The sequence below is a fragment of the Nycticebus coucang genome, chromosome 24, assembly GCF_027406575.1.
Source record: "Nycticebus coucang isolate mNycCou1 chromosome 24, mNycCou1.pri, whole genome shotgun sequence".
NCBI lineage: Eukaryota > Metazoa > Chordata > Mammalia > Primates > Lorisidae > Nycticebus > Nycticebus coucang.
Genome location: NC_069803.1, coordinates 2,432,765 through 3,009,480, shown reverse-complemented (window position 1 = coordinate 3,009,480; position 576,716 = coordinate 2,432,765). Strand labels below are relative to the sequence as shown.

Genomic DNA, 576,716 nt, shown 5'->3' with positions numbered 1-576,716 from the left:
AGGGCAGACCAGACTGACGACCGTCCTTCTCAGTCCTGCTCTGCACCCAGGAGGCCGGCCACCGAAGGCGGTGTCGCCTAGGCTCTCCTGCTCTCTGGCTTCCAGCTGGGTCTGGACCATGGAGGCATCAGCAGGAAGCAGAGAACACAGGGAAGGGGAGTCCTGGCACATCAGAGAACACAGGAAAGGGGAGTCTTGGCGCTGCTCCTCTGCCCTCTCCCTGCCTGGGCTCTGAGGCTCTGGCAGTGACTATAATTCTACAACAGCTCCTGTTGGGCGGCCCCCTTTCCATCGCTCTAGCATTTTTGGTTTGGGTTTTAAATCCCTGTGTCCATCCAGGCCTAGGAGTCACCTCGAGCTTCTCACATTTGATAGTTCTGGAGTGTCTTAACCGATGTTTGTATTCCCTTTAACCTTTATAAATGTCTCTTCCACAAACGATGTTCAAAATCCCACTGGCGACTGCTGTGATGGGTAATTTTTGTGCATCAACTTGACTGGGCCAAGAGATGCCAGAGACCTGGTGAAACAGATCACGTTTGAATTGGTGGACTGTGAAGGGATCATGTACCCGCTGTGTGTGGGCATTGTCCAGTCCACTCACGGTCTAAACAGAAGAAAGGACAGAGGAAGGGTGAGTTCACTCTCTGCCTGATGGACTGAGCTGAGACAGTGACCTTCTCCTGCCCTTGGTGCTGAGGCCTTGGACTTGGGCTGGAATCTGCACCATTGGCTCTCTGGCTCACTGGCCCACAGGCCTTTGAACTACAGCACTGGCTTTTCTGGGTTACCAGCTTGCAGATGGCACATTGTAGGAGTTCTCAGATTCTGTAATCATGTGAGCTAATGTTTTATAAGACATATATAAAAATACAATATCTACCTTATTGGTTCTCCCTCTCCGGAGAACCCTTACTAACACAGGTGCATTCTTGCTTATGTTCAGGAGTCTGAGTGAAGGTCATAGTAAAGACTTTGGACTTTATTCTAAGGGCAATGATAAGATGCTTATAAGATTTAAGCAGGGGAGGGACATGACATTTTCTTTTTAAAAAGATTATCCTGTGCTTTCTGCCTCCAGTAATGACAGAGTACACAAGATCTTACCAGACTATTTTATAAAAATGAACTAAAAATCTGAAAACATAACCCAAAACAGCTATGTCAAGCACTGAAGAGTGAACAGAAGCAAACAGACTTCTGGTGGTTGGGGTACATCCTCAGAGGAAAGTAGTTTTACAAAGTGAGTCCTCATTTTTGTGGCTTCTTTCCTGGCATCAGGTTGGTGGACATGCTGGAGTCTTTCTGGATTGAGAAACCAGAAAACTAAGCCAGGGAACTGGTGGCTGCTGAAGAGAATGGAGGGATCATGGGAGGGCAATAGCCAAAGAAAACCTCAAATACTGAGCACCCCTCTCTTCCCATGATCCTCTGACTCCAAATGCTGAGCACCCCTCTCTTCCCATGATCCTCTGAACCAAAATGCTGAGCACCCCTCTCTTCCTATGATCCTCTACCCAAGTGCTGAGCACCCCTCTCTCCATGATCCTCTGACTCCAAATGCTGAGCACCTCTCTCTTCCCATGATCGTCTGAACCCAAGTGCTGAGCACCCTTCTCTCTCCATGATCCTCTGACTCCAAATGCTGAGTACCCCTCTCTTCCCATAATTCTCTGAACCCCAAACTGAGCACCCCTCTCTTCCCATATCCTCTGAACCCAAATGCTTAGCATCCCTCTCTTCCATGACCCTCTGACTCCAAATGCTGAGCACCACTTTCTTCCCGTAATGCTCTGAACCCCAAACTGAGCACCCCTCTCTTCCCATGATCCGCTGATTTCAAGTGTTGAGCACCCTTCTCTTCCCATGATCCTCTGAACCCGAATGCTGAGCACCCCTCTCTTCCCATAATCCTCTGACTCCAAATACTGAGCACCCCTCTCTTCCCATGATCCTCTGACTCCAAATACTGAATACCCCTCTCTTCCCATGATCCTCTGACTCCAAGTGCTGAGCACTCCTCTCTTCCCATAATCCTCTGACTCCAAATGCTGAGCACCCCTCTCTCCATGATCCTCTGACTCCAAATACTGAGCACCCCCTCTTCCCTTGATCCTCCGAACCCAAGACTGAGCACCCTTCTCTTCCCATGATCCTGTGAACCCAAATGCTGAGCACCCCTCTCTCCATGATCCTCTGACTCCAAATACTGAGCACCCCTCTCTTTCCATGATCCTCTGAATGTGCAGAACTGACTGAAAGGGATTCAGTTACAGAGAAAATATTTGAACAGACACAGGTACTGCTGTCCGAGAAACAGGGTTTATCGTTCTAATCAGAGAAAAAGAATAGAATTAAATGTTTTCTGAAAGTTTGTAAAGACCAGGTTACAACAGAAATTTCCCTAACATCCAAAGTGTTAGGTAATTGCCCCAGAGAAAGACCCTTCCCCAGAAAGCCCCTTCCTGCTTTCAATAGACCAAGACTAGCTGTCTCACTCTTAAAGTTACAGCTCCTTTCTAAGCACAGGGAGTTGCCCTCTGAATAACAGGGACTTGCCTACTAAACATCTCCCACCTGCAAAACTTACCTCATCTCTCTGTCCCAATTACCCACTGAAAATTTCAAACTTACGGCCTGCCCCTAACGGCTCTTCCCGCCAGATCAGTAACTCCTTATTGGCTATCCTACCGTCCTGTCATCATTCTGAGACTTCCCCTAACTGAACCTATATAAAGGTGCGCTTTTCTTTTGATATCTTTCTCTCTCTCTCTCTCCTCTCCTCCTTGGTGCTGCTCTGCAGCATCCCTCACCAATAAAGACCTTTCGTACAAGCCTTGGTGGTCTGTGAGATCTCTGCCGGTTGAGTGCTGCCGTTTCACAAAGAACCATGAAAATGGAATGCTTTCTAAAAAGAAAAGAAAATCAATTGGAAATGACCCTGATGTGGTCTATATATTAGAACTAGCAGCCAAAGGTTTTTAAATTGTTATTAGAACTACCCTCAATGAGGTAAAATAGAATATGCTTATCATAATAAATCAAAAGATAGGAAATCTCAGCAGAGAAAGAAAAATGATTTCAAAAATGGCAATCAAATGGACAGAACTGAAAAAAATACAATGTCAGTAGTAAATATTTACTAACTGGACTTAACATCCAATGGAGATGACAAAAGAAATAGAAAGTGAACTTGGAAATAGACCAATTATCCAAATTGAGCAAAAAGAGAGAAAAAGATGCATCAGAACAAAGAATGAGATTCAAAGACAGAGCACAAATCCTGAAGGTAGCAAAAGAAAAAAGGCCCATGACGTACATGGGAACAACAGTTCAATTTAGGGCTGTTTTCTGATCAGAGAGTGAAGAGGCTGGAAGAGAGAAATATCCTTAAAGTACAGAAATAAAAGCCTGTCAACCCAGAATTACATGTCCAGGGAAAATATTCTTCAAGAATCAAGGTTAAATACTGACATTTTCAGATGAAAGAGAATTCAGTGCTGGCAAACCTGCACTATGAGAAATACCAAAGGAAATATATGTATTTCATAAACATGAAACACACATAATGCATTTCAATTATAACAAGATTACCACCTCATGCCTATTAGAATGACTATTACACTATAAGTTGGATCACTTACATTACCTGATTTTAAAAGTTACCATAAAGTTGTAGTGATTAAAATAATATGGTATGGAAATAAATATAGATATTAGATCAACGAAACAGAGTAGAATCCAGAAATAAATCCTCATTTATATAGGTACTTTTTGTTTGTTTGTTTGTTTGGAGACAGAGTCTCTGTTAGTCACCCAGGCTAGTGTCAGCCTAGCTCACAGTAATCTCAAACTCCTGGGCTCAAGGGGATCCTCCTGCCTCAGCTTCCCAAGTAGCTGGGACTATAGGCCCCCTTCACCACACTTGGCTAATTTTTCTAATTTTGTAGACACGAGGTCTTGCTCTTGCTCTCAGACTGGTCTAGAACTCCTGAGTCGAAGTGATCTTCCCACCTCACTCTCCCAGAGTGCTAGAATTACAGGTGTGAGCCACGGCACCAGGCCAGCAATTGCTGTTTCTTTTTTTTAAACAGAAGTTTTTTCTTCTATCTTAAAGTAAACTTTATTTTTAGGGGAATTTTAGGTTCATAGTAAACTGAGTGGATGGTGTGGAGTTCTCATTTACCACTTGCCCCTACACATTAACAACCTCTCCTGCCGTCAACATCCAGTATTAGTACATTTGTTATAACTGATGAACCTGTGTTGACCTGTCGTTACCACTCAGGTCCATAGTTTACATTAAGGTGTAATTTACATTTCCTTGGTGTTGCGCATTCTATAGGTTTGGAAACATGGAAGTAGGATAATGATACGTATTTACCATTACAGTATCACACAGAATAGTTTCACTGTCTTAAAAATCATCGGTTGATTTTATTTTCAATTTTTTTTTTTTTTTTTTTTTTGCAGTTTTTGGCTGAGGCTGGGTTTGAACTGGCCACCTCTAGCATATGGGGCCAGCGCCCTACTCCTTTGAGCCACAGGCGCCACCCTGCTGTGTTTTTTTTTTTTGACAAAGATACTAAGGGAATTCAATTGGAAAAAGGAGTCTTTTCAATATATGGTTAATATCTACATATATATAAAAAACAGAATATCTGTGTGTAAAAAACGAAACCTTGTTTCTTACCTTAATCATGTGAAAAATTAGCCCAAAATGAATCATAGACACAAGTGTGAGAACTAAAACTAGAAGGAAATATAAATGAGGAATCTTTATTGCATTAGGTCAAATAATGTTTCATAAAAATATAAAAGGTATAAATCTTTTGATAAAATTAGCTTCATCAGAATTGAGTATTTTTGTTGTCCAAAAGACAGTTCAGAATGGTGGGCACAGTGGCTCACACCTATAATTCTAGCACTTTGGGAGGCCAAAACAGGAGGATAGCTAGAGCTCAGAAGTTTGAGACCAGCCTTTGGTTTATCCATTTGAGCAAGAGTGAGACACCATCCCTAAAATAGAGAAAAATTGGCCAAGCATGGTGGCACGCACCTGTAGTCCCAGCTACTCCAGAAGCTGAGGCAGGAGGATCGTTTGAGCCCAGGAATTGGAGATTGTATGAGCTGTGACGATGCCACTTGCCCTCTAGCCAGGGTGGCAGAGCAAGATTCTGTCTTTAAAAGAAGAAAAGAAAGTTAAGAAGACACAAAGCAAGCCATTGACTGAGAAAAAATATTTGCAAAGCATACACAGAACAGAGAGCTTGTATTTGGAATATGCAGAGGAATCTTACAATTCAATAATAAGCAAGCAGTGAAAGAAAGGAAAGAAAGCAGTGAAAGAAAGATTTGAATAGACACTTTTCAAAGGAAGATACATGAATGGCCAGTCAACAAATGAAAAGATGGCAACATAATTAGTAATGAGAAACTCTCCACAAGATACTACTACATACCCACCAGAATGGGCAAAGTGGAAAAAGACTGATTAATCCAAGTGTTGGTGAGGATGTGGAGCTACCAAATTCTTCTGCAGGAAGTGCAAAATTGTCTGGCTGCTTTGGAAAATAGCATCTTATCAAACTAAGCACATACTTACCCTCTGGCCAGCAATCCAACTCCTAAGTATTTACATGAGAGAAATTTACAAGTCTTTATATCCACATAAAGACTTGTACATGAATGTTCATAGAAGTTTTACTCAAAATAGCTCAAAACTGAAAGAACAGATTGTATATTTTACTGCTAAATGGATAAACAGATTGTGGTATATCCATATACTGCTCTGTAATCAAAAGGGACAAAATATTAATACATGCAACATGAATGAATCTCAAAAACATTATGCTAAGGGAAGGAAGTCAAACAAAAGCCTACACATGGTCCAATTCCATTTATACAAAATTTTGGAAAAGGCAAAACAGACCAAAGGTTGCCTGAGGCAAGGGTGGGGAGGGTGTGAGGGGAAGTTATAGACCACAATGATTGCATGAGCAAAGTTTTTATGTTTACAGAAACTTCTGCATCTTTTTTTTTTATTGTGTGGGATTCATTGAGGGTACAAAGAATTAGGTTACGCCGATTGCATTTGTTACATAAAGTCCCTCTTATAATTGTGCCCTGCCTCCAAGAGGTGTGCCATACACTGTGACCCCCACGTCCCCCACCCGCCTCCCCTCTCCCCCACCTCCCTTGTTTTAGCTCATCTACTGCCTTCATATTAGAACAGAGTGCATTGGATTCTTGCTTCTCCATTCTTTTTTCTTCCGCAGTTTTTGGTTGGGGCTGGGTTTGAACCTGCCACCTCCAGCATACGGGGCCAGCGCCCTACTCCTTTGAGCCACAAGCACCGCCCATTGCTTCTCCATTCTTATGTTGCTTTACAGAGAAGAATGTGCTCATGCTTACAGGATTATATAGAGTTACTAAAATTTCATCAAACTAGACAGAAAGTGGGCGAATTTTGTTGTACAAAATTATGGCTGCATAGTGCACTGAATGGATGTGAGAATGTATGCTGCCAGCCAGTTGGGAGGCTGAGGGCTCACCTTCCCCCTCTCCCTTCCACCACATTCCCCCGCTGATTGCTTCACAGCTGGAGACTCTGCCAGAACAGAATGGGGGAACCTGACATGCAAAGGACCAGACTGCCACTGCTGCTCTTGTCACCATCTCAGTCTCCCTGGCTGGTTCCCAAGGATGTTATTAGGATAACTGAGATCTTGTCTACAAAGCAATCCCAGTTCCATGGAGACGAATATTCACTAGGCCTAAGGAGGTTAAGCGGCTTATCCATTGCAACTCTATTTCCTTTAGGCCTGTGTTTTCTTGTCTGCAAAGGGAAGAGCTGAACTTCTTGGCCTCCAGAGATCCTTAGAGCTCTAACGGCTTGTGATTTTAAGTACTATACAGATTTGATTTATTATTTATAGTCCTCATATGTACGCTCCTCCAATGGCATGCCCTCTCTCTCCCTCAGCACCCGACTGCATCTTCTCAGCTTTCAAGGGTCAGCTAAGGTTCCCTTCCCACTGCACGAAGCCACATCTTACTATTCCATGGTCCACTGATCTGGACTCATGTGGTTATTGTTGAACAACTCAGCACTTACGTACAGTATTATGCTAACAGTTTAGGGCTGTTATATAAAACATTGGTCTTTTCTCCTTAACCAGTCTGCAAGAGCCTTGACGTTCTCCCATTTTTCAGGTGGGAAATATGCAATACTCACACACACACAGCTGTGAGCTTTGGGGTGTTAAGTACAAACTTGATGCAGTCTCATTAGATGACTGTTGCTCTTTTGCTTCTATGACTTGCTTCTCTTTAATTTTGCTTGACCCTCGCCTTCTCATCTTAATACTCGGCTGCTCTTGTACAGGAGCTGAGCAGGAGACCTGTAAGTTAGTTTTCAGAAATCATACCTGACAGCCCAGAAACCACCCACGGTCCTTTCTGTTCCTGATTTAACTAGGAGCTGACAGTGTGCACGCTCAGAAATCTTCCCACCAAACAGACGTGTGTCTGGGGAGCGTAGAAGGACAGACCCACACAAGAGGACTTGCACCCCATATTCTCTCAGAGATGTTCATTGGACCCACAGCATCATTTCTTTTAGATGTAGACTGATTTCTATTTGGCCCTAAGCACATGCGTATCAATTATTTCTAGGATTTTATAGAAATAAAATGAACTGGCGGTGCCTGTGGTTCAAGGAGTGGGGCGCCGGTCCCATATGCCAGAGGTGGTGGGTTCAAACCCAGCCCCGGCCAAAAAACCAAAAAAAAAAAAAAAAAAAAAAAAAAAAAGAAATAAAATGAACTTGCCGTATGTGGACATGTGTGGTCCTGGAAGTCACCTAAATCTAGGGTGGGGTCCTGGACATGCTGCCTACTAGCTGTGTGACCTTGGTCTAATTACAGAACCTCTCTGTGTCCCTGTTTCTACATCTTTCAAATAAGGTTCTTGAGAGAAACCAAGGAAATGACCCGGGCGTGGTGCTTAGCTCAGGGGTTGACTTATAATTAATTGCTTAACAAATGGAACTTACTATTAGGCTCCTCCCATCATGCACAAATTGTAGGGTGCAAAACAAAACAGTTTCCCCCTTTCCAGCAGGGAGGCTCAGGCTGAGTGTGCACTGGAAGGCGGCTGTTCCCTCTGGCTCACTCTCCATGTGGGATTCTCCAGGGCCTTGCTGGGAAGCGGGAAGTGCTGTGGCTGGGGAACTGTGGTATTCTGGGTGGGTCTGTGCAGGCTTCAAAGGCTCAGCCTTTCCTTTTGAAGAGGGGTATTTGCTGCTCATTAGCTCTGTGGCAGAGACCACCAACTGAATCAAGCTGGGATTTGGCTTAGCCTCTGCAAGGTCCCCCCAGATCTGTACTGTGGGGTTTTTGGAGAAGATAACATGTGTTTGCCCTCCATTTTTAGACTGACGCCATGAGGAGAGGCTGATGTGCCCGCGATGGCTCTCCGTGCTGGAGAAAAAACTCCAAACACAGCAGAATGACCCACACCAACTGGCCGCTCCCGGTGTCATGCACATCTGGACACTTTGAAAAAAAATACCATTTGATGATGATGTTGGTGATAACACCCCCAAAGAACTCTCCAGCAAGATGTGCATCGAAGTCCAAGACCAATGTTCACTGCTGTAGTAACTACACACCAGGAGGCGGTGCGGTTTGATCCCTGCCTGGCGTGAAGCGATGGGGCTTCTTGTTCTTTCCAGCATGGCTAGAAACCACTGGGTGGGCTCTGCAGAGAATCCCACAGTCACAGAGCGCCTGGAACGCCCAGCCCAGGCTTCTGTGTCCAGGCAGCAATGTGCCGAGGTTAATCTAATTATGATGAGTACACTGGGTTCGGAGTCTCCAGACCCAGGCAGTGGAGGGCAGGGGGAGAGGATTTCACAAGTCCCCTTGTTCACCACTGGTGGCATTTCAAGGCCTGTTCTCTACTACAGATGAGGACAAGGAGCTTCTTAACATGGTTTCATGGGACTGGGATGTAGGAGGGCATGGCTGCCTATAGTCTTGCTGGGAATTATGCAAAGAAAACTTTGCCCCTATACATGTCTCTTCCCTGGTGGGTGCCGCCTGAAGTACATCTATAATCTCACAATTAGGGAAGATCAGAGGGCACACATCTCCAGGCCGACCTAACATACGGGTTTTTTTTTTTTTTTTTTTTTGAGACAGAGCCTCAAGCTGTCACCCTAGGTAGAATGCCGTGGCATCACAGCTCACACAACCTCCAACTCCTGGGCTTACTGCCTCCGCCTCCCAAGTAGCTGGGACTACAGGCACCCGCCACAATGCCTGGCTATTTTTTGGTTGCAGCCATCATTGTTGTTTGGCAGGCCCTGGGCTGGATTCGAACCCGCCAGCTCAGGTGTATGTGGCTGGCACCTTAGCAGCTTGAGCCACAGGCACTGAGCCACATAGGGTTTTTTAATTTGGACATATGTAAAAATGATTGTGCTCGAGAGACTTTTCCTATAGTACACGAGGGGGTGAGGTTTTATAACCTGGTGCCAGTGAGCTCATGAGGTACCCACTGAATGGTTCTGCCTGAAGCCTTTACTTAGGCACATGGATTAAAGTCCCCTGGGGACCAGCAAGGCCGTTCTTTATTGGAAATAGACAATGGGTAGGTGTAGTGTGGTGGGTGCTTAATACAGATTTCAGATACAGTTTTGCCTTCAACAAGCTGACATTCTGATGAACTTTGAAGGACAGACCTCTTGTTTTCTCTGCCTGTTTAAGACAAGTAGCAGTCTCCACGGACCTGAGGATGCTAACATCTGCTTCGTTTAACCAGAAGTGATTTAGAGGGCAGGAGGAGGCCACGCAGAGAGAGGGACATCCTCACAGAGGATGGGGAAGGCAAATTGATTCAGGCACCGATGAGTGTCAGAGAAATGGGCCTGAGGTGGGACATAAGGTGGGCAGGGCACTGTGGGCGAAGAAGGAAGGAAAGAGGGAAATGGAAGCAACAACATGTTCGTATTCATTTATTTACATTTTATTTTATTTTTTTTTGTGTGTGTGTGATTTTTTTTTTTTTTTTTTTGGCCAGGGCTGGGTTTGAACCCGCCACCTCCAGCATATGGGACCGGCGCCCTACTCCTTGAGCCACAGGCGCCGCCCTACATTTTATTTTATTTTTGAGACAGAATCTTGATCTGCCTCCCATGCCAGAGTACAATGACCTCATCACAGCTCACAGAAACTGCAAAGTCCTGGGCTCAAGTAATCCTCCTGCCTCAGCCTCCTGAGTAGCCGGGACTACAGGTACACCACTGTGCCTGGCTAATTTTTCTATTTTTTGTAGAGACAGGGTCTTGCTCTTGCTCAGGCTGGTCTCAAACTCCTGACATCCAGCAGCCCTCCTGCCTCCACCTCCCAGAGTGCTGGGATTACAGGAATGAGCCTCAACCTGGCCCTCTTATTTACATTTTAAATTGAAACAAGTGCAGGGAGAAAAGGAGATGTGAAAGAAGGAGAGCAGAAGGGCAATGCCACAGAGGGCATTTTCGTTAAGTATAATTGTTAAGCACTCTGGAAATTGGAAAACGAGCATGCATTCCCTTTATTTCTCCGTAGCCAGGTATCAGGATATTTTTTGAGAACATGCATTATCATACAGCTGCGCAGGGCAGATCCCACAGGTTACTCCCACATCCTGGTCCTTCTCTGAGTCCGAGCACACATTTTGAGGCTTTTTCTCACCTGAGGCTGCCAAACCAATCAGTAAACAGGAAGGCTGTTTCTGGTCTACCCCGCCCCCACCCCCTCCCTGGCCTGTCCTCCTGCACCCTGTGACCTCCCCTTCCTCCTCCTCTGGGCCAGCCCAGCGTTCTCCTGAACAGGGCAGCTTGGACTGTGCCAAGCAGCCCACAGCTCTGGCAGAAGTGCCAAAGATGGTTTGGCCAAGTGGCCCAAACTTTAATGAATTCAAGATGCGCTGGGCTGGCCCAGAGAAAGAGCTGGGCTTTAGCTTTGCAGAAAAAAGGAGAAAACTGCCTCCTTGTTGGGAAGATTTACAGAGGCCCAGCAGGCCCTATTGCGTCAGGCAAGCAATTACTTGGAAAACGACATTTTGTTGAAACAAAGAACACATGGGGGAAAAAAAAACTTGTAATTCCTCACCGCTGCCTCCCTCGCTTCAGCTAGACTTCCCCAGATTCAAAAAGAGCCAGGTTTTGGCTGTTTCAGTATCAAACACGGGAGCTGAAATGCTATGCTGAAGAGAAGCCTCCAGTCCAGGAGAGGGGGAGTGTGAGTTAACCTGCCAGGCAGGGTAGCCTCCTGTGTAAACCCATCGCCTCTCCAGCAGGAGCGTGTTGGAATTCCCTCATGCTGGGTGGGTGGTATGGGCTCCACAGCCCTGCTACGTGCTCAGGGACCACTGGGCTCGCCCTGGCTCCAGAATCCCAACTGGTCAGGGGGCAGCCCCCCGAGAAGCCACAGTCTATGGACATCTCTCTGTGGAACTTGATTGCTATTTTCAAATACTTAAAAGGGTGTCATTTGGAAGAGGGATAGATTTATTTGGTGTGGAGCCAGAGGAGAGAAAATTGAGACCACATTGGAAGCTGTAAGAAAACAGAATCAGGGCTTGACAAAAAAGAACAGTTTTGCTGCTGGCGTCATGGGTAGTGTAACGTGTGGCCGTGGTAGGTAGTGAGCTCCCCAACGCTGGAGGTGTTCAAACAGAGGGAATTTGAAGGGGGTTCTCTCAACATTTGCCGTCTCCTTCATGTGCTTTTGAAGGACACTCAGCTTTTCATGTCTGTGTGCAGTGCCTGGCACATTCAGAGCAGGCACTTCATGTTTGATTCAATTAATGATTGAAAAGCGTAGGACAGTGAGTTATAGTAAGTGACAGCTAAGGTCTTCTGCAACAACGACTCTCTGAACATTTTCTCATTTTTCAGAGGCCAGGAATGGAACAAAGTTTCACATCGATAGAACTAGGTCCACACAAAAGGCTTATTGGGGAGACTCCTCAAAAAGGGAGTGCCAGGGTGCAGGTGGAGGCAGATGGAGGAGGACTTGGATCCCTACCCGCTAATGCTGACAGGGCTGCTTTGCTTTTATCTGTCTTATATATTGGGGCTCCTTACCAAAAAAAAAATTATTTTTGAGACAGCGTCTCATTTTGTCACCTGGGGTAGAATGCAGTGGCATTATAGCTCACAGCAACTTCAGTGTCTTTGACTTAAGCAATCCTCTTGCCTCAGCCTCCCAAGAAGCTGAGACTACAAGTGCCTGCCACACCTGGCTAGCTTTTCTATTTTTAGTAGAGCTGGGGTCTTACTCTTGCTCAGGCTGGTCTTAAACACCTAAGCTCAAGCAATCCATCTACTGCAGCCTCCCAGAATGCTAGGATTATAGGTATGAGCCACTGCGCCCAGCCCCTCACAAAATTTTTTGAAAAAAAGTGTTACACACTTAAAACTTGAAAATCAATGGCCTACAAAAATTAATTCATTTATTGAGCACCTATTATGTTCTAGATATTGTTCTAGGCACTGGGGATACAGAAATGAAAGACTCAGACGAAAACTCCAGCCTTTGGGACCTTGTATTCTAAAGTGGAGGGGGAAGCACACAAACCAGAAAAGGAATCATAGTATGTGAGAAAGTGATCGGTGTTATATGGCAAAAGAAAGCAGGAGAGAAGGTGGGGAGAGGGGCTGCTGCAGTTCGAAAGGGCAGTCAGAGATAAAGTGTCACTGAAAGGATGGCACTTGGAGGAGTGTTCCAGGCACGGGGCAGAGGGCACAGGCCCCAGGTAGGAGCATGCCTAATTTGAAGCATTTCTGGTCCCACACATTTTAGATAAGGGATATTCAGCCTGTATAGTCTTTAAGGAATGGTGGGGATGTAAGGCTGCAGGAATGGGCTGAGGGAGGCTGAGGGGAGGACGCGGATAGAGAGTGTTGCTCTAAGGGGGAACAGAGAAGTGGGGACAGGAGGTTTTCCTTTCGTTTTGAGATGGTAAAATAACAACACATTCATGTGTTGATAGGAACGATACAGGGGTGGAGAAACTTGAAGGATGTAGGAGAGGAAGTGCAGGGTTGTTGGAGGGATGTCAGGACAGGGTCGTGAGGGAGGCGAGGCGCAGTGCAGGAACACAGTTGACCTGCGAACTCCCGCCAGCATCTTGCTCACTGCCCCTCTGCTGCTCACTTACATTCAGAGATACTGAGTGAGCCACCCACTTTCCTGTTTCTGCACTTTTACTCTAGGTGTGTCCTCCCCAGAAGAGTCCTACCTTTCAGGACACTTCTAACTCCTGCCCTCTATTAAGGGCTACTCCAAAAGTCTTCCCTCACCACCCCAAGGAGACAGAGTGTCTTCTTTACTCTGAGTTCTTCATTCATGTCTCCAGAGGTGACATGTAGAATATTCTGGGATTTGCTGGAATGGAGCAAGACTTCCAAGCCCCTCCTCAGAACCCTGGGGCTGTGTATGTTGAGGTGGTCAAGGCTTCTCTGAGTTGGGATCCACTCCAGCCTTGTGCCCATAACTCGAGGCAGTGTAAGAGGTGGGGCGTGTCCTCGGGCATAGCCAACTACCTTCTGTGCAGAGGATCTGATTTTAGGCCTGAGTCATTAAGGGAACACTGTGGCTGTAGGAGCAAGTTTGGCAGGTCTATAAAGAGCTAAAATAATTGCCTATCCATGCCAGCAGCTCATTAGCCCAAGCCACATGCTTCAATGCAGACAGACATCTTCACACGCTGGGCAGGGAGTGCCCACGTTCTTTTGCCAGTCAGGAAGGGGTGCCTGCTGGCTGGCTGACCTGGACAGCTGGCTCCTCCGCCAGCCTGCTAGATAAAATAGACAGTCATTCATCAGACAACAGGCACCTCAGCCCTGAAATGCCTCCAAATTCACACCCTCAGCTTCCAACTACCCAGTGGAAAAGCAGAAGAAAGAAGAGGGGAAGAGCCCTGGCTGGAAGTTGTGGTTCTGTCCCTTAGATGAGAACAAGAGCCCTAGAAAATGGCTTTTTTCATGGCTGAAGGAAAGTCTCCAGGAGGCTGTGCATCTGTTGATGTGTCTGCTAGGTCCATCCCACCCCCCCACCTTCCCATTGTAAAGGATTCAGCATTTAGAACAGGAAGACACCTTGGGATGGCCAGTTGACCTTTCAAAGTGATGGAGTTCAAAATGAGTAAATGTCATGGTGGAGGCCTCATAAAACCTGGTCAATCAGGTATGGCTGCCAGTACTATTTTATGACTATCTAGGTCCATGACAGGTACAGAGACTATATCTCTGGGGTCTATGGTTATGTTCGTCTGGGAGATGAGGCTTATCCTTTCCCAGAACCTGGGTCTGGGGAGGCGAGGATGTGAGGCAGAGAGAAGAGTCAGAAGAAGCCCCACTACAGGGAAGGAGATTGTCCAGGGCTTATCTAGTAAACTCCCTCCACTCCATGGAAATAGCTAAACACCCAGACCTTTCCTGGGTGAGAGCACTGGGCATTGGCCAGAGCATCCCGGGTCTGCTCTGGATGGGCTGCCTCCGAGCTCTGTCCTCCACACCTATGGCTGGGGCCTCAGGTTCCTCAGCAGTGGGTAAGTGGTGGGACTGGGCTAACTTCTTGGCCCCACTCTTGCCTGTTCTACAACCAGAGGAGCCTTTGGAGGCAAAAAGGAAGAGAGCTCACATCCAGGGCTGGGGGGTAGCCCTCACTGAAATTCTAGCAAGTTCTAAAAAGGCAGAGTTTCAAAAAAGCAGCATATAAGGCTAATACTCTCTCAAGGCCAGATGCTCCTGAAAACTATGGGGCTAATGCTGCATTGACTCTCCGGAGAGTTCAACCCTGCTGAAGTGTGCATGAAGTGCCCAAGATCAGGGCTTCCCTTCCTTCAAAGGCAAATCAGAAAATAAAACTATCTTGGTTTTTTTTTTTTTTTTTGTAGAGACAGAGTTTCACTTTATGGCCCTAGGTAGAGTGCTGTGGCATCACACAGCTCACAGCAACCTCCAACTCCTGGGCTTAAGCGATTCTCTTGCCTCAGCCTCCCGAGTAGCTGGGACTACAGGCGCCCACCACAACACCCGGCTATTTTTTTGTTGCAGTTCGGCTGGGGCCAGGTCTGAACCCACCACCCTCGGTATATGGGGCCGGCGCCTTACCGACTGAGCCACAGGTGCTGCCCCACTATCTTGGTTTTTAATTTGTACTTAATTATGTATAAATTCTGTGAGAGATAGACTCTGTCCAAGCCTGGAGGCTAGTACTGAGTAGGCACTAAGTCCAGGTTTGTTTGGTGAATGAATGAATGGTCTGCCCTCTCTTGTTTTGCTTCTGTCCCCATGTTTGGTTCTTCTTTTTGCTTTATTCTAGCCTATCCCTACATAAGTATAGGAATATGTAAGGGTGAATGAATTACATACTCATCAATAATCTTTTGCTTAGGGATAGGCCATACATATATTCATTCATTTACTGATTCAACAAAGCTGGAACTATATATCAACATTAGGTGTTTTATAGATGCTTCTTTTAATTGTCGCTTTTTTTTTTTTTGGAGATAGAGTGTCACTCTATCACCCTGAGTAGAGTGCCAAGGCATCATCACAACTCACAGAAACCTCAAACTCTTGGGGTCAAGTGATCCTTCTGCCTCAGCTTTCTGAGTAGTTCAGACTACACCATCACGCCTGGCTAATTTTTCTATTTTCAGTGAAGACAGGTTCTCACGCTTGCTCAGGCTCATCTTGAACTCCTGAGCTCAAGTGATCCATCTACATTGACCTCCCAGAGTTCTAGGATGATAGGCATGAGCCACTGTGTTCAGCCAAAAAAAAAGTTTGTTTAAATTAAGAATTTCTAAAGCTGAAGGTGCTGGTGTGAATATGGAGAGAGGGGAACACTCTTACATTGTTGGTGGGACTACAAACTAATATAGCCTCTTTGGAAAGAAGTATGGAGAATCCTCAAAGATCTTAAATTCAATCCCCCATTTGACTCTGCAATCCCACTACTAGGCATCTACCCAGAAGAAAAAAAAAATCACTTTATCATAAGGACATTTGCACTAGATTGTTTATTGCAACTCAATTTACAATCGTCAAGATGTGGAAACAACCTAAATACCCATCAACGCAGGAATGGATTAACAAATTGTGGTACATGCACACCATGGAATACTATTCATCTAAAAAAAAAATAGTGACTTCACATCTTTTGTAATATCCTAGATGGAGTTGAAACACATTCTTCTTAGTAAAGTATCACAAGAATGGAAAAGCAATTATCCAAAGTACTCAACACTACTATGAAGCCAGTAGACAATCTGATGCATGCATGAAATGAGGTGAAAAACTCATTTCAATTCAAGTTAGGGGGAGGGGTATTGAGGAGGGAGGAGGTTGGGAGTGGGGTGCGCTCACTGAATGGGCATGGGGTGGGGGTGTTTGGCACACCTTTTGTTAGGGACTCTACCTAACAAAATCAAATATTTTGACTTGAGTGTTTATACACTCACATTAACCTGAAATAAATTTACTTAAAAAAAATTAAGAATTTCTGTTCATTAAAATATACCATGAAAAGAGTGAAAGGGCAATATGCATTTTTGTATTACATACATCTGACAAAGAACTCATCTTCAAAATATGCTGAATACTTCTACAAATTAATAAGAAAAAGATAATCCAAATAAAGGGGCAAATGACCAGCATAGACATTTTGCAAAAGAGGATCTCAAAGCAGCCAAGAAGCATGTGAAAGCTGCATGTAGCTGATGAGGCATGTAGCTCACATTCCCTTTCAGGACTGAAGCCCTCATTCCTCTATAATTCCGGGATTGTTGATTGAGTTTCATCCTTCTCTGGGAATCATCCTCACCACAAGAGAACTTCATTACCCAAAGTCATACTCCTTCCCAGAGTCAGCCCACATCTGAGATCAGTCAAAGATGGCCTGGCCCTCTTGCCTCAATGCAAGAACACTGTGAGGGATCAGGGCAGCTCCCTTGGGATCAGGTGAAGCCTACTGCAATGAGAGGTCCATCCTGTTGCCCTCTCTCTCCCACAGGGGCTCATCTGAAGACATCCCCAGTAAACTTCCCCATGCAAATCTCTGTCTCAGTCTGTTTCTCCAGGGACCTGACCTGAGACAGTACTCAACTTCATTAGCCATCAGAGAAATGCAAATTCAAACCACCATGTGGCTAAAATGGCTAAAAATTTGAAATATCAACATTACTAAGTATTGGTGAGGATGAGAGCTGTAGGAGTGTAAACTGTTACAAGCACTTGGGTCAGCTGGTGTTATCTAATAAAGGAAGAGAGACCCTACAACCCAGAAATTGCACTCTTAAATTTGTTCATCAAAAGATGCATGTCAGAATGTTCACAGCAGCATTATTTGTAATAGCCCCAAACTGGAAAAGCACAAATGTCTATCAACAGTAGAACTGATAATGAGTTGTGGTATATTTATAGGATGGAATAAAAAAGAAAAAATTGCTATAATATCAGATGAACCTAAATACTGAAGAAAAGAAACCAGACATAAGAAACTTATGTACTGTATGATTCCATTTACATGACCTGCAAAGACAGGCAAAATTATCATGATAGAAGTTAGAAGAAGGGTAACTTTTAGGGGAGTGGTAAAAACTGGGCAGAATGCTGGTATGCTGGTGATTTTCTACATCTTTATCTGGGTGCTCATGTTACAAAAATTTGGGGAGCTTTAATGTATATATGTTACTTTTCAATTAAAAGCTCAGTGCCTGTAGCTCAGTGATTAGGGCACCAACCACATACACTGGGGCTGGCAGGTTCAAATCTGGCCCAGGCCTGCTAAACAACAATGACATCTACGACAATAAAAAAATAGCTGGGCATTGTGGCTGATGCCTTTAGTCCCACCTACTTGGGAGGCTGAGGCAAGAGAATCACTTGGGCCCAAGAGTTTGAGGTTTCTGTGAGCTGTGATGCCATGGCACTCTACTGAGGGCAACATAGTAAGAGTCTGTCTCAAAAAAACCCCCCAAAAATTGGAGCGGAGAGCTCAGCAATGAACAGAAATGAACTGTTAAGCCATGAAAAACAAAAAGAAACTTATATTCACATTGCCAAAGAAGCCAATATGAAAAACTATACACTTGAGCAAGATGGTGGCCGAGTAACAGCTTCCCTGCATCTGGGCACCATGAGTCTGGGGAGATAAGACTCCAGGCATCTCTGGCTGCTGGGATCTGCCTATAATCATCCCTTTGAGGATACAAGGAGTCAGCGAGAGACTTCTGGACCCCAAGAGGAGGACAAAAACAGTGGAAAACTGGCAAGTAATCGCGTGTGTTTGATCAGTCTAATCCCGCCGACAGCTGTAAGCGCAGTTGCAGCAAGGCTGCAAACTGGAAAAGCCTTACCTGTGAACTGTTTTGGTGTTTTTGGACTTGGCACTCAGTTGAACTGCCTTGGGGAGAGCTTCAGCGTGAGTGCGGAGAACTTTGGATGTTGTCTGGGACCCCAGACTGAGCTGCTGAGCTGGACAGACAGAGCTAATAGTGTTTGGCTGTGGGCCACAGGGAGCCATTGTGAGAGAACTGCCCCAATAAGGTCCACTCTAGGGGTTGCAGAGCAAGGGTTGGGCGGGACCTAGTAACCTATCAACTAAGCAGCCTAAAGGCAGGGTTTGAGCCGCCTTACAGCCCTAACCCTCAGGGGCAGAGTGAGACCAGTTTTGGCACACTGGGTAAGTGGATAGCCACTTCAGCAGTGATCCCAGCGACAAGCACTTTCCTGGGAAAGCTTCTGCTTAGCAAGTTTAGAAGCTTAAAGTGCCTTTTAAGAGGGCTGAAGAGAGACTTAGGGTGTCTACCCTGTGGGGTTTGAGAAATCAGCAGAGGCCTCCAGTCGTATCAGCATTGTAATTAACATCTCATACCCCAGAAGACCACCTATTGCCCAGACAATATTCAACAAGATATACTGCTTTGTTTTTGGTTGGTTTTGTTTTGTTGTTTTGTTTTGTTTGTTTGTTTTTTGCTTATTTTGACATTGATGTTGTTGTTTTGTTTTTTAATTTCAACCTTTTCCGTACAGATTTTTTTTCTTTTCTTTCTCCAGTTTTCTAGTATAAATACAATTTCCCATTGCAGCCTTTTTCAATAATTAGAACTTCATTTTTGTTGGTGTTTCTACCCCCATTATTTGTTTTTTCACCCAATTTTATCCTGTAAAGTTTTCTGTTTGCTTGTTTTGGTTTGATTTATAGCATTTTTGTCTTTCCTGTCTACTTGGTGGAGGTGGGGTACTGTGTCTGATCAGGTTAGCAAAGAGCTGCTGACGTCAAGGGAACCACCCAACCGGGCACCCCCAGAGGTTGGGGTTTTTTAAGGTTGTGTCAAAGTACCCTACTGTACACCTGTATTGCTCTGTCTCCCTCTTTCTGTGCCTCTCTTCTTTTTGTCAATATCCCTTTCACCCAGCCCCTCTCCTCTCTCTATTTTCTTTTCATTCTTTCCTTTTTTCTTTCATCCCTTCTTGCTTTGCAACCTTCTCATCCTTCTAGTCCTATACCAAAAGGACTCATCCAACCCTTAGTCCACAGGCACGTGAACTTAAAGAGCAAGAGGAAGTGAAAGGAAAATTAGGGCAAGGAAACAGATAAAAGAAATCACTCATGAGGAAGAATCAGCAGAAAACTCCAGGCAACATGAAGAACCAGTCCAGAACAACCCCTCCAAGGGAACATGAGGTCGCTACTGCAGAGGATTCCACAAATAAAGAAATGTTAGGAAAGACAGAAAGGGAATTTAGAACACACATGATGGAAACAATGAAGGAAACTGCTAATAAAGTGGAAAATAACCAAAAGGAAATCCAAAAAACAGAATCAAATAAGAGATGAAAGATATGAAGACTATAGAAAGGATATAGCAGAGCTGAAGGAACCGAAACAGTCAATCAGGGAACTTAAAGATGCAATGGAAAGTATCAGCAACAGGTTAGACCATGCAGAAGAAAGAATTTTGGAGGTAGAAGACAAAGTTCTAGAGATAACTCAGATAGTAAAAGAGGCAGAAAAGAAGAGAGAGAAAGCAGAATGTTCACTGTCAGAATTATGGGACCTTATGAAGTGTTCCAACATACGAGTTATAGGAATCCCAGAAGGGGAAGAAGAATGCCCCAGAGGAATGGAAGCCATACTAGAGAATATTATAAATAAAAATTTCCCAAATATCACCAAAGATTCTGACACACTGCTTTCAGAGGGATATCGAACCCCAGGTCGCCTCAACGCTAACGGAGCTTCTCCAAGACACATTGTGATGAATCTGTCCAAAGTCAAGACAAAAGAAAAGATTCTGCAAGCTGCCAGAAGTAAGCGCCAGTTGACCTACAGGGGCAAATCCATCAGAGTGACCGCAGACTTCTCTAATGAAACTTTCCAAGCAAGAAGACAATGGTCATCTACCTTTAATCTACTTAAATAGAACAATTTCCAGCCCAGAATTTTGTACCCTGCTAAGCTAAGCTTTAAAATTGATGGAGAAATCAAATCATTTACGGATATACAAACATTGAGAAAATTCGCCACAACAAGGCCAGCTCTATAGGAAATACTTCAACCTGTTCTACACACTGACCATCACGATGGATCAGCAGCAAAGTAAAAACTGAGAAATTAAAGGACAGAACCTAACCTCCACACTGATGCAAAAGATAAAACTAAGCAATGGACTCTCACAAAATAAGATGAATAGAACACTACCACACTTATCAACTATCTCAAAAAATGTTAATGGCTTGAATTTCCCACTAAAGAGACACAGATTGGCCAACTGGATTAAAAAACACAAGCCATCCATTTGCTGTCTGCAAGAAACACACCTGGCTTCAAAAGACAAATTAAAACTTCGAGTCAAGGGTTGGAAGACAATTTTTCAGGCAAATGGAATTCAGAAGAAAAGAGGAGTTGCAATCTTATTTTCAGATTCATGTGGATTTAAAGCAACTAAAGTCAAAAAAGACAAAGATGGTCACTTTGTATTGGTCAAGGGAAAAATACAACAAGAAGATGTTTCAATTCTAAATATTTATGCACCCAATTTAAATGCTCCCAGATTCTTGAAACAGACCTTACTCAGTCTGAGCAATATGATATCTGATAATAACATAATAACAGGGGACTTTAATACCCCTCTTACAGAGCTGGACACATCCTCTAAACAGAAATTAAACAAAGATATAAGAGATTTAAATGAGACCCTAGAACAACTGTGCTTGATAGACGCATATAGAATACTCCATCCCAAAGATAAAGAATACACATTCTTCTCATCACCCCATGGAACATTCTCCAAAATTGATCATATCCTGGGACACAAAACAAATATCAACAGAATCAAAAGAATTGAAATTTTACCTTGTATCTTCTCAGACCATAAGGCACTAAGGGTGGAACTCAACTCTAACAAAAACGTTCAACCCCACACAAAGACATGGAACTTAAACAATCTTCTGTTGAATAACAGATGGGTGCAGGAAGAAATAAAACAGGAAATTATTAACTTCCTTGAGCATAACTACAATGAAGACACAAACTACCAAAACCTGTGGGATACTGCAAAAGCAGATTTGAGAGGAAAATTTATCACTTTAGATGCCTACATTCGAAAAACAGAAAGAGAGCGCATCAACAAACTCACAAGCCATCTTATGGAGTTGGAAAAAGAAGAACAATCTAAGCCTAATGTCATTAGAAGAAAAGAAATCTCCAAAATCAAATCAGAGATCAACGAAATTGAAAACAAAAGAATCATTCAGAAAATTAATGAAACAAGGAGTTGGTTTTTTTAAAAAATAAATAAAATAGATAAACCATTGGCCAGACTAACAAGAAATAGAAAAGTAAAATTTCTAGTAACCTCAATCAGAAATGATAAAGGGGAAATAACAACTGATCCCACAGAGATACAAGAGATCATCTCTGAATACTACCAGAAACTCTATGCCCAGAAATTTGACAATGTGAAGGAAATGGATCAATATTTGGAAACATACCCTCTCCCTAAACTTAGCCAGGAAGAAATAGACCTCCTGAACAGACCAATTTCAAGCACTGAGATCAAAGAAACAATAAAAAATCTTCCAACCAAAAAATGCCCTGGTCCAGATGGCTTCACAACAGAAGTCTATCAAACCTTCAAGGAAGAGTTTATTCCTGTACTGCAGAAATTATTCCAAAAAATTGAGGAAGAAGAAATCTTCCCCAACACATTCTATGAAGCAAACATCACCCTGATACCAAAACCAGGAAAAGACCCAACCAAAAAGGAGAATTTCAGACCAATCTCACTCATGAATATAGATGCAAAAATTCTCAACAAAATCCTAGCAATAGATTACAGCTTATCATCAAAAAAGTCATACATCATGATAAAGTAGGCTTCATCCCAGGGATGTAAGGCTGATTTAACACACACAAGTCCATAAACATTATCCACCATATTAACAGAGGCAAAAATAAAGATCATATGATCCTCTCAATAGATGCAGAAAAAGCATTTGATAAAATCCAGCATCCTTTTCTAATTAGAACACTGAAGAGTATAGGCATAGATGGCACATTTCTAAAACTGATTGAAGCTATCTATGACAAACCCACAGCCAATATTTTACTGAATGGAGTAAAACTGAAAGCTTTTCCTCTTAGAACTGGAACTAGACAAGGTTGACCTCTGTCACCTTTACTATTCAACATAGTGCTGGAAGTTCCAGCCAATACAATTAGGCAAGACAAGGAAATAAAGGGAATCCAAATGGGAGCAGAGGAGGTCAAACTCTCCCTCTTTGCTGATGACATGATCTTATACTTAGAGAATCCCAAAGACTCAACCACAAGACTCCTAGAAGTCATCAAAAAATAAAGTAATGTCTCAGGATATAAAATCAATGTCCACAAGTCGGTAGCCTTCATATACGCCAATAACAGTGAAGATGAAAAGCTAATTAAGGACACAACTCCCTTCACCATAGTTTCAAAGAAAATGAAATACCTAGGAATATACCTAACGAAGGAGGTGAAGGACCTCTATAAAGAAAACTATGAAATCCTTAGAAAGGAAATAGCAGAGGATTTTAACAAATGGAAGAACACACCATGCTCATGGATGGGCAGAATCAACATTGTTAAAATGTCTATACTTCCCAAAGCAATCTACCTATTCAATGCCATTCCTATCAAAATACCAACATCGTACTTTCAAGATTTGGAAAAAATGATTCTGCGTTTTGTATGGAACCAGAAAAAAAACCCGTATAGCTAAGGCAGTTCTTAGTAATAAAAATAAAGCTGGGGGCATCAGCATACCAGATTTTAGTCTGTACCACAAAGCCATAGTGCTCAAGACAGCATGGTACTGGCACAAAAACAGAGACATAGACACTTGGAATCGAATTGAAAACCAAGAAATGAAACTAACATCTTACAACCACCTAATCTTCGATAAACCAAATAAGAACATACCTTGGGGGAAAGACTCCCTATTCAATAAATGGTGTTGGGAGAACTGGATATCCACATGTAAAAGACTGAACCTGGACCCACACCTTTCCCCACTCACAAAAATTGATTCAAGATGGATAAAGGACTTAAATTTAAGGCATGAAACAATAAAAATCCTCAAAGAAAGCATAGGAAAAACACTGGAAGATATTGGCCTGGGGAAAGACTTCATGAAGAAGACTGCCATGGCAATTGCAACAACAATAAAAATAAACAAATGGGACTTCACTAAACTGAAAAGCTTCTGTACAGCCAAGGAAACAACAACCAAAGCAAAGAGACAACCTACACAATGGGAAAGGATATTTGCATATTTTCAATCAGACAAAAGCTTGATAACTAGGATCTACAGAGAACTCAAATTAATCCACATGAAAAAGCCAACAATCCCATATATCAATGGGAAAGAGACATGAATAGAACCTTCTCTAAAGAAGACAGACGAATGGCTAACAAACATATGAAAAAATGTTCATCATCCCTATATATTAGAGAAATGCAAATCAAAACCACCCTGAGATACCATCTAACCCCAGTGAGAATGGCCCACATCACAAAATCTCAAAACTGTAGATGCTGGCGTGGATGTGGAGAGAAGGGAACACTTTTACACTGCTGGTGCGACTGCCAACTAGTACAGCCTTTCTGGAAGGAAGTATGGAGAAACCTCAAAGCACTCAAGCTAGACCTCCCATTTGATCCTGCAATCCCATTACTGGGCATCTACCCAGAAGGAAAAAATCCTTCTATCATAAGGACACTTGTACTAGACTGTTTATTGCAGCTCAATTTACAATCGCCAAAATGTGGAAACAGCCTAAATGCCCACCAACCCAGGAATGGATTAACAAGCTGTGGTATATGTATACCATGGAATACTATTCAGCCATTAAAAAAAATGGAGACTTTACATCTTTTGTATTAACCTGGATGGACGTGGAAGACATTATTCTTAGTAAAGCATCACAAGAATGGAGAAGCATGAATCCTATGTACTCAATTTTGATATGAGGACAATTAATGACAATTAAGGTCATGGGGGGGGCAAGGAAAAGCAGAGAGAGGGAGGGAGGGAGAGGGGTGGGGCCTTGGTGTGTGCCACACCTTCTGAGGGCAAGACATGATTGCAAGAGGGACTTTACCTAACAAATACAATCAGTGTAACCTGGCTTATTGTATCCTCAATGAATCCCCAACCATAAAAAAAAAAACAACAACTACACACTTACACGGTGTGACGATTAAGTTTGTGAACTCATCATAGAAAAGTGGTACATTATCTTCTTGTTGAATATCAGCACAGCCTTCTTCAAAGCACTCCCCTTGGGCAGCTGGGCACTGACACTAGAACCTAGTCCACCCTTCAAGGCAATTTTAGAACTCGTTTTCTGGAATGGCCATCAGAGCCATCATCCTATTACCCTTGATGTCCTGAATGTCATCAAAATGTCTTCTATATTTCCTTTATCTTTGCATAAAGAAAATATCCCGTTGGGGACCAGATTGAGTGAGTACAGGGGGTGCCCCAGTTCTCTTATTAGTTTATTGGCTAAAAACTCCCTCACAGACAGTATCATGTCAGCTGGTGTGTTGTTGTGATCCAAGAGCCATGAATTATTGGCAAAAAGTTTGGGTTGTTTTTGTCTAACTTTTTCACGCAGCTTTTTCAGCAATTCCAAAGAGTAAGCTTGGTTAACTGTTTGTCCAGTTGGTATAAATTCATAATGATCAATCCCTCTGATATCAAAAAAGTTTAGCAACATTGTTCTGACTCTTGATTTGGAATGACAGAGCATTTTGGTCGTGGGGAATTGGCTGACTTCTATTGTGCACTTTGACACTTTGTTTCAGGGTTGTGTTGGTCCACCCATGATTCATCATCAGTGATAAAATGGCCTAAAACATCATCCTGCCTCTCTAAAAGGTCTTGGCAAACTTCAATGGCCTTTTGCTTTTAAACATCGATGAGTTCCTTGTAGGACCATAGCTCTGATGGCCATTCAAGAAAAAGAGTTCCAAAATTGCTTTGAAGAGTGAACTAGGTGCTAGTGTCCGTGCATAGCTTCCTAAGAGGGGTACTTCAAAGGCGACCATAGTGATATTTAGCAGTAAGGTATGTAGCACTTTTCCTAGGATTCGTTCTCGAACTTAATTTCAGACTCATATACACTTCCACCTATGTGACATTCTGGAAAAGGCAAAACTATAGAGACAGTAAAAAGATTAGTGATTTCAAAGGGTTAAGGTGGCTGGAGGGAGGGAGGGACAAACAGGTGGAACACAGAGGGTGTTTAGGGCTGTGAGACTATCGTGTAGGATATGGTAGTGGTAGATACAAGTCTTTACACGTCTGTCAAAACCTATGAAGATGCTAATATAGGGGCAACTAGCAGGGAGGGGTGCGAAGGGATTCAAGGGAACACTGCATTTTCTGCTAATTTTGTCTGTAAACCCCAAACTGTTCAGAAAACAGTCTTTTAGTTAAAAAAAGAAAACTGAGAGAGAGAAAGATTGTGAGAGAGAGAGAGACCAGAGAAGTGGAGTAAGGTGCTTCGGTTTTCGTAGGTGGGAAAGGTGGAGCTGGGAACGTAGATCTGGTCTGTCTCATTCCAGCGCTCCCTATTCTCGCAGCCAGTGGCTGTCCTGGGGATGACACCCAGGTCTTGCTGCCCAGGGGAAGATGCCTGTATCTGGAACCTTCCATTTTTTTTTTTTAATTTAATTTATTTTTTATTTTATTTTATTTTTTTATTTTTTGCAGTTTTTGACCAGGGCCAGGTTTGAACTGACACCTCTGGTATATGGGGCTGGCACCCTACTCCTTGAGCCACAGGCGCCGTCCCATGGAACCTTCCTTTTTGATATCTGTCCACAAATTGTTTAAAAAATTAGAAAGTAATGCTAATAGAGTATGATGAGAAGTAATAGCAGCACCTGAGGACCGTTTCTTTTAAGGTATTTTCATTTGAGCTCAAAGGAAGGAAGCCAGAGCAATGGATCTGCTTGTGAGAATGGGAGGAAGCCCTTTCCATCTCCGCCACACTCCCGCTGTCCCGGGTCATTCCTGGGACTTCCTCATCTGGACATTTTTAGATATTTAAAGGATCTCTAAATACCAGCCTCCCTCCTTCCTCCTCCATCATAGCAAAGAAAGCTGTGCCCATTGGAGAGAAAAAGGGAAAGCGAAGAGGCAGGGTTAAGATGTGAGAAGTGATTTTGCTCCCTCAGAATCACAAGCTCTTTGGTAGTGGCTGTCCTGGGTCATAGGAAGACAATTGCACTCATTGCTGAAGTCTGAAATACCCTCAACTGATATTCAGCCAGGACATAAAGTTCCAGCATTGTACCCAGCACATAACAGACCCTTGACAAATGTCAATTTTCTTTGTCTCATTAGGGTGTGGCACAGTTTGAGGCTCTCAGGGGGACACAAAGAAATATGAATACCATCCTGGCCTTTAAAGAGCTTAGTGACTTAACAATATTCAGCAATGAATCCAACCCACCAGAACGGAGAAAAAAGCACAGAAATCCCTCCCCACTGAGCCACAGCCCCTTTGGAAATGAAAGTTAGAGGCATCCGTCTCAGCCTGCTAAGCCCCCTGCCCCTCTCTCTCTACCTCCCGAGTTCACTCTGTTAATTATTTCTTCATGTGTGCTCTAGAGAGCCTGTTGTTTTTATGAGCCTGTGTCTATTAATTTTTCTTCCCCAACCTTCCCTCTTTCAGCACAACCAGAGCAGTGCAGACAGAGGGCTGGAGTCAGGCTCCAGTGAACAGAGATTACACAGATATATAGAGAGAGGAGAGGAAGAAAGCAGGAAAATGCGGTTACCTCTGAGGCTGTGGAGAAGCTGTTAAGTGCTGGAGATTTAAAGCTTCATTCGCCCCTGTGCTAACTTCAAGCTGTTCTAAGCCCAGTCTCCCAGACGACAAAACTCAGACCAGCTGCAAGAGAAAGGATATTACTCCCTCCGGAGCCTCAGGTCTGATTTAGAGGGTGCTTAGAGGGGGCAAGTGGGAAGGAAGGAGAACAATCAGAGTTTTATTTCTGGGGAAACTTTCTCTACACAAGAGAAGGCTGAGGACAGAAAGCAAACACTCATCGGTTCTTTGTCACAGATACAAAGGATGGGATGAGAGATACTGGGACTTAAATTAGAGCAGGAAAAAGTCAGGTTTAATCTAAGGAAGAACATTGAATTTTAGCAGGGTTATCAGAAGACGGGATAGAAAAATCGTTTTAGTGAGATTTGGATGGTCACCTGTGGAGGCTAGACCAAACGACCTCCCAAGGTCACTTCCCACACTTTTGTTGGTCTCAAGAGCTGGTGGCCAGGACACCGTGGAGCAGGCAAATCAGGTTTCCAAATGGGATGGAATTGTGGAGGTGGCAGTATGGTAGTTAGGACTTAAACCTATCTAGCTCCCCTGCTGAACAGAGAGAAGGTAGAGGATGCTGCAGTGCAATAGCCTCAGGGAAAGGAGAAACAGAGAAAACAGTTCATAAAGCAGAGGTGGGAGGGAATGCGGAAGCTTGAGGAGGAGCAAAGAGAAAGAGACTTCTCCATCTGTTGGGAAGCTGGGAGAATTTCAGAGGACAAAGAGAGCTGGCTTTTGCACAAAGGCAGTTGGGCTTGATCATGGCCGACTGAATGAATCCTAATGGCTGGGTTTCAGAATTTGAGGGGTGACATCTGACTGCTGGGTGGGATGTGCTGTGTTCATCATCAAGTCAGTGGCAGGGCTTTACCCAATGGGGGTTCTCAGGCACAGCTTTGGAGCTGGATCATGTGTAGGCTTCCAGACCGATGGGCAGAGGCTTGCTTCTTGTTCCTTCCACAGGGCTCCCCTTGAGAAAGAGAGAAAATACTACACTTCCCTTTTTAAAATGTCTGGCCGACCTATTCCGATAGAGCTTTCCTCCTGGGATGGAACTGCCACAGAGAGCAACTGGGCATGTACCCAGGGTCCTGTGCCATCATGGGCAAGCCTCCCGTGCTGGGGCCACACTAGGGACTGCCGTTCACCACGGAGAATGCTCAGAGGGGTACAGACTCAGCAAAAGAATTGAAACAGGGAAGTATGAAACTTGTTTTAGGTTTTTTTCTTCTCCCCAAGCCTTTGTAGCAACACCCCCCGTTCTCCATTCTTCTGGGACGTCCCTGTCAGGGTGTTGCCCTTCCAGTGAAGGAGTGGCTGAGAGTCAAAGAAAATATTTATGGAACCCAGTGTATGCACCTAGAAAGCACATGGTCCTCCATGTGACCCCGTATGCCTCAGCTGCCACAAAAATAAAAACCAAATTCGTTGCTATCAGAACATTTTCAGTGCTTAACACCATCCATGACTTCTGATTCCTTCACGTGGATTCCGTTTGAACTGATCCTGAACTGTACCCTGCTCTAGCAGCACCTTGAGTCATATTGAAAGTAAGTTGAGCTTGAGAGTAAATCAATTCCACGTAAACTTCCTGCCCTGGCAAGGCTGAGCAAGTGGGTGTGTCTCTGCATCATCCTTTCAAAACACACAAGCAGGAAGATGAAGCACACAGAGGTGAGGGCTGCATCTCAAGAGGGGTTGCCCATGTGTGGTCAGAGCGGGAATGGAACATGAAGCTTGGTTCAGACTTTCCTGTTCTGCAAAGTCCTTTCAGTCAGAACTTGTCCTTGGGCCTAGGACAAGGACAGATATTTCTGCTGAAAGTTAGAGTGTGTCTTCTCTGAGTCATCCTAAGAAAGGGGAAGTTGTGATCCGGAGAGGAAAGGTGATTTGCCAAAGCTCATAGAGCATTTCCCTGGATGAAAAAATGCCACATAAACCAGGCAGAACGCTAGGACTTCATTCAGAGAAGGAAGAAAAGGGGATATGGCACCCACAGTCCCTTTCCGGGGTCTTTACAAGAGAGCTGTCGAATAATGGAAAACTTCGAGGTTACCAAGGAATTGAACAGCAGAGTTAAGGAGAGGGCAGGAAGTTTTTGAGAAAGGAAGTCCTCCCTGGAAGCCCCCAAATTGCTTGACATTGTAAGGGCAGCCTAAGTTCCTAGCCTGTTGTTCCAAGCACTTTGTTTCTCCTAAAAATAGAGGCTTCTAGCTTGCCCTTAGGAGAATGCAGCAGAGAAATGTGGGAGGATATGTCCACAGACAGGGAGTGAGTCTAAAGAGAGATATTTTATAGGGAAAGCAAGAGGTACACTTTAGGGAGAAGAGTTCTGGGAGGGAAAGGGGGAGGAAGATGCTTAAATGCCCAAGCTCCCTAACTGGGAGCAGAGAAACATGAACTTCCCTCTTGATGACTTTCTGGGTGTACAGTGAACTCTTCCTGGAGAACTGAGGTCCTCCCAGCGAAGACAATGATTGCATAACCTCTCATTTTCAGCTGGCTAATGGGATGCATTAACAGCCTTTTTTATTAGCTTTTTATGAGAGGATGATATAGTCCTGGCTTTTTAGTAGTTAGTCAAATTGTCAAGTTGCTCATAAACCAAGACAAATTAGAAATGACCATCTTTTCTTCTGAAAGAGTCTGACATGCCTAGTGACGTGTGCTTCCGAGAGTGCTTAGACAGGAAGGAAGGTGGATATAGTGGAAGTGAGCTTATGCACTTTTAATTCAATAGCCCCAGGGATGGAGGAAGTATTTATTTCTGGATTTAGTAGCAAGAGGCCAAAAACAGAAGCCAGGAGTTATGATTTAATGGAGTTTAATTAAGTATCATTCCTGTTTGAGGAAGATTTGCTAGGTCATTAATGTGCAATCTTCCTATTGCAGCCAGGCCTTCTCTGAGAGAAGGTAAGAAAGTTTCTTCCTCACTTGAAGGACTGAAACAAAGAGATTTCAGTGCTGTAATGCCCCCAAGTTCCTTTCTGTGAGGGGGTCTCACAGCCTCATGAGTTTAGGAAAGACCAGGGCTGGGATTTGTGTTCAAAGATGGTTTGTAAATGAATTATATAATATAGGAGCTAAAAGACTTTAGAGATTATTTCATCCAAGTGGATACTGAGCTGTGAAACACTGAATGAAGGAAACTGCTGCCCTCTGACTCCTGAACAGATCTAGAATTGGTGGAGAGGAGCTGCTCTGGCAGGAATCTGCCTCTTCTCAGGAAAGTGCCCCCAGCTCTGTCCAATACCAGGAAGAGGCCATTGGCTACAACTTTTTTTCTTTTTACGGGAGATGAGAGGCATAAAGAAGGTGAGTTACTGTGGCTCAAAGGAATAGGGCACCAGCCCCATGTACTGGAGGTGGTGGGTTCACACCTGGCCACTGCTGTTTTAGCTGGCCAGGCTGGGTTCAAACTGGAGGTGATGGGTTCAAACCTGACCTTGGCCAAAACGGCCAAAAAAAGAAGAAGAAGGTGAGTTACTGTCCAAGATCTCTACAACAAGTTAGGAGCACACTTTTTTTTTTTGAGACAGAGCCTTAAGTTGTCGCCCTCGGTAGAGTGCTGTGGCATCACAGCTCACAGCAACCTCCAACTGCTGGGCTTAAGCGATTCTCTTGCCTCAGCCTCCCAAGTAGCTGGGACTAAGGCACCCACCATAGTGCCCAGCTATTTTTTGGTTGTAGTTGTCATTGTTGTTTGACAGGCCCGGGCTGGATTCGAACCCACCAGCTCTGGCATATATGGCTGGTGCCTTGCCGCTTGAGCTACAGGCACCCACCTGGGGGGCAGTCTTGAGAACAGGACTGAGAACCTCTGACTTGTGACTTTGTTGTCTTTCCACTATACTTCATTTTCTAAAATCAATTTATCAATGCCCTATGGCAGGCAGAATTTCAAGTCAATGGAATTACTGATTGATAGAATTCTTCAGGTATTATTAATTACTAGATTTTTAGAGTTGCTTTTCCAAAAAGTTCAAGACACATTATACATAAACATTAAGTCTTCTCATGAGAGGTAGATATTAGAAATTACGTGGAAAGACCAGAAAACACTGATTCATTTTTTTCTTAATCAAGTAAATGTAAATTAATGGTTTTATTCAACAAGGGTTTATGGAGGGCTTACTATGCTGCCGGCTGATGCAGGAGATAGAAAAATGTAAGCTGGTATTTCCTCGTCCTGGGCTTATACTTAATTAGGGAAACACACAGAAGGAAAGATCAGTGGAGGCTTGAGAGGTCAGGAAGCGTTTCAGAGAAGAAAATAAACTTGAGGTAGACCTGGAAAGGTTGAAAAGCTTTGGATTGACTTGAAGAGAACAGGGGATTTCTAGGCAGGAGGAAAGGGGGGAAATCAGAATAAGCATGGCTCAGGATTGTTTGCTTTGGGAAAGGAAGAAGAGGTCAAATCCAACAGCTCGGGGAAGGCTAGAGCGCCGAGTGCCAGGAGCAGGAGAAAGTATGAACGGAAGTGGGGGCGGGGAATAAGCAAAGTCTAATTTAAAACTTGCAGCAAACTGAGATCAAATGGGAAAAGAAAGGGCCCTGTTAGCCCTGTGGTGACCCAGGATCAACAAAGACTCGGGCGTTCAGTGAGGACCAGGCCCAGCGGCCTGGGCCTCTGCGCTGGGGCTGCGGGGAAGGGCTGCGCTCGGTGCGCGGGCGCCGCCCCAGGCCGGGAGGCCAACTGCGCTGACAGCACGGGCTGGACAATTCTGCCCAGTTATGTACTGAATTCTCTTCTCGGTGGTACAGGATCCCCTTGAAGCGTGACAGCTGTAATGACTTCCAGATGTTCGCCTCCTGTCTTCTAGCAGACGAGGTGGATGTGGTAAACTCTGCGAGGGAAACCAAAACCCCGCCAGATGCGCCATGTCAGTGTCGGCGTCGCGCACATCTGGCTTCAATACGGCCGCAATAACCAGAACAAATGGCCGTTATTCCCGCGGCATTCAACTTGTCAACATGGGCCGTTTAAGCGGCGCGGGGTGCGGGGACGAGCGGAGGCTGCGGGCCGACGGGGCGGCGGCCGGGACAGCGCGTCACCGGCCCGGGGTGGAGCGCGGCCACGCGGGCTGGCGGCCCCGGCGCGCTCCCGGCGTCCGAGGAGGAGGAGGGGCAGGGGGCTCCGCTCGCCCCGCGGGACCCCGCTGCTCCAGGCCCCGGCCGCGGTGCTGTGGGGCAGGGTGGGGGGCGGACGAGGACCCGAGGGAGGACTGCAGGGAGAATCCTACGGGTTCCCAGACAGTCCGCCTGAGCCGGCGACGCGGGCCACGAGACTGCCGGGCTGGGGGGCTGGGCAGCCAGGAGGACAGCTTCCCTGAGTGGGGAGGAGAGAGCCCCTGAGAGGGGAGGACAGATTCCCTGGGGGGCGGACAGCTCCCTGAGCCCCCGGGGAAGGACAGATCCCCGGAGGGGGGGTGGAAGATCCCCTGAGGGGGGACGACAGATTCCCTGGGGGGAGTACAGCTCCCCTGAGGCCCCAGGGTTGAGCCCACGGAGCCGGGGGCTCACCAGTGCCTCCGCCTGGTCTCTTCCCAGCCTTCTCCTGGAGCGAGACTCACCCTGCTGATGGCGTAGGAGTAAATTCTAGCTGTCCTTGTTCCCACAGTCTTATTTTTTAAATTAAAAAGAAAAAAATCAGACAAATGGTTATTCTTTGAACAAGGCAGAGTATGTGGGACCACTTCCAGGCCCGCTGCCGTCGTTGTCTCCTTTGCTCACAACACAGGTAGTGTGTTTGGAAAAGCCCCGAATTTACCACAAAAGGTATGGGTTTGGGTCCTGGTTCTGATGCAGTGAGCCAGGCGATATAGCTGTATCTTGGTTTCCTCCTTTGTAAATTGGAATAATATATACACTTTTTTACTGCATAGGGTTCTCTGACTCTTAATTGAGACAATGCTTGCAAAGAGAAGTGAATTAAGTATAGAATGAGAATTTAGGTTTCACCATTAACTAGCTGTGTAATTTGTCCGAGATGCGCCAAAGTCGGAGAACTACCGACTTCTCCCCACCCTCAGCCTCAATTGTATCACCTGAAAAAGTGGCCTGGGGAATTGGAGAAAGAAAAATGGCCTTTAAAGGTATGATGTGCTTATACATATGCATTCTTTGTTATACTTATTTTTCGCAAAAGAGACAACTGAGAAATTAAGGGATTGGTCCAACTTTACGTGGTTTTATTACACATTACGCTTTGGCTTTGGTTGACACATCATTCAGGTTTTAATCAGGCACCTCACGTGCTTTGCAGTTCACCCTTCCTTCTCCCTTCAGTTTAAAGGCCAGAGCAGTTTCTGCCCGCTGACTTCATCACTGAGGGAGGAAGAGTCTCCTGTTAGAAACCCAGATCAAAATTGTTCTTCATGAAGCCTCCGGACTCCTTACATTCTGCCCACCCAAGTTCAGTGAAGCAGCTGCTCCCTGTCTGGCCCTGCAGCAAAGGACAAGTGTTTAGAGTGAGTGTCTTGGCCCATTCAATCTCTTCCCTTCTCATTCTCTCCGACTCTCTTACTTTCTGACATTTCTCTAAGAATCTCATCCTTTTGTTTTCACTTCTCTGTGGAAACCTCTCTCTCTCTTTTCTCTGTCTCTCTCTTTCTTCTTGCATAATTTACCCATTAAGGCCTTTTTAAGTTTCTTTTCTGGGTCACTCCCTGTCCATTCCCTGAGTTAACTTACCCAGGCACATATTTCTGTCATCTGACTTTTTAGAAAATTAATCTTAATGGCTCGGTGCCTGTAGTTCAGAGGTTAGGGAGCCAGCCACATACACTGGTGCTGGCGGGTTCGAATCCTGCAGGGGCCTGCTAAACAACAATGACAACTAGAACAACAACAAAAAATAGCTGGGTGTTGTGGCAGGCACCTGTCATCCCAGCTACTTGGGAGGCTGAGGCAAGAGAACCACTTGAGCCCAAGAGTTTGAGGTTTCTGTGAGCTATGACGCCACGGCACTCTATTGAAGATGACATAATTAGACTGTCTCAAAAAAAAAATTAATCTTAATTAAAATGATGTTTAAAAGATTTAAAAGGTCAAACATTACTGCTATACTGTAACAACAAGAAAAAACACAATCCCTTGACCACTCCCAGTTACCCCCTGAGCAGAATCAATCACTTTCAACTCTTCTGTTTTTTCCCCCATTGGTATTTATGCCCTTCTTTATAAATTATGTGCTTATCCTGTTTCTTGTGGGTTTACTGATGTTAGATATTGTCTTTTGACTTCCTACCATGGAAAGAAAGTAAGACTATAAGGCATAGTAGCTGTGAGTTTGGACTCTGGAGAGAAATCACCCAGCTATAAATCCTACATCCAATACTTAACTAATTGTACGACCTTATGCAAGTTGCTTTACTGTCATGGACCTCAGTTTCCTCATGTGTATGATGGACAATAACAGTATCTACCTCAATCAAGCCATACAGTGACTATTACATAATGAACTTAGAATAATGCCTGGCATACAGTGAATACCGTCTAAAATTGTCTATTGTCTTCATTAAACTGGCTGCACACACTTTCCCTGTGCTCATCCTCCCAATATAGTTATACCACCAATTTTGGTTAAATGAACGTTAAATATTTACATTATGACTGTGTAAATATTTTTCCCAGGTAAGCCACATCGAATCCTATAATTATATTTCCTTTCTCATTCAGCCTTTTATTTTCTCTGGAATTAATACTTTTCTGTTTTTATATTTTGTTTAGTGTTCTATGCACTTATTATTACTTCATCCACAAAAATCTCCTGTCAATAAATTGAAATACAGTCATTCTCTTGGTTTCGTTATTTTCCTTGGTCACCCTTCCTGGAACTTTTCAGCTTTCGTGTTCCCCTCTGGACTGGTTGCTCTGTGGCCCAATTCATAACTGTAGCTCTGTGAATAGTACGTTCTGGGAGTCCCTCCAGTACCATCCTGGGATTATCTTTACTATTCTCTTATGTTTGAATCCCTGTTGTCTGGGTTATGCATGTGGTGGAAACTGCAGGATATCCTTCTAAATCCATTCTTTCCTTCTTCCATGGTAATAGAATTATATCTAATACACAATGTATGTGGTTGCCCAACTAAAGTCTACATTTCCCAATTTACCCTGAAAGCTGTGGTTTGCCACACGAGTAGGTTTTGCCAGATGAATTTAAGTGGAAACAATGTATATCATTTCCTGGCTTGGTCCATAAAAACCTCCACACTTTTTCCCTCTGGTAAACTGGAACATGAAAGTGCCTGCAATCAAACTGATCACACAAAAACGAATAATGTCCTAAGATAGGCATTCTCAAACTTTAGCACTTATCAGTATCTCCTGGAAGTATTGTTAAAACACAAATTTCTGGGCCCTACCTCCAGAATGCATGATCCATTAAGTTTGGCTTTGGGACCTGAGACTTTGTATTTCTGACAATTATTATCAGGTAATACTCATGCTACTGGTCGGGGGATCACATTTTGAGAATCATTGCCCTAAGGGATGGCAGCAAAGCAAGACTTATGCAAAAGGAATTGAGCTCCTGAATTACTAAATGGAGCAGAGTTGCCCTGCTGACCTGGAATATTTACCTGAGGCTATTACATGAGAAAAAATAAGTTTACATCTTCATTAGCTTCTAAATTACTTTTAAGTGTTAGCATCGTAGCTCAGTAGGTAGGGCACCAGCCACATACACGGAGGCTGGCGGGTCGAACCTGGCCCAGGCCAGCTAAAACACCAATGAACTGCAACAAAAAAATAGCCAGATGTTGTGGTGGATGCCTGTAGTCCCAGGTACTCAAGAGGCTCAGGCAAGAAAACTGCTTAAGCCCAAGAGTTTGAGGTTGCTGTGATCTATGATGCCACAGCACTCTACTGAGGGTGACATAGTGAGACTCTGTCTAAAAAAAAAAAAAATTACATTTGAGTCTACAAATTACAACAGTCAGTTTTCCCATTACCATTTATTCTTCTCCATTTCTAACTCCTGTTTTTTAGCAAAGCAGATCCAGCAATAGCTTCCTGAGAAAAGAACATAGATTTTTTTAGACACTGAATGTCTGAAACTGTGTTTATCATATTGGTACACTTGATTGATAGTTTGGCTAGGTATAGAATTCTGGATTAAAATTATTTCCCTTATAATTTCTCCCTTATCTTCAATTTTCATTCTGATTCTCTTGGTCTTTTACAAGTGACTTGTACTTTTAAATTTCTGTTTAGAAACTTGTATGAACTTTTTACTCCTGGTGCTATGAAATTGCAGAATGATGTGTCTTGGGTATGCCTTTTCTCATTCACAGTATTGTGCATAACTCTCCATCAGTTCAGACTCAATATTAATTTTTTAATTACTTCCTTCTATTTGTTTTCTTGGTTCTCTCTTTCTGGATCATCTGTCTCAAATTATCTTATCCTTTATGTCTATCATATATATATCCTTTACATGTATAACGTTATCTTTTTTTGTTCTATTCTTCTGGGATATTTCCTCAAATATCTTTCAAAAGAAGAAGAAAAGTTTTTCTTTTTCTATATTTGACTACCCAGAGCATTGTCTTGTTTTCTAATTTTTTTTTTTTCTTTTTGAGACAGTCTCACTATGTCGCCCTTGGCAGAGTGTCGTGGCATCACAGCTCACAGCAACCTCAAACTCCTGGGCTCAAGTGATCTCTTGCCTCAGCCTCCCAAGTAGTTGGGACTACAGGTGTCTGCCACAACGCCCGGCTATGGTTTTCTCATTTTTTATGTCTTCCTGTTCTAATTTCATAGATGCAGGCTTTTTCCTTTTTAGAGATTTTCTGCAGCTTCCTGCCTCGTTTTTTCTGAGTTCCTCTTTTCAGTTAATTTGGTTTGTTTTGATATGTTTCACGTTGGGGGCTTTTCTCAAATGTCTGATGATCATTTTCGGCATGGAGTTGGGGGACTTGTCAGAGCTTTTGTGGGGACATTTCTTTGGTAGAAACGCCTTCATCTTTTCTCCTGGACCCATCAGTTTGTCATGGAAGAATTCTCCAATCTCCTGTCTGGGAGCAGGGATGAGTTAGGGAAGAGGATGTGTAAGCCTGGCTGCCAGCATACTGGGAAGTGAGCTTAGGTAGAGGGCTGGGAGTCATTTTGCCTTTCAGTAGCTATGTCAACTGTCACCTAAACGCCCCTCTTTGGCTAGGTGCCTCATCATACTTTCAGCAGTGCCTCATGTTTCTGACCCAGAGTCTGCCTCTTTCAGCCTCTTCCGAAGGTAAATTATGTTTACTTTTTGGGCCATGGAGGGGGGCTGAAGGGTATAGCTGCTTCTTTTAAAGTCAGTCATGGGCTGTGCATGGGATGGCTCATGCCTGTATTCTTAGTACTCTGGGAGGCCGAGGCAGGAACGTTGCTTCAGCTCAGGAGTTGGAGACCAGTCTGAGTAAGAGCAAGACCTGTCTCTACTAAAAATAGAAAAATTAGCCAGGCATGATGTTGGGTGTGCCTACAGTCCCAGCTACTTGGGAGGTTGAGGCAGGAGGCAATCTTGAAACCAGGAGTTTGAGGTTGCTATGAGCTATGATGATGCCATGGCAAACTAGCCTGGACAACAGAGGGAGACTCTTTCTCAAAGAAGCTAAAATAATAAAGTCAATTCATAGATTTTAAGTTACGATGTGGATTCTGGTTTCCTCTGATCCACTAAGTCAGTTATCATTCAGCTGTTCAGCCCTCAAAACTCTGTTCACATTTTTTGGGTGATTGCCATCTCCTATTCCAGTCTTTTTAACATTGTGACTTTATGGGTTTTTTAAAAGTTCTTTATTGTCATTTTAGTGTGTTTCAGAAGGGATAAGAAATAATAAACATCTCCCTATCTTTTACTTGAAACTTCTGTGTCTTCTAGGTAAAAATGAAAATATTGGAAAATCTAAATTGCCCAAACTACATTAGTAGTTGTATCAGTCTGGTGGATTGTGTTTTTTTCTTTTCCTTATTTTCTCTAATGTGTTTATTCTTTTCAGAATATTATAATTGAATTTCTTTTGATTCTGTGATTCCAGTTCTGGGGATTCATCCTAAGGCAGTAACCAATGATGTGAGCAAGAAACTGCTCTAAAGCGTTTCCCCACAGGGTCTTTATGCTATCAAGGATTGGAAACAACCTAATTGTCCAACAGTAGAAGACTGGTTAAATACATCAGGGGACAGTCATATCATGGCATACTCTGCAGTATTAAAAATTATGTTGTGGGAGACTAATGATGTGTAAAAATGTTCACGATAAAGCTTAAAAAAGATTGCCAGAAATATGTGTAAAGTATAATCCCCATTTTTGTTATGAGAAAAGAGTATGTATGAATGTATAGGGACATGAATCATATGGCAAAGACATCCGTATATTATAATGCTTACAGTAGTAACATTACCAAGTGCTCACTACGTACCAGCTAATATTCTGAGCCTCTTATGTGGATTATCTTCATACATTCTCACAACAGTCATGTTATTATTGTTTCTGTTTTACAGAGGAAGAAACCAAAGCCTAAAGAATAATCATTTTCCCGGGGTACAAAGAACTGTGATTCACACCCAGGCCTGCTGACCCCAGAGCCCATCTACTTAATCATAGTCTTATATTCAAAAATATTAAAAGACTGGTGGTGTTTCAAGTGACCTTTATTTTCTTTGTGTGTTTGAGAGGAGTGAAGAAATAGAAGGGAGACTGAAGAGGTTGACCCTGGCTGCAGTGTTTTCTTTGCAATTAATCTGTGGAAAGCGACCTTTCTCCTCACTTGTAAAATTGCATTTTGGAGGTCTAAGATTGAAACAATTTGTCTCTAATATATGCTTAGGGATGGTACTTTTTGTGCTTGTCACATAACATTAGATAAGTCATTTGAGGGCCCAACATGTCCACTTTAAGTCAGATTTCATTAGAAACCAAACCCCTGTAACAAGAAGTCTGAGCACAAAAAGACCCAAGCAAGCCCAACTTCTTTTGAGCGACATTCTGTTAACTAAAGTTCCAGAATCTTTCTTTTTTTGCTTGTGTTTTTCCATTGTACCTTGTGCAGAGTAGTTTATAGGCTCTCAGTAAAGCCTGGCTTGTTGTCCTAAGCAATCATCTGAGAAACCGGTGCTGTTGTTCCTGTCTCCCTCTCTGAGGTCTGTTCTTAAAGCCTGTGTGCATAGTCAAGGACAGGCACTTTGCAGGATGTTTGTAAGACACCCGTACCCAGCACCCTCTCAGGGCTCCCTGTGGGTCCCAGCTGAATCTGATTCAAAGGTCCTTCCTGATTATAGAGTCCAACTACCCCAGCACTATCCTCACTCCCGCCCTTGCTGCTGGAACTAGATCATTAAGATTCAGCAAGTGTTCGGTATTGTTTTGCTATAAAACTAAATGGACTTAAAGTGTTCAGAGATAATGCATTCCAACATCAGAGGACTTATGAAAGAGTAAAGATATTCTGGTTTGGCCCCAGTCCTAATGTATTTTCTTCTCCAAACTCTTAACACATTGAAAACTGTTGTGGTGTGATTTTTAAATTTCTTCCCTTTGTATTTTTTTTTTTAATGTCCATTCTGCAGTGGTTGCCTCTGATTAATATCCTTGAGCTCTCTGAGACCCAGAAAGTGGTTTAGTTTTCCTAGGACACTTTAACAATAGCATGATTTACAGAGCAATTCACTGGAGCCAGGGGGCAATGTAATATAACAAAGTATTTTTCACAGGCTTTCTCCCTGTAGTTGCCTCCAATGCAAAACCACTGACAGGAAAAGCTGAGGTACTGACAACACAGGAAGCAAGGAAAAAACAAAAGGCACAGGTTCCCAAAAGTCATTTTGAACATGTACCAGGGACACGTTAGCCCTGGGTAAACCCACCCCACATGAAGAACAGGCAGACTTGGAGAGGAGTGGGGTTCTCCCCACTGGGGCCCAATCTCATATTTGTGTTGCCACAACTTGGCTAATGTTAACTGCAGAATACAGTCATTTGGCACCCTGTCCATGTCACCAGCACCGAGCTGAGTATGCTTCCCAAGTCACTGGCTGTGTCATGATCCAATGCTAGGGAGCAGCCAGAATCGGATTCCTGATTTACTGGTGTGTGCTGTGGACGTTGTGCAAGGCAAGTGGCCCTTCTCCTGCTTTGCAAAGCAGACATGCTTCCCCTATCAGATCCACCTTCCAGATCACAGAGAGATTTAAAAGGAAGTTCTGTTTGTTAGGAACCATTTCTTCTTGAAGAGTAGTTCCTGGCTGGGCCAACAGGAACGTTGGTGCGTTCGTTGGTGGGCAGCACAGTCTGGGAGAAAGAGGCTTGATCATTAAACCCAGCTGAAGGCAGCAGGCAGCCTCTGAACCTCAGAGTAGGAGCCCGTCTTCTTCTCCCAGACAGAATAAGCAGCTGCCTATGGAGTTTTGGTCTGGACTTGACTGATGATTCATCTGACCAAGTTTTTTCCTTGCTGATTCCTCCAATTCCCAGACTATAAAGAGGAGTATTTGAAGAGGGCCTTTAAGTCAATCACTCAGTGAATAACTCTTGATTAAACAACTGCCATGTGTCTGCTGCAGTCCCTAACAAATAAAAAGAGGACATATGTTCCCTTTTCATAAGGAACCTACAGTCTACTTGGGGAGCCACATAAGTATGTGTACAACAATTTTTAAAAAAAGATAAAATGCTGATCTGTATAGTGTTGACCCTAAATGCAACCGTGTTTGCATTTATAGGGCTAGAGTTGTGCATGAAATGTTCATGGGTGGGAGTAGGATGGAGATGTTGGGTCCACTGGAAGTCAAAATGCAGGCAAAATAGAATTCACAAAGTGTCCTACACTCTGATAAGACTGCAAAGAAAACAAATGAAGAGTAAGCATCATTTACACACTTCCTTCTGGCCATTTACAAGGTGCATTATAGGATGGAGTACTCTCCAGAACTTTCCTAGTGTGTAGTCATCCTCCAAGATGGCCCCAACGATCTCTGCCTCCTGGCATTCACACTCTTGTGTATTTCTCTGTCACATTGTGCCAGGGTTGGTCTGTATGACCCACAGAATATGGCAGAAAGGATGGTATGCCACTTCTGAAAAGCAGGAGGGGAAGAGGGGCATGAGACAGGATCTCACAATATGTGCACGTTCTGAGGGTGTATAACATGCCGCTTGGGTGAGGAGCTCTTTTACAAATGGAACTTTACCACGGAAGTGAGAATAATGTAACTTAAATATTTCTACCCTCATACTAATTTGAAATGAAAAATAAATTTAAAAAAATAAAAAATTCCGAAAAATAAATAAATAAATATATATATAAAAGATACCACAGCTTCCAAGTGCATCTCTCTCTCCTGCACTGAAGAAACACAGCTGCCATGTGCATCCTATGGAGAACAGCTGGACTGAGGCACCCATACAGCAGGAAACTAGGACCTCCTACCAAGAGCCAGATGAGGGAGCTTGGACGTGGATCCTCCAGCCCCAGTCAAGCCTTCAGATGACCGTAGCCCTGGCCAACAGTTTGACTGAACCTCATGAGAGAGGTAAGTCTTGGGCTAGAAGTGCTGTTCCTGGATCCCTAACCCACAGGAACTATGAGAAGGAACAGACACTAGTGTTCTAAGCCCCTGTCACTGAATACTATTATATTCCCTTCTGGGCAACTACAGCTCCGTGCTCTAGTCTTCAGCACAGACTGTGATTTTGACCTTTTGGGGCTCAGTAGAACATGGATGCCTGATTGCAATGCTTTTCCACTTGGGACCAAATTCAGAGTTGTCAAAACTCTCTCTTAGTAATAGAATTAGCCTCTGCTAACACTCTGAGTTTTCAGGAATCAGAAGATTTCCCTGGCTGTGGGTACACCAAATAGTGTCACTATGTACCTTAGCCTGCCAGTTGGACATGACGTGATTTGTGAAAACCAACAGTTTGGAAAAAAAAAATCTGCTGAGGAATGGCATCCCCAACCTTCCCTGCAGTGGTGGGCAAGAGCACGTGAGATGCTCATTCAGAGACCTTTCAGTGGCTTTTGCAGTTAAGAGAATGATCTGAATCGGGAATCATTGAAGCCGCCCACAAACATTATGGTAAAATCCTGCCATTGGAAAAGCACTTGCTGAACTTTCTTTTGGCCAAAGCTGAGAACTGATGATGTTCTTAAGGTGATTGGATTGTGTCACGCTTTGGGAGGATAGTGAAGAACCAGGTTGGGAAACTCTGGTGGACCATGGAGGAGAAAGAAGAGTGACGGTTCAAGATTGGAATCACCCTTCCTTCACAGCAGCCCAGCTGGCTTCTCCTTCCAGTGTTCTTTGTTTGGTGAAAAATAGTTTTCTAAAGCCATGGGAGAGAGTCATTTTGGAGACACACACACACATATCTCCATCCCGATATCCATTCATCATGTCTTGTAGAGAACCTTCTATTTTTCCAATCCTTCTCCTATCCTCCATCCCCATTACAACTGCCTTAGTTTAGGCCTTTGTCATTTCTTGCATGGATTAGCACAGTTGCCTTATACCTGGGGATGGGAGTTATCTCTCCAAGACAAAAATCTGATAATGTAATACATTTGCTCAAAAACAATTTAGCTTCTGTTGCCTATAGGATGTATATCTTGAAGATAGTGGGCAGAATTCTCCTAGTTCTATAAAAAATCAAAATAGGCTTTACCTTGGCTTGACTTCTGTCTCCACCACTTGCTAAGTTCTCTAAGCCTCAGTTATCTCTTTTCTAAAATGAGATCATAGTGCTTGTCTTCCACCGAGCCCAGCATGTGGTAGATATGCCTCAAATAATTGTTATGTGAGTGTGTATTTTATATAAACATAGGAATAGTTCTTATATGTGGTGGTAGTGTTAGAGTGAATTATGCATTAAATGACCCTCTTTCTTAATTATAACCATATTTCTGGTAGTGTGTGTTTTAAGCTACAGTTATTTTTTATTATTTTTTAATTTCAATTAAGCAGCAGTTAATTGGATGTTTTCTTCTATCCACTAACTTCTCTCTCTTCACAGTTATTTCAATCCAACCCTTGGGTGATTTGTTTTTTCTTCATAAAATAGCATTTTCTTTCTGCTGCTAGTGCATATTTTTTGTTTGTTTGTTTTTTGTCCTTTAGATTTACTAAGATCTTTTTGTAAAGTAAGCCTATGTTCCTGGTGTTGTCAGACCCCTCAACTCCTCCTCTCACTACATTCTTCATATCCTCATGATTTGATAGAAATATGCTGAGTCCATATCTACAGCTCGTTCTTTAGATATTCCGCCACGGTATTAAAGCTCACAACAAGGAAGTTTTTCACGTCCTTTCTCAGTCAAGCAAAAGCAATTGTCAAAGCCTCAGGCGGATAGTGTCTGTCCTCTCATTCTACAAACCCCAAGGCCACGAACAGTAAAAATGATTTATTGAGAAGACACAGACCCACCTCACCAAGACAATTAAATTTTATGTCTGAAAAATAGTAGAAAGCATGAAGAACAGAAATTAAATAGTGGCACATGGTAAGTATGAAGAATTCCATCTCTCTCTGACTCCCTTTGTATTCATGTCAGTTGATGTTTTCTGGTTGCAAACAATAAAAACCATCTGTAGCTAATGTAAGGGAAAGGGAATGAATTAGAGAGATTTGGACCAGGCACTGTGCTGGAACGAGTGCTCCCTAAATGGTGTGTGTGTGTTGCTTCATTTCACTCTATCTTCATTTCTAGCATGGGCTGGTTTGTGACAAACACCCAACCTGTAGGGTACTATTAGGAGTGATGAACAGATGCTGTGTGGTCAAAGAACCAACCTGGTTCCACCCTGAGGATGCATGAAAACCTTCCCAGCGTGATTTCAATGTGCCCCACTCCCTGGATGGCCTCGTCTCACGACACACGCCTTTCTCCCTGGAGCTGTTGCTGCTTTATCATTCTTCTGGATATTGTGCTTCCCATTCCATTCCCTCAGAAGTCCTGTTCATCCTTCAAAACTCAGGAATCATCCCAAGGAAAATAAACAAATGGCCGATAAATACATGATAAGTGCAAATCAAAGCTACTCAATGAACTACCACGTCATGGCCGTTAGGATGGCTACTAGCAAAAAAAACAGAAAATAAAAAGTGTTGGCGAGGCTGTGAGGAGCCTTTTTGCTCCTCTGTTGATGGGGATGTATTAATAAAATGGTGTAGCTGCTGCAGAAACTAGTATGGCAGTTCCTTAAAAAATTAGAAATAGAGGGTGGTGCCTGTGGCTCAAAAGAGTAGGGCATTGGCCCCATATGCTGGAGGTAGTGGGTTCAAACCCAGCCCCGGCCAAAAACTGCAAAAAAAAAAAAAAAAATTAGAAATAGAATTATCAACAATTCTACTTCTTGGTATACATCCAGAATAATTGAAAACATGTTTCTGAAGACATTTGTATTCACATTACTCAAATGGTAGAAATAATTCTTGTCCATTGAAAGTTGAATGAATAAGCAAAATGCAGTATGGACAAACAAAGAAATATTTATTATTCAGCCTTAAAAAGGAAGGAAACTCTGACATATGCTACACCATGGATGAACCTTGAGGACATTATGCTAAGTGAAATAAGCCAATCAGAAAAAGACATAGACTGTATAAATCCATTTATAGGAGGTCCGCAGAGCAGTCCAATTCACAGAGACAAAAAGTAGAATGGTGGCTGCCTGGGGCTGGCTGTGGGGAGAGACAGGAGTTATCATTTAATGGGTCCCGAGTTTCAGTTTTGTAAGATAAAAGAATTCTGTGGATGAATGCTGGTGATGCTTGTACAACACTGTGAAGATACTTAATGCCACAGAATGGAACACTTAAAAGATGGTTAAATGGGGGCGGCGCCTGTGGCTCAGTGAGTAGGGCACTGGCCCCATATACCAAGGGTGGCAGGTTCGAACCCAGCCTCAGCCAAACTGCAACAAAAAAGAAAAATAGCCAGGCATTGTGGTGGGCACCTGTAGTCCCAGCTACTTGGGAGGCTGAGGCAAGAAAATCACCTAAGCTCAAGAGCTGGAGGTCGCTGTAAGCTGTGACATCACAGCACTCTACCGAGGGTAACAAAATGAGGCTCTGCCTTTAAAAAAAAGAAAAAAAAATGGTTATGTTATTTGTATTTTAGCACAATTAAAAATAATAAGTAAGCATCAAAAAAAACAGCCACCCAAATTTTATAAGCTACCACCCTATGAAACTTGGATCTACTCCTGTATATATCGCACATAATAAAATAAAATATGCTCTGATAACTTTTTTAAAAAATCAAAAATTAAATAAAGACTATTTCTTTCTTTTTTTTTTTTTTGTGGTTTTTGGCCGAGGCTGGGTTTGAACCCACCACCTCCAGCATATGGGACTGGTGCCCTATCCCTTTGAGCCACAGGCGCTGCCCAAGACAATTTCTTAAAAAACAAAAACTATCAAATGCCATCACTTCTGTGTACTCTTCCCAAGATAGTGGCTCTCAAGTTGGACAGTGGTTCTCAAAATTCGGTGTACAAAAGAATTATGTGATAAACTTGTTAAAATATATCTTCCCAGGCGTCCCTCCCTGAGATACTGATTTAGAAGATCTAGGATGAGGCCGTGGAATTGATAGACAATGTAAATTATAGACAAGTTAGAAAAACAAGTCTGAATCTGCTTCTGATGATCTGTGCACAGCCAGATTGGTCCTTCCGCTCTGCACCCACAGTGCACTGGACACATCTCTGTCATACCCTGTTCCCTCTGTCCCTGCCTCTGTCTTCTTACCTGGGAGAAGAAACCCCCCCACCCCCAGCTGCCCGTTGTCCTCAGCGTCTGCACCAAGCCTGGCACATAATAGACATACTTACGTATGTTTATTGAGTGAATTACTATCTCCCAAGCAGTGCTTGCAACTCTCAATAATCCAATTCACAGAGCTTCACATCGTAGAATGGACCACCACTGTCTGGAGAGGCAGAACCAGGACATGCCCACTCCCAGACTGGACAGGCTTCTAGGGTGCTGGTGATGACCTCAGACCCTGAAGGGTCAGGGCAGGTGGTAACTATGGGAGTTCTGCAGGAAGAGATGAAGTTTATCAATAGAAATAACCGAAGTCCTGAGACAACAAGAGAGAGAGAAAAGGGGAAGTTGAAGAATCCTAGGAAAGGAGCCCTGGCTTTTCTCACTGCTTCAAAGCAGCTACTCTAGAGAAGCATCCCCTACCACAGGCAGAAGGCCGCTGGCCCAGGCAGAGCTGCCAGCAGGGGGTCTGCTGGAAACAGAGCTGGGCCTCTCAACGCAGCACAGGGACTTTTTTGGTGAGGAAATATGAACAACGAATGATCGCGGCTGGCAGGGCCCCCCCTGAGCCAGTGAAGAGACTTGGCTTCTGGTCACCATCACTTCCCATATGCCAGGGCATGTGTGGGCACTGGTACTCTGGCCCCGAACATCATTCTTTCCAGGGGTCTTCACCACAGTGCCACCACCAGTAGAATTAATTAGGTTCCTTCCCCAAAGCCAGGCTGATTTCCAAGCCTGGAGGTGAAACAAATTCCCTTTCTGCTTCAAGGTTTGGAGCCTCATGTTTTACCTGGTTATCTGGGCTAGGAGCTCCAGGGGCCAGCTGTGGGGGACAATGTGCCAAAAGAAATAGAAAACAACTTATGATGGCAACCCCCTAGGCTGAGAGACTCAGGAGCTGCTGGGAATCTGCCTTGATGGCCTGGAGTCATTCATAACCCACCACAATCCTACCGTTGTAATTTTATTTTGGCCTGGCCTTATAAAGGATTTTTTTACAAAGCCAGAGGAAAGGTGCCCCATGCAGAGGTGAGCGGGCTGCCCTATGAGTCAGTGAAAGTTACACCTGCAATAGAACAATCTTCCTTAACAGGCCACCAGGGAGCTTCTACCTGTCCAGCCGCTCACCCAAAGGTCAAGAAAGATGACCAACCCGCTCAGGGCAGTGGAAGGAATCTGGGACTGGACTGCTTCGGACAGCTCTGTAGGGCCTGGACGTGGGACACCCAGTCCCTTCTCAGCTCCCCATCACCTGTGTGGCTCTATCTGTGGGCTCAGAGGAGGCCAGCGCTCTGGGAGTCACAAAGGCTCAGGACTGCACATCTGTGGGGTCATTATAGAACTCACTCCCAGACTCACTCTCTCTTTTTCTCTCTCTCCCCCCACATTAAAAATATTTTTTCCTTTCTTCTTCTTCTTTTTTTTTTTTATTTGAGATAGAGTCTTACTCTGTCACCTTGAGTAGAGTACCATGCCCTCATAACTCACAGCAACCTCAAACTCTGGGGCTTGAGCAAGTAGCTGGGACTATAGGTACCCACCACAACACCCCGCTAGTGTTTCTATTTTTAGTAGAGCTGGGGTCTCATTCTTGCTCAGAGTGGTCTAAAACTCCTGAGCTCAAGCAATCCACCCTCCTCAGCCTCCCAGAGTGCTAGGATTAGAGGCATGAGCCACCAGGCCTGGCCCATATTAAAAATCTTAATCACAGCCTGATAAGAAGACAGGGGTAGTTGTTACCAATTTAAAGATGAGGAAAATAAGACAGAGAAAGGTGGTAGGGCCAGAATTCAATCCCTATTCTTTGGACTCTGAGCCTAAAATTCTTTCTGTTAAACCATCTTCTCAATGGGCTTCCTGCTCTAATTAACTCTTTGAATCAAGCTGTTTTGGACTTGGTGTGCTTTAATTTCCAAGAGTATTCCAAATTTCCCCCCTTTCCTCTCCCAGCAATCTTAATACAGACAGGATTGCCAATAACAGTGTTATAACAGCATCTCTCCAATCATGGGGGAGATCATCAAGGTCACCCTTGACATTATGCCACATAAATAAGTTAACCTGAGTCACTGCAAGGGAGAAAACAAAATAGAAAACCCATCAGCCCTGAGGGGGTTTTAGCACCATGTGCTTTTTACGTGACAAGATTTGACTCTTCCTTTAATTTGGCCCTTGCAGCCCCTGCACAATATCAGCTAAATGTGTGAGGATGACAAAGTATGACAGAAGATGCACTTTAAAGGGACACCTATATCCTTCCCAGCTGTAAAGGAAATGTAGACACTGTGGGCTCCAAAGTAACAACATGAGGATTCTTTCCAGTGGTTCTGCATCTTGCAACCAGTGTGTGGGTAAATACGTGACAAGGCTCTCGGCCCCAGGGCTAGGGAGGATTCCTGGAAATGAGGCACACCGCAGGGCTGCTGAAGCCATGGGGTTGGCTGGGACCGCGATTGTCTTGCCAGCAGAATTTAAGAACAATTTGAAGGAAAATAGTGTGCAGCCCATTCTGGCTGAGTACCTTCCTCTGCTGGAGAGTTCTGGGGCCGGACTCTGGTTAGCAGGAGAGGATGAGCCACAGACACATTGCCATGAGGTTTGCCACTGTGTAATGAGCTTGGGTGGGGCACAGACTGGCATGAAGGAAACAGGGCTTGGAAACCAGAGCCCGGTTTGCCAACCCTGCCTCAAATGCAGCCATTGTGCTGGAGACCAAACGAAAGCCCTGGTGGTGCTGGCCTGAAGGGTATATTGTTTCTGCAGCAGAGCCAAGCACTGCACCCCCACAGCCTGGATGGATTCCCTGTGACCACCAAGAAACAGGAGGAAGAGGGGTGCAGAGACCCCCCCCAGCAGGTTCCTAGCTTCTGAAGAAAAGCTTAGACCTGGGGTAGGGAAATACGGAGAAACTGGAAACAGGAAACTGGAAACAGTTTTTTTTTTTTGTTTGTTTGTTTGACTTGTTTTTTTTTTTAAAAGAGCATCTTGTAACAAGTTGTTCCAAGTTCAGGAAAAGCTCCCAACACTGAGTGACTCTTAAAAGAGTTTGTTGTACACGATTTGGAGCCACATGGATTAAGTTTCCCTTAAACTATACATCAGTTGGAAAATTAAAGGGGAAAGAGCCTGAGACAAGACATGTTTCTATTTCTGTCAAACGCAGTCTTTGGAAAGCAGCTTAGAAGCCAGGATGTGGCTCCTTAGGACCTTCTTTGTCCTTTTCCTCTTTTTTTTTTTTTTTTTTTGAGACAGAGTCCCACTTAGTCGCCTTCTGTAGAGTGCTGTCGCATCATAGCTCACAGCAACATCTCAAACTCTTGGGCTCAAGCAATTCTCTTGCCTCAGCCTCCCAAGTCACTGGGACTACAGGCACCCGCCACAACGCCCGGCTGTTTTTACAGACGAGGTCTCACTCTTGCTCAGGCTGGTCTCAAACTCCTGAGCTCAGGCAATCCGCCCGCCTCGGCTGCCTCCTCTTCCTCTTTGCTTTGTCTAGGTTCTCTGCTCATGTCCCCAGATCAGATTACATCAGCCTTTGGCAAGTCCTGGACCCAAGGACCAATTTCATGTTACTTTCTTGGCTTGGGGGTCCCTTCTGATGCAGGGAGTCGACATGGACTCAAAAATCATGCCAGGCAAAGGACCGGGGTTTTGGTTTTTCATAGGGGTCTGTTTTTCCCCCTCGAATGAGAGCCAGGGCAGACATGAGCCCCTGTGACATCTCAGATTGAAGTTTGGCTTAGACTTAGTGCATATCTGAACTTTATGTAGGGGACTGAATTTTAACCCATTGTTTCACCGGGATTCAAGGTCTCATGTCCTGTCCCAGTGTGAGTGTTAAAATCTGAGCCTCTGGCCATTGCTGGATCTGATCCCAGAGCCCGCTGTTTCAGCTCTTCTTCTTCATTAGCACTGGGGGATTTCTTTTTCTACCTTGCCAGCTCATCTATGCATTATTTATTTATTTACTTATGTAATTTTATTTTCTAAAAATCATGCCAAAATATATATAATGTAAAATTTACCATTTCAACCACTTTTTAAGTGTTCAGTTCATGGCATTAAACCTTCCGTGTTGTGCAACCATCACAGCTGTTCATCCACAGAACTCTTTTATCTCACAAAACTGAGACTCTGTACCCATTAAACAGTAACTCCCCATCCCCACTCCCCCAAACCCCGACAACCACCATTCTCCTATCTCTATAGATGTGACTACTGCCGGTACCTCATCTAAGTAAAATCATATGGTATTTGTCCTTTCTTCATTGGCTTACTTCACTTGGCAAAATATCTTCAAGTTTTATCCATGAGATAGCATGTGTTGGAATTTTCTTCTTCTTTAAAGCCTGGCTAATATTCCATTGTGTGTGTATGTGTTTACACACTCACATACCACATTTAGTTCATCCATTCATCTGTTGATGGGCATGTGGATTGCCTCCAGTTTTTGGCTATTGCAAATAATGCCGGGTGTATAACATGATATACAAATTTCTCTTTGGACTTCTGTGTTTGATTCTTATAGAGTTGTTATATTAATTCTAGTTTTAATTTTCTGAAGAACCATGCTGTTTTCCATAGCAGCTGCACTATTTTACATCCCCACCAATGGGCATAGGGTTCCAGTTTCTTCACATCCTCCCCAACACTAGCTATTTTCTGCAGTTTTTTTTTTTTTATAGTAGTCATTTTATGGGATAAGAAGTAGGATTTCATTGTGCTTTTGGCCTACGTTTCTCTAATGACTGGGTTAGTATCTTTTCCTGTGCTTATTGGTCATTTGTATATCTTCTTTGGAGAAATGCCTGTTCAAGTCTTTCGCCCATTCTTTAATCATGTTTTTGTTTTGTCCATGCATTTTTTATTAATAATACTTTATTTGATTTTCAAAATTAAAAAAAATTACCACAAATGGGTGTACTCATATCTCTAATATTTGCAGTAAACTTTGCCACAAAACCAGACGTGATTGTCCATTCATTTCTATGGCCATTCTGCTGGATCAAGGAGTCTCTAAGATTCCTTCCCTCTATGCAGTCTCTCGCTGTGCCCTCTGCTATTTCCAGTTTCACGGCTAAGAAACGTCCCTTCATGCTCAGCCTTTCCTGGAATGTATCCTATCAGCTTGCTTGTTTTAACAGAGGAGGCTCTGCCCTTATGAGGCCACTGCCCTGGAGCCCTCTCAGATGAAGGACCCAACATTCCCCATGACCCTGTCAAAGCACACACACCCCTCAGACTCAGGGGCAGAGCTCGGCATTTACTAAAGACATTTAGTCTCTGCTGCTTCCACCATCCCTTCAGTACCTACACCCGGAACCCAGCAGCCTTCTGAGCCTCAGCTTTGCTGGGTGGTGCTTATAGAACCATGACTTGGCAGATGGACAAATGGGACTTCAAAACTCTATTTCCAGGCCAGGCGTGGTGGCTCATGCCTGTAATCCCAGCACTCTGGGTGGCCAAGGCCGATGGATTGCCTGAGCTCACAAGTTCGAGACAAGCCTGAGCAAGAGCGAGACCCCATCTCTAAAAATAGCCAGGCATTGTGCTGGGTACCCATAGTCCCAGCTCCTAGGGAGGCTGAGGCGAGAGAATCACTTGAGCCCAAGAGTTTAGGATTGCTGTGAGCTATGATGGCACAGCACTCTACCGAGGGTGACAAAGTGAAACTCAGTCTCAAAAGTAAATAAATAAATAAATACATAAACAAATACAAATATATGAAAAAAAATTAAAAAAATGAGATGAGATAAGCAAACCTACCCTGAGAGTGGTTATATGAATTGAGGGAGCTATGCATTTTAAATGTCTAGCTAGTCCCTAGCACAGGGTAAGTGCTTTTGAAGTTTAATTTTCCACTTCACTTCTGCTCCACTTTCAGCACTCATAAGGCTGCAAGCTGGATTTTATTCTTAACCAGAACAACTCTCCTCTTCTGACGTGGCACTATGAAGTTCTTCCCAACCCGAGGCGCTCATTTCCAACAAATTGCCACGTATGTGGTGGGTTAAAACAATAGAAATGTGATGTGTGCTTTCATAGTTCTAAAGACCAGAATCCAAAATTGGTGTAACTGAGCTGAAATCGGGGTGTGGGTAGGGCCCTCTGGAGACTCTGGGGGGATTGTCCTCATCTCCTCCCAGTGCCTGCTGCTTCAGCTCGGGGCCACACCACCCCAATCTCCGTCTCTGTGGCTTCTGTGGTTACACTGCCTTTTCCTTCTTGGAAAAGCATCAAATCTTCCTCTATAGGAGCTTGTGATTGCACTTAGGGCTCACTTGGCGAATCAAGGATAATCTCCCCTTCTCACAAGCCTCAGTTAAATCACATCTGGAAAGTCCTTGTTTACTCAGATGAAGTGACATTTACAAGGCCCCAAGGATGAGAACTTGGATGCTGCTTGGGGGCCACTGTTCAGCCTGCCACTTCCCCACTGCTGCCGGATCTGCTCCTCACTTGCCTCACATTATCTGACCCTCCCTTACATCCTGTACCAAAAGTGGATCACTGGTCCTCTACATCTGTGGTCCCCAACCTCCAGCCCATAGACTAATACCAGTCCACGGTGGGTTAGGAACCAGATCTCACAGCAGGAGGCGAGTGGTGGGTGAGTGAGTAAAGCTTCGTCTGTATTTACAGCTGCTCCCATCACCAGCATCACCACTCAAGCTCCACCTCCTGTCAGATAAGTGGTAGCATCAGATTCTCACAGGAGCTCGGACCCTACTGTGAAGTGTGTATGTGAGGGGTCTAGATCATGCTCCTTGGAGAATCTAATGCCCCCCACCCCCATCTGTCAAAAAATTGTCTTTTGTGAAACCAGTCCCTGGTATCAAAAAGGTTGGGGACCACTGTCCTAGATCCACTGCCTTTTCCTCGCCCCTCCCTCACACCCACACCCATTGCCGGCCTCACCAACGCGTGCCAGTCCACACCCCCACACCTTTGGTTTCCCATCACGTCGGTCCTTCTAACCATCTGGGTGGGAACTCTCTCAACTCCCTTCCCGTTCCTCTAAAACGATAAACATACTGAGGCTGCCCACCTGGTTTGGGAGTGGGAAATGATTGTTCCAAAGACAGCCTGTGAGGCTGGCGACACCTTTCCAACACAGCCTGGAGCCCTGTGATGACGAGATGCAACCTGACACAAAGACAGACACAAGGTCTTTGCATTGACCCAGAAATCAGATCCCTGCACCTGAGTTCCCAGCTTCTGTTTTGCAGCTCCAGCACTTGGTCCCAGGGAAGGGAAAGGACCAGACGATGACCTAAAGGACCACTCCCCCTCTCAGAACGGCTTGGGGTTTCATGAGGCAAACCTGAGCACGCCATGGCCCTGTCAGACCGGACCTAGGGAGGGAAGGTGAAGCCAACAGGTGGGCCTCCACCTCCTCAGTCAGAACCAACCATTTATAAAGGACCTGTTCTGCGCGTCTTTCTCGCCCCCGGCTCCTGCCCCCTTTGCTTTTGCACACTCACACCTGGCCTCCCCTGCTGCTTCTCATTCCCCAAATTCCTGACCTCTGGACTTACTTCCATTTAGATTTCAGATTCACTGCTTGGATCACATGCTTAATGCTATTCCTCTAGTACTGTGGTCCCTGACACCTAGGCTGTGGACCAGGACTGGGTGGACTTATACCTGGCCACAGCCTGTTAGGAACTGGGCCACACAGCATCACCTCCTGAGCTCCACCTCCCATCCCTCCGCCCTCTACGTGCATGGAAAAATTGTCTTTCATGAAACTGGTCCCAGGTGCCAAAATGATTCTGGTTTCTGACCTGTGAGGAACTGGGCCCCACAGCAGGAGCTCAGGGGACAGAGAGGAGCTTCATCAGAACTCACAGTGGCTTCCAGCCCCACCTGAGCTCAGGGGACAGAGTGGAGCTTTATCTGTCTTCACAGTGGCCTCCATCCCCACCTGAGCTCAGGGGATGGAGAGGAGCTTCAAAAGTCTTCACAGTGGCTTCCATCCCCACCTGAGCTCAGGGGATGGAGAGGAGCTTCATCTGACTTCACAGTGACTTCCATTCCCACCTGAGCTCAGGGGACAGAGAGGAGCTTCATCTGACTTCACAGTGACTTCCATTCCCACCTGAGCTCAGGGGACAGAGAGGAGCTTCATCTGACTTCACAGTGGCCTCCATCCCCACTTGAGCTCAGGGGACAGAGAGGAGCTTCATCTGACTTCACAGTGGCTTCCATCCCTACCTGAGCTCAGGGGACGGAGAGGAGCTTCATCTGACTTCACAGTGGCCTCCACCCCCACCTGAGCTCAGGGGACGGAGAGGAGCTTCATCTGACTTCACAGTGGCCTCCATCCCCACCTGAGCTCTGCCTTCTTTCCCATCCCCCCAATCCTTATCCCCCAGCCCCTGTGGAAAAATTGTCTTACATGAAACCAGTCCCTGGTGCCCAAAGGATTGGGGATGGCTGCTCTGGTACTAGCACTGCTCACTCACCTGTGCTGTTTTCATCAGAACCAGATAGGCATTTTGCCTGGTCCCGCTGGGCCCGCTGTCGGCCAGTGCCCCTCTTTGGAGCCACAAACCTACTGTAGGGATCCCCACATTGCCAACCTTCCAGACATTTCCTCCCCCCACCAAAACTGCTCCTTATCCTATAATCTTCCCCTTTGTCAAGAAACTATTTTCCTTCATCCCTACTTCCAATTAATTTGTTCCTGTTAACACTAAATCCCTAAACTCTATGAATCTACCCCTCCCTTTCTGTCTTCCCTCTTAGTTCAGGCTATTTCACCCAGATGGCTGCTTCCTCCCTGGTCTGACTTTACTCTGCCTTCTTCCTACTGTCAATGCACCTGTCATGATGCCCCCTGCATGGCGTATACCACACAGACTTGACTCCACCTACTTCCCAACTTAAAATACTTCCATGAGTTCCCAATTGCGGAATACAACCCCAAGTTCTCAGCACAGTAGAGATCATTTCCATTCTTATTTCTCTCCATTCCCTCTTCAATTTACTGCAGCCTGTGCCCCAAACCCTCCATGGCCCTTTACCTTCCCACCTTTACATGATGTTTCCTTTGCCTCGAATCCTCTTCTCAACCTCTGCCACCTTTCAGGTCAGGCAAAACACCACATGTCCTTTAAAACACAGGTCAAATGTTATTTAAGAAACATCAAATAGTATCACTCATGTCTTGGTGGGAAAGGAGTTGTAACGATTTTTCATTTTCTACATATCATATTTCACCAAATTTCCTTGAAACAAGGTATTGCTATTATAATTTTTAAACACAATCAAGATAATCTTGTTTCCCTCTCACTGCTTTTTCTCTCCAGAAATTAATTATACCCTTGGACAGTCTTTTTTTATTTTTATATTTTTTTAGAGAGAGTCTCAGTTTGTCACCCCCCAGTAGAGTGATGTGGCATCATAGCTCACAGAAATCTCAGACTCCTGGGTTCAAGTGATTCTCTTGCCTGAGCCTCCCAAATTTCTGGGACTATAGGCACCCACCACAACACCCGGCTATTTTTAGAGGTAGGGGCTCATACTAGCTCAGGCTGGTCTTGAACTGGTGAGCTCAGGTGATCTACCCACCTCGGCCTCCCAGAGTGCTAGGATTACAGGCATGAGCCACTGCACCTGGCCTGCCTTAGACAGTCTTTCAAGGCATTTGTTCATATATTAAAATATTACATTCATAAATGATTATAAAAAACTAGCTTTTTTTTTTCCCCTTTGTATCTGTCTTCTCAGCTAAATTATAAGCAATTGAAGGATAAGGACTGTATCTTACCTAGCTTAGTGGCACCTAGCATATTTGGTACTTAGATTGTAACCAGTAAGTGTTAATGAAATGGAATTGCCCCAATTCACCGAACTAATTAATGGTAGAATCTACATTAAAACGCACGTTTCTTTCTTTCTTCTTTTTTTTTCTTTTTTTTTTTGAGACAGTCTCACTTTGTCACCCTCGGTAGAGTGCCATGGCATCACAGCTGACAACAAACTTCAGCTCTTGGGCTTAGGCAATTCTCTTGCCTCAGCCTCCCAAGTAGCAGGGACTACAGGCACCCACTACAATGCACGGCTATTTTTGGTGGCAGTTTGGCTGGGGCTGGGTTCGAACTCACCACCCTTGGTATATGGGACTGGTGCCCTACTCACTGAGCCACAGGCACCGCCCTAACACCCAGGTTTCTTGTTTCCCTCTCCAGTGTTTTTCCTGTCTCACTGTACTGTTGTACATGGCAAATTGTTATTACACAGCTACAGGGTGTTTTAGCAAGAGCACTTTCCTTATTTGTTAAATGGGAGAATTCTCCTGTTTGTCTACTCAGTCTTTATGAGGACCAAATGGGACGAAGTTTGTGAACCCCTTGGTAAAATGAGAAGTTGCATATAGAGGAAAGAGATTATTGTTGACATGCAAGTCACTACATAGTTTTCATCTTTAACAAATGAATTAAAAATTGGAACAGATGTTTTTGCTATTATTACAAAGCCATCAAAAAAAGACTTATACTTTGCTCTTTGGCCTTCAAGGACAATTAGTAAAGGGTGGGAAGTTTCATGTATATTTAGAAGAGGCAGGGTCATTCCGGGTTGGGTACTACCTTTGTCCATATATTATGCTGGTAAAATCTCTTCCCTGTCCCTTGGACTTAACCATATGTGTGTGAATCTCAGAAATCTCACTTGAGCAGCAGAGCCACACATAACCCCCCTCACTAGCTGTTTTCCAAAGTCTCTGATGAGATAAGATATTGTGTTCTTTAAAAACCAACAGGGGCCAGGTGTGATGGCTCATACCTGTAATCCTAGCAGTCTGGGAGGCCAAGGGAGAAGGATTGCTTAGGTCAGGGATTTGAGATCAGCCTGAGTAAGAGCAAGACCCTGCCTCTACACAAAATAGAAAAATTAGCCTGGGATAGTGGTGTGCATCTGTAGTCCCAGCTACTCAGGAGACGGAGACAGCAGGATAGCTCGAGCCCAGGAGTTTGAGGTTGCAATGAGCTATGATGTTGCCACTGCACTGTAGCCTGTGCAACAGAGTAGGACACTGTCTCAAAAAACAAAAACAAATACCATAGGGCATGCTACACAAGGGTCATTCTGAGAGCAGAAAGAAATAGTAGAAATTGAAAAATATATATCAGAGATGAAAATTTTAATAGAAAAGTCAGAAGACAGAGATAAAGAAATCACCCAGAAAGTGGAACAAAAAGAGAAAGAATTGAAAAATAGAAGAGAAAAATAAGAAAATTAGAGGACAGATCCTAAGGATTTAATATCCAAACAATTGGAGGTCCAAAAAGAGAGAACAAAAATAAATGGAGGGGGGAAATAATTAAGGAAACAATTCAATTTCTCAGACTTCAGGCTTGTGTTTCCTGATTGAAAGTGTTTGCTGAGTAGTTGGCACAGTGGACGTAACAGAGCTACACCAGGTACATCATCATGAAATATCAGAGCGCTGGGATGGAGGGAGAGATCCGAGAAGCTTCCAAAGAGTAGAAGAGAGACAGAGAGCACAGTTTCAAACAAATTATAGAGTATTAAACGGCCTTGGGTTTCTCAATAGCAACCCAGAAAGTTAGAATACAATGAAGCAATGTCTTTTAAATTCTGAGGGAAAATTATTTCCAGCCTAAAATTTGTACACATCCAGCCAAACTCCAGGAGAGAATAATAAATTTTCAGGCAGTCAAGGCCTTGAAAATTTTACTCTCATATACGTATATTCTTCCCTCCAAAGCTCTGAGACGATGGACTCCACAAAAATAGGGAAGAAAAACAAAAAAGACAAGGAAGAGAGGCAATCCCACACAAGCCAGGGTGGGGTCTCCAGACTGACAAGTGGGGGATGCCACCTTGCCCAGACGGAGCAGGGACCAGTTTAGACCAGAATCATTTCCTGAAGAGATTCCAAGCTGTTGTGAGAACACTCAGGGACTATCTGGGGTTAATCTTAATATGAATATCGATGAACCAAATTATAGCTGGTGGTATTGGAGAACTGAATCTGATTTTCCGTGGTGGGAAGTTCATAGGCAATTAAAGCCTTTCCCACCATCAAATAGCAATATAAGCACATGATTTAGAAATAGTAATACCGTATAAATCAGCTCAGAGCTTGATTCTTTGTTTCTGGGAGTGGGAAATAAGGAGTAAGTCTCCACTGTTTGGCTTTAAATATGCCTTATGGAATATCTCCCTCAAATCTAAGCAAATAGCTCACATCCCAGCCCCACTGGAGAATCACCTGGAGCTTTTCAGAATCACCTGGGCCACACCTCCAACAGGTTCTTTCTTAGGCTGTGGTGATGTCTAAGTTTTAGGATTTTAAAATGTTCCCCCTGGTAAGTCTACATTTTAACCATGTTTGAGAACCACTAAAAACCGTGCATGTCTAACTTTGATAGAACTGAAAACTAACTTTAAAGAGATCAGTATATAAATAAAGCACATGGGATATTTCTGGGTACTCTATCCTTAGAAACTATTCACTCTCCCAATGGGGTCCGAAAAGTTCCAGAAAAGAGTGGCCTGAGATAGTTAAGGTGGACCTCACTTAACACCTCTAGAATTTCATTCTTCTACACTGCACACCCCCCAAATCCCCACATTTTATCTTCCACCTGGATTTCTTCAATGGATGATAGCCTTTCATTTGTGGCTGACACAGAATAGCCGGGGGATACCGGAGGATTAACCTTACACAGAGGTGTGAATGGCCTGCATCTGATCCTTGCTTAGAACGTAAAGGGCAGAGGTCATGGGAGCAAAGAGAGCCTGAGATGGGGATGGGGGAGAGGAGAAGTCTAGAAGTGGGGGAGGGTAAGAAAGAGGAAGGCTGACACCAGGAAGCCAGACCTCAGATACTTTTTCTCTAATTCCAGACAAATCACCTCCCCCTCTGCACTCTTTAGAAACCCCAAAGAAGCCAATTTTGAGTCTAAACATTAATTAATGGCCCTGGTTAGTTGCTAGTGGCTTTCAGCAGGGAGAGTCTCTATACCCTAGCTTTTTTTCCTGGTCCTGGGTCAAGGAGAGCTGCGTTACATCCCCTGAGAGCTGTATTACAGCTGCCTGCCTCTCTGGGTCACCTGCAGAGAATGGCATTATTATCCCTGCAGGATAGAGATCCCTCACTGTCTATGCAGGGTGCGGCCTTTCTGACCGTGTTTCACACAGATTTCTTTTCCCTTGGCCACCATCTCCTCTGGACATGGGAGCCTGCCTGTTACCCACCGTCTGGGGTACTGGTACCCACCTGGCTTTGCTGCTGTTTGAACCTGATGCTGTCTTGTAGTCTTTAATCCTGTGAAAGGTCAAAGCACACAATTTCTGCAAAGGATGGCTCTTTATAAGAAGGCAAAATCATACTGCAACTCATGCCTATGTTGAGCAGATTACCCTGTCTCCACTCTCATCCCAATTGGAGATTAATGAATAGAAAAGTAAGTTCTGAGGGCTTTAAGCCGTCTCCTGAGAATGCCAGCACATTCCAGCAATCACTCGGAGTCTGGGGGTTCAATCACTGGTATCATTTCTGCACCGCAAAAACTCAATTCTATCCTGCCTCATAAATCTAAGGGAATGTGAATCCTCTTTCTATAAAAATGATGCTCTTTCTTATGGCATTTTAAATGTCTAAAAGGGGATAGACACAGTCCTGAGAGATTGCTTTTAAAATAAATTTCTCTATATTGAGTCATTTCTATTATCTTGAATAATATTTTCCACCCTTCAAGTAATTCAATTAGCACTTTAAAAGCTTATAACAAATAAAAAGAAACTATGAAAAAAAAAAACAAACCACTGGGATGAATGAATCAGAGATGTCCAAAGTATAGCTTGCCTGCCATAGATCAGGAACCCCCAAATCAATGGGTGGTGGTGGCTCTTATTGAATCTTACAGATGCTACAATTAAAGCTACATGGTATCCCCTGAACCCAAAGTGATCACACTGTACAGACATGAGCCTCCACCTCCATGCTCTTTCCTCTGCGTGAGGAAATATAGAGAAATAATATGTTTCTACACAAATAAGCCTAACAAAAAAGGAAGCACTCAAAACAGTGCCTGTTACAGAGAAAATACTCAGGAAACATTTTTACTGACATATTATGTTAGGTCTGCCCTCAGTGCCCAGACCCCATGCAGGTTCTGCAGACACACGGCTCCTGGTTTGGTTAGTGACGGAAGACTCAGCCAAGAAAAAAGGAACAATCCACTGGAGTGGGGGTGGGGTCTCAGGAGAGGCTGAGATGTTCCCTGAAGGAAGGAACCTTCGATCTGAGTCCTAAAAAATTGGATGGGCTGGCGGGCAGGACTTTTCCGGGCAGAGGGAGCAGAACTCACATATGCATGAAAATGTGAAAATAGTTGGGAAATAGCAGCGGCAGCAGAGAGGGCGTGGTTCAGGCAAGTTGGACAACTCACGAAACTGGAAAGTCAGCAGAAGTCGTTGCTTGGGACTTCAATCCGTGCAGCTGCAGAAGAGTTTTCAGCAGAGGACGTGTTTGCAGGGGGTTAAATGGCCATAAACATTAAGACTTTCTAGGGATTAAGGGACAATTCAGGAAAGGAGGACAGATTAGGTGAACAAATTGACTAATGGAGTCGTGATCTGAAGAAACCCAGTAGTCTAGGGGCTGGGCAGATAGTGAGGGCAATGAAGGAAGAAGTTAAGGAAGGGGAGGAAGTGAGAGATCTGGCGTCGATAGGGGTGGAACAGTGGAAATGTATGAATGTTACCTATTTCCTGGGTGGAGGAGATAGAGACTTCCCCTCACAAGCCCTTGTCCAAGGGCATTTGGTCTGAGAATTGGCAGGTACTGGCAGTGCTGCTGCTGATTCTCGGGCATAGTACAGTCTGCAGGCTGGCGCACTGCTCTTTTCTGTTTGAAGCACAACATAGAGGGCGCACATCAGGAGAGAACAGATGCCACTAACTTGCTAGGCAAGGGTGACCCCAGTGAGAAGCAGCCTAGATTGTAGAACCCGGACAAAGGTGATACCCAAGCATCTGCTCTTCTGACCTGTGTGTGGTCCACAGCCTGGTTAGTTCTCACTCCAGTAAGGCAGTGGCTCTGTGCTCTCCTGAACATGGCCGTGTTTGTGCAGCTAACAAAGCCTGGGCAGAGGAAAGAGCATGCAGGAAAACCCCTGCTGGGTTCCAGTCTTCCCCTCAATCCTTACTGGCTGTGTGGCCAGGAGCAAATTGCTGGACCCTTTTGAGCTACAAGTTGATAGATAACTTTTTTAAAGAAGGCAACAGCATCTGCCCCAACTCTCTCGCCCAGCTGTGGTGAGGGTGGCTGAAGGGAGGGAAGGACTGTAGCCAGAGATGACAGTGGCTCAGAGTAACATCCAGGACAAGAAGCTGTGAGAGCAGGGAGAGTTCAACAGCATGGTGACACAGGCAGGTGGTTGCACACCCACAGAAAGGGCAGGCCCAAGGGATGTCCTGGGCTCTTGGATACGGTGCATAGTCCTAATGTGGGTTGTGGTTAAACGAGTGTATATATTTGTCAAAATTCATTAAGCTGGGTGCTTAAGATCCACACATTTGGGCTGGGTGCGGTGGCTCTTACCTGTAATACTAGCACTTTGGGGGGTCTCGGTGGGAGGATCACTGGAGCTCAGGAGATCAAGACCAGCCTGGGCAACATAGCAAAACCTTGCACCTATGAAAAATAAAAAAATTAGCTGAGTGTTGTGGCACGTGCCTGTAATCCTAGCTACTCAGGAGGCCAAGGTAGTAGGAGGAGCCTGAGGTTGCTGAGAGCTATGATAACACCACTGCTCTCTGGCCAGGGTGACAAAGTAAGGGTCTTTCTCAAAAAAAAAAAAAAAAAGATTTGTGCATTTTACCACATGTCAGATATACTTCAATTTAAGAAAAAATATCCTAAGAGATGAAAGCCACTGAGATGAGAGGTGGAGAGTGGTTGGCTGTTTTCGTCTGCTGGCACACAGCACCACCTGCAGCAGCTCCAAGCCAGGGAAGCCACTCTGCAGAGCCGAGGGAGCCCCCCCACTGGAGGCGCTGGGTCCTAGGCCACAGCTCCCACTCCCCCCAGGAGGTACTACATCCTGGGCCACAGATCCGGCTCCCATGCCTCAGCAAAAGTCAGCTTGGCTCTTTTTAGTCAGTTTGGAGCCTGATGGTTGCAGTGCACTTGGGGAAAGTTTTTGGCTTTTAACAACAACCAGGATGACCCAAGCTGAAGGGAGAGGGAGACTCAGAACTATAGCTGAAGTAATAATGAAAAATGCAGCTATAAGGAACCAGTGGAAGAACAAATTCCTTTGAACACTCTGGCAGAGGGGCCTGAGAATTCTGGACACACTTCCTCACGAAACGTGCATCTGTCAACTGATCTGTGCCTACAGCAAAGTCTCTGTATGTGATCTGTCAACGTCACCAGCCAGGTGCCCAGGGGTCTTTGACCCACATCCACTTGCACTTGACCAGGAATGCCATGTCTAGTGGGCTCCCTGACTGGCGCTCTCTCTTCAGAGAGGGGCTTCTGTCAACGTGGCTGCCTGGCTGTGTCTCAGTGACCTTAGCTACCCACAGAAAAACACATCTTTTCCCTCTAAGCCACATGACCTCCCCTGGTGGAACAGAACACAGTTACCTAAGAGTTTTCAGGACAAACATTACAAACCACCTCCCTGAGGGGGTGTTAGAGTTGTCGCTGGCCCAGGCAGGAAGCTTGGAAACTCAGCAGCCACTGTTCTTGCAAAGAGCCGTGGGGGCAGAGACTCCAGGCCCACGCTCCTCTCCAGTCATCTCCTGACACCAGGACCCTGTGGAGGAAAGAAGGGGGTGGGAGGGGGACCCAGACCTCTCCAGAACACACAGGAGCACTGGGAATTGATCCCACTGCTGTTTCTCGGGGGAGCCATTGTAGGGGTAATTTCAAATTATCCTTCATGGCTGCTGTAATTAAGACAATAAATCAAAAGTTTAAGAAAGGCAGCCAGGCACAGCCCGGACCTCCATAAGAGCTGCGCCACTAACGCCATCGGCTCCCACCCAGACTTCCGTAAGAAGCCCCCACCTGTGACCCATGCCCACCAGGCCTCCACACGCCCTGACCAGGAACTGCGGGAGCCGTGCAACCCCACGTCCTCCCTCCTGTACCCTCCCTGCCTCCACACCGGCCTGCTTGTCTGGCCAGGGACTCTGGTAGCCATGTGCCCTCCAGAGCCCTCCCTGCCTCTGAGGAGAGCCCTACTCCTGGCCAGAGATTGTTGGAGCCTTGGGTCCTCCGTGCCAAAGTCACTAGGCACCAGGCACTCCCAGAACCATGTGCACCACCCCCCACCTTGTTGCTGGATCCGGGTGTGTCACACTCTGGAGCTGCTTCCACAACCAGAACTCCCTGGCTGGGGCAGCCCCAGAGGAACTACACAGGGTCACTCCCTACAAAGATCCAGCAACAATAGAGTGATCCTGCTGGAGTCTAATCTTGGAGAGACACCTCCCTAACTCTGAGGACAGACAGAGGCAACAATAGTTTTGTGAAAAACAATCATGAGGCGAAATCAACAGAAAAACTCTAGCAATATGAATAATCAGAGTAGATCAACTCCCCCAAGGATCAATGGGGCAGACACAGCACAAGATCCCATGCACAAACAATAGCTGAGATGTCAGAAATCGAATTCAGAATCTGGACAGCAAATAAGATCTAATTAGAATTCTAAGCAGTAACCCAAAAGATATCTCAAAAATTCAACAAATTCAAAGACCAAATGACCAAAGATTTCACACATTGAGACAAAAAGTTGCATCCCTCAAAGATCTGAAAAACACAGTATAATCCCTCAGTAACAGAATGGAGCAAGCAGAAAAAAGGATTTCCAACATTGAAGACAAAGCTTTCCTACACTCCCAAACTCTCAAAGAGGAAGAGAAATGGAGGGCAAAAACAGATCACTCTCTCAGAGAGCTCTGGGATAATTGAAAGAGAATCAATATTTGTCTTATAGGGATCCCTGAAAGTGATGAAGTGGCTTCACAAGACACAGAGTCTCTTCTCCAGGAGATTATGAAGGAGAACTTTCCAGATATGCTAAGAGATTCTGAAATTCAGATAGCAGACAGTTTCAGAACTCCAGCACAACTCAACCCAAATAAGACATTCCCCAGACACATCATAATCAATTTCACTAAAGTTAATATGAAGGAGAAAATTCTGAAAGCAGCCAGATGAAAGAAAACCGTCACCTACAAGGGGAGGAATATTAGAATAACTGCAGATCTCTCTGCTGAAACCTTTCAAGCTAGAAGAGGATGGTCATTAACTTTTAGTCTCCTAAAACAAAATAACTTTCAACCCAGGATCCTGTACCCAGCTAAACTGAGTTTCATTTATAACAGAGAAATTAAATACTTTAACAACATTCACATGTTGAAGAAATTTGCCATAATTAAACCAGCTCTCCAGGATATTCTCAAACCTATCCTTCATAAAGACCAGCATAACCCTCCACCACAAAGGTAAACCCACCCAGAAAATTTTGATCAAATTCCAACTTCCACAGTCACAAAAGGATTAAAAATGTCCACCAGAAAAGGAAAAAAATGTCCACTGGACTCTCGAAAGGCTTATCAATATTCTCAATTAATGTGAATGGTTTAAATTGTCCTCTAAAGAGGCACAGGTTTGCTGACCGGATACAAAAACTCAAGCCAGATATCTGCTATATACAAGAATCTCATCTTACATTAAAAGACAAATTTAGACTCAAGGTGAAGGGATGGTCATCTATACTCCAGAAAAATGGAAATCAGAAAAAAGCAGGCATTGCAATCCTATTCGCAGACGCAATAGACTTTAAACCAACCAAAATAAGGAAGGATAAGGATGGACACTTCATATTTGTTAAAGGTAATACTCAATATGATGAGATTTCAATTATTAATATTTATGCACCCAACCAGAATGCACCTCAATTTATAAGAGAAATACCAACAGACACGAACAACTTGATTTCCTCCAGTTCCATAGTAGTTGATTTTTACACCCCTTTAGCAGTGCTGGATAGATCCTCCAAAAAGAAGCTAAGCAAAGGGCGGCACCTGTGGCTCAAGGAATAGGGCTCCAGTCCCATATGCTGGAGGTGGCAGGTTCAAACCCAGCCCCGGCCAAAAACCACAAAAAAAAAAGAGGAAGCTAAGCAAAGACATTTTAGATTTAAACTTAACCATTCAACATCTGGACTTAACAGACATCTACAGAACATTTCATCCCAACAAGACTGAATACACATTCTTCTCATCAGCCCACGGAACATACTCCAAAATCAACCCCATCCTAGGCCACAAATCTAACCACAGCAAATTTTAAAAAATAGAAATTATTCCTTGCATCTTCTCAGACCATCATGGAATAAAAGTTGAACTCAATAACAACAGGAACCTGCATACCCATACAAAAACATGGACGCTAAACAACCTTATGCTGAAGGATAGATGGGTTATAGATGAGATTAAGAAGGAAATCACCAAATTTTTGGAACAAAACAACAATCAAGACATGAATTACCAGAACCTCTGGGAGACTGCAAAGGCAGTCCTAAGAGGGAAATTTATAGCACTGCAAGCCTTCCTCAAGAAAACGGAAAGAGAGGAAGTTAATAACTTAATGGGACATCTCAAGCAACTGGAGAAGGAAGAACACTCCAACCCCAAACCCAGCAGAAGAAAAGAAATAACCAAAATCAGAGCAGAATTAAATGCAATCAAAAATAAAAGAATTAAACAACAGATCGATAAATCCAAAAGCTGTTTTTTTGAAAAGATTAATAAAATAGATAAATCTTTGGCCAACCTGACCAGGAAAAAAAGAGTAAAATCTCTAATTTCATCAATCAGAAATGGTAACGATGAAATAACAACAGACCCCTCAGAAATTCAAAAAATTCTTAACGAATACTACAAGAAACTCTATTCTCAGAAATATGAAAATCTGAAAGAAATTGACCAATACTCAGAAGTACGCCACCTACCAAGACTTAGCCAGAATGAAGTGGAAATGTTGAACAGGCCTATATCAAGTTCTGAAATAGCATCAACTATACAAAATCTCCCTAAAAAGAAAAGCCCAGGACCAGATAGCTTTACGTCAGAATTCTACCAAACCTTTAAAGAAGAACTAGTACCTATACTACTAAGCCTCTTCCAAAATATAGAAAAAGAAGGAATATTACCCAACACATTCTATGAAGCAAACATCACCTTGATCCCCAAACCAGGGAAAGACCCAACAAGAAAAGAAAATTATAGACCAATATCACCAATGAATATGGAGGCAAAAATACTCAATAAGATCCTAACGAACAGAATCCAACAACACATCAAAAAAATTATACACCACAACCAATTGGGATTTATCCCAGGGTCTCAAGGCTGGTTCAATATACATAAATCTATAAATGTAATTCAGCACATAAACAAACTAAAAAATAAAGACCATATGATTCTCTCAGTTGACCCAGAAAAAGCTTTTGATAATATCCAGCATCCCTTCATGATCAGAACACTTAAGAAAATTGGTATAGAAGGGACATTTCTTAAACTAATGGAGGCCATCTACAGCAAACCCACAGCCAATTTTGTACTGAATGGAGTTAAATTGAAATCATTTCCACTTAGATCAGGAACCAGGCAAGGTTGCCCATTGTCTCCATTGCTCTTTAACATTGTAATGGAAGTTTTAGCCATTGCAATTAGGGAAGAAAAGGCGATCAAGGGTATCCACATAGGGTCAGAAGAGACCAAACTTTTACTCTTCGCAGATGATATGATCGTATATCTGGAAAACACTAGGGATTCTACTACAAAACTTTTAGAAGTGATCAAGGAATACAGCAATGTCTCAGGCTACAAAATCAACACCCCATAAATCTGTAGCCTTTATGTATACCAACAATAACCAAGCTGAAAAAACAGTCAAGGACTCTATTCCTTTCACAGTAGTGCCAAAGAAGATGAAATATTTGGGAGTATACCTAACAAAGGATGTGAAAGATCTCTACAAAGAGAACTATGAAACTTTAAGAAAAGAAATAGCTGAAGATGTCAACAAATGGAAAAACATACCATGCTCATGGCTGGGAAGAATCAACATTGTTAAAATGTCTATACTACCCAAAGCAATATATAATTTTAATGCAATTCCTATTAAAGCTCCATTGTCATATTTTAAAGATCTTGAAAAAATAATACTTCGTTTTATATGGAATCAGAAAAAACCTCAAATAGCCAAAACATTACTCAGCAATAAAAACACAGCAGGAGGAATCACTCTACCAGACCTGAGACTGTACTATAAATCGATAGTGATCAAAACAGCATGGTATTGGCACAAAAGCAGAGAAGTAGATGTCTGTAACAGAACAGAGAACCAAGAGATGAGTCCAGCTACTTACCATTATTTGATCTTTGCCAAGCCAATTAAAAACATTCAGTGGGGAAAATATTCCCTATTTAACAAATGGTGCTAGGTGAACCAGCTGGCGATCTGTAAAAGACTGAAACTGGACCCACACCTTTCACCATTAACTAAGATAGATTCTCACTGGAGGAAAGATTTAAACTTAAGACATGAAAGTATAAAAATACTTGAAGAAAGTGCAGGGAAAACTCTTGAAGTTTTCCTGGGTGAATATTTTATGAGGAGGACTCCCCAGGCAATTGAAGCAGTATCAAAAATACATTACTGGGACATGATCAAACTAAAAAGCTTCTGCACAGCCAAGAACATAGTAAGTAAAGCAAGCAGACAGCCCTCAGAATGGGAGAAAATATTTGCAGGTTATACCTTTGATAAAGGTTTAATAATCAGAATCCACAGAGAACTCAAACGTGTTAGCAAGAAAAGAACAAGTGATCCCATCTCAGGGTAGGCAAGGGACTTGAAGAGAAACTTCTGTAAAGACGCACAATCTACAAACATATGAAAAAAGCTCATCATCCTTAATCATCAGAGAAATGCAAATCAAAACTACTTTGAGATATTACCTAACCCCAGTAAGAGTAGCCCACATAACAAAGTCCCAAAACCAGAGATGTTGGCGTGGATGTGGAGGAAAGGGCACACTTCTACACTGCTGGTGGGAATGCACACTAATACGTTCCTTTTGGAAGGATGTTTGGAGAATACTCAGGGACCTAAAAATAGACCTGCCATTTGATCCTATAATTCCTTTACTAGGTTTATACCCAGAAGACCAAAAATCACAATATAACAAAGACATCTGTACCAGAATGTTTATTGCCACCCAATTCACAATTGCTAAGTCATGGAAGAAGCCCAAGTGCCCATAGACCTATGAATGGACTAGCAAATTGTGGTACACGTATACCATGGAATATTATGCAGCCTTAAAGAAAGATGGAGACTTTACCTCTTTCATGTTTACATGGATGGAGCTGGAACATATTCTTCTTGGCAAAGTATCTCAGGATGGAAGAAAAAGTATCCAATGTACTCAGTCCTACTATGAAGCTAATTTATAGCTTTCACGTGAAGGCTATAACCCAACCATAGCACAAGAATATGGGGAAAGGGCCAAGGGAGGGGAAGGGAGGGGGGAAGTCAGGGTGGAGGGAGGGTAATGGGTGGGGCCACACCTATGGTGCATCTTAGAATGGGTACAGGCAAAACTTACTAAATGCAGAATACAAATGTCTACATACAGTAACTAAGAAAATGCCATGAAGGCTATGTTGAACAGTTTGATAAGAATATTTCAGATTGTATATGAAACCATCACATTGTACCCCTTGATTGCACTAATGTACACAATTTTTTTTTAATTTAACAATTAAAAAAAAAAAAAGAAAAGAAAGGCAGCCAGTGTGAAAAGTCAAGGACCTTAGCCATCCAAATGGTCACAGATAAAGCAACAGGAGAAATACTGTGTGGGAATGGCGAGCAGGGCAAGGGGCAGTGCCCGACCCAGGCAGCGCATTGGACAGCCACCATTTCCCTCTGAGCCTTCTGTCACACACAGCAGCAGCTCCCCTTTAAGTGAGCCCAGAAACGGGGTCCTCCTCTGTCCTTCCAGGACTGCTCAGAGCCTCAGGGCTTCTTCTACGTCACAAGGGCTCCTGCCCTTCTCTTTTTTCATCAGAATGTGAATCCCATAAGCACTTTGTCCCCACTGCTGCGTTGGCTGACTGTCAGGAAATGGAAGTTTCTATCGGTGAGCTGCAGTGGTATCCAGAACGCTATGATGCCAGACTCGGGGGTAAACGGTCAGAAACAGTTCACTGACAGCAAACCACCCGGGCCTTGAGGGAACAAAGGATAAAAAAGTTCCTGGTTTCCCACTCAGAGAGAGAACGGCCAGTGAGACAGCGTGCCGTGTTGTCTCAGTGGAGTTTGCATGGCCCTGCCCGGCTTCCTTCCCTCATAGTGTGAATTGGTGCCAGTTCTGGACCTCAACTAATCCTTCAGCTGTTCACACGCGTGTGTGCACATAGGCCACCACACACACACAAACTCGCCACCTTTCCACTCCTGGCAGCCACCTGGGGTGGCACTAAATATCAGAAGTGTAAGTAAGAGGATTTTCCAAAGATTAATCTCAAATTGACAGTGTCAATGCCTGGAATTTTTACCAGCTATGATGAATTCCTGGGAAAAAATACCAGTTTACCTGGTTGTGGTAATTACAGATGAACGCCTTTATTGCACTTTCCTGCTTTCTTTTCACACTCTGAGGTTGGTTTTAAAGTCTTTGGGGGTGGGACTGATGCCAGAGTCCCCATAATTCCATTCATCCATAGAATAAGGTGCCTGAAAAATATATCCCAAGTTATCCCTAATTCCAATTCCTCTGTACACAATCAACCTCTCCAAAATAATAATTCTAAAACTTTTCTTTATTTCTGCTTTTAATAAAGTACATTTACAGAGGATATAAATTCCAGATTTGATTTCAAACTCTGGGGATGTATACTCCTCTTCTGGAACTTGTATATCCGTAACGGAAAATAAAAAAGTGGAGAAAGAGAAAAAACAGGAGCTAGAGTCCACAGCATCACAAACATTCCTCGTGTGTCTTCTGTCTTTTACATGCTGAGCATGTGGGCGGAGACGAGACCTGCACAGCATCTGGTTAAAGTCAGGTAAGTGACACTCTGGGGGAAAACCTGGAGTCCACTGCCAACCTCTTTCTCTTTCTAATGTGTTTTTGCAGATGAATAAAAACTACAGCCAATAAAGGTTTCAGTTTTAGATGACACTTGGTAGAAAAAAAAAAAAAAGAACAAGAAACATTTTGTTCAATCCCTGTGCTGTCAGCTCTGTGCCATTTGGAACATTTGGCACGATGAAAGGAACTTAGAATCACACCACCCCCAGGTGTGACCACCAAAGGGAAATCTCCAGCCGGAGGATTCTCCAGAAGGAAGCTGAAGACTCGCCAGGGCCGCACACAGGAAAGGAACGGTGTGCTCTGAACACAGACACCTTCCACTGGTGCTCCAGGGCGGCGTCTTCTACAGAGCCTGGGAAGCTGGAGCTCTCACCGTGGCTTTGCTCTTCAGACGCATTCTGTCCACAGCTAAGCCATCTCACAGGAGGGCTTTGCCTCTGCATATGTCAGATGGGCAGAGTCCTATCTGCCTCACCCGCCTCCCGCAATAGTTCATGATCCTGATGAGTCTTTTCTTGTACTTTGAGAGAATAATCAGGCTATGGCACCGGATCACCAAAGCATGGAGGACTTGAAGAAATGCTCTGAGTTTTCCTACAAACCCCCATCCCCCTGGGACACGGGAAACTACATTTCCTCCAACCCTCTAATCTCAGTCCCATTCAATGCTCTGGAACTGGTTTTCTTTGGGTTTCTCCTTTGGAGAAGTGCCCGGCACTTCAGCTGTCCCTCTCCCTCCCTCCTCTCACCGAGATGGTGCCTGGGTGTAGGAGGTGGGCACACCATCTTCTTGTGCAGGGATGGGGCAGGCTTGATCCCACGTGGGGTCTTCTGGATGCTCACCATGGCTGATCTGGTGACCCCTGATGTGGCTTGTCCCATTCCTTGGCACTCTGCCAGGGTTTGCTGCTGAAGACTAGGGTTTGGGTGTGAGTGGTTCATTTTTCTTTTGCCTGAGTCAGAGCCCAGCCTTCCTTTGTCCTAATTTGGCCCCCTTACCTCTCCCTTGCTGTGAGCCCATGGTCAGGGCAGGCAGCTCATTTTGTAGCCCTCAGCCACAGGACCGTCTTGCCCTGCCACAGTCACCCTCTCTGGTCAGTTCTCTAGCCAGACTCAACCAGTGCCTGTGCCCCGGCCCTCCAGGTGCTCGCAGGAGACCCTGAGTTCTTTCCACACTACACAGGAACTGGGGGCATTTTGAGAAAGCCGCCTTTCCACTGCCTAACCAGGCTGTACTGCTGAGCTCACGCCACTGTGGCCATGCTCCACGTGGCCGAGGAGCTTGGGTCTCCCCACAGAGTTTTAAGTATGGAATGCGGGGAAAGGGCTCTGCGTAGATTTTCACTTATCTAACACACCTTCCCCCCAGGCAGTCCAAAGACAGAAAATCAACATCAATGTGTCTCTCCAGCATCTGCCCCTCTTCTTTCCATGGTCCTTTGAATATCTTCGTGAATCTGATTCTGCTTGCTGTGGTCTTTCGCTTGGAAAATGCCCTTTATCTTCATTTCTGCCCCTTTTTATCACACCTCCTGAGGGAACCACCCTCTATGAGCTGCAACAAGAATCCGAGGAGGTGGGTTCCTCAGCTGCTCAAGAAAGTGGGCAAACACACAAATCTCCCACAGAAAGCCGTGGTAGAGACAAGTAGAAAACAAAGTTAAACAAGAAGCTTGGCGGTGCCTTCTGTAGGAACCAAAATCCAAGAAGGAAGGTGAGTCTGAGATTTCACAGAAGGCTGGACGGAGGTCTCCATGGGGATAAGCTCAGGGGACGTGACTTCACAAGGGAGGTAACAGCGGAGGCACAGCGACAAGAAGACGGGGGCGGGGGGGGGGGACTGTGAGGGGACCAGCTCTGCAAGAGGCAGAGAGGAGGACCAAAAAGCAGGTCTTAGCATCGCAGTGCAGGGAGAGGCGCAGGCTCCATCCCACGTGGGGTTTTCTGGATCCTCGGCGTGGCCACAGAGAGTCTCAGCGTGCAACATGAAGAGCACTGCCCAGCTTTTAGGGGGACTGAGACCAGACAGCTATAATGTGTAATACTTCTGAAGCTGAAGAGACCATTGTCTGGTTATTTGACTGTGGTAGTGGCAATAGCAGAGAAGAAGAAAAAACACACACCAAAGAAGAAGATTTCTTTTTTTTTTAGAGACAGAGTCTTATTATGTCACCCTCGGTAGAGTGCCATGGTGTCACAGCTCATAGCAACCTCAAACTCCTGGGCTCAAGCAATTTTCTTGTCTCAGCCTCCCAAGTAGCTGGGACTACAGGCACCTGCCGTAACTCCCGACTATTTTTTTGTTGTTGCAGTTGTCATTGTTGTTTAGCAGGCCCAGGCCAGTTTCAAACCCACCAGCCTCAGTGCATGTGGCTAGTGCCCTAACCACTGTGCTATGGGCACCAAGCTAGAAAAAGGAATTCTTTCTTTTTTTTTTTTTTGGCCGGGGCTGGGTTTGAACCCGCCACCTCCAGCATATGGGACCGGCGCCCTACTCCTTGAGCCACAGGTGCCGCCCGAAAAAGAAATTCTTGATCATTAACTGGATGTGGGAAGTGAGGGAGAAAGAACTTAATCACTTTTGGAGTCAGGGATGGGGAGAATGGTGGTGCCCCTGTGAAGAAGAAATTTAGCTAATTGGAAAGGAGGGCTGTGGTGGGGTGGAGGTACAGCAGAGGAAGAACCCCATCTCAAAGAGGAGTGGCTGGCTTCTTTAGTTATTAGGAACATGACCCCCCAGCTGGCACAATCAGTGTGGACCCAAACAATGCCGAATACCAGGGCAATGTGGGTAGTTCTGTCTACTAGCAACTGGACCTGTGGTTCTCCCATCGTCTATTAAAGAGTCACAAATCTGCCTACTTCCCAGAAGGCGGCACCAACAGGGGCTCTGCTCAACACTGTGGGTTAGGCTCTGGAGGCATGCTGACTCTTTTCAAATCTCTTCTCCACCACTTACTATCTTAGTGGTTTAGACAAATTACAAAACCTCTCTGTGCCTTACTTTGCTCATCCCTAAAAATGGGGGTAACTAACCAGGGGCAGAGGCTCACACCTGTACTCCCAGCACTCTGGGAGGCCGAAGTGGGTGCACTGCTTGAGTTCAGGTGACCAACCAGAGCCAGAGTGAGACCCCATCTCTAAAAAAAAATGGTCGGGTGTTGTGGTAGGTGACTGGAGTCCCAGCTACTCAGGAGGCTGAGGCAAGAGAACCACTTGAGCCCAAGAGTTTGAGGTGGCTTGAGCTGTGACATCACGGCACTCTACCGAGGGTGACATAGTGAGAAACCGTATCAAGAAAAAAAATGGGACTAACTATATCTATTTCATAAATGAGATCATCTGTGTGCAGTGCTTGATACCCAACACAATGATTCAACTTGGTGATGACTCGACAAATGTTTGCTATTTATTATTTCTATCAAGTAAAATAATAAGCACTAAAACAAAATATACATTTCAAAGTTTCAACAAAGGGAAAGACTTTTCTGGCAGGGACAGTGGAGTAGGTTGGAAAAGGTGCTGTACTTGGAATCTTGGTGCTAATCCTACATGTAGTAGCAATTCGGTTATTCAAGGCTTTGAATTTATTTTTAATTTTTAATTTTTTTTGAGACAGAGTTTCACTACATCACCCTTAGTAGAGTGCTGTGATATCACAGCTCACAGCAACCTCTAACTCTTGGGCTTATGGAATTCTCTTGTCTCCGCCTCACAAGTAGCTGAGACTATAGGCACCCGCCACAACGGCCAGCTATTTTTTGGTTGTAGTTGTCATTGTTGTTTGGCAGGCCTGGGCTAGATTCAAACCTGCCAGCTCCAGTGTATGTGGTTGGCGTCCTAGCCACTGAGCTACAAGCGCCAAGCCAAGGCAAAATTTTTAACCTCCAGAAGTCTCAGTTTCCTCGTGCAGTTAATATAACTAATAATGCATGTCCTACCTTCTGTAGGGCCTGAAAATAAAAGGAGATGATTCCGGCGGTCTGTGGCTCAGTCGGTAGTGCACCGGCCCCATATACCGAGGGTGGCGGGTTCAAACCCGGCCCTGGCCAAACTGCAACCAAAAAAAATAGCCGGGCATTGTGGCGGGCACCTGTAGTCCCAGCTGCTCGGGAGGCTGAGGCAAGAGAATCGTTTAAGTCCAGGAGTTGGAGGTTGCTGTGAGCTGTGTGAGGCTATAGCACTCTACTGAGGGCCATAAACTGAGACTCTGTCTCTACAAAAAAAAAAAAAAAAAACAAGGAGATGATTCATGTGAAAGTATTTTATAAACTACAAATGTTTTACAAAGGAAAGGTATTAATTAGCCATCATTATCATTAATATATTAAGAACCCATACTTCATTTATGTGTGATACCTGATTCACTGGGAATGCTTTCACCATGCCTCAAAATAGCATTCTAACACAATCTTACTTGCACAGGTTCCAAGGTCCAATTGCCAAAGGCAATGTCCCACAGCCCCCTAAAGAGAAATAAATCTCGAGTTACTTTACATTGGCCTGGGCTTTGGAAACGGGTGGCAATCAGTCTGAATAGAATCACTGTTGAGCTCTGTACATTTAGTTTTTTATTTTGGTTAGGCCACCAACCGTTTAGGGTAAAGGGAGGTAGAGGAGCCTGATCAACTGTAAAACTGTGAACTTCTAGCTCTAATCAATCCTTTTAGGAAAAGCCCCAGCCTCCCTCATTTCTGAGGAATGTCCATCCATTGTGAACTGCGTCTCCTTAGAGGCAAAGGCTCTTCCCTGGCCCTCCCTGCCCAGCAGTGCCGAGTCATTAGTATGGACGGTTCATAAGAAAACAAAGCTTTGAAAGGCAGGACTAAAACAAATTTTGACTTGACCTCCCGTTGCTCCTGAAACCCAGAGTTTATTTTCCCACTCTGCATGTCAATCTCAGCTAGGGGGATGAGCAAGTGGGAGCAGAGTTCAGGCCCCCTTCGATCAGGTGTGTTTTGGCAGCCAGGATGTGAATGCCGTGATTCAGCCTCTGTCTTCCGTGCCTCTTCACATCTCTTTAGAAGATAGTTCTATAATGACCCTGGACCCGAATGGAGCAAAGATTTCCAGTCGATGTCACCCTCATCTGGCATATGAGAGGACATTGCTTGTACCGCAATCTTCTCTGCCCCTTGCATTATTGTGCAGTTTTTATTCTTTTGGTGATTACATGTATTTACTCATGAGCTAAGTTTAGGTATTGAAAATTCTAATCATTGCCTGCAAAACGGGCACAAGCCTCATAACTTCCACTGTGAAAATCCATGTAGATCAATCTTTGGGGGTCACTGTGCCACACCCCAGCATGGGACCAGTCTAAAGCAGGGTACATCTTCCAGCCACAAGGTGCAACTTACAGCCCCATAAACCAAGAGCAGCCCTCAGACTCATTCCGCCTGACCTGTGGCAATAGATGTCATTGGCACCACTTCTGCATCCAGCCTTGGGGCTCTGAGCGAGAAGGTTTGCCTGCCATCTCTGGCTCTCAGTAATCTTTATATGAGCAACATTTGGGAATAAAGCACTGAACAGCAGTATTGCCTGAAAGATAAAATGCAACTATGGTACATTTCAGAATATGTGGCTTTATCTTTTGCTTCACTGAGTATTGAGGTGACATTTGAAAATCACAATTAAAGTACACTTTTAGTGATATTGATATGGATTTGAAAGGTAAGGAATCTACAGGTTGGTCATTGCCATGGATCAACCAACACTATTCAAACCTCTCCAAATCCTTTATTTAATCAGAGCCGGGTGGGGGTGGGGGTAGGGTCAGAAGTCTGCCTTCAACTCTAACAGCACATACATTTTCAAGTGCATTGCAATCCAAGTAAAAATCTGTAAGCATTTTGAGTTTATCTCTGTTTAAAAGGATTCACCACATTAACATCTGCTCTAATTATTTTGCAGTAGTGTACCTGATTTTCCATCTTTGAGCTACTGTGCATAGAGGAAGTCGGGGAACTTAAGTCATTGCTAACAAGATCCCATTTCTCTTGCAGCATGAGGTTTTCAGTAAGGGAAACCATACCTTCTTGATTTTGAAAATCATTACCTTACAAAAATTAAAAACCCTGAGAGACTTTAGCATAAAAGTTCTGCAATGTAGCAAAATACAATTTGGTGTGTGTGAACTCTTCCATCTCAACATTACCAGGCTCTGGGCTCCATGTTCTCAACTAATTCAGAGGAGTATTCCTGCAAAGACAATTTTATTTTATTTTATTTATTTTTTGAGACAGAGTCCCACTATGTGCCCTCCGTAGAGGTCCATGGCATCACAACTCACAGCAACCTCCAACTCTTGGGCTGAAATGACTCTCTTGCCTTAGCCTTTCAAGTAGCAGGGACTACAGGCACCTGCCCCAACGCCCGGCTATTTTTTGGTTGCCGTTGTCATTGTTGTTTGGCTGGCCCTGGCTGGCTCAAATCCGCCAGCTTCGGTGTATGTGGCTGGCACCCTACCCACTGAGATATGGGCCCCGAGCCTGCAAAGACAATTTTAGATACAAGTATAAATTCTTCAGCAATTCCAGCCCAGGGAGTCATGAGAAGGTTACTCATCATCTTTCTTTCTTTCCGTTCTAATGAGAAGACAGCCTGGCACTATGAAGAATTGGGTAGCTCCGTCCTCTGCTGTCTGCTGAATGCCACTTCATTTCAGGCCAGCCAAGCAGAAGAGAGATGGTCCAAATGTCTTTCACTTGCCACAAACCACTTTCATCAGTGATGACAAGAGGCAAAAGATTCTCCTCATTCCTTCCTCTTCCAGGTTTCTCACTCTCCCATTTTCTAAAACTTCCATGGCTTCAGCTCGGGCAGCTGGTGGTTTCAGGCTTAGAAACAGATAGCGCAGCACTGAGTCCTCTCCACCTTGCTCATCGGTTTCCCATTCCAAGTGCATTGCAGGGAGCCTTAGGTGCAGGCCCGGCCGTGTCTGAACTCCCATTCTGATAACTGGCACTCAGGGTCTATGCAAAGAAAAGACAGAGCAGTCAAAAAACTGCCATCACTGGCCAACACCCTGTACATTTGCAGTGACTTATAAAGTGTCTTTTGCTTTCTTGGGCCCTAAAAATATGCCACCAAGTGACTTGGGATTGGAACCAATGCTGCAGGATAGAGTCTGCTGGCAATGTTGTTCCTCTTTGGGTATTGGGTTGCCCTGTTGGGCTGACCTGAGTCTAGAGTGTGGTGTAACTGGGATAAGCACCCCCAGGGGCTGAGTGTCACCAGCCATCCCGGGAGGACTTGGCTGTTCCAGGGGCTCCTCCATGAAAGGAGCATCCTTTCTGTCCTGTTTCTCACTGTAGATAGTCTCAACATACTCCCTGTAGCAGGTCCTACAGGTGACCTGCTGACCAGTCTCTGCATGACTAAGGCTTATAAGATACATGTATGAGTTGGAATAGCTAGGTTGTGCTTTGATAACAAATTAACACCCAAATCCCAAAGTTGGACACAAGAACTTTATTTTTTGCATATGCTACATTACAAGTCAAGGGTGTGTGTGTGTGTGTGTGTGTGTGTGTTGAAGGAATTCTGCTCCATCAGTCACCAAGGATCCGGGCTGATGGAGGCTCTCCTATCCAAGCTGCACCACCTAGAAACACGACTCTCTATCTCCTCAGCAGACTAGACCTCACTTGCTCCTCAGTGTTTCAGTGCAGCAGTGTATAAGTGACAGGTGCCACTTCTGCTCATATCCCATTGGTATGGAGTCACCCAGCCCTACCTAACCCAAGAGGGCTGGGAGGGAGAGCTTTTTCTGTGTCTGGAAAGAGAGGAGACCCAGATTTTGCTGAGCACTAGTAACATCTATCACAGATATTTATTTCAAGTGTAAATCATTTATTTATTTAATATAATGAATAAATATCAGGCACCATAGGCAGATTTCACCCAGAGTGGTGCAGATGTTTCATGAATCCTCACAAGTTTGCCTGTGTAGGCTCAAGCAGGGTTCAGAGTTGTTGTGGTTTTCTTGTTTGTTTGTTTGTTTATTTTTTCCTCTCACTAAAGAAGTCAAAGACCAAAATGTTTTGATGAGCCCCGTTTTAGATAGCCAAGCTCCAGGGCAGCAACTGGGAAACCATGAACAGTGGAGCGATGCCAGCCTGTTAATCTCGTGGTAGTCTGTGGTCCCATCTGCCTGCAGGCTCAGCCTGAGCCTGTGCTCAGAATCCATCTTTAACATGGCGGGCTGGGCCCATTCTGAGATGCCAGAGTTTAACTTACTGGAACAAAAACCACATCAAAAAGCTTGTCACATGACAATGCTAAGGAACCCAAATCCCACATCAGAACACTTCGGCTAGTGTGGAGTCCTGAAATGCAGTGTGTGTTCCTCCCGGGGAATTAAGAACATGTGGGCCCAGTTCTAATTATAGCCCACCCTTAACATGTTTTTAATTAGGGACTGAAACACATGGGCTTTAGGGGCCAGAATTGACCTAGCAATGAGAGGGAGGCCACGTTTACTGTGTCTGATGTCCAGAGAATTTAAATGACTGGCACACAGTAGGTGCTCAGAAATGCCGAGATTTTTCTTTATGATGATGTGTTGTGTGACCTGTGGTGATAGGGCTAAAACTTGGCTACTTTTTTAGAGGACATAGGCACATAGACAAACTCTGCCTTCACTTTTTGACAGTGAGTGGAAAAAGCCATTTTCAGCAGCTAAGAACCACCAGCAAACCAATTATTAACAACAACAATAATAATTTTTCCCATTTATTGTATGTCCACTCAGTTCTAAGGAACTGTTCAAAGAACTCAGCATGAATTATTTCATTTAATCATCATAACCAAGAAAGGGAAAGAACTATTATCCTTTTCATGCAAATTAAGAAATTGAGGTTCAAAAAGTTTAAAGAACTGTCCAAAAGTATGAATTTAAGAAATAGTGGAGCTATGGTCTAGCACAGATCTGTCTGATTATCAAGTCCATGTGCTTTCTGAAATAATTTCCTCTATACAACCCAACTAGTTGAAAATTTTAAAAATACAAGAATGGAATTCTGGGAACATGGCCGACTGGTAGCAACCCTCAGGAGAGGCTCCTAACCAGAGAGAGAAAAACTGGACAGAATCGGACTCTATGAAGCCAAAGGTGGGGAGCTGAGCCAAGAAAGAAGTTCAGCAAGCTGTAACTCCAAGGAAGAGCATCAATAAAACAAATTACAGGTACAAAGCCTATTGACTAGAGGATGGGAGAACCCCCACCCCCCACCCCCCAAGCAGGAGGCCCACTACAGGCTCTCTGCCAGTGAGCAAGGAACAAAATACCTCTCATTTTACCTCACTGGAGAGAGCCGCTAAACACCAAGTCTCTTTCTCCAGGGAGATCCCACTTATGAACCTAGACACCACCCTGCCAGACATAAAATTGAACAGATATTTTCCTCCACAAGTCCAAACTCCAATTCCATCCTTCCCCCTTCGCATGGCGATCTAAAGTTCTGCCCCCTGCAGAGTGCAGAGTCTTTTCCTGAGAGATCTGGGTATAGTGTGGACCGCCAACCATCAGGATGGAATCTGTAACTAACAAGGAAGAAAGAGGGTGTGGTAAGAAAGGGACACTTGGTGGGAGGAGGAGCAGCCCCCTGGTTATGACTATGCATAGTCAGTGGTGGTGTTGACTTTCCGTTCCCGCTGCGTCTGGTGGACGGGGTGCAGAACCCCCGGCTCTGATGGCACCCACAGCGGGAGAGTGGTTGCCCCATGTGGACTGAGTTCAGCAGGCAGAGCTGGTCAGGGCAAGGGCATGGTCCTCTGACTCCAACAGAACCCTTGAGCATGGTCCCCTGTCTCCGGCAGGGCCAGTGAGCAGAGGCTTACTGGGTAAGGACTGAGACCTGCGGGCAGGGTGTGGTACCCTGACTCCAACAGAGCCTGTGAACAGAGGCTTGCCAGGCAATGGACTGAGACTGACAGGTGGGGGCATGGTCCCTGATTCCAACTGGTCTGGCAAACAGAGGCTAGCTGGGTGTGGACTGAGACTGGTGGGTGAGGTTGTGGCCTCTGGCTCCAACTGTGCCTGTGAGCAGAGGAGCAGACAACAGTGTGGACTGAGTCTGGAGGGTGGGGGTGTGAATCCCTGGCTCCAATTGTGCTGTTGGAGACCCTTGAATCCCTCTCTGTTGAGCAGAGTTTGCAGTGCCTGAGACAATTTAATTGGAACTTGTGTCTGGGGCTGTCCACTTGGGGACATTCTGAGGTTGACCTTCGAAGTTCTGTAGCAGAAAAGAAGTGAAGGGCAGGGGTTGGGCACCACAGCTGTTTGTATCTCTTCACAGTCTAGATTTAAACCCAATACCGTGGCTTCTAAGGATAATTTGGGTGATATAAAAACAGAGCTAGCTTGTGCTATCTCACCAAGTAGGTCCTCAGAGTCTCTGGCCAAAACTCTGAAAGGGCCTTTGTAAGGTTGTAGGGGATAAGCCACAATTACAAAGCCTAGCACTTTGGTAAGGGGCTATCTCTACTACCTGGGAACCCCAATTCAATCTCATCCTACCAGTTCTAATAACTAAACAGTGGAAAATAAACATGATAGGAACCCAACAGAAGAACTCTGGCAATATGAATATGAGTAGATTGACCCCCCCGCCAAAAAATGATAAAGGAGGTAAAACTGAAGATGCCATGTGTAGACAAATGGCAGCAAAGTTAGAAATTGAATTCAGAATACAGATGGCAAATAAGATTAATAGTGTGGAAGAAAAGATAGAAATTGAATTCCAAAGATTGTCTCAAGAAATTAATGAATTCAAAGATGAAGTCACCAAAGATATGGACATAATGAGAAAGGAGATAGCAGAGCTCAAGGAAATGAAATCTCTCAGTAATAGAGTTGACCAAGCAAAAGAAAGGATCTCTGAAAGCGAAGACAAAGCTTTTGAACATTCCCAAACACTCAAAGAGGCAGACAAATGGAGAGCAAAATCTGATCATTCCCTGAGAGAGTTGTGGGATCAATCCAAAAGATGAAATATTAATCTTACAGGAATTTCTGAAGGAGAAGAAGATGACCTAAAGGTACAGATGCTCTATTCCAAGAGATCTTGGAGAAGAATTTCCCAAGCATTCCAAGAGATACAGAACTCCAGATAGTAGACAGTCTCTGAACCCCAACAAGACTCAATCAAAATAAAGCATTTCCTAGACACACTGTGATTAACTTTGCCAAAGTTAAGATGAAGGAGAAAATTCTGCAAGCAGCCAGACATAAGAAAAGCATCACCTACAAAGGGAGTAATATCAGAATGATTGCAGATCTCTCAGCCAAAACGTTTCAAGCAAGAAGAGGATGGTCATCAACCTTCAATCTCCTAAAACAAAACAACTTTCAGTCCAAGATCCTGTATCCAGCTAAACTGAGTTTCATTTGTGATGGAGAAATCAAATACTTTAATGACATACAAACATTGAAGAAATTTGCCATAACTAAACCAGCTCTCCAGGATATTCTCAAACCCATCCTCAACAATGACTAGTGCAATGCTCTATCTCCAAAGTAAACTCACTCAGAAATTTTTGTACAAAACTCAACTTCCACAGTGGTGAAAGGATTAAAAAATGTCCACTGGACATCTGAAAATCATGACACCAAAAACACAATCAGGCTTATCAATTCTCTCAATTAATGTGAATGGTTTAAATTGTCCTCTAAAGAGGCACAGGCTAGCTGACGGGATACATAAACTCAGACTGGATATCTGCTATATACAAGAATCTCATCTTACCTTAAAGGGTAAAAATAGACTGAGGGTGAAGGGATGTACTTGTATAATACAGGCAAATGGAAACCAGAAAAAGACAGGGTTGCAATTTTAGTTGCAGATACAATTGGCTATAAACCAACAAGAATAAAGAAAGATAAGGATGATCACTACATATTTGTCAAGGGAAACACCCAACATTTATGCACCCTACCAGAATGCTCCTCAATTTATAAAGCAAACTCTAATGGATATAAGCAACTTGATATCTTCCTGAATTATAATAGTTGGAGATTTTAACACCACTTTGACAGTTTTGGATAGATCCTCCAAGTAGAAACTAAACAAAGAAATATTAGATTTAAACCTGACCCTAGAACAAATGAACTATAACTGACTTCTATAGAACATTTCATACGAATAAAACTGAATATACAGTCTTCTCATCAGCCCATGGATCATCCTCCAAAATAGATCATATCCTAGGACACAAGTCTAACCTTAGCAAATTTAAGAGAATAGAAATTATTCCTTGTATCATCTCAGACCACCATGGAATAGAAGTCGAACTCAACAGCAAGAGGAATTTCATACTCAAACAAAGTCATGGAAGAATGATAGCTGGCTCAAAGACAAGATTAAGAAGGAAATCATGCAACACCAAAAATACATTACTGGGACATAATCAAACTAAAAATCTTCTGCAAAGCCAAGAACACAGTAAGTAAAGCAAGCAGACAGCCCTCAGATTGGGAGAAGGTATTTGTAGGTTATGTCTCTACAAAGGTTTAATAACCAGAATCTACAGAGAACTCAAATGTATTAGCAAGAAAAGAACAAGTGATCCCATCTCAGGGTGAGCAAGGGACTTGAAGAGAAACTTCTCTGAAGAAGACAGGTGCACGGCCTACAGACATATGGAAAAATGCTCATCGCCCTTAATCATCAGAGAAATGCAAATCAAAACTACTTTGAGATATCATCTAACTCAAGTAAGGTTAGCCCACATCACAAAATTCCAAAACTAGAGATGTTGGCATAGATGTGGAGAAAAGGGAACACTTCTACACTGCTGGTGGGAATGCAAACTAATACGTTCCTTTTGGAAAGATGTTTGGAGAACACTTAAGGATCTAAAAATAAACCTGCCATTTGATCCTACAATTCCTCTACTAGGTATATATCCAGAAGACCAAAAACCACATTATAACAAAGGTATTTGTACCAGAATGTTTACTGCAGCCCAATTCATAATTGCTAAGTCATGGAAGAAGCCCAGGTGTCCATGGATCCATGAATGGATTAATGAATTATGGTATATGTACACCATGGAATATTATTCAGACTTAAAGAAAGATGGAGACTTTACCTCTTTCATGTTTACATGGATGGAGCTGGAACATATTCTTCTTAGCAAAGTATCTCAAGAATGGAAGGAAAAGTATCCAATGTACTCAGCCCTACTATGAAACCAATTATAGCTTTCAGATGAAAGCTATAACCCAATTATAGCCCAAGAATATGGGGAAAGGGGAGAGGGTTGGGAGGGGAGGAGGGAGGATGGATGGAGGAAGAAACTCATTGGTGGCACCACACCTACAGTGCATCTTACAAGGGTACATGTGAAATTTACTAAATGTGGAATATAAATGTCTTAACATAATAACTAAGAAAATGCCATGAAGGCTATGTTAACCAGTTTGATAAAAGTATTTCAAATTATATATAAAAACAGCACATTTTACCCTATGATTGCATTAATGTACACAGCTATGATTTAATAAAAAAAAAAAAAAAGAAGGAAATCACCAAATTTTTGGAACAAAATAATAATGAAGACACAAATTAGCAAAACCTGTGGGATACTGCAAAGGCAGTCCTAAGAGGGAAATTTGTAACATTGGAAGGTTTCATCAAGAAAATAGAAAGAGAGGAAGCCAATAACTTAATGGATCACCTCAAGCAACTGGAAAAGGAAGAACATTCCAACCCCAAACCCAACAGAAGAAAAGAAATAACAAAAATTAGGGCAGAATTAAATGAAATTGAAAACAAAAGAATCATTCAGAAGATTAAAGAAACAAAAAGTTGTTTTTTTGAAAAGATTAACAAAATTAATAAACCTTTGGCCAACCTAACCAGAAACAGAAAAGTAAAATCTCTAGTATTGTCTATCAGAAATGATAAAGGAGAAATAACAACAGACATCTGAGAAATTCATAAACTCCTCAATGATTACTACAAAAATCTTTATTCCCCAAAATATGAAAATCTGAAGGAAATGGACCAATACCTGGAAGCATGCCACCTTCCTAGACTCACCCAGAAAGAATTGGAAATCTTGAATAGACCTATATCAACCACTGAAATAGCATCAACAATGCAAAGTCTCCCCAAAAAGAAAAGTCCAGGACCAGATGGCTTCATATCCAAATTCTATCAAACCTTTCACAAGGAACTAATACCTATATTATACAACCTTTTCCAAAGCATAGAAAAAGAAGGAATACTTTCCAACACATTCTATGAAGCACATATCACCCTGATCTCCAAACCAGGAAAGGATCCAACAAAGAAAGAAAATTATAGACCAAGATCATTAATGAATATCAATGTAAAAAATTCAATAAGATCTTAGCAAACAGAATTCAACAACACATCAAAAAAATTATACACCATGATCAAGTTGTTTTTATTTCAGGGTTACAGGGTTGGTTCAACATATGCAAATCTATAAATATAACACATCATATCAATAAAATAAAAAACAAAGACCATACAATTCCCTCAATTGATGTAGAAAAAGTTTTTGATAATATCCAGCATCCTTTCATGATCAGAACACTTAAGAAAATAGGCATAGAAGGAATATTTCTTAAACTGATAGAGGCCATCTACAGCAAACCCACAGCCAATATCATATTGAATGGTGTAAAATTGAAAACATTTCCACTCAGATCAGGAATGAGGCAAGGATGCCCATTGTCTCCATTGCTTTTTAACATAGTAATAGAAGTCTTAGCCATCGCTATCAGGCAAGAGAAGGTGATCAAGGGTATCCAAATAGGGTCAGAGGAGATCAAACTCTCACTCTTTGCTGATGATATGATTCTATACCTGGAAAATCCCAGGAACTCAACTTCAGAACTGTTAAAAGTGATCAAGGAATACAGCAGTGTGTCAGGATACAAAATCAACTTACAAATCAGTAGCTTTTATATATACCTACAATAGTCAAGCTGAAAATGTAGTCAAGGATTCTATTCCAAAGAAGATGAAATATGTGGGAATTTACCTAACAAAGGACATGAAAAATCTCCATAAAGAGAACTATGAAACTGAGAAAAGAAACAGCTGAAAATGTTAACAAATGGAAAAATATACCATGCTCCTGGCTGGGAAGAATCAACATTGTTGAAATGTCCATATTACCCAAAACAATATACAATTTTAATGCAATCCCTATTAAAGCTCCACTGTCATACTTTAAAGAACTTGAACAATAGTACTTTGTTTTATATGGAATCAGAAAAAACCTCAAATAGCAAAAACATCACTCAGAAATAAGAACCAATCAGGAGGTATCACGTTACCAGACTTCAGGCTATACTATAAATCTATAGTGATCAAAACAGCATGGTACTGGCACAAAAACAGAGAGGTAGATTTATGGAACAGAATAGAGAACCAAGAGATGAACCCAGCTACTTATCATCATTTGATCTTTGATAAGCCTATCAAAAATATTCAGTGGGGTAAAGACTCCCTATTTAACAAATGTTGCTGAGTGAACTGGCTGGCAACCTGAAGACCAAAACTGGACCCGCACCTTTCACCATTAACAAAAATTGATTCTCACTGGATAAAAGATTTAAACTTAAGACATGAAACTATAAAAATATTAGAAGAGAGTGCAGGGAAAATACTTGAAGAAATCAGCCTGGGAGAATACTTTATGAGGAGGACACCCCAGGGAATTGAAGCAACACCAAAAATACATTACTGGGATCTATCTGATCAAACTAAAAGGCTTTTGCACAGCCAAGAGCACAATAAGTAAAGCAAACAGACAACCTTCAGAAGGGGAGATTTTTGGCAAGTTATGCTTCCAACAAAGGTCTGATAACTAGAATCTACAGAGAACTCAAACTAATCAATAAGGAAAGAACAAACAACCCCATTTCTTATGTGGGCAAGAAACTTGAATAGAACCTTCTCTGATGAAGACAGGCGCATGGCTTACAAACACATGAAAAAATGCTCATCATCCTTAATCATCAGAGAAATGCAAATCAAAACCACTTTGAGATATCATCTAACTCCAGTAAGATTAGCCCACATCACAAAATTCCAAAACTACAGATGTTGGCATGGATGTGGAGAGAAGGGAACGCTTCTGCACTGCTGGTGGGAATGCAAGCTAATACGACCTTTTTGGAAAGAAGTTTGGAGAATACTCAAGGAACTAAAAGTTGACCTACCATTTGATCTTGCAATTCCTCTACTGGGTATATACCCAGATGATCAAAAATTATTTTACAACAAAGACATTTGCACCAGAATGTTTATTGCAGCCCAATTCATAATTGCCAAGACATGGAAACAGCCCAAGTGCCCATTGATCCATGAATGGACTAACAAATTGTGGTATATATACACCATGGAATACTATGCAGCCATAAAAAGGACAGAGACTTCGCGTCTTTTATGTTTACCTGAATGGAGCTGGAACATATTCTTCTTAGTAAAGTATCTCAAGAATAGGGAAAAAAGTATCCAATATACTCAATACTACTATGAAATCAATATATAACCACCTACCCATTCATATGAATGGTAAAACTTAACTATTGTCCAGAAAGTAGAAGGGAAGAGGAGAGAGAGGGGAAGGGAGGGGGGATATGGGAGGAGGGAGGGTATTTGGGGGTATCTCACCTAATGTGCATGATGCAATGGTACATTTCAAATCTATTAAGAAATGAGTATAATTGTTATGGATGTGTTACTTAGTTCAATGTAAGCATTTCACATTGTATATCAAAGCAGTACCCTGAACCCATAAATGCATCAATGTACAAAGTTATGATTTAATAAATAATAATAAATAAATAAAAATACAAAAATGAAGAGGGAATAAAATAATTGTCATTTTTAATCCACTATCCAGAGATATTCACACTCACAACTTGGGGTAAGTCTGTCTTGGACTTCTCTATTCTGACGTTGCTCACAGGTAACAGACTCCTTGTCCTTGGTCCGTGGCTACCATCAGTGCATATCGACAAATTCAAAGATCATTCCCCCAAACAACACAATCCAGCGCCAGAAGAATCGCCAAGGACAGCAGCACAGGTTTCACCAAAGTGTGTAGCAACCTGGGGAAGACGCTCTGCAGCCCACACAGCAAAACTCTCCTTCACCCCTTCCCTTTATGCAACTTGTCCTCTGTTCTTTCGCCTCCTTCCGTCATCTCTTCCTTTTCTAATGAAAAATAATCTTTCACTCTCTCCCTTTCTCTGATTTGCGCCCTCACCCATCTTCCTGCTCTGGAAAACATCAGGTCCTTCTCTGGATCTGCTCCTCTCAATGGCAGGGCCGGGATGGTGGACAATAAATACATTTACTCTTGTCTCTTTCACACATACACTTCCTTACAAAAATGAATTTATACTACCCAACTTAATTTTCCTCAAGAGTATGTTCTGTGATATATAGGAGAAATCTTAAAGTTCTGTTTGTAATTATTTTTACCATGACTGATATGAAAGGAAAAGCGGGCGTCAGTTCATGCCCCAGGAGATTTCTGGTATACCACTGTTTCAATTATATCCTTTCAAGTTATGAAAAACGTTCTGACTGTATTTGGGTTAATATTCAAGATGTTTTGGTTTAAAGTATACTGTTTAACAGAGAAAACTTTGTATAGGTCACCGAGATCTAACCAGATAAATATTTTATTTCTACCATAGTCAAACTGTTTTATGAAGTAAAATAACGCAATGGCACCAGCACTAGACCAGTTTCCCCACATTGTCTTGCATTCTTCTGACTAGAGAGGAAACAGGCCATTCAGAGAAAAGTCTGCGCCTCACTTCTCATGAAACAGCTTTGGGAGCTGCATTAGTGTGAAGCAGACCAGATTCTGACGGCCAGGAATTTCTCACTTAAGAGGGCTGAGCTCCAGCTGGTGGCAGCTGGTACACATTTTGTTTCTCCAAATTAGTGGCCTTCAGCCATTTTGATCACATGCTATGTGGTAGATTAAAGATGGCCACAAACTTTTTGACAGACTACTCATGGAGAGATGGGTCTGTGCCTCCACCCCTTGAATCTTGGATGGGATTTTGAACTAACCCCTTTGACCAATAGAATTAAAAAGACACTCTGGCACCTTCTTGCCCCAAGCCTTAGGAGACTGGCAGCTCATGCTTCCTGTCTCTTAGAAGCCAGCCACCATTCTGCGAGGAAGCCCAAGCAGCCCATTAAAAGAGCTGAGACTTCCCCCAACCAGCAGTCCTGGCTGAGCTCCCAAGTGATAAACAGCACCACCCTGCTAACCACATCAGTAAACCATCTCAGAAGAGGATCTCCCAGACCCAGTTGAGCTGACTCTACTTGGGGCAAAAATAAAGTGCTCTGGTGAGTCCTTCACAAATTTTTGATCTTCAAGATTGGGAATGACATAAAATAATGTTTTAAGTCACACAGTTTTCGGTTGTTTTTATATAGCAACAGACAACCAGAATACATCTTTATCCTCAAAAACATTTTAGCAATCTTTGTTATACACTATCCTGTTACATTATACATATACATGCTAGAAAGAGGAAAAAAGTTAAGCGTTAACCATAAATAAAACTTGGAAAAGTTTCTTCTCACAGACCAGTGGTTTGTTTTGAGAATATATAAATTTTGGTCACCACTGGGCAAGAATAAATGATGCTTTGAAACCCAAGTCAATGCCTATGAATGATCTCCCAACACTAGCCAAATGTTTGAAAAGTGGAGAGGTTACAGAGGTTAGCACACAGTCCAACAGGAGACCAGGAACCTTGTAACTATGGACAGCCAAATTTAACCCAAGCAAGAATACTCAAAATTTAAGAACAGAGCGGAAATTTTTGCTACATCTATACTTCCCCCTTTTTAATTGCCACACCAATAAATAGGCCTTTTTTGGTAAGATAGTGGGATTAAGAGTGATCTGTTCATTGGAATCTTGCTACAGCCTAGGGAGAATTTAAATAGTCCAGACCCATTCCAAAATACATGAATATTATTCCTGCTCAATGTATGAAAGTACACAGCATTATTTTAATAAATACGTGATATTCTCATTTAACAATGAACAAGCATTGTTAAACTTCCAGAAAGTTTGTACCAATTTGTAATTTCTCCAACAGTGTCCATTTCCCAGAACCCTCAATAATACTCAGTACTATAACTTAAAATATAATTTTGTCAATTTAATGTAAACGTTGTGCTATAAATATACATATAATATGTATTTTATATATTAAACTTACTCTTTCGCCTTTTTTTCTATTTATTTTTATAAACTACCTCTTTTGTGGGAAGGAATAAAGCATATTGCAAATAAACAGTTTTAGAGAGGTATTTCCTAGTTCTGGGGGAGACAGAAATGGCAGTTTTATTAGCCAATAACTCCTTTCATTTGCAAGCTTCATAAACACAACTCCAATTGGCTTAAGCAAAAAAGGAATTTATTGGCTCAGTGAAGAGTTTCAAGCACCAGCTGGACTCAATGGTTCCAGTAAAAACATCAAGACTCTCTCTCCATCATGCACCTCTGGTTGCCTCTGCTGGCCTTCACTCCCAGACGCATCCCTGCTTTACGTCAGCAAGGACCCAGAAGAAGAGAGTACCTTCCAAGAGCTTTAACTGAAGGCCCAAACAAGACCATGATTGGCCAGCTTAGGTCATGTGCCCACACCCGAGCCAATCACTGAGGACAGAATAGCATACTCTGATTGGCCAAGCCTTCCTTCCATATATTCGGTTAGGGAACCGTGGGTTTCACTAAATGAGTATTACAGAATTGGGGGCAGGACAATTCCCAAAGGAATGGATGCTGGATTGACAAAAAGCCTATGTCTGTTTGAGCAGATCTGATAGGTTTTGACCAGCCCACAGGTTTTTCTGAGTCTTTAATAAAAGGCAGTTTGATAAAAATAGAATTAGGGTCTAGGAGCCAGGAAACCTGGAATTAGTCCTGCTTTAGTTAGTACTACCTGTGCTAGCTCTCTAATCCCCAGACATTCATCAAAGGGAAAGAGTAATCCCCAATTTACCTATCTCAAACAATGCTGGTAAGACTCAAATGAAATTATGAATGCAAAAGTGCCAAAAATAAAGTTATCATGAAAGCGTACGTTGCATACAAAAATAAATAAATAAAGTTATCATGAAAGTGTACGTTGCATACAAAAATAAATAAATAGGGCTGCGCCTGTGGCTCAAAGGGGTAGGGCGCCAGCCCCATATGCCAGAGGTGGTGGGTTCAAACCCAGCCCTGGCCAAAAACTGCAAAAAAATAAAAATAAAATAATAAATAAATAAAACTAGGAAATTCTGTGTGTTCCCAATTTTAGTTTCATGTGCCTCCTCCTTGAGGGGTCAAATAAAAAATCAGGGCACTGCGGCTCTGAAGTCCACACCCTGCTTAACTTCGATTCTGTCTAGAACACTTCATCTTAACTGTGTTCAAAGTCATGTTGATCTGTTGTCCTCAGAAATCAGGAGAGGTAGCACCCACAGTCACTGCTAGAAGTCGGAAACAGTACTTAGGTCACGCTATGCTAATTTCTTTCTAGGAACAATTGCATCCTGTCTGTCTTTGCTTTCCTGCTAATTAACAAGCCTGTGACCTTCCTTAATAAAGGAATGACCCACATCCAGCGTGGAGAGGCAGGAAGCACCAGAATGCATCTGGTCAGCTATGGAACTGCAATCTTGCTGAGTCCCAGTTCAGTGCAGGGCCAGAGAAAGAAGCCAGGCATGGGTGTCTCTGGGAAGCTGAGGTCTCCTGGTTGGAAATAGCCACATTTAGGCAGGGAACGAGCACAGGGAATTCTGCATGGGGCCTGTTTTACACCCAGCTCCCTAGGGAAACCTGCACTAATTGTTCTCAGCCAACAACACGGAACAGTTCATGCTCTGTGGCAAGCACGAAAGCAAGGCTTTTCCCCATGTTCCTACTCATGCCAGCCAGGACATAGCAGGGGACAGAAGGCCCAGCCTAAGGAAGCGCCAGACAGCCTCAAAGAAGGGAACGCTCATGCGCAGGTGACTATTTGCAGCATGGCCACCTGACAGTCCCCTGTCCCAAAATGCGCCCCCACACACAGCCTACCAGATTGCTGCCTCAAATCCCCACAATTCAGATAATTCTTCTAGAGCAGTGGTCCTCAACCTTTTTGGTACCAGGGACTGATTTCATGGAAGACAATTTTTCCACAGATGGTAGGGTGGGGTGGATGGTTCTGGGATGACTCAAGTGCATTACATTTATTGCACACCTTATTACTATTATTACTACATTGTAATATACAATAAAATAATTATACAACTAACCCTAATATAGAATCAGTGGGAGCCCTGAGCTTGTTTTCATGCAACTAGACAGTCCCATGAGAGACAGTGCCTCCCAAAGTGTGTTGTTTACGTCCTTACCTCCAGCTTTAGACTCTCATAAGGAGCACAACCTCGGTCCCTCGTGTGTGCAGTTCACAGCAGGCGTGAGCTCCCTTGGGAATCCAATGCCTCCACGGGGCTGGCAGGGGGGCGGAGCTCAGGTGGAGATGCAAGTGATGAGGAATGGCGGTAAATACAGATGAAGCTTCACTCACTCACTGGCTACTCACCCTCTGTTGTGTGGACTAGTACTGGTCCATGGCCTGGGGTGTTGGGGTCCACAGCTCTAGAGGTATAGTATGATCACTAGAAAGCCCTGTTAAAATGCTAATTTATAGCCAGGTATGGTGGCTCATGACTGTTATCCTAGCACCAGGAGGCCAAGGTAAGTGGACTGTTTGACCTCCAGAGTTCCAGATCAGGCTGAGCAAGACCCAGACCTTGTCTCTATTCAAAATAGAAAACCAGCCGGGTGCTGTGGTGAGCACCTATAGTCCCAACTACTTGGGAGGCTGAGACAAGAGGATTGCTTGACCCAAGAGTTTGAGGTTGCTGTGAGCTATGACACCATTGCACTCTACCCAGAGTACAGAGTGAGACTCTGTCTCAAAAAAGAAAGAGACAGAGAGAAAGAGGGAGGGAAGGAGGAATAAATACAGGGATAGGGTAGGGCAATTGGAGAAAAATGCTAACAAACCCATTAAATCATTCTCCCTCATTGAATCATTGCCCCTCAAGACAGATAGTACAGAGGGCAAACAGTGTGATTAAATAGGGGCCAGAATGCAGAGTCTGGAAGATACATTCTGCCTGTCTCTGAGGTTGGTCTCTGTTAAGTTAGAAAGTGTTTAATGGGTGGTGCCTGTGGCTCAGTGAGTAGGGCCCACATGCCGAGGGTGGCGGGTTGAAACCCAGCCCCAGCCAAACTGCAACAAAAAAATAGCCAGGCATTGTGGCGGGCGCCTGTAGTCCCAGCTGCTTGGAAGGCTGAGGCAAGAGAATCGCCTAAGCCCAAGAGCTGGAGGTTGCTGTGAGCCGTGTGACATCATGGCACTCTACCCGAGGATGGTACAGTGAGACTCTGTCTATACAAAAAAAAAAAAGAAAGTGTTTAAAATGTATCATCACAAACCATCACACCTCCGTGCACTTAGTCAAATCTGACCTCGTCTCTTGATTTAAATGAGGAGATAAGACAATAGCCTTCCTCTGTCACTTCGACTGCAGATTTTGCTAAGTGACTGTTTACAACTCAGTGTCCTATGGGAGACTTCTGAGATGTAAGGTTTCCTAGCTGGAACTGGTTTTCAGTACTAATCTGTAAAATCAAAATCTGAATTTTCTTGTTTTCCAGATGGTCTCTGTTAATGTTAACACTGCTGCTTCAGGAACACTTTCAAGCTTATTTTTTCTCCTCCTAAACAAAACAAAGCTGCAGGCCGAAGGACGGCTTCCCTCCATTTCGTGCCATTTAGGTTCCCATAGTCTGGTCTTTTGCTCTTTCTTAGCAATTATTCTTTGGGCTAGGATTAGTGACTAGAACCGAATTTGCTTTCGTTGGCTGTGGCACCCCCCTTCAGAGAATCTGTATTACCTCACGACATCTGGCACAGAAAGCTGACAACTGGGAAGTTTCTCTTTTGGCAACATATCCCCCGTCATCCTGGCAATTTCCACAGGCAACACTTTCCATACTCGTTGAACACAAAGTTTAGAGAGTTTGACATAAAAGTCCTCTTCAAGTTTTTGGGCCTGGCTAAAAAAGCCATTTCATGGGATGGCAAAACAAGGGGTAAACAATTTGGGTCTGACACATCAGCCAATGCAGAGGAAATTGGGAGGCTCACATCTCCTCCTTAAGGTAGCCTTGGTGGTAGATTCCACCCACGCACACACATAGGGCAACATTTAGCCCAGTTCTGCAATCAAGCAGTGAGGTGGTCAGCTTGTGTAAAGGCAGGGCTTCTGCTCCTGAAAAAGCTGGGAGGAAACCAGGGGGTAGTCAGGGCTTCATAGAGGAATCTCCGTTGGGGACCTAATATCAGTCACAGACAACCCTCAGAGGCGTGTGCGGCAGCAGGAGAGCCATTGGGAAGCCCGGTCAACTTGTCTGGGAGTGCTTTGAGCTCTGATTAAGCAGAGAAAGGCCAGACCACATATTAAACAGCCTCTATGTCGTCTGAGCGTGCCATTGGGCAAGTAGGAACCAGGGAGACACAGGTAATCTCCAGAACTATCAGAGAACTCTGAGGCTGTCCCTTGTGTGAGCCACACACATCTTCCTCTGTGCCCCCAGACAGAGGGTGACTAGGAGCCCCAGTGCCTGGAGCATTTCCGCCCATCAGGGACTGAGTGAACTATATTCAAAGGGACTGTTTAAGTTATCAAAGCTTGGCTGGGTGCAGTGGCTCATGCCTATAATCCTAGCATTCTGGGAGGCCAAGGTGAGAGGATTGCTTGAGCTTGAGGAGTCTGAGACAAGCCTGAGCAAGAGGGAGATCCTGTCTCTACTAAAAATAGAAAAATTAGCCAGGTGTTGCAGGCACCTATATCCCAACTACTCAGGAGGCTGAGGCAACAGGATCCCTTGAGCCCAGGAGTTTGAAGTTGCTGTGAGCTATGATGCCAGGGCACTCTACCCAGGGTGACAGAATGAGACTCTGTCTTAAAAAAATAAAATGAATAGTACATAAATAAATCAACGAAGCTTTAAACCAGGTTGGACAGTTAGTTACTTTTTCACCTTCTAACCAGCAGATGAGGAGGGCCGAAAAAGGTGGGGAGGCCAGCAAAGTCAGAGAAAAATAAACGATTGTCTTTTTTCTGCCCCGCTCGCTGTGGTGTGGGGCAATCCTGTCACCAGGCTGCAGGGGGGCAGCACCTGCCTCCTCTGCTTCCCAGCCCACACTGTCCCTGTGTCTCGCCGTGCAAACAGAGCCCTTCAGTCCTCTGCTTCTGCCAAATCTTCCCTGCGGACAGATGAGTGGCTGTGATCTCACACACACCTGCTCCTGAAGACTTGGGTTATTAGGATGCTCTAATGTGAGGATGTGAGGATGTCCCTCACGCACATCTGCTGGCAGCCGGTGCACCTTTGCCATTTGCTTCATTCCCTCCTTCACATCCTCTTCCCAGATCATCAACTCGAGTGACTTCCCTTTGGTTCTTTCCTACAGTCTCAGGGGCAGGGCCAGACCCCAACTCAGGCTGACTACAAAGCAATGAATGAGAATGCAGAAAGAACCCCCCCCCCCCAAGAAGAGTCTGGAAGCTGAATGCAAACTGAGCACGCAGGGGCCGTGGGTGCGTCCTGTCTAGGAGAGGCAGCGGCCGTAGGTCTAGAGTGAAGGCCAAGGAAAGATAAAACAGTCCACTGCGCTTCCGATTATTCCCGCTAAAGACAGCGCCTCCCTGTATCTTATTCGCACGTTTACTCTATCTGCTCTGTTGTATCCTTCCTGTTTGTGTATTTTGTTCCTAAGGAGTCTTAATTACAGAAATAATAACACGAGTGAACGCTTGCTGAGAACTCCCACGCGCCGGCTCTGTTTTCAGTGCTTGTCCTGTGAAGCCACATAATCTCCTCTGAGGTTGAAAAATACTTGGGATCGAAAAATAAGCTGAGGAAACTGTGGTAGGGGATGTGGAAAGGCGGAATATGAACAAAACACGCATTCACACACACACAAAAAATGCTCCACTCTCCTCCTTTTTAGCTAATTTCCAGACTTTCCTCCTCATTTTGCTGCCAAAATCTTCCACATTGCGGCCGACACTCAATGCCTCCAGCTCCTATTCTCCTAACCGCTGACTTCCACCCCCACAATTCTATTGAAACCGTTGGTCTTGAGGTCACCCTGACTTTTCTTCAGGCCAAACACAGTGGTTGCCCCCTTGAGTTCTCCTTTCTGACCTCACGGCAGTTTCGACATTGTTAATTGCTCAGCCTTCTGAGGCTGGCTTCCCTCCCTTTCTCTGTTTGCTGGGTCCTCCCCACATGCTCCTGAGCACGAGTGTCCTGCCAGGGCTCTGTGGCCACCCTTGGCCCCCCTGGGTACCCCTCACGGTCTTAACTATCAGATCTCCCCTCCGCTATAACCCCAGCCCAGCCTCTCTCCTCTTATCCCCGACTCTACAGGTCCAGAGGTCTATCCTACCAGCCATACATGAGAACAAAGACTCTTGTAGGAGACTCTTGAGCTGGAACAATCCCAATGCACAAGGATGGAGTTAGTTAACGCATCCACCACAGGGGAACTTGGGGCAGCCATTTAAGAATCAAGCTGCAGATAGATGTTTGATGATATGGAGAAATGTTCATTCTACAGCATTAAATGAAAAAAGCAAGAGGGGAGAGAGGGAGAGATGAATAGCCAAAGCATAGAGGACATTTGCATTTGTCCAAACCCATGGAATGAACCTCAATGTGAACTGTGGACTCTGGTGATTATGATGTGTCAATGCTGACAAGTACCACCTGGCCGGGGGCACACAGCACAGCTCTGCACCTTCCTCTGAGCTTCACTGTGAACCGGAAACTGCTCTAAGAAAACTATCCTTTTTTTTTTTTAATAAAGCTTCACCTTCATACACATACACACAGGTACAGAGGGAGCTACAAACAGGGGATGCACTGTGACCCTGCCTCACCCGTGACCCTGCCTCACCCGTGACCCCGCCTCACCCGTGATGACCCTGCCTCACCTGCTCTCTTCCTGGCTCATCACACCTGCCTGCAACCCTCCTCCTCTTCCCTTTCATCCCCAGGACATTTGCACATATCAGGACAAACTGGAAAGGCTTTGAAACAGGGGTGGGAGAGAATTTGTGGGTATCTTGACTTCCTCACCCTGGTCATCCCCTAACTTTCATTTTCTGAGCTAGTTTACAATTCTGTACATTGTAGCTGAGCGTGATGCGAATGATTATTCTCCTTTATGCCAATAAATTCTTTCCAGTGGAGCAGCAAGTGATCTTCATCTACCTCCTTATCATCTGTTTTTATCTCGGCATTCCTATGACCTATGTTAAGTGTAGCACTTTGAATTTCCTTTGAACTGATCGTAAGATCTTATTAGTTCCCTTGTTAATTAATGACAAATAAAATCTTCAACTATTTGTGTGAGAATTGTGATTTCCCTTAAAAGAAAAATCCTTTAACACACACCTGCCTGTTCCGTGCTTTCTCCCTCTCGTCACCCCTCTGAAGCCTGCTCGTCCTCAGGTCTCAGTTTAAATGTCACGTCCTGGGAGAGACTGCCCCTCTTCCAGCCTGGCTCTCCCTGATTATTCTGACTGTTCTGTTTTCTATGGCACTTGTTACAATTTATAATTCTGTATTTTGTGTGCTCACTAGTGTCTGTGAGTCAGATTATCTATGATTTAAATTTCCTTCCTTATTACTTTATTTTACAAATTTTCCTTTCTTCTTCTTCTTTTTTTGAGAGGATCTTGCTCTGTCACCCAGGCTGGAGTGCAGGGGCTCATTCACAGCTCACTGCAGCCTGGAACTCCTAAGCTCAAGTAATCTTCTGCCTCAGTCTCCCAAGTAGCTGGGACTACAGGCACCTGCCACCACACCTGGCCAATTATTAAGAATTTTTGTGGAGATGGGGTCTCACTATGTTGCCCAGGCTTCTCTCAAACTCCTGTCCTTGGGTGGTCCTCCCACCTCAGCTTCCCAAGGATTATAGGCATGAGCCACGATACCCAGCCTATTTCACACATGTTCTATAAATCACTACTTTCAAAAGGAAAAGAATAAAAGAACTGCAGTATTTTTGCTGTTCATTGCCCCTCGCAGCTCCACGATACCTGCCTCCTCCAACCAGTCCTGCCCACCCAGATTGTGCCCCTGCACAACTCCACTGCGGTCATATTCTTCCGTACAGAATCGTACCCGAGCTTCCAGTGACAGCATTTGGAGCACCTGTGTGTCTAGCCCTGTGCTGGAAGCTGTGCACATGGGACCCTAAGAAGTGTTAGTTTTGTTTCCTTCTGTAGAAGAGTTTATAACCTAACAGGTGATACAAGACATAAAAGAAAAGTTAGGTAATAATGTGAGTCATCATTTAACGAAGCACCATCCCTTTACATAAGTGTTCGGTCTTAAGCTTTTTAAGGCCAGAATGGTGATGTGGCTTCATATTATGCATGTTCGTGGTCTTATGAGTTAAACGAGGACACCACTTCATGGAAGGCAGGATGTGTCTTTAATATGACCCACAGTACCGCATACAGCCCAGATGCCTGGTGGAGTTCCTACTGATTGACTTGCTTTTGCCCAGGATAACTGGCCAGCCTGATTCTTAGCCCTTGGCTTAACTGGGAGACATGAACTTTTACTGAGAGGCCCTCCCCTCTGCAGGAGAACATGCATCCATTCTTACCACCCAGGCACCCATGTTGTTGCAAAGTTACTTGATGTACTTGTGCTATTGGGTTCTTGCTTGGGCTGCTTACAGAGCTCTGAGATGGAGAATCATACACAGGCTGGAAAAATTCAGCAGTCTGAGCGCCTGGGAGGAGGTTTTCCACAGTGGGGAGAGTGACAGTTGCCACTTCCTGCAAGTGGTTCAGCTACCAGAGCCCAGGCCTAAGCGAACAAAGGCATTTCCAGAAGATGGGCCTTTGCTTAAACAGAAGCTGGAGACACCCACATTTGCTCACCTGATCCAGATCTCTAACTCTTTGGGGTGTGGTCACAGGGTGTCAGCTGTTGGGAAACAACTTGTTTAAGAAGCCTCTCTAGTTCAGGAGAGGTTGAAGTCAGAGCTCTGCCCCCATCCTGTTGCTTTTTACATCATGTGTAGTTCGTTCTGTCTACAGGCCCCCTTGAAAATGCATCTGCTATCCGCCGTTGAACCGCTGGCTGGAAAAAAGCCCTGGCCACGTGTGGATTTGCAGCGCGGCCCACGACAAAATAAGGTGGACTAAAGGAACCAGGACTGGAGAAGGTACTTTTCGATCTCTGTATTCGTTAGTTTTTTTTTGTTTGTTTGTTTTGTGTTTGTTTTGTTTTTGTTTTTTGAGATAGAGCCTTACTCTGTCACCTGGGTAAAGTGCTCACCATCATAGCTCACAACAACCTCAAACTCTTGGGGCTTAAGCCATCCTCCTGCCTCAGCCTCCCAAGTAGCTGGAACTACAGGTGCCCACTACAAAGCCTTAGCTAGCTTTTCTATTTTTAGTAGAGATGGGATCTCAGTTCTGCTCCTGAGTTCAAGCAATCTACCCGCCTCAGCTTCCCAGAGTGCTAGGATTACAGGCGTGCGCCCACCATGAAGCTCAGTCTCCATATTTTACCTGCTGCACTCCCTGTCTCCCCCAGTTGGCCTTAGAAACCTTCCAAAAAATATATTTCTTGTCTTCTAACTTCAAACTAGTTTGCTATCTCCTAGATGTCTTAAAAAAAAACATTCCCTGGTCTGCACAGTCTGACTGTCCTCGTGAAATGAGACGCCGAGAGCCTATCTCTCTTTTTCTTTCTCAGTTTTGGGCAGGCATCCTTTTAAGACTGCCATCAAAGAAGTCACAACATCGTTCCCCAAATTCTCTGTGATGCTGTTCTCAGCAAAGACTCCTGGGCAGGACAGACGAGGGTACAAGCCAGTGTGACATGCTTCTGCTTCAGAGGGCTTTGCTGGGTCAGGACACCCAGGCAAGCAAGCCAGAGGCTCTGGTGTCAGTTGGGAAGAGCAGCAGGTTCCCCAGAAGTGGAAATCTCAGGGTGCAGGATGCCCCTAGAACACCGTGGGGGTCTCTTTCTGACTGTGAGAGTCCAGAGGACAGCAGCAGCAGCCAGGCGGGGCTGGAATTCCAGGGCAACCCTGCTCTTTAGTCACAGTATGTGGCCTCTCATCCGACTCCAGGACAGGATAAAAGATTGTCATGTAAGTTCTGCAGCTTGGCTATGACAATGTGCACGCTATATGTGGGCCACATTGCTCTGCTTCTTCTGGCAGGTCCTTGGCTCTTGGAGTGGCTTGGCACTCACCCCCTCACTGGCCTCTGGAAGCTCCCACTCCCCACAGCTCTGTCCTGGGGCCTGCTCAGGCCAGATTCAGGCAGGCCATTTCCCCCGAAGATGCCTTGGTGGGGGGCAGGACTTACGTCGCTCTAGCAGCCTATTGACTGATCACTTTTATTTCTCCTTTGCTGTGGACTTCCTGTTGACCACTCCTTCCAGCTTGTGGGAAGCCGTTTGCAGCCACATGATGTTTCAAGATTCTCTTTATTTAAGGATAGCCAAGAGACAAAACTGGAGTTTGTCAGAGAAAATAAAAGAAGCAATGGTTCCAGAGTTTTCAGGCTCTGATTCCCTGTTGTGGGGGTGGCTGCCAACTGCTTTGCCCTGAGATGTGATGATTGCCAGTTATTAAGCCTGTCTGGTGGAGGGGGGCCAAGTGAGGAACAATAGGAATAAAAGGAGGGTAAATGGCTCTCGGGGACTGAGAACTGTGCAGAAAAAAACAACTAAAGAAAAGCCTTGCACTCATTTAGAGTTCATAGCCAGGAGGATAAACACCACTTAATTTGCAAACGATTACCATTTGGAGATGATGAAAAATTAAATGTCACTGAGAGGAAAAGACGTTTACACGGAAATCACAAGATCCTGTACTGGGAACATTTGCAAATTCCTCCTCGGAGGTCTTTGGAGTATAATTCACGACTACATTCCACACCATCTATTCCTTGGGGTTTTTTTTGTTGTTGTTGCAGTTTTTGGCCAGGGCTGGGTTTGAACCCACCACTTATGGCATATGGGGCTGGCGCCCTACTCTTTGAGTCACAGGTGCTGCCGTTTTTTTGTTTGTTTGTTTGTTTGTTTTTATAACAGATGAGGCAGTGGTTCTCAAAGCAGGGCAAGTTTGCATTTTGTTACCTTCCCCACACCTACCCTACCCCCAAACATGTGGCAATGTCTGTAGACATTTTTGATTGTGAGCTCTATTAGGAATGAGACGTAGAGGCCACAGAGGCTGCTACGATGCACGACACATCCCCACACCACCAACAGAAAGAAATCTCTCATTCAAAGTGTCAGTAGTGCCAAGTTTGAGAAACACTGATAATAAGATACCTGAGGACAGAAAGGAAAAGAGTTGTATTCAATTTCTTTTTTTCTTTGTTACACTCGGTAGAGTGCTGTGGCATCACAGCTCACAGCAACCTCAAACCTCAAGCAATTCTCTCGCCTCAGCCTCCTGAGTAGCTGGGACCACAGGTATCTGCCACAATGTATTAGCTTTAAATTCTAACTTTTTACTTGGAAGAAGTCAGGCAGGAGGTCCACGCAGAAAGTTCCAGACTTTCTGGAAACACACAGAGCTAATAAGATCTATGGAACTGGTATGATTGTCTTGGTGTGGTCAGGATGTCGTGAGGGTCTTCTAAAATCTAGGTAAAGACATGGACTTGGACACTCATCTCTACTGTCTAGTGGTCAAAAAAAAAAAAAAAGTCTCCTGCCCATGTGTGTGCAGTCACTGCCCTCTAGTGGAGGACATGTGTGGGGCGGCTCACCAGGGATAAACCCTCTCTCCAGTGGTATAGAGGACCCCACCCTGCTCTCTACCTCTCTTAGCCCTGATCACCATGCCCTTTGTACGTTGCTGCAGTGCAAGTATTAAACTGTCACACGTATAAATGTACATTGCTGTGGTGCCTCTGGAATTTCATAGAGATGTTCAGTCTTTTTTTTTTTTTTTTGCAGATTTTGGCCAGGGCTGAGTTTGAACCCGCCACCTCTGGCATATGGGGCTGACACCCTACCCCTTTGAGCCACAGGTGCCACCCAGAGATGTTCAGTCATTAACATTACAGTAGAACCTCTATAGTGGACCACCCCTACATTGACCACCTCCTTCAGTTGACCTAATTTTCATGGACTAGACGTGCACCAAATGTGCATATCAGTACCGCAGGCCTGGTTACTTACGTTGACCACCTCCACATGTTGACCAGTTTGTTACTGGATAAGATGACCAGTGGATGTGAACTGTTAGTTATTGAGGGACAGGGGACATGACAACATCTGTGGTAGGTAGAGATGGATAATAAATCATCAACAAATAATCGATAACACAATTTCAGAAAGTGGTCATTGCTGTCAAGAAACCATCTAGGATCTCCAATGGCTGGGGACAGCCTTTCTGTCTATGAAGAGGTGTCTCTGAGACATGGAAGAAGCAGTGACCTTACAGATAGCACCACCCTTGGACCACAGCATTGGGGCCCCTGCCCTGGGCCCTGGCGCTCAAAGGACCCCAGGCACTCTAATTATTTAACATTGTTCAGACTTCAGGGAAAGGCTTCTCCATGACTTTGTCCAAGGGCTGTCAGGGTGGTGGGTACTGGTGCTACCAGAGTCAGACGAGATGAGCCCAGGAGCTGGAGGTTGCTGTGAGCAGTGTGATGCCACGGCACTCTACTGAGGGCGATAAAGTGAAACTCTGTCTCTGCAAAAAAAAAAAAGAAAATTGCATGGCAGAAGTGTATAGGTAAGAAAAAGAACAAATTAATTAATGTGCTCAACCCTTCTTCTCAGACAGCATCAGTACGATAGATTATTGCATAAAGAATAGTTGTTTCCCAGAGTTCTGGGCATCCGTTTGTGTTACTCTTCTCTGTGTGCTGAAGATGTGCATAGATTAGTGGCATTTGCAACATTTGCATGTGGTCTTTGAGAAACATTTTGCACTGATACCCAGTTTATATTTCTCTTAAATGTGCATGTATGTTGGTTTAGATGTAAGAGGCTAGAAGCATACCAAATATTTACCTTGAATATGAATATGAAATGAATGGACATTGAACAATAAAATTGAGACTCTTTTTAAAAATAAGATATTTAATACAATTTAGCTAAATATTCCAAAAATTTTTGAAGTTTTACATAATAAATTATATAAATGACATAATTCTATCTTAAATTTTTCATATTCATTAATTAGAATATGCATTTTTAAATTGTAAGTAATTCTGACTGCTTGAGAAAAATAACCTTTGAAGGTATATGTAAAAACCATTTTAAATTTTTAAATAATTATTTTCAGTTATATTTTTAATGATAATACATTCAAAATTTGTACACTTTGAGGTCAATAACATTTTTTAAATCTTTTGTATCATTTATCTCAATAGAATACAAATTACCTGAAAATGACCATGTTAGTAGTTTCTCCTAAATGAAAGCAAAAAATAAACTTTGTGTATTAAGCGTATTATAATAAGTTATAAACATATTAATATATGAATATTATATAATAAGTTATAAATAATGTGTCTCTGTTTTATTACTCCTTCAAATATCAACAGCTAATCAACAGAACACTCAAATATGCATAGTAATAAATTCAATCAATTGTCTTTTATATTTTGCTCACTTGTGGTCTTAGAAGCTATACATTTACACATGTTTTTCAATTTTGTCATTATGAAGGCATTTGTCACAGTAGAAGGATAGAATATATTTTATGTAATAGTTTTTAGCATGATCAATAACTTGTAAATATTTAGAGACCCAGCGTGAGCAGCATAATGAGGCCACATGTCCACAAGAAGTACAAAAAGTAGCTAGCATTGTGGCTAATTGAGAAGGCTGAGGCAGAGAATGGCTTGACCCCTGGATTTTGAGATTGCAGTGAGCTGTGATTGTACCACTGCACTCTAGCCTGGGTAACAGAGTTAGGCCCTGTCTTGGAAAAAAAAAAAAAAACCTTAGAGATAAGTGTATTGGTTTCTGTTTGTACCCTTGTCCTCGGCCTCCAGTAATGTTACCGGTAGGCTTGTGTATGAAACTTTGGCGGAAGAAGTAATGATGCATTCAAAGGCCCTGAAACAGGAAAATGCTTGGGATGTTAGAGGGAGAAAGGCCGGGGTATCTGGATTGTGGTAGGTGAGGTTGGAGAGGTGGGCAGGAGCCTGGCCCACACGGTGAGGAGTTTGGATCTTCCTCTGCTAGCCATGGGAGGCCACTGCAGACTTTTCATCTGGAGAAGATGGTCTGGCTGCTGTATAGAGAGTGGTCTCTAGGGCCACGAGAGCAGGGGCACGCCCTCCTCAGGAGGTGGTTGCTCTAGTTCTGAACACAGTGACTGCCTGAGTTTCAGCAGTGGTGGTAGTGAGCCCTGGACAAGCTGGGAATACACAGTATTTGAAGGAAGAGATGACTGGATTTACTGCTGGACTGAGTGTCAGAGGTGGGGAAAGGAGAGCATGATGTCTAGGTCTTTGGTTGGTGCGGATGAGTGGATGGTGGAGCTGAGAGCAGAGTGAGCGATGGAGATTTGTGCCTGTGTTTGGAAGGAACCTTCAGCTTTTGTAGTAGTATGTGAATCGTCTGCAATTACCAGAGGAGAAACTAACAAGGTAGGAGAGCTTTTACTACGATACCTTCCTACACCCCTATCCATAGCCTGCAGGTCTCAGGGGGGCCCGTGACCCACGTGCTGGTCACAGCCAGTCCCATCCAGCAGCCTGTCAACAATCCCTGCAAGGTTTTGATGGGATAACTGAAGAATTACCTGTTGAACTCCCATCAAGCCTTGAAATCTATGATTTTAAGGCAATGAAATGGGACCCAGAAGAATCTTAATTTTAAAAGAGGACTTTGGCTAGGTGTAATGTCTCACACCTATAATACTAGCACTTCGGGAGGCCAAGGTAGGAGGATCACTTGAGTCCAGGAGTTTGAAATCAGCCCGAGCAAGAGTGAGACCCTGTCTCTACAAAAAATAGAAAAATTACCCTCATATTAATTTGAAATTTAAGAAAAGGAAAAACTAAAAAAGTAAACAATAAATAGAAAAATTAGGCAGAATGGCTCATGCTCAAGAGACTGAGGCAAGAGGATTGCTTGAGCCCAGGAGTTGGATGTTGCTCTGAGCTACGATGACAACACTGAACTCTAATCTAGGCAACGAGTGAGACGCTGTCTGAAAAAGCAAAACAAAAAGAGGACTTCCTGAAGACAGAAAGAAATTGATCTGCAAAGGTAGAAGTGTTTGTATGGCAATCTTCCAGTGAGCTGCCACCCTCCCTGCGGCATCACTGTCCGTGACCCTGGTCTTGGGGCACACTTGGTGCACATTCATGTGCTAATTTTAGAACTCGCAAGTTTGGTTAGATGTCATCACATGTTCTCAAAGCTCTGTGCATTCACAATAATGTCACAGAATAGTAAAACAGGAAGGCACTTCAGAGATTGGCTGCTCTGACTCTTTGTTGCCTGGGTTAAGATGACATGTGACACATACTCTGGTTTCTCTTCAGATCGTATAAATCTTTTGCCTTTTACTAAAGATGACATGTGACACATGGTGGCTGGTGATAAATGTGGGCTAGAGCCCAGGCTGTGAGACTTCCAGTCCAGTGTACTTCCCAGCAGTGCAGCCTCTGCCCTCGGGATGAAGTAATAGGTTGTGCCTGGTGAGGACCTGACATTAAAATAAACTTTCTCAGATTTCTTTTTGCAGTGACTAGATTTATGTCATTTTCTACTATGTAGAATCTTATAGCCACCATGAGCTCAAAGCTCTTTTATCAATATAATAATACTGATCACCTCCATCATTCATTTAATTGGACAACATTCATTGAGAGTCTACTTTTCGGAGAGCTGGGTGGTAGGAATGATTTAAATGGGGTGTGCCCTCAGGGCCCGTGTGCAGTGGGATGATGGCTGGCATGGTGACACCAACAATGGCCATCCCCTGCCGTGTGTTTGGTGCTGTGGTGGATGGCCAGCACTGACAGCCACGGAAGGGAGGTGAGGCTTCTGGATGTACACATGATGTGAAGCAGCAGGAGGTGGCAGAGCTCAACCTTGATGCTCCTGAACTAGAGAGGCCTCTTAAACAAGTTGTTTCCCAACAGCTGACACCCTGTGACCACACCCCCAAGAGTTAGAGATCTGGATCAGGTGAGCAAATGTGATTGTCACGCCTGTAATCCCAGTACTCGGGAGGCTGAGGTGGGTGGATTGCCTGAGCTCACAGGTTCAAGACCAGCCTGAGCGAGAGCAAGACCCTGTCTCTAAAAAATAGCCAGGTCTGTGGCAGGCACCTGTAGTCCCAGCTACTCGGGAGGCTGAGGCAAGAGGATCACTTGAGCCCAAGAGTTTGAGGTTGCTGTGAGCTAAGATCCCAAGTCTACTGAGGGTGACCAGGTGTGACTCTGTCAAAAAAAAAAAAAAAAAAACACCAAGAACCCAATAGCATAAATACATAAAATAACTTTTCAACAATGTGGGTGCCTAGGTGGTAAGAATGGATGGATGCATGTTCTCCTGGAAAGGAGAGGGCATCTTAGTAAAAGTTCGTATCTCCCAGTTAAGTCAAGGGCTAAGAATTGGGCTGGCCAGTTATCCTGGGCGAGAAGTGAATCAATCAGCAGGAACCTCCACCATGTGTCTGGGCTGTATTTGGTACTGTGGGTCATATTAAAGACACGTCCTGCCTTCCATGAAGTGGCGTCTTTGTTTAACCAGAATCCTAGAATTTAAGAGGAGACAAAAAGCAGATCCAGGATAAAGAAACAACAAGTGCAAAGGCCGAGAAGGCTGGCTGGCAGAATCTGACACATATGAAACATTGCAAGAACTTGGATCCGATTAGAACATAGAGGGGAGGGAAGGAGAACAGAGAACCAGGTGGCAAAGTGGGCCGGGCCAGGTATTGGGATGAGCAGAGTGAGTGATAGCAGCAGAGTGAATTTCCTGGGCTATATGCTGTTTACTCCAGAGAGGCAAGAAATGCCCAGGTATGAGTGGCATGCAAGTCCCACCTTCTGCTCTCCGCCTCCATCAACCATCGCTCCCCCAGGCAGATGTTTTAAACAGATGAAATCTTCAGAGTGAGACTCAAGGACAGCATTAAAAGTTTAGGGACAGGTTGAAAAGACAGCCACAGTGTGGCTGTGTCTATGCATAAGATCTTCCTTTTAGCGGCAGCTGCAGCCACCTCCTTCTGTCCTTTACTTTTGCTTTACCTGGTAACACTGGCCTCCCAACAGCCTGAGTAATACGTGGAACCCAAGACAATCCCTGAGTTTACCCCTAAGGACAGTCTGCACAGGCTCAACAAAAGACTATAAGCTTGTTAATTACAAAGTATCTGGCACATATTAAGTAGGTACTTAATATATATTTGCTGAATGAATGAGTGATATGAACTATCAATAGGGATTCTTTGCTTGTTCCCCTCATACAAACATCCTGGGCTTTCTCTGATTTGCCTGATCCCAAGTCTGGTTGGCTTGGCTTGGGGGAGAGTCCAGAAGGGCCAAAGATTGTGCAAGGTGCTCCTGGGAAATCACCTCATCTCATCCTTACAACACCCTTTCCAGTCGGTATTTCAGATCCACAATCTCTGCCCCTGAAGCCAAGTATGCGTCGGGATTCTCCTCAGATGTTAGAAAGAATCTAACATCTGAATCTCCTCAGATGTTAGAAAGACAGCACAACACAATATCGATTTTATTATATCAAACCTCCAGTGGAATGGGGGATTGTCTTGTAAACAAACACATGAACGCTTTTTGGAGTGAAGTGTAAGACTATTCACACTCAGTAGGGTAACGGGTAACTTCAGGTCAGTGAGGTCAGGTTCTGCCTTTCAGAGTGTGGGAGTCTGGAAATATGGATAAAGGGTGGTGACCTGTGAAATCCTCACTTTTTGGATGAGGTAACTGAGGTTCACAGAGGTGAAGTAATGTGCCCAAGGTCATCTACTGAGGGAGAAATCTAGATTAGGACATAGATGTGCTGGACTCCAAAGCTCACAGTTCTGGCTACTTGCCTGCGTCACGGTACTAAAAGGAGCAAACAGCTTTTTTCCAAGCTTGGAAAACGTTTTTTTATTTTCGAGCCAGATTCTTTTTTTTTTTTTTGTAGAGACAGTCTCACTCTATAGCCCTCGGTAGAGTGCCGTGGCCTCACACAGCTCACAGCAACCTCCAACTCCTGGGTTTAAGCGATTCTCCTGCCTCAGCCTCCCGAGTAGCTGGGACTACAGGCGCCGCCACAACGCCCGGCTATTTTTTGGTTGCAGTTCGGCCGGGGCCGGTTTGAACCCGCCACCCTCGGTATATGGGGCCGGCACCTTACCGACTGAGCCACAGGCGCCGCCCCAGCCAGATTCTTTTATTCGTTCATTATTCGTTCATTCAACAATTTTTTTTTTTTTTTGTAGAAACAGAGTCTCACTTTATCGCCCTTGGTAGAGTGCCGTGAACTCACACAGCTCACAGCAACCTCCAACTCCTGGGCTTAGGTCAGGGGTCCTCAAACTACGGCCTGTGGGCCACATGAGGCGGTGTGATTGTATTTGTTCCCGTTTTTTTTTTTTCATTAAATCATAGCTGTGTACATTAATGCGATCATGGGGCACCATACACTGGTTTTATAGACCATTTGACTGAGTTTCCCTTCTGAAACAGCAATGCTGCCATCTACTGGACAGATACAAAAATTACATCACACACGCTCCCTGGTTGCTATACTGATAGAGTCTCTCTCTAAAGAACAGGAAATCTCTAAGTAATCCCTCTACTGGGCATATACCCAGAAGACCAAAAATCACATCATAACAAAGATATTTGTACCAGAATGTTTACTGCAGCCCAATTCATAATTGCTAAGTCATGGAAAAAGCCCAAGTGCCCATCGACCCACGAATGGATTAATAAATTGTGGTATATGTACACCATGGAATATTATGCAGCCTTAAAGAAAGATGGAGACTTTCATGTTTACATGGATGGAGGTGGAACATATTCTTCTTAGTAAAGTATCTCAAGAATGGAAGAAAAAGTACCCAATGTACTCAGCCCTACTATGAAACTAATTTAAGGTTTTTACATTGAAAGCTATAACCCAGTTACAACCTAAGAATATGGGGAAGGGGGAAAGGGAGGGGAGGGAGGCGGGAGGTGGGTAAAGGGAAGGAGATTGGTGGGATTACACCAGCGGTGCATCTTACAAGGGTATATGTGAAACTTGGTAAATGGTCTGTGAAGCTAGTGAATGATGCCCCATGATCATATCAATGTACACAGCTATGATTTAATAAAAAAAAAAATAAAGAACAGGAAAATTGTCTTTCCTTTTGTGACCATGCAAATGATATTTCAAGAGCAAGGAAGCAGCTACTAAAATTGTTCTTACATAATCCATCCTTCAAAATAATAATAGCAATAACAGCAATGATATTAATAACAGAACTTTTCATCTAATTGCCAGAAATTCTGCAGCGAAAGTGCCAGTTTCATCACTCTCAGTACCTCCAGAACATGTCTTCTCAAACATCACAATCTCTGGCTTCAAACCTTTCCGTAGTCCCCCACTGACCACAGATGCCTGCCGCCTCCATGGGCCCTTATACTGCCTGTACGCACCATTAAAGCACCTAGAACGACCTCCTGGATTTGTTTGTTTGCTTCTCCTTCTGGACCCTCAGCTCCTGCACCTTGAAATGTGCCTAGAATAAAGTAAGAATGTGGTCATTTTTGAGAAATAAAAACTTAGAGTGGGGCAGCGCCTGTGGCTCAAGGAGGAGGGTGCTGGCCCCATATACCGGGGGTAGTGGGTTCAAGCCCAGCCCCAGACAAAAATGCAAAAAACAAAACAACAACAACAAAAAAAACTTAGAGTGAATTTATTTCATAAACTTAAAACAATCAAAAATTTGTTCATTAACTGTAGTATATAGTTATCATTGCTGGACTTCTAATTCTCAGTGTGGCTATACCTCTAAAATTCTTTCTTGAGTGTGTATTTTGGTAAAAGGCAGGATGGGGAGAGCTTGGGATAGTCATTTCCCCAAAGAAGAGAGCTCTTCAAGGATTGTGATAATCACAACATACAGAATAATTTGTTCTTATAAGAGATGGTTCTTTCCTTGAATCTCCCATATCATCCTTTATTTTCTCAATGTCTTGAATTTCTCAAAATGAACACTCAAAAATGAATTTAGTCAAGAAAACAAGAAACTGTACATGAACTGTGGCATTTTGGAAGTTGGAGTGGATCACAAAACAAACAAATAGAGTTATTTTCTAGGTGTGTGGTGTTTTGTTGTATTTTTCTTTTTAGAGACAGAGTCTCACTCTGCCACCCTGGGTAAAGTGCTATGGTGTCATCATAGCTCACAGTAACCTCAAACTTCTACCTCAGCCTCCCAAGTAGCTGGGATTGAAGGCACCCACCACAACCCCCTGGCTAATTTTTCTATTTTTAATAGAGACGGGTCTCACTCTTGCTCAGACTGGTCTCAGACTCCTGAGCTCAGGTGATTCACCCAGCTTGGCCTCCCAGTGTGCTGTGATTACAGTGTGAGCCACTGTGCCCTACTCAGATATGTATGTTGTTTTTGTTTTATGGATATAATTAACATAACCATAAATTCACCCTCTTAGAATGTACATCTCAATGGTTTTCAGTCGATTCACAAAGGTACACAACCTTTACTGCAATCAATTTTAGAATATTTTTATCATCCCCAAAAGTCGCACCCCTAGCTGCCCAACCCTGCTACACCCCCAGCCCCTGGAACCACTAATCTACTTTCTGTCTGCCCATTCTGAACACTTCATAAAAACAGATCGTATATATGTGGTCTTTTGTGACTGTTTTCTTTCACTAATGATTTCAAGGTTCACCTGAGTTGTAGCATATATCAGTACTTCATTCCTTTTAATAGCTGAATAATATTCCATTGTAAGCATATACCACATTTTGTTTATTCATTCATCAGCTGATGAACATTTAGGTTGTTTCCACAAGCAGCTATTATGAATAATGCTGCTACGAACTTTTATGTGCACGGATTTTGTGTGGGCATGTTTTTCTTTCTCTTGGGTATGTACCTAGGAATTGAACTGTTGGGTTAAATGATGGAGATGTGCTTATTCCTCTCCCAGCAGAATACAAACATTCCTAGGGAAGGGTCTGAGCATTCACTTCCTGGCCCAGTGCTGTGCACACCAACACCTACTAAATATTTATTGACTCTAATGAATACATGAATATTTGTAATTTTAACATGGAACATTGGTAAAGAATTGCAGGGTAGATAGGTGCCATGAATAAAATGAATCTTAAAAAAAACCCAAATCTGGTATCAAAAACTTAGCTCCTCTTCTGTTAAATGGTAACAATACTTTATAGAATTGCCGGGTGAGAAATTGTTTTCAGGCTTCAGACAAACCTGCCCCTATAGTGGGCATTCAGTCAACGCTCATCTTAAATCAATCCAATGTCTGGCCTTCTATGAAATACTGTTCAGTTTTAACTTGAAAATCATGGATTTTCATCTTACCTTCAGCTCTGCCTTTTGCTGTCCAATGTGAGATTGTTACACCTGTGTATATATTCATAACATCAGAACAACTAGTTTAGCTATTGAGAAGAGATGACTAATCTAGTCAGGATATGCTCTCAAGATAAGCATTAGGTGTGCCACCACCCTGATTCTGCTTGGCAACATCCTAATGTGTCTGGCAAGTTATGCCCAGGGAGCTACCTCTCCTTCAAGTCTGTGCAATTAGACTTTTGCCCTTTGGGAGTGTAATTAATATTTTTAAAAACATAGTTTTTCTTTCTTTTTTTTTTTTTTGGGAGATAGAGCCTCAAGCTGTGACCCTGGGTAGAGTGCTGTGGCACCACGGCTCACAGCAATCTCCAACTCCTGTGCTCAAGTGATTCTCCTGCCTCCGCTTCCCAAGTAGCTGAGACTACAGGCGCCTGGCACAACACTCGGCTATTTTTTTTTTTTTTTTTGGTTACAGCTGTCATTGTTGTTTGGCGGGCCAGGTTGGATTTGAACCCGCCAGCTCAGGTGTATGTGGCTGGCGCCTTAGCCACTTGAGCCACAGCGCTGTTTCTCTATAGTCAAGTAGACTCACTCTGTCTGCTTCTTTTTAGAGTATCAGTCTTGAGATCACTTAAGGACAAAAACCAAATGACAGAGTTCTATGTTTGTTACACTTAAATGTTAGAGTATAAAATAGACATCAAATTAAATACTTATAATGATGAATTAAATGTTATTGTCTAGGATTTTCTCCACACTAAAATGAGTTTCAAATGACAGACTCTCTAAATTTCAGAATATAAATGCATTTCAGTTATTTTCAAGTTCAAGTACAAAGCTCAAGCTAGAATAGAAAAATATCACCTAGAGGCTGGGCACAGTGTCTCAGGCCTGTAATCATAGCACTCTAGGAGGCCAAGGTGGGTGGATTGCCTGAGCTCACAGGTTGAAGACCAGTCTGAGCAAGAGTAAGACCCCTGTCTCTAAAAATAGCTGGGTGTTGCAGTGGGCACCTGAAGTCCCAGCTACTCGGGAGGCTGAGGCAAGAGAATCATTTAGGCCCAAGAGTTTGAGGTTGCTGTGAGCTATGATGCCACAGCACTCTACCAAGGGCAACAAAGTGAGACTCTGTCTCGAAAAAAAAAAAATCACTTATCAATCTTGCTTTACCAACCAGGTAAAAATAGTATGTAATTAGTATGCCGACTCAACACTCTAGAAATTGCTAGCCTTATTCTATTATGCACACAGTATAATTTCTGTAAATGAAGGATACTTCTAAAACAGTCGAAACTTTCTAACCTGATGAATAGGCATTTTTTTACAATCTTGCTTGCACTATTAATTTATTTATTATCCACCTTCTTTTAATCCGTAGAACAGCGGAGACTTCTCATTTCCTGTTGGTGAACAAATCCCCAATTAGCACAATGAGAACTACCATATTTTATTGCAGAGGTCAACAAATACTCTAAAAGTTCCCAATTTGTGGTGGCATTTGACAATTCACAGACATGCCACCGTCTGGGTGATAACCAACAACTGAATCCTACAATCAGCCTTTCAGTTCTCTGCACTCCCACCCCACCACCTCCAAGAATCACAACCAGGGGACTCCAACTCCCTCCTTGGAGGGTAGGGGATGTAGAGTTTACAACTTGGAACGGACCCGGTTGGGAAAGGAAGCCAGTTCCTGTGTGAAGAAGACCTGGGACTGAGGCAGGGCCGGAAGACCTAGCACAGCACCGACCAGGCTTAGCTGGGCAGCACCCCAGGAGCCTACAGGCTTTTTTAAAAAATTATTTTTAAAAAATATTTATTTATTGGGCGGCACCTGTGGCTCAGAGGAATAGGGTGCCAGCCCCATATGCCGGAGGTGGTGGGTTCAAACCCGGCCTCGGCTAAAAACTGCAAAATATATATATATATATTTATTTATTTATCTCACAGTTTAAGGATATCTTCACTGCAATCTTTTACCAGCTATTATTATTTTTCAATGAGAAGGGGAGGCGAAAAAAACCCCAAGCAGTCAGAGGGATGTGGGTGTGTTCCTTGGAATCTAGAAGATCTGGAGGGGGAAAAACATCCATAAAAAATGTTCTCAGTACAAAAGTTGGCAAAACAGCTCTCTCTCGCTTTCTCTCTCTCTCTCTTTTTTTAACTGAACTTTGTAATAGGAGAAATTCTCTCACAAGGAGATTATGTTCCTGAGCCAAGTTTAGGCAGAGGAAAATTTTTCCAGCATGTCAAGAACGAAGCTGACATTCCATTAAGAAAAAAAATGAAATAATGATCATAATTACGCTGGAAGAATAAAGTAAAGGAGGAGAAGGAGCCAGAATGCAGAGGGAGCTTTAAATCCCAGACGGGGCGGGAGCGGAGAGCTCCCAACCCCCGTGGACGTTTCCTGTTTTGCCCTGGAAATCCGAGCCCACAGTTACGAACATCCTCTTCCCTCCGAGCGAGTGCCGGGTCGGGGGACCCTCCTCTCCGCGCCTTCCCTCCGCGGAGCTCCGCCCGCCGCGCGTGGCCCGGGCCGGAGCAAGGACGCTGCGGCAGCAGGTGGCGCCGACGGGCGAGGCGCGGCCCTGGGGACCCGGCCCGGGAGGTAGGAAGCTGGGGCGACGCTCCTGCGGTCACTTCACGCGATCATCGGGCAGACGGGGCGCTCCCGGTCAGCCTCGCCCTCGGGGTCCCCTCGCCCTCCGGGTCCCCTCGCGCGTGGACGTGTGCCTTCGCGGGGAGGACGGAGCGGAGGCTGGACAGAGGTCAGACGGCGCTTTCCGCGGCCTCTTTCCAGGTCTAACTTTAATGCGAGGGTCTCTGGAAGAGTTTTGGTATGGGACGTGTTCAGGTCAGAATTCTGGGGAGTAGATAGGGTGAATCCTCTGATTTCTCTGTTTCTTTCTTTTTTTTTCCCCTGAGCCTCTGAAATGTCAAAGAACAATCAGAAATGGAAGGATTGGTGAAAGAGAAAGGTCCGGGAAGGGCATTTTCACCACAGGAACCGGGGCCTTGCTGTTTCCCGGGACCTGGATGGACCATGAGTCCTTCTGGCCCAGGCTGCTCTGCCCTTCTGTCTCACCCACCCACCCACTGCCCTGGGGACATAAGCCTTGTGTCCTCCAAGTGTGGGGGCGGGTCGCAGGCTCCGAGGGTCAGCACTGTGCTTTAGGAGCCGCGTCTGTCTGGGGGGAGCTGCCTGGTCTACCTAGGGCCCGTGTGTCGCCCTGGGCTTCGTTAGGGACACACCGCTCCCAGCAGCTGGTGCCTGGAAGACTGGCCTCGGCTCTGCGTTTGCTGACACTCCACTGACTCATAAAACTCAGCATGGCTTCCGTGCAAGGAGTACTCGAAAGTTCAGGAAGCAGTGGCAGCATTTCAAGTGTCCTTTCTCTCAACGCCTATGGCTCCTGCTGTCTTTGTACCAACATTTTGTTTCTCAGCTACCCATTGGCTTCACTGTTCTCTGACAGGTTACGTAAATAAGGAAACAAATGGAACAAAACAGCGATTACCCTACTTGTTGGTGATCTGGAGGCAGGACACTTGATGGGCACTCCCCGTGTGGCAGGTGCCATTCTAAGGGGGGTTGATACAATCCTTATCACCATTCCCATTTTACAGATGTGGAAACTGATGCTGGAGATACAGCTAGCCCTGTCTGAGGAGGGGTCTGAACTGAGGCAGCCTTGGTCTCCGTGCTGCTCTACTCTGAAACCTGAAAGACTGGGGTTTGAATCTTGGTTCCAACATTGTCTAACTGGGTGACTTGGGACAAGTTAAATGCCCCCAGCCTCAGTTTCCCCATTTGTAAAGTAATAATAATGCCAGTTCACACAGGTGGTGTGAGAAGTAAATTCATTTCACATTATTTTACTGAAGGAAGTGAAGAATGCAAACAGCTCTTCCTGGTCACTGCACCGTGCAATGTAACTGATGAGGGTCCCTTTCAACTAAAAAGCCAGGGAGTTGTGTAGAAGGTGGACATAGAGCCTCATTAGAATTTATATCTTCCATTAGGGACACTAGAGTTCACTGGTCAGCCAGTCTAAGACTGTAGCTGCCAGGCTGTTGGACTAAATTTCACACAGGCAGGGTTTACATCTTACACACATTTGTTTCTCTTAGAAAACAACTCTCGGGCAGCGCCTGTGGCTCAGTGAGTAGGGTGCCGGCCCCATATACCTAGGGTGATAGGTTCAAACCCAGCCCCGGCCAAACTGCAGAAAAAAAATAGCTGGGCGTTGTGGCGGGCGCCTGTAGTCCCAGCTACTTGGGAGGCTGAGGTAAGAGAATCATGTAAGCCCAAGAGCTGGAGGTTGCTGTGATCCGTGTGACGCCATGGCACTCTACCCAGGGCGGTAAAGTGAGACTCTGTCTCTACAAAAAAAAAAAAAAAAAACTCTCAGGGCCCAGTGCAGTGACTCACGCCTGTAATCCTAATACTCTGGGAAGCCGAGGTAGGTGGATCTGTTGAGCTCAAGAGTTCAAGACCAGCCTGAGCAGGCCCAGTGCGGTGGTTCATGCCTGTAATCCCAGTACCTGGGAGGCTGAGGCGGTAGATTGCCCTGAGCTCACAGGTTTGATATCAGACTGAGCAAGAGCAAGACCCTGTCTCTAAAAAACAGCTGAGTGTTGTGACGGGCGCCTATAGTCCCAGCTACTTGGGAGGCTGAGGCTTAAGCCCAAGAATTTGATGTTGCTGTGGTGAGCTGTGATGCCATAGCACTCTACCGAGGGTGACAAAGTTAGATTCTGTCTCAAAAAAAAAAAAAAAAAAAAAAACAGAAAGCATCTCTCAAACTGTGATCCAAGGACATCATTGCTCTTCAGAAGGCTCGCGGGATCCCCTTTGGGAAGGAGTTCAACATGGAACCAGTGGATGCCCTAGGAGGCTCCTCTTCCCACTTCCAACAAAGTAGCACAATCCTTGCCTGGCTTTTATGTTGAGATTTCCTGTTGAAAGAGATTTTATTTATTTATTTATTTTTGGCAGTTTATGGCTGGGGCTGGGTTTGAACCCGCCACCTCTGGCATATGGGGCTGGCGCCCTACTTCTTTGAGCCACAGGCGCCACCCTGAAAGAGATTATTTTAAACATTTACAGAACTGCTGACCAGGAAGGAGTGCTTTGCCTAGACTGAAAATGACCACTTACAGAACAGAGGTGATACTGAGAGGAGTTTCTCACTTCCCCTGTTTAGGCTCTTCCCTCCTATCTGCCTCCTTTAAGGACTGTCTCCTGTCTGGGAACCTTCTGGAAGTAGCATGCCACAGGCTGCAGGGACTTCACAAAGAGCAGAGCCCCAGAGAGCTTATACTATAACCTGGCCCCTTCTGAGCCTTTTCTGAACTTGCCCTTCTCATGTGTGCTCACTGTTGTGGACTCTGTCATCATTGTAACAGCTAATTATTGATCTTCCCTGATGATAACAGCTTACTATTGAGCCAGGTGCTATGCTGAGCACAGTACACAGATGAGCTCCTGTCATGCTCACAGACACCCTGTAAGGTGGCCCTCGGTATGGTCCCCACTCCACTGAGGTGGAACCCAAAGGAAGGAAGGAAGTGACAGGCCAAGGGCACCCAGCCCATAAGTGGTGAAGGGAGGATTGCCTCCCCATCCTCCTACATCTGAGCCACACTGCCTCGAGGGTTTTTGCAGCCATCTTTGAGAGGTAGAGGGGTATTGTTGTGAATGTGGCTCTTTCATACTTTTGTGTTTTATGGAAGAATGCCCCTGAGAATAGTCTGGGAGGAGCAGAGTCCCAGGGCTGGGACAGAATGTTCTATGGAAGGAAGAGCCCCTGTGATGAAGCGGAGCTAGGATTCTTTTCGAAAGAGCATTCCAATAAACTCCACTTCCTCTCTGAGAGTTGGTATGGCGGAATGGGAAATAGCCAGGCTCTGTAGCCAAACTGGTTAGGTTCAAATCCCAGCTCAGCTGTCTAGGTCATTTCAGGCATATTTTGTAACTCCTGTGCCTTAGCTTCTCCAAAATAATGACATCGTCTGTGGAGGGATGAAAATAATGCACAAAGATACCATGATGATAACATGACTTAATCCACTTTTAGAACTGTGTTTGGCATATTAAATTTGCCCAAGGAAAAGAGTAGTAGTTTGGTGGCTGTCTGGAACTAAGAAGTAACTGGTGTTTGAGACTATAAAATGGATACCAACAAACAGTATATAATTTCACTTTGAGCTAAGGAGGAGGATTAAACCTGGACCCTGAAAGGCAGCCTCCCACCTACAGGAAAGAGTTTAAATGTCCTCCCAAGGATTAAAAAGGTAAAACTAAAAATATTTTTTAAAGTAGTCATTAGTTGCCAAATTAGATCCTTGGATTAAATAGAGTAAGTGCAATTTATATAGCTTTGTAGTTATGGAAATTAGTGCCACCTCTGACCTATTGTTATGAAAAACAAAAGAATCTTGCCCCCTTTTTTTTCTTTTTTTTTTTTTTTGAGTAAATGCCATTGGCTGAACCACTTGTACTTTTGGAAGGATGACTTTAGTATTTTAAACTAAGATATAAAATTTAAGACCTAAATATAGCTGATAGAAAAAAAAAACACAAGGAGATCTTACAAAAGAATATTCTGGCTTTTTCAAAGAACAAATCTGGGGCTGAGCTCAGCAGCTCACACCTGTAATCCCAGCACTCTGGAAGGCCGGGGCGGGTAGATCCCTTGAGCTCAGGAGTTCATTGACCAGCCTGAGCAAGAGCAAGATCCTGTCTCTACTAAAAATAGAAAAACTGGCCAGGCATCATGGTGCACACCTGTAGTCCCAGCTATTTGGAGCTGAGGCAGGAGGATCACTTGAGCCCAAGAGTTTGAGGTTGCTGTGAGCTGTGACAATGTCATGCATTCTACCCAGGGTGAAAGAAGGAGACTCTGCCTCAAAAGAAAAAAAAAAAAGAACAAATCTGGAAGCACAGCCTAAGTCTGGATTAAATGTATAATGATCTTGAAGCTAGTATGCATCAGTTTGGCAACTTCTACTGGGAGTAAAAGTAGATGAGAAATAAACCAGAGACTGGTGTTGACTGAACACTTACTAGTAGCCAAGTATTGTGAGCACCTCCGTGCCCCTTTGTGTTTGTTTTACCGACAGGACTGCCTGTCAGGTGAGTCCTATTATCTGTGAGTACTACATCATTGCAGCCCAGGATGGCAAGGTTTAGAGAAGGAAGTGCTATGCACAGCAACAGACAGGTGGTAAGTGCAGGGGGTGGGATTCTAATTTAGGATTTCCTAATTTAGTCATGGGTGATTTTTTTTTTTTTGTAGAGACAGAGTCTCACTTTACCGCCCTCGGTAGAGCGCCATGATGTCACAGCAACCTCCAGCTCTTGGGTTTCCGCGATTCTCCTGCCTCAGCCTCCCGAGCAGCTGGGACTACAGGTGCCCACCACAACGCCCGGCTATTTTTTTGTTGAAGTTTGGCTGGGGCTGGGTTTGAATCCGCCACCTTCGGTATATGGGGCTGGAGCCCTACCCACTGACCCATAGGCCCCGCCCTTCTTTTTTTTTTTTTATCATGACACAGAGAAGAAGAAACTTTTATTTTGCTATTTTAGGGCACGATTTAACAATTTTAAAAAATTTTCAGGTTAATATAAGGTCATAAACAATTAGGTTAAATAATTTGTGTTTGTTAGGTAAAGTCCCTATTGTACTACTCACCCAGGAATAGTGCCTTGAACCTGCACACTGAGCACACCATCTTTTTTTTTTTATATTAAAGTGAAATTTTATTTTATTTTATTTTTTTGTTCAATCATAGCTGTGTACATTAGTGCAATCAAGGGGTACAATGTTCTGGTTTCATATACAATCTGAAATATTCTCATCAAACTGTTCAATGTAACCTTCATGGCATTTTCTTAGTTATTGTATGTAGACATTTATTCTCTGCCTTTAGTAAGTTTCACCTGTACCAATTCTAAGATGCACCATAGGTGTAGCCCCACGCATTACCCTCCCTCCACCCTGACCTCCCCCCTCCTTTCCCCTTCCTTGGCCCTTTCCTCATAGTCTTGTGCTATAGTTGGGTTATAGCCTTCATGTGAAAGCTATAATTTAGCTTCATAGTAGGGCTGAGTACATTAGATACTTTTTCTTCCATTCCTGAGATACTTTGCTAAGAAGAATATTCCAGTTCCATCCATGTAAACATGAAAGAGGTAAAGTCTCCATCTTTCTTTAAGGCTGCATAATATTCCATGGTATACATGTACCACAATTTACTAGTCCATTCGTGGGTCGATGGGCACTTGGGCTTCTTCCATGACTTAGCAATTATGAATTGGGTTGCAATAAACATTCTGGTACAGATGTCTTCGTTATATTGTGACTTTTGGTCTTCTGGGTATAAACGTAGTAAAGGAATTATAGGATCAAATGGCAGGTCTATTTTTAGGTCTCTAAGTATTCTCCAAACATCCTTCCAGAAGGAATGTATTAGTGTGCATTCCCACCAGCAGTGTAGAAGTGTGCCCTTTTCTCCACGTCCACGCCAACATCTCTGGTTTGAGGATTTTGTTATGTGGGCCACTCTTACTGGAGTTAGGTGATATCACAAAGTAGTTTTGATTTGCATTTCTCTGATGATTAAGGATGATGAGCTTTTTTTCATGTGTTAGTGGATCGTGCGTCTGTCTTCTTTAGAGAAGTTTTTCTTCAAGTCCCTTGCCCACCTTCAGATGGGATCAAGTGTTCTTTTCTTGCTAGTACGTTTGAGTTCTCTGTGGATTCTGGTTATTAGACCTTTATCGGAGGTATAACCTGCAAATATCTTCTCCCATTCTGAGGGCTGTCTGCTTGCTTTCCTTATTGTGTTCTTGGCTGTGCAGAAGCTTTTTAGTTTGATCAGGTCCCCGTAGTGTATTTTTGATACTGCTTCAATTGCCTGGGGAGTCCTCCTCATAAAATATTCACCCAGGAAAACTTCAAGAGTTTTCCCTGCACTTTCTTCAAGTATTTTTATAGTTTCATGTCTTAAGTTTAAATATTTTATCTAGTGAGAGTCTATCTTAGTTAATGGTGACAGGTTGGGTCCAGTTTCAATCTTCTACAGGTTGCCAGCCAGTTCACCCAGCACCATTTGTTAAATAGGGAATCTTTTCCCCACTGAATGTTTTTAATTGGCTTGTCAAAGATCAAGTAACGGTAAGTAGCTGGATTCATCTCTTGGTTCTCTGTTCTGTTCCAGACATCTACCTCTCTGTTTTTGTGCCAATACCATGCTGTTTTGATCACTATCGATTTATAGTACAGTCTCAGGTCTGGTAGAGTGATTCCTCCTGCTGTGTTTTTATTGCTGAGTAATGTTTTGGCTATTTGAGGGTTTTTCTGATTCCATATAAAACGAAGTATTATTTTTTCAAGATCTTTAAAATATGACAATGGAGCTTTAATAGGAATTGCATTAAAATTATATATTGCTTTGGGTAGTATAGACATTTTAACAATGTTGATTCTTCCCAGCCATGAGCATGGTATGTTTTTCCATTTGTTGACATCTTCAGCTATTTCTTTTCTTAAAGTTTCATAGTTCTCTTTGTAGAGATCTTTCACATCCTTTGTTAGGTATACTCCCAAATATTTCATCTTCTTTGGCACTACTGTGAAAGGAATAGAGTCCTTGACTGTTTTTTCAGCTTGGTTATTGTTGGTATACATAAAGGCTACAGATTTATGGGGTGTTGATTTTGTAGCCTGAGACATTGCTGTATTCCTTGATCACTTCTAAAAGTTTTGTAGTAGAATCCCTAGTGTTTTCCAGGGATATACGATCATATCATCTGCGAAGAGTGAAAGTTTGGTCTCTTCTGACCCTATGTGGATACCTTTGATTGCCTTTTCTTCCCTAATTGCAATGGCTAAAACTTCCATTACAATGTTAAAGAGCAATGGAGACAATGGGCAGCCTTGTCTGTTTCCTGATCTAAGTGGAAGTGATTTCAATTTAACTTCATTCAATTCGATATTGGCTGTGGGTTTGCAGTAGATGGCCTCTATTAGTTTAAGAAATGTCCCTTCTATACCAATTTTCTTAAGTGTTCTGATCATGAAGGGATGCTGGATATTATCAAAAGCTTTTTCTGCATCACTTGAAAGAAATATATGTTCCTTATTTTTTAGTTTGTTTATGTGCTGAATTACATTCATAGATTTATGTATATTGAACCAGCCTTGAGACCCTGGGATAAATTCCACTTGTTGTGGTGTATAATTTTTTTGATGTGTTGTTAGATTCTGTTCGTTAGGATCTTATTGAGTATTTTTGCCTTCATATTCATTAGTGATATTGGTCTATAATATCTTTATAATATCTTTCTTTTCTTGTTGGGTCTTTCCCTGGTTTGGGTGATGTTTGCTTCATAGAATGTGTTGGGTAATATTCCTTCTTTTTCTATATTTTGGAAGAGGTTTAGTAATATAGGTACTAGTTCTTCTTTAAAGGTTTGATAGAATTCTGACATAAAGCCATCTGGTCCTGGGCTTTTCTTTTTTTTTTTTTTTTTTTTTGTTGCTATTTGGCGGGTGCAGGCTGGGCTTTTCTTTTTAGGGAGATTTTGTATAGTTGATACTATTTCAGAAATTGATATAGGCCTTTTCAACATTTCCACTTCATTCTGGCTAAGTCTTGGTAGGTGGCATACTTCCAGGTATTGGTCAATTTCTTTCAGATTTTCATATTTCTGAGAGTAGAGTTTCTTGTAGTATTCGTTAAGAATTTTTTGAATTTCTGAGGGGTCTGTTGTTATTTCATCGTTACCATTTCTGATTGATGAAATTAGAGATTTTACTCTTTTTTGTCCTGGTTAGGTTGGCCAAAGAGTTATCTATTTTATTGATCTTTTCAAAAAAACAACTTTTGGATTTATTGATCTGTTGTACAATTCATTTGTTTTCAATTTCATTTAATTCTGCTCTGATTTTGGTTATTTCTTTTCTTCTGCTGGGTTTGGGGTTGGAGTGTTCTTCCTTCTTCAGTTGCTTGAGATGTCCCATTAAGTTATTAACTTCCTCTCTTTCCGTTTTCTTGAGGAAGGCTTGCAGTACTATAAATTTCCCTCTTAGGACTGCCTTTGCAGTATCCCAGAAGTTCTGGTAATTCGTGTCTTGATTGTTGTTTTGTTCCAAAAATTGGGTGATTTCCTTCTTAATCTCGTCTATAACCCATCTATCCTTCAGCATAAGGTTGTTTAGCTTCCATGTTTTTGTATGGGTATGCAGGCTCCTGTTGTTATTGAGTTCAACTTTTATTCCATGATGGTCTGAGAAGATGCAAGGAATAATTTCTATTTTTTAAAATTTGCTGAGGTTAGATTTGCGCCCTAGGATGTGGTCGATTTTGGAGTATGTTCCGTGGGCTGATGAGAAGAATGTGTATTCAGTTTTGTTGAGATGAAATGTTCTGTAAATGTCTGTTAAGTCCAGATGTTGAATGGTTAAGTTTAAATCTGAAATTTCTTTGCTTAGCTTCTTTTTGGAGGATCTATCCAGCACTGCTAAAGGGGTGTTAAAATCTCCAACTACTATGGAACTGGAGGAAATCAAGTTGCTCATGTCTGTTAGAGTTTCTCTTATAAATTGAGGTGCATTCTGGTTGGGTGCATAAATATTAATAATTGAAATCTCATCATATTGAGTATTACCTTTAATAAATATGAAGTGTCCATCCTTATCCTTCCTTATTTCTGTTGGTTTAAAGCCTATTGTGTCTGCGAATAGGATTGCAATGCCTGCTTTTTTCTGATTTCCATTTGCCTGGAGTATAGATGACCATCCCTTCACCTTGAGTCTAAATTTGTCTTTTAATGTAAGATGCGATTCTTATATGCAGCAGAAACCTGGCTTGAGTTTTTGTATCCAGTCAGCCAACCTGTGCCTCTTTAGAGGACAATTTAAACCATTCACATTAATTGAGAATATTGATAAGCCTTTTGAGAGTCTGGTGGACATTTTTAATCCTTTTGCAATGGTGGAAGTTGGAATTTGATCAAAATTTTCTGTGTGGGTTTACCTTTGTGGTGGAAGATTATGCTGTTATTTGTGGAGGATGGGTCTGAGAATATCCTGGAGAGCTGGTTTAGTTGTGGCAAATTTCTTCAACATGTGAATGTCATTGAAGTATTTAATTTCTCTGTCATATATGAAACTCAGTTTAGCTGGGTACAGGATCCTGGGTTGAAAGTTATTTTGTTTTAGGGTATTAAAAGTCAATGACCTTTCTCTTCCAGCTTGAAAGGTTTCAGCAGCGAGATCTGCAGTTATTCTAATATTTTTGCCCTTGTAGGTGATGGTTTTCTTTCGTCTGGCTGCTTTCAGAATTTTCTCCTTCATATTAACTATAGTGAAGTTGATTATGATGTGTCTGGGGGATGTCTTATTTGGGTTGAGTTTGCTGGAGTTCTGAAACTGTCTGCTATCTGAATTTCAGAATCTCTTGGCATGTCTGGAAAGTTCTCCTTCATAATCTCATGGAGAAGAGACTCTGTGCCTTGTGAAGCCACTTCATCACTTTCAGGGATCCCTATAAGATGAATATTGGTTTTCTTCGAATTATCCCAGAGCTCTCTGAGAGAGTGATCTGTTTTTGCCCTCCATTTCTCTTCCTCTTTGAGAGTTTGGGAGCGTTCGAAAGCTTTGTCTTCAATATCAGAAATCCTTTCTTCTGCTCGGTCCATTCTGTTACTGAGGGAATCTACTGTGTTTCTCAGATCTTTGAGGGCTGCAACATCTTGTCTCAATGTGTCAAAATCTTTGGTCATTTGGTCTTTGAATTCATTGACTTCTTAAGATATCTTTTGGGTTACTACTTGGAATTCTAATTCGATCTTATTTGCTATCCAGATTCTGAATTCGATTTCTGACATCTCAGCTATTTGTTTGTGCATGGGATCTTGTGCTGTGTCTGCCCCATTGAGCCTTGGGGGAGTTGATCTACTCTGACTATTCATATTGCCAGAGTTTTTCTGTTGATTTCGCCTCATGATTTTTTTTCACTGTTGCCTCTGGCTATCCTCAGAGTTGGGGAGGTGTTTCTCCAAGACCCCAGCGGGATCACTCTATTGTTGCTGGATCTTTGTAGGGAGTGGCCCTGTGTAGTTCCTCTGGGGCTGCCCCATCCAGGGAGTTCTGGTTGTGGAAGCAGCTCCAGAGTGTGACACACCCGAATCCAGCAACAGGGCAGGAGGTGGTTCTGGGAGGGCCTGGTGCCCAGTGACTTTGGCACAAAGAGCCCAAGGCTCCAGCAGTCTCTCTCCAGGAGAAGGGCTCTGCGCAGAGGCTGGGAGGGCTCTGGAGGGCACACGGCTACCAGAGTCCCTGGCCAGATGAGCGGGCCAGTGTGGAGGCAGGGAGGGTACAGGAGGGAGGATGCAGCATTGCACAGCTCCTGCAGTTGCTGGTCAGGGCATGCAGAGGCCCAGCAGGCATGGGTCGCAAGTCGGGGGTCATGGCGCAGCTCTTATGGAGGTCCGGGCGGCACCAAGTCCAGGAGTTTGAGGTTGCTATGAGCTGTGATGCCACGGCACTCTGCCCAGCCCGATGCTCCAGTGTTCCAAAACTTGTTTCACTCTGCCCCTGAGGGTTAAGGCTGTAAGGCAGCTCAGTCCCCTCCTTTAGGCTGCTCAGTCACTAGGTTACTAGTTCCCGCCCAATCCTTGCTCTGCGACCCTGAGGGTGGAGCTTGCTGGGGCTGTTCTCTCACATTGGCTTCCTGCAGCCCACAGCCCGAACACTATTAGCTCCATCCGGCTCAGCGGCTCAGTCTGGGGCCTTAGACAATGCCCAAAGTTCTCCGCACTCCTGCTCAAGCTCTCCCCAAAGGCAGTTCAACTGAGTGCCAAGTCCAACAACACCGAAACAGTTCACAGGTAAGGCCTTTTCGGTTTGCAGTCTCACTGCTGCCGGCGGGCTTAGGTCGATCGGACACACGCAACCGCTTGCCAGTTTTCTACTGGTTTTGTCCTCCTCCTGGGGTCCAGAAGTCCCTTGCTGACTCCCTGTATCCTCAAAGGGGTGAGTATAGGCAGATCCCACCAGCCAGAGATGCCTGGAATCTTATCTCCCCAGATTCACAGTGCCCTGTTGCAGGGAGGCTGTTACTCGGCCGCCATCTTGCTTAGGATCAGTGTATTACCCTTTTTTTTTTTTTTTATTTGAGACAGAGCCTCAAGCTGTGGCCCTGGGTAGAATGCTGTGGCCTCACAGCTCACAGCAACCTCCAACTCCTGGGCTTTAGTGATTCTCTTGTCTCAGCCTCCCAAGTAACTGGGACTACAGGCACCTGCCACAACACCAGGCTATTTTTTGGTTGTAGTTGTCATTGTTGTTTAGCAGGCCTGGACTGGATTCGAACCCGCCAGCTCTGGTGTATGTGGCTGGTGCCTTAAGCACTTGAGCTACAGGTGCCAAGCCTAGTCATAGGTGCTTAAATCCGACAGTCTAGTTCTGGTAATTGTAGCCCTCCCTGGTTTAAGCCATTTCTGTCTGTTTGAAGCGTACTGCACAGGGAAGGTGATGGACAGAGCCATGACTCCTCAGCACTAGTGCAGCTCTAGTGCGAGCTAGACGCTCTTGGGCACTTTGGAGAGCAGGGGCCGGAAGATGCACAGAGCACCTGACAGGGGAGGTGAGATCTTGTGTCTTCTAAGTAAGAAAACAGCACCAGGCCTGTCTTCTCTTCAGAAGCCTCTTGGGGGAATTCCTCCCTGTGTTTCTGCAACTCAGCCACTCCCTGCCTAGACAGAGAAGGTCTCAGCTGTGGACTTCTACTGAGTCCTGCTCTGCCTCTAATACCCTCAGTATCTCATATCCAAAAATTGAGCTTCATATATTTCTTTTGTCCATCAGAACTGCCTTTAACCAGTGCTTGATTTTTAGCAAACTATCTGAAAATGATTAATCAACAAATCCATGCACTGGTGCAGCCCTGTGGGAGACTTTGAGGTTTCCCTGTGACAGTGAATAGTTGGCTGAAAAGGGATGCTCTTTTCTGAGGGTCTGGGGTCCAGGTTGCAAGCTTTTGGTGTGTTTTCACCTGAATTTTGATAACATTTATAGCATCAACCAACAGAGACAGCTCCAGGTGACAGTGTGAAGTGTGTGTTGCCTCATTCTTCACTGCCCAGAGGCCCCCACTCTGTCCTTGTGGCCTCTCTCCACTCGATTCTCTGCCTCTCACATTCAAGTTCACCTTCTTTTCTCATCCCTGTTAAGGCCTGTAGACCCTTAACTCACTGGATAACATTAAACTGCACATAGCCCACGTTTGGGGGTGTCTATAACAAGAATCAAATGGTTTTGCTGGAAACAGGATGACAATGGACTTTAGGAATTAGTTTGCAATTTGTGGAGTGTTTTAAGGATTTTGGAATATAGGTCCTCCTTAGCAAACCCCCAGTCACACACCACAAATCAGTGCTCATTTGGGGCCCAGCTGTCATTAAGCAGGGTCCTAGTTTAGTAAGGGGAGGTGTTTGGAAGAAGGGAGGAAAGTCTGTTGCTTGCCCCCTTATCCCAGGCCACCCACAAGATATGAGGGTAGAAAGAAGAAAGGGCTTCTCCACCTTTTGCACTTTCAGCCCTGGAGAAGCAATGAAGATACTTTCTTCCTTAGCCTCACTCTCCACTTTTAAAAGGAGGTTCCAATGAGATACAAGCAGATTGGAGCCTTCCAAAAGCAAACACACTGCAGGCCTGAATGCCCCAAGGCGGCAGGGAGGGCTCATTTATTGTTCAACTGGGGACTCTCCTGGACCCTTGGAACTGTCCATAGTTTGGCCTTCTGGCTAATTATTACCACCTGCATGGTTGCTGGGCCTGCCAGGCCTGCCAGTGGACCTGTCAAGTTGCCGGCCAGCTGAGGGCTGGCCTGAGGGCTGCCCCCGGCACAGGTTGAAAGCACTATGTAGATCAGTGCTTTCAACCTGTGGCCAGCTACTGGGGTGTGGGGGAAACAAGCAGGCGTGCCTGCTGACTGCCTCCTCGTCTCTCACAGTTGGCTCTCTAGAGCCTGGTCTGGTTTTCACAGTGTCACTGTCCCTTTTCCAGGATGCTGGTGGTATCTCTGCACACCACATGTGAACAGAGCCTGCTCCTGCCCTTGGAGGAGCTCCCCAACCAGCAGGCACTGCACGTGCTCATACAGACACGGGTGCGTCATGGAAAAGAGAAGCTTGGATACATGTGCTTTAGTTAATAAACAGCTGTCAGGACTTGGGCAGGCATCAGCCAAGCCTGGGAAGGCATTTAGTCTGCTTCTAGAATCAGCAGCATCAGAGCTAGAAGGCATCTTTCTCTCTCTACTCTAAACAGTTCATTTTACAGCTTTGGAGAAGGAGACCCAGAGAGGTGATGAGTTGCCCAAGGCCACAGAGAGGGTCGGGGCCTTTCTGTTTCATAAAACAAACTGGTCTGTGCAGATAGTCTTGAGAAGGAATTTAAGTTACGTGGGTGCTGGATGTTTCCTTTTGTCCTAATAATCCACTCTCCAGTATTCTCCACTTGCTGGGTGCCTGGAGGCTGGGGGGACCCACGTTGTCGAAGATGCATTTCACTGTGTAGATCAGTGCTTTCAACCTTTTTTATCTCACTGCACATTTGAGCCTGTAGTTAAACTTCCATGGCACACTTAAATTATGTTGATCCAAAAAAAGTGAGAAAAAGAATATATTTACTGTGCTTTGGATGTCTGTCTTTTTTTTTGAAGTTTGGCCAGGGCCAGGTTCGAATCTGCCACCCCCGTATATGGGGCTAATGCCCTACTCCTTGAGCCATAGGTGCCACCCAGTCTTTTTTTTTTTTTTTTTTTTTTTTGAGACACAGTCTCATTTTATTGCCCCGGGTAGAATGCTGTAGAGTCATAGCTCAAAGCAACCTCAAACTCCCAGGCTTAAGCTATCCTCTTGCCTCAGCCTCCCAAGGAGCTGGAAGCCCGCTACAATGCCTGGGTATGATATATATACACTTTTTTTTAAGACAGAGTCTCATTTTGTCACCCTCAGTAGAGTGTGGTGGTGTCACAGCTCATAGCAACCTCAAACTTGGTCTCAAGCGATTCTCTTGCCTCAGCCTCCTGAGTAGCTGGGACTACAGGTGCCTGCAACGCCCAGCTATTTTTTTGTTGCAGTTGTCATTGTTGTTTAGCTGGCCTGGTCTGGGTTCGAACCAGCCAGCCTGGGTGGCCATTGAGCTATAGGAGCCGCCAACCTGGCTATTTTTAGAGACAGGGTCTCACTCTTGCTCAAGCTGGTCTTGAACCCATGAGCTCAGGCAATTCAATCCAATTCCAGAGTGCTAGGATTACAGATGTGAGCCACCGAGCCCAGCCTGAATGTCTTTCAAAAATAATTTAATTAATGGTCTTTAAATTTTTTCAAGGTACACCAGTGGAAAATCATTGCAATAGACTCTAATTCTCTTATCCCTGGGGCTCCCTTACACCTTGCTTCCAGTTCGATTCAGCCAGTCAGCCAGTGGAGACTGTGTGCAGAGGGAAGTCAGAGGGTGGAGGTGCGCTGTGAAGGATGTGTGCCACTTGCTCCTCTCCTGCTGCTGCCTTTAGCCCCTGAGGCAGCACGTTCAGGCCTGGAGCAGTGACAGCATCTCCTTCCTCTCCCTCCACCCTACAGCCCTGGGCTACTACACTCTCCCTTGCTGTCTTTGAAACCCTACCCAGCCCTTTGTATACGATCCCTTTATTAAACTCTCATATTAAGAAATGTTACCTGCCAGCATCCAGATGGAGCTCTAAAGCAAAGACTGCCCCTGCCAGTAGTCCCCTATTGGGAAAAAGTGGCCAGGCCTTCCTACTATTGCCTTGCTCAGCCACTGCCTGAGGTCCGCCAGAGAAGACATCTCAACTCAAGAGCTGAGACAGACCATGAAGGCACTTACAGCTGGAGGTTACCAGCCTGCCACATACCTTGGAGCTGGGTTGCTAAAATAAATCCTTCCTTGGAGAGAGATCTGAGTGTTCCAACTCTGGGTCTGCCAGAAATATCTTTGGAAATTCCAAGCAGAGGTTGGCTGACCACTGGTCAGGAATCTTGAAAAGATGATTCCTCCATTGATGGGACTTAGGACCAGACAGTCCCATTGGTTTCTTTCAGCCTTGGGGTCCGGTGACCATCGTCATCCTTCTTTGATAAAGGTAATCCAGGCATTCCACTTCTCACATTCAGCCCACTTCACTCACACCTCTACTTTCTCTCCTTATCTTGATGACCTCATGCCCTGCAGTGTCAGAACATTTCCTTTTCCCCAGGGACCACTTACAGAACGGCAGAGGAGCCAGAAGACAGGGTCTGTGGCTTTCACTTCTGCTTACTATACCTTTTCTTTCTTTCTTTTTTATTTTTAAGAGAGAATCTCACTCAGTCACCCTTAGTGGAGTGCTGTGGAGTCATAGCTCACAGCAACCTCAAACTCTTGGGCTCAAGTGATTCTTCTGCCTCAACCTCCCGAGCAGCTGGAATTACAGAACAACACCTGGCCATTTTAGAGATGGGGTCTCACTCTTGCTCGGGCTGCTCTCGAACTCCTCCGTGTCCACACTTTTTCAGATCCCAGATGTTCAAAAGATGGTTACGATATCCATAGCAATATGGATCAAGGCGTTGAACATAGATAAAAATTTGACTGCAGGTGGCACCTGTGGCTCTTGAGTAGGGCACCAGCCCCATATACCGAGGGTGGCGGGTTCAAACCCGGCCCGGGCCAAACTGCAACAAAAAAAATAGCCGGACATTGTGTTGGGCGCCTGTAGTCCCAGCTACTCTGGAAGGTGAGGCAAGAAAATCACCTAAGCCCCAGAACTGGAGGTTGCCATGAGCTGTGATGCCACAGCACTCTACCGAGGGTGACAAAGTAAGACTCTGTCTCTAAAAAAAAAAAAAAAAGTTTGTGACTGCAGGCAAGAAAATGGAAACACTCAAAGTTAAGACTACACAAACTAAATCCTGGTCTGAGGTGTCCCCTCCACAGAGCATGGAAAAAGTAAAACAACAGCACTCCCTACTGGTCTATGCATATACTATACCTGGCAAGGTATGGTACTTTCTTTTTTAATTTTTTTTATTTTTAATTTCAGCTTGCTTGTTCATTCTTCTTCGTTTGAAGTACTCTTTTTGTTTGTTCATTTTCTTCTTCCCCTGGCGATGCTCTGTCCCGCTGTTTTTGATGTTAGTAGAGACGGGGGTCTTATTCTGGCTCACTGCTGGTCATACTGGTCTCGAACCTCTGAGCTCAGGCAATCCACCGGCCTCGGCCTCCCACAGCGCTGGGACTACAGGTGTGGGTCACCACGCCCGGCCGGTATGATACTTTCTTTTTCTTCCCTTCTAATCCTCTTGCTAGTGGATGCCCCTGGATCCCATCAGCAGGTGCAGAGTTACTCCTCTGCAATGCAGTCCTTTCTCTGTAGGAAAAAAGAACATTTCCAGGCTTCTTGAAGAAAGAATGGGTCTGAGATTTTGTTCTACCTGTGCTCATTCCTCCTTTTATTTACTCCACTTAAGGTTAAAAGCCCGTTTTTATTGTCTGTTTTTGGAGGGTTTTTTTTTTTTTCCTTTTTTTGCAACTTGGCGGCCCTCTCTGGCTCCCGAGTGTCCTGAGGTAAATAATTAAGGTCTGTACACGGCCTCTAAAGGAGTCTTAACTTCTAAGCCAAAAAAACTTGTTATTTTACTTTGTATTTCTTAAGAGACGTCCTTTGAAAGTCTGCTTCTGCTTTGCAGCATTTTCAGGTTCCATAGACCCTGTTTTGTTTTGCCCAGCTGGAGAACAGTAGCATTTTTTTATATTCATGCTGTTATTTTTATACAATGAACCATGCATGCTGATTTTAATTCCAAAGACTCACAAATTAAAGAGCTTCCTTGAACCCAGGCCCTCAGGGTTCCTGCCAGCTTTCTGGTTTTTCTGTCCTCTTTGTCATTTCTTGGTGGGAATGACTAATGCCAGAACCTGTTGCGTAGTGAGTAAAAATAAAGAATTGGTAGATGAGTTCTCCCCACCCCGCCACACCCAGGACCAACTGGCGGGGTAAGAATCGTGTTTAAACACCCAAAGGTTGTTCCAGGCCACTACTCCAAATTTACATGAGACCCCCAAAGGTACTAAGAGTTAATACTCCAAGAAAACACTGAGTCTAGGATGTTTGAATTGTGGACAGGTTCTATCTCTGAAAACAGTGACAAGGAGCCAAAAACAGGCTGCTTAAAAAAAAAAATCAATAAAATGCACATAAAGGGCAAACTGTCCCTGAACCATTATGTAGGAATAGAAATGACAAGTGAATGAAATACAAAACAAAAGAAGCTTTAAAAAGCAGGTGCTTTCATTTCTCCCTCTGGAACCACAGACTGAGATTGTGCATCTGGCAGCTGTCCCCACAGCAGGAGAACAAGGTCACAGGTCTGAAGGACCAGCTCTCTTCTGGAAACTGCCTTTTTATTGTAGGTGACCTCTTGCATCACCTTGAAACAGAGGAACAAAGACAGGTTTTTGTTTGTTTGGTTGGTTGGCTTTTTCCCCCCAGAGTCTGGCTTTGCTAGCACAAAGTGTTAGACAATAGTCACACATAGAGTGGCTGGTGGAATCATAGAGAAATTTCTGAGAATAATCCTTGGCAGAAGGCATTGGGCTGGAAACTTGCACTGAAAACTTACCTTGCAAATAAGCATGTGACTTTCACCTTACTTCATTCTCTCCCAGTCCCAAGGGCTCCAAGGCCAGAGGAAAGGCCCTGGACTTGGTTGCTGGCGTGTTTGGAGTACAAACGCAAAGGCAGATCACCAAAGGTAATTTCTCTCCTTGACACTGAATATAATTGGGATGGATTTTAAAGTAAAAAGTTTAATATTCTAATGAAAATAACAGATGTGTAATCTTTGTATTTGCATTAAGTGTGAAAGAAGGAAATAATGATTCAGGAATGAACTAGGGCCTGGGTGGTGGTGGAGATCTGAGTCCTGGTTCTAGCCTTGCCACTGTCTCTGTAGCTTTGGGCAGGTCTCCCCCTTCTGCTGCGTTGGGGCCTCTGCTTCCTTATAAAGGCGGAACTAGATGGGCTCTCAGGTCTTTGAATCAGTTTCTTATTTTTTATTTTTTGTTACATTGAAGTGGTGCCAAAACAATAGAGTGAGGTGCTTAGGGCATGAAATTATGACAGTGTCATATTGTGGCTGGTAACAGGCCTCAGAAAACTCTCACCTCATCAAGCCTTTTTCCAAAGCTGAATTCAAAGTAAGATAGACACCCGGCTGGGCATCGGTATGTATTTGTCAAATGAATGAATGAAGGCGTGCATGAGTAACTCAGGACACTCTTAAGGGGAAAGCAAATGGAAATTCTGCCAGAGGAAGTTTATTCGGAATAGAGGATAGATTTGCTTGGCAATGATGGGTAGGGACGGGGGGTGAAGTGGGGGAGATTATGGACAGTTCTGGCCAGGACTGAACTTTAGGCCTGGAAAGTGTTAGGGTAAGAACTGTTTATACAGCACTCCCTGTTTATAGAGTACTGATTAGGATTTGTAAGTCTTATAACTTAAAATAATAGGAGCTAAATGATATATATATAAAATTGTGTTGTGTTGTGTTGTTTTTTTTTTTATTAAATCATAGCTGTGTACATTAATGCAATCATGGGGTAGTGTTGTGTTTTAAGATAGGGTCTCACTCTGTTGCCCAGTCTAGAGTGCTGTGGAATCATCATAACTCACAGCAACCTCAAACTCCTGGGCTCCAATGATCCCCCTTGCCTCAGCCTCCTGAATAACTGAGACTACAGGTGCCCGCCACCATATCCTGCTAAGTTTTCTATTTTTTAGCAGAGATAGGATCTTGCTATGTTGTTCGGGCTGGTCACAAATTCCTGGTCCCAAGCAATACTCCCTCCTTGGCCCCCTAGAGTGCTAGGATTATAGGCGTGAGCCACTGCACCTGGCCTACATGATCCGTAAGTCACCTTTTCTCACACATGAGGGAAATCTTTAGGGGAGCAATCCAGGATAGGTTCAGAGGTCAGGGATTCAGTCTTCTTCAACCACAGCAGATGGTTTTTACCTCAAGATTAATTAGAGCTGCTTGATTTCAGCTATCCTATCAGCATTTTAGCCAGCAGGGAACAGAATGGACCAAAACAGGGCTCACTCCCCATTCCCCACTAATGACATTTCCTGGAAGTTGAAGTCCATGCTTCTGTTTTGATCCCATTGAATAGAACTTAGTTACAGGGCGACACCCAGGTATAACGGAGACTGGGAAGTGTTGCTTCATACACGATGGCTGTGCACCTGGCTAAAACTCCACATTATTTCTTTTTTTTTGTAGAGACAGAGTTTCACTTTATCACCCTAGGTAGAGTGTGGTGGCATCACACAGCTCACAGCAACCTCCAACTCCTGGGCTTAGGCGATTCTCCTGCCTCAGCCTCCGGAGTAGCTGGGACTACAGGCGCCCGCCACAACGCCCGGCTATTTTTTTGTTGCAGTTTGGCTGGGGCTGGGTTTGACCCCGCCACCCTCGGTGTATGGGGCCGGCGCCCTGCTCACTGAGCCACAGGCGCCGCCCCACATTGTTTCTTATTCGTCTGTTTCGCTAAAAGGGAGAACAGATATTAGGGAGTATTGGTATCTGTTACTTTGAGAGATTACAGGTTTGTTCCAGCTGTGCAGTGATGCTCCAGCTGCTCAACTCCTTTAGTCTTTATCCCTTAAAATTGCCCTCAGAGCCCATAGCAAATTATTTTCAGTATTCTTTGGTTTTTATAAGTGGTCCAAAGTCACATAAGACAACTGTGATGAGTAAGGTGGGTGATAAAGCCAGGTATTACCATTTCATGAGAACAATATATGGGCTTCTGCTTCTGGGATCATTCTGGTGATTATGTGATCCCTGCAGAAAATAATTCTAATATCTGGACTAACACACAAAGTACCTGAAGACGCTGAAGAGAGAACAGAAGTAGACAGCCCATGTGACACACATCAGGTGGGAGCACAGGAGACGAGAGCCCAGCAAGCACATCCTCCACTTCCTAGGTTCTTAGTCTGGGGCTGAGTGTAGTCCAGCACCGGCTACATCTCCTGAGGAGGAAGGAAAGCAAAGATGGGAGATTATGAGTGCTGAAAAGTGAGGGGTTCCCAACCCAAATCTCAGATCAGCTCCAGAACTACATTGCACAAAACACGCTCAAAGCAGCTCAGGCTGAAGACAAGAGATCTGCACTCATATTGGGCTGAACCCAAGAAACAGAGTTTGCAGTACAGGCTCAGCCAGAAAATTGTCTGCTAAAACACAGGAAAAACAATAGTCATCAAAGAAAAATAACAGTCTGAAATCTCCGCAGCTTAGAATTTATGATAGCCAAGAATCACATCAAAATTACCTCATATATAAAGAAACAAGAAAACAGAGCATGCTCTTAAAAGTCAATCAAACCAACCTGGAGATGAACAAGATGTTGGAATTTAAAAGGCAAGGGTTTTAAAGTGTTTTCATGGAGTTTAAAGGACTTTATAGCTGTTTTCAATGTAATTTTTAAAACTAAGGGAAGAAGATTGTTTTTGATTAAAATCTCAACAGAGAAATGGGAAGTCTTAGCAGAGAATAGATACAGTAAAGAACTAAATGGAAATCTCTTTTTTTATTGCTGTCTTTCTGCTTTCAAGATTTATATCAGTTTAACTTCCATGTGCCTTGGAGTTCATTTTTATTCTATTTAGTGTTCACCTAGCATCTGGTGTCTGCAAATTGCTGATTTTTATTACACTGGGAAGTGTTTGTTATTATTTTTTGAATATTTTTCTACTCCATTTTCTTCTCTTCTTTGAGATTCCAATTACATGTATATTTACTTATATCATCTTAGAAGTCCCTAAGACATTGTTCATTTTATTTTAAATCTTTTTCCTTTCTGTTATTAAATTTGAGTAATTTTGATTTATCTTTCTTAAAGCTTACTTACACTTTCCTTTAATATATTCATTTGGCTGTTAATTCCCTCCAGTGAATCTTCTATTTAGGAAACTGTACTTTTCAGCTGTAGAATTTACACAAAGAAGTATCAACTGCAAATGTACAATGACGTATTTTGTAATTATAGGTCAATATAATCAGGAAAATTTAAATAGAATAATATTTAAAATATTAAGTAATTTTTAAAAGGCAGGAAATGAGATATAGAAAAATAAATGTCAGAGGAGACAACCGAAAACAAAATAAATTAAAAAATGACGGACCCACACCCAAACGTATTAATTAAACTACATGCTAATGAACTAAACAATTCAAAGATTAAGATAAACGATTGTTTTTAAATAGATACAAAAACAAATATAACACCTCACTAAAGAAGATATACAGATGTCAAAATAAACTTAACGAAAAAATGTTTAACATTTTTTGTTATTAGGGAATAGCAAATTAAAACAACAGTGAGATAACACTACACACCTAATTGGATGGCCCAAATCAAAACACTGACAACGTCAAATGCTGCTAAGGATGTAGAACAACAGGAACTCTCGTTCTTTGCTGGTGGGAATGCAAAACAACACTTAGGAAGACAGTTATGACAGTTTTTTGCACAACTAAACATAGTGTTAGCATATAATCCAGCAATCTCACTCCTTGGTATTTACCCAAATGAGCTGAAAATTTATGTCTACACAGTAACCTGCACACACAGATGTTTATAGCAGCTTTATTCTAATTGCTGAAACTTGGGAGTAACCAAGATGTCCCGCAGTCCACAAATGAATAAACTGATAACACCCACACAGCAGAATATTATTCAGCACTAACAAGCTATCAAGCCATGAAAAGATATGGAGAAATCTTAAATGCGTATTATTATACTAAGTGAAAAAAGCCAATCTAAAAGGGCTACATATTCTATGACTCCAATTATGTAATGTTCTGGAAAAGACAAAACTAAGGAGACAATAAAAAAATCAGGGGCGGCTCAAGGAGTAGGGCGCCGGTCCCATATGCCAGAGGTGGCGGATTCAAACCTAGCCCCGGCCAAAATCCAAAAAAAAAACCCCAAAAAACAAACAAAAAAAAAATCAGTGATTTCCAGGGGTTGGGGGAGGGGAGGGATGAACAGGAAGAAGACACAGGATTTGTAGAAGAATGAACCTATTCTGTAAGATGCAATGACGGTGGAGAGATGGCATCATACGTTTGTCATACTCATAGGGCGTACAATACCAAGAGCAAACCCTCATGTAAATTACAGATTTGGGGTGATAATGGTCCCTCAGTGCAGGTTTGTTGATGATAACAAATGCACCCCTCTGCATTCGTAGTGGGGAGGCTGTGTGAGTGTAGGAGGTAGGGGTATATGAGAGCTCTCTGTATTTTCATCTCAATTTACCTATGAAACCGAAGGCTGTTCTGAAAAATAAAATCTATGAAAAAAATAAACTTCTTCTAAGACATACTTTGAATAGAAAGACAGAAGGACATCAAAATATAGATGATAGAAAAAGATAAATCATGTAAATAAGTAAGCACAAGAAGGCTGAGGTGGTTATATTGGTATCAAATTAAAATGGATTTTTAAACAAAATGTATTACTAAAAATAGAAGGGCACTTCAGGGCCTGGCACGGTGGCTCACTCCTGTAATCCTAGCATTCTGGGAGGCCGAGGACGGCGGATCACCTGAGCATAGGAGTTCAAGACCAGTCTGAGCAAAGGCAAGAACCCATCTCTGCTAAAAGTAGAAAACTAGCCAGGCATCATGGTAAGTGCCTGTAGTCCCAGCTTCTCCAGAGGCTGAGGCAAGAGGATCCCTTGAGCCCAGGTGTTTGAAGTTACTGTGAGCCATGATGCCACAGCACTCTACCCAGGACACAGAGTGAGAATCTGTCTCAAAAACAAACAAACAAACAAAAAATGTCATGTATACATGATCTATGTGTTTATGACTTGATAGAAAAATGAAAATACATAATATGTGGCTCTGAAGGAAGGAATCAGTTTTACCTTAGACCTATTATAATCTTAGTCAATTTGGTGTTGCCTTAAAGGAATACCTGAGGCTGGATACTTATAAATCAGTCTTGGGAGTTTAAAGATTGCACTTCTGGTGTGGCCATCAGGCTGTTTCCCCTTGTAGTAGAAGGCAAAAAAAGGGGAGTTTGCCTGTACGGAGATTATATGGCAAGAACGGGAACTAGAGAGAGCAGGAAGGTGCCAGGCTCTTGTTAACAGCCAGCTGTAGAAGGAACTCAGAACTCATTCATCCCAAAGCTGTTCAGAAGGGATCCACCCCCACGACCCGAACACCTACTAGGCTTCCACAAACTGCCACACTGGGGGCCAGATTTCAACATGAGATCCAGTGGAAACAAACCACCCAAACCCACAGCACTGATACATTAGCATTTAAATAATTTACAAATGAGGAGAGATGGTATAGCTCTCAGATAAGCATGTAACTTCCCGAGATGATAGTTTGAAGGGTATATCCATTTGGCATGATTGCTGAGGGGAAAAATCCATGTGGAACATGGATTTGGTTTAAATACTGGATGTAACGCTCACTTCCCTAAACCAGAGCTTTTAAATCATAATATGGAGTGTGCAGTGTCAGAATTGAGGCACTATACCTTCGAGACTAAGCCCCGGGCGATGCTCGTGTAACTCTGGAGCTGCCCCACCTGGGTTTGAATCTAGCTTTGCTGTGTTCTAGCTAAGTGACCTTGAGCATGTTTAACCTTTCTGTGCTTCATTTTACTCATTTACAAAGGCATACCTTGTTTTATTGTACTTAGCTTTATTAGATTTTTTGAATACCAATTTTTTTTGAGACAAGAGTCTCACTCTGTCATAGAGTGCTGTGGTGTCAACCATAGCTCACAGCAACCTCAAACTCTTGAGTTCAAGTGATCCTCTTGTCTCAGTCTCCCAAGTAGCTGAGATTATAGGCACCCACCACAATGCCCAGCTAGTTTTTCTATTTTTAGTAGAGACAGGGTCTCACTCTTGCTTAAGCTAGTCTCAAATTCCTGAGCTCAAGCAATCCACTCACCTCAGCCTCCCAAAGTGCTAAGATTACAGGTGTGAGCTCACCAGCCAGATAACCTCATCTTTTTCCACCACAAATTGAAGTTGCTCACATCTATATCCTAGCACTTTGAGAGGCAGAGGCAGGAGGATCACTTGAAGCCAGGAATTCAAAGCCAGCCTGGGCAACATAGCAAGACCCCATCTTAAAAGTATAATAATAATAATATTGTGATTGCATAGTAACAATACTCTGTTATCATTAGGATGACAAAGTTTTTTTTTTTTTTTTTTGTAGAGACAGAGTCTCACTTTATGGCCCTCAGTAGAGTGCCGTGGCCTCACACAGCTCACAGCAACCTCCAACTCCTGGGCTTAAGCGATTCTCTTGCCTCAGCCTCCCAAGCAGCTGGGACTACAGGCACCTGCCACAACGCCCGGCTATTTTTTGGTTGCAGTTTGGCCGGGGCCGGGTTTGAATCCGCCACCCTCGGTATATGGGGCCAGTGCCCTACCGACTGAGCCACAGGCGCCGCCCAAAGTTTTTTGATTTTTAATTGAAATATACAAAGCAAGAAGGATTTTAAGCCAAGAGACATTAAATGGAGCAACTTTAAATATCCCATAATCTATACTTGTGTTGGCAATCTGTAGCCAGTCGCCGGAATAGAGAAATAGATCTTGGTTTTGCCTCCATGAGAAGGACAAATCATTATGTGTAGGGTGGAGGGGTAGATGTTAGCCCAGGCTACACACTTATACCAAAATTAGCTACCAAGAGTCTGGGATCTCAGGTTTGCCTTGGGCATTTTTCCTGAAAACCCCTCATACATGTACTTCCCAAAGTCAAAATTTCCCTTCACTGTCTTCACTCCCCCAGGTCTGAAGCCCTAGCTGCCCATGTCTCTGTACTAGCCAGGGCAGCAAACCACATAAAAAGCATATGCCAAAACCAGCCAACACATGAGCATCTTTGCAGAGATGCCCCTTGGGTCCCATGCAGACCTTTCACATCATCATACAGAGTCCTTTTTAAAGTCTTGTCTCAGTTTCTTCTGAGAAACAGTGTGTGCTTCCCTCTTTTCTTTCAAAACCATGCTAGTGGAACTAGTCTGCCTTTGTGGGTACTACGAATAGTAAAACTCTTCCCAGCAGCCCATCTTGTCTACACAGAGAAAGAAAACTTTCCCATTCCCACCCTCCTCTCCTGCCACCCATCCCTCCCGTTTTCCCTTAGCATGAGCTACTGAGAATAAAGACCCATCTCACAAGGAGACACTGAGTGTCACTCTGGAGGGAACCACAGCTTGGACAGGGTTACATTTGTATCATCAATGGCACTTGAAACTTGAATCATATCATCAAGTATTCTACACAGATTGTGAGAAAAACTTGAACTAAAAAAAAAAAGTTAGCTGCTGTACTTGGGGCACGGTGGTTCACACCTGTAATCCTAGCATTCTGGGCTGCCGAGGCAGGAGGATTGAGTGAACTCAGGAATTCCAGAACAGCCTGAACAAGAATGAGACCCCGTCTCTACTAAAAATAGAAAAAACTAGCTGGGTGTGGTGGGCACAGGCCTGTAGTCCCAGCTACTTGGGTGGCTGAGGCAAGAAGATCACTTGAGCCCAAGAATTTGAGGCTGCTGTGACTTGTGATGACACCATGGCACTCTACCCAGGGCGAAAGAGTGAGAGTCTGTCAAAACAAATAAACAAAAAAATTAGCTACCAAGAGTCAACTTGTCTTTAGCTGTTTGAAATTTTTCCTACAAAAATCTCCATTCCTGTCTCACTACACTTTTACTAATTAATGTTTGTTTCCCACCCCCCAGATACTCTGCCTTTATATTTCTTTCTTTTTTTTTTTTTTTGCTTGTATATTTCTACCAGATGGCAGCACCCTGGACATTATGAACCCTCTAGCTAAGAACAGTGAAGATAATGTGTAAACAGGTAGTCAAAATTTGACATGCTAAAGATCTGTTGCAACTATGTCTCTCTTATAAGTTTTCTGATCCTTTAGAAAAAATTAAAATGTAGCCACATACATCTGTATTCTCCTATAGCTTCCCTTTAAGAATGACATTCTGTGAAAGACAATTCTGTGTGCCCAGCCATTGACTTATTCATTCATTCAGCAAATATTTGTTGTACATAAACTATGAGCCTGGCTCATGCCAGGGGCTAAGCTAAGAGAGAGAGAAGAAGCATTCCTGCCATTAAAGAACTCATATTCTAGTGGAAAGACAGACAAGTAAAGACATTATTACAAAATCAGATTGGTAAATGCTTTTTTTAGAAGAATTGACAACCACCATGGGAGCACTAAGAAGAAAAATGACAACTTGTGTATAGGGTAAATGGATCTATCAACAATTATGAGTGTCCCCTGTGTGCCAAGCATGTTGGAGAATTGGTGAAAAGAAAATGAATTCTCTGCCTTAATGGAGCTAACACCCTAGTGAGGGACACAGGCAGTAATAAGGGAGATACATGTACGACCAGGAGGCAGGAAGGAAGGTTTGAGTTGGGTCTGGAGGGATGAATAGGTGTTAGCAGAAAGGTTGTTCCAATCTGGTGGGAACGCCATGTTGGAATGAGGACAGGTGTCTGGAGAGGAGGGAGATGGGAGGTGGGAATGGGTGAGGAAGAGCATGAGATATTCTGGAAAGGGAGTTGTTATGGGTAGCTAGATCTCAAGTGATATAGAGGGATAGGAGCTAGATCACACATAGAGGGACAGGAGCATTGTCCCCCTCAGACACAGAGTGGAAGAGAATTCATTCCCTAGTTGTTAAAAACAAAGGGACATTAAGAGGCCATTCCAGTGGTTCATGTCTGTAATCCTAGCATTTTGGAGGCCAAGGCAGGTAGATTGCTTAAGCCCAGGAGTTTGAGGTTGCAGTGAGCTATGATTATTCCATGACAGGGCTACAGACTGAGACTCTGTCTCAAAAAAAAGGGCGAGATGGCTTGGCGCCTCTGGCTCAAGCAGCTAAGGTGCCAGCCACAAACATATGAGCTGGCGGGTTCGAATCCAACCCAGGCCAGCCAAACAATGATGGCTGCAACCAAAAAATAGCCGGGCGTTGTGGCCGGCGCCTGTAGTCCAAGCTACTTGGGAGACTGAGGCAGGAGAATCGCTTGAGCCCAGGAGTTGGAGGTTGCTGGGAGCTGTGATGGCATAGCACTCTACGCAGGGCGACAGCTTGAGGCTCCGTCTCAAAAACAGCGGGGGGGGGAGGGGAGGACATTGAGAAGTAAAGAACATACTCCCTTATTTTACAAAAACAACAACAAGCAGACTCAGAGACTGTGTGGGACAACTTGTCCCAAGACACCTAGCCAGGCCTCACTCCCGCCCCCGGAGGCAGGAGCGGTTTGGGGGGAAGGGCCGCGCCCCGGGAGACCCGCCTGGGTCTCCAGACACCGCGCGGGCCGCCCCCTGCGGGAGCTTCTCTGCGTAGCTGCCCCGGGGCCGCCTCCCTCCGCGTCCCCGCGGGCCCCACACCCAGCGCGCTAAGAGTCCGGCGGACCTCGCGCCGCTCCACCTGTCGCCCTTCGCCGCGGGAAGGGTCCCTGGCAGAGGCTGGCCTGGGGCTCTCCCGCAGGCCCGCGCACCCGGGACGCGGCCGGGGCGCTTGGGTCGCCGAGCAGGCCAAGCCCTGTAACTTGCGGGAAAGTTGGCAGCTTCTTTAGCGAGCCCCTTTTCCCGGCGGCCGGGACCCCAGGGCTGGGCTTTCCCGTCTCCCCCCACTCCCGTCCCCCGCCCGCCCCACCCTTCCTTCCCCGCCCGCGCTCGGGCAGAGCCGCCCCGCAGCGGACTCCGGCTGGCGCAGAGGGGGCGCCAGGCTCGGAGCGATGGGGGGCTCCCACTCGCAGACCCCACGGGCTCGGGAAGACGCCGGAGAGACCGCGTGAGTCCAGGACACCCGCCCCCGAGGGGCCGCCCTTTGGGGGCTGCATGCGGGCGCTGACAGAGGCGCCGGGCTGGGGAGGTGGGGTTCCGGCTCGCGGCGGCGGGGCGTGGGCGCGCGGGGTCTGGCCTGCTGAGACGTCCCGCCCGGAGCTTCTCCCTGCGAGCCGGGGACGCCCACCAGGACCCCATAGCGGCCCATTCCTGTCCAGGAGGGTCTGCCGTCCTGGTCCTCTTCATTCAGCGTCGGCAAAAGAAGGGGACCCCAAGTTTTTCCGGACTCGTCCATGCAGAAAAACGCACGCGTCCTACGGGGCTCTTGAAGCTTTGCGGAGAGTTACTTGCATGGAGGCGTTAATGTTAGAAAGGGACTCAAGTCACAGAGTAAAAGCTCGGCTTGTGTTGTCTTCAGGTTCCAGGAATTTTGACTCAGTGCTTGCTGCTTACAAGAGCTCTCCCTTGTTTGCTCCAATGGTTTCATGATGATCTCAGAAAAAGAGCTGTATTGTAGCAGCAGCAATTAGGCTTTTGTTCTAGGACAGCAACAATTGGGGACACTGAGTACTGTAATGCAAGCTGGGAAGAGAATGTTTAGAGAATTCGATTGACAGCAAGTGTCAGGGTTTGAAAGTGGCAATGCTTCCTTTCAGAGAGGATGCGCTCATAGCGATTTTAGAATCCAAATGGTCTAAATGGTTAATGTAAAACTTGTTAGAGGATGTGTATGTCTTGGTGGTGACGCAGTGCTAAGGAATCCATCCTCTTTATTTTTAATTCAAACTTATCCATCTTACATGCAGCCTGAACCGTGGGAGAGCTTTTTGATCATCTTTTCAAGGCATAGCAGCTTCGAGCACGTCCAAATGCTAGAGGTGTTAGTCCTCCTAATGTTTAGATCACAAATTTAATCTTAGTTCAGGCAGCTTATTAATGATAAGAACGGCCAAGTTTTGTTGAGGACATAAGATGTGTAGAATGATTCTCAATGTCCTGTGTTGTTTAGTATCTAAGAACACTAAGTTAGTTTCTATTCTTGTCTTTATTTCACTAGTCGGAACACTGAAGCACAGAGAGGTGAAGTCACTTGTCCAGCTCATACAGCTGGACAGAGGCCGACCTCTGGTGGGGTGACTCCAGAGCTCATGTCGCAGGCCCCTCCCTCTTAAGACCTGGCACTATGCTAGGAAACTAAAATTTTTCTCCACTGGCAAACACACCCCTTCTTTTTTCTTTAATTTTCTCTGCATAAGTGTAGCAATGCTTTATACCTAATAAGACGAAATTGCCAAAGTTGATGTAATTGTTAAAAACAAACATAAGAGGCAGTATAACATTCAGGTGAAATTAAGAGTTGGTTTTAGGGCTGCGCCTGTGGCTCAGTGAGTAGGGCGCTGGCCCCATATACCCAGGGTGGTAGGTTCAAACCCGGCCCCTGCCAAACTGCAACAAAAAAATGGCCAGGTGTTGTGGTGGGCGCCTGTGGTCTGAGCTTTCTCTGGAGGCTGAGGCAAGAGAATGGCCTAAGCCCAGGAGCTGGAGGTTGCTGTAAGCTGTTGACGCCAGGGCAACAACAAAGGGAGACTCTGTCTCTGAAAAAAAAAAAAAAGAGAGAGAAAGAGTTGGTTCCAGCTCTAGGCTCCTTCCTTAATAGCTGGAGATCTTGTATCTGTCCCCAAACCCCTTGGTGTCTCAGTGGGAAGGATAACAATCCTTACTTCATAGGCCGTTCCGAGGTTGACATAAAATCTGCATACACGTGTATGAATCCAAGTTATAGTTCTATCTCTGAACAATGTATAGGTTTAGCCAAGGATGAAAGTTGACTATTTACTTTTTGTGAATGTGTGGGTAGCTTTACTCTGTAACTTAAAAGTAAATGATGGACTCATTCACTGATAGCATGCTGAAGAAATAACCTCAGCATGCAACACGGGGTTCAGTGGGTAGGGTGTTAAATGACCAACTGTTAAATTATCCAATGACTTTGCAATAGACAGAGCGTCTGTCTCCAATAAAGTTCTGTGTTTACCTTGTATATTTTGTAAAACTTGCTTAAAAATGATCAACATAATATCACAAGGTCTTAGGAATACAGCCCTTCCCTACTGAGTGAACACTTTAAGAAGCACATAACACATGTAGCCAGTGTTGAGATTATTGGTCTTGTCAGTGTCGGGTTCTGTTTAATAAATCAGCCTTACAAACCACCTGGCATGCTCAGATAACCCTTTAGAAATATGAGATTCCTGGCTCAGTGCCTGTAGCTCAGAGGATAGGGGGCCGGCCACATACACTAGGGCTGTTGGGTTTGAACCCGGCCCAGGCCTGCTAAACAACAATAACAACAACAACAACAACAACAAAATAGCCGAGTGTTCTGGCAGTGCCTGTGGTCCCAGCTACTTGGGAGGCTGAGGCAAGAGAATCACTTAAGCCCAAGAGTTTGAGGTTGCTGTGAGCAGTGATGCCATGACATAGTGAGACTCTGTCTCAAAAAAAAAAAAAAAGAAATATGAGATTCCACACCCATAATGTACATGGAGAGCAACAAGTAGGCTTTTAATCCAAGTCCTGCCTTTTGCAGACGTACAAGACAAAGTCTCTCCAGGGTACAGGAAGGTAGGGGCTTCATTGTTAATGTCATCAGCTATAGATTTTCTGCCAGACATATGGCCATGGGAGATAACACTGGCCTCAAGGAAGTCCTGTGCTCAGGCTGAGGCATTTTTGAGATCTATTGTTCCTTTAAAAAGAAAACATGAAAATTACACAAATAATGCATTAATACTGGCATTTATCTTTTGAAAGAGAAATTATATTTCAGAGTGTTCACAATTTGTATGTCAGAATAATTTAATCAGGTACTGAAAGTAAGCAGAAAAACCTCTCTTACAAGAGCTCTGTCGTGAAATATAAAGTACATGAAAAGAAGTGTCTGATTTTAAGATAAAACTCACTATTATTGAAAATTATGACAGCCAAACTTCTCCAAACCCAGGGAAACACGAATGAGATGGCTTTGGTTAAAAGTGGGAGAAACTTCACCTCACTTATTCTGGGATACTGCCCAGCATGGTCATTAAGACGAGGGTTGGAATTTTAGCTACAGCACTTCTGAGCTTAGTTTAGGAAGCATTGGAAATATAGATAGTTAACTCTTCAGTGGGGCAAATTTCTATGTGTTTAAAATGGCAATAGTAATTATAATTTTTGAAGTGGTGTACGGTATTAGCACAGTGCCTGGCACTTGGTACTTATATATGAATTGTTATCAGTATAGTTCTATGCACATGCACCTGTGAACCAGATGTTGTGCTGGGCTCTTTGGGAGATATGTTCATGAGTGAGGCAGGATCTCTTGTGAAAGGAAGGTTAATGTGTATTCTGATTCCCGAGACCTTTTAGAAAACAAGGCACTAACTTTCTGAGTTAAGTTTTTCCTCAGTTAATTTCTGTTTTGTAGAAAGCTGTACTACCGAGAGAATGGAAATGTGTTTGGGGATATAGTTGTTCGATGAAATGTTTGAAATCACTGTTCCTTAGTAGTTTATTTTGGGTAGTGTAGCCAAGGTAGGTTTCTAAGAGTGGTGAATAATTTGTGGGGAGGTTTGAAGAACAGCATAAAGCCAGGCCTGTGGTGTCTTAGGTGACATGGGTGCAGTTGAGTCATCTAGTGCCATTTGGCTTGTCTGCCTAGAAAGCAAGACACGCACCTGTTGTCAGTTCTTACTAATTGAATTTCTAGACCAGTCTTTGTTTGCATTTGGAATAGCATCGTGCAATCCGTTAGCGGCAAAGTTAGGAGGAGGTTGTGAAGTCGTTCTGATGACTTAAGTTAGGTGCAGGCTGTACAGTGTTCTAGTGAACTGCAGTCAGCAACAGTGAGATGGGGTGCCTCATGATGAACATGTCACCGTGGGGCGTGTGTCCCTGACATGAAGAGGGAGCTGCTGGCTCTGAGGTTTTATTTGTTTTGTTTTCTGAGACAGTCTCACTCTGTCACCCTGGGTAGAGTGTCGTGGCATCATAGCTCACAGCAACCTCCAAGTCTCAGGCAATCCTCCTGCCTCAGCCTCCCAAGTAGCTGAGACTACAGGCTCCCGCCACAAAGCCCAGCTTTTTTCTATTTTTCGTAGAGATAGGGTGTTGCTCTTTTTGCCGAGGCTGGTCTCAAATTCTTGAGCTCTATCAGTCCACCCACCTTGGCCTCCCAGAGTGCTAAGATTCCAGGCATGAGTCACTATGCCCAGTCTGGCTTTGAGGTTTTAGATACAAGAAAACATGGCTCAAAATAAGGAAATGTAATGAGCAACATTTCTGAAATCCATTGCTTTTAAATTTACAGTATGGTTCAGTGCCTTCTTACTAAGCCATTGTCATTAAGAAATGTTCCCATTTGCTCTAGCAGTTTTTAAAATGTCCATATAAAATGTTTTCATGTACAGTTAAGAGAAAGAGATTTAAAGAAAGTTTGTGGGAAAGACCCAGAAAAACCATCTGTATGATGAAAAGTTTAAAGAATTATAGTATTTAACTTGGAGAAAGGGCCCAAGAGATGTGGCAATATATAACTTTTAAGAAAGGTTGGCTGGCTCCATCTCCAGTGAAGCCAACCCAAAAGGAAATGCTTTGCATTGCGTGACAGTGGAATTATTTGTATGTATATGTTGAGTTTAGATACCATGACTTCTAGGCTTGAAGGTAGTTGAAATAAACAGAGTAGTTTGTCAGGGCCCGGGACTGGCCAGGTCTTGGCTGGCTTAACTAGGTTCCAGATGCGGACCACTAAGCTACCCTGCTCAGGAACAATTTCTCTGAGGTGCTGAGGGCTATCTACTTTAGCAGGAGAGAGGCAGAGTCTTGGAGAGACTAACGCCATCTTAGAATAGATAGATCTTAGTCTTCAGTAGAGTTTGGTAATCTTCAGCAGAGAGATGCCGTGCTGGTGTTCTGCAGGCAGGAGAGGAGACAGTCAGAGTAAGCGGGTCCAGGATGGAATGCCCATGCTCCCGACTGCCTTCTCATCCAGCCTAATATAAGGCTGATCTCGTGCCTCTCAACACCACAGGTGTAGAGACTGCTAATTCCCCAATGCTCTCATCTCGTGAGCTCGCATGCTTGTTAGGACAGCTAAATCCCTCTCCATGTCCTTTTCACCCAGGTGTTCCATTGTTGAGCTATACAGGTATTTCTTATAACTCTCACTCCTTCTAGCCATAGGCTGCTACAGTAGTTTATTAAGGTAGTTGAGTAAACAGAGTTTATAAGGGAGAAAAATTCCCTCCCTGCAAACCATTAAAAAGTGAGGTAGACGCTCTATCAGGAATGCTACTCTGAGGGAGTTCAGGTATAGTTTTGCTTCTCATTTTCTTTTCCCTCTTTTAGCTATAGTGGCCGACTGTACCCCAGCCACAGCTTCTCTGAGCTGGTTCAAGTATTAAAAATGAAAAAGAAAAAAGGGCTCAGCTGCTGGTGTTCAGCCACAGTGGGCCATAGAATACATAAATTTGTTAATAAGGGGAGGCTGGTGCCATCCGCAGGCCATGAAACAAGGAGGTCCACCTTGTGAGGATACTCACGCTGGCTATTGTGGGGTACTTTGGGTTTTTTTGTAATTTTTTTCATTGAAGTAAAATACACATAACATAAAATTCACCATTTTAGCCATTTTGAAGTGTACAGTTCAGTGGCATTAGGTGCGTTGTATGACCCACCATCACTATTTCTGAAGAACTTGTTCATTATCTCAACCAGAAATTCTATACTTGTGAAACAACTCCCTATACCCCTCTTCCCTAACCCCTGGGTAACCTTTATTTTGTGATTGCAAATATTTTTCTCCCATTCTATGGTTACCTATTTACTCTTGGATAGTGTCCTACACAAAATTTTTGAGTTTTTATTAAATCCATTTTATCTAATTTACTTTTGTTGCCTGTGCTTTTAGTATGATATTTAAGAAATCATTTCCAAATCCAATGTCATAAAGATTTTCCTCTGGGAGGCTGAGTGAGTGGATTGCCCGAGCTCACAGTTTCGAGACCAGCCTGAGGAAGTGTGAGACCCTGTGGCGGGTCTTGTGGTGGGCACCTGTAGTCCCAGCTACTTGGGAGGCTGAGACAAGAGACCTGCTTGAGCCCAAGAGTTTAAGGTTGCTTAAGCCCAACCTTAAACTCTTGGGCTCAAGCACTCTACCCCAGGGCAACAAAGTGAGACTCTGTCTCAAAAAAAAATTTTTTTTTCCCTATATCTTATCCTAAAAGTTGTATAGTTTTAGCTCTTAAGTATAGGCCTTTGATCCATTTTTAGTTTTGTATATGGCATAAGGTAAGGGTCCAATGTCATTCTTTGGCATGTGGATCTGGTTTTCCCACCACCATTTGTTGAAAAATTTATCCTTTCTCCATTCAATGGTCCTGGCATGTTTGTTGAAAATTAACTGACCACATATGGGAGGGTTTACCTGAAAATTTAGGAAATCCAGAATACTTTTCTGTGTAAAAAACACAAACTATTTTTTTCTATTCTCTGACTCAACAATGTGAGATATTATTATTAACTAAATTCTGTACTTCATTGAGGTTTTCTTAGTTTTTACCTGATGTCCTTTTTCTGTTCCAGGATTCCCATCCAGAATACCTTATTAAAAATTTAGTAGTCATAGGCCGGGCACATGGCTCATGTTTATAATCATAGCACATTGGAAGGCTGAAAGCGGAGGGTTGCTTGAGGTCAGGAATTTGAGACCAGTCTGAGCAAAAATGAGACCCTGTCTCTACTAAAAATAGAAAAACTACCTGGGCATGGTGGTGCTTACCTGTAGTCCCAGCTACTCAGGAGGCTAAGGCAGGAGGATTGCTTTTGCTAGGGAGTTTGAGGCTGCTGTGAGCTGTGGTGATGGAACTTCACTCCAGCCTGGAGGACAGAGTGAAACACTTGTCTCAAAAAAAAAAAAAAAAAAAAAAGGTAGTCATGTTCATTTTTAATGTAAGTAAAACTATCATGTTTTACTTCAAGATTTATTTTTTGACTTTTATGTTCTTTCCTATCCCAAGATGAGAGAATGTTTTTCTTCTAGTTGTTTTTGGACTTCTTTTTTTTTTTTTTGCAGTTTTTGCCCATGGCCAGGTTTGAACCAGCCACCTCCAGTATATGGGGCCGGTGCTGTACTCCTTTGAGCCACAGGTGCCACCCAGGACTTCTTTTTCTTGATAATAATCCATTCACTCTATCTGAAATTTCTAGAATCACTAGTAAGGCTGTAATATTTTTTTCAAAATGGCTAATCAGTTACTTCAGTATTGTTAAATATTAAATAACCCTTTCTCTTCTCACAATTTTATAATACCATTAAAAAAATTCAGTATTATTGGCCAGACATGGTGGTTCATGCCTATAATCCTAGCACTCTGGGAAGCTGAGCCTAGTGGATTGCTGGAGCTCAGGAGTTCTAGACCAGACTGAGCAAGACTGAGACCCTGTCTCTACTAGAATAGAAAAACTAGCTGGTCATTGTGGTGGGTGCCTGTAGTTCCAGCCATTTGGAAGGCTGAGGCAAAAGGATCACTCGAGCCCAGGAGTTTGAGTTTGCTGTGAGCTATAATGATGCTATGGCACTCTACCCAGGGTGACAGAGTGAGAATCTATCTCAAAAAAAAAAAAAAAATTATTCAACACATATTGACTGACTGCCTTCTTCTGATGGGAATTTACATGAGCAAAAGAAAGCATTTATAAATGTATAAATATCTGAATATTGGTTTATAATATTGGGGCAGGACATGTGATAGATTCAGACAAGAGGAGGTTTCCTTGTGAATGGAGGGAATATGTAGAGCTTGGAAAAAAGGGAGATTCGTAACTGAGCTTTTCTCATAGACTTTACACTATCCAAATGTTTATTCTATCTTAGGTTATAATATAGCACTTTTGCTTTTTCTGCCAAAGTGCTGGCACCTTCAAATGCTCTTGGGTCATCTGCATGCTCTTTCAGTCTTCTATTTCTTAGGGACAGACTTTATTTTTTGTAATAATATGATATAAAGTACCAGCAGATTTAATATAAGGAATGGCAAATGATAAATCACTGTTCTCTTTTCTTGCTTTATCTTCAGCCTTTACCTGGGGAGGCTTGGTATCCTTGGAGAGTTATTAACCATAGGAATAGCTCACTTTGATGATTCTTCATTCTCAGAAATTTTACTGTTAAGGATACTTTGGTGTAATTTTTTTTTGCTTTTACATAGTACAATTTTACCTTCATCCGTTTTATGGTATATCTGCTGCCAATGTTATTAGTAACAATTCTAGGCAAAAGGAATTATATTTAGCTTGCTTAAATTTGGGAGTGTTACATAGAAACTTTAGAACCTGTGAAAGCCTAATAGTTGTGTTTCTGAGAAAACACATTTATCTGTCTCATATTGCACATCCTCATAAGAGCCTGACAACAGGTAAGGATGGTATGTCACATTTACACTGCTCTGTGTAAATGGGATACAGTATGTAGGTATTTGTCACATACGGACAAAGGATGAGCGCTCCCAGGAATCTTGCAAAGATGCTATGCCAGAGCAATAGATCTGAAAATTTCTCTGGTCATGGACCCCTTGATGATACGATGAAATGTTTTTGGACCTTTCCACATGAAAATACACATATAGATGGGCCTGGTGGTTCATGCTGGTAATCTCAGCACTCTGGGAGGCCAAGGCAGGAGAATTGCTTGAGGCCAGGAGTTCAATACCAGCCTGGACAACATAGTGAGACCTTTGTCTCTAGAAAAACATGAAAAAAGTAGGCAGGCGTGGTGGCTTGTGCCTGCAGTCCTACCTACTCAGGAGTTTGAGGCAGGAGGATCACTTGAGCCCAAGAATTCAGTGTCACAGGAAGCTGTGAACAGGCCACTGCACTCTAGCCTGGACCATAGATACCCTGTTTCTTAAGATAAAAAATTAAAAAGAAAAAGAAAATTCATGTATGCAGAATATATAAAAGTTAGGAATGTCAGAGACCCTGAAATCTATCCATTATCTCATTTAATCGTTTCATGGACCCTGTGAGGTAGATATTATTATTTCCATTTTACAGAGGAAGGAACCGAGGGCTGGAAAAGTTGAGAAGCTAAGGTGACAGAGCTGGGATTCAGTTCTGAAGAACCTAGCTGAGGCGAGGAGATTAGATTTCTAGTCATTTCCAGAGCAGGTATGCCACCTGGGCAACTCATTAACCAATGGAGACTTCTGTTTATCTTCTAGAAAGTGAGTTTTTATGGCTTGTTCCCTCCTGATAACATAGTTCAGGGAAGTAAATGTTTGGGAAAACATGGTCCAACCCATTCTATGGACAAATACTGTATCACATTTACACAGAGCAAATCCTGGTTTCTTTGCTGAAGTATTTTTGTCTATGAATCTTGCTTTCCTAACAACTGCAAAATATTATGTTTCTATGGCTACATCAGAAGTGCTCTTAAGTAGGGGTTTGAGGAAACAAAAGCAGGAAGGCCGGGGCAGGATATGAAGGTAAAATGACTGACATTTCCTTTGCCTTTTTAAACCTATATATCCATTCGACTCTGAAGGGCCCTTTGTTGACTAAGCAGCACCCGGACTGTGGTACCTTTGGACAGACGTGTGTGAAGCCCTGGTTCCTACACACGTCCAGAGGGGCCATAGTGATGACACTCAGGAACACAAATTGAGTTCTGAATAACATGGACCACCTTTACAGTTGATACCCAAAGTGGAGGTTGGCAGGTTCTCTTGAGGACAAGATTAAAACTAAGAAATGTGCGCACATTTCAGGAATAGCTGGCAATGATGAGGAAGAAGAGAGACAGGGATGGTGTAGGCTGGAGTGGGACTCTGGTGGGCTTTCCATCACTTGCTTCTTGCCGGGGAGAAGGCCCCGTCCTCCAGTCCTACCACCAGGGGGCGCCGCCCGCCGCCCGCTCCGTTTCGGGCCCAGGTTGGGGGCAAGGCTATTTCTTTCTTCATCCGGCCCCTTTGCTGGTGGGATGAAATGAGAACCATTCGAATACTAACTGGTAGTACATGTAGGAGAAAAGAAAAGAGATTAGGGAACAAAATTGAATTTTTGGACACTTCCATCTCCTTCTGCTGGCTCATGCGTGTGTTTTTATTTCACACCAACTTGCATGACTCAGAGAATACTTTGGGGGCTTCTGAGAAGATGGAAGCCTTCCTTCTGCTTCCTGTTGTTCTGGCTCGTCCTTTGGTGTTCACTGGTTGCATTTCACTATAAATACCGGTGTTGGATGCAGACTCCCATTGTGACTTCTTGTATTTATGGAAGATACACATTTTGAAGAATTTTTCTCCCCAAAATGTGTTATTGAATGTGTGAGGGAACTTTCTGCTACCCTCTGGGGCTGCTCCAGCTCCTGGCTGGCAAATCTGTATAGCAGGTGATTTATTCGCAGAGATGGAGTGGGTAGGGGGTGTGCTATCCCAGCCCAGCAGGAGGCCAGTTCTTACTAAGAAAATGGTGGCTCGTGCTTGTGATCCCAGGACTGTGGGAGGCTGAGGCAGGAGGATTGCTTGAGCTCAGGAGTTCCAGACTTGTCTCAGTGAGAGTGAGACCCTGACTCATGAAAAAAATGAAAAACCCAGCTGGGCACCTTGGCCAGGGTCTATAATCCCAGCAGCTGGGCGCAGTGGCTCATGCCTGTAATCCCAGCACTCTGGGAGGCCCAGGTAGGTGGATCGCCTGAGCTCACAAGTTCGAGACCAGCCTGAGCCAGAGTGAGACCCCCATCTCTAAAAATAGCCAGGTGTCATGGCGGGCACCTGTCGTCCCAGCTACTCTCTTAGCTAAGGCAAGAGAATTGTTTGAGCCCAAGATTTGAGGTTGCTATGAGCTATGACGCCATGGCACTCTACCAAGGGTAGACAAAGTGAGACTCTATCTCAAAAAAAAAAAAAAAGAAGAAGAAGAAGATGGGTTCTCCAAGCTCCTGAGGAACATGATTCAGAGACCAAACTCCAAAGAACTCCCATACTCAGTTGACTGGCTCTTCCTACATCTCTTTTTTTCTGTCTTTGCTGCCCTAGGCCTACATTTTTAAAATTTCTCTTCATGTTTTTTATTTGGCAGTCTTTTCCCAGTTTATGGTCTTTTTCTTTTAAGTAAGAGTTGTTTTTATACCCTTAATCATAATTTCCTGTCTTGCTTGATTGATTCCATACCCCTTATGAATGGTCAGCAGAGCTGAGGAAGAAGGTTTATGGTCGGACTGAAGTACCTGAGGAGTGTGTGTGTGGTGTGTATGTGGGGACAGAGGTATGCGTGCATTTGTGTGTGGTGTGTATGTGAGAGAGACTCTGGAAGGTACATGTGATATGTGTGTGTCACTGAATATGAGACTGCGGGGAGTGTGTGTGTGACTGTGGTGTGTGACTGTGTAGGTGAGACTTGGGAGGTGGACAGTTTGTGCATGGTGTGTATGTGAGACTGTGTGTGAGTGGCATGTGCGGTATGTGTGTTTATGTGTATGACTATGTGTGAGACTTTGCAGGGAGGAGCTGTGGTGTGTATGTATGGGTGAGACTTAGTGTGTATGAGTGAGGTGTGTGGGGGTGTGTGTGTGTGAGACTGTGGGGGGAGGTGTAGTGTGTGACTGCGGACATGAGACTGAGTGCAGGAGTGTGCGTGGATGTGGACATGCATGTACCCTGTGTTGCCAGCCCTGACCTTCCACGAATTTTCCTCACAGAGCAGGGCCCTGTAGTGCGCAGAGATGTTGGACCACTCTGTCCCCCCATGAAGAGCTGAAGAGGCCTACCTAGGGCTGTGTCATGCTGTGTGACCCTCTAGCTGCCAGTGTCAAATCCAAGATCTCGAACATTCTTTACAAAGCAGAGAGGTTTTTTTGATGCTGCATTGTTTTATCAGCATTGCCTTCCGAATTCTCTGGAGGTGAGTGTGAGTTTGGTCCCTTTCTCTTTTGCAGCCTGTAACATCTGCACCCCAGAATTTTCCCTCTCTTCTCTCTCCCTCTGCCCCAAGCTTTCCCCCTTTACACATTTGAAACCCTATATGGAAGTTGAATCATCTTGTTTCCTTTTTTGGTCACAGTTGAGCTTTCTTCCACTTTCAGAGGCTTGAGATATGTAAAACAAATCAGTTCCTTGCCTGGTGCTGTCTGTAATGTGTCTCTTTGGTATGTCAGTCCCTTGTCATGCCTGGCCCATGCCGAGAACCACTCTTTAGATGTTTTAAATGACTGACTTGAAGTGCGTGTGGCTGAAGATGAAATGATTCTGAATATCTTATTTGGGAGGGGAAAAAAATCTAAAGGGAGAAACAAAACCCCCAGCCCCAGGAGTCACTTTCGGTATCTCTGAGAGTCAGGGAAATGCCCTAGGCTTGGCCCCTTGATAGGGTAGGGGAGGGAGAGTGGATCCTGGGACTCTCTGAGGCAGCATTTTGCCAAATAGATGCACCCGGAGCTGTGTATGTGAAGCATGTCACCACGTGATCTCTGTGTGTAGCCCTTCCTGGCTCTCACCAGATGGGGAAATGTCTCTACCAGTTGTCAGCTTGGAGCTAAGTTACTTGTATCTTAATAAGGGGATTATTGAACCCAGAGGCCAGTGACTAATGAAAGTGCCCATCATGTTGACCAGTCCCAGTGCAGTGACATTTGGGCAGGTACTGGCCACTGATATCGTTAAAATGGACCTCAGCCTCATTCCCTGGAATTCCTGCTGGACCCGCTCAGTTACCATAATAGAGGCCATTTCTCCTACCAGTGGCTCAGATGGGCAGCTTTCAGCAGGGCTGTCACGCTGAGGATACTAAATTTTCTTTGGAATCCTGCCGTAGGGCCCCAGATTTGATGTAAGAAATGGGAGACATAGTGGTAGAAAATTTTTGATGATATTGTCAGGAGACATAAATTGGATGGTCTTGGGTCTTGTGACCTTTGCTGAACCAAATGTTATATTGGGAAGGGAAGCGGGGGAAATGCTAGTTAGTCAGACCTGAGTCACTTTCCCACCCCTGCACTGGGAGTGGGGAACGGCACCAGGATATCCAAACCACAAACCCCGAGAGTTCCAAAGAAAATATGGGTTATGGATCCAAGGCGGGGGAATGGTGTTAGGCAGACACCAATAGGAAATCCCATTTACAGCTGGGATGGGGCTGTTGGGTGTTTGGTGCTGACGACAGTATGGACGCCTGAGTTTCATTGATTCATGTTTCAGAATATTGTGGATGAAAGGAAGTAGTGAATGGCACTCAGCCCATGAATGCCATTTTGAGGGGGAAATAGTGAACTTGCTGCTCATCAAAAAGCTTTTTGTCTCCTATTTGGGTGTTGGAGACATGTTTCCTATATAGAAAGTGAGGGTCTCCAATGTGACTAAAAATTTCAGTGATTTAAGGCTTTTCTGTGTGTGGACACCACTTGGAGGACTTGTTGTATCAAGATGGACATACTCACCCCAAGTTTCTGATTCAATAGAGGTGAAGTTCAAGAATTTACATTTTTGCCAAGTGTTGTGACTCACACCTAGCATTTTGGGAGTCTGAGACAGGAGGATTACTTTGAGACCAATCTGGGCAACCTAGGGAGACCCTATCTCTAGAAGAAAAAAAAGAGAAAGAATTTGCATTTCTAATATGCTCCTAAATGACCCTGGTGCTACTATTCTAGGGCCCGTACATTTGGTCCTAGTGATTTAAGGTTAATGACTTAAATACTCCATTTACAAAAAAAGAAGAAGGAAAGGAAGGAAGGAGGGAAGTCATGCAAGGATTCAACAAATACATTCAAAGATGTTCAGACTTCATAAACAACCAATGTGTTCAAATAATCATGGTGGTGGTTTGTCATTTCCACCCATTAGCAAAGTTTTAAAAGATAGATTGAACTTAGTATTGATTAAGGTTTTGGGAAAAGGCTGTATCGTGCAATGTTGTTTACAAATGTGAATTAGTTCAGCCTTTCTGGAAGACAGTTTGGCTGTATGTTTCAAAATATAAAGTGTATTTTTTGACACTAAAGTCCCACTTCCTGGGATTTTACTCTAAGAAATCCTATGTGTGAAAAGATGTACACACACAGGGTCATCACGATTGCATTTATAATGAGAAACAGGGTGAACCCATTAAATAGTCCTCATGGGGAGCAAGTTAGGAAAATTATGTACAGACACACAAAGGCATGTTATGCAGCTAAAAGGAGATGGGAACACGTGGTCTCTACAGGGAAGCAGGTCCCCGTGAGGGGTGGGGGGTCTTGGCTGTGCGTCCTGGTTCCCTCTTCCTCTTTAGGGAGAATAAGAATGTTATAATGAAAACAGGGGGAGTAGCAAATATGTACTCACCTCTAGCTGAGGATGATTTGTTTATTTATTTATTTAGAGACCGAGTCTCACTTTGTCACCCTTGGTAGAGTACTGTGGCATCATAGCTCACAGCAACCTCCAGCTGTTGGGCTTAAGCGATTTTCTTGCCTCAGCCTCCCAAGTAGCTGGGCCTACAGGCGCCTGCCACAATGCCCGGTTATTTTTTTGTTGCAGTTTGGCCAGGGCTGGGTTTGAACCTGCCACCTTCGGTATATGGGGTTGGCACCCTACTCACTGAGCCACAGGCCCCGCCCATGATTTGTATATTTAAATCTTATTTGTGTAAAAGTATTTTTCTACCCATCTGCCTAGTCTTCCATCCATGCACACGTTTATGTCCATGTAACAAACGGATGTGCACTATTTTGTTTCTTGTCATCAAATATCATTGAGGAGATGGACAAAGTAGATAAAGTGCTTTCTGTTCATGTAACTTACATCCACTAGGGAAAGGCAGGTTATAAGTAGGAAAATATAGGAAATTTGATTCTCAATGTAAAAAGTGCTTTGCAAAAGGTAAAAATAGGGCATATTGCTTACCAGTATTTTAACAGTGGCTATTTATCAAAAGTAAGACTATGGCTAAGTTTTTCTTTCTTCTTTGAACTTTTCTATGTTGTCAAAGTTTTACTTTTTCTTTTTTTCTATTTATTTATTTATTTTTTTTTGTAGAGACAGAGTCTCACTTTACTGCCTTCAGTAGAGTGCCATGATGTCACAGGACTCACAGCAACCTCTAGCTCTTGGGCTTCAGCGATTCTCATGCCTCAGCCTCCCTAGCAGCTGGGACTACAGGCATCCGCCACAACGCCCGGCTATTTTTTGGTTGCAGTTCAGCCGGGGCTAGGGTTTGAACCCGCCACCCTCGGTATATGGGGCCGGCGCCCTACTCATTGAGCCACAGGCACCACCCAAAGTTTTACTTTTTCTAAGACAGTCGTCCTTAACCTGGTCCACTGAGCCCTGGTGACTCTTCCTTCATCAACCAGAGCACCTCACTCCTCCCTCTCTCCAACATTGCCTTAGCTGCACCTGCGTCGAATCGGAGGCTCCTTCCCTCCACAAGGACAGGAACTGGGGTCCGTTTTGTTCAACACAGTGTTTAGCAGAAGTTGGCCAAGGCTGATTATTTGTGAAATTTGTAGAATGAATGAATGAGTGTACAGATGTATTATTTTGCCTTAAACAATAAAGGTATTTAAAAACATATTTAACAGCTCTGCACCTGTAGCTCAGCAGTTAGGGCGCCAGCCACATACACAGGGCTGGCAAGTTTGAACCTGCCCCGGGCCTGCTAAATAACAATGACAACTACAACAACAACAACAACAAATAGCTGGGCATTGTGGCGGGTGCCTGTAGTCCTAGCTACTTGGGAGGCTGAGGCAAGAGAATCCCTTAAGTCCCAGAGCTTGAGGTTGCTGTGAGCTGTAATGCCATGGCACTCTACTGAGGGCAACAAAGTGAGACACTGTCTCAAATAAACAAATACACATTTAAAACAAGGAATATTATTTGTATACAAAATAATTATTTGCTTTATAAAATAATTCACCTTTTAAAATGAGATGAATTGGGGGACCGGGTGACTCATCTCCATCACACACAGGGAGTGTATATACCCTTTGGAGTAGGGTAGAAAGTCCAGCATTCATACCTTCCCCTGCAAGAGGTTTGGTGACTGAGTAATGCTTGGGCAGTCCTTACTGTTTCTGGGACTCATCTGAAAATGAGGATATTGGACCCAGTGATATTTGGCTAAGGTCCTTTCCAGCTAAAAATTCCTGTGGTTCTATGAGATCTGAGATGGATACTTAGATCAGGAGTCAGTAATTGTTTTAGTCTGTTTGGGAGACTATAACAGAATACCATAGATGGGTGGTTTATGAACAACAGAAATTCATTTCTTGTAGTTGTAGAGGATGTGGGGAGCAAGATTAAGGCATCAGAAGATGTGGTATCTGGTAAAGGATGATTTCCCCAGGTCGTAGACGGAAGTCCTCTTGTGTCCTCATGTGGTGGGAGGAGGGGAGAGCTCTTTAGTGTCCCTTTGGTAAGGGCACTAGTCCCATACAGGGCCCTCATGACCTAATTACCTCCCAAAGACCCCACCTCCTAATTCACCCACATTGGAGAATAGATTTCAACATATACATTTGGGGGGGATATAAACATTCAGTCTGTAGCAGTGATTTATCATATGTTCAGAAAGTAATTTAAAACAAATACAGCAGAACCTCCATAGATGACCATCTCCCTACACTGACCACCTCCTTAGTTGACCTAATTTACATAGACCGGACATCCACCACATGTACGTATCAATACAGTAGGCCTAGTTCTTTATGTTGACCACCTCTGTATGTTGACCAGTTTGTTACAGTCCCTCAGGTGGTCAGCTTACAGAGGTTCTGTTGTTTATTCTACTCTGTAGCTATCTGTGTCCTGGCCAAAGGAAGTGGGAAAAATATGATATAACTATATCATATATGGTGAGGTGCATGAAAGACCAGTAAGGCTAACCTTGTTTTTGCTTACCATTGTAAGATCTGTAATATGATATAGCAAAATAATTTGACTAATTATGAGTCCACAAGAAAACAGTTTCTGAAAAAAATATTTTGTGGGTAAATGCTAGAAATCATCCCTAATACCAGTTAGTGTTAAAACCAAAGAACGAAAATGTTAATTCATTTATAGAATTTGGGTCAGTTATTATTTTATCCTTAGAATTGAGCAAATACTCATATGTATTATATAGTATTTCTGGATTTGTAAAATCTTATTACTTCAAGGAAATCTCCCTGAAGAAGATAATATTCTTCGTAGCATATCTAAATTCTACCTGGAAAACTAGGCCTTTGTAGGAACTTAAAAATATTGGCTCTCCGTCCCCTGCAGCTTTTTTGTCTACATCAGTCATCTTTAAAGATGCGATTGTGGCTGGGTGCAGTGGCTCACATCTGTAACCCCAGCACTTTGTGAGGCTGAAGTGGTGGATTGCTTGAGCCCAGAGTTTGAGGCTGCAGTGTGTTATGATCACACCATTGTACTCCAGCAAGAATGATGGAGCAAGATCCTGTCTCTAAAATAACAAAACAAAAAACAAAAACAAAGTAAAGAAGTAATTGGTTTTTTTGTTTGTTTGTAGAGACAGAATCTCACTTTATTGCCCTTGGTAGAGTGCCGGGGCGTCTCACAGCAACCTCCAGCTCTTGGGCTTAGGCAATTCTCTTCCCTCAGCCTCCCAAGTAGCTGGGACTACAGGCGCCTGTCACAACGCCCGGCTATTTTTTGGTTGCAGTTTGGGCGGGGCTGGGTTTGAACCCGCCACCCTCGGTAAACGGGGCCAGCGCCCCACCCACTGAGCCACAGGTGCCACCCAGAAGTAATTGTTTTGTTTAGAGAGAAGCAGTATTATAACTGAAGTCATTACAGCAAAGGGAAGGATGGTCCTGTTTTTAGGATAATTAGGGCATCGTCTATATGGCAGGCATGAGTCTCTTTATTAGGGAATTATCTGTCCTGAGGAAAAAGACACCATTGAGATACAGGTTGAGTATCTTAAACCCAAATGCATGGGACCAGAAGCATTTCAGATTTCAGGCTTTTTTGAGATTGGGGCATACTTGCATATATATAATAAGGTATCTTGGGGGATGGGACCCAAGTCTAAACATGAAATTCATTATGTTTCATATGCATCTTATATACATGGCCTGAAGATAATTTTATACAGTATTTTTAATATTTTTTGTGATGAAACAATGTTTCGACTATGTTTTGACTATGACTGGTCACATGAGGTCAGGTGTAGGATTTTCCACTGTGGTGACTGTTAGCACTCCAAAAGTTTCAAATTTCAGAGTATTTCAGATTTCAGATTTTCAGGTTAGGAATGTTCAATCTGTATAAAATGAAGTTTTGAAAGAAGCTTAATTTAATCCTGTTTACAAGGATGTGGACTGAAATTTAAGGGAGGTTTTTCTTGTAACTCCACGGAAGGGAACTGAGAAGCTGGCAATGCCCCAAAGGAGGCTGCTATGACAAAGAGATCACTGACCCAGCAGTGCAAAGAAGATAGCCTTTTATTTCCCTTCACAGAACAGTCCCCAGGCAGCTATTAGCAACTAGTCCTGGGAAGCAGGCTGCTCTGCCCTGAAGGTCAGCCTGGCGTGGCTTCTGTCCATGCTACTGTTGCACCCTGTCCCCAGTGTATCCTCCACACAACAGAAGCTGGTTCAGCTTCAGCCAGGAGATGGAGGATGTTGCCCCAAATTTGCACTTGCCCCTTGCACTCACACTTTCCACGGGTCAGAACTGAGTCATGAGACCACAGAATTACCAAGAAGGCCAGAAAATGTATCTTCTAGCTGGGTGGCCATGTGCTCAGTGAAAATTCAGAGGGTTCTTTTTCAGGAAGAAATAAATAATGGATGCCGTGGTGGGGAGGAGTAGGGGAATTAGACTCTACTATAGTGGTCTTGTGGAAATTCAAGGGTAAGGGTGCTGGTTGGGCACTGTGGCTCACACCTATAATACTAGCACTTTGGGAGGCTGAGGTGGGAGTATCACTTGACTCTGGTCGTTTGAGACCAGCCTGAGCAAGTGTGAGACCCCATCTCTACTAAAAATAGAAAAATTAGCCAGGTGTGGTGGTGTGTACCTGTAGCCCCAGCTATGCAGGAGGCTGAGGCGGTAGGATCACTGGAGTCCAGGAATTTGAGGTCTCCGTAAGCTATGATGATGGCACTGTACTCTAGCCCCTGTGACAAAGTGGGACTCTGTCTCAAGAAAAGAAAAAAAAAACGAAAGAAAAAGAAAAACATAGGGGAAAGGTGCTGAAGGTATGTAACACAGAAGAAACATTATAATTTTTGTTTTCTTTTTTATTTTAATTTAAACTGCATGTGTGGAAAGAAAATCGTGTTTGTGTGTGTTTACAACCGGTACAGAAGGAATAGAGCCACGAGTTCTGTTTCACAATCTGTGTGGAAGATTTTACCTTTGATAGTTTTACCTTTGACAGTTTTATCAAGTTTCCAGCAGTCAAATTTTTTTGTTTGCTCTCAGACAGAGGTCAATATGATCACCTACTCCTTCCATAAATCAATACTTTCACTTACCAAGTTGAAGCCAGCTGCCCACTCCTGAGCCACAAGGATTTCTTTTGCCCTCTGGGCAGAGTCAAATTTACCCTGAAACAAAAGCAGAGACTTCAGGCCTCTCACTTCAGGCCCCTTCCTACATCTCTGCTATGCTCTAGCACTATGTTCATGGGGTCCTTTTGCATTTTTTTCTTTTTTTTAGAGCTCTACAAATTCTTAAGCTTCCTGGTTCACAAAATCAGGCCTTGGGAACCTATTCCTTTCCCCATCAAACCCCACCAAAATTCCTACTTTTTCCCAGAGGGCCAAAGGCTCCCTAGTGACCCATTTTGCCTTGACAACATAGTTTCTTGGAAGAAAACACCCTAATGGGAAATATACCAAAAGAGAGAGCACCCCAAAGAGAGAGATGTTGGGATTAATTCTTTTGCCAGGCATGGTGGCTCATGCTGTAATCCTAGCACTCTGGGAGGCCAAGACAGGTAGATTGCTTTGACCTCAGGATTTCGAGACCAGCCTGAGCAAGAGTGAGACACCCCTACCCCTGAGTATGGTAATGCATGCCTGTAGTTTTAGCTACTCAGGAGGCTGAGGTAGGAGGATCACTCGAACCCAGGAGTCTGAGATTATAGTCATGGATGACGATGCCACTGCACTCCAGCCTGGGCATTGGAGCCAGACCCCGTCTTTTTAAAAAAAATATATAAAGGAAATTAATCCTTTTATGTCTCCCACATAAAGTACGCCTTTTATGCTCAGATCCAATTTTGTGTGCCTTTGAGGACTCTCATTCATCTCAGTAGGAGTCTGCAGGAAAATCTGTTTTTTATGGTACCTTGACTCAACAGGCAAATGCCTCCCTGCAATGAGGGTTTCATGCTATGGTCACTAGGCGGTGGCTCAGGAGAAACCCACAGGCTGCCCCACACCTGTGTCTCTCCTTGGGCTTCAGGGAAGAGCACCCTGCCTGCAGGGGTGAGCACTGTCATGCTTCCTCTCCTCTGGGTGTCATCAAAGCTTGCCATTGTTTATGTTAATTTCTGACAGGTCAGAGTCTTCTGTGTAAGGACCTCTGTGGCCATAACTTCCTTGTCACTGAAGAATCTGCCATTCGTTCTGCTTTCAGATTTGAAAAATTAATGTTTAATCAGCCTAAAACCTTGTTCCTGGAGTGGAGTTCGATTATATATGGGGAAGAGGAGGAGGAGAGAGAGGCTGATGCAAACATGTACAAAACACATACTGTGCATGTAATTTCAGGGAGGGCAGGACATTCTGATACCCAGCCTCTGCTCTAGAGATTGAAAATGTAGCCCCTTTAACCTGTTAGTTTAAAAAAAAAAAAAGGGTCCATAACAGTACTTTCTTCATGAGAATATGGGGGTAAGGGAGTGGAGATTAAATGAGATAATTCATACAAAGTGGTTAGCGCCGTGACTGACGCAGAGTAACCAAATATAATTGTTCACTTTTCTGTTAGGGTTTGCGTAATCTTGCTGGTTTCCATGAATTCTTTATGTAGTAATAACACTAAAAACCTTTGCTTTTTCCCAGCCTGTCATTTGCCTTTTAATTGGAAGGATCATAGTTAGAAGCTTTTTTAATGTAGCCAAATTTACATTCTGTATTTTGTGTGTGATTTATTAATTACTTCCAGATTGGGCCATCGTCCTTCCTCCAGAGCTGACAGATTCTGTTGCTTCTAGATGGTTCTCTCACAGCGGTGTGATTTTTATTCTTCAGCCATCTGATCCATCTGGAATTTGTCTTGGTATACGCCCTGAGGTGAGAGTTGGACTTGATATCTTTTTTTCCTGTTGCCAGCCAATTATTCTCCATCCATTTATTAAATGATCTTCCTTTTCTCCCTGTATTGTAGCATTTTCTTTATCATATAATAAATTTCCATATCTTGTAGGGTCTTTTTCTAGGTTCCTTGTTCTGTTTTACAGAATAACTATCTGACTATTTTTGCATACATCTGTCTTTAATATCTTATAGGACTAATCCCCTTCCAAACTCTTAGTAGTTGTTGTTTTTCTATAAAATATGCTCACCAGTTTATTTTTCCAGATAAAGTTTTGAAAAATATCGACAAATTCTAAGAAAAATTCCCTGGGAACGGTGCCTGTGGCTCAGTGGGTAGAGCACCGGCCCTATGTACCGAGGGTAGCAGGTTCAAACCCAGCCCCTGCCAAACTGCAACAAAAAACTAGCCGGGCGTTGTGGTGGGCACCTGTAGTCCCAGCCTCTCAGGAGGCTAAGGCAGGAGAATCACTTTAGCCTAGGAGTTGGAGGTTGCTGTGAGCTGTGTGACTCCACGGCACTCTACCAAGGGCAATAAGGTGAGACTCTGTCTATACAAAAAAAAAAAAAACTCCTGGGCTCAAGCAATCCCCCTGTCTCAGCCTCCTGAGTGGCTGGGACTACGGGTGCGCACCACAATGACCAGCTAATTTTTCTGTTTTTTAGTGATACAGTCTCGCTTTTGTTCAGACAGGTCTCAACTATTGAACTAAAGGAATCCTCGGCCTCTTAGATTACAGGTGTGAACCACTGAACCCGGCCTTCCCCTGGGAATTTTTATTGAAATCAAATTAACTCCTGTAAGTTAATTGGGTGATGTTGCCATCTTTACAATATTGTTTTACCAACCTGGAACATGATTGTGTCTTTTTCCAGGTATTCAGGTAGTCTTTTGGCTTATATTTATCAGTAAGGAAAATGAGTGATTTGCTAATATTTGGATTAAAAAAACTTTTTAGCAAAAAAAAAAAAAAACACAAAAACTTTTTAGCATAGAAAAAGGATATATTTTCCCTCCTGAAGGACATATCCATGTAATTTTAGACTCAAAATATGGTAGTTAAACTTTACTCCAAAGAGATAAAAGCTGGAATTTACAGGAGACTATAATGTCATGTCATGAAATGTGCTTCTTAGTTTCCCATCTTTTTATCTGTTAGAAATGCAGGAAGATTATTCATCACAAACATATGAGTTATTGTAACAAAGTCCCTCCAAGTCAGAGTAAGGATCACGGTGGAATGGGCTTCACAGTTATTTTTGGAGGCTTTTGGAGGCTTTATTGTTTCTTCTGGGTAGACCTTTCTTCCCACACCGTCCTACCAGTGAGTCTCCATCTGTGATCCCAATATGTTCCCTCCTAACTTCTAACAGTGTGTCATAAACCAAAAATGGGACATGTGGTCTCATGAAGGCTCTCGAATGTATTTATGAGGATAGCGAGTAAACTTTTTGGTATCAGGATAATCTCAGAAAATCTGGACCATATAATCAGTGTTCTTTTAATCTTTGAGCACGCATTTTTGGGGAAATTTATTTCATTTTGGAGGTGAGGTGGAGGAGAGGGAGTAGGTTGCAGAAGAAGGAATGTTACTCTTTTTTTTGAGACAGAGCCTCAAGTTGTCACCCTGGGTAGAATGCCGTGGCATCACAGCTCACAGCAACCTCCAGCTCCTGGGTTTAAGCGATTCTCTTGCCTCGGCCTCCTAAGTAGCTGGGACTACAGGCGCCAGCCACAACGCCTGGCTATTTTTTGGTTGTAGTTGTCATTGTTGTTTGGCAGGCCCAGGCTGGATTTGAACCCACCAGCTCTGGTGTATGTGGCTGGCGCCTTAGCCGCTTGAACTACAGGCGCCAAGCCAGGAATGTTAATTCTTTTTCAATTTCTTAAATTCCTTCAGCCTCTTTAATTCAAGCCTTAGATTCTGCGCTTCCTCCAACCCAGGTGAGTGAAGCAAAGCTGGTATCTCAAGTTTGGAGTTATGTTCCTGATTAGAAACTTCAACTTTCACACAAGGTGCAGGAGGTTTGAGATGGCTTTTTTTTGTCTGAGGCTCTAAGGTATAAAGCTCTTGGATTTGGTCTCTCTCTTTTTTTTTTGAGACTCTGTCTCACTTTGTTGCCCTCGGCAGAGTGCTATGGCGTAACAGCTCACAGCAACCTCAAACTCGGGCTCTAGCGATTCTCTTGCCTCAGCCTCCCAAGTAGCTGGGACTACTACAGCTGCCCACCACAATGCCCAGCTATTCTTTTGAGACAAGGTCTCTCTCTGCCTTAGGCTGGTCTCGAACTTGTGAGCTCAGGCAATCCACCTGCCTCAGACTCCAAAGTGCTAGGATTATAGGCGTGAGCCACTGTGCCCAGCCTGGCCTCTTTTTTTTTTTTTTTTTGTAGAGACAGAGTTTCACTTTACTGCCCTTGGTAGAGTGCCGTGGAGTCACACGGCTCACAGCAACCTCCAGCTCTTGGGCTTATGTGATTCTCCTGCCTCAGCCTCCCAAGCAGCTGGGACTATAGGCGCCCGCCACAACGCCCAGATATTTTTTTGTTGTTGCAGTTTTGGCCGGGGCTGGGTTTGAACCCACCACCCTCGGCATATGGGGCTGGCGCCCTACTCACTGAGCCACAGGCGCCGCCCCGCCTGGGCTCTTTTTTAATCCCTCATCTGCTCAAAAGGAATCTGAGTTCAACTGAAGCACACAAAATGTTCAAAATCAATAAGAGGAATCTTCCAAGGTGACATTCCTGTTAACAGGCTCTATACGTACAATAGTGTTGTTTAGCAAGAAAGACCAAACATACCTACTGGAATAGAGGATGTTTCTAAATTTAAAGTTCATGCTTTAAGTAGATCTTTGTGCTTAGTTTTGGTTTGCTTGTTTTCAACTTTGGGTTTGTGGTAGTTAGTGGGAAGAATTAGGGATCATGTGGAGGTTATTTTCCTCGCTTAGGATAAACAGAATGAGCTAGCTCTGTTTATCTTTTGCACTCGAGCACTGCTTCTTTAATACTTTTACACTTGGAGAATAAAAATGAAATTTCTTATAAAGTTGATAAACATACAGTCATGATATTTCACGGGGATGAGAGAGAACCTCATAGAGCAGGCTCTTTAATGACACTAGTGTAACTGTCATACTATCTATTTTTCTCCAGCTTCTCTGAAAGCCGGCGTGTGATAATCCACCTCATGGCAGTTCTGCCGTAGGTCCGATCTGTTGCCTAGGTTAAATGGCGTACTTTCTGGGGAAATCAAACTTTTCTTTTGTGATACAGAATGAAACAGATCGGAGGATGGGTGTGACAAGAGTTGTTCCCCACAGCTAAGCCTGGACAAGGGTCTTTGAGCAGGCACCAACAGGGGGCTTTGCTAAGCCTTCAGTGAATGTAGTCTGGTTCCCAGAGCTCTGGAAGAATATTAACTGTAGACATAAATCTAACTTTTCTCTTTTAAAAAATCAGAAAGGAACGTCTCTTTACAATATAATTTTCTGTATAAGTGCACAGTGCAGAATCCCTGACTTTAGTGTCTTTACATCACCAAAGTAGAAGAAAGGTCATAATCCTCTAGGTGATTATAGTCTACAGGTAAAGGATAACTAGCAGAGCACCTGATCTTGCCAGGTTAGGACGGTCATGTTAACCTGTTTGGATGCAGTCAGATGCTGTTATTGGCACTGTGGTCTTGTACAGACTTCAGCACCCTCTTTCCTGGTGAGACCGCAGTAGGGCAGAAGAGCAGGTGGGGTGGCCACAGCTTCTTCATGGTGGTGGCGGTTCTTTACAGATGAGCTAGGTATTCCTAGCTGTGACTTTGCAGGCTGTGCCAGGTAAGGAGGAAACCAGGACTGAGACAGCACAGAGGGGAGTGATCTAGCTGATGCAGTCTTCAGCTCCAGAGAGCTGAGAGTGCATTCTGCTTCCTGCCAGTCTGAGACCATGCAGACAGGACTGAAAGGGGAGAAGGGCTCTAGATTCTATTCTGGCACTGATTAGCTGTGTGACTTCAGGCAGGTAGCTGCTTCTGCTACCAAATGAGTGATTAACCTGCCCTGCCTACCTGAGAGAATAAAAGTAGGGATTAGATGAAACCACTTGAGACTGTTAGAAGGGTTTACTGACCTATGATACTATTACTGCATCTTAGAGATCCTCTGCATTTAAATATGTAAGGGGGAAAAAAGCTAATGGTTGAAGATGTTTAATCACACTCAGAATTCCCCATGTCTTAGGAAGTTCATACAGTGCTCTCGATGGCTCTCGAAAATCAAGGTGAGGAAGCAGGAAATGTTCTGTTGAAGTTCTGCTGAGGCTCCGAAGCCTCGTTCCATGTACGGTTTCAGTTTCATAAGGCTCTGTGCTTTTCCTAAGTGCCTCAGAGATGCCCAGCAATTTTGGTTACATCATCAGTCTGGCATTTAATCTTACTTAAGTTAGATGTATATTTTGCTCATCAGATTCTTAGGTTAGCAAATATAGGTATGTTTGTATGGGTTTTTCTACTGGCCTGTCCTTTCTGTTTTCTCAGTGTTATTTTTTTTTTCTTAATCAATGGAGGTTTTATTACCCTTTCTGATCCTGTCAGACCTTGTCAGACATAATGATTTTCCTGTTCTGCTCTGATTTCAGAAGTCATCCAACACTTTTTTTTTTTAATGTGTTTGTTTGTCAGCTCCCCTGTTGGAGCCTGAGTGTTTCCTCATGTAGTATAGACTCTAGCTGACAGATAATGCAGGCTGTCCTCTTTCTGTTTCCTGGCAGGCCATGCATTTTGATGTGAACAAGTGATCTTGCCTTGTATCTGCACAGTTGTGTTTGTAGGAAAATGGCAGGAAGAAGGTGCGTTAAGTGACAATGATATCACAACATGGATTTTCGAGAACAGTGAGGTTGAAGGAGAGTTTAGTATTGAAAGTGAGCATGAAGAAACTCTTCCTATATGCAATGATGTTAGTTTCAGGGAATCTGAAGCTAGTGATGAAGAGAAAGTGATCATAATACAGAACCTGTAACGACTAGCTGGAAGGTTTATCCTGGTGGTTGTGGTGATCTTGTAAAGTTCCCATACTCTATCACACAATAAGTACTCACCCTTCTTCAGAGCGCTCTTTCAAAAACTGACCTTGAATATTTCTAGCTCTTTTTCTCAGCTGATCTTATTGGTGAAATTGGGACTGTGACAAATATGTATGCAGCAGAAAAAATAAAGAAGATGACTCCAGTAACAAAATACTCAATGTGGCGCTCATGGAAGGATATTTCATCAGAAGAAATGAAGGCTGCCTTTGGTTGAACATGGCTCTGAATTTTTTTTTATTGTTAAATCATAGCTGTGTACATTAGTGCAATCAAGGGGTACAATGTGCTGGTTTCATATACAATCTGAAATATTCTCATCAAACTGTTCAATCTCAGTGTTATTTTATCTCTGTGATTCCCTAGGGTCAGGCTGGCCTGACCCTCCTTCCTTCCTCCCCCACTCCCCTGAGCACTGTCTCAGACACAAAAGCCGTCTCTTTTCACTGGCTGCCAGAAACTTGGTTTCCTTAAGCAGAAGCAGAAGTTTTCTTCTCCTTCCATTGTGCTGGTGTTCACATCGTGCTTACGTTGCTTTACCAGTGGAGTGAGGACACCAATGAAGACTCCCCTTTGCACATCCTGGGCAAAGGAGGTGGCCTAAGAAGGAACACAGATGGCTTTTGTTTGCCTGGCAGTAACACAGGGTCTAGAAAACTTAAATTAGTAAGGACACTTGTAATATTGGAAGATTTCTTATAAGATCCAGGATTTCAATTTTGCATGGAAGATTGTTAGATGGCAACGCTGGGCAGCAGAAACCGGGGAGAACTGTCCCTTAGCCACGGCAGGGTCTTCCAGGGAGCATAGCTGCCACCCAGAGCTTTTCACTCCCTTCCTTTACCTAGGCAGGCATTTGTGTTTGTGTGACTCCTTCACACGTGTACAGCATCCTTCACAACTTGGCCCCAGCCTGCCTCTGCCCTTCTCTTCTGCCACACCCCACAGACATCCTTACAGTAGCTGTGCTACAAAATAGAGTTGTCTGCCTTGTTAAGCAAAAGTTATTCATGACACTTGTTAAATAAGGAAGACTTTATTTAAGAAGTCTCCTGAAGGGCAGCACCTGTGGCTCAACAGAGTAGGGCTCCAGTCCCATATGCCGGAGGTGGCGGGTTCAAACCCAGCCCCAGCCAAAAACTGCAAAAAAAAAAAAAAAAAAAGAAGTCTCCTGAAATGGTTTTGTAGTACCAGAGATCTGGCTCAACTCTTTTACAAAGACAGATGGGAATCTTGGGGTGGGGGAGTCCCTGAATGGAAACTTACTGAGCAGAAGTATCAGGGCAGGGGGACCTGACAGGATTCCTGCTGAGTGCAGGCAGGGTGGTGAGATACCAGGGTGGAGGGGATTCTCACTAAAACTGACACAGCAGGAGCGGTGATAAAACTGAACTCTACAAGGCCAGACACTGAAGCCCAACATCAAGGCTTTGAGGGCTTCGAGGAGCCTAACAGGAGTCAGGCCAAGGAAGGAGTCCTTGTCAGACTGAGTTTGCTTGCTTGTGTAGTTTACTTAACTTTTACCAGAAAGATTCATTTTGCAGACCCCTCTGGAGCACTGATGAGCCATAAGGTATGTGCTTGATCTGGCTGGCACTTGTTCAGTGTCTCCAGGTACAGTTCGCTCTTGAACAACTCTTTGAACTATGTGAGTCCACTTACATGTGGGGTTTTTTCGCAAGAAGTTACAGTGAGTGTGCCTGCCTCTCCTGCCTCCCCTTCCACTACCCCCATCTCTCCTGCCCCTGCCACCCCTGAGACAGCAAGGCCGCCTCCTCCTGAGCCTGCTCCTTGTGAAGACCCTGAGGGCGAGAGCCTTTGTGATGATCCACTTCCACATTTTAATGAATAGATTTCTCTTTCTTACGTTTTCTTAATAACGTTTTCTCTTCTCTAGCTTACTTTATCGTAAGAATACAGTATATAATATACATAACAAAATATGTGTTAATTGACTGGTTATGCTATCCATAGGCTTCTGGTCAATAGTAAGATATTAGTTAAGTTTGGGGGGAGTCAAAAGTTATACTCAGTTTTTACTGTGCTAGAGTCAGTGCTTCTAACCCCTGTGTTGTTCAAGAGTCAACTTTAGTACCGTTTTCAATTTTTATGGTATGTTAATCCAAAGCTTCTGAGAAGGGCAAGAAGCAGATGAACAAAGAGAACAGATGGGTCTGTTTCTGTGCTTAAGGTCATTTTCAAAACAAATATGTTTCTTTCATTTGGTTACTTGATTATATATTTGCAGACATTCTGCATAGTGAGGCAGAAGTTACAGCAGCATAATTACCAATTACCTTGGTTAGGATATCTGTTGTCAAACATTGCCTATTCTTTCCTAGAATTACAGGAAAATTGATAGATATATTAGCCTCATCACTGCATTTCTGAAATAAAATCAATTCAAGCTAGGGAGTAGTTACTTACTTTGTTGCTGCTCACTCTGGGTTCAAGAACTTGAAGAGGAGTGATTTATTTCCTTCCTTCCTTCCGTCCTCCCTCCCTTCGTTCCTCTCTCCCTCTTTCCCTTCCTCCTTCCCTCCCTCCCTCCATTCCTCCCTTTCTTTCTTCCATCTCACTTTGTCACTCTGGGTAGAGTACTGTGGCATCATAGCTCTCAGCAACCTCAAACTCTTGGGTTCAAACCATCCTCTTGCCTCAGCCTCCTGTGTACCTGTGTAGCTGGGACTACAGGCGCCTGCTGCAACACACAGCTAGTCTTTTGGTAGAGACAGGGTCTCATTCTTGTTCAGGCTGGTCTCAAACTCCTGAGCTCATGCAATCCACTTGCCTCAGCCTCCCAGAAGGCTAGGATTACAGGTGTGAATGAGCCATCACACCTAGCCAGAGGAGTGATTTTCTGAAACTTGGGCATTTGCTTTTCGAGTTTCCAGAATATGCCACATAGGTCAGGTTTTTAACTCACTGGGCCTGAGTTTTGCTCTTTGCTGGTTTAGAAACTTGTATTTTTCCAGGAGAAGTCAAGGGGAAATTTATGTCACCCTAACTCACAAGGGCTATTTATAAACTAGAATATTCATTTTTCGCACACTTATTATTGAGTGTGTGACCTTGTCCTAATCTCTGGGGGAAAGTCCCTGCCCTTTAGGAGCTTGTGGGACAGATATGTAAATAAATGTTATATATCATGTGCTAAATATAGAGTGACTTTACATCCTGGTCTTCCTGAGACTTCTCTGGTTTATGCCTGTTTGCCCCATATAATTAGTAAGAATGCTGTTCCCATTCACTTTCAAAACTATTTAAGCCCACAGTAGCAGTCTCTTATGAATGTTTGGGGTACAAAGATGACAGAAAGGAGGGCCCATCAGCCTGCTTCCCCTGAGTATATTCTTGAGCTGGGCAATGAATGACAAGTGGGCAGCCAAGGACTGGGAAGGTGGGGTGGGTGTAGGGCAGAGTTTCCTTTGGGATTGTGCTAAACTCTGCAGGGAAAAGGAGATTGTTCCTGAAGTGGCAATTGGTTGGTTCAAACTAGACATTGTTTGACAGATTTATCCTGTGATAACAATTTCCCAGGACAATAGGTAAACATACAGATTTCCACATCCTGCTAGCAGTTTGGATTATTTTTTGTTTGTTTATTTTTTTAAAGAAGCTCTCCTAGATGATTCTGGGGCATATTACAGGTTCATAACCAATTCTTTAATTGTGGCTAGCAATTCAAAGAGAAGGGAATAGAGGGGAGCAGGAACTGAACAGAGTACCAGTCACAGATCAACCAGACTGGGGTGACCTCAGGTGAGAAAGCGCTGGGAGGCAGAACCAAGTGGGAGTCATTCACAGCATATCTGTGAAAAGGGGGAGTATGGGAACTAAACCAATCACAGTGGGGAGGCAGAGGTATGAAAAGATTAGAGTACTGTTCAGGAGGAAGAAAGAAGACCTAGTGTATGCCAGCTATTGACTTACTGCAGTAATAATTCTCATTGACTTACTGCAGTAATATTTCTCAGCAACAGAACACTGTGTCAAATCCAGGAGCCTGGGGGACCCTATAACCTAAAAGTTTACTTGGTGAGCTTAAAGCTAAAAATATAAATAGTTTGATAGTATTGTGGCATATCTCATATGCCTTCCGGCCTAGTTTGGTTCTTTGTAGTCCCTAGAACTCCCATGACAGTTGTGTTTATCTCTGGGAAGAAACATGAATGAATTCTAAAGTATGCCAACCTCACAACCCTTTCTTTTTTTAGAGGAATTCTTGCCCTTTCCCATGGTAAGATGTCCAGCCAAGCCTTATCTTGTGTTCTTTTTACTTCTGTTTTTGTTATCTAGTGTGAAAGACAGTTATGATTCATCAGCAGTATATGTTCCAAACCCTTTCAAGGGAGATGGTCAGTCTCTTGCAAGTTTCAACATGCAGATTTTGTAGCTGTTCTCTCTGTGGGAACTTGCAGCACTTCACAGATTCACTGCAGTTCTGGGAAATTATCTCTAATAGTACAAGAAACACCTCATCTAAGCAAGGAGATCATTAAGCAGCCGATTCTTTTGGGAGAGGGTGCACCAGTGGTTTTCAGAGGAGTAATACCTAAATGAAATCCTTCTATGAGAAATGAGGAAAATCTGCTATTTCTATTCGCCTTCAAACATAAAGATGTCACCAGGCCTCTCTGGCTTACTACTCAAGTAGCAAATGAAGCCAGAAATCAAAGACTTAGAAAGTTATCAAAAGGAAGTCTCAAAAAAAGAGAATGGGAAACTCTTCAGGCTGTAATTTCACAGGGCAATTTTAGTACCCTTCCCAAGACTTGGCCACTTCAGAGGCGGTTTGGGAGGCAAGGCATCTTAAATTCTAGTCCTTGACCACCTTGCGCTGTTGCTGAGGGATTTCCAAATCCTGGGAGTGAGAGAGATGAAGACCAACAGGCTGAAATCTTCCACGCTGCCAGTATCTGGGAGAGGGAAAAAACACCAGGCCACAGCGACCTCGAAGTTAGGACAGTGGGGCTGGTGGTGGTTGTTTAATAAGGGGCTTAACTTTGTGGTCCAATATCTTCAACGCCATTAAGTCCCAGTGGCAAGATGAAGACGTTAAAAAAAAAAAAGACAGAAGGAAAAGCGCAGCGTGCACGGCCTCGTAAAATGGATCTCCTCAGCCCTGACGCCCGCAGCGTTGCTGGGGGCGCCCGGGTCCGCGCCCTGCAGCCGCTTCCCGAAGTCAGGGCGCTACCAGCGTGGCGCCGCGGCGGGGGTGATCCGGTAGGCGCGCCGCAGACTTCAAAGGCCCGGCGCCACCGCCGCCCCCTCCCGCGCGCGCGGATAGTACGGTCCGAGGGGGCAGCTCCTGGGGCGCGGCCCCCGCAGCAGCTGATGCGCGCCTCGCTGTGGGGAGGCTGAAGCCTGAGGCCGAGGTCGAACCGCCAAGTGCCGCGGGCCGGGGCTCTGACGAGGCCGTGACGAGGCTGTGACGAGGTCCCAGGAGAGGCATTTTCACGGCGAGGGGGGCGCCGCGGCCGCACGGGTTGGGAAAGAGGACCGAGAGGAAGCGTCGCTGCCTGCCGGCGAGAGGAAGCGCTCCACCCGCGCCCCCGACGGCGCTCGGTTAACCACATCCGCACCTCGGCTGGAAACGCTTACTGGCGCCTATCACCGGTTCCCTCCATTTTGAAAGGGAAAAAAGGCTCTTCCCCCCTTACCCTACTCCTAGGAGCTGGAGCCGGAGGAGCCGCGCTCATGGCGTTCAGCCCTTGGCAGATCCTGTCCCCCGTGCAGTGGGCGAAGTGGACGTGGTCCGCGGTGCGCGGCGGGGACGCCGGGGAGGACGAGGCCGGTGGGCCCGAGGGCGACCCCGAGGAGGAGGACTCGCAAGCCGAGACCAAATCCTTGAGTTTCAGGCAAGTACACAGCATCCCTGCTGAGATGTAGACGCGCTGCCATCCATCTGTCCATCCGCGGCTCATTCTGTGTGCGTGTGTGTGGTCGCCCGCCCGCGTAACCATGTTCGTGGCGATGCTACGTCCCTGCCCGTGACCACATCCCCTCTGTACATTGGAAAGTTCAGGATGTTCTGTCCTCCGTTTATTTTCTGTCCCCGGTTTTGCTTGAGTGCTTACTGAACTCGACCCGGAATCTGCAGTCTCCGCAACCCCATTCGCCTAGGCCACTCTGTCAGAGCTTCCATCCGCCAGTCCCTGCCCCAACACACACACACACACAAGGGTAGTGTCATTGATCACATCTGGTGAGTCTTGGAGCCCTCCTGGCTCTCTCTCACACACACACACACAACTCCGTGCCCCCCAAATGTAGCCCCGGTAAAGTAAGTCGTGTGATGACAGGCCCCTGGCAGCTGGTGAGAAATGGTGGTCCCTGCCGAGCTGTCACCCTCGTGATTGCGAAAGGCAGGTGACAGCATTCCTAGTCTCTGGCAGAGTTGAGTTCCAAACAGGTAAAGGCCTGCCAAGGGAGGGGAAAAGGAAGGGCTACAATTGCTTTAATTTGGGGGTGGAACCAATGTTGATATTTAAGCTTCTGGGAAGAGGCTCTTGTGAGAAAAGCAGTCTGTTGGACTCTATCAGAAGGAAGAATGACCTCAAAAATAGATGGTGCTGGAGAACATCTGTAAAGAATGGAGGAGATTTCAGAGATAGGATGTTAGGCAGAGAAACCTGAGAGAGGGCACTGCTAAAAACCGCTGCAGTCTTCTGCAGACCAGTCTGTGAGGAGGATCAGTTGATTGTGAAGTTAGACAAACATGCTCGACTTTGTGGATATACAGATTTTACAGGGTGTCAGAAATACCGTTGAAAGTGGTAATTCCTCATTTTTCCCCTTTGGCAGCTCGGATTCTGAAGGTAATTTTGAGACCCCTGAAGCTGAAACCCCGATCAGATCACCTCTCAAGGAATCCTGTGATTCATCACTAGGATTAACAGGATCTGGGGCCAAAACCCAAGGTAAAGAAAAACCTTTATTTTTTGCTTCTTTTATTTTAAGGTTTTGAAAAGTGTAAATAAAGGAAAGGGAGGGAAAAAAATGTTAGTTTAGGACCATTTAAAAGGGTTGTCTGTTTTTAAAGCTCTTAGCTTATTTGCAGGGTGTTTTTGGTTTGTTTTTTTTTATGGAGCGTGGTAATCAGAGACTTTCTTCCCTGAGTAGCGTTTGTACATTTGCAGTGTGACATTATTATTATCAGACATTCGTCAGTCCCTAAAAATAAAGATGTATATAATAATGCACTGTGGTGGGGTTCTGTTTATATTTGGCATCAGAAATTCCTCAGGCTAAGTTGCTTTCTACTGGGATGCAGTTAGAGACAAAAATTAACAGGTTAAGTGTTGACTTTTTTTCAATAGGGAGGAATCTTAAGAGACTGTTTCAAATTGCTTACCTCTCCCATTTCAACGCAGGAGTGGTGGGGGAGCCCTCTAGTCTGCCTAAGGAAAGCTGGCACACAGAGTCTCGCCCAGACCCTCAGAGCCCAACCTTGCCCTTTATCTACAGGAGCTTCTCTTGTCCCACTTAATTAGCAGAAACCTTTTTTGTCTTATAGTCAGTTCTGAGTAAAATTTCACCTATCCCCATAGAATTCATTTGTTTGTTTAGTAAACAGAATGCACTGTGATTCAGCAGTGAAGTCCTACTCTCACTGAGCTAACATATAAGATGAACCTTTTTAAGGGTTAAGCAAAATATTTATGTTAGCTATGTTAAATATTGTGGAGAAAAATAAAGCAGAAAAGGGGGAATAGAGGACATTGAATGAGTAAAGGGAATATTGAAGGGAGTTAGGGGAAGCATTTGTGATAAGGTGACTCCAGCAGAGCCCTAAAGGGAAATTGAGGGAGCAAGCCTTGTTTGTATATTCCTGGAGAAAGAACCCTTCCAGCAGGGGGAATGCGTCTGCAGAGGTCTGAGATAGGACCAGCCTACCATTGTTGAGGCCCTCCGGTGGGAAGGCTCATGGCATATTTGAGGACCAGGTAGGAGGCCAGTGTGACCAGCGTGGAGTAACTAGGCATGGAGCAGGAAGATACTACTATATTAGTAGATCATACTATAAAATGATTTATGATTTTTTTTCTAAGTGACGTGGAAAGCGGCTGGAGGGTGTAAATAGAGCAGTCGTAATTAAGGACCACAAACTGAATAGCTAAAGGAACAGAAGTTGATTCTCTCACAGCTCTGGAGAACTGAATCCAGACCTAGAAGTCAGAAATCAAGGTCTTGACAAGGCCATGCTCCCTCTGAAGGCTCTAGGAAGGATCCTTCTGTGCTGCTTCCAGCTCCTGGGGGTTGTCCGCAAGCCTTGGTGCTCTTTGGCTTGTGGCAGCATAAGTCCAATGTTTGCACTATCAAGAGGTCTTTTTGCTGTATGTCTGTTGTCTTTACATGGCCTTCTTAGAAGGATACCAATCATTAAATTTAGGGCCACCCTAATGCAGTATGACCTCATCTTAACCTTTAGTAGGTCTCCAAAGATAGTATTTCCAAATAAGGTCATATTCACAGGTACCAAGAGTTAGGGCTTTAACATACCTTTTTAAGAGATACAGTTAACCCCACACCAGAGGGCCTTGAGCATAGGATTGTGCTTTGAATTCCTTTTTAAAACGTTCACAGTCTGCTGTCTGGGGCAGGGACTTTCAATGGATGTACTTTTCATGTGGTTTCCCTATTCCTGTGTCTGACACTGTTGCCCTGCAGTGGCAGGTAGAGTCAGCTGTCGGTTATTTAGTTATCTAATTTTTTAACTATGAATCTCCTCTCCCCAGTTATTGTATTTTATTGCTTAGTAATTTCTTTTCAGGTTGCCTAGGGAGGTCAAGTCACTGTGGTTATAAACTTTGTAATGGAGTTGGAATTATTGATAAAATGGCATCAGCTTTTTTTATTTGTTTTTGCTTTAAATTTAGAGCTCCATGCTGTGCTTATCCTGCTGAGAATTCAGCAGTAGTCTTAACCTGTCCCGGGATGTATTTTCTCATTGTTCTAGGCAAGGAGGACATGGGAACAGGCAAGTTTATTTTTATTTATTATTTTTTTGAGACAGAGTCTCACTATGTTGCCCTTGGTAGAGTGCTGTGGCGTCACAGCTCACAGCAACCTCCAACTCTTGTGCTTAAGCTATTCTCTTGCCTCAGCCTCCCAAGTAGCTGGAACTACAGGCACCCACCACAATGGCTGGTTATTTTTCTGTTGCAGTTGTCATTGTTGTTTTTAGCTGGCCTGGGCCAGGTTCGAACTCGCCAGCCTCGGTGTATGTGGCCGGCGCCCTACCCACTGAGCTATAGGTGCTGCCCAGAACAGGCAAATTTATACACTGGGGAACTGGTGTATGGCACATAGGTGTGCAGATTCCCTGTGAGGCATGAGGATGCTACTTGTTCTTGTAGTGTTCCTTTTCCTCGCAAAAGATTGGCAGATAAGAAAGGAAATTTTAAAGCTCAAAAGAACTACTTGCGCCTGTAGTCCCAGCTATTTGGGAGGCTGAGACAAGAGAATCACCTAAGCCCAAGAGCTGGAGTTTGCTGTGAGCTGTGATGTCACAGCACTCTACCGAGGGTGACAAAGCGAGACTGTCTCTAAAAAAAATTTTAAAAAAAGAACTACTTGGTGCCTTTCCCATAAAATTTAAATAAAGCTCCTAAGACACATGTTAAATAGCTGTTTGAAAGCCTCTTTGAATTGACCTCAGCCTGGGCAGCCCTTCATCATTTTGTCAGCTGCCAGACAGATTCATACTGACGGTTTCATACAGCCAGATTCTTTGCCAATTAAATAGGCCCCCCAAAGCCACAGAGACCCAATTGTTTGGTCCTTCCTGTGCCAGTGACTCTCACACTCGATTTCATTCTCTCTAAAAGGAAAACTTTTAAATGTTTTTCTTTTAGAGAGTTTATAGATGAGGAAAGCTTTGTGATGTAGTTCATGATTACAGCCTGCAATTGCAGAAGTGGCAGGGGGCTGTGTACAGTCTAGGAAACAATTCTGCATATTTCAAAATCTTTCAATTTAGGGTCTTTAAATGATAGGGTGATTGCTCATCAGCCTGTAGTGTCCTGCCTTCTAGGGCTCCTTCCACATCTGGAGCCAGTCCAAAGTCTTACTGATGGCTTTGTCATATATTCAACTGAAGCCTGGGTCTGACCAAGGAAGATTACAGTGGGCAGAAATTCCTTAAGAGTCATTTCATGTTGAAGTTTAATTTCTAGGACTTGATGATTCCCTTTCTCCCCAGATTGTTGATTGGGTTTTTTTGTTTGTTTTATGATAAAGTTAGTCTATCATAGTTCTGTGATTCCAGGACATGGTTAGATAGCAGTTATAGATTATACATGTAAGACTAATGACTTATGAGTGCTAGCCAGTCAAGAGTTGGAATTAACATATGTAGAGATTCTGGGTTCCGGGTGTATTTACAGCCCTGGAACATGTGCTACATCCCATGTACTAGACCCATGGCTCCTGTGCTGACTTCCATATAATTCTCTGAACTCAGGGAAGCATCTATTTTGAAATGACTTTTCTTTTTCTTTCTCTTTTTTTTTTTTTTGTTTGTTTTTGGCCACCTCAAGCATGTGGGGCTAACGCCCTACTCCTTTGAGCCATGGACGCCGCCTGAAATAACTTTTCTATTTATTGGAAGGATTTTAGGAACTTAAAGTATCTAAACTCTATAATGAAATAGAAAACACAACTATAGCCCAGGATGAAGGAAGAGGAAAAGGGGAAGGGGAGGTTGGATGGAGGGAGGGTAAACAGTGCACATTGCAAGGGTACATGTTAAATCTATTAAGGGTAGAGTGTAAATGTCTTTAGTATTATTATTTTTTATTAAATCATAACTTTGTACATTGATGCATTTATGGGGTTTAGTGTACTGCTTTGATATACAATGTGAAATGCTTACATTGAACTAAGTAACACATCCGTCATAATTATACTCATTTCTTAATAGATCTGAAATGTACCATTGCATCATGCACATTAGGTGAAATCCCCCCAAATACCCTCACACCTCCCATATCCCCCCTCCTCTTCTCTTCTACTTTCTGGACTATAGTTAGATTTTGCCATTCATATGAATATATAGGTGATTATATATTGATTTCATAGTAGTATTGAGCACATTGGATACTTTTTTTTCCATTCTTGAGGTACTTTACTAAGAAGAATATGTTCCAGCTCCATCCAGGTAAACATAAAAGATGTGAAGTCTCCATCTTTTTTATGGCTGCATAGTATTCCATGGTGTACATATACCACAATTTGTTAATCCATTCATGGGTCTGTGGGCACTTGGGCTGTCTCCGTGTCTTGGCTATTATGAGTTGGGCTGCAATAAACATTCTGGTGCAAATGTCTTTGTTGTAAAATAATTTTTGATCATCTGGGTATATACCCAGTAGAGGAATTGGAGGATCAAATGGTAGGTCTACTTTCAGTTCCTTGAGTGTTCTCCAAACTTCTTTCCAAAATGGTCGTATTAGCTTGCATTCCCACCAGCAGTGTAGAAGCATTCCCTTCTCTCTGCATGCACACCACATCCATAGTTTTGGGATTTTGTGATGTGGGCTAATCTTACTGGAGTTAGATGATATCTCAAAGTGGTTTTGATTTGCATTTCTCTGATGATTAAGGATGATGAGCATTTTTTTATGTGTTTGTAAGCCATGCGCCTGTCTTCATCAGAGAAGTTTCTGTTCAAGTCTCTCTCTTTTTTTTTTATTTATTAAATCATAGCTGTGTACATTAATGCAATCAAGAGGCACCATACACTGGTTTTATAGACCATTTGACATATTTTCATCACACTGGTTAACATAGCCTTCCTGGCATTTTCTTAGTTATTGTGTTAAGCCATTTGTATTCTACCTTTACTAAGTTTCACATGTACCCTTGTAAGATGCACCATTGGGTGTAATCCCACCAATCACCCTCCCTCCGCCCACCCTCCCTCTCCCCCTTACCCATATTCTTAGGTTATAACTGGGTTATAGCTTTCATATGAAAGCCATAAATTAGTTTCATAGTAGGGCTGAGTACATTGGATACTTTTTCTTCCATTCTTGTTCAAGTCTCTTTTGCCCACATAGAAATGGGGTTATTTATTCTTTTCTTATTGATTAGTTTGCATTCTCTGTGGATTCTAGTTATCAGACCTTTGTCGGAAGTGTAACCTGCAAAAATCCTCTCCCATTCTGAAGGTTATCTGTTTGCTTTACTTACCGTGCTCTTGGCTGTGCAAAAGCTTTTTAGTTTGATCACATCCCAGTAATGTATTTTTTGGTGTTGCTTCAATTGCTCGGGAGGCGGGGGTGGGGTGGGGGTGGGTCTTCCTCATAAAATGTTCTCCCAGGCCAATATCTTCAAGTGTTTTCCCTGCACTCTCTTCTAGTATTTTTATAGTTTCATGTCTTAAGTTTAAATCTTTTATCTAGTGAGAATCAATTTTTGTTAATGGTGAAAGGTGGGGGTCCAGTTTCAGTCATCTACAGGTTTCCATCCAGTTCACCCAGTTCACTCCATATAGGGAGTCTTTCCCTCACTCTATTTTTGATAGGTTTGTCGAAGATCAGATGACGATAAGTAGCTGGGTTCATCTCTTGGTTCTCTATTCTGTTCCATAAATCTACCTTGAGTATAAATGTCTTAACACAATAATTAAGTGAGGTTAAAGCTATGTTAACCAGTTTGATGTAAGCATTCCAAATTATATATAAAATCAGCACATTGTACCCCATAAATGCATTAATATATACAGTTATAATTTAATAAAGAAAAGAGTTGTTTGGGGTGGCACCTGTGGCTCAAGGAGTAGGGCACCGGCCCCATATATCGGAGGTGGCAGGTTCAAACCTGGCCCCGGCCAAAAACTACAAAAAAAAAAAAAGAGTTGTTTGGCAGGAATTAAACAGTAAATAAGATTGTTTTTTGGTTTTGGGGTTTTTTTGGAGGCAGAGTCTCATTCTGTCACTGTGAGTAGAGTGCTGTCATGTCATAGCTCACAGCAACCTCAAACTCTTGGGCTCACGCGATTCTCTTGCCTCAGCCTCCTGAGTAGCACTGTAGGCACCTGCCGCAAAGCCTGGCTATTCTTCTATTTTTAGTAGAGATGGGGTCTCGCTCTGTGCTGGCTGATGACTCGAACTCCTGAGTTCAGTGACTTCACCAGCCTTGGGCTCCCATGAGCCACCACACCCCATGTATTTTTTTTTTCAAAGCCACAAATAGAAGCTGGTTCAGACTACCTGATAAAATTCTACCCAAAGAAAGTTCTTGAAAATACCAAACTAAGCTCAGCACCTGTGGCTCAAGCAACTATGGCGCCAGCCACATACATACACCTGAGCTGGCGGGTTCGAATCCAGCCTGGGCGCGCCAAACAGCAATGACGGCTGCAACCAAAAAAACTAGTCAGGTGTTGTTGCAGGTGCCTGTGGTCCCAGCTACTTGGGAAGCAGAGGCACGAGAATTGCTTGAGCCCAGGAGTTGGAGGTTGCTGTGAGCTGTGATGCCACGGTACTCTACCCAGGGCGACAGCTTGAGGCTTTGTCTAAAAAAAAAAGAAAGAAAGAAAATACCAAACTAATGACTGTAAACTTTGGGCTGATAGTTCTATATTTGCTATTTGTCTGTCTTCTCCCACAAAAGATATTCAAAGCTGCTGCTGTTATATTCTTTCTCTTTGCTAGGAAATACATTGGTGCAGAAACATCCTTTTTCTTTTTCTTTTTTATTTTTGTGCTTATAGGGGACTTAGAAGCTGTGGTTTTGTCCATCTGTTTTAGCCACAAGAACTGCAGTGGATGTACCCTGCCACTTGAGTTCCTGTTCCCCCTCAAGCGCTCACACCTTTATTTACAGATTATTACCTTTCTTTGAGAAAGAGAATCTTAATACAGAAGCTTTCACATCATACTTGGGACAACTAGTTAAGCCTACCCAGTTTGAAGTGCTAATTAGATGCCTCAGTATTTTTAAAACATACTGTAGTTGTTCAGAGTAGAAGGAGAGAGTTAAATGGGCTCAGTCTGCAGATCCTTACTGCTGCAGCCCTTGGGGAGTACAGAATTGCTTGTTGACCCGGTTTTGGTCTAGCTCAGAATCGGCCAAGTGTGACTCAAAGGCCAGATCTGGCCTGGTACCTGTTTTTTTTTTTTTTTTGGCCGAGGCTGGGTTTGAACCCGCCACCTCCGGCATATGGGACCGGCGCCCTACTCCTTGAGCCACAGGCGCCGCCCCTGGTACCTGTTTTTATATGAGTTTTACATTTTTAAATGGCTGAGAAAAAAATGTTGTGATATATGAAAACCATATGAAATTCAGATTTCAGAGCCCATAAATAAAGTTCACTGGAACATGGCCATGTTCATTTGCCTGGATGCTTTCACAGAGCAATGGCAGTGACCGAATGTCTGGCAAAGGCCTAAAATATTTACTGTCTGATCCTTTAGAGAAAAGTTTGTCAACTATATCTATACTTAGGACAATTTTAGTAAACCTATGAAGTCTAAGTAATTTTTTGTTTGTTTATACAGAATCTCACTCTGTCACTGGGTAGAGGGTCGTGGTGTCATTATAACTCACAGCAACCTCAAACTCCTGGGTCAAGTGATCCTCTGCTTTATCCTCCTGAGTAGCTGGGACTACAGGCACCTGTGACAATTTTTAGTTCTATTTAGTTCTAGTTCTATTTTTAGTAGAGACGAGGTCTCACTTTTGCTCAAGCTGTCTACATACCTTGATCTCCCAGAGTGCTGGGATTATAGGCGTGAGCCACCTTGGCTGGTGGAGAATATCTTCTTGGAGAAAAAAATTCTTCCAGCAGAGATTTAAGAGAATGCAGAAGCACAGACGAGCAACAGTGTTTAAATAAAAAACTCCAGCCAGGTGCGGTGGCTCACACCTATAATCCCAGCACTTGGGAGGCCGAGGCAGGTGAATTGCCTGAGCTTACAGGTTCGAGAGCAGCCTGAGCCAAAGCGAGACCCCATCTCTAAAAATACCTGGATGTTGAAGTGGGCACCTGTAATCCCAGCCACTTGGGAGGCTGAGGCAAGAGGATCACTTGAACCCAAGAGTTTGAGATTGCTATGAGCTAAGACACCACGGCACTGTACCGAGGGTGCACAAAGTGAAACTCTGTCTCAAAGAAACCTCCAAGGCAGGGGTGCAAAGTCTACCTGAAGAAAATAAAGCTTTTAGGAACTGTCACATTGGGATTTTTCTTTTAAGATAGTAATAAAATCAAGACTTTAGAGGACAATTAATGACAATTAAGGTTATGGGGGGGGAAGCAGAAAGAGGGACGGAGGGAGGGGGGTGGGGCCTTGGTGTGTGTCACACTTTATGGGGCAAGACATGATTGCAAGAGGGACTTTACCTAACAATTGCAATCAGTGTAACCTGGCTTATTGTACCCTCAATGAATCCCCAACAATAAAAATAAATAAATAAATAAATAAAATCAAGACTTAAAAAAAAAATACTACAGTGGTTAGACTCACTTCAGAATCTTATACCTGAGCATCACATACAGCAGTGTTAACTCGCTCTGATTGTTCCTGGTGGCAGAGGCATTTTCTACCTCTGTTTTTCTTTGACGGGGAGGGTTCTTCTAAAATTCTATTCCTGCCAATTAAGGCCTCATGTAAAAAAATGGCTGCAGTCTAAAGCCATTTAAACATTTAAGGAGTTGCCACAGTATCTTTTTTAGGTGACCAGTAACTCTGCCCATAGGAAGCCTTGGGGGTTTAAACCATATCTCACTATCTCCTAAACTCAGTGAAGGGTGATTGAGGTTTATCCACCCAAAACAGACATCTCAGTAGAGATTTGATAACCAAGAGTTGCTAAATTGCCTGGTGACTATTTAAAGTTGGACCTAGAAAGACTTTGCTGCTTGTTAATTCACATATTAAAAGGATTTGTTCTGTAAAATTTGGATTCAGTCAAAAAGCAGCACTCACAGATCCAGAAAGCCTCATGTGGCCCCAAGGTCACAGGTTCCCCACTCCTACGAATGACACAAATAATGAGTAGAGCCCCAGACTCACAAGGGGATAGTAATGGGATGGAGCATTTTATTAATTCACCAATGAAAAATGTACCTTGGGTGGTACCTGTGGCTCAGTGAGTAGGCGCCAGCCCCATATACTGAGGGTGGGGGGTTCGAACCTGGCCCCGGCCAAACTGCAACAAAAAAATAACCAGGTGTTCTGGCAGGCGCCTGTAGTCCCAGCTACTCGGGAGGCTGAGGCAAGAGAATCACCTAAGCCCAGGAGTTGGAGGTAGCTGTGACACCACGGCACTCTACCGAGGGCAATAAAGTAAGACTCTGTCTCTCAAAAAAACAAACAAAAAAAGAAAAATGTACCTCGTCAGTTCTGTTTGGCAGATGCAGAAACTCTCCTGGCCAGTGCAGGGATCCTCTTTCTTGTGTCATTGCTGGAAATATAATAAATGATTGATCTTCAGCTTTCCATTATGAGACTTAACCTGGTACATCACCCCCTTTCTGTTTTAACTGTATTTATTTATTAGATATATCGGAAGTAAGTACTTTGTATTTATAGGACCTTAGACTTTTACAACAATGATGCTGTGAAATAAGACACATGTGGTTTCCATTTCACAGACCAGGAAATTGAGGCCAGAGCCGTGACTGCTAGTAGTGGACCTTGGTCTTGAATTCAGCTTTCAAGATTACAGACCCAGATCCAAGCCTTTTGGAATAGATTATATAGCTTTTCTGTGCAGAGAATTTGTGAATCTCTCTCTTCACTGTCTGAAAAGAAGACTTATCAGAGGAAATAAAGGTTCTTAAAATGCTGCCAGAACAGGGTATGTGATGGGAGAAAGCATCCTCTTAAATATCCTGTTAAGTCATAGTAGTTAGAAAAATCCAGAGATACATCTTCCATGTGTGTTAACTTGGCACATACAATGTATGAAGTATGAAATGTATTTTAGGAATTTTGAACGTCAGAAGATTGGAAGCTTGCAGCACAATTTAGATGCACATTAATAGCAAAAATCATCACTGTGTAAGCAGTGAAGTGGGATTAAAGACAGTTTGCTTTCTCAATACTTAGCTTCAGCTCATCAGTGAAAGATAAGGAATGGGCAAATTCAGCGTGAGCTCTCAAATGTGGGTGAGAAGCAGGTGTGTGGAGCTTCCTGTGGCCTCAGGGGACAGCGCACCTGTTTTACAATAGAGGATTTTTCAGGGGTGCATATTGGTGATTTATTGCTTCATAATGAATTATTCCAAAACTTAAAACAATAAATGTTTATTTCACATAGTCTTTATAGGTGAGGAATTTGGGTGCAGCTTAGCTGGGTGGTCTGGCTCAAGCCACTCATGAGAAGGCAGCCTCCATTTTGCTGGGACTGCAGTCGTTTGAAGACTTGACTGAGGCTGGAGGAGCCTGTCCTGGCTCTCCCTCTCCTGGCCAGTTGGAGCTGGATGCTAGTGGGAGGCTCAGCTCCTCACCACTGGAGAACGTACTGCAAGGTTGTTCTTGAGTGTCCTCAGAACATGGCAGCTGGCTGTCCCCAGAGTGAGTGCTTTAAGAGCAAGCAGGATGGGAGCTGCAGTGTCTTTTAAGGTTTAGTCTCAGAAGTCACACTTTTTCCACAGTATCCTTTTGGTCACACATGTCAGTCCAAGGGCATGAATACCAAAGATGAGCCTCCCCGGGACCATCTTGGAGGCTGGCACCACAAGGTTCTTAACTGCTATTTAAAACAGCTTGTACCAAAGACTGTAAATCCATTAACTGCAAAGCTTTTCCCATTGCCTTCTTCCTTGGGGGCTCTTCACTGCTTCCTCCTCCCCTTCCTGACACCCCCTTTCTTAGAGCACGGGAGCTGAAGTGGCCAGAGGAAGGACGTGGTCCCTGGTGTGGGTCGTGGTCCCACCGCCGACATGTCTCGTGTGTTGAATGCAGTCCCTCTCTCTGGAGGCCCCACTCTTGCTGAACACTCCTGCCTCTTTTTCCTTATCCAGCATCACCTTCTCAGCTCTGCGTGGGTGGTTGCTACTTTGTGAGAGAGGCATTTGGTATTTTGAATTCTTCAGTAATTATTTCTTTTCTTTCTTTCTTTCTTTTTTTTTTTTTTTTGAGACAGAGACTCAAGCTGTCACCCTGGGTAGAGTGCTATGGCGTCAGAGCTCACAGAAACCTCCAAGTTGGGCTCAAGCAATCCTCTTTCCTCAGTTTTTCTATTTTTAATAGAGTTGGAGTCTCACTTTTGCTCAGGCTGGTCTCAAACTGCTGAGTTCAAGCAATCCACCTGCCTTGGCCTCCTAGAGTGTGAGGATTATAGGCGTGAGCCACTGTGCCTGGCCATCCAGTAAGTATTTCTGAAGAGATGCACATCGTAGCTCTTTGGCAGCAGCAGACTGAAGTTACACGGTGTTGGATCTCTCTACAGGGGAGTCCCATCTGTCAGCATGTGCTCTTTCTCCTGTGCTCTGCCTCCTGGAATAGTTTGGGGATGGGGTAGAAATTCTGTCTGGAGGACCCTCCATGATTTCTGTCAGTGGGAGGGGATTTCTGCTCTGTTTGAAATTAACCACAACCAAACCCAGATGGTTCCAGAGCCCAGGAGCATTTCATGAGTGAGCAAACATAACTCGCTGGGCTTGACTTCTCTGGAGAAGGCTTTGGCTTCCTGGTAGGGGGACACTTCCTGATGAGTGGCCCCACCCTCTAACCTTACAATCATGACCTTCAGAGGATAGAGTTTGAGTCTCTTTTTAAACAAAATAGCAGGCTTGCACCCGTAGCACAGTAGTTACAGCGCCAGCCACATACACCAAGGCTGGCAGGTTTGAACCCAGCGCAGGCCAGCTAAACAACAGTGACAACTGCAACAACAACAACAAATAGCCAGGCGCTGTGGTGGGCGCCTGTAGTCCCAGCTACTCGGGAGGCTGAAGCAAGAGAATTTCTTAAGCCCAAGAGTTTGAGGTTGCTGTGAGCTGTGTGATGCCACAGCACTCTACTGAGGGTGACACAGTGAGATTCCGTCTCAAAAAAAAAAAAAATAGTATAAAGTGCTGTTTTGGAAATTTGAAATGCTATCTTTATCCTTAGCACAAGGTTTTTTCAGTTTATCAAGTAATTTTCTGGATTTTTCTTTACCCATAGAGTTGTAGGTTTCAGAGGGAGTTAGGAGCTTATCTCAGGACAACAGCAGGATAGCTGGTACCCTGTCTCTTACAGAAGGCAGCTATGCACTTTGTCCCTACTCTCCTGGGGGAATGTCTCTGTTTGGTTTGTTTGTGAAGGGTGGGAAAGAAGGGTTTGAACAGTCAGCTCCGTCACGGGTGGGGGTGAGGGTGTTTGTCTGTGTGTTGCTGGTGAGACATCTTAAAATTAAGATGTACCCAAGAGGATATTCTGCCTTGACTCACCCAGTTGGACCCCCACCCTTTACTTCTGAGTAGCTTGGGGCCCAGAGGTTGTTGGGGAAATGTGGTCTATACAGCCCACTTTCTTGGAAAAAGCCTTCTTTTCTGGTTGTCCCATCCCTGAACAAGACATCCTGTTTCCTTCTCCATTTAAGGGTGAGGCCCTTGACTGAGTGGCTGAGAATGTGCATATATGCCATACATTTCAGCCGTGGGAGAACCCAGGGCACTGAGAACTCACCACAGAGATGTGAAACTGGAAAAAAGAACTCTCAAATTCTGGACAGTGGCCTGCATGTTAATACCTACCTGATTAGCAGTCTCATCAGTTCAGATCACTTGAGCAGAGAGGGGTGGTGCCAGAATCCCACCTGTGTTCCCCTGAAGCCAGTGGTTCAGTGTGGGAGGGGAGGACCAGGCCTGTGTGGAGGAGGACTGAGGCCTCCAGAGGGGGCCAAGGGAAGAACGCCTGGATCCTTTCCACCGCTGTTAGTGTGGAGCTGGACAGCCTTGGCACGTAATAATTACAGATGCTTGCTCTCTGTATAAAAAAGATAAATACAGATATCTTATCTGTATAAAAAGATAACCAGGACTCCAAGAAGGGAGTCCTTTCTGTTTCTGAGCATCAGCACTGTTTCGGGTGCTCAGTTTCTACTTTCAGAAACCCAAAGAGGAACACAGAATTGGCCTGTGGGCTCTCAAGAGTCAGGGGGAGCCAGCCACGTTTTGTTTCCCAAATCTCTTGGCCTTCTGGGCTTCCCGAGAAGTTTTAGCAGCAAAAGATAGGGAATTTATGAGGGACGAAATTCTCTCACAAATCCAGAAATCAAATGTTAAAAGGAAGAAGTTAAAAATTAGAATTAAAAAAAAAGCAACAACTTCCTCCCACCCTCAAACAAAGTAAAACAGAAACAGAAGCCAATTGGGCTTGACAGCTGTCCTATCTCCAGAATGTTTCACATACTATCCTTGGTTATTATCTTTTGTGGGAGAGAGGGGTGATGTCACTTTTTTTACCTCGTTCTGTAAATAGAGTTCAGCACGGCAGGCTTCCTCAAGAGAAATTTAAAATCCAAAATTGATATGGTGGTGAGACCTCTTAAATGTGTGTCTTTCCAGGTAACACAATATAAGACAGTAATTACTTTTGGAAAGGTAAGTCTATGTGGTGTTAGTGGAACATTTTATTAGAAATTACCAGACTCTGCTCCTGCTCCATTACACTGGGCCTCTGTGTTCTTAAAAACTTTTTTTTTTGCTTTTTTGTTTTATTTTGAGACAGAGTCTCACTCAATTGCTCTGGGTAGAGTGCTGTGGCATCACAGCTCACAGCAACCTCAAACTCCTGGGCTCAAGCAATCCTCTTGCCTCAGCATCCGGGTAGCTGGGACTACAGGTGCTTGCCATGATGGCCAGCTAGTTTTTCTTTTTTTAGTAGAGACAGGGTCTTGCTCTTGCTCAGGCTGGTCTCGAACTCCTGAGCTCAAGCTATCCAACCAATCTTGGCCTCCCAAAGTGCTAGGATTACAGGCATGAAACACTGTGCCCAGCCCCGGAAAAAGATTTTATTTATTTATTTTATTTATTTATTTTTAAGACAGAGTCTCACTTTCTTGCCCCTGGTAGACTGCCGTGGTGTCATAGCTCACAGCAACTTCAAACTCCTGGGCTCAAGCGATCTCTTGTCTCAGCCTCCCACGTAACTGGGACTACAAGTGCCCTCTACAATACCCGACTGGCTGGTCTCGAACCTGTGAGCTCAGGTAATCCACCTGCCTTGGCCTCCCAAAGTGCTGAGATTATAGGCGTGAGCCATCGTGCCTACCCTCTGGAAAAAGGTCTTATTGAGGTGTAGTTTACCTGCCATACATTTCAACCATTTAAAAGGTGTATAATTCAGTGGTTTTTATAATATCAAGAGTTGTATGACTACCCCAATCTAATTTTTAGAGCATTTTATGCCCCCCTAAGAAAGCTTTTGCCCATTAGCAGTCCCACCTCCCAGTCCCAGGCAGCTAATGATCTGCCTTGTGTTTTATTCACTTTGCTTATTCTGGAAGTGGAATCCTGTAATATATAGACTTTTTTTTTTTTTTTTGAGATAGTCAAGCTGTCGCCCTAGGTAGAGTGCTGTGGTGTCATAGTTCACAGTAACCTTAAACTGTTGGGCTGAAGCGATCCTCTTGCCTCAGTTTTTCTATTTTTAGTAGAGACGAGGTCTCTCTCTGGCTCAGGCTGCTCTCAAACTGCTAAGCTCAAGCAATCCACCTGCCTCGGCCTCCCAGAGTGCTAGGATTATAGGCGTGAGCCGTGGCGCCGGGCCAACATGTAGTCTTTTATGGCTGGATCTGTTCACATACCATGTTTTCAAGGTTCGACTATGTTGTAGCAAGTATTAGAACGTCATTCCTTTTTGATTGCTGAATAATACTCCATCATATAGATATGTAATATTTTGTTTATCATTTGATGGACATCTGGATTATTTCCACTATTGGGTTATTATGAATAATGCTACAATGAACATTTGAACATTTGCACTCAGAGATATGTTTTCATTTATTTTAGGTATATACCTAGTGAAAAAGGTCATATAGTAACTCTAAGTCTAACATTTTGAAGAACTGACAGTTTTCCAAAGTGTCTGCACTATTTTACATTCAGGCCAGTTATATGTGACAGTTTCAATTCAGTTCCTAGTGAGCACTGAGAGCGCTGTTTCCTTTCTTCTCTGAAGAAATGCTGAGTGTGTGGCTTGGTGCCGTAGCTCAGTGAGTAGGGTGCTGGCCACATACACCAAAGGTGGCGGGTTCAAGTCTGGCCCGGGCCTGCTAAAACAACAATGACAACTGCAGCCAAAAAATAGCCGAGCATTTGTGGCAGGGACCTGTAGTCCCAGCTACTCGGGAGGCTGAGGCAAGAGAATCACTTAAGCTCAAGAGTTGGAGGTTGCTGTGAGCTGTGACACCACGGCACTCTACCGAGGGCAACACAGTGACACTCTGTGTCAAAAAAATAAAAAATGCTGAGCGTGATTTATTTCCGAATGCTCAGAAGCATGCCCTGGGGGTGGGGGGGTTTGTTCCCAGAGACTGCCCCTCTGCTTTGGCCCACTGTCCACTGCCTGTCCCTCAGTGGAGGTGACAACATAGAGCAATGTTCTTGGCTGCCCCATACCATCCTGTATTGAACCCTTGAGCTCTTCATTTATGATCCAAGAATCTGAGTTAAGACAGTTTAAACTTGGGTTCTCGGGCGGTGCCTATGGCTCAAAGGGATAGGGCACCGGCCCCATATGCCAGAGGTGGTGGGTTCAAACCCAGCCCCAGCCAAAAAAAAAATGAAAAAAATAAATAAATAAACTTGGGTTCTCTCGGGTTCATCCCATGAATTAAGAGAAATGAGATTAATAAAGATCGCTCTAGAATTAACTGACAAGCTGTCTAGTATGGTTGACTGATGTCCTACAGGTGCGACTACGTGTGTGTGTGTGTGTGTGTGTGTGTGTGTGTGTGTAAATCCTGTTCCTCTGTCTTGGAAGGAGAAGGTGAGGTGAGCTGGCTGGGTTGGGAATGGGAGTCCTGTGGTGAAAATGGGTAGAAGGGGATTAGGTTTGGGTCAGAAAAGACTTTCGTGCTTCTTAAGGAAGTTTCTAGGCCTTTAGCCTCACTCTTAGATAGTCTGCGTTCCTCTGCTTACTGGTGGCTCACCCATAGCTTGTAGGATGTGGTGTCTTTTCTGTGGCAGTTCTCCGATTCTCCAACATCAACTGGGTATTTGATAAATCAAATTAGTTTCTGCTACTAACTACCTAGAGTTAGCATCAGACTTCAGAGGTTTCAAGTCTCAGTCTTAGAAGACTGTGTTCACACCAGTCACAAATCCTGGTCCTCAGGTCACCTGTACTTCTGTCCAAGTTAACTACAAATTTGGGGATTCTGATGCTGGTCCTTCCCCACCTCAGGTTTGATAATTCACTAGAATGACCCCACACACACACATTTCAGAAAATCCTTTACTTATGTTTACTTGTACACTGTATAGCCAGGAACAGCTCAGGAACAGCCACATGGAAGAGAGACACAAGACAGGGTCTGGGGAGGGGCACAGGGCTTCCATGTCCTCACTGGGTGTCACCTCCCAGTTCTTCTAAGTGTCCACCCAGAAGTCCTCTGAATCTCCTTGTTCTAGAGTTTTTACAATGCCTGTCTCAGCCTTGCCCTCACCTTCTGATCATGCATTTGGTCTCTTTCTGGTGGCCAGCCCCCACCCCACAGTCACTTAGATATGAGATTATTGTTTGTGAGTTTTGAGATCAGAAAGAGAGTCAGTGTGCGTCTGTGAGATACAGGAGGCTTTTCCAAATTTTAGTAGCTTTCTCAATTGTCATGTCTGATATTTAGAAACCCATAAAAAGGGTTGTCTATAGCTAAAGGAGAGGAGGTGATAGATCTCAGAGGAGCTCACAGGCAGTATTTCCCCATAAAGTTAAAATCTGGAAGGGAAAAGCCAGGCGTATCTGAGAATGATGCCGAGTCCAAAGTGTTAATTTTCCAAGTAGTTGCCGTTTTATCTCCTCTTAAATGAGATTCTACATGTAAAAGCAGCTGACAGAGTAGTTTTCCAGTATATGTAAATTCCTTTGATGTTTCAAAAATATTTTGCGATAATGTGTTTTCTTTCTTCTCAACCTGTGGGTCAGGACCTCTTTTTAACAATGAAAATACATTGCGGCATTAGGAAGGTTGAGAACCACTGTTCTAAGGCTTTCAAGGTTTTTCACAAACTTGTATTTTAACCAAGTGTATTTTCAGCATACCAGAGTGTGAACTAGAATGTGGTTTATCTCAATACCTAACATTTGGGCATTCCATACCTTTTCTTTTAAAAATATCATAGAGAGGGAGGGAAGAACTCTTTTTATTTGAGAATAGTCTTTCTCCCAAATAAACATTAAAAAACCTACCGTTTTAAGAGCACCTGCCGGTGATTCATACAGCCTTTTAGATTTAGGGAGGCTGATTATTGAAAGGAGGAGTTTCATTACCAGCATCAAATGCGACAGAACTGGAACTGTTGATCTGTGTTTGGATTTCCTCTGTGTTTGCTCTGAGTTCATCTGCTGATCTGTTCTCTAACAGTCTGTGTGCTCCAGCCACTGGGCAATGCTGTGCTCGTCAGAACCAAACTTGCCATTCTAGGGAGAGAGCTTTTCAGTGCCCTGGAACAAGATTTCTAGGGAATACACAATTTTTGTGAAAATGGAAAGGTAAGTTACATAAAGTATGAAAAGCAAGGACTGACAGCTGAGGCCAGAACTCTTAGTTGGTGGAAGATTGGGAACTGGAGCCTACTGAGAATGTGTAGGCTCAGTAAAGGTTACTTGGGTATGACACTAAACCCCAGGTTCTGTTTTAGGGTGGTACTGGGACACTTACTGGTTGACAGTGTAAATGCCAGATAAAATCCTACCCAAACATTTGTTTGATGTGGTTAGTTTGGTTTTTATCTTGTTTTGTGCTCTCACAGCTTCCCAAATTGGTTTAACAAGCAAATGAGCAATGCTCGCCCTGTGCCTGTTAGGGCTTCCCGTTGGTGACTGAAGAGACCAAGACAGGCTCGGAGTGACTAGGTGTAAGACTAGGCAAGTTCATTGACCGGGCAGTGTGCCTTCTCTGTGGCTGTCCCTCAGCTGTCTGCTTAGGCTAGGGGCTGCAGCCAGGGGAGGGGCATGTCTCCCTTCCCCAGTCCACCATGGTGTGACCACATGTTGGTGATGTAACAGATGAGCTCCTGTGAAACGCCCTCAATACTGCTTACGTCTCTGTTCCCACCACACAGACAGCAACAGGAACAAGTGGGGATGAAGCTATTTCATGCAATCTTGTTTCCATCCGTATCTGATGCTACGCCTCTTAGGTGTGGGGTGAGGGGATGACATAGCCACTGGCCTTCCTTAATCTGCAGAAGCAGGTGGTGTCCTGGGACAGTGGCTGGGACAGGGCTGCTGACTAGAGCTTTTTTGTTTTAGGCTGTGAGGTGTGCTTCTCCCTCCTCCCCAGCTCCCAAGTCCTGCCCCATCACCAGGAAGTGAACACTCCCTCTCCAGAGTGAAGGGAGCTGGTGGAGATGGGGAAGAGAGCGTGGAGGGTGTAAAAGGAGTGGACAGATACAGAGAAAGTGGGAAGGCGCTGCCGTTGTCTCCCTGGAAGACCAGGGCAGAAATAGAAAATGGGAGAGCGGTAAATGGTGGACAGATAGTTCTCACAGACAACTTTCCTTGGGAGGTGTGGGATGGATTAAAGGGGAAGTGGGTGAGTGTAGGGATAGTAGGAGGAAGGGAAAGGACAGCTCGGGTCCTGACAGCGGCGTCTCGGTAACGCTCTGCTCGTTACCCTTTGTCCTTAAGTTTTCTCCGGCCTGTAGGGAGAGAGCACAGAACACTGGGGTGTTAGGGCCGAGGGATCTCATGAAGGAGAATGGTGGTAAATGTTTAGGAGCCAATCAGAGAGAGTAGACATTGGGAGAGAAATTATGTAACTTGAAAAAAGTTTTTAGAATTACAGTCAGCTTCCAACATCACTCACACATAGAAGTAGAACTTCTGTATTCCCAGTGCTCAGATAAAGGATTATCAAGATTTTGCCATATTTGCTTCCACTATCTCTTTTTTTTTTTTTCATTTTGCTTAAATATTTTTGAAGCAAATTTCAGGTACCAAGTCATGTTTTTAATGTGCATCTTTAATGTAGTAATCAGTACACCCCTCTGGTAATCACAGTGACATCCACAACTTCAATTCTGTGAGGCATTGTTACCAGCCCCACTCTGCTTTCTGAGCCTCCTGCCTGTGCAGTTATCTTTATCTCAAAATGTCAGACGGCTCTCAACCCCACCAAGGGCAAACTCATACCCTGCTCCGACAGGCCCTAAACTCCTTTACTAGAATTTTGTGAATGCCACTGAATGGTACCACCATCTTCTAGTTTCAAAGGCTAAAAACATGGCTTGGTGCTTGTAGCTAAGTGATTAAGGCACCAGCCACCTACACCAGAGCTGGCAGGTTCAAACCCTGCCCTGGCCTGCTAAACAACAATAACAACTACATCAAAAAAATAGCCGGGTGTTGTGGCGGGCGCCTGTAGTCCCAGCTACCTGGAAGGCTGAGGCAAGAGAATCACTTAAGCTCAAGAGTTTGAAGTTGCTGTGAGCTGTGACGCCAGAACACTGTACCAAGGGTGACATAGTGAGACTCTGTTTCAAAAAAAAATATTAAAATTAAAAAATGAATAAATAGTTTAAAGACTAAAAACATAACAATCGTCTGTGATACCTCCTGCTGCTGCAGTCCCTTATCCACCTGTGACCAGATAACTTCTCTTCCTCTTCATTAGCATCACCCCCGAATAATATATTAATGGTTTTACTTATTCCATTCTGACCCCCTTTCTGTTCTTTTCCACATTGCAGCTAGAGTGAGCTATTCAAAATATAAATCTGGCTTACACCCATAGCTCAGCAGTTAGGGCACCAGCCACATGCACCGGGGCTGGTGGGTTTGAACCCAGCCCAGGACTGCTAAACAACAACAACAGAATAGCCAGGCATTGTGCCAGGCACCTGTAATCCAGCTACCTTGGAGGCTGAGGCAAGAGAATTGCCTAAGCCCAGGAGTTTGAGGTTGCTGTGAGCTGTGACAGCACAGCACTCTACCAAGGGCAACGTAATGAGACTCTGCCCCCCCCCCCCCGCAGGAAACTAAATAAAAATAAATAAGAAAAACAAAATATAAATCTGAGTATATTCCCTGCTATGTAAAGACTCTTTATTGTTTCCTCTTGCTCTTAAGATTAAGCCAGATTCTCAACAAGGCCTTCGAGACTCTGCAGGCATAATGCCTTCCTACTTTCCCACCCTCATTTCTCCCCCATTCACCCAGTAATTATTCAATGTCTGTCTTCTTCCCTTGACATGAAAACTGAGACTTCATCTCTTTTGTTTGCTGTTACTTCCCCAGTACACAGAGTCCAGTGTATAAAAAGTACTCAGTGTTTGTTGAATGACTAAATAAATCTGTGAGTAAAATGAACGGATGAACTACTCCTGGTAAATAGGGAGGTGGCTTCTTTTTTGTACCCATTGCATTTTTAGTTAAGCTGCTGCTTCCCTCTTAACGGTAGTCCTCATGATCCCCATTTTAGCCTCTAAAGCTACAATAATTCTGATCTCTGCCCTTAAAATATTTGAAGACCTTGTAATGTTTCTTAGTTTTTTAGGCTGTGTATCTCACAAACATGCTGTCTTGATCCGCGTTTATCTAAGGGCATTCATTTTTTTGTCCGTGATTTTTAGGATGACTTATTCAAAACTGATTTCAGAATCTAATTGAATATATACTCTCAGATGTTATCTGATCAGGGGGACATCAGGAAACCATACTGGCCATCCAGAGATGGATCTAAAATACGGCTTAGCAGCCAGGCTAACCCTCAACTAACCCATGTACAGACATGGGTTTGCGTACTGGTTAAGACTATTGCCTGGACTCAATAAAATAATCCAAGTGAGCTCTGAGCAGCCCATTGTCTGGTCCATACAAGCCCTCAAGGCATTTAACTTAATATTGTTGTCATCACTGTTTTTGCTTATCAGTTAATAAGACCTAAGATTGCATTTGCTTTGTGCTCAGTTATGCCGCAGTGGGTTATATGGAGCTCATAGTCAACTGAAATCCCGTGTGAGAAAATGTCGGCCCATCACCCAGCTACGTCTCTCACCCTGCACTTCTAGCAGGTTTTTTTTCTTCTCTGGCCTCTTTGAGGACATTGCAAAGAATGTAGTTGTAATGACCATCTGTTATAATGGTTTATGGTTTTGACTCTCATTAGTTGTAGCCCCAAACTCCACCATGAGTTCTTTCCCAGTGCTCAGTGGGTGAGGGAATGAAAGAGATAAAGGATTAGGAGGCACAGAGTGAAAGTTTCAAAGAGTGAGCTTGGGGGGCCAGTCACCTAATGTGAAGATGGTGACACAACCGACTCTGAGTCTATTGTTTTTTTGTTCTTATCACCAAATTAACCATTTGCTAAGCTAAACTTATACATCAGAGTTCTGTTATGCTTGAGTTTTCTGATCGTTCCTCTTGTTCCTCTTACTCCCTGACAGACGACCTGGTGCCTGTGCTGTCCCGGTGTGTCTTGCCCCTGCTCTTATCTGTTAGCCCCTGAGACAGCTCAGACCCTTCCTGACAGGCAAGCCCTGCTTCCACAGAGCCCCTCCTCAGGGACCTCTATCCAGAGTCCTGCAGGGGGACGGTGGTGCTGCTGCCAGACGAGCCCTTGTCTGTACGGCCAGGTTTCTGCTGCTGTCTGTTCAGCAGACTTCTGGTGCTCCAATGCTGCTTTGTGGTCTGACTGCGTGCGGCCCTTCCTCAGCATCTACCTCCTTGGTCTCGGTTCCTTATGTCCTCCTTACCATTATTATTCAACTAATCTTTTAAATTACTATTTTCTTAATTATTATTAATTTTATTAAAATCAGAAAAATTCAATATAGGCTCAGCGCCTGTAGCTCAAGTGCCAGCCACATACACTGGAGCTGGTGGGTTCGAATCCCAGCACAAGCCTGCCAAACAACAATGACAACTATAACTGAAAAATAGCTGGGCATTGTGGCGGGTGCCTATGGTCCCAGCTACTTCAGAGGCTGAGGCAAGAGAATCACTTAAGCCTAAGAGTTTGAGGTTGCTGTGAGCTGTGATGCCATGGCACTCTACTCAGGTGACAGCTTGAGACTCTGTCTCAAAAAAAAAAAAAATTCAATATAAATGGTCATGCAAACACATCAGAACAATCCTTTCACTCAGTCACTTAAGTGATTCTCTTGCTTCACCCTCCCGAGTAGCTGGGACTATAAGCGCCTGCTGCAATATCTGGCTATTTTTTTTGTTGCAGTTGTCATTGTTGGTTAGCTGGCCTGGGCTGGGTTCGAACCCACCAACTTCAGTATATGTGGCTGGCGCCGTAACCACTGTGCTACGGGCACCGAGCCAAGTTTTGGGTTTTTTTGGTTTGTTTGTTTTTGAGATAGAGTCTCACTCTGTTGCCCTGGGTAGAGTGCTGTGAGTTCACAGCTCACAGCAACCTCAAACTCCTGGGCTCAAGCTATCCTCTTGCCTCAGCCTCCCGAGGATCTGGGACTATAGGAACCTGCTGTAACACTCAGCTAGTTTTTCTATTTTTAGTAGAGATGGTGCCTTGCTCTTGCTGAAGTTGGTCTTAAACTCACGTAGTCCACCTACCTCAGCCTCCCAGAGTGCTAGGCTTACAGCTGTGAGCCACAGTAGCTGGCCTGTTTGGCCTCATTTAATCTCAGAGTCTTTGGACTTGAGTTCTCCATCAGCTTTAGTTTGGATACATTTGGCTTCAAATGGCAGAAACCTGCTCACATTAGCTCAGATACACAGACATTAAGATGGGGACTTGGATGGACCTTACGCTGGTAGTACAGGTGGGACTTTGCAGGTGTTGAAAAGTCCTCAGGTACCTCCTTTCTCCGTCACTTTTCTTTGGCATAGCCTGGTCTTCTGGTCTTAGTCTCATGTAGATCCACTTACTGTCTTAACTCAGTTATTTTTTTGTATCACTTGGATAATGCAAATACAAGTTATTTAGAAAGAACTAAGTAGAACAAGGGTCTGCTGCAGGGTGTATTATGTGATGTTAACATTCTGTAGGGCCAGAGCAATTAGCTACCAACAGTTTAGAAGCAGGGATGCAGAGTGGTGCTGAAACAGTTCTCCAGCACAGCCTGGTAGCTCCAGGGTTAGATATTATGCAGAAAACAGATTTGAATCTTTAGCTATTAAAAATACAGGGATAGGGCGGCGCCTGTGGCTCAGTGAGTAGGGCGCCGGCCCCATATGCCGAGGGTGGTGGGTTCAAGCCCAGCCCTGGCCAAACTGCAACAAAAAAATAGCCGGGCGTTGTGGCGGGCGCCTGTAGTCCCAGCTGCTCGGGAGGCTGAGGCGAGAGAATCGCGTAAGCCCAAGAGTTAGAGGTTGCTGTGAGCCGTGTAACGCCACGGCACTCTACCGAGGGCGGTACAGTGAGACTCTGTCTCTACAAAAAAAAAAAAATAAATAAAAAAAAAATACAGGGATAGTCATGTACCTTATAACAACGTTTCCATCATCAGCTGATAGCATATATGATGATGATGCTGTAAGATCATAATGCTGTATTTTTACTGCACCTTTTCTGTGTCTAGCTGTGTTTAGATACACAGACACTTACCACTGTGTCCAGCACAGTCACTGGCTGCACAGGTCTGCAGCCTGCAGCAGGAGGCCGTGGCATGTAGTCTTGCTGTGTAGTAGGGAACACCATCTAGGTTTGTGTAAGTTCACCCTCTGGGGTTCACACAGCAACAGAATCACCTAATAACATGTTTCTCAGAATGTATTTCAGTCGTTAATCAACATAACTTTATTCTCTGTTCCACAGGGTAGAATTCAAATAATCAGATCATTTCAAACATAATTTGAAAAGCTACCATGGCCAGCCCAGAATCACCTCTCTGTAGAGTCAAAAACTATAAAAGGATCAAAGGAAAAAAAAAAAGTAATTGGAAAGCATATTTACAGCAAAGGAAAGGGGGCAGTTTCTGTCATAACATTTAAAATAGTCTAATTAATTTGTGGGTAAATATCACTTTGAGTAAATCCTACATGAAAGTACACATTTATTACCAATAGTTTAGAAGTGGAATATTTATTTTACTAAATCCATCATGATTAATATATTTGGGTATCAAGTTCTTCTAGTACATCAGTTTGATTTATAGTAAAACAATTCAAAGAAAAATTTAAGGAACTGAAAGGATGGGGGAAAATACCCTTATTGACTTTCTGCCACATATTATGTTGTACTTCACTCAATCTGTTAATATAAAATAGTTTTCTAGGTGTAGAAGTGGCTTAGGGCAATTTCTTGTCAGAATGTGGAAAGGGTAGTTCTCCCGTTGTCACCCACCTGCTCTTTCTGGGCACCAAGTTAATGACTTTACCTATGTATTTAAACTTAAAATCTGTTGCCTGCAGTGGGATGGTCTGGAGTGCATCTGAGATATGCTGAAGTTTTCTTTAAAAAGTCATATGTAGGACAGGTGCAGTCGCTCACTCCTACAATCATCCAGCACTCTGGGAGGCTGAGATGGGTGGATTGCCTGAGCTCAGGAGTTTGAGACCTGAGCAAGAGCAAGACCCCATCTCTACTAAAAATTGAAAAACTAGTCCCAGATATTTGGGAGGCTGAGGCAAGAGGATCGCTTGAGCCCAAGAGTTTGAGGTTGCTGTGAGCTGTGATGATGCTATGGCATTCTACCCAGGGTGACAGAGTGAGACTCTGCCTCAATAAAAAGTCACATGTGTCACTTCCTAGATGGCTTGTCCATTTCTAATTATTTACATAGGACCATTTTCAGAGGTACTTTCCCCTTTAACTGTAGTTTTGAAATCTTTAGTCAAACCTTTTCTGCAAAGAAAATAAGGTGACATTGTTGTAAAAATTTAAAACATTAGTTTTAAAAGCAATGGGATTTATGAGATTAAAACATACAAAATAACTAAATCAAAGTATACTTAAAATCTAGTTTTTTTTCTTTTTTGTATTAAATTTTTAATGTTTCATTATTATGGGTGCATAATAGTTATATATCTTTGTAGGGTACGTACGTATGATGTTTTGATATAGACATTCAATGTGAGTTAATCAAATCAGGGTCATTGAGGCATCCATCACCTCAGGCATTTGTCATGTCTTTGTGTTAGGAACCTTCCATTCCACTCTTTCAGTTATTTTAAAGTATACACTAACTTTTTGGGTCTTTTAAAATTTCAGGTTGATACAAAGGTACAAATGATTCAGTTACATTGTTTGTATTTCTAAGGTAAAGTTCAGGTTGTAGTTGAGCCCTTCAACAGGGGGTGTGCTGTGCACCCCTGTCTTGTGCACTTTGGGCGGGAGGTTACCAATTACCCTCTTTCCTCCCCCACATCTAGTTTTCTTCAGTAGTGTCTGTGTTATGTTGTATTGAAAGAACCTTGATTTATGCAAGTCTGTAGTTACAAATGTTAAGTTTTTTAACAGTTCAGCTTAGTGTACCTGAGAGTATACTTTAATTAAACTGTTCCAGAAGTCCGGAAGAGGAACAGAAGGGAATTTGTGTTTCAAAATTGTTGCTAACAATATCTAACGATTCCTTTACTTTATTAATTTTGTAGGTGTGAAATTTAGGAAAAGTACATAAAATGGTTTCTAATAAGTTTAAATCTTTTTGGTGGAAAATATAACACTTAAATGTTTAAAAGTATCATTTTTTTTAAAAGTCTCAAATACTTTAGTGACTGTCTATTCGATAGTGTTTGTTTCAAGGCAGATTTCCCATTTGGTGTGTTCTCACATTCTCTGACACCAACTGAGTGTGTGGCTGTTGGATCCATTTCTGACACTATCCATATTTAGTGCACAGCCCACAAATTAGGGCTCAGTCCCACAAGACTGCCCTTACTTCAGACACTGCTGACAACTGGCTGTACATTTGGGGCTTTCCATGACCCCTGCTTTAAATTGTGTTTTTAACATTTAAAGACTCAAATCTGCTTACTGCATAAAATTCTGACTTGAACTCCTGAACTTTAGCACCAAGCTGCATCCTCCCATTGAAGCTGTTGATATCTAAAGATTCCTGTAGACCAATGTTAGCCTGTATTACATATATTGCAGTAGACTCTTGATCTATTCAGCCGCCTTCTAAAAAGTTCTGCTGGCAAACTTGTTACTCATGTCACTCATTTTAGGTTATGTGCCAGCTGTTCTCTTTCTGGCTGCCATCCTCCCTGAACCTTAGCGATACTCAGTAAAAGCAAAAAGGGAAGAATTTGCTGTTTGTTTGTGTTAATCCAGTTAGTGGAGACTATTTACCACGAATGCCAGAAAGATAATTCTTTAATAGATGCTTTTGTATTTTGTTTTAGAATCACAAGAAGCTGATGAAGTGGTTGAAAAGCGCTCATCTGACACTTGTTCTAGACCTTCAGAAAATGAGTTATCTCAGCAGGCCGTTGATTCTCACTTAGTCAAGGATTTCAAAGAAGAACCTGAACACGATGTTAGCAAAATTTCAGTTGTAAGGCCATTTTCAATAGAAACCAAGAATTCTACAGATGTCCCGGCAGCTTTTGGAACAAAAGCAGCTCATGGCTGTATAACTGGAGTCTTAGGAGAGGGTTTGCCCCCCAGTGTATCACACGCCCCACAGAACAAGGCAATGACAGAAGGCAGTATGGGAGTTATGCTCGAGCCATCGGCAGAAGCTGATCTAAAGTCCTTAAACTCCTGCCCAGAGCCTGTGCCCTGGAGAAGCAAACTAAGAAAGCCCAAACCTGTCTCTCTGAGGAAGAAAATGATTGGAGGAGAGTTCTCAGACACTGAAACTGCTGTGGAGGGAGCATCTCTTTCCAAGACATCCTACCAGTTCAGCATCAGAGAATTGGACAAGAACACAAACCCTTCTTTTCTAGGAGAAATCTCGGGCACTCTCAGTAGTGACACCAGTGATTTGGGGGTTGAGCTGTCAGAGGAGGCAAGGAACTCATCTCTCAAACTCGAGTTTCATTTCATAGAAGACATGGAAAACACAGAGGCCCAGAAGGCTCTTCCAAGGAAACTTGGCAGGAAACTTGGTAACAAACTGACTCCCAGGATACAAAATGACAGCATCAACAAGCCGGTGGGTGTAGCGCAGCCTGCAGAGCCACCGGGAGACGCGTCTCTCTCTCTACTAGACGCTAGTCAGTGGGACAAGCCCAGCTTCAGTCCCTTTGGGAGCCACTCCCTTCTGCAAAACTCCCCTCCCCTCTCCTCGAAGGGTTCTTACCACTTTGACCCAGATAACTTTGATGAATCCATGGATCCCTTTAAACCAACTACAGCTTTAACAAGCAGTGACTTTTGTTCTACCACCAGTAATCATGTTAACGAAGTCTTAGAATCACCCAAGAAGGCAAAGTCCCGTTTAATAACGTGAGTGAGGACAGGTGCTGGGTGTCGTGCTCCGTCTTCTGTGAGTTCGGCAGTGGCAGCTTTGATTTTGGTGAACTGAATTTATCTTAGAAGTATAGCGGGCACGTGTAAAGCTTATGACTTTATACTGCAGCCTTTACTATTTTGCATGAAATCAGAAATATCAAAGATTTCCCTTTTAGAGTTCTGCCTTACATTTGAATCCTTGGCTTATTCAGTTTAGCTTAGATTTTTTTTTTGGAAGTTTTTTTTTCTTTTTGTTTTTTGTTTTTTTTTTAAGAGTAGTATGAGATGAGATAGCCCCATAGGGATTTGATATCTTTCAGAAATCCTAGCTGAGCTGTCAGGAATTACTTTATATACAGAATTCAATTGTCAGGGCTAAACACCATCTTCAGCCAGTCACGGTGGCTCACGCCTGTAATCCCAGCAGTCTGGGAGGCTGAGGTGGGTGGATTGCCTGAGTACAGATTCGAGAACAGCCTGAGCCAGAGCAAGACCTCGTCTCTAAAAATAGCCGGGCGTTGTGGAGGGCGCCTGTAGTCCCAGCTACTTGGGAGGCTGAGGCCAGGGGATCACTTGAGCCCACAGCACTCTACCAAGGGCAACTAAGTGAGACTCTGTCTCCACAAAAAAACAAAAAACAAACCCATCATCTTCAGATTCTCTATAGATAAAACAAAAATTCCAAGACTAAAAATTACTTGTCTAGCGTCAGTAATGTGTCGAAAATGTTCCAAAAAGGTCTTATAGAAGTCTTTTTTTTTTTTTTTTATTGTTGGGGATTCATTGAGGGTACAATAAGCCAGGTTACAATGATTGCAGTTGTTAGGTAAAGTCCCTCTTGCAATCATGTCTTTTACTTAAACAAAAATCTCTGATTTTTGGTGGAAACAAACTTAACCCTAAAGGTCGGTGAGAATTCTTGTCTCTGTGTGTAGTTTCTGGCTTACGAACTAGGAGATGGATTTCTGACAAGAATAAGAGTAATTTAAATAATCAATTAAATCCGACTAAACCAGTTGGTTAGTCTTTTGTTGCCTGCCTTCCCCTCCCTCTCCCTTGTTTCTCCGTGGAAACCTGGATGGATTTTAGCTAGGGTTTTTGGAGTTCTCAGAGTCACTACCTCAGGCCATACTCTATGTTAAGTTTCAGTTTAACTTTGTTATAAGATTAGTTTATCAGAAAATGTAAGTTGTGTAGGTTGCAATGCAGTGATGTGTCACGCAGCGATGGGGGCATTCTGAGAAATGCATTGTTAGGCGATTTTGTGGTTGTGTGAACCTCAGAGGGCAACTGGCAGAAACCTAGACAGTGTAGCCTGTTACTTACCTTGTCTACACGGGACAGCCTGCTGCCCCTTCTCGGCAAACCTGTGTGTCGTGTTACTGTACTGAATACTGTAGGCAGCTGTAACACACTGGTAAGTATTTGTGTATCTAGAAAAGATACAGTGAAAGTGTGGTAAGGAAAGTGTGTACAGAAAATGGCACAACTGTGCGGGACTAGAAGTTGCTCTGGGGAGTCAGTGAGTGGGGAGTGAGTGACTGAGAAGCCCTAGGATGTTACTGTGCACTACTGTAGATTTTAATAAACTCTAGACACATAGACTACACTAATTCATATTTAAGATTCTCTTTCTTCAATAATAAATTAAATTTAGCTTACTGTAACTTTTTTTTAGAGACAGGGTCTGGCTGTGTTGCCCAGGCTGGTCTCAAACTCCTAGCCTCAAGTGAACTTCCCACCTAAGCCTCCCAAAGTGCTGGGATTACAGGTGTAATCCTCTGTACCTGGTCCTTGACTGTAACTGTTTTATTACATATTATAAACTTTTTTTTGTTTAGCTTTTTGACTTTGGTGGTAACATTTAACTTAAAACACAAACACGTTGTACAGCTATACAAAAATATTTTCTTTATATCCTTATTCCATAAGCTTTTTTATATTAAAAAAATATTTTGCAGCTCTGCACCTGTGGCTCAAGCGGCTAAGGCGCCAGCCACATACACATGAGCTGGTGGATTCAAATCCAGCCTGGGCCCACCAAACAACAATAATGGCTGCAACCAAAAAATAGCGGGTGTTGTGGAGGGCGCCAGTAGTCCCAGCTACTTGGGAGAGGGAGGCAGGAAAATCGCTTGAGCCCAGGAGTTGGAAGTTGCTGTGAGCTGTGATGCCACGGCACTGTACCCAGGGTGACAACTTGAGACTCTGTCTGAAAAAATACATATATATATTTTGCTATGTTTACTTTTTAAACTTTTTTGTTAAAAACTAGGGCACACACATATTAGCGTCGCCCTACATAGAGTCAGGGTCATCGCAGTATCACCAGGTGATAAGAATTTATCTTACTGGGCTGCCAACATACACGTGGTTTGTCATCGACAGAAACAGTTACATGGTACGTGACTACACTTATATCCCTTTGCAACCCTGTGGGATTTCAGTAAAAATTAGACATTAGGAAGGACCAGAGACAGGGAGGATGAAATACAAAGAGAGAGCAGGAGAAGAACCGTGTTTGTAGTTGTCACTATAAATCAGTCAGGGAAATACTTTCCAGAAAAACTCTAGATGGCAAAGATAAGTCCAGGGGAAAGGAATTCATACAGAGTTCAAAGAACTGAAGTGTGGTATGGATTTTAGAACCTAGAAAGTTGACAATACGTAGTGTGCTGATTAGTTCTTCGCCAGCCCCAGAACATTTCTCCAAAATGTTTAAGGTGAATGAAATGTCATTAATAGGTTCTTTGATTGGTTCTTTGATTACATACAAACAGTTAAATATTTATTGAAAAATATTATTGACTGGGTATCCTCTTTTATGGCTTTTAAAGTTAATCACCTATGATGCTAGATAACACTTGGGATGTGTGTGGGGCCTGCCCTACCTCTGTCCTTCCCCTCCAAACATGGGCTCCTTCTCCTATGATGCTAGATAGCACTTGGGATGTGTGTGGGGCGTGCCCTGACTCTGTCCCTCCCCTTCCAAACATGGGCTACTTCTGCCTACCAGAGTTGATGAGCCTGCCCTCCCTCTGCACAAGGCCATGCATTCCCAGTGGACAAGATTAAAACCAGGCCTAAGAGAGAGACATTTACTGTAAGCTTTATGGTCAGCGGAAAAAGTATGCTGTCTAGAATCTTACTGCCCTTACCTAGTGGCATTTTCCCCCTGTTCTCTTTTTGTCATTTGAACTTCTTGATCTAATAAAGGGTTTTTTGTTCTGTTTTGTTTTTGAAATAGTTACTTTGTCACACTGGGTAGAGTGACCTGGCGTCACAGCTCACAGCAATCTCCAGCTCTTGGGCTCAAATGATCCTCTTGGCTCAGCCTCACGAATAGCTGGGACTACAGGTGACCACCACAACCCTTGGCCATTTTTAGAGATGGGATCTCACTCTTGCTTAGGCTGGTCTCGAACTTATGAGCTCAGGCGATCCACCCACATTGGCCTGCCAGAGTGCTGGGATTATAGGCCTGAGCTACCCACCTGGCCTAGGGTTTTCTTTCTGGTTTTTTTTTTTTTTTTTTAAAGCACAAATGGAAATGCTTGTCATCTTGTTTTTTCTACAAGAAAAGAATTCTAGACTTCTTACGTAATTTTTTATGGGATTTTTTTTTTTTTTTTTTGAGACGGAGTCTCAAGCTGTCACCTTTGGTAGAGTGCTATGAGGTCCCAGCTCACAGCAACCTCAAACTCTTGGGCTTAAGTGATCCTCTTGCCTCAGTCTCCCAAGTAGCTGGGACTACAGGCGCCCACCACAATGCCTGCTATTTTTTTTTTTTTTTATTGTTGCAGTTGTCATTTGTTTTAGCTGGCCTGGGCCGGGTTTGAACCTGTCAGCCTTGGTGATGTGGCCGGCACCCTACCGACTGAGGTATGGGTGCCATCAATTTTAGGATTTTGATTAGCAAATTCCTTTGTTCCTAGGAAAGACTGAGCACGTAAATGGTGGTAGAAGAGAGTGGAGAGTTAGGAGCTTTGCGTTCAAAGCAGAGGCATGTGATTGGCTTCTCAGATTCTTCTGTAAAATTGAGACATGATAATATGATTGGGACTTTGCATACTGAATAAGATAAATTGTGTGAAATCATTTTAGTGATACATACCTATTGTAGAGAGATCCAGACATATTTTCAACAACATTTTTATATGTGCATTGAATGTATGCACTGAATGGATGGATGACTAGACATCTTAGAGTAAGCATCCCAGCAGTGGTATACTGTTTTTATACAGTCACAAATATTTGGAAGTATACTTTTCATCTACAAAATTTGAATTTCTGAGTGTTTCTACCACTCTCTGACTCTATTATAGTTCAGGTCGTTCACCGGGGATATGTAACATTCATGAATATGACATTTTTAGTTTGTTCTTCACCTCACAAAAAGAACTGTGCAGCTTTGTACCTATCAGATAGAGATAAATAATCCAGTCTTTACATGGTTTTTTTTTCTCCATCTGTCTGTCTCTTTCCTGTCTCTAATTTTGTTGATGCATCAGGACTACTGAGCAAGTGAAATTTCTCTGTTTTCTGTTGTAAGTACTGCTGCTGCTGCTGTTTGTCCCTGGGACTGTTGGCAGTTTCCTCTCGCCTCCTTCCCCAGCCATCTCCATAGCATGTCGGCTTCTGTTTCTCAGTTTGATCTTCTGATGGTTTTTGCATTTCACATACCACTTCATGGTCAGCTTAGCCTTGCAATTGTCTGCACCTGAAGAATGGGGTTTGGCCTTCCCCCCTCAGGTGTGAGAGCTTGTGCTCCCTGGCTTGGCAGGTGTCACGTTGTGCTTTGACAATACCAAGAGCTGGCCTGGCCCCAACGTCATCACACAGCCTTGGTTTGAGGGACTGTTCTGCTATTTAATATTGGAAACCAATTGACTTTTTTGATTGGACAAGGCTGGTGACTTGGAGCAGGTAATAAATTGTGCTGAGTCCATTCGAGTGTGGTGGTGGAGGGTGGAGGGTGGCGTTCTGTAAGAGCACTAGGGAAGGAGGACTGAGGACTGTCGATCATGGCACATTCTGGTGACTTTTGTGTTTGCCCTTTTTTTTTCCACAAAGGAAAAAAGTTGCAAATAATTTTTTTCCCCTTTTTTTTGTTCAGTGGCATTTTTACTGGAAATTTCAGGTTTATTTAGACAGAACAGAATTTGAATCAGTCCTGTGATCACAAATTCTGTGCTAGTCTAAAAATAACAGGTGATCCGAGCTTTCCCTGGTTTTAGGCTTTCCCATGGTCCTGGTGGTTCATCTCCCATCTAACAGGAATGGTAACAGTTCACTCAGATATTTGTATTTTTACACTCTGTTGACCACAGGTCTAGACTTAAAGCTGTCTTACGAGACTTGTGTGACTTTTAGTGCAATAAAGAATTTTTAAAGAACCTGGTCCAGTGTGATGATTTTTCTGATGAACGTCAACACCTCTTGAGTGAGGATCAGAAGAACCCAGATGTCTCTAGCTGCTGAGGCTGTGCTGTCTCTGAAAGGCCCTTGAAGGTGTGTAAGTAAAAACCTTAGATGTCAGCGTACCGGTGTTTGAAAACCCACAGAAGCAAGCCAGGTGGTCTTTTCAGAGAATGAGCCCAGCTTTCATTCTTTGCTTACCCTATCAATTCAGAGGCATAAAAGGTGTCTCTGCCTCCCCAGTGTGTAGATGTACGATTGCTGTGGTGCTGTTTGCTTTGGCTTCTGTCTGCACACACTGCTCTCTGCTCCATCTCAGACCTTGAAAGTTGTCAGTATGATTCCAAATTAGTTAGTTTGTGTTCTTTCTCTTTCCAGGAGTGGCTGTAAGGTGAAGAAATATGAAACTCAGTCCCTTGCTTTGGATACATGTTCTCAGGTAAGTCTGTGGCAATCTTTAGAATGTCTTAGACCAGTGGTCCCCCAGATGGAGTTCTCAACCCTCTGCGGGTGGTTCACAAAGACTTTGTAGTGGATTTTTGTTTCTTAATGTCCTAAAACCATCCAAGAAGGAAGGCCCTTGAAGACAAGATAGCTCTTTCACAATGCTCCTTTTTATTATTATTATTATTATTAAATCGTAGCTGTGTACATTAATGCAATCATGGGGTACAATGTGCTGGTTTTATATACCATTTGAAATATTTTAATCAAACTGGTTAACATAGCCTTCACTGCATTTTCTTAGTTACTGTGTTCAGACATTTATACTCTATACTTAGTAAATTTAACATGTACCCTACAATGCTTCTTTTTTCACTTTTCTTTTTCTAAAATTTCCACTCCAAATCTTACAAAGATGCAGCACTACAAGGTATGAAATCCTCTGCGGCACCAAACAAAGGGAAGATTTGAAATATCAGTGTAGGGCTAAGAAGGCAGTTGACTCTAATAACTAGAAAATGCATGTTAAAGTCAGATGATTTTTTTCTTTTTATCGTTTCGGATTCATTGAGGGTACAAAGAATTAGGTTACAGTGATTGCATTTGTTAGGTAAAATCCTTCCTATAATTGTGTCCCACCCCCAAGAGGTGTGCCATACACCGTGATCCTCCAACTCCCTCCTATCTCCCCTCTCCCTCATTCCCCTACACCCAACCAAGTATTAGATCATCTGTTGCCTTCATATTAGTATTGAGTACATTGGAATCTTGCTTCTCCATTCTTGTGATGCTTTACTAAGAAGAATGCGTTCCGCCTCAATCCAGGTTAATATAAAAGTTGTAAAGTCTGGGCAGTGCCTATGGCTCAAAGGGGTAGGGCACCGGCCCCATATGCCGGAGGTGGCAGGTTCAAACCCAGCCCCTGCCAAAAACTGCAAAAAAAAAAAAAAAAAAGTTGTAAAGCCTTAGACCTCCTATTTGATACTGCAGTACCATTATTGGGCATCTACCCAGAAGAAAAAAAAGTTATTTTGGGGTGGTACCTGTAGCTCAAAAGGAGTAGGGCGCCAGCTCCATATACCTGAGGTGGCAGGTTCAAACCTGGCCCCAGCCAAAAACTGCAAAAAAAAAAAAAGTTATCCTTATTATAAGAACATTTGCACTAGACTGTTTATCACAGCTCAATTTACAATCACCAAAATGTGGAGTCAGGTGATTTTTTTATTGCTTTCAACAAAATAGGACCTGAGATATCAGATGATAGCTCATTAAAAGTAATTTTGGGGGCTCGGTGCCTGTGGCGCAAATGGCTAAGGCACCAGCCACATATTCCTGAAATGGCGGGTTTGAATCCAGCCCAGGCCCACCAAACAATAATGACGGCTGCAACCAAAAAATAGCCGGGCATTGTGGCGGGTGCCTGTAGTCCCAGCTACTTGGGAGGGAGAGGCAGGAGACTTATTTGTGCCCAGGAGTTGGAGGTTGCTGTGAGCTGTGATGCCATTGTACTCTACCTAGGGTGACAGCTTAAGGCTGTCTCAAAAAAATAAAAAAGAAAAGTAATTTTTGGCTTGGTGCTTATTGCTCAGTGGTTAGGGCGCCAGCCACATAGACTGGGGGGGTTCGAACCCGGCCTGGGCCAGCTAAACAACAATGACAACTGCAACAACAAAATAGCTGGGTATTGTGGCAGGCACCTGTAGTCCCAGCTACTTGGGAGGCTAAGGCGAGAGAATTGCTTAAGCCCAAGAATTTGAAGTTGCTCTGAGCTTGATGCCACAGCACTCTACCGAGGGCGACATAATGAAACTCTGTCTCAAAATAAATAAATAAATAAATAAATAAATAATAAAAGTAATTGTTGATAATATCAACTTTTTGCCACGTTACTTAGAAAAGGGTTCAAAAAATTGAGAGACATTTATTGTAAGACTTTATTTCATCTATACAGGAGGGATGAACAGATGAATAAGGTTCCTTAATGATTATTAATTATAAAAATGGAAACCAGAAATAAAATTGATGCTGACTTTAGTTACATTGTAGCACTAAATATTCATTCATGAACATATGAATTGGGAAACATGAATAAAAAGCCAAAACCCAGGCACATCTGATTGCAATGAGACCCTTGCATCTGATTGCAATGAGACCCTTTTGTTTGTCTTTTTCAAAGTTTATTTCAGTGTTACTACGATTACAGAAATACACTCTCATTTTGGTTAGTAGAATTCAATTTAAGGTTATCTTATCCTCTACAAATTGGACCAGCAACTTGATACTGGTTTAAGATGTAAAAAGACAGGAGGAATCTGAATTATTCATCTATTACAAATGTCTAAAAAGACCTCCCTCAAATTATGCAAAAACAGACAGTAAGAACTATAGGAAATTTTTCTTTTAAAATTCTTACTTTGTCCCCCTCAGTAGAGTGCCTTAGTGTCACAGCTCACAGCAACCTCCAACTCTGGGGCTCAAGAGTTGCCTTAGCCTTAGCCTCTTGCCTTAGCCTCCTGAGTAACTGGGACTACAGGTGCCTGCCACATGCCTGGCTATTTTGTTTGTTTTTTTAGCAGGCCCAGGGGGGGTTCAAACCCACCAGCCCTGGTGCATGTAGCTGGCCCCCTACCCACTAAGCTACAGACATCGCCTTAAAATTTTTCTTTAAAAAAAAAAAAAACCCGTGTATTGCACTGTAAAAATTTTTTTTTAATTAGTACAACAAAATCTTGTTGAAATTGATAGAAAAATTTACTTTTGTTTGATAATACTTTTCAAACTTGCAAAATTTTTCTTCTTTTTTTTATTGTTGGGGATTCATTGAGGGTACAGGAAACCAGGTTATACTGATTGCATTTGTTAGATAAAAGACCCTCTTACAATCGTGTCTTGCCCCCAAAAGGTGTGGCACACACCAAGACCCCACCCCCTCCCTCCTTCCCTTTCTCTACTCTTACTTTCCCCACCTCTCCCTCCTTCTTTCTCTCTCTGCTCTCCCCTTCCACCACCCCCACCATGACATTGTCATTAATTGTCCTCATATCAAAATTGAGTACATAGGATTCATACTTCTCCATTCTTGTGATGCTTTACTAAGAATAATGTGTTCCACACAGTAAAGCATCACAAGAATGGAGAAGCATGAATCCTATGTATTATCCAGGTTAATACAAAGGCTGTAAAGTTGTTTTTTGTAGAGACAGAGTCTCACTTTATGGCCCTCGGTAGAGTGCTGTGGCCTCACACAGCTCACAGCAACCTCCAACTCCTGGGCTTAAGCGATTCTCTTGCCTCAGCCTCCCGAGTAGCTGGGACTATAGGCGCCTGCCACAACGCCCGGCTATTTTTTGGTTGCAGTTTGGCTGGGGCTGGGTTTGAACCCGCCACCTTCCGTATATGGGGCCGGCGCCCTACCAACTGAGCCACAGGCGCCGCCCTGTAATGTTTTTTTAATGGCTGAATAGTATTCCATGGTGTACATATACCACAGCTTGTTAATCCATTCCTGGGTTGGTGGCCATTTAGGCTGTTACCACATTTTGGCGATTGTAAATTGAGCTGCAGTAAACAGTCTAGGGCAAGCGTCCTTATGATAAAAGGATTTTTTTTCCTTCTGGGTAGATGCCCAGTAGTGGGATTGTGTATCAAATGGAAGGTCTAGCTTGAGTGCTTTAAGGTTTCTCCACACTTCCTTCCAAAACAGTTCTATTAGTTTGCAGTCCCACCAGTAGTGTAAAAGTGTTCCCTTCTCTCCATATCCACGCCAGCATCTGCAGTTTTGAGATTTTGTGATGTGGGCCATTCTCCCTGGGGTTAGATGGTATCTCAGGGTGGTTTTGATTTGCATTTCTCTAATAAATAGGGATGATGAGCATTTTTCATATGTTTGTTAGCCATTCGTCTGTCTTCTTTAGAGAAGGTTCTATTCATGTCTCTTGCCCATTGATATATGGGATTGTTGGCTTTTTTCATGTGGATTAATTAATATGCAAATATCCTTTCCCATTGTGTAGGTTGTCTCTTTGCTTTGGTTGTTGTCTCCTTAGCTGTACAGAAGCTTTTCAGTTTAATTAAGTCCCATTTGTTCATTTTTGTTGCTGTTGCAATTGCCACGGCAGTCTTCTTCATGAAGTCTTTTTCCGGGCCAGTATCTTCCAGTGTTTTTCCTATGCTTTCTTTGAGGATTTTTATTGTTTCATGCCTTAAATTTAAATCCTTTATTATTTCTGGAATCAATTTTTGTGAGTGGGGAAAGGTGTGGGTCCAGTTTCAGTCTTTTACATGGGGATATCAGTTCTCTCAGCACCATTTATTCAATAGAGAGTGTTTCCCCCAAGGTATGTTCTTGTTTGGTTTATCAAAGTTTAGGTGGTTGTAAGATGTTAGTTTCATTTCCTGGTTTTCTATTCGATTCCAAATGTCTGTGTCTCTATTTTTGTGCCAGTACCATGCTGTCTTGACTACTATGGCTTTGTAGTAAAGCCTAAAATCTGGTATGGTGATGCCCCCAGCTTTCTTTTTATTACTAAGAACTGCCTTAGCTATACGGGTTTTTTTCTGATTCCATACAAAACGCAGAATCATTTTTTCCAAATCTTGAAAGTATGATGTTGGTATCTTAATAGGGATGGCATTGAATAGGTAGATTGTTTTGGGAAGTATAGACATTTTAACAAAGTTGATTCTTCCCAGCCATGAGCATGGTATGTTCTTCCATTGGTTAATATCCTCTGCTATTTCCTTTCTGAGGATTTCATAATTTTCTTTATAGAGTTCCTTTGCCTCCTTTGTTAGGTATATTCCTAGGTATTTCATTGTCTTTGAAGCTATGATGGAGGGAGTTGTGTCCTTAATTAGCCTCTCATTTTGACTGTTACTGGCGTATACAAAGGACTTGTGGACATTGATTTTATATCCTGACACATTACTGTATTTTTTGATGACTTCCAGGAGTCTTGTGGTTGAGTCTTTGGGGTTCTCTAAATATAAGATCCTATCGTCAGCAAAGAGGGAGAGTTTGACCTCCTCTGCTCCCATTTGGATGCCCTTTATTTCCTTGTCTTGCCTAATTGTATTGGCTAGAACTTCCAGCACTACGTTGAATAGTAATGGTGACAGAGGACAACCTTGTCTGGTTCCAGTTCTAAGAGGAAAAGCTTTCAGTTTTACTCCATTCAGTAAAATATTAGCCGTGGGTTTGTCATAGATAGCTTCAATCTGTTTTAGAAATGTGCCACGTATGCCTATACTCTTCAGTATTCTAATTAGAAAAGGATGTTGGATTTTATCAAATGCTTTTTCTGTATCTATTGAGAGGGTCATATGGTCTTTGTTTTTGCTTTTGTTGATATGGTGAATAATGTTTATGGACTTGTGTATGTTAAACAAGCCTTACTTCCCTGAGAGGAAACCTACTTGATCATGATGTATGACATTTTTGTTGATAAGCTGTAATCTATTGGCTAGAATTCTGTTCAGAATTTTTGCATCTATATTCATTAATGAAATTGGTCTGAAATTCTCCTTTTTAGTTGAGTCTTTTCCTGATTTTGCTATCAGGCTGATGTTTGTTTCATAGAACATATTGGGGAAGACTTCCTCCTCAATTTTTTAGAATAATTTCTGCAGTATGGGAATAAGCTTTTCCTTGAAGGTTTGATAGAATTCTGGTGTGAAGCCTTCTGGACCAGGGCATTTTTTTGTTGGAAGACTTATTATTGTTTCTTTAATCTCAGTGCTTGAAATTGGTGTGTTCAGGAGCTCTATTTCTTCCTGGCTAGGTCTAGGGAGAGAATGTGATTCCAAATATTGATTCATTTCCTTCACATTGTCAAATTTCTGGGTATAGAGTTTCTGGTAGTATTCAGAGATTATCTCTTGTATCTCTGTGGCATCAGTTGTTATTTCCCCTTTATCATTTCTGATTGAGGTTACTAGAAATTTTACTTTTCTATTTCTAGTTAGCGTGGTCAAAGGTTTATATACTTTATTTATTTTTTCAAAAAACCAACTCACTATTTCATTAATTTTCTGAATGATTCTTTTGTTTTCAATTTCATTGATCTCTGATTTAATTTTGGATATTTCTTTTCTTCTGCTGGGTTTGGGCTTAGATTGTTCTTCTTTTTCCAATTCCATAAAACAGCTTGTGAGGTTTGTTGATGCGCTCTTTCTGTTTTTCAAATGTAGGCATCTAAAGCAATAAATTTTCCTCTCAGAACTGCTTTTGCAGTATCCCACAGGTTTTGGTAGCTTGTGTCTTCATTGTTGTTATGCTCAAGGAGGTTAATTATTTCTTCCTGCACCCAATTGTCATTCAGCATAAGATTGTTTAATTTCCATGCCTTTGTGTAGGGTTGAATGTTTTTGTGGAGTTGAGTTCCACCTTTAGAGATAATTGATAAGTATGGTAGTGTTCTATTCATCTTATTTTGTGAGAGTCCATTGCTTAGTTTTATCTTTTGCATCATTGTGGAAGTTAGGTTCTGTCCTTTAGTTTCTGAGTTCTTACTTTGCTGTTGATCCATTGTGATGGTCAGTGTGTAGAACAGGTTGAAGTATTTCCTGTAGAGCTGGTCTTGTTGTGGTGAATTTCCTCAGTGTTTGTGTATCAGTAAATGATTTGATTTCTCTGTCAGTTTTAAAGCTTAGCTTACCAGGATATTGAATTCTGGGCTGGAAAATTGTTCCGTTTAAGTAGATTAAAGGTAGATGCCCATTGTCTTCTGGCTTGGAAAGTTTCATTAGAGAAGTCTATAGTCACTCTGATGGATTTGCCCCTGTAGGTCAACTGGCGCTTACTCCTGGCAGCTTGCAGAATCTTTTCTTTTGTCTTGACTTTGGACAGGTTCATCACAATGTGTCTTAGAGAAGCTCGGTCAGAGCTGAGGTGACCTAGGGTCCAGTATCCCTCTGAAAGGCATGTGTCAGAATCTTTGGTGATATTTGGGAAATTTTCATGTATGATATTCTCTAGTATGGCTTCCATTCCCCTGGGGCATTCTTCTTCCCCTTCTGGGATACGTATAACTCATATGTTTGAACGCTTCATAAAGTCCCATAATTCTGTCAGTGAACGTTCTGCTTTCTCTCTCCTTTTTTCTGTCTCTTTAACTATCTCAGTTATCTCAAAAGCTTTGTCCTCTACCTGTGAGATTCTTTCTTCTGCATGGTCTAATCTGTTGTTGATACTTTCTATTGCATCTTTAAGTTCCCTAATTGACTGCTTCAGTTCCTTCAGCTCTGCTATATCCTTTCTATGTTCTTCATATCATTCATCCCTTATTTGATTCTGTTTTGGGATTTCCTTTTGGTTATTTTCCACTTTATCAGCAGTTTCCTTCATTGTTTCCATCATTTCCTTCATTGTTTTCATCATCTGTATTCTAAATTCCCTTTCTGTCATTTCTAACATTTCTTTATAGATGGAATCCTCTGCAGTAGCTACCTCACGGTCCCTTGTGGGAGGTTGCTCTGGACTGGTTCTTCATGTTGCCAGTGTTTTTCTGCTGATTCTTCCTCATGGGTGATTTATTTTATCTGTTTCCTTGCCCTAATTTTCCTTTCACTTCCTCTTGCTCTTTAAGTTACCGTGCCTCTGCACTAGGGTTTCGAGGAGTCCTTTTGGTACAGGACCAGAAGGATGAGAAAATTGAAGAGCAAGAAGGGAAAAAAGAAAAAAGAGAAAGGAGAGGGGGTGGGTAAGAGGGAATATTGGCAAAAAGAAGAGAGGCACAGAAAGCAGGAGACAGGACAATATAGGTGTACAGTAGGGTACTTTGACCCAACCTTAAAAACCCCCAACCTCTGGGGGTGCCAGGTTGGGTGGTTCCCTTGAGGTCAGCAGCTCTTTGCCAGCCTGTTCAGACACAGTACCCCACCTCCACCAAGTAGAGAGGAAAGACAAAAATGCTATAAATGAAACCAAAACAAGCAAACCGAAAAATTTATGGGATAAAATTGGGGGAAAAAAAAAAACAAATAATAGGGACAGAAACACTAGCAAAAATGAAGTTCTAATTGTTAAAAAAGGCAACAATGGAAAATTATATTTAACGTAGAAAAATGAAGAAAGAAAAACAAGAAAAGAAAAATCTATAGGGAGAATGTTGAAATTAAAAAAAAAAAAAGACCCAAACAAAGCAGTATATATATTTTGCTGAATATTGTCTAGGCAACAGGTGATCTTCTGGGGTATGAGATGTTAATCACAATGCTGACACATCTGTATGAGATGGAGACTAGAGGTCTCTGCTGATTTCTCAGACCCTGCAGGGTGGAGAGCCTAAATCTCTCCTCAGCCTGCTAAACTTGGCTAAGCAGAAGCTTTCCCAGGAAAGCACTTGTGGCTGGGATCACTCCTGAAGTAGCTATCCACTTACCCAGTGTGCCAAAACTGGTCTCACTTTGTGCCCCTCAGGACCAAGGCTGTAAGGCGTCTCAGTCCCCCCCTTTAGGCTGCTCCCGCCCATCCTTGCTCTGTGACCCTGAGGGCGGAGCGTGCTGGGGCAGTTCTCCCACAATGGCTCCGCGTTGCTCACAGCCGAACACTATTAACTCTGTCTGGCTCAGTGGCTCAGTGTAGGGCCCTAGAGCTTAAAAGTCCTACACACTCTTGCCCAAGTTCTCCCAAGGCAGTTCAACTGAGTGCCAAGTCCAAAAAAACAAAACAGCTCACAGGTAAGGCCTTTCCTGTTTGCCATCTCACTGCTGCTATACTCACAGCTGCCAAACGAACACATGCAACCACTTGTTCTCACTGCTTTTGTCCTCCTCATGGGGTCCAGAAGTATCTCGCTGACTCCCTGTGTCCCCAAAGGGATGTTTCTGGGTAGATCCCACCAGCCAGAGATGCCTGGATTCTTCTCTCCCCAGACTCACCGTGCCTTGTTACAAGGTCTTACTCTTCCCCCCTCCTCTTCTTTTTTTTTTTTTTTTTTGAGACAGAGTCTCACTCTGTCAGACTGGTGTAGAGTTCTCTGATGTTATCATAGCTCACTGCAACCTCAAACCTCTGGGCTTAAATGATCCTCCTGCCTCAGCCTTCTAAGGAGCTGGGACTACAGTCTTATACCACCACACCCAGCTAAAACTTGCAATATTTTTAAAATCAGTTGTGCACTAGTAAATGCAATGATGACTCTCCAGAAGAAGAAATTTTATTTCTTTATTTTTATTTTTTGAGATGAGAGTCTCATTTTGTCGTCCTTGGTAGAATGCCATGGTGTCATGCCTTACAACAACCTCAAACTCTTGGGCTTAAACTGTCCTCGTGCCTCAGCCTCCCAAGTAGCTGGGACTATAGGCACCGATCACAACACTCAGCTAGTTTTGTTTTGTTTTGTTTTGTGTAAGAGACAGGATCTTGCTCTTGCTCAGGCTGATCTCAAACTACTGACCTCAGGCAATCCATCCACCTCAGCTTTCCAGAGTACCAGGATTGCAGGTGTGAGCCATGAGTCCAGCCAGAAGAAAAAATTTTAATACTTTGAAACTTAAGCTCTAAGAAAAAAAAAATTTTTAACAGAGAAATAGGATAGAGGAACCTTCAAAAGACTTTTCAAGCCAGGCACAGTGGCTCACGCTTATAATCCCAGCACTTTGGGAGGCTGAAGCAGGAGAATTGCTTGAGGCCAGGCATTCCAGGCCAGCCTGGGCAGTATAGTGAAACCCCATTTCTAAAAAAAAAATAGAAAAATACTTGACGTGGTGCCATGTGCCTGTCGTCACAGCTACTCAGGAAGCTGAAGCAGGAAGACGGCTTAAGCCCAGGAGTTTGAGATTACTGTCAGCTATGATGCCACTGCACTTTAGCCCAGGTGAGACCCTGTCTCAAAAAAAAAAAGTGAATTTCATTTGGATAATTTCTGGATGAAAATAGAGTAGAAGTGAATATTCAGAGAGAAAAAGGAATAATGTAAATTTCTTACTATTAAAGAGATTGTATGGTTTTTCTTTTTTTCTTTTTTTTTGTCCAGGGCTGGGTTTGAACTCGCCACCTCTGGCATATGGGACCGTCGCCCTACTCCTTGAGCCACAGGTGCCGCCCCCGGTTTTTCTTTTTTGAGACAGGGTCTCATTCTGGCACCAGACTGAAGAACAGTAGTGTGATCACAGGCCATTGCAGCCTCCACCTCCTGGGTTCAAATGCTCCTCCCTGCTCAGCGTCTAAGTATCTGGGACTGGAGGATGCACCACCACTTCTGGCTAATTTTTTGTTTTTTTGGAGACAGGGTCTCTCTTTGTGCCCCAGGCTAGTCGCTCCTGGCCTCAAATGATTCTCCTACCTTAGCATCCCAAAGTACTGGAGTTATAGGCATGAGCCACTGTGTCCAGCCTATGTAGTTTTAAAATGGATCATAGGATATAAAATTACTAGAGTAACTTCAGTGCATTAAACAAATTCAATATTTAGGATATGCCAGATATTACATTCTTTGTGATTATTTAAACTTATGCTGAAAAGTTCTCATTATTTATTTATTTATTTATTTTATTTATTTATTTTTTTGAGACAGAGTCTCATTTAGTCACCCTTGGTAGAGTGCCGTGGTGTCAAAGTTCACAGCAACCTCAAATTCTTGGGCTCAAGTGATTCTCTTGTCTCAGCCTCCCAAGTATCTGGGACTACAGGTGCCCACCACAATGTCTGGCTATTTTTAAAGATGGGGTCTTGCTCTTACTCAGGCTGGTCTCAAACCTGTGAGCTCAGTCAGTCCACTGCCTTGGCCTCAGCCTCGGCCTCCCAGAGTGTTAGGATTACAGGCATGAGCCACCTCACTGGTCCTGAAGCAGGAGTTTGAGGTTGCAGTGAGCTATGATGATGCCACAGTACTCTAGCCCTCCTTAAAGGGAGACTCTCTCTCAAAGAAACTCACCAGCTTGTGTCAAGTCCACTGTTATCAGCACTTCTCAAACAGGTTTTTTTTTTTTTTTTTTTTTTTTTGAGATAGTCTCACTTTGTTGTCCTCAGTCCAGTGCTAAGGTGTCATAGCTCACAGCAACCTCTAACTCTTGGGCTCAACCTATTCTCTTGCCTCAGCCTACCAAGTAGCTGGGACTACAGGCACCTGCCACAACACCCAGCTATTTTTAGAGATGGGGTCTTGCTCTGGCTCAGGCTGGTCTCAAACCTGTGAGCTCAGGCAATCCACCCCCCTCAGCCTCCCAGAGTGCTAGGATTATAGGTGTGAGCCACCTCACCTAGTCCCTGAAAAGTTTTTAGATGTCACCTGAAAATACAATGAGTACCCAGATTTTTAAAAAAAAAAAAAATTAGGAGGTGTATGAGCAAACAAATTTGAAAAACATGGTCTTGGACCACTTAACCTGCTTGCTTATAAATTTAGTCTAGAAAAATACATCTTTTATAGCCTCAGACTTAAATTGCACAAGTTAGGTTCTAGTAAACACAGCATCTCATATTAAAAGACTCCAGTTTCCTCCTTGCTTTGTAACTAGATCTGTGGTTAGCACTGTCAAGCATCTGTATGGAGTTGGGGGCACATTACTTCGCTCTTGAGATGTCACTTTTCCCATGATTTGCTTTGCTGATGCCTCTTTATTGCATTTCCCAGGATGAAGAAGCAGTGATCTCCCAGATTTCAGACATTTCTAATAGGGATGGCCACGCTACTGATGAAGAGAAACTGGCGTCCACATCATGTGGTCAGAAACCAGCTGGGGCCGAGGTGAAAGGTGAGCCAGAGGAAGACCTGGAGTACTTTGAGTGTTCCAATGTTCCTGTGTCTGCCATAAATCATGCGTTTTCATCCTCAGAAGCAGGTACGGAAGCATATCTTCATCTTTCTAATGCATATAAACATAGATGCCTGAAAGCCTAATGAAGCAGGAAGCGCCTTAGAGAGATTAAAGAATTGGGTCACTCCAAGGACAGATTTAGGGTGCTCACCAGGCTTTGCTTCTTTATCTAGAAAAGAGATGGGAAGAAGTACCAGGGACACTGGATAAGTGTGGCAGCACGTGCAGGAGACCCTGATGTAAAGGACCGTTTGAGTTTCTTTATAATTTATATTAATATGGCCATAACTTATAGTAGGCCTATAGACATGTCATAAATTTGACTTTTTTGTGATTATTACAATTTAACTTATAGAAGTAATAATAACTAACACATACAGTGCATTACCATGTCAGGCCTTTGTTCTGAGTGCTTTAGATATATTATTATAACTCAGCACTCCTCACGAGGGGGTCTTTCCTGCATTCTTCAGAGAAACAAAGTGAGGCATAGAAGTTAAGTAACATGATCAAGGTCGTTTGCTCAGTGTAGGAGAGACACTGGATATCTTTTTCCTCACCCATTGCAAGATCTGTGGCTGAAACATATGTAACAAAAGACAGGAGAGGAAAGCATACTGACATATTTTATGTGACACGAGAGACTTCAGAAATGAAAACCCAAAGATTAGAGAAAACTGTTTGTTTTCTGGGGGGACGGAGTCTCACTTTATTACCCTTGGTAGAGTGCTGTGGCATCATAGCTCACAGCAACCTCCAACTCTAGGGCTTAAGCGATCCCACAGCCTCCCAAGTAGATGGGACTACAGGCACCCACCACCACACCCAGCTATTTTTTTAGGGAAAGGGTCTTGCCCTTGCTCAGGCTGGTCTCGAACCTGTGAGCTCAGGGCAATCGACCTGTCTTGGCCTCTCATAGTGCTAGGATTACGAATGTAAGCCACCGTGCCTGGCATAGAGAAAGCTATTTTTGTGGACAGTTGTGTAGAAGTCTGATTGGAGGACAGAAGGGTCTGATCTGGTGGTGATAAACTGGGGAAAACTTAGCAAGGCTTGTTTGTTCAAATTAATCTGGTATCTCTGTGTCTTCCAGGATAAGGACATTCTCTTCCTTTAGGTATAGGGAGGAAGGAGCCCTCTGGAATGAAGGTCTTATGACCTATTTTCAGAGGAAGGTCGTAAGATCCCTCTATGACCTGCCATAGTGGGGACGTCAGGAGAAGGGCAGAGACCTTCCTGCTTCTACTGTTTTCTCAAATGACAAGGTGCTATATTTTGGGGTAGTGTGTTCTGAACCCCATCACTAGGAAATGGTAGAACTAGATTTACAGCTCTGGTCCCACAGTGCCAAAGTGAAGAGATCACTCATTCCTCTAGGCTGCTGCAGATCTTCCTGTCACAGATGTGGTAGGTTGAAACTGACCAGTGCACTTTAAAATCCTTCTTAATATTCTAATGAAAAACCCAGACTAACCTGGGCTGAAGACTCTTAATTTTGGACTCATTAGATAATTCTACACCAATGTGACCATCACTCTCCTGCTCAAAAACTTTCAAAATCTTTCAGCCTTTTCTGGGACCCAAGTTGCACCTGTTGCCTTAAACTTATAAATAAGTTTAGAACCATGTTCCTGACTACATTAAAGCATTATTAAAAACTTAGATGTTAAGCCACATAATGTATGAAGTTTATGGGATTTTCACGTTTAGAATTTCAAAACTCACGATCTACCATTATACCAGAGAAGAAAGTAGAAAGTCAGGACTTCAAGCAAGTTACTTTTCCCCTGGCATCCTCCTTATCCTCAGGTTTCAGTCTCCCATCTATAAAATAAATGTATTAGGAATTATTCCTGATTTTTTTCCAAGGCCACCATTTTTGCTGACATCTTTCCCAAAGGCCTTTTTCACCACTCCATTTGGTGACCCGGCTACCAAGTTACTTAGGCTTAATCCTGTGTATTCATTTCTTCCATTTGAAATATCTTTCTTTGCCTCCTCCTGTGCAAATCCCCCACCCATCTTAGCCTTCCTGTCGTACAGCACCTAGTGCAATGTATTACTCATAGAAAAGTAACTATTACAAGCTTCCTGAGGTCAGGGACTATGAGCAGGTCATCTTTGAATTTCTCTGATACGAGTACATGGTAAATATTTGTTGAATTAGTATCTTCCTCCCTGAAGGAAGTCCCCTTGACATAGATACAATGCTATCCACAAAGTTAGTAAAGCTGGACAGATTTAAGCAAGCTGTTACACTGTAACCCACTTGCTTTACCACAGGAGCAACAGAGGCTGTGGCCCGGGGTGTGGGGTGGCTCCTGGCTCTGTTAAGTGAATCAGAGACTTTCCTGCGGAGAGCCAGCCTGGAACTGGGTCTCAATGGACACATACGTAGATATGCAACAAGAAAGGAGAATCTCACACAGGCATGGGAAGGGGCCTGCCTTGTTGGTAACAGGCCCAGCAGCTTTCTGTGAGTACCGGGCAAGTGGGAGCCGAGGTCGTAATGAGGAATTCAGGTTTGATCCTGTAGGTGTGGCAAAGGGAGAATATTTTGAAAGTTTTTGAACAGGGGAGGGATGGTCACATTTGTATTTTAAACAATTAGCTATTGACTAAAATGGTAATTAGTTATCACTACGTGGAGGATTGTAGCTTTTAAAGTTTTGTTTGCTTTTCTGTATTTTTAAAGTTTCTTTAATGAGTGCGTATTCTGGTTGTCTTAAATATTGCCTTCCACTACAGTAGAATAGAAGATAGACCCGAGGCAAGGAAATCACTTTGAAGGTGCAGAGAGGTGATGCATTTAGTTTTGCAGGCTTGAAATTTAAAGCTCATTATCCTGTCTTCTTCGGTAATTAGATTGAGGGTACCCTTCAAGGCTGGAATTAATATTCACTAGACTTGGTAATAAAATAGCATTCAGCATTATGCTTTTCTCTTTCTTATACAGTCCGAGGATGAGGACAACTCACTTGCCTAACTTTTAATGGACAGACGGGGGCAGCCTTGCTTTCTTTCCGCCTGAAGATTGATGATCCGTTCATGTCTGACTAACTTTGCTTTACTCTTTCTTCTGGACATTATAGACTTTTAACACAGAACTGTACAGCGCTCAACAGAATGTCAGGGCTCCTTTTAAAATCTTGAAATGCTGTTGTTCATAGTCATTCTGAACCTGCACCTGGGTTTGCAAGAGTTTTTCATTAGGGAGAAAAGGAACTGACTTCTTGGGATAACATAAAAATGACTCTCTGTATTTTAGGCATAGAGAAAGAAACAAGCCAGAAGATGGAGGAAGATGGAGCCACCGTGCCTGTGAGTTTCTGAATGTGGAGGGCTGGAGTAGAGCTCAGGTTCTTTCAGTATTTGTTTTGAAGTCTATGTTAATTTGCTAAATAAATTCTAGTTAGTGTTAGGTAATTGGGACAAAATATAAATAAAACACTGTTTCTTCTCTTGAGGAACTCAGTCTATGCAGTGTTCTTTGCAGGAGACACTAGCTAATTCAAAACTTTGTGGTTTTTTTTGGAGACAGAGTCTCACTTTATTGCCCTTGGTAGAGTGCTGTGGCATTACAGCTCACAGCAACCTCCAACTCCAGGGCTTAGGCCATTCTCTTGCCTCAACCTCCCGAGTGCCTGGGACTATGCAACGCCTAGCTATTTTTTGTTGTGGTTGTTGCAGTTTGGCTGAGGCTGGGTTTGAACCTGCCACCCTTGGTATATGAGGCCGGCGCCCTACCCACTGAGCCACAGGCACTGCCCTCAAAACTTTTTTTTAACTTTTTCTTTTCAACTACTTTTAGATTTGCAAAAATAGGAAAAAGTATTTCTATATATCCTTGATCCATATTCCTCAAATATTAGCATTTTACATAATCACAGTACAATTAAATGAAAATCACTAATACACTAAATGCTGATATAGTACTAATATCTAATATATTAACCTTATTCAAATTTTGCCAGTTCTCCATTGGTGTCCTTTTCACATGTGTCTTAAGGACCTTCAAATCTATTAAAGCCAGCCCAGACTTTTCATGAGCTCACACTATGATACGTCACAACATATGCACTTAACGTTTACAGAACAAGTTGCACAAAACAAGTATCTACCTTTCTTCCTGTGAATCATTCTCCTATTTTCTATTCTATTTAAGTTTTGTTTTTGAGACAGAGTCTTACTATGTTGCCCTCGGTAGAGTGCCATGGTAACTCAAAACAACCTCAAACTCTTGGGCTTAAGCAATTCTCTTGCCTCAGCCTCCCAAGTAGCTAGGACTATATAGGCATCCACCACAAGGCCCGGCTATTTTTTTTTTTTTATTTTGGCCGGGGCTAGGTTTGAACCCGCCACCTCCGGCATATGGGACCGGCACCCTACTCCTTGAGCCACAGGCGCTGCCTGGCCCGGCTATTTTTTGATTGTAGTTGTTGTTTGGCAGCCCCAGGCTGGGTTTGAACTCGCCAGCTCTGGTGTATGTGGCAGGTCCTTAGCTGCTGAGCTACAGGTGCTGAGCCTCTCTCTATTTAAGTTTTTTAAGGCAGGTTGCTTAATTGTTTCAATGATGCACTCTTGGGCCATGACCCACAGTCTTTCTCTAGATAATAGAGAATGGGCAGAACATGAAGGTCAGTGTCTGACCTCTCAGGCTGGGTCGGGAGGATCCTGTGGCAGAAGGAAGAACACACAGTGACATGTGGGGAACCAGGAGCCTTCCTCCTTACAAGGGCCTCACCTGGTACTGACACTTGTTTCTGGGCAGAATCATATCTACATAGAAACTTGTTTAATCTCGGGTTCTTGGGAATCAGGTCATCTAATTCCAGCACAGCTACCTTGGTTTTCCTCATCTGCTGTCTGTACTTACAAGAGGATGAAACTCCACACTCCACACCAAAGCAGCCTGGGTGTGTGCACTTTGGGAAACCAATTCTTTATAAGTCTTGCATGAACTGTAAGAATACTTCCTACTATTTTCACCATGTAAAAAAAAAGCATGGGGGCAGCACCTATAGCTCAAAGGAGTAGGGTGCCAGCCCTATATGCCAGAGGTGGCTGGTTCAAACTTGGCCCTGACCAAAAATTGCAAAAAAAAAAAAAAAAAAAAAAAAAGCATAGGGATGATTGAAGAAGAATGTTTTGAATGGACAGCACATTGATGTACATGGCTGCAGATTCAGATTCAAATGGTTTACTTGGTTCTTCAAACTAACAGTTTAAACTTCTTTTTCTTTTTTTTTTATTTTTGAGAAAGAGTCTTACCATGTCACCCTTGGTAGAGTGCCCACAGCAACCTCAAACTCTTGGGCTTAAGTAATTCTCTTACCGCAGCCTCCCAAGTAGCTGGGACTATAGGCGCCCACCACAATGCCTGGCTGTTTGTTGTTGTTGTTATTCCAGTTGTCCCTTGCTTTTTAGCTGGCCTGGTCCGGGTTCAAACCCAACAGCCTTGGTGTATATGGCCGGCACCCTACCCACTGAGCTATGGACACTGCCTAGTTTAAACTTTTTTTTTTTTTTTGAGACAGAGCCTCAAGCTGTCGCCCTGGGTAGAGGGCCATGGCTTCACAGCTCACAGCAATCTCCAACTCCTGGGCTCAGGCGATTCTCCTGCCTCAGCCTCCCAAGTAACTGGGACTATAGACACCCACCACAATGCCTGGCTATTTTTTGATTGCAGCCATTATTGTTGTTTGGCAGGCCCGGGCTGGATTCAAACCCACCAGCCTGTCAGGTGTATGTGGCTGGCGCCTTAGCCGCTTGAGCCACAGGCACCAAGCCCAGTTTAAACTTCTTGATTCCCAGTGTTTTCATCCATAAAATGAGCAGTACCCATCTGCTTTGTCAGAGTGAATGTGATGCTAAGATGAAATGATAACATGAAAGATTCACACTGTAAAGTGCTAAGCTGTGTTAAGGTGGTGTTGGTAGCAACCTCAAACTCTTGGGCTTAAGTGATTCTCTTGCCTCAACCTCCCGTAATGAAACTTTTTAATCATTTTTCACCTGCTGGCCTGCAGCATTTTTTACTTTGGAGTGAATTTATTATTTTTTTAAGACAACACTTCTTGGAAGTTGAGTTCGTTTGGCTTTCCAGGTGTTAGAATGTCAGGGGCTGGTGCTGTTCCAGTGGGTTCAAGGACAGACGACAGGATGTGCCCACTTAGCACTGATAGATTAGTGATCCTGAGTCTCCTGCTTCAAGGACACAAACAAAGACAGTTACTTTGGAGTATCTGTGCTCTCTGTAAATTTGCAATCAGGAATCCAGTGAGTTCTTTTGCCTACAGTCTGTTTTGGTCCTCAGTTGTGAATGTTTTGAGGGGTTGAGTGAAGGACCAGGGGATATGAAATGAGATCCTTTTGGAAGGATATGATTGACTGATTTAGCAGCTCTATTAGAGATGTTCTAGATTGCCCAGCCCTGAGAGACATCACCTGGCCAGTTCTTTGTGATGGTCGGCTGTGTAGACATTCTGTACTGTTTGATAAGCAATACAGAGGACCCAGGAATATAAAGCAGTTAAGTACTGGGAGGTAGGAAAGGGTGGCTAAAATAGGACATGACACAAATCCCTGGCCTGATGCCTCATGCCCATAAAAGCTGCTGCATTGTGAATGGTGAGGCTTGTGGCATGTGGCCAGGCAGAGGGGAGTGGCCAGTGGGCAGCCAGCAGGCCAGAGAGCCCATGCACTTAGGTACATCTAGCACCATCCAAAGTCTTGTGTCCCACCTCCGGCTCAGACTGTGGCCTCTTCTGGATGCCACATTTGTTAGTATTAGGCCAGGCACAGTGGCTCATGCCAGTTGTCCTAACACTGTGGGAGGCCAAGGCAGGTGGATCGCCTGAGCTCAGGAGTTTGAGACCAGCCTGAGCAAGAGTGAGATCCCCATCTCTCTAAAAAAAAACCAAAACAGCCAGCAGTTGTGGCCGGTGCCTGTAGTCCCAGCTACTCAGGAGGCTGAAGCAAGAGGATCACTTATGCCAGCAATTCTCAACCTGTGGGTGGCGACCCCTTTGTAACAATGAAAATACATCGCGGCATTAGAAAGGTTGAGAACCACTGACTTGCGCCCAGAGAGTTTGAGGTTGCTATAAGCTATCACGCCACGGCACTCAACCCCAGGGCCACTGAATGAGACTCTGTCTCAAAAAAACAAAAAAAGCAGAGGGAAGGAGGGAGGGGGTGGGGGGTTATGGTGTATGACGCACCTTTTGGGGGCAGGACACAGCTAATAAGAGGGACTTTACCTAACAAATGGAATCATTGTAACCTGGTTCTCTGTACCCTCAATGAATCCCCAACAGTAAAAAAAAAACACAGTTGTTAGTATTGTTTTCTTTTTCTTTTTTCTGAGATAGAATCTCACTTTCACCCTTAGTAGAGTGTTGTAGTGTCATAGCTCACAGCAACCTCAAACTCTTGGGCTTTCTTACCTCAGCCTCCCAAGTAGCTGGGACTAGAGGTGCCCACCACAACACCCAGCTATTTTTTAGAGATGAGGTCTTACTCTTGCTCAGGCTGGTCTCAAACTCCTGACCTCAAGCAGTCCACCCACCTCAGCCTCCCAAAGTGCTGGGATTATAGGTGTGAGCCACCACACCTGGCCTAGTATTAAGTTTTTAAACAAATAGGCAAACTGAATTTATTTATCCCCTTAACAAATGAATGCTAAACTTTATAATGGATGTTGATGTTTTTATTACTAAGAAGATTGTGGGGCTTATTTCCCAAATTCTATCTCACATGACAACCATGGGAAGCACTGAGAGGCTGTTTCCTACCATTGACTCATCTCTGGGACTGTGGCTTAAAATAACTCAACAAAAGACTGTGAAATGTATGAATTTAGAATCATAAGCACCACAGCAAAGTGAATCAAATGTCATCTTGACCTAGTGCATCATTTTCCTTAAGGTACATTTCAGTTTCTTGATAAGAAACAAAGCATGGGAAGTTAATGAGATTCAGACGTGCAAGGGTGTGTCAGCTACCTATAAGTTCAAGTTACTCTGTACCCAAACGCCAAGTGCTCATCATGTCATTGATTCTGAGGGTCACAAATGCTGGGGCGGCCTTGCCGGCTGTCCAAGCCCAGGATCTCTCACAGGCCGTGATCAGGTATCAAGCAGGGCTCCCGTCCTCTCACGTCTGACCTGGGACGGATCTACTCCTGACTCCCACGGCTGTTGATGGGCCTTAGGCCCTCACTGGCTACTGGTAGAGGCATCCTTGCCACGTGGGCCTTTCCATGTGCTTCTCCCAGAAGCCAGAGTCTTTTCATGCCCTAACCTCAGGAATGACATGCTGTGACTTGTGCCATGTAGTGAATTACTGGGTCCACTCTCCAAGGAAGGAGATTCCAAGAGAGGACCAGTGCTGGGGGGAGAAGCCACCAGAGGCCATTCTAGAGGCTGCCCAGCACAAGAGCCTTCTGGTTCTAGTGACCTATCCCGAGACAGGTTCTGGGGGGACCTTGGATTTCTGTCAGCATGGTGGGCTGCCCTCCCCTGACATGCTGCTGGAACAGGGACACTGCCAGCTTGTGGCTTTTGTGTGTCCTTTTTCTGTGACCTGAGATGAGTTTCTGTATTGGTCCCGGGGCTGAGGACTGTGAAGCTGTATTCTGAAATTATGTTTGTTTCTGAGCATTTTCTTTTTTTTTTTTGTAGAGACAGAGTTTCACTTTATGGCCCTCGGTAGAGTGCCGTGGCATCACACGGCTCACAGCAACCTCTAACTCTTGGGCTTAAGTGATTCTCCTGCCTCAGCCTCCTGAGATTTCTGAGCATTTTCTAGAGAGAGGGTGAGGATTTAATGACCCTGAGAAGTTTAAAAGCTATTGTTTTAAGTTGACCTGGGACTTCCTAATCAGTCTTGGTTCAAACAAGATGCTAGACAACTGATTATAATCAGTAATTAATTGATCAGTTATACTCACATTTAAGATTATAAAATTTGGCTCAGTGCTCGTAGCACAGTGGTTACAGTGCCAGCCACATACACCGAGGCTGGCAGTTTTGAACCTGGCCCAGGCCAGCTGAACGACAATGACAGCTGCAACAAAAAAAGTGGCTGGCACCTATAGTCCCAGCTACTTGGGAGGCTGAGGCAAGAGAATCACTTAAGCCCAGGAGTTTGAGGTTGCTGTGAGCTGTAACACCACGGCGCTCTACCGAGGGCAACAAAATGAGACTCTGTCTCAAAAAAAAAAAAGGAAAATCACCCCTGCTGTTTTTTTCTTCAAACATATTTTGAATGGGTGTGATCAATTTAATACTGAGGAAGTTATTGAAAGGTATTTGAGGTTAAAAAGCTCAGGACTGACATATCAAATGTAACCTCTTCTCCCACAGGGACTGTTGGAATCCTCTGCAGAGAAGGCCCCCGTGTCACTGTCCTGTGGTGGCGACAGCCCCCTGGATGGGATCTGCCTCAGCGAATCCGATAAAACAGCTGTGCTTGCCTTGATCAGAGAGGAGGTGAGGCTTCTCTTGTTCAGTCTGCCTGTCAGCTCATTTTTCCTTGTAAGGCCCATGTGCCAGCAGGTAGATGACATCTCTGTTGGCGTGGGTTATCCCAGACTGGAAGTTCTTATTTCCTACAGCTTGTTTAGCTCGGATAAAGGGCTCCCTGTAAAGCTCAGCATTGGTTCTGGAGCCCTGACATTCTCATGTTCAGCGGAGAAGAGTTGACATTCTCAAATACCCTAAAAAATGTTTGTACACTTCTTTATCTTTCAATTTAGATATTTTAAATGTCTAATTTTGCCAACTCTGCTAACATATGTAACTAAGTCAATGCTTTCATTTTACAGAGGATATGTACTTATGCCTAAATAGTTTTTAATTCTTTGCAGTAATATAGTTGTCTCTTCCCTTTATCCATTTTTTAATTAAACAGTTTAATTCTCAAGTTCCTGTATTGTGTTTCTTTCTTTTTTTGGCTGGGGCCGGGTTTGAACCCACCACCTCCAGCATATGGGACTGACACCCTATCCCTTTGAGCCACAGGTGCCGCTCTGTATTGTGGTTCTTAAACAGCCTCTACTCAAAATAGATCCCCTCTAGGCCTTTCCTGGGTGATCAGAAAACCATGAAAGGCAGTGCCGTGTGCTAGCATGGCAGGGACTGTGCTGTCACCACCCTCTGCTGTATTTATGTATTTGGTTTGTGAGTTTATTAATGAGTCCACCTTTTTTTTTTTTTTAGACAGTATGGCAATTTTATTTTCACAATATGATGAGAGTGGTTAAGCACCTTGACTCTTTCAAAGCTTTATAAAACAGCATCCAGTTGGATGTCAGCTAGTCCTATTGTCAAAACTTGGAGCCGTGGTAAGGAGGCTCACAATCTTGTAAATGAGAATATCTTCATCTTCCCCTTGAGCATTAAACTGAGAAGAAATAGGTCAAGGCAAAGATGCTCCTGGTTACCTGAAGCAGACAGAATATGTCTGGGTTCTTGAGATCCTAGGCACCAAGTTAAAGAATGTAGCAATCAGGAGTGGAGAGGCCCAGCTGATGAAGTACAGTGAAAAGGAGAGGGGTGCGTGCCCATCTGCCCTGTCCAGGGCAAGCGGAGTTTGAGGTAATGAATTTAGAGTATTTCTATTCAGTTAGCAAGAACATCCCAAATACAGGGCTGGTTCTGGTCTGACTAGCAAGATTCTGCCTGATGGATCCTATAGGTGAGTGCATCCAGCTCAGAGCATTGTACTTCAGCACCCCCTGATTCTGACTGTGTTCTTATCAAGCAGTAAAAGATGTCTATGGAAAGAATATGCCACTCACACCAACTTGTAATGCTCTAGTTTTGTGGGAGTTTTATTTCTCATCCTAAGTAATATTGGTGGTCTGGCCTTGACTGGAATTGTATGACTGTTTAAAGACCTTCCCTGGCAGTCAGGTGGCTGTGCCCTTGGTGTTCTCTCCTGGTCCTTAGCCTGCAGAGCTGAGAACCAGACCGTGGACCGAGGTAAGAGCCACAGAGGCTATAAATTCCACTGCTCGGGTGGTGCCTGTGGCTCAAGGAGTAGGGCGCTGGTCCCAAATGCCAGAGGTGGCGGGTTCAAACCCAGCCCCGGCCAAAAAAAAAAAAAAGAATATCCACCTCAATTCCACTGCTCACCTTTACCCCAGTGGCTACATCCTAGCATCCTGTATGGCTCTGAGTGTACTTTTCTAAATATTTTGAACGTTATATGTAGATGTTGAGGTATTTATATTCCTAACGTAGGTTGGGTTAGACCTGGTTGTGTGCTATTTTTCGTCTCCAGTCTTAAATTCAAACTATAATAGATCAATTAGGTAAAACCAAGCTGTGTTATACTCTAGATCATCACTAAAGAGATTGAAGCAAATGAATGGAAGAAAAAATATGAAGAGACGCGACAAGAAGTCTTGGAGATGAGGTTAGACTGAGGTTTGGGGGGGCTGGGTACTTCTGTGCATTGTTAGATTTAACAGAGACGAAGTGGTGCAAGTGTGTGTTCACCACAGAACCAGCTGCTGAGAACGTTAGGGCTTTGCTGTTGGTACCTTACTTGATGATTAAAAATGTCATTCCTTGAGTTTACTACTGACTCATTTTTATAGTAAAATACTGTAACTGATATTGGATTGTTCAGATTATTAATATAAGCAGAACCCTCCTAATTATGGTCTTCTTAAAAGAATTAACAGAAATTTATACAAAAATATCCCTTTGGAATAGAGTAGTAAGACTTACTGATATATTCAATGATGAGGTGTTGAAATTCATAATACCTTTTAAATGTTAATTACACAGCTAGCTTCAAATTACATAACCATCAAATAGATGATTAAAAAGCTTGTAGGCTCGGCACCCATAGCTCAGTGGTTAGGGCGCCGGCCACACGCACTGGCGGGTTCAAACCTGGCCTGGGCCTGCTAAACAACAATGACAACAACAATAACAAAAAATAGCTGGCCGTTATGGTGGGTGCTTGTAGTCCCAGCTACTCTGGAGGCTGAGGCAAGAGGATTGCTTGAGCCCAAGAGTTTGAGGGTTGCTGTGAGCTATGACACCATGGCACTCTACTCAGGGTGATTGAGTGAGACTCTTTATCAAAAAAAAGCTTGTTAACAAGAAACAAAACTGATTGACTATTTTATTTTGAGGCAGTGTCACTTTGTCACCCTCAGTAGAGTGCTATGGCATTGCATCTCACAGCAACCTCAAACTTTTGGCCTCAAGGGATCTCTTGCCTCAGCCTCCTGAGTAGCTAGGACTACAGGTGCCCACCACAACGCCTGGCTGTTTTTAGAGACAGGATCTCACTCTGGCTCAGGCTGGTTTTGAACCTGTGAGCTCAGGCAATCTACCCACCTCAGCCTCCTAAAATGCTGTATTTGCAGCTGTGATCCACAGAGCCCGGCCTCTGATTGACTTTAAATTGAAATATTTTTATTTTTCCTGCTCACTCCCTAGAAAGGAGAATTATAAAAGGTGGCGTTACAGAAGAGAAGAAAAAGAAGCTTAGATAACTCGCACACTTTACAGTCAGCACTTGAATGATTAAGAAACATTTTAAATGTGTTGACCCTAATTTTTGTCTTTTGCACATTCCCTGTGCTGACATTGGTGGGGAGAAAGGGACATCCCCTACCCTCAGAGACCTCATAGCAACCCTCCATCCTAAGTGACTGGACACAGGGTCAGCAGTGGTGGGCGCTGTCAGTGAGGGGAAGGAGAGAAAATGATGTGTCTCACTGAGGGGCCACAGAAAGTGTGTCTGGCACTAGACAGGATCAAAAGGACATTGTTGTACTTAACTAGAGGAAAAGTTAATATGAGGCCAGGCACGGTGGCTCACGCTTGTAATCATAGCACTCTGGGAGGCTGAGGTGAGTGGATTGCCTGAGCTAAGGAATTCGAGACCTGCCTGAGCAAGACCAAGACCCCGTCTCTACTAAAAATAGAAAAACTTCCCAGGTATCATGGCAGTACCTGTAGTCCCAGATACATGGGAGGCTGAAGCGAGAAGATTGCTCAAGCCCATGAGTTTGAGGTTGCTGTCGCCTCTTACCCAGGGCAACAGAGTAAGACTCTATCTCAAAAAAAGAAAGAAAGATTAACATGATAGTGATCTTGAAAGCCTTTGAATAAGTGAAAGACTTTTGGAATTAGGTCACAAAATAAAAATTATAACTGAATCAGAGGGGACAGAGTACCTGAAAGGGTAGTTTGAGGTCAGATCAGATAATCTTAGGAAGAACCTAGAAGAATGTCTCAATTGGTTAGCAATTGAATTGTCTAACTGGAATTGGACTATTGCCTTGAAGTATTCATGTAGGTGCAAAGGGAAAGCGGAAGCAGTTTCTACAGAGTAAAATCCTTGTTAAACAGAAAATCTTAAGGCTCCTATAGCTCAGCAGCTAAGGCACCAGCCACATACACCAGAGCTGGCGGGTTCGAATCCGACCTAGGCCTGCCAGACAGCAGTGACTACAGCCAAAAAATAGCCGGGCCTTGTGGTGGGCACCTGTAGTCCCAGCTACTTGGGAGACTAAGTCAAGAGATTCACTTGAGCCCAACAGTTTGAGGTTGCTGTGAGCTGTGACACCATAGCACTCTACTGAGGGTGACATGGTGAGACTCTGTCTCAAAAAAACAGAAAATCTTAAGAAAAACCTTTTTGAACTTCAATTAACCTCATATGATGTTTAAAAAAGAATGAGTGTGAGCACCTGCAAAGCCGACAGCTGGATCACATAAGTTTGTCAACATGTGTTAATGTGTTTAATTGTTTGGGGCAGCATTTCTATAACTTCAATTGTCTAAAAATTCTCTTCTGATAATAAATTCTTTTGTTCCTATTTAGGAAAATTGTGGCTGAATATGAAAAAACTATTGCTCAAATGATTGGTAAGGAGAAAATGTGTTTTCTAGGATGTAACCATAGGATCTGTGTTAGTCTTTTTGCGGCTGCTGTAACAAAATGTTGGGTGGCTTATAAACAGTAAACATTCATCTCTCGTAGTTCTAGAGGGTGAGAAGTTTAAGATCAAGGTGCCAGCAGATTTGGTGTCTGGTGAGGGCTTGTTCCTCTTAGGAGGGGGTAGCTACCTCTTTGGGGTCCCTTTTATGTGGGCAAAAGACAGCAGATCCCTTGACCCTAGCACTTTGGGGACTAGGTTTCAACGTAGAGATTTGGGGGAGGAACATAAACATTCAGACCATAGCAAAATCGATGGATGATTTTCAGATCACAATACAAAATTCAGTTTGTCACTTAAATACAGTCAAATCTCATTATCAGTTTTGTAAAGTTACTACCAACACTGAATTAAGCAAATACTGAGCCATTTCTCCTAGGGGAAATTACAGGGCTAGGTCACAACATTTTTGTGAGTTGATCAGTACATAACCACTGACACTTTTAATATATATATATATTTTGACTCATTGCCAACATTGTAAATCCTGTCTGGACAAAGCTTTCAGACTCATGTCCTGTATTTTAAGACACAGCGTTGCCTTCTTGTGCTTAGGAAAATGAGGCAGTACTTTGGCATTACCCATGGGGACATAAATGGTTGGGTTCCTACCAAAAGATCAAAAAGTAGACCACAGAAAGAACACTTACTTGTTTGTATCACCATTTTTGATCACCTTGTCCCACCTCAACTGACAACGTGCATATCAGGTCCACACATGACCATGTGGGTCGTGTTGCCATGGGGTTACACATTTTAGCCAAGTAGGCGAAGTCACACATACAGACTCCACAAATGGTGAGGACCAGCTGCAGTTGGGTTTGTTTGGGAGGACAGCAGACACCCAAATTCTGTGAAGAGCCCTCGTGCAGTGCTGCCACTGGCTCGGGGAGTCCTGTGTTTGGTGCACAGCCCTCACCCTTGTGCAGGTGGTGGTCTCCACGTGTCAGACCGAGGGATGCCTTTACAGATCAGCAGTGCTGGTCCTCCTGCCTTGGGTTTAGAGCCTCTTCTAGTTCACACTGTAAGGATTGCCTCCCTAAATGAATCAAAGTCTGGTCTTTCTGCACTTAGTCCTGATATGATGTTATCTACCCTCCACATCACCTGATGCCCTCCTGGCACGGGGCCTTTGCCTCCACTGTTCCCTGTCTGTGTCCGTTCTTCCCTCAGGCAGCCGCATGGGCCCCACCCTCGGTACTTTTAGGTCTCTGCTCAAAGAGAGAGAGGCCCCTGAGGGGAGAGGCCCCTTCTCCCCTGAGAGAAGCCCCTCTATAAAATAGCAACCCCCTCTTACCCTGCTTTGTTTTTTCCTCATCATTTGTCACCATGCATCTCCCCCACTAGAGCATACATCCTCGAGAGGGAACTTTGTTACGTCCATGGTTGTCCACACTTCCTGCCTTACAGAGAGGGGCTGTGAACTATTTGTTGAATGAACATGCCATTATTTTTGACTTGTGATCCCCAGAAGATGAACAAAGGACAAATATGACCTCTCAGAAGAGCTTCCAGCAGCTGACCATGGAGAAGGAACAGGCTCTAGCCGACCTTAACTCTGTGGAAAGGTCCCTTTCCGATCTCTTCAGGAGATATGAGAACCTGAAAGGTGTTCTGGAAGGGTTCAAGAAGGTAGTGTGTTCCTTTTCTTCTGTGTCCTGCTAACAGTGTATTTTGTTGGTGATGGATCAGATGCCAGAGGCGTGAGTATGAGTAGCTGTTTAGATCAGGGCTCAAGGCCTCCTGGCCTTGTATCTTCCGAGCTGGATTTCCCCACTTTCAGGTATGTGGCCCATGGGATGCTGCATCTTGGTCTTTCCTCTAATCGGTCAAGCAGTGAACCCCAGAGGGTGGTGTGGAAGGCAAGAGCCAGAACCCTCTGCACCCAGTGGAATTCTAGAAATGTCTTTGATTATTTACCTTTTTAATATTAGTAGAAGCAGAACTGAAAAATTCAAGCTATATATTCTAGAAAAAATTAAGTGTAATATTTGAAACTTAGATATAAACATATATATTTAGTTTCATACTATCAATATGAAATATTGATAGCAGTGAAATTTCTTTATTTTCATATTAAAATTGAGACTGGCCAGTTTATTTCATATGGGGGTCAGAATGTCATTTACTTTTGAATGATTTCTTTCCTAAAGTTAGGTGTATTGGTGTGACTGAACCTTACTGGATGATAATTAAAAACTAATATGTGGAGTTGCATGAAACTTCTACAGTGAGGATCACATGTGCTTATTTCAGATTACTGCAAAGTGTAAATCATAGGCATCTAAAGTAATTTGAGTTACCTGGTTTTTAAAGAAATGAAAATTCCGATGCATGGCAGATTGCTAGTAGAAGAAATACAATGAACTGTTTATTTTAAATTTTCATTTTGGAACAGAATGAAGAAGCTTTGAAAAAATGTGCTCAGGATTACTTAGCCAGAGTCAAACAAGAGGAGCAGCGATACCAGGCCCTGAAAATCCATGCTGAAGAGAAACTAGACAAGTACGAGCTTTTATTTTCCATAACATTGTAGAAAGACTGACAGAGGAAAAAAGAAAAGAAAATTTGTTGTTTTGCAATTCTGGGTTTATTTCACTTTTGGAACCATCTTTACATGGTTAAAGTATTAAAAAGTACCAACACTTAACACAGTATCTCTCTCCCACCCTGAGCCCCTTCTATTGAGTTCCTGCTTCTTTCTCCATCTTACATAATCACTGGGTTCGTTTCTGTTTTTTCTTCCAGATATGCTTTTTTCCTTTTCTTTTTAAAACAAATGATAGCATGCCTCACTTCTTTTGCTTAACAGTGCAATTTTTTCCTTTCTTTTTTTTGAAACAGAGTCTCACTCTGTCGCCCTGGGTAGAACGTCACAGCTCACAGCTACCTCAAACTCTTGGGCTTAAGCGATTCTTTTGCCTCAGCCTCCCAAGTAGCTAGGACTACAGGTGCCCACCACAACGCCCAACTGGTTTTTTTTGTTGTTGTTGCAGTTGTCATTGTTTAGCTGGGCCAGGCCAGGTTCAAACCCGCCAGCCTGGGTGTATGTGGCTGGTGCTGTAACCACTGTGCTACGGGCACCCAGCCAGCTTAACAATGCAATTTCAAAAATCTTTCCATGCCAATCCATGAAGAGCTTCCTCATTTTTTAGTAGCCACGTGGTACTCCTTTTTTGGAATTTATCATTTATTTAACCATTCCCTTCCTGTTAGACATTACAATTAATTAAAATCCTTTGGTGCGGTGGTGCATGTGGCTCAAGGAATAGGGCACCAGCCCTATATACTGTAGGTGGTAGGTTTAAACCTGGCCCCAGCCAAAAACTGCAAAAAAGAAAAAAAAGAAAAAACATCTTTTGGTGCTACAAACAATGCTGCAAAAATAACCTGGATCATCATTTTTCATGCATGTAATTTATCTTTATGATCTGTCTGATAGAAAAGGAATTGCTTGACCAAAGAACATATGAATTTATAATCATGATAAATATTATCAAATCAGCCTTATTATGAACGTACCCTGACATAATCTATGGAGCCTCTCTCCCCTGCAGCTTCACCATGTAACATATGGGAGTGTCTCTTTTTTTGCCACAGATTGGCTCACTGGTTTCCTGCAGATCTAATACAAAACAATGGTGTCCAGTGTAGGCTTTGGTTTCTTTTTTTGGCAGGCAACACAGCATTTTTTTTATTTGATATAATTTTGTGTTTATCTTATGAGTGAAATTGAATATATTTCAGCATTCATTTATTCATATGCTTCCTTTACTGTGAATGACTCGATTTTTCGCCCATCCTTCTATCGTCATTTTATATATTTCATATATTAGGGCCAGCAGCCCTTTCTGATACGGATTTTGAATAATTTTTCCAGTTTTATCATTTAACTTTTTTTTTTTTTTTTTTTTTGTAGAGACAGAGTCTCACTTTACTGCCCTTGGTAGAGTGCCATGATGTCACAGGACTCACAGTAACCTCTAACTCTTGGGCTTCCGCGATTCTCCTGCCTCAGCCTCCCGAGCAGCTGGGACTACAGGCGCCCGCCACAACGCCCGGCTATTTTTTGGTTGCAGTTTGCCGGGGCTGGGTTTGAACCCGCCACCCTCGGCATATGGGGCCAAGCGCCCTACTCACGAGCCACAGGCGCCACCCAGCTTTATCATTTATCGTGTTGGCTTTGCCCATCGTGTTTTTTGGTATGCAGAAATGTATTTTTATGCAGTGAGATTTATTAGTCTTTTCTTGTACAGCTTCTGGGTTCCCTGTCACAGTAACAAAGATCTTCCCCATGTTGGACAGAAAATTCTCTCCTATCCTTTCCTTTAAGCTTCATGGCTTAATTTTTTAAATATTTAATTCTAATACATTTGGAATTTATCCTAGGGAATCACAACCAACTTTATTTTTTAACTAAAAAGTAATATATAACTTGTACATTTTGCTCCCTGTGTTTTTATTTATTTGTAAAAACATCTTAATTCCCTTCCCCCTCCCACTCCCACAGTGGTGTGATCAGGTTTATGATACAGCTTTACATGGGTTATAGTGTTTACCCCTCCACAGAGGTGAGAATTCCTCTGCACACTATACACAGGGTTATGGTATATCCCTCTAGTTATTTCTTTGTGTCTTTACTAATACTATCCAAAATGGTTTTGAATCTTTTTGATTTTTACTTAAAAAAAATATTGTATTTGGGCTCGGTGCCCATAGCATAGTGGTTACCATGCCAGTCACATGCACTGAGGCTGACAGGTTTAAGCCCAGCCTGGGCCTGGTAAACAACAATGACAACTGCAACCAAAAAAATTGCCGGGCATTGTGGCTGGCACCTGTAGTCCCAGCTACTCAGAAGGCTGAGGCAAGAGAATCACTTAAGCCCAAGAGTTTGAGGTTGCTGTGAGTTGTGATGCCACAGCTCTCTACTGAGGGTGACATACTGACACTCTGTCTCAAAAAAATATGTGTGTATATATATATATATATATATATATATATATATATATATATATATATATATATATATATATATATAGTATTTGAGTTGTACAGATTTCCTTAATAGTTTAACATGCCTTTATTCATGTTAGAACACATAGTTCAGTCTAATTATTTTTATTAGGTTGTATGTAGATCTGTAGTATTTCTTTATTGATGGGCATTTAGGTAGTTTTAAACTTTTTCCATTGCAAACCACAGTGTGGTGCCAAGTGGGAGTATTACTGTGAATAATTAACTGAAGTGGGATTGCTGGCCCGGGGTGGGGTGGGGGGAGTTGTACATTTTAAATTGTCTTAGTTACTATCACATCACCCTCCACAAAGGCAGTGCCCATTTTGATCCCTCCCTTTGGTACCTGAGCCTATTTTCTTATATTTTGGCCAACACAAGACAACCCCTTTTTAATTTTTGTTAATTTTTGCCAATTAGATAAATTTTAAAAGTTTACATGCCACTAGTAAGGTTTTATAGTCTTTTCATCAGGTGAACTGGCTGTTTATCAACTGACATTGATGGTTTTTAGGATTTCCTTTTCATCTCATTAATAAAGTCAGTTCTTTTAAGTCTGTCTCATGACATTAGTGGTTAGTACCCTGATACTTTGAATGTGTTAATCCCCCAAATCATCCAGCCTACTATTATAAAAAAAATTCTAATTGGAGCAGTGCCTGTGGCTCATTGAGTAGGGCGCCAGCCCCATATACCAAGGGTGGTGGGTTCGAACCCGGCCCCGGCCAAACTGCAACAAAAAATAGCCGGGCGTTGTGGCAGGTGCCTGTAGTCCCAGCTACTCGGGAGGCTGAGGCAAGAGAATCGCCTAAGCCCAAGAGTTAGAGGTTGCTGTGAGCTGTGACCCCACGGCACTCTACTAAGGGCGACAAAGTGAGACTCTGTCTCTGAAAAAAAAAAATTCTGTTTGTTTTAGAAGCTGTGATATAATTCCAGTTTCTAGTGAATGTGAATTTTAAAGTCATTATAGCCCTTGAGTTTGATTCTACCTTCGGTCTGTGCCTTGCAGACTTCCTTGGCACTCGTCAGCAGACTGAATTTTTATAATTAAAATTCAAACATTTAGATCATCAGTTCTTGTTTTTTCTCTCACCATGCTGTCAGTTCTGTTGGCTCTGTGCCCCATAGATGTCCTAGTTAATGTCCTGACTCTGGTTGTAACCGTGGGTAACCATGCCCTTCCTGTCTCTTTATCCTTCCAACAAAACACCATACACAGAGCCAATGAAGAGATCGCTCAGGTTCGAACAAAAGCAAAGGCTGAGAGTGCAGCTCTCCATGCTGGCCTCCGGAAAGAGCAGATGAAGGTGGAGTCCCTGGAAAGGGCCCTTCAGCAGAAGGTACAGAAAGGGCTTTGGTCTGCGCAGCCACAGAGACGCGTGGTTCCCCTTCAGCAGTGACTGGCTTTGGTCTTTGTTGTACTCAGCTTATGACCTGGAGGAAAGGGGCCCTGCCTTTTTCTGCAGACACTGGAGTCCAGCTCCATTGTGACCTGATTCAGCTGGAGACAAGTCAAACCATTAAACTTCCAGGCATACTATTCCATGTTTCCATGTGGGGATTATCCCCAGGAGGGTACAGGGAGATAATTGCAGTTGTAACTGAAGTTCAGAAGATCACACAATTTTTGGTTGGGGTTATGAAGCTGCCTTTTCTTTTTGTTCTTTATGCAGAATATGAAGCCATCTTCCTCCTTCATTGCCTTAGGCCAGAGGTTCTCAGTTAAGGGTAGTTTTGCCCTACATGCAACACTAGGCAGTGTCTTAAGATCTATTTCTTTGGTTATTACACTGGAAAATGCCATAGCATCTAATGGGGAAAGGCCAGGGTGTCATTAAACATCCTCCAATGTACAGGACACCTAATTCCCAGCAAAGACATGCCCACCCCAACATATTATGGGGCTGCAGCTATGAAACTGCTGTACATAGATGAAAATCAGTGGTAGCAATAATGCCAACTTCTCTCTAAGCAATTTGTAGCTTTTTTTTATGTCTCCCGTGTTCTTCTTACTAATGTCCCCAATTATATCCTCATGCCTGTGTGGTTCATTCAGCAAGAGCAGGAGTTTTTGTCATGACGGCCCCCAAAGAGTGTTCCTGAGATACTCAGACTCCAGAATCCCAGGTCGCTGGAGATGCTGATGGATTGAGTGTGTCCCAGATACTGGTGTTTTAAACAAATACTCTAGGTAATTCCTATGATAAAAGAGAATTTGGGAACTAAGATATTCATGGACAAGCTCCTGAGGACGGGTAACTGTCCTTACCATATACTAAATTTAAGCATAATTTTGTGCATACAAAAACACTTTCCAGAGGAGAAGATATCCTTCTTGATGTAGAAAAGTTAAAAATCACCAAATTAGAATGTCGAGGCAGTGTAAATTCAGTCCTAGGACTGATTAGCTACGATTGCCTTTATCTGAGACTACAAAGTGGCCTGCACAATCATATCATTTGTCTTTCAGAACCAAGAAATCGAAGAACTGACAAAAATCTGTGATGAGCTGATTGCCAAGCTGGGAAAGACTGACTGAGATTCCCCTGTTAGCTCAACAGATCTGCATTCGGCTGCTTCTCTTGTGACCACAATTATCTTGCCTTATCCAATAATAATTGCCCCATTGCAGAGAAAGAAAAAAAAAAAAAACAACTAAAAAAAGCACATGCCTCCTGCTGCCTGTCCCGCTTTGCTGCCGATGCGACAGCCCTGGGAGAGACCCAAGAGCTGCAGGTCCCACTGGGAGTGTGACCGGCTAGGCTGGCCTCTCCCACCCCCTCTCTGCAGCTTCATTCAGTTAGACTGGCTGCCGAGTTTGGGTTTGTGGTTTCTCTACCTTCAGTTTGTTTGAAAGTCACCTTTACTTTTCCAAGTATGTTAAATTTATGGTTCTATGTGATCATCTACTATTTGGGATCATCTCCTTTCGACCACCTGTGTGATTATTTTGTGACCCATTTGTTTGATCTTTTAATTTTCAGTATCAGTGGTCTTATTTAAGGAGATAATTTGGTTTATTATTAGCTTCCCCCTTTATAAACAAAAAGAAGCTCTGGGTACCCTTTTATACACACTATCACACTTAACTATGTATATTTACATTTGCCGTGGCTTTTTCCCTGAAGCATAGTCAGGTAAGAACTTTTCTACAGTAGACAGTATTTCCAACTTAAGAATTTGGGGGATTGAGGATGTGAAGGCCGCAGCCTCAGGCTTTCACAACTAGGGAAGACTTTGCCATGAGGTTTATTGCTCTGGTGTTGGGACACACCTCAGTTTTCACAGGTGCAGCCCTTCCGTGGTTAGTCCTCAGACTGAGAGCAGTGGTGTCTCCCTTCTGCGTGAACAGCAATACGGGACTCCCTCACAGCTGTGGTTTAATGAATCTACTCAAGAGTCACTTAGTCTCCTCTGCTTCCATTTGTCGATATTTTATCAACATTTAATCTTTATTATCTTCCTATTTTAAATATACAAGGAAAATCTATTTGTAAAAGGTTTAGATCATCTTGATTAAAAGGTAACTGTAGCCCCATTACTAATTGTAAGGTGAAGAAACAGTTGTTATGTTAATGAGTGTGATGCATTGTTCTTCAGATGTTTTTAAAAGCAAAAAAAACCTTCCCAACTTAAGATAGAATTTTTAACAAAACAGGCAGTAAAAAAATCATGTGAACTACTCCAAAAATCAGCTTATTTTGAGTATTTAAAACAATTTGAATACTGGGGAGGGGAGTGAAGGGAGGAGGCTTTTGCTGACAAAACCAAATCCCTTAAGCTTTTACCGCACTCAGTTTAGGGTGGTGAGACATTAACCCCAAAATGAAAATTTTCCATGTAACCCTAGTGAATTCCCTCCCATTTGATAGGCAAACCCAATCCATGCCGGTGTTCTGAAGCACTCTTTTGTCTTAATCTTACACCCTGAAAGTCTTCGTGGTGATAGATACTATATTCAGTACATGTGTGTTTTCCTACTTTCCTGTAACACTATTGCATGATAAAACTTGAGCAATGAATTGTGCCTGGTGGAGAACATCTATAGATTTTAACAAATGAATTTTTCGTTAGCAGCGTATTAGTCACATGGGTGTAATCTTTAGCCCCAGGGAGGTCAATGTCTTTTAAAGCCAGAAGTCACATTTTACCAATATGCATTTATCATAATTGGTGCTTAGGCTGTATTTTAAAACCTATTGTCTTAACATTTTGTACAAAAAAGAACAACAGAAATTATCTGTGGTTTGAAAAGTGGCTTGACAATCATTTGGGCTTTGAATTTAGTCACTGTGGATTATTATGAATGCTGTACTAATAGTTGTAGTGTCAACACATGTCTCCTGCTGATGTAGCTGATTTCTGAGTCCTCTACTACTAGGGAGATTAATCTTGCATTTTGCAGAAAGAAGCTTTGATTGCTAAACCTTTTTGCTGCTGTGTTTTGATGACATATCCATGTTTACTTGTTTTATGTTGATCTGTTTTAAGTATGAAAGGCATAGAGTGGTCTCCACTATAAATTCTGAGTCATCTTTTTAAGCTTACTTTGTATAAAGAAAGTAGCTGTGTGTTAACACATAGGTAACAGTCCTTCCCCAGCACACTGGTAGAAGAGACCACTTGAAAACTAGACCCTGCTGAATGAAGCAGAAACACAAGGAATCCCAAAAGGCCCCTGTTCACTTATATTTGCCACTGACCATTGTAAGGAAATGTCCATTCTAATTTAATAAATGGATACTCTCCAGTAAGGATAAAAATTTAGCTTTTACAGCTAGAAAATCAAGAGTATGGGCAGAATGAAATGTGTTTATTTTTCTTTAAAAATTAAAAAAGCTTTTTAGAACTCTGGAGAATAAGAATACAGTATAGAGAGTTTGCTTTAACGCATGTGGTGGCCAAACAACTGGTTAAGCAGTGATACCTCTTGTTACAAAAATGAAAAAGGAACAGGAGGAGGCTGCTGGCCGAGGGAGTGTTTTGGGAATACTAGGTGTTTTTTGTTTATTTGTTTGTTCATTTGTTTTGAGACTCTGGATGCAGAGACATCTCTTTAGCTTTTGACTTTGCCAAAGTATAGATAGCCTTTGTCTAACGGTACTGCAGCTGGAGAATTTGACCATTTGGTTGGCTAGACTGTCGGTTACAGTCAGAGCTCCTGAGATTTATTTTATTTGGAGAAGCTCCTTGAAGCTGATGACCTACCCAAACCTTTTGTTCTGTAAAAAACTGTTCTGGAAATATTGAGAAGCCTGGTTTTCTCATGGGTGGTTTCTAGCTTCTTCAGGGTCAGCCCAATTTAGAAGTGCGGAAGCACATGGTGGTGAAAACTGAGGTCTGGCAGCCTTCCATATGGTCTGGAATCTAAGGAAAATTTGTTTCATTTTGGAGGAAAGCTCACATTGAATTCTCTTTCTGGCCAGTTACCCTTTCTACCTATCCCATACTATGTATAACTCTACACAAATAGTTAGGTATTTATTAGACAGCTTGAATTAGTTCAAATTACAAATAGGGAGAATAACAGCCCCACATGTGCTGGGCTCACTAAAGCAGCTGCACTGAAACGCTCTCAGTAAAGGTAACAAAGGGCTCATTGGAGGATTCAAAGCTCAAAAACGAGGGTTTTAAGAGCCAGCGTTGGTAACTCTTGTGTACGCTGAATTGGAAGTGATTCAACACATCCATTTTTAGGGGAGTAGAATTTCTAAAGCCCCTTTTTCATTCCTGCTGTTTTTTTATTGTGATTGGCAGCCATCCATGACTCTTGTCTCTGGGTAGTCATGGGATTGTGTGGGCCTGCCCTCAGCCCGCGTTTCTGATTTTATCCTCTTGGGAAGAGAGAGATGAGGTGTTGAACAATAAATGTTTCACAAAGGGATTTAAAGTAAAGATGTATATATTCTAAAGAATTTAAAAGGTAACAGATTATTATTAAAGAACAAATATAGTCTGGGAATCCCAGAATGTCACGCCAAAGGTCTAAGAAGTCGTCTTCTCAGATATTTTGATAAAGTATTTTGAGGAGACATCTATCCAAAAAGGTTTGACTGGCCTCAGATTCCAGTCACTTTTAAAAAGCAATTTGCCACTAAATCCTTGAGTCTCCCATAGAGTAAAGGCAAAGAAATTGACTCTTCTCTCTAAGGATCTCCTCCGGAAGATAATATGATGGCTCATTCTCCAGTGAAGACCTACTTCCTAGTGCAGAGCTTGCATTCTGGAGACTAAAGATTGCACTTTCCGTAGTTTTTCATCCAAATGCAGTCCCATTTCTGTGCCTCTTAGCATGTAGTTAGATGTGGACAAACAAGATTCCTAAGGAATGACTTTATTAACTATAATATGGTTGCAACTATTATATAAATACATATTCTGGTTATAGTTCTAATATGGAGATAATGCGTGCAATGCTGGCCTGTGGCAATCTGTGTAATGCTTTAACACGTGTGGAGGAATCGGGCTCAGCGCTGAGGTGTGGCCTGAACCTTCCCTGTATCAGTCCTTCACTTTAGAACCGTCAAGATGCCTCATTCTCCCCTCTGCTTTTCACTGGCATCTGAGATGTTCTCCAAAAGAGCATTTCCTAATCACATCATTATCTGATACTCTGTGTTTATGAAGAATTTTCAAACGGATATGTAAAAAATTTTGGCGGCACCTGTAGCTCAAAGGAGTAGGGCACTGGCCCCATATGCCGGAGGTGGTAGGTTCAAACCCAGCCCCGGCCAAAAACTGCAAAAAAAAAAAAAAAAATTTGAACCCAGTTCAGATACAGGGCAGTGTGTAAGTTACCACACCTCAGCCTTTGCCCCAGCCCTTCTCAGGCGTCAGGATAGGATCCAGGCATTTCTTTATATCTTAGAGGTAGCAGTGAACTTTTCAGTGTTACTGTTAGCAAGTGTGTTTGCCAGTAGTACCCATTATGCTAATGTGCCAGTAAGTCACTGTCCGTTGCACATCTGCTCCCACTGTGGCCCCGCAGGAGCACGTGAAGAGCCTCTGTTGCGAGACGGGCGCTGTGCTGACTACTGCTGTCAGGAGTGTCATGTGGAGTAATCATCTACATAAATTTTATATGCACAGTAATTTCCCTTTTTATATGTCAAGTAAATATTTGTAAAAGTTATACTCACAAATTATTATGATTACTAATATATTTTTTCCATGTTTCATTGCTTGAATAAAAACTGTTTACCACTGTTAGATTTGGGCGTGTGTATGGTGCTAGTATTTTTCCTAGTTATAAGTTGTTTTATCCCTGAGTGTGAAAATTTATGGCAGTCTTGTTTTCATGAGCTCCCTATTTCAGCCTAAAAATAGAAAAGATGACATTTTCTGTACACTCATTTTGTGGGGTTTTATGCATGTGGTTGGGTGTGTAATTAAAACAAACTTTGAAATGCAGACCTAGCCATCTAAATTTCCATGCTTTTGCATCTGTACAAACAAGGTTTTTAGCTGGGTGCTTTTTGGTTTTGCTTGGAGACTGGTTATCTGCCCTGATGTATTTCAAATCATAAGAACATAAGTCACCCCCAAGCTTTCTGACTCATTGAAGGACACAGGATAAGCAGGAGCTGTGTAAACACGGCTGACGTTTTATATTCCTCCAGGTTAATAAAGTACCAGGAAAAACTTTTTCAGTACTGCCAGGCCAACTCTCCGCTCAAAGAGATGGGAGATCAGGCAGGGAATTTTATGGGTTGCATTAGAGGGAAAGATTAGCGGATACTTAAGGTTCCATTCTACAACTTGGTGTTAAGAGCACAATCACCGAGAGCGGCGCCTGTGGCTTAGTGGGTGGGGCGCCGGCCCCATATGCCGAGGGTGGCAGGTTCAAACCCAGCCCCGGCCAAAACCGCAACAAAAAAATAGCCGGGCGTTGTGGCGGGCGCCTGTAGTCCCGGCTACTTGGAAGGCTTGAGTCAAGAGAATCGCCTAAGCCCAAGGATTTGGAGGTTGCTGTGAGCTGTGTGACGCCACAGTACTCTACCGAAGGTGATAAGGTGAGACTGTCTCTACAAAAAAAAAAAAAAGAGCACAATCACCTACTTGCTGCCTCATAAGACACTGCAGCCCATAAAATCCTAAAAGGAATATTTCTCACCCATGTGCCCCAGGACTGCCAGGAGAGAATCATAAAATCACTGAAGGAGGTGGAACTTCCATTTGCAAAATGCTAAAGACAGTAGAAATCTCTTTCAGGGAATTATCAGGAAGAATAAGATGGAAATTTGCCTTCCTACTGTCTTACAGAATTTTATTCTTAGATAACTTTAAGATCACTAGTGTTTTTCATATTTATACGGAGATTATGGGGTCATTTTAGTTGCAATCTTTTTTTTTTTTTTTTTTGGAGACAGTCTATCTTTGTTGCCCGCAGTAGAGTGCTGTGGCATCACAACTCACAGCAACCTCAAACTCTTGGGCTTAGGCAATTTTCTTGTCTCAGCCTCTCAAGTAGCTGGGACACAGACACCCACCACAATGCCTGGCTATTTTTAAAGATGGGGTTTCACTCTGGCTCAGGCTGGTCTCGAGCCAGTGAATTTAGGCAATCCACCTGCCTCAGCCTCCCAAGTGCTAGGATTACAGGCGGGAGCCAGTATGGCTGGTCTGCAATCAATATTTTAATAAGATAAAGCTATAACAGCAAATATCAGAGGGCATTGTACAAGTTAAGCGTAGGTATTGCTTCTTGAAATTTGTTTTTGATATAAATGTATGTGTCCTATTAGATCATGACAGAAAATGAAATTCTTGCTGTGGCTAGAGGGCACAGAGTATGGAAAAACATGATCTAGCTAACTTACGTGCTTTTACAATTTATTTATTTTTTTTGTTTAGCAGGCCTGGGCCAGGGTCGAACCCATCAGCCCCAGAGCATGTGTCCAGTGCCCTGACCACTGTGCTATGGTGCTCTGCCTCCTTTTATAGTTTAAACTGAGAGAAGTGATGTAGCCAAGACATTAGCAAACAACATTGTCATCACTTAAATGAGAAAAAAAAATTGCCAGTTAGTCCTTTTTAGTCTCTTGAAATCTAAGTCCTCCCAGGTTTGAGTAATACTTATTATCATTTTCTAAGTTTATAGGCATTTAAGGGCCTATCAAAACCAGATCCATTAGAACTTCTGTAAGTTGACCACCCAGGGGACAGTAACTGGTCAATGTACAAAGGTAGTCCTTTGTACAAATGTACAAATGCACATAAGGAGCTAGGCCTGCTGTACTGATAGGTACATGTGGTGCATGTCCAGTCTATGAAATTTAGGTCAACTTAAGGAGGTAATCAACTATGGAGGTTCTACTGTGTATTCAGGAACATACTGAAGATGTACCTCAATTAACAGGAATTCATTTTTTAGCCAATGGGAAGAGTAATGACATTTGAGTACCCTAAGTACCAGATTCCTTTACAAACATGGCACAGGCTCGGCACCTGTAGTTCAGCGGCTAGGGCGCTGACCGCATACACCAGGGCTGGTAGGTTCAAACCCAGCCTGGGCCTACCAGACAACAATGACAACTACAACCAAAAAATAGCCAGGCACTGTGGCAGGTGTTTGTAGTCCCAGCTCTTGGGAGGCTGAGGCAAGAGAATTGCTTAAACCCAAGAGTTTGGGTTTGGTGTGAGCTCTGACACCACAGCACTCTACCAAGGGCGACATAGTGAGACTCTGTCTCAGAAAAAAAAAGGAGTGAGACCCTGTTTCTACTAAAAATTAAAAACTGGCCAGACGTGGTGGCTCATGCCTATAATCCCAGTGCTCTGGGAGGCTGAGGCAGGTGGATATCCTGAGCTCACAGGTTTGAGACCAGCCTGAGCCAGAGCAAGACCCCATCTCTAAAAATAGCCAAGCGTGGCGGGCATCTATAGTCCCAACTACTCAGGAGGCTGAGGCAAGAGAATCACTTGAGCCCAAGAGTTAGAGGTTGCTGTGAGCTATGACACCTCGAACTCTACTGAGGGCAACAAAGTGAGACTGTGTCTCAAAAAAAAAATACCTGCTTGAGAAGTGCTGATGATAGTGGATTTGACACAACCTGATGAGTCCACAGAACTTTTTCCCATGTTCACTTTGGCTATAGCATTCTGAGGTTAAGGAGCCAGCCCACACCTCACAAGGGAACAGTTCTGGGCTAAACCCCCAGACTGACTCCAAGTCCATGTTTTCATTTTCTTGGGTGGGATGCTCTTCTCTATCCCTCAGTTAAGGACTTGGCTTATATTCTCAAAGGCCCCTCCAAGGGTGGAGGGTGAGAGCGTCATTACAGCCACTGTTGCTAACATTCCTTCCTAGTCAGGCAGACAACACTGAACACTTTCCCCCTAATATGCCCTGAGATTCAGTAGTTCAGTTGCACATATGTGAAGACAGCCACCCTGTGTTTTCTGCATTTTCTGAGAATAAATTGACAAAATGTGATGAGTGCTTAAGATGTGCAAATTCATAATCACAAATATTCAAAAGTAAGATGATGTATAGACATTTGTGTTCTAGACTTCAAAAGTAAAAACACAGCTAGTTTGGTGCACTCAGGCATAATCCCAATATTTTATTAAAATACTGAGAGTCCAAGACACCCTCTATTGGTGATGTGCAATAACGAATGTGCCTTTTATTTCACTGAAAGGCTGGCACTTTATTTATTTATTTATTTATTTATTTATTGAAATAAGAGTCTCACTCTGCTGCCCTCAGTAGAGTGCAATGGTGTAAGAGCTCACAGCAACCTCAGACTCGGGCTTAACTGATCCCCTTGCCTCAGTCTCCTGAGTACCTGGGACTACAGGCATGCACAACCACTCTGGGCTAGTTTTCCCTATTTTTGGTAGAGATTGGGTCTCGCTCTTGCTTAGGCTGGTCTCAAACTCTTGAGTTCAAGCAATTCACCCACCTCCACCTCCCAGAGTGCTAGAATTACAGGCGTGAGCTCCTGTGCTTAGCCTGAAAGGCTGGCACTTACTGTAATTTGTTTTTGTTGTCCTAACTTTTCTAGACACATAAAAACTCTTTTCAGATCCTCAATTAAGAAGTTAGAAGGGGAGCAACAACTGTGGACCTAAAAGTGCTCTAAAAAATAAAATTTTGGGCAGTGCCTGTGGCTCAGTGAGTAGGGCGCCGGCCCCATATACTGAGGGTGGGGGGTTCAAACCCAGCCCCGGCTGAACTGCAACAAAAAAATAGCCGGGCGTTGTGGCGGGCGCCTGTAGTCCCAGCTGCTCAGGAGGCTGAGGCAGGAGAATAGCGGAAGCCCGAGCTGGAGGTTGCTGTGAGTCCTGTGACGTCATGGCATTCTACCGAGGGCAGTACAGTGAGACTGTCTCTACAAAAAAATAAAAAGAAACATTAAGTCTATTTAGAAAAAATAAAAACAAAAGCAAAATCTTTCCGCTGTCTTTCAACATACCAGGCTCTTCCTCCACCAGGCAGCAGAGGGCCGGCTACTTAGGTCCAAGAGTCCCCTTTCTGTTTTGCTACCTCTAGCAAAAACTAAGCTAATCCCTTTGGATAGACACTCAATAGTGGAATTAATCATCTGGTAGTTTCATTTGTAGTTTTTCTGAGAAATCTCCATACGGTATTCCATAGTGGCTGCACTAATTTACATTCCCACCAATAATATCCAAGAATTCCCTTTTCTCCACGTTCTTTCCTTTTCCTTATCCTGCTGGTGTGGCATTGCCAGAGCAACTGCCGTGGGCTGAGCCCCCCTGGCAAGCACTGATGGAAGAAAGCTGTCTGTCCAGGCCTTTCCCCGTGCTGCTCCTCTTTGTAAAGCATCATTGTACCTCTGTGGTGTGTTACACGGACGCACAAGGAAGGGCTAAGAACTCATCCCTAATTTAATAACAAGCATTACTAAGGTCGCATCAGGAGCAGTCTCTTTTATAAGATATATTTAATAATGTTTTTAAAAGCTATGAAAGGACGGCGAGGCACGGTGGCTCACGCCTGTAATCTTAGCACTCTGGAAGGCTGAGGCAGACGGATTGCTGGAGCTCAGGAGTTTAAGACCACCCTAAGCGGGTGGCGCCTGTGGCTCAGTGAATAGGGCGCCAGCCCCATATGCCAAGGGTGGCGGGTTCAAACCCAGCTTCGGCTGAACTGCAACCAAAAAATAGCCGGGCGTTGTGGCGGGCGCCTGTAGTCCCAGCTGCTCGGGAGGCTGAGGCAGGAGAATGGCTGAAGCCCAAGAGCTAGAGGTTGCTTTGAGTCCTGTGACATCATGGCACTCTACTGAAGGCGGTAAAGTAAGACTCTGTCTCTACAAAAAAAAAAAAAAAAAAAAAAAAGACCACCCTAAGCAAGAGGGAGATCCCGTCTCTAAAAGTAGCCACGTGATGTGGCAGGTGTCTATAGTCACAGCTACTCCGAAGGTTGAGGCACGAAGATCACTTGAGCCCAAGAGTTTGAGGTTGCTGTGAACTGTGGCATGCCACAGCACTCTACCAAGGGCAACAAAGTGAGACTCTGTCTCAGAAAAATAAAATGCTATAAAAAGACGAATCAATATGTGATGATTTGCCTTAGATGAAAGAACTTCCCTTTTCCCTTTTCCTCCCTGCATCTTCTGTGCAAAGAACCCAACTGGAGATGAGAAGAGAAGAGAACTGGGTTTGAGACCAGGCTGTGCGCTGGGGCTCTGGGACTGTCATTTCAGTACTGTGGGCATCTTTCCTTACCTACACACCTGGAAACTACCAGGAGTTTGGACTAGCCGTATGACTCTATGTTCTTTTTTGTAGAGACAGAGTCTCACTGTACCGCCCTCGGGTAGAGTGCCATGGTGTCACACGGCTCACAGCAACCTCTAACTCTTGGGTTTACGCGATTCTCTTGCCTCAGCTTCCCGAGCAGCTGGGACTACAGGCACCCGCCACAACGCCCGGCTATTTTTTTTTTGTTGTTACAGTTTGGCCGGGGCTGGGTTTGATCCCGCCACCCTCGGCATATGGGGCCGGCGCCCTACTCACTGAGCTACAGGCGCTGCCAAAATTCTTTTTTTTTTTTTTTTTTAGGCCAACCGTGAGCAGGGATCCACATATGTAGTTTTAAAAATAACATAGAGTCTAAAAAAAAGTTCTACTTAGACTCTTATGTTCTTTTTAAAACTACATATGTGTTTAAGTATTCTAACACTTTACATTTGTGTTTAAAACTTGACATCTTGGGAGGCGCCTGTGGCTCAGTGGGTAGGGTGCCAGCCCCATATACCAAAGGTGCCAGGTTCAAACCCGGCCCCGGCCAAAGTGCAACAAAAAAATAGCTGGGTGTGTGGTGGGCACCTGTAGTCCCAGCTACTCGGGAGGCTGAGGCAAGAGAATCACCTAAGCCCAAGAGCTTGAGGTTGCTGTGAGCTGTGTGATGCCACAGCACTCTACTGAGGGTGATAAAGTGAGACTCCGTCTCTACAAAAAAAAAAAACACACAAAAAAAACTTGACATCTTTTCCAATTTTTTCTCAAGTTTCTTTCCTATTCCAGATATACTCTCCTGACACATCTGTTCTAATTTATTTCATCATGGTCCTGCCTTGACAAATGCTACTTTTTATGGAATTCCTATTTGGAAGTCCACCATCCAAATTAACATTTGCCTGAAGCCCTAAATGAAATCTGATCATAGGCACAAAAAAAGAAATGGAATTATGAACCCCCAAAGCAAAAATGTAGTTGTACTTTTGTGTGTATGACTTTAGTTACTCTGTTCGTGGACACAGGATTGTCGGAGAGGGGAGGGTTCACTTGGGTGGCGACAAATGCTTTTGTTCTGCTGGGGAGATAACATGAGTGTGGGGGAGGGAGGTGTGTGTCCCAGGAGGCAGAGGAGGCAGCATCTGCAGATTTTAGCTGGGTCCATTTCAATTCTGTAGGTGGATCAAATTCTGGTCCTGTTTGGGCTTTTGGAAGTTGATCTGCCATATTTCTAATTCTGGAAAATTCCTAATTCTGCTCTATAAAATTGACAACTGTCAATATAATACAGTCCAACATTTTGCTAGCTTGCCTAGAAAAGGCATCTTATAATGTGATTCTAATCACATTTTTTGATCAGCAGATATTATCTAGATTTATTTATAATTCCATTTTGTTCTATAAGGGATTTAATGCAGTTTTGGAGGCAAGGTATAAGACCATCAGCATTGCTCACAGTTGCTAGTTAAGAGTGATTATGAAGTTGATGAAGTTACTGCCACTCCACCCACATGACGGGCTGGGCCAAGACAGCCATCATCTTGTCAGCACTGCCAATGAAATCTTCCTAGAATGACTTAGCAAGTAACATTCCTAAAATGTCTCTCTTTTGCCTTTATCCACTTGTTACTTAATTCCACAAATATCATTTGAACACCTGTTACTGTGAGGAGGGCTAAATTTATGGTCGTATTAATTAGACATAATTCTTGCCTTTGATGTGCTCATTATCTAATTAAAGAGGGTTTCCAGACTATGGTTTGGGGCCACATCCAGGCCTGTTTTTATATGGCCCTGTTGGTGAGAATGCCTTTTTACATTTTTTTTTTTTTTTTCTTTTGTAGAGACAGAGTCTCACTTTATGGCCCTCGGTAGAGTGCTGTGGCCTCAAACGGCTCACAGCAACCTCCAACTCCTGGGCCTAGGCGATTCTCCTGCCTCAGCCTCCCGAGTAGCTGGACTACAGGTGTCCACCACAACACCCGGCTATTTTTTGGTTGCAGTTTGGCCGGGGCGGGTTTGAACCCGCCACCCTCGGTATATGGGGCCGGCGCCTTACCGACTGAGCCACAGGCGCCGCCCGCCTTTTTACATTTTTAAATGGTTGGGGGACAGATCAAAAGAATAATAGTTCATGTGATGTAAAATTATCTTAAATTCAGATTTCAGTGTCTATTGATCAAGTTTTATTCTAACACAGCAAACCCATTTGTTCATGTGCATTTAAGTATGTCAGGCTGCTTTCACACCACAATGGCAGAGCTGAGTAGTTGGAATAGAGGCCACATGGCCCTCCAGGTCTATAGTATATACTATTTGGTACTTAAAAAAAAATTTTTTTTTTGCCAGGTGTGGTGGCCCACACCTGTAATCCTAGCACTCTGGGAATCCAAGGCAGGTGGATTGCTCAAGAGTTCGAGACCAGCCTGAGCAAGAGCGAGACCCTGTCTCTACTAAAAATAGAAAAGCTAGCTGGGTGACTATAATCCCAGCTACTTGGGAGGCTGAGGCAAGAGGATCACTTGAGCCCAGGAATTTGAGGTTGCTGTGAGCTATGACATCACGGCACTCTACCCAAGGGTGACAGAGTGAGCCTCTGTCTTTAAAAAAAAAAAGGAAAAATTTTGCTAATCCCTGTTCTTATTCACTCTGAATAAGCTGTGAATAAATAATACTCTGAATAAATTATTCAGCTAATTTATTTACTGACTGTTATGTTCTTTGTGCTTGAGTTCTTGGTTCTACTGTTCTCAGTGCTGGAGTTTCAAAGTTCTTGTCCTAAGGAGCTTGCACTGTAGGGGAAAGGGTGTCTAGTGAAGAAGAGAGACATTAACAAATATAGTGCATTGAGTGCCGTGATATAGACAATAACAATAATCACTCACACTCAAGTGCTTTCTATGTGCCAAGCACTGCTCTTAGGATTTTTTTTTTTGAAACAGAGTCTCACCATGTCACCCTTGGTAGGGTTCTGTGGAGTCATAGCTCACAGCAACCTCCAACTCCTGGGCTTAAGCAGCCTCTTGCCTCACCCTCCCAAGTAGCTGGGACTACAGGCACCCACCACAACATCTGGCTTTTTTTTTGTTGCAGTTGTCACTGCTGTTTTAGCTGGCCAGGGCCGGGTTCAAACCCAACACCCTTGGTATGTGGGGCCAGCACCCTACCCACTGAGCCACGGGTGCCACCCTGCTCTTAGAATTTTATGTGCCTTAACCCACTTCATCCTTACAACAACCCTATGAAGTATACAGGAATTTTTAGAAGAGAGAACCATGACTTTCATATGGATATGCAAAATGACACATGTCAAAGATTTTTATTAAACTTTCTATTTTTTTGAGTTTTTGGCCAGGGCTGTGTTTGAACCCACTACCTCCGGTATATGGGGCTGGCACCCTACTCCTTGAGCCATAGGTGCCGCCCTAAACTTCTTAATCAAAGAACCAGAAAATGTCATAACTAGTTCAAAGAAATAAAAAAGCCTAGGCATCTATAGAGAATAAGGAATTCTGGACTAAATGTATGAATAGGTGAAAATGGGTCTATCCTCAAAGCTATCACCAATTGGATTCTATCTGACACAGTTTATTTGCATTTCTGTGGATGAGTCATTTTCATTAGTATGGGTTTTCTGCAGTTAATAGAGTTGAGTTAGAGGGTGGCTCAAGGAGTAGGATGTGGGCCCCATATACCGGAGGTGGCAGGTTCAAATGCAGCCCTGGCCAAAAAACTGCAAAAAAAAAAAAAATAGAGTTGAGTTAAAGTTGAAGGACAATGAAAGATGGTGATAACACAGTCAAGCTTATGAGCCTCCACTAAGTTTCTCCTGCCTGTTTCAAAGACTTTCACAATGTTTTTTCTGACAGAAGTCAGTACTACAGTATGTCCATAAAAATATGTATTATTATTTTTATTTATTTATTTTTTTTGTTTTTGAGACAGAGCCTCAAGCTGTCGCCCTGGGTAGAGTGCTGTGGCATCACAGCTCACAGCAACCTCCAACTCCTGGGCTCAAGTGATTCTCATGCCTTTGCCTCCCATGTAGCTGGGACTACAGGCGCTGGCCACAATGCCCGGCTATTTTTTTTTGGTTGCAGCCGTCATTGTTGCTTGGCGGGCCGGGCTGGATTCGAACCCACCAGCTCAGGTGCATGTGGCTGGTGCCTTAGCTGCTTGAGCCACAGGCACCAAGCCTATTTTTTATTTATTTTATTTATTTATTTTTTGTAGAGACTGAGTCTCACTTTACCGCCCTCGGTAGAGTGCCATGACGTCACACAGCTCACAGCAACCTCTAGCTCCTGTGCTTGGCGATTCTCTTGCCTCAGCCTACCGAGCAGCTGGGACTACAGGTGCCCGCTATTTTTTTGTTGCAGTTTGGCCAGGGCCAAATTTGAACACGCCACCATCAGTATATGGGGCCAGTGCCCTACTCACTGAGCCAGAGGCGCTGCCCTATTTTTTATTATTATTTTTTTTTGTAGAGACAGAGTCTCACTTTATGGCCCTCGGTAGAGTGCCGTGGCCTCACACAGCTCACAGCAACCTCCAACTCCTGGGCTTAAGCGATTCTCCTGCCTCAGCCTCCCGAGTAGCTGGGACTACAGGCGCCCGCCACAACGCCCGGCTATTTTTTGGTTGCAGTTTGGCCGGGGCCGGGTTTGAACCCGTCACCCTTGGCATATGGGGCCAGCGCCCTACTCACTGAGCCACAGGTGCCGCCCCTTTTTTTTTTTTTTTTTAAGACAGAGTCTCACTTCGTTGCCCTTGGTAGAGTGCTGTGGTGCCATAGCTCACAACAACCTCAAATTTTTGGTCTCAAGCGATTCTCTTGACTTAGTTTTTCATTTTTAGTAGAGACATGGGCCTCACTCTTGGTCAGGCTGGTCTCTAACTCCTGAGCTCAGCATCCACCCTCCTTGGCCTCCCAGAGTGCTAGGATTACAGGCATAAGCCACTATGCTCAGCCACATTTTGGTAATTCTCACAATATTTCCATTTTTTCCATTATTATTGTATCTGTTATGGTGATATGTAGACAGTGATCCCTGATGTTACCATTGCAATTGGTTTGTTTTTTGTTCTTCTGAGACAGAATCTCACTTTGTTTCCCCTCAGTAGAGTGCCAAGGCGTCATAGCTCACAGCAACCTCAAACTCTTGGCCCCAATCAATTAATTCTCTTGCCTCAGCCTCCAAAGTAGCTGGGACTACAGGCGCCTGCCACAACACCTAGCTATTTTTAGAGATGGGGTTTCACTCTGGCTCAGGCAGGTCTTGAACTTGTGAGTTCAGGCAATCCATTTGCTCTGGCCTCCCGGAATGCTAGAATTATAGGTGTGAGCCAGTGTGCCCAGCCCATTGTAATTGTTTTGGGAGGCCAAGGCAGGTACATCACTTGATTTCAGGAGTTCAAGACCACCCTGAGCAAGAGCAAGACCCTGTCTCTAAAAAATAGCTGCACACTGTGGCAGATGCCTGTAAAGTCCGAGCTACTGGTGAGACTGAGGCAAGAGAATCACTTAAGCCTAAGAGTTTGAGGTTGCTGTGAGCTGTGACGCTGCAGCACTCTACCCAGAGTGACAGCTTGAGACTCTGTCTGAAAAAAAACAAAAAGGAAGTATGGAACATTTTATTTTATTTTTATTTTAAGGAACATGAGCCAAAGTTTTGTTTGTTCACTTCTTGCATCTGAAGTCCTCTTTGATGGCATGCTTGGCCTGAGATTCTTTGCCATGGTCCTTAACTAGTACACAACTGCAACCAACCACTTTGTGGGGTTTCCCCTGTCAATTTTACAGGCCTACCCGTTCCCCTAGTTTCTTGTTGTCATCAACCTTACCAACTTGACACACCCAGGCTCATCACAGTTGGATGCAACCACACAAAGATGGGCTTGGCGCTTGTCTAAGGTTTTGGCAGCTTCCTGGATTCCACATACAAAGCCGTTGTGGGTGAGGGCGTCTTCAGCAGCTCTTGTAAAGCAGTGCCTGCCTGGGCCATGGTGGTGGGTTACAATTGAAGCCAAATCTTGACCTCACCCAAGCCTCCACCTTGGTGCTACTACGAGGTGGCAGGGCACATTTTTCATTTTAAAGCAAATTTAGAAATGATTAAGCTTAGTCAGGAAGGTATGTTGAAAATCGAGATGGGCCAAAAAGTCTAGGCCTCTTGAGACAAATGTTTAACCAAGTTGTGCACGAAAAGAAAAGTCGAAGAAAATTACATGTTACTCTTAGTGAACATATAATGATAAAAAGTGAAACAGCCTTGGCTGGGTGCGGTGGCTCATGCCTGTAATCCTAGCACTCTAGGAGGCCGAGGCGCGTGAATTGCTTGAGCTCACCAGTTCGAGACCAGCCTGAGCAAGAGTGAGATCACCTATTAAAAATAGAAAAACTGAGGCAAGAGGATGACTTGAGCCCAAGAGCTGGAGATTGCTGTGAGCTGTGATGCCACAGCATTCTACCCAGGGCAATAGCTTGAGACCGTGTCTCAAAAAAAGTGAAACAGCCTTAATGCCGATGGAGAATATCTGAGTGATAGTGATTGAAGATCAGACCAGCCACAATATTACCTCATGCCAAAACCTAATCCAAAACCAGGACCCAACTCTCTTCAATTGTGTGAAGGCTAAGAGAAGTGAGGGAACTGCAGGAGAAAAAGTCTGAAGCCAGCACAGTTCACGAGATGGAAAGAAAGAGGCTGCCTCCGTAACATAAGCAGAAGACCCGAAGCAAGTGCTGACACAGCAGGTTATCCAGACATGTTACATATGGAGCCTCGGAGTGTCAGCGTGGATGGAGCAGCCTTTTATCAGAAGAAGACATCATCTAGGACTCTCATAGCTAGAGAGGACATGTCAATGTCTGGCTTCAAAGGACAGAGAGAGCACGGTGGCTCACGCCTGTGATCCCAGCACTCTGGGAGGCCGAGGCGGGAGGATCACTTGAGCTCAAGAATTCAAGACCAGCCTGAGCCAGAGCAAGACCCTGTCTATGCTAAATATACAAAAAAATCAGCAGGGCATCGTGGCTGACTCACTTGTTAGGGGCTAACACAGCTGATGACTCTGAGTGGAAGCCAATGCTCGTTTACCATCCCAAAATTCCTAGGGCCCTCAGGAATGACATTAGAGCTATTCTGCCTGTGCTCTGTCAACAGAAAAGCAAAGCCAGCTTGGCAGCACATGGTTTTATAGCATGGTTTCCTGAACATTGTAAGCTCATTGTTCAGACATACTGCCCAGAAAAAAAGATTCCTTTTAAAATATTACGGCTCATTGACAACGCATCTGGTCACCCAAGAGTTCCAGTGGAGATGTATAAAGAGATGACTGTTATTTTCATGCTTGCTAACACTATCTATTCTGTCAGTCATGGCTCAGAGAGAAGTTTCATCTTTCAATTCTTCTTATTTAAGAAATGCATTTCAAGGCCAGGTGCAGTGGCTCACTCATGTAATCCTAGCACTCTGGGAGGCTGAGGCAGGTGGATTCCTTGAGCTCAGGAGTTTGAGACCAGCCTGAGATTGAGCGAGACCCTGTCTCTAAAAGAAATAGCTGGGGTGTTGTGGTGGGCACCTATAGTCCCTGCTACTTGGAAGGCTGAGGCAAGAGGATGGCTTGAACCCTGGAATTTGAGGTTGCTGTGAGCTAGGCTGACACCATGGTGACCTAGCATGTGGTAACAGAGTGAGACTCTGTTTCTAAATAAAAAAATAAACAAAGTGCTCGCAACATGACCCCAAGTGATTGAAAAGCATTGCTGTAATTTTCTAATTTTGTACACATACTAGATTACAAGCTGATTTCAAGGGTTAGGAGCAGTGTTTCTGTACTTGTCTCCTCACAACCAAAGCACGTGACAATGCTTGTTGCACGTAATAGACTGAAAAGAATCCATTTCCGGAACCTCTTTTCTGGGACTTGGAATTGCAGAACTACTCGGGATTGGGTGAGTGTTTCTCCCCTGGGCTCTGCAGGGCTGGTTTACAACCTTTGCCAGAAAATGTTGGCCACGTTGTGATTTGATAGGGAACAAAACCCAGAAGGAGTCATGATTCCACCCCACAGCTAAATGCCCAGAATGGAATGCTTTGTTTCCTAAATTTCCAAAGCTAATTGGCCAACCTTCTTGCCTGTTTTGTTTTCTTTGCAAAATTGAGATCCTGAAGGGGCACAGCTGCTGTATGACCTTAAATGACCATCTCACTTAGTTCCTCAAATTAGTGCCTCTGTTTTTAATGGTGCAGAAAGATCCAAGCTTGGAAAAATCAAGGCAGAGAATTGGCACAGGGAGTCCATGTTCACTGGAGTTCACAATCCACAGCCTTGGTTCAGTGCCTGTAGCTCAGTGGTTGGGTGCTGGCCATGTACACAGGGGCTGGTAGGTTCGAACCCGGCCTAAGCCTGCCAAACAACAATAACAACAACACAAAAATAGCCTGGCATTGTGGCAGGTGCCTGAGTCCCAGCTACTTGGGAGGCTGAGGCAAGAGAATTGCTTAAGCCCAAGAGTTTGGGGTTGCTGTGAGCTGTGACACCACACCACTCTACCAAGGGTGACATAATGAGACTCTGTCTCAAAAAAAGAAAAAAAAAAACAATCCACAGCATTGCAAGGAGAGGGCTAAAGTCAGAAGTGGGCTGAGCAACTTGAAATGCCAGAGTAGTGAAGGAATTCAGAACTCCACCCAAAAATGTGCTGCTTTGGCATATTGATTACTTTGAGTTGAGGGTGCTCCAAATAGTAGATGCAAAAAGGGTCACTGACCCTCCCTTCTCTTCCTGAAGTCAGGAGATGAAACCCCCAGGTGGAAGATGCCCTCTCAACACCAGAACAGAAGGAGCATCCTTCTCACCAGAAACAGGGGGTTGAGGCCTAATGCCACACAAACCAGCCTGTAAAACCCTCATCTTTCTAGTTACTTTCCCACTGCTTACTACTCTTTGCCCAAGGTAGTATGTGTAGTGTTAAGTAGTCAGGTCTACCTTTTTTTTTTTCTTTTTCTTCGAGTGCTGTAGTATCACAGCTCAGAGCAATGTTAAACTCTTGGACACAAGCAATCCTCTTTCCTCAGCCTCCTGAGTAATTGGAACCTCAGGAGCTTGCCAAAACTCCCACTTAGTTTTTCTGTTTTTATTTATTTATTTATTTATATTTATTTTTTTGTGGTTTTTGGCTGGGGCTGGGTTTGAACCCACTACCTATGGCATATGGGACTGGCGCCCTACTCCTTGAGTCGCAGGTGCTGCAGTTTTTCTGTTTTTAGTAGAGATAGGGTCTTCCTCTTGCTCGGGCTGTTCTCAAACTCCTAGCTCAAGCTATCCACCTGCTTGGACTGCCAGAGTGCTGGGTTTACAGGTGTGAGCCACTACACCCAGGTCTACTTTTTGTTAGGGTGGAAAATTCAGTAGGGGTTCTCCCTGGGCTGAGAAAATAATTTCTCTAAACTAAGAATTAGGACATGAAAGTATAGACTTTATTTTATTTTAGAAAGAGAGAGGGAGGGTGGGCGCCTATAGCTCAGTGGGTAGGGTGCCAGTAACATACACAGGGGCTGGTGGGTTCAAACCCGGCCCAGGTCTGCTAAAACAACAATGACAACTACAACAACAACAAAAAAAAAAAATAGCTGGCGTTATGGTGGGTGCCTGTAGTCCCAGCTACTTGGGAGGGTGAGGCAAGAAAATTGCTTAAGTCCAAGAGTCTGAGGTTTACCACGGCACTCTACCGAGGGTAAAATAGTGAGACTCTGTCTCAAAAAAAAAAAAAAAAAGAGAGAGAGGAAAGAGAGAAGAGAGCAGGGAGAGGCTGGCATTTCACAGAAAGAAAGGAAGAATGCTCACAGTTGGAGTCGAGCAGTCGCTGAATTTAAGGGGGACAACGAAAAAAAGTAATTGCAGCCAAATGCTAGAGGTATTGTGGTTGTGAATGCTGGATGGGTTTTTCCTCCTGCAAGGTTGAAGACAGACTTTTCATTGGTATTTCCAATCTCAAGGCCCGATGTCCCCATCCCCATTGTTCATCTGGGACACTCAGGAACCACTTTGAGGCTAAACGAACAAATTCTAAAAGGCAGATTTCATCTATAGGTCTAGGGATTGTAAAGAAAATTCACATTTCCTTTTGGCCCGTTGGGGTCCTCAATAGCTTGAGAAAACAGAAATCCACAGGTCACCCAGCAAGAGAATGTATAGGATGGCTCTTTAACTGTAACTAGCAAATTGCAGGATTAGGTATTTTCCTGTATTTTTTGTAACTTTTGCAAGGCTGCCCTTTCACCTTTTTCTTTGCATCTTCATTTTTTTGGGTAAATAAAATCTGTATGCTTTCTCCTATTAAATCTGTGTTATGTCAGTCCTAGATTCTAGAAGGGTGGAGGAAATTTTTATCTTCCCTATGGTACGAATGGAAGGCAATGTCTATCCAAAGCTCCCATCATGTAACTTATTCATCAAAAAAAACCACTTTTGAGGTGGCGCCTGTGGCTCAAAGGAGTAGGGCGCGACCCCATATGCTGGAGGTGGTGGGTTCAAACCTAGCCCTGGCCAAAAACTAAAAAAAAAAAAAAAAAGAATACCATTTTCTCGGTGCCCATAGCTCAGTGGGTAGAGCACCAGCCACATACACTGAGGCTGGCGGGTTCAAGCCCAGCCCAAGCCTGCTAAACAACAATGACAACTGCAACAAAAACCAGCCAGGCATTGTGGCTGGCGCCTGTAGTCCCAGCTACTTGGGAGGCTGAGGCAAGAGAATCACTTCGGCTCAAGAGTTTGAGGTTGCTATGAGCTGTGACGCCACAGCACAATACCAAGGGCGACAAAGTGAGACTCTGTCTCAAAATAAATAAATAATACCACTTTCTGCTGACCAAAAAATTTAATTGCCAGAGGGCAAGACCCTTAGAGATTATCTAGTCTTGTTACCAGAATTTCTTTTTTCCGTAGGTCTTTGGTCTTGGGGATTTGAAGAATGAACCCACGGACCACAGATCAGTGATAAGATAGAGTTTATTGGACAGAAATAATATAGAAGGAGTAAAAAGCACCAGAGCCTCTGGCAGAGGGAAAGACCCAAGTGGGGAGTCTCCTTGTGGGTCCTTTGTCTGGATATGGTCTTCAGAATTACATTTGGCCAGGACTTGGTAGCTAGATTTCTTTCTTTCTTTTTTTTTTTACCAAGGGTGGTGGGTTTGAACCCGGCCCTGGAAACACTTTTTCAATGGTAATGAGTGTTACTGATGAACGAATGCCGTCCTTCCAGCTAGGGGCAAAAGGTCAGTGCGTTCCCTTCATGAAATTATTGCCCAGACCTAGGAAAACTGTGGTCCCCTGTCCAGCTTTGAATGGCGGAACCCTGTATCAGTCTCACCCTGTTATTTCATGCATGAGAAACCAAATAGCAAAGTGGCCTGTCCAAGTCTACATAATAACTTTGTGGCAGTGACAGGACTATTACTTAGGTATTCTTTCCACTCAACCATTTTACCTTTCTTTTCTCTTTTTTTTTGAGACAGCCTCACTTTGTTACCCTGGATAGATTGCCATAGTGTCATCATAGCTCACAGCAACCTCAAACTCCTGGGCTCAAGAATATCCTCTTGCCTCAGCCTCACCAGTACCTGGAACTATAGGGCCCACGACCATGCCGGCTAGTTTTTCTATTTTTAGTAGAGACAGGGTCTCACTCTTGTTCCTGCTGGTCTCCAACTTCTGAGCTCATGCGATCTGCCCACCCCGGCCTCCCCTAGTACTAGGGTTACAGGCAACAACCTCCATATGGGCCCATTTTACCTTTCTTAATGCATGGAAGAAAAAGAAAAGATACCACTAAGCTTTAAAGAAGAGCAGTAACTTGTTGTTTTGATGAGTGTGTGGCAGTCAATGTGAATGCCAAGCCTGGAGTCATGGTGTGACTAGCCTGTGTGTCCGTGGTAGCCCTCACAAAGGGGCACATTTTAAAACCGAAAGGTAAAAAAATCAGTGTATGGAAAACCAAACCAAATTAGACGAAGCTTTTGATAGCAATGATAAAAGAAAAGGTATGAAGAGAGATTACCCCTGTGGGCCTACTGCAAAGAGCAACTGAGCTCTTGGCTGAAGAGAAGAAGGTGGGCTCGGCTCCTGTAGCACAGTGGTTACAGTGCCGGGCACATACATCCGGGCTGGCAGGTTCAAACCCAGCCCGGGCCTGCTAAACAGCAATGACAACTGCAACAAAAAATACCTAGCCGGCTGTTGTGGTATGTACCTATAGTCCCAGCTACTAGGGAGGCTGAGGCAAGAGAATCGTTTAAGCCCGAGAGTTTGAGGTTGCTGTGAGCTGTGACGCCATGGCACTCTACCAAAGGCAACACAGTAAGACTCTGTCTCAAAAAATAATATAATATCGCCTGTAGTCCCAGCTACTCGGGAGGCTGAGGCAAGAGAATCGCTTAAGCCCAGGAGTTGGAGGTTGCTGTGAGCTGTGTGAGGCCACGGCACTCTACCAAGGGCCATAAAGTGAGACTCTGTCTCTACAAAAAAAAAAAAAATAATATAATATAATATAATAATTTTTAAAAAGAATGTGATGTCCCTGCATTTCTGTGACTGCCAGCCTCCTTGAAGTCAGACCATGAGAATGCTTCTCTTTCTCTTAGTCTTGCTGACCAGAGGCCTACCTGGAGTCCTCTTGTCAGGGCAGCTCTGCACTCCCCACCAATGGTGCCAGGCAGAACAACCAGACATCGGTAGAAGCTCACATCCCTCACCTACGCTGGCTGGCTTCATTCACGTTGGTAGGCCTAACATTGGCTGGAACCCAGGGGAGATGACCTCCAGACGGGAATTTCAGAAAGTTGAAGAAATATATATATTTTTTCATAGTTTTTGGCCGGGGCTGGGTTTGAACCCGCCACCTCTGGCATATGGGGACAGCGCCCTACTCCTTTGAGCCACAGGCACTGCCTCTTGAAGAAATATTTTAACCAACAGTAGAATCAGTTTGAATATGTTTGTTGAGAAATAGGGAAGTGGGTGGGTGACAGAGCATCTGTCAAGCAGGGGGCAAGTGAAGGGAACAGAAGAGGAACAGTGAACAGTGTCCAGTTTGACTGGACACTTGAGAGAAGTTTCCTTAAAAATATGAAAATAATTTTTGCAGAGGAATGTTTACACAAAAACAAATCTAAAGAAAAAACAACTTACACACCGGAATCTAAATGTCACTTGATTCCCAGAGGGAATGAGCTCAGAAGTTAAAAGGAGAGGGATCCTCTCCAACTATTAAACATAGTTTTAAAGGCCCTTTTGGGTTCAAATTGGTTCCAGGAAGAAAACAAGCCCTTCTCCCAGGGGAGGTATCTTTGCAGATCCTAATAGAAGGGCTGAGAAGCTCATTGCTCAGAGCTGGGGGTGGCGGGTGCAGAGGGCAAAGGAGGTCAACCAGAAATACTCTGTCAATGGTGGCTTTAACTGATAAATTCAGCTGGATTTTGAGATCAAACATTTGGAACTTGAGAGATTCCCGCTGGGGTTGCTCTTGTTTACCCTATTTTCCCGGCCATTGGAGTTCACAGAGAGGGATGTCATGGGAAGAATGTAGAAAACGGGTCCACATTTTCTTTTCTTTTTTTTTTTTTGAGATAGTCTAACTTTGTTGCCCTCAGTAGAGTGCAGTGGTGTCACAGATCACAACACCCTCAAACTGTTGAGCAATGTGATCCTCTTGCCTCAGCCTCCAAAGTAGCTGGGACTACAGGCGCCTGCCACAACACCCAGCTATTTTTAGAGGTGAGGTCTTGCTCTTGCTCAGGCTGGTCTCAAACCTGTGAGCTCAGACTATTCACCCGCCTCAGCCTCCCAGAGTGCTGGGATTACAGGCATGAGTCACTGCGCCCGGCCTGCAGTTCTACATTTTCTAAGGTGAATCTTTGAGACAGAAACAGCTATTGGAGTTGGTCTGAGAGTCATAACGAAACCTGAGCTGCAGTCTTAGTGTGTGCTGTCCGAGCCGTGGGAGGCTGAAGATGCGAGCCCAACTGCAGGCAGCTAGTGGGTTAGTGCAGGGAAAAGGGAACCTGCTTTCTTGATTCCCAGTCCAATTTTTTTTTATGATAAACTGAAATCCTACAGTATATAAAGTCAACCATATAAGGATAAAAATAGCTTCAAAATGAAGGTGATTTATATGCTGAGCACAGAATGAGAAGCCTCTTCTCCCCAGACGTCACACAAAAACTAGTCCTCTAAACAACTGGTCACCATCTAAGGCCTTCAAATCAAAAGGGAGACAGATGAGAAAGACGCTGCCACCCAGCTGGGAGGAAAGGGAGGTCTTGGGAACCTGGACACTAAGGAACTTTTAAAGGTCCTGCAACTTCTGGAGACTCTCATTCCCTTTTTGCAACTTCCTCCCTATCTGGACCAGTGCCTGGATTTCTAGCTGTGAAACTTCATTTGTTGGCTTCTGGACACACCTTTGTAACTGTACTTTAGGCCAAGAAAGTTCAGAGAAGTTAATTTTATTGCAGGCAACTTAAAGGCAACACTCATCCTTTTCTCCCCCCTTCTTCCTCCCCTCCCCTCCTCTTACTGGCGGCACACCACTACCCAATTTCTTCCCTGTTGTTCTGTACCGAAAAGTCTCCAAGGGAGTAACTGATCAAGTGTGTGATCAGCTACCACGAGTTTTCAGCAGTTTCCATTTATTCAACAAACCTTCCCTCACCTCCTTCTGCAATCCAGGTGGCATGCTGAGTATTAGGGATTCAGAAGGCCCAGTCCTGGGGGGGTCCTGGGCCCTCTGTAGCCTGGTGTGGGGAGCCAGAGCTCAGACACTAATGTGCTTCCTTCTTTAGAGGTCCAGAATGAGACTGGGAAGCCCAGGGGAGGAGAAAATGAGAGAAGAGTTAGTCCTTGAAGTCTGGTAATGGACAGCCCCCCTGGTAGGGGAAATCAAGAGGAAACTTGCAGCTGAGGAACAAGACAAGAGAGGCCACACATGGGAAGTTGGGAAATAGCAGGAGACAAAGTTGAGTCAGGTAGGGTTCAAATCATGAAGGAAACAGAGAGCCATTGAAGGTTTTTTTTTTTTTTTTTTTTTTTAAGATTAGGGTTGCTCTGTCATCTGGGCCAGAGTGCAGGGGCATCATCATAGCTTCAGAGTCCAACTCCAGGGCTCAAGCAATCCTCCTGCCTCAGCCTCCCAAGAAGCTGGGGCTACAAGTGTTCATCACCACGCCCAGCTAATATTTGTATTTTTGGTAGAGATGAGATCTCACCCTTGCTCAGACTGGCCTCAAACAATCCACCTGCCTCAGCCTTCCAGAGTGCTAGGATTATAGGCCACTGAGGCTGGCCCTGCTTTTTTTTTTTTTTTTTTTTTTTTGTTGTTGTTGGTTTTGTTTTGTTTTTAAGGAGAGAGAAAAGCCTAGTGAAACTCACCCCTGCACAATCTGGAAGTTCCATGTAGCAGATGGAACTTCTATTGTAGTGATTATTTATTTAATACAAATCTAAAAATGATTTTAAAAACCTCCTGTGGGCACTATAACTTCTGGGGGAGAGAGAAGTGAAAGTGAGAAAGCCCTGTAGTTGGATCCCGCCATCATCATCATCGTCTTCAGATAGTCACTGACATACCATAAGAATCTACAAGGACTGCTGAGGACTAATTTTGCACCCAGCTCTGTGCCCTGAGGCTCCTGCCCTCAAATGATTCCTGCCTAGTGAAATCATTTGTGGGTAGAAGCAATCATAGTCAGCTGGGGCAGCACGTCATCAGGACCAGAGCACCCTGGGGCCGAGCGCTGGACTTAAGAGTCTCCCCTCCACTTCATTCTGAGGACCTTCCTCTTCTCTCTGTGTCCAAAGTCCTGGGTCCTTCCTTCCTTTCTTTTTTTTGTTTATACAGAGTCTCACTATGTCGCCCTCAGTAGAGTGCTGTATTGTCACAGCTCACAGCAATCTCAAACTCTTGGGATTAAGTGATTCTTTTGCCTCAGCCTCCTGAGTAGCTGGGACTACAGGCACCCACCACAATGCCCAGCTATTTTTTTTTTTGCAGTTGCCATTGTTTAGCTGGCCTGGGGCGGGTTTGAACCTGCCACCCTTGGTGTACATGGCCAGTGCCGTAACCACTGTGCTACAGGCGCCAAGCACCCCCTTTTTTTCTTAGTCCAGATAGTGGCAGTCACATGCTGCAAGATATACAGAGGGATGCCCCTGGCATCTCCCTACTCTCTTAATCTGACAGCAATTTTCCCAGCCTGTTTTTCAGAGTCTCCTGGCCTGCCAGATTCCTAGACACTGCCAAAAGGAGGCCAGAATTTCCCAGGGGTTGGACTCCTGCTCCCCTTCCCCTCAGCTCTCGGTCAAGCATCTCTAGGCAGAAGCATCTGGCTGCACCCCTGGGATACCCAGGAAGTCCTAATGCCTATGGGCTTGCCTGAGTTTGGCTCAGGGAGGTAGGAAGAGAAGTCCTTTGGTCCCTGTCTACAAGAGCTTTGACCATTAATTCCTGAGCACTGGGCCCTAATCATCTCACTCCCAAAGGGAGTTTTTGAGAATATGGCAACCACTTCATTAACAGACGACTCTAGGAATGAAAGGAAAAGGCCTGATGTATAAATAAATGTACCATTCCTCGCTCCCACCCCAATCACCCTTATGACTCGTGAGAGCAGCCTCCAGCCAAGGGATTGGTGCGATCACAAGTGATCCCTGTCCATAAATGCTCCTGGTGGGAGGGAAGAAGGAGGTGGAGAGAGAGCGGGAAGCCTGCTAGAGCTGGCTTGAAACATCTACGGTTGTTTGTTTGTTTGCTTTTAAAAAGCCTGACTTTCCTTCAGAATGTGCAGATCTACGAAGGGAAGGGAAAGGGGCGATTCCCACAGAAGCACTCTTGTTTTTAGCCTTATCTTCGGAACACAGATCTGTCCCCAAATTCTTAGTTAAAAGAAATCCAAGAGCTGGTACCACCAGAAATTTCAGAATCTCTGTTACGCATCGTTATAGTAAAAATATTACATTCTGTATCTCAGATAAGTAGGAATAGACATTAGGGCTCCTGCATTGATAAAGCTGGGAAATAATTTAGTATCTAATCTTTTCTTTGGTCTGTTGTGTGGTTTGGAGGTCCTGGGATCTTTGGGTCCTTGCCCTCTCTCTGTGTGGGCAGACTTGTGCTGCAGGCAGATGAAAGTGACAAGGAAATGTGACCACGAGATGAAATCTCCGTGTGGAAGCACACTGCCCACAAGCACTGTGCCTAAATAAAGGCCACGACGTGCTGGTGACAGTGCCACAGAGCCGAAATTCTGCCTTTTCGCCAGGCAGAGGGGAGGACAGGGGGTGGATCAGCTTTACTGTCACCAGCAGAGACAACTTCCAGAGCAGCTTGGATGAATCATCTGGCACATACATGCACACTCGAAATTTTTAAATATGGACAATGGGGGTGGAGAGATGCCAACTAACAAAAGCCAAATGTTGGGTACATAATTTTTTGGACTCAATAAAGTCAGTGTGTCTAATTCTGTCTTCAATTATTGATTCTTTGATCCCTTCTCAGTGAAACTTCAAGTGACTTACCTAAAGACAGACTACCGCTCAGCTTATGTTAGAAGGACGTGAAAACTGAAGTTATTTTGAGTGAAGTGTCTAATGTAGGCGGCTAATCAAAAAACAGATTAGCTAATTGGACATGTTCTCAAATGTTATTATTCTTTTTGTTTGTTTGTTTGTTTGTTTGAGACAGAGTCTCACTCTGTTGCCCTGGGTAGAGTGAACTCCTGAGCTCAACCAATCCACCTGCCTTGGCCTCCCAGAGTGTTAGGATTACAGGCGTTAGCCACAGCCCAGCCTAAAACCAAGTAGGTTCTTAGCTCTGGGGTGAATCTGTGTTTAGCACTGATACTCAGAATAAAGATTTAGAGAACTGCCTCCTCTCACTTGGTGCCCTGTTGGAGGCAGTTTATGGTCTTGGGGACAAAAGGTTTGAAGAATTGTGCCAGTTCTCAGCCCCAGGAAAAAAGCTCTAGAATTAAATTCCTTATTTGCCTTTAAGACACAGGATCTACCTCTGCAGAAAAGATTAAAGAAGACAGTGACCCTGCAAACGGGATTTCAAGGAACTCTTTTTGCCTTGAGACATTTAGAGGCCAAAAGCTCGACACTGCTGGAGAGGATGTTTTTGTGTGCAGTTGGAGGTACATGAACATGGACTCTATTTGAGGTGGTATTTCAGCAGTGTCAATTGTTCTGCTGTGATTGAAAAGCTAAAACTTAGAATTTCAGTCAAGCTGCAGATTATCCTGCACAAATTTACTACTCACAGTGAAGCACATGGGCTCCTCACTGAGGAAACCTGTCTGTGTATCAAGTTAGATCAGTGAGCCAAGAAACTAAGATACAGAAAGCTAAAAAGAAATAAAGTCAGCCGAAATCTTGTTCCATTAAAGGAGGAGGAGATACATTGACTTAAACTGCTCCAAGAAGCCGTATTTTGCTCGCTGCTTGAGACCAAATGAAGTAACCATGGTTAGGAGTTATGGGAGTACAGGCCCTTACAATTGGCAGCTTGATTTAAAGTTTTCACATCTTGCTTCATAAAGTGGTAATGCTCCCATCTCATGGGAGCCCCAGCCAGCTGCCCTCCCCTGGCCCTGCTGCTGGTGATGCTAGCGCAGGGGATGACATCTGTCTGGCAGAGTCTCCGCATGACAGCTGTCTGGGAAACCAGAAAACTGCCTCAGTCTTCAGCCTGGGGAGCGCGCTGGCCTTTGGTTTCCCCATTATGACTGGTTTTGGTGAGGACTCATAAAAAAAGCATCAGTGCCAACAGTTCTTTTTTTTTTTTTTGAGACAGTCTCAAGCTGTCATCCTGGGTAGAGTGCTATGTTGTCATAGTTCACAGCAACCTCCAATTCTTGGGCTCAAGCAATCCTCTTGCCTCAGTTTTTCTATTTTTACTAAAGACAGGGTCTCACTCTTGCTCAGGCTGGTGGTATTTCAGCAGTGTCAATTGTCCTACTGTGAGAGGATACAGGACTCACAGAGAACTCATGAGCTCGAGCAATCCCCCCACCTCGACCTCCCTGAATGCTAGGATTACAGGCGTGAGCCACCGTGCCTGGCTATGCCAGCAGTTCTGGACCCTGGACAGCATAAGTGCACAGACAGCCTGGTCCTGTGTGTATGCTCCATGGTTCCGCAGACTTGGCCCCCAGCCACATCTTTGCTCTCCAGGTCATTTTTGCCCCATTTTCTTCTGAGCTATAGCTGCAGGAAATGTAGGATGGGTGCGCATTCTGAAAACAAGTCTCAGTATGTAGCAAGGCCTTTGACATGCAGCGGGGAGACTACCCTGAGCACTTGGCAGATTCATTTTCTGATTCTTTTCTTGTGTTTGTTCTCATTTACGGCCCAGCCCTTGAGGAGCAGACCCATGCTGGTGGGAGCCAATTATTGACGTTCCACATCAAGGTCAGGATACCTTGGAAAAAAGTCTACAGCCTTGGGCGGTGCTTGTGGCTCAGTGGGTAGGGTGCCTGCCCCATATACCGAGGGTGGCAGGTTCAAACCTGGCCCCGGCCAAACTGCAACAAAAAAATAGCTGGGCATTGTGGCAGGCGCCTATAGTCCCTGCTACTCAGGAGGCTGAGGCAAGAGAATCACCTAAGCCCAGGAGTTGGAGGTTGCTGTGAGCTGTGACGCCATCGCACTCTACTGAGGGCGACAAAGTGAAACTGTCTCTACAAAAAAAAAGTCTGCAGCCTTTGCTTCCTGTAACACACCATCCAGCACTTGATCATATCGTCCTAAGTTATCTTTTAATTATGTCTGCATATCGATGTGTCAACTGACAGACAGCAATTAGTGTGTTCTGTGGACATAGTCATGCTCTCCCTTCCCCCAGTATAGGGAACAAGTTATCTGTTTCCTTGATTCCCTTCAACCAACAATCCACAATGCTGAGCCCTTGGCAGGAAATTATGAAGTCACAAGTTCAGTCTCCAACAGTTCTGCATCAAGCCAATGGTGGGTCACCTTATGCCACCTGTCACTGAATGAGGACTGCAGAGCTGGTGTGACACTGTAGAATAATGAGAGGTGGCTGACATGTAAATGGGCTTAGAAACAGCTCATGCCCCGTAGATATTTTGACTCACTCAAACTTTACCCCAGTCCCATTCTTACTAATGAGAATCAATGTGCTGATGTGGCTATTGGCAGGAATACTAGTCTCTTAGAGATAGGTAGATCCACTATAAGTTTCAACTGACAATTTTGTTAAAATTCTCTTTTTTTTCTTGAGACAGAGTCTCACTATATTGCCCTTAGTAGAGTGTCATCACAGCTCACAGCAACCTTAACCTCTTGGGCTTAAGTGATTCTCTTGCCTTAGCCTCCCAAGTAGCTGGGACTACAGGAGCCTGGCACAACACCCAGCTAATTGTTAAAATTCTTGCTGAGAATTTTAATAGCATCTGAGCTCCTGTACCTTTGGCAGAGCTATCCTGAGTAATCTAAATATGCTAAATGGGGAATATTCACTTTCTCTACACAAGCAAGTGCTCTTCAGTTCTAATGCTAAGCAGTAGGGAATTAATATGAGTAGGAAAGGGTCACAGATGAAGAGAGAAGAGGCAGAGGGTTGCTTGAGCTCAGGAGTTCCAGACCAGCCTGAGCAAGAGCAAGACCCTATCTCTATTAAAAATAGAAAAACTAGCTGGGCATGGTGGCACATGCCTGTAGTCTCAGTACTCAGGAGGCCGAGGCAAGAGGATTGCTCAACCCAGGGGTTTGAGGTTGCCGTGAGCTGTGATTTCATAGCACTCTACCAAGGGTGACATAGTGAGACTCTGTCTCAAAAAAAGAAAGAAGTGCTGTCTTGTGTTAAAGGGGTTTTGCTAGAGGTTGGTTCACTGCACACTGAGGATGCAGAGGAGGGTTCTACTTGGGAGACAGTAATTAGGAAAGACCACACAGATGTGGTGGCTTTTGCCCTTTGTCTTGGAAAGATGTGTAGGTTTCTGTTTCATGATAGTAGAGGGAATGCTGTGCCCAGAGAGATGTGTCGTAAATAAAGTCATGGCAGAACCCATGCAATCACTGGGAAGTTGCTTGTCATAGCCAGACAAAGGGGAGAAGGAAGCCCAGGGAGAAACAAGGAAAGAGAGAAACACGGACAAGATGGGAAGGCCCTGGAGGCCAGGCTAAGCAGTTCAGGTGGATCTGTAGGCAAATGGGAGCCATTAGAAGTTTTTAAACCCCCGAGAGTCATTTGTTCTAGAAAGATTCACTTTGCAGCCATGGTGAAGGATTGGAGGATAGGAGCAGAACCATGTCATCTTCCCTCATAAAACTTTCCAAGAGGGCGGCGCCTGTGGCTCAAGGAGTAGGGTGCCAGACCCATACTCTGGAGGTGGAGGGTTCAAACCCAGCTCCAGCCAAAAACTGCAAAAAAAAAAAAAAACTTTCTAAAAGCTTGAAATAAAATTCAGACTTCTTATTATTGCCCCCAAAAGCCCTGCCTGCTTCTTCCAGTCATCCTACTCCTACTTGTGGTGTTTGTCCTTGAGTTTTCCTCATGACTCTTTCTTCTCAAACATTTTCTCAGTATTGGTTTTGTTTTGTTTTGTTTTGACAGCTTTTGGCCAGGGCTGGGTTTGAACCCGCCACCTCTGGTATATGGAGCCAGTGCCCTACTCCTTTGAGCCACAGGCACCGCCTGGTGTTTTTTTTTTTTTTTTTTTTTGAGACAGAGTCTCACTATGTCACCCTCGGTAGAGTGATGGGTCCTCGCAGCTCACAGCAACCTCAAGCTCATGGTCTTAAGCAGTTCTCTTGCCTCAGCCTCCCAAGTAGCTGGGACTACAGGCGCCCGCCACAACGCCCGGCTATTTTTTTTTGGTTGCAGTTTGGCAAGGTTTGAACCCGCCACCCTCGGTATATGGGGCCGGCGTCCTACCGATGAGCCACAGGCGCCGCCCGGATTTGTTTTTTTTTTTAGACAGAGTTTTATTATGTCACCCTCGGCAGAGTACTATGGCATCGCAGCTCACAGCAACCTCAAACTCTTGGGCTCAAGCGATTCTCTTGCCTCAGCCTTCCAAGTAGCTGGAACTACAGGCGCCCGCCACAAGCCCCAGCTGTTATTAGAGATGGGGTCTCACTCTTGCTTGGGCTGGTCTCAGGCTGGTCTTGAACCCATGAGCTCAGGCAATCCGCCCGCCTCAGCCTCCTAGAGTGCTAGAATTACAGGTGTGAGCTAGCCCCTGCGCAGGAAGTTTACCAATACAGCATTTGCACTTGAGACCAAGAACCAAATTCTCAGTCCACATGATATACAGTAGAACCTCTATAGCTGACGGCCTCCATACACTTGACCTAATTTCATACACGCACCACATGTACATATCAGTATAGCAGGCCTAATTCCTTATGTTGACCAGTTTGTAACAATCCCTTGGGTGGTCAACATACAGAGAGGCTCAACTGTAGTTTCCTTCCGGAAGTCCACTCTCTGTAACAGCATATTCTGTGACAGCATAGAGCCCCAGGATGGAATTCTGCACCTCCAGGTTATCTTTATCCCTTGGATAAAGCAGAAACAGTCAGATTAGGAGCATCAGCATGGATGTTCATTTTGAATAATGAACTTGAAAAGCGTGACTGTTTCAAACAGCAACCCAATCACCTTGCTTCACATTTCAAACATTTGCCTACCTGCATTATTTCACTACTTGAGATTCATTCTCTCACAGTCCAGACCAGATGTTCAGAAAATCATAAATGTAAATTTATCTTTATGAGCCAAAGCATTTGTTTGGCTCGAAAATTGGTGGAAACTGTATTTCAAATCGTGGATTTTCGGCTCTGCACCTGTGGCTCAAGCGGCTAAAGCACCAGCCACAGAGCTGGCGGGTTCGAATCCAACCCAGGCCACCAAACAACGATAGCTGCAACCAAAAAAATAGCCAGGTGTTGTGGCCTGCCAAACAACAATGACAGCTGCAACCAAAAAATAGCCAGGCATTGTGGTGGGTGCTTGTAGTCCCAGCTACTTGGGAGGCGGAGACAGGAGAATCGCTTGAGCCCAGGAGTTGGAGGTTGTTGTGAGCTGTGATGCCACAGCAGTCTACCCAGGGTGACAGCGTGAGGCTCTGTCTCAGAAAAAAAAAAAAAATGATGGATTTTCACTAATTTGGAAAACTTTGAAATTTAGAATTGCAGCAGGAGGAGGGAGGAGGATGATTGGCATAAGGAGGGAGGGCATGAGGCGGGATCTCACAAATGTGCACCTTGTGAGGCTGTATAACACCCTCTGTGGGTGAGGGGCTCTTCTACAAACAGAACTTTACCCTGAAGTTCTGGGAACTTTTCTGGTTACATTTAGGAACAATGTAACCTAAATATTGTACCCTCATAGTAATTTGAACAAAGTTAAATAAATGAATAATAAATTGTTAACAAAAAAAAAAAAGAAGAAGAAGAAGGCTGGGCGCAGTGGCTCATGCCTATAATCCTAGCAGTTTGATAGGTCGAAGTGGGTGAATTGCCTGAACTCACAGGTTCAAGATCAGCCTAAGCCAGAGCAAGACCCCGTCTCTAAAAATAGCCAGGCGTTGTGGCAGGCGCCTGTAGTCCCAGCTACCCGGGAGGCTGAGACAGGAGGATCACTTGAGTGCAAGAGTTGGAGGTTGCTGTGAGCTGTGACGCCATGACAGTCTACCAAGGGTGACATAGTAGACTCTGTCTCAAAAAAGAAAAAAAAAGGAATTTAAGATAGCAGTAGTTCAACAAGTGAGATGTGGCTTTAAAAATATCCCCTGCATGTCGGTCCCCGCCCTCACCCCGCCAGCCTGGCGACTTAATTCTCTCAGAGCAAATTTCTCCACCAGCCTCAACACACACAAGAGGATCTGAATTTTTTCACATTTTATTATTATTATTTTATTTTTGCTTTCAATTTCAGCTGGCTTGTTCATTCTTCTTTGTTTGAAGTTTTTTTTTTTTCTTATTTTCTTTTTTTCCCCCCATTCTTCCTTTAGCGATTCTCTTTCCCTTTGCCTCCCAAGTAGCTGGGATTACAGACGCCCACCACAAGGCCAACCTTTTTTTTGTTGTTGTTGGTAGAGACAGGGTTTCACTCTGGCTCATCCCTGCTCATACTGGTCTCGAACCTCCCAGCTCAGGCAATCCACTAGCTTCAGCCTCCCACAGCACTGGGACTACAGATGTGAGCCACCATGTCCGGCCATTCTTTTTTTTTTTTTAGATAGAGTCTCACTCTGTCACCCTGGGTAGAGCATTATGGTGTCATAGCTCATAGCAATGTCAAACTCCTGGGTTTGGGCAATCCTCTTGCCTCAACTTCCTGGTGTGTGCTACCATGCCTGGCTAATTTTTCTTTTCTTTTTCTTTCTTTTTTTTTTTCAAGTGGAGATGGGGTCTCACTCTTGCTCAGGCTGGTCTCAAACTCTTGAGCTCAAGGGATCCACCTGCTTTGGCCTCACAGAGTGCTGGGATTACAGGTATGAGCCACCAGGTCTGGCCCTAATTTTTTTTTTTAAACTCCGGCTCTAATTTGATATCCCAAGAAAGTCAACTAATTGAGCAGGTTTAGGTCTCAGACTCAAGTTTGGATCAATCAACTGTGGGTGGGGCACCATGATTGTTCTAAATTAGAACAAATATCTGCTTGGAGGCCAAGAGACTATAAATTACAGAAAAACATGAAGACACGCTCCTCTGGAGCCAGAGCTGTGGAGGGAAAGGAGCATTTCCTAGGACAGCTGTGGGGAGGGGCGGGGCCTTCTCCAGCCAGGAGTGGTGTAAGCCTCCAGGGCAGACCAAACACTGCGACCAGGTCTCCAAAGTGGTAATTACACAGCTTGCTCCCAGCTTTCCTTCCCTTCCTCATACCACAAAGTGCCAGGGATCCTCTTCAAATTCAGCTATCCTTATTGAAGTAATGATAATAACTATTTTACGGAATTTACAGTGGGCATAAACTGTACAGGCAAATGGAACTTTCTTACCAAAGTCACCTGAAGTAAAATAGGTTTGGGAGTTCTTTTCTTCATGAATTATTCCACCCGCAGCTGACTTGAACATTATTTTACTTCCCATTTCACATCTGTTGCTTGGCTGGGTCCTCTGTCACCTGGGGCTATTATTCCTCTTCTGATATTTAACAATGTCATGGCCATTCAGGGCCCCACAGGCCCTCCCATAGTCCTGTTCATGTGTCCACCTATAATCCTAGCACTGTGGAAGGCTGAGGCAGGTGGATGGCTTGAGCTTTGGAGTTGGAGACCAGTCTGAGCAAGAGCAAGACCCTGTCTCTACTAAAAAAAAATAGAAAAACTGAGTATTGTGGTGGGCACCTGTAGTCCCAGCTACTTGAGAGGATGAGGCAAGAGGATCTCTTGAGCCCAAGAGTTTGAGGTTGCTGTGAGCTGTGATGGTCATGCCAGGGCACTCTAACCAGGGTGACAGAGTGAGATTCTGTCCCCTCCTCCCCCCAAAAGTGTCTATCTACAGTAGAACTTTCGTAGCACCTCTGTATATTGACCAGTTTGTTACAGTCCCTTGGGTGGTCAACTGACAGAGGTTCTGCCGTATTTGTAAAAGTCACCACTCTGACAATGAAGGACCTGAGCAAGCAGCTAGTTCAACCCCTTTATTTTACAGGGGGAGAAAATGAGGCCAAGCAAGTATATCTGACTTGCTAAAAGTCACCAAGTGTATTAGTGGCAGAGGGTGGCTAAAGTCTTGGTGTTTTCTGGTGTCTACCCCAGTGGTATTTCCAAGAACTGGACAAACCCCCCCCCCCATAAAAAATAGAAATAGAGGTGGCACAGAGAACCACTCAAGCCACTCTTCTGATCCTTTGACCAAAGCACCGCCCCTTGGATTCTCTTTTACTTATGTACTTATTTATTTTGAGACAGAGTCTCACTTTGTCCCCCTCAGTAGAGTGCCATGGCATCACAGCTCACAACCTCAAACTCTTGGGCTTAAGCGATTCTCTTACCTCAGCCTCCCAAGTAGCTGGGACTACAGGTGCCTGGGACTATGCCCAGCTATTTTTAGAGACAGGGTCTCGCTCTTTAACTTCTGAGCTCAGGCGATCAGCCTGCCTTGACCTCCCAGAGTGCTAGGATTACAGGACTGAGCCACTGTGCCCAGCTCTCTGAATGTTTTGTCTTGAAAGAGCATCCTGAGAGACAAAAATAAATAATACATACAAGATTTATAAAATGTATATATTTAAATTATCGTCATTTTACACGGCATCTTTTCCCCCTCAATGTAATAGCTTTTTTCTTCTCTTTTCTGTCTCTGTTTCTTCCAAGTTCCTGTTTTTCCTCATTTTTTTGTCTCAGTCTGTTGTTCATGTTGGAGGAGTCTTCCAAATGTTCACTGGTCAGGTGCTTCACATTTACCTGGGAAGGGCTAAAAACTTGTTTGGAAGTGCTGACCACATGTGAGGGTACTGAACACATGTGAGGGGTTTGAAGACTGGTGGGCCACACCAAAGGGGACAAATACCTGATTCTGTTGAGTTTTTATCCTGAGTTGGCCCATTTCCCATGAGATTACTCCTCCACACTCCTGCCTGGGGGAGGGAATTTGGGACACATAATTCCTATTTCTGCACTGTATGGCCATCTTGGGTAAGGGAGATGGGGGAGGGTGGTGATGTTGCTGTTCAGAACACAGGGTTTGGGTAGATCCACCCCTTACTCCCATCCTCGGTGCATTTTTTTTTTTTTTGTAGAGACAGAGTCTCACTTTATGGTCCTCAGTACAGTGCCATGGCCTCACACAGCTCACAGCAACCTCCAACTCCTGGGCTTAAGCGAATCTCTTGCCTCAGCCTCCCGAGTAGCTGGGACTACAGGCGCCCGCCACAACGCCCGGCTACTTTTTGGTTGCAGTTTGGCTAGGGCCGGGTTTGAACCCACCACCCTCGGTATATGGGGCCAGCGCCTTACTGACTGAGCCACAGGCGCCGCCCCTCGGTGCATCTTAGATCCCAAGCTGTGAATGTTTCTCATTCACTCCCATTCTTCATCTACCTCATGCAAGCTTTCCATCAATCTTCTTTTTTTTTTTTTTTTTTTTGTAGAGACAGAGTTTCACTTTATGGCCCTCGGTAGAGTGCCGTGGCCTCACATAGCTCACAGCAACCTCCAACTCCTGGGCTTAAGTGATTCTCTTGCCTCAGCCTCCCAAGTAGCTGGGACTATAGGCGCCTGCCACAACGCCCGGCTATTTTTTTTTTTTTTGTTGTTGTTGTTGCAGTTTGGCCAGGGCCGGGTTTGAACCCGCCACCCTTGGTATATGGGGCCGGCTCCTTACCGACTGAGCCACAGGTGCCGCCCCCATCAATCTTCTTGTTCTCAGCCCCACTCAAGTCTCCACCTCCTCTGGGAGTTTAATGCCTGGGCATGTTTAGAGCTTAGAGATGCAAAAACAGCTGTTTTCTTACTGGTCTCCAGTGCTTGAGGTTCTAGGCTTCGTGGATAGGACAGGTTAGTTCCAAATTATTTATCATGGCCTTTCTGTTTTTCAGAATTTAAAACTTTTTTTTCCTTTTTTTTTGACACAGAGTCTCACTATGTCACCCTTGGTAGAGTGCTGTGGTGTCATAGCTCACAGCAACATCTCAAACTCCTGGGCTTAAGTGATTCTCTTGCCTCAGCCTTCCAAGTAGCTGGGACTATGGGCGCCCACCACAACATCCAGCTATTTTTTGGTTGTAGTTGTCATTGTTATTTGGTAGGCCCGGGGCAGGCTTGAAAACCTGCCAGCCCTGGTGTATGTGGCTGGCACCCTAGCCGCAGAGCTATAGGTGCTGAGCCAGAATTTAAAACATTTTTGTTAGCAGTTGATGGTCTCACGTGCTCTTTGTCCTTGTAGGGTCTATGCACCCTCCTCACTTGCTGTCACTTTAGTGGAGGTTTAGGAGGGAGCAGGGACACAATCACGTCTTCAAGTCGACTCTACTCCACTAGGCTTTCCATGTGCTGCTTTGAGTCCACCCTCCCAGCTTTGTCTTCTCTTTCTTTTCCCTGTCTTCCCACTTCTTCCTCTCCCACTTTCCTCCCTGTTTACCTTCCTTCCTCCTCTCTACCCCATCTTTCTCTGAAAATACCATTTGTTCTTCCCTCTTTGAAGAGCATCAGGAAAACTGATGTTCTCAACTCTTTAAACTTCTTCGGCTACCAGCTGGGCATGGTGACTTATGCCTGCACTTTGTGAGGCTGAGGCAGGGGGAGCCCGGGAGTTCAAGACCAGCTTGAGCATGAGCAAGAGCCAGACCCCTGTCTCTAGAAAAAATAGAAAAATTAGCCAAGTGTGGGGCCTCACACCTGTAGCCCAAGCTACTTATGAGGCTGAAGGAAGAGTTTGTTTTTATATTTTATTTATTTATTTATTTTGAGACAGCTCAAGCTGTTGTCTTGGGTAGAGTGCTGTGATATCATAGCTCACAGCAACCTCCAACTTAGGCTCAGGCAATCCTCTTGCCTCAGTTTTTCTACTTTTAGTAGAGACAGAGTCTTGCTTTTTGCTTAGGCTGGTCTTGAACTCGCGAGCTCAAGCAATCCACTTGTCTCAGCCTCCAAGAGTGCTAGGATTACAGGCATGAGCCACTGTGCCTAGCCTACTTTTTTTTTTTTTTTTGAGACAGAGTCTCACTTTGTCACCCTTGGTAGAGTGCTATGGCATCACAGCTCACAGCAACCTCAAACTCTTAGGCTCAAGCAATTCTCTTGCCTCAGCCTCCCAAGTAGCTGGAACTTCAGGCACCCACCACAATGCCCAGCTATTTTTAGAGACGGTGTCTTACTCTGGCTCAGGCTGGTCTTGAACCTGTGAACTCAGGCAATCCACCTGCCTCCACCTCCCAGAGTGCTAGGATTACAGTCATGAGCCACCTCAACAGGCCCTGAAGCAAGAGTTTGAGGTTGCAGTGAGCTATGCTGATGCTACTATATCCAGCCCTCCTGAGACTCTGTCTCAATAACTAAATAAATAAATAAATACAAACTTTGAATATAAATCGTTGGGGGGCCTAACCCAGCCACATGTGAACCCTTTCCCCTCCATCTCCTCTCCTCCTAAGACACAGGACCTGGTTGGCCCCACCCCCCAGAAGTTCCCACCAAAGGACCTTAACCTTCCCCCTCCAACCTGTGGAATGTGCCCATCCTCTAAAGGCCCCAGGTAAAATGGTTTCTAACTGCCCCCAGGGTGGAGACACTACTTTTGCACTGCTCAGGTGGGTTAACCTCCCCTTTCTTTTTTTTTTTTTGGCCGGGGCTGGGTTTGAACCCGCCACCTCCGGCATATGGGACCGGCGCCCTACTCCTTGAGCCACAGGCGCTGCCCAACCTCCCCTTTCGATAAACCTGGCCTGAACATCTCAGGCTTGGGTCTCTAGGTGCCATCAACCTTAATGCTTTCAAGTAGAACTGTAGGGACCCCTAAAGGTTTGCTGAGCCAGATTAACAGTAGAAAAGACATGCAAATTACTTAACCTGTATACCTGGGAGCATACAAAATGAAGACCCAAAGATACAGGGGTGGTGGTGCCTGTGGGTAGGGTGCCAGCCCCATAAATGTAGGGTGGCGGGTTTGAACCCAGCCCTGGCCAAACTGCAACAAAAAATAGCCAGGCGTTATGGTGGGCGCCTGGAGTCCCAGGTACTCAGCAGGCTGAGGCAAGAGAATTGCCTAAGCCCAGGAGTTGGGGGTTGCTGTGAGCTGTGATGCTACAGCACTCTACCAAGGGCAATAAAGTGAGACTTTGTCTCAACAACAACAACAACAAACGTACAGGGGAAATTGTATTTATTTTTATACCCAGGTTCAACAAAGTATGGACAGCTCTGTAGAAATATGATTGGACAAAAAGGGTATGATCTAATGTTAATAGACTGAGTGGGGAAACGCAGTAAGGCCTGTCTATTTAGACTCTTTTTGGCCTCTCTGAGAAGCATTCCTCCTTCTAAGTGTGGGCAGGACCTTCTCTGGAATGGGTCACCTAGAGACACACAAATGGGTGAGGTAATTTCTTCATGGCCAGTTTTTATATGGAATGGTTTGGCGGCAGGGAAGTGTTCTAATTTTTATGGTCTGCCTTGGGGAAGAAAGATTTCTATCGCTCACCTCAGGGAAGAATGGGACTGGGAATAAAAGGCCAAAAGAGGTCAGAGAAAAACTTGTGCTTCTCAAACCTTAATTCTGGGAGACTGTTTCTGAGCCCCATCAGCACCTTGGAATCTGGCTTTAATTTGAACATGTCGTGTTTCCGCAATAGACTTAGAAATACTAAAAAACCTGTACTCCTTCATCTCTTCCCTCGATGCACTTGCTGAGAAAACTCTCCGATTTTTCTAGGAATTGGAGTATTCCTAGGCGTTTCATTGAATTCAGTTGGAGTATTGGAGTACTGGAGTATTCAATAGGCGTTTCATTGAATTCAGTTCTGGCAACTTTTGTTCAGAGTTTGAGTTCCTGGCGACAAAGACCAGCAAGAGAACGGTCCAGGGTGAGGGTAGGACAAAGTATTAATCAATTGATGAATTAATTCAATAAACAAGTATGGAGTGTCTACTGTCTTCCGGGTACTGTCGTAGTAGAGGGGATATAAAAATGAGTAAGAGGGGCTTGGCACCTGTAGCTCAGCGGCTAGGGTGCTGGCCACATACACCAGAGCTGGCAGGTTTGAACCCAGCCTGGGCCTGCCAAACAACAATGACAACTACAACCAAAAAACAGCCAGGTGTTGGGGCAGGCGCCTGTAGTCCCAGCTACTTGGGAGGCTGAGGCAAGAGAATCACTTAAGCCCAAGAGTTTGAGGTTGCTGTGAGCTATGATGCCACAGCACTCTACTGAGGGCGACAAAGTAAGACTGTCTCTACAAAAAAAAAAAAAAAAAAAGAAAGAAAGAAACAGGGAGGTGAGACCTCTCTTTGGTGCCTCTTTGGTCAGGTACCCCAAAGGGACACCCTCCTTGGACTCAGGGGTCCGGAGTCTCTGTAGAAAAGCTGTCACAGATCCTTCCTGGAGCTGGTTTCTCATCGTTAGACATTGCCCCTTTTTATCTCCTCCCTTAACTGAAAATCTAAGGATCAGGGCTCCCGGAGGCTCAGAGGAAGACGGCAGGTCTCTCAGTTAACAGACAATTTTTGTGAGCACCAACTTCAGCATGGAAAGGATGGACCTTGAACTGAAAGGCACTCAGTTCTCTATGAACTTCCAAAGAACTCTTTATGTTTTGCCCTCCCAATAACTTTGAAATGCATCTTTCTTTTTTTTTTGGCTGGGGCTGGGTTTGAACCTGCCACCTCTGGCATATGGGGCTGGTGCCCTACTCCTTTGAGCCACAGGCCCTGCCAAAATGCATCTTTCTTAAAAATCAAAACCAGGATGGGTGGCCCCTGTGGCTTAAAGGAGTGGGCGCCAACCTCATATGCCGGAGATGGTGGGTTCAAGCCCAGGCCTGGTCAGAAAAAAAAAACTGCATTTAAAAAAAAAAAATCAAAACTGGGATAGTGAAAGTTAGCATATACGTTTTGAAATGGTTACAAATCCTATCTCAGGCCATCTTTACTAGTTGACTGGCAGTTCTGACTTTAAGTATGGCAAACTTGTATTTTCTGAGGTGTAAAATTAACTCAGCATGGTAATTCCTGACCATTATTCACCCCCCCAACTTCAGTTTCTTCATAGACTAGGCACTGCAGAAATGAGCAATGGATTTTATTGAAACCTAAAGGCATTTTTCAATGTCATGGTTACCAACCACTAATTGGGTCAGAACTTTTTTTTTAAATTTAAATTGAGTTCTCCTTTTTTCATTTCTTTCTTTTTTTGCAGTTTTTAGCCCGGGCTGGGTTTGAACCTGCCACTTCCAGTATATCGGGCTGGCGCCCTACTCCTTTGAGCCACAGGCGTCACCCTGAGTTCTCCTTTTTTCTAACACTGCGTTTTTCATTTCTTAATATTTTTTAAGTTTCATGAAGACATGCTCAGTTGATTAAAATCCGTACCTACCTAGTTCTTCTTGTAATATGTTGATTCAGTGTTTTGTAAATGAGCCCATTTGTATTTTGGGTTTTTTAAAACCTTAAGAAAATAAATAAAACTGCCCAAATGACAGAAAACTCTTAGATGTTCAGTCTCTTTTCTCTTTTTCTTTTTTTTTGTGGTTTTTGGCCAGGGCTAGGTTTGAACCCACCACCTCCGGCATATGGGACCGGCACCCTACTCCTTGAGCCACAGGCGCCACCCTCAGTCTCTTTTCTCATTCTCATTTTTTCTCCTTTCCCTTTTCTGGTCAATAACAAAAATTAAGCAGAGTCTTGAGACTTTAGCTAAGGAATGTCTGTGAGGACAGGATGGAAGGTGTGGGCCTGAGGGTGGGGGAGTGAGATCCGGAGGTAGATTTTAAAAAGGAAGATCAGTTGCCCCCAGGGGACCACCAAGAGCAACTCAACACACAGACACACACGCCCCTCACTGAACTTAATCAGGTTTTAAAATTGTGTTTGAAACAGGAACTACTTGTCTTGGGTCTCCCGAACTAAAGAACCCGGGGACCTCGCCTTCCTTTTCTTCACAATCAATCACCTTGTCCTTTAAAGCTGCCCCTCCCTGAGGGGTTTCCCCTGGCTCGTGAGGCGCTGCCTCCTTTGTGTAGAGCGTCCTTCTCCCAAAACCAGGGGCAGGTCAGTGGAGGGGCTGCAGGACCGTGCGCAGTGCCTGGGGTGCTCTGGTCACTTTGGTTAACCTAAGACCTAGGTTGACTTGGGGTAGAGAGAATCCCAACTCCTCTCCTATTAAGAAAAGGAGGTGGGGGCGGGGTGCAGACAGAGATTTTCCAAATTACAGATGGAGCAGACTTGAACCAGAACAATTCCCAAAAGAGGTCCCTCCCACACCCACAGGAAGGCCAAAAAAAGGCTTGAAATTCGATTATTTTTGGTGCTTGGGAGATGAGAGGGTAGAGAGAGCAGCAGTGGTGAATATGAACGGATGGTGGGGGGGGCGGGGGGAGGAAAAAGTGGAAGGCTTGGTCAGTATCTCTCCTAAGGAAGAATAGCTCGGGAGAGCATCAAATCGTACGAGAAATGTGGTTGGACTTGAATGATATTTTTTTGTTAGGTGTTTGCAGGGTGTGTGCTAAAGAAGAATATTTACAATTGTTATATAAATTTAGTTTTTGCCCTGAAAGAAAGTGTTGTTCCCCATCCCGTTTTTAACCTCTCTTTCTGAGACGACAGGGGAGACAGGTTTTGCCTACACTTTCTCTGCTCTTTCCTTTCCTCCAAAAACTTCCCTCCTTTCATGCTTGTTGTTTCATTTTTTGTTATTGTTTCTACTTATATTTTTGCTTTGGGTAAGAAGATTAGGAAAAAACATGGCTGGGGAGCCTAGAAATAAGCCATGTTATGAAAGAGAAAAAAGCAATAAATACTTTTGTGAGTTAGGTAGATGAAGCAGAAAATGTTTCTTGGTCAAGTGTTTGATCCTTTTTAGGGCTCACTTAGTTTTTCTCATCTCCTAAAAGGAATGACTGGGATTACCTAGGGTTGGTGGGTAGGTCCTGACATTTGAATGTCAGACAAACAGCAAATAAAAATTTGGCATGATAATGCGCATTTGAGAGAATTTTTTTGTAGAGACAGAGTCTCACTTTATGGCCCTCGGTAGAGTGCCATGGCATCACACAGCTCACAGCAACCTCCAACTCCTGGGCTTAAGCGATTCTCTTGCCTCAGCCTCCCGAGTAGCTGGGACTACAGGCGCCCGCCACAACGCCCGGCTATTTTTTGGTTGCAGTTCAGCCGGGGCCGGGTTTGAACCCGCCACCCTCGGTATATGGGGCCGGCGCCTTACCAACTGAGCCACAGGCGCCGCCCCATTTGAGAGAATTTTTGTATCACTTCTTCCAGTGGTGTTCAGAGGCCACAGTGTGAAGGCCACCAGCGCTCAGATTTGCCTGAGGAAGGGAGGCCAGTTTCTCCTGACAGGGCCTCAATCTTCCCACTTCTCTTTCCACCCACCCTCTCTTCTAAAAAAGGGAAGAAAGGCCATCAGCACTGGGTTGTAAAAACCTCCAGGGCCAAGGCAAGGGCCAATTAGAAATATCTACGTTTGTGTTGTGATGGCAAAAGTCTTTTATAACTGAGATACAAATCATTTCATGTGCTAAGAGGTTCCCAATTCCTGGGAGCTCATAAAACTTGGAGAGAAACCCAATTGAATTATCCCACCAATAGATGGATCATTAGAATTCTTGTTTTTTTTTTTGTAGAGACAGAGTCTCACCGCCCTCGGGTAGAGTGCCGTGGAGTCACACGGCTCACAGCAACCTCTAACTCTTGGGCTTACGTGATTCTCTTGCCTCAGCCTCCTGAGCAGCTGGGACTACAGGCGCCCGCCACAACGCCCGGCAATTTTTTTGTTGCAGTTTGTCAGGGGCTGGGCTTGAACCCACCACCCTCGGCATATGGGGCCGGCGCCCTACTCACTGAGTCACAGGCGCCGCCCAGAATTCTTGTTGCTTTTAAAATAAACTTTATTGGCGTGGCAGTCGTAGCTCAGTGGTTAGGGCGTCGGCCACATACACCAGGGCTGGCGGGTTTGAAGCCAGCCCATGCCTGCTAAATAACAATGACAACTACAACAAAAAAATAACCGGCCATTGTGGTGGGCGCCTGTAGTCCCAGCTGCTTGGGAAGCTGAGGCAAGAGAATCACTTAAGCCCAAGAGTTGGAGGTTGCTGTCAGCTGTGACGCCACAGCACTCTACCAAGGGTGATATAGTGAGACTCTGTTTCAAAAAATAAATAAATAATACTTTATTTTTTTAGAGCAATTTTGGGTTTGCAGCAGAACTGAGTAGAAAATAGAGTTCCTGCATACTGTCTTCTCACGCACACTGCCTCTCCCACAGTCTAAGTTTTGAAGGTAGGTCTGTAAAAGAATTTAATGACTTTGCCAACTACAGCCCTGCTGAAACACAGATTTCAAGCTCCCTAGCAAAGGTGGACTGGCTGGAGATGTTTTTATTGTTTTATTTACTATTATTATCATTATTATTTTTGAGACAGGGTCTCACACTGTTGTCCTGGGTAGAGTGCTATGGTATAACAGCTCACAGCAAATTCAAACTCTTTGAACTCAAGTGATCCTCTTGCCTCAGCCTTCCAAGTAGCTGGAACAACATTTGACTAATTTTTCTTTATTCTTTTTCTTTTCTTGTTTTTGAGACAGAGACACTCCGTTACCCTGGATAGAGTACCTTGGTGTTATAGCTCACAGCAATCTCAAACTCTTGGGCTTGAGAGCAATTCTCTTGCCTCACCCTCCTGTGTAGTTGGGACTACAGGCATCTGCCACAACAACTGGCTAGTTTTTCTATTTTTTTTTTCTTTTGCATTTCAAATGTTTATTCATGTTTTTTTTTTTTTACCACACACTGGTTTTATATACCATTTGACATGTTTTCATCACACTGGTTAACATAGCCTTCTTGGCATTTTCTTAGTTATTGTGTTGAGACATTTACATCCTACATTTAGTAAGTTTCACATGTACCCTTATAGGATGCACCTTAGGTGTGGTCCCACCAATCACCCTCCCTCCGCCCATCCTCCTTCCTCCCCTCCCCTCCCTTTCTCCCTTCCCCATATTCTTAGGTTAGCTATAAATTAGTTTCATAGTAGGGCTGAGTACATTGGATACTTTTTCTTTATTTTTTATTTTTTTGAGACAGAGTCTCAAGCTGTTGCCTTGGGTAGTGTGCAGTGGCGCACAGCTCATACCAGCTTCAAACTTGGGCTCAAGAGATCCTCTTGTCTCAGTTTTTCTATTTTTTTTTTTTTTTTTTTTTGAGACAGAGTCTCACTATGTTTCCTGTCAATATAGTGCCATGGCATCACAGCTCACAGCAACCCCAAACTCTTGGGTTTAAGTGATTCTCTTGCCTTAGCTTCCCAAGTAGCTGGGACTATAGGTGCCTACCACAATGCCTGGCTATTTTTGTTGTTGTAGTTGTCATTGTTGTTTTTAGCAGGCCCGGGCTGGGTTCGAACCCTGCAGCACCAGTGTTATGTGTCTGGTGCCCTTACCACTGAGATATGGGCGCTGAGCCCAGTTTTTCTATTTTTTAGTAGAGATAGGGTGTTGCTTTTGCTCAGGCTAGTTTCAAACTCATAAGGTTAAGCAATCCACCCACCTTGGTCTCCCAGAGTGCTAGGATTATAGGCCTGAGTCACCATGCCTGGCTTTCATCATTATTATTACTATTTTTTTGAGATAGAGTCTCATTTTTTTGCCCTGCGTAGAGTGCTGTGGTGTCACAGCTCACAGCAACTTCAAACTCTGGGACTAAAGTGATCCTCCTGCTTCAGCCTCCTGAGTTGCTGGGACTATAGATGCCCACCACAATATCCAGCTATTTTTTAGAGATGGGGTCTCACTCTTGTTCAGGCTGGCCTTGAACTCCTGAGTTCAGGCAATCTACCCTCTTTGGCCTCGGAGAGTGCTAGGATAATAGGCATCTATTATTATTTTTTAATATTTCAGAATATTATGGGGGTCCAAAGTTTGGTTACATGAATGACTTTTGTACAGTTTGGGTGAAAGTTGTAAGTGTGCCCCTCACCTGGATAGTGTGCCTTCTACCAGGTAGGTGTGGATTTACCCTGCCCTGGAGAGCTTCACGTGGGGTTGAGAGTCACAGGCAAGTTAGTCGTTCTCCGTTCCCTTCTGAAGCCATAAGCCTGGGTTATGTTCCGGTTTTCCTTCCTTCTCCTCCGCCCTAGACACTGTCATAACAAAAGTCCCATCACTTATTAATGTGAAGATTTTCAGAGCTTAGTTTATAAAAATGAGAAATAGAGGTAGTGTTGATGCTAAACCCTGCTCATTATTGCAATAAGTCATATTAATTGATGAATACTTAAACTCATTATGTATATATGTATATAAATATATAAAAATGCATATATTTAAAACTCCATCCTCATCCATCTCATCAAGAGAATAATTTCTAATTCTAGTTTATTGTTTTATAAGCATCGATAAAATATACATTCTTCTTACTATTAATAATTATAACGATGACTTAGTTTCACAAAATCTTTTAACACTTTGACCCTTACCGACAAGGAGTTTTTTAAAATTATAAAATCAATTTACGTATGCATTTTTGTTACAGAAACTATGATAGGGCAATCAATAAAAGATGTTCAAGCATAAAAATATCTGACATTGGGCGGCGCCTGTGGCTCAGTGAGTGGGGCGCCGGCCCCATATGCCGAGGGTGGCAGGTTCAAACCCAGCCCCGGCCAAACTGCAACAAAAAAATAGCCGGGCGTGGACGGCGCCTGTGGCTCAGTCGGTAAGGCGCTGGCCCCATATACCGAGGGTGGCGGGTTCAAACCCGGCCCCGGCTGAACTGCAACCAAAAAATAGCCGGGCATTGTGGCGGCGCCTGTAGTCCCAGCTACTCGGGAGGCTGAGGCAAGAGAATCGCTTAAGCCCAGGCGTTGGAGGTTGCTGTGAGCTGTGTGATGCCATGGCACTCTACCGAGGGCCATAAAGTGAGACTCTGTCTCTACAAAAAAAAAAAAATAGCCAGGCGTTGTGGCGGGCGCCTGTAGTCCCAGCTGCTCGGGAGGCTGAGGCAAGAGAATCGCGTAAGCCCAAGAGTTGGAGGTTGCTGTGAGCCGTGTGACGCCACGGCACTCTACCCAAGGGCGGTACAGTGAGACTCTGTCTCTACAAAAAAAAAAAAAAAAAAATCTGACATCTGGATATAGTTCTTCAAGGGAAATGGGATAAAAATACAGTTCAAGGAGTAAAGGGAGTGATTTAACATCTATGCCTATGAAAGAACTAACTGTTCATTTTAAAAATGAATGATAGTAGGGCGGTGCCTGTGGCTCAGTCGGTAAGGCACCAGCCCCATATACCGAGGGTGGCGGGTTCAAACCCGGCCCCGGCTGAACTGCAACCAAAAAATAGCCGGGCGTTGTGGTGGGCGCCTGTAGTCCCAGCTACTCGGGAGGCTGAGGCAAGAGAATCGCTTAAGCCCAGGAGTTGGAGGTTGCTGTGAGCTGTGTGAGTTCACGGCACTCTACCAAGGGCCATAAAGTGAGACTCTGTCTCTACAAAAAAAAAAAAAAAAAAAAAAAGAACGATAGTATCAAATTACTAGGTACTTAGATTTCTATTGGATATATTTAAAAGGATGAAGTAACAGATTTATATTAGAACATCCCATGCTAATAATCTGCAGAATACATCCTTTGCGACCACGTCAACCTACTATTAAAAGTTGTAGATGTCACCTTAAAATTGTGCAAAGGGGTTCGTTTTTAAGTATTTTTTTTAGGGATACAGGTGAGAAAAAGTTTTAAGGCTGCTGCTTCTACCACTCTCTACTGATATTCCTGCTCCTAATATAGTACTTCCATTTTCAGATCTTTTACAACCTTGAACAAGAGAAATTGTAGGCATCATTGTACTTAAATTCAGAGAATTCCTAGTCCAAAGTTCTTTGTTCCTTACTATGCTGCCCATCTTCTCTGAAATGGGTGATAGGTCCAGGGTCACAGCAGTAGGGCTTAAATTGGTGAAAGCAGAAATAAATCAGCCTTTAGTCCTCACGGCTGAACTATTTCAAGAATACGAAGTTACAGCTCAGTGGCCATGAATTGACTCACAGTATACTCAGCGACAAAATTACAAGCTGCCTTCTAACAGACTTCTGCTGTAAAGATTGCTTGTCACCTTCTGAATGTAGGGGACAGCCACAGCAAAGTTTTATGGTAACTCATTGAAAAGCTCTAACCACCCCTGATGAGCACCTTGTCATAGAAGAATGACTTTCTCAACCACTGGGTTCTGGTAGAGTTTCTCCAAGTTTTGAAACTTTTTTAAAGGAAGGCAGAAAAGTGGATGGAAGCAACCATATGCCCCAATGGCAGAGGAAAGTGCTGAAGGCAGCAGCTGTGCAGTAGCCATCTCAGGAGCTGAGACGGGAGAGGAATGAGGCCCTGCTCTTTATTTTAGAACTGGAAACTAAATGTTAGTTCCCCACAATTTAAGGGTTGCTGGCTATGACATGTGAAACTGTGCTTAACCATTCTTTAGAGTTCACAATTAGTGCTGCTACAGTTCTCTAGGGTTAAGAGGGATATAGGTTTCACCACAAGTGATTTTTTTTTTTTTTTTGAGACAGTCTCACTATGTCCACTTAGTAGAGTGCCATGGCATCACAGCTCCCAACAACCTCCAACTCTTGGGCTTAAGTGTCTTGCCTCAGCCTCCCTAGTAGCTATGACTACAGGTGCCTGCCATAACACCGGCTATTTTTTGTTGTAGTTGTCATTGTTGTTTGGCAGGCCCGGCTGGGTTCCCTAGCCACTGAGCTGCAGGTGCGGGTGCCAAGCTCGATTGGCCTTTCTCACTCAGCATGGTTCTCTGAAGATTCATGCAGGTTGTTGTGTCTAGAGTTTATTCCTTTTTATGGCTAAATAGTATTCCGCAGAATAGATGTAACACATTTTGTCTAACTCGTCACCAGGTGAAGGACATCTGGGTTATTTCCAGTTTAGGTTTAGTATGAACAAAGCTGCTATAAACATTCAAGTACAGATTTTTGTACAGACATCACGAATCTTCATTTCTTTGGGATTAGTGCCCAGGAGAATAGTCGCTGTGTCATATTATAGTTGACATGTTTAGTTTTTTAAAAGAAACTGCTGGGTGGCGCCTGTGGCTCAGTGAGTAGGGTGCCAGAACCATATACGGAGGGTGGCGGGTTCAAACCCAGCCCCGGCCCAACTGCAACAAAAAAAGAGCCAGGCGTTGTGACGGGCGCCTGTAGTCCCAGCTGCTCGGGAGGCTGAGGCAGGAGAATCGTGGAAGCCCAAGAGCTGGAGGTTGCTGTGAGTCCTGTGACATCATGGCACTCTACCGAGGGCAATAAAGTGAGACTCTGTCTCTACAAAATAAAAAAAGAAACTGCTAAGGCTGGGCATGGTGGCTCAAGCCTGTAATATAGGCACTCTGGGAGTCTGAGGCAGGTGGATTGTTTGAGCTCAGGAGTTCCAGACCAGCCTGAACAAGAGACCCTATCTCTACTACTAAAAATAGAAAAACCAGCTGGGTGTGGTGGTGCATGCCTGAAATCCCAGCTTCTCCGGAGCTTGAGGATAGAGGATTGCTCAAACCCAAGAGTTTGAGGTTGCTGCGAGCTATGATGACACCATGGCACTCTACCCAGGGTGAAAGAGTGAGACTCCGCCTAAAAAAAAGAAAGTAAAGGAAACCACCAAAGTGTTTTCCCGGAGGCTGTGCAGTTTTATATTCCTATCAGCAAGGTACTGTGATCTGGTTTCTCAGCATCCTCACCAGCACATGATGTTGTCAGCCTTTTTTATTTTAGCCATTCTGATAGGTATGTAGAGATATCTCATAGTGATTCAATATTTTTAATTTATACAATCCTTGGAAGCTTTTTATTCATGAAATCTTTCTTATGGGCACTAATTAAAAACATTTTATTGGCTTGGCACCTGTGGCTCAAGCAGCTAAGGCGCCAGCCACATATACCTGAGCTGGTGGGTTCAAATCCAACCCGGGCCCTCCAAACAACGATTCAACCAAAAACAACAAGAAAAAAAAATAGCTGGGCTTTGTGGCGGGTGCCTGTAGTCCCAGCTGCCTTGGGAGGCAGAGGCAGGAGAATTGCTTAAGCCCAGGAGTTGGATCTTGCTGTGAGCTGTGATGCCACAGCACTCTACCCAGGGTGACAGCTTGAGGCTCTGTCTCAAAATAAATTAAAAAAAAATTTATTAATAAAAAGATACAGAGTTCATGCAATATTTAAAAAATATAATAGGATGGGAGTGAATCATAAAGTCTGCTCTTATCTCTTCAAGGGGTGATCTCCTCCCCTAAGGCCACCTCTCTGATCAGGAAAACCACATGAAACTTTCCACCTACGACAAAGTCAACTGATGACAGTACAACCACTTCTTCCTAGTCCAAGATCCTCACCAGGAATGATGAGGATGTCCTGAGCACTTGTTGCCTGTGTTGCTAGTTAACTTCCTCCTCCTCGGCTCCAGTCAGCTATTCCACCTGTGGACCTAGGAATGAGCTGGATAGAATCGAGTCTTCCACACCCTCTCCTCTCCATGTCCAAGGACCTCTCCACTCTCCTGAGGCTTCCAATCTGCTGAGGGCTAGGAAACCACACAGCTGGGCCTTCTGAAATTAGGTATTCAATCTGAATCAATAAGCAAGCCTAAGAAAAGCTCACCAGGACTGTGGACAGCTGCCCAGAGGCCAGCTTCCTCCCACCGTATGAATTCAGAGTTCTGGTCCAGAGATGGAGGATGTCAGAGGAGCCACCATGTTCCTTGATGTATCTTTTTAGCAAGCCAGGACTGTGACAAATTCAGATGCTGAATGGTATATTTGGCTATTTATCCAATTAGAGCACCCACAGTATCATTAAGTATTAGGTGTAAGGATAAATTTAGTTTGTTATTGTTTAATTGCTAAACAAAGGAGTTAAGCTGCTTAACTGGGTTTAATTCCCCAGCCTAGTACTATGCTTAATTTTAACATAGTTTGATGGACATGTAGAGTCATTGCAAATTACCTGTCTCCAATGACTCAGACTGAGTTTCCCCAGGACTCAGAGTTCAAGCTGCTAACTAGGTTTACACATGTCTTCTAGTGGCAGAAGTTTCAATGTGAATGGATGCAAAATTTGTTAAAATATCTAAAAAATGTATCCAGAGATTGACAAGTATATTTTTTTATTGATGGGGATTCATTGAGGGACAAGTATTTTTTTTTTTAATTAAAGTAAATTAAATTAGGCTCAGCGCCTGTAGTTCAGTGGTTAGGGCACCATCCACATATACCGAGGTATGAGGGTTTGAACCCGGCCCGGGCCTGCTAAACAAAAATGACAACTGCAACAACAACAAAAAATAGCCGGGCATTATGGTGGGCACCTGTAGTCCCAGCTACCTGGGAGGCAGAGGCAAGAGAATCGCTTAAGCATGAGATTGAGATTGCTGTGAGCTGTGATGCCACGGCACTCTACCGAGGGTAACATAGTGAGACTCTATTTCCAAAAAAAAAAAATTAAAAATAAATTAATTAACTAAAGAAAAAAAAATTTTTTTTTTTTTTTTTTTTGTAGAGACAGAGTCTCACTTTATGGCCCTCGGTAGATGCCGTGGCCTCACACAGCTCACAGCAACCTCCAACTCCTGGGCTTAAGCGATTCTCTTGCCTCAGCCTCCCGAGTAGCTGGGACTACAGGCACCCGCCACAACGCCCGGCTATTTTTTGGTTGCAGTTTGGCCGGGGCCGGGTTTGAACCCACCACCCTCGGTATATGGGGCCGGCGCCTTACCGACTGAGCCACAGGCGCCGCCCATTTTTTTTTTTTTTTTTTGAGATAGACTTTGTTGCCCGTGGTAGACTGCTGTGGTGTTATAGCTCACAGCAACCTCAGACTCTTGGGTTCAAGCGATTCTCTTGTTTCAGTCTCCCAAGTAGGAGGGACAACAGGTGCCTGCCACGCCCGGCTATTTTTAGAGACATGGTCTCACTCTTGCTCAGGCTGGTCTCAAACTTGTGCTGTGAGCTCAGGCAATCCATCTGCTTCAGCCTCCCAGACTGCTAGGATTACAGGTGTGAGCCACCATGCCTGGTTATTGGCAAGTATTTTTAAGTTGAGGATGTTAGTTTTATGTCACTTCTGTATTTATTTATTTAGAAACAAAGTTTCACTCTGTTACCATAGCTAGAGTGCCATGGTATCATCATAGCTCATAGCAACCTTAAACTCTTGGGCTAAAGTGATCCTCTTGTTTCAGCCTTCCATGTAGCTGGGACTATAGGTGCCTGCCACAACGCCCAGCTATTTTTTTCTATTTCTAGTAGCGACAGGGTCTCAGGCTGGTCTCTAACTCCTGAACTCAAGCCTTGTTCCCGCCGAGGCCTATCAGAGTGTTAGAATTACAGGCATGAGCTACTGTGCCTGGCCACTGCCATTGTTTTTAAATCACAAAGCAGCTATGAGATCTCTGAGATACTTTCATAGTAAAAATTATTTACTTTTAAAAGTAACATTTTTTTTTTTAAATCATAAAATAATACAATGCTAGGAGGCGCCTGTGGCTCAAAGGAGTAGGGCACTGGCCCTATATGCTGGAGGTGGTGGGTTCAAACCCAGCCCTGGCCAAGAACTGCAAAAAAATAAAAATAAAAAAATAAATAAATAGGGCGGCGCCTGTGGCTCAGTCGGTAGGGCGCCGGCCCCATATACCGAGGGTGGTGGGTTCAAACCCGGCCCCGGCCAAACTGCAACCAAAAAAATAGCCAGGCGTTGTGGCGGGCTCCTGTAGTCCCAGCTGCTCGGGAGGCTGAGGCAAGAGAATCGCCTAAGCCCAGGAGTTGGAGGTTGCTGTGAGCTGTGTGAGGCCACGGCACTCTACCGAGGGCCATAAAGTGGGACTCTGTCTCTACAAAAAAAAAAAAAAAATAAATAATACAAGCCTTATTAAAGAAAGCCTGGAAGACCCAGAAATACAGAAGATGTAAAAAAAAAAAAGCCTATAAACCCACTATTCAGATAATTATTGTTGACACTTCAGGTATATGCTTGGAAAACTAAATATTTATTATCGAACATACACATGTACACACAGATGGCGATTATCTCTAGCGAGAACAGTGTGTTTCAGGGACAAGTGTGGAAGAAATATTGTTTTACTGTTATTCTTTTGTGCCTTTTGAACTTTGTACTATGTGCATATATTTCCAAATTAACTAAATAATGGAAGGGCATAAATCTGTATTTCCAAATGTCCTTTTTGCTTTGGTTCCCCACATTTTGTAATAATCAGTTTGTGTTGAGAATGACTGATATAAAATTGGGCCCGTTTTACTCTTGGAATAAACTGCTAATGAGTTTGGCTATATTTACCCACAAGTATTACTAATAGTAGCCCCACATTATTCATGTGGGCTCAGTGCTGAGGTAATGAATTATGTAACTAGGCTAAGTAAAAATAAACTCAAATATAGTGATAAAACATGGCCATGAAGCCAAAGGTCCATTCTCTTGATCTGAACGAGGAAGGCCCAATTCTTCCCATATAATCACAGGGTGTTGTTGAGGATACAGGAATCCTAGTGGTGCCCTGTACTTATTCAAACTGACAGCATCAATCAATAGGAATGGTGCATTTGGCCGGTGGACTGTTATTTCTGAGGACAGAATGAATACTGAGTTTTGAGGTTTATAATAGTGTTAAATTTAGTAGTATAGCACTGTATTCCAAACTTTGTTACTAAAAAATAATTTAGGTGGGGCGGCGCCTGTGGCTCAAGGAGTAGGGCGCCGGTCCCATATGCCGGAGGTGGCGGGTTCAAACCCAGCCCCGGCCAAAAAAAAAAAAAATAATAATTTAGGCATGTGTATGTGTACACATATACTTGTGTGTGTGAGTATATATTTATATATCTTCTGTTTATATTTCACAAGTTTGATTTTATATACAAACTTCCAGGTCTTCCACCAAAGGTTTATCTTTATTTTTTGAGATAGCATCTCACTATGTTACCCTCAGCAGAGTGCTGTGGCATCACAGTTCACAACAACCTCAAACTCTTGGGCTAAAGTGATTCTCTTGCCTTAGCCTCCCAAGTAGCTGGGACTACAGGTGCCTAGCACAATACCGGGCTTTTGTGTGTGTGTGTTTTTGTTTTTTTTTAGAGACAGAGTCTCACTGTACCGCCCTCGGGTAGAGTGCCGTGGTGTCACACGGCTCACAGCAACCTCTAACTCTTGGGCTTACGTGATTCTCTTGCCTCAGCCTCCCGAGCAGCTGGGACTACAGGTGCCCGTCACAACGCCCGGCTATTTTTTTGTTGCAGTTTGGCTGGGGCTGGGTTTGAACCCGCCACCCTCGGCATATGGGGCCGGCGCCCTCCTCACTGAGCCACAGGCGCCGCCTGTGTGTGTGTTTTTAAAGAGACAGAGTCTCACTTTATCGCCCTTGGTAGTGCCATGGCGTCACACAGTTCACAGCAACCTCCAACTTCCGGACTTAGGTAATTCTCTTGCCTCAGCCTCCTGAGTAGCTGGAACTACAGCTGGGCTATTTTTTTGTTGCAGTTGTTTAGCTGGCCCTGGCTGGGTTTGAACTTGCCACCCTCAGTGTATGTGGCTGGTGCCGTAACCACTGTGCTACAGGCACCGAGCCCAAAGTTTTACCTTTTCTGACTTGACTTTATCACTGTCCCTTACTGCTGTTTTCCTTCTTTTATACACATAAATTTCCTAAGTTTCTTCTACTTCCTATTTTTTCTAGTCTCAAGGCAGGGGTTGCTGAACTATGATTTGGAACTTGACTGGCTATGTGCTTCTGAGATGATCTCTCTCCCTAAAACCTGAATTGGGTCATCTGTAACAATGGGATTAATACTCCATAATTCTTTGAGAGTGGGGGAAAAAAGGAGTTGATACTTTGAAAGACAAAGATTTTAATCTAAAGGCATGATGGTGTTATTTATTTATTTATTTTGTCATCCTCGGTAGAGTGCTATGGTGTCATAGCTCAGAGCAACCTCAAAATTCTGGGCTCAAGAGATTCTCGTCTCAGCCTCCCAAGTAGCTGGGACTACCAGTGTCCACAATGCCCAGCTATTTTTAGAGATGAGGTCTTACTCTGGCTCAGGCTGGTGTCGAACCCATGAGCTCAGGCAATGCACCCGCCTCAGCCTCCCAGAGTGCTAGGATTATAGGTGTGAACCACCACACCTGGCCTTGATGGTTTTTAAAATTTAGCACACATCATCAGTATTTACCATGTACCCTAAAAGCAGAAGCACAGTCAATCCCAATAGCAATGGCATGAGAGAGTTACGTTATCACTGCCTTCCCCATTTTATAGATAAGTATGTGGTCCCTGGCTATTCAGCTTATTAGTGACACAGGAGTCAAACCCAGGCAGGTTGGTGCTAGAGTCTAGTTACTACGCAGCCAGTAACTATGAAATTGGTGCTTATTCACTTCTGATTGTGTCCCTTCCTTACCCCTAAACCTTCAGTGGCTCCTGAAGCCTAAAGTAATAAATATATAGTCCTTAGCTAAGCAGAAAATATCCTCCAGCTATCTTTCTTTCCTGTTTTATTCCTCCATGAAAATCATTTATCCTCTGGTGCTCCAGCTGGACAGGAGTAGCCACATTTCCCTGATCTGCGAGTTCCTGCCTCTAAGCTGTGCCCTTGGTAATTTGCTTATCTGGAATCCACCTCTTCTCACCTTCTAAATTTCACCTTTCCTCAAGGTCCTTCCAAAGTGCGGGGTCCTCCGGCTCATCTCTACCCTCCTGTCTGCAAGTATTAGTCTCTAGCTTCTATGAGTTATTTCTGTACACGCTATATTCCCTCCGTAGTAAAAGATAAACTCCTTGAGGGCTGAAATATGATTTTATTTCTCATAGAACTTTTAAATTTTAAAAACTAAATTGGCCACGTGTGGTGGCTCATGCCTGTAATCCTAGCATTCTGGGAGACCCAGGCTGGTGGATCACCTGAGCTCAGAAGTTTGGGACCAGCTTGAGCAAGAGCAAGAGCAAGACCCCATCTCTACTAAAAATAGAAAAACTAGCCAGGTATCATGGTAGGCACCTGTAGTCCCAGCTACTTGGGAGGCTGAGGCAGAAGGCTGGCTTGAGCCTACGAGTTTGAGGTTGCTGTGAGCTGTGATGTCACGGCACTCCACCCACAGCAACAGAGACGCTGTCTCAAAAAACAAACAATTAAATTCTTCTTTTTTTTGACAAATAGGTACACACTTGTTGCAAAAAAATGTAACATTACAGAATACATCTTTTAGAAAGTATAGGCTCAGTGCCCATAGCTCAGTGGTTAGGCCTCCAGTCACATGCAAAGAATCACTTATGCCCAAGAATTTGAGGTTGCTGTGAGCTGTGATGCCATGGCACTCTACTCAGGGCAATATAGTAAGACTCTGTCTCAAAAAAGAAAAAAAGAAAGTACAATCACCATTATAACTCTTCCTCTTCTGCCTTTCTGCCTCAATCCTCGGCTAATTTTTTTAGAGACAGGGTCTCCCTCTACCTCAGGCTGGTGAGAACCGTGACTAACAGTTTGGAATGTATTTTTCTAGACCTTTTTCTTGTAATAAAGTATATATAAAAAAATATAATTAGGGTGGTGCCTGTGGCTCAGTGGGTAGGGCACTGGTGGCTCCATATACCGAGGGTGGCGGGTTCAACCCTGGCCCCGTCCAAACTGCAACAAAAAATAGCCTGGCATTGTGGCAGGCTCCTGTAGTCCCAGCTACTTGGGAGGCTGAGGCAACAGAATTGCCTAAGCCCAAGAGCTGGAGGTTGCTGTGAGCTGTGATGTCTACTGAGGGCAATAAACGGAGACTCTGTCTCTAAAAAAAATATGTAATTACATAAAAATTTAATTTATTACATATTAATGATGATTAATGCTGGCCTGGTGGCTCATGCCTGTAACCCAGCAGTCTGGGAGGCCGAGGTGGGTGGATTGCCTGAGCTCAAGAGTTAGAGACCAGCCTGAGCTAGAGTGAGACCCTGTCTCTAAAAAAATTAGCAGAGGATTGAGGCAGGTGCTTGCAGTCCTAGCTACTTGGGAGGCTGAAGCAAGAGGACGGCTTGAGCCCAAGAGTTTGAGGTTAATGTGAGTGCTGAGACACTTACAGAGGGCGACAAAGTGAGAATCTGTCTCAAAAAAAAAAAAGGATGATTAATATTAGAAATGTGGAGGGGGTGGCTTGGCGCTTGTAGCACAGTGGTTACAGTGCCAGCCACATCTATCAAGGTTGGCGGGTTCGAACCCAGCCCCGGCCAGCTAAACAACGACAACTGCAAAAACAAAATAGCTGGGCGTTGTGGGGGGTGCCTGTAGTCTCGGCTGCTTGGGAGGCTGAGGCAGGAGAATTGCTTAAGCCCAAGAGTTTGAGGTTGCTGTGATACCATTGTGCTCTACCGAGGGTGAAATAATGAGACCCTGTCTAAAAAAAAAAAAACAAAAAACAAAAAACAAAAAAACATACGTAGAGGGGAAAGATTGTTGCTTTATGTCTTTCTGTACACTTCACAAGGCCTGACGGTGGGTCTACCAGAGTAGCTCAGGGGGTTCCAGATACAATGGGTCTCAGGTTGCCTAGCTTTGTATACAGGCTTCATCTCTATGGCTCAGCCACTTTATCACCATAAAATGGGGAAATAATTAAATAATACATGTACAGCAATTAGCATTTGGTAAGTATCTGGAAATAAGTAAATGAGAGCTATATGAGAGGGAAAAATGGTATAGTAATAGGTTAATTGTTTATTGAATGAAAAGGACTCAATAGAATAATGGTAGTTTGAGAAATCTTTGTAGAAATTTATGGTGCCTAATCATTCATACTTTGCTATAGAAACCAATAGAAACTATTCCTAAAATGACCAGCTAACATTAGGATGCAATGTGTGGGCTTAGAGCAGTTTTTCTCTATGCAAAATGAACCAGCCTGAGCCACGATCAAACCAATGACCTTGCCCTCTTCTGTCTCAGACTTTCCCTAATTGACCTAACTGGGCCCCGCTGGAACCTCATATAAGGGGTATCTATAAAGACAAGAGAACAACACAGTTCCCTGGGGGATACACTGGCTCACCACTGAGGGTTATTATGTCATCTAGCCATTAACATTGAAAATGAACAGAAGGTACACAAATATATGGCTAGAGTATAAGACTTTCTGTTTAGAGTCTTAGGTTCTGAGTCAGAAGTCCCCATCATCACAGAAAGACATCTCTACCATTACTAGAAGATTCTAAGGATTCCAAGGATAGTCAACCCTGGATTCTAGAACCAACTCTGCCACTAACATGCCGGTAAACCTTGAGCAAATTGTTAAGTTAGACACAAAAAGCCACTTATTTATGATTCTACTTACATGAAATATCAAAACCAGTCAAGTTAGTGTTTACCAGGGGCTGGGAGAAGAGAAGTGGGCTGTGACCAGTTAATCTGTAGGGAGGTCATCTTTAGGAGAGATGAAAATCATCTGGAACTAGATAATGGTAATAGTTGCCTAACTCTGTGAATCCACTGTCACTGAATACACAAGGTTCATGAACTCATCCTAGAAAAGTGCTATTGTCGTCATCAGATGGCCAAGGGGAGGACTTCCACGGTGAGTGCAGTGATATTCAGCAATGAGGTATGTAGCACCTTTCCTAGGAGGAGTTTGTCAACTTAATTGTTAGACTTCATATGAGGATAGCTCTGATAGTCATTCCAGAAACAAGAGTTCCAAAATTGCTCTGAAGGGTGGATGAGGCACTGGCATCAGCACATAGCTTCCCCAGGGGAGTGACCATAGCGATAGTCGGTAATGAGGTATTTAGCACTTTTTCTAGGATGAGTTCATGAACCTAACTCTCTGACCGTCAACCCTGGATTCTAGAACTTTAAAATGGTTAAAATGGTGACATGTATGGTATGACCATTATATCACAGTTTTGAAAAGTACCAAAAAAAGAGATAGCAAAAGACAGCAGGCTATAGACTCACTTGACACCTGTTCCGAGGTGCACATCAGAGGAGGGGGTTGTGTGGGGGTCCTCTGAGGAAGCACTGGGAAATCCAGGGATAAGGGAATGGGTATCAGTCCAGAAATGTTCATCTACCTGGGGTCAAGTCCTGGCCAGGGGCAAACGGGGATCCCAGTGCAGTATGACCATTTCCGTGAATACAGTGATGACACCCCCATTGGCCCAATGTTCTTGCCTGTCCCTGCCACGAGAGTCAAACCCATCTTCCAAGGCCTATTTCAAACACCACCCTACCTCACACAGAGGGTATCTAGCTCTTCTAAAAGCTGACAGCACTTAACTCCCTGTGCTATTCCCACGGCACTTCCAGGAAGGTATGAGTTTGCCTCAGTCTTTTTCTAGTGATACTTGTATTCTTTCAACGTGACCCAAGACCCTGGCTTCTCTTTGCCTCCAAGGTATCCAATACCGTCAAGCTCAGAAAATATTTGTGGCTCTGTGATTGAGTGACTCAGGCAGGCCCATGGGGAGTTGAGTTTTATGGGTTTTAATAGGAACCATACCATGAAATCTGAGACTGTTACTTCATTGTTCATAGTGGAAACCATCAGTTCCACTCAGATTTGCTTGGAGCTGGATGGAGCTGGCTGTGTCCCTTTTCACACTAAAAAGTGATAGTCCAATTTTTAAATTAAAATGAAAACATTTACATGGCACTTCCTTCATGTTAGACAGAAATTTTACCAACATTAACTCATTGACTCTTCTTGAGGACGAGGCACTGAGAAATTAAGTGATGTGCTTAGAGCTCAGAGCTAACACACGGGGGAGCTGGGATTGAAACTCAGGCTATTTGGTATCTACTCCTCAACTTGGTATGTCACCTGAAACTTAGATGAGTGGTAAAAACCTTCATGAACAGAAAAAAAAGATTGATGCTGATGTATTTAAGGGATCCCCCCCACCTCCCAGTATCTCCCTTCCTGGTTCAAAGCAAAATGATCTAAAGCAAACGGTCTTTTTTCACACCTGGGAGGGCAGTGCGGCTCCTTTTTGCTTTAGTGATCAAAATGGAAGAGGAAATTTGCGGGGTTTCACCGTGGGTGCTTTCGGGGTGTGTGCTGCAGGCTGTCCCGCCCATCAGACTGAGCCCCTTCTCCCCTGGCTTTGCAACCTCAGGCCTTGGAGACTGCCCTTCCTTACAGTACTGGCGTGTGGACCGGCCTTTCCCCTCACTCCCGCAGACCCAGCCCTTGCCCCAGCCCTTAAGGATCTTCTTCCGGCCTCCCAGGGCTCCCACCTTACACCAGAACCTCTCGGTCCTCCAGCCCAGGGCCGGTCCACTAGGTTCCCAAGCCGTCCTCCGGACTTGAGGCTTATTTAAACGCCTCCTTCCCCACGTGGGAGGCCGCAGCTAGAACCTGCCAGACCTGCCATTTACTAACAGCGGACTGAGGGGAAGGGAAATTACTTAACCTGAGTCTCGGTTTCCTCATCGTGAACGGGGCTGAGAGAACCACAGGCTGCTGTGCGGATCAGTTGAGATAACGCAGGGGCGGCGCCAGCACCAGTAGCTCTTTTGGCTCCGTCTGGGCTGTCTCTACTTACTACATGCTCGTCTGTTCCCTTTTCCCCCACACTTCTCCACACTCTGAGCGTTCCAGCTCTGGGGCTCTGGAGACACACGCTTGATACCCCGGAAGGATCTGCTCTTCTTTCGACCCCAACGCTAAACCTAAACACTGTGGCCCCAGAAAGGCCGAGGGCTCAGGACCCAGGGGAGGGCCCGGCTGAAGCCGCTGGGTGGGGCTTTGGGGAGAAGAAGTGGGGTTAAAGAGGGAGCTTCCGTGTCCCCGCCGGCCCGGCCTCCCCACCTGCGCCGTCCGCCCGGGGGCGCCCCGCCCCGCCCCGCCTCGCCTCCTCCGCGCAGCCCGCGGCGCCGGGCCGCGCCCCTCCCACCCCGCGGCGCCCCGGCACCGGCTCTTCCCCGGCGGGCTCCGCGGAGCATTGTACTCACATCCGGGGCTGGGTTTGCTTTAATGCGAAGCGTAATTAACCCGGAAAAAAGGCCGAGAGGCAGGAGAGGAGGAGGGGGTAAAGGGGTCGAGGGAGAAGAGCGAGAGGAGTGAGAGGCACCGAGAGTTTGGCAGCCAGATAAAGAAATCCTCCGAGAGAGACCGACCCAACGGCCGGAGAGGCGATTTCTGCCTCGATGTAACCCGCGCTTCCCGAGGCCGGCCCCTGCACGGCGGGGTAAGCGGGGCGCGCTCCCCGGCCGGGGGACGGAGAGGCGCGCGGGGTCACGCGAGGCTGGGGTGGTCCACGCAGGAGCCGGGCGGCTAAAGGGCGAGGAGGGCGCGTAGGCAGGGCTGGGTCTACCTGTCCCGATGGCTGACAGGCGCGGGTGGGTAGGTGGCCGCAGCCCCTGGCCCCCGGGAAAGCCCCGAGGGCAGCCCCTCCTCTGAGTGCGCCGGCGGCCAAGGTCGCCACCGCCAGGGGTCGGGCTGCGGGGTGGGGTGGGGCCGCGCGGAGGGTGGGGGCGGGTGTTCAGCTGAGCTGCATTTTCTCACGTTTGCAGCGGCGAAACTTCTCTGCGGGTTCTGGCGCTGGGGCAGTGGCCCCGCGACAGCTGCCCGGGCTGCGGGGCGGGGAGGAGAGCCGAGAACGTCCCAGGCAAGTCCCGTGGGCGCGTATTGGGCCCTCAGAGACTCCTCTTTTTCTTTCCCCGCTCCCTTGACAGGTGTAGAGCGCGCCCTAAGGGAGACCCCCCTCCTTCCCTCTGCGTCCAGCCTGGGCCTTGGGGCTTCTGCAACTCTAGGCATTGGGGTGGGGGCTGGGGGTGACTTAGCGGAAAATTGCCCTGAAATGCAGGTTCGGTTCCTGGTTGGGGTAAGCACCTCTAGGGGAGCTTTCTCTCTCTTAACAACTTCTTCACCTTATACACGTCCTTTCTTCTGCTTCAGTCCTGAAGACTGTTTCATCAAAATAAAAATAAAAAATAAAAAAAAAAAAAAACGGAAAAGAAGGGAAGGGGAGGGGAAAGAGGCCAGGCGGTGTTGGAAGGAAATGTCAAGCAACAGGGCTGTAGACGCCCCGCACATCACCTCTCCTTCCCTGGCCTCTTCCGGGCCAGCCCTGCTCCGCTGGCCTTCCCTGAGGTCTTGGTGAGCACAATCTTGTATCTTCCCCTCTGAACTCCTGCCCGCCTCCTTTCTTTTCTTTAGGACTCTAAATGGAGGTGTGGACTGTGTGAGCCTTGTGTGGCTGTGGGGGGCATCTCAGACAACCAAGTGGTGGTTGCCCTTGGGGCTGAAATCTCAAAATTGAGCTGACCTTTTCCCCCTTCTGTCTTCATTGTTTTCTTTTGGTGGCAAAGCCTTCAGCAACAGTAAAGTAAAAAGTCTTGAAAGAACAGTTTTTGTTTTCTATTTCAGCTGCATTCAATCCACGTTTATTGGATAGTGCGAGGCAGTGATGAAAACAAAACCCGACTCTTGTCTTTAGGGAGCTGGCCTGGTTGGGGAGGACACACGGTATTCATAGGACACAAGTGGGAGGTCCCACTTGTATGGAGAAACCAGAGGAGGCCTTTAAAAAGCATCATTTTCATGTCAGATTTTAGTCTTCTTTACCATGTGCTGCTTGAAGGCAGATGACTTTCGCTATTGCAGAGATCTAGCTTGTAGCCTACTGTGGCCAGCCCATGTGTGACATCTGCTAAGTGCTAAGTAAATGTTGTGTAAAGGAATGATACAAGCACATGAATTGTTTGCACTTGTCCAAATGGGAGAGAAAAAGTGCAGTGTGGCAATGTCTCAGGCCTTTAGAAGTTTGCCTGGTTGGGGTAAGCTGGTTCACAAGATGTTAGCCTGGCTGTTTACCATTACACCTAAGTATTCTTTGGCCCTATTTGTAAACCTCACTTTCCACATATCGTCTGTGGCACTCCTAGTGGAGTTTTAGCTGGCCTTGTTCATTTCCCAGATGGGTAATTACCTTAGTTATTACCTTGAAAACTGCCTGCCCTTTGGTGAAGAGTTTTTGTAAACCTTCCTTTTTTTCTTGTCATTGGTGCTTTCTTCTCTTCTATATGTGGAAGTAGGGCCTGCACGTCTCATCATGTCAAGGGAGCGGGCTGAGTTGTGTTTGTCCGGTATTTTAGGGAGGTTGAAGTAGATCCTGAAAACATGCAGGTTTTGGCTGGTTCCTGCCTATGGAGAGAGTTTGCAAAAGTGGGAAGGGAAGTACATCAGCCTTCTCTGTGAGGCCCAGAGCAGCCTTCCTGCTGGCTTGCCTGGTGTTTGCTGAAAATGCCAGAACATTAACCAGGAAGAAAGGCCCATGCAACAAGAACGTGGGCTTCAGTGTGCGCATTTGTCTAGCTGGCACTTCACTGATTCTTGTCTTCTCCATGGGCAGGTGAGCAGTATGGTGATGGCCCTTTGTAAAGGTTGGGTGACTCAGGTTAGACCTTGCTGTAAACCACAGTGCAGTTAATATCCCCTCTGAGTCACTGGAACTACGGTGGTTCTACTTATTCTGGCCAATATAGATCTAGGGCTTGGAAAAGAGATCTGGGTGCTGAGGCATTTGGGTTGCCTGCCTTCTCTCTCTCCTCACCATGAGCAGTTTGGGTTGCTTTACTTTCAGTTTCCCATCTGCCTTGGGGAGCTGGATAGGACTCCAGCAGTCTAATATGGTAGGCTTTGGAAAGGAAGCAGAGCAAATATAGTGTGACAGCCTATGGGGAGAGAATAATCCTAGCCCTGCCCAATATAAGTCCGTTATTGAGACAAGGCAGCTGAGAGGTGGGAGGGGAGCAGCCCCATCCTACTGGTGGAGGATGGAGGAGGCCGACTGGTGAAGTGGGGCTATATTCTTCTTCTGAGAACCTCTTCTCTTCCCTGACCCCAGTTGATTGAAGTGATTTGCTGCAAATAAAGGCTGAATCGGGCCTTCTCATGGTGGAGATTCCAGCCCAGTTGGGGCTCCTGATACTGCCCTGTATGGACAAAAGGCTTTCAGCTTTGGGCTGTGGTGTGTATTTTAGCCCATAGATGCCAGCCAGCTGAGATAAATTTGGTGTCCTCTGTTCTTGAGAGACACTGCAGTTAAAGCACAAAGGCCAGGACACACTCTCCCCACAGCTTAGACTCAAATCCAGCTAGTCACTTGCAAAGCAGCTCTCTGCTGTCGTGATTCCCCCATGGCTGAAGCAAGAGATGGCTCCAGGGTGTCCTTCCTGGAGCCTGATAAGCACATCTGGTTTCTGTTAACTTTCTGGGTATCCTGGCCCAGAGGGAGCAAAGGGTCTTTTGGATTTTTTTTTTTAATCCCTTGGAGAATTTTTAGATATGTGTACTGTGATGGCTTTTGGAGTGGAGGGAAGAGTAAGGGAAGTTGATGCCTTTCCTTGTGAGGGATCTCAAGTGTTGCAACCTCCAGATTGACATTTGCTCATTGATGTAGGAGGGGTCGAGATGGTGCAGTGCAGCTGCCTGTTCTGTGTTAAGACCTTTCCAGTAGTAAGGATAACCATAGGCTCCTTGCGAGGCACTTCACAGGGTTTATCAACAACAAATTCTACCCAGTGTCTTTGCATTAAGCACTGTTTACATATATTTCATTTAAGCTTCTTAGCAACCTTTGAAGGAGATAAAGCTGTTATGTCCATTTTGCAAACACAGAAATAGGCCCAGAAGAAGTTAAGTGACTTATCTGCATTTGAATCAGGTCTATCAGACTCTTAAGACTCAGGGTATTGCACTGCACTGCACTTCACCCCCTCAGATGGAAAACTGAAATGGGCACACCCTTTTGAATAGTCACATTCTTTCAAAAGTTCCCTCAAACTCAAGACTGGCCTGGTGCAGTGGCTCACGTCTGTAATCCTAGCACTCTGGGAGGGTGAGGCAGGTGGATTGCCTGAGCTCACAGTTTCAAGACCAGCCTGAGCAAGTGCTAGACCCATCTCTAAAAAAATAACCGGGTGTTGTGGCCGGCGCCTGTAGTCCCAGCTACTTGAGAGGCTGAGCCAAGAGAATCACTTGAGCTCGAGAGTTTGAGGTTGCTGTGAGATATGATGCTATGGCACTCTACTGAGGGTGACAAAGAGAGACACTGTCTCAAAAACTCAGACTGATGACTGTGACCTGCGAGTCCTTCCTACTACACCTAATCCCTCCTCCTCCCCTAGGTGGAGAGACTTGAGCACAGGCCTAGATACACCTGGCCATTTGTACTTTCCCCAGCACTTTGTGAAAGGTCAGCAGGTCACAGAAATAGGATTAAAAAAAAAATTCTCTCACTGCCCATGTTTCGGTGCCTTATTAGCTGTCTGGGAATCACAGCTATTGTTAGGAAGCTCAGCAGTGAAACTCAATTCATTGTATTTCCTGAATGAGGGGACTTTCATGATTCTGAAAGTTGGAGATCTCAGCTTTTGCTATTTATAAACCACATGTGGTTGCTGGCCTGCCCTGGTGATCTCTCTGGTTGAGATGGTCAACCCCGCCTTCAGCACCCAGTAGGACTTTGTTTCCTACATTCTTCAACCACCACATTTTCTTTTTAAAATGTAGATAAAGCCGCTGTTAAGGGAGATCATGAGTGTCTGAAATGTTTTACTGTTTTTGGCATCTTTCTTTCAGAGGTATCAATTTTCAGTTACTCCTGTCTTTTCCCCCCATTTTTTTTCCTTTATGAGTTCCTTCTTGAGTGTCTGTTGCTCTCTACCCCAAGGTCTGGAGTCCAGTGGGGGCTGGACTCCCTCACGGTCCAGTCAGCCCCCTTTCTAAACCTCCCCATTCCTGCAGTTGTTTGCATTCCACAGCTGTGCCTCTGTCGGGAACATGGCTCAGTGCATTCCCTTCTTTTTGTCACTTTATTATTTTGAATTTGCTGTTTTGACAATTTTGAAATGTGGTGATGTTACAGCAGTAGGAGACGGATGCTCCCATGCTTCCTGAGTTACACTCTTTGACCCTTCTCAGGGATGTGTTCCGAAGCAGCTACGCTTGTGTTTTTGTGGTGGTGGTTTTTGCTGGGGGTGAGCATTGTTGAGGCTGTGTTGCCTTCACCGTGTACATTTACATGTGCGAATTCTTGGTGAACATGGCCCATACCTAGTCTAGCAATAGGTGAGTGACTTCTCTTAATTTGTACAATTTGGTTCCTATTTGCTGTCGTCCTGGCTGAGACCTCTGATATCATTTGCTGATGAACTTTATTCTATTACAGATTTAGCAATTTCCTATTGGTATTCCTCCCTGGATGCCACCATGTCCAACTTCTTCCCTAGTAGGGGGAAGCAGGCAGGAGATGTTCTTACTGTAGGAACCACCACATGGGAAGCAGTGACTTCATGACTATTTTCTGGAGCAAAATCTGAGAAATTCTCTGACTTGCCAACATAGAATATTGTGAAAGAAAAAACTTTACATTTTAAAGATGAGTTATTTGTTGTTGTTGTTGTTGACCTGGGTTGCAGTAGATTATTTTGTATAAATTATTCTGTTTTGGAGCCAGCACTATTTAAGGCATTATCTATTATCCTTTTCTCTCTCTCTTTTTTTTTTTTTTTGTAGAGACAGAGTCTCACTTTATGGCCCTCGGTAGAGTGCCGTGGCCTCACACAGCTCACAGCAACCTCCAACTCCTGGGCTTAAGCGATTCTCTTGCCTCAGCCTCCCGAGTAGCTGGGACTACAGGTGCCCGCCACAACGCCTGGCTATTTTTTGGTTGCAGTTTGGCCGGGGCCGGGTTTGAACCCGCCACCCTCGGTATATGGGGCCGGCGCCTTACCGACTGAGCCACAGGCGCCGCCCTATCCTTTTCTCTTATTTTTGTTTACTGGAAAGGTAAACAAAACAGGCAGGCAGATGAACCTCCCATATTTCTATTTTTTCTCTGCCTGCAAACTGCAGTAGAACCTCCATAGTTGACCCCCTCGTTAAGTTGACCTAATTTCCCAGACTGGACATGTAGTACGTGTACATATCAGTACAGTAGGCACAGCTCCTTATGCTGGCTACCTTCAGATATCGACCAGTTTATTACAGTCCCGTGGGTGGTCAACATACACAGGTTCTATTGCATATTGGCTATCTTAAAAATAGCCAAGAGTGAGCAAGAAGAGGGAGACCCCATCTCTACAATAAATAAAAAATTAGCCTGGCATGATAGAACACACCTGTAGTCCCAGCTACGCAGGCGTCTGAGGCAGAAGGTTTGCTTGAGCCCGAGTTTGCAGTTGCTGTGAGCTATAATGATGCCACTTGTACTCTTGCCAGGGCAACAGAGCAAGACCCTGTTTCAAAAATACATAAATAAAATAGTCAAGAGGGCTGATAAAGCAAACCATAGCTTTCATGACTTAATAACGCCATAGCTTTTCATTTTTTTTTTTTTTGAAAGAAATCTATCTCTTCTTTTATCTATCCAGCCATTTATTTAAAAATGTCAGCATTGGGCGGCGCCTGTGGCTCAGTGAGGAGGGCGCCGGCCCCATATACCAAGGGTGGCGGGTTCAAACCAGGCCCTGGCCAAATTGCAACAACAACAACAAAAATAGCCGGGTATTGTGGTGGGCGTCTGTGGTCCCAGCTACTCAGAAGGCTGAGGCAAAAGAATTGCCTAAGCCCAGGAGCTGGAGGTTGCTGTGAGCTGTGATGCCACAGCACTCTACCTAGGGTGACAAAATGAAACTCTCTCTCTGAAAAAAAAAAAAAAATTAAAAATGTCAGCACTGGCCAGATGTGGTATCTCACACCTGTGATCCCAGCACTCTGGGTGGCTCAGGTGGGAAGATTGTGTGAGTCCAGGAGTTTCAGACCAGCCTGGGCAACATAGAGAGACTGTTTCTACCAAAAAAAAAAAAAGCTGACAGTAGTTCCAACTACTCGGGGGACCTAAGAGTTTGAGGCTACATTGAGCTATGATCTGACCACTGCAGTCCAGCCTGAGAACAGAATAAAACCCTGTCTATAAAAATAAATAAATAAATAAATAAATAAATGAAAAGGAAACCTCCACTGGGGGGTTCTTGTAGGGTTCTCTATTTCCTTTTTCCAGAGTATTAGCCATTTTAAAGCCCAGGTGTTGTAGCAGTAGGGCAATATATCCATCGGTTTGGGCCTGATAGATTCCATTGGCCTGAGGAAGTAGGCTCTTTTTGTGAAGACCAGAGGAGCAGGTACGGTGGCTCACGCCTGTAATCCCAGAACTCTGGGAGGCTGAGGTGGGTGGATCACCTGAGCTTAGGAGTTTGAAATCAGCCTGAGCAAGAGCAAGATCCCTTCTCTACTAAAAGACTAAAAGTAGAAAACTAGCTGGACATTGTGGTGGGCACCTGTAGTCCCACCTACTCAGGAGATTGAGGCAGAGTTTGAGGTTGCTGTGAGCTATGATGTCACCCAGGCAGCAGAGTGAGACTCTGTCTTTTTTTTTTTTAAGGTTGTTTCTTTTTATTGCAGTTTGGCGGGGGCTGGGCTTGAACCCGCCACCCTCGGTATATGGGGCCGGCGCCCTGCTCACTGAGCCACAGGCGCCGCCCCAGACTCTGTCTTAACAAACAAACAAATAAAGACCAGAGAGCAAGGAACCAACTCAGCAGGGGTAAGGCCGAGACTCTAAGAGCATGTCACAATAGGAAATAAACTCCAACAGTTGGTGGGTGCTAAAGCCCTCTGGGCCAGTATCTGGCTCTTGGGTGATTGTAATGTGTGTGATATTTGTTAGATTTAGGTCTTTGAAACAGCAAAAAAAATTCTGAGAGAGCTATAATTTAGGCAGGGTTTTATTTGTGGACCCTGGAAAATTTAGAACTTTATTCTCAGATTCAGAATTTATATGCTAGGATGGGCATGTGTATGGAATTAAATACCCATCTTTCCTGCTAAAGTAACACGTGGTTCCTGGAAAAGATTTGGAAAAATATATAGCAGTATATGAAATTTACTCATAGCCCATAGATAATAGCTGTTAATATTTTGGTGACTACTGAGTTAAAAAAATTCATATATAAGAATATAAAAATAAGCTGGGCGTGGTGGCTCACTCCTGTAGTCTTTGCACTCTGGGAGGCCAAGGCAGGAGCATTACTTGAGCTCTGGAGTTCTAGACCAGTCTGAGCAAGATTAAGATTGAATCTCTACAAAAAATAGAAAAAACTAGCCGAGTGTTGTGGCAGGCACCTGTAGTCCCAGCTAGTTGGGAGGCTGAGGCAAGAGGATCACTCAAACCCAGGAGTTTGAGGTTCCTGTGAGCTATGATGCCACAGCACTTAAGCCAGGGCAATGGCGTGAGACTCTTGTCTCAAAAAAAAAAAAAAAAGGTATGATGAGTTTTTTTCTAGTTCATTAAAAACTACTTGAACGCTCAGTTTTTATACAGTTAATGTAATATTTCCTTATGTGCATGTTCCATTTATATAATTACTTTTTTTTTGAGACAGTCTAAGCTGTTGCCCTGGGTAGAGTGCTGTGGTATCATAGTTCACAGCAACTTCCGATTCTTGGGCTCAAGGAATCCTCTTGCCCCAGTTTTTCTGTTTAGTAGAGACAGAGTCTCACTTTTTGCTCCGGCTGGGCTCAAACCTGTGAGCTCAGGCAATCTGCCCACCTCAGCCTCCCAGAGTGCTGGGATTACAGGCGTGAGCCACCTAGTCTGGCCTATATAATTATTTTCTTTTTTTTTTTTTTGGCCGGGGCTGGGTTTGAACCCGCCACCTCCGGCATATGGGACCGTCGCCCTACTCCTTGAGCCACAGGCGCCACCCATTATTTTCTAATCATTGTAACATTAGGGGCATTTTTAGTGTTTTGTTATTATAAATTTTATTGCAGTTGCTATCTTTATATTTTAATCTTTCCTTGCATCTTTGTTTGTTTACTTGGATGGAATCCTAGAAATAGAAATAATTGAGTCAAAGGGTATGAACATTTTTAAGTCTCTTATTATATCCATGTTGCCAAATTGCTTTCCAGAAAGGTTCATATTCCTGTTCTACGTGTGTAAGAATCTAGGAAAATATTTCAAATGGATGACATCTGGGTTTTTTTTTTTTTGTAGAGACAGAGTTTCACTTTATTGCCCTCGGTAGAGTGCCGTGGCGTCACACAGCTCACAGCAACCTCCAACTCCTGGGCTTAGGCGATTCTCCTGCCTCAGCCTCCCAAGTAGCTGGGACTACAGGCGCCCACTACAACGCCCAGCTATTTTTTTTTTTTGTTGTTGTTGCAGTTTGGCTGGGGCTGGGTTTGAACCCGCCACCTCGGTATATGGGGCCGGCGCCCTGCTCACTGAGCCACAGGCGCCGCCCGACATCTGGGTTTTTAAAAACAAACAAACATAATTTTACTCTGTTACGTGGCCTAGAGTGCCTTGGGGTCAGCCTAGCTCATAGCAACCTCAGACTCCTGGGTTCAGGCGATCCTCTAGACTCATCCTTGTGAGTGGCTTGGACTACAGATACCTGCCATTATGCCCAGCTATTTTTTCTACTTTTAGTAGAGATGGGGTCTTGCTCTTGCTCAGGTTGGTCTTGAACTCTTGAGCCACAGCAGTCCACCCACCTGGGCCTCCCAGAGTGCTAGGGTTACAAGTGTGAGCCACCACACCTGGCTACCTAGGGGCATTTTTATTTTTGGCTTGAACCTCCCCTGGTGGGAGCTAAGCCATTGAGATGGGCTATAGAATCGGTATTTGGGACAGAGACGTTGCCCAGTGCCCTTTTTTCCCTTCATTCTAAGGTAAACAGCCATTGACTCTTCCTTTTCATGAGCTTTTTCTAGTCCAATAGCAAATGTTGGCCATAAATCTCAGTTTAATAGCCATTTAATTCACTTTCTGGCTCTTGATTTAACTCCATGCAAAGTGTTTCTCAAAGTTTCATTTTCATCATAAATTAAATATTTAACCTATTTTCATTTGCAGCGTATATTTAAGAACCTATATTCTATCTGGATGATATAAAAACTTTCCTGTTTTTTTACTTTTTATTAAAATACCTTATTTAGTTATTTGAATTATGTGGGGCTGCGTTCTGGCTTGGTTTGGTGTGTGCATGCCTGAATGTGTGTGTGAAAGAAAGAGAGAAAGAGGGAGAGAGATGATGCACCCCATGCTCTCCGTTTGCCTTTTTTTTTTCGAGACAGAGTCTCCCTCTGTTGCCCTGCGTAGAGTGCCCTGGCATCATAGGTCACACCAACCTCAAACTCTTGGGCTTGAGCGATCCACTTGCTTCAGTGTCCTGAGTAACAAGGACTGCAGGTGCCTAACACAACACCGACTAATTTTTCTCTTTTTGTAGAGATGGTGTCTCACTTTTCTCAGGTTGGTCTGGAAGTCTTGAGCTCAAGCCATCTACCCACCTCAGCCTCCCAGAGTGCTAGGATTACAGGCATGAGGCACTGGCCTGGCCCCTTGGTTTGCTTTTTTTTTTTTGTAAAGACAGAGTCTTACTTTATGGCCCTCAGTAGAGTGCCGTGGCCTCACACAGCTCACAGCAACCTCCAACTCCTGGGCTTAAGCGATTCTCTTGCCTCAGCCTCCCGAGTAGCTGGGACTACAGGTGCCCGCCACAATGCCCAGCTATTTTTTTTTTGGTTGCAGTTTGGCTGGGGCCGGGTTCGAACCCGTCACCCTCGGTATATGGGGCCGGCGCCCTACCGACTTGAGCCATAGGCGCCGCCCCTTGGTTTGCTTTTAATGAAGTCCAGGAAGATGGCCGGGTTTGGTGGCTCATGGCTGTAATCTTAGCACACTGGGAGGCCAAGCCGAGTGGATTGCTTGAGCTCAGGAGTTGGAGACCAGCCTGAGCAAAAAACTGAGATCCCATCTCTACTAAAAATAGAAAAACTGAGGCAAGAGGATTGCTTGAGCCCAAGAATTGGAGGTTGCTGTGAGCTATGACTTTGTGATTCTGTCTCAAAAAAAAAAAAGCAGGAAGGAGGAACAAACATAAAAGAAAAATTCAGTCTTACCAGTCATCCTTATGTATTGAAACTAGCAACAATTTAAAATAATGGGAACATTGAATATACGTAAGAGTATAGTGATAATAACAACATATTCCTGGTTGCAGCATAAATGAATTATAAAAGGTCATAGTCTGTGATCTCATATTATTGGAGCTTATATTCTTTCTGTGTAAAAGAAGAAACAAAGCATGAAAATATGAGTTTTAGCATTATTTATAATAGTAAAAAATTGGATATAGCCTAACAACATAATCATAGAAAAATGATTATAGTGGGTGGCGCTTGTGGCTCAGTGAGTAGGGCGCTGGCCCCATATACTGAGGGTGGGTGGTGGGTTCGAGCCAAACTGCAACAAAAAGTAGCTGGGCATTGTGGCAGGTGCCTGTAGTCCCAGCTACTCCGGAGGCTGAGGCAAGAGAATCACCTAAGCCCAAGAGCTGGAGGTTGCCATGAGCTGTCATGCCACGGAACTCTACTGAGGGCGACAGAGTAAGACTCTGTCTCAAAAAAAAAAATTATAGTAGGCCAGGCATGATGACTCATTCCTGTAATCCTAGTACTCAGGGAAGTGGAGGCAGGTGGGAATTGCCTGACCTCAGGAGTTTGAGACCAGCCTGAGCAAGAGTGAGATCTTGTTTCTACTAAAAAGAGAAAAACTAACCAGTCATGGTGGTGCATGCCTGTAGTCCCTGCTACTTAGGAGGCTGAGGCAAGAGGATTGCTCAAGCCCATGAATTTGAGGTTACTGTGAACTATGATGATACCACAGCACTCTACCCAGGGCAACAGAGTGAGATTCTATATCCAAAAAAAAAAAAAAGAAAAATAAATTATAGTAAAACCAGTCCATTTATAGTGTTATACTACCATTAAAAACAATGACTATAAAGACAATGTAGCAACCTGGGTAATGTTTATGATATTTTAAGTTTAAAAAAGGCCAATTAGGTGGATAAGGACATGAAAAAGCATGCAGGATGGTGGCGCGTGTAGCTCAGGGGGTAGGGCGCCGGCCACATACACCGAGGCTGGCAGGTTCGAACCTGGCCCAGGCCAGCTAAAACAACAATGCAGCAACACAAAAATATCCGGGCATTGTGGCAGGCGCCTGTAGTCCCAGCTACTTGGGAGGCTGAGGCAAGAGAATTGCTTAAGCCCAAGAGTTTTGACGTTACTGTTAGCTGTGATGCCATAGCACTCTACCCAGGGCAAATAGCTTGAGATTCTGTCTAGAAAAAGAAAAAAAGCATGCAGAAATGAAAATTGTTGACCAGAGTGATTAAAAAGAAATTTCAACATTGGGTGGCATCTGTGGTTCAGTGGGTAGGGCACCAGCCCCATATACCAAGGGTTCAAACCTGGCCCTGGCCAAACTGGACCGAAAATATAGCTGGGCGTTGCGGTGGGCACCTGTAGTCCCAGCTACTTGGAAGGCAGAGGCAGTAGAATCGCTTGAGCCTAGGAGTTGGAGGTTGCTGTGAGCTGTGATGCTACGGCACTCTATCCAGGGTGACAGCTTGAGGCTCTGTCTCAAAAAAAAAAAAAAAAATTAAATGATGTTGAGGGGTCAGAATTTTCTGGAAAACCAGAAATCAGGTTTTCCCAGGTTAAGACTATATAACTGGGACAGGAGCAGTCCTTCACACCTATAATCCCAGCACTTTGGAGGATTGCTTGAGGCTAGAAGTTGGAGATTAGCCTGGGCAACATAGTGAGACCCCTATCTCTATAAAAAAAGTTGAAAATTAGGCAAATGTGGTGGTGCATACTTTAGTGGGCAGACTGAGGCAGGAGGATTGAGTCCAGGTGTTCAAGGCTACAGAGAGCTGTGATGACACCACTGCACTTTAGCCTCAGCTGCAGAGCAAGACCCTGACCCTTTTTTTTTTTTTTTGAGTCAGAGTCTCAAGCTGTTGCCCTTGGTAGAGTACCGTGACATCATCATAGCTCACAGCTAGAAAATTTGGGCTCCACCGATCCTCTTGCCTCAGTTTTTTCTATTTTTAGTAGAGATGGGGTGTCGCTTTTGCTCAGGCTGGTCTCTGTGAGCTCAAGCAATCCACCTACCTCAGCCTCCCAGAGTGCTGACTCTTGAAAAACATACAAGACACAATTTTTTTTATAGGGACAGGGGTCTCACTATGTTGCCCAGGCTAATCTCCAAAAGAACAAAGGACATTTCAAAGCCTTGCCTTGGCCTTAGTAGGGGACTTTTGGGGTGATGGCATAATGCATGCGTATCAAATGGTCCTCCTTAGTACCCGTTGCCAGCAGGAGCCATTCCTCCCTTCCCTGCTCACTTGTTAGTGGAGGCCAGGGTTGGAGTAGCAGAGTTAGTTTCCAGGGAGGTCCCTGAAGAGGAGGAAGAGCCAGGGAAGGCTTGGAGGATTCAACATGTTTGAAGGGGTGAGGAGAAGGGATGTGGGGGCCTGAGGCAGCAAGCACTGTGGCCCAAATTTTGTAGCAGTGGTTGTGACAGGGAATATACAAGTGAGATCAGAATGAACTGTCAGGGGATTAGGACTGAGGACCTCAGGTTTGTGTTTTCTGCACCGTCTTTTGAACATGTCGCATCTGCGTGGGCCTGTGCTATAACCACATTTCCGTGTGATGCTCAGTTCTCCTGTAGCCTATCCTTCCCCACTACCTCCCACGTTCTTGATGAGCTCTGTGACTCAGCTGCTTCTCAGGACTTCTGAGCAGCGGCCCACAGTCAGGAGATGTTGTAACCAGAGTTCTTTTTCACCTGGTTCATGAGGGTCGTCTCACACTCGTGGATGCATGCAAATGGGAAGCCCTCAACAAAAGCAGACTTTTGGAGGGTTGTAGAAAGAGCTCCTTCTTTAGCCTGTGACTTGAAAAAAGGACAGGTATTGATTTATCCTCCAAGCTATCCAGGGGAGTTTTGAAAGGCAGCATTAAGTTAGAGACGGCAGCTTTGTTCCCTACACTACAGTTTGCATGTTTCCTCTTAGGGACACCTCAGGAGTGGCTATAGTCCTACAACCCTTGTGAACTCCGTTTCTTTTTACTGTGTTGGTGTTAAGGGGGTTTGCCTAGTTTTCGGGGTGGGGGTGCGATCCCCCTCATCCTGACCATGTAGTCCTCTGCTCCCTTCCTGGAAGACCCATCCCACCTCCCATGTGGGACCCCTGACCTCCCCACCCTCCAGGGGAAGCTGTATCCCCTCCTGGGGCTGTGCCCTCCACAGCCAGGGGCTGGCCTCCTTCCTGGCCATCTTTGGGCAGCAATAGCTGGAAGATCTAAGTGTGTCCGTGGTGTCTGCTCCTCACTCTGGCTTGCACTGTCTTTCCTTTTCCAGAACTCCAAGTTGCTCCATTGGGAAACTGGAACTGGGATGGGAGCTTAGCTCGGGAAGGCGCCAAGGTGGAAGGTTGGTTTGTGGGCAGTGCTAACGCAGGCAGTTCTGCGTTGGGTGGGGTGTCCCTGAGCCCGCACCCACCTGCCGTGGTCCCCACTTCTACTGTGCTCTGTGCTCTGCGGCATCTTTCATAAGCCTCTTTCCATTCTTTATCCTCTTCTCACCTCCTCTCTCACTGCTGCTCCTCTGACTTTTTCAGCTGTGCTGTGTCATCTCTGTCCTGTTTCCTGTACTCTTTTATCCCCTGTCTCACCCAGTGTGGCTGCAGGATCTCCTGATGCGTCTCCCCATGACTGCATCTTTCCTGAATCAGGTGTTTCACTGGTCACTGGGGACACTTTCTGGGGGACTGCCCCTCCACTCTGCAAAGCTCCTTGTAGGAGTGGGAGAGAGCAGACTACAGCCCTAGTCACCACCCTGAGAATGAGCCTGCTCCCTGGGACGTTGTCTCCCTGCTCTGCGGTGCCTGGTTTGGAGTTGGAGTATCCTGCAGCTCACCTGCTGACCCTGTGCTCTGTTGCGGGGGTGGCCTGGGCCGGCTGTCTAGTAACTGTGCCCGAGATCCTTGGTGGGCTTGGGCCATGATGAGTTTTGCCCTGTTGGAGTCCGTCAGGGCTTAGGGGCAGATGGTGTCCGTCTTGATGGTCTGAGTGTCATGCCGTCCTTTGTGGTCCCTGTGGGACCCTGTGTGCGCCCAGCTTGGTGCTTATGGAAAGGTGCTTATCTTCTTGGTGAGGAAAAAAGAGTTCCTGCTCTTTCCTCGTGCTCTTCAGAGAGGCCTGAGGAAGTTACAAGAGAAGGAAGCTGGCTTGAAGGTTCCACGTTACCAAGGCCTCTGTTCTGGAGTCTGTGAAAGCACTCAGGGGCTAGGATTTTCTTCTAATATTTCTTTTTCTTTTTTTGAGACAAAGTGTCACTTTGTCTCTGTTGGTAGTGTGTGGCTTCACAGCTCACAGCAACCTCACACTCTTAGGCTCAAACTTGCCTCGGACTCCCTAGTAGCTGGGACTACAGACGTTTGCCACAACGCCCAGCATTGTTTTTTTTTTCCCCCCAAGACGAGGTCTCGCTCTGGCTCAGGCTGGTCTTGAACCGGTGAGGTCAGGCAATCCACCCACCTTGGCACCTTGGCTTCCCAAGTGCTAGGATTATAAACCTGAGCCACCGTACCTGGCCTTCTAATTTTTCACTCTTTCAATTGTAAGTGTCTGAGTGACTGTATTACCACAGACTGGGGGGCTTAAAACACAGAAGTTAATTTTCCCATAGATTTGGAGGCTAGAAGTCCAAGGTCAAACAAAGTGCTGATGATTACTTGTTTTTTTTTTTTGGAGACAGAGTCTCAGTATGTCACCCTCGGTAGAGTGCCGTGGTGTCACAGCTCACAGCAACCCAAAACTCTTAGGCTTAAGTGATTCTCTTGCCTCAGCCTCCCTAGTAGCTGGGACTATAGGTGCCTGCCACATCGCCCGGCTATTTTTTGACCTCAATTGTCATTGTTGTTTAGCTGGCCCAGGCTGGGCTTGAATCTGCCAGCCTTGGTGTATGGGGCTGGCGTCCTTACTCATTGAGCTATGGGTGCTGAGCCTGATAACTTATTTTTTAAATCTATTTTTTTTTTTTTTTTTTACGGAGTTTCATTTTATTGCCCTTGGTAGAATGCCATGGCGTCACAGCTCACAGCAACCTCCAGCTCTTGGGCTTATGCGATTCTCTTGCCTCAGCCTGCTGAGTAGCTGGGACTACAGGCGCCCACCACAATGCCTGGCTATTTTTTTTTGTTGCTGTTGTTGCAGTTTGGCTAGGGTCGGGTTCAAACCCGCCAGCCTTGGTATATGGAGCTGGCACCCTACTCACTGAGCCACAGGCACCACCTTAAATTGATTTTAATTTTTAAATTTTTAACTCAAGTCCCAATGTGATAGTACAGGGTCGATTACTTGAGAGAGCCGTGAGGGTGGGATGTGTATCTCCTAGCCTTGTAGATGGCTGTCTTCATGTGGTTTGACCTCTACACATATTGGTATTCAGATTTACCCCTGTCTTCTTTTGTTTTTTTCTCTTTTTGAGATAGTGTCTCACTCTGCTGCCATTGGTGGCGTGCTGTGGCATCAAAGCTCACAGCAACCTCAAACTCCTGGGCTCAAGTGACCCTCCTGCTTCATCCTCCTGAGTAGCTAGGACTCCAGACACCTGCCACAGTGCCTGGCCAGTTTTCTACTTTAGTAGAGACAGGGTCTGGTTCTTACTCAGGCTAGTCTTAAACTCTGATCTCAGGTAGTCCACCCACCTTGGACTCCCGAAGTGCTAGGATTATAGGCGTGAGCCCCTGTGTCCGGCCCAGACTTCCTCCTCTTACGAGGATATCAGTAATAATGGATTAGGGCTTATCCTAATGACTTCATGTTAATGTAAATCACCTCTTTAAGGCCCCTATCTCCAAATACAGTCACATTCTGAGGGACTGGAGAATTTCTCCAAAATTCTTATGAATTTTGGGAGAACTCAGCTCAGCCCATGATAGTAACAGCAAAGTGAGGGAAGTGCTAATGGTCCAGGACAGAGGGCAGTGTCCCTGCCAGAGCTTGGTACCTTCAGGGGCCAGAGGGGCTGTCCTTTCTCCCTGAATTCCTGACAGGGCCTTGTTGAAGTATTTGGATTGGAGCTTACAGCCTTTCTGGGATAGTTTCTTCACGAGATTGTGTTATGAACCACTTTAGAAGGCTTTTGTGCAGAGCAATAATATTGTAATAGCTACTGTTTGTGAAGTGCCTCCCGTGTGCCTAGTACTTGATTCTCAGTGAAAGTCTTAAGAGGTATACTGTCATTACCCCACTTTACAGATGCAGAAACTGAGGTACAGAAAGGCTAATTTGTGGTCATATAATTCATAAATGTCTGGAATCAGAATTTAAGTCCAGGCTCCCGACTTACAGTCCTGGCTTGTGTCCTCTGTCTTTAGCACTTTGCTGGGCATGTGGAGAGCCCGGGGACGGTTAGTGGAACACAGGTGGGAGGATTTTGACGACTGTGGAGAGTTGGTCAGTGTCTCCAGGGTCTACTGGGAGGGGCAAACAGAAGAGTGGGAGCTCCGGTCCACCTTTCACAGAGGCGAGCTGAGCCAGGACAGGGTCCCTGGGCTGGTCTGCTTCCTCCCCCTTCTTACTCGCACTGCCCTCCTATGCACAGGGTGATGTGAGCAGAGCCCAGGAATGCCTTATGTGGACCGGCAGAACCGCATCTGTGGGTTTCTGGACATCGAGGAGAATGAGAACAGTGGCAAGTTTCTGCGGAGGTACTTCATTCTGGACACGCAGGCCAACTGCCTTCTCTGGTACATGGACAACCCTCAGGTGAGAGGCTGGGGCAGTGTGGGCAGGGCGGCCGGCTGCCCATCACTGCCTGGGAGGAATGCACACAGGGTTACCTGCAGAGCTCATCTCATGAGCAACAGGGACTTACTGGTCAGGAATGTGGGGGAACCCTGCAGCGTTACACCTGTGTACATACACACACACACACACACACACACACAAACACACAAAAAAACCATCCCAGATCTTAGCTTGGGGAGAAGTCAGCTTTTCTGACCCTGGGAGCTGGTGGGGGGATATCGTGTTTTTTCTTACATGCAGGAATTTTTTTTTTTTTTTTTTTTGTAGAGACAGAGTCTCACTTTATGGCCCTCAGTAGAGTGCCGTGGCATCACACAGCTCACAGCAACCTCCAACTCCTGGGCTTAAGCGATTCTCTTGCCTCAGCCTCCCGAGTAGCTGGGACTACAGGTGCCCGCCACAACGCCCAGCTATTTTTTGGTTGCAGTTCAGCCTGGGCCGGGTTTGAACCCGCCACCCTCGGTATATTGGGCCGGCGCCTTACCGACCTAGCCACAGGCGCCGCCCTACGTGCAGGAATTTAACACTTGCAAAAATCAGGCAGAGGCTGGCCTGGCTGCATGGTGGCTCTGTCTATGGCTTATTCCTGTCACCTCTCTTGTTAGGCCATGGCTCTGGCTGCTCTTGCTTTTTCAGTCTGGGACCCCTCCCCAGCCAAGAATGTGACCTGGTTCTTTCAGCTGGACACACTTGAGCTTCTTTGGTCTGCAGGGTCAGGAAGTCCTAGAATCCTGGGTTGCAGGTCACTCTGTTTTGTTTCCTGACGCTTCAGATGAGAAGATGGAGTCTCAGACATTGCAGTTGATGTAGGCAAGGATATAGCCAGAATTAAGTACCTTGTTTAGCATTTTGTGGAGGTCAGGCACAACAATGGGGGCCACTTGTTAAGTTTTATTACTATGCCTGGGAGTCCCAGGTGGGTCTGGGAAAAAGTTGCTTTACCTTTGCTTGGGGATCTCAAGTTTTGTTATTTTCTTTTTTTAAATTCTGGTCCTGAGTGCTCCTAACTCTCCCTTTCTTACTGCCTTGGAGCAGTTTTGGGGAACAAGGCTGTGAAGCCTGACTGGGCTGGTGAGCAGCCAGATCATGGGCCCTGACCGTGTTGGAATACGGAAGGGGCTGGAATTTGGCTCTGGCCCGGAGGCCTGTGAAGAGGAAAGTCTGGATTTATGCTTTAAGATGGGAAGTAGAAAAGAGTTGGGTGAGTCTCTAGGTCAGGGGTCCTCAAACTGCGGCCCGCGGGCCACATGAGGTGGTGTGATTGTCTTTGTTCCCATTTTGTTTTTTTACTTCAAAATAAGATATGTGCAGTATGCATAGGAATTTGTTCATAGTTTTATTTATTTTTATTGTTAAATCATAGCTATGTACATTAGTGCAGTCAAGGGGTGCAACGTGCTGGTTTCATATACAATCTGAAATAATCTCATCAAACTGTTCAACGTAGCCTTCATGGCATTTTCTTAGTTGTTGTATGTAGACATTTGTATTCTGCATTTAGTAAGTTTCGCCTGTACCCATTCTAAGATGCACTGTAGGTGTGGCCCTCCCCTTGGCCCTCCCCATATTCTTGTGCTATAGTTGGGTGATAGCCTTCATGTGAAAACTATAAATTAGCTTCATAGTAGGGATGAGTACATTGGATACTTTTTCTTCCATTCCTGAGATACTTTGCTAAGAAGAATATGTTCCAGTTCCATCCATATAAACATGAAAGAGGTAAAGTCTCCATATTTCTTTAAGGCTGCATAGTATTCCATGGTATACATGTACCACAATTTATTAATCCATTCGTGGGTCGATGGGCACTTGGGCTTCTTCCATGACTTAGCGATTATGAATTGGGCAGCAATAAACATTCTGGTACAGATGTCTTTGTTATATTGTGATTTTTGGTTTTCTGGGTATATACCTAGTAAAGGAATTACAGGATCGAATGGCAGGTCTATTTTTAGATCTCTAAGTGTTCTCCAAACATCCTTCCAAAAGGAACATATTAGTGTACATTCCCACCAGCAGTGTAGAAGTGTGCCCTTTTCTCCACATCCATGCCAACATCTCTGGTTTTGGGATTTTGTTATGTGGGCTACTCTTACTGGGGTTAGGTGATATCTCGAAGTAGTTTTGATTTGCATTTCTCTGATGATTGAGGATGATGAGCTTTTTTTCATGTGTTTGTAGATCGTGCGTCTGTCTTCTTTAGAGAAGTTTCTCTTCGAGTCCTTTGCCCACCCTGAGATGGGATCATATGGTCTTTATTTTTTAGTTTGTTTATGTGCTGAATTACATTTATAGATTTACTTATATTGAACCAGCCTTGAGACCCTGGGATAAATCCTACTTGGTCATGGTGTATAATTTTTTTGATGTGTTGTTGGATTTTGTTTGTTAGGATCTTGTTGAGTATTTCAGCATCAATATTCATTAGTGATATTGGTCTATAATTTTCTTTTCTTGTTGGGTCTTTCCCTGGTTTGGGGATCAAGGTGATGTTTGCTTCGTAGAATGTGTTGGGTAATATTCCTTCTTTTTCTATATTTTGGAAGAGGTTTAGTAATATAGGTACTAGTTCTTCTTTAAAGGTTTGGTAGAATTCTGACGTAAAGCTATCTGGTCCTAGGCTTTTCTTTTTAGGGAGATTTTGTATAGCTGATGCTATTTCAGAACTTGATATAGGCCTGTTCAACATTTCCACTTCATTCTGGCTAAGTCTTGGTAGGTGGCGTACTTCCAAGTATTGGTTGATTTCTTTCAGATTTTCATATTTCTGAGAGTAGAGTTCCTTGTAATATTTGTTAAGGATTTTTTGAATTTCTGAGGGGTCTGTTGTTATTTCATCGTTACCATTTCTGATTGATGAAATTAGAAATTTTATTCTTTTTTTCCTGGTTAGGTTGGCCAAAGGTTTATCTATTTTATTGATCTTTTCAAAAAACCAACTTTTTGGATTTATTGATCTGTTGTATAATTCTTTTGTTTTCAATTTCATTTAATTCTGCTCTGATTTTAGTTATTTCTTTTCTTCTGCTGGGTTTGGGGCTGGAATGTTCTTCCTTCTCCAGTTGCTTGACATGTCCCATTAAGTTATTAACTTTCTCTCTTTCCATTTTCTTGAGGAAGGCTTGCAGTGCTATAAATTTCCCTCTTGGGACTGCCTTTGCAGTGTCCCAGAGGTTCTGATAATTCGTGTCTTGATTGTTGTTTTGTTCCAAAAATTTGGTGATTTCCTTCTTAAGCTCATCTGTAACCCATCTATCCTTGAGCATAAGGTTATTTAGCTTCCATGTTTTTGTATGGGTGTGCAGATTCCTGTTGTTATTAAGTTGAACTTTTATTCCATGATGGTCTGAGAAGATGCAAGGAATAATTTCTATTTTTTTAAATTTGCTGAGGTTAGATTTGTGGCCTAGGATGTGATCGATTTTGGAGTATGTTCCATGGGCTGATGAGAAGAATGTGTATTCAGTTTTGTTGGGATGAAATGGTCTGTAGATGTCTGTTAAGTCCAGATATTGAATGGTTAATTTTAAATCTAAAATTTCTTTACTCAGCTACTTTTTGGAGGATCTATCCAAAACTGCCAAAGGAGTGTTGAAATCTCTGACTATTATGGAGCTGGAGGAAATCAAGTTGCTCATGTCTGTTAGAGTTTCTCTGTTAAATTGAGGTGCATTCTGGTTGGGTGAATAAATATTAATAATTCAAATCTCATCATATCGAGTATTACCTTTAACAAATATGAAGTGTCCGTCCTTATCCTTCCTTATTTTGGTTGGTTTAAAGCTTATTGCATCTGCAAATAAGATTGTAATGCCTGCTTTTTTCTGCTTTCCATTTGCCTGGAGTATAGATGACCATCCCTTCACCTTGAGTCTATATTTATCTTTTAATGTAAGATGAAATTCTTGTATGCAGCAGATATCTGGCTTGAGTTTTTGTATCCAGTCAGCCAACCTGTGCCTCTTTAGAGGACAATTTAAATCATTTACATTAATTGAGAATATTGATAAGCCTTTCGAGGGTCTGGTGGACATTTTTAATCCTTTTGTGACTTTGGAAGTTGGAATTTGATCGAAAGTTTCTGGGTTTACTTTTGTAGTGGAGGATTACACTGGTCTTTATGGAGGATAGGTCTGAGAATATCCTGGAGAGCTGGTTTAGTTATGGCAAATTTCTTCAACTTGTGAATGTCATTAAAGTATTTAATTTCGGAGAGACAAGATGGCGGACTGAAGCCAGCTTTCAACAAAGGCTCCCGTCCAGAAGGAGAGTTAAGGGACAGGAATTTAGTAAGTATCCTGGTGGACTTGAGCCTCACCAAGAGAGAAGGCTGAAGAACGCACATCAACACCGCTGAGGCAAGTTGTGATCACAAGGACGCAAACAAAAGGTACAAAATCCACCACCAAGCGGACGGGAGTCCCCCTCCCCCATGAGACCGGCTCTGTAGCCCCACAATTGAACAAGTGGGCAGAAATTAAAGCCCCTCCCACTACACTCCACGGGAGAGACCTTCTAAAAACTGGACCTACCTCCCCTACTGGGGTGCCGTGGCGTTCTCCTGCCGGACATAGGGCTGAATAAAACTTTGGGAATCCTTTGCCGGCAACCCTGAATCCCCGGCGCTCCCCTCCCGCCCACTGAGGTCTGGAGGCCTGTCCCCCAGGACTTCGGATCCTTGGGTGATTTCTCAAGGGGAGTGGACAGTCCCCGAGTTGCGTCTGGTCAGCATTGACTCTGAGGCGCGCCGAGTGAGGAGAGGGCACCGGGCTGAGGGGGAGTCACGCCTCGCGGCACTTCCCTGCGGTGCAGTGCACCAACCCTCCCCGGGCATACGGGGCCCAAGACTGAATCAGACTCTGGCCTCCCCGCTGAGAGCTGAGAACCCCTACTCTCACTCGGGGTCTGAGGGCCTATCCCCCAGGAGTTCAGCTCCTTGGGTGATTTCTCGAGGGGAGTGCACAGTGCCTGAGCTGCGTCAGGTCAGCGCTGACTCTGGGATACGTGAGCGAGGAGAGGGCACTCCGCTGAGGGGAAATCAAGCCTTGGCGGCACTTCCCTGCAGTGCAGTGCAGGAGCCCTCCCCGGGCACAAGACTGAATAAGACTCTGGCCTCCCCGCTGAGAGCTGAGAGCCCCTACTCTCACTCGGGGTCTGAGGGCCTATCCCTCCGGAGTTCGGCTCCTTGGGTGATTTCTCGAAGGGAGTGCACAGTGCCGGAGCTGCGTCAGGTCAGCGCTGACTCTGGGATACGTGAGCGAGGAGAGGGCACTCCGCTGAGGGGAAATCAAGCCTTGGCGGCACTTCCCTGCGGTGCAGTGCAGGAGCCCTCCCCGGACCGTAGTATTGCGTGAAACTGAATGAAACTCTAGCTTCCCCCCGCCCCACTCCCAATCCGGGTCTGGGCGCCCATCCCCCAAGAGTTCTGATTCTTGGGGGATCTCTTAAGGGGTGTGGACCCAGCACAAACTGCGGCCGCTCAGTGCTGACTCTGGGGCGCGGGACAGAGGAGAAAAGGGTCGCCTGAGTGCCCACACCAGAGCAGCAGTTCCCTGGAGGTAGATCAACAGCCGTTTTTTCTTTAACGGCAGAACGCTCACTTCTGGATATTCTGAGGCCACACCCCCTGTCTCCCTGGGCAACCAGAGGAGGCCACCTGTGTCACGACTCACAAACCCAGAAGCCTCCAGGGCGGGGCCGACCCAGAGAGGTGTTCAGACGCAATTCTCCAGCAGCAAAGACGTTTGAACTCAAAACAGCCCGTCTCCTGTAGGCGACGACAGGAACAGAGACAGAACCTCACAAAGTTGTCTGTTCTGTTCTGTTCTGTTAGCAGCATCCATCAGGGACGGGGCTAAGCCTGAGTGAACACCTCCTTCCCATCACCTGCATCAAACACTCAAAGATGTCAGGCCCCATCTCCTCCTGCTAGATAGCGGCAGTCTGCGGGGGCCTGGCAGACTTCCTCGTGATTCAGGCAGGTGCAAACCCCTGGAGTGTCTGTTCACTGCAGGCAACTGGGTTAGCCATCTGCAGAGATACCAGTGACTGGGTCCGACGGAGGGGCAAAGTGGGGAAGGAGACGTCAACCTTCCCAGACTGCTCTGTTTGCGGGGTGGCTCCTCCTGACTCCACGCTGCACTGGAGTGAGCTGTCTCAGAGGAGTCACCAGGCCCCTGTGATCCAGTTCCCAGAGACCTCTTGAACCCTTCCACCTGAGACAAGTGCCGATTGAGACAGTTGATTCGGACCTTTTGAACTGGGCTAATAGACTGAGGACTTTTCAGGTGGTGCCCTGGGTGTGCGATTGTAGGAAGGTTTGATTCTCCTTTTCCAACTGGGGCCAGAGGTGGGCAGGCGGGGTGACTTAATTGCTGATTTTTCCACACAGCTGAGACTTCAAGCCAGAGTAGAAGTTGCAATAGGATAGAACAGAAACCAGCTGAAAACAAGACAGAACCACTTTGCTCCACCACACCAGACAGGGCCCCAGTTTCTCAGGCCACAACACTGTACGGGCCCTCGATAAAATCCCAGGGGAAAAACCAAAGGGAGTAAACCATGGGGCGGAATCAGCGGAAAAACTCTGGTAACATGAATAACCAGAATAGATCAACCCCCCCAAGAAAAGATACGGCAGATGTGATTGAAGATCCCATTCATAAACAACTGGCTGAGATGTCAGAAGTCGAATTCAGAATTTGGTTTGCAGACAAGATTAATAAAATGGAATTAGGAATTCGTGGAGAAATTCAAAAACTGTCTCAAGAATTTAACGAATTTAAAGACAAAACCACCAAAGACTTAGACACACTGAAACAAGAACTTACAGCCCTCAAAGATATGAAAAATACAGTAGAATCCCTCAGTAACAGAATGGAGCAAGCAGAAGAAAGGATTTCTGACATTGAAGATAAAGTCTTCGAACGCTCCCAATCTCTCAAAGAGGAAGAGAAATGGAGAGCAAAAACGGATCACTCACTCAGAGAGCTCTCAGATAATTCGAAAAAACATAACATAAGGGTTATAGGAATTTCGGAGGCTGATGACGTGGCAGCCAAGGGCACAGAGGCCCTTCTACATGAAATTATGAAAGAAAATTTTCCAGACATGCCTAGAGAATCTGAAATTCAGATAGCAGACAGCTTCAGAACCCCAGCACGATTCAACCCCAAAAAGCCATCTCCCAGACATATCATAATTAGCTTCACTAAAGTTAACATGAAAGAGAAGATTCTCAAAGCAGCCCGGCGAAAGAAAACTATAACGTACAAAGGTAAGAATATTAGAATAACTGCAGATCTCTCTGCTGAAACTTTTCAAGCAAGAAGAGGCTGGTCATCAACTTTTAATCTCCTAAAGCAAAAAAACTTTCAACCCAGGATCTTGTATCCAGCTAAACTGAGTTTCATCTATGATGGAGAAATTAAATACTTCAATGACATTCATATGTTGAAAAAATTTGCCATAAGTAAACCAGCTCTTCAGGATGTTCTCAGACCTATCCTCCACAATGACCAACCCAATCCTATACCACAAAAGTAAACTCACTCAGAAACTTCGGATCAAACTCCAACTTCCACACTGGCGAAAGGATTAAAAATGTCCACTGGACCTTTGAAAAACTCGATACCCAAAATTCCACCAGACTTATCCTTACTCTCCATCAATGTGAATGGCTTAAACTGTCCTCTAAAGAGGCATAGGTTAGCTGACTGGATACAAAAACTCAAGCCAGATATTTGTTGCATACAAGAGTCACATCTCAACTTAAAAGACAAATACAGACTCAGGGTGAAAGGATGGTCATCCATATTTCAGGCAAATGGTAATCAGAAAAAAGCAGGTGTTGCAATTTTATTTGCAGATACAGTAGGCTTTAAACCATCAAAAGTAAGGAAGGACAAGAATGGTCACTTCATATTTGTTAAGGGTAATACTCAATATGACGAGATCTCAATTATTAATATCTATGCACCCAACCAGAATGCACCTCAATTTATAAGAGAAACTCTAACAGACATGAGTAACTTGATTTCCTCCAGCTCCATAATTGTTGGAGATTTCAACACTCCCTTGGCAGTGTTGGATCGATCCTCCAGAAAGAAGCTGAGCAAAGAAATCTTAGATTTAAACCTAACCATCCAATATTTAGATTTAGCAGACATCTACAGAACATTTCATCCCAACAAAACTGAATACACATACTTCTCATCAGCCCACGGAACTTACTCCAAAATTGATCACATTTTAGGTCACAAGTCTAACCTCAGTAAATTTAAAGGAATAGAAATTATTCCGTGCATCTTCTCGGACCATCATGGAATAAAACTTGAATTGAGTAACAACAGGAATCTGCATACCCATACAAAAACATGGAAGTTAAATAACCTTATGCTGAATGATAGCTGGGTCAGAGATGAGATTAAGAAAGAAATCACCAATTTTTTGGAACAAAATGACAATGAAGACACAAGCTATCAGAACCTCTGGGACACTGCAAAGGCAGTTCTAAGAGGGAAATTTATAGCACTGCAAGCCTTCCTCAAGAGAACGGAAAGAGAGGAAGTTAACAACTTAATGGGACATCTCACGCAACTGGAAAAGGAAGAACATTCCAACCCCAAACCCAGTAGAAGAAAAGAAATAACCAAAATTAGAGCAGAATTAAATGAAATTGAAAACAAAAGAATAATACAACAGATCAATAAATCAAAAAGCTGGTTTTTTGAAAAGGTCAATAAAATAGATAAACCTCTGGCCAACCTAATCAGGAAAAAAAGAGTAAAATCTCTAATATCATCAATCAGAAACAACAAAGACAAAATAACCACAGACTCATCAGAAATCCAAAAAATCCTTAATGAATATTACAAGAAACTTTATTCTCAGAAATATGAAAATCTGAAGGAAATAGACCGATACTTGGAAGCACGCCACCTTCCAAGACTTAACCAGAATCAAGTGGAAATGTTGAACAGACCCATATCAAGTTCAGAAATAGCATCAACTATACAAAACCTCCCTAAAAAGAAAAGCCCGGGACCAGATGGTTTCACGTCAGAATTCTACCAAACCTTTAAAGAGGAATTAGTACCTATATTACTCAACCTGTTCCAAAATGTAGAAAAAGAAGGAAGACTACCCAACACGTTCTATGAAGCAAATATCACCCTGATCCCCAAACCAGGAAAAGACCCAACAAGAAAAGAAAATTATAGACCAATATCACTAATGAATATAGATGCAAAAATATTCAACAAGATCCTAACAAACAGAATCCAGCAACACATCAAACAAATTATACATCATGACCAAGTTGGTTTTATCCCAGGGTCTCAAGGCTGGTTCAATATACGTAAATCTATAAATGTAATTCAGCACATAAACAAATTAAAAAACAAAGACCATATGATTCTCTCAATTGATGCAGAAAAAGCTTTTGATAATATCCAGCATCCCTTCATGATCAGAACACTCAAGAAAATTGGTCTAGAAGGGACTTTTCTTAAACTGATAGAGGCTATCTACAGCAAACCCACAGCCAATATCATATTGAATGGAGTTAAATTGGAATCATTTCCACTCAGATCAGGAACCAGACAAGGCTGCCCATTGTCTCCATTGCTTTTCAACATTGTAATGGAAGTTTTAGCCACCGCAATTAGGGAAGAAAAGGCGATCAAGGGTATCCATATAGGGTCAGAAGAGATCAAACTCTCGCTCTTCGCAGATGATATGATTGTGTATCTGGAAAACACTAGGGACTCTACTACAAAACTCCTAGAAGTGATCAAGGAATACAGCAGCGTCTCAGGTTACAAAATCAACATTCATAAATCGGTAGCCTTTATATACACCAACAACAGTCAAATTGAAAAAGCAGTTAAGGACTCTATCCCATTCACAGTAGTGCCAAAGAAGATGAAATATTTGGGAATTTACCTAACAAAAGACGTGAAAGATCTCTATAAAGAGAACTATGAAACTCTAAGAAAAGAAATAGCTGAAAATGTTAACAAATGGAAAAACATACCATGCTCATGGCTAGGAAGAATCAACATTATCAAAATGTCCATACTACCCAAAGCAATATATACTTTCAACGCACTCCCTATTAAAGCTCCACTGTCATATTTTAAGGATCTTGAAAAAACATTACTTCGTTTTATATGGAATCAGAAAAAACCTCGAATAGCCAAGACATTACTCAGAAATAAAAACAAAACAGGAGGAATCACACTACCAGACCTCAGACTTTACTACAAATCGATAGTGATCAAAACAGCATGGTATTGGCACAAAAACAGAGAAGTAGATATCTGGAATAGAATAGAGAACCAAGAGATGAATCCAGCTACTTACCGCTATTTGATTTTTGTCAAGCCAATTAAAAACATTCAGTGGGGAAAAGATTCCCTATTTAACAAATGGTGCTGGGTGAACTGGCTGGCAACCTGCAGAAGACTGAAATTAGACCCACACCTTTCACCATTAACTAAGATAGACTCTCATTGGATTAAAGATTTAAACTTAAGACATGAAACTATAAAAATACTAGAGGAGAATGCAGGGAAAACCCTTGAAGAAATTGGTCTGGGTGAGTATTTCATGAGGAGAACCCCCCGGGCAATTGAAGCAGCTTCAAAAATACACTACTGGGACTTGATCAAACTAAAAAGCTTCTGCACAGCTAAGAACACAGTAAGCAGAGCAAGCAGACAGCCCTCAGAATGGGAGAAGATATTTGCAGGGTATAACTCTGACAAAGGTTTAATAACCAGAATCCACAGAGAACTCAAACGCATCAGCAAGAAAAAAACAAGGGATCCCATCGCAGGCTGGGCAAGGGATTTGAAGAGAAACTTCTCTGAAGAAGACAGGCGCACGGCCTTCAGACATATGAAAAAATGCTTATCATCTTTAATCATCAGAGAAATGCAAATCAAAACTACTTTGAGATATCATCTAACTCCAATGAGACTAGCCTATATCACAAAATCTCAAGACCAGAGATGTTGGCGTGGATGCGGAGAAAAGGGAACACTTCTGCACTGCTGGTGGGAATGCAAATTAATACATTCCTTTTGGAGGGATATATGGAGAACACTCAGAGATCTAAAAATAGATCTGCCATTCAATCCTGTAATTCCTCTGCTGGGCATATACCCAGAAGACCAAAAATCACAACATAACAAAGATATTTGTACCAGAATGTTTATTGCAGCCCAATTCATAATTGCTAAGTCATGGAAAAAGCCCAAGTGCCCATCGATCCACGAATGGATTAATAAATTGTGGTATATGTATACCATGGAATACTATGCAGCCTTAAAGAAAGATGGAGACTTTACCTCTTTCATGTTTACATGGATGGAGCTGGAACATATTCTTCTTAGTAAAGTATCCCAAGAATGGAAGAAAAAATATCCAATGTACACAGCCCTACTATGAAACTAATTTGGGACTCTCACATGAAAGCTATAACCCAGCTACAACTTAACAATAGGGGGAAGTGGGAAAGGGGGGGGTGGGTAGAGGGAGGGGAATCGGTGGGATCACACCTGTGGTGCATATTACAGGGGTATTTGCGAAACTTGGTAAATGTAGAATATAAATGTTTTGGCACAGTAACTGAGATAACGCCGGAAAGGCTATGTTAACCACTGGGATAAAAATGTGTCAAATGGTTTATGAAGTGAGTGTATGATGCCCCATAATCATATCATTGTATACACTTATGATTTAATAAAAAAATTAAAAAAAAAAAAAAAATAAAGTATTTAATTTCTCTGTCATAAATGAAACTCAGTTTAGCTGAATGCAGGATCCTGGGTTGAAAGTTATTTTGTTTTACAAGATTAAAAGTTGTTGACCATCCTTTTAGCTTGAAAGGTTTCAGCAGAGAGATCTGCAGTTATTCTAATATTCTTGCCCTTGTAGGTGACGGTTTTCTTTCATCTGGCTGCTTTCAGAATTTTCTCCTTCGTATTAACTTTAGTGAAATTGATTATGATGTGTCTGGGGGATGTCTTATTTGGGTCGAGTTGTGCTGGAGTTCTGAAACTGTCTGCTATCTGAATTTCAGAATCTCTTGGTATGTCTGGAAAGTTCTCCTTCATAATCTCATGGAGAAGAGACTCTGTGCCTTGTGAAGCCACTTCGTCGCTTTTGGGGATCCCTATAAGACGAATATTGGTTTTCTTCGAATTATCCCAGAGCTCTCTGAGAGAGTGATCTGTTTTTGCCCTCCATTTCTCTTCCTCTTTGAGAGTTTGGGAGTGTTTGAAAGCTTTGTCTTCAATGTCAGAAATCCTTTCTTCTGCTTGCTCCAATCTGTTACTGAGGGATTCTACTGTGTTTCTCAGATCTTTGAGGGCTGCAACTTCTTGTCTCAATATGTGAAATCTTTGGTCATTTGGTCTTTGAATTTGTCGAATTCTTGAGATATCTTTTGGGTTACTGCTTGGAATTCTAATTTGATCTTATTTGCTATCCAGATTCTGAATTCGATTTCTGACATCTCAGCTATTTGTTTGTGCATTGGATCTTGTGCTGTGTCTGCCCCATTGATCCTCGGGGGAGTTGATCTCTGATTATTCATATTGCCAGAGTTTTTCCCTTGATTTCTCCTCATGATTGTTTTTTACTGTTGCCTCTGGCTGTCCTCAGAGTTGGGGAGGTGTGTCTCCAAAATTAGACCCCAGTGGAATCACTCTATTGTTGCTGGATCTTTGTAGGGAGTGACCCTGTGTAGTTCCTCTGAGGCTGCCCCAGCCAGGGAGTTCTGGTTGTGAAAATAGCTCCGGAGTGTGATACACCCGGATCCAGCAACAGGGTGGGGGTTGATGCACACAGTTGTGCGAGTGCCTGGCGCCCAGTGACTTTGGCACAGAGAGCCCAAGGCTCCATCAGTCTCTGGCCAGGAGAAGGACTCTGCGCAGAGGCAGGGAGGGCTCCTGAGGGCACGCGGCTACCAGAGTCCCTGGCCAGATGAGCGAGGCAGTGTGGAGGTAGGGAGGGTACAGGAGGGAGGACGCAGGGTTGCCAGGCTCCCGAGTTCCTGGTCAGGAAGTGCGGAGGCCTGGCTGGCGCAGCTCTTACTGCAGTCTGGGTGGGCAGGGATGGCTGATCATGTGCAGCTCTTACGGAGGTCCGGGTGCCCATAGCTGATCGTGCGCAATTGTTAAGGACGTCTGGGTGCTGATCCCATAGTTTATTTATTTTTTTTTTAAACTACTATCCGGCCCTCCAACGGTCTTGAGGGACAGTAAACTGGCCCCCTGTTTAAAAAGTTTGAGGACACCTGTGTCTAGGTCATGATCTGGGGTCCTCTGGAGGCCTTTGGCGTTTGTCTTCGGGATCTGACGGCTGTAAGAGAGTTGGGTGAGTCTCTAGGTCATGATCTGAGGTCCTCTGGAGGCCTTTGGCATTTGTCTTCGGGATCTGACAGCTAGAATAGAGTTGGGTGAGTCTCTAGGTCACGATCTGGGGTCCTCCGGAGGCCTTTGGCATTTGTCTTCTGGATTTGACGGAAGGGAATACACTCAGAAAATCAGCTGCTGCTGTTTGCCTTCTCCAGGAAAGGCTTCACCCCAAATAGAAATGTGCCCCGTTTTCCACCCCACATCCCTCTAACCCTGTTGCTCAGTTTTTATTTGAAGTGCTGAGGACCCAGAATGAATCCCACATTTGGACAGTGGCATACCCTTGACTTGGCCTGCAGTGCTTGCCTGTCACCATGTTTTGGTCCTGGCTGGCCAAGACCCCGCTGTCTTATTTTGCCTTTGGTGTGCGCAGGTCCCACCACTGGGTCAGCACACTTCTCGTGAGAGGAAGTGGTGTCTTCGGTGCCTCTTCCTCACTGCTGGAGGAGCTTGGAATTGAGTCTTTGCTGCCGTTAGACTTGGCTTTTGGCATCAGGGATGAGCCCTCGGTGGCTTCTGGTCTCTGTCTTACCATTCCCTTTTTGTTGTTCCTCCTTCGAATTTCTTCTTCCACTTGCTTGCCACATCAGCTTAAGTCACTAGAATGGATTTTCCTCTTGATTTACCTACTTTACACCATGCTTTCCAATTAGGCCTGTTATTAACCTAAATTTTCTTGCTGTGGGAATCTTGTCTACATGGTGACATTTGCCTTTCCTGAGAGTTGGACCTTTCTTCATAACCTAGGCCATAGACTGACAGTTGTGCTGTGAGTGACGCATCACCCAGAACCATGGTATCACTGTCCTGGACTCTGGCTTGCCCTCTGATGTGACTGTCACTTGGGCCCAGGACCTGTGCTGATGCTGGGTTCAGGCTGCCTGCTAGGCTGTCTGAAGTCACCCTGCCCAGACAGCCTCCTGCTCTTCCCAGCTAGTTGGGCTCTTAGCATGCTCTGTCATAGAACTTTCTTCAAATCTGAGTTACCAAATAGACTTTGTGGTTCATCGCCAAGGATTCTTTACATTTTCCCAGGAAGCAGTAGAGTTCTGCTGGCTTGGTGTGTTCCAGAAAAGGGAGAGTCATGTTGTGACATAGTAATAGTTCAGAATATTTAGAGTTTTTTTTTTTTTTTTGAGACAGAGTATGACCCTGGGCAGAGTGCTGTGATATCACAGCTCACAGCAACCTCAATTTCCTGGGCACAAGTAATCCTCTTAACTAAGCCTCCTGAGTAGCTGGGACTATAGGCACCTGCCACACAGTGCTGGGATAATTTTTGTATTTTCAGTGTAGATGAGGTCTCGCTCTTGCTCAGGCTGGTCTTGAACTCTTGACCTCAAGCCGTCCTCCCACCCAAGCCTCCCAAGAGTGCTGGGATTACAGGTGTGAGCCACGGCACCCAGCCAGAACATTTTACTTCTTTTAACTGTTAGGTTGTTCTTGTTTCTTGGGTTAGTTCTTTGTTAGGTTGGGGTTAATTCCTCATTGAGTGGGGTTAGTTTTTTATTGTGTAAATGGCCAAACATCCACTCCAGATTTGAGAATGGTGTTAGTGAACATGTATCACTGTGTGCCAAGCATACTTTGTTGGGTTTTCGTTTCATTCTGACAACAGGTCTTATTGGTGGGATCACTGTCCTCATTCTAAAGATGAGAGGCGAGAGTGAGGGGAAGAAATTTGCCCATGGTTACGAAATAAGAAAGTGGCAGAGCCAGGGTTCTAACCCTGGGAGCCTGACTCTGGTGCTGTTGTGTGAATTGACCGTTGGCGGCGTCGTAGAGAATGGGACTTGGAATGAATTCCTGAGATATACAGGGACCTGCTTGCAGGGCTGTCTCCATGACCGGGCCTTTAATCACTTCTACGTGACCAAGCCCTGACTCACTTATGGAGTTCTATCCAGGTCTTTCTGTTTCCTTAGTCACAGAAGACTTGTAACTTGCTCTCTCGGAATGAATCTTGTTTAAAGGCTTTTTCATATAGGATTTCTGCCTATAGGTGCCCCCACCATTATTGGTGACAATGAGACCAGCATCTTGGGGTTGCTTGGGAGGAAGGAAAGCCTGCAAAGGTGATCTCTGCGGAAGAGAAGCCAGAGGACTTGTAGGCCTGGAAAGTCCTAGAGGGTAGGGAAAGTATCTTCAGTTTTTGATCTATAATGTCCAGCACTTGATGTATGTGTGATTATTGAAGGAGTGAAAGGATAAACTACAGATGCCATTGGCAGGCAGGTCCTCAGGAAGTGTGGGGGCCCAGCACTGCTCTGCTGCCACTGGGGGCGACCTACTGGAGCTCTGCTGAGTAGGGCGCACTAGGGATTTTGGTCTGAGGGTCTTGTTTTGCCCTAGAGAAAACTAGGGGTCTCTGTGAAGACAGGCACTGGGGACTGTTTGGTCACTGAACATCTTTCTTTAAGATACTAACATGGTATCTTAGTTATTTGATAGGCACTAATCAGTAGGGGATATTGGAGCCCAGGTCTCTGACCTTCGTTGTTTAAGCCACTTGGTAGATGGTGTTCACTGAAGCTGTCTCTGCTTCTATTGATTGCTGTTGGGTTTTTTTGTTGTTGTTGTTGCAGTTTGGCTGGGGCCGGGCTTGAACCTGCCACCCTCGGTATATGGGGCCGGCACCGTACTCACTGAGCCACAGGTGCCACCCATGCTGTTGGGGTTTTTTGTTTGTTTTTTTGAGATGATAGTCTCACTTTCTTGCCCCCAGTAGACTGCCCTGTGTCATAGCCCACAGGAACTTCAAACTCTTGGGCTCAGATGATCCTCTTGCCTCAGCCTCCCAAGTAGATGGGACTGCAGGCGCCTTCCAGAATGCCTGGATATTTTTTCTTTCTTTTTTTTTTTTAGAGAAGTGTTCTCACTCTTGCTCAGGCCGGTCCTGAACTTGTGAGCTCAAGCGATCCACCTGCCTGAGCCTCTCAGAGTGCTGTTGCTGCTGTTGTTACCAACTGTAGCTTATACTTACTGAATTATCTCTTATTAAAAGGTCCAATAGGTTATTTCAATGGAACCTATTTTCTTCACATAAAAACTTAAGTGTTAAGCAAATCATTGCTGTCATCTTTGGGTCATCTAAATGAGCTGCAATCTTTGTCGTTCTTTCGTCCATGAAATATAAATAAAAATTTATATGCCCTCCATACATTTTTACTGCCTTTTGGCATTACATAAATATTTTTTTTAATTATTACAAAATTGTGATATACTACCATATTTACTGAGATTTTAGAGTCTCCCTGCAACAATGCAATCAAGTTGCCAAGTACCTAACATTCACCCGCCTCGGCCTCCCAAGGGCTGGGATTACAGGCGTGAGCCACTGCACCCGGCCCAGGACGGCCTGATAACAAGATCATGTATTATTAAATTGACACTGCCCAGATGCCGGTATTTTGGTTGAGGGGGAAGGCGTTGAAGGTTTCCTTTGCTGCTGCCCACAGGGAGAAAGTGTAGGGCCTAGAGATGGAGTATCAAATGGAAAAGTCTTCAGGCCTGGGTGACAAGAGATTGAGGTTGCAATCTTGGCTGCATCAGTGAGCTGATTTGTGTTTTAGGCAAGTGATTTATCCTCTAGAGCATGGGTACTCTGGGTGATCCACAGGGTGACTTTGAGCTCTTCATTTTCTGAAGGTCTGAGAGTAATGAGAGACCCAGGAGCAACATATACATGTACTAAAATTGTGCAGAGTGCCAGATACCCCTCTAGATGCTGAGGCTGCAGCAGAGAACACAACACAGTCTTTGCCTTCATGGAGCTTACACCACATAGTTGGGGAGATAGACGATTAAAGACAAATGAGATAGGAGTATGAGGGTGTCACCCCTTCATGGAGGAGGTGGCACCAGATTCAGATCTTGGTGAAGATTATTACTACACATTATCCACATTTGTAGAGTGTCTTGTGGGTCTTTTTTTTTTTTTTTTTTTTTGCAGTTTTTGGCCGGGGCCGGGTTTGAACCCACATCTCCGGTATATGAGGCCAATGCCCTACTCCTTTGAACCACAGGCGCCGCCCTGTCTTGTGGGTTTTGAAGTGTTTGCACTTACAAGATCTCACTTGGTTGTTATGCTCACACTGTCCTTAGCAGAGATGGGGAGGGCATTCTGAGTGAGGAAAACAGCAGTCATTATGTGGGCAGAGGCAGGAAGGTGAGTGTACCTGGTGAGAGGGGTGTTTAAAGTCAGGGTCCCCAGAACAAGACCCTGGAAGGAGTGGGCACCAAGAGGAGGACTTGTTGGCAAGTTCTTTATTAAGGAAAATGTTCTAGAGGGAACTGTGGAGAGAGCTAAGGAAGAAAGGCAGGGAAGGGAGGGGACCAGCCGAGGATGTGAGCTCTAGCAGGAGTCATGAGGGAGCTCTGGGGTGACTCATGCTCCAGAGTTGTCTCTAGGGAGCTGATTTTCTTTTCTTTTCTTTTTTTTTTCAGAGACAGAGTCTCACTTTGTCACCCTTGGTAGAGTACAATGGCGTCACAGCTCATAGCAACCTCCAACTCCTGGGCTTAGGTGATTCTCTTGCCTCAGCCTCCCGAGTAGCTGGGACTATAGGCGCTCACCATAACGCCCGGCTCTATCTATCTATCTATCTATCTATCTATCTATCTATCTATCTATCTATCTATCTATCTCTATCTATCTATCTATCTATCTATCTATCTATCTATCTATCTATCTATCTATCTATCTATATCTATATATTTTTTTTTTTTTTTTGAGACAGAGCCTCAAGCTGTCGCCCTGGGTAGAGTGCTGTGGCATCACAGCTCACAATCTCCAACTCCTGGGCTCAAGTGATTCTCCTGCCTCTGCCTCCCAAGTAGCTGGGACTACAGGCGCCCACCATAACGCCCGACTATTTTTTTTGATTGCAGCCGTCATTATTGTTTGGTGGGCCCAGGCTGGATTTGAACCTACCAGCTCAGGTGTATGTGGCTGGCGCCTTAGCTGCTTGGGCCACAGGTGCCGAGCCAGGCCCAGCTATTTTTTTGTTGCAGTTTGGCTGGTGCCGGGTTTGAACCCACCACCCTTGGTATATGGAGCTGGCGCCATATACCATCACTAAGCCACAGGCGCCACCCAAGGAAGCTGATTTTCATGTGTCCATACCAGGTAGTCATGGTCTTTGGTCCTATAAACATGGGCAAAACAGCTTCTAGCAGCCCAGAGACAGTTCTTGGAAGCAGAGTTGCAGATGCCAGCCATTGAAAGCACCGTAAAATGTTGGAGAACGATCTGAGGGTATTTGGGAGGCCAGAGACATTGTTTGCAAGTGGGGCATATAGTAAGGGAACCTCAGGTGTCAGAACATAGCGTGGACTGGGTTTAGCCTTGACTGGCAGAATTTAGAATCAATGTAGTCAAGTAAGGAATTAAGGATTCTCTTATAGGCAGAGGTGACACTAAATCAATACAGGACAAACCCCATTAGCTAAAAAGAACCCATGCAAGTGGAAAGTTTCAATATTATGGATTATGGCCACTGATTTGGGTAGTGCATTTAAAAATCAATATGCTGATAGTATCAGGCAAGCAACGAATTCTCTTTCTTTTTATAAGAACCCTTTTTTGTGTAACACATTTTTAAGGGCACAAAACCGTATTGATGACTGTAGGCATGATGTTGTATCGCAAATCTATCTCTAGAATTTATTCATCTTGCATGCGAACAAATAACTCTTGAAACAAACATAGGCTGGGTTTTCTTTAAAATGTTAGACTATAGCTGGGTGCGCTGGCTCACGAGTATAATCTTAGCACTCTCTGGCAGGCTGAGGTAGGTGAATTGCCAGAGCTCAGGAGTTAGAGACCAGCCTGAGCCAGAGTGAGACCCCATCTTTACTAAAAACAGAAAAACTAGCTAGGTGTTGTAGAGGGCACCTGTAGTCCCAGCTACTCGGGAGGCTGAGACAAGAGGATTGCTTAAGCTGAGAAGTTTGAGGTTGCTGTGAGCTATGATGACACCACGGCACTCTCCCCAGGGTGAGAGAGTGAGACTTTGTCTCAAAAAAAAAAAAAGTAAGACTACAATATTATGGCACTAACACTTGTAAAAAAAAGGTAAAACTTGGTCAACTATAATGAGGGGTGAGATGAAATTCCATCACGAGGGCTGCAGTGTCTTATCACAGCCACCTATAGTTGCTGTGTTTTAGTGGCAGAGCATTGGTTACCCTTCTAGTGCCCACATGGCTAAGTAATTATAAAACTAAATTATATGGCCCTGAACAGAGGGTAAACAAACATGGAAACATTATTGCACTAGAGCATTGTTCTTGCCAAATGTACTCTGTAAAATATATTTTTTCCTCTTTTTCCAAAAAAATACTTAGATGCTTTTACTTTTCGAAGGCCACGATGTGAATCATGAATCATCATATATCCAGATTACGTCTTGTATGGTAACTTTGGGACGCCAATGAAAGCCCTTTGGTTTTATTCTTTATTTTTTTTCCTAATAAGCTGAAAGCAGTTGTTTCCATTAATAGGTATAAAGAGCTTTGTCAATGTTGGCAATAAGATGGATATTTGGTTGCATTTTAGTGAAAAGAATACAAAAGTGTGGAGGAAACTACGTTAACGCACCGTGTCATGTGCAATGGACAGTATTGTTGTCTTAAAGCCTAGGCAAAAATTGGTGTTTTTTAAAATTACATATTCTTGTCATGTAAATAAAATTGAGATAAAGGCGAAAAGATGTGAAAATTATATTTTCTGGTATCGAAAACCTCCTTAAGCAAAGTTTGGCTGAAACGCAATAATATTTAAAAGATTTTTACCTCATATGGTTCAACCTGTCAAAATGCCAAGAACTAGTAATTCACTTTCTTTTAAAAATTGGACAACAGATGCACATGGTGGAAAATTCAAAACGTGGGAAAATAGACATAATGACAGGTCTCTCCCTCCCTCTCTCGCCACCCACCACTTCGTCCTCTTGGGAAGGGAAGCCAGTATTTTCTTTCTTTCTTTCTTTTTTTTTTTTTTGAAGCAGGGCCTCAAGCTGTTGCCCTGGGTAGAGTGCCATGGCATCACAGCTCACAGCAACCTCCAACTCCTGGGCTCAAGCCATTCTCTTGCCTCCACCTTCCAAGTAGCTGGGACCACAGGTGCCTGCCGTAACACCTGGCTATTTTTTGGTTGCAGCCGTCATTGTTGTTTGGTGGGCCCAGCTGGATTCGAACCCACCAGCTCAGGTGTATGAGGCTGGCACCTTAGCCGCTTGAGCCACAGGCGCTGGGCTGGAAGCCAGTATTTTCAGTTTCTTGTTTTTATCTTGCATATATAGGCATCAGGCATCATGGTAACTTTTGGCAGAGTGCTTTTAATTTATGGATTTTGTATAATTGGTACATTGTCCTTGTAGATTTCAGACATTAAGAACATATGTGCTTTTATCTTATTTCCTTAGGGGGAATAATACCCTACAAGATAATGAGCCACAGATCTGTACTTTCATCAAATGAAAATTCCATGAAGGGTAAAATTATTATTCAAAATTTTTTAGAATTAAAATTATGTATGTGGCTCAGTGCCTGTACTCAGTAGTTAGGGTGCCGGGGCACACTGGGGCTGGTGGGTTTGAAGCCAGCCCATGCCTGCTAAACAACAGTGACAACTACAACAAAAAAATAGCTGGGTGTGTGGTGGGCGCCTATAGTCCCTGCCACTTGGGAGGCTGAGGCAAGAGAATCGCTGAAGCCCAAGAGTTTGAGGCTGTTGTGATCTGTGACACCACAGCACTCTACCAAGGGCGACATAGTGAGACTCTGTCTCCAAAAAAGAAAATTAAATTATGTGTGAACTTTTTGAGAGTTAACATAAAGTATTAAAGTGCAATTTTGTTTTCTGTAGTCATCTTATTTTTTAATACAGTTTTTATAACAGCATGTACTTTGTCTAAATTAAAATTAAAAACTGAGAAGCACCTTGAGACAAATCTGTTAATAGTTAGCACTACTCAATATTAAAATTCAAGCAGCTGAAGAGACAAAAGCCTGGAAACTTAGCAGAGGTTTACAAAACCACAACAATGACTGTTCTAAATTTCTTAAAACTTGTCTCTGGGCTTGGCGCCTGTGGCTCAGGTGGCTAAGGCACCAGCCACATACACCTGAGCTGGTGGGTTCGAATCCAACCCGGGCCTGCCAAACAACAGTGAGGGCCGCAACGAAAGAATAGCCGGGCGTTATGGCGGGCACCTGTAGTCCCAGCTACTTGGGAGGTGGAGGCAGGAGAATCGCTTGGGAGGTGGAGGCAGGAGTTGGAGGTTGCTGTGAGCTGTGATGCCACGGCTCTCTACCCAGGGCAACAGCTTGAGGCTCTGTCTCAAAAAAAAAAACAACAAAAACTTGTCTCTGGTTATGTCATTGTCATTTAAATTTGCTTTAAACTTTAACCTTCAATATTTGTCTAAGATATCTGTTGCATGCATCTCTCTCTTTTATATCTGATTATATACACCAAAAAAATGCCATTTTATTATTAAACTTGTGTCCCTAAGGCAAAATAGGATATTGTATGTTTTGGAGAGGGGCTGCATATTAGATTTTCCTTCAGAGTCCATTTTTATGAATTATATCAGCTGAGCACAGGACAACATAATTAACACATTAATTCATGTCACATCCATTTTTCCAGCCTCCTGTCCTTAATCTGTAATATATGGTAATGGTATTAATTATCTTAATCTGTGACATTTTTGCTGTGAAGATTAAATAATGTGCAGACAGTCCCCAAGTTACAAACTTGCACTGTTGTACAACTTGCACTATTAGGTATTACAGGTAAATGTCATTGTTCCAACTTACATACAATTTCAACTTAAGAACAAATCTACAGAATGTTTCTTATTCACAGCCTGGGTTATGGGAAAGTGCTGTGTGTTATGTTTATTCTGGCAGTGACATTGGGATGGAGGGGGAGGTGAGCAGAGCTGGAGATGGCAGCTGGGAATTTGTGGCAGACCTTCCTGCAGTGTCTGGGGCAGTGGTCTGGTGGAGCGGATGGAAGGGGCAGGTTTAAAGGCCTCATGAAAGAGACAACAGCAGCAGGTAGAGCCGCTGCTCAGGTCCCCTGGGAATAGCTTGGTTACTTTCCTTTTTGTTACTCTCATTTGCTAGGGTGAGGGCTCTTGAATGTGAGACAGAAGCATTTATCTTCCTTTGCTTCAATCCTCTGGCACCATTTCCTCAGGCAAGTCCTCTTCTGTGAGTCTGGATGGCTTTGGCTCTTGGTGGTTTGAGCTGCGGTTGCAGCTCTTGGGTAGTCATGCTGGCTTACGCTCTAGCTCAGGGATTACCATCATATATCCTCCCTCCTCCTCCCACTGGCTGCTCTTGGTAGTCTGCCAGGCACCCGAGCGGGCTGCAAGAGAAGGTAAGAAGCCACTAGCATTCCTCCTTCCTTCTCCCTTTCTACTCTCTGAATTGTGGTCTTTTGGAGTTTGGAACCCCAGAGCCAGTATGGCTCGTTTCTGCCCTGCCCTGCCCTGCTTGGGCAATGACATTGCCTCTTTTGGTGTAACCCTGCTGGTCCTGCTCCTTGTATTTACCTTTCAGTGATAATTGACTCTTAGATAATGTCTCATGGGAGGTGACATGGCTTAGAGGAAAGTGTCTAGGATTTGGGAATTCAGGAAGTGTTGGGTTTGAATATGGGCTGGACTGCTAGCTACTGTGCGACCTTAGGCAGGCTCCTTCACCTGTTCCATCCTTAGTTTCTTCATCTGGGAAATGGGATTGTTAGGTTTGAGCCACAATGTCTAAAAGTACCAGCAGCATCCCCGGCATGGCTTGGTTTCTCATGTTTGTCAGTTTCCGTCTTCCTTTCTCAGGTTGTATTTTGCCAAAGCACCAGATTGATGCCAGGAGTTGTGGGCTCTGTCTTCTGTCTTCATTTGGCTCTGTGGGGAAGGCACTTCCCCATTTGAGCCTCAGAGGACTCGTGGGGTCCTTGACAGGACCTTCAGTGTCAACACTGTGAACGCACACATCTGTAGTTGAGTCTCGTGTTCATTTTTGTGCTCTTTGTTACTCTTGCTAGAGGAGGGAAAAGGAGAAGTGGCAAGGGTAAAAATTTCTACTTTAACAAGAAATGCTGCCATTTCTAGAAAAAGGCTGAATGTGGGAGGTGTGTTACATCTCTGCAGGGGAACCTCATCTCTTTCCTTGGAGGTGGAAATCTCTTTCTCCTGGAGCCTCAGCTCCTGGGAGGTCCTTGGGAGCAGAGAGCTCTTGAGCAAAAAGCAAGGCATTGGCAGTGTCTCCATAGACCCATCAGTCATTTAATAGGAACCTGCCCTGTGCTTTACATTGTTTTAGAAAATTTGAAGTCTAAGAAACATGCAGACCACTCCTGACTTCCAGACATCCACAGGTGGGACTGGTGCTGCCAGCTGGGCCTGGCTCAGGATTTCCATTCCCTCCCCCCTTGCTCCACCCCCACTGTTCCTTCCTCCTCTCTGTTCACTGCTGGTGCAGCAGCTGGAGTTAGTCTGTGGGCGGCCAGCTGGCCTGGCCTTTCTCTCACCAGCTGCTGCGTCTCCACTGCAGAGTAAGTAGGACCAGTCAGTGGCTGCAAAGTAGTCTTCCGACCTGGGGCCGCCCTGGATTTGCCTGGCAGCTCTGAAAACGTGCCGGTGCCAGGGGTGGCTATTTCTGAACAGTTTAAACCCTGGGGATCAAGCACGGGAGGTTTTTGTTTAATAATCTCCCCAGGTTATTTCACCTAAGCAGCCTTCCAGAACTTTTCTCCACCAGCCTCTGTCTTTGCTGTGAATCTGCTTAGATGTCCTCAGCACAAGACTTTGTGTTCCCCTGTAGCCCATTTCTCAACTCTCTGTCCTCAAGTCTTTGAGCTCCTTTTCATCTTGGGTCATACCCTGTTCTGGTTCTTGTCCCAAGAGTCCCTGCCTAGGCCATGGGAACTATTAATAGTAACAACCAAGTTGGAACCTGGGAGGTGTCATCCCAATGAAACATTGTTTGCCAGTGGTGAACCAGCACTTCACTAGCTCAGCAGGCTTTTTGGGACTGGTTTGGGAACTTAACCACCACCCAAATATTCTTTTCTTAAACGTGGGCCTATTTAGGGATCACTTGGGAGAGTTGAATTTTAAAAAAGTACATATTGTGACCACATTCCACTTAATTCTGATCAAGTTTTTTACAGGTGAAACCCAAGCCTGGGCTTTTCAAAACAAGCTCCCCAGGAGAGTGTGGTGTGTACCAAAGCTGGAGAAGCAATCTGCATACGCAAATTCAGAGAGAGGAGAGGCCAGAGCAGGCTGGAGTTGGTTGAGGACTCTTTGTGAAGGAGGGTCCTGAGTTTGTCCTTTTCCTACAAGAAAAGGAGTGAGCCAGGGAAGCAACCTGCATGGGCACCCCTTCCTAGGTGTCGTTTTTTGGTGTCCCTGCCACGCACCTGGCTGCTGACGCTGTCAGCTCTGGCTTGCCGGCACATTCTTCTTTGATCAGGAAGGTCTGCCTGGGGCTGCTGGTAATGCCACCCCTGCGGCCAGCTGTCACCATTAATCTTCTAGGTCCAGTAATTTGGGTGGACACTGAGCATCACTTTGAATCAAGCTTCACAAGTCCTGGGGCTGTTTACTCCTGTGTCATCCATTTCCCCTGGGTAGGGAAGAAGGTGTGTTGAGGGGAAGCAGCCTTTTAAGATGCTGGTCATGGGCGGCACCTGTGGCTCAGTGAGTAGGGCGCTGGCCCCATATACCCAGGGTTACGGGTTTGGACCTGGCCCTGGCCAAACTGCAATAAAAAAATAGCTGGGCATTGTGGTGGGCATCTGTATTGCCACTATTCAGGAGGCTGATGCCAGAGAATCGCCTAAGCCCAACAGCTGGAAGTTGCTATGAGCTGTGATGCCACAACATTCTACCGAGGGTGATAAAGTGAGACTGTCTCAAAAAATGTATATATATGAATAAAAATAAAATAAAAATAAATAAATAAATAAATAAAGATGTTGGTCATGTTTTCCCGGTTTCTCCGGGTAGAGAGAAAAGGTATGTTTGAGCTGGGCGAGGTGGCTCACACCTGTAATCCTAGCACTCTGGGAGGCCCGAGGCGGGTGGATTGCCTGAGCCCACAGGTTCGAGACCAGCCTGAGCCAGAGTGGGAACTCATCTCTTAAAATGGCCAGGTGTTGTGGTGGGAGCCTGTAGTCCCAGCTACTCGGGAGGCTGAGGCAAGAGGATCTCTTGAGCCCAAGAGTTTGAGGTAGCTGTGATTCCAGGGCACTCTACGAGGGTGACAAACTGAAACTCTGTCTCAAAAAAAAAAAGAGGTATGTTTGAGCCTGGGAGTAGACCCCTGTGGTAACTGGGCCGGCAGAGCTGCTGCTGTATCTTCCTCTCTGAACAAGGAGGGCTCCTGAGGAGGCTGGGGACTGAGGGTGGAATGGTCCTCAAGGGGCTGGTGGGGGATGAAGTGGTTGAAATCTGATCTGCTCACATCTGTCATTATGAGTGGGCTAGTGTCCGAATGCTTCCCTAAATCCCACGTCATTACTCATAATTTAGGATTGGGTGCTGGAGGCTTCTGGGCTGTGGTTTAGGGTGAAGAGAGTGAGTTGTGCAAGGGCAGCTCTGAGACTTGGCCTTTACATCTTGGTGTTGCAGGAGGGGGTAGGAACTACTATAGGCTAGGCTCCCTCCCTGCATCTCCACGAGTTCTCCAGCCGCCTATGAAACAGAACTTATTATCTCCATTTTATAGGTAAAGAGGCTTGCCTGTGGTCACAGAGCATTAATGTCACAGCTAGAATTCCAGCAGCTCAAGCTTTTTAAATTACAGTGTGCTGCTCCTAGGGCACTGGTGTGCAAGTCAGGAGACTAGACTTGAGTTTTGGTTCAGGCTCTGCCACCAATTGTGTGACCTTGGACAAATGCCCTCATTCCCAGGCACTTTCCTCAACTGCAAAACAGGGTGGGGGTGGTGGCAGATGCTCATTCTCTGGCAGAGAGAGACCTCAGTGTTCCTGGAGCCGTTGGCTATAATAAGGCCGGGGCAGAGGTGGGTTTTCTGGTAGCCTGACTCTGAGCAGAGGTGAGCCTTCGCCCAGAGTGGTTCGTGTTCCCCTGCAGGGCAGTGTCAGCCAATCATGTGCCTTCTTGGGAGCTGTGGCTCCTTTTTGGACTCTGATAGGGGTTATGAGACCTGTCTTTCCCTACTTAATAGAGCAGTGGTTTTTAACAGCTGTGCTATGACACACTGGTGTGCTGTGAGAGATCTTAGGTGTGCCTCGAAAATTTCTTTTTCTTTTTTTTTGTAGAGACATAGTCTCACTTTAAGGCCCTTGGTAGAGTGCCGTGGCATCACACAGCTCACAGCAACCTCCAGCTCCTGGGCTTAAGTGATTCTCTTGCCTCAGCCTCCCAAGCAGCAGGGACTACAGGTGCCCGCCACAGCACCCGGCTATTTTTTTGTTGCAGTTTGGCCGGGGCTGGGTTTGAACCCGCCACCCTCGGCATATGGGGCCGGCGCCCTACTCACTGAGCCACAGGCGCCATTAACTAAATCATTTTTGAAAGAAGTTAAAAGCATATTAAGTCTATTATTTATTTATTTATTTTTTTGAGACAGAGTCTCAAGCTATCACCCTGGGTAGACCTGGGTAGAGTGATGGGGCATCATAGCTCACAGCAACCTCCAACTCTTGGGCTCAAGTGATCCTCTTGCCTCAGTTTTCCCATTTTTACTGGAGACAGGGTCTTGCTTTTTGTGTGTGTGTGTGTGTGTGTGTGTGTGTGGTTTTTGGCCGGGGCTGGGTTTGAACCCGCCACCTCCAGCATATGGGACCGGCACCCTACTCCTTGAGCCAGAGGTGCCGCCCCAGGGTCTTGCTTTTGCTCAGGCTGGTCTCAAGCTCATAAGCTCAAGCAATCCACTCCCCTTGGCCTCCTAGAGTGTTCGGATTACAGGCGTGAGCCACCTCACCTGGCCTATTTATTCTTTTTTTTTTTTTTTTTTTAAGAGAGAGAGTCTCACTTTGTCACCCTTGGTAGAGTACTGGTGTGTCACAGCTCATAGCAACCTCCAACTCCTGAATTTAGGCGATTCTCTTGCCTCAGCCTCCCAAGTAGCTGGGACTACAGGTGCCCGCCACAACGCCTGGCTATTTTTTGTTGCAATTTGGCTGGGGCTGGGTTCAAACCCACCACCCTGGGTATATGGGGCTAGTGCCCTGCTCACTGAGCCCCAGGCATTGCCCCAGGCCTATTTATTCTTTTATGATCAACATAATTTAAGTGTGCCACTGAAGTTTAACTATAGGTTCAAGTGTGCTATGAAATAAGAGGTTGAAAAACACAGCAATAGAGGTTTTCTTTAAAAAAAAAAAAAAAGCAATCACTGTGTTGTTGAAAACATTGTGTAAATGAAAGTATAAATCAGATCATCTGCCATTCCAAATGCTAATCTGGCTACTTCAAGGCAGCTTTTCAATTTCCCAGCTCATGTGCAACAGGAAGCTGATAGAGTACAGGGTCCTTTCAATTCTGAGAATTCTTTTTTTGTCATACTATCTCCAGATCCATTTTCTTGCTTGAATTTGCTTTAAATTATGCATGTTAATCTAGATGGGAAAGGCTAGAAGGACTCTTCCCTGCAGTCTGAGACATCTCTTGATATATAGGGGTCATTTTTTCTGTGTTAATCTTTGGGTAAATAACCTAAATTCTTTCTATTCAAGATTCACCTTTGCGATTACCCCAGGTACTGGGAGTTTCAAAGGTTTGTCTTTGAAGCTGTTGGCAACAGTTTGAGAGGTCACCAGGCCCACAGAGTCGTAGGTTCTTGAGGAAGTGGATTTTCCCACGTGGATGTGAGGACATCCACAGCTGTGTTTCTAATCTGGACTGTTATTTTGATGTGTGGCTGTCCCTGTGTCTTCACTGCTTCATCCTCAACAACAGAGAAATTAGAAAGCCAAAGAGGTTATGTGGAGATGGAATGCTTTGCCAGACATGGTGCCCGTGAGTTTCTTGCTGTTTTAATAGTACACATACATAGCGTTTCATTGTGCAGACAGCATTTTGTTTGGTGCTCTTAACAGTTCTGTGAAGTAGGCTGAACAGGTTCGTTTCTTTTATTTCTGTACTGTGAGTTTGCAACCTATGTATTATGAAAAGAATTTTGAAGTGGCTTAAAACAGAACAAATTCAATGGGATTTAAGGGCAGAAAAAATACAATAGCTAACACTTATTGAGAGTCTTCTGTGTACCAGAGACAATTCTAGGTGCTGTTAGATAATCTTTCAATGGTCATATAAGGTAGGTACTATTATTATCCCTATTTTTACAGAAGGGAAAACTCAGGCTTAATGTTATTCAAAATGGGGCATAGACTTTTACCCACTGTACTAGACTACCCCTCTATAGTAAATAAGGCTTACTTGAACTTATAGTTAAACTTCCGTTGCACACTTAAATTATGTTGATAAAAAAAAAAAAGTAGTATAGGCTCAGTGCTTATAGCTCAGTGGTTATGGCGCCAGCCACATATACTGGGACTGGTGGTTCGACCCTGGTCTGGGCCTGCTAAACAACAGTGACAACTACAATTTAAAAAAAAAAAATAGCCAGCGTTGCCCTGGGTACCTGTAGTCCCACCTACTTGGGAGGCTGAGGCAAGAGAATCTCTTAAGCCCAAGAGTTTGAGGTTCCCGTGAGCTGTGAAGCTACAGCACTCTACTGAGGGTGACATAGTAAGACTCTGTCTCAAAAAAAAGAGTTAAAAAAAAAGAATATACTTACTATGCTTTGAATATCTTTCAAAAGTAATTTAATTAATAATCTTTAACAGTTTTCACAGCACACCTAAGATCTTCTCATGGCCCATCGGTTGACAATCACTGGGCTAGCGGTAATGTTATTGTCACAGGTTTCCATCAGGAATCCTGAATTATTTTACAGGAATTATTATCATCACTGTTTTGCAAGTGAGGAGCATAAACTAAAGAATGGTTAAGGGACTTGGTCAAGGTCGCCAGGCTGGAAAATGGCATAAACAGAGCTGGAATCTTGGCCTCCTGCCACTTGGTGCTGTTTCCACGGCCTCACATGGCATCCTTTCTAAAATGAAATCTGTATGTCTTTCAGAACCTGGCAGTTGGGGCAGGAGCTGTTGGATCTTTGCAGCTGACCTACATCTCGAAGGTAATGTTGGCCTGGAACTCTGTGAATTCATGTTCTTTAAGTAGGTTTAGTATCTAAACAAGAGGGAGTGTCAAGTCCTTTGGGTGCTATTATTTGGGGATGGTGCATGGGCATTAAAATTCTCCCTTCCCTCGTACATCACCTGTGGAAGCTTTGCTGCCAACTGGGGGCTTTAGGGCTGGTTAGGTAAGTTTTTGCAGGGTGGACCTGCAGCCTGGACAAGTCAGTCCCTGCTGCTTCCAGCTCCTGTGGATGTGGTGGAGGTGGCAGTTGAGCTGGGGTTAGGGAGTAGGGCATGACGTTTTTTGAAATTGAGACAAAAAGAAATACAAAAGCAACCAAAACTCCAATAACTGTAAAGGATTCTTTCAAAGGGTACAGCTAAACAGAGACACTTAGAAAGTGTCAGGGCTTCACTGGAATTTTTATAAATTACCTGGCAGGGTTACTGCCTGGAGAAGCTACTCAGATGTGCCAGGAAGATATTCAGCTGCCAGACAACAGCTGGTGAGTCTGGCGGGTAGCTGCCAAGCCATCCCATAGTCCTGTCTGTGCAGAAGGGGCTGTAGCCCATCTCCTATTTATTGAGGCTCCTATTTATTATGTGCTTATAGCACATCTCCTATTTATTGAGGGCTGTTGAACAATGCCCTCCTGTAACTGCTGAATTCAGTTTCTTTCGGCTGCCCCTCCCTGGAGCAGGCGCCACTGCTGATCCAGGATGCGCGGTGATGGAAAGGCTGGTGACTTAGAGCCTCCCCTGAAAGAGGAACTCTTTGTACAGTAAGGAGAGCCAGGTGGCAGCTGGCCAGCACTGAGGTTTCGGAAGTCCTGCTCTTTCCCCACACACCCTTGCTTCAGGCCTCTTGGGGACCTTCTGGTGCCTGGTTGGCCCTGTCACATGGCACCCTCAGGGGCTTGAGACCTAGGCCCAGAGTTGAGTGGCTGCAGGCTCCCTCTTGAAACAAACAAGCTTTGGGGAGCCCTCCACCTCTGCAGGCCAGGAGACGAGCAGGAGGGGGCCGGAGGCCTCTGGAGGAGAGCCCACCTTTAGCAGGAGGGGTAGACTGTCCTTGTGCTTGGGAGCTGCAGGCAGGGTCTGACCGACAAGGCCCAGCACAAAGGCAGGAGATACCTGGCAGAGGAAGGGGCGAGAGAAGGACCTGGGGGAGGAGGGAAGGGTCTTTTAAAGTGCAGCTTTGCTAGCACAGCTGTGGGCAAGTTCTGCTTGCTTTGTGGTGAGTACTGTGGCTGCCTCCCCAGCCCAGCCCAGCCGGAGGCCTCGGGCCTGCCTTGCCTGGCTCTCTCATCCTCAGTTTGCTGAGTCTCATTAGGGCATTTCTCTAGGAGGTTCAGAAAAAGAGAATTGAGATGGGGAGGAGGGAGCAGAGAACCTCCTCATAAAAAATGAAAACTGAAACCCTCTTCCATTGGAAAGATTTGGGAAGACTTTCGTTTGTTTGTTTTTGGTGCAGGAGGATGAAATACAATCTGCTGAATCATGATTTATAAAAGCAGCTCAGATGAGTTTTTAGAGTCCTCAGCTTTGGAGGCTGCCTCATTTAGAAAAGATGCCCTGCCTTTTAGCCCTTCCTGAGAGAGTCAGGCCTGGATGGGTGTTTTTATGTGTGTGTGTCCCAGCAAAACCCACAGCTGCTGCTGGGTCAGGTTACAAGAGCTGAGACTTTTAACTCCTGCATGACTTAATGCCAGCCAGAAAGCAGGGGTTTAACCAGAAGGATGGTTAGCCATGGTGCTGGTATTCAATCCATCATTCCAGGGTATTTCTTGTTAACCCTTAGGGATCATCTCCCAGAGGAAGCGTCTGCTGCCAGGCTTAGGGCATGCTTCCTGCCCTCTCCTGAGAGCTAGTATTGGGAAGATGGAGACCAGTGTGTGTTCCTTCAGAGAGGCAGAGATGAATGGCTTTTAATCAGAGGCCTGATGGTCCTTCTCTTTCATTCTAGCCGTCTCTGCATAGGCAGGCCCCCTGTCCCACCCCACCTGTCTTTGACTTTGTCTAATGGTCCTTCTCTTCCCTTCCAGCCATCTCTGCATAGCCAGCCCTATGTCCTACCCCAACTGCCTTTGACTTTGTCTAATGGTCCTTCTCTTCATTCCAGCTGTCTCTGCATAGCCAGCCCCATGTCCCGCCCCATCTGCCTTTGACTTTGTCTAATGGTCCTTCTCTTCCATTCCCGCCGTCTCTGCACAGCCAGCCCCCTGTCCTACCCTATCTGCCTTTGACTTTGTCTGATGGTCCTTCTCTTCCATTCCAGCCGTTTCTGTATAGCGAGCCCCCTGTCCCGCCCCATCTGCCTTTGACTTTGTCTGATGGTCCTTCTCTTCCATTCCAGCCATCTCTGCATAGTGAGCCCCATGTCCCGCCCCATCTGCCTTTGACTTTGTCTGATGGTCCTTCTCTTCCATTCCAGCCGTCTCTGCATAGCGAGCCCATGTCCCACCCCATCTGCCTTTGACTTTGTCTGATGGTCCTTCTCTTCCATTCCAGCCGTCTCTGCATAGCGAGCCCATGTCCCGCCCCATCTGCCTTTGACTTTGTCTGATTGTCCTTCTCTTCCATTCCAGCCGTCTCTGCATAGCGAGCCCATGTCCCGCCCCATCTGCCTTTGACTTTGTCTGATGGTCCTTCTTTTCCATTCCAGCCGTCTCTGCATAGCCAGCCCCATGTCCCACCCCATCTGTGTTGTCCTGTTTTGTCTGGCCTTGCCCTCTGTTATCTGTGGTGAAGAATTTCCTAGAACAGTGCTTCTTAACTTTTTTGGGGGAGGGGGGGTTGTGGATCTTTTTGAATATCTGATGAAAAGCATGGACTCAGTTTCCAGATAGTGTATAGTTGTGTGTACACACCTTGACTTTGCCGATAATTTTGTTGGGGGGGGCTCACTGACTCCCTGAAGCTCGTCTACAGACCCCACTTCAGAACCCTTTCAGTCATCCTTTGTGGGCGGCTGCTGTTCCCTCCTCCTGACACCAGCTCCTGGGGTAAGATCACCCAGACACTGGGCAGAGCTGCACCAGACCTAAGACCTTGTTTGTTGCTGCTGCTTCTGCCAGAGGGGCCCAGCTCCCTTCCAGTCAAGGGAAGACAGGGTGGGGCTGGCCCCAGCCGTGCCAGCCACTGACCAGCTTGCTGCCCCTGTGGTCTCTGTTTGATCTGATAAGGGCAAGTTCCTGAGAGTCTGTTGTGCTGTGGGGCAGTCCTGTCTGTGTGTGAGAGTCAGGCTGTCAGGTTTCCTCAGCCATCTGTAGCCACGCTTCTTTGTGAGGCTCTTCTCTGTTTCTTCACCAGGTCTGAAAGTGGCACGATCACTCACATGCAGTGGGGTTGGGGTAGGGTGAGATGATTCCTCTGAGTGGGTGAGGGTTCCTCTTAGTGACCGGATGTCAGGAAGAGACCAAATCTCCACCTCCATAATAAGTTAGTCTCCCCTTGGCCCTTCTGTCTGAAGGGCACAGCAGCAGGTAGGTGTAACTTCACGTCCCTCTTTTGCCATTACGTGACTGTAAGAAGGGGACTAGTCATTTTACTCTGGCTTCACTAATCGGGAAGCTGATGGGAGACACAGAGAGTCTTAACCTTGCTATGTGGCCCATCAAGGCAGAATTAGAACCTATGCTGTTAATTCAGTAATGAGTTGCTTTGCCAAAATCATCCTCCCATGGTGAGCCATGAGGCAGGAGGCAAGTTGAGATGTACACGGCATGTACTCACACATACCTCTTTTTTTTTTGAGACAGAGTCTTATTGTGTCGCCCTTGGTAGAGTGCTGTGGTGTCCTAGCTCACAGCAACCTCAAATTCTTGAGTTTAAATGATTCTCTTGCCCGCCACATGCCCGGCTATTTTTTGGTTGTAGTTGTCATTGTTTGGCAGGTCCAGGCCAGATTCGAATCCGCCAGCTCTAGTGTACGTGGCTGGTGCCCTAGCTACTTGAGCTATAGGCGCCACCTTCACATAACCTCTTTGACCGAGACTGGAGAAGCACATAAAACAGACGCAAAGCAGGACAGCGTCTTTGAAAGCTCCAGTTCCCACTATAAGTGCCTGGGGTAGCATTCTCATGAGCTAGGCTGGCTAGTAAGTGCTGGCCAAGGTGGAGCATTTGTAATCCAAACAGTGAAGACTGTCAGCCAGTGGTGCTGTCTCTAGCCAGTGGTGATCATGTGTTTTTCAGAGACAGGGCGATTCTCATAAACCAGAGAGAGTCTTGGAGTGAGTACCTGGCTGCTTAGTGTCATTCTCATGGTGAACACAGAGAGGAGCTGCGTTCTAAGGGCCAGGACATCCAGGGCTGTTTCACAGTGGTCAGGGTTATTTGGAGACCAAACAGGACAAGCAGGAGTTCAGGAGTCTTTGGACTAGAGGGCCTGTGGAACGTGGCTGCTCAGGGACAGAACAAGAGCACAATTCATAGATAGACCACAGCGGCTGCAAGCAGCATGACACATTGTGGTTCAGGCTGCCTTCAGGGGTCAGAGACCCAGGGACGCAGTGTGGCGAGGGGGCCGGGCCGCTGTGCCATATACTGCCAGTGGCCTGTGAGTTGGGACACGAGTGAGTGTGGGGACTTTGCGTCTACACTTAGGATGTGTAGGTTCCCCTTTGCTTAAATCCTCATTTTTTTCAGGACTTTTTTTAGGACCTATGGCCTTACGTCTTGGTAAACATATCAAAAATGCATCCATATTCCATAAATATAATTGTTTGGCTATTAAAAATTTGAAAAAAATATAGTCATTTTGCTTTTGTTAAGGATCTGGTGATGATTAGCTCATTTAATTTATGCTTGGTTCTAATTTTCAGGCAATCCTCTTGCATATACAGAGGAATTCTTGTGAAGTAAGAAAATCTAAGCTATTAATTGTGTAGTGAAGTTTTTTTGAATGCGTCATTGAAAAGTGAATGAAGTTGACTTATTGTGACAGCTTGTACACATCTACTTGTCAGTCAGATTGCCATAATGCTGTTCTGCAGACATTTAACTAAATGTTTATTAACATTGGATATGTCATCTTTGACTTGTATGTTGGAGGCTAGGCAATTTTTCTGGGTCTTGTATGTTTTTGCAGTCCCTGAGAAGCTCTTGGGCCCTCAACATTGTACCCATAGTTCCGAGTGACATTATTATCTCTTATTTGATAGAACAGGAAATGGAGGTCACATAGCTGCGATACCCGTCATTTGAGAGTCTGTGTGTCCAAAGCCCAGGCTGTACTGCCTGTCTTCCTTCTCATCTTTTATAAGGTGCTACCTCAGTTTCCATTTGAGTATTTGGGGTGACAGTAGTTGTGGTTAAGGAATCTGGACAGTTCTATAAGAAGAACTTGTAGCCAAGAGTGAGAACCTAGGTAAGACTGGAGGGCTAGTCATTGTTAGACCCTAGCAACTGTGAGCCGTGAGGAGAATTTAATTTCAACTCCAGGTTTTCTTCAGCTCCTGGCTTCTAAAATGCCTCTCATTAAAGCAAGAACCACTCCTAAGGCCCCTGGGTGAGGACAAGTAGAAAGAAGAACGCTTGTGGCTGGAAAGGAGATGGAGGTGAGGATCATGGCAGTGAATCATCCCCAGCTGAGGTTCCACGGGAAGGTGGCTGCCTCCCTAGAGGTCCAGTACGGTGGTAGAGGCCTGCTCTGAGGAGGTCCAGCCTAAATCAAGGACAGTCAGCTAGTGTTTGTAGCCGTGAGATGGAATATGAGTGGCTGTCTGTATCTTTCAGTGTGTTTGAAGCTGAATGATGAAGGCTTACATACGCAGACACTCAGGAATGTACATGCAAGAGGTAGGATTGCAAAAGTAAGATGGAAGAAAGCAAGAGGAGGTATAAAAATACTTCCATTTCCTCACGCCCTTCCCTGAAATACACAGGTATACTCTCTGACTCCATCAACCCCTCTGTGGGTGCGGGGAAAGTGCTCATTTTCATGGTTAGGTGGTCAGGATAGATGCAAAGGCAGTTGGACAGTGTGTCTAAATGCAGAGAGTGGCGTGCACCCGCCTCTTATTTCCTGCTCTTGATTATAATCAATGTATCTGTAGCAATACCACCTTCAGCTGGGAGAACTGCTTAGGGAGGGGGCTGGTGGTTGGAAAGAGAAGAGGGAGTAAAATCCTGCTGGTGTGAGTTAGGCCAGGACAGATTTTGTGGGTTGAAGAGAATTTTTTTAGGACTCAAATGGCTTTTAAAAGTCTTTCTTGCAAAGACAAAGATTAACACAGACATCAAAGGCTGGGTATGGTGGCTCACATCTGTAATCCTAGCACTCTAGGAGGCCAGGGCAGGTGCATTATTTGAGCTCAGAGTTTGAGACCAGCTTGAGCAAGAACAAGACCCCATCTCTACTAAAAAGAGAAAAACTAGCCAGGCATATGTCTGGTACCTGCAGTCCCAGTGACATGGGAGGCTGAGGCAACAGCATTGCCTGAGCTCAAGAGCCTGAGGTTGCTGTGAGCTATGTTGACGCCACGGCACTCTACCTAGGGTGACAGAGCAAAACTCTGTCTCAAAAAGAAAAAAAAAAAAAGCAAACCACAGACATCAAGACAGTAGTTATTTCTGAGGGGTGGGGATTCTGTCAGGGAAGGGACATGCACAGAGCTTCTACAAATAGGACTGATAAAACTTACTTCTTGATCTGGATGATAACTACAGAGTTTTCACCATATATATTTTTTTTTGAAATGTACACATAAGTTCGATGTACTCTCTTTATGTATAAAAACTTCCGCAATAAGTTTTCAACACTGTTAGAAACATTTTCATGTTTCTTTTATTTTTTATTTAATTTAGGTGAGCATAGCTACCCCAAAGCAGAAACCAAAAACACCGTTTTGCTTTGGTAAGTACTGAGCCAGGGGATGGATTTTCTTAACACTTGTACAACAACTTCCTCTTTTGCATGGAGGCAGTCCTGTGACCACATGTGACTGTACCCTGTGTGTATGAGTGACTTCAGTCACAGGGATGTTCCTGGGTGTCAGGTGGTATTAGTTTCCTTGGTTTTGCTGCAAAGACTGTTACTAACATAAGGCCAGAGAGACAGGGACCAGTAACATTTCAGCTTTCTTTTTCTTTTGGTTTTAATTTTCCTTTAACTGACAATAATTGTACATTTCCTGGGGTATAGAATGTATACTGTCATTAGCATATCTACTATGTATCATGTCAAAAATTTATCTTTTTGGGGTTTTATTTAATAGATAAGTAACAGTTATGCAGTAACAGTAAAGTTACTGTTTAACAGTAAAGTTTAACTTTACTGTTTAACTGTTACAGTTTAACAGTAAAGTTAAACTAACTTTAGTTTTCTTGATACCATAGAGGAGGAACAAAATGTCTTCTAGAAGTTTCTGGGAACCTTCATTTTAAAGCTTAGTAAAACCATGCCCGGGAAGGGGGAGGCTCATGGGAGGTTTTGTCAGGAAGAGGAGAATAGAAAGGAAGGAGCATTCTGGGGAGCATCTCTTGCCCAAAGAGTGACAGTGTTGAGGGAGGATGTAGGAAGCCAAGCTGCTCAGTCGGTGCCCACATCAGGGAATCATCCCTGAAATCAGTGGATAAGTCACTGAATAGTTACTCGGCTCCCACCCTGCTCTCATAACTGTAGGAAGTGCTATGAGGAAATGATAACAGGGCGTTTCTGTTGACTGTCAAGGATGGTTCTGAATATCAGCCTCATGTAGGCAGGGATATTCCTGGGCTTTACCATGGTGGTATTCCAAGCACTTAGATGGCTCCTGGTGTATAGTGGGTGCTCAGTAAATATTAATTGAAGGAGCTGATGAATTCTGGGTCTACCCCATGAAGCTCACCTCCCACAGTTCAGGCTGATGTTGATAGTAAAGTAATCCCTTGAGCTATTCTTTCTCCCCACTTCAAATTGGTTCAAACGTCTTTGGTGCTCTCATTCTTCCATTTCTTTCAAACATCACGGTCAAGCTCAAAAATGACTTTCAGATTTTGTGGTCATCATATCTTAAAAAAATAATAATAATAAGCCTAGGAGTACACTGTAAGCCCAGTAGGATGCTCAGAGGACAAAACAGGTTGACAGTGAGGCCAGAGTCACAGATTTGAGACTCTGATAAGCCTTCTTCCATTTCCCAGCCATAGACAGGCTCCCAATCCAACCCTTTTACGTCATGCCTGTAAATCTCTTAGCATTGCTATAGAGGCCAGCCTTGTCACCACAGAGCAGCACATGAAGGCTGCTGTTAAAGTTGTCAGGTGAACTTCTTGGGGCCAGTGGGATAACCCTTGTTTCTAAAGATGAGAGGGAGAGCGAGCAGTGTAGTCCGGTGCTCCCTGAATATCCCTGCATGTGACTCAGCCTCATGGGAAATTTCTTGACCTGCTTTGTGGGTTCATTTGTCTTGCTGCTTCTGCTTCTCTTCTTGGGTTGTGTTCTGATTGATAATTTCTCCCTCTTCTCCATGACTTTTTCAGTTATCAATGCTCTGTCTCAGAGATATTTTCTTCAAGCCAATGACCAGAAAGACCTGAAAGACTGGGTTGAAGCCCTGAACCAAGCCAGCAAGATCACCGTACGTACGGTCTCTCCTCCTTCCTGGGGGTAGTAAAAGTGCTTCTTTCCAGCATATCGCTTGTTTGGAGTTGAGAGAATAATAACTCAGATGGTAGCAGGGACCTTCCCAGGGTCCTGGTACAGACTGATTCTCTCTTGCCTCTCCCTCTGCCTGCGCTGAGTTGAACTGAGAGTTTGAGTTCGAATCAAGTTCAAGGGGAAGTTTATGGAGTGTCCCCTTCATGGCTTTCTGGGAGGGTTCCTGGTCATTCATGGTTTGGGTAATTCTGGATGCTGATTCAGGATAGGAAAATGGATTTCTGACTGTCAGGGAAAATGATAAGTGAGGAAAATGACTGTGAGGAGGGGGAAGTCAGAACTTTTTCCTGGGTACTCTTCCTAACTTTCCAGAGGTTGCTTGGAGGGTCAATCCAAGCCATCCATCAGCCTGTCCTGGAACTATTCCATGAGTCCTCTCATTTTTCTGATTAAGCTAACAAAGAGTTCCTTTATTCTTCATTAGCCTAGAAATACAGATATACAGAAAAAGAAAGAGGAAAGGATAAGAAGGAAGGAGAGGAAAAACTGTATGTTTTGGAATAAACTAGACCTTTAATCTATAAGAGAGGCAGACTCCTGGCTTATAAACCATGGTTCATATGCTGAAAAGTTTGAGTTTCTTTATTACACAATCAGAAATGCTTAAATTTAGTGGTCAAGACAGCATGGTACTGGCACAAAAATAGAGACATAGACACTTGGAATTGAATTGAAAACGAAGAAATTGAAAACCAAAAAAAAAAAACAAAAAAAAAAACAAAAACCAAGAAACTAGCATCTTACAACCACCTAATCTTCAATAAAACAAACAAGAACATACCTTGGGGGAAAGACTCCCTATTCAATAATGGTGTTGGGAGAACTGGATGTCTACATGTAAAAGACTGAAACTGGATCCATACCTTTCCCCACTCACAAAAATTGATTCAAGATGGATAAAGGACTTAAATTTAAGGCATGAAACAATAAAAATCCTCAAAGAAAGCATAGGAAAAACACTGGAAGATATTGGCCTGGGGAAAGACTTCATGAAGAAGACTGCCATGGCAATTGCAATAACAACAAAAATAAACAAATGGGACTTCATTAAACTGAAAAGCTTCTGTACAGCTAAGAAGACAACAACCAAAGCAAAGAGACAACCTACACAATGGGAAAGGATATTTGCATATTTTGAATCAGACTTGATAACTAGGATCTATAGAGAACTCAAATTAATCCACATGAAAAAAGCCAACAATCCCATATACAAATGGCAAGAGACAGAATAGAACCTTCTCTAAAGATGACAGACGAACAAACATATGAAAAAATGTTCATCATCTCTATATATTAGAGAAATGCAAATCAAAACAACCCTGAGATATCATCTAACCCCAGTGAGAATGACCCATATCACAAAATCTCAAAACTGCAGATGCTGGCGTGGATGTGGAGAGAAGGGAACACTTGTACACTGGTGGTGGGATCGCAAACTAGTACAACCTTTCTGGAAGGAAGTATGGAGAAACCTCAAAGCACTCAAGCTAGACCTCCCATTTGATCCTGCAATCCCATTACTGGGCATCTACCCAGAAGGAAAAAAATCCTTTTATCATAAGGACACTTGTACTAGACTATTTATTGCAGCTCAATTTACAATCGCCAAAATGTGGAAACAGCCTAAATGCCCACCAACCCAGGAATGGATTAACAAGCTGTGGTATATGTATACCATGGAATACTATTCCGCTATTAAAAAAAATGGAGACTTTATATCCTTTGTATTAACCTGGATGGAAGTGGAAGACATTATTCTTAGTAAAGCATCACAAGAATGGAGAAGCATGAATCCTATGTACTCAATTTTGATATGAGGACAATTAATGACAATTATGGTTATAGGGGGGAGGAAAAGCAGAAAGAGGGAAGGAGGGAGGGGGGTGGGGCCTTGGTGTGTGTCACACTTTATGGGGGCAAGACATGATTGCAAGAGGGACTTTGCCTAACAATTGCAATCAGTGTAACCTGGCTTATTGTACCCTCAATGAATCCCCAACAATAAAAAAAAAAAAAAAGAAATGCTTACATTTGAGGGACTTGTAATAATAACAACTTTGCACTGGGGTAAATAAGTCATTCTTCCAGAGACCTCAGAGTTCCTGTATATAAATGAATGGAAGAAATCTATTCACCTATGTGGCATTTGTGTTGCTTGACCCAAATTGGGTACAATTGAGTCATCTAAGCAGTTCTGCTTGTTAGCTTGCTATTCTGATAAACCGTGATAAACCTGTGAAAAGAGAGCATACTGACAGGCAGGAGGAAGGGAGATTGTTGCTAGCTCGCTCACACGTGCTAACTTGTATGCTGGTTACAAGGCTCCAGAGTGCTGGTTTTAGTAAAGACTTTCTTCACTCATGTTGGGGGTCCTCACCCTTTAGCATCCTTTATAATTTTGAGTTTCTTTCAGTGTCTAATACTTGATTCTTTTTTTAAAGACAGAGTCTCACTTTATCACCCTCGGTAGAGGGCCAAAAGCATCACAGCTCACAGCAACATCCAACTCTTGGGCTTAGGCAATTCTCTTGCGTCAGCCTTCCGAGTAGCTGGGACCACAGGCCCCTGCCACAATGCCTGGCTATTTTTTGTTGCAGTTTGGCTGGGGTCAGATTCGAACCTGCCACCCTCGGTGTATGGGGCCGGTGCCCTACTCACTGAGCCACAGGTGTAGCCCTTGTTTTTTTTTTTTTTTTTTTGTGAGGGGACAGAGTCTTTGTTCTCCTGGCTGGAGTACGGTGGTATGATCATAGCTCACTGCAACCTCAAATACCTGGGCTCAAGCCATCTGCCTGCCTCATCCTCCTGAGTAGCTGGAAGTACAGGTGCCTGCCACCATACTCAACTGATATTTCTTATTTTCTTTTTTTTGGAGACAGTCTCATTCTTTTGCCCTGGGTAGAATGCCATTGCGTCTCAGCTCACAGCAACCTTAAACTTTTGGGTTCAAGCGATTTTCTTGCTTCAGCCTCCCAAATAGCTGAGACTAACCCACCACAATGCCTGGTTAGTTGTTCTATTTTTAGTAGAGATGGGATCTCGCTTTTGCTCAGGCTTGTCTCAAACTCCTGAGCTCAAGGGATCCACCCGTTTCAGCCTCCCAAACTGCTAGTATTGCAGCATGAGCCACCACACCAACTGATACTTCTTTTTTTTTTTATAGAGTCTCACTGTTGGTCAGGCTGGTCTCAAACTGCTGGCCTCAAGTGATCCTCCTACCTTGGCCTTCTAGACTGCTGGGTTACCATGTCACCCCAGTACTCAATTCAGAGTCTCCTCCTGGATTTCTGCCTCTGTTCTGGAGTGCTGAATGGGGCTAGACAGCCCACAAGGCAGCAAGAAGGCTCTTTGCCTTTATTTCGTGCATCGAGGGCAGAGTTGCTCTAAGCAACTCACTTCCCCTGCCTCTTCTCTGGCCCCACAGAGCAGATGTTACAGGCTACAGGAGTGGGAGGAAGCACGATGGTGCCAGAAGTTGGAAGTCTAAAGGCTGGAATGTCAGAGCTGCCTTTGGAGTCTCCACAGTCTCCGAGATCCTCCTCATTTTCCTTTGCTTGACTGTGTATCTCTTGTGCCTACTGTCAAAAGTCCCAGGGAGGAGAAGGAAGAGGGGGGCTACCCTACTAATTCCTGATCTCTTTGCGTCCTGGAAGAGTTTACTCCTTTCCTCACTCTTGACATCATCCTGTAATGTGTGGTCCTTCCCTGGGGAGGCTAGGATGAATTGGGCAGATATGGGGCTATGGTGCCACATGGGTGAAACAGGTGTTTATTTTTGGGCATCACGTGTGAAGTGAAGCATCACACTCTGAGGGAACACCGAGATGAAAGAGGAACAAGTATGTCATGAGCCAAACTTTTGCAAGTCCTCTGACTTTCACCTCTCACATCAGTCTGGTGAGATGGGTTGTTTTACTGCTGTTGCTCACATGAGGAAAATGGAGACAAGGGTCTTGCCTAAGGTCAAGAGGTTTGTCAGTGGTAGAGCTAACCCAGATCTAATTTCTAAGATCTAGGAGTTTATAAAAATATTAAAAGCAGCAGTTATCCAGTGTGTTAAATTACACAATACTTTCCCACATATGGCTTCATTTTAGCTTTGTAAAAACCTTAGATAGGAAAGGCCTGTGTTATCCCTATTTAAAAGTGAAGATCTAGCATTCTGAGAGGTTGAGGCAGGTGGATTGCCTGAGCTTACAGGTTCAAGACCAGCCTGAGCAAAAGTGAGACCCCATCTCTACTAAAAATAGAAAAACTTAGGCAGGAGGATTGCTTGAGCCTGAGTTGGAGGTTGCTGTGAGCTATGATGCTACTGTACTCTACCCAGGTGACAGCTTGAGACTCTGTCTCAAAAAAAAGGTAAAGAAATGGAAATACCTAGAGATGAATGTGATTTGCCCAAGGTCATGGAGCAAGGATGGATCCAGTTTTTCTGTCCACAAATTGCTCTTCATTTTATGCTAAGGTCACTGAATCCTTATTTGTTTGCTTATTTTTGAGACAGAGTCTCACTGTGTCACTGGGTCTAGAGAGTAGTGGCATTATCATAGTTCGCTGCAACCCTAGACTCATAGGCTCAAGGGATCCTTCCTGCTTCAGCCTCCTTAGTAACTAGGACTACAGGTATGCACCACTGTGCCCAGCTTTTTCTATTTTTTTTTTTTTTTTTGAGACAGAGCCTCAAGCTGTCACCCTGGGTAGAGTGCTGTGGCATCATAGCTCACAGCAACCTCCAACTCCTGGGCTCAAGCGATTCTCTTGCCGCCGCCAACCAAGTAGCTGGGATTATAGGCACCTGCCACAATGCCCGGCTATTTTTTTGGTTGCAGCCGTCATTGTTGTTTGGTGGGCCGGGCTAGATTCAAACCCTCCAGCTCAGGTGTATGTGGCTGGCGCTTTAGTCACTTGAGCCACAGGTGCCAAGCCAGCTTTTTCTATTTTTATAGACACAGAATCTTGCTCTTACTCACGCTGGTCTTGAACTCCTGGCCTTAAGCAATCCTCCTGACTAAGGCCCCCAAAGTGCTAGGATTACAGGCATGAACCACTGTGCCCAGCTTGAGTCCCTTTTTTAAAGAAAATATTAGACATATAGTATTTAAAGAATTGGGTTCTCTCACAGTGTTAGTATTCGTGTGTTTCCTAGGGCTGTTACAACAAATTGGCAGGCTTAAAACAATAGAAGTTGAGGAAGGGGGAAGGGGGTTACGGTGTATGGCACACCTCTTGGGGACAGGACACAATTACAAGAGGGACTTTACCTAACAGCTGCAATCAGTGTAACCTAATTCTTTGTACTCTCAATGAATCCCAAACAATTGAGAGAAAAAATGGAAGTTTATTTTCTTATAGTTCTAGAAACGACATGTCTGAAATCATGGTGTCATCAGGGCCACGCTCCTCTGAAGGTTCTGGGGGAGAATCTCTCATTGCCTTTCCAGCTTCTGGAAGCTCCTGGCATTCCTTGCTGTCCCTTTGTTTGTAGCTGTGTCCCTTCATCTCTGCCTGTCATCACAGGGCCTTCTGCTTGCATGGCTGTATGTCTTTTCCTCTTTATGAGGACTTCGGTCCCTGGACTTCAGACCCACCCTGTATGGCCTCAATTGAATTTCACTAATTACTATGCAACAACTCTACTGCCGAATGTGGGCATGTTCTGAGATTATGGGTGGACAGTTTTGGGGGGACATTATTCAACTCACTGCTTTTTTTTTAGTATTATTATTATTTTTTTTATTGTTGGGGATTCATTGAGTTTTTTTTTTTTTTACTTTTTAAGTTTTTTTTTTTTTTATTGTTGGGGATTCATTGAGGGTACAAGAAACCAGGTTACACTGATTGCATTTGTTAGGTAAAGTCCCTCTTACAATTGTGTCTTGCCCCAAAAAGGTGTGTTATACCCCCCCACCCCCTTCCCTTTCTCTGCTCTTCCCTTCTCCCACCCCCTCCCTCTTTCCCTCTCTCTCACTGCTTTTCATAAAATGGTTGAAAATTGAGCAGTAGGCTGAGCGTGGTGGTTCATACCTGTAATCCTAGCACTCTGAGAGGCCAAGGTGTGTGTATTGCTTGAGCTCAGGAGTTCTGAGACCAGCCTGAGCAAGTGTGAGACCAAAACTAGCTGGGCGTGGTGGCGCCCACCTGTAATCCTAGCTCTCTGGGTGGCTGAGGTAGGTGGATGGCCTGAGCTCACAAGTTTGAGACCAGCCTCAGCAAGATCAAGACCTTGTCTCTTAAAAACAAACAAACAAACAAAAAAATAGATGGGCATTGTGGTGGGCGCCACGCAGTCCTTGGGGCAAGTGACTTAATTTTTTTTTTAATTAAATCATAGCTGTGTACAATAATGCAATCTTGAGGTACAATGAAAGTGCTGGTTCCATATACAGTCTGAAATATTTTCACCGAACTGGTTAACATAGCCTGTGTGGCATTTTCATAATTATTGTGTTCAAACCCTTATACTCTACACTTAGTGAACTTCACTTGCACCTTTCCAAGATGCACCGTAGGTGTGGTGTGGACCCACCAATCACCCTACCTCCACCCTATCTTCCCTTCCCTTCCCCTCCCTTGCTCCCTTCCTCATATGCTTGTACTGAGATCGGGTTGTAGCCTTTGTATGAAAGCTGTAAATTAGTTTCATATTAGGGCTGAGTACATTGGGTACTTTTTCTTCCATTCTTTGGATACCTTGCTAAGAAGAATATTTTCCAGCTCCATCCATGAAAACATGAAGGAGGTATAGTCTCCATCTTTCTTTACGGCTGCATAGTATTCCATGGGGTACAAATACCACAATTTATTAATCCATTCATGAGTCGAAATTTCTCTGAAGGAGACAGGCGCACGGCCTACAGACACATGAGAAAATGCTCATCATCTTTAACCATCAGAGAAATGCAAATCAAAACTACTTTGAGATATCATCTAACTCCAGTAAGATTAGCCCACATCACAAAATCCCAAAACTAGAGATGTTGGCGCGGATGTGGAGAAAAGGGAACACTTCTGCACTTGCTGGTGGGAATGCAAACTAATACGGTCCTTTTGGAAAGATGTTTGGAGAACACTTAGGGATCTAAAAATAGACCTGCCATTCGATCCTATAATTCCTCTACTATGTATATATCCAGAAAACCAAAAATTGCACTATAACAAAGATATTTGTACCAGAATGTTTATTGCAGCCCAATTCATAATTGCTAAGTCATGGAAGTGACTTAATTTTAATGAGCTTGAGTTGACCTCATCTGTAAAATGGAAGAAGGTTGTGCCTGTTTGATAAGATTGCTTGAAGATTAGAGATAACGCCGGAAAGACCTTAGTGTGCTGCCTGGTAATGAATGGGGGTCCCAGATGGTGACTGCTGTTAACCTCTCAGACAGCCAGAGGCAAAGGAGAAGGTGGGGTTTCTAGCCTGATTCCGAAAGATCATATTTGTGTATACAGACTGAGGGTACAGTCCAGGAAGAGAGAGTCTTATCTTCTTTGTAGGGACTCTGTCCTCGGAGTAGTCTTTTTTTTTTTTTTTTTTCAGACAGAGTCTCACTATGTCACTCTTGGTAGAGTGCTGTGGTACCACAGCTCACAGCAACCTCAAACTCTTGGGCTTAAGCGATTCTCTTGCCTCAGCCTCCCAAGTAGCTGAGAATACAGGTGCCCGCCTTTGTTTTTGCTGTTGTTGCAGTTGTTTAGCTGGCTGGGGCTGGGTTTGAACCTGCCACCCTCTTGTGTATGTGGCTGGCGCCGTACCCACTGTGCTACTGGTGCCAAGCCTTCAGAGTAGTCTTATTCCCTCAGAGAGTCACCAAAATGGTGTGGTCTTCAGTCCCTGACCTGGCAGAGTTCTCATTCAGCTCTGAGTTCTTGAAAGGATCCTGAGGTCTTTTTGACTCCAAAGGCTGTGGAAGATATGGAGGGGGACTTGAGCTTTTCTCCTGAGTATAGTTACATCTGTCAGGTAGATACACGGTGTTGTGTCCTCATGAAGGCTAGGGATTGTGATGCGTGGCCAGTGCCAGTGCCTTTAGTCTCTGCTCAGTTTATTAATCATGGATTCAGGTAAAGGACCTGACTGTCCTGGCCGCTTGTTTTTTTATTACAAAATGAAAGAGTTCATCAGAGTTTGTAGACTCTAGTGTAAGTGAGTGAAGTGCGCAAGGGAGAAGAAAAATGACTACAGGGATGAGGATAAATGACATCTGCCTTGTGTGGCCTCAGTAGTAGGGGAATGGGGAGAACTATGGAGGATGAAAAATGCATTTCTCATCTAACGAGGGAACTGCTATGCAGCTGAAAATCTAGGTTTTTGTGTGAAATAACCCAAATATTAAATATAGATTAAAACACCCACTGCATAGGACAGGCAAGACATAGTTTGTGCCCAGATCTGCGTGGGGGTCACCAGTTTGCAGCCCTTGGCCTGTGGCTACCAACCAGCTGTAACAGGTCTATGATGATTTGCTCAGTGATGGACCTAATTGCTGAGGAGGAGCAAAGGTAACTCATTCTTCTGCAAGGGTTCTGCTTGCAGATGTTAGTACCATTGTGTAGTGTTCATCAAACCTTTTCTAATACACTTTTATTTGTGTGTGTGTGTGTGGGGGGGGGGGCGTTTGCTCACAGCAACACTCAAACTCTTGGGCTCAAGTGATTCTCTTGCCTCAGCCTTCCCAGTAACTGAGACTATAGGCGCCCACTACAGTGCCCGGCTATTTTTAGAGATGGTGTCTTGCTGTTGCTCAGGCTGGTCTCAAACTCCCAAGCTCAGGCAGTCCACCTGCCTCAGCCTCCCAGAGTGCTAGGATTACAGGCATGCGCCACTGTGCCCGTCTTTATTTGTGTTTCTAAAGTGTTTAAATTTATATATGCTGTCAGTTGATAACCACAACAGTGCTTATGATATAAATATTGTTTCTATTTTCATTTTATGCATGAGATAGATGAGTTAGGCCTAGAGAGGCTCTGTGATTTGCCAAAGGTCATCCTTTGGAGGAAATCAGAGCAGTTCCCTGGGTCTTTGGGCTTCAGGGCTCATGCACCCTTCGCTCCGTGCCTTTGACCACATGCATTTTTACCTGTTCCATGTTACGTTTCTAGTTCCTTCTCATTCTCTGGGTTGCTGTTTGAACATCTCCTCTTCTGGTCCTCTTCCCCTGACCTCTCCTCTTTCAAGCTGTCCTCTTAGCTCAGCTTCTATTTATTTTCTTTATTTTTTAAACACATTTTAATTTTTTAATTATGAGTACATAATTTTTGTATTATTTTTTTTTTTGGCGGGGCCTGGGTTTGAACCTGCCACCTCCGGCATATGGGGCCGGCACCCTACTCCTTTGAGCCACGGGCACTGCCCAATTGTTGTATGTTTTTGTGGGGTTCATGTGGTGTTTTGATACAGGCATACAATGTGAATTAATCAAATCAGGGTAATTAGAGCATCCATCACCTCAGGCATTTAACATTTTTTTGTGTTAGGAACATTCAGGTCTGCTCTTCTAGTTATTTTAAAGTCTACTCTAACTTTTTGTTGATTATAGTCACTTTGTTGTGCTACCATTCTTGGTTCTATCTAACTATTTTTGTACCCATTAACCATCCCTACTTTATCCCTCTCTCCCTACCACCTGTCTCATGCTCTGATAACCATCATTCTACTTTCTGTCTCTATTATTTGTACTCAATTTTTAGCTCCTTATATGAGTGAGAACATGTAAGATCTATCTCTCATTGCTTGGTTTATTGCATTTAACATAATGCTCCCCAGTTCCATTCATGTTGTTACAAATGGCAGGATTTCATTCCTTTTGTGGTTATTTAATACTCCTTTGTGTATTAAACTTCTTTATCCATTCATCTGGTAATGGACACTTAGGTTGATTCCAAATCCCATTTAATTTCTTTGTGCCACTCACTACTATTTATAGTTTCGCGATATACATATATGTGTATTTTTTATTCCTCTCCCCTTCTTGCATGTAACCACCCTGAAGGCAGGACCCATATCTATTTTGTTTGATGTTTTATCTTTTGTTTCTAACTAGGGAAGGGCTGGCTCCCAGTAGGTGCTCAGTAAATTTGTGGAGTCTGTGTGTGTATGTGTGTGTGAGAGTGGGTTGCCGCTGAGTTCTTATATTTGGATTTGGATGGATGGAAGAGCTGGGGAAAAGGGAGTCTGAAACTTGATACATTAGTTTTTCTGATAGTTTTGGCTCACTGCTTTTTCTAAGCTTTCTGTTCCCTGCTGACCATGCTGCTATTCCCAGGTACCCAAACTTGGGAATCTACCCCTGGCTCCTGAAGTCCTCAAAAGCCTACCAGCTCTTTCAGCCCTGGAGAAGAAGCCACAAGTGGCCTACAGGACAGAGATCATTGGAGGGGTGGTGGTCCACACACCCATCAATCAGGTGCGGGTCCTGGCTGAGGCTGCCAGGGAGGGGGTGAAGGGGTGGCAGTGTCCATGCCAGTGGCATGCACAGAGGACTGGATGGGGAGAAGGCTTGGTAGGGATGAGGGAATCTAGGACAGATGGAGTGATGAGGAGAAGACAGGGGTGGTCCTGAGTCACGGCAGTGTAGAGATTGTACCAGACCCAGGAGACCAGTGCTTGTAAAGCCCATAAGAAATGGACCCAAAGTGCAGGAAAGGCTGCAAAGCTCCGTGTTCCTCCTCCCATCTGGGGGGTTACCCCCTCTTCTTGTTTGCATTCTCTGCTCTTCCTTTCTCCTGGCTGTGCCCAGCCTCCCTGAGACTTGTCTGGGAAGGCACCAGTAGAGAGCCTAATGGAAGCAAAGAGAAGGTTGATATTCCTGTTTATTTCTTTTTTTGACATAGCAGCAAAGAGGTGAGAGATTAGGGCAGAGGGAGGGGATGGGGCTGTGGCCTTGTGGAGCAGTAGAGGGAGATGCCAACCCTGACACTGTTTCCTTGCAGAATGGTGGTGATGGGCAGGAGGGGAGTGAGCCAGGATCCCACGCCATCCTCCGTAGGTCTCAGAGTTACATACCCACCTCGGGCAGCCGCGCTTCTACTGGTACCCCTCTCATTAAGAGTGGCTACTGTGTGAAGCAAGGGAATGTGGTGAGTGTTGGCACAGGGGCAAGATTGGGGTTCTGGTGTTTCCTGGGCGCCGATGGGTGTGGATGGAGCAGAGGAGAGAGGAGCATAACAGGAGGAGCCTCCGCCTCCACCTCCACCCATGAGATTTTGGGATCAACCCTTCACCCCTCACCAGTTAGAGGCATTGTCCTGATATGAAGAAGCCTTTGCCCCTGCTGCCCCATGGGAGCCTGACTTCTGAGGGGTGGCGTTCCTGGGAGCTTGGCATAGAACACCCCCACAGTGTTGGAGACTTCTTCTGATGCCCTGGTCTTTGTTATTTTAGCGGAAGAGCTGGAAACGTCGCTTCTTTGCACTTGATGACTTTACCATCTGTTACTTCAAGTGTGAGCAGGTTCGTAGAAGCTTTGGGCCCTGCTGAGAGGTCATAGAAGCAAGAGGCACGCAAGTACACACCTGCAGGACAGGCATGCACAGAGATCTGTCTTTATCTCATTGATGCCTTGTGCTCGTCTTTATAGGGTGTGACAGTGTCCCCTCCGCAGTGAGCTGCTGTGTGCTTAGCACTGTGGAGCGTCTTCTTCTTAGATTTTCTTTTTCTTTTTCTTTGAGACCAAGTTGTTTGCTAGCCTGGTTTTAGCCAACCATCTCTGTGACAGGGGCATTGTTCAGCTGGTCTGGGTCATATAGTATTATGCAAACAGCCTCCCTGACCTGTTTGTCCTCTTTTTCCACCAGGATCGAGAACCACTGCGTACTATATATCTCAAGGATGTTCTCAAGACCCATGAATGTCTGGTCAAGTCTGGGTAATTGTCTCTGCTACTTCTATTATGATCAAAACTTCCATTTGCCCTCTTAAATCTCCATTTACTACCCTCTGGAGCTCTAAGCAAGACTCTTCTTCCTGGAGCAAGGGACAGGAGCCTAACGTCTTGCATGTGACTCACTGTATCCAATCTAATGAGGGACAAGGTCACTCTGGGCAAACATACCCTGTTCACATTTGCTTACTGTATCTCCTAAGAAGATGAGCCTCCAAAATAATTTCTAGTGGAAAAAAAGAAAGAATATGGAAACAAAGAAGGGAGAGGAGTTCAGATGCTTCTCAGGTGTGATAATTACATGTCCAGCCTCCAGGAGATCTGGGGCTTGGAGGACAGACTGTGCCTTTGAGTCATTAACTTCAGTGCCTCTTCCTGGAGCTGCTTATGCCCCTCTCTTGCTTTTGACCCTTGTGTCTCATTATGAGGCCGATACACAACATCCCTATTATTCCCATTGGGTAGGAAGAACAAGTATGTTTTTTTAGACAGAGTCTCACTGTGTCGCTCTCAGTAGAGTGCTGTGGCATTACAGCTCACAGCAACCTCAAACTCTTGGGCTCAAATGATTCTCTTGCCTCAGCCTCCTAATTAGCTGGGACTATAGGCGCCCACCACAACACACACTATTTTTTAGTTGCAGTTGTCATTGTTTAGCTAGCCTGGGCAGGGTTTGAACCTACCTGCGTTGGTGTGTGTGGCCGGCTCTGTGTTACGGGCACTGAGCTAGAACAAGTATTTTTAAGGTGTTCCTCTTTTCACTAGGAAATGATTAGCTTCCAATTGCCACAGTGCATAGAATGAGTTTGGATCTTGGCAAGAGATTGCCCAGATCTAGCACCAAAAGCAGATGCTCTTAGAACTAACCTTTGGAGAGCCCAAGGGTATTGGGGCATTTAGAAGTTCTCTTTTCAGCCATCAAACTGCAGTATTTTGGGACTATGAGACTGTTAGTTTGTGTCTCTCAATCCCATGGACTGTGTGAGCAGAGCCCACATACAAAATCGGGGAAGCTATTAGCTCTCTCATGAAGGCATGGGATGGTCTTGCATGAAAACAATGTGCCTTATGACCCAGGGAAACAGGGACAGAAGCACTCTACTCGGGCTCTGCACACACAGTCCTCAAAGTACTGTAACTGGAGATTGCCAGGCATACAACATTAGATTCCCAGTGACAGTTTATAATTTTTTTTTTTTTTTTTTGAGACAGAGTCTCACTGTGTCACTCTCAGTACTGAGTACTGTGGCGTCAAAGCTCACAGCAACCTCAAACTCTTGGGCTCAAGCGATTCTCTTGCCTCAGCCTCCTGAGTAGCCTCAACGCCCGGCTATTTTTTTGTTGTAGTTATCATTGTTGTTTAGCTGGTCGGGGCCGGTTCAAATCCGCCAGCCTGGGTGTATGTGGCCGGTGCCCTATCCACTGAGCTACGGGCTCTGCCTTTTGTGTGTGTGTGTGTGTGTGACAAAGTCTCACTTCATTGCCTGGGCAGAGTGCCATGGCATCATAGCTCACAGTAACCTCAAACTCTTGGGCTCAATAGGTTCTCTTGCTTCAGCCTCCCAAGTAGCTGGGACTACAGGTGCCTGCTACAATGTCTGGGCTATTTTTAGAGATGAGGTCTTGCTCTAGTTCAGGCTGATCTTAAAGTCCTGAGCTCAGGCAATCCACCCACCTTGGCCTCCCATAGTGGTAGGATTAAAGGTGCAAACCACTGTGCCCGGCTTGACAATTTATAATTAATGAAACTTGCCATAGACGTATACGTTGTAGAAGTAGTGCTCCACAGGTAGGCAGTGGGCAGAGGAAGGACTGGGCATGATTAGACTTGTGGAGATCTTTAACTGTGCCTGACTCTGCAGGTCCCAGAGACTACCTTGGCTTGTGAGGGCAGCGTAGGAAACCAAGGCAGGGTTCAATCCTAAAAGTGCCTCAAATGTTCCCTAAATCTCTTAATTTTGCCAGACTGACACCAGACTCTGAGTAAAAGCAGTAAGGGAGTTGAAGACCAGCAGAGAAGGAAGTCCTGAGGACTCTGCAGCTTCTAGGCCTATTAGACTGTTTGGCTTCTCTGGAACCCCGTGGGAGGGTGCGGGACATCTGGGTAGCCAGTGAACATTTGTTCAATTGAGCTGAATTGTACTGAATGGCACCATGTAGCCTGAGAAGGAGATGTGAAAGTAGTGGGGATTTCCTACCTGCTTTGCTTTCATCTCTTCAATAGTCAGTTATGTGGTTTGACTGTATATGCATGAGTAATTTGAAAGACTAAAACACTGTAGCAAGAAAGAAGAGTCTTTTGTATTCAGAAACCCAGAAAGTAATAACAGTAGTTGGCGAAATGTGTTTCAAGTGACTATTCATGACAAGCGTTACGCCAGATGCCTTATAATTGATCTTTGTGGTGACCTAGCTTATAAAGCAGAGCCCTTCCTCCCCAGTCTACACTTGGGATTACAAGGCTCACTTTAAAGTCTATTTATTTATTTATTTTTTGAGACAGAGTCTCACTCTGTTGCCTTGGGGTAGAGTGCTGTGGCATCATAACTCACAGCAACCTTAAATTATTGGGCTCAAGTGATCCTTCTGCCTTAGCCTCCCAAGTAGCTGGGACTATAGGTGCCTGCCTTGATGCCTGGCACGATTCCTGGCTTCTTTTCTATATTTAGTAGAGATGAGGTCTCGCTCTTGCTCAGGCTGGCTTCAAACTTGTGAGCTCAAGCAATCTATCCACGTTGGCTTCCTAGAGTGCTAGGTTTATAGGAGAGCCACCGGCCCAGCCTATAAAGCCTTGAAAACATTCCCCAAGTATCTTTTCCTAAGTAGAGAGGGGATTCGGCCTCAGGTTTGTCTGGCCCTAGACTTGTTCCTTCCACTTACGTCTTTAGTCTAATGCACCTTCTTAGCCCAGGAGCCCATGGCAGGGACCAGCGCCCTGTCATTTTCTTTCAAGTTTTTTTTTTTTTTTTTTTTGACAAGGAGTTTCACTTTGGCACCCTCGGTAGAGTACTATGGTGTCCCAGCTCACAGCAACCTCAAACTCTCGGGCTCAAGTGATTCTCTTGCCTCAGCCTCCCACCCACCACAATGCTCAACTATTTTTTGTTGCAGTTGTCATTGTTGGTTAGCTGGCCCAGGCCGGGTTCGAACCGGGCGCTGAGCCTTCTTTCAAGTTTTTGTTCATGAAGCTAATCCTGCCTACAATCAGCCCACTCTTGAAATTATCCTCATGCTTGCCATGTAACACATACTCTTAACATCCAAGGGTATGTCTAGTCTTGCTTTCTTATGTTCTTTAATTTGGTAGGAATTAGATCTCAGTCCTTCTGTATCCTCCACAGTGACTGGACACACAGCAGCTGTTTAACACTGTGAATAGTGCTGGCTGACTTGGCTGGTCACTGAGCATGAGTTACGTCTTGCCTTCTTCCTTGCAGAAGTCACGATATGTCTTCTATGGCCCAAACCCTGCTCCCTCTTTCCTTTGCTCCTCTTCAGCACCTTGTCCCTAGCAACCAAGTGAAGCTGATGGGGCTGCTGCTTGGGTGAGGGAAAGATTTGGAAGGGGTGAGTTGGTTCCCTTAGGAGGCCCACCTGGCAGTGGAGTAATTAAAAGCATAGACTCTGGCATCAGACCTGGGTTCAAATCTGTCACATCCTGGACAAATCATTTTATACTCTCTGAACCTGGGTTTTCTTGTACATAAAATTGGGAAAGTCTTTGGGAACTCACTGGGTGGTTGTGATAATTGGATGAAATGATGGGCTTGAGAGCACTCAGAACACTGCTTCATACAAAACACATTGTGTATCTTGGCCTCAGAAAAATGAAGGAAGAAAGAAAACTACAGGAAGTGGGAGTAAGGGGTGGGCAGTGGTAGATTATTAGGCAGGAGGTTTTGGAGGGAAAGGAGCTTTATCTTTTTAGAACTGCTGCTGGTGGTGGGGAAGGTCCATCTGCTGGCAAAAGCTCCTGAGCCTTCTAGGAAATGAGGCGAGAGGAACCCCCTTAGAGTGTGTTTTGAGGCCCCGTGGAGGGAGAATGGCTTGGAACTCCCCCACTTCTCTTTTTTTTATTTTACTTTATTTTTTAGAGACAGAGTGTCACTTTGTTACCCTCGGTAGAGTGCCGTGGCCTCACAGCTACAGCAACCTCCAGCTCTTGGGCCTAGGTTGATTCTCTTGTCTCAGCCTCCCTTGTAGCTGGGACTACAGGCACCCGCCACAATGCCTGGCTATTTTTTTTTTTTTCTTGCAGTTTGTCTGGAGCTGGGTTTGAACCTGCCACCCTCGGTATATGGGGCCGATGCACTACTCACTGAGCCACAGGCGCCACCCTCTTTTTTTTTAAATTTTAAATAGTGGGGGGCACTGGTGCCTTAACTTAGGACGGGTTTTCAGCGTGTATGCCAGCATGCCCAGTAACTTTCTTTTTCTTTCTGTGTCTAGAGATCTTTTAATGAGGGACAACCTGTTTGAAATAATAACAAGCTCCAGGACCTTCTACGTGCAGGTAAAATGCTCACTCTGAGGAGGCGATGGCGTTCCCTTTCTGTGAATAGCGTACTGATTATTAGCCTTGCCCTTTCCTTTGCTTGAACTTTCTAGGCAGTAAATTTAGCCCCGATAGTCGGTCTGAGTCTCATTTTATTCTAAACAGGATGTTTGCCAAAAGCTTCCCAACCATAAAATAATCAGAGCAGGTTGAGCCGCAGTACTGGGGAATGTGAGTTTGTAGCAGCTGCTCTCAGTTGCTGGGGGCTGCAGCTAAGCAGAGAAAAGGAGAACTGGTCAGTGATTTCACTTCTCCTTAGGAGGGTATTTATAAGTCTCATCTGTGTGTGGACATTGCTGTGTGCGGAAGGACAAAATCTCAGAGGGCCCTGTGCGGGCACCAGGTGCAGAGCCCAGCTGCACAGAGAAAGCCATTGTTGAGGCTCTGACAGTTCACTTATCAGAAGCTTCTCCCCTCCACCCACAGCTTTGGATTTCTCCCAACTCCTTCTAAAGTCATAGGAGTTAGAAGGGCAGATTTCCAAGCGGGGTCTACATTTTCAGGGCCAAGTCTTTAACCCAGCCTGCTTAGCAATCTACAGAGAATGTGTGGATTCACAGCATTGCTGTGATGCTGGACTTCTGCAGTAAAACTGACTTGTCATGGGTTGGAGTCACCGTGAGGCTTCCAAGCTTTTCTCTGCCCAAATGTGGCTCTAAACTAAACACTCTCCCTTTTACAGGGGGCCAGCCCCCTACCCCATTTCTTAGTCAGTGGCTCTAGCTGTGGGTCCTTCTGCTTGAGCTCAGCAGGGCACCTCACCCTGTCTGAAGGGGTCATGGAAAGCTTCCTGAACAAAGATATACCTAAGCCAAGTTGGGAGAAAAGTGGCCTAGGCAAGGGAATAACATCTTTAAAAAAAGTCTGGAGGTAAAAGGAACGGAGAATGTATGGGAAGCTGGATGGCTAGGCACATGACTTGCATGTCTTGTGGAAGAGCTTGTATTTTATCCCTAGAGTTAGTTCCTTAGGGGAGTGACTTGATTGGCTTTGCCTTTAAAAAAAAAAAAAATCACTTGAAGATGGGTGCAGTGGCTGATGCCTCTAATGCATGGGAGGCCTGGGTGGGAGGATTGCTTGAGCCCAGGAGCTTGAGGTTGCTGTGAGCTATGGTAATGCCACAGCATTCTACCCAGTGACTGAGCAAGACTCTTGTCTCAAAAAAAAAAAAAAAGCCTGTATTTGGGCAAGCCAGTATTTAACTTTCAGAGCCTTACTTTCCTCATCTGTAACAAGGAGAGGATTATCCTCTACCGTAGCCATTTGAATGCTGCACTGTCTGTTGACTACCAGGCAGGTGCAGTGTAAAGAACAGATGAGACAGGACAACAGAGACCCATTAGAAGGCTGTGGTAGTTATTTAGGTGAGGTAAAGGAAGCCTTGAACTGGGGAGGATGGAGAAAAGTGAAAAATTTAATAGAAAACAAAGAGTCTGAGTTCCCAGGATTTGAAAGGCAGAGAAGAAAAGCAAGGACAATGTCCAGATGTTTGGCTGATAGGGCCAGTGGCTGTGTTAGGAGCATGGGAGGAGGGACCGTTGAGAGGAAAGACAAGGTTAGCATGGGTGGTTATGAATTTACGGTGCCTAGGGGACATCAAAGGGGGTGTGTTATGAAGACCACTGGATACACACTGATGAAACTGAATCACATTTGTCAAGTGAATGATTGTGCTGGGTAAGGGATTCAGAAGGAGAGCTTTGGCCTAAAGATAGTGATTTGGGAAACATAAAACTCAAAAAAAATGTTCAAAAGACATTACATCATGTATGTGACTATATGCACCTTTGCCAGAAGATCCTTATCACTTCAGTCCTTTTTTTGTGCTCTCCACATTTCTGGGATAGTAGAACACTAGCATCACCCCAAATAAATCAATCTGTTTATGACCCCTAATTCATACAGAATGAAAATGTAAGAGAAATGTGTAGATGAAAAATCATTTACGGTATTTGTTAATTCATTAAGAAATAGTCATGTAAACTCCTTAGTTAAAAAACTTTATGAAAAATAAACATACTTTTGAAAATAGCAAGAAGAGGGTGGCGCCTGTGGCTCAGTGAGTAGGGTGCCGGCCCCATATGCCGAGGGTGGCGGGTTTGGACCCAGCCCCGGCCAAACTGCAACAGAAAAATAGCCCGGCGTTGTGGCGCGCGCCTGTAGTCCCAGCTGCTCCGGAGGCTGAGGCAGGAGAATCGCGTAAGCTCAAGAGTTAGAGGTTGCTGTGAGCCGTGTGACGCCACGGCACTTTACCTGAGGGCGGTACAGTGAGACTCTGTCTCTACAAAAAAAAAAAAGAAAATAGCAAGAAGAGTAGTATTCTTTTCATATTGTTACAAATCTCTTCAATGGCTGGCTTAACAGAAGACAGCAGGAATCTCATATCAGCTTCTGGATTTTATCTGTGGCCATGTGTTGTTTTGATCAAAGAATATGGAGAAAATCTGGATTCCCATGGATATGTATTTGGGAAAAAAGAGACTATTTTAATAGCCTTTTTGGGTAATTGTGGATATTCTTAGATTCTATGCCAAATCTTGACAAATGGTAATTTCTTAATGCTTCACTGCAATCAGAATCTGAGACCATATTAATAAATGTTCGTACTTACATTAAACCCCAGTGGTCAGTTTTGTACCTCAAGTAATTACTATTTATCTGTGTATAATTTTGTAACAGCGTGCGTTGGTCATGGGCAATTAAATGGTCTCTCTGAGTTATGTAATTGTTGACACATTTCATTATGCAATATAAAAAAATCACATTCATTAGTAGCATTACCACTAATGTCATTAGCAATTATATAAATATGGAAAGCTATCAGGCTCATGGAGTAGATACAAATTTCCTGAAATTCTGATTTTTGCTTTGAAATGTCAAAATGAAGGCAGCGCCTGTGGCTCAGTGAGTAGGCTGCCGGCCCCATATACTGAGGGTGGCAGGTTCGAACCCAGCCCGGCCAAACTGCAACAAAAAAATAGCCAGGGCAGCGCCTGTGGCCCAAAGAAGTAGGGCACTGGCCCCATATGCTGGAGGTGGCGGGTTCAAACCCAGCCCCAGCCGAAAACTGCAAAAAAAAAAAAAAAATTGCTGGACATTGTGGCGGGCACCTGTGGTCCCAGCTACATGGGAGACTGAGGCAAGAGAATCACTTAAGCCCAAGAGCTGGAGGTTGCTGTGAGCTGTGATGCCACGGCACTCGACCAAGGTGATAAAGTGAGACTCTGTCTCTTAAAAAAAAAAGGGCGGCGCCTGTGGCTCAGTGAGTAGGGCGCCGGCCCCATATGCCGAGGGTGGCGGGTTCAAACCTGGCCCCGGCCAAACTGCAGCAAAAAAATAGCTGGGCGTTGTGGCGGGCGCCTGTAGTCCCAGCTACTCGGGAGACTGAGGCAAGAGAATCGCTTAAGCCCAGGAGCTGGAGGTTGCTGTGAGCTCTGTGATGCCATGGCACTCTACCAAGGGCCATAAAGTGAGACTCTATCTCTACAAAAAAAAAAGTCAAAATGATCCAGCCTGAGCAAGAGTGAGACCCCATCTCTACTAAAAATAGAAAAACTAGCTGGTGTTGTGGTGGGCACCTGTAGTCTCAGCTACTCAGGAGGCTGAGGTAGGAGTATCACTTGAGCCCAGGAGTTTGAGGTTGCTCTAAGCTATGACTCCATGGCAATCTACCCAAGGCAACAGCGTGAGACTCTGTCTCAAAAAAAAAAAAAAAAGTCAAAATGATGATTCTGTTCTCTGACATTATAGGCCCATTTCATTCATTTCTTAGATAAAGTCTGCCAAATATGTAAGTCTTAGTTAAGTTTGGCTGACAATTTGTGTGTCAAAATAAAAATTATGTTCATGCAAAAGGTGAAAGGATATAACTGCTTGTGCAGTTTAGTGCTAAGATGTCCCCAGTTTTACCCAAAAGGACAAAGTGGTATTCTTACCTGCTCCCTAAGGTTACACTCAGTGAATCTGCGTGTAGTGCCAAGCAACTTGTAGGTAGGCAGCATATCCCTTAATTCTCAGCATTCTCTGGAGTCACCTCTACTTTACGTGCAGGGAAACAAAGTCTCTAGAGGTACATTATTTGTCTGAGATCATAAACCAGTAAATTATGAAGCCAAGTGGAACATACCAGGTGCTGGAGCAAGACCTCCTCACTTGGGTTATTTTAGAGCAGCTTAGTCCAGAGCATATGATGTAGAGGGTGCGGCCACAGACAACCTGAAAAGTCTGTCTGTATCAGGGATGGCCAACTTGGGGTAACTGGGAGTCTTAGCACATGGACTGTGGTGACCAAAGATCAGGGTCTGGCAATAATAATATCTTAGCAGACAGAAAGGTGGTCGGCTTGACAGCAGGTAGACATTTTCTGGGCATGGGTTGAAAGTGAGATTTCAATCCTTGGGATTGGAGCCAAGCAGTGTTTTCTAGTCACTGAAGATCAGAAGTATTAGGTAGTTTATCAAGGGGAACATTAGTTATTTGAAAGGAGAAACGTAGTGCAAACTGATCTTTGTACTTGGCACAGCCCACTTGTCAGAACTATAATGCTGTGTCAGGATAAGAGTAGCAGTATGTGAACTCACAAATGAGTTGTGGAATATTGGGCTAGACCTCTGTGGATACTTGCCATTTAATTTAGACTACAAGGTGAATAATGACACTTGGAAATGTGTAGTACAAAATCTGCAAAATCTTAGTGGTGGTGCTGTGTCTAAAGGTGGGATTGGTTCTTGGGAAGAGGGCAGAGGCAATCTTCTGCTGAGAAAGAAGGTCTGCAGAGGTTAGGGATAGAGTGAAGGGGGAGCTGCCCAAAAAATTTGGATGGGGCAGTGGCCATAGCCAGAGGTAGATATCGGAACCCTTTTATTGATGCCCTTAGAATTCATTGTTTCAAACCATTGCATCTGTTACAGTGCTGGGTAGTAGATGCTCCATTAAAACTGTGGGTTTCAGTGACTCAATTTAATACTTTTTGTCCCTCTTTACCTCCATAACTCCCATCAAGGACAGAAACCCTACTTTTTCTTTTAAGCCATGCACCAGAAACAAGTGCACACACACACACACACACACACACCAGGAGGAGATGAAGGTAGAGCTTGCACTTCCCTTTTTTTCTATACCGAAATTATTTTTCTTTTGGGAAACCACCAGATTATTAACTGGAAAAGGTTGAGGGGAGAGAGAGTGCAGTTTGCACGTGTAGCACATGTTGGGGAGGTGGTCACCCTTGAAACTGTTGCCCATGCAAGTATCTTATGTCTCCATATAGCCAAGGAGACAGATGGACACAAAGAGGTACAGATGGAAGTATGAGAATTTTTTAAACCGGTTGTATTTTATCCTGACAGAATGCAAAGGGAAGGAGTCATTTTGGGGCTGGGGAATACGAGGGGAGGATGTGGAGAAGCTTGGGGCTTGGTATGTGGTGTTTGCATAGAGTTTTGCACGTGCACAGAGATGCATGTTTGTGTATTTTGGTTGGTGGGACCTGTAGTAAACAGTAGGGACAGAGGGAGGTAACAAATGTACATTTCTGGAGGTCAAAAGATTCAGTCATGGTCCTTCTGTGCCTGGCACCTGATGTGATCACATGAACTCAGAAAGTGCTGAGACGCTCCACCTGTCACAGAGCCGCTGCTGCCCTCTTCTGGGGTTGGTAGGTTGTTTCTGGGGCAAAATACGTCCTTAACTTTGTCCTATGGACATCTTGTTGAGTGTGGCTCTCCAAGCCCCAAGTAGCAACTTTCCAGGCCTGGATAGAGATTAAAGACAGATGTGGGTAGCTTGTGCTTTGAGAAAAGCCCCACTTGCGGAGATAATACATATGATAATACATATCTTGGAGGATTTGTTGGCAGATTTGGTTTTCGGGGGACTGTAATTGAGAGTGGGATGATAGGACAGTTACAGTGGAAAGATGACCACACTGGGAGTAGGGCGAACATGAGTCTCAACCAGCTATGAACCTTGAGCTCTGGCTTTCTGGGCCTTATTCTCCTTCTCTGTAAAATTGGGAGATCCACTGAGGGACTTTAGCAAGGCATGGGGTGCTAAACTGGCCCCTTCCCTATAGCCTGTGCCTCCCTTCAGAGCAGCTTCACTTCAAACTGTTTTTATCCAGTGTCAAATAAAATATAACTGGAAAAAAAATATCTTCAAAAATCTGAAGGGGACTAGATGATTTCTGAGATCCCTTCCAACTCTACTGGTTGTGTGATTTTTATGAACTTAAAGTTGAGTCAGAGACTTGAAAGCTGAAATCATAAGTGCCCAAAACATCTCTGTAAGTGCTGTGGATGTTTTGCAGGCAGACAGTCCAGAAGATATGCACAGCTGGATTAAGGAGATTGGGACAGCTGTCCAGGCCCTCAAGTGCCACGCCAGAGTAAGTCATTTCCTTTCTGTTGCTCGGTATCAACTTAGAGATGAATTCTCCTTGAGTAGGCATATTTTATTTGGTGATGCAAGTAAGCAGCCTGGTCCCTAACAGGCAGTTGAAGCACCAGGCTGTCTTGTTTTTCTCTTTGAACTAATTTGGGTACAGATTTTTCTTTTTCTGCTTTTGGTTGTTGGAGAAGGTGAGGTAGGATTGGATAGAGAAATGGAATATGTGATATATCCTATAAGTCTCTTTGCCAGGCAAACCTCTGCATATCTGGAGCAAATGCTGTTGGCTATATTTGATTTTTGCAGATAAGCATTTCTGGACCTATGAGGTGGTGTTCTTGGGACTTTGGGATAAACATCGGAAAAACCCTAACTTTGCTTTATCCTTTCCTTCTCTTTGTTTGTTTTTTTTTTTTTTTTGTAGGAAACATCCTTTTCTAGATCTATTTCTTTGACTCGATCTGGAAGCTCCAACCTCCCAGGTGGGCCCAACTCATTCTTGTGCAGGGGACGGCCACCGGTGGAGGAGAAGAAAGCCCTATGCAAAGCCCCCTCTCTGGCCTCCTCCTGGCAGCCCTGGACACCTGTTCCCCAGGCTGGGGAAAAGCTGCTTGCAGCTGAAGAGACTCCAGAGGACCCTTCGTTCATGCCTCGACTTGGGGAGATCAATACTTCTGGAGTGTTTCTGCCTTCCCGGATAAGGCACAGATCGGAACCCCAGCAGCCCAAGGAGAAACCATTTATGTTCAACCTTGATGACGAAAACATACGGACCTCTGATGTGTGATGAAGCATAATGCCATTGGAAGGAGGGAGAGGACTTGAGAGGAGGAGGCTGTGACTCAGTTTCTCTCCTTGTTGGAGGACAGAGGCCTTTCTGTCACTCGTATTCCTATGGATGCTCTTTGAGAGGGAGGGGTCCAGCCAGCTGGCTTTTTTTTTTTTTTTTGTAATATCAATGCAGTATATTTAATCTTGGGACATCACTAGGTTTGACCTGTAAGCATACTCAGTGGAGAGTATACTTTCCCCTGCATATACAAGAGCACGTAGTAAATTCTCACTTGACTATTCCAAGGTTGTCCTGGTGAAGGGTTATTTTAGGAACTCCTCTCCAGAGGCGGCTGGGAGTGCAGTTTTATCCCTGACCAAGACTTATTCTCTTGTCTTTGTTTTAGTTTCTTCATTTTGTTTTCAGTCCCAGCATAGAATTCCTGTTTATTCACTGAGGCTTGTCAAGTGGGTGGGCTTGTGACAGATGTTAAAATTAGAGGCTTGGAGGGCAGCCCTCAGAGTGTCTGCCAGGACAGATGCCTTTAGGAGCCCTCTTAGGGGATGGTATAGAGACCTCTTGTAAGGTATGGAAGTAATCCAACTTTACCAACAATGACAGTACATCAGCAAGTTTTGGAAATTACTCTTGTTTTCTTCTATATGCTTTTGAACCTAAATACTATAGATGTGGGTGATAGACCTACGCATCTCATTTCTGTGTCAGGCCCCAAGAGTGGATTTATCAGTGTTAAATGTTACCACTGTGGAATACAGAACAGACATTTCCCTTGATATGGCATTATTTGGAATGGGAGGGGTGGTAAATGTATGATAATTCACACATGTGGTAGATCAGTCTCTATTTCAGAGTTTTAGAAGAGCTTGAAAATAAATGCTGAGATGACATAGTCATCTGGATCATAGTTCATTCAGTTAAGCTTTTATGATCCATGTTTTGCAGACAGGAGAGAAGTTCCGTTTTTGCAAAGACAGATTCTCTTGAGCCCTTGCCTCAAAGCTCTTTTTGAATATGTATGTGCTGGCAGATTTGCTTTCTTTTTATTCTTTGTGTCTCTATTTGAATGAAGCCTTATGTACTTGCATGATCAACCCTGTAATATGATGAGGTTCTATACATTTAACAGTGAAGAGGTACGAAAATAATCTTGAGACATTATATTTGTAATGAAATAGAACCTGGGCATAGAAACATGGAATTGGAGGTTACAAGTTGCTGGCTAGAGATTTTTCAGGTAGAAGAGCATAGAAAATTGACTTTCCCACCTGCATTTTAGAGCATACCTTTTTTCATTTGATAAGAAGATACTACTTCCAGTGTTCCTGGGAGAATCTGTCCATCCAATGTATGTGAATTGCCACTAAGAACTTACTAGGTTCCCTAAAGAGAGGACTTCTGTAATTTTTTATCAGCTAGCTCAATTAGTAGTTACATTTTTAAAATAAAAATTAGTGACTAGAGGAAGAGAATAAGAGAAAGATTTTTCCTTAAGCAAATCCCCTCCCCTTCTTATGATCGAATCTAATATGCAGAGGTGAAAATGCTTGATGAAGAAAATTCCTAGTGACTTGAGAGGAATCATGTTTTTTTAAGGATGTGTAGTTTCTGTGAAGTCTGTCCCATTGAGAATTTTTTCTGATGGTACTGCATTTCAGCTTAAATTTGGCCTATTGGTTTTGGTATAAAAAAAATTTACTCTTGGATGTCTCCTTTCTCTCTCCCCCCCACCTTTTCTATAAATTCTGGTGTACTTTTGTCCCCAGGAATTTTTTGTTTAAGGATTATTTATTTACAGGTGATTTAGGTTACAACATACAACTTAGATTACAACTTCCTGCTTTCAAGAGCCATTCCAAATTCTTTTTTTTTTTTCTTTGCAGTTTTTGGCTGGGGCTGAGTTTGAACTCCGGCATATGGGGCCAGCGCCCTACTCCTTTGAGCCTTAGGCACTGCCCCTCCATTCTAAATTCTTATAGGTAACTGCTGGTTTCACCTCTAAATTTTCCTCAAGAAAATTCTTTAGGTAGTCAGAGTTCAAAATACATGATATGGAACTAATTATAACTTTGAGATCTCTTCTGAACTGTAAGCAGAGATTTGTTATCCACTGTATCAGTGTCCGCTACCCTTGAGATCTCTTTAGTCATTTTCCTGACTTGTGGAAAAGATGTCATCTTTTGGTATTTAAATTGTGACAGTCTACTCATTTCTTGCCTTTTTAAAACTCAGCCATTATAATAAACTGTATGTTTCTAATACAGCAAGGTCTCTTTTGAGAATGTGTTAAATTAAACATACTTATAATCCAGATTGTATTATCTTAATAAAGGAAAAACAAGGACTCTAATTAGCAAATACTTGGGAATTCCAAGTTAGAACACTGTTCATGTAATGAACATCAACCACATTCTCATTCCCAAATCTTATTTCAGAATTCCTTTTCTGTCCATATTTCAAACCTTCTGCCCAGTTTTAAATAATAATCTTTTACTGTGAACCAAACGTGGTGCATATTTGACCAAAGCATTTACTTTTAAATGTATAAAATGGAACCAAATGGGAAAAGGTGTGTGTGCGGGGTTAGGATACAGTATAGGTTGGTGGTTAAGTTCATAGGCTCTGGAATAAATCCGGCTGTTAAAAAGAGGGAACTGAAAAAGGTGCTGCATTTTCTCTGTGGAATAAAGACCTTTCCTGAGTTGTGCTCTGTTCATAAGACTTTCGAAGTGGTCTTGACCCATTATGTGGAGCAGTGTTTCAGGTGGTCTTTCCTATAACTGCGAACTTAGCATCCATTATTCTTAAACACTTTGAAGGACTTGCTTACTTGTCAGCTGGTTGGTAGTTTGGCCGTTAGTAGTCTGCAAAACATCCTCAGGATACTTAGGCATAAATCATGGAGATTGACTTTAGGTCAAAATATTGGAATTCACATTTACTTCTGAGTAGAGTGCTGAGTTCCCAAAGAAAAGAAAGTAGTTTTAAGGTGTAGTTCCGTAGTCTACTTGAGGCAAAAGTTTCTTTTTTCCTTTCTGTTCCCATATGGGGCATAAAAAGGACCCCATAAATAAATAGCAGATTCAGAAGCTGAGCTGTGGGATTTGATAGGTTTGTTTTCAGGGTTCACCAAATAAAGAGATATAGGAAAGTAACAGCATTTTAGAAATTTGAGCTTCCCAAATGGCTTTGTTTATAAACTTTGAACATGTTAGAAATGGACAGGTTTATAAATCTTGCCTATCAACGTTCCTTTTACTTAGTTCTGCATTATTGCCTGCAGCAGTCAATTACAGTCATTTGTTCTAGGTAGAGATCCAGTAAAGCCAATGTTTGGCAAAAACATACTGTTTGACCTCTTCCTCCTCTGCTTATGAAGTGGCATGACTTAGTGTTTTGAACAAGTATGTTTCAGCTGTGAAATGTGCTCGCTGTAAGCACTGAGCTGAGTGCATGGAAAGTGTTAGGTTTCTCATTTTATGTGATCTTCTAATTGGTATGTACCAAAAATAATTTTCTAAAACTATTTTGTTGCTTGTTTTGTAATAAAACCATGTGAAATACTGAAATGCGGTTGTGTTTTCCTAACACTGACCGTCCAGCTGTGGGTGGGTGAGCTCTCGTCAGTGCGCCCCCTCACTGGTTTTCTGGATTTCGCGAGGTAGGGCTCTGCTTGGGGTCGGGTGAGGGCGGGGGGCGGGCATGGGTGGTGGGGGATATTTGGGTGTGTGTATGGAGAGGTCTGCCAGGCTCTGCCCCTTAAAGTCTGGGGCCACTGTGGCCAGGAGGTGTTGCTTATTATAGAGCGCTCTTGGGTCCTGAGTGAAGTCAGTGGAAAAGTGGAAGCAGAGAAGGAAGAGAGAAGGATGACTAGACCTCAGCTGCGGCCAGCTGGGCTCCGAAGACTTCTCCTGCTGTGGCTGCTGGTGCTGCCGGTGCCTGTACCCAAGTCCGAGGCTAGGAAGTCCAGGGCCTCACTGCCCTGCCCTGTGGCCTGCGAACCAACCCGCTGCCCGCCGCTGCCCACCTGCTCGGCTGAGATGACGCCGGTGCTCGACCGATGCCGCTGCTGCCGCGTCTGCCCAGCGGCCGAGGGCGAAGCCTGCGGCGGGGCGCGTGGCCTGCCGTGCGCCCAGGGCTTGCAGTGCAGTGCACTGCGGGGCGCCACACGCAAGGGCGGCGCCCGGCTCGGCACCTGCGGCTGCGCGGTTGAGGGGGCGGCCGTGTGTGGCAGCGACCGACGGACCTACCCCAGCCTGTGCGCGCTCCGCGCGGAGAACCGCGCCGCGCGCCTCCGGGGCGCGCTCCCGGCCGTGCCCGTGCAAAAGGGCCCCTGCGGTGATCCAGGTGAGCGTGAGGACCCTGCGCGCTCTCGGGACACTTTCTGAAGTTTCTTCAGGAGCGAAAATAAACATTACCTTATTTCCGTCAGCTCGCTAAGGGTCCTCCCGGCTTCATTCGCCTCCGGGACTCTACCAGCCGTTCTCACCCCTTGGGTCGCGACCCCTTTGTAACAACGAAAGTACATCGCGGCGTTAGGAAGGTTGAGAACCGCTGCAAGCCCATTCGCGTTCCTGGCTTCCTTTCCTCCTTAAAGGGAGCCTCTTACGGGTTGTCACCGGGATTCACCCCACTATCTTTAAAATGTTTTTTGCAGTCAAGGTCACAGGCCTGGTTCCCTCCAGGCCTATCCTTATATGGCGGAGGGAGCATATGGGAGGGAGAGACCGAGGAGAGGAGGGACAGGAAAGTGCAGGGCAGAGAGGGGAGAGACTGAGCGATTTGAGAGGTGACGCCTTCTGTGGCCTGGGAGCCGGGCTCCTGCTGCCCCTAAGCAAGGAGCGTTTTCTTCACAGGAATCCAGAGCGCGGGCCTGCTCCGGAGCGAGTACAACTTCATCGCGGCGGTGGTGGAGAAGGTGGCGCCGTCTGTAGTGCACTTGGAGCTGTTCCGCAGGTAAAGGACGACGTGCATCCCGCTGGCTCCAGGCTCTGTATGAGCGTCACCGAGTTGTAAAAACCCTGTGGGGAAACCGAGGCTTAAAGAAGTGAAATAGGGGCCGGGCGAGGTGGTTCTCGCCTGTAATCTTAGAACTCTGGGAGAGGGAGGCTGGCGCATCGCCTGAGCTCACAGGTTCGAGACCAGCCCTAGCAAGAGCGAGATCCCCGTCTCTAAAAATAGCCGGGCGTTGTGGCGGGCGCCTATAGTCTCAGCTGCTTGGGAGACGGAGCCAAGAGAATTACTTGAGCCCAAGAGTTTGAGGTTGCTGTGAGCTGTGACGCCACTGCACTCTACCAAGGGCGACAAAGTGAGACTCTGTCTCAAAAAAAAAAAAAAAAAGTGAAGTAATCGGTTGAAGGTCATTTAGCCAAAGAGGAGAGGTGCAAGGATCCACCTCTGTGCACTTAGGTGGTCGGGATTTATTTCTCCCTCATCTCCCACAGATAAAGTTTAAGGTCAGATATCAGAGCTAGTAGGTACCTTGGGGGTGATCTTGCCCAGCTCCCTTGTTTACATGCAAGCAAACTCAGACTTAGAGAGCAAGATTAATTTGTTCTATGTCTCAGGGCAGTTGGTAGTGGAAACTAAGACAGAACCAGATCCTACTGAGTCTCTCCTCCCTGGGTCCTTAATACTATGGCACTAGGCCCACTTTTGCCCACAGTAGTGGGATTAGATTCAGCCTTTTTGCAGTGGAGAAACCAATGGTTCCTGCAGGGACCAGCTCAGAAGAAGACAGCAGTGTCTCTGGGAAAGGAAAGTTGGAACCAGCGCTCAGTTGTGCCCAACTGAGATGGCTGGGGCACTGTCCATGCCAAGTTCACTTACACATGGAAGTGAAATAGGGGCCGGGCGAGGTGGCTTACGCCTGTAACCTTGCCTAGAACTCTGGGAGGGCGAGAACACAGACAGGGAAAAGCAAAATGTCAGAGAAAACTGGGATGGCAGGATAGGCATTCCCTGGGTTACAAATGAGATAGGTTTTGTAGGTTTGTTCTTAAGAATTTGTATATAAGTTGGAACAGGTACATTTACCTATTACCTGTAATAGCCTCTGTTTGTAAGTGCAAGTCAAATGGGATGTTTGTAATGTAGGGACTTACTGTAGTCTCCCTTGTGAGTTATACATAACTCAGATATTTGTAACTTGGGGACTGCCTGCATGTTTAATAAATGTGAGGTTCCCCTGAACACAAACTATGGCTGGATCCCCTGATTTTCCTGCCCTCTACTGTTGTCTTGTGGAGACAGGTCACCTCTCAGCAGCCAGGACATTTCTGTATCCAGTGGCTCTGGGTTCATAGTGTCTGAGGATGGGCTCGTTGTCACCAACGCTCACGTTATCACTAACCAGCAGCGGATTCAGGTGGAGCTCCAGAGTGGGGCCCAGTATGAAGCCACTGTCAAGGACATTGATCATAGATTGGATCTGGCACTGATTAAGATTGAGCCAAACGTGAGTATTTGAGGGCTGAATTAGAGTCTGCATACTTCAGATTTTTCATTTGTTTGGTGATATTTTCTTTCTCACATCACATCTTTTCCTTCTGGTTTATGCTTTTCTTCTAGTTTCTTCTAGTTCTTCACACTCTTTTCCTTCTAACATAGCTGTTTGTATGTCTCTAAAAATTTATGTTAACTATTGAGCAGTCTTAATTTTTTTCCTACAACTCTTCCTTCAACAGATGCTGCTGCTTTCTCTGCTTCCCATACCAGAAATCATTGCAATAAACTCAAAGCTCTTAAGGAATACTTTGAAGTCCTTGCTATACAGAGTGTTCTACACACTAGCAGCATTCCCACATGTCATCTGAGAGGTTTTTAGAAATTCAGAATCTCAGACTCTGTTGCATGACCCTTAAGCCTCTGCAAGAATAGCAAGCCATTTTAAACTCACACTGAGTTCACTTTGTGTGCTTGATGTAGGATATGTTTATTTCCAAATACTATCCTATAGACTCCACTTAGATGTACTGACTTAGAGTCTGCACTTTTTTTTTTCATCCTGGAAAGCATTTAATTTTATTTTTTAATTAAATCATAGCTGTGTACAATAATGCAATCATGAGGTACAATGTGCTGGTTTTATATACAGTTTGAAATATTTTCATCGAACTGGTTAACATAGCCTTCGTGTCATTTTCTTAATTATTGTGTTCAGACTTTTATATTCTACATTTAGTAAATTTCACCTGTACCCTTTTAAGATGCACCATAGGTGTGGACCCACTAATTACCGTCTCTCCACCCTTCCTCCTCTCTCCCCTCCCCTCCCTTGCCCCTTTCTCCATATTCTTGTGCTGAGATTGGGTTATAGCTTTTGTTTGAAAGCTATAAATTACTTTCTTTTTTTGGTGGTTTTTGGCCGGGGCTGGGTTTGAACCCGCCACCTCCGGCATATGGGACCGGCACCCTACTCCTTGAGCCATAGGAGCCACCCCGGAAGCTATAAATTACTTTCTTTTCTTTTTTTTTTTTTTTTTGTAGAGACAGAGTCTCACTTTATGGCCCTCGGTAGAGTGCCGTGGCCTCACACAGCTCACAGCAACCTCCAACTCCTGGGCTTAAACGATTCTCTTGCCTCAGCCTCCCGAGTAGCTGGGACTACAGGCGCCCGCCACAACGCCCGGCTATATAAATTACTTTCATATTAGGGCTGAGTACATTGGGTACTTCTTCTTCCATTCTTGACATAACTTGCTAAGAATATTTTCCAGCTACATCCATGTAAATATGAAAGAGGTAAAGTCTCCATCTTTCTTTAAGGCTGCATAATATTCCATGGTGTATATATACCACAATTTATTAATCCATTCGTGAGTTGATGGGCACTTGGGCTTTTTCCATGACTTAGCAATTATGAATTGGGCTACAATAAGAGAGTCTGCACTTTTAATAAGACCCCCAGGGTGATTTGCATGTGCATTACAGTTCGAGAAATGCTGTTCTGGATGATCACTTTTGTGCCTTATTCATTTTGACTGTTGAATTTTAGGTTAAGTAAATTCCTAATGTTAGTTTTTGGTCCATCAGTTACTTTACTAAGCAGTTTACTGGCAGTTTACTAAGAGTAAGTTCTGCAAAGCAATTATTTTAGATGTTAGCAATGATCCTGAGAACCTGGTGGTAGTTGAACTTTGAGGAAGAAGTAGAAGGCAGTCAAAGAATCTGTGTGAGAGAGTGTTTCTTAGATGGTAAGGGCCAAAATGATATCCATGGTGCCATATTTGTGTTAGATGCAAATATTGGTCAGGTTTGCTCTTGATTTCTTCTTCACCCTTTCTTTCTTCCTCATCTTCCCTTGATCAAGCAGACTGACCTTCCTGTGTTACTCTTGGGAAGATCATCTGAGCTTCGAGCTGGAGAGTTTGTGGTTGCCTTGGGCAGTCCATTTTCTCTGCAGAACACAGTCACGGCAGGAATTGTCAGCACTCCACAGCGAGGAGGCAAAGAGCTGGGGCTGAAGGATTCAGACATGGACTATATCCAGACCGATGCCATAATTAATGTAAGTCACTGAGGAGGTTTGTCCTCATCCTATCAGATCCTGGCACTATAGTGAGAATAAAGGGACAGAATGACCTCTTTTTTCTTTGGCCTTTTGGGGATGTCCAGAGTTTAGTTAGATCCCTGTGGGAAAGTTGGAATGCCATGTTGTTGGAATTCAGGTTGTTTGATATGATCATTGGCATCCTTCATATTGGGGTGCTCTCTCAGGGTTTGCTATTGAGGTCACCCCTGCTTTAGAAGGTGGTGGTTCTTTACCTGTCCTGATTTGAGTATTGGTGATGCTATTTACCTGTCGGGGAGGAACAGGAGCTCATTAGAACAGGCTGCTTTCATGGAGCCTCTCTGGGAGGTTTGTGTAAATGTTGGGGAAATGTATTCATGGGCTTTACTGACAGTTTTTTCACGTTCTGTCTTTAGCACGGGAATTCTGGGGGGCCTTTGGTGAACTTGGTAAGTGGCCACTTTCCTTGTTTCTTTTTTTTTTTTTTTTGGTTTTTGGCCAGGGCTGGGTTTGAACCCACCACCTCCGGCATATGGGACCGGCACCCTACCCCTTGAGCCACAGGCACCGCCCCACTTTCCTTGTTTCTTCATGTTTTCTTTTAACTTTGATAAATTGCAAATTCCAAATTGTAGAACTGGGTGTAAAGAGTAATAGAATGATGTTTTTCTATTCTTGGATCCTCAGTAAATAGGAAAAAAATCAAGATCTACAGTGGATTTATCATCCTGGTGTGATTTATCATCCCCCTGAGAGCACCAGGGTTCTTCTGGCTCTGGTTAAGTTCGATGTTTTTGTCTTCAACATGTTTTCTGTTTTCATTGGACAGTTACCAAGAGCTCTGGATATTAAACCTTGATTTATGCTAAGTGGCCAACAGTGCTATGGAATGTAGGTTCTTGGAGACCACCTGCTGCTGTCTATGAACAACTGTCCCTCATCTAAAAATGATAATTATGTAATCCAGGTTTTTAGTCTTGATCTGCTCACAGACAAGATAAAAGGGACAAACAGCATCTGTTGCTCTGTCATATATTTTACTCTTAAATTTTATTTAGCATCTCTAGTGAAAATGCCAAAGTTTCCAGTTGCTCAAATACATGTGAAAACATAAGAGAGTCCAGTGCTGTTTGACACTCAGCTTGTGATCGTGCTTTCTAAGTCCCTGTGAGCTGATTGCTTTTGGTTCCTTTTCAAATATTACATTTGCTTTTAGGAGAATGAATTGTATGTGAAATAATGGACTGCTTTGTCCTTATACCTTGCATGTAATTCTTTGTCCCTGCCTTCTCCCTTAGACAATGAGTTTACTAGAGCAAGAACGAAATGCAGTTTCAGATCACATTCCAGACCTATTGGAATACAAACAGAAATTTCTTTTACATCCTTTCCATTAACTAACAAAGGCTAAAGGATGATGAAATGCAGAAAGAGGAAAACATATGCTGCTTCATACCTTTAACTTAGCAGAGCTTTGTTCCCCCATGTCAGTTTTCTTAATTCTTCTGAATAGTTTCATTGAAGTGTTGCTGAAAATCCAACAGTTTTTTGTCTTTTTAATGTTTATTTTTAGTTTCATTTCAGTAAATTAATTTAAGCAAATTCTCCTTGTCCTCTTTTTTTTTCTTTTTCTAACCCCCCTGCCCCTCCCGTCCTCTTATCTATACCAAAAATTCAAACTGTGGCTCACTTTTAAAATCAATGTAATTTACTAAATGAAAAAATGAGCTCAAAAATTAAAAAACAAAAATCCTGAAGCTTGGTATGGTGGCTCATGCTTATAATCCCAGCACCGTGGCGGGGCTGAGGCAGGTGGATCACTTGAGCTCAGGAGTTCAAGACCTGCCTGAGCTATGATGATGCGATGGCACTCTACTCAGGGTGAGATTCTGTCTCAAAAAAAAAAAAAAAAAAAAAAGAAAGAAACATTCCTCAGCAGCCTCAAATCTTTGACCCTGAAAAGATGGTACCTTTTGCACATGCCCACCTTCCCTTTGCTATCCTACCACATTATTTGCCTTATAATGTCCTCTGCTCTCTATTGAAGTACACATTTCCTCTTGTTCCTCTGTTTCCTGACTGTAGGTAGCTAGCTTTGCTCCTTCCTCTGCTATTCTGGTTTTACACTATTCAGTTTGCACTATACACTGAATGATATCTCCTCCCTTGCCAGGATGGAGATGTGATTGGCATAAATACACTGAAGGTGACTGCGGGAATCTCCTTTGCAATCCCCTCAGATAGAATTAGACAGTTCTTGGCTGAATACCATGAACGCCAGTTGAAAGGTAAAGGGAGTTGGGTTTCTTTTGTCCCTTCCTGTGTTTTTAAGGAGAATTTAATCTTTTTTGGAGACGGCCATTGGAATCATGTAAACTACTGGGTTACTGGTACTCAGCTACCAGAATGGTGATTTGGGTGGCAATGTTTGAGGACTAGGCTCAAAACCAAGCATGAATTATACCTGGAAGTATTTGGATTGAACTAGTCTGGAAATGAAACTCATGGGCTGGAGGTGGGTAGGAGGGCAGAATGTGTGTGCTAATGACAAAGGCCCCTGAAGCATGTATTTCATGGGCAGCCTGAACAGGCAGCTATAATAGCAAAGGATTCTGGAAGGATGTCTTGTATAGTAGCATTCATAGGTGTCTTTTAAGTTCTGCCAAAAGCAAAGAGGTTTTGTTAGTAACATATCATCATTCTCCTTTTCAGGAAAGGCTCTGTCACAGAAGAAATATCTAGGTCTGCGAATGCTGCCCCTCACTATGAAGTAAGCATGTTTGAATATGTCTGTGGTATTTTGGGAGGGAAAGGCAGTAGCTGGAAGTCTTTTTTTTTTTTTTTATTGTTGGGGATTCATTGAGGGTACAATAAGCCAGGTTACACTGATTGCAATTGTTAGGTAAAGTCCCTCTTGCAATCATGTCTTGCCCCCATAAAGTGTGACACACACCAAGGCCCCAGCCCCCTCCCTCCTTCCCTCTTTCTGTCTCCCCCCAATAACCATAATTGTCATTAATTGTCCTCATATCAAAATTGAGTACATAGGATTCATGCTTCTCCATTCTTGTGATGCTTTACTAAGAATAATGTCTTCCACGTCCATCCAGGTTAATACGAAGGATGTAAAGTCTCCATTTTTTTTAATGGCTGAATAGTATTCCATGGTATACATATACCACAGCTTGTTAATCCATTCCTGGGTTGGTGGGCATTTAGGCTGTTTCCACATTTTGGCGATTGTAAATTGAGCTGCAATAAACAGTCTAGTACAAGTGTCCTTATGATAAAAGGATTTTTTTCCTTCTGGGTAGATGCCCAGTAATGGGATTGCAGGATCAAATGGGAGGTCTAGCTTGAGTGCTTTGAGGTTTCTCCATACTTCCTTCCAGAAAGGTTGTACTAGTTTGCAGTCCCACCAGCAGTGTACAAGTGTTCCCTTCTCTCCACATCCACGCCAACATCTGCAGTTTTGAGATTTTGTGATGTGGGCCATTCTCACTGGGGTTAGATGATATCTCAGGGTTGTTTTGATTTGCATTTCTCTAATATATAGAGATGATGAACATTTTTTCATGTGTTTGTTAGCCATTCGTCTGTCGTCTTTAGAGAAAGTTCTATTCGTGTCTCTTGCCCATTGATATATGGGATTGTTGGCTTTTTTCATGTGGATTAATTTGAGTTCTCTATAGATCCTAGTTATCAAGCTTTTGTCTGATTGAAAATGTGCAAATATCCTTTCCCATTGTGTAGGTTGTCTCTTTGCTTTGGTTATTATCTCCTTAGCTGTACAGAAGCTTTTCAGTTTAATGAAGTCCCATTTGTTTATTTTTGTTGTTGTTGCAATTGCCATGGCAGTCTTCTTCATGAAGTCTTTCCCCAGCCCAATATCTTCCAGTGTTTTTCCTCTGCTTTCTTGGAGGATTTTTATTCTTTCATGCCTTAAATTTAAGTCCTTTATCCATCTTGAATCAATTTTTCTGAGTGGGGAAAGGTGTGGGTCGTTTCAGTCTTTTACATGTAGACATCCAGTTCTCCCAACACCATTTATTGAATAGGGTGTCTTTCCCCCAAGGTATGGTTGTAAAATGTTAGTTTCATTTCCTGTTTTCAATTTGATTCCAAGTGTCTATGTCTCTGTTTTTGTGCCAGTACCATGCTGTCTTGAGCACTATGGCTTTGTAGTACAGACTAAAATCTGGTATGCTGATGCCCCCAGCTTTATTTTTGTTACAGAGAACTGCCTTAGCTATACGGGGTTTTTTCTGGTTCCATACAAAACGCAGAATCATTTTTTCCAAATCTTGAAAGTACGATGTTGGTATTTTGATAGGAATGGCATTGAATAGCTGGATTGCTTTGGGAAGTATAGACATTTTAACAATGTTGATTCTTCCCATCCATGAGCATGGTATGTTCTTCCATTTGTTAATATCCTCTGCTATTTCCTTTCTGAGGATTTCATAGTTTTCTTTATAGAGGTCCTTCACCTCCTTTGTTAGGTATATTCCTAGGTATTTCATTTTCCTTGAAACTATGGTGAAGGGATTTGTGTCCTTAATTAGCTTCTTGACTGTTATTGGTGTACACAAGGCTACTGACTTGTGGACGTTGATTTTATATCCTGAGACATTACTGTATTTTTTTTTATTATCAGTCTTTTGACATTACTGTATTTTTTGATGACTTCTAGGAGTCTGTGGTTGAGTCTTTGGGGTTCTCTACGTATAAGATCATGTCGTCAGCAAAGCGGGAGAGTTTGACCTCCTCTGTTCCCATTTGGATTCCCTTTATTTCCTTGTCTTGCCTAATTGTATTGGCTAGAACTTCCAGCACTATGTTGAATAGTAAAGGTGACAGAGGACAACCTTGTCTGGTTCCAGTTCTAAGAGGAAAAGCTTTCAGTTTTACTCCATTCGGTAAAATATTGGCTGTGGGTTTGTCATAGATAGCTTCAATCAGTTTTAGAAATGTGCCACCTATGCCTATACTCTTCAGTGTTCTAATTAGAAAAGGATGCTGGATTTTATCAAATGCTTTTTCTGCATCTATTGAGAGGATCATGTGATCTTTATTTTTGCCTCTGATAATATGGTGGATAACGTTTATAGACTTGCGTATGTCAAACCAGCCTTGCATCCCTGGGATGAAGCCTACTTGATCATGATGAATGACTTTTTGATGATAAGCTGTAATCTATTGGCTAGGATTTTGTTGAGAATTTTTGCATCTATGTTCATGAGTGAGATTGGTCTGAAATTCTCCTTTTTGTTTGGGTCTTTTCCTGGTTTTGGTATCAGGGTGATGTTTGCTTCATAGAATGTGTTGGGGAAGATTCCTTCTTCCTCAATTTTTTGGAATAATTTCTGCAGTACAGGAATAATCTCTTCCTTGAAGGTTTGATAGAATTCTGGAGTGAAGCCATCTGGACCAGGGCATTTTTTGATTGGAAGATTTTTACTGTTTCTTTGATCTCAGTGCTTGAAATTGGTCTGTTCAGGAGCTCTATTTCTTCCTGGCTGAGTCTAGGGAGAGGGTGTGATTCCAAATATGGATCCATTTCTTTCACATTGTCAAATTTCTGGGCATAGAGTTTCTGGTAGTATTCAGAGATGATCTCTTGTATCTCTGTGGGATCAGTTGTTATTTCCCCTTTATCATTTCTGATTGAGGTTACTAGAGATTTTACTTTTCTTTTTTTTTTTTATTTTTTATTATTATTATTTTTTTTTTTGTAGAGACAGAGTCTCACTTTATGGCCCTCGGTAGAGTGCCGTGGCCTCACACAGCTCACAGCAACCTCCAACTCCTGGGCTTAAGCGATTCTCTTGCCTCAGCCTCCCGAGTAGCTGGGACCACAGGCGCCCGCCACAATGCCCGGCTATTTTTTGGTTGCAGTTTGGCCGGGGCTGGGTTTGAACCCGCCACCCTCGGTATATGGGGCCGGCGCCCTACCGACTGAGCCACAGGCGCCGCCCCGAGATTTTACTTTTCTATTCCTCGTTAGTCTGGCCAATGGTTTATCTATTTTATTTCTTTTTTCAAAAAACCAACTCCTTGTTTCATTAATTTTCTGAATGATTCTTTCGTTTTCAGTTTCATTGATCTCTGATTTGATTTTGGATATTTCTTTTCTTCTACTGAGTTTAGGCTTAGATTGTTCTTCCTTTTCCAATTCCATAAGATCTCTTGTGAGATTGTTGATGTGCTCTCTTTCTGTTTTTCGAATGTAGGCATCTAAAGCGATGAATTTTCCTCTCAAAACTGCTTTTGCAGTATCCCACAGGTTTTGGTAGCTTGTGTCTTCGTTGTTGTTATGCTCAAGGAAGTTAATGATTTCCTGTTTTATTTCTTCCTGCACCCATCTGTTATTCAACAGAAGATTGTTTAATTTCCATGCCTTTGGGTGGGGTCGAGCATTTTTGTTAGAGATGAGTTCCACCTTTAGTGCCTTATGGTCTGAGAAGACACAAGGTAAAATTTCAATTCTTTTGATTCTGTTGATATTTGTTTTGTGTCCCAGGATATGATCAATTTTGGAGAATGTTCCATGGGGTGATGAGAAGAATGTATATTCTTTATCTTTGGGATGGAGTGTTCCATATGCGTCTATCAAGCACAGTAGTTCTAGGGTCTCATTTAAATCTCTTATATCCTTGTTTAATTTCTGTTTAGAGGATCTGTCCATCTCTGTAAGAGGAGTGTTAAGTTCCCCTGTTATTCTGATATTATCAGATATCATATTGCTCAGACTGAGTAAAGTCTGTTTCAAGAATGTGGGAGCATTTAAATTAGGTGCATAAATATTTAGAATTGAAATGTCTTCTTGTTGTATTTTTCCCTTGACCAATATAAAGTGACCATCTTTGTCTTTTTTGACTTTAGTTGCTTTAAATCCAAATGTATTTGAAAATAAGATTGCAACTCCTCTTTTCTTCTGAATTCCATTTGCCTGAAAAATTGTCTTCCAACCCTTGACTCGGAGCTTTAATTTGTCTTTTGAAGCCAGGTGTGTTTCTTGCAGACAGCAAATGGACGGCTTGTGTTTTTTAATCCAGTCAACCAATCTATGTCTCTTCAGTGGGGAATTCAAGCCATTAACATTTATTGAGATAATTGATAAGTGTGGTAGTATTCTATTCGTCTTATTTTGTGAGAGTCCATTGCTTAGTTTTATCTTTTGCATCAGTGTGGAGGTTAGGTTCTGTCCTTTAATTTCTGAGTTCTTACTTTGCTGCTGATCCATTGTGGTGGTCAGTGTGCAGAACAGGTTGAAGTATTTCCTGTAGAGCTGGTCTTGTTGTGGCGAATTTCCTCAATGTTTGTATATCTGTAAATGATTTGATTTCTCTGTCAATTTTGAAGCTTAGCTTAGCAGGGTACAGAATTCTGGGCTGGAAATTGTTCTGTTTAAGTAAATTAAAGGTAGATGACCATTGTCTTCTTGCTTGGAAAGTTTCATTAGACAAGTCTGCCGTCACTCTAATGGATTTGCCCCTGTAGGTGAACTGGCGCTTACTCCTGGAAGCTTGCAGAATCTTTTCTTTTGTCTTGACTTTGGACAGGTTCATCATAATGTGTCTTGGAGAAGCTCGGTTAGAGTTGAGGCGACCTGGGGTCCGATAGCCCTCTGAAAGCAGTGTGTCAGAATCTTTGGTGATATTTGGGAAATTTTCTTTTATAATATTCTCTAGTATGGCTTCCATTCCTCTGGGGCATTCTTCTTCCCCTTCTGGAATTCCTATAACTCGTATGTTAGAACGCTTCATAAAGTCCCATAATTCTGACAGTGAACGTTCTGCTTTCTCTCTCTTCTTTTCTGCCTCTTTTGCTATCTGAGTTATCTCAAGACCTTTGTCTTCTACCTCTGAAATTCTTTCTTCTGCATGGTCTAACCTGTTGCTGATACTTTCCCTTGTATCTTTAAGTTCCCTAATTGACTGTTTCAGTTCCTTCAGCTCTGCTATATCCTTTGTATATTCTTCATATCGTTCATCTCTTATTTGATTCTGTTTTTGGATTTCGTTTTGGTTATTTTCCACTTTATTAGCAGTTTCCTTCATTGTTTCCATCATTTCTTTCATTGTTTTCAACATGTGTATTCTAAATTCCCTTTCTGTCATTCCTAACATTTCTTTATAGGTGGAATCCTCTGCAGTAGCTACCTCATGGTCCCTTGGCGGGGTTGTTCTGGACTGGTTCTTCATGTTGCCTGGAGTTTTCTGCTGATTCTTCCTCATGAGTGATTTCTTTTATCTGTTTCCTTGCCCTAATTTTCCTTTCACTTTCTCTTGCTCTTTAAGTTCTCATGCCTGTGGACCAAGGGTTACAGGACCAGAAGGGTGTGAAGGTTGAAGAGCAAAAAAGGGATGAAAGAAAGGAGGACCGAGTGATAAGAAAAAAAAAAGAAAAATAGAGAAAGGAGAGGGGGTGGGTAAAAGGAATATTGACAAAAAGAAGAGAGGCATAGAAAGAGGGAGACAGAGCAATATAGGTGTACAGTAGGGTACTTCGATACAACCTTAAAAAAAATACCACCTATTCAGCCATTAAAAAAAATGGAGACTTTACATCCGTTGTATTAACCTGGATGGAAGTGGAAGACATTATTCTTAGTAAAGCATCACAAGAATGGAGAAGCATGAATCCTATGTACTCAATCTTGATATGAGGACAATTAATGACAATTAAGGTTATGGGGGGGGGGAGCAGAAAGAGGGATGGAGGGAGGGTGGTGGGACCTTAGTGTGTGTCACACTTTATGGGGGCAAGACGTGATTGCAAGAGGGACTTTGCCTAACAATTGCAATCAGTGTAACTGGCTTATTGTACCCTCAATGAATCCCCAACAATAAAAAAAGAAAAAAAAAACAAAAACAAAAAAACACCACCTTCTGGGGGTGCCCAGTTGGGTGGTTCCCTTGAGGTCAGCAGGTCTTTGCTAACGTGATCAGACACAGTACCCCACCTCCACCAAGTAGAGAGGAAAGACAAAAATGCTATAAATCAAACCAAAACAAGCAAACAGAAAACTTTACGGGATAAAATTTGGTGGAAAACCAAATAATAGCGGTAGAAACACTAACAAAAATGATGTTCTAATTATTGAAATAGGCAGCAATGGGAAATTATAATTAAACTAGAAAAACTGAGAAAGAAAAAGGATCTGTATGGAAAATGTTGAACTTAAAAAACAAAACAACAATCAACAACATGAAAATAAACAAAAAAAAACCCAACCAAACCAAAAAAAAAAAAAAAAACACAACCAAAAACAAAGCAGTTTGTGTATGTCATTGAATATTGTCTGGGCAACACGTGGTCTTCTGGGGTATGAGATGTTAATCACAGTTCTGATATGACTGGAGGCTGCTAGTTTCTCAAACCCCAGCAGACACCCTAAATCTCTCTTCAGCCCACTTAAAAGGCACTTTGAACTTGTTCACTTGCTGAGCAGAAGCTTTCCCAGGGAAGTGCTTGTTGCTGGCGTCACTGCTGATGTGGCTTTACACTTACCCTGTGTGCCAAAACTGGTCTCCCTCTGCCCCCGAGGGTTAGGGCTGCAAGGCGGCTCAATCCCCACCCTTAGGCTACTTGGTCGCTGGGTTACCAGCTCCCACCCAATTCTAGCTCTGCGATCCTGAGGGTGGAGCTTGCAGGGGCAGACCGGTCACAATGGCTGCCTGTGACCCAGAGCCAAACACTATTAGCTCCGTCTGGCTCAGCGGCTCAGACTGGGGCCCTAGACAAAGGCCAAAGTTCTCCACACTCCCGCTCAGGCTTTCCCCAAGGCAGTTCAGCTGAGTGCCAAGTCCAAAGACACCAAAACAGTTCACAGGTAAGGTCTTTCTGGTTTGCAGTCTCGCTGCTACTGAACTTACAGTTGCGGGCGGGTTTAGACGGATTGAAACCACTTGCCGGTTTTCCACTGTTTTAGTCCTCCTCTTGGGGTCCAGAAGTCTCTCGCTGACTCCCTGTATCCTCTCAGGGGTGATGATAGGCAGATCCCACCAGCCAGAGATGCCTGGAGTCCTATCTCCCCAGACTCACGGTGCCCAGATGCAAGGAAGCTGTTACTCGGCTGCCATCTTGCTCCGCCTCTACATAGCTCTTTTCAATTTTAAAAGTGTTCCCATAGCCATAGTTTCATCTTATCCTCATGAATGCCTGGCTGGTCTTCAGGCCCGTGAACAGTGACTGTAGAACAGCCTCAATCCCGGCACCTTTGCTCCCGTGGTGGCCGTGGTGAAGGGCAGGAGAGTGGGGTAGAAAAATAGGCGGGACGCTCAGAGACGGCGGTTGCCGTGGGCCCACTTCTGGAGGACGGGCCAGCTGGAAGTCTTAACAGAAAAGCTGAGGCTTCTGGACTACAGCTAGGTTCTCCGGTGACTGCAGGCCCTGTTTGTCTCTGCCTGGACCAGCATTAACTGTACTGTGTCTTTCACGGTGGCTGTATTTTATCATGGCAGATGGTTCTAGGCTTTAGCATAGAGGAAAAGACTGTGCCTGAGGGAGAATGATTGTAATCAGCTCAACAACATTCTCACTGGCCCTTGGGAGCCTTGAGTAGAACAGCTGGAGTACCTACTAAGAGGTCTAGGCCTTTACCAGGGCTCAGAAGATTAATTCACTGTGTTTCCTAACCTTTTCACTTCTCTTAGCTTACTTCAAGAAATGAAAAGACAAGATCCAGATTTCCCCAGTGTGAGTTCTGGGGTTTTTGTATATGAAGTGATTCAAGGAACAGCTGCTGAAAGGTAAGAGAACTGTAGGCCTTTTCACTTATCCACCTTTGTTCTTTCCAGATGGGTCCCAGGTAAGTGCATGCAGGATCTACATTTACTCTAATACAGACGCCACCAGGTACATGGAGGATGGAACACATGAAATGTGGCCGGTGTTACTGAGGAACTAAATTTTAAATTTAACTAATTTAAAGTGAAAAACTGAGAGAGAGTGTAAAATACTTTTCTGTTCAACATACCTTTTTTTTTGGAAGAACTGCATTTCCCCGTAACCATTGCATTGTTTGAGATATTCTACAGTAGCATATGGGGGATGTATGTTTTGAGTAGATTTATGTAACAGACTGTAAAATACCCATTAAACATTTAAAAAATATTTATTACATGTTTAAGTGACAATATTTCAGATACACTGTATTACTTAACATATATTATTAAAGCTTTCACTGTTTTAAAAATTTTTTAGGCTGGGTGTGTTGGCTCATGCCTGTCATCTTAGCACTCTGGGAGGCTGAGGCAGATGGATTGCCTGAGCTCACAGGACCAGCCTGAGCCAGAGCGAGACCTCATCTCTAAAAATAGATGGGTGTGTGGTGTGTGGCTGTAGTCTCAGCTACTCAGGAGGCTGAGACAAGAGAATCACTTGAGCCTGAGTTTGAGGTTGCTATGTGCTATAGGCTAGGACACTCTACCAAGGGCGAGAAGTGAGACTGTCTCAAAGAAAAAAAAAAAAAGAAAATTTTTTTAAATGTGGCTACTATAAAATTTACAGTTACACATGTGGCTATTTCTATAAGATGGTGCAGATTTAGACTTGTTACTTGTAAAGATTTTCTTTGTTTGGAAGAAGGAAGATAGTTCTCTGTAGTCTAAGTCCAAGAAGAACTGATGAGTTAATAGCATAAGTTTAATTTTTAGTTAGGAATTTCTAAATCTACCCTTTCAACATTTGAAATAATAATTATTTCAAATATTAGTTATAATTATTGGCTATACTTAGTTATTAATAACTAATAACAATATTAAGAATGGGAAGAATCCATAGTGTTAAAGTTTTAATTTTTTTTATTAAATCATAGCTGTATGCATTAATGCATTTATGTGCTGATACAATGTGCTGATTTTATATACACTTTGTAATGCTTACATCAAACTGGTTAACATAGCCTTCACCTCACTCACTTAATTATTGTGGTAAGACATTTATACTCTACACTTAATAGATTTGACATGTACCCTTGCTATGGGTAAAGTTTTAATACATTTCTTATGTATTTTAAAACACTTTTTTAAAAACTCTGGGTGACATGGGCGGCGCCTGTGGCTCAGTCGGTAAGGCGCCGGCCCCATATACCGAGGGTGGCGGGTTCAAACCCGGCCCCGGCCAAACTGCAACCAAAAAAATAGCCGGGCGTTGTGGCGGGCGCCTGTAGTCCCAGCTGCTCGGGAGGCTGAGGCAAGAGAATCGCTTAAGCCCAGGAGCTGGAGGTTGCTGTGAGCCGCGTGAGGCCACGGCACTCTACCGAGGGCCATAAAGTGAGACTCTGTCTCTACAAAAAAAAAAAAAAAAAAATTCTGGGTGACAGTATCAGAGGCTATAACTAAGACCTATGTAATAAAGTCACAGCTAGAACAGCCCCCCAAAGAAGGTTCTCCAGCTGATTTCATTGCTGTTGTGAAACATTTAATACTAACTACTGAGGGAAGAGGTGGCTTGTCCTACAGACATTATTGTCCTGGGGTTTCTCTCTTGTATTTCTGCATTGCCTTTCTCTCACTATTTTGGTTGTTTTACAAAAGCTCATTAATCTCTTCAGATTATGGCAATGCTTTCACTAGGGGGAGGAAATCACAGGGCACTAATGGTTCAGCACAGCTAAGTGTTAGGTCTCATGTTACTAAATTTGGCTTGTAAAGCCATTTCTAGACCTTCCTGGTTCCTGCCCTGCTCCACTCTCCCCCTGCTCCTTATTTTTAACTTCTGGTTCAAGGCCACAGTTGTTTTCTTTCAGTGAAGTCCTGCTATTCAGAATTTGGTCTGTAGACCAGTAACATTAGCAGCAGCTAGAGCTTGGTAGGAATGCAGAATCCCAGGCCCCACCTTCGACCCACTGAATCAGAATCTACATTTTTAATGAAATTCCCTAGGTGGTTTGTAGGTACATTAAAATGTGAGAATTGCTGCCAGGAGTTACCCCCACTATACACCTAATAATAATAATACTTACACTAATTATTTACTATATCTGAGGCACTATTTAAAGTGTTTTACAACACCATGGAATATTATGCAGCCTTAAAGAAAGATGGAGACTTTACCTCTTTCATGTTTACATGGATGGAGCTGGAACATATTCTTTGTAGTAAAGTATCTCAAGAATGGAAGAAAGAATATCCAATGTACTCAGCACTACTATGAAACTAATTTATGGCTTTCATATGAAAGCTATAACCCAGTTATAACCTAAGATATGGGGAAGAGGGAGAGGGAGGGGGGAGGATGGGTAGAGGGAGGGTGATTGGTGGGATTACACCTACGGTGCATCTTACAAGGGTACATGTGAAACTTAGTAAATGTAGAATATAAATGTTTTAACACAATAACTAAGAAAATGCCAGGAATGCTATGTTAACCAGTGTGATGAAAATGTGTCAAATGGTCTATAAAACCAGTGTATGGCGCCCTATGATTGCATTAATGTATACAGCTATGATTTAATAAAAAAAAATAAAGTGTTTTACATGCTTGAGTCCCCTACAATCTTATGATGTAGGTATCATTTTACAGAGGAAGAAGCTGTGGTACAGAGAGATTAATTAACAGCGTTGCACAGGAAGTAGACAGCAGGGACACGTACCCTGGCTTGACCCTTCTATGATCCTGCTCTTGTGGTTGCTTTTTTGTTTGTGATAGTGGCAAGAAGATGGGTTTTCAAGTCTGGAAGACCCAGGATCAAATCCTACTTTAGCCTTTTTTCCTACTCACAGAACTAATATTATGAATTCTTTGTGCACACTGGTCCCAAGTCATCCTCCTGAACTGTCCTTGTTCTAAATGCATTTCCTGCTTTTGGCTTTATATACTCAAGCTTCTCTTTGTATCCTCTTGCTTTAAATTTCTCTACGTCTTTTAAAATTCTACATTATCAGTCTTCCTTGGGCTTTCCATTTCTCTTAAATTGGTGCTTCCTGCAGGTGTATAATTTGATGTTCTTCTTCTAGCCTGTTTTCACCTTTAAGACAAATTATCAGCATGGTTGTGTATTTATAGCAGTTGTTTCATATCTGGAGCAAGTGTTTTCTTCTAGAATGTATTAATATATTCAACATGAGGGAATGATGTAGGACACCGAATATAATCACAATTTTGGGGAAAGGGAGCTGAGAGCCAGAGCTTTAAATATTTAAAATCAGGTTGTTTTTTTGATTTACTGGAAGCAGAACTTTTATATGCAGCTCAGGTGTACATTCCAGCTCCAATAAACTGTAGGTGAAGATGGGCAGGTATAGTGTGTGGGCTGTCAAATCAAACTGGCAAGAGTATAACTGGGGAAAAATGTACAGTTCCGGGTTTTCACTTTTGCTGCTAAGACCAGGAGCATGCTTGAAGTTAATAGTAAGTCAGAGATTAATAGAAATTAAAACCAAGTCCAACAAGTGGGAGGAGTAAACTTCTTACACGGTTCTGATAGGAAATTAATTTTATAAAGGTCAGTAGGACTGCTGTCCTGCAGGTGATTTTGCAACATCTTAGAACAGCCCTCAGATTTGGAAGGATCGAAGCTATTTATGGATTCCTGGTCTGTACATTTATGCCAGTAGTGACATAAGAAAAACGCTTCTTGCAGTTTCATATTCCTTTTTTTCTTTCCCTTTCTAGCTCAGGGTTGAGAGACCACGATGTAATTGTCAGCATAAATGGGCAACCTGTCACTACGATGAATGATGTAACTGAAGCTGTTAAGAACAATGATTCCCTTTCCATTACTGTTCATCGAGGAAGTCAAATTTTGTTCCTGACAGTCACACCTGAAATAATCAATTAAGTATCTTGCTTTAAAGAGAGGTTACCTAACAAAACTAAACTTATATTTACCTGGTTTGCATTGAAGATCTGGCAAAGATGGCAAGGGGTTTTAGGATCTCTTTCTTATAAAAAAAGAAAGGATGTTTTGAACACATACAAACACACACGTGTGAGTGTATCAGGGATCACTAGGTAGGGAGTGCTGTGTTGCTGTTAAGAAGCCTTACTAAACTAAATGGAAGAAGGACATGGTGCCACAAGTCTGGGGAACTGATAAAATTTTATTTAAAAATAGGAAGCAACTAAAAAATAGTCACGGTTTCTCATTTAACCTTGACAGAGGGACACTTTAGTATTTAAAACCTCTATAGCCACAAACTCCATATAACACACACACACACAAATAGATCTACCAAATATTAAGCAACAACACACATTGAGTGTAAAGGTAATCAATTTTTTAGAATATTCTTTTGGTCAGTGAGTTTTTCAAGTTTTATCACATTTGGTTGGGGTTTGTGGATAGAGAGGATGGGCATCATTTATAGTCACAGAGCAACTGACAATTACAGATGGTCACACACAGAACACTCATGATACTCAAATTATCTCTAGAAATGGAAAAAACTTTTGTCTTCAACAGCTTTCCAGACTGTGAGAAGGGATCCTTCTCCTATACAAGTACTAACCAGATTTGACCCTGCTTAGCTTCTGAGGTCAGACAGGCTTGGGTGCATTCAGGGTAGTATGCCATAGATGAGAACGGCTTTTTCTGTTAAATGGCTTCTTTAATAATTTACAGATGTTTATCTTTTTACCCAAGTTATTTTTCCTGGCAACATTAATGATTTCAAATCTTGGAGCTGCCAAAGGTTTTTGTTCTTTTTTTAAAAAGGAAACAACCTTTGACGTGGTTTCTGAGTATTAGGAGATTTAAAAAAGGTGTGGGATGAGTCAGGACTTGGTAAAGTTTAAAGGTTTCTTTTGGGTAAGATTTAAATTTTTTAAAAAAGGTATGGCATCCTTGAGCCCCCTTAAACTCTATGCAGACTTTTATGTGTATGTGTATTTTCTGGGGAAAGAGTCTACTTTCTTCTTGATCCCTGACAATTTAAAATATACTGCCTGGGTATAGAGCTTCTGAATTAAAAGTCTACTAATTGTTACTATTATAAGCAAAGCCAAGGTTAGTGTGGTACAGAACTTTCAAGATAAAAGGGAACCATCTATATTCATTTTTTATACCGTTGCCACCTTTAATAATTATAAGAACAGTGATCATATTAATCAGGAATGAAAAGGCAGAAGTTCTTATGAAAGCTGCTATGAAATAAATATGTCCAGGGAAGCTATTTCAACCATGATTCTTGGTATTAAAAGTCAATTATTATGAGATAAACTTTGAGTAGTTCTACTTTGATTGTTTCTAGACTTTGCAAGTTATTTTGAATAGCTGGCTATTAGTTTGACTTGGCCACAAAGTCTACTTTTTATTTTACATGTAATAGTTCTTTCAACTTAGATTGTAAAGGATGGGAAATAATCTCTAAAACTATTTGTAATTTGGCATACTTCTTCTATTCTCAGTGATTTGGGAATGCAAAAGCTTGGCTATATCTGTTTCTGACTGCTAAAGCCCACGGTGAGTTTTTCATACCATGCTTATTCTGAGTTCTGGATGTGTTCAGTTCCCCCCCCCTCATAAATCACATCCTAGTTCTACCCTAGTGTTCAATACCCTTTAAGTAGGAATGTGTCTTTCTTTCCAAGGGCATGAGGCTCCTCACTTTATCTTACCTAATCACAAGGAATAGTTTTACAGAAATTTGTATGAAATCTTTATCAGCTCACAACATGGGCTCTATAAACTATTAAATATTAAATTTTAGAAAGGACAATTCTGCCCAGAGGAATAGCTCAATTCACATGTCTGATACTGCGTTGTCCTTCAAAACATAATTGGAATGTAGAAACATGTGTAGCATAGCACATACTGCTTCTGAAGTATAACAGTGGTGACACAACAGGATTTATTAATAGAGTGTTTCATTTCAAATCCCTACCTCATGGCAAAATAAGCTCAGTTTGGAGTTTCACTCTATCTGTTGAAAATACTTATACAGCACCACTCCAGGTTGGAAAAATTTATTGTGCAATTTAAATATGGAAAGTTAGAATTTCAGTGTATGTAAAATCCATGGCCAATTTCTACTTCTGCTGAAGGTTTTCATTGACTCAGCTTCAGTTCTCCTCTGCATGAAGACTCAGGGTCACAAAAGGCTTGTGGATAAAAATACTCACTTTACTCATCCTGTTAGCTCCATGTGCTTCAATGGACCAAAGATGCCAAAGTACACACAAATAAAGACTATGGAAACCCTTCCACAGCTTCTGAGTTGGTCACTATCCTTTATATTTTGTATTATGAGGAAAGGTACAACACACTTTGCTTGTCTGGTGTGAAAGGGTGAAATCTGGGTTAAAAATTCAAAGTAGTCTTTTTACTCAAACTGGTTCCCTCCAAATGGTCAGGTCTGAGATCAGCACTGCCGAGAATAATTCAGAAAACAGAGCTTTCATTACTTCCCTGGGCCCCGAGGTCACTCTTTTTAGTAAACAGTGCACCAGTTGCTGCCATCACTTGGCATCAACCCTCCAGTAATAAGCAAAATAAGGTCAACGAACCACCAAATCCCAAGTCCTCCGAGCGTCAACAGCTTCCCTACTGCTGTGCCAGTGTGCCCCAGACAGAAACGGTCCACTCCAAAACATCCCAGGAAGAAGGAATAGAGTAAAGTGGTTATGAAGTAGTGTCCGGTATACCTAGACAATAGGAATGAAAAGGAAAATTAATGAATTTAATCTAAGTGAAAAGATGGTGTAGCAGTGCCTCTGTGGCCTCTTACCCTCTACTTTGTATTCTTTAATGAGATGGTCTGTCAGGTTTAGCCACAAGAGGAGACACAGGAGAGGCTCAGGAAGAAAAAAGTTTATTACACTCATAGGTTCTAGAGACGTGAGGCACAGTCTACAACACAGGGCCATGTGGGAAAGACACCATGGTGGTAAGAAGACGGGAGAGAGGGGAAGGCTCAGGCCATTGCCTTTATGAGGGTTTTTCTAAGGCAAGGCAAGGCAGGGCAAAGCAAATAATTTAGGATTGGCTACTTTGAATAATTTTAGCAGGGTTTAAGCAACAGGTGTGGTCCCTTGTTGCCTGGTACCTGGTCATGGAATGATTTAGGCAGGGGAATATTGTCTCCTGTGGCGTACAGGCTGGATGCCAGAAGTATGTCTCTGGACTAGTTTGTGAATTAAAGACATGCTCCTGGAAGGGCCCTTTGCTATCTCTTAAGAAACAACGTCAGCCTCAGAAGAGGCAGTTTCTTCCCAACCAGAAAGGTTTCTTAGGATGTCAGGATCATAATAAACACACACACATACACAACCTTTCACAATATCCCTTCTTAGCACCCAACAATCTTTCTTCCCCCCAACAATCTCTAGTTGGTCTAAGGTCTCAACAGAGTACTTGCTAAGATATGGAGGACCTCACAGAACAAATAGTGACATTTGCAGAGTTGGACTGGACAAGAAGTTATGAAGCAGATTTGAACAATGGGAATCTTGGTAGGAGTGGAGTCTGGTCTCTCACCCTCCTCTACAGGGGGTCCTTTCCTGAGACTGAGGTGGCTTTCTCTGAGGGCAGTTGTCTAAGCAAGCATTGTCCTTAAATGAACACTTGATCTCCATACACCTTTGCTGCTGATTGTAGCAGCTAAAAGTGAGGACTTATCCATAATTTTTCACATAATTCCATAAATCCATAATTCCACAGTCCATATACACTGTGATGACACAGTTGCAGTTACTTTAATAATACAAGGCCACTGACTCTTCCAATTAGCAAATGGTGTTGGTAAATTCTGTCCTGTCAAGCAGAATTTACAGAAATGATGACCCTGATCTTTTTACTTTAGGGTAAACTGATTTTTGGAGTAAGGAGCCCACCTACACTTTTCATAATAAAACTTTAATCCTGAAATACCAAGGCAATTTTCACAGGATTTTATACCTTGTGTAGGAATTTCTGAGCTAAATCACCTATCAACTCCTTTTTGTAGATGTGGGAAAACTATGAATTTTCCAAAGGCACTTAGTGAGGGAGATGTTTAGAACTTACGACTTCTAATCTCAAATCCATTGTCTTCACTATAAACCTGCTGCCTTTGCCAATGGATTATGCACAGTAGTGATCACAGGTCCTCTTTAACACTTAAAATGTCACACCAAAGAGGACAAGGAAAATAGCTCCATCTCTATCCAATTACCAACTACTCCACTCAAAGTAACACTTACTTTATACAAGGTTTATTTTCTCGTAGAAAGGTCCTAGAACCAGCACACTCAATTCCATGTAAGGCCCGGCACTGGACAGAAGTATGTTCCACATCACTGTAGGCCTGTCCACCGAACTGTGGAATAATCACCAAAACCGAAACAAAACAAACTCACCAAAGCAAGTAACACAAAAATACATCTTTATATGCTTTAATAAAAGCTACCTGAGGACTACTGTTATTCTAACAAGGCTGAGGTAAAACTGTGCTCAAAAGAAAGGAATTTAGTGACATGAAGAGATTTTCGACTAGTTCATCCTAAATGTACATTGTTTAAATAAACTTCTTTTTTTTTTTTCACTGATTGCAATTGTTAGGCAAAGTCCCTCTTGCAATCATGTCTTGCCCCCATAAAGTGTGACACACACCAAGGCCCCACCCCCGTCCCTCTTTCTCCTTTTTTCTTCATGCCTAGCTTCTTCAATAATATATTCAACCTCCTTATAATTTCATTAGATGTCATTTAGAAAACATAGACACAATGCTTTAATTATCCTATGTTTATATGAAAAAGAGTACAAAACTGAACATTTGGGAATGGGCATTTTAAAAAGTCAATGTGGAGGGGAGCTGGAGCAAGATGGCAGCCGAGTAACAGATTCCTTGCATCTGGGCACAGTGAGTCTGGGGAGATAGGACTCCAGGCATCTCTGGCTGGTGGGATCTGCCTATCATCACCCCTGTGAGGATACAGGGAGTCAGCGAGAGACTTCTGGACCCCAAGAGGAGGACTAAAACAGTGGAAAAACGGCAAGTGGTCGCGTGTGTTCAATCCGTCTAAACTCGCCCGCAACTTCCACAGGCACGAGAACTTAAAGAGCAAGAGGAAGTGAAAGGAAAATTAGGGCAAGGAAACAGATAAAAGAAATCACTCATGAGGAAGAATCAGCAGAAAACTCCAGGCAACATGAAGAACCAGTCCAGAACAACCCCGCCAAGGGACCATGAGGTAGCTACTGCAGATGACTCCACCTATAAAGAAATGTTAGGAATGACAGAAAGGGAATTTAGAATACACATGTTGAAAACAATGAAAGAAATGATGGAAACAATGAAGGAAACTGCTAATAAAGTGTAAAATAACCAAAACGAAATCCAAAAACAGAATCAAATAAGAGATGAACAATATGAAGAATATAAAAAGGATATAGCGGAGCTGAAGGAACTGAAACAGTCAATCAGGGAACTTAAAGATGCAATGGAAAGTATCAGCAACAGGTTAGACCATGCAGAAGAAAGAATTTCAGAGGTAGAAGACAAAGTTCTTGAGATAACTCAGATAGCAAAAGAGGCAGAAAAGAAGAGAGAGAAAGCAGAACGTTCACTGTCAGAATTAGGGGACTTTATGAAGCGTTTCAACATACGAGTTATAGGAATTCCAGAAGGGGAAGAAGAATGCCCCAGAGGAATGGAAGCCATACTAGAGAATATTATAAAAGAAAATTTCCCAAATATCACCAAAGCTTCTGACACATCGCCTTCAAAGGGATATCGGACCCCAGGTCGCCTCAACTCTAACCGAGCTTCTCCAAGCTCGTGATGAACCTGTCCAAAGTCAAGACAAAAGACAAGATTCTGCAAGCTGCCAGGAGTAAGCGCCAGTTCACCTACAGGGGCAAATCCATCAGAGTGACCGCAGACTTGTCTAATGAAACTTTCCAAGCAAGAAGACAATGGTCATCTACCTAATATACTTAAACAGAACAATTTCCAGCCCAGAATTCTGTACCCTGCTAAGCTAAGCTTCAAAATTGACAGAGAAATCAAATCATTTACGGATATACAAACATTGAGAAAATTTGCCACAACAAGACCAGCTCTACAGGAAATACTTCAACCTGTTCTGCACACTGACCACCACAATGGATCAGCAGCAAAGTAAGAACTCAGAAATTAAAGGACAGAACCTAACCTCCACACTGATGCAAAAGATAAAACTAAGCAATGGACTCTCATAAAATAAGACGAATAGAATACTACCACACTTATCAATTATCTCAATAAATGTTAATGGCTTGAATTCCCCACTGAAGAGACATAGATTGGCTGACTGGATTAAAAAACACAAGCCATCCATTTGCTGTCTGCAAGAAACACACCTGGCTTCAAAAGACAAATTAAAGCTCCGAGTCAAGGGTTGGAAGACAATTTTTCAGGCAAATGGAATTCAGAAGAAAAAAAGAGTTGCAATCTTATTTTCAGATACATATAGATTTAAAGCAACTAAAGTCAAAAAAGACAAAGATGGTCACTTTATATTGGTCAAGGGAAAAATACAACAAGAAGACATTTCAATTCTAAATATTTATGCACCAAATTTAAATGCTCCCAGATTCTTGAAACAGACCTTACTAAGTCTGAGCAATATGATATCTGATAATACCATCATAACAGGGGACTTTAACACTCCTCTTACAGAGCTGGACAGAGCCTCTAAACAGAAATTAAACAAAGATATAAGAGATTTAAATGAGACCCTAGAACTACTGTGCTTGATAGACGCATATAGTACACTCCATCCCAAAGATAAAGAATATACATTCTTCTCATCACCCCATGGAACATTCTCCAAAATTGATCATATCCTGGGACACAAAACAATTATCAACAGAATCAAAAGAATTAAAATTTTACCTTGTATCTTCTCAGACCATAAGGCACTAAAGGTGGAAGTCAACTCTAACAAAAATGCTCGACCTCACCCAAAGGCATGGAAATTAAACAATCTTCTGTTGAATAACAGATGGGTGCAGGAAGAAATAAAACAGGAAATCATTAACTTCCTTGAGCATAACAACAACGAAGACACAAGCTACCAAAGCCTGTGGGATACTGCAAAAGCAGTTTTGAGAGGAAAATTCATCGCTTTAGATGCCTACATTCAAAAAACAGAAAGAGAGCACATCAACAATCTCACAAGAGAGCTTATGGAATTGGAAAAAGAAGAACAATCTAAGCCTAAACTCAGTAGAAGAAAAGAAATATCCAAAATCAAATCAGAGATCAATGAAAATGAAAACCAAAGAATCATTCAGAAAATTAATGAAACAAGGAGTTGGTTTTTTGAAAAAAGAAATAAAATAGATAAACTATTGGCCAGACTAACGAGGAATAGAAAAGTAAAATCTCTAGTAACCTCAATCAGAAATGATAAAGGGGAAATAACAACTGATCCCACAGAGATACAAGAGATCATCTCTGAATACTACCAGAAACTCTATGCCCAGAAATTTGACAATGTGAAAGAAATGGATCAATATTTGGAATCACACCCTCTCCCTGGACTCAGCCAGGAAGAAATAGAGCTCCTGAACAGACCAATTTCAAGCACTGAAACAAAGAAACAATAAGAAATCTTCCAACCAAAAAGTGCCCTGGTCCAGATGGCTTCACTCCAGAATTCTATCAAACTTTCAAGGAAGAGCTTATTCCTGTACTGCAGAAATTATTCCAAAAAATTGAGGAAGAAGGAATCTTCCCCAACACATTCTATGAAGCAAACATCAACCTGATACCAAACCAGGAAAAGACCCAAACAAAAAGGAGAATTTCAGACCAATCTCACTCATGAATATAGATGCAAAAATTCTCAACAAAATCCTAGCCAATAGATTACAGCTTATCATCAAAAAAGTCATTCATCATGATCAAGTAGGCTTCATCCCAGGGATGCAAGGCTGGTTTAACATACGCAAATCTATAAACGTTATCCACCATGTTAACAGAGGCAAAAATAAAGATCACATGATCCTGTCAATAGATGCAGAAAAAGCATTTGATAAAATCCAGCATCCTTTTCTAATTAGAACACTGAAGAGTATAGGCATAGGTGGCACATTTCTAAAACTGACTGAAGCTATCTATGACAAACCCACAGCCAACATTTTACTGAATGGAGTAAAACTGAAAGCTTTTCCTCTTAGAACTGGAACCAGACAAGGTTGTCCTCTGTCACCTTTACTATTCAACATAGTGCTGGAAGTTCTAGCCAATACAATTAGGCAAGACAAGGAAATAAAGGGAATCCAAATGGGAGCAGAGGAGGTCACACTCTCCGTCTTTGCTGACGACATGATCTTATACTTAGAGAACCCCAAAGACTCAACCACAAGACTCCTAGAAGTCATCAAAAAATACAGTAATGTTTCAGGATATAAAATCAATGTCCAAAAGTCAGTAGCCTTTGTATACACCAGTAACAGTCCAGATGAGAAGCTAATTAAGGACACAATTCCCTTCAGCATAGTTTCAAAGAAAATGAAATACCTAGGAATATACCTAACAAAGGAGGTGAAGGACCTCTATGAAGAAAACTATGAAATCCTCAGAAAGGAAATAGCAGAGGATATTACCAAATGGAAGAACATACCATACTCATGGATGGGAATAATCAACATTGTTAAAATGTCTATACTTCCCAAAGCAATCTACCTGTTCAATGCCATTCCTATCAAAATGCCAACATCGTACTTTCAAGATTTGGAAAAAATGATTCTGCGTTTTGTATGGAACTGGAAAAAACCCCGTATAGCTAAGGCACTTCTTAGTAATAAAAATAAAGCTGGGGACATCAGCATACCAGATTTTAGTCTGTACTACAAAGCCATAGTGGTCAAGACAGAATGGTACTGGCACAAAAACAGACATAGACACTTGGAATCGAATTCAAAACCAAGAAATGAAACTAACATCTTATAACCACCTAATCTTCGATAAAACAAAGAAGAACATACCTTGGGGAAAAGACTCCCTATTCAATAAATGGTGTTGGGAGAACTGGATGTCTACATGTAAAAGACTGAAACTGGACCCACACCTTTCCCCAATCACAAAAATTGATTCAAGATGGATAAAGGACTTAAATTTAAGGCATGAAACAATAAAAATCCTCCAAGAAAGCATAGGAAAAACACTGGAAGATATTGGGCTGGGGAAAGACTTCATGAAGAAGACTGCCATGGTAATTGCAACAACAACAATAATAAACAAATGGGACTTCATTAAACTGAAAAGCTTCTGTACAGCTAAGGAGACAATAACCAAAGCAAAGAGACAACCTACACAATGGGAAAGGATATTTGCATATTTTCAATCAGACAAAAGCTTGATAACTAGGATCTATACAGAACTCAAATTAATCCACATGAAAAAAGCCAACAATCCCATATATGAATGGGCAAGAGACATGAATAGAACTTTCTCTAAAGATGACAGATGAATGGCTAACAAACACATGAAAAAATGTTCATCATCTCTATATATTAGAGAAATGCAAATCAAAACAACCCTGAGATATCATCTAACCCCAGCGAGAATGGCCCACATCTCAAAACTGCAGATGCTGGCGTGGATGTGGAAAGAAGGGAACACTTTTACACTGCTGGTGGGACTGCAAACTAGTACAACCTTTCTGGAAGGAAGTATGGAGAAACCTCAAAGCACTCAAGCTAGACCTCCCATTTGATCCTGCAATCCCATTACTGGGCATCTACCCAGAAGGAAAGAAATCCTTTTATCATAAGGACACTTGTACTAGACTGTTTATTGCAGCTCAATTTACAATCGCCAAAATGTGGAAACAGCCTAAATGCCCACCAACCCAGGAATGGATTAACAAGCTGTGGTATATGTATACCATGGAATACTATTCAGCCAGTAAAAAAAATGGAGACTTTACATCCTTCGTATTAACCTGGATGGACGTGGAAGACATTATTCTTAGTAAAGCATCACAAGAATGGAGAAGCATGAATCCTATGTACTCAATTTTGATATGAGGACAATTATGACAATTAAGGTCATAATGGGGGGGGAGGAAAAGCAGAAAGAGGGACAGAGGGAGGGGGGTGGGGCTTTGGTGTGTGTCACACTTTATGGGGGCAAGACATGATTGCAAGAGGGACTTTATCTAACAATTGCAATCAGTGTAACCTGGCTTATTGTACCCTCAATGAATCCCCAACAATAAAAAACAAAAAAAACAAAACATAACAAAACAAAAAAAACAGGAAAAAAAATAAAAATAAATAAAAATGTCTCATAATTAAAAAAAAAAAGTCAATGTGTATTTGAGGTCTGTTTTATACCCATTATAAATTAACATAATTAGGTGAGAACTCAGAATATCAACTTGTCTCAGGACTTCATTTAGGTCACGAATGTCTGATTATCAGGCATCTATAGTACAACCATAGTGTAAGTTTAAATTGCAGCAAAAAATTTCAGAAGTGGGGCATTTACCCTTTGCTTAACTGAATTCTAGCAGAGAAAATGCAACTATGCATTTTTATTGGCACTTTATTAGTGCTTTACTAATATTTCTGTTGGAGAGTTACTCAAAGGGAAGGGATTGGGGAATAAGGATGCTCCCTGAACTCAGGTGCCTCAGTGCTGTTAGTCCCGTAGGACTTCTGGGTGCAGTAAGAGTTTGAGTGCCTGATAGGATAAATTTAGTTTTTTTTCCCCCTCTTTTTTGAGGCAGAGTCTCTCTCTGTTGTAGAGTGCAATGGCAGCATCATAGCTGGCTGCAACCTCAAGCAATCCCCCTGCTCCTGCCTCAGCCTCTCAGCTAGGATTATAGGTGAGCAGTGCACCTGGCTGGTTTTTCTATTTTTAGGAGAGATGGGGGTCTGCCTCTTGCTGAGGCTGGGCTTGAACTCCTACAGTAAAGTTATCCTCCTGCCTTCGCCTCCCGGAGTGCTAGGATTACAGGTGTGAGCCACTGTGCTCAACCAGGATAAACTTAATTTTTATTAAAACAGGTAAAAGTGAGTTATCTCTATACAATGCTGATTCAAACTTCTGTCAGTTATTATCAATGGAAAAAATTTCATAATGTTTAAAATATTTTTCTAAACCTAATGTCAGTAAGTTGCCTTTTTAATCTTATTACTGTCAGGTTTATTCCTCTGTCTGATATGTTACATTGATATATACTGCATGGTGATAAAGTCAGGGCCTTTAGTGCATATATCACTGAAGCAATATACATTGTACCCATCAAACAAGCTCCCATCATCTACCTTCCTCCCACCCTGACCCCTCCAAGTCTCATCTCTGTTTTACTTAGTACTGAATATTTTCCCACAATTCTCTTAATACCATGATTGAATCCAGACTTCCATTATGTAACACAGTATGATGGTTGAGTACATTGCGGGGAAAGAGATACATAAACTTCATTGGTTTCTGAGAGACTGACCAGGAAGTGTGTATAACCTTTAGATATTATTATTAACATTAATGGAGGGGGCGACGCCTGTGGCTCAAGGAGTAGGCTGCCGATCCCATATGCCGGAGGTGCTGGGTTCAAACCCAGCCCCGGCCAAAAAAAAAAAAAAAAAAAAAAAAACATTAATGGAAATGAATGGTATCATTCCATTCCAAGAAGCCACTGTTACTAAAGGAATAGGAATAGTAAGCCACTTTTATTCCTCTGGAATACTTTAACCTCCTACAAACACATATACAGACAGACCCATCTATTCCCTAAGGACATAGGGAATAGGGAATTGCTTGCCTGGTGAAAAGAAAGGTTATCAGGGGCGGCGCCTGTGGCTCAAGGAGTAGGGCGCCGGTCCCATATGCCGGAGGTGGCGGGTTCAAACCCAGCCCTGGCCAAAAATCACACACACACACACACAAAAAGGTTATCAGCAAGATAAATGTGTGTGTAACAAATATACTGCCCAGGCCTGGTGCGGTGGCTCATGCCTGTAATCCTAGCATTCTGGGAGGCCGAGGCGGGTGGATTGCCTGAGCTCCTGAGTTCAAGACCAGCCTGAGCAAAAAGCAAGACCCCATCTCTATTAAAAATAGAAAAACTGAGGGAAGAGGAACGCTTGAGCTAAGAGTTGGAGGTTTCTGTGAGCTATGATACCATGGCACTCTACCCAGGGTGACAGCTTGAGACTCTGTCTCAAGAAAAAAAAAAAAAAAAAGATACTGCCCAATCCATCATCAGTTTTAGAAAGCACATAGCCTTTCTTTTCCTTCAGGAATGTGCATGGCTTGGAAAGCCAGGGGTGAAATTTTAGCTTCACATCTCAATGTTGAAAGGAACCAAAAACGGGTTGGTCACTGTACCTGGGTGGTTTTGGCACAAAGATTTCTCCTTCATGAGGAAATTGAATTCCTCGATCAGTCACTGACTCTGGACAGGGAGGAAATTTCCAGTAACAGTCATTCTGACAAAATTCTTCTAAGAAGTAACTTCATACCCTTATACTTTTCTGTAACAGCATTTAGCCAGTACTGTTTCTCAATGGAAGAGTTTGCTTATACGACAAAACAAAACCCCACCTTGAGACAACCATAACCAAGTTCCTGGGATGCAGTTAGGTTTCCAACATGATCCACTGGGTCGTCACATTCTATAAATTCATCAGGTCTGTAATTCAACGGTAAGATCATGATCATCAGCACCATCACATGATCTCTGTAAATCACTTTACATGCACATAATCAAAACAGACAAGAGGTATTTCTTCACCAAGTTTTCTGGGGTTCAGTTTCACCCTGCAAACCCTTTTCCAAGAGGTGGTGTCAATTAGACTGAAGCACACCACATTAACCTTTTACTGGAGAAGGGAAGTGTTTCTGGTTCTGTTTTTACATGGGTTCTATTTATGCTATGGCTTTATCTCTAATAGGCAAACCACCATGAGGCTAGTGCTGCAAAATTTAAGCTAAAGGATTCGCAGTTCTCTTTGCATTTCCCAAGCGCCTTTTCTTATTTGATCCCAAAAAAACCAACCAACCAACCAACCAAACAAACAAAAAAACAGAGAAAAATAGCTTGGCTCTACAACAGTAAGAATATTGCCTTTAAGACATGAAGTACCTAGTAGGCAAAGAAGTCATTTACTACATTTATGCCTCACTCAGTACTGGCACCTAATTAATCCACCAAATTGATCTTTGGCTAAAGGGCGCAGGACAGAGAAGGCACAATCTCGTACCCTTCTTCCAGAGGCTATGATGTTACTCCTCCCTAGGTTCTTCTCTTTTGGGATCCCAAAGGATCTGCCACCGACACACAAGGCTTTTCCCTGCATAGGTGAGAGGAGTGAGAAACCTGTCACGATATTTACCTCTCACTGAGAGGAGTGAGAAACCTGTCACGATATTTACCTCCTGCGTATTGACTACCAGGTCCTCAGGTGGAGTGGATCTGAACAAAAAGCAGCCTTCCCCCCTTCCCACAACACCCACATATCCCAGAGCCCAATCTTCATATCCGCCAGCCTCGACTGCCGGGTAGCTTACAGGTAGGAGCAAAGGATGACTGGAGAATGGGGATCGCCATATTCCCAGCTCGGAGTACCGGTGGAGACCTCCGGGTGGGCGGCGGATGTGAGCTCTGGCTCGGCGGTAGCATTTTGCGAGAGGCTCCGAGAGACACAATGCAGCAGAAGTAGATTCCCCAGGAGCAAGGCCGCCTGGCCGCAGAGAAGTAAGTAACTCACCGGGTAACCACCCAACACCATCTTCCTTAGACCCAGTAAGGGCCGACCCGCCCCAAACCCTAACCCAGGCCGGCACGGCCCACCCCAACCCTGCCGGGTCCAGCCTCTTCGCGTAGGCTCCTCCTAGCTGCCAAACAGCCAATGGGCGCGCAGCTCTGACCTCCACTCACACCCACCCACCAACCAGAAAGGGCCGAGCAGAGGGGCGGGGCTTCGCCTGCCCAATTCCTCCTTTGAGTCTCACACTCCTCCTCTTTTGCTCCGGGTGCTTCCTCTAATGATGGTTTCCCTACCTCAGCGAAGGGGGCGGGCCTCGGGGCGGGTAGTGACAGGGCGGGGCAGGAGAGTAAGGGTTGTGGAAGCGGATTTGGAAATACCATTTTGCGGCTGGGCACTAGATTTTTCCCTACGTCAGGGTAGGGAGCGTGCTGTCGGGAGCGAGCTCGGCCTGAGGGCCAAGTTACGTCACTGCCGCGCGCGTGCTCTTTCGCGGGCGCGCGCCTCCCGGCTAGTTCTGGGGCCCCGGCGGGGTAGGAAAATGATGGAACAGGCGGAGGCAGAGGCGACCGACTGTTGAGTGGAGCCTGCGGAGTCGGCCAAAATGGGGTCGGGCGCGGGGTCGCCTTTTGCGACCCGCCGTTTCCAGTGGTTGCTGTTGTTTGGCTTGATGGGCCCAGTCCTCGGTGGGGCGCGGCCAGGTGGGTGTCCGCCCCCAGAGTCCTTTGGGAGTGCTGTTTCCTGGGGCTGGGGAGCTCGGCTTTAGCCTGTGGTGCCGGCCCCGGGGTCGGGAGGCCAAGCCGCTCCGGACCTGTGTGGGCAGTGCTCACACGTCTGGCTCCCCGAACCCCTCTTGGCTCTGGGCTCCCGTCTGCTTGCATTTCCTCCGCCTCGCTCTCGGCGGGGCCTTTGGCTCTGCACCTCACCCCCATCGCGCGCAAAGCCGGGTCGCTCCAGACTGTCCAGGGGCTGCCGTGGGTCCGACGCTGACCTCGGAATTGGCAGAGAGCCCTGGCGGCTGAGTACGCGCCGGAGGCTGTTCAAGTTCAAAATGCTGTGAGCAAAGCAGCTTGCTTCTGCTTATGAAGTTAATGTCACTTGGAAAGAGGCTGAGAGATGGAACTTTTCGTCAGGTTATCCTGACTTGAGATTTTGAGCGTCATTTTATTAGTAGAATCACCGGCAGGTCCACAGAACTGAATTTAGGGAATGGGATAAAGGGTTGGGAGGGCGCTAATTTTTCTCCGGCCGCTTTTGTTGTATTGAGAACACTTTTTTTTGGAAGCAAGGTGCTACATTTTTATAGCCAGTCGGTCTTTTATCTGAGTTCGTGTTGTCTTGAATCCAGATAGTCCTGCTCTTTTTAACTCAGGATTATGGTAAGAATGAACTCACTTACGTGAAATCATTTTTGAATTGTAACTTCCCTTGAGTATGTAATATAAGATGCTTACATTGGAGATGCCCAAACATAGTGGAAAAAAATTGTCAACACCCCAGCTTCTTGCCGGAAACAACTGCTTTATTTATGTTGGCTTTTCTGTTAATTATTGTTTGTATGGCTGTATTTTGGCTCTCTGTCGGCGATAGAGTATAACGGAGAAATGGATTTTTTTTTTAACCAAATCATTGCTTAGAGAATTATTCAAAGGTGATGATAGAAAATTTCGGTGTAGGACTGCTGACCTTCAGGATGCTAATTGCATTTCTTATCTTTGCCTTCTTTTAAAATCAAACATAATTGCCCCAGTTGGGAAGTTAAATAGGAAACCGCCAAATCTTTTCTTCTTAAAATACTTTTCCTGTCGTATTCTAAATGGTTAATGTTCACTAATATATAAGGTGAAGTAGATTATACATCTGGAATTTTACTAACCTGTGATTTTGTGTGTTGGTCAATGTAAATAAGACTATTTTGTTTATGGGGGGCTGGTGGGTTCCAACCTGGCCCGGGCCTGCTAAACAACAACAATAGCCGGTTGTTGTGGCTGGTGCCTGTAGTCCCAGCTACTTGGGAGGCTGAGGCAAGGGAATCGCTTAAGCCTAAGAGTTTGAGGTTGCTGTGAGCTATGACAACAGGGTACTCTACCAAGGGTGATGGAGTGAGACTCTCTCTCTCAAAAAAATTTGTTTGTTTATTTATTTATTTATTTATTTAGACAGAGTCTCACTTTGTCATGCTGGGTAGAGTGCCCTGTTGTCATAGCTCACAGCAACCTCAAATTCTGGGGTGCAAGCAATCCTCTTACCCTTGCCTCAGCCTTCTGAGTAGCTGGGGCTACAGGCACCGGGCACAAAGCCCAGCTATTTTTAGAGATGGGGTCTTGCTCTGGGTCAGGCTGGTCTCCAACTCATGAGCTCAGGCGATCCACCCACCATGGCCTCCCAGAGTGCTGGGATTACAGGCATGAGCCACCACGTCCAGCCTAAGACTATATTTTTAATATTAATGTATATGTTAATTATACTTGCATACAGGGTAGAATATCCTTAGGGTCTTAAGCAGTTGCTTCAGTTATGGCCATTTCCTCACTTAATCAAGCGTTATATGAAAGTCCTACAAACACCAGGCTTAGTGCTTGTGGAGGGGCATATATACATTTACATATGTGGTAAATGTATATATATGAGAGACGCTGGGGAAGGATTTATATAAAAAATGATATTAAACTGGGCTATCTTGGTAAAATTTTCAAGTGAAAGGGTAGGAACTCATTCTAAGCAGAACATAGTTTTTGCAAGAGTTTGGGGTCTGTGCAAAAGAACTTGACTGTTAGGAAATGCTGAAAATGTCATTATGACTTCAGGCCATCAGTATGAAAGGGAGGAATGGAAGGTGAAACTAAGGTAGAAGGTTCTGTGCCCACCTAAGGGGTTTGGACTTTACCCTGCAGGAAGTCCTTTGGGCAGTGAAGGTTTTTAAGTAAGGGTGTGACTTAATTGCATCTTTGGTTAGGAAAACCGGCCACATGATAGAATCTAAAAGGGAGAGACTAGAGGCTGGGAGACCAGTTAAGAGGCTTTTGTGTTAAGTATGCAGTGAGTCAGCTCATGTTTCCCCAAGGGAATGTTAGTTCAAAATCAGCTGACTTAATTTTTGCAATACAGGATGTTTAAAACTTGCACTGAAACAATTTCCCCCTAATGAAAAAGGAATTTGAGGACTCAGTAAGTACCACTTACATGAGTTACATTAGATTTTAGTAGGTTTTGGTAGGAATTTTACTACCATTTATCACGTGTCAAGGAGGAAATGCAGTTAAATTTCCAAACAGGTGACTTATAATAAACCCTTTTTTTTTTTTTAAGACACTCTGGCTAACAAAGGTAACTTTGTATCATTGTAAAAAAATAACAAAGAATGAGGTACTAAACTTACTTGTGGTTTTCTGAGGTGGTTATTATGATGCATAGACTTAGAAATGTTTTTAAAACTAAGACTGTCATTCTAAAGAAAATGAATTTAAAAATTCACTCATGGTGAATCACTGTAAAATGAACTATACAATAAGAACTTAAGTCTGTACTAATTTACTTTTGGATACCTGCAAACTATTTGAATTTGACATGTTTGTGCATGTGACATGTTTGTGTGTAGGAGAATTGTCTTTTAAATTTAAAGATGGTTTTCAAATAAGTGAAAAAGAAAGCATTTATAATTGAAATATATACAAAACGAGTTGTTTGGTTTTCAAAAAGCACTTTTTTTGAGACAGAGTCTCACTCTGTTGCCCAGGCTAGAGTATGGTGGCATTATCCTAGCTCATAGCAACCTCAAACTTATGGGTTCAAGTGATTCTCCTGCCTTAGCATCCTGAGAAGCTGGGACTACAGGCACCTGCCACCACGGCAGGCTAGTTTGTTTCTTTCTTTTCTTTCTTTTTTTTTGAGACAGAGTCTCCCCGTGTCACCCTTGGTAGTGTGCTATGGCATCACAGCTCACAGCAACCTTAATCTCTTGGGCTTAAGCAATTCTCTTGCCTCAGCCTCCCAAGTAGCTGGAACTATAGGCACCTGCCACAATTCCCGGCTATTTTTTTGGTTGTAGTTGTTATTGTCGTTTGGCAGGCCCTTGCTGGGTTCAAACCTGCCAGCTCCAGTGTATGTGGCTGGCACCCTAGCAGCTGAGCTACAGGTGCTGAGCCTGGTTTTTCTATTTTTAGTAGACTCTTGCTCAAGCTGGTCTCCAACTCCGGAGATCAACCCATCCTCCTGCCTCAGCCTCCCAGAGTGCCAGGATTGCAGGCGTGAACCACCTTGCCTGGCCTTCAAAAAACATATTTGTTATTTGTTAAAAATCCTGATTTAGAAAAGAGTTTGTTATAGAATCCCTCTAAGGATGCAAGCTGTAAGTAACTGGAAGATTTTTCTTGAAATATCCCCAAGCTCAAACATGTGACATTAGTAGCCTCATGATATTTCTTTTTTGTCTTTGATACCTATTGTATACTGGAGCCTTGTAATTAAGCCATCCTTTGAATCAGTGTTATATAATCAGAGACTGCCTCATAAATTAGCATAGTCCTCTTGGTATCTCTGTAACTAATTTCTCATTTCCTTTGAATGATTCTAAAGTTGCATTGCAGTTTTCTTTGTTGGGTCAGGGCATTTGTCCAAAGTGATCATATTGTGCTTGAATCACATCTTTTAAGAGTGAGTTAGGGAACCTGAGAAGTTCACTTCATTTGGCCAGCTTTTAAATATACAGTTGTTTTTGGATTTGTATATCTTTATTTTAACATAAGAATTAGGACACCACAGCTATAGTGAAGAAAATGATATCACCAAACATATATCGTAGGGCAAAACCCATTTTTTATTTTTAATTTTTATTTATTTATTTATTTTTATTTATTTTTTAAAACTCATTCTTATACACCTTTTAAAACCTCTTAAAAGGTTAGGAAATGTCCCCTAACTTTTGCCGCATTTTTCTTTCAATTAAATTTTTGTGATTTAATTCATTTAGGATTTTTTTGTCTCTCTTCCTTTTGTAGCTCCTTAGCACCCTCATGCAAGTAGATCCCTGGCAAGCTTCCTTTTCATTAGCCTCCCTGACACTTTCTAATTCTCCTGTGAATATTCCCTGGGCCTGAGCTTTCATCCCATCTGCTTGAAAAAAGTGGTTAACCAGTATGTGGAACAGCTGTATAATGGAGTATGGTGTTGCTATTAAAATGATGAAATGGCCGGGCATGGTAGCTCACACCTGTAATCCTAGCAGTCTGGGAGGCTGAGGTGGGTGGATTGCCTGAGCTCAGGAGTTCCAGACCAACCTGAGCAAGAGCAAGACCTCTTCTCTAAAAATAGCTGGGCATGGGGGCGGCACCTGTGGCTCAGTCAGTAGGGCGCCGGACCCATATGCCGAGGGTGGCGGGTTCAAACCCGGCCCCGGCCAAACTGCAATCAAAAAATAGGCGGGCGTTGTGGCGGGCTCCTGTAGTCCCAGCTACTCGGGAGGCTGAGGCAAGAGAATCGCTTAAACCCAGGAGTTGGAGGTTGCTGTGAGCTGTGTGAGGCCACGGCACTCTACCGAGGGCCATAGAGTGAGACTCTGTCTCTACAAAAAAAAAAAAATAGCTGGGCATTGTGGCGGGCGCCTGTAGTTCCAGCTACTTGGGAGGCTAAGACAAGAGAATCATTTGAGCCCAGGAGTTTGAGGCTGCTGTGAGCTATGACATCATAGCACTCAACCGAGGGAAACATAATGAGACTCTGTCTCAAAAAAAAAGAAGATGAAATGTGTAGGCCACGTGGACTTACAGAAAAGCTGATAGAATACACGTTAATCATAGCAAGTAAGGCTCACTTTAATTTGTGCCTGATAATTACAACTACGAAAACTGTTATGTATAGCTGTAAAAATCAGAAGCGATTGCTTACTCAACATATATTTCATTGAATATTTACTGTACCAGTGCAGGAAATAGTATGATGGATAAGACAGCTCTTGGTCTCAAGGGACTTAAAGTCTTTGTTGGAGGATCTTAAATTCTCTAGGGCATTAAATCTTATAAATGGCTGGTGTTTTTCTTAAAGGGACATGTCAAAACAAACAGAAGCAGTTTCTTTTTAAATGTAAAGTGTGACATTCAACAGATGTCAGAGTGTAGGTGAGACCTAACAGTAGACAATATTACTAAATGTATTTGAAGTAGTTTATTAATAAGTAATATGTGTTTATTTGAGATTGACTTTGTGAGTACTAAAATGAAAATATGTGGCTCAGAATAACAGTACTTTGTGGATCTAATTGCACTGATTTCTCTTTAAGAAATACTTTGGTCCACAAAATTATCTTATTCATTCTGAACAAGGAGCCCAGGTTTATTTTCTACAATTAAAGGTGACTGTTTATATAAAAGGCAGGCAGGAAGGAGAAAGGCCCATGGTTTGGAGTTGACATTTGTTTGGTTTGCAATTAGATAAAATTCTTTTAACTTTTTTCCTTCTACTTATAGTTATTTATACTTCCTCTAAAATGCTGTACTGTGTATAGAAAGATCTAAGGAGTTACAGGAAGAAAGAAGTGCAACTAATGCCTTTTCTTTTCTTTTACTAAATTTAGGACATCTTACAGTTCATGTTTCAATTCTTTTTTTTTTTTTTAAACTTTATTCAAATTAAAATGAGGGTGCAATATTTAGGTTACATTGTTCTCATTTCCAGGTTAAAGTTCCATTTGTAGATGAGCCCCTCTCCCAGGAAGCATATTATATACCTTCTCTATGTGCACATTAGGCGAGAGCCTGCCTCACGCCCTCCCTCCTTCTCTCTTAAGTCTTCCCTCCTCCTCCTCCCACTTCCCTCTGCCCCTAACTGGACTATAATAGTGTTTTATTGTTCTTAGGAACATGTAATTGTTTATGTATTGATTTCCTAATAGTATGGAGTACATTGGATATTTATTTTTTCATTCTTGATACACTTTACTAAGAAGAACGTATTTCAGTTCCATCCAGGTAAATGTAAAAGATGTAAAGTCTCCATCTTTTTTTTTTTTTTAACTCTTTTTTTTGTAGAGACAGAGTCTCACTTTATGGCCCTCGGTAGAGTGCCGTGGCCTCACACGGCTCACGGCAACCTCCAACTCCTGGGCTTAAGCAATTCTCTTGCCTCAGCCTCCCGAGTAGCTGGGACTATAGGGGCCCCTTTACAACGCCCGGCTATTTTTTGGTTGCAGTTTGGCCTGGGCCGGGTTTGAACCCGCCACCCTCAGTATATGGGGCCGGCGCCTTACTGACTGAGCCACAGGCACTGCCCAGTCTCCATCTTTTTTAATGGCTGAATAATATTGCATGGTGTACATATGCCACAGTTTGTTGATCCATTCATGGGTTGATGGGCACTTACTTGGGTTGCTTCCACGATTTAGCAATTACGAGTTGAGCCACATTTTTTTTTTTGAGAAAGAGTCTTACTTTGTCACCCTTGGTAGAGTTCTCTGGCGTCATAGCTCACAGCAACCTCAAATTCTTGGGTCTTGCTCTTGCTAATGTTGGTCTCAAACCTGTGAGCTCAGGCAAACCACCCACCTTGGCCTCCCTGGGTGCTAGGATTCAGGAATGAGCCACCTCGCCCGGCCTTCAACTCTTATTTTTATCTTTAACCCATGTTTTCTGGTATTGTGATTTTTGACAGTATGTTTTTCTGTCAAATTCTAATATAGTAGTTTGTATTCCCCGCAGAGTTGATCATAGTAAGATTTCATTTTCATTGTGAATTATATCTTTTTTTTTTTCACATTTAAGATTTTTTCTTTAAAAGGAGTGAGTTGTATACGGGGGTTAAATGCTTTATGGACAAGGAAGAAAAACTAGACTAGAACCAACTAATTCATCATCATCTTCTTCATCTTCCTCTTACTTGTTTTTTTCAGCCTTGACAATTTCCTTTTCTGCTGCATCGGGCTTTTCTTTAGCTCATGTGAACTACATCTTTATACCAGTGTTTTTTGACTCAGTGATACTTTGTCCCAAAAATGCGTTTGAGAACTAATTTTAGTTGTTGTAACTGGGGGATGCTTTTGGTATCTAGTGGGTAGAGGCCAGGGATGCTATCAAATGTCTTACGACACACTACCACAAAGAGTTTCCTGGCAAAAAATGTCAGTAGTGCTGAGGTTAAATCTTTGTACAAATAATGTTAATGTACTTTTTTTATATTGGTGGGCATGGTGGCTCACACCTGTAATCCTAGTGCTCTGGGAGGCTGAGGTGGATGGATCACCTGAGCTCAGGAGTTTGAGATCAGCCTTAGCAAAGAGAGATTCCATCTCTAGTAAAAGCAGAAAAATTACCCAGATTTTGTAGCAGGAGAAAGCAACATAGAAAGCTGAGACAAGAGGATGGCTTGAGCCCAATAGTTTGAGGTTGCTTTGAGCTATGACACCCTGGCACTCAACCCCAGGCAAGTGAGTGAGGCTTTGTTTCACAAAAAGAAATGCACTTTCTTTATAGTAATGTGAAAAATCTAATTTTGGTTTCCATGAGAAGGTGCTACTCTTTGGAATTAAAAAATAAATTAAAGGTAATTTGGGAAATATCCATGTAGAAGGCTAGGAACAGGAAAAAAGAAAAAGCCAGAACTAGAGAAAATAAAGGAATTTAAAAAAAATAAGAGGGAAGATACTCATACATTTAGTATGTTTTCAAATGGCACTCCCCAAATATGTGCTTTTGTTATGATGTTTTGGAACTCTTTATGGCATGGTTTTAATTCAGAAAGTAGATTCTTGGATTTTAAAGGGAAGAAGTCAGTATCAGAATAATAGCTCTTAAATATAGAAGTTATATTAGGGTACTATAATTTTGAAGGCTTTTAAAAAGAAATGATTAATTGTGGCATTTTGGTTTTCAAAATAAGAACTGTGTTTTAAAATGGGACCGAAAGGAAGAAAGTTGTATCTTCTATTCCTATATTTGTTTTTTAATTCTTCTTCACTGGCAATTTGGGTGAAAGATTCATAGAAGACCAATCACTTGGTTTTAAGTCCTGCCCTGAAACTAGACGTGTGATCTTAAAGCCACTTAACATTGAAGTTTAAAGATGAAAACTCTTTAAATATCCATTTGCCCATAAGAACTACAGATGTTCTCTTTTGTGAGGTATTTCTTTTCTTTTTTTTGGATTTTATTATTATTATTTTCGAGACAGAGTCTCACCCTTGGTAGAGGGCTATGGCATCACAGCTCACAGCAACTCCAACGCTTGAGCTTAAGTGATTCTCTTGCCTCAGCCTCCCGAGTAGCAGGGACTACAGGCACCTGCCACAACCCCTGGCTATTTTTTGTTGCAGTTGTCATTGTTGTTTAGCTGGCCTGGGCCAGGTTTGAACCTGCCAGTCTCAGTGTATGGGGCTGGTGCCTTAACCACAGTGCTACAGGCGCTGAGCCTATTATTATTATTTTTATTGTTTGGGACTCATTGAGGGTACAAAGAACCAGGTTACATTGATTGCATTTGTTAGGTAAAGTCCCTCTTATAATTGTGTCCCGCCCCCAAAAGGTGTGTCACACACCATCACTCACCCCCACCCCTCCGTCCTTCCCTCTCTCTGCTCTCCTCTTCTCCCACCTCCCTCCCTCCGCTCTTTCCTTCCCCCACCCTCATCCCCATCCCCACCATGTACTAGGTCATTAATTGTCCTCATATCAAATTGAATACGTAGGATTCGTGCTTCTCCATTCTTGTGATGCTTTACTAAGAATAATGTATTTCACTTCCATCTAGGTTAATACAAAGGATGTAAAGTTTCCATCTTTTTTTTTTTTTTTTTGTAGAGACAGAGTCTCACTTTATGGCCCTCGGTAGAGTGCCATGGCCTCACACAGCTCACAGCAACCTCCAACTCCTGGGCTTAAGCTATTCTCTTGCCTCAGCCTCCCGAGTAGCTGGGACTACAGGCGCCCGCCACAACGCCCGGCTATTTGTTGGTTGCAGTTTGGCCGGAGCCGGGTTTGAACCCTTCACCCTCGGCATGTGGGGCTGGCGCCTTACTGACTGAGCTACAGGTGCCGCCCAGTTTCCATCTTTTTTAATGGCTGAATAGTATTCCATGGTATACATGTACAACAGCTTGTTAGTCCATTCCTGGGTTGGTGGGCATTTAGGCTGTTTCCACATTTTGGTGATTGCAAATTGAGCTGTGATAAACAGTTAGTACAAATGTCCTTGGGGTAAAAGGATTTTTTTTCCTTCTGGGTAGATGCCCAGTAATGGGATTGCAGGATCAAATGGGAGGTCTAGCTTGAGTTCTTTGAGGGTTCTCCATACTTCCTTCTGAAAAGGCTGTAATAGTTTGCAGTTCCACCAGCAGTGTAAAAGTGTTCCCTTCTCTCCACATTCACACCAGCATCTGCAGTTTTGAGATTTTGTGATATGGGCCATTCTCACTGGGGTTAGATGGTATCTCAGGGTGGTTTTGATTTGCATTTTCTTAATAATTAGGGATGATGAGCATTTTTTCATATGTTTGTTAGCCATTCATCTGTCTTATTTAGAGAAGGTCCTATTCATGTCTCTTGCCCACTGATACATGGGATTGTTGGCTTTTTTCTTGTGGATTAATTTGAGTTCTCTATAGATCCTAGTTATCAAGCTTTTGTATGATTCAAAATATGCAGATATCCTTTCCCATTGTGTAGGTTGTCTATTTGCTTTGGTTGTTGTCTCCTTAGCTGTACAGAAGCTTTTCTTGTGAGGTATTTCTTTTTCTCTGTGATGTTTGCTTCTGAGTTGTGATGAAAAAATTTCAGTTTGGTTGTATTATTGTTTAGCTTCTAGTGTAACAACTGTCTGTGATCAGCATATATGTTTTTGTATGTAATGATTTACTTAAAGAAACTTTTTATTTTGAAATAATTATAGAGTCCCAGGAAATTGCAAAGAAATATAGAGGATGATTTACTTTTTTTTTTTTTTTTTCTTTTTGAAACACTCTATTACTGTAACTAGAGTGCAGTGGTCTAATCATAGCTCATAGCAACTTCAAACTCTTGGGCCCACGTGATCCTCCTGTCTCACCCTAGTTTTTGTAGTGATGAGTCTTGCTCTTGTGCACGCTGGTCTCAGACTTCTGATCTCAAGTAACCCTTCCACTTCAGCCTCCTAGAGTGCTGGGATTATAGGCCTGTGCCACTGTGCCTGGCTGCTTTACTTTTTATTTATTGTACACTGAGATCATTTTGTCCGTTCTTGCCACCACTTTTAGAGTGACTGTCCTAGTAATTTGAACAGATTACTATAATCAAAAATGAAAGTATTTACCATAAATTTAATATTTAAGCTTATGTTTTCAGGAATTAGAGAAAACGGAAGGTCATTGAAAGATTTATTTTGGATAGGGAAATAGCCCAATACCTCAGTCGGTTTAGGATTAAGGGTATTTCTGCCTCGTAATTTGAAGCTTGCCTTTTTCAAGACCATGAATTTCTTTTGACATGGTTTCGAATCGAGTAGTCCAGTCGATTTTGATATGTCATAAATATGCTTTGGATTAGCCCATAGGTGCCTTTGTGAATATTAGAGTCCATTTCTGGTATATTAATGTAATACTGTGAAGCCACATTTAAACAGTGTAAAATGGCATATAAGAGAGATTTAAGGGGGTTGATGGGCAAAGGGTTTGAAAATTGTTAGTATGACATGTATTGTATTGGATATAATGTAATTTATGTTTTCCTGTTTCTATCTTTTTTTTTTGAAGTTTTTGGCCAGGGCCGGGTTTGAACCCGCCACCTCTAGCATATGGGGCCGGTGCCCTACTCCTTTGAGCCACAGGTACCACCCCTGTTTGTATCTTTTTAGTCCCAAACCAGATGAGGTTATGAACGTTTTTATACACAGTGTTATCTTGAGAAAAATTAGATGTGAATAATCCATCTTAATCTGTATTTGAGAAATCTGAAGGGTTTAAGGAAATTAATGAGTGAATGAACACATAGACTGGCTGAAAGGAGGAGTGTGTGAGAGTAGGGAAACCAGGTGAAAAGGCGTCATAGTAATCCAGAGGAGAGGTTGGTAAGGCTGATGGAATGGAAAGAATTGTTGGAAGACATGCTAGATAATCACAACTTTTTAAAAAAAACATTGTTTTTTTCTTCAGTTTTTGGGCAGGGCCAGGTTTGAACCCACTACCTTCAGTATGTGGGGCTGGCGCCCTACTCTTTGAGCCACAGGCATCATCCACATTGTCAAATTTCTGGGTGTAGAGTTTTTTTGTAGTATTCAGAGATGATCTCTTGTATCTCTGTGGAATCTGTTGTTATTTCCCTTTTATCATTCCTGATTGAGGTTACTAGAGCTTTTACTTTTCTTTTTCTAGTTAGTCTGACCAAAGGTTTATCTATTTTATTTACTTTTTCACAAAACCAACTTTTTATTTTGTTAATATTCTGAATGATTGTTTTATTTTCAATTTCATTAATCTCTGGTTTAATTTTGGTTATTTCTTTTCTTCTGCTGGGTTTAGGGTTAGATTTTTCATCTTTTTCCAATTCCATAGATGGTTTGTGAGTGTGCTGACACGCTCACTTTCTGTTTTTCAAAGGTATTAAAAAATAAGTTTTTCAACTTATTTTCAGCGTAATAAGTTTTCCTCTCAGGACTGCTTTTGGTGTATCCCAGAGGTTTTTGATAACTTGTGTCTTCATTGTTGTTTGAGGAAATTAACAAATTCCTCTTTTAGCTCTTCCTGAACCCAACTATCATTCAGCATAAGGTTGTTTAGTTTCTAGCTTGGTGCCCGAAGCACAGTGGTTATGGTGCCAGCCAAATGCACCAAGGCCGATGGGTTCAAAACTGGCCTGGGCCAGCTAAACAACAATGACAATTGCAACAAAAAAATAGCCGGGCATTGTGGCAGGCACCTGTATTCCCAGCTACTTGGGAGGCTGAGGCAAGAGAATCACTTAAGCCCAAGAGTTTGAGGTTGCTGTGAACTGTGACACCACGGCACTCTACTCAGGGTGACATAGTGAGACTCTGTCTCCAAAAAAAAAAAAAAAAAGATTGTTTAGTTTCCAAGACTTTGTGGGGGGATGAACATTTTTCTTAGAGTTCAGCTGCACCATTATAGCCTTGTGGTCTGAGAAGAGACGTGGAATAATTTCTATTCCTTTGATTTTGCTGAGGTTTGATTTGTATCCTAAGATGTGATCTATTTTGGAGTATGTGCCATGAGCTGATGAGAAAAAAGTATATTCTTTTGCTTTGGGATGGTGTGTTATGTAGTGTCTTTAAATCCCATTTGTTCTAGGGTCACTTTAAGTCCTTTGTTCCTTGTTTAGTTTCTGTTTGGAGATCTGTCCTGTTCTCTCAGAGGGGTGTTGAAGTTTCTGACTATTAGGGTGTTATGGGATAGTCTATTGCTCAGACTCCTCGAGATCTGTTTCATAAATCTGGGAGCATTTAAGTTGGGTGCATAAGTGTTTAATATTGAGATGTCTTCTTGTTGTATTGTTCCTTTGACCAGTAATGAAGTGTCCATCTTTGTCTTAGTTACTTTGAATGTGCTTGTATCTGAGAATAAGATTGCAACCTCCCCTTTCTTCTGGTTTCCATTTGCTTGAAACATTGTCTTCCGTCTCTTCACCCCAGTCTTGATTTGTCCTTGAGGGCTATTTGTGTCTCCTGGAGACAGCTTGTGTTTTTTTAATCCAGTCAGTCAGCTTGTGCCTCTTCAGTGGAGAATTCAATCCATTGACACTTATTGAGAGTATCCATAAGTGTAGTGGAATTCTGTTCATCTTATTATGAGATAGTTTGTTGTATAGTTTTATCCTTTGTGCCACTGGAGAAGCTAAGCTCTGGCCTTTGGCTTCTAGGTGTTTACTTTGGTGGTACTTTGTGGTGTTCAGTATTGAGAATAGCTCTAAGTATTTCTTGTAGAGCTGGTCTTGTTAGGGATTTCCTCAGGGCTTGTATGTCTGCAATTTGATCTCTCCATCAATGTTGAAGCTACGTTTAGCTAGATATAGGATTCTGGGCTGAAAATTATTTTGTTTAAGGATGATGAAGGTGGATGACCATGCTCTCCTGGCTTGGAAAATTTCACTTGAAAAGTCTGCTGTCATCCTAATGGCTCTGCCCTTGTACGTCAATTGGTGCTTATTCTAGCTGCTTGCAGAATTTTCTCCTCCATCTTGACTTTGGATAGGCTCTGTTAGAGTAGAGATGATCCAGGGTTCGATATCCATCTGAAAGGAACATGTCTGGATCTTTAGTAAAACATGGGAAGTTTTCATTTATGGTAGTCCCCAGTAGAGCTTCCATACCTTTGGGACAATCTTCTTCCCCTTGAGGGATTCATGTTATCTGTACATTTGAACATTTCATGGCATCTCATAGTTCTCTAAGCGCCTGGTCTGCTTTTTCTCTCTTCTTTTCTGACTGTGTAACTACCTGTGTTAACTCAAAGACTTCATCCTCTAACTCTGATGTTCTTTCTTCTCCATGGTCTGATCTATTTTTGATACTTTCTACTGTTTTACATTCCCTGATTGTCTCCTTCATTTCTTTCTTTTTTTTCTTTTTGAGGCAGAGTTGCACTATGTCGCCTTCAGTAGAGTGCTATGGCATCACAGTTCACAGCAACCTCCAACTCTGGGGCTTAAGCATGCCCCTTCTTGTGCACCTTTTTCCTTCTCAGTTTCTCCTTTGCTTCAAATTACCTTGTCTTAGAGTTTATGTGACGAAGAGCTCTCTCGGTGTGAGGCCAAAATGGGGAGAAAGGTATGGAGCTGGCAGGGAGAAACGGGGAAAAGAAAGAGTAAAAAAGAAAGAAAGACTAAAAGATAAGAAAAAGGAGAAATAAAAAAAAGGGAAGGAGGAATAACAAAAGAAAGAGAAAAAAATACTTGGAGAACAGGAGAGAAAGGAGTCAGGAAGAGAGGCTGAGAGTAATGGAAGAAATGGTATTGATTAGGACAGTGCTAAGGTCGTGCTTATAACTCAAGGGTTTTGAGGGGGCTGGACTGGAAGGTTTCCTTGAAATCAGGTGGTCCTTACCAGCCTGAGAAGAGCCAGACTCTTCCTGTGCCAAAACTAGGAGAGAAGGAACAGAGCTAAAACAAAAAACACTAAGGAAAAATTAAGAATAAAATGAAAGGGCGGCTCCTGTGGCTCAAGGAGTAGGGTGCTGGCCCCATATAACCAGCATGGTGGGTTCAAGCCCAGCCCTGGCCAAATAAAAGAAAAAAAGAATAAAACGAAATAGAAAAATTCTGTAGCATGGTCTTGCCAATACTATCTTCCTAGGGCCAGAGGTAGAAAGGTGTCTTAGTCCCCTTGAGCCCAATCACTGCTGTGACCTACCTACCAGACCATAGCTATGTCCCCCCCAGCTCTCAGCAAAAAAAAAGAAAAAAAGAAGTAATATTAAGACAAGAATGGATAAAGGAAATTAAAAATACCATAGTATCTAATAGAGGAGAGAGAGGGAAGTGGAGTGAAGAATGAAAGGAGAAAGACAAGAAAAAGGGAAGGGATAACTTAGCTGTTGCAGAGGTGATGATTGTGAGAGAGATGGGAGAGGTAGAAGAGTCTCTGTCTAGTCCTCCCAGAGTGCTAGGATTACTTCAGGAGCCACCATGCCCAGCCCTAAGAGTCTCTGTCTAAAGAGGGAATGCACTGGAGTGACATACGAAGGGAGAATAAATGAGGCTAAAACACCATAACCTAAAAAGACAGGAGCTCTTGTTCTTTTTTTTTTTTTTGTAGAGACAGAGTTTCACTATACTGCCCTCTGGTAGAGTGCCGTGGCGTTGCACGGCTCACAGCAACCTCTAACTCTTGGGCTTACGCGATTCTCTTGCCTCAGCCTCCCAAGCAGCTGGGACTACAGGCGCCCGCCACAACGCCCGGCTATTTTTTGTTGCAGTTTGGCCGGGGCTGGGCTTGAACCCGCCACCCTCGGCATATGGGGCTGGCGCCCTACTCACTGAGCCACAGGCGCCGCCCATCTTGTTCTTGATGAAAGTAAAAATAGAGGTTAAGAAAAGAAACAACCCTACAAACAAGCAAGAAACAGAACACAAAATATCAAAAAGCTCTAAATAACCCAAAATAAGCAACTTCAGTAACAAATAAACAAAAGAACAACAAAAAACAAAAAGAAGAGAAAATACTAACAAGAAGAAAAAAGAAAATAATAAAATAAGAAACTAATGTATACATATATACATAAAAGTATGTGTGTATATATACATATGTATACACATTATATACATACATATATAAAACATACGTACTATGTATACATATACATAAAAGTATGTGTAAATACACACACCATATGTATGTATATATGTGTATATATACACACATACACACTTTTATGTATATATGTATATAATTAGTATATTGTATATGCATATGTATATGTGTATATATACACACATATACACATATACTTTTATGTATATATATGTATATACATACATATATACACTTTTCCTACTAAAGGGTCCAACTTTAGTAGGAAGTATTTGTATTGCAATATATTGCCAGGACATCAGGTGGTGCTGTAGTTTTAGGCAATAGACAACATCGCTGTTTAGCTCTTTCTAGAACCCAGTTGTGGACCAGATCCCCAACTTAACTGTCCACAGTAGTTTCCTGGTTATTTCCTCAGCATTCAGGATCAGTAGGATTGTGACTTCAGATCTCTCCTGAATCCTTCATTGTTTCACTGTGCCCCCAGACAACAATTCTCATGGGGTCCTGGAGTCCCTGAGCCTACCATGACTGATCCTAGCAGACAGAACTAAAATGGCTATGTTCCTATAGGGGGCCTGGCCTCACGACCTTCTCACAACCTTGTCAAAATGGCTAACCACTTGCTGCCAGGATCTTCCCAGAAGGGCTGTCTCTACTGCTGCCACTGTACTGGTGGCAAGTCTGCCCCAGCCAGCCCTCATATCTGGCTGCTGTATACTGTTTGGATTTGCCCACTTTTCTAGGCAATCAGCAGACTTCCCCCAGAACTGAAAACTACTGAAGGATTCCTCCCATCTCGACCTCCCCAGCTCCCAGCCACTACTGGCACAAGACTTGCCTCGTATGTTAGATCTCTGCCCCACTGCTCCAGTTCACATACAGCAACCAGCACCCTGCCGCTTCGCAGGGTACCCCGAGCCACAGCTGCAGGCAAAATCTGTCCAAACACCACCTGCCTAACTCTCCTTTCTAAGTTGCTTTCTGAGAGCTTGGCCTGACAGTCTTCCTGATTTGCCATCTTGCCAGCTACCTCTAAGTTTTTAAAACAATAATTCCTCAAGACCATCAAATATCTACTCAATGTCATAATTTTCCTGTTGTTTCAGAATTTTTTTCCTTTTCTTATTGAAGATTTTTATTACAAAAGCCTTGGTATATTTAAATGTATCTTCTCAGTGTTTATGTGATTACATGATTTTTTCCCATAGAACTAGGAATATAATGAAATATGTTAATGGCTTATTACTATTCATAATTTTGTTTTTCAGTTGATTTATTTGATCTAGGACCCAAACAGGTCCTCCATACATGGCAGTTGGTGCTAAGGCTGTTTTAATATATGAAAGTCTGCTGTTTCCTCTTTTCATGACATTTATTCATGTTGAAGAGTTCAAGTGGAAGATGTGACTGTCCTCTTTGTCACCTTTCAGTTTGTGTATGCTGTTCTTAAGCCTTTTCATACTGAATGTGGTGTTAGGAGATAGGGATATGTAGGGATGTGAATTTTTCACCTGTGGTCCTTAGATTATGCTTATCTACTTCAGGTTCACTGAAAGAATTGTTATGCCATTGGTGATGATGCTGCAAGAAAAAGAGGTTGGACTTATTGGTTGACTGTATACTGGACTCTGGCATGGTGTGTCTTTCTAAGGGATTTGCGTTGGCAATTTTGATTATGAACAATATTTTTCCGGCGATGACGTTAGAACCCAAGTCCTGCTTAACATGTTAACTGCTGTATGAGTTTTATGTTAACTCCTGCTGGTTTTGAGCCTGGAGCTCATGAAGCTGTGAAACCTCTGCTCGTTATTTTCACTGTCGATTGGCATGTCTCCCCACCCTTCCTGTCACCAGGCTCCAGCCAGCCCACCCAAGCACACCACACATGCTAGACTGTGTTGCATATAACAAATGCACAGAAAACAATAAAAAATAATAAATTTTTCATTTTATTAGAAAGGATTGTTCTGTTTTTGAAGTTTTTTTTTCTTATAATAAACCACCGTGGCCCCCAAGAAAAAAATTTTTTCTAGTGTGGCAGTCATTGTGTTGGGACATAGTTACAACTCTGATAAACTGCATAAGATTGGATTGGGAGTAAATCTGCTTGACTGTTTTGAGTTCTTAACTGTTAAAACTTAGTGCTAAGTTTTTTGTTTTTGTGATGGATTAATGGCAGTAATTTCATTTGAGACAATTGCTACATTGTTGAATGTATATGTTTTAGAGTAAACCCATCAGATATTAAAAGTAACTTTTCGTACTTATTGTCCTGTTCATTTAGTAAAGTGTTAATCCATTTGTGTTGCTATAAAAGAATACCTAAGGGGTGGTGCCCATACCTCAGGGGCTAGGGCACTGGCCATATACACCGAAGGTGGAGGGTTCAAACTCAGCCTGTGCCAGCTAAACAACAATGACAACTGCAACAAAAAAATGGCTGGGGACAGCGCCTGTGGCTCAAAGAGTAGGGTGCCAGCCCCATATACTGGAGGTGGTGGGTTCAAACCCAGCCCCGGCCAAAAAAAAAAAAAAATAGCTGGGCGTTGTGGCAGGTGCCTGTAGTCCCAGCTACTTGGGAGGCTGAAGCAAGAGAATCACTTAAGTCCCAGAGTTTGAGGTTGCTGTGAGTTGTGATGCCATGGCACTCTACCGAGGGCAACACAGTGAGACTCTGTCTCAACAAAGAAAAGAAAAAGAATATAAGGCTGGGTAATTTATAAAGAATATTTATTTGGCTCACAGTTCTGCATGCTGTGCAAGAAGCATGGAACTAGTATCTGCTTCTGGTGACAGTTTCTGACTACTTGTACTCATGGCAGAAGGTGAAGGGGAGGCATGTGTAGAGATTATATAATAAGAGAGGGAAAGCAAGAGAGGGGAGGGAAGTACTAGCTCTTTTTTAACAACCGGGTTTGGTGGGAACTGATAGAGGAGAACTTATTGACCACATCTCTAACCACTTTCAGAAAAGGTATTAATCTACTCATAAGGGATCCACCCCCATTACTCAGACACCTCCCATTAGGTCCCACCTTTGAGCACCTTTACACTGGGTTTTGAATTTCAATGTGAGATTTGGAGGAGTCACATGTCCAAACTGTAGCAGTAAGTAGTAATACCATCGCAGGGGATTTCATTCATTGTGGGTGAGGGGTGCTACGTTCTAGGATTCCTTCTCCCCATTTTCCCTCCATATCTATACTTCTTTTTTTCCTTCCCCTTGTGTGTATAATTAAGATTTCCTTTTTAATTTATTTTTATTTTTTTGAGACAGAGTCTTACTCTGTTGACCCACACTAGAGTCCCATGGCATTAGCCTAGCTCACAGCAACCTCAAAGTCCTGGGCTCAAGTGATCCTCTTATGTTAGCCTCCCTAGTAGCTCAGACTACCAGTGCCTACAACAAAGCCCAGCTAAGTTTTCTATTTGAATAGAGATGGGGTCTTGGTTTCAGTCAGGCTAGTCTCGAACTCCTGAGTTTAAGTGATCCGCCTGTCTCAGCCTCCCAGAATGTTTGGATTATAGGTGTGAGCCACTGCCCCCAGCCTATACTTTAAGATTTCTTTTGAGAACAGGGTTAAAGTTTATAGTTCAAAATGTTTGAAAATAATTGCCACGTACATACTGTTTGGATAAAGGCTCACACCCTTTTTAAGGAAATACTTTGCCTCTCATCTAATACATTGCTATTTTCATGCAAAATTTTGTATAATACTGTTTATATGTATATTTTAATATGAAGATGTCATGATTTTTCTCTGATTTGAACATTCAGCTTTTGATTTTCATTATATTTTGGTACCATCTAGTTTTTCAGTTTTACTTATATCAGTTTGTTATTCATTTTTCCATAGGTTTTCCACAGACCTCGCATCTCTCTTCTTATGAAATTATAACACCTTGGAGATTAACTAGAGAACAAAGAGATGCCCCTAGGCCCAATTCAAAACAGGTAAGTTATCTCTTAAGAAATATGCAAGGTCTTAGCAAAATAACTAAGAAAATGCTACAAAAGCTATGTTAACTAATGTGATGAAAATGTGTCAAACGATCTATGAACCAAGTATATGGTGCCCCACGATCATACTAATGTACACAGCTATGGTTTAATAAAAATAAAAAAAAAAAGAAATATGCATGTATTTAACTTGTTTTTCTTTTTAACAGGAAGGTATTTATGCAGTATTGATTGGTTCAGGGAGTAATTAGTTGGCTGTTAGTATAGCATTGTGTGGTACTGATTTCCATTGGACATTGTGCTAATGAAAACAACATATTAAGCCTTTGTATTTTTTTTTAAAGATAAAATAATCAACTTGAAACAAAGTAGAATGAAATGGTTAAATAGAATTCTATAACTAATCCTTAACTGAATGACAGTGATCATGGTGGTTTTATTATGATCATAAGAATTAACCTCAGCTTGCGATAGAATACTTCATACTGTCCACTGACACTGGATGATTATGATTTTTTTTTTTGAGACAAGAGTCTCACTTTGTTGCCCTGCGTAGATTGCTGTCATGTCATAGCTCACAGCAACCTCAGTCTCTTGGGCTGCAGCGATCCTCTTGCCTCAGTAGGTAAGACTCTGGAGTAGCTGAGACTATAGGCACCTGCCACAACACCCGGCTATTTTTAGATACCAGGGTCTCACTGTTACTCAGGCTGCTCTTGAACTCCTGAGCTCAGGCAATCCACCCGCCTTGGCCTCCTAGAGTGCTAGAATTACAAGTGTGAACTACCACAACATATGTTTCATATTTGGGAATATTTACTTAAAAATGAGTTGGATTTCCATATTGGAAGAAACCTACTGTACTGTTAGCTGGGTAACTAATACACAAAAATTAGATTTTCTCTTATTGTAAAGTTTGTTCAGAAATAACTTATTTGGACTTCAGCTGATTTTACCTCAACTTCTAGAAGTATAATTTAATTTTATTATGATTTAAAAGTAACAAATAGTGAAGGATGGAATTTAGCTTTCCTCTGAGTTGCTGATAATACTCAAAAATGTAAGGCATCTTGCATTATTGCTTAGGAACTGGTCATGGTCAAAATAATATGAGGAGTGTTTACAATCAGGAGCTTTAGTTTTGGTTTTCCTTGTTGGTACAACCATTAGTTGGTTTTTCAACTCAATTTACTTCTCTACAAGTGAGGAATAAATGCCTTTAAGATTTCCATTTAGTAGAGAAATTTATAATTTTTTATAGTGTTTGAACTGGACGTTTGACTATGTTTTACTTCAGAATCAAATTAATCCTTGTTTGCTTCATTGTTTTTTCTTTCTTATTTTTTTTGCTAGATGATGGATTTTTTTTTAGCACAGGTACTGTTTTCTACATTATTATATCTCTGATAGTATGTATACACATTGATACTTGTGATTGTAATAAATAACTATCACTTATATGTTTTGATAAATTTTTTGAGAATTGGTATAGTCAGCACCTTCTGAACTGGATTTTACTCATTCAATTATGAATGTAATTTACTAATTTGAAAGTATTGAATGAGTACATATGCTAGTTACTATTTAAGGCATTAAGGATATGGGATGTAGCAGTAAACAAAACAGACAAAAGTTGATAACCTTATGGAACTTCCATTCTAGTAAGGGGAGAAAGAGATAATAAATTAGTAAACAATGTATATTACTTATGATGGTGGTAAGTGCCATGGAGAAAATTAAAGCAGGAAGTGGGATAGGGAGAGCTGGAAGTGGTAAAGTAGGGAGACTTTTCGTTTTTCAATATGATGGACAGGGAAGGCCTTACTGAGAAGGTGAACCTTGAATAAAGATCAGAAGGTGGTAGGCGATCTGGGCAGATGAATGAGGAGGAATATAAGTATTAGAAAACAATTCTTAGGGCAGTGCCTGTGGCTCAAAAGGAGTAGGGCCCCATATACCAGAGGTGGTGGGTTCATAAACCTGGCCCTGGCCAAAAACTGCAAAAAAAAAGAAAACAATTCTTAGAATCTTAAGATGTCTTCTTGGTTGGGATGGCTGTGATGTTTTTACGTCATAGGATTGTCCAAGAGCAGAGAAGATAGAAAGGCACAAACCAAAGCTGTGGTGATGGAAGGAGCTTGGTATTTTTGATGTCTCAGTGGAGATTGAGGCAGGTGACAAAATGTTTTCAGACTCCCATGCATGACCCCAAAACTGGTCTAGTCTTTAGGAGTCAGAGGCTGATGAACCTGATATGGGGATCGTTGTTTTCTTGGCAAAAGTTAGCGTTTGGAAACAGTAGGGAAAATGAAGTATAGATACTCTGAAAATATTATTTGTTCAAGTCCCTTCATGATTTCTTTTTTATTAAAGAGCTCAGGCAAGGTTGAATCTCTTGATTCTACAGATGATATGAAGCACTTCTGGCTAATGAAATGGTGAATTTCTGGGGAAGGTGTTTTGCAGTTGTTTGAGGTAGAGAAGAGGATTCTCTGAAATTGAGTTTGTCTAAGTATTAAGTTTCCTTGCCTTAATTCATTGGCTGTAAGATGCTGTCAGTTGTAAGAAACACTATATTTTTTACATTTACCACTAATAAAGAAACAGATGTTCTGACAATTAGACTGTTGCATCTTTGAGGTATCCTTATTTCAGAGATGTTAACATGAGAGGGGCAAACTAAGTGTGTTTTAGAATTGATGAAATGAGGTAAGCCATGTAAAGATAAAAAGCCTTAAAAGTATGAATTTCTTTTCAACTTTTAGATAACTAGAATTAAGGACAATGTCTTAAGACTTAACAAATTCATTTAAGTAATTAATTAGCTAATTAATTTATTATTTCAGATTGATATGAGGGTACAAACCATTAGGTTATGATGTTTGCATTTGTTAGGTAGGGTCCCTGCTGTAGTTTGCCCCTCACCCAGGGTGTATGTGCCATATACCCTTACACTGTGCCCATATGATGAGAGCTCACCAACATTCCTACTCTCCTCTTCTCCCTGTCCCTTTTTTCATTTCTTTTTTTAAATTCAAAAAATTTTTTTTGTTTGGTTCATTTCATTTAAACAAAAGCAAGAACTATTTAATACTGTCAGTAATATATAGATGTCTTGAAAAAATAATCCCTGAAGTTATAGCTGAATTATAAATGAATTTAAGAAGAATTTAGACATGTCAAATATATTCTAATCATCCCTTCCTTCCTTTATTAACTGATCATGGGAAATCATACTCTCTCTCTCTCTCTCTCTCTCTCTCTCTCTCTATATATATATATATATATACACACACACACACAAAGGAAAGGAACATTTTATTTACTTGGAAAGGAACAAGTAAGAAATTTAATCTACTTTGTCTTTTTAGTAAAGTTTTTTTAATAATATATCTGTTTCTTTTCTAGTCAGATATTGTTTAGTAGATCCTGAACCTTGGTGTCGGGAGATTTAGCCATTCACATCAGTGTAGTACAGTGGCAGCCTGCTCCTGGAGAAGCATAGAAAAATTTGTTTTATGTCTATATCTATATATTTTTTTTAGACAGAGTCTCACTATCTTGTCCTTGGTAGAGTGCTGTGGTGCTCACAGCACTCAAACTCAAACCAACCTCAAACTCTTGGGCTTAAGCAGTTCTCTTGCCTCAGCCTCCCAAGTAGCTGGGACTACTGGTTACCACCACAATGTCTGGCTATTTTTTGTTTCAGTTGTCATTGTTGTTTAGCTGGCCTGCGCTGAGTTCGAATCCTCCACCCTTAGTGTATGTGGCTGGTGTCGTAACCACTGTGCTACAGGTGCTGAGCCCCAGAATATATTTTTTATTATTTATATCTAATATATAATTAGGTATATCTAATATATAATAGATATTTATATCTATTTCTGTATATTATTTATATTTCTATACTACAAACAGAAAGTTCTTCTATAAAACAGTTCAATTGGTAGTAAATTATTTTAATTCAGGAATTTCCTGTGTCTTGTAAGTGATGTTTTGAAAAATAACTTTCAAGATGGTGTTTTATTGTTCTTTTCTCTTTCTTTGTGCATTTAGGTATCTTATGTCATTCAGTCCAAAGGAAAGGAACATATTATTCACCTGGAAAGGAACAAGTAAGAAATTTAATCTGTTTTGGCTTTTCAGTAAAGTTTTTTTAATAGTATATCTGTTTCTTTTCTAGTCAGATATTGTTTAGTAGATCCTGAACCTTGGTGTCAGGAGATTTAGCCATTCACATCAGCGTAGTACAGTGGCAAGCCTGCTCCTGGAGAAGCATAGCAAAATTTGTGTTCTGTTTGGGAAAACAGTAACTTCCAAGGAGGAAAGAGGGCTGAGCAAAGCCAAGAATCCCCAGTTTATTTTTTTCAAATTCACCACTAGATGGAGCAAAGGGTATGTGGGTATTGAGGAGGGGATGAAGGGCCACCAGCAATGACAGAGCAGGGTGGGATTGTTGGAAGGACTCAAGATTCCACAGGTTATTCCTAGGCCTTCTCCTACAGATTTTAATAAATATGAAGGATACAAAATGTGCGCAGCTCCTTTCTCAGTCACTGAAATGTCTTCGTCTCCAGATGTGAACCACTGAGATGTGTGTGCTGCTGCATTGTGTTTCCAGGGCTCTCAGGCACAGATTTACTGAAGAGATCTTTAAAGCTATGCTGGTTGTGTAGCTTAAGCCAGGCTGTGTAACCAATTAAACCAGATGGAAATCATCAGTTTATTCGTCTCTAAACAATGGAGACAGGCTGGTTTGGGTATGTCTGGGGGAGGTTTGAACTTTAAGTGGCACATTGTAAAATATTAGTTAGCATAGTGCATTCCTGATTTGTCCTGCTGCAAGAGAACCCTAGTTTTATGTCCATGGTTTATACCACTGAGCTTCTATACTGTGAAAGAGAACAGGAATAATTATTTCCTCCAACTGGCTTAGAATTAATTTTGCCTCCATAATTAGGAGGTTAAGGTAATGAATGCTTCTTAGGTAAATAGGGTATTTATTTATTTATTTATTTTTTGGGACAGAGTCTCACTTTGTCACCCTCGGGAGAGTGCCCTGGTGTCACAGCTCACAGCGACCTCTAACTCTTGGGGTTAGGCGATTCTCTTGCCTCAGCCTCCCGAGTAGCTGGGACTACAGGTGCATGCCACAATGCCTGCCTATTTTTTGTTGCAGTTGTCACTGCTGTTTTAGCTAGCCAGGGCCAGGTTCGAACCTGCCACCCTTGGTATATGGGGCCGGCGCCCTACCCACTGAGCCACAGGCGCTGCCTGTAAATAGGGCTTTTAGAAAAGAATGTAAACATTTTATTTTCTTTCTATAAATATGATATATTGTCAGTGACCTAATTTATACTGTTCTTGTGAACTATATCAGAAAAATTTAAGGATATTACTTGTGTTGTCTTAAATTTTTTGCAATCAGCATTTTATGACTATTAGAACAAATGTGTAACTTAACAATATTTATGAGTAAGAAATACATGCTATTTCAGATTCAAATCTTTATGAGCTTTTAGTGTTATAGAAGCACATTTTAAAAATAATAATTATCAGGAATAATAAATTTATTCCTGCTCATTCCTTATAGGAATAATGCCTTATGATTTGTGTCCTTAATTGAAGTTTTAAAATGAATTTAAATGTTTTATTTATTCCTTTTCCAGGGACCTTTTGCCTAAAGATTTTGTAGTTTATACCTATAACAAGGAAGGGGTTCTGTTTTCTGACTATCCCGATATACAGGTAAAATATTTTCTTCTTGATCTTATAGTGAAATTTAAAATAACTATAATTTTAAAACGAATTATTTAGGCACTTGTTAAAACCCCACGGGGCACCTTTAACCTTAGATGTGGAATGTATGAGTTGTCCTGGGAGAAGTGGGTATTTTCACACAGACAAAATGTACCTCACAGCTCTCCAGGTACTCGGTGCTGTTACACAGACAAAACTGTACCTCACAGCTCTGCAGGTACTCAGTGGTGTCACACAGACAAAAGTGTACCTCACAGCTCTCCAGGTACTCGGTGGTGTCACACAGACCAAACTGTACCTCACAGCTCTCCAGGTACTCGGTGGTGGTCACACAGACAAACTGTACCTCACAGCTCTCCAGGTACTCAGTGGTGTTCACACAGACAAACTGTACCTCACAGCTCTCTAGGTACTCGGTGGTGTCACACAGACTATACCTCACAGCTCTCTAGGTACTCGGTGGTGTTCACACAGACCGTACCTCACAGCTCTCTAGGTACTCAGTGGTGTTCACACAGACTATACCTCACAGCTCTCTAGGTACTCGGTGGTGTTCATACAGACTATACCTCACAGCTCTCCAGGTACTCGGTGGTGGTCACACAGACAAACTGTACCTCACAGCTCTCTAGGTACTCGGTGGTGTCACACAGACTATACCTCACAGCTCTCTAGTACTCGGTGGTGTTCACACAGATTGTACCTCACAGCTCTCTAGGTACTCAGTGGTGTTCACACAGACTATACCTCACAGCTCTCTAGGTACTCGGTGGTGTTCATACAGACTATACCTCACAGCTCTCCAGGTACTTGGTGGTGTCACACAGACCAAACTGTACCTCACAGCTCTCCAGGTACTCGGTGGTGTTCACACAGACAAACTGTACCTCACAGCTCTCCAGGTACTCGGTGGTGTTCACACAGACTGTACCTCACAGCTCTCTAGGTACTCGATGGTGTTCACACAGACTGTACCTCACAGCTCTCTAGGTACTCGGTGGTGTCACACAGACTATACCTCACAGCTCTCTAGGTACTCGGTGGTGTTCACACAGACTGTACCTCATAGCTCTCTAGGTAGTCGGTGGTGTTCACACAGACTGTACCTCACAGCTCTCTAGGTACTCGGTGGTGTTCACACAGACTATACCTCACAGCTCTCTAGGTACTCGGTGGTGTCACACAGACCAAACTGTACCTCACAGCTCTCCAGGTACTCGGTGGTGTTCACACAGACTGTACCTCACAGCTCTCTAGGTACTCGGTGGTGTTCACACAGACTATACCTCACAGCTCTCTAGGTACTCGGTGGTGTCACACACCAAACTGGACCTCACAGCTCTCCAGGTACTCGGTGGTGTCACACAGACAAAACTGTACCTCACAGCTCTCCAGGTACTTGGTGCTGTCACACAGAAAAGACTGTGCCTCACAGCTCTCCAGTTACTTGGTGGTGTCACATAGACAAAACTGTATCTCACTGCTCTCCAGGTACTCAATCTGTTTACACAGACTAAACTGTACCTCTCAGCTCTTCAGGTACTCAGTGGTATTTACACAGACTAAACTGTATCTTACAGTTCTCCAGGTATTCGGTGGGTAAGATTTTTTTTTTTAAGACTAGGAAAATAATTTTATGTTTAATTATAATCTTTACTGATTACAAAGAAAAAAAGTTGGATAAGTTTTATATTTTTTAGGTCAAAAGTTAGTAGCCCTGAAAGTACATTTTTCTTATTAAAACATTTGTTGTTAGTGTTTAATAAAGAAAAATACTTATTTACTGTTATGTTCTAATGTTCTAATTTTGTACTGAAAACAATTCTTTCCTAAAGAGGTGTGGTCCTTTTTGTGTCAGAGAACAGAGTACTCCTGGGAACAGAACTGGCCAGAATACTTAAAATAATTGGCAGATGTCAAATTTGGCCATATGTGTTTTTTACTTAGAGCATAAGCACTTCTAGTTTTGTTCAGGAAGAGTGTTTTACAGACCTTTTTTGACAGGTATTAGACATTTTTTTCTTTTGTAATGGTTTTCATGAGAAATATTTTTTCAAATTAAATTTGTTATTTTTTGGTAATGCTTTGCTACGTTGAAATTGTTTATGCTAGTTATGTACAGCAGCATTTTTCAAGTAAGTAGAAGGCAGATTCTTTATTTTAGATTATTAGTACTTCAAAAACATAAAGAAATGCTGATGTAACACTGTCCTTTCCTGGTCCACTGTTTGATTCCTGTATCTTAATGCACTCATTGTCCATTGTTTATTAGAGAATTAGTAGAAGAGTTTAAATTTACATTATAGAATAAAACATATAAAAAATTATCCATCTGTGAAATTGGACGGTTAAGTTTGTGAATACTTCCTAGAAAAAGTGCTACATCCTCATTGCTGAATATAACTATGGTCACCTTCCAAGTATTCCCTTTGACTATCTAGTGACTATAGAGATAATCAGCCATTTTTCACAAAGAAATAATGTTTTAGAAAAGTCATTTAGCATGAGTTGCTGTGTGAGATAAAACTCCAAATTGCTATGTCTTAGATTATAACTTTGAGGTGTCTTGCAAATGCTTTAGAAATTCTCTCCACTAATTCTTCTGCTTGATTGATTCTTTTTGTTTCTTCGGAAAATATATTAACTGCTCAAGGCTCACTGGGTTGTGGCTAGTTGGCTATTCTCTAGTAGTTCGGTGCCCTTCTGCTTACACTAGCTGAATTTTTTGCTTATGGTTTGTGTGTTTTTAAAAGTCTTTATTCCAGTTGCACCTTTATTGTAATCATGTTCTTTAATAAGATATTTTGTAAAGACTTACAAAATATGATTTGTTGTTTTTCTTTTGAGAACTAAATCGAATGCTGTGGAAGTATTTAATAAAAGCAAGTTATTAAAAATTACCAAGTTTGTACATAAGTGGTCACCTGATGGATGTCTGTCAGGTTAGTTCAGAGAGCTTCTGTTATAGTTGAAACGACCAACATTTATTTAGTTTTTGAGTGCTGAGTTACGCTATTACTATCTCATAGTTGTTGCTTCATCTGTACTTGTGGAAGGCATTTATTTTCTTCTAATGAGAAGGAACTATCAAAGCTGGATTTTAACTACAAAGTACTAGGAAGAAAAAAATGACTGATAGTGAATTGCCAAAAACTAGAGAAAGTTATAGTTGGTTTGTGTTGTTTAGTGTATAATTATTAAAAGAATTTAATTTTTTACAACTTTATGCTACATGAATAACATAAAAAAATTCAGCTTAGATTCTCCAAATGTTAACATTTTACTGTGTTTTATCCTTCTCTATTTTTTTTCTGAGCTTTTCTAGAGCACGTTCCAGACATGGTGTTTTTTACTCTTAAATACTTAAGTGTAAATTTCCTAAAACAAGCATTTCTTTTGTGCAACCATAGTATAGTTCTCAAAATTAGTACATAAGTCAACATTGAAACAATACTATTTTCTAATTTATGGATCTTATTGAGATGGAGTTATCCCAATAGTATCCTTAATAGCAAAGGAAGATCTGAGTTTATGTGATGCGTTCAGTAGATGTGGTAGCTTTTTAGTCTCATTTAATCTGGAATCCTAGCCTTACCTTGTATTTTGTGACATTGACATTTTTGAAGGTATAGGCTAGCTTTTTGTAGAATGTCCTGCAATTTGGATTTGTTTGATGTTTATTCCTGATCAAATTTAGGTTCTGCATGTTTGGCAGGAATACTACAGAAGTGACACTGTTGTCCGTGTGTGCTGTCAATGACCATACAGTGTCAGTTACCCCTAGTACTTGACAGTGTTAACATTGACTGTCTGTGTTGTCTGTCCAGTTTCTCCTCTGTAAAGTTACTGTTTTCATCTTTTACATTAATGTTATGGTTAGATACTGTGTAAATAACCCTATTACTCCTCAGATTTTTACCCACTAGTTTCAGTATTTAGTATTTGCCTGTATTAGTTGTTATGATGGTTATCCAAATGGTAATTTTCTAATTTCATCAGTGCATTTGTTTCATTAGTGCTTTCTACTGTAAGCAAGTTTTTCCTTCTATTTATTTGTATCAGTGTAGATTCATGGATTTTTATTTTATCATGAGTGAGACTGAAAATCTTTTCCTATATGTAAGGGCATTTTTGATTCTTTTTTTGTGAATTGTCTTTTGCCTAATTTTCTACTGACTTTTAATCTTTCTCTCAATGTTTAAGGGCTATTTATAGTTGGGAACATTAACCTTTTATGTTACAGATATTTAAGGTTTTCTTCCAGTCTGTTAGTTGTCTTTTGACTTTATTTTTGGTGTTCCTTTCTTTGTAGAAGCTTAAATTCTTTTTTTTTTTTTTTGCAGTTTTTTTGGCTGGGGATGGGTTTGAACCCGCCACCTCTACCATATGGGGCTGGTGCCCTACTCCTTGAGCCACAGGCACTGCCCTTAAATTCTTTTTTTTATACAGTAAAGATCATCAATCTTTTACTGCATTTAGATTTTGAGTGATAATTAGAAAGTCTTTCTCTACTCTCAGGTGAAAGAAGAATTCACTCATGTTTTCTTCTTGTTCTGGTATGGTTTTATTTTTTATGTTTAGATGTTAGATTCATTTGGAGTTTATTCTTATCTTATGGTATGAGGTATGGATCTATCCTTTTCCAAATGTTTAATCAGTGGACTGAGCAGCATTTATTAAAAACTCCCATCTTTGTCTGGTCAGGCAGGTCTATTAGTAATTAAAAAAAAAAAGAGCATCTTTGCCCCACTGACTTGAGATGCTACTTTGATCATATATAGTATCATATGTACTTTGGTCTATTTAGAGACTTTCTGTTCTGCTCCACTGGCTGGCTGACTGTCAATGCTGGTACAATCCTGTTTTAATTATCAAGACCTTGTGATATGTGATATGTCATAATGTCCAGCAAGGCTAGTGCTTCCTGCCCCTTTATTTTTCTATTTTAGTGCTTTGAAATTGTTTATTTTTTTTTTGAAATTGTTTAAAGATAAGAAGAATCTCACTGGGTACTAAAGAGTTTGTTATTTCTAAGTGATATCCATTTCTTTCTTTTTTTTTTCTTTGTAGTTTTGGCTGGGGCTGGGCTTGAACCCACCACCCCCAGTATATGGGGCCCGTGCCCTACTCCTTGAGCCACAGGTGCCGCCCAGATATCCATTTATTTCTACCAGTTAATTTCTTGCTCAAAATTAAGGATAACGACTCTTTAAGTTTTTGAAGATGGCTAAATTTATAACTAATAATAATATAATGAATATACCTATAGCAAGAAAAGAAAATTAGGTAGTCAAAATCACTTCCCCCCAATACTGAATTATTATTATTATTATTATTTATGAGACAAAATCTCACTTTGTTGCCCTCTGTAGAGTGTTATGTTGTCAGCACAGCTCACAGCAACCTCAAACTCTTGGGCTCAAGTGATCCCCTTGCCTCTGCTTCCTTAGTATTTAGGACTACAGGTGTCCACCAAAAGCCCAGCTATTTTTAGAGATTGGGAGTGGTTCTCGTTTTTGCTCAAGCAATCCATGAGCCTTGGCCTTCCAGAGTGCTAGGATTTATGGACGTAAGCCACCAAGCTAGGCCCATACTGACCTTTTTCCTCCTCTGGGCCATAAGAATCAAACAAGAATAGCCGGGCATTGTGGCGGGTGCCTGTAGTCCCAGCTACTCGGGAGGCTGAGGCAAGAGAATCGCTTAAGCCCAGGAGTTGGAGGTTGCTGTGAGCTGTGTGAGGCCACGGCACTCTACCAAGGGCCATAAAGTGAGACTCTGTCTCTACAAAAAAAAAAGAATCAAACAAGGTCCTTTCCTGTAGTAGAAGTCAATTGGCTGGCTGCTGTTGCTGCTTAGATTGACTGTGATTTAAAATGTTATATATAAGATAATGCTGTCTTGTTTTGCTTTAGGCTGAAAGGTCATTGAGACAGAGCTGTTCGTACTTTGTGTCTTGTGGAATTCTGCCTCAACATTTGTGTACTTGAAGGGTGATAGTGGCTAGTCAACAGGTAGTCTGAAGAAGGCCATGAGATATTATGAGATGCCAATAATATAAATAAATTTTTTTAGTTTACAGGTGTCAAGTAATTTTCTTAGCTCTGCAATTTCTCTAATGATTTTCAGCAATGTAGCAGTATTCAAAGATAATGCAGTTTTTTTCGTTTAGAATCATTGCCATTATCGTGGCTATGTGGAGGGAGTTTACGATTCATCCGTTGCTCTTAGTGACTGTTTTGGACTCAGGTAAGAAATTTCCTTTATCTGCCCTTTTTCTTTCACCCGTTTCTTACCCCTTTTCCTATTTCTGTGACCAAATCAAGTCATTTTTGGGACTTGGTGAAATTGGATTTTATTTTTAAGTTACTGAAGGTCTTTAGAGCTATGTTTTAGATACTCTGGGCATATTTACTTAGGAAAATATTATAGTTGCTGAATTTTAATGTCTAAAGAAGAAATTTTATTTTTATTTTATTAATTTTGCTTTCAATTGGCTTTTAATCTTCTTACTTTAAAGTTTTTTTCTTTTCTTTTTTTCTCTTTTCCCCTCCCTCCCTCCCTTACTCCCTCCTTCCTTCTTTCCTTCCCCTTAAGTAGAGTACTGTGGTGTCATAGCTCACAGCAACCTCCACCTCCTGGGCTTAAGAGATTCTCTTGCCTCAGCCTCCCAAGTAGCTGCCAGCCTCCCAACAGGCGCCTGCCAGAACGCCTGGCTTTTGTTTGGTAGACATGGGGTCTCACTCTGGCTCATGCTGGTTTTGAACCTCTGAGCTCAGGGCAATCCACCCGCCTCAGCCTCCCAGGGTGCTAGGATTACAGGCGTGAGCCACCATGCCCAGCCAAGAAATTCTATTTTTTAGAATTTTTTTAAAATTCTATTTTTGCTATTTACAATGTACTTTAAATTTTTATAGCACTTTGTAAAATTTTCAGTATTATTTCAGTATTATTTCATTTAAATCTCATAATGGCTATGAGAAAATGTTCATTATCTTTATTAGGCAAGCAAACTGAGGCTGAGAGAAACTGTATCACACATCAAATAAAGTTATAATGCTGTTAAAATTACATTATTGAGCGCTTGGCAGTATGGTACTGTGCTGGTTGGTTAATTGCATAATTGAACCAATAAATATTACTTTTAATCCTCAAACCAACTATATATGTATGTATAAAATGGCTGTGATTATCTTCATTAAGTAATAACATTTATTGAATAATCTGTGGCAGGTATTTTTCTGAGTACTTTGTGCTTACTAAATAATTTAGTTTTCAGAAAAGTCCTATACAGAATATAAACTATGGCAGAGGTTAAATAACTTACTAAGAATCCTGAAGCTAGTAGAAAACATTTGTGGTTCAAACTCTGATCCTCAGGCTACCACTTCTCTCAGCTAGCACCTTATAAAGCTTTCTGTTATATAGCGATAACTCAGAGTTTGAGTAACTCACAAAGGCAGTGATGCTGGTAAGTGCCAGGTTTGTGATTTAAATTTAGGTCCATCTTATTTCCCTGACTCCAAAACCTCTGTTTTTTCCTTATGCTAACCTTTCTTTTTTTTTTTTTTTTTTGAAACTTGTCCAAGAGTTTTTATTTTTTTCCTTATACAAAAACAGTTAACACCACTTTGTAAAAGGCATACAAAAATACAGTATGAAAAAAAAAAAAAACTCCCCCAAGAGCATAATACCCAAGAGCAGCTTATCAAACACAAGCTATTCCGGTGAGATATCAGTAATCTACACCCTACCTGTCCTCCAAAGATAATTCCAGAAGTCAGGTGGCTTCTGAAAACCATGCTCCAAAAGGTAGAGAGGCTATTTCCAAACTTCCACTGGGATTCTCTGAGGCCAAGAAGCAACCTCAGAATGAAATCATAATGGACAATAGGTTTGGGAGTGGCAGCTGGTTTTTCAGAGGCAAATATAATGCTTACTTTCCCTCTCCCCCATTGTCAAACCCAGAGCCAGTAGGCACCTGCTATCCTGGGCTGAGTTCTCAAGAGGTTGGTCCTTATTTCAAGACAGGCTTAGGGGTTCCTGAGGTTGCCTATATGACACGTGCTGGGTTGGGTGACTTTCTCAGATTGGAGGCTGCACCTGGATTCCACTTGGAGCTGCATGGTCTTGCTGGGGCAAAGTCCATCATGGTTGGCTAAGTAGAGCTCCTGGAAGCTCCTTTGAAACCCACAAGGAAGTATAAATCCATCTTCTGGAGTGCTGGATGAGTCCCAACTGCTCTCCCCAGAACTTCAGTAAGGCCAAGATTCTGGGAAAGGGATCTGAGTCATGGCAGGCTGGCAGGGGCCCAAAGGTGGCTGTAGAGCCAGCAAGCTCCTTGGAGCTGCCTAAGGACAGATTTGCATGGTTCCAGTAGAACTTCAAACTCGTCAGTCAAGTATTGAGAGGCAGGTGGGAAAGAGGAAGCGTTACAGTTCTCCCTTCTGAGGTACCTTGAGAAAAGATTCTAAGATGGGCCTCGCGTGCTCCTTGGAAATCACCTGGGCAGGAAACCATGTTAACCTTTCTTATGTGTTAAGAACTAGAATGTGGTTCACGCCTGTAATCCTAGCACTCTGGGAGGCCGAGGTGGGTGGATTGCTTGAACTCAAAAAGTTCAAGACCAGCCTTAGCAAGAGTGAGACCCTGTCTCTAAAAATAGCCGGGCATTGTGGTGGGCCCCTGTAGTCCCAGCTGCTCGGGAGGCTGAGGCAAGAGTATCACTTTAGCCCAAAAGTTTGAGGTTAGTGTGAGCTTTGATGCCATGGCACTCTACCAAGGGTGATAAAGTGAGACTCTAAGAAAACAAACAAAAAACTGAGAATGTGAATTTATGTTTTTCTGATTCCTGTTTCTGTGTATTTTTTTTCCCTTAAAAATTGTGTATATGTGCATTTAGAGGATTACTGCATTTAGAAAATGTGAGTTACGGGATTGAACCCCTGCAAAACAGCTCTCACTTTGAGCATGTATTTTATCAAATGGATGATGTTCACAAAGAACCTTTCAAATGTGGAGTTTCCAGTAAGGATATAGAAGAAGAAACTACAAAGGATGAAGAGAAAGAGCCTCCCACTATGACTCAGCTACTTCGAGTAAGGAAGTAATATAATTCTTCATAGCTGAGACTAACATTGGAAAAATCATTTATTTATTCATTCAACCAATAGTTATTTATTATTATTATTATTATTATTTTTTACCAAGTACATTCCAGATGTTGTGATAGGTACTAGGAGATGAAAAGATTAGTAATATACCATTCCTCTTTCCAAGTTGAGTACAATTTAGATTCAGTGGGTTTTAGAAACTGGGGCTTAAATCTTGAACAGAATAATAATATTTAGCATCGCTGTATAGTAGTCTGTTACATTGTCTATCAGAGAGCAATAGAATTTTTGTTTAGAGAACTCTTACACAAACCAGAATGATGATTCTTGAGCTCTAGATTGGAGAAATTAAGACAGAGATTTGGCTTAAGAAATTTAACTACTTTAGATATCTTCCAAGGACACTCATATTTATTCTTGACATGAATCTCTTAGATCGAAATGGGATCTAGGACTAGATCAACTTCAGCTGTGGGGAATATGCCTTTCTACATGTGAGATGAAGTTCCTGTTGGAAGAGGCATATTTTTTATAAGCCCGTACTAATTTATGGCATTGTTTTCTTTGCCTCTCCTTTTATCCACTCCTCTTAGACCATTCTTTTTAAGAAAAAATGTTCAAAAATATTCAATTTCTGCTTATCCTATTTTGTATAAATTTCTGCAAAATAGCAACCTTTCTCAACTTCTGCTCTGGGATTTTAATGGATATTTTTTCATTAACCACAAACATATAATGGGATTTCCCATTAAGATATAAATTGTGTGTGTGTGTACTTTTTATTTTACCCTGTCCTGACTTCTGCTCTGGGATTTTAGTAGCTGTTCTTCCGTTATCTGTGAACACAGTAATGGGTTTCTCCATTAAGATGTGTATGTGTGTTGTTTCAATTTTAGAAAGTCAGTATTTCTGTTTTGCAAACTTTACAACCCCTTTTATCTTTACTAGGATTTTTCTACGTTTACAAAACTTTTTAAATTAAAAAATTAAATATTTGACATACACTATATTCATTTAAAGTTAGCAGCATATGTTCTAAGTTTTCATCACTAAGAAGTAAATAATACTTTTTGAACTAAAGCGTGTTTTTGACTTTATTGATCCATAAAATGTTATAAAATAATTTGATGATGTTCCTTTTTTTTTGAGATAATTTCACTATGTTGCCCTCGGTAGAGTGTTGTGGCGTCACAGCTACCAGTCTTAAGTGATTCTCTTGCCTCAGCCTCCCAAGTAGCTGGGACTACAGGTGCCCACCACAATGCCCAGGTATTTTTTGGTTGCCGTTACCAGTGTTGTTTGGCAGGCCTGTGCTCCCTTCACACCTGCCAGCTTTGGTGTATATGGCTGGCGCCGAGCCCATGATGTTCTTCTTTTTTTTTTTTTGTAGAGACAGAGTTTCACTTTATTGCCCTCGGTAGAGTGCTGTGGCATCACACGGCTCACAGCAACCTCCAACTCCTGGGCCTAGGCGATTCTCCTGCCTCAGCCTCCCGAGTAGCTGGGACTACAGGCGCCTGCCACAACGCCCGGCTATTTTTTTGTTGCAGTTTGGCTAGGGCTGGGTTTGAACCCGCCACCCTCGGTATATGGGGCCAGCGCCCTACTCACTGAGCCACAGGCGCCACCACCCATGATGTTCTTAATAGACATGGAAGAAGTGACTAGAGAATAGGGAGTGATCATTAGATGAAAAATGTATAGCCTTATAACTTTTTTTTACCTTTATGGTGTTTGTGTTTTTGACAGAGAAGAAGAGCTGTCCTGCCACAGACCCGATATGTGGAGCTGTTCATTGTTGTAGACAAGGAAAGGGTGAGATTGGTGACAGTTTTTCTTATTTTTCATGAAAAGCAGATGAGAAGTGAGCTTCCCATGAAGCAAATGTTAATATGTATGTATTGATTTTTCTTGAGTGCTAATTTAAAAATTCAAATGGCCTTTTTCCTTTAAAGCTTAAGGCTGTAATATACCAACAGAATACCAACAGAAGCTTAGGGTAGCGCATGATACCTTTAACTTTATTTCTTATTTTTAAATTTTTTTTATTTTTTTTTTTTTATTGTTGGGGATTCATTGAGGGTACAATAAGCCAGGTTACACTGATTGCAATTGTTAGGTAAAGTCCCTCTTGCAATCATGTCTTGCCCCCATAAAGTGTGACACACACCAAGGCCCCACCCACCTCCCTCCTTCCCTCTTTCTGTTTCCCCCCCATAACCATAATTGTCATTAATTGTCCTCATATCAAAATTGAGTACATAAAATTCATGCTTCTCCATTCTTGTGATGCTTTACTAAGAATAATGTCTTCCACGTCCATCCAGGTTAATACGAAGGATGTAAAGTCTCCATTTTTTTTACTGGCTGAATAGTATTCCATGGTATACATATACCACAGCTTGTTAATCCATTCCTGGGTTGGTGGGCATTTAGGCTGTTTCCACATTTTGGTGATTGTAAATTGAGCTGCAATAAACAGTCTAGTACAAGTGTCCTTATGATAAAAGGATTTCTTTCCTTCTGGGTAGATGCCCAGTAATGGGATTGCAGGATCGAATGGGAGGTCTAGCTTGAGTGCTTTGAGGTTTCTCCATACTTCCTTCCAGAAAGGTTGTACTAGTTTGCAGTCCCACCAGCAGTGTAAAAGTGTTCCCTTCTCTCCACATCCACGCCAGCATCTGCAGTTTTGAGATTTTGTGATGTGGGCCATTCTCACTGGGGTTAGATGATATCTCAGGGTTGTTTTGATTTGCATTTCTCTAATATATAGAGATGATGAACATTTTTTCATGTGTTTGTTAGCCATTCGTCTGTCGTCTTTAGAGAAAGTTCTATTCATGTCTCTTGCCCATTGATATAAGGGATGGTTGGCTTTTTTCATGTGGATTAATTTGAGTTCTCTATAGATCCTAGTTATCAAGCTTTTGTCTGATTGAAAATATGCAAATATCCTTTCCCATTGTGTAGGTTGTCTCTTTGCTTTGGTTATTGTCTCCTTAGCTGTACAGAAGCTTTTCAGTTTAATGAAGTCCCATTTGTTTATTTTTGTTGTTGTTGCAATTGCCATGGCAGTCTTCTTCATGAAGTCTTTCCCCAGCCCAATATCTTCCAGTGTTTTTCCTCTGCTTTCTTGGAAGATTTTTATTGTTTCATGCCTTAAGTTTAAGTCCTTTATCCATCTTGAATCAATTTTTGTGAGTGGGGAAAGGTGTGGGTCCAGTTTCAGTCTTTTACATGTAGACATCCAGTTCTCCCAACACTATTTATTGAATAGGGTGTCTTTCCCCCAAGGTATGTTCTTGTTTGGTTTATCAAAGATTAGGTGGTTGTAAAATGTTAGTTTCATTTCTTGGTTTTCAATTCGATTCCAAGTGTCTATGTCTCTGTTTTTGTGCCAGTATCATGCTGTCTTGAGTACTTTGGCTTTGTAGTACAGACTAAAATCTGGTATGCTGATGCCCCCAGCTTTATTTTTGTTACAGAGAACTGCCTTAGCTATACGGGGTCTTTTCCGGTTCCATACAAAACGCAGAATCATTTTTTCCAAATCTTGAAAGTACGATGTTGGTATTTTGATAGGAATGGCATTGAATAGGTAGATTGCTTTGGGAAGTATAGACATTTTAACAATGTTGATTCTTCCCATCCATGAGCATGGTATGTTCTTCCATTTGTTAATATCCTCTGCTATTTCCTTTCTGAGGATTTCATAGTTTTCTTTATAGAGGTCCTTCACCTCCTTCGTTAGGTATATTCCTAGGTATTTCATTTTCTTTGAGACTATGGTGAAGGGAGTTGTGTCCTTAATTAGCTTCTCATCTTGACTGTTATTGGTGTACACAAAGGCTACTGACTTGTGGACATTGATTTTATATCCTGAAACATTACTGTATTTTTTGATGACTTCTAGGAGTCTTGTGGTTGAGTCTTTGGGGTTCTCTAAGTATAAGATCATGTGGTCAGCAAAGAGGGAGAGTTTGACCTCCTCTGCTCCCATTTGGATTCCCTTTATTTCCTTGTCTTGCCTAATTGTATTGGCTAGAACTTCCAGCACTACGTTGAATAGTAAAGGTGACAGAGGACAACCTTGTCTGGTTCCAGTTCTAAGAGGAAAAGCTTTCAGTTTTACTCCATTCAGTAAAATATTGGCTGTGGGTTTGTCATAGATAGCGTCAATCAGTTTTAGAAATGTGCCACCTATGCCTATACTCTTCAGTGTTCTAATTAGAAAAGGATGCTGGATTTTATCAAATGGTTTTTCTGCATCTATTGAGAGGATCATGTGATCTTTATTTTTGCCTCTGTTAATATGGTGGATAACATTTATAGACTTGCGTATGTTAAACCAGCTTTGCATCCCTGGGATGAAGCCTACTTGATCATGATGAATGACTTTTTTGATGATAAGCTGTAATCTATTGGCTAGGATTTTGTTGAGAATTTTTGTGTCTATGTTCATGAGTGAGATTGGTCTGAAATTCTCCTTTTTGTTTGGGTCTTTTCCTGGTTTTGGTATCAGGGTGATGTTTGCTTCATAGAATGTGTTGGGGAAGATTCCTTCTTCCTCAATTTTTTGGAATAATTTCTGCAGTACAGGAATAAGCTCTTCCTTGAAGGTTTGATAGAATTCTGGAGTGAAGCCATCTGGACCAGGGCATTTTTTGGTTGGAAGCTTTTTTATTGTTTCTTTGATCTCAGTGCTTGAAATTGGTCTGTTCAGGAGCTCTATTTCTTCCTGGCTGAGTCTAGGGAGAGGGTGTGATTCCAAATATTGATCCATTTCCTTCACATTGTCAAATTTCTGGGCATAGAGTTTCTGGTAGTATTCAGAGATGATCTCTTGTATCTCTGTGGGATCCGTTGTTATTTCCCCTTTATCATTTCTGATTGAAGTTACTAGAGATTTTACTTTTCTATTCCTCGTAGTCTGGCCAATGGTTTATCTATTTTATTTCTTTTTTCAAAAAACCAACTCCTTGTTTCATTAATTTTCTGAATGATTCTTTGGTTTTCAATTTCATTGATCTCTGATTTGATTTTGGATATTTCTTTTCTTCTACTGAGTTTAGGCTTAGATTGTTCTTCTTTTTCCAATTCCATAAGATCTCTTGTGAGATTGTTGATGTGTTCTCTTTCTGTTTTTCGAATATAGGCATCTAAAGCGATGAATTTTCCTCTCAAAACTGCTTTTGCAGTATCCCACAGGTTTTGGTAGCTTGTGTCTTCATTGTTGTTATGCTCAAGGAAGTTAATGATTTCCTGTTTTATTTCTTCCTTCACCCATCTGTTACTCAACAGAAGATTGTTTAGTTTCCATGCCTTTGGGTGGAGTCGAGCATTTTTGTTAGAGTTGAGTTCCACCTTTAGTGCCTTATGGTCTGGGAAGATACAAGGTAAAATTTCAATTCTTTTGATTCTGTTGATAATTGTTTTGTGTCCCAGGATATGATCAGTTTTGGAGAATGTTCCATGGGGTGATGAGAAGAATGTATATTCTTTATCTTTGGGATGGAGTGTTCTATATGCGTCTATGAAGCACAGTTGTTCTAGGGTCTCATTTAAGTCTCTTATATCCTTGTTTAATTTCTGTTTAGAGGATCTGTCCAGCTCTGTAAGAGGAGTGTTAAGGTCCCCTGTTATGATGGTATTATCAGATATCATATTGCTCAGACTGAGTAAGGTCTGTTTCAAGAATCTGGGAGCATTTAAATTGGGTGCATAGATATTTAGAATTGAAATGTCTTCTTGTATTTTTCCCTTGACCAATATAAAGTGACCATCTTTGTCTTTTTTGACTTTAGTTGCTTTAAATCCACATGTATCTGAAAATAAGATTGCAACTCCTCTTTTCTTCTGAATTCCATTTGCCTGAAAAATTGTCTTCCAACCCTTGACTCGGAGCTTTAATTTGTCTTTTGAAGCCAGGTGTGTTTCTTGCAGACAGGAAATGGATGGCTTGTGTTTTTTAATCCAGTCAACCAATCTATGTCTCTTCAGTGGGGAATTCAAGCCATTAACATTTATTGAGATAATTGATAAGTGTGGTAGTATTCTATTCGTCTTGTTTTGTGAGAGTGCTTTGCTTAGTTTTGCATCAGTGTGGAGGTTTGGTTCTGTCCTTTAATTTCTGGAGTTCTTACTTTGCTGCTGATCCATTGTGGTGGTCAGTGTGCAGAAGAGGTTGAAGTAGTTCCTGTATAGCTGGTCTTGTTGTGGCGAATTTCCTCAATGTTTGTATATCCGTAAATGATTTGATTTCTCCATCAATTTTGAAGCTTAGCTTAGCAGGGTATAGAATTCTGGGCTGGAAATTGTTCTGTTTAAGTAGATTAAAGGTAGATGACCATTGTCTTCTTGCTTGGAAAGTTTCATTAGAGAAGTCTGCGATCACTCTGATGGATTTGCCCCTGTGGGTGAACTGGCGTTTACTCCTGGCAGCTTGCAGAATCTTTTCTTTTGTCTTGACTTTGGAGAGGTTTATCACAATGTGTCTTGGAGAAGCTCGGTTAGAGTTGAGGTGACCTGGGGTCCGATAGCCCTCTGAAAGCAGTGTGTCAGAATCTTTGGTTATATTTGGGAAATTTTCTTTTATAATATTCTCTAGTATGGCTTCCATTCCTTTGGGGCATTCTTCTTCCCCTTCTGGATTTCCTATAACTCGTATGTTGGAACACTTCATAAAGTCCCATAATTCTGAAAGTGAACGTTCTGCTTTCTCTCTCTTCTTTTCTGCCTCTTTTACTATCTGAGTTATCTCAAAAACTTTGTCTTCTATCTCTGAAATTCTTTCTTCTGCATGGTCTAACCTGTTGCTGATACTTTCCATTGCATCTTTAAGTTCCCTGATTGACTGTTTCATGTCCTTCAGCTCTGCTATATCCTTTTTATATTCTTCATATCGTTCATCTGTGATTTGATTCTGTTTTTGAGTTTCCTTTTGGTTATTTTACACTTTATTAGCAGTTTGTTTCATTGTTTCCATCATTTCTTTCATTGTTTTCAACATGTGTATTCTAAATTCCCTTTCTGTCATTCCTAACATTTCTGTATAGGTGGAATCCTCTGCAGTAGCTACCTCATGGTCCCTTGGCGGGGTTGTTCTGGACTGGTTCTTCATGTTGCCTGGAGTTTTCTGCTGATTCTTCCTCATGGGTGATTTCTTTTATCTGTTTCCTTGCCCTAATTTTCCTTTCACTTTCTCTTGCTCTTTAAGTTCTCGTGCCTGTGGAAGTTGCGGGCGGGTTTGGACGGATTGAACACACGCGACCACTTGCCGGTTTTCCACTGTTTTAGTCCTCCTCTTGGGGTCCAGAAGTCTCTCGCTGACTCCCTGTAATCTCTCAAGGGTGATGGTAGGCAGATCCCACCAGCCAGAGATGCCTGGAGTCCTATATCCCCAGACTCACGGTGCCCAGATGCAAGGAAGGTGTTACTCGGGTGCCATCTTGCTCCGCCTCCTTAACCTATTTTTTAAATTTTTTTCTCTTAATAATTTTTTTATTAAATCACAACTGGGTACATTAATGCATTTGTGCAGGATGATGTGCTGATTTTATATACAATTTGGAATGCTTACATCAAACTGGTTAACATAGCCTTTACTTCACTTAATTATTGTGTTAAGACATTTATACTCTACTCTTAATAGATTTGACATGTAACTTTGCAATATGCACCATAGGTGAGGTCTCCCATTACCCTCCCTCCACCTGGCCTCCCACAGTCCCTCTCCTCACCCTCCTCTTCATTTGTCCTGGGCTATAGTTGTGTTTTATCTTTCATATGAAAGTGTGGGTGATTATATATTGGTTTTATAATAATACTGAGTACACTGGATACTTTTTCTTCCATTCTTGAGATACTTTACTAAGAAGAATATGTTCCAGCTCCATACATGTACACATAAAAGAGATAAAGTCTCTCTATCTTTAAGGCCGCATAATATTCCGTGGTATATGTGTACCACAGTTTATTAATCCATTCATGGTTCAGTGGGCACTTGGGCTTCTTCCATGACTTGGCAATTATGAATTGGGCTGCAATAAACATTCTGGTGCAAATATCTTTGTTGTAAAATGATTTTTTTGTTCTGTTATATACCTAACAGAACAATTGCAGGATTGAGCAGTAGGTCTACTTTTAGTTCCCTAAGTGTTGTCCAAACTTCTTTCCAAAAGGAACATATTACCTTGCATTCCCACCAGCAGTGTAGAAGTATTCCCTTTTCTCCACATCCACGCCAACATCTGTAGTTTTGGGATTTTGTGATGTGAGCCACTCTTATTGGAGTTAGATGATATCTCAAAGTGGTTTTGATTTGCATTTCTCTGGTGGTTAAAGATGATGAGCATTTTTTCATGTGTCTGTAGGCCATGTGCTTGTCATCTTCAGAGAAGCTTCTGTTCAAGTCTCTTGCCCACATACAAATGGTGTTATTCGTTCTTTTCTTATTGATTAGTTTGAGTTCTCTGTGGATTGTAGTTATCAAACCTTTGTCAGAAACATAATCTGCAAATATCTTCTCCCATTGTGAGGACTGTCTGCTTGCTTTACGTACTGTGTTCTTGGCTGTGCAGTAGCATTTTAGTAATATAATTTTGGTGTTGCTTCAATTGCCAGGGAGGGTCCTCCTCATAAAATATTCTCCCAGGCCAATTTCTCCCAGTGTTTCCCCTACACTCTCTCCAAGTATCTTTATAGTTTTATGGCTTAAGTTTAAATCTTTTATCCAGTGAGAATTAATTTTTGTAAATGGTGAAAAGTGTCGGTCCGGTTTCATTCTCCTACAAGTCACCAGCCAATTCACCCAGCACCGTTTGTTAAATAGGGAGTCTTTCTCCCAATTTATGTTTTTGATAGGCTTATCAATGATGAAATGATGGTAAGTGGCTGGGTTCATCTCTTGCTTCTCTGTTCTGTTCCACATATCTACCTCTCTGTTTTTGTGGCAGTACCATGCTGTTTTGATCATTATAGATTTATAGGATAGGCTGAAGTCTGGTAGCATGATTCCTCCTGATTTGTTTTTATTTCTGAGTAATGTCTTGGCTATTTGAGGTTTTTTGTGATTCCATATAAATGGAAGTACTATTTTTTCCAGATCTTTAAAGGATGACATGGTGCTTTAATAGGGATTACATTACATTTGTATATTGCTTTGGGTAGTATGGACATTTTAACAATGTTGATTCTTCTCAGCTATGAGCATGGTATGTTTTTCCATTTGTTAACATCTTCAGCCATTTCTTTTCTCAGAGTTTCATAGTTCTCTATATAGAGATCTTTCATGTCGTTTGTTAGGTAAACTCCCAAGTATTTCATCTTCTTTGGCACTACTGTAAAAGGAATAGAGTCCTTGACTGTATTTTCAACCTGACTATTGGTGGTATATCTAAAACATACTGATTTGTAAGTATTGATTTTGTATCTTGAGATGCTGCTGTATTCCTTGATCACTTCTAAGAGTTTTGTAGTTGAGTCCCTTGGGGTTTTTCCATGTATAAAATCATATCATTTATGAAGATTGAGAGCTTGACCTCCTATGACCCTATTTGGATACCCTTGATCTCCTTCTCTTGCCTGACTGCAATGGCTAAGACTTCCCTTACTATATTGAATAGCAGTGGAGACAATGGGCATCCTTGCCTCTTTCCTGATCTGAGTGGAAATGTTTTCAATTTTATTCAATTCAATATGATATTGGCTGTGGGTTTGCTGTAGATGGCCTCTGTGAGTTTAAGAAATGTCCCTTCTGGTTTGGTGCCTGTAGCTCAGTGGGTAGGGCACCAGCTACATACACCAGAGCTTTTGGTTCAAATCCAGCCCAGCCCCCTCAAACAACAGTAACAGCTACAGCCAAAAAATAGCTGGGCGTTGTGGCTGGCACCTATAGTCCCAGCTACTTGGGAGGCTGAGGCAAGAGAATAGCTTAAGCCCAGGGGTTTGAGGTTGCTGTGAGCTGTGATGCCACAGCACTCTACTGAGGACGACATAGTGAGACTCTGTCTCAAAACAAAACAAAAAAAGAAATCTCTCTTCTGTGCCTATTTTCTTAAGGGTTCTTTCGGATCATGAAAGGATGCTGGGTATTATCAAAAGCTTTTCCTACATAAATTGATAGGATCATATGGTCTTTGTTTTTTATTTTATTGATGTGATGTATTATATTTATGGATTTGTGTATGTTGAAACAACCCTGTAACCCTGGAATAAAACCAGCTTCTTCATGGTGTATGATTTTTTTTTTTTATGTATTGTTGAATTATGTTTACTAAGATCTTATTGAGTAGTTTTGCATTGATATGCATTAATGATATTGGTCTATAATTTTCTTTCTTTGTTGGATCTTTTCCTGGTTTGGGGATCATGGTGATATTTGCCTCACAGAATTTGTTAGGACGTATTCTTTCTTTTTCTATGCTTTGGAAAAAGTTGTATAATGTAGGTACTGGGTTCCTCTTGAAAGGTTTGATAGAATTCGGATGTGAAGCCATGTGGTCCCAGAATTTTCTTTTTCGGGAGATTTTGTATTTTTGATGCTATTTAAGTGATTGATATTGTTCTATTCAGGATTTCTAATTCTTTCTGATTGAGTCTAGGAAGGTGGCATGCTTCCAGGTATTGGTCCATTTCTTCCAGATTTTCAAATTTCTGGAAATAGAGTTTTTTGTAGTAATCATTTAGGATTTTTTTTTTTTTGAATTTCTGAGGTGTCTGTTGTTATTTCTCCTTTATTGTTTCTGATAGACAATATTAGAGATTTACTTTTCTGTTTCTGTTAGGTTAAATAAATAAATTAAAATTTATCAATTTTATTTGTCTTTTCAAAAAAACAACTTTTTTTTTTTTAATGTCAGTTTGTCTCTTTATTGGTGATGGTAAGTTTGACCATTTGGTCAAAGTGGTGTGCATCAGATTTCAATTACGAAAGTAACTTTTCTTCTATGTAATTAATCAACAAACCTATAGAGCGATACTTTGAAAATGTGGGAGTATCCTGTTCTGCAACAATCTTTCACTTCATGGTTTTAGCTTTCATTGATAATTTTTGCCTGAACCTATTTACTATACTCGTGACTGTAAAATAGTGATCTTTCGAGGCAATAACATCATATGCAAATGAAACAAATGGAATTAGAGCAGTTAGCTCTACCTTGGGAGAAGGTCTGGGGAACCATTTACAAGAAATTCAGACAGAAGACTAAGAGATAATGTCATAAAAGAAAAAAGATTTTCTTGAGCCTCTACACTCAAGAAAGTCTGAGTTTGAGATCCACAGAACACTTATTCCTCCTGTAAACCTTAATCAGGTCACTTTAAGTTAATAAATTATTTTATCACATCTAGTTTATCTCTGTGTTAAAATCATCAGCTTTGTTGTCTGGAATGATCCCAGATGTTCATTTCCCTGGTCCTCCATATAATTTGGCTGGGATCAGAGAAATTGTAGTGGAAAAAACAACTTTTTTATTTGTTGATCTTCTGAATGATTCTTTTGTTTTCAATTTCATTTAATTCTGCCCTAATTTTGGTTATTTCTTTTCTTCTGGTGGGTTTGAGTTTGGAATATTCTTCTTTTTCCAGTTGCTTGAGAAGTTGTTGACTTCCTCTCCTTCTGTTCTCTCTCTCTTTTTTTTTTTTTTTTTTGAGACAGAGCCTCAAGGTAGGGTACTGTGGCATCACAGCTCACAGCAACCTCCAACTTCTGGGCTCAAACGATTCTTCTGCCTATGCCTCCCAAGTAGCTGGGACTTCAGGTGCCCGCCACAATGCCTGGCTACTTTTTGGTTGCAGCCGTCATTGGTTGGTGGGCCTGGGCTGGATTCGAACCCTCCAGCTCAGGTGTATGTGGCTGGAGCTTTAGCCGCTTTGAGGCACAGGTGTCGAGCCTCTTTCTATTTTCTTGATGAGGGCCTGCAACACTATAAATTTCCCTCTTAGGTCTGCCTTTGCAGTATCCTAAAGGTTTTGATAATTTGTGTCTTCATTATCATTTTATTCCAAAAATTTGGTGATTTCCTTCTTAATCTTGTCTTTGACACAGCTATCATTCAGGCTATGAGTTTTTTACTTTCCATAACTTCGTTTGAGTATGAAGATTCCTGTTGCTGTTGAGTTCAACTTTTATTCCTTGGTGGTCTGAAAAGATACAAGGAATAATTTCTATTCTTTTAAGTTTGCTGATGTTAGACATGTGTCCTAGGATATGATGAATTTTGGAGGATGATCTGTGGGCTAATGAGAAGAATGTATATTTAGTTTTATTAGGATAAAATGTTCGATAGAGTTCTGTTAAATCCATTTGTTTTAGGGTCAGGTTTAAGTCTAACATTTGTTTGTTTAGTTTCTTCTGGAGGATCTATCCAAAACTGTGAAAGGGGTGTTAAAATCTCCAACTATTATAATGAAGGAAGATACCAAGTTTTTCATATCCATTGGGGTTTGCTTTATGCATTCAGGAGCATGGTAGGGTGCATAAATGTTAGTTATCTAAATCTCTTCATTTTGGATGTTTCACTTAACAGATATGTAGTGACCATCCTTATCTTTGTTTTTGTTGGTTTATAGCCAGTTCTATCTGCAAATAAAATTGCAACCGTGCTTTTTTCTGGTTTCCATTTGCCTGTATTATAGATGCCCATCCCTTCACCCAGGGTCTATTTTTATCCTTTAAGGTAAGATGAGATTCTTGTATGCAGCAGGTATCTGGTCTGAGTTTATGTATCCAGTCAGTCAACCTGTGCCTCTTTAGAGGACAATTTAAACCATTCCCATTAATTGAGAGAATCGATAAGCCTGGTGGTATTTTGGGTGTCATGTTCTTCAAATGTATAGTGGATATTTTTAATCCTTTCACCACTGTGGAAATTGGTTCTTCTTCAAAAATTTCTGCATGAGTTTGGTGGTAGAGCATTGTGCTGGTTGTTGTGGAGGTTGGGTCTGAGAATATCTTGGAGAGCTGGTGTAGTTATGGCATATTTCTTCAACATGTGTATGTCATTAAAGTATTTGATTTCTCCATCCCAAATGAAACTCAGTTTAGCTGGGTAGAAGATCCTGGGCTGGAAGTTGTTTTGTTTTAGGAGATTGAAGGGCGATGACCATCCTCTTTTGGCTTGAAACATTTCGGGTGAGAGATCTGCAGTTATTCGGATATTTCTCCCCTTGTATGTAATGCTTTTCTTACGTCTGGATGCTTCCAGAATTTTCTCCTTCATACGAACTTTGGCAAAGTTAATCACAGTCTGGGAGGTGCTTTATTTGGATTGAGTCTTGCTGGGGTTATGAAACTGTCTACTATCTTAAGTTCTGTATCTCTTGCAATGCTTGAGAAATTGTCCTTTATAATTTCTTTGAGTGGAGCATCTGTACCTTTAGGGTCATCCTATTTTTTGGGAATTCCTATAAGATGAATGTTTGATCTTTTGGAGTGATCCCACCACTCTCTCAGGGAATGATCAGTTTTTGCTCTTCATTTGTCTGCCTCTTTGAGTGTTTAGGAACATTAAAAAGCTTTGTCTTCAATTTCAGAGATTCTTTCTTCTGCCTGGTCAACTCTATTACTGAGGGATTGTACTGTGTTTCAGAGCTCCTTGAATAACTTTTTCATTTCCTTTAGCTCTGCTATTTCTTTTCTCATTATGTCATTATCTTTGGTGACTTTGTCTTTGAACAAAGTCTCTAACTTTTGGATTTCAGTCTCTAACTTTTCTTCTATTCTATTCATCTTATTTGCCATCCATATTATGAATTCTATTTCTGACATTTCAGCCATTTTTTTGTGCATGGGATCTTCAGTTGTATCTCCTTTGTAATTCCTTGGGGGTGTGTGTGTTTGTTGATCTACCTGGTTATTCATGTTGTCAGAGTTCTTCTGTTGGTTCTGCACCATGTTTATTTTCCACTGTTTGGTTATTAGAACTGGTAGAGTGAGATTGAATTGGGGTTCCCAGGTGGTAGAGATAATCAGCCCCTCATCAAAGTTCTAGGCCTTTTAATTGTGGGTTATCTCCTACAACCTTACAAAGGCCCTTTTCAGAGTTTTGGCCGGAGACTCTGAGGACCTACTTGGTGAGGTAGTGTAAGCTAGCTCTGTTTGATATGAGCCAACCTCTACCGTATCCTAAGAAGCCAGGGCATTAGGTTTAAATCTCAGCCATGAAGAGATACAGACAGCTGCGGCGTCCAGCCCCAACCCTTCAGTTCTTTTCTGCTACAGAACTTCAAAGGTCAACCTCAGAGTATCCCTGGGTGGATAGCCCCAGACACGAGTTCCAATTAAATTGTCTCAGGCAGTGAAAATCTTGATCAACAGAGAGGGCCTCAAGGGTCTCCAACAGCACATTTGGAGCCAGGGATCCTCATCTCCCTCTGCCATACTCAGCTGTCCTCTTCTCTGGATGCACTGTTGTCCTCTTCTCTGCTCACAGGCCCAGATGGAGCCGGGGACCATGCCCCTGTCCATGGTCTTAGTCCACACCCAGCAAGCCTCTGCTTGCCAGACCAGCTGGAGTCAGGGGACCACATCCCCGCCTGCCAGGCTCAGTCCATACCCTACGAGCTTCTGTCCACCACGCTCTGTTGGAATCAGGGCACCCCCCCAACCCCCCAGGTCTCAGTCCACACCCAGCAAGCCTCTGCTCGCCAGTCCCACAGGACTCATTCCATTCCCGGAGGCTTGTAGGCTCTGCTGGAGTCAGGTGACCATGCCCTTGCCCTCAGATCTTGTTCCATACTCAGCAAGCCTCTGCTCTAGGGTTCTGTTGGAGTCAGGTGACCACGCCCTTGCCCTCAGTTCTTGGTCCACACCTGGCAAACCTCTGCTTGCAGGCCCAGCTGAGGCTGGGGACCATCTCTGCCTGCTGAACTCAGTCCACGTGGGGCAACCAGTCTCCTACTGTGGGCGCTGTCAGATCTGGCGTTTCTGTATCCCCTCCCACCAGACACAGCCCAAACCGAGGGTCAACACCACCACTGGCCAGGCGAAGTCGTAATCAGGGGACTGCTCCTCCTCCTGGCGAGTGTTCCTTTCTTCCCCCATTCTCTTTCTTCCCATCTAGTCACATATTCTGTGCTGATGGTCGGAGGCCCATGTTGTGCCCAGATCTCTCAGAAAAAGACAAAACACTCTGAGCTCTGCAAAGGGCAGAACTTTAGACCAACATGCGGGGGGGGGGGGGGGAAGGGTAGACTGGGAATTGTGGGGTAAAATATCTGTTCAATTTTATGCCTCATGGAGTGGTGTCTAGGTTCATAAGTGGGACTTCCCTATAGAAGGACATGAGAGGTCTTTTGTTCCTTGCTTGCTGGCAGGGACCCCATACGGGCCTCCCGCTTGGGGAAGGGGTCTTCCATCCTCTAGTTGATAGGCTTTGTACCTGTAATTTGTTTCCTTGAATGCTCTTCCTTGGAGTTGCAGCTTGTCAAACTTCTTTCTTGGCTCAGCTCCCCACTTTTGGCTTCATAGAGTTCTATTCTGTCCAGTTTTTCTCCCTCTGCTTAGGAGCCTCTGCCGAGGGTTGCTACCAGTAGGCCATCTTCCCAGAATTCCTCTGATGTCAGTGTTTTTCATTATTATTTCACACTTTTATGTATGTTTCTTTAATTCTAGTTACTACTAAAATATATCCTTCAAATCTGGAATGTTGGTAAATGTTTAAATTTTTTAATTTTTAGTTCAGAGGAAATATTTGTGTTCTTATCTTCATTGCAATAAGTTATAGACATTTTTATTTTTAAATTACTTTGATGATAATGACTTTCTTTCTTTGGTTTTTCAGTATGATTTGATGGGGAGAAATCAGACAGCTGTGAGAGAAGAGATGATTCATTTGGCAAATTACTTGGATAGCGTAAGTTGTATTTTCTGTCAATGAGGATTATTCTGTCATATTCTTTCACAGGCTCAGAACAGAGTTTAAAAATTGTTTCATTTTGATTTTTGGTTATCATAGGGCCTACTGACTCAGTATTTCCAAGGTTCGCCTTTGAGTTTGTTTTGTAATTTTTTTTTAATGTTTGAAAAGAAAATATAAATGTAGGATGACTTTGAGAACAGCAAGAGATTTCATGTTACCATTTAGTTTATTTTTAGAGCTGGCAGGTTAAGAGGCTTTGGTATTTATGAAAAGATCTTTAAATATATATATATTTTTGTTTGAGACCGTCTTATTCTGTCACCCAGGGTAGTGTAATGGCATCAGAGCTTACAGCCACCTTAGACTCTTGGGCTCAAGCTATCCTTTTGCCTTAGCCTCCTTAGTATCTGGGACTAAAGGCACAATGCCCAGCTAATTTTTTTATTTTTGGTAGAGACTGGGTCTCACTCACTGGTTTTGAACTCCTGAGCTCAAGCAATTCACCTGTCTTGGCCTCCCAGACTGCTAGGGTTATAGGTGTGGCTGGCCAGATCTTAGAGAATCTTATCTTGAATAAGGCTGCCTTCTGAGTGGTGCCTGTGGCTCAAAGGAGTAGGATGCCAGCCCTATATACCGAAGGTGGCGGGTTCAAACCTGACCACGGCCAAAAAAAAAAGGCTGGCTTCTACCCTGAAACTGTGACATTGCAATATTAATTTTGTGTGTTTGTGTGAGGGAGAGAGAATGATAGGGTTGAGATTTTGGAATTCATCTACTAGGGAAATATTAAAGAAAGTAGATTCATGTTTTTATAAGATAGTTTTATCTATAAGACATTCCCCTGATATGAACTTTACGCATAATAATAATGATATTATTGAGTATTTACAGTGTGTTAGCAACTAAGCTAAGTGCTTTATATTTATTAGCTCATTTACTCTTTACAGTATTTCATAGAGAAAAGAGTTCTACTTCACAAACCTTTGAGGAGACCATGATTAGAATTTTAGATGAGTGTAGAAAGATGGTACATGTATGGTTTACTTTGTATTATATAATACCTCTAACATGATCTTGAAGTAGTACCTTGTGATCCAACTCATTGATATTTCTGTAGGGAAATGTATGAAGGGACATGAATGGGCTTGCCTTACTTTAGGGTGAGTTTTGGAACCAATTTTCCCCAAAACTTTTAATTTCAGAGTTGTCAGATTTTAGAATGGAAGATTATAAAAAAATTGATTGTCTGTTACTATCTTTGAGTCTCTTGAGAGGTTATAAGAAAGATTTTGTTTTTTTAGAGGAGGTAGTCCTGTTTTTAATTTAAGTAGCTGTGTTACTTTATGTAGTTAAAAGTGTTTTCTGATGTTCTTTAATATACTTTATATACTTTTATTTCTTTTTTCTTCAGATGTACATTATGTTAAATATTCGAATTGTGCTAGTTGGACTGGAGATTTGGACAAATAGAAACCTGATTGACATAGGTGGGGATCCTGGTGATGTTTTGGGGAACTTTGTACAGTGGCGGGAAAAGTTTCTTATAACACGTCGGAGACATGACAGTGCTCAGCTAGTTCTGTAAGTGATTTTTTTTAAGTAATATTAATGAAATGGTCATAATAATACTTTTTACTTATTTTCTTATATTAGACTTATATTCTCCTAAGGTTTTGAGGAAGACTTAGTTTGATGTGATATTATGTTATTGGAGCCTTTTCTGTGTTGGATTCCCTGTCACCTTTATTCTGTCTTCCTCCTTTCCTGGAGTTACTTCCTTATTTTGGTATAGCATGTTTTCTAGTTGTTTTTTGTGAAAGGATATATGGAAAGAAAAAGTATTGACCTCTTATATATCTGAAAATGCGTTTTCACAGTCTCAGAATTTTAAAATGATCTCAGTTTGAGCTCTGATTAGCCTAGGGCCTAAGTAACTCAGTCTTTCAGAGGTGTGCTTTCTAGTTTGTGACTTTTTTTTTTGAGACAGAATATCACTTTGTCGCCCTTGGTAGAGTACCGTGGTATCGCAACTCACAGCAACTTCAAACTCTTGGGCTTAAGCGATTCTCTTGCCTCAGCCTCCCAAGTAGCTGGGACTACAGGCGCCCGCCACAATACCCGGCTCTTTTTTGTTGGAATTGTTGCTGTTGTTTAGCTGGCCCAGGCCAGGTTTGAACCCTCCAGCCTCAATGTATGTGGCTGGTGCCATAGCCACTGTGCTATGGTCACTGAGCCTCTAGTTTGTGACTTTTTTGATTATTTGGCTGGGTATGCAATTCTAGGCATGAAATGTTTTTCTTCACAATTTTGAATGCATTGCTGTGTTCTTTTGATTTCCAGTATTACTATTGAGAAGCCTCAAACTATTCTGATTCCTGATATTTGGTATATGGCCTATATACTTTCCCTATCCATGGAGACTTGTAGGATCTTCTTTTGGTTCTCAGGCTTCTGACTTCTCCTGATGATATGTTTTGATCTTTTAGCATTTGTACTGTGTGTTCAGTGAGTCATTCCAATCTAAAAACTGATGTCTTTCAGTTTTAGGACTTTTTCTTGAATTATTTTATAGTTGTTTTTAGTGTCTGTTTTATTTTTATTCTTCATTTACTGTGGGGTTTCTTTTATTCAACTATTGGGTTTCTTGTTCTTTCCCTCTTTTCTTTTTTTTTTGTTTTCTTGTTTTTTTTTCTCCTATTAATGTAGGTTGATTTTTAAAGGTAGGCACTGAAAATGATTAAATAGTTCTTCGTGTCCCCATTATCACAAAATTCTCATTTTGACCTTTTAAATTAATTTTTAGTAAAATTGAGAAGCAAATATCCTCATACCAGGGTAGTATGCCATCTAGTTCTTCTCACAGGTAGAGAATGCCATCTAGTTCATGGAAGACCAAGGGAACAGGCATGAAGCATGCTCATGTGCCTTGCCAACCACACCTGCCAAGACTACTCTTCCTTCTTCTCTTTACGTGGTCTCTGTCTGTCCTAGTAGAGATATTTTCCAGCTATTTGATGACCCTTGTTTGATTATAGTTAAGAATAGGCCACTGAAAATCCTTTTGGAAGCTTTTGCGTACATGAGTGGATTTTAGAGATTGTGGTGTTATCTATAGGGTGACCTGGCTAGAATGTTTCTTTGGCAGTCTCCATCATCAGTGCCTCTAGTCTTCTTGTCCTGGCCAGTCAGGTGGCCCAGAGAATCATTTATTCATTCATTTAAAAGGTAGTTACTGGGTGTATACACCAGGTACTGGGGTATAGCAGTGAACAAAAGTGACACTGACAAAGATTCCTCCTCTCATGGAGTCCATATTCTGGTGGAGGAGATTGGCTATAAAGGAGATAAATAAGTATGTATATTAATAGTATTTTAAGTAATGGTAAATGATGAGGAAGAAGATTAAACCAGGAGGATAGATATAAAAGTATTGCAGGAGTGAGGGTGAGATTAGAGGCAACATAATGAGGGAAAGCCTGGCCAAGGAAGGTGACTTTTAAGCAAAGACCTGAAGGAGGCAGGATGATGAGTTAGGAAAGAGAGTTCCAGGGAGGGGGAATAGGTCCTGAGGGAATAGGTGTATTGGGCACGTTGAAGAGCACATGAAGACCACATTCTCTATGCTTACCACCATGTCGCCTCCCATGTAAATATATTCACTGAGTTTGTTACCTGTCTCTAACTCACTAGAGTTTACTGGATAAATAAATATAATGCATTTTAGGAAGTTTTTCATCTAGAAGATATGAAAAAGAATCTTGGCTTTGTATTTAAAAGGTATCTTCACTTGTCTGAAAAAAGTTAATAAAAAGGAGATAAGGCAATAACTATATTCTGATTTTAAAATGTTACTTATTTTTATCATTCTTCTCCCAGTTTTTATAGGTTCTTCCAGCTTAATTAAGATTACCCATATAGTGGCGGGTTCAAACCCGGCCCCGGCCGAACTGCAACAAAAAAATAGCCAGGTGTTGTAGTAGGCACCTGTAGTCCCAGCTACTTGGGAGGCTGAGGCAAGAGAATCGCTTAAGCCCAAGAGTTGGAGGTTGCTGTGAGCTATGTGATGCCATGGCACTCTACCTAGGGCCATAAAGTGAGACTCTGTCTCTACAAAAAAAAAAAAAAGAAAATTTAAAAAATTTTAAGATTACCCATATAATTAGGAGCAACATGTTCAATTTTCCCCCAGTTACATTTTATAACTCTTACCTTTTCATTTAGAAAGAAAGGTTTTGGTGGAACTGCAGGAATGGCATTTGTGGGAACAATATGTTCAAGGAGCCACTCAGGCGGGATTAATGTGGTATGTTGCTCTTGATGTTCAATTTTGGATATTTGTATTAGGATAGTATCAAGCATTTTTTGATTTTATACTTTCTCCCCTGGTCTTTAAAACAATATTTTGAGTGTCATGAGGAACAAAGTAGAAGTGGAAAGTGTATTCTTTTCCTTGTGACTGGATCAAGTTTTCTTATATCTATTATTTGTTTAATTAGCTTTTTTGTAGATGAGGAGACAGAGACTCTGAGAGAATTAAGTTAGAACCATCAATTTTATTTTCCCATAAACTACCATGAGTAATCTCTTGGTGCTAAAGTAATTGCTGTATTGCTTAAAGAATTCATCTCCATCATCTGTATGTGATTCATACTGGTTTCTTACTAGACTGAAATGTATGAAGACTGTTTTTAGGTGCTTGATTTATAGTATAGGCTATCAACAGTGTAGTGAATAAATTTCCTTCTGTAAAAATAATCTGAAGCTAACTTATGGCTTTCATATTAAAGCTATAACCCAGTTATAACCTAAGAATATAGGGAAGGAGGAGAGGAAGAATGGGTGGAGGGAGGGTGATTGGTGGGATTACATCTCTGGTGCATCTTACAAGGGTACATATGAAACTTAGTAAATGTAGAATATAAATGTCTTAACATAATAACTAAGAAAATGCCAGGAAGGCTGTGTTAACCAGTGTGATGAAGATATGTCAAATGGTCTATAAAACCAGTGCATGGTGCCCCATGATCGCATTAATGTACACAGCTATGATTTAATAATAAAAGAAAAAAAAAGAAAAAAATCTGAGAAACAAAATACTTCCTTTTTGTTCAGAAACTTAATTACCACCTTCCTGTGTTTGGACAGTTTGGGCAAATGACTGTGGAAATATTTGCATCCATTGTTGCCCATGAATTGGGTCATAATCTTGGAATGAATCATGATGATGGAAGAGATTGTTCATGTGAAGCAAAGAGTTGCGTCATGAATTCAGGAGCATCGTAAGTAACTGAGTTCTTTCTTTTTATTGCTCTTTATATGCTATTGTATATCAGTATTTCTTTAAATCCTAAGGGATACTAATGTCTACATTGAAAAAGATAGGAAACATTATTCCTGGTTCTCTGAAATTAATTACATGACATACCAATGAGAAGTCTATTTTTAAAATTAATTAATTCTGGAGAGCTTTAAGAAGAAAACATATGTAGACACCGGTGTATAACTGTAATGCTATGCACATTCTTTTGTAAACCAATGGATAGAGCAAAATAATTGAAGAATATAGAAACATTTATACCTGAATTAGAAGATAGGGAGGAATTTCTGCTATATTTAGGCAAATTGGATTAAATTGAAGGACTACATGAAAAAATTTTTTACACATCTCTTTTTGAGAAAGTGCTTTATGGTCACTATAATTAGAACAAGGAATTCTGACACACTTCTGCTAAAAACCAGTGTTTTGTAGAAATAAAGGTATAAGGCAGGACAGAGAGGAGGAGAAAGAATAGTTAAGCTCTTTTTATGTACAGACACTATTGTAGGCACTTAAAATGTATCCACTCACTTACCACCACCAAAGTGACCAAGTGTGTATAGTTTGTTATCTCCATTTATGGAGGAAGAAACTGTGGTCAGACATCCAAATGCCTGACTAGGATTTGAAGTCAAGAAATCTAGGTCCAGGCTTGGCACCTGTAGCGCAGTGGTTACGGCGCCAGCCACATACACTGAGGGTGGTGGGTTCAAACCTGGCCTGGGCCAGCTAAACAACAGCTAAACAAAAAAAAGCCAGGCGTTGCATCAGGTGCCTGTAGTCCCAGCTACTTGCGAGACTGAGGCAACAGAATTGCTAGCCGAAGAGTTTGAGGTTGCTGTGAGCTATGATGCCCTGGCACTCTACCAAGGGCGACACACTCCGTCTCAAAAAAAAAGAAAGAAAGAAATCTAGGTCCAGAGCCCAGGATCTGTTCTTGGAACCCTTTCCTTTGCCAGAGTTCAAAAATAATTACAATAGAGAGTCCAAGGATTGTTGGGCTTCTTTCTGATGCAGATTTATCATAAAGCAACAAGATTCCTGCCTAATTTAGCAGACGGTAGTCCTAGAGAGGTGAACGTAGTTATTGTACAAATGTGGAGCAGAAGCTGAGGCTGAGAAAATCTGGTATGAGAGGTAGTTCTCTCTAGCAAACACGGATGAAGATTTCATATCGGGAGTATCTGTGTCCCCTCAGTCTTCATGCCCCCTCTCACCTTCCTCAGGCTCTGGAAGCACCGGCAGAGTAACAGCTTCTGTTAGGCAGCCTTTCAGCTGAAGGTCTGAGAGTACAATTCTAATCCCATGTGTAAAGGGAAGCACTGAGGCAGAATTTACAGTCTTTGAGGAAATACTAGTCTCAAAAATAGATATAGAAGAATTAAAACAGTGTTCATGAAAAGCCATCCTTCGTAAAAAATGATTATACATACAGGAAAATGTTTGTAAATGATTTCCTACAGGAAAGGAGAGTAAATTTAATACTTGCTTTTGCTGACAGAGAATTTGAGAAAGACACAAATTTGGGGGAAAAAGAAAGGAATAATGAACAATGAAATGAGACTAAAATGAAAAAAGGAGAATTCAGATTTAAGGAAGGAGTACGAAGAAACATTGCCCTGGTAAAATTTAAAATGGTATAAGGAGCAGCGAAGAGTGGACCCATATTTTTTGTTCATTCATTTGTCAAATATTTATTTTTTGTCAACTCTGTGCTAGACACTTTTTTCAGCACTTGGAATAACTCAGCAAATTAGATAAGGACTTGCCCTTCAAGGGAGTTTACATTTTTGTAGGGGAAGGCAACCTATAAACATAATAAATAAATCAGTAATATAGAATGTTAGACGGTGATGAGTGCAATGGGAAATAAAATAAAGCTGGTTGTGGCAGATTGGGAGGGCTAACCGTGGCTTGGTGGTGGCAATGTGGCACAGAAAAGAGTAGGCCTCCTTTTTTTTTTTTTTATCACTATGGATTAAAACCAGATATTAGTAACAAAAAACCCTAAATGAGTTGGTAATTGAAAAACATTTCTGTAGGTAAACTTTGTGTCCAACAGAATTAAAGTGTAATTAAAATGTTTTGAAGAGAGTGGGATTATGTGATATGAATATTATATTGAAAACTTAGTGTGTATTGAAATCATCAGTCTATTCATATGTTTATTATCCATGTGCGTTAATACTGTACTTTTCCAAAACATGCTAATGCCTGGTGCTGATAGTCTTCTGCAGAGGTTCTTCTTTTTCAGTATTTTCTTTACTAATATCACAAAATTAGTTTTTCAGACTGAGTGTGAATTCATTTTGTTGGCTCGGTGTGGTGACTCATGCCTCTAATCCTAGTGCTCTGGGAGGCTGAGGAGGATGGATTGCTTAAGCTCAGGAGTTTGACACTAGCTTGAGCAAGAGTGAGACCCCCATCTCTACTGAAAAAAATAGAAAAATAGCCAGGCACAGTGGCACATGCCTACAGTCCCAGCTACTCGGGAGGCTGAAGCAAGAGGATTGCTGAGGCCCAAGAGTTTGAGGTTGCTGTGAGCTGTGAGGATGTACTCCATCCAGGGCAACAGAGTGATGAGACTCTGTCTCCAAAAAAAAAAAATTTGTTACAATATAGAAATCTCTGGAATTTGGTTAAATTTACCTTCAATTTATAAGTTAATCTGATGAAGACAGATACATGTCCAATATTTAGTCTTCCCATAAAACAGTACTGCTTCTACAATTATGACCTTCAGTAAACTTCTGTGTCTCCTCTAAATAAGTCCTATATATTTTCTCTAATGATCTCAAGTATAAGGTTTCTCATTTTCCCTAAGAGAAGAGCCAAAAAGAATTTTTTATTGGCTAACTTGAATGTATAAACTTCCTAGAGACATAGTTGATCTAGAGGGAGGGAACTGGTACTGAATTTTGGAGAGTCACTCTACTTGTAGGAGAGATTGATCGTACAGAAATTGAGGCGGAGGCATGCTGCGAAAATGAGATGATTAAAGATGTTAAGCACACTTTCATATATATGGTGGTCCTTTGTATGTCTTTGGAGAAAAGTCTGTTTAAATACTTTGCCCGTTTTTAAATTGGATTATTAATTTTTAATTGTGTTGTTGGAATTTCTTATATATATTAGGTATTAACCTACTTCAAATAAATATTTTGTCCTGTTTCATAGTTGCTGTTTCACACTATTGACGGTTCTCTTTGCTGGGCAGGTGCATTTTAGTTTTAAGTAGCTGCACTTATTTTTGCCTTTGTTGCTTATGCTTGTGGCATCATATTATGAAATCACTGCCAAAATCAATGTCATGGAGCTTTTCTTCTATGTCTTTTTTCTTCTAGGAATTTTATAGTTTCGTGTTTTTAGGTTCAAGTCTTTTAATCTTTTTTGAGTTAGGTTTTGTATAGGGTGTGAGAAAAGTATCCCGTTTTATTATATATATGTGTGTGTGTATAAAATAAAATATATATATATATTTTTTTTGTTTTGGCTGGGGCCGGGTTTGAACCTGCCGCATCTGGTATATGGGGCTGGTGCCCTACTCCTTTGAGCCATAGGCACTGCCCTGTATTTTTTTGCTTGTGGATTCGCAATCTTCCCAGCACCATTTGTTGATGAGAATATCCTCACCTCATTGTATATTTTTGGCTCCTTGTTTAAGATCAGTAGACTATATCTGCATGGATTCACTTCTGGGTTCTTTATTCTGTTTCATTGTCTTTTTTTTTTTATTGTTAAATCATAGCTGTGTACATTAGTGCAATCAAGGGGTACAATGTGCTGGTTTCATATACAATCTGAAATATTCTCATCAAACTGTTCAACATAGCCTTCATGGCATTTTCTTAGTTATTGTATGTAGACATTTGTATTCTGCCTTTAGTAAGTTTTGCCTGTACCCATTCTAAAATGCACCATAGGTGTGGCCCCACCCATCGCCCGCCCTCCACCCTAACCTTCCCCTTCCCTTCCCCTTCCTTGGACCTTTCCTCATAGTCTTGTGCTATAGTTGGGTTATAGCCTTCATGTGAAAGCTATGTTTTAGCTTCATAGTAGGGCTGAGTACATTGGATACTTTTTCTTCCATTCCTGAGATACTTTGGTAAGAAGAATATGTTCCAGCTCCATCCATGTAGACATGAAAGAAGTAAAGTCTCCATCTTTCTTTAAGGCTGCATAATATTCCATGGTGTACATGTACCACAGTTTGCTAGTCCATTTGTGGGTCAATGGGCACTTGGGCTTCTTCCATGACTTAGCAATTATGAGTTGGGCTGCAATAAACATTCTGGTACAGATGTCTTTGTTATATTGTGATTTTTGGTCTTCTGGGTATAAACCTAATAAAGGAATTAAAGGATCAAATGACAGGTCTATTTGTAGGTCTCTGAGTATTCTCCAAACATCCTTCCAGAAGGAACATATTAGTGTGCATTCCCACCAGCAGTGTAGAAGTGTGCCCTTTTCTCCACATCCACGCCAGCATCTCTGGCTTTGGGATTTTGTTATGTGGGCTACTCTTACTGGGGTTAAGTAATATCTCAAAGTAGTTTTGAGTTGCATTTCTCTGATGATTACGGATGATGAGCTTTTTTTCATGTGTTTGTAGATCGTGTGTCTGTCTCCTTTAGAGAAGTTTCTCTTCAAGTCCCTTACCCACCCTGTGATGGGATCACGTGTTCTTTTCTTGCTAATACGTTTGAGTTCTCTGTGGATTCTGGTTATTAGACCTTTATCGGAGGTATACAACCTGCAAATATTTTCTCCCATTCTGAGGGCTGTCTGCTTGCTTTACTTACTATGTTCTTGGCTATGCAAAAGCTTTTTAGTTTGATCAGGTCCCAGTAGTGTATTTTTGATACTGCTTCAATTGCCTGGGGAGTCCTCCTCATAAAATATTCACCCAGGCCGATTCCTTCCAGAGTTTTCCTTGCACTTTCTTCAAGTACTTTTATAGTTTCATGTCTTAAGTTTAAATCTTTTATCTAGTGAGATTTTATCTAGTGAGAGTCTAGCTTAGTTAATGGTGAAAGGTGTGGGTCCAGTTTCAATCTTCTACAGGTTGCCAGCCAGTTCACCCAGCGCCATTTGTTAAATAGGGACTCATTTCCCCACTGTGTGTTTTTAATTGGCTTGTCAAAGATCAAATAACAGTAAGTAGCTGGATTCATCTCTTGGTTCTCTATTCTGTTCCAGACATCTACTTCTCTGTTTTTGTGCCAGTACCATGCTGTTTTGATCACTATCGATTTATAGTACAGTCTCAGGTCTGGTAGAGTGATTCCTCCTGCTGTGTTTTCATTGCTGAGTAATGTTTTGGCTATTCGAGGCTTTTTATGATTCCATACAAAATGAAGTATTAATTTTTCAAGATCTTTAAAATATGACAATGGAGCTTTAATAGGAAATGCATTAAAATTATATATTGCTTTGGGTAGTGTAGACATTTTAACAATGTTGATTCTTCCCAGCCATGAGCATGGTATGTTTTTCCATGTGTTAACATCTTCAGCTATTTCTTTTCTTAAAGTTTCATAGTTCTCTTTGTAGAGATCTTTCACATCCTTTGATTTATTGATCTGTTTGTATAATTCTTTTATTTTCAATTTCATTTAATTCTTCACTAATTTTGATCATTTCTTTTTTCTACTGGGTTTGGAGTTGGAATGTTCTTCCTTTTCCAGTTGCTTGAGATGTCCCATTATGTTGTTAATGTCCTCTCTTTCCGTTTTCTTGAGGAAGGCTTGCAGTGCTATAAATTTCCCTCTGGGGACTACCTTTGTGGTATCCCAGAGCTTCTGATAATTCCTGGCTTCATTGTCATTTTGTTACAAAAATTTGGCAATTTTCTTCTTAATCTCATCTATGACCCAGCTATCATTCAGCATAAGGTTATTTAACTTTCATTTTTTTGTATGAGTATGCAGATTCCTGTTGTTACTGAGTTCAACTTTTATTCTATGGTGGTCCAAGAAGATGCAAGGAATAATTTCTATTCCTTTAAATTTACTGAGGTTAGACTTGTGACCTAAAATGTGATTGATTTTGGAGTATGTTCCGTGGGCCGATGAGAAGTATATCTATTAAGTTTTGTTGGAATGAAATGTTCTGTAGATGTCTGTTAAATCCAAATGTTGGATGGTTAGGTTTAAATCTAAAATTTCTTCACTTAGCTTCTTTTTGGGCAATCTATCCAAAACTGCCAAAGTAGTGTTGAAATCCCAGACTGTTATGGAGCTGGAGGAAATCAAGTTGCTCATGTGTGTTAGAGTTTCTCTTATAAATTGAGGCGTATTCTGGTTGGGTGCATAAATATTAATTATTGAAATCTCATCATATTGAGTATTACCCTTAACAAATATGAAGTGACCATTCTTATCCTTCCTTACTTTTGTTGGTTTAAAGCCTATTGTATCTGCAAATAGAATTGCCAACACCTGCTTTTTTCTGATTACCATTTGCCTGAAATATGGATGACCATCCTTTCACCCCGAGTCTATATTTATCTTTTAAAGTAAGATGAAATTCTTGTATGCAGGAGATACTGGCCCGAGTCTCTTTAGAGGACAGGTTAAGCCTTTCACATTAATGGAGAATATTGATAAGCCATATAAAATTTTGGGTATCGAGTTTTTTGAAAGTCCTGTGGACATTTTTAATTCTTTTGCCACTGTGGAAGTTGGAGTTTGATCAAAAGTTTCTGAGTGAGTTTGCTTTTGTGGTAGAGGATTGGGCTGGTCATTATGGAGGATAGGTCTGAGAATATCCTGATGAGCTGGTTTGGTTATGGCAAATTTCTTCAACATGTGACTGTCATTATTTAATTTCTCCATCATAAATGAAACTCAGTTTAGCTGAATACAGGATCCGGGGTTGAATCCTTTTGTTTTAGGAGATTAAAAGTCGATGACCATCCTCTTCTGGCTTGAAAGGTTTCAGCAGAGAGATCTGCAGTCATTCTAATATTCTTCCCTTTATAGGTTATGGTTTTCTTACGTCTGGTTGCTTTTAGAATTTTCTCCTTCATATTAACTTCAGTGAAGTTAATTATAATGTGCCTGGGGGATGTCTTATTTGGGTTGAGTTGTGCTGGGGTTCTGAAACTGTCTGCTATCTGAATTTTAGAATCTCTTGGCATGTCTGGAAAATTCTCTTTCATAATTTCATGGCGAAGGGCCTCTGTGCCTTGCGAAGCCACTTAATCACTTTCAGGGATTCCAACGAGGTGGATATTAGCCTTCTTTGAATTATGCCAGAGCTCTTGGAGAGAATGATCTGTTTTTGCTCTCCATTTCTCTTCCTCTTTGAGAGTTTGGGAGCGTTCAGAAGCTTTGTCTTCATTGTCAGAAATCCTTTCTTCTGCTTGTTCCACTCTGTTACTGAGGGATTCTACTGTATTTTTCAGATCCTTGAGGGCTGCAAATTCTTGCTTTAATGTGTTGAAATATTTGGTGGTTTTGTCTTTAAATTTATTGAATTCTTGACACAACTTTTGAATTGCTTCTCGAATTTCTAATTCTAACTTTTAAATTACTCCTTGAATTTCTAATTCCAACTTTTCCTCCATTCTATTAATCTTGTTTGCAATCCAAATTGTGAATTCGATTTCTGACATTTCAGCCATCTGTTTATGAATGGGATCTTCAGTTACATCAGCCATATCTTTCCTTGGGGGAGGTTGATCTACTCTGGTTATTCATGTTAACAGAATTTTTCCGCTGGTTCTGCCCCATGATTATTTTACACCGTTTGACTAGATGAGTGGATAAAGAAAAGGTGGGTTCAGGCCTCCAGGAGTAGTGATTAACCAGCCCTTTGCCTAAAAGCTGGGACTGGTGTCTGTACCTTTTCCCCTGGAGTCTTTTCAAGCACCCGTACAGTGCTAGGGCCTGATAAACTGGGTATCTGCTTGGTGTTGTCGGGCTGAGTGGCTCTGTTTTGTTTTCAGCTGGTCTCTGTCTGACCCTAATGTAACAGTTACTCTGGGTTGAAGTCTCAGCTGTGGAGTAATACCAGAAATTAAGTCAGCCCGTCCCCTATGGGCAACATTTGGAAAAGGAAAAGCAAACCTTCCTACAACCATACACCCAGGGTACCACTTAAGTAGTCCTCGGGCGATTGGCTCAGTTCAAACGGTCCAAATCAGTTGTCTCAGTCAGCACCTGTCTCATGTGGGATAGTTTAAAATGTCTCTGGCGACTAGATTGCAGGGGTCTGCTGACAACTCAAATATGACTTGCTCCCGTGCTCCGTGAGGTCAGGAAGACCCACCCAGCAAGGTTTATTTAGTCTGGAAGTGTTGATGTTTCCTTCCCCACCTTGTACCTCTGTCACACCCAGTCACTGATAACCTTGCAGTCTTCCTAGCCACAAGCATGGTATGTTCTTCCATTTGTAAATAAGAGCACACATGGGGGAAAAGAACCCTATTCAATAAATGGTGCTGGGAGAACTGGATATCCGCATGTAAAAGACTGAAACTGGACCTGCACCTTCACCACTCACAAAAATTGACTCAAGACGGATGAAAGATTTAAATCTAAGGTATGAAACAATAAAAATCCTTCAGGAAAGTATGGGGAAAACACTTGAAGATATTGGCCTGGGCAAAGATTTTATGAAGATGATTTCTGTGGCAATTACAACAACAACAAAAGTAAACAAATGGGAATTAATTAACCTGAAAAGCTTCTGTACAATTAAAGAGACAACAATCAAAGGAAATAGACAACCATCAGAATGGAAAAAGGTATTTGCATATTATGAATCATACAAAAGCTTGATAACTAGGATCTACAGAGAACTCAAATTAATCAATAGAAAAAGAACAAACAATCCCATATATCACTAGGCAAGAGACATGAATAGAACCTTCTCTAAGGACGATAGACAAATGGCTAACAAACATGAAAAAATGCTCATCATCCCTAATCATCAGAGAAATGCAAATCAAAACCATTTTGAGATATCACCTAACCCTACAGAGAATGGCCCACATCACAAAGTGCCAAAGCTGCAGATGCTGGTGTGGATGTGGAGAGAGGAGAACACTCTTATACTGTTTTTTTTTTTTTTTTTTTTTTGTGTGGGATTATATATTTATTTATTTATATATTTTTTGGCCATACACCCTCAGTCAACCTTCACTGGGAAGAGCGGCCTGGCGCCGTTCACAAGTCACAGCACCCTCGAATTCTTGAGCTCCAGGGATGCTTTTGCTTCAGACTCCCGAACAGGTGGGACTATGCTGGGGTGTGGGGCGGTCGTCTCCGGTCTCCACCGGCCTCGGCCTCCCGGAATGCAAGCATCAGAGTGGAGATCAACCGCCCCCAACCCCATAACTTCTTTGGGTGTGTCACTCTTATACTGTTGGTGGGAGTGCAAACTAATATAGCCTCTTTGGAAAGAAGTATGGAGAATCCTCAAAGATCTCGAATTAGATTTCCCATTTGACCCTGTAATCCTACCACTAGGTATCTGCCCAGAAGAAAAAAATAATCTTATCATAAGGACATTTGCACTAGATTGTTTATCACAGCTCAATTTATAATCGCTAAGATGTGCAAACAACCTAAATGCCCATTAATTTAGGAATAGATTAACAAATTGTGGTACATGCACATCATGGAATACTATTTAATCATAAAAAGATGATTTCACATCTTTTGTAATACTCTGGATGGAGTTGAAAGACAATCTTAGTAAAGTATCACAAGAATGGCAAAGCAGTTATCCAGAGTACTCAATACTAATATAGAGCCAGCAGATGATCTGATGCATGTCCACACAGGAGAAAAATTCATTTCAGTTCAAGTTGGGGGGGAGGGGTAACGAGTCAGCGGAGGGGTTTGGGGTGCTCTCACTGAAGAGGTGTGGCCTGGGAGTGTTTGGCACACCTTTTGAGTGTGGGACATAACTACAAGAGAGACTCTACCTAATAAATTTTCTGACCTTGTTATTTGTACCCTCACATTAACCTGAAATAAATTTATTTAAAAAAAAATGGTGCTGGGAAAACTGAATTTCTACATGCAAAAGAATTAAATTTGGCTCATAGCATACACAGAAGTTAACTTTACATGGATAAAATATATAAATGTTAAGACTTGAACCCATAAAACTGAAAGAAATTGCCAGGGGAAAGCTTCTTGACAATGGTCATAAGCAATATTTTTTGATTATTATACAAATAGTTTGGGATACAAAGGCAAAAGTAAATAAGTGAGATTACCTGATAAAATTTTAATGTGACTTGGATTTCTTAAAGATTTGTAGTTATGGGTGTATTTTCCTCTAGTTTTCAAAGGTAAAAATAACCAGTGGAATTATCTGAAAATATTGTATAGTTATTGAGTGAAACAATAACTAAAAAACCCAGATAGAACATATTAAAATTGCATTTATATAAATCACTTATAGACAACTCAAGTTGGACAGTTTCTTAAAGCTAATCTTCAAAGTATTAACCATAGTTACCAAGAATTATAGTAAAAGGCAAACAGTTAAAACTCAAACTGAAAAACTCACACAGAACTAGCAGAAATTCTGTACTGTGCAATGTATCTCTCTCTCTTTTTTTTAAAAATTCACTTTGTTGCCCTTGGTAGAGTTCCATGGCATCATAACTGAGCAACCTCAAACTCTGGGGCTGAATTCATCCTCTTGCCTTAGCCTCCCAAGTAATTGGGATTAGAGGTGCCCACCACAATGCCTGGCTATTTTTATTTTTTTATTAAATCATAACTGTATACATTGATATGATCATGGGGCATCATACACTCGCTTCATAGACCATTTGACACATTTTTATCACAGTGGTTAACATAGCCTTTCCGGCGTTATCTCAGTTACTGTGCCAAAACCTTTACATTCTACATCTACCAAGTTTCGCAAATACCCCTGTAAGATGCACCACAGGTGTGGATCCCACCGATCCCCCTCCCTCTACCCACCACCCCTTTGCCACTTTCCCCTATTGTTAAGTTGTAACTGGGTTATAGCTTTCATGTGAGAGCCCCAAATTAGTTTCATAGTAGAGCTGAGTACATTGGGTACCTTTTCTTCCATTCTTGAGATACTTTACTAAGAAGAATATGTTCCAGCTCCATCCATGTAAACATGAAAGAGGTAAAGTCTCCATCTTTCTTTAAGGCTGCATAGTATTCCATGGTATACATATACCACAATTTATTAATCCATTCGTGGATCGATGGGCACTTGGGCTTTTTCCATGACTTAGCTATTATGAATTGGGCTGCAATAAACATTCTGGTACAAATATCTTTGTTATGTTGTGATTTTTGGTCTTCTGGGTATATGCCCAGCAGAGGAATTACAGGATTGAATGGCAGATCTATTTTTAGATCTCTGAGTGTTCTCCATATATCTTTCCAAAAGGAATGAATTAATTTGCATTCCCACCAGCAGTGCAGAAGTGTTCCCTTTTCTCCGCATCCACGCCAACATCTCTGGTCTTGAGATTTTGTGATATAGGCTAGTCTCATTGGAGTTAGATGATATCTCAAAGTAGTTTTGATTTGCATTTCTCTGATGATTAAAGATGATGAGCATTTTTTCATATGTCTGAAGGCCATGCACCTGTCTTCTTCAGAGAAGTTTCTCTTGAAATACCTTGCCCAGCCTGCGATGGGATCCCTTGTTTTTTTCTTGCTGATGCATTTGAGTTCTCTGTGGATTCTGGTTATTAAACCTTTGTCAGAGATATACCCTGCAAATATCTTCTCCCATTCTGAGGGCTGTGTGCTTGCTCTGCTTACTGTGTTCTTAGCTGTGCAGAAGCTTTTTAGTTTGATCAAGTCCCAGTATTGTATTTTTGAAGCTGCTTCAATTGCCCGGGGGGTTCTCCTCATGAAATACTCACCCAGACCAATTTCTTCAAGGGTTTTCCCTGCATTCTCTTCTAGTATTTTTATAGTTTCATGTTTTAAGTTTAAATCTTTAATCCAATGAGAGTCTATCTTATTTAATGGTGAAAGGTGTGGGTCCAATTTCAGTCTTCTGCAGGTTGCCAGCCAGTTCACCCAACACCATTTGTTAAATAGGGAATCTTTTCCCCACTGAATGTTTTTAATTGGCTTGTCAAAAATCAAATAGCGGTAAGTAGCTGGATTCATCTCTTGGTTCTCTATTCTGTTCCAGATATCTACTTCTCTGTTTTTGTGCCAATACCATGCTGTTTTGATCACTATCGATTTGTAGTAAAGTCTGAGGTCTGGTAGTGTGATTCCTCCTGTTTTGTTTTTATTTCTGAGTAATGTCTTGGCTATTCGAGGTTTTTTCTGATTCCATATAAAACGAAGTAATGTTTTTTGAAGATCTTTAAAATATGACAGTGGAGCTTTAATAGGGAGTGCGTTGAAATTATATATTGCTTTGGGTAGTATGGACATTTTGATAATGTTGATTTTTCCTAGCCATAAGCATGGTATGTTTTTCCATTTGTTAACATTTTCAGCTATTTCTTTTCTTAGAGTTTTGGCTATTTTTAGAGATGGGATCTTACACTTGTTCTTGTTCGAGGCTGGTCTCGAACTCCTGAACTCAAGCAATCCATCCGCCTTGGCCTCCCAGAGTGCTAGGATTACAGGTGGGAGCCTGCAATCTGCCTCTTGATGGCTAAAGTACATTTCTCCTGGAATTAATTGCACATTCACATTATTCTGCATGGTCCCTAAGACGTGATAGTGGGCATGGGAGGAATATAAGAATGTTATCCAGGAGAGTAAAAAGGATTGAAACAACATATACTGTCTTCCAGTATTTGAAGAACTTTTGCTATGTTAGATAAAGAAAACTTAATTCTGTATAGGACTAGAAATTATCTGGTCCTGTATCTGTAGGCATATATAATTTGTGGTTCTATACAGAATTATGATTTTGTATTTCATTATAAATTGTAAGTTTTGAAGATATTTTTATGGAGATACAATATATTGTAAATCAAAGTAGTGAACTACTGTATAGTAACTGAAGTAATATTCTGTATTTATCAGGAGTTGATATTTTCATTTCTATCTTTTTTTTTTTTTTTTTGAGACAGAATCTCATTGTGCTATTCTGGGTAGAATAATATGGCATCATAGTTTATAGCAACCTCAAACTCCTGGGCTCAAGCGATCCTCCTCCCTCAGCCTCCTGAGTAGCTGGGACTACAGGTGCTCACTATGATGCCCGGCTAGTTTTTCTATCTTTAGTACAGACAGGGTCTTGCTCTTGCTCTGGCTGGTCTTGAACTCCTGAGCTCAAGCAATCCATCCACTCTGGGATTACAGATGTGAACCACTGTGCCTGTCCTCTATCTGCTTTTCTCAGCTTATTTTCTGCAATTTAAAACATTCACTTTTGGCTTGGCACCTGTAGCTCAATGGCTGGGGCGTGGGCCACGTGCACTGGGGCTGGCAGGTTTGAGCCCAGACCTGTCAAAACAACAATGTCAACTACAGCAAAAAAAAAAAAAAAATAGCTGGGCGTTGTGGCAGGCACCAGTAGTCCCAGCTACTTGGGAGGCTGAGGCAAGAGAATCGCTTAAGCCCAAGAGCTGGAGGTTGCTGTGAGCTGTGATGCTACAGCACTCTACTGAGGGCGACATGGTGGGACTGTGTCTCAAAAAAAACAAAAACAAAAACAAAAAAATGTTCACTTTTAATTGGTTAAAGACATGACTTAAAATTTTCAAAATGAGTAATCACTGTGACATGGCATCTTTTCCTGAATGTTTACTACAGAGGTTCCAGAAACTTTAGCAGCTGCAGTGCAGAGGACTTTGAGAAGTTAACTTTGAATAAAGGAGGAAATTGTCTTCTTAATATTCCAAAGCCTGATGAAGCCTATAGTGCACCCTTCTGTGGTAATAAACTGGTGGACCCTGGGGAAGAGTGTGACTGCGGTACTCCAAAGGTGAGTTTAATTTTGTTTTTGAGATGGGGTTTCTCTCTGTCACCCTTGGTAGAATGCCATGGCATCAGCACAGCTCACAGCAACCTCAAACTCTTTGATCTCAAGAGTTCCTCTTACCTCAGGCTCCCAAGTAGCTGGGACTACAGGCGTGCGCCATAATACACTACTAGTTTCTCTATTTTTAGTACTAGAGACAGGGTCTTGCTTTTGTTCAGGCTGGTCTCTGAACTCCTAAGTTCAGGCAGTCCACCTGCCTCAGCCTTTCAGAGTGATAAAATTACACCATTCCTGGCTAGTGAGTTTACTTTTTGATTTTCACTTTGTAAAATTATCATGAGATTTGCAAGAAATAAAATTGCTTATTTTATATATATACTCTGCTGTAACAGAAGTAAAATTCCTGGGGTTGGTCGTCTTCTCCTTCTCAGGCTATAAGTAATGGCTCCATCTGTTTTAAGTTAGGGAAAATGCCATGTTAATTCTTACTATTTTTTGTTATCTTCTACCATTCTGTTACGGTTATTGGTTTGTTTATTTACTTTAAAGAACTAATTAGCTTTGCACTCTTTACTTGTAAGCTTTCACCATTTTGGCACTGCCGTTTTAGAAATACTTCTTGGATTCATTTTAAAAATAAATTGAAGCTGACTCCCCCAGAGTCCATCAGTATCAAAATTCTTGCTACTCAAACTGATTTCTCTTTGTTTACCTTCAGTTTACTTGCTGATCTCTGGCTTTATCAGAACTGTTAGGCATGCTTACTATGCCCATCTTTCTTTTTTGAGACAGTCTCACTCTGTGCCCTGGGTAGAGTGCTGTGGCATCATGACTCACAGCATCCTCAGATTCTTGGGCTCAAGTGATTCTCTTGCCTCAGCCTGCAGAACTGCACCTATAGGCATTCGCCAGAATGCCCGGCTAGTTTTTCTATTTTTAGTAGAAATGGGGTCTCGCTTTACTCAGGCTGGTCTTGAAGAACTCCTGAGCTCAGGAGATTTACCTGCCTTGGCCTCCCAGAGTGCTGGGATTACAGGCGTGAATCACCACACCTGGCCTATCTTTATTGCCACGCTTCTTTCAGAATGGCCTGCTTTAACTCCTTTCCCTCTAGGCCTTGGATTAAGTTTGTTTGTTTATTTATTTATATTACATTTTATAGACACTTGTTCAGTTGATGTAAGTCCTACTATATCCTCAATCTTTTCCCCAAGTCCCTCTTCTTCTTTACCTGACCCAACACCTGGCTTCTATCAGGTAGCTTTGCTTTCCAGAAAGGCAGTATGTGTCTCATGCTGAAGCTGTGTCAGGCCTTTGTTGCAGTATAATCTTTACAGTAACCCTAAGAGATTCTCTGTTGCCTACAGGGGTCTAGCATTTGCCAGCTCTATCAGTCCTCTGAGATCAGAGAGAAAAAAGTCCATTTCTCGTGTAGCACCTAGAAAAATTATAACATTGAATGAGTGATCCTCCTTAGGAAGAAGCTAGGAGTTTTGTTTTTGCTTTTGGTCCATTTACTCTGTGCTGAGCCAGGATGAGGAGCTGTGATGAGTGCCCACATGGTAGTGTAACCTACCTACCACCTTTCTTCTCTGTGGCCCCAAGGGGTCTAGTATCTTCTAGGTCCTGTAAGTTTTCAAAGGCAGGTAAGAGAAAAGTTGGTTCCTCAGGTAACACCCTCAAAAGTTGTAATGATAGATGTTTGGGTTCTTTCTCTCCTCAAGGAGGTGCTGAGAGCTGAGGATTTCTTCCTGTGTACCCACTGTGCTATGGGTTTGGATTGTGGCCAGAGGGTATCTCCAGTTTTCTTACTGGTTTTGATATTGCTGGTTTCACAGTTGCTTGGGATGGAGCTGGTCTGTCAACTAGTTTCTGGATTTCTCACCAAAGGAGATTGGTCCTTGTGTAGCTGCTGATGGCTGTGCTTATGGGGAAAAGGAGAATCGAGGGCTTCCTATTCTGCCATGTTGGTGATGTCACTCTGGCTTTTACATTTACACACAAATCAAATCATATTTTAATATGTTTTGTGCAGATATTTTTCCATTAATATATCTTGGAAAATTTTCCCTATCATTACATAATATAAACATAATCCTTTAATCTTATGAATAGTGTTCCAATATAAGGATGTACTACGATTTATTTAATCATCCTGTCATTAATGGATATTTAATTACTGTAATTAGGGTTTTTCTATTACAAACAGTGCTGCAGTATACATCCCTGTACACACCCCATGTATACACACATATATACACATAAAAACAAGTGATTCTCTTGTCTTAGCCTCCCAAGTAGCTGGAACTACAGATGCCCGCCACAACGCCCAGCTATTTTTAGAGAAGAGGTCTTGCTCTTGCTCTGGCTGGTCTTGAACTCCTAAGCTTAAGGTATCCACCTACCTTTGCCTCCCGGAGTGCTAGGATTACACGTCTGAGACACCACTCCTGGACTGCTTTTACGAATGCTTTTATTTCTCTTCAGTAAATACATACGAGTGGAATGACTTGGTCATGTGGTAGGTGTATATTTAACTTTTTGACAGACTTTCAGACAGCTTTCAAAGTGGTTGTACAAGTTGACAATCCCATGATTAGTGTTTGAGGGTTCTAGTTTTTTTTTTTTATATTTTCACCAATGCTTCGTATAATTTGTCTTTTTAATTTTAGCTGTTCTATTATATGCGAGGTAATGCTTCATTTAATTGCGTTGCCCCACTTACTACTGATGTGCTGAGCATGTTTTCATGTCCTTATTTGCATTCAGAGTATCTCATGGTGATATGTCTGTTCAAGTCCTTCCTCCCATTTTAAAATTGGGGTTATTTGTTATTATTGAGTTTTGGGAATATATTCCAAGTACAAATCATTTATCAGATATATGAATTGTAAATATTATCTCCAAGTTATAGTTTGCTTTTAATTCGTAGTAAATTTTGAAGAGTATCTTTTACATTTGATGAAACTTATTTTTATCAATTTATGCATTTATCAGTTGTGCTTCTGATATTGTGTCTATGGATTCCTTACCTACTCCAAAGTTGGTAAAGTTTTTGTGGGATTTTCATAGTTTTAGTTTTACATTTAGGCCATTACTCATTTTGACTTTTGGGGGGATATATTTCAAGATATAGATTATAATTTATTTATTTAAAATTTTTATTAATCTAAGCTGACAGGAAGTTGCAAAGATGTTACAGAGGCCCGTGTACTTTTCACTCAGTTTTTCCTAAAGATGACAGTGTATAAAGCTGTAGCACAACATAAAAATAGGACATTGACATTGCTTTATTAATGTAGAGGAGAAGGTGTCTCTGTGGGTGGGAGGTTGAGGGTAAGTAGGAGCCATGGGGGTCCCAAGTGTAGTGAGAGAAACCAAACAAGATAAAAAGAGTGTTCACTAAGAGCTACCCAACAGAGAAGTAAGACCCTGAGCATGCAGAGAAATGCTTTTATGAACATTTGTTTCACTGTGATCATTAAACCCATTAAACATTGAGCTAATGAGCTCAATGTTTGTGTGGCCCCCAAATTTGTATGTTGAAGCCCTAACCACAAGTGGGGCTATATTTGGACATAGTGCCTGTGAGGAAGTAATTAATATTAAATGAGGTCCTAAGTATGGGGTCCTGACTCCATAGGATTACTGCCCTTATAACAGGAGACATCAGACGTCTTATTCACCTTTTCTTTGCGCATGTACATTGAGGAAAGGTCATGTGGGCACACAGCAAGGAGGCAGCTGTCTGCAAACCAGAGAGAGAGCCCTCATCAGAAACTGGATTAAAAGGGACCTTGATCCTGGACTTCTAGCCTCTAGAACTGTGTGAGAAAATAAGTTGTTTAAGTCACCGAATCTATGATAGTTTGTTATGGTATTCTGAGCAAAGTAAGGCACATGTTCTATGATTCAGTCCTTGAAACTAAAGGGACACTAAAGAGACACAGATAAATCCAGGATAGTATTCAAATGTTTCTGGAGAGTAACTGTTGTATGCTGCATTAAAATGAAGTAGACTTTAAGTCAAGATAAGAATTTTGTTAATGAATATTTGCTGTCAATAACTCATTTCTTTATTGACAGTCATTTTATATTCACAGGAATGTGAATTGGATCCTTGTTGTGAAGGAAGTACTTGTAAGCTTAAATCATTTGCTGAATGTGCATATGGTGATTGTTGTAAAGACTGCTGGGTAAGGAATTCTTCCCAATTAGGATAAAAAAATGAAAAAAGAAAAATCTGTGTATATCAAAATTTGTTTTCTATAATCTCTAAGAGATCACTTTTTTTTATCGTTATAGGAGATATTTTGTCCCACTTGTTTGCAATTTTAAAGCATATATATGCTCAAGCTGTTATTTATTTATTTATTTTTTTGTAGAGACAGAATCTCACTTTACCGCCCTTGGTAGAGTGCCATGACGTCACAGGACTCACAGCAACATCTAGCTCTTGGGCTTATGCGATTCTCTTGCCTCACCCTCCCGAGCAGCTGTGACTACAGGCGCCCACCACAGTGCCCAGCTATTTTTTGGTTGCAGTTTGGCCGGGGCTGGGTTTGAACCTGCCACCCTTGGTATATGGGGCCAGCACCCTACTCACTGAGCCACAGGTGCCGCCCTGCTCAAGCTGTTACCCTGGGTAGAGAGTGCTATGGTGTCACAGCTCACAGCAACCTCCAACTCCTGGGCTCAAGTGATTCTCTTGGCCTCAGTCTCCCAAGTAGCTGGGACTACATGCACCTGCCACACACCCGGCTATTTTTTGGTTGTAGTTGTCATTGTTGTTTGGCAGGCCCAGGCTGGATTTGAATCCTCCAGCTCCTGTGTATGTGGCTGGCGCCCTAGCTGCTGAGCTACAGGTGCCAAGCCTAAAGCATGTTCTTTTACGATAAATGGCATATAGAGATTTTTTCCTAAGTGGAAACATTTCCTCCTGATTTTTAGAATAATATATGCTTGGTAGAAATAATTCAACAATACTAAAGAATAGAAAGTAGCAAATAAAAGACTTATATAATTCTACACTCCTCAGGTAACCATTATTGATAATTTGTTGTTAACCTTGTCATTTTTTTCCTATGCAATTGTGGGTGTGTATGTGTAAGTGGGTAAATACAGATAACATATTTTTACTACCTACTTTTTTCAAGAAGACATTATGGATTTTTATAAATATATAGTTAGTATTACTTTGTATGGTTGTAATACAGTTTTTTACATAGTCAACTAATGATGGACATTCATAGTTTTTCAAATTATTACTTATGAGAGAAATCATTGGGGGAGAATATGCATACTAAAACTTTTGATGCACATTTTATATATCTTCCACAAATGTGTTACTCTGTAAATCTACCAACAGTGTTATCAAATATTTGTCTCCTTATGCTAGTATTTGTTACTAGCAAGCTCCATAATTCTGGTTAGTTCAGTGGGTAGAAAGTGTTTTTGTACTTTGTATTTAGTTTCATTATTTTGGTTATGCAGTGGGGTTATGTTTTTTGTTTTCCACATTTAGGGCTCACATGAATTGCCTGTTATTGGCCTTTGTTCATTTTTTCTGCTGGGTTATTTAATCTTTTGGTGTTGTTAGACCTCTTTCTGGATTTAAATACTTTGGTTTCAAATTTGATTAATTTGTGGAAATTGTTCTGATAGTCCGGTTTAATTTGGATCTCATTTCCCTAGTTTCTTCCAGGAGGTACTTTATGCCGAGGAAAAACCAATGAATGTGATGTTCCTGAGTATTGCAATGGTTCCTCTCAGTTCTGCCAGCCTGACGTTTTCATTCAGAATGGATATCCTTGCGAGAATAACAAAGCCTATTGTTACAATGGCGTGTGCCAATATTATGATGCTCAGTGTCAAGTCATCTTTGGTTCAAGTAAGATACTATTCTTTCTAATTGATAACTTTCATTTTGTTTTTGATTAAGATTTTCTTAAAAAAGGAAGGAAACGTTATTGAGAAAGCTGAAGCTTTCTTGTTTCTTATCATTTCTCCCTTCTTTCTTCTCCACAGGCAATCACAGTCATGTTTAGTTTGTCCAAATTCAGTCGGTGTATCTTGCTTTTACTATCTCTCTCTTTATCCTTTGTGTGTAAAATACATACACACACACATAAAGTAACATTTTCTAGTTTTAATAATACAGAGTTATACACAGTGTCTGCTGTTTGCATTGTTCACTCAGAAAGTTCTTGAGATCCATTTATGATATATTGTTACATTTATATCATTGTACAATAGAGTATTCCAATAGATAAATGAACTTTGATTTAGTTGTATATTTTCTTACTAATAGATATTTAATAGATATTAAATTTTTTCTCTGTTTTTTTCTTTTTTGTTTTTGAATAAATAAAAGAAAGTTTATTTTAAAATACCCACATGCATGGGGGGGACCACTAGAATGATTACCCAATGTCTCATTAATGTCAGATACCTTTACAGATGCCTTGTTGAAAGGAGTGGGGAGAAGGTGGAGAATGGGTGCAGCAAGTGATTGCTAGGGAGGATGAATAGGTGAAGGAAACAGATTAACTAGTAAATGAACCCGGAGACAAGTATTGTATGTTAAATGATTTCGGCCAGGTCTGCTACCCTTTATTTACTTTTTATTATTATTAAATCATAGCTGTGTACATTAATGCGATCATGGGGCACCATACACTGGTTTTATATACCATTTGACATATTTTCATTACACTGGTTAACATAGCCTTCCTGGCATTTTCTTAGTTATTGTGCTAAGACATTTATATTCTACATTTACTAAGGTTCACATGTACCCTTGTAAGATGCAACATAGGTGTGATCCCACCAATTACCCTCCCTCCGCCCATCCTCCCCCCTCCCCTGCCCTTCCTGTCCCCCTTCCCCAGATTCTTAAGTTATAACTGGGTTATAGCTTTCATATGAAAGCAAGAAATTAGTTTTATAATAGGGCCGAGTACATTGGATACTTCTTCTTCCATTCTTTTTTTTTAATTTTTTTATTCTACATTTACTAAGTTTCACATCTACCCTTGTAAGAGGCACTGTAGGTGTAATCCCACCAATCACCCTCCCTCCACCCATCCTCCTGCCTCCCTCCCCTCCCTCTCCCTCTTCCCCATATTCTTAGGTTATAACTGGGTTATAGCTTTCATATGAAAGCCATAAATTAGTTTCATAGTAGGGCTGAGTACACTGGATACTTTTTCTTCCATTCTTGAGATACTTTACTATGAAGAATATGTTCCAGCTCCATCCTTGTAAACATGAAAGAGATAAAGTCTCCATCTTTCTTTAAGGCTGCATAATATTCCATGATGTACATATACCACAATTTATTAATCCATTTGTGGATTGATGGGCACTTGGGCTTTTTCCATGACTTAGAAATTATGAATTGGGCTGCAATAAGCATTCTGGTACAATATCTTTGTTATAGTGTGACTTTTGGTCTTTTGGGTATATACCTAGTAGAGGAATTATTATAGGATTGAATGGCAGGTCTATTTTTAGATCTCTAAGTGTTCTCCAAACATCTTTCCAAAAGGAATGTATTAATTTGCATTCCCACCAGCAGTGTAGAAGTGTTCCCTTTTCTCCACATCCATGCCAACATCTCTGGTCTTGGGATTTTGTGATATGGGCTAACTTACTGAGTTAGATGATATCTCAAAGTAGTTTTGATTTGCATTTCTCTGATGATTAAGGATGATGAGCATTTTTTCATACAGTCTGTAGGCTGTGCTCCTGTCTTCTTCAGAGAAGTTTCTGTTCATGTCCCTTGCCCAGCCTGAGATGGGATCACTTGTTTTTTTCTTGCTAATACGTGTGAGTTCTCTGTTGATTCTAGTTATTAATCCTTTGTGGGGGACATAACCTGCAAATATCTTCTCCCACTCTTAGGTCTGTCTTCTTGCTTTACTTACTGTGTTCTTGGCTGTGCAGAAGCTTTTTAGATTGATCAGGTCCCAGTAGTGTATTTTTGAAGCTGCTTCAATTGCCTGGGGGGGTCCTCCTCATAAAATATTCGCCCAGACTGATTTCTTCAAGAGTTTTCCCTACACTCTCTTCTAGTATTTTTATAATTTCATGTCTTAAGTTTAAATCTTTAATCCAGTAAGAGTCTATCTTAGTTAATGGTGAAAGGTGTGGGTCCAGTTTTAGTCTTCCACAGGTTGCACCATTTGTTAAATAGGGAATCTTTTCCCCCCTGAATGTTTTTAATTGGCTTGTCAAAGATCAAATAACGTTAAGTAGCTGGGTTCATCTCCTGGTTCTCTATTCTGTTCCATACATCTACCTCTCTGTTTTTGTGCCAGTGCCATGCTTTTTGATCACTATTGATTTCTAGTATAGCATGAGATATGGTAGCGTGATTCCTCCTGCTTTGTTTTTATTTCTGAGTAATGTCTTGGCTATTTGAGTTTTTTTCTGATTCCATATAAAACAAAGTATTATTTTTTCAAGATCTTTAAAGTATGACAGTGGAGCTTTAATAGGGATTGCATTAAAATTATATATTGCTGTGGGGAGTATGGACATTTTAACAATGTTGATTCTTCCCAGCCATGAGCATGGTATGTTTTTCCATTTGCTAACATCTTCAGCTGTTTCTTTTCTTAGAATTTCATAGTTCTCTTTATAGAGATCTTTCACATCCTTTGTTAGATAAACTCCCAAATATTTCATCTTCTTTGGCACTACTGTCAATGGAATAGAGGCCTTGACTGTTTTTTCAGCTTGACTATTGTTGGTATACATAAAGGCTACAGATTTGTGAGTATTGATTTTATAACCTGAGACGCTGCTGTATTTCTTGATCACTTTCAAGAGTTTTGTAGTAGAATCCCTGGTATTTTCCAGATACACAATCATATCATCTGTGAAGAGTGAAAGTTTGATCTCTCCTGACCCTATATGGATACCCTTGATTGCCCTTTCTTCCCTAATTGCGATGGCTAAAACTTCCATTATAATGCTAAAAAACAGTGGAGACAATGGGCAACCTTGCCCGGTTCCTGATCTGAGTGGAAATGAATTCAATTTAACTCCATTCAATATGATATTGGCCATGGGTTTGCTGTAGATGGCGTCTATCAGTTTCAAGAAATGTCCCTTCTATACCAATTTTCTTAAGTGTTCTGATCATGAAGGGATGCTGGATATTGTCAAAAGCTTTTTCTGCATCAATTGAGAGAATCATATGGTCTTTATTTTTTCGTTTCTTTATGTGCTGAATTACATTTATAGATTTATGTATATTGAACCAGCCTTGAGACCCTGGGATAAATCCCACTTGGTCATGGTGTATAAGTTTTTTGATGTGTTGTTGGATTCTCTTTGTTAGGATCTTACTGAATATTTTAGCATCAATATTTATTAGTGATATTGATCTATAATTTTCTTTTCTTGTTCGGTCTTTCCCTGGTTTAGGGATCAAGGTGATGTTTGCTTTGTAGAATGTGTTGGGTAACATTCCGTCTTTTTCTATAGCTTGGAAGTTTAGTAATATAGGTACTAGTTCTTCTTCAAAGGTTTGGTAGAATTCTGACATGAAGCCATCTGGTCCTGGGCTTTTCTTTTTAGGGAGATTTTGTATAGTTGATGCTATTTCAGAACTTGATATAGGCCTGTTCAACATTTCCACTTCATTCTGTCTTGGTAGGTGGCGTACTTCTAGGTATTGGTCGATTTCTTTCATATTTTCATATTTTTGAGAGTAAAGTTTCTTGTAATATTTGTTAAGGATTTTTTGAATTTCTGAGGGGTCTGTTGTTATTGATGAAATTAGAGATTTTACTCTTTTTTTCCTGGTTAGGTTGGCTAAAGGTTTATCTATTTTATTGATCTTTTCAAAAAACCAACTTTTGGATTTATTGATCTGTTGTATAATTTTTTTGTTTTCAATTTCATTTAATTCTGCTCTGATTTTGGTTATTTCTTTTCTTCTGCTGGGTTTGGGGTTGGAATGTTCTTCCTCTCCAGTTGCTTGAGATGTCCCATTAAGTTATTAACTTCCTCTTTTTCCTTTTTCTTGAGGAAGGCTTGCAGTGCTATAAATTTCCCTCTTAGGACTGCCTTCGCAGTATCCCAGAGGTTCTGGTAGTTTGTGTCTTCATTGTTGTTTTGTTCCAAAAATTTGGTGATTTCCTTCTTAATCTCGTGTATAAACCATCTATCCCTCAGCATAAAGTTATTTAGCTTGCATGTTTTTGTATGGATATACAGATTCCTGTTGTTATGGAGTTCAACTTTTATTCCATGATGGTCTGAGAAGATGCAAGGAATGGTTTCTATTTTTTTAGATTTGCTGAGGTTAGATTTGTGGCGTGGGATGTGGTCAATTTTGGAGTAAGTTCCATGGGCTGATGAGAAGAATGTGTATCAGTTTTGTTTGGATGAAGTGTTCTGTAGATGTCTGTTACGTCCAGATGTTGAATGATTAAGTTTAAATCTAAAATTTCTTTGCTTAGCTCCTTTTTGGAGGATCTATCCAGCACTGCTAAAGGGGTGTTAAAATCTCCAACTGCTATGGAACTGGAGGAAATCAAGTTACTCATGTCTGTTAGAGTTTCTCTTATAAATTGAGGTGCATTCTGGTTGGGTGCATAAATATTAATAATTGAAATCTCATCTTATTGAGTATTACCTTTAACAAATATGAAGTGTCCATCCTTATCCTTCCTTGTTTTGTTTGGTTTAAAGCCTATTGCATCTGCGAACAGAATTGCAATGCCTGCTTTTTTCTGTTTTCCATTTGCCTGGAGTATATATGACCATCCCTTCACCTTGAGTCTATATTTGTCTTTTCATGTAAGATGATATTCTTGTATGCAGCCGATATCTGGCTTGAGTTTTTGTATCCAGTCAGTCAACCTGTGCCTCTTTAGAGGACAATTTAAACCATTCACATTAATTGGGAATATTGATAAGCCTTTTGAGAATCTGGTGGACATTTTTAATTCTTTTGCGACTGTAGAAGTTGGAATTTTTTTTTTTAGAAGTTGGAATTTGATCAAAATTTTCTGGGTGGGTTACTTTTGTGGTGGAGCATTATGCTGGTCTTTATGGAGGATAGGTTTGAGAATATCCTGGAGAGCTGGTTCATTTATGGCAAATTTCTGCAACATGTGAATGTCATTAAAGTATTTAATTTCTCCCTCATAAATGAAGCTCAGTTTAGCTGGGTACAGGATCCTGGGTTGAAAGCTATTTTGTTTTAGGAGATTAAAAGTCGATGACCATCCTCTTCTAGCTTGAAAGGTTTCATCAGAGAGATCTGGAATCACTGTAGTATTCTTCCCCTTTTAGGTAATTGTTTTCTTTCGTCTGGCTGCTTTCAAAATTTTCTCCTTCATATTAACTTTAGTTAAATTGATTATGATGTGTCTGGGGGATGTCTTATTTGGGTTGAGTCGTGCTGGAGTTCTGAAACTGTCTGCTATCTGAAGTTCAGAATCTCTTGGCATGTCTGGAAAGTTCTCTTTCATAATCTCATGGAGAAGAGACTCTGTGCCTTGTGAAGGCACTTCATCATTTTTGTGGATCCCTATAAGATGAATATTGGTTTTCTTCAAATTATCCCAGAGCTCTCTGAGAGAGTGATCTGTTTTTGCCCTCCATAATCTTCCTCTTTGAGAGTTTGGGAGCTTTCAAAAGCTTTGTCTTCAATGTCAGAAATCCTTTCTTTTGCTTGCTCCATTCTGTTACTGAGGGATTCTACTGTGTTTCTCAAATCTTTGAGGGCTGCAGCTTCTTGTGTCAATGTGTCAAAGTCTTTGGTCATTTCGTCTTTGAATTCCTTCAGTTTTCGAGACATCTTTTGGGTTACTGCTTGCAATTCTAATTTGGTCTTACTTGGTATCCAGATTCTGAATTGGATTTCTGACATCTCAGCTATTTGTTTGTGCGTGGGATCTTGTGCTGTGTCTGCCGCATTGTTCCTTGGGGGAGTTATCTACTCTGATTATTCATATTGCCAGAGTATTTCCATTGATTTCGCCTCTTGATTGTTTTTCACCGTTGCCTCTGGCTGTCCTCAGATTTGGGGATGTGTTTTGCCAAGATTAAAGCCCAGCGGGATCACTCTATTGTTGCTGGATCTTTGTAGGGAGTGATTCTGTGTAGCTCCTCTGGGGCTGTCCTAGCCAGGGAGTTCTGGTTGTGGGAGCAGCTGCGCAGTATGACACACCCAGATCCAGCAACAGGGCAGAGGGTGGTGCACACCCTTCTGGGAGTGCCTGGAGCCCAGTGACTTAGGCACAGAGGGCCCAAAGCTCCTGTAGTCTCTGTGCAGGAGAAGGGCTCTGGGTAGAGGCAGGGAGGTCTTGGGAGTGCACGTGGCTACCAGAGTCCCTGGCCAGATGCGCTGGCCAATGTGGAGGCAGGGAGGGTACGAGAGGGAGGACGCGGGGTTGCGTGACTCCAGGAGTTTTTGGTCAGGGCGTGCCGAGGCTCGGCGGGCGCAAGTTGCAGGTCGTGGTGGTACTATGGAAGTCCGGGCAGGCGTGGGTCGCAGGTCACGGTGTAGCTCTTACTGGGGTCCGGGCGGGCGCTGATTGCAGGTTGTGGGTCTCGGTGCTTCTCTTCTGGAGGTCCAGCGGGTGCCAATCTTACGGGGTCGGGCAGGCGCTGGTCTCGGGACTCTGGTCTTCCGGAGGTCCGGTGGGTGCGACTGCGTATCACGGAGCCATTCTTCTTGCTCTTTGCTTCACTGATCAGCAACTTTCCTTAGAAGTTATAAGGTTTTCAGTGTTGACAACTCTGGGATGTTTGAGGGGGAAAGTTCACAATGCTTTGAAAGTATTGTTTCATGAACAGGTTGGTATGCAATTCAGTCTCACAACTGGAGTTATTGAACACCTACTGTGTGCCAGGAACTGTTTCTTCTGGGCTCTCTGGAATTTGGGCGTTGGGTTCTATGATTAGTCATTCTCATTGTCTTGTGTCTCTGCAGTTCACGACTTTAGAAAGCTCCTTCATTTCTTTCATCCACTGTGCTTTTGTCTTCTGGAGCAATGGATACTCACGTCCTTCGCTGAGCAGAGCTTTCCTCACTGCATGTTGTCCAGAGCTCTTCTTGATGTATGACTTTTTTAATGATAAGCTGCAATCTATTTGCTAGTATTGTTTTGATGAATTTCGCATCTATATTCATTAGTGAAATTGGTCTGTAGTTCTTATTTTTGGTTGGGTCTTTTCCTGGTTTTGGTATCAGGGTGATGTTTGCTTCATAGAACATGTTGGGAAAGATTCCTTCCTCCTCAATTTTTGGGAATAATTTCTGCAGTATGGGTATAAGCTCTTCTTTGAAGGTTTGACAGAATTCTGGTGTGACGCTATCTGGACCAGTGCATTTTTTTGTTGGGAGATTTTTTATTGTTTCTATAATGTCAGTGTTTGAAATTGGTCTGTTTAGGAGGTCTATTTCATCTTGATTAAGTCTAGGGAGGGGGTGTGATTCCAAGTATATATATATATTTTTTATTGTTGGGGATTCATTGAGGGTACAATAAGCCAGGTTACCCTGATGATTCCAAGTATTGAAATTACATTTTCTCTACATTGTCAAATTTCTGGGCATAGAGTTTCTTGTGGTATTTCAGTTATAATCTCTTGTATCTCTGTAGCATATGTTGTTTTTTCTCCTTTATCATTTCTGATTGATAAAGAAATTAGAGATTACTAATTACTAGAGATTTTAGTTTTCTGTTTCTATTAAGTCTGGCCAAGTGTTTATCTATTTTATTTACTTTTTCAAAGAACCAACTTTTTGTTTCATTAATTTTTTGAATGATATTTTTATTTTCAATTTCATTAATCTCTGATTTAATTTTGACTATTTCTTTTCTTTTGGTTGGTTTCTGGTGAGTGTACTGATATGTTCACTTTCTGTTTTTGAAAGGTAGGCATCTAGCATGATAAATTTTCTTTCAGGACTGCTTTTGCTGTATCCCAGAGGGTTTGGTAACTTGTGTCTTCATTGTTGTTTTGTTTGAGGAAATTAACAAGTTCCTCTTTAATCTCTTCCTGGACACAACTATCATTCAGCATAAGGTGGTGTAGTTTCCAAGACTTTGTGTGGGGATTAACGTTGTTGGAGTTGAGCTTCTATGGCCTTGTGGTCTGAGAAGAGACATGGAATAATTTCTGTTCCTTTAATTTTGCTGAGGTTTGATTTGTAGCCTAAGATGTGATATATTTTGGAGTATGTGTCATGTGTTGATGAGAAAAAAGTATATTCTTTTACTTTGGGATGGTGTTTTCTGTATGTGTCTATTAATCCCATTTGATCTGAGGTTTAAGTCTTTTGTATCCTTGTTTAGTTTTAGTTTAGAGGATCTGTCCAGTTTTGTTAGGGGGTTTCCAACTATTAAGGTGTTATGGGATGTCATATTGCTCAGACCCCTCGAGGTGTATTTCATAAATCTGGAAGCATTTAATTTGGGGGCATAAATGTTTAATATTGAGATGTCTTTTTATTGTATTGTTCCTTTGACCAGTATGAAGTGTCTGTCTTTGTCTTTCTTAACTAAAATTGTGTTGCATATGCTTGTATCTGAGAATATGATTGCAACCCTTTCTTTCTTCTGATTTCCATTTGCTTGATACACTGTTTTCCATCCCTTCACCCCAAGTCTTTATTTGTCTTTCAGGGCTAGTTGTGTCTCCTGGAGACAGCATATGGATGGCTTATGTTTTTTCATCCAGTCAGCCAGCCTGTGCTTTTTCAGTGGGGAGTTCAATCCATTGACATTTATTGAAAGTATCAACAATTGTGATAGAATTCTATTCTTCATATTATGAGGTTGTTTGTTGTGTAGATTAATCCTTTGTGCCATTGTGAAAGCTAAATTCTGGTCTCTGGCTTCTAGGTGTTTACTTTGGTGGTGGTCTGTTGTGATGTTCAGTATTGAGAATAGGTTTAAGTATTTCCTGGAGAGCTGGTCTTGTGACGAACTTCGTCAGTGCTTGTATATCTGCAAGCAATTTGATTTCTCCATCAATTTTGAAACTAAGTTTGGTAGGATATAGACTTCTAGGCTGAAAATTATTTTGTTTAAGGATGTTGAAAATGGATGACCATGCTGTCCTGGCTTGGAAGGTTTCAGTTGAAAAGTCTGCTGTCAACCTCATGGTTCTGCCCTTTTAGGTCACTTGGCACTTATTCCTACCTGCTTGCAGGATTTTGTCCTTCATCTTGACTTTGGATGGGTTCATTACATTGTGTCTTGGAGAGGCTCTGTTAGAGTTGAGATGCCCTCGGGTTCAATATCCATCTGAAAGGAGTGTGTCAGGATCTTTAGTTAAACTTGGGAAGTTTTCATTTGTGATAGTCTCCAGTAGGGCTTCCATTCCTTTGGGACCGTCTTCTTCCCCTTCAAGGATTTCTGATTATCCATATGTTTGAAACGTTTCATGGCGTCTCATAGTTTGTTAAGTGCCTGGTCTGCTTTCTCTCTCTTCTTTTCTATCTCTGTTACTACCTGTGTTAACTCAAAGACTTTATCCTCTAATTGTGATTTTTTTCTTCTCCATGATGTAATCTATTTTTGATATTTTCTACTGCTTCCTTACATTCTCTGATTGTCTCCTTCATTTCTTTAAGTTCGTCCATATCTTTTCTATATTCTATATATCTCTTGTCTGACTTTTGGTTCTGTCTTTCCATTTTCTCTTCGAATCCCTTTACTGTCTTAATCATCCATATTTTAAATTCCCTTTCTGTGCTAAGCGACTGTTGCTCAAGTGTCTAAGGTGCCAGCCACATATACCTGAGCTGGAGGGTTCGGAGCCACCAAACAACAGTGATGGCTACAACCAAAAAATAGCCTGGTGTTGTTGCGGGCGCCTGTAGTCCCAGCTACTTGGGAGGCTGAGGCAGGAGTCCCAGCTACTTGGGAGGCGGAGGCAGAAGAATTGCTTGAGCCCAGGATGGAGGATGATGTGAGCTGTGATACCCTGGCACTCTACCTCTCTCTGGTTCCCAGGCTTAGAGCAGTTTGCCTGCTTATTTGTTCCTGGTGGTCGCTGTCCACCTCAGCACTCAGCCCCTGCAGATGTGGGATTCCACAGTGGTCAACAGTTCTTCAGCGACAGGTCTTTGCAACCATTCCCATGGGGAGTTGGGATCCCTGTGTCCAGAGTGATGGACCGCTCCCTGCAGGTGGAACTCCAACTGCCCGTCCTAGGCCCCCAGCAAGAGGTTGCCCACATAGTGGTGCACTGTTTCCCAGGGTGGTGGGTCCGTAGTGGTGCGCGTCCCCCGGGCGGTGGGTCTGTAGTAGAGCGCTGTTTCCCGGGGCGGTGGGTCCGTAGTGGTGCGCTGTCCCCCGGGGCGGTGGTTCCCTAGTGGTGCGCTGTCCCCCGGGGCGGCGGTCCGTAGTGGTGCGCTGTTCCCCAGGACGGCAGTTCCCTAGTGGTGCCCTGTCCCCCGGGGTGGCGGGTCCGTAGTGGTGCACTGTCCCCCGGGACTGTGGGTCCGTAGTGGAGCGCTGTTCCCTGCGGCTGCGGGTCTGTAGTGGTGTGCTCTTCCCTGGGGCGGGGGGTCTGTAGTGGAGCGCTGTCCCCCGGGGTGGTGGGTCCGTAGTCGTGCGCTGTCTCCCGGGGCAGTGGGTCCCTGGTTCTGCGCTGTTCCCCACTGCAGCTGCAGGTCCCTGACTTGGAACTTCCGCCCCCCACCCCCACCCAGGATGTTTCACCTGCTGCCAAACCCAATGCAGTCGCTCTAGGCCGCGCTCCACACCGACTCCCAAATGCCGCCTGCTGCTTCAGTCTTTTCAGAGTCCCTGGGTGTCATACTGGTAAAGGCCTTTATTGCTATTTTGCAAGTTGTGTTTTTTTAAGATTAAAGATTACAGGTTTTTTATATATTGTAAAGATTTTCTCCCATTTTGTCCTTTGTCTTTTTGTTTTGCTGATGTTGATTTCTTGACATAAACTTTTTTCTCATTTATCTTTTTTACTTAAGGGTTTCTATCTTTTGTGTCCTGCTTAGAAATTTTCCTCCCTCACAGAATTTATAAGTTATGTGTTGCTTAACAATGGAGATACATTCTGAGAATTGTTTAGATGATTTCATTATTGTGTGAACATCATAGGGTGGTACTTACACAGACCCAGATGATGCGCGTCTAGGCTGTGTGGTCTGCCTGTTGCTCCTGGGCTATAAACCTGTACAGCATGGCACTGTTTAGATGCTATAGGCTACTGTAACAGAATGGTGTTTGTACATCTAAACATAGAAAAGGTACAGTATTATAATCTTATAAGACCACCATTGTGTAAACATGTGGCTTGTTGATTTGTTACTGAGACATTGTTGTGTGGCACTTGACATAGTTGGTCTTCTAGCTAGAGATTTATTGAGCAAGTTAGTTTTCATGCTGATTTGAAATAGTGCCTTTATCAACATATTAGAATATCGTGTATGCTTGAGCCTATTTTTGGATCTTCTGTTCTATTCCAGTAGTCTGCTGAAAGGTGCAACATTCTTATGTTTTTATATTTATTTTTAATTTTTTAATTTTTAATTTTTGGATTCACTTTGTTTGCCTGAATAGAGTGTTATGGTGTCACAGCTCACAGCAACCTCAAACTCTTGGACTCCAGCTATCCTCTTGCCTTGGCCTCTTGAGTAGCTGCACTATAGGTGCCTGCCACAATGCCTGGCTATTTTTAGAGATGGGGTCTCACTCTTGCTCAGGCTGGTTCTGAACCCTGAGCTCAGGCGATCCACCTCTCCTTAGCCTCCAAGAATGCTAGTATTTTTTTGTTTTTGAGACAGTTTCACTTTATTGCCCTTCATAGAATGCTGTGGTGTCTTAGCTCATAGCAATCTGAGACTCTTGGGTTCGAGTGATCCTCTTGCCTCAGCCTCCAAAGTAGCTGGGATTACAGGTGCCCAGCACAGTGCCCAGGTATTTTTAGAGGTGAGGTGTCGCTCTGGCTCAGGTTGGTTTCGAACCTGTAATTACGCTTAGGTAATCCACCCGCCTTGGCCTCCCAAGTGTTGGGATTACAGGCATGAGCCATTGTGCCTTGCCTTTCTTATTTTTTATTTTCATTTTTTTTGACAGAATTATTTGATGGGAAATCCTGACCTTTACTATTATTCCATAGGTCAGAATATATGCTCTCAGAAGTTCAGTACAGTTAAAACATATGCTGAATGAGAGCTGGGCAACAGAATTAGAAATCAGTTTTTTTTCCTTTTTAATTATTTTTTCTTTCTTTCTTATTTTTTTATTTTTTTATTTTTATTGTTGGGGATTCATTGAGGGTACAATAAGCCAGGTTACACTGATTACATTTTTTAGGTAAAGTCCCTCTAGAAATCAGTTTTTTAAAGGAACTTGGTCTATATCCTTCTCAGGTTGAGATTTTTCTGTTCTATACTGTATAATTTTAAGTGTGGAAATGACATGAGTAGATTTTCTTCTGTAATTTCTCTAGCAACATTGTAGAACACAGTTTGGCAGAGCAAGGAGAGGATGCAAGTAGTAGTACTGGTGAGAACTGTGGAGAGTTCACAGTGAGGCACAGCAGTACCTGTAAGTCAGCGTTTTTCAACCTTTTTCTTTTTGTTTTTAATCTCACAGCACACTGAGCCTATAGTTCAACTTTGTGGCACACTTAAATTATGTTGATAGAAAAAAGAGTAAAAAAAAAAAAGAATATACTTACCATGCTTTGAACTTCTTTTGAAAATAATTTAATTCATGATCTTAAAAATTTTTCATGGCATACCTAAGATCCTCTCACACACCCCGACCGGTTCAAAGTCCCGGCTCTGGTCAGTATTGTATCAGACACTGGTGCTGGGATTATCCCCAAAGTGTGGCATCCTTGTGTTTTAGTTACTGGCTTCAGATGATGGAGGCTGCTCTGGGAAAAGGTTGTGTTTTTAGTACTTCTAGGCAGATTGCTCTGATTGATCATTGCCAGTGATGATTTATGCCAAAAGTATTCTAGAGTCCTGTTTTTCCATTTTCTTCCCTTTTTGTTGTGAATCAACAGGAATAGCAACCACAATATATTCCCCTAAATGGAGTACGTAAGTGCCATATGTTTGTGGAGATGTATCTTTAATTAGGAAAAGAGAACAGAGAGTCATAGCAGTTTTTATGTTTTCCTTTAGAGAGCTGCTAAATTATATCCATTACCTGTCAGGCTGTGAGACATATTTAATGAAGAGAGGGAGAGAGGAAGGAAAGTAAGATGGAAATCCAAGTCCTTACTTTGCCTCTTCTGTTTTTATTTTTTAAAATTTTCATTACTTGTTAATAAGTTCAGTCATGGGTGCAGTGCTAGATTTCTCTGAAGCTAGGATTGTTGATTTTGAGCAGACCTCTGTGTCTCTAGTTTCTCCTGTACCCTTATTCTATGGTGGGTTAGATAGAGATTAAGAAGAGATGACTCTCTCAGAAATATATGGGAGTTTTATCAGTCAGGTCATGGGATAGGACAATTGAGATATGTCAACTCCTGATATGTTTTACAGGTTATTCCAGATTACAAAAAAGTAATTACAGATGAGCATTTTGATGAGGTAAATACTATTACTTAGAAAAGATAGGACTTTCATAGAGGTTTGTAAAGAAGCCTAGGACTAAGAGAACTCTAGTTTTTGTTTGTTTGTTTGTTTTATTGATATAGTATTTGGAGTTTTAATGGCTGTTTCTGTTCTTTATAAGGGCTTGGCTGTGCCTGTTGCCATGTGACAGTTATCCTATGAAGGTTTTCGGTATTCATTTTTGATATTGTCTGATTTCTTTTTTGCTGTAACCCCTTTCACTCCACATTTTCTTTACAACTAAACAGCATAGTATCAGATGTGTAAGATAGGCACACTTGCTTTATTAAAGAGGAGGTACTGCATTTGGTCTTAAAACTATTTCCAAATAAAATATTTTTAAGAGTGTATAATTGAATGGGAAAATTGAATATTAAGTCATATAAATACATATATATTGGTTTCCATATATATTACATGTGAAAGCAAGAGTAGGTTGATGCTTTGTTATCTGTCACAGGTGTTTTGTCCTCTGTCGTGGGTGTTTGTCCATTGATCTGTTTATTAGGGGCACCTAAACTGAGCATGCATATGTGGTAAATAAATAAAAGTAATCGCTGGCAGTTGGTATTTTTTCCAACCCTTCCTGGCTGATCTAACCAGCAGTACAGTAGATTGATATGTGAGAACAGTAAGAATGAATATGCTATAGATGGTGTCAGACTGCATGGTTTTATAATTTCTTGCTTAATAATGTTTCTTTTAGGGTTTGAGTGAGTCCAGACTAACTTTTCAGTACAATCTGAGCTCCATTTTTACATTTTGTTGTTACATGCAAAATGTGGAACAAAAACGTTTTATGTGTAAGGCCTGAAAGTTTTTCAGAGGTCAGTTGAGGCGGTTCATTCAGGTGTATAGATGGTGGTAGGGAATACTTTTACTGTTTCTGAAGTTAAATTTCCATAACTTTTTTTTTCTTTTTTAAATATTTAAATGTTTCAGAAGCCAAGGCTGCCCCCAAAGATTGTTTCATTGAAGTGAATTCTAAAGGTGATAGATTTGGCAATTGTGGTCTCTCTGGCAGTGATTACAAGAAATGTGCCACTGGGTAAGTGGAGGTGAGGTCATAAAGGAATATTGAAGACATCCAGTCATCTCTAGTATCTTCTATGATTGCTCTTTGTGACTGCTGACTTTCTCTTCTTTAAACACCTAACTTTCAAATTTTCATTTTACAACACAAGGCTTCACATAGACTCTGGTGTTAGGAAAGGAACTGGTAAAGTAATTTATTCCTTTAGACATTAATTGTCCAAAGCCTAGTGGTTTTTAGACTCTTACTTTGTTTATCCTTGATTAACACATTATGATGTTTTATCATATCTACCTTGTTGACTTTGCACTTTTAAGTAAATTTATAGGTTTATGATACTTTACTCCTAAATTCATAGTATTTATCTCCAACAGATAAGGCCATTCACAGTACTATATCATACCTAACAAAAAATTAATGATTTCCCAATATTGTCTTATATCTGGTCAATATTTTCCCTAATTGTTTTAAAACTATCTTTTATAGATGGCATTTTTGCACATCAGGACTCACTCAAGGATCACAAATTGCATTTAGTTATTATGTCACTTAAGACTTTTAATCTAAAATACTCCCTTTCACTTTATTTTTTTCTTTTCAATAACATTGACCTGTGGATATGGCTGTGGGCCCAAGTTCTAGATTTGTTTGATACTTTCCTCTCAGTGTAACTTGTGCCTCTATCCACAGAATTTTCTTTAAATCAGAAGTAAAGCCTAAAATCCTCATTAAATTCAGGTTAAACATTTTTGGCAAGAATGCTTCATAAGTGATCCATTATATCAAGGAGTCACTTAATGCTGGATTGTCTAATTCCTGTTAGTGACACTAAATGGCACTGACCAGAACTTACTGTTGTAAAGTTATGTTTTTTCCACTAAAGCTATGAGTTAATATATTGAGTGATTTTACCATATCAGTGTCCAGCCCCTATCAAAGTTTCATTTCATGGATGATCCTTGTCTGAAGCAATTTTTTTATTGAGGGTCGTAATAGAATTTTCTTTTATTAACACAAGCGTCTCTTCTTAGCTTTGTTGTCTGTTTGCATTTCGTATTTTGTGAGCTGCCTATGTGCATCTTAGATAATTTTTCTATTGAAGTGATTATTGTATTCTTAATGATTTGTAACAGCTGTTCATATATTAAGAATATTCTCCCTTTACCCAGTATTTTTCAGCCATTACCTGACGGCACACTTGAACTTACAGTTAAACTTCTGTGGCACACTTAAGTTGATCAAAAAAATAGTAAAAAAAAAAGAATATACTTACTGTGCTTTGAACTCCTTTAGAAAATAATTTACATGTTCTCAGCAACCTAAGATCCTCTTATGGCACACTGAAAATCACTGCCTTTACTCTTTACTGTATCACCAAGACTATATATGAGATACTAAATGTATCATAGCAATATGAATTTTGGTAGGCTTTTTTTTTTTTTTTGAGGCAAAGTCTCACTTTGTTACCCTCTGTAGAGTGCTGTTGCGTTATAGCTCACAGCACCCTCCAACTCTTGGATTCAAGTGATTCTCTTGCTTCAGCCTTCCAAGTAGTCCAAGTAGTTGGGACTATAGGCGCCCACCACAGCGCTGGGCTATTTTGAGAGAAAAGGTCTTGCTCTTGCTCAGGCTGGTCTTGAATCTGTGAGCTCAGGGCAATCCACCTGCCTCCGCCTCCCAGAGTGCTAGGATTATAGGCATGAGCTACTATGCCTCGCCAAATTTTGGTAGGCTTTAATAGTTGTTAATTGAGGCCTATTTTATGCTGTGCTTTGTTTTAGAAGTTTTTGTATCTAATTTCACCAACTATGTGAGATAGGCATTCTTTATTTCCTTTTTTCAGGTGGGAAGAAACATAAGCTCAGAAAGCTTAAGCACTTTATTTAGGTGAGATAGCAAATAAGAGCTGACATAAGGGCTTGGTGCCTATGGCTCAAGTTGCTAAGGCGCCATTCACATACACCTGAGCTGGTGGGTTCAAATCCAGCCCGGGCCTACCAAACAGCAATGACAGCTGCAACCAAAAAAAAGAAAAAAATAGCTGGGCGTTCTGGTGGGTGCCTGTAGTCCCAGCTACTTGGGAGGTGGAGGCAGGAGAATCGCTTGAGCCCAGGAGTTGGAGGTTGCTGTGAGCTGTGATGCCACAGCACTCTACCCAGGGCCACAGCTTGAGGCTCTGTCTCAAAAAAAGCTGACATAAGAATCAATATAAAGTTGGGACTAAATTATTAATTTAATCTTAAATGCAGGATAGAGGGGAAATGAAGATTTAGGAGCCCATGGAAAAATTAAGTACGAGTTTTAGTGATATATTTAAGGGCATCAGTAATACCATGTAGTTACCATAAAAGGTGTTGTAATATTGGGCTTAATGGAATTATAATATCTAGAATAAAAAAGAGCTCCATTTTTTTTTTTTTTTTTTTTTTACTCTTTAGACTTTTCCCTGAAATTTTATGCTCCATTCTGAGTACTATGCTTCAGGAGGCAGGGAGGGAAAATGAAATATATTTAGAAGGAGCTTCCTTGTTGTGTGGAAAATGATTGGAGGGCAGTGCTCTGGTGAAGTTTTTAGGAGCTACATAATAGTTGTTATAAATAGCTGCCATGTGAAAGAAGGAAAAGATGTTACCTGTGTGGTCTTACATGGAAGATCTGGGACAAATGTGGAGAAGGTATAAGGAGATAAGATTTTAGCTCAGTGAGTAAAAGGATCTTATGACAGCTAGAATGGAAGTTTCAGGAGGTGGTGAGTTACAGATCCTGGGAAAAAACATCCTGCAGTAACTTGGCAGTGATATCATAGAGCAGATTGAAGATGCAGACTAGATGCTTGGGTCATATGACATGTCAGTTAAACAGGAAATTTCAATAGAGAATCATCAAAATTGATAATTAAGGTGCTTAGGGTAAAGGATGTTGGAAGGGCATTCAACTCACACAGCCTTCGCAATAAGAATTATAGTCAAGGACATTGAATTAGTGAATTAATGAGTTAATTAATTCTTTAAATAAGTAGCTAAGAGTTACTTAGCTCTTCTCCTCTGCCTTGGTAGCCAGGGCAGAGGAGAAGAATCCTTTCTTACTTATTTTACATTACGGAATCTGATTTCTTCTTATAACTGTGAGAAGACACAATTGAATTTTGTTGTTGCCATGTTATTTTCTGAATGATAGCATTTATAAAATTATATCATATTTATAAACAACTGCCTTGGTCCAAGGGTGTTCATCTTATTTATTTTTTTTTTCTGTCTCACATTGGAAGAAGAGTTATCTTGGGTGATGTGTTAAATAAATAAACACTAACAAAAGCTAATGGGGGGAGGTCCATGCATAATTTTCATGATATCCAACACCACAGATAAGTGAAACAGGCCTCAAAAAATCTACATGCAGCCCTTGGGTGACAGATTGGACACCCTATCTCTTTTGAGCCCTAGGTAGATAGTGGGAAGGGATTAGGTGTAGGGAAAAGGAGAATCAGCACCACCCGCTACTCTTAATAATTTACATCTTAGCATCCACTTATCTATTTTTTCCCTTCTTTGTAATATTTAAAGAGAGCTGCTTTGATGTCTGTTGCTCTCATACTTTCTTTGTTGAGATTCTCTTCAGCTAAATAGCAGTAACTCTATATACAACTATATAATTTTCCTTTTGTGTAAACACTGGATGCATTTTATGTTTGCATTATTTCTTTGTCTCTATAGGAATGCTTTGTGTGGAAAGCTTCAGTGTGAGAATGTGCAAGAGATGCCTGTATTTGGAATTGTACCTGCTATTATTCAAACACCTAGTCGAGGCACCAAATGTTGGGGTGTGGATTTCCAGCTAGGATCAGATGTTCCAGATCCTGGGATGGTGAATGAAGGCACAAAATGTGATTCTGGAAAGGTAATCAAAATGTTTTCTATTTACAAAGTAAAATGAAAGAAATCATTATACAAAGTAAGTGTTTTTGTTCACTGATTATAAAAGAAATTCATATTTATTGTAGAAAGTAAAAAAAAAAATACAAAGCCACCAAGAAGAAAATTAAGAACAACTATGATTTTAACATCCCAGATTTCCTTATTGGAGTCAGATAGTAGTATTTTCTACTTTGCAATATACTGTGAATATTTTCCTCTCCTGATGTGCTATAACCTATTAGTCAGTTTTCTGTTACTGGGACACTCTGGCAATGCCCAGGATTCTGAGTGTGTTTGTGGGTACGTATGTGTGTCTGTGCCCTGGAACTCTGGCCTCAGCTGTTTGGATCAGATAGTACAGAGTTATGCAGTTGGTGACATATTACCAGTGATACTATATAAGGAGATACTCTGGGCCAAATTAATTTTTAGGGAGAACATTTAATCAAGAGAAGTAATTGAGAGTGAGAGTAGAATTCTTTTTTTTTTTTTTTATAGAGACAGAGTCTCACTTTATAGCCCTCGGTAGAGTGCCGTGGCATCACACAGCTCACAGCAACCTCCAACTCCTGGGCTTCAGCGATTCTCTTGCCTCAGCCTCCCGAGTAGCTGGGACTACAGGCGCCCGCCACAACGCCCGGCTATTTTTTGGTTGCAGTTAAGCCGGGGCAGGTTTGAACCTGCCACCCTTGGTATATGGGGCCAGCGCCTTACCGACTGAGCCACAGGCGCTGCCCAAGAGTAGAATTCTTTGAGAGATGCCATGAAGTAGGAGCTAAGCTAAAATGGCTGTGACAAGCTGTAGCCACATACAGGAGATACAAAACCGCGCAGAGGTGTATAGAGGATGTGAAAGAAGAGAGAGAGAATAAGAGAACGTAACTGTCTAAAATCATGTAGTCCATGGAGAGACAGATGGGTGGACCTTCAAGTTACCTCCATTTCTACCAAGTTCTCAGTTCCAATTCTGTTCCTTGCTTCTTTTTACAAAAAGACCCACATTTTTGTGCCTGTCTTTGCAACTAAATAAACTTGACCATTGAAACTATTATAAACAATACTGAGACAAATGGCTTTGTAAATAAACATTTCAGAATTGTTTATCTTGAATGTTCTCTGACAACATGGTATACATATTTTTAACATTTTAGGTACAGGTTTGCCAAACTCTTTGGACAAGTTTTTATTAGTTTACCTTCCAACCAGTTGTATGTATATGTTTTAAGTACTCCATACCATAGCCAGAATTAGTAGTTACTTTAAAGGTTTTGGTGATTTCCTTTTTAATTTTACTCTTTCTTATTAGTGAAGTTGAATATTTTTGTTTATATAAATACTTTCCTTCTTTTGTGATTTCCCAAAATGTTCTTTGTTCATTTAAAAATTAGATTGCCTTTCCTACTGATTTTAAAGAACTTTAACTTATGTCATATGATGTATGTACTTACTATATATATAGAGATAATATTTTTGCCCATTTTATTGGTCTCTTCTTTTTTTTGGTTTCAATATTTTTTTCAGGTCTACATTTTTATGCACTCAAATCTGTTATTTCTTTTTTTTTCTTTCTTTCTTTTTTATTGAGACAGAGCCTCACTTTCTTGCCCTCTGTAGAGTGCTGTGTCGTCATAACTCATAACAACTTCAAACTCTTAGGCTATAGTGATTCTCTTGCCTCAGCCTCTCTGGTATATAGCCTAATAGCCCTCCACAACACCTGGCTATTTTTTTTTTTTGTTGTTGTTGTTTGGGCTGGGTACAGCTGGTTTTGAACCCACCAGCCCTGGTGCATGTGGCTGGTGTCACTGAGCTATGGGTGCCCCCCAAATCTGTTATTTCTTTTTTATGATTTCTACCTTTGTTTACATAGTTTGGAAGACCTTTCTCATTATGTTTTCAGATCATTATTCTCTTCTATTTTCTAGTATATTTTTTTGTTTCTTATTTTAATTGCTTTATTGCTTTAATACAGTGGAATATTTCCTTTTTAACTTTTATTTTTTTTCCATGCTCTTTTCTTTTTTCTTTTTGTTTCCTTGCTTTGTTGTTGTTGAGACAGAGTCTCACCCTAGGCCCTGAGCAGACTGCAGTGGCGTCATAGCTCACTGCAACCTCAGACTCGGGCTGTGGGCATCTCTTTGTCTCAGCCTCCAGAAGCCGCTGGGTTTATAGGCACTCCCCATGGCGCCCGGTTGGGTTTTTGTTTTTCTTTTATGAATTGGGTCTCACTCTCGCTCAGGCAAGACTTGAACTCCTGAGCTCAAGCAATTCTCCTTCCTCGGCCTCCCACAGTGCTGGGATTACAGGTGTGAGCCACTACGCCTGGCACAGTGGAATATTTTTGTGTGTGGCATAAAATATGGGGTTGATGTACAGTTTTTCTTTCCATTATTTATTAGTTCCTATAAGTTACATGCAAACTGCTAATGTCCTTTTTTCAGAATAGTTTATCATTTGCCTTAACTTCAATTATAATCTCCGTTAATTTGAAATCCAACTGGAATTACTTATTAAGTTGCATGTGTACTTGGCCTTGATTTCTGGCTTTTCTCTTCATGCCCACTGGTCTGTGTGAACACTCATGTGTTGGTCCTGCCTTATTTTAGATTGGATGGCTTTATAATAATATTTTTTCTATCTAGTGGTACAAGTGCCCCCTCATCTTTTTTTCATAGTTTCCTTGACTATTTTCCTTCCTTTATTATTTCAGATGAAGTTAAGATTTTTTTGTCAAGATTAAAAAAAAAAGGCACTGTAATTTTAATTGGAATGACATTAAATTTATACATTTCTTATGGGGGAAGGTGAGATTGACATTTTTACATCATTGAGTTTTTTGTAGGAGAATATGATATGTCTCTCCATTATGCTTTCTTTAAAAAAATTTAATTTTTAATTGACATAGACTAATACATATTTATTTGGTGCATAGTGGTATTCTGAGACACATAATGCGTACTGATTAGATAGGGCGATTAGCGTGTCCTCTCCTCATTTCCTTGTGTTGGGAACATTTGATATCCTCCTTGTAGCTATTTGAAACTGTATAATATATTGTTATTAACTATAGTCATCGTACAGTGGTATAGAACACTAAAACTTATTCCTCCTATCTAACTGTAATTTTGTATCTTTTGAAAAATCTCCCTGGGCGTCCTTTATTCTATTTTTTGATTAGTTTTATTCCTAAGTATTTGTGACATGAATAGAGGCCCTTTCTCTTATTTTTCTAATTTGTTATATTTTTGAGTTATCTTGTTTTGGTAAGAATAGCTATTTTGTTTATATCTTTGACTAGTTATTATTATTCATAAAAACATTTATTTGTATGTTTTTACTGTTACATATTTTTGTTACTGAATTTTTTTTGGTAAACTGTCATTATCTATAAATGATAAAATGTTGATTTCTTTATTTTTTTTTTTTTGCAGTTTTGGCTGGGGCTGGGCTTGAACCTGCCACCCCCGGTATGTGGGGCTGGCACCCTACTCCTTGAGCCACAGGTGCCACCTCAAAATGTTGATTTATGAAATTTACAATTTGGATTTATTTTTCTTGTATAATTGCAGTGTTAGACCTTTAAGAATAATTTTATATAATAAATATTCGGTTTTCCTTTGTCCTTTTCCTGAGGATGGACTGAGAATGCACATAGTTTCCCAAGGTTGTACGGTCATCCCTTGATATATATACATGGAGGACTGGTTTTAAAAACCCCTGCTGATACCAAAATCCATGGATGTTCAAGTTCCTTCTATAAAATGGCATCGTATTTGTATATATCCTCTACACATCCTCCGGTGTACTTCATTTATTAATTTTAAGACAGAGTCTCATTCTGTCATCCAACTAGTGTGCAGTGGTGTTGTAACAGCTCAACACAACCTCAGACTCCTAGGCTCAAGTGATTTTCCTGCCTCAGCCTCCCAAGTAGCTGGGATTATAGTTTCCCAGCTAATTCTTCTATTTTTAGTGAAGACAGGGTCTTACTCTTGCTTAGGCTAGTCTTAAACTCTTGGCCTTAAGCAGCCCTTCCATCCTGGCTTCCAGAGTGTTAGGATTACAGGCATGAGCCATCACACCCGGCCTCCACTGTACACGTCACATCATCTCTAGATTATACATTATAATACCTAAAACAATGTGTATGCCATATAAATAGTTGTTATATTATGTTGTTTTTTATTTGCATTATTTTTAGTTGTATTATCATTTTTCATTTATTTATTTTTTGAATATTTTTGGTCTGTGGTTGGTTGATTCTGTGGCTGCAGAGCACATGGATATTGAGGGCTAACTGTGTATGATTTTGGCTATTGGCTTGAGGTAGGTAGTATTTATTATTTAAGTGAAGTATATTTTTAGTCTTAATATGAATGAAACAAGAATGAGTTTAAAGTTTTATAAGTAGGGTTTTTTTTTTTTTTTTTTTTTTGAGGCAGAGTCTCAAACTGTCCTCTGGGTAAAGTGCCATGGCATCATAGCTCACAGCAACCTCCAACTCTTGGGCCCAAGCAATCCTCTTGCCTCAGTTTTCTATTTTTAGTAGAAAAAGGGGTCTCACTTTTTGCTCAGGCTGGTCTCGAACCTGGGAGCTCAATCAATCCACCTGCCTCGGCCTCCCAGTGTGCTAGGATTATAGGTGTGAGCCACTATGTCTGGCCGTTTTATAAGTAGTTTTTGATAGCTATTGAAATAATTATCATTTCCTTTTGATCTATTGATGTGCTGGGTTATATTAATAAATTCATTAACTTTAAACTATCTTTATATTCCTGGAGTGAACACTGAGAATGCTGTATTTTTCTTTTGATGTGTTTCTGGATTCTACGTATTTCCTGGTGAATATATTTTTATATTTCCAAAGTTGTATTCTTAGGATGTTATTAAATGTATAAAATTTTACTCTGTGATTATAGTCAGCATTCTTTAGTCTCATCAAAGCTCAGCTAATAATGAATTAAAAACATAAAGGAAATTTATTAATTTAAGCCATAGGGTCAAAAAAACCTTTGGAATTCAGGCCCTCAGATAATGTTCCTGTAAGTTTCCCATTTTTTTTTTTTTTTAACCTGTGTTCCTCTCTTACTGGCTTTATTCCTTTCTGCTGCACATAGACCACTAACATCACAGCAGAGAAGAACATAGTTCTGTTTGGTGAATGCCCATGAAGGGAGGGAGGGGTGTTACTGCTCCAATGAGAAGTCAGGGCGTCTTAGAAAAGGACTGTGGCTCCCAGTGGGAAGGGTCAGTCACCACACACAGAGGGAGAAAGCAGGGGACTACTAGGACTTGAGCTGCAAATTTTATCGTGTGCTTAACCTGTGACTATGAGAGGAAGTAAGGACTTAGATAAATACACTAGAAAAAAAAATGATGTGGGAAAGTATGTTGAGTAGAAAGAAACAAACCAATAAAACAAAATCATAAAAACCACTACAGTCAAATCTCATTCTAGTTTCTCCATGTGTTGTAGTTTCACACAACAGAAGTCAGGCATTGGTGGGAGTGTCTTAGCCTGCTCAGGCTATGCTAAAAAGGGTGGTTTAAAAACGAAATTTGTTTCTCACAGTTCTGGAGGCTGAGAAGTCCACGATCAAGATGCTGGCAAGGTAGATTTGCTTTTGAGGCCTCTTCTCTTGGCATGTAGACAGTGGTCATCTCATTGTGTGCTCACCTTCACTGTCCAGAGAGAGAGAAGAGAGAGGAAGAGAGAGAGAGAGGAAGAGAGAGAGAGCAAGAGAGAGGAAGAGAGACAGGAGAGAGAGAACGCTGTCTGGGGTTTCTTCTAGAGACAGAGTCTCACTTTGTAGCCCTTGGTAGAGTGCCGTGGCCTCATGGCTTGCAGCAACCTCCAGCTCTTGGGCTTAGGCGATTCTCTTGCCTCAGCCTCCCAAGGAGCTGGGACTACAGGTGCCCGCCACAACGCCTGGCTATTTTTTTGTTGCAGTTTGGCCAGGGCAGGGTGAACCCGCCACCCTCAGTATATGGTGCCAGTGCCCTACTCCCTGAATCACAGGCACCGCCCTGGGGTTTCTTCTTTAGGGATACTAATCCTATTTGGCCAGGACCCCAGCATCATGACCTTGTCTAATCCTATTCACCTCCCAAAGGCCCCATCTCCAAATATAATCATTTTGGAAGTTATGAATTTCAGCGGACAGAAGCACTCAGTTCATGGCAGGGGGCCTCCTGAATGGACCTTGTAGAAAAGGACAACGTTCACTCGTGCTTCAGGCCAGTGTAGCTTTGTTTTGCATTGTACATCCATTAAGTGTGCTAAAAGTTTGTTTCCTTTCAACATTTTGCACATATCAGTTGTTTGGGGGACTGTTTTTTTTTTTTTTTTTTTTGCTGTAGGCACGAGTGAGAAATATATGTCAATGTATTAGTTAGGCTTCTCTAGAGAAACACACATAGGATAATGTGTCTGAGTGTGTGTGTATTTATTTATTATAAGCAGTTAGCTTATGCAATTATGGGAGCTAAAAAGTCCCAAGATCTGCAGTTGGTAAGCTGGAGACTTAGGAGTGTCAGTGTTCCAGTTCCAGTTCCAAGGACTGAGAAGCAGGAGAGCTGATGGTGTAGTTCAGTCCAAAGGTTTGCAGGCTGGAGACCTCGTAAGAGCCACTGCTTGAGTTCACATCTGAATGCAGGAAAAACTGATGTCTCAGCGTTAATACAGGCAGGCAGGAGATTTAATACCTTTTATTTGGAGGATGCTCAGCCTTTTAGTAATAGTTCTATTCAGGCCTTCAACTGATTAGATGAAGCCCACTCACATTAGGGAGGGCAATCTGCTTTATTTAGTCAACTGATTTAAATTTTAAATTCATTCAAAGCACCCTTACAGAAACAACTAGAGAAATGTTTGGCCAAGTATCTGGGCACCCCATGGCCCAGACAGGTTGACACATAAAATTAACCATGATAGTCAGTTGTTTCAGTTTTATAATGTTCATAGTAAAAAAATAATTGGGAAAAAATCTGCAAAAAATGGCAGGTTACAATATTAATTTATCTTTTTCTTGGCCCACACCTCTCAAAAGGCAAAAGAATAAATAGGAAATAAACCCCTAAGTAAAAAATATAGGAGATCATTAGTAGATAAAAATTTCAGGAAATTGTGTAAAACTGAAAGAGGATGGAGCTTATTTCAGCAGAGTAGTGGAATCTATAACTTAAAATGCAGAGAGGGTGTCAGTGAGGTGACTGCCTCTTAGCTTAGAGACCTGAGGAGACTGGAAGTACCGGACATACGAGTGGGGTGAAGCCTGGTGCTGAAAAGAGAATTACTCTTAGTCTACATTTGGGGAGGGTAGCCCCTCAGCCCACTGTTTTTCCTATCCTGTCAACAAGACCTCAGTAGCCAGTTGCCTATTCTTTGAGGTAGGTGATTAAGAGATTAAATTTTTGCCATTGTTTTTGGTCATTCTCCTGTGAGATGCCCGTCTTTCTATTCTTACCATAGTACAATTTCCTTTTCTTTTCTTTCTTTCTTTTTTTTTTTTCTTGAGACAGAGTCTCATTCTGTTTCCATGTGTAGAGTTCTATGGCATCACAGCTCACAGCAACCTCAAACTCTTGGGCTTAAGCAATCCTCTTGCCTCAGCCTCCCAAGTAGCTGGAATTACAGGCGCCTAATGCATTGGCTGGTTAGGTTTTCTATTTTTTAGTAGAAATGGGGTCTCACTCTTGCTCAGGCTAGTCTTGAACTCCTGAGCTCAAGCAATTCCACCTGCCTTGGCCTCCCATAGTGCTGGAATCACAGGCATGAGCCACTGTGCCCGGCCCACAGTTTCCTTTCATGCACCTGTAGATGAACTCTAGAGGGATTGCTACATAGAGGAGGACAGTTCTCCAGGAAGCTGCATGGAATGACAAAGACAGAAGATGGGAAAGAAAAGATAAAAGTCTGAGAGAATAAACTAAAGAGGTTTAAATCTCTAGAGAAATAACACAGGGAAAATGAACAATTGTGAAATGTCAGAGTACTGGTGAAGAAAAATCCTAAAAGCATCTGGAGAAACCCCAAACAAATCAAAACTGGTCACATACAAAGAAATGAGATTTAGAACCAGATTGTGGGAAATAGGGGAGCTATACTTTCATGTTTCTGAAAAATTCTCAACCTAGAATTCTGTCTAAGAGGATATAAGTGAGATGTTTAGAGAATCAAAACATTTACCTTTATTCATTCTTTCTTAGGTAATCATCTAGTAATGTTCTAACAAATAAAGTAAACCAAGAGTAGAAAGAATTGCAACCCGGGGATCAGAAGACTATCAAAGTGAAATTACAAAGTAGCAGCTGTGTACAGAGTCAGGAGAGCAATCAGTTCAGATTGGAGAAAGATAACCCTGCAAGGAAGTTTCTAGAGAAAGATGGAATATTAAAGCGGAAATGAAACATTAACTGATTTGAGGGGAAAATGTTGAGGACATGCAAAGGCCAGTTCTGTAAGAAAAAAGGCAAGTTTCATCAGTAGGAAAGCTCTTTGAGAGAGAGAGGAAAGATATAGAGGGTGCCAAAAAATGTGTGCACATTTTAAAAAAGGAAAAAGAACTTCTTAAATTATAATTCTCAACAGTATTATACTGATAACGAAAGATGAATACAAGTCACATTTGAGCACCTTTTGTAATTACAGAAGTAAAATGTGACTTGAGTATTACATTTTTTTTTTTTTTAATTGTTGGGGATTCCTTGAGGGTACAAGAAACCAGGTTACACTAATTGCATTTGTTACAATCGTGTCTTGCCCCCAAAAGGTTTAGCACACACCAAGACCCCCCCCCCGCAACACCTCCCTCCCACTCCTCTCTCTGCTCTTCCTTTCCCCACCCCAACCCACAATTTTAAAAGTTTTTTTCTTTCTTAAAATGTGCATATATATTTTTTGCACCCTCTTTACTTAAAGTACTTAGCTTTTAAATCAACAGTATTTCCATTAGAATTATTGGTAAATGACACTTTTTACTCCTCACTTTTTGTGTTTCTTTGTAACATTCCTGGCCTCAGTCTGATCCTCCTTCACTTCTTTGCAAGGGAGGCAAAGTGATTGATGAAGTTGATGAATGTGGGAAAAGACCCCTGGCAAGGAAGCCTCGGCTCCCTGCCCTCTCTTTTCACCGTCTGCCTGCAGAGAGGGTGTTTGCAAGTCTATTCTCTTAACCACAGAGTAAATTTAGCAGGTCAGGATCTGCTTCTGTGTCGAGAGGCTTGTGGTTGTCCTGGACAGCTAAGTTGGCTTCTGGGGTATGGTACTAGGAAGTTTATTTTTGCTGTGTACTTAAGTCATTTTAAATGCTTTACTAGTAACTTCCATCTCCAATTGTTAGCTTATTCTGCTTTCTCTCTCCTGATCCTGAACTTATTCATTGAATAGTGAGGTGTTGTGTACTGACCCAGTACATACCATAATATTAGTGATGTAAATATTAAGCAGTAGTTACTTTGAGAAGTCGAGGATGGATATTGTGAATTGTGTAAGAAAGCAGAATTCTTATCTATCATAATCTATGTTACGAGATTAGATAAGAATGGACTAGGAAGCTGTTTTGTAATAAGTCTTAAGCACATTTTGATTTTGGGCGTATATTGTTTTGATTTAAAAATTAAATGAGAAAGCTAAGGGCAACTGTACCTTGTTTTTTAAAAGAGATGTTGGAGATGTTCTTCTAATTTGATGGAGAATAGCGCGGCACTGACATTGACAGGTGGAGCGACTCTTCTTTGGGGTGAACTCATGATGGGGGTGATGCAGTTGACCAGAATGCTTGGTTACTTAAAAGTCTGCATATTAACTGAGTTGTGATATTTTCTCTGAAAATATTGCTATAACAGAAAGAATTACTAATTGCCTAGTTTGAAAATTATTAGCAACAAAATATACTTTTTTCTCTGCCAAAAAAATTACTATAAGAGAAGGTAAAAATTTTTGTGAAGGTTTACTGTGAAAATCACTGGGTGTGTTTTGCTGGCTTTAAAGGCCATCAGGTGTTCACTTTGGGCTTGTTGTAAATAATCCATGCTTACTAAGTTGACTATCGTTAGTGTTTTGGTAGATGTTCTGAGTGAATTTAAAGAGTGCATTCTTATAACATGCAGTGTTGGAAATTATATATTCAAATCTTTCTTATCCTTACAGTTTTTCTTGATGTGTTAAAGATTTAAAGGAAGGAATATCGAAGTCTTTAGTAGTTTCTGTTTTCATTTTTCCTTATAGTTATAAAAATTACATCGCTCAGAATATTGGTGCGATGTCTATAGCAATTTCTTGACTATTACATTTTAGTTGTTCATTAGATCTTGTTAATTTAAAATTCTACTTTATTTTAATGTTTTGTCTTTAATTTTACTTTGATTTAATTTGTGTAATTGATTCTTTGTTTAACTCTTTCCAGTGTCTTTTTTTTTTTTTTTTTGAGACAGCACCTCAAGCTGTGGCCCTGGGTAGAGTGCCATGGCATCATAGCTCACTGCAACCTCCAACTCCTGGGCTTAAGCAAGTCTCCTGCCTCTGCCTCCCAAGTAGCTGGGACCACAGGTGCCCACCACAACACCCGGCTATTTTTTGATTGCAGCCGTCATTGTTGTTTGACAGGCCTGGGGTGGATTTGAACCCCCACTGGCTCAGGTGTATATGGCTGGCGCCTTAGCCCCTTGAGCCACGGGCGCCGGCCTCCAGTGTCATTTTTTAAAAAAAATATTTGCCTTGTGAATAGCATATGATTAGATTTTATTGTGTACCCCAATCTAAATTTTTCTTCCTTAGAAAAATGTTGTTTTTTAAAACATGGGGCCATCACATTTTCCTTGTTAAAAAATTAAAATTATTGTATGAAAAAAGTAAAGGTCTACTGCTGATATGACACTCATTCCTATTCTTCTCAAACTTATTTTCTAGGGAAATTACTAATAAATTGCCAATTTACCTTTCAAGAAGGTATTAACAATTCTCATTAGACTAATTGTATATGAGGGTGTCTTATTTCCCCTTATTCCTGCCAACCTAAGTCTTTTTAATTCTTGGCATCCTGAAATTACAAAAAGCTTGTTTCTGTTTGCATTTCCCTGGTTGGGCATCTTTTCACATCTTTATTTGGTCCCTTTTTTTTGAAATGTTCATATTTATAGCTTTCTGCTTTTCTTATGGATTGTCATTTTACTATTTTAAGAACTTTTCATGTTTAAAGAATATTAACCATCAGTCCATTATGTCTGTTGTGCAATTTGTCATTTGCCTTTTGCCATGAACATTTTAAAATATAGAATCATGTTAATCTTAACTATTTTGTCTTATTTCATGTCATGTTTAGAAAAGATTTTTGTATCCCAACAAAAATCTCCTATGTTCTCTTTCTGTACTTTTATGATTTTATTGGGCTTTTGGCTTTTATTGGTATGGTCTAATTTATTAACATTTTATCCCATTTCTATGTCTTATTTAATGGTATTTTATTTTCTTGATATTTCTTACTTTTCTCTTGCTCTCTCGGATCTTCCAGTATGACACAAATTGTATCTTTCTGTTCTACTTGTTTTCTTTCTTTCTTTCTTTTTTTATTAAATCATACCTGTGTATATTAATGCAATCATGGGGTACCATGTGCTGGTTTTATATATAATTTGAAATGTTTTCATCAAACTAGTTAACATAGCCTTCTCTACTTGTTTTCTTAATGGCAAGGAAAACACATTCACGCTTTCCCCAACCATGTCATGGGAACTGATACTTCCTATGAAAGATACACAGCAGTCCCCAAGTTACAAACATACAACCTACATACAACTTGCACTTAGGAACAGAGGATACTACAGAAAATCTCTGAGTTATAATCTCTGAGTTAAGTTACAAACTTAAGAACAAACCTCCAGGGCCTATCTCTTTTGTAATCCAGGGACTGCTTATACTATTATTACTTCCAAAACTCCATGTACCATTTGTTTTATAGGAAAAATACTGGCTGTAAACTTTGGGTTATTATTAACATATATAGGTGTGTTAAGTAAAGGCTTTTGTCTTTCTGTATTTTATCCTGGCTGCATAGTTTTCTAACATTGCCAACAACATTTATATACAAGAAAGAACTGAAAATGCTTGGTTATGTCCCTGTCCTGATACATACTGAACTGCACGACATGCTGGTGAAGCTGTGTACCACGCATTTTACACAGCCATAGCTTGGTAACTCTTGGTTTAGTCCATAAGTCCAACATCAAATTTTTATAAAGCAGGTTGGAGTCTTTCCTTTCTGGCTTTCACCAAAGGCTGGATTATGTACAGTTTGAGCGAGCTGACAATTTGGTATTATATCAGAGCTGTATTCTTTAGGTACATATATATTTATCCAACATTTATTTAAAGGGCAAGCTAAACATAGGGTGGGGGAAAACATAGAAAAGGAGAACACGTCACCTTTATTTTTATTGCCCCAGGTGGTTCAGCTCTGGCTCCAAACTTGCATCTCGAAGTCAGTAAGTCAGAAGTCCTATAGTTAATTTCATTTGCCTCCTTGATATGCAGTGGTGATAGAAGGAAGTAGGATTTGAGAGGATGGCCTTACACTCCTACTGGGCACAGTTTATCTGTCTATTCTTTCCAGATTGGTTCTACCCATTCCATAAAGTAAACATTGTCAATCAGACATACATTTCTGTGGAGGACTTGGAATTTTCTGCTCCATAAAGTAAATCTGCCAGATATTTATACATTTCATTTTCTTCCTGTTATCTTATCTAACATGTCAAGTTTATACTGTAAATCGTTTTTGAAAGGAAAATCGTTTAACTGGTAAATAACTCCTCTAAATACTTAGGGATATACGATAAAAGAATCTGAGTTCTTTATTCAGGGTTATTGGGTGGTTAGAGAACAGATTAGAAATGGAGTTAGCTGTAGAATCTTCTGTACTTTTTGAATTTTTAATCATAAATATATTTTCTATTTAAAATTAATTGAAAATTATGAGAGGAAATAGTATTTGGAGATCCTCTGACTTTCAGTGCAATTCTGTTCACACCTCTGTAGTTTTCTTAGACCAGTAAGGATATCTTTTGATACATGTATTTCATTGTATGTTTGTTCTCTAATTATTCTTTATTTTGTTAGAGTATTTAAACATTTTTTTTTTTTTTTGGCCTAGTGACAATTTAAAGTAGCACTCAATAGTGTTAAAAATAAGGTTAGTCTTTTTTTCCTAACTTACAACAAAAGAGCAGAAAACTGAAAAATTTCTGAAGTGTTTTTAGCTAATTTCCTTTAGGTCTTTAGTTTAGTATTTTTCCTGAGATAATACTTACTTATCTGTCTTTCAATGTTTAAGACTCAGTTCTGTTTCATATCTAGAACTAGAACTAGAACTAGAATTTGTAGAACCCTGTAAGATAGTAATGAGTTATTTTCAGTAGTGCTTTTGATATGTTTATTGAGTGTCTATTGAGTGTCTGTTATTTGAGTGTCTATTGTTTGATCATTAATCATGATACTGGAGATAGGCATTATCTTGTTAACAGAATATCCTTTTATTGTTTTTAAAGCATTTTAAAAATTAAAATGAGTTTCAAATTTTATTAATTGCCCTTTTAATATTTGTTGTAATAACAATTTGTAAGAGGTATAATAGTAACAGATTTTCTATTGTTGAGTCTTCTTTATATATAGTCCTTGGATTTGCTCTATCAGGTTACTTTTTGTTTTGAAAAAATCCATTTGTGAATGCTTTACTTACGATCTTCATATCTATATTCATATGGAATGACAGATTTTAGTTTTATTTTTAGTTTTGACCTTTATAAGGCATCTTTGTCTTCTTTGATTATTAGTTCTGTGTCAATTAGTTAATTTCATTTATTTTTCTACATTTTCAAAAATATGATATAGGAATTAACCATTCCTTGAAAGTTTGAAAGAATTCTCCAAAGAAGCAGTCTCCAGCCCGATCTTTTTCTGGATATTTCTTTATTAATGTGCTCATTTTTTCTTTACTTCACTTAGTTCATTTTTTTTCAGATCTGTAGAAACTTCCAGTGTGTAGATGCTTCTGTTCTGAATTATGACTGTGATGTTCAGAAAAAGTGTCATGGACATGGGGTAGGTAATACTCTCTTTTGGTTTGTTCATGAAAGTAATACTGAATTCCCAGTGAAGATTAGAATTCCTTCGATTTTTAGATATTGGAGAATTTAGATTCCTGATAAGTTTTTCATTCTTAAAAAGCATTTCTTTGAGTTTGTATGAATTTAGTCCTTTCTCTTGGTTTCCATGCTTGAGTTGATGATACAGAGTAACATTCACAATTAACAAAAGTGGTATTTTGATTGTTTTGAAGGTGTGTAATAACAATAAGAATTGCCACTGTGAAAATGGCTGGGCTCCCCCATATTGTGAGACTAAAGGATACGGAGGAAGTGTGGACAGTGGACCTACATACAATGGCAAGTAATATCGAAGAAAATTAATATGATCTCCCAGTGGCTCAAGTCATAAATTGAGTGTTCTTATACCTCCCCTTCACTTTCCATATCACTTACACATTTAAATTATGTTGGTTCGGCCACCTAAATTCCTTTTGAATGTTTCCACTTTTTTCATCCCCATTTATAACTTTCAATATCTTGTCTGGAGTTACATAATAGCCTCTCACCGAGGCTCTTTATTTTTCATCTTGCTTCCTATAATCCATGATTCACTCTACATTGCACAGTTTTAGTGTTTTCCTTCAAGTTTTATCTCAGCGTCCTGTTTTAAATCCAGTGCTTCTGCATTGCTATTGGAATAAAGTCCACAAATCCTTAACATGGCTTAGGTGCCTTGCATGATTCCCCTCCTGCTCACCTTTTTAACCTCATTCAACTATGCTTAAGACACATTGCAACTTATTTGATTTCCTCTAATCGGTTACTCTTTTCTTTCTAGGCCTTCATGTCGTATTTTTTTTCACATTGTTGGAACTGGGCTAATTGCTTTAGTTTAGACAACATTTTCTAAAGGAAGTTTTCTCTGGCTGCCTAAGTCTGAATTAATTTGCCCCTTCTATTTGCATTCCTAGTACTGGTAGCACTATCACCTACTATAATAATTACTTGTTTATTTTTTTTATTCCCTGGTACACCTCATGCTCCTTGTTTACTAGTATCTTCCTAGCGAAAATGTGCTTTATCTTGGGTAAATACTAGGTGGAATGACTAGTTTATTTAGGAAGTATATGTTTATTCATCTTATTTTGTGAAAGTCTGTTGTGTAGTTTTATCCTTTGCACCATTGTGTAATCTTAAGTTTTGACCTTTAGCTTCTGAGTGTTTACTTTGCTGGTGGTCCATAGTGATGTTCAGCATTGAGAATAGGTAAAGGATTTCTTGTAGAGCTGGTGTCGTGGTGGTGAATTTCCTCAGTGTTTGTATATCTGCAAGTGATTTGATTTCTCCATCAATTTTGAAGCTTAGTTTAGCAGGATACAGAATGCTGGGCTGAAATTGTTTTGTTTAAGAATGTTGAAGGTGGATGACCATTCTCTTCTGGCTTGGAAAATTTCAGTTGAAAAGTCAGCTGTCATCCTAATGACTGTCTTTGTAGGTCACTTGCCATTTACTCCTGGCTGCTTGCAGAATTTTCTCTTTCATCTTGACTTTGGACAGGTTCATTATAATGCGTTTTGGAGAAGCTCTGGTAGAGTTGAGATGACCTGGGGTTCAATTTCCATGTGAAAGGATTGTGTTGTGTTCCTTAGTAAAACTTGGGAAGTTTTCATTTACAATAGTCACTAGTAGGGCTTCCATTCTTTTGGGACAATCTTTTTCCCCTTTAGGAATCCCTGTTATTTATATGTTTGAACACTTTGTGGAGTCTTGTAGTTCTCTAAGTGACTGTTCTGCTTTCTCTGTCTTCTTTTGTGCCTCTTTCACTATCTGGGTTAACTTGAAAACTTTATCCTCTAGCTCTGAGGTTCTTTCTTCTCCATGGTCTAACCTGTTTTTTATACTTTCTATTGCATTTTGCATTCCTTGATTGTCTCCTTCATTTCCTTAAGCTCAACCATACCGTCTGTATTCTATGTATCTCTCATCCATCTTTTGGATCTGTCTTTCCATTTTCTCGTCCATTCCTTTTATTGCTTTTATCATCCATTCTTTAAATTCCCTTTCTGTTAAATCCATTCATTCTTTATAGGTAGAATCTTCTGAGGTTGCTGCCTCATAGTCTCTTGGGGGAGTTGCTCTGTTTTGATTTTTCATGTTTCTCGAATTTTTCTGTTGGTTTTTCCTCATGTGTTCTTTCTTCTTGTTCACCTCCTTGTCCTCCTTTTCCTTTCTCACTTCCTCCTTTGTTTCAAATTACTTTGTTTCAGTACTTAGGTCAAAAAGAAGAGAAGGGTAAAACTCAAGCAGGGAGAAATAAGAGGAAACAAAAGAAAGAAGAAAAAGAGAGAAAAAGAAAAGGAAAAGAAGGAAATATAAATAAAAATGAAAAAGAAATAGAAAAATTCTACAGTCTGGACTTGCCAATACTATTTTCCCAGGGCCAAAGGTAGAAGGGCTCCCTAAAAATGATCTCTTAGCCTTCTCAAGCCAGACTACTGCCATGACCTCCCCGCCAGACCACAGTCATGCCACCCTAGTACTCAGTGATTAAAGAAAAGATGAAAAAGGAAAGGAAAAAAATAAGAATAATAAAGTAAGAATTGATAAATAAAATTAAAAATATAGTTGTATTGAATAAAAGAGAGAGAAGGAAAAGGAAAAAGGAAAGAAAGAAGAAAGACCAAAAGGAGGTGATACCTTAACTGTTGCATGAGTGATTTATATGAGAGAGTAGAATAGTCTCTATTAAAAAAAGAGAATGGAGAGGAGTGCAATATAGAGAGAGAATAAATGAGGCTAAAATACCTTTACCAAAAATATAGGCATCCTTGCTCTTGATGAAAATAAAAATGGAAGTAAAGAATAGAACCAACCAAATTAGCAAAAACAAAACACAACAGAACAAGAGACAAAAAGCTCAAATAGCCAAAAACAGCAGTAATCTTAGTCACATAGAAGAGAAAAAAAGTAAAAAAAATATTGAAAAAAAATTATATGTCTATACATACACACACACATATACATATATAGTGGAAGGGACCAACTTTGATAGGAATGTATATGTTGCAATATGTTGCTGAGACCAGGTGGTGCTGTATTTTTTTAAGCAGACGAAGGACATAGCTGGCAACCTCCATGGTCTTTATTCCAAACTTAGTTGCCCTTCTTGATTGCCTGATTGTTTCCTCAGCATTCAGACCTGGTGAGGTTGGGATCTTAAAGCTCCCTAGAATTATTCAGAGGCAGTTCTCACAGTGGCCCCTGATCTAGTTCCTGTGAGGTGTGGGAGTCCCTTAGCCTGTTCCAAGAGTGGAGTTCTGATCCTGGCAGGCAGAATTAAGACAACCATGCTTTAGGCCCCTACTAACACCTGCTCACAATCTCCCACCATGGCAGCCCCCTGGCTGTGGAGAACTTGTCTGTATGGCTGCCTTCCCAGCCACCAAACCTGTGGCAAATCTACTTCAACCAACTGGTATGCAGCCATCCCCCTAAACCAAACACTCCAGAAAGGCCTCCTCCTTGCTGGACCTCCCTGGCAGGGGCTAGCTGATCCAAGCAGGTTGCAATTACTCACCTAATGAGTCAGATTTCTACCTCCAGAGCACACACAGTATTCAGCTCACTACCTTCTGGCTGTGCTCCCTGAGCTATGAACCCTAGGTAAGGTTCCTATACCAGGTTTGCTTGGGTTCTCTCTTTTTCCCCAGTTATACTAGGAGAGCTCAGCTGAACAATCCTTCTGGTCCAATTTCTGCCTTTTAATTGAGTTGTTTTGATTATTGATGTGTTTATTTTATTTTAATTTTTTTGAGACGCACTCTCACTTTATCACCCTGTGTAGAGTACTGTGTCATCATCTTAGCTCACAGCAACCTCAAACTCTTAGACTCAAGTGCTTCTTCTCCTTCAGCCTCCCAAGTAGCTGGAACTACGGATTCCTGCCATGATGCCCCGCTAGTTTTTTCTATTTTGAGCAGAGACAGGGTCTTGCGTTTGTTCAGGTTGGTCTTGAACTCCTGAGTTCAAAGAATCCACCCACCTTGGCCTCCCAGAGTGCTAGGAGTATAGGCATGAGCCACTGCACCTAGCCTATTGATGTGTTTAAATTTACCATCTTAACATTTTTCTATCACTGTCTTTCTAGTGATATTGTAAGACTTAAGTGTGTTTTTATTTCTCTCTTCCTGACTTTTTGTGCCATTGTTGTCATGTATTTTACTAATACATGAGTTATAAATGCTATAAGTCATTGTTATTAATTGTGCTTTGATCCGTTGATTTCTTTAAAAGAGATTTAATAACAGAAAGAGTCTTTATATTTACCCACATATTTGCCATTCCTGGTGTTCTTCATTTCTTTTTGTGAATTTAGATTTCCATCTTTTCATTTAATTTCTGCTTGAAGGGTTTATTTTTACATTGTGTTTAATGCAACTAGCCCTGTCACAAATTTAATTTTAGTTTTTTTTGACTTTTGAAAAAGTCTTCAATTTGTTTGCCTTCCTCCTTGAGTGATAATTTAACTGGGTAAAAAATTTTGGAGTGAAATTCCTTCTTTTTACCACTGAGGATATTCCTGCATTGTCTTCTGGCTTACATTGTTGTTCCTGAAGAATCTGTTACCCTTTTCTTTGTATGTAATGTCTGTATATAAAGTGTCTTTTCCCCCTTCTGGTTGCTTGTAAGAGATTCTTTTTATCTTTGCTTTTTAGTCCTTTGTTATAATGTGTTTTGGTGTGTTTGGGATTTGTTGAGCTTTTTAGATCTATGCTTTTATAGTTTTCTTCTAATTTGGAAAATTTCTGTTCATTATTATTTCAAATATTTTTTTCTGTCTTCTTTCTCTTCTCTCCTTCAAGGACTCCAATTTTATGTTTTATTTGGCTGCTTAGGGTTCTTTCACATCTCTCTGATTAGCTCGTGATTTTTTTAATTACTCTTTTCTGTGGCTCTTTCAACATAATCTTTCTTCGGTGAGGTCTGATTTGTAATTAATTTGATCCAGTGTATTTTTTTATTGCAGACATATAGGTTTTATTTCTAGAAGTTCTGTTTGTTTCATTTTTATATCTCTTATGACTCTGTATAAATGTTTAATCTTGATTCTATTTTTTTAAAGTAATACAATACAGTTGTAATAGCTACTAATATCCTTATCTACTGTTCTATTATGCGTATGTATCATTTCTCTGTTTTGATTTTTTTCCTCCACTTTTGGGTCATATTTTCCTGCTTCTTTGTGTACCTTCTACTTTTTTTGTTTTTTTTACCAGATTCTAAAAATTGTAAATTTTACCTTGTTGGATATGACGTATTTTTGGATTTCTACTGGTGAGCTCTGTTGTTCTAGTAAGCTTAGGTTACTTGGATGTAGTTTGATCCTTTAGGATCTTTTCTTAAGCTTTTAAGGCAGGACCTGGAAAACATTTAGTTTATGGCTGATTTTGCTCCATTACTGAAGCAAAAACCTATTTATTTTGCTCAATACCACAGGAATTATAATGTTTTTTCTACTGAATTGTAACAAACATTCTTCCTTGTTCTGTGTGAGGATTTTCTCACTAATCTTTTCACAGGTCTTTTTCCAGCTTCAGGTAGTCTCTTACATGTTTACATTGATCAATTCTGAGCTGAATATTTGAGGGGAACTCTCTGCAGATCTTTTCGTTCCCCTCTCTCTGTAGGTCTTTTTCTGCTGGTCCTTTGCCTAGGAGACTCTTGTTGCCTTGGTCTGTCCAGAATACTAGCTCCATCTCTTTAACTTAGTAAACTACTGGACTTTTCTTGGGTCCACCACCCCTCAGTATGTTTGTTAACTTTTTGTTTTTTTTTTGAGACAGAGTCTCACTATGTCACCCTTAGTAGAGTGCTGTGGTGTCACAGCTCACAGCAACCTCTAACTCTTGGGCTTAGGTGATTCTCTTGCCTCAGCCTCCCAAGTAGCTGGGACTACAAGCGCCCGCCACAGTGCCTGGCTATTTCTTTGTTGCAGTTGTTTAGCTGGCCTAGGCTGGGTTCGAATTCACCACCTTCGGTGTATGTGGCTGGCACTGTAACTGTGCTACAGGCTCCGAGCCATTTGTTAACTTTTTTTAGGCTGTAAAATGGGGCAATTGTAAGACTCACTTTATTTTTTTATGCTTTTCAGTGATGATTATTTATGGTTGTCTGGTGTCCAGTGTCTTAAAAACTGTTGTTTCATATATTATATCAATTTTTCTGGTTATTTTAACTGGCAGAATAAGTCTAGTCCCTGTAACTTCGTCTTGGTGAGAAGTGAAAGTCGGAACTATGGATTTTAGTGGATGTGTTTGATTTTATCCAGTAGATGTGTTATAACTTCACTTAGTTATTTTCTAATTATTTGACATTTAAATGATTTCTAAGTTTTTGATATGCACTATTAGCATTGTAGTGTACATCTTCATGCATATGTATTATTTTCCAGGTAACAGATAAGTTTCCAGTAATGAGATTAGTTTGAAGGGTATAATCCTTTCTATGGTTCTTGGTAAAAATTCCTAATGAATGATACCTTTGTGTATTGCCACTAACAGTGTGAAGGCATTAGATTTTCCATGTAACCTTGCCAGTATTGATGCCTTGATTTAAATTTTATCTAGACATTAGTAAATATAAAATTATATGTCAAGCTTACTTTAATTTTTTTATACAGTTTGACCCTTGAATAACCTGAAGGTTAGGGTTACTGACTCCTTGTGCAGTCAAAAACTGACATATATCTTTTGACTTACCAAAAACTTAACTGGGAATAGCCTGCTGTTGACCAGAAGCCTGCCCAATAACAAACAGTTGATTAAGACATATTTTGTATGTTATAACTGTTATATTCCCTATTCTTACAATAAAGTAGAGAACAGAAATGTTACTAAGATAATCTATTAAAAAGTCAAAAAATAACAGATGTTGGTGTGTATGTGGAATAAAGAGAACATTTGTACCCAGATGATAGGAATATACAACCTTTGTGGAAAACAGGAAGGAAGTTTCTCAAAGAACTAAGTAGAGAACCACCATTTGATCCAGCAGTTCCACGACTGGGTATCTATCTACCTGAAGGAAAAGAAATCATTAAACTAAAAAGAGACAAACATGCCCTTGTATATTTATTGCAGCAGTGTTCACAATAGTAAATTTTGAGAATTAACCTATTTCTCAACAGATGATTGAATAAAGAAAATGTGGAATGTTTACACAATGGAATCTATTCAGCTATAAAAAGAATGAAATTCTCTTTTGCAGCAACATGGATGGAAGTGGAGGCCCTTATATTAAGTGAAACAACTCAGAAACAGAAAATTAATTATTGCATGTTCTCACGTACATGGCAGCTAAATAACGTGTGCACATGGATGTAGGATGCGGCACTATAGACATTGGAGACTCAGAAGGGGGAGAGTGTGCTAGCATATGTGGATGCTAAGAAATTACTTTATGGGTACAATGTACATTATTTGGATGTTGGAAGCACTGACAGCCCAGACTTCACCACTATGTAATATATCCATGTACCAAAATTATACTTGTACATGGTATGTAAACAATAAAAAGAAAATCTAAAGAAGAGAAGATATATTTACTATTTATTTGCTATTCATTTAATGAGTCATCATAACAGTTTTTATTTTGTCATTTTCACGTTGAGCAGGCTGAGGAGGAAGGTGAAGAGAAAGGGTTGATCTTGCTATCTCAGGGTTGGCAGAGAAGAACACCTGTGTATAACCTGCATGTGGATCTGTGCAGTTTAAACCCATGCTCTTCAAGGGGCAGATGTATTTTTATTTTTACTTGGGTTAAATGTTGGTATTTACAGCTTTATACAACTTTTAATAGACATTTCTAATACTTTTGCAAACTTAGAATTATGAGAAACATTTTATAGTTTACCATTCTTGTTCATATCTACTATACTGTTTCACTAAAGAACACAGAATAGATAAAATTATGTAAATTGATGAAGTTTTAAAAGTCATGATGAAACTTAAAATACAGAAGTTATAAAAGATAAAACTGATAAATCCAACTACACAAAAATAATAAACTTTTACAAGGAAAAAAACATAATATCATATGACCAAAGGGGGAAATATCTTTAACTTATATCATAGACAAAGCTAATCTCTCTAATATATAAAGAGCTTTTAGAAACTGACAAGAAAAAAACCTGAAAGTCCAAGGAAAAAAACAGTCAAGGGACTCAGCAGGAAAAAGAAATAACAGTGTTTCTGTAAACAATAAAAGTTGTTGTTGTCTAATTGTTATAAACAATTAGACTCACTAATTGTATATAATTTGGTATTATACATAAGATATAATTCCTTTGCTTATTACTAGTTTGGCGAAAATTCAAAAGTTTGGCTTTGAAGGTGAATCTATGAGGAATTCTTATATATTGTTCATAGGTATGCAAAATTGTTACACAGGACAATTCGAAAATACTTTAAAAAATGATGAATGTATTTACCTATTCATACAGCAGTTCTGCTCGAGGGAACTTATTCTATATTTATACCTGCATCCATGTGATATGACATATGTGCAAAGTTATTGATTATAACATTTTTTTGTAATAGAAAAAGATTGGAAAAATCAAAATCTATCAGTAGGATAACGGTAAAATGAACTATAGAACATCTTTACAATGGAGTTTGTATAGAGATGAGGTGGCCTTCTACTTAGAGATAGGTTAAAAAAAAATAATGTGCCAAATAGTGTTTATAGTATGCTACTTTTTGTGTAAGAAAAGCTTGACAGAGCTTGAACTCGAGTTGGAAGAGGCAAGTCCGGTCTCAAAATGGAGGTAAAACCGCCGCCCGGTCGCCCCCAGCCCGACTCCGGCTGTCGCTGCTGCCGCCCGGGGGAGGAGGGCCATGATCCAAAGGAACCAGAGCAGTTGAGAAAACAGTTTTTTGGTGGTCTGAGCTTTGAAACTACAGATGATAGTTTAAGAGAACATTTTGAGAAATGGGGCACACTCACAGATTGTGTAGTAATGAGAGATCCCCAAACAAAACGTTCCAGGGGCTTTGGTTTTGTGACTTACTCTTGTGTGGAAGAGGTGGATGCAGCTATGTGTGCTCGACCACACAAGGTTGATGGGCGTGTTGTGGAACCAAAGAGCTGTTTCTAGAGAGGATTCTGTAAAGCTTGGTGCCCATCTCACAGTGAAGAAAATTTTTGTTGGTGGTATTAAAGAAGATACAGAAGAATATAATTTGAGAGACTACTTTGAAACGTATGGCAAGATTGAAACCATAGACGTTATGGAAGACAGGCAGAGTGGAAAAAAGAGAGGATTTGCTTTTGTAACTTTTGATGATCATGATACTGTTGATAAAATTGTTCCACACTATTAATGGGCATAATTGTGAAGTGAAAAAGGCCCTTTCTAAACAAGAGATGTAGTCTGCTGGATCGCAAAGAGGTCATGGAGGTGGATCTGGCAACTTTATGGGTCAGGGAGGAAACTTTGGAGGTGGTGGAGGTAATTTTGGCTGTGGTGGAAACTTTGGTGGAAGAGGAGGATATGGTAGTGGAGGTGGTGGCAGCAGAGGTAGTTATGGAGTAGGTGATGGTGGATACAATGGATTTGGAGGCGACGGTGGGAACTATGGCAGTGGTCCTGGTTACAGTAGTAGAGGGGGCTATGGTGGTAGTGGGCCAGGATATGGAAACCAAGGTGGCGGATATGGTGGTGGAGGAGGATTTGATGGTTACAATGAAGGAGGAAATTTTGGAGGTAACTATGGTGGTGGTGGGAACTATAATGATTTTGGAAATTATAGTGGACAACAGCAATCAAATTATGGACCCATGAAAGGGGGCAGTTTTGGTGGAAGAAGCTCGGGCAGTCCATATGGTGGTGGTTATGGATCTGGTGGTGGAAGTGGTGGATATGGTAGCAGAAGTTTCTAAAAACAACATAAAAGGTCTACAGTTCTTAGCAGGAGAGAGAGCGAGGAGTTGTCAGGAAAGCTGCAGGTTACTTTGAGACAGTCGTCCCAAAGGCATTAGAGGAAGTATAAAAATCTGCCACAGAAGGAACGATGATTCATAGTCAGAAAAGTTACTGCAGCTTAAACAGGAAACCCTTCTTGTTCAGGACTGTCATAGCCACAGTCTGCAAAAAGTGCAATTATTGATTAATGCAATGTAGTGTCAATTAGATGTACATTCCTGAGGTCTTTTATCTGTTGTAGCTTTGTCTTTTTCTTTTTCTTTTCATTACATCAGGTATATTGCCCTGTAAATTGTGGTAGTGGTACCAGGAATAAAAAATTAAGGAATTTTTAACTTTAAAAAAAAAAAAAGAAAAGAAAAGCTTGACAATAAAAATATATTTATTCTTGCTTATATTTGCATGAAGAAATAGTATAAGATAACATAGGAAACTAATTTTTTTTTTATTAATCATGGGGTACAATGTACTGGTTTTATATACAATTTGAAATATTTTCATCAAACTGGTTAACATAGCCTTTGTGGCATTTTCTCCGTTACTGTGTTAAGACATTTATATTCCACACTTGGAAACTAATTTATTTTATGAGAGCAAAATTAAATGGACAGGGATGAAAGGTCAGCAAGTCTTCTCAGTGTATTCAGTTAATATAAGTTTGATTTTTGAATAATGTAAAATTTATTGTAACACATTTATAATCACCTAGTATGTTCTGGGTAGTATGAGTTTAATGACAATTAATATAAAATTCTCTCTAGATAAGAATACTGCCTTGAGGGATGGGCTTCTGGTGTTCTTCTTTGCAATTGTTCCCCTTGGTGTGCTTGCTACTGTTGTTTTCATCAAGAGAGATCAAATACGGAAAAGCTACTTCAGAAAGAAGAGATCGCGAACACATGAGTACTTAAATTTTTTTTTAAATCTATATAAAATAATTTAAAGTAATTATTAATGCTGATAATCACATAGAAGTTGGCAGTCCTTTAACAACAGGGCTGTACATTACGTCTCTATTTTTTAGATAGTGGAGAGGGATACTGGATGAGGTACCAGGGGGACCAGAGGGGTAATGAATGGAGAGGGGTAAGGACTATGGTGACCATCTTTATGCAGCTAAAAGTGGCCCTTAGGGTTCATTTTGCTGAATATTGGCTTCTGATTGTGACATAAGCAGAATTTTGGCTATGACTTCTGATTTAGGCTTCCTAATTAAAGTGTGGGATAAAGATAAAAAAGTAATATGCTTAAAATTTTTCTTTACTTTCTTTATTTCAAGTATCAGTTCCCATAGAAGGAGAATTTTTTAATTCTCAGTTTCAAAAACAGATTTTGAGAAATTGGTTTTAAGAAAGTTAAGGTTGTTATAATTAAGACATCTGACATTTCTAGTCTTTGTATTGAACTCTATCTCGTATGACTATCTCACAGCTATCATTTCTAATACAGTAGCATTAATTAGAATATGACATATGTTAGCCTAGACTTCATAATCAAATCAGAGTTCAATTTGTGGGTTAACTATAAATAAAGCTCTCTGAGCTTTGGTTTACTTCCTTTGAAATGGGAATAATAATAATGTTACCTATCTCATAAGGTTGATGTAAAGATTAAATGAGGAAATATTAACATGTAAAGCCCATTGCACATTATGGGCACATTATAATTACTTAATAACAATGTTATTTTTATGATAATGATTTCCAGATGAACATATGTAGCTGCCTTTGCTCACTTTTGCTGTGTTGCCCTATCTCTCACTTCCTATATTATTTTCCCAGGGTATCCTACAGTTAGCTTTAATTTTTTATGTATTCTGAATCAGATAATTTTTTTTCATGCTTCCTATCACAATTCCAACTGACCTGTCTATACAAATAATTTCCCAATCTGCTTCTTCAGAGTTTTAGCTCCATAACCACAGCTTATCTCCCATACATCTGTACCCAGGCGACTTGCTGTCACCTCAGCACATCTAAAACTTAGCTGGTATCCTTTCTAGCTAATCTGTTTGCTACCCTTGGGCTTCCTAATTTTTGGAGGGACTACTTAAAATTTTTAATGTATGCAGTGTAAGAATATGTTTTTATTCCTCTCTGATTTTAGGTAGACTTGAGAAGAAAAGTTAGGGAACACTGCCTAATTGACCAAATTTCATGGTTTCTTAGAATTTCATTTTATTTAATTGTGAAATGTGTTAATGGTACTTCCTAATACCATAAGGATTAAAAATATGTGAAAGATGTGAAAAGTGCTGTAAGATTTTCAGCTTTTGTCATGATCATCGCCATACTACCAACATTGTTATTTTGTATTTGAGAAAATGCAAAGGCTGGCTAGGTGGCTCATGCCTGTAGTCCTAGCACTTTGCCAGGCTGAAGTGGGTAGATTGCCTGAGCAAAGCAAGACTCCATCTCTATTAAAAAATAGAAGAGTTAGCCAGGCATTGTGGAGAGTGCCTGTAGTCCAGCTACTCTGGAAGCTGAGGCAGGAGGATCCCATGAGCCCAGGAGTTTGAGGTTGCTGTGAGCTATGACACCCTGGCACTCTACTCAGGGCAACAGAGTGAAACTCTGTCTTAAAAAAGAAAGAAGAAAATACAAAGCATGTGTAGTATGTCCTGTAAAAATGTTTTAATCTCATTTTAGTTCAAAAGTAATTGTATTTTTCAGATCAGATGGGAAAAATCAAGGAAATGTTTCCAGACAGCCACCAAGCACTAGTGTTCCTAGGCACGTCTCTCCAGTGACCCCTCCTAGACAAGTTGTAAGTTTAAAATGAAAAATTGTTTTTCTTTACTATATAAAAGTATTGCATGTTTAAAGATTAAAAAAATAGTTACATAGATTATGATACTATGTATAAACAGAAACTTTCTTAAAAATTTAGGAGTATTCTAGGTGGTCTCTGAGGTAATCAAAGGAAAACCAGCAGAGTTCCTGGTTCATGAGATACATAGAAAGACATCTTGACGTTACGAATGCTTTACCTTGGCTCGGTGCCTATAGTGCAGTGGTTAGGGCGCCGGTCAAATGCACTGGGGCTGATGGGTTCGAATTTGGACCGGGCCTGCTAAACAACAATGACAAAAACAACAACACAATAGCCAGGCGTTGTAGTGGGCACCTGTAGTCCCAGCTAGTTGGGAGACTGAGGCAAGAAAATCACTTAAGCCCAAGAGTTTGAGGTTGTTGTGAGCTGTGACGCCATGGCACTCTACCAAGGGCTCTGTCTCAAAAAAAAAAAAAAAAAAGAATGCCTTACCTTGATTGGGAAATGGCCTGGGCCCTGTGCTATTGTGATTTTTTATGCATGTCTGTGATCTTTCTTTTTTCATGACCTGGCTTCTCTAGGGCATGCTACTAGAGATCTGGTGTTGAACTCCTGGATAGGCATAATTGTTTGAGCAATGGGACTATTAATCAGTGTTCCTCTAAGTATATTAGGGAGAATTGAAATAATGTCATACTTTCAACTGATAGGAATGTATCTCTGAGTAATATATACTATTACTTTTTTTCTGTTTTTAAACTTCTTAGAATGTCTTAGTTGATATTTTACATGTACATATGCTTTTCCCCTTAACATTATTTTGTGATTTGTCCCTGTCAATACATGGAGATGTGATTCATTTATTTTTACTGTTGACACTGCTATGTTTCTTAACACATTGTTGACTGGCAATTTTATTCAGAAACCATCCATGCTATCTATCCAGGAACTCAGATTGGTCAGTAATGTGTTAAATAGCAGATAATTTTATTTTATTTTATTGTTAATTAATTAATTATTTATTTATTATTAAATCATAGCTGTGTACATTAATGTGATCATGGGGCACCATACACTGGTTTTATATACCATTTGACATATTTTCATCATACTGGTTAACATAGCCTTCCTGGCATTTTCTTAGTTATTGTGTTGAGACATTTATACTCTACATCCAGTAAGTTTCACATGTACCCTTGTAAATAGCAGATAATTTTAAAATTAATTTTCTGAATTCTAATTTTTTATTACATTGAACAAGATTGAGATAAACATTCTGTAAATGTCTTATTGTGCATGTTGTGTGTTCTAGGACTAATATGGTAGTTACTGTCCACATATGGCTATTTAAATTTTACATAAAATTGTATAAAATTAAAATTTCTATTCCTCATTTGCTCTAACCATACTCAACAGATCACATGTGGCTTCTGGGTTACTGTAGTGGACAGCGCATGTGCTAATTAAATTTCTAGGGTGAAAGATGCACAAAACTTTATTGGAAATTACTAAATTGCTTCTCAAAGAGGTTATGTCCTTGGATGATTGCATTATCAGTGATGTATGAGCATTGTATTGATTTAAATCTTTGCCAGCACTTGATATTGTTAGACTTTCAAATTATTTTCAATTATGTGGAGGTGAAATGATAATTTACATTTTTATATATATATACACACACACATAGAAGTATATATACAGAATCTCTCTATTCCACCCTCTTTTCCTTTATAAGAAGGAAAAAAGAATTGTTATGTCCTTTTCCCCTATAACCTTATATCTCAGAAATTTCTTTCCGTATCACTTGTGTAGAAGATGGCCACAAAGTCCCTATGCATGCTAGACAGGAATTATCTGTATACTCCTTGATTTTTGGTATTTTTTTCTTATTTTATTATGGTAAAATATATATAAACTGAAGTTTGCTATTTTAACTTTTTTTCAAGATTTTTAAATTGTGGTTAAAAAACACTAACATTAAATCTTAATAGTTTTTGTATATATAGTGCAATAATGTTAAGTATATTCACATTATTGCACAAATAGATCTGTAGATCTACAACATGGAAACTCTCTTCCCACTAATTACCTTTTACTCGTACCTTCAGGCTTTGATAATCACCTTTCTATTTTCTGTTTCCATGATTTTGACTATTTTAGATACTTCATGTACATGGAATCATCCAATATTTATCCTTTTTGACTGGCTTATTTCATTTAGCATAATGTATTTGAGGCACAAGAGTCCCCTCCTTTTTAAGGCTACAGAGTAGTGTGGGCATACCACATATTTTTTATCAAGTCATCGGGTGTGAATGACATTCTGGTTTCACTCATCTCTTGCCTATTGTGAATAATGTTGCAGTGAATGTGGGTGTGCAAATACGTGTTGCGCCCCACAAAGATCAGCCCACCATACATATAGGTGGATTTGGGGCTTTCTGTCCTTTTTGTTCCATTAATCTGTGTCTGTTTTAATGCCATTATCATACTGTTATAATTGCACAGCTTTGCAGTATATTTTCAAATCTGATAGTCTGAGGCCTCCAGCTTTCTTATTTTTGCTTAAGATCCCTTTTGCTACTCTGGGTCTTTTCTTATTTCATATAAATTGTAGGACTGTTTGTTCTATTTTTATGAAAAATATTGGAATTTTTGAATTGCATCTGTAGATTTCTTTTGGTAGTATGGTCATTTTAACAATATTAATTCTTCTAATCTGTGAATATGAGATATCTATTTTTTCTTCTTCAGTATCTTTCATCAGTGTTTTATAGTTTTCACTATACTGACATTTCTCATTGGTGAAGTACATTCCCTATTTATTTATTTTTGATGTTAATCTGAATGGAGTTGTAGTCTTGATTTCTACAGACTAGTAGAAAGTTTCAGATAGTTTTTTATTGTATAGCAATGCTACTGATTTTTGTATGTTAACTACGTATCATGCAATTTTACTGAATTCTAACTTTTTTTTTTTTTTTTGAGACAGAATTTTATTATGTCGTCCTCAGTAGAGTGCTGTGGTGTCACAACTCACAGCAACCTTAAACTTTTGGGCTTAAGTGAGTCTCTTGCCTTAGCATCCCAAGTAGGTGGGACTACAGGTGTCACCCCCTCCACCCCCAATGCCAAGCTTTTTTTTTTGTTGTTGTTGTTGCAGTTGCCATTGTTGTTTTAGCTGACCCAGGCTGGATTTGAACCTGCCAGCCTTGGTGCATGTGGCAGGCACTGTAACCACTGTGCTATGGGAGCTAAACCTATTCCAGCTTTTTTTGAGGTAGTCTTTATTATTTTCCACATAGAAGACCATATCATCTACAAAGAAGGACAGTTATATCTCTTCCTTTCCAATTAGGATGCCTTTTATTTCTTTTTCTTGCCTAGTTGTTCTGGCTAGAACTTCTAGTACTATGTTGAGTAGAAGTGAGAATGGGCATCCTTGTTTTATTCCTGCTCTTAGAGAAAGTTTTCAGTTTTTCATTGTTGAGTATAATATTAGCTGTGGGCTTGTGATTGGTCAGATTCCTTCCTTCTATATCTGTTTTTATCATGAATGGATTGTAACCTAATTCTTTGTACCCTCAATGAATTCCAAACAATAAAAAAAAAAAAAAAGGCTCAGCACCTCTAGTTCAGTAGCTAGGGCGCTAGCTGCATACACTGGAGCTGATGGGTTCGAATCCAGCTCTGGCCTGCCAAACAACAATGACAACTACAACCAAAAAATAGCCAGGTGTTGTGGTGGGTGCCTGTGGTCCCAGCTACTTGGGGAGGCTGAGGCAAGAGACTTGCCTAAGCCCAAGAGTTTGAGGTTGCTGTGAGCTGTGATGCCACGGCTCTTTACCGAGGGCGACATAGTGAAACTCGAGGTCTCAAAAAAAAAAAAAATGAAAAAAAATTATTTACCAAAAAAATATTTTTGGCCTTTGACCAGATAACTACAGGACATATCTAATTCTGTATTCAAGATTACAAAAAACTTGAAGTTTTAAAAGAAAAAAAAGAAATTTGTCAAATGCTTTTTTGTATCTACTATTATAAAATGATCATACTTTTCCCCTTTGTTGCATTAGAATTTATCATATTTTTTTGCATATGTGGAACCATTCTTGCATCCCTGGGAAACTTTCTCTGGATTATGGTAAATACTGTTTTCATTAGCTGTTGATTCAGTTTCTATTTTGTTGAGGATTTGTGCATCTCATCAGGGATGTTAGCCTGTAATTTTCTTTTCTTATAGTCTACTTCTCTGGCTTTGGTATCAGAATAATACTGGCCTATAAAATGAATTTGGAAATATTTTCTCTTATTTAGTTTTTAGGAAGAGTTTAAGAAGGATTGTGTTAGCTCTTTTTTATTTCTTATGTAATTTGTTGATTCAAAAATATTTTGGTTACCTAGATCACATTTGTAATGTTTGAATAATGCCTATTAGTGTGTTCTTTTTACCTGCTAGGTAGTTCCTTTCACTTCCTGTCCTCCCCCTCCATCCTGCTTGATTTCTGTTAACTTTTACTTCTCTCTCTGCATATGTTTGCTCATTGGTTAGTTCCAATTTAATAGAGAGCATGTGATATTTATTTTTCAATTCTTTAGATACTTAGATAATGGTTTCCAGTTCCATCCAAATTGTTGCAAAAGGGATTAATTCATCCTTTTTTATGGCTGAGTACTCCATGATACACACATACCAAATTTCATTAATCCACTCGTGAATTGATAGACATTTGGGTTGATTCCTCATCTGTGCCATTGTGAATTGTGCTGCAATAAACAGGTACAGGGTTTTTTTTGATAAAATAACTTCTTTTTTTTTTTTTTTGATAAAATAACTTCTTTTTCTTTGGGTAGATATTCATCAAATGGTAGCTCTACTTTTAGTTTTTTGAGTAATCTCCATTATTATTATGATTTTTTTTGAGACAGTCTCAAGCTGTCCCCCTGGGTAGAGTGCCATGGCATCATAGCTCACAGCAGCCTCCAATTCTTGGGCTCATGCAGTCCTCTTGGGTAGAGTGCTATGGCATCATAGCTCACAGCAACCTTCATTTCTTGGGCTCATGCAGTCCTCTTGGTAGAGTGCTATGGCATCATAGCTCATAGCAACCTTCAACTCTTGGGCTCATGCAATCCTCTTGCCTCAGTTTTTTCTATTTTTAGTAGGGATGGGGTCTTGTTTTTGCTTAGGCTGGTCTCAAACTTGTGAGCTCAAGCAGTCCACCTGCCCTGTCACCCACAGTGCTAGGATTATAGGTGTGAGCCACTGCACCTGGTTGGAATCTCCATTCTTTTTCTACAGTGAATAAAATGTAATTTTCTCTCTGTATCTACACCAGCATCTGTTGTTTTTGGACCTTTTAATAAAAACCATGCTAACTGGGGTGAGGTGATACATCATTGTGTTTTTTTCTTTTTTCTTTTTATTGAGACAGAGTCTCACTTTGTCACCCCCGATAGAATGCTGTGGCATCATAGCTCACAGCAACCTCCAACTCTTGGGCTCAAGTGATTCTCTTGCCTCAGCCTCCCTAGTAGCTGGGACCACAGGTGCCCGCCACAATGCCCGACTATTTTTTGTTTGTTTGTTTGTTTCGCAGGCCCAGGCTGAGTTCCAACCCACCAGCCCTGGAGCATGTGGCTGGCACCCTAACCACTGAACTATGGGAGCCCAGCCATCATTGTGGTTTTATTTTGAATTTCCCTGATGATTAGTGACATTGACCATATTTTCATGTTTATTGGCCATTTGTTTTTCTTCCCTGGAGACTTCTGTTCATTTCTCTTGCCCACTTTTTAATTTAATTTTTTATTTATTTTTATTTTTTTGTTTTGCAGTTTGGCCAGGGCCGGGTTTGAACTCACCACTCTCAGTACACGGGGCCGGCACCCCACTTGCTGAGCCACAGGCACCACCCTCTTTTGCCCACTTTTTAATGGGGTTGTTTTTTTTTCTTGCTCATTTGCTTGAGTTCTTTGTAGATTCTGGATATTACTGGATATATAGTTTGTGAATATTTTTTCCCATTCTGTAGATGGTCTATTTGCTTTGTTGATTATTTCCTTAGCTATGCAGAAGCTTTTTATTTTTAAGCAAATCCCATTTATTTACTTTTGTTGCTATAATTGCCATTGGGGTCTTAGTCATAAATTCTTAGCCGGTGCCAATATCTAGAAGATATTTTCTTACATATATGGATGGTTTTGTATCCGTGTTCTTTCTTCTGTTCCATTGGTTATCTATTTTTATAGCAGTACCATGCTGTTTTGGTTAGGATAGTATGAAGTATGATAATTTGATGGCTCCAGATTTGTTCTTTTTGTTAAGATTTCTTTGGCTATTTGGGTTCTCTTATGGTTCTAAGCAAAGGGAAGAATTACTTATTCTAGATCTTTGAAATATGACAGTATTTTTTTTTTTTTTTTTAATTTTTTTATTAAATCATAAGTGTATACAATGATATGATTATGGGGCATCATACACTCACTTCATAAACCATTTGACACATTTTTATCCCAGTGGTTAACATAGCCTTTCCGGCGTTATCTCAGTTACTGTGCCAAAACATTTATATTCTACATTTACCAAGTTTCGCAAATACCCCTGTAATATGCACCACAGGTGTGATCCCACCGATTCCCCTCCCTCTACCCACCCCCCCCTTTCCCACTTCCCCTTATTGTTAAGTTGTAGCTGGGTTATAGCTTTCATGTGAGAGTCCCAAATTAGTTTCATAGTAGGGCTGTGTACATTGGGTATTTTTTCTTCCATTCTTGGGATACTTTACTAAGAAGAATATGTTCCAGCTCCATCCATGTAAACATGAAAGAGGTAAAGTCTCCATCTTTCTTTAAGGCTGCATAGTATTCCATGGTATACATATACCACAATTTATTAATCCATTCGTGGATCGATGGGCACTTGGGCTTTTTCCATGACTTAGCTATTATGAATTGGGCTGCAATAAACATTCTGGTACAAATATCTTTGTTATGTTGTGATTTTTGGTCTTCTGGGTATATGCCCAGCAGAGGAATTACAGGATTGAATGGCAGATCTATTTTTAGATCTCTGAGTGTTCTCCATATATCCCTCCAAAAGGAATGTATTAATTTGCATTCCCACCAGCAGTGCAGAAGTGTTCCCTTTTCTCCGCATCCACGCCATCATCTCTGGTCTTGAGATTTTGTGATATAGGCTAGTCTCATTGGAGTTAGATGATATCTCAAAGTAGTTTTGATTTGCATTTCTCTGATGATTAAAGATGATGAGCATTTTTTCATATGTCTGAAGGCCGTGCGCCTGTCTTCTTCAGAGAAGTTTCTCTTCAAATCCCTTGCCCAGCCTGCGATGGGATCCCTTGTTTTTTTCTTGCTGATGCGTTTGAGTTCTCTGTGGATTCTGGTTATTAAACCTTTGTCAGAGTTATACCCTGCAAATATCTTCTCCCATTCTGAGGGCTGTCTGCTTGCTCTGCTTACTGTGTTCTTAGCTGTGCAGAAGCTTTTTAGTTTGATCAAGTCCCAGTAGTGTATTTTTGAAGCTGCTTCAATTGCCCGGGGGGTTCTCCTCATGAAATACTCACCCAGACCAATTTCTTCAAGGGTTTTCCCTGCATTCTCCTCTAGTATTTTTATAGTTTCATGTCTTAAGTTTAAATCTTTAATCCAATGAGAGTCTATCTTAGTTAATGGTGAAAGGTGTGGGTCCAATTTCAGTCTTCTGCAGGTTGCCAGCCAGTTCACCCAGCACCATTTGTTAAATAGGGAATCTTTTCCCCACTGAATGTTTTTAATTGGCTTGTCAAAAATCAAATAGCGGTAAGTAGCTGGATTCATCTCTTGGTTCTCTGTTCTATTCCAGACATCTACTTCTCTGTTTTTGTGCCAATACCATGCTGTTTTGATCACTATCGATTTGTAGTAAAGTCTGAGGTCTGGTAGTGTGATTCCTCCTGTTTTGTTTTTATTTCTGAGTAATGTCTTGGCTATTTGAGGTTTTTTCTGATTCCATATAAAACGAAGTAATGTTTTTTCAAGATCTTTAAAATATGACAGTGGAGCTTTAATAGGGAGTGCGTTGAAATTATATATTGCTTTGGGTAGTATGGACATTTTGATAATGTTGATTCTTCCTAGCCATGAGCATGGTATGTTTTTCCATTTGTTAACATTTTCGGCTATTTCTTTTCTTAGAGTTTCATAGTTCTCTTTATAGAGATCTTTCACGTCTTTTGTTAGGTAAATTCCCAAATATTTCATCTTCTTTGGCACTACTGTGAATGGGATAGAGTCCTTAACTGCTTTTTCAATTTGACTGTTGTTGGTGTATATAAAGGCTACCGATTTATGAATGTTGATTTTGTAACCTGAGACGCTGCTGTATTCCTTGATCACTTCTAGGAGTTTTGTAGTAGAGTCCCTAGTGTTTTCCAGATACACAATCATATCATCTGCGAAGAGCGAGAGTTTGATCTCTTCTGACCCTATATGGATACCCTTGATCGCCTTTTCTTCCCTAATTGCGGTGGCTAAAACTTCCATTACAATGTTGAAAAGCAATGGAGACAATGGGCAGCCTTGTCTGGTTCCTGATCTGAGTGGAAATGATTCCAATTTAACTCCATTCAATATGATATTGGCTGTGGGTTTGCTGTAGATAGCCTCTATCAGTTTAAGAAAAGTCCCTTCTAGACCAATTTTCTTGAGTGTTCTGATCATGAAGGGATGCTGGATATTATCAAAAGCTTTTTCTGCATCAATTGAGAGAATCATATGGTCTTTGTTTTTTAATTTGTTTATGTGCTGAATTACATTTATAGATTTACGTATATTGAACCAGCCTTGAGACCCTGGGATAAAACCAACTTGGTCATGATGTATAATTTGTTTGATGTGTTGCTGGATTCTGTTTGTTAGGATCTTGTTGAATATTTTTGCATCTATATTCATTAGTGATATTGGTCTATAATTTTCTTTTCTTGTTGGGTCTTTTCCTGGTTTGGGGATCAGGGTGATATTTGCTTCATAGAACGTGTTGGGTAGTCTTCCTTCTTTTTCTACATTTTGGAACAGGTTGAGTAATATAGGTACTAATTCCTCTTTAAAGGTTTGGTAGAATTCTGACGTGAAACCATCTGGTCCCGGGCTTTTCTTTTTAGGGAGGTTTTGTATAGTTGATGCTATTTCTGAACTTGATATGGGTCTGTTCAACATTTCCACTTGATTCTGGTTAAGTCTTGGAAGGTGGCGTGCTTCCAAGTATCGGTCTATTTCCTTCAGATTTTCATATTTCTGAGAATAAAGTTTCTTGTAATATTCATTAAGGATTTTTTGGAATTCTGATGAGTCTGTGGTTATTTTGTCTTTGTTGTTTCTGATTGATGATATTAGAGATTTTACTCTTTTTTTCCTGATTAGGTTGGCCAGAGGCTTATCTATTTTATTGACCTTTTCAAAAAACCAGCTTTTTGATTTATTGATCTGTTGTATTATTCTTTTGTTTTCAATTTCATTTAATTCTGCTCTAATTTTGGTTATTTCTTTTCTTCTACTGGGTTTGGGGTTGGAATGTTCTTCCTTTTCCAGTTGCGTGAGATGTCCCATTAAGTTGTTAACTTCCTCTCTTTCCGTTCTCTTGAGGAAGGCTTGCAGTGCTATAAATTTCCCTCTTAGAACTGCCTTTGCAGTGTCCCAGAGGTTCTGATAGCTTGTGTCTTCATTGTCATTTTGTTCCAAAAAATTGGTGATTTCTTTCTTAATCTCATCTCTGACCCAGCTATCATTCAGCATAAGGTTATTTAACTTCCATGTTTTTGTATGGGTATGCAGATTCCTGTTGTTACTCAATTCAAGTTTTATTCCATGATGGTCCGAGAAGATGCATGGAATAATTTCTATTCCTTTAAATTTACTGAGGTTAGACTTGTGACCTAAAATGTGATCAATTTTGGAGTAAGTTCCGTGGGCTGATGAGAAGTATGTGTATTCAGTTTTGTTGGGATGGAATGTTCTGTAGATGTCTGCTAAATCTAAATATTGGATAGTTAGGTTTAAATCTAAGATTTCTTTGCTCAGCTTCTTTCTGGAGGATCGATCCAACACTGCCAAGGGAGTGTTGAAATCTCCAACGATTATGGAGCTGGAGGAAATCAAGTTACTCATGTCTGTTAGAGTTTCTCTTATAAATTGAGGTGCATTCTGGTTGGGTGCATAGATATTAATAATTGAGATCTCGTCATATTGAGTATTACCCTTAACAAATATGAAGTGACCATTCTTGTCCTTCCTTACTTTTGATGGTTTAAAGCCTACTGTATCTGCAAATAAAATTGCAACACCTGCTTTTTTCTGATTACCATTTGCCTGAAATATGGATGACCATCCTTTCACCCTGAGTCTGTATTTGTCTTTTAAGTTGAGATGTGACTCTTGTATGCAACAAATATCTGGCTTAAGTTTTTGTATCCAGTCAGCTAACCTATGCCTCTTTAGAGGACAGTTTAAGCCATTCACATTGATGGAGAGTAAGGATAAGTCTGGTGGAATTTTGGGTATCGAGTTTTTCAAAGGTCCAGTGGACATTTTTAATCCCTTCGCCAGTGTGGAAGTTGGAGTTTGATCCGAAGTTTCTGAGTGAGTTTACTTTTGTGGTATAGGATTGGGTTGGTCATTGTGGAGGATAGGTCTGAGAACATCCTGAAGAGCTGGTTTACTTATGGCAAATTTTTTCAACATATGAATGTCATTGAAGTATTTAATTTCTCCATCATAGATGAAACTCAGTTTAGCTGGATACAAGATCCTGGGTTGAAAGTTTTTTTGCTTTAGGAGATTAAAAGTTGATGACCAGCCTCTTCTTGCTTGAAAAGTTTCAGCAGAGAGATCTGCAGTTATTCTAATATTCTTACCTTTGTACGTTATAGTTTTCTTTCGCCGGGCTGCTTTGAGAATCTTCTCTTTCATGTTAACTTTAGTGAAGCTAATTATGATATGTCTGGGAGATGGCTTTTTGGGGTTGAATCGTGCTGGGGTTCTGAAGCTGTCTGCTATCTGAATTTCAGATTCTCTAGGCATGTCTGGAAAATTTTCTTTCATAATTTCATGTAGAAGGGCCTCTGTGCCCTTGGCTGCCACGTCATCAGTCTCCGAAATTCCTATAACCCTTATGTTATTTTTTTTCGAATTATCTGAGAGCTCTCTGAGTGAGTGATCCGTTTTTGCTCTCCATTTCTCTTCCTCTTTGAGAGATTGGGAGCGTTCGAAGACTTTATCTTCAATGTCAGAAATCCTTTCTTCTGCTTGCTCCATTCTGTTACTGAGGGATTCTACTGTATTTTTCATATCTTTGAGGGCTGTAAGTTCTTGTTTCAGTGTGTCTAAGTCTTTGGTGGTTTTGTCTTTAAATTCGTTAAATTCTTGAGACAGTTTTTGAATTTCTCCTCGAATTCCTAATTCCATTTTATTAATCTTGTCTGCAAACCAAATTCTGAATTCGACTTCTGACATCTCAGCCAGTTGTTTATGAATGGGATCTTCAATCACATCTGCCGTATCTTTTCTTGGGGGGGTTGATCTATTCTGGTTATTCATGTTACCAGAGTTTTTCCGCTGATTCCGCCCCATGGTTTACTCCCTTTGGTTTTTCCCCTGGGGTTTTATCGAGGGCCCGTACAGTGTTGTGGCCTGAGAAACTGGGGCCCTGTCTGGTGTGGTGGAGCAAAGTGGTTCTGTCTTGTTTTCAGCTGGTTTCTGTTCGATCCTATTGCAACTTCTACTCTGGCTTGAAGTCTCAGCTGTGTGGAAAAATCAGCAATTAAGTCACCCCGCCTGCCCACCTCTGGCCCCAGTTGGAAAAGGAGAATCAAACCTTCCTACAATCGCACACCCAGGGCACCACCTGAAAAGTCCTCAGTCTATTAGCCCAGTTCAAAAGGTCCGAATCAACTGTCTCAATCGGCACTTGTCTCAGGTGGAAGGGTTCAAGAGGTCTCTGGGAACTGGATCACAGGGGCCTGGTGACTCCTCTGAGACAGCTCACCCCAGTGCAGCGTGGAGTCAGGAGGAGCCACCCCGCAAACAGAGCAGTCTGGGAAGGTTGACGTCTCCTTCCCCACTTTGCCCCTCCGTCGGACCCAGTCACTGGTATCTCTGCAGATGGCTAACCCAGTTGCCTGCAGTGAACAGACACTCCAGGGGTTTGCACCTGCCTGAATCGCGAGGAAGTCTGCCAGGCCCCCGCAGACTGCCGCTATCTAGCAGGAGGAGATGGGGCCTGACATCTTTGAGTGTTTGATGCAGGTGATGGGAAGGAGGTGTTCACTCAGGCTTAGCCCCGTCCCTGATGGATGCTGCTAACAGAACAGAACAGAACAGACAACTTTGTGAGGTTCTGTCTCTGTTCCTGTTGTCGCCTACAGGAGACGGGCTGTTTTGAGTTCAAACGTCTTTGCTGCTGGAGAATTGCGTCTGAACACCTCTCTGGGTCGGCCCCGCCCTGGAGGCTTCCGGGTTTGTGAGCCGTCGGTGGCCTCCTCTGGTTGCCCAGGGAGACGGGGGTGTGGCCTCAGAATATCCAGAAGTGAGCGTTCTGCCGTTAAAGAAAAAACGGCTGTTGATCTACCTCCAGGGAACTGCTGCTCTGGTGTGGGCACTCAGGCGACCCTTTTCTCCTCTGTCCCGCGCCCCAGAGTCAGCACTGAGCGGCCGCAGTTTGTGCTGGGTCCACACCCCTTAAGAGATCCCCCAAGAATCAGAACTCTTGGGGGATGGGCCCCCAGACCCGGATTGGGAGTGGGGCGGGGGGAAGCTAGAGTTTCATTCAGTTTCACGCAATACTACGGTCAGGGGAGGGCTCCTGCACTGCACCGCAGGGAAGTGCCACCAAGGCTTGATTTCCCCCAGCAGAGTGCCCTCTCCTCACTCACGTATCCCAGAGTCGGCGCTGACCTGATGCAGCTCAGGCACTGTGCACTCCCCTCGAGAAATCACCCAAGGAGCCGAACTCCTGGGGGATAGGCCCTCAGACCCCGAGTGAGAGCAGGGGTTCTCAGCTCTCAGCGGGGAGGCCAGAGTCTGATTCAGTCTTGGGCCCCGTATGCCCGGGGAGGGTTGCTGTACTGCACCGCAGGGAAGTGCCGCCAAGGCTTGATTTTTCCCTCAGCAGAGTGCCCTCTCCTCGCTCACGTATCCCAGAGTCAGCGCTGACCTGACGCAGCTCAGGCACTGTGCACTCCCCTCGAGAAATCACCCAAGGAGCCGAACTCCGGAGGGATAGGCCCTCAGACCCCGAGTGAGAGTAGGGGCTCTCAGCTCTCAGCGGGGAGGCCAGAGTCTTATTCAGTCTTGTGCCCGGGGAGGGCTCCTGCACTGCACTGCAGGGAAGTGCCGCCAAGGCTTGATTTCCCCTCAGCGGAGTGCCCTCTCCTCACTCACGTGTCCCAGAGTCAGCGCTGACCTGACGCAGCTCAGGCACTGTGCACTCCCCTCGAGAAATCACCCAAGGAGCCGAACTCCTGGGGGATAGGCCCTCAGACCCCGAGTGAGAGTAGGGGTTCTCAGCTCTCAGCGGGGAGGCCAGAGTCTGATTCAGTCTTGGGCCCCGTATGCCCGGGGAGGGTTGCTGTACTGCACCGCAGGGAAGTGCCGCCAAGGCTTGATTTTTCCCTCAGCAGAGTGCCCTCTCCTCGCTCACGTATCCCAGAGTCAGCGCTGACCTGACGCAGCTCAGGCACTGTGCACTCCCCTCGAGAAATCACCCAAGGAGCCGAACTCTGGAGGGATAGGCCCTCAGACCCCGAGTGAGAGTAGGGGCTCTCAGCTCTCAGCGGGGAGGCCAGAGTCTTATTCAGTCTTGTGCCCGGGGAGGGCTCCTGCACTGCACTGCAGGGAAGTGCCGCCAAGGCTTGATTTCCCCTCAGCGGAGTGCCCTCTCCTCACTCACGTGTCCCAGAGTCAGCGCTGACCTGACGCAGCTCAGGCACTGTGCACTCCCCTCGAGAAATCACCCAAGGAGCCGAACTCCTGGGGGATAGGCCCTCAGACCCCGAGTGAGAGTAGGGGTTCTCAGCTCTCAGCGGGGAGGCCAGAGTCTGATTCAGTCTTGGGTCCCCTATGCCCGGGGAGGGTTGGTGCACTGCACCGCAGGGAAGTGCCGCGAGGCGTGACTCCCCCTCAGCCCGGTGCCCTCTCCTCACTCGGCGCGCCTCAGAGTCAATGCTGACCAGTCGCAACTCGGGGACTGTCCACTCCCCTTGAAAAATCACCCAAGGATCCGAAGTCCTGGGGGACAGGCCTCCAGACCTCAGTGGGCGGGAGGGGAGCGCCGGGGATTCAGGGTTGCCGGCAAAGGATTCCCAAAGTTTTATTCAGCCCTATGTCCGGCAGGAGAACGCCACGGCACCCCAGTAGGGGAGGTAGGTCCAGTTTTTAGAAGGTCTCTCCCGTGGAGTGTAGTGGGAGGGGCTTTAATTTCTGCCCGCTTGTTCAATTGTGGGGCTACAGAGCCGGTCTCATGGGGGAGGGGGACTCCCGTCCGCTTGGTGGTGGATTTTGTACCTTTTGTTTGCGTCCTTGTGATCACAACTTGCCTCAGCGGTGTTGATGTGCGTTCTTCAGCCTTCTCTCTTGGTGAGGCTCAAGTCCACCAGGATACTTACTAAATTCCTGTCCCTTAACTCTCCTTCTGGACGGGAACCTTTGTTGAAAGCTGGCTTCAGTCCGCCATCTTGTCTCCCCTCCTTTTTTTTTTTTTTCAATATGACAGTATTTTGATGGGGATTACACTGAATCTGTAAATCCCTTTGGACAATACGGATGTTTTAACAGTGTTGATTCTACTGATCCATGAGCATCATGTATTTTTCCATTTGTTTGTGTCAGAGATTTCTTTCCTCAGTGTATCGTAATTCTCCTTGTAGAGATCTTTCACTTCCTTGGTGAAGTATATATCTAGATATTTTATTTTCTTCGTACCTATTGTGAATGGTACTGAGTGTTTGATTTGACTCTCAGCTTGACTGTTAATGGCATATATGTGTACATTGATTTGGTAACCAGAGACTTTGCTGAATTTATTTATCAATTCTAGTAGTCTGTTGGAGTTTTTGGGATTTTTCTGGATGCAACATCATATTGTCAGAGAAAGTGATAGTTTGACCTCCTTTTCCCTAATTTGGATACCCTTTATTTCTATCTTTTGTCTGATTTCTCTGGCTAGGACTTTTAGCTCTATCTTGAATAGAAGTGGTGACTTGTTATAATTTTTAGGGGGAATGCTTTCAGTTTCCCCCCATTCATTATGATGTTGGCTGTGGATTTGTCATATATGGCTTTTATATGTTTTTATATTTGGAGATATGTCCCTTCTATGCCTAGTTTGTTGAGGCTTTTTATCATGAAGATGTGCTGGATATTGATGAATATTTTTCTGCATCAATTGAGATGAGTATATGGTCCTTGTTTTTACTCTTGTTTATGTGGTGATTCACATTTATTCATTTACATATATTAAACCATCCTATGTGGTCGTAGTGTATTTTTTTTATTTTTCATATGCTGTTGAATTCAGTTTGCTACTATTTTATTGAGAATTTTTGTATCTGTATTTATAAGGGATATTGGTCTTTAGTTCTTTTTTGTTATGGTTGTGTTCTTTCCTGGCTTTGGTGCCAAGATGATACTGTCTTTGTCGAATGAGTTGAGGAGGATTCCCTTCTTTTTCATGTTATGGAATAATTTCTACATTATGGGTACCAGCTCCTCTTTGTATATATGGAAAATTTTGGCTGTGAATCCATCTCTGGATCCAGGGCTGTTTTGTTGTTGTTGGAAGGTTTGTTGTTACTGCTTCAATCTCATTACTCTTTACTGATCTGTTCATGAGTTCCTTGGGAGGTTCTGTGTTTCCAGACATTTATCCGTTTCCTCTGTGTTTTTCCACTGTATTTCTGTAGATGAGTGCACTGTTCCCAGATGATGTTTCGTATTTCTTTGGTATCATAGTGTCTCCTTTTTCATTTCTGATTGAGCTTATTTGGGTTACTTCTCTTCTATCATGATTAATCTAGCAAGAGGTCTGTCAATTTTGTTTATCTTTTCGAAGAACCAACATTTTGTTTCATTTATCCTTTGTATTATTTTGGCTTTTTTCCTTTTCATTTAGTTCTGCTTTGACCTTTTTAAATTTTTCTTCTGCAGGCTTTGGGTTTGGTTTGCTCTTCCTTTTCTAGTTCCTTGAGATGTGACATTAGTTTGTTAATTTGTGATCTTTCTGTGTTTTTGATGTAGGCGTTTAAGGCTATGCATTTTCCCTGAAGGCACTCTTTTGCTGAGTCCATAGATTTTGATAGCTTGTGTCCCTTTTGTTGTTCAGTTCAAAGAATCTTTTGATTTCTATCTTAATATAATTCTTGATCTAATAATTATTCAGCAGCATGTTGTTTAATTTCCATTTGTGTGGATTTGGGTGTTTTCCTTGTGATTGATTTCTGGTTTTATTTTACTGTGATCTAAAGAAATATTAATTAATACCACTCACTATATGAGTTTGATTTTTTTTTTTTTAATTTGTTGAGATATGTTTTCTGGAGAATGTCCCATGTGGTGATGAGAAGAATGTAGTATATTCCATAGTTTTTTGGTAGAATGTTCTATAAATGTCTGTTAAGTCTACTTGATTTACGGTCCAGTGTACGTCTATTTTTTCTCTATTATTCTCTTCTTTGAAGACATGGCCAGCTCTGACAGTGGGGTGTTGAGGTCCCTGTGATTATGAGGGTAGCTCTAGTAAAATATGTACCTGAGACCTTCCATGTTAGGTACATGAATAGTTGCTGCCTTTACCATTATAAAATGACCCTCTTTCTCTCTTTTTTTTACTTTGTCTTTTACTTGATATAAAGTCAATTTTATCTTATGTGAGAATGGCTGTGCCTGGCCTCTTTTGATATTCATTTCTGTAGGTTTTTTTTTTAGTTCTTTCACATTGAGTTTGTGTGCATCGTTGTTGTTAAGACTTTTTCTAAGGCACAGAATGTAGTTGGGTTGGGTTTTTCCATCCATTCACCCAGCCTATGTGTTTTGAGAGGATTATTCAGACTGTTTACATTGAGTGATAGAATTGATGTGTGGGATGTTCATCTGTTCATCATGTTGAGTAGTACCTGATTGCTTTGTTTTCTCTCTTCTGCTATTGTTTCATAAGAGTTGTAAGTTTTAGTTTTTTAGGATGATTGTACACTGGTGAGTATCTGTTACTTTGTTTTATGTATAATGCAGTTCCAAATACTTCATAAATTCCCTCAGTGTTTGCTTGTCTGGAAAAGAGTTAATTTCTCTGTCAATTGTAAAGTTTAGTTTTGCAAGATACAAAATTCTAGGCCCCTGTTTCTTCAGCTTGTAAGGTTTCTGCTGAAGCTCTGCAGTTAGCCTGATGGGTTTTTCTTCGTGGGTTATTTGTTGCTTTTGTCTCGCTGCTTGTAAAATTTTCTCCTTTCTTTTCTACTTTGGCCAGGGTGATGACTTTGTGTCTTTGCAGATGTCCTTCCTGGTGTGAATCTTCTTGGTGTTTGATGATTACCTTGTATCTCGTTACCTAAATCTCTGCCTGTCTCTGTTATCATGGCCTATTTTTAACATATTGACTGACATACTAGAAATTTTTTTTCCCCTTGGGCTATGGTGTTTTATTATGAAAATAGAGTAAAAACTCCGTTCTAATTTAATGAGAAATTTGTTACTTTTAATTGTTTCTGTGTGTGAGTTACATGTCTTGATCGGCAGTGAAAACAAGGAAGAAAGGTTTCATGGTGGCCAGGGATGCTATGGACCTTCCTACCTGTCTGCCAGCTCTGTATGCATCATGAGGCCCCAGGCTCAAAACTAGCATGAATTAAATACAACTAACATGGCACTTAATGTGTTGAAAATACATTAATTACAATCCCAATGTTGCACTACACAATACCTTATTTCAAATATTTTTTCATTACTCCAAGGAGAATCTTTGGAAGCAATAACTTTCCATTTCCCCAACCCTAGACCCTGGCAACTACCACTTTACATTCTATCTCTATGATTTTGCTTATTCTAATTATCTCATATAAGTAGAACCCTATAATATTCTTTTGTACTTATTTTCACTTAACATAATATCTTCAAGGTTTATGAATGTTGTAGCATATATAAGAACTTTATTGGTTTTTATGGCTGAATAATAGATTCTGTTTGTTTTAATCTGTTCAAGCACCATAACAAAATAGCTTAGACTGGGTAATTTATGAACAACAGGAATTTTTAACTCACATTTCTAGAGGCTAGGAAGTATGAGCGAAAGGAAGGGCGCTGGCAGACTTGCTCACTCTGCACCAATAATGGCATTTTCTAGTGGGGTCCTAATGTAGCAGAAGGGACAAGTAAGCTCTCTCAAGCCTCTTCTAGAAGGACACTGATCCTGTTCATAAGGGCAGAATGCTGATGTCCTAATAACTTCTTAAATGCCTTACTTGGTAGTGCAATTGTGTTGGGGCTTAGATTTCAACACATGAATTTTGAGAGGGCATGGACCATAGCACCATTGCATGTATTTACCACATTTTGTGTATTCATTTGTCAATGGACACTTGGGCTGTTTTCATCATTTTGCTATTATGAATTATGCTGCTGCTGTGAGCGTATATGTTCATATATTTGTTTGAGTATGTGGTTTCAGTTTTTTTTGGTATATACATAACAGTGGAATTTGTGTGTCATAAATAACTTTATGCTCAACTTTTTTGGGGAATTGCCAAATTGTTCAAACTCGGCCCCAGCCAAACTGCAACCAAAAAATAGACGGGCATTGTGGCGGGTACCTGTAATCCCAGCTACTTGGGAGTCTGAGGCAAGAGAATTGCCTAAGCCCAAGAACTGGGGGTTGCTGTGAGCTGTGTGATGCCACGGCACTCTACCAAGGGCTATAGAGTGAGACTCTGTCTCTACAAAAAAAAAAAAAAAAAAAGAACAACACACACAAGAAATTTTAATTCTTTATGACTGAGTCTAGGAAGGTGGCGTGCTTCCAGGTATTCGTTCATTTTCTCCAGATTCTCATATTTCTGAGAATAGAGTTTTTTGTAGTAATCATTGGGGACTTTTTTTGAATTTCTGAGGTATCTGATTTTATTTCTCTTTTATCATTTCTGATTGCTGATATTGGAGATTTTACTTTTTTGTTTCTGGTGAGGCTAGCCAAAGGTTTATCAATTTTATTAATCTTTTCAATCAACCAACTTTTTGTTTTGTTGATCTTCTGAATGATTCTTTTGTTTTCAATTTCATTTAATTCTGCCCTAATTTTTGTTATTTCTTTTCTTCTGCCGGGTTTATGGTTGGAATGTTCTTCCTTTTTCAGTAGCTTAAAATGATGCATTAAATTGGCTTCCTCTCCTTCTGTCTTCTTGATGAAAGCTTCCAACACTATAAATTTCCCTCTTAGGACTGCCTTTGCAGTATCCTGCAGGTTTTGATACTTAGTGTCTTCATTCTCATTTTGTTCCAAAAATTTATCCATTTCCTTTTTAATCTCATTTTTGACCCAGTTATCATTCAGCATAAAGTTATTTAGTTTCCATACCTTTGTACGAGTATGATGATTCCTGTTATTGGTGAGTTCAACTTTTATTTCATGATGGTCTGAGAAGATACAAGGCATAATTTCTATTCTTTTAAATTTGCTGAGGTTAGACTTGTGTCCTAAGATAAGATCAATTTTGGAGGATGATCTGTGGGGATGAGAAGAATGTGTATTCAGTTTTATTAGGATAAAATAATTCTTTAGATGTCTGTTAAGTCTATTTGTTCTTGGGTCAAGTTTAAGTATAATATTTCTTTGTGTAGTTTCTTCTTGGAGGATGTATACAGAACTGACATAGTGGTGTTATAAACTCTAGCTATTATATTGCAGGAAGATACCAGATTATTCATATCTGATTGAATTTGCTTTATACATTGAGGAGCATTCTGGTAGGGTGCAAATATGTTATTGAAATCTGTTCATGTTGAGTATTTCCCTTGACAAATATGTAGTGTCCATCCTTATCTTCCCTTATCTTTGTTGGTTTAAAACCTATTTTACCTGCAAATAAAATCACAACCCTTGCTCTTTTTCTGTTTTCCATTTGCCTGTGTTGTAAATGTCCGGTCCTTCACCCTGAGACTTTTTTATCCTTTAAGGTAAGATGAGACTCTTGTATGCAACAGATATCTGGCCTGAATTTTTGAATGTATTCAGCCAACCTGTGCCTCTTTATAGGACAATTTAAACCATTCACATTAATTGAGAGAATTGATAGGCATGGTAGTGTTTTGGAGTCCTGTTTTTCAAATGTCCCATAGATATTTTTAATCCTTTCACCATTGTGGAAGATAGATTTTCTTCAAAAATTTTTAGGTGAGTTTACTTTCATGGTAGACCATTGTGCTGATCATTATGGAAGATGGGTCTGAGAATATCCCTGACAGCTGAATTTCTCTATCTCTTGCAATGCTTGGGAAATTCTCCTCCTTAATATCTTGGAGTAGAGCATGCCTTTACGACCATCCTCTTCTCCTTTAGGAATTCCTGTAAGTTGAGTGTTAGATCTTTTGGAGTGATTCAGCATTTCTCTCAGGGAATGATCATTTTTTGATTTCCATTTCTTTGCCTCTTTGAGCATTTGAGAACATTCAAAAGCCTTGTCTTCAATTTCAGAGATCCTTCCTTCTACCTGGTCAACTCTATTTCTAAGGGATTATACTGTATTTTGGAGTTCCTCCAATAAAGTTTTCATTTTCTTGAGCTCTGCTATCTCTTTTCTCATTATGTCTATATCTTTGGTGACTTTGTCTTTGAATTCATTAATTTCTTGAGACAACATTTAAACAATTCTTTGGATTTCTGTTTCCGTCTTTTCCTCCATTCTGTTCATTTTATTTGCCATCTATATTCTGAATTCTGTTTCTGACGTTTCAGCCATTTGTTTATGAATGGCATCTTCTGTTGCATCTCTTTTTCATTCCTTGGGAGAGTTGATCTACTCTGATTATTCATCTTGCAGAGTTGTTCTGCTAGTTTCGCTCCATGATTATTTCCCACAGTTTGGCTAGCAAAACTGGTAGGGTGAAATTGGATTGAGGGCCCCAGGAATTGTAGTTAACCAGCCCTTTACCAAAGAGTTAGGACTGGTGATTGTGGCTTTTCCCCTACAGCTTTACAACGTTCCAGACGTGCAAGCAGAGATACCAAGGACCTGCTTGCTGTGATAGTGCTAGCTGGCTCTGTCTTTTAGGAAGCCATCCTCTATTTAATCCTACCAAGTCATGGATATAGGTTGAACTCTCAGTTGGAAGGAGATCAAGCAACTGAGACACTCCGCCCCGCACAAGTGACAACTGGAGGAGGAGAATCAGTCCTTCCCCCTACAACACAACAATGGTTTGACCTTGGAAGGTCCCTGGGTGGACAGTGCAGGCCAAGAGTTCCAATCCGAGTGCCCCAGGCAGCAGAATCACTGCTCCACTGGAGATTTCAAAAGGTTTCTAGCAACCCTACGGCAGGGATCTACAGGCAGCTCCATTGAGATAACCCAAGAGGCTGAATGAAGTCTGGATCCCTCCAGTGCTTAATGGAGTTAGGAAGACTTGCCCAAATAAAGAGTCAGTCCAGGAGGGTTGGCACCTCCTTACCCGCCTTGCAACACAGCCATGCCCAGCTGCTGGTAACCCTGTGGGGGTGGGGCCTGGCTCCCTTCAGTGAGCAATGGTGCCTGGCATATGCACCTGCCAGAGTCAAAGGGGAGTCAGTGCCTCCTCCCTTGTTACCCACTGCCACCATCAATCCTGAGGGGCTGAAGCCTGGTTTCTTCCGGTGCTCAGTGGAGTCTGGGTCTGGGTGTTAGTACCTCCACCTGCCAGTGGGTACCATAGTGTGCGTATTTCTCTCCCATTTGCGCCTCTGCCCCAGCTGCACTTTGTCACCAGCACCCCCATGGTGTTGAAGCCCAGCTCCCTCCATTGGTCAACAGAATCGGGCAAGTGCTCCTTTAAAGTCTGACCGGGACGTAAGCCCCATTCTGCAGCATACGTGGTATAGTGCTTCCTTATCTCCTGCTTGGCCTTCTCTCCCTGTTTCCACTAACTTCCCCTTCTTTCACTGCTTCCGCGCAGTTGTGCAACAGCCCATGCAATGCCCAGGCCTGTCAAGGAATTGCAAACACTCTGGGGACAGGTGAGGGGTTAAAGGGTGGACTGGGAGTTAACCATTCTGGGGAATGTATTTGTTCAATTTGATGCTGGGCAGGAGAATGCCTAGGCTTACAGGGGGGACCTTGGTGGAGAAGGATTCCTGGTGTTTAGTGGCTTTCTCCTGTGGGGTAAAATAAGAGGTCTTCTGTTCACTGCTAGTTTGTAGAGAGTACACTGTGAGCCACTCTCTCGGGGAAGGCGATCTCTTGTCCTCTTGGCGATGGGTTTTGTACTTGTAGTTTGTTTCCTTGGAGTGGTAGCTTGCCTCAGCAGTGATGATGTACACTCATCAATCATCTTTCTTAGCTCAGCTCACAACCTTTTGTGTCACTGAGTTCATTCTGTCATTGTCTCTACCTGTGGATGGGAGTCTGTGTTGAATGCTGGCTCTAGTTGGCCATCTTACCTCCTCCCCAAATCCTGGATTTTTTTTTTTTTTGGCCGGGTCCAGGTTTGAACCCGCCACCTCCAGTATATGGGGCAGGTGCTGCCCCAAATCCTGGATTTTTAATTTAAAAATATACTGTAGAGGCTCGGCACTCATAGTGCAGTGGTTTCAGGCTAGCTAAACAACAATGGCACCTGTAGTCCCAGCTACTTGGGAGGCTGAGGCAAGAGAATCACTTAAGCCCAAGAGTTTGAGGTTGCTGTGAGCTGTAATGCCACGGCACTCTACCGAGGGTGATAAAGTGAAACTGTCTCAAAAAAGAAAAAAAAAATACAGCGGAACTTCCATAGTTGACTACCTCCCTGCATTTACCACCTCTTTATGTTGACCTAATATTCATGGGACTGGACGTGTGTCAGCTTATCTACTTCAAAGGGACATCCTTTACCTACTATAACCATTTCTGAGAATAAAAAAAGCAAAAGGACGTCTTTTAGAAGTTCCTTCACTGAAGATATTTGATAGTAATTCCACTCAGTTTTTCTCTGCTTGAAATGTTTTTGGCTGACAGATATTCTTTTTCCTCAGATTTTTTTTTTTGCAAAAGGCTAGCAAATAGATTTTATTTTTCTTTATGCCATTTAGTGGAGACTAAATAGCTACTTATGTGGACAAACGTGGAAAACTCATATTGTTCCTCAAGAAAATTAGCTAGCATACATCAGTGTTTTAAAAGTATACCAATGTCCTCAATTCTAGGAATGTGTCCCAAGAAAATGTTCATGAGACATGCACTAAATAACTGTACGAATACTCGATACAGAAATGTTTAAAACACTAAAAATCCAGAAATAATCTACACTGTTAGCAATAAACAAAAGTATCATAGAATTATAATTCAGTAGTGATATCAAATTTAAAGGCATCTTTAAATATACTTTCAGGTACATTTTAAAAGACCTCTACATGTGCTCCTATGTACAGACTCATCTTAGAGTATGTGCAGAGGTCATGTGTACATATATGTGAAAATTCTGATAATACTTATTTCCAAGTTTTTAGTTAAATGAGATACTTTTGCTTGTATTGCTGGTTTTTTCAACATTTCCCTAACAAACTTACAAAATGTGGAATTCGTTAATTAAATTTATTTAAATATATATTTTTAATTTTAGAAAAGCATTTGCACACTAGTGATTTAACAGAGTATTTGATGTCGTTAATTCCTTTTTTTTTTTTTTAATTGTTGAGGATTCATTGAGGGCACAAGAAACCAAGTTACACTGATTCCATTTGTTAGGTGAAGTCCCTCTTACAATTGTGTCTTGCCTCCAGAAGGTGTGGCACACACCAAGGCCCCACCACCTCCCTCCTTCCCTTTCTCTGCTCTTCCTTTCCCCACCCCTCCCTCCTTCTTTCTCTCTCTCCCCACTGTGTCCTAAATTGTCCTCATATCAAAATTGAGTACATAGGATTCATGCTTCTCCATTCTTGTGATGCTTTACTAAGAATAATGTGTTCCACTTCCATCCAGGTTAATACAAAGGATGTAAAGTCTCTATTTTTTTAAATGGCTGAATAGTATTCCATGGTGTACATATACCACAGCTTGTTAATCCATTCCTGGGTTGGTGGGCATTTATGCTGTTTCCACATTTTGGCAATTGTAAATTGAGCTGCAATAAACAGTCTAGTACAAGTGTCCTTATGATAAAAGGATTTTTTTCCTTCTGGGTAGATGCCCAGTAATGGGATTGCAGGATCAAATGGGAGGTCTAGGTTGAGTTTTTTGAGGGTTCTCCGTACTTCCTTCCAAAAAGGTTGTATTAGTTTGCAGTCCCACCAGCAGTGTAAAAGGGTTTCCTTCTCTCCACATCCACACCAGCATCTGCAGTTTTGAGATTTTGTGATGTGGGCCATTCTCACTGGGGTTAGATGGTATCTCAGGGTGGTTTTGATTTGCATTTCTCTAATAATTAGGGATGATGAGCATTTTTTTCATAATGTTAGCCATTCATCTGTCTTCTTTAGAGAGGGTTCTATTCATGTCTCTTGCCCATTGATATATGGGATTGTTGGCTTTTTTGATGTGGATTAATTTGAGTTCTCTATAGATCCTAGTTATCAAGCTTTTGTCTGATTCAAAATATGCAAATATCCTTTCCCATTGTGTAGGTAGTCTATTTGCTTTGGTTGTTGTCTCCTTAGCTGTACAGAAGCTTTTCAGTTTAATTAAGTCTCATCTGTTTATTTTTGTTGTTGTTGCAATTGCCATGGCAGTCTTCTTCATGAAGTCTTTCCCCAGGCCAATATCTTCCAGTGCTTTTTCCTATGCTTTCTTGGAGGATTTTTATTGTTTCATGCCTTATCCTTTATCCATCTTGAATCAATTTTTGTGAGTGGGGAAAGGTGTGGGTCCAGTTTCACTGTTTTACATGTGGATATCCAGTTCTCCCAGCACTGAATAGGGAGTCTTTACCCAAGGTATGTTCTTGTTTGGTATATCTAAGATTAGGTGGCTATAAGTTGTTGATTTCATTTCCTGTTTTTCTATTTGATTCCAAATGTGTATGTCTCTATTTTTGTGCCAGTACCACGCTGTCTTGACCACTATGGCTTTGTGGTATAGCCTAAAATCTGGTATGCTGATGCCCCCAGCTTTATTTTTATTTCCAAGAACTGCCTTAACTATACTGGGTTTTTTCTGGTTCCATACAAAACGCAGAATCAATCATTTTTCCAAATCTTGAAAGTACGATGTTGATATTTTAATAGGAATGACATTGAATAGGGAGATTGCTTTGGGAAGTATAGACATTTTTACAATGTTGATTCTTCCCAGCCATGAGCATGGTATGTTCTTCCATTTGTTAATATCCTCTGATATTTCCTTTCTTAAGATTTCATGATTTTCTTTATAGAGGTCCTTCACCTCCTTTGTTAGGCATATTCCTAGGTATTTTATTTTCTTTGAAGCTATGGTGAAGGGAGTTGTGTCCTTAATTAGCCTCTCATCTTGACTGTTATAGGCGTATACAAAGGCTACTGACTTGTGGACATTGATTTTATATCCTGAAACATTACTGTATTTTTTGATGACTTCCAGGAGTCTTGTGGTTGAGTCTTTGGGGTTCTCTAAGTATAAGATCATGTCATCAGCAAAGAGGGAGAGTTTGACCTCCTGTGCTCCCATTTGGATGCCCTTTATTTCCTTGTCTTGCCTAATTGTATTGGTTAGAACTTCTAGCACTATGTTGAAAAGTAAAGGTGTCAGAGGACAACCTTGTTTGGTTCCAGTTCTAAGAGGAAAAGCTTTCAGTTTTACTTTATTCAGTAAAATATTAGCTGTGGGTTTGTCATAGATAGCTTCAATCATTTTCAGAAATGTGTGTTTTTCTTAGAATTTTAAAGAGCCTACATTTAGCGTCCTTTGTTACAATTTAGAAGTTATCTATGATTCTGATTGGTGCTCTAGGAATGTCTTTTTTATCTGTCTTTTTCTTCTGTATCCTTACAGTAAATATATCTAGATGTAGACTTAAAAAACTTTTTTTCAGGTAAGTGGACTTCCTGAACCTGAGAATTTATATTTTTCAACTATTTGGGATGTTTATTAGTGATTATTTCTTCATGTATTGCAATTTCTGTTCCATCACTTTATTAACACTTTCAGGAAGTTCCTGCATGTTGGATCTTTCACCATTCTTTGTTTCTTTTTTTTTTTTTCCCCCCTTGAGACAGAGACTCACTATGTCCCCCTTTGTAGAGTTCTGTGGCATCACAGCTCACAGCAAGCTCAAACTCTTGGGCTTACGTTTGCCTCAGCCTCTTGAGTAGCTGGGATTACAGGCGCCTGCCACAATGCCTGGCTATTTTTTTGTTGTAGTTGCCATTGTTGTTTGGCAGGCCCTCGGGTGGGTTTGAACCCGCCAGCCCTGGTGTACGTGGCTAGTGACCTACCTACTGAGCTACAGGTGCCAAACCTATTCTTTGTTTCTTAATATTTCCAATCTTTTTGTTTGTGTATTCTATTCAGATTATATTGGATCTATCTTCCATTCACCAAATTTATCCTAAACTATGCTCAATCTGTTATTTACCTGATTTGTTGAGTATCTTATTTTACTAGTTTATAGTATATTTCATTTTTTAAGTTCTACTTGCTTCTTTTTCCAATCCGCTGCTTTCTTGTAGCTTTAACATACATTTTAGTGTTTATTTCTTCAAACGTATAAAATTACTCATTTCATTTTCTTTATCTGATCATCCTATATGTATGCTCTTAGTGGGTTCTCAGGCTTTTTTTTTTTTTTTACTTTTTATTTTTTTTTAAGAGACAGAGTCTCACTTTGTTGCCCACGGTAGAGTGCTCTGGCGTCATAGTTCACAGCAACCTCTAGCTCTTGGACTTAGGTGATTCTCTTGCCTCAGCCTCCCGAGTAGCTGGGACTACAGGCACCTGCCACAATGCCTGGCTATTTTTTTGTTGCAGTTTGGCCAGGGCTGGGTTTGAACCCTTCACCCTTGGTATATGGAGCCGGCACCCTACCCACTGAGCCACAGGCACCACCCTCAGGTTTGTTATTTTTGCTCATTCTCTCATGGTCATTTGTTTCTTAGTGTGCTTTGTTTTATTGATTGTAAAGAAATATTATTTAGACTTTTTTATTATTTTGAAATATTGTGGGAGGTACAAATGTTTTTAGTTTCATGAATCAATTTTGTTTCAGGGTTATAAATGTGCACCTTACTCAGATAATGTTAGTTGTACCTTTAGGTAGGTATTTACTCATGTACTCCTCTTCCCCACCCCCTGCTTGATTTTCACTGAGTTTTTCTTCCCTCTGTGCGTATGTGTTCATCTGTTAGTTCCAATTTCGTAGCAAGTACATGTGGTATTTTTTCCCCATTCTTTAGATAGTTTCCTTAGTATAAAGGTCTTAAGATTATAAAACCATGTATGACAAACCCACACCAACATCACACTGAAGGGGGACAGATTGAAAGTATTCCTGATAAGAACTAGAACAAGACAAAGGTGGCCATTGCTACTACTAATATTGTTTGTAATTTTATATGTAGAAATTATCTAAGTCCTGAACTGTGGTGGTTTCTTACAAATAGTGTGTTTTTCCGTTGGCCAGATGCCAGGTGGCATAGTCAATCTTTGATGTCTTTAAAGTAAAATTTTATCGGTGTTTTTTGGGCCACAAAGATGTTATTAGCTCCTCTAACCCTTTTTAGGATGGGTGTATGGTTAGAATTTCTCCATGAAGATTATTTTATTCCTCTTCTATTAGTATCAAGGTCTATCCCCATTGGCCTGTTGGGGGCATATGTTTGTTTTTCTAGTTAATGTAGTGGGGGCCTTACCCTTTCGATGTCTAGGCTTTATATAGTGCTTTACATTCAGCATTCCATCTGGGTCAGGCCCCAAGTTTTGTCTCCTTATGTCTGTACCTGAAAACACAAATGGTAGCCTGCCAAGTATGGGAAGATGTTCATAGGACATATGCTGCTTCATAACCTGGACTTTTCCATAGTTTTTAATTATTTTTGACCTAAGATATTTCTTACTTCCCACTAACACTTTAAATATTTTTACTAGCATTTTAGATGCTCTATACTGGTAAGTCTTCTGTGGACATTTGGTCTACCCTTTGCAAGCAATGAACGTGTACTTCATTCTTTTTAATAGCCACATACTATTCCATCTTATGGATATACCACAAATTTTGAAACTGATTGTTTTCAATCTTGTTGCCACAAAAAGTGGCATTTAAAATCCTTGTACATAGGTCTTTGCATACATATAAAAGTATATGTCAGATAAATTCTAAAAATTGGAATTAAAATTTTCTTTTTTTTTTTTTTTTTTTTTGTAGAGACAGAGTCTCACTGTACCGCCCTTGGTAGAGTGCCGTGGCGTCACACGGCTCACAGCAACCTCTAACTCTTGGGCTTACGCGATTCTCTTGCCTCAGCCTCCCGAGTAGCTGGGACTACAGGCGCCCGCCATAATGCCCGGCTATTTTTTTTTTGTTGCAGTTTGGCCGGGGCTGGGTTTGAACCCGCCACCCTCGGCATATGGGGCCGGTGCCCTACTCACTGAGCCACAGGCGCCGCCCCTAAAATTTTCTTTATATTATTTCTAATTGACAAATCATAATTGTGTACATTTATGGGGTACAATGTGATGTTTTGATTTATGTAAATAATTGTAATTTTTAGTTATTACTACATTTTTAACTAACAAACTGTGCATAGTTTTAGGATACAATATGATGTTTTGATCTATGTATAAATTGTAGTAAGATCCAATCAAATAATTAATACATACCACCTTACCATATTATCATTTCAAAAATGGAACATAACTATCCCTTTAAAGCGCTACTTCTATGGCTTGGTGGAAAGGGTTGGAGATATTTTCTTACATCTCTTTTCCATGTTCCCAGTACTTGCAAATCATCCTGATGGGAAAAAATAGCAGGTGATAGACCATCTGTTTCATGGTAGTACCTAGAGAGTGCTCGAGTTCTTTAATACTGTGTGTTTTATGGCAGTCACAGAACTTTAGGAATGAACAGTAGATAGTAGAGAACATCTTGGTCAAAATCACTTTGTCAGTGGTTTACTGATGCCATGTGATCTTCTTTAACAGAAATGTAATTATGTATGAAACTTTTTCTAATGTAATTATGTATGAAAACTATTTTTACTTTTATTTTCCCAAGGCCAACTAGTACTCTCACTTTGTTGTAAAATTTCATTTCTACTACCTCATCAAGGAAGAATACCATGAATACTAAAATCAACAGTTATAGATCAGTGGTATTTACAGTAATAGGTACTGTGTAGGTTTCATAAGAATTTTGGAAGATTTTATTTAAAATGTAATGTCTAGGCACCAATGGCTGTCACTTGTAATCTCAGTATTTTGGGAGTTTGAGGTAGCAGGATTGCTTGAGGCCAGGAGTTTGAGGCTGCAGTGTACTCCAGCCTGGGTGAGAGCAAGACCCTGTCTCTAAAAATAAATAGACAAACAAATAAATTAATTAATGTGTATATACACACACATAAGCAACGTTACCTTTTAACTAATGCAGTTGATTTAAACCAAATTTTAAAAATATAGACTTAGAATTAAGTATCTCATATTCATGGTAAAGATATATTGAATAAGCAAAATAATTTCAAGTGTCAGAATTACAAGGAGGCTGGTTGGGCTCGGCGCCTGTAGCTCAAGCGGCTAAGGTGCCAGCCACATACAGTGGAGCCGGTGGATTTCAAATCCAGCCCAGGTCTGCCAAACAATGACAACTACAACCAAAAATAGCTGGGCGTTGTGGAGGGTGCCTGTAATCCTAGCTACTTGGGTGGCCGAGGCAAGAGAATCGCTTAAGCCCAAGAGTTGGAAGTTGCTGTGAGCTGTGATGTCATGGCACTCTACCTAGGGCAACAGCTTGAGACTCTGTCTCAAAAAAAAAAAGAAAAGAAAAAAGAAAAATAAGTAGGCTGGTTGAGTAACCCTAATCTGAAAATCTAAAATGCTCCAAATTCAAAACTTGCTGAGTGCTGACGTGATGCCACAAGTGGAAAATACCACACTTGATCTCATGTGATGGGTTGTAGTTGTTACCTACTTATGTGTGAATTAGAAAATGATTGCTTAGTGGTAGTATATAAATTCAGAGTCAGGAATGTTGATGATGCCAAACAACTTCAGATATCCACCTGGGTGGCTAAAATAGCGATGCCTTTGCTTTCTAATGGTTCAAGCTACAAACTGTGTTTCATGCACAAATTTATCAAAAAATATTATAAAATTTGTATAAAGTATACAGGAAACATAAATGAATTTTGTGTTTGGACTAAGGTCTCATCCCCAAGATATCTCATTGTATATATATGCAAATATTCCAAAATCAGAAAAAATTTGAAATCTGAAACACTCCTATTCCCAAGCATTTCTGATAAGAGACATTCACTTGTAGTCTGTTCATTGATTTTATGTATATATCTTTTATATAGTAGATAAACTATATAGGCGTTAAAAAATGTTATGGCTCCATTATGGTAATAACCTTTTTATTCTTTACTTTTTTTTTTTTTTTAGCCTATATATGCAAATAGATTTCCAGTACCAACCTGTGCAGCCAAGCAGCCTCAGCACTTCCCATCAAGGTCTAAGTGAATTTATTTAGATTACTTGACCAGAATAAAACACAAGAGTTAATGTCTAGTAATTTCTCTTGTTTAATTTATGGCAAGGTATTTGTTACCAACAGTTTAGATTTGCAGAAATGGTTTTAAAGAACTTTTATATAAATTTTGCCAAATTAGTAGACAGTGTCAAAATTAAATTGTAGAGAATTTCCAGCAAACTCATAGGGGATAAAATTGGAGTCCTTCCAAAGAGAAAGTGCCCTGCAAATATCCTAGGCTTTGTTTTGGGATCCAGGAGTAAGGGTGACTAAACCCTCAACTGATAACTACAGTTTATATTTGGCCTACAATCAAAAAACCCAGGTGTATAAGAAAAGAAAATATGACTAAAATCAAGAAGCAGTAGAACATAGAAACAGACTCAGAGAATATCCAGTTGATAGCTATCAGACATGGACTTTAAAATAACTGATCATTGTGTCATGGAATTAACAGTCAAGCCTGAGAATTTCAGCACAGCATAGAAACTTTAAACAAAGAATCAATGCAAATTTTACAATTGAAAAACACAGAACTGAAATTAAAGACTCAGTGGATAGGCTTAAAATCAGGAGGAAAGGAGAAAATTTATTACTACATTTTGCGTCATATAAAAGGCACCTGACTCCTTCCACTCCCCAAAAGTCCTTCAAATTACAATTGCATTGGAAAACTGAGTAGTATCTTCATGTAAAATCTTGGTTATGCAATAAGAGCACATTGAAATCTAACTGAAGATCAAGTGAAAAATATATAAATTCTGAGAGAGAGATTCAGCAGATTGTATTCTTATGTGTTACTGGAGAAGAGGTACACTAGGAGTGGATTAGGAAGTTAAGGAAGAGTGTCCACCGGGTAAAGTATAAGGATTGAGATGCATGTGTGTAGAAGTAAGAGCAGGTGTAATCTCAAAGTAGCTATCATAGTGAGGGAGTTAAATTTCAGATCTGCGTTTGTGAACGTAGAGCTAGATTTACACTTAGCAATACTTTACTGCTTTCTGATTCTAAAAGCAAAGTGCTTAAATGGATTTAATGTCCTTGTTTGTCTTTTTATAATTTAACTTTACATTATAATGTGCTTTTCTTTTTAAAAACCTGTAAACTAGAACTTTCATATAACATTGTTGATTATGGACTAGTATTAGTGTAAGTAGTTATTTCTTTTTAGACTCTAATTGGAGTCCTTTAACGTATTGAATGTCATATTAGTGATAATCTCAGAATACAAGGAGCCCTTACCTACTGTCAGAGATGAGGATAGTGTTATGTTGAGCTTGTAGTGAATACAGCATTATTTCATTCCGTCCAAACACACTACTAACCATCTTTTTATCCCTTTTCACAGGCCACCTCCACCACAACCGAAAGCATCATCTCAGGGAAATTTAATTCCTGCTCGTCCTGCTCCTGCACCTCCTTTATATAGTTCCCTCACTTGATTTTTAATTTTTTTTACAAATGTCTTCAGGGAACTGAGCTAATACTTGTTTTTCCCCCCGACGTTTTCTTGAAAAGCCTTTCTTCCTGTTGGAACTATGAATGAAAACAAAATTATCATACACACAAAAAACTTTACTAACACAGAAAAACAGAAACTGAATGTGGAAATTACAAGAGAAATGCACTAAAGCCAGAGAATTTAGAGTAACATTTCCATTTCCATCAATGAATAAGCCTTTTTCAGTCATCTGTGAGGTTAATGCACTTAACATGGATTATGTTATTTTGAATATGTTTTGCAAAGATTCTCAAATTAACTGTAATGGTGTTAAGATTTTTGAATTTTTGACCTTAGTTGTCATTAATGTAGTTTCTGGTTGACCAGGTGATAACCTAATACATATGAAAACTGAGTAGTTAGCTGCTATTAATATCTGATATTTTTCATCTTGCAGGGATTAATAATTATCATACCCTAGAATTTTATCTTTTATTCATTACAGGAATAAGCAAATATGCTGTTTTCAGAAGAATGCACAAGAACCACAATTAGGAAGTCATACTATTTTGAAAGTACAAAATACATTATAAGAATATGTGTATTTCTGCACAGTTATTAGCTTCCATTTTTATGATTTTTCAACTATACATAATAACAGGCAAATTAATTTAGTATTAGAATTTCTATTATGAATCATGTTAAAGCATGGCATCCCTTTATAATAGCATTATTTTGAATAAATTACAAGCTTTATGGTACGAGGTATTTAATAGACCTAATCTGATATGCTGTTGATTTATGGTTATAATAAAGCAGGAACAATTATAATATCCTCAATCAACTGAGCTGTTACAAAACCACTTGAGAGTTTCGTGAGCACTTTAAGTCTAAAATCTGAATTTTCAAAGCTTGCTATTAAATCATTTTAGAATGTTTACATTTACTAAGGTGTGCTGGATCATGTCTCTCATACTGAAACTAATATTTTCATAGAAATTAGGCTGGAGAAAAAAGAAAAATGTTTTCTTAGATAAGCAAAAAAAGTTAACTGTGGTATGAACTATATCAGCTATGTTAAATAATGAATTTTTACTAGGGAAGAAATGGTATGGACAATAAAATTTTAAGCACTTAAAATTTTCATAACCTTTTATAATAAAGTTTAATAATAGGTTTATTAATTGAATCTCATTAGTTAAACTTTTTGGTTTGTGTATATACAAATACAACATTTACAATAAATAAAATATTTGAAATTTTCTTTTGTTTCTCCTAGTAACTTCCTACTCACCGGTTTATAATTTGATTAAAAAATTATAATTTTAGATAAAATCATGGCAAACTTTTACATATATTATCTCATTAATTTTTCAGATCTTTGCCAGATTTTGCATGTTGGCTTTTTAAAAGTTACAGTTTTAGATAAAATATGTCAAACTTTTACAGATATTACCTTGTTAATTTTTCAGACTTTTGCCAGTTTGTGCGTGATGGCTTTTTGTTAAGGGAAAGTAGATTAGTTTTAAAGAAAGCAGAAATTTCAATTCTCTGAATATAGCATATTATAATATTTTAATAATTGGGTACACATTAAAAGTTTTAAGCCATCCTGAATTAAAGTGTTCTTCATTTCAATTTAAATCTCTGAAGAATTTATATAAGACTTACATGTTTGTGCTTTTTGCTCATATAGTCGTAATTGGTTTTTTTTTTTTTTTGAGACGGAGTGTCAAGCTGTCACCCTGGGTAGAGTGCTGTGGCATCACAGCTCACAGCAACCTCCAATTCCTGGGCTTAAGCGATTCTCTTGTCTCAGCCTCTCAAGTAGCTGGCAGTACAGGCACCTGCCACAACACCCAGCTATTTTTTGGTTGTACTTGTCATTGTTGTTTGGCAGGCCCAGGCTAGATTTGAACCCACAAGCTCTGGTGTATGTGCCTGGCCCCTTAGCCACTTGAGCTACAGGCGCCAAGCCTATCGCCCCAATTTTTCCAATTGTAGTACACATCCCTGAAATTTTATAGTTGGTAATATATCAGTATTAACATGTCACTTAACACTTTTCTTGGAATTTGAAAATTTCTAGTTAGAAAGTTTGTCTACAAGATTATTTGATGTGAACTTCTTTTACATGTATATATACACATATATATATTTACATATTTTATGTGCTTTTCACTTAGGTTTGTCCTTGATTTATTCTGGACTGCTATTAAAAATTATAAAGTTTCTTGGTCATGGATGCCACTT

The 576,716-nt window shown here is 42.5% G+C and overlaps 5 protein-coding genes, 3 long non-coding RNA genes and 1 pseudogene across 15 annotated transcripts; 5 read left to right on the top strand and 4 right to left on the bottom strand.

Annotated features, from left to right (window-relative positions):
- Nucleotides 1–130,079: 130,079 nt before the first annotated feature.
- Nucleotides 130,080–140,476, bottom strand: LOC128576517 (uncharacterized). 2 transcript variants are annotated; one of them, XR_008377409.1, is made up of 4 exons: nucleotides 139,574–140,476; nucleotides 135,568–135,648; nucleotides 134,051–134,198; nucleotides 130,080–131,074 (listed from the first exon to the last, which is right to left on the bottom strand). It is a non-coding gene; the product is annotated as an uncharacterized LOC128576517 (long non-coding RNA). The 2 variants fall into 2 exon arrangements; XR_008377408.1 differs by lacking the exon at nucleotides 139,574–140,476 and having other exon boundaries at nucleotides 135,568–136,409.
- A 1,189-nt stretch (nucleotides 140,477–141,665) lies between these two features.
- TACC1 (transforming acidic coiled-coil containing protein 1) lies at nucleotides 141,666–246,720 on the top strand. 4 transcript variants are annotated; one of them, XM_053578726.1, is made up of 15 exons: nucleotides 141,666–142,047; nucleotides 174,089–174,275; nucleotides 175,222–175,337; nucleotides 201,846–202,893; nucleotides 207,411–207,446; nucleotides 208,696–208,756; nucleotides 220,338–220,545; nucleotides 223,790–223,842; nucleotides 229,890–230,015; nucleotides 231,869–231,945; nucleotides 234,379–234,422; nucleotides 235,965–236,125; nucleotides 236,892–236,998; nucleotides 240,729–240,849; nucleotides 241,980–246,720. In XM_053578726.1, exons 2-15 carry the CDS (start codon nucleotides 174,115–174,117, stop codon nucleotides 242,046–242,048), a joined length of 2,388 nt encoding a protein of 795 aa, XP_053434701.1. In that variant the 5' UTR covers nucleotides 141,666–142,047; nucleotides 174,089–174,114; the 3' UTR covers nucleotides 242,049–246,720. The 4 variants fall into 4 exon arrangements, with proteins under 4 accessions (XP_053434701.1, XP_053434700.1, XP_053434702.1 ...); XM_053578725.1 differs by lacking the exon at nucleotides 141,666–142,047 and having other exon boundaries at nucleotides 173,778–174,275; nucleotides 220,338–220,458; XM_053578727.1 differs by lacking the exons at nucleotides 141,666–142,047; nucleotides 175,222–175,337; nucleotides 201,846–202,893; nucleotides 207,411–207,446 and having other exon boundaries at nucleotides 173,830–174,275.
- Nucleotides 246,721–281,027: 34,307 nt separating this feature from the next.
- Nucleotides 281,028–289,058, bottom strand: LOC128576472 (uncharacterized). The gene is made up of 3 exons (XR_008377389.1): nucleotides 288,902–289,058; nucleotides 281,618–282,742; nucleotides 281,028–281,514 (listed from the first exon to the last, which is right to left on the bottom strand). It is a non-coding gene; the product is annotated as an uncharacterized LOC128576472 (long non-coding RNA).
- A 12,226-nt stretch (nucleotides 289,059–301,284) lies between these two features.
- LOC128576473 (uncharacterized) lies at nucleotides 301,285–303,499 on the bottom strand. The gene is made up of 3 exons (XR_008377390.1): nucleotides 303,363–303,499; nucleotides 302,916–302,942; nucleotides 301,285–301,402 (listed from the first exon to the last, which is right to left on the bottom strand). It is a non-coding gene; the product is annotated as an uncharacterized LOC128576473 (long non-coding RNA).
- A 435-nt stretch (nucleotides 303,500–303,934) lies between these two features.
- On the top strand, nucleotides 303,935–387,086 carry PLEKHA2 (pleckstrin homology domain containing A2). 3 transcript variants are annotated; one of them, XM_053578642.1, is made up of 13 exons: nucleotides 303,935–304,139; nucleotides 304,465–304,559; nucleotides 321,438–321,601; nucleotides 351,205–351,261; nucleotides 358,073–358,121; nucleotides 359,729–359,826; nucleotides 370,169–370,309; nucleotides 370,836–370,982; nucleotides 371,287–371,355; nucleotides 371,700–371,770; nucleotides 376,235–376,298; nucleotides 382,648–382,725; nucleotides 383,152–387,086. In XM_053578642.1, the coding sequence occupies exons 3-13, from the start codon at nucleotides 321,461–321,463 to the stop codon at nucleotides 383,512–383,514; spliced, it is 1,278 nt and encodes a 425-aa protein (XP_053434617.1). In that variant the 5' UTR covers nucleotides 303,935–304,139; nucleotides 304,465–304,559; nucleotides 321,438–321,460; the 3' UTR covers nucleotides 383,515–387,086. The 3 variants fall into 3 exon arrangements, with proteins under 3 accessions (XP_053434617.1, XP_053434616.1, XP_053434618.1); XM_053578641.1 differs by lacking the exon at nucleotides 304,465–304,559 and having other exon boundaries at nucleotides 303,936–304,139; XM_053578643.1 differs by lacking the exons at nucleotides 303,935–304,139; nucleotides 304,465–304,559; nucleotides 321,438–321,601 and adding an exon at nucleotides 357,002–357,064 and having other exon boundaries at nucleotides 351,201–351,261.
- A 181-nt stretch (nucleotides 387,087–387,267) lies between these two features.
- On the top strand, nucleotides 387,268–407,107 carry HTRA4 (HtrA serine peptidase 4). The gene is made up of 9 exons (XM_053578662.1): nucleotides 387,268–387,864; nucleotides 388,374–388,473; nucleotides 389,770–389,974; nucleotides 391,832–392,026; nucleotides 392,446–392,478; nucleotides 394,203–394,317; nucleotides 394,742–394,799; nucleotides 402,691–402,786; nucleotides 406,655–407,107. The coding sequence occupies exons 1-9, from the start codon at nucleotides 387,384–387,386 to the stop codon at nucleotides 406,818–406,820; spliced, it is 1,449 nt and encodes a 482-aa protein (XP_053434637.1). The 5' UTR covers nucleotides 387,268–387,383; the 3' UTR covers nucleotides 406,821–407,107.
- A 141-nt stretch (nucleotides 407,108–407,248) lies between these two features.
- Nucleotides 407,249–420,762, bottom strand: TM2D2 (TM2 domain containing 2). Of its 2 annotated transcripts, XM_053578664.1 has the most exons (5): nucleotides 420,469–420,744; nucleotides 419,503–419,590; nucleotides 411,161–411,276; nucleotides 409,487–409,624; nucleotides 407,249–409,347 (listed from the first exon to the last, which is right to left on the bottom strand). In XM_053578664.1, the coding sequence occupies exons 1-5, from the start codon at nucleotides 420,687–420,689 to the stop codon at nucleotides 409,281–409,283; spliced, it is 630 nt and encodes a 209-aa protein (XP_053434639.1). In that variant the 5' UTR covers nucleotides 420,690–420,744; the 3' UTR covers nucleotides 407,249–409,280. The 2 variants fall into 2 exon arrangements, with proteins under 2 accessions (XP_053434639.1, XP_053434638.1); XM_053578663.1 differs by having other exon boundaries at nucleotides 407,266–409,624; nucleotides 420,469–420,762.
- A 271-nt stretch (nucleotides 420,763–421,033) lies between these two features.
- ADAM9 (ADAM metallopeptidase domain 9) lies at nucleotides 421,034–575,274 on the top strand. Its single transcript, XM_053578640.1, has 22 exons — nucleotides 421,034–421,366; nucleotides 440,741–440,838; nucleotides 444,901–444,959; nucleotides 446,514–446,592; nucleotides 452,774–452,850; nucleotides 455,504–455,699; nucleotides 457,464–457,529; nucleotides 471,497–471,568; nucleotides 472,986–473,155; nucleotides 475,796–475,877; nucleotides 476,720–476,853; nucleotides 490,640–490,811; nucleotides 494,912–495,004; nucleotides 496,503–496,698; nucleotides 511,327–511,432; nucleotides 515,131–515,314; nucleotides 529,346–529,426; nucleotides 529,665–529,770; nucleotides 540,157–540,298; nucleotides 542,068–542,161; nucleotides 572,935–573,002; nucleotides 574,371–575,274. Exons 1-22 carry the CDS (start codon nucleotides 421,270–421,272, stop codon nucleotides 574,462–574,464), a joined length of 2,466 nt encoding a protein of 821 aa, XP_053434615.1. The 5' UTR covers nucleotides 421,034–421,269; the 3' UTR covers nucleotides 574,465–575,274.
- On the top strand, nucleotides 538,225–539,427 carry LOC128576470 (heterogeneous nuclear ribonucleoprotein A3-like; annotated as a pseudogene).
- Nucleotides 575,275–576,716: the final 1,442 nt, after the last annotated feature.

Excerpts from the sequence above, each read along its gene's own strand:
- TACC1 (XM_053578726.1), top strand. The coding sequence starts at position 174,115 with ATGGCGTTCAGCCCTTGGCAGATCCTGTCCCCCGTGCAGTGGGCGAAG. Across the intron at positions 207,447-208,695 it reads AAATTTCTCTGTTTTCTGTT|GAGTGGCTGTAAGGTGAAGA; the intron begins GTAAGTACTGCT and ends TTCTCTTTCCAG. Across the intron at positions 234,423-235,964 it reads AACTATTGCTCAAATGATTG|AAGATGAACAAAGGACAAAT; the intron begins GTAAGGAGAAAA and ends TGTGATCCCCAG.
- PLEKHA2 (XM_053578642.1), top strand. The coding sequence starts at position 321,461 with ATGCCTTATGTGGACCGGCAGAACCGCATCTGTGGGTTTCTGGACATC. Across the intron at positions 370,310-370,835 it reads TCCACACACCCATCAATCAG|AATGGTGGTGATGGGCAGGA; the intron begins GTGCGGGTCCTG and ends GTTTCCTTGCAG. Across the intron at positions 371,771-376,234 it reads GAATGTCTGGTCAAGTCTGG|AGATCTTTTAATGAGGGACA; the intron begins GTAATTGTCTCT and ends TTCTGTGTCTAG.
- ADAM9 (XM_053578640.1), top strand. The coding sequence starts at position 421,270 with ATGGGGTCGGGCGCGGGGTCGCCTTTTGCGACCCGCCGTTTCCAGTGG. Across the intron at positions 444,960-446,513 it reads ATTCACCTGGAAAGGAACAA|GGACCTTTTGCCTAAAGATT; the intron begins GTAAGAAATTTA and ends TTCCTTTTCCAG. Across the intron at positions 515,315-529,345 it reads CAAAATGTGATTCTGGAAAG|ATCTGTAGAAACTTCCAGTG; the intron begins GTAATCAAAATG and ends ATTTTTTTTCAG.
- HTRA4 (XM_053578662.1), top strand. The coding sequence starts at position 387,384 with ATGACTAGACCTCAGCTGCGGCCAGCTGGGCTCCGAAGACTTCTCCTG. Across the intron at positions 388,474-389,769 it reads CACTTGGAGCTGTTCCGCAG|GTCACCTCTCAGCAGCCAGG; the intron begins GTAAAGGACGAC and ends TTGTGGAGACAG. Across the intron at positions 392,027-392,445 it reads AGACCGATGCCATAATTAAT|CACGGGAATTCTGGGGGGCC; the intron begins GTAAGTCACTGA and ends TTCTGTCTTTAG.
- TM2D2 (XM_053578663.1), bottom strand. The coding sequence starts at position 420,689 with ATGGTGTTGGGTGGTTACCCGGTGAGTTACTTACTTCTCTGCGGCCAG. Across the intron at positions 419,591-420,468 it reads GTCATCCTTTGCTCCTACCT|ACCTGATGAATTTATAGAAT; the intron begins GTAAGCTACCCG and ends GTTGAATTACAG. Across the intron at positions 411,277-419,502 it reads TTGGTTATGGTTGTCTCAAG|TTCGGTGGACAGGCCTACAG; the intron begins GTGGGGTTTTGT and ends ATTATTCCACAG.